The sequence below is a fragment of the Rhea pennata genome, chromosome 1 (assembly GCF_028389875.1).
Source record: "Rhea pennata isolate bPtePen1 chromosome 1, bPtePen1.pri, whole genome shotgun sequence".
NCBI classification, from domain to species: Eukaryota; Metazoa; Chordata; class Aves; order Rheiformes; family Rheidae; genus Rhea; species Rhea pennata.
In genome coordinates, this window is record NC_084663.1 from 63,441,647 (window position 1) to 64,018,362 (window position 576,716).

The window sequence follows — 576,716 nt, forward strand, 5'->3', positions numbered from 1 at the left end:
TTCCACTCTCAGCTGCATCTTCAGCAACAGGTTGCTTTGCTTCAGTTTATAAAAGGCAGATGGCCTTTAGTAAGGAAATGAGCAACACTATGTAACCCCCTGATTATGCAACAAGGTTAGTAATTCGCCACCTGACTCAGGAATAAGCAAGAGGCCCCAAACAATCATCATCAGCCCTTTTGCAAGCCTAAAAGGTTCAGGACTCAGAGAAGCCTGGAAAATCAAACACTTCAGGAGCTCTGTTGAACCACCATTATCTTCTCAGCAGTTTTGGTTTGGTTTGGGGGTTTGGGCTTTCTTCTTCTTCTTCTTCTCCTTTTTTTTTTTTTTTTTTTTTTTTTTTTTTTTTTTTTAATACTATTGCCCTGTCATTCATGTGCCCTTGGGTACTTACAATGGTAACTCAGTTAAAACTTGCAAACTTGCTAAGGAAAAGATTAATAGTCATGAGACTTCAACTGCCAGGGTCAGGCTATCACTAGAGACCCTCCACTTTTAATTAAAAATAAGGACATTTCTAGCTTATGGTGGGGAAAAAAAACTTTAAAATGGTTTGATACAGAAGGTAATAAAAAGAACTAAATAACTAAACTTAGCATTTTTAATGCTGGTTACTTCCACGAAAAATTCTCATGATTTTTGAGAGTCAACTCATAATTTTTGCAAGTGTGAAGTTGGAAATGCTGAAAAGATAAAAAGTGTTTTTAAGGTAGTCCATAAAGCCAATATATGAAAGGTTTGAACTGTACTCAGATATTAACTGTGAGCCAGCACAGACTCAAGACCACAACATAACCAAACCTTTGCCAGCCTGGAAGGATAAGTTTGGGGTGAAAGATGACCTTATATCAACCCAAAATTCGGAGGGAATTTCTAGTTAAGATGCTACTGGAATAAATTTGGGCAAGGCTCCTCCGTGAACCGTGAGTAATCATCTGGCTGTCTTCTCCCCTCTTCAGAACAGATATATCAGGGATGGTGGGCAGCAACAGCAGCGTGCCGTGCTTGAAGCCCCTGAAGTGACACGCTAACCGAGGGCTGCATTTGCCATCCTGTTGTACTCCTGCAACAAGGTGGCAGGCAGCAGAAGAGACCTCCCTTCTTTGTTTCAGTCTGTTTTCCATTGCTGAACGCTTGCTATTTTTAAAATACACCTCAGAACCAAGCAGTGTAAGAAGGCATGATAAATATGTTTCTAGGAGGACACCAAGGTGCTATATCTTATGTGCACCTAAAGACTAGAAACATCACGGGCACAAAGAAGAGGTTTAGTTTCTTCAGAAGAATAGTTTCGTCTCTGACCCTGGTTCCTGAACTGTCATGACCTGTTTTTGATTAAATGATTCCTCCTGCTTTCCATGGTGACGCTCTGGTTGTTTGGGCTACAAAGCCAAGATTCCTAGTCCTTTTGGTAGGATCAAAAATAGCACATAGCCAGAGCAAGCACAAGAATTACAGTGATAAGGACATCCTGAGAGAAATATAAACCCTCTTCCACTGCGAGCGGAAAGGCGCTTTGGGTGTGGAGAAGCTGAAGCTTTACGGAGAACGATCCCCCTGATTCCTCCCTTTTAGTCGCCTCTTTATGCAGACTACGGGTTGGATTTCTCTCCCCCCTCCCCGTTTTGGCTACGGTCCCGCGGGCTGTCACCGCCCGCGCGGCGCCTTTAAGGGGCGGGGCGGGGAGGCGGGGGGCGGCGCCGCGGCGCCCGCGCCGTGATGGCGGCGGGCGGCGCCGCGCGGCGGCTCGTGCTGCTGCTGGTGGCGCGGCCGGCGGCGGCGGCGGCGGCGGCGCGGGGAGCCTGGGCCGGGGCCGCGGGGCGCCGGGTGCTGCCGCGGGCCGCGCCCTGGGCTGCCGCGGCCCTGGCGGTGCCCGCCGCGGCCGGGCGGCCGGCGGCCGCTGCGGAGCGGTGTCCGGAGCCGCGGCGGCGGCGGCGGCAGCAGCAGCAGCAGCAGCGGCGGGGGCTGCTGAGGCGGCTGGGCCTGGCCGTGCGCCTGGGCCTGCGGGCCTGCGGGCTGCTGCTGCGGTTCGGGCCCCTGCTGCTGCTCTACCCGCTGAGCCGCCTGTCGCCCCGGCTGGGCGGGCTGTGGCTGCGGCTGCTGCGCAGGGCCGCCGAGGCCGCCGGCCCCACCTGCGTCAAGCTCGGCCAGTGGGCCAGCACCCGGAGGGACCTCTTCTCCGAGGCCTTCTGCGCCGAGTTTTCCAAGCTGCACGTCGAGGTGAGCCCGCACCCCTGGGGCCACACTGACGAGCTCCTGAGGAAAGCCTTTGGCGAGGACTGGAGGGGCATCCTCAAGTTCCCAAGCCAGGAGCCGGTCGGCTCGGGCTGCGTCGCCCAGGTGTATAAAGCCTACGTGGACCTTGCGGTCCTTGCTGGCTCCGAGGCCAAGGAGCTAGCGAGATGCTCAGTGCTCAGGTCTGCTTTTGAAGTATGGGAAGTGTCTGGTTTTAGAGGCCTCTTCAGGTGGCTTGGGAGGAGGAAGCATGAGGAGGTGCAGGAGGAAGAGAAGAGCAGGGGGGAGCTGAATCCAAAAGGCTGCTCCCCAGGAAGGTCTGCGTGGGCAGCACCGCTGATGGAGCAGATGGCCGATCCACTCCTGAGTGCAAACCCTTCATCAGCCAGACACCTGATTCCTGTAGCCATTAAAGTAAGTCATATATCTCAATGGTAGATGTGTGAAAGTGGTGTGCTGGACAAGGCTGATCAGATTTTAGTTCCTGTGAAGATGACTAGACTGGCAGGGGTCAAGTGCAGCAGAGGAAGGTGATGTTTGTCCCCTTCAGTATCTTTTGTCTGCCCTTGGTTCCAGCTGGCTCCAATCCTGACTTGCAGTGGTCCCATCTCTTGCCAGTCTGGAGACCTCTAGTATTCACGCTGCCCATACCAGCATTTGGTGTGGCACAGGCGTACCAGAAATGGTTGCAAGGGTCAAGTTATATGAAAAGAATGAATATGAAGCTAGGTTTCACCTTTCACCGTAAAATGAAGCACTTTCTGTCTCCTCAGGTGAAGAACTTGGAACAGAGAATTAGGTCCAGCAAATCTTATTCAAGCTATTCCAAATACTAATCAATACTGCTTGACAGGGAGAGGGGTGGAGAGCAAAAGCAGTGGGAACTGGTGAGATCAGAGGCTCCAGCACAGGTATTCTGTTTGAAGATTATATAAATGTTTCTTCACAACTTAATCTATGGAGAAATGTGAATGCCTCTGAGGACTAGCTAGTTAAACCCTACGAGCTTCCAGTTTTACAGGCTGAGTTTTGATGATGTGGAATGTGTCATTTTAGCTGATTGAAATGGCCTGTCTTCTTCACAGTATTTTGGCAGTTGATCTGATCACTGTTCTTTGTTGCCCAGGTTCTGCACCCTGGACTTGTCCACCAAGTCCAGATGGATCTGTTCCTCATGAAGATGGGTAGTCATATCATTGGACTTCTCCCTGGGTTCAAGTGGCTCAGTTTGACAGAGATTGTGGAGGAGTTTGAGAAGCTTATGATTCAGCAGGTATGTGCTTGATCTCCACACACTGAAACGTAACTGCTCCTTTTTCTAGGTACTGACTGGCAAAGTCTGTTATTGCTTGAAGTCCATTCATACTGCTACTTTCTAAAGTGTTAGATGAAGGCTGGCCTGTTCTTTAATTACGTTTTTTCTTCTAATCAATCGCATGACTATTACTATAGGAAACCTCATATGCTTAGAGCAAAAAAGCAAGATTTAAAAAGATTTTTCTAGGAAAAAAAAAAATGAACAGGTGGTTAGCATGGTGTCACAGTTCTTTTTGCAGGACTGTTAAATAAAGGTTACTGATAATGAGAGACAATTACTTAGACAGGTTTAGAGATTCTTTTCCTCTGAGATGTATTGTTTTTTCTTTAAACCTGCATATATACTTGAAACCTGTACTCATCAGTTATGTTTGTTAGTGTTAGGATAAATATTAACATAATTAATATACTTTTAAATCAGTTAATAACATGTTCTGTAATAACACGATCAGAATCATAGTGTTGGTAAAAGTTAAACTTTGCAAGTAGCTCTGAAAACATGTCCTATTTCACTAATGTCTTATAAAGACACAGCACTGAAATATCCTTGCTTCCAAGGATACAATGTTTACAAAAACTTTACAACACTGTTAATTGCTCTCATATTTCTATTCACAGGAAATGTGACTTCCATATTAAATTAAAATACTATCTGCTAACTTCACTTTCATGTCTAGGTTCTAGCGTCTTTAGCCTGTTATAAACTTTTTTTTTTCTTTTACTATTGCAAAAATCTACACAACAAAAAATCTGGTTCTATGTTGTTGACTCTGGATGTGCGTTAAGGTTCCTACTGCCAGTTTAGTTGGGCAGAACTTTTGCTGGAGGTTCTGAAGACTCAGGATCAGGAGAGCACTTGACAGGCCTGTTGTCATTTCTTTTCATTTCTTTTTTAAAAAGCAAGAGATATTCCTGGGATATTGCCCATTTCCAGATGAGGGGAGTGAGGTAAGGTCCTTGAGCAGCAGCAATGGACAGGAGAGGTGCCTGGAGGATAAAGCAAAAAGTAAAGGAATATTGCTTGGGCAGGAGAGAGGCCCTTGCATCAAGGCTCTGGATCACTGAGGAGAGCAGGGGCCAAGGTTTTGCACATTATTATTTTGTATGGGTCATGTTAAACTTCTTTAGGCTACAGCTGCCTACTTACAAAATGAGGCTAGGGCTGCAATTCTTCCTGTCTGTCTTGCTATTTGACAGTAAGCTTTGGCTCAGGATCCATCTCATCCTATTGAAAATAATGCAGTTGTGATTTTGTATTTTTGTTTGTTTGTTTTGAGACACCAGGCCAACAGTAACAGTAATGTGTATTTCTAGAGTGCTGGCTAGGGGGCTACTCCTTACCTGGTCTCTTACTCTTCCATCAGGAATGCTTTACCTGTGTAAGAAGTACCACTTCATACTTTGTTTTCATCTGGCTCTCTGATCAGTTTCACTGGTATGAGGTGTTCTACCATACAGTCGTGTCCTCATGCAGGATCTTCAAGATCAAATTGCATCTAATTCTCAACCCTGCTTATTCTTCTTTGCTCTTGAGATTGACTTACGCTATGAAGCCAGGAATCTGGAACGCTTCCGACAAAATTTCCTGGATGTTGATTTTGTGAAGTTCCCAACTCCTCTTCACCCCTTGGTGACAACAGATGTTCTAGTGGAAACATTTGAGGTAAGAATACCAGGGTCTGGGAATGGTGGTAGCAGTGAGAAGGCCCTTAGGAGAATAAGCTGATGCACCTCCTTTGAGAAGGAGAGATCAGAATCAGGAGGATGCTGCCTTTCCCTTATTTGCTTAATGAAAGTGATATCTTCCCTTCAGTGTCTCTTCTGTTCTCGTTGCTCATAAGCAGTACCTTCCAAAAGACAGGTAGCAGACACAGCTCCATTTAGAAGTGAACACTAGGCCTGGAGTGAAAGCTAACTGGCAGTGTGTCCAGTCACCATGAGCTTGCCTGTGCTTTCCACTCCAGCACCATGCTCTGTCTCTCCTCTGCGATGGGTCAGAGCAAGGAACTCGCAACCTGACCCTTTCTGATGCTTGCTTTGCAGTCCAAAGCTGTTCTCTCAGCCTTAGCTTTCCTGTGTGCAGTTGTGGTGAGGGTATTTCTGTCCTAGGCTATTTCACACCCTCCAAAGAACAAATCCTTTTCTTCTCCTGTGTTCTCTATCACAGTAGGTACAGCTTCGACTGAGCAGGTCTATTTTAGGGTGTTTCTGTTGCCTTCCCCCCACTCTTTGCAGAGATGGTTAGAGGTGTGGTTGAAGGGTGGGACACAGGGTGTGTTTGACCCCAGCTCTGTCTTTATTTCAGGAGAGTGAGCCTATTTCCCAGTACCTGCATGCAGAGGTTGCCACAGAGCTGAGGCAGAGACTTGCAAAGATGGGCATGGACATGCTCCTAAAGATGGTAGGCATCATCAGCAGGTAGACCTGCTTGTACACAGTAGGGACCTTGGGTGCAATTGGATCAGTGCATTGCTTAGGGAAATCCACTAATCCATTTAATGAATATTCAAATATTGTGCAAGTGCAATAAAGTGCAATTAATTAGCAAATATCATGCCCTCTGTAGAAGCTGTGGATGCAACCCACAGGGAAACCAACTAACCTAGTTCATTCACTTTCTGCCCCTCCAAAAACTACCATTTTCAAGGAGGTAAAAAACTTACAGAGACATACTTAAATAATCTCAATGGTTTTAGATATACATTTTATATATATATAATATATATATATATACACACACACACGTGTGCATGTATATATGTGTGTGTGTATGTATATATACATATATAAAATGCATATCTCTATAATGTATGTATTTATGTATAATCTTCTCAATAGTTATGGGCAATCAAAAAAAGCAAACCAAATTCTAGTGGTAGAAAAGGATTAGCAACAGAACATCAAGACAGGATGTAAAGCAAATGCTTGTTTCTTAATACTTTGTGCAGTTCTAGTACCTCCCTGCTCATGACCTTCCATCTCAAAGGCTCTAATGGAATTAGAAAAGGTGCAGAAGAAGGCAGAGAGGATGGCTTCTGGAGTGAAATGGCTTCCATACAGGACTAATGAAATAGATTGGGATTGTTAACTCTGGAAAGCAGAGAAATGAGGGCAGCTTGTGGCAGATGCACGCATTCATAAGCGTATGACAGTGAATGTGGATCACTTTTTATGGTTTCTCAAAAAAACAAGGAGGCCAAAAATGAAGCTATCAGAAGGCACTTTTCCAGACAACACCCCAAAAGCACTTGTTTTCATACTGCTCTAATTTACATGGCAATTGGACAAATTTGTAGGAGAAGGATATCCATCAAATATGAAGATAAGCCCCCATGAGGCAGGAAATCCTGCAGTCTCAGGTTGCCGGGAAGGTTATGTTGTTATTTCTGCTACTAGCCAGAAGCAGAGGCAAATGAGTGCTACATACATCTGTCTATTCTTTTAACTTATTCCCCCCCCCCTTTTTTTTTAATACAGTTGTAATGTGAATTGATGCACTGGAGTAAACAAACCCTTACTCATTCACTAAATCCCATACCAGCGAATGGCAAAGGGCCTGTTCTTACTGCATTTCTCTTTGCCAAGGCCCACTAGTGTCCATCTAATTTAGGGTTAATTGCTGAAGAGCAATTGGAATTGCTGAAACTGCTTGCTGTCTTACTGGACTTCTCGCAAATGTGCATGACTGCTTCACACAGCTCCGCTGACTGCCCCAGGATGAGTGTCACCCATGCTATTTCAGCCCAGCTTATCCTCAGCAGAACCATTTGCTGTTTTGTTGCATAGGGTGATGCATGTTAGTAATGATGGGGAACAGACCAGAAATAAACCTGTGCAATTTGCCTGGGAGTTTGGTGTAGGCAGTCTTGGTTGGAAGACTTGTCCTTTCTCCAGGTCTTTGTTGACAACTTTGTTCATGCTGACCTGCACCCTGGGAACATCCTGGTCCAAGGCACAGCCCACATCAGCACAAGTGGCAAGGAGCAGACTGCCATCGTGGACCTGTGTGACACACTTGTGGTGGAAGTGCAGCCACCCTGTGGGCGGCTCTGCCTGGTGCTTCTGGATGCAGGGATCGTGGCGGAGCTGCAGACTGTTGACAAGCAGAACTTCCGGGCGGTTTTCACAGCTGTGGTCCAGGGCCAGGTGAAAGCTGATGTCATGGGGTTGGGGAGCTGAGGCTGGGGAAGGGAGACAACTGGAGAATCTGATGGCCAAAGTGTAGTTCTCTGTGTTTCCCCTTACAGTCCTCCCTATGGAGGAGAGCGGAGACTTGCTATCAGCTAGCTTGAAAGCTATACCAAATGCGGATAAGATGCTCAGCTAAAGCAAGGTAGCCCCCAAAATGGAGTGATTTCAGTGGCCTGTGAGAGTGACAAGGTTGGATGGGGAGCAGTGGCTGCTTCCCTCTGGTTTGGAGTGTTTTTGGTGCAAGTTAGGACTGCTTGGGAGCCACTTGCATTTCAGAGACTGTGACAGTCTGCCAGATTTTGCTGGAGTAGAGAAGGGAATAGATTAAAATTTTGATCTTCAACACACATTCCCTGCTGCAGGTTTCTGTGCCTTACTGCTGAGAAGCCCATGTGCCACCTTCCCTTCTGCTGTTGTGACAGCATCTATAAAGAAAAGCCAGCAGGACAGGCAGGAGGTCTGACCTATGCCAGGCTTCTCTGTACAAGGGGCATCTCTTCCTTCTTGTTCCCTCTTACTTTAAAGTACACTCTCTGATGGACTAGAGCATCCGGTGCTGATGTCTTCTGTTCATTTGGAGAACAAGTGTCAGTGCTCTTACTGGCATATTGCTATTTCTCAGCTGTGAGTTGGAGGGCTCACCAGCCTATGGGAGGAACACATTTTATTTCTTGTCTATTTTATCTGTGAAGCATACCCAGAAGTCATGCTGACATCCATGTGTTCAGGAAGTGCTATGCTGCCAGACTTGTTTCAGCTACTGAGCAGCTATTTAATTGTAAGTCCTTCGTGGCTCAGGCTAGGTATAATTCATGTTCTACAGGTGAAAATCTTCTATGCCAAGTCTCATTGCCAAACCTGGGGCCTCTGGCTCTGTGTGTCACTGTCATACAACTTTGCCAGAGAACCATAGAGCCCCTCTCATAAATGACACTTGCATATGACCCTTTCCCCTTCTTCCTTTTCTGTCCAAGTGTATGCTGGCACAGAATCAGCTCATTCCTCCTCCACAGTTTGAAAATAGAGAATTGGACTTATCCCAGAGAAGAGGATGTGCCCTTTTTTACACCATTATCTTCTCTGATGTTAATCCTGCGATTTTATTTTTCTCCTTTCCCCTCCTTTTGGATCAGTTCTGCTCTTTCTGTACCTGCTTCTGTTAGTCCCTTGGTTTTTGTTATTCCAAAAATTACTGGAAGAGGAGCGTGGCCCTGGGAGTTCCTTCCAGGAACTTTTGCAGCAAAGGCCTTCCAGGGATGATGGTGTACAGCTTCCTGTAGCCTAGCTGGTACCAGCGATCTAGTTCTGCTGATTCTTCCTTTCAACTTGTTCTACAGGGGGAGAAGGTGGCAGAATTGATCCTTCATCATGCTCGTGCTAACCAGTGCCAGGATATTGAGCGATTCAAAGCTGAGATGGCAGAGCTAGTGACCAAGGCTCGGGGGAACACCATCGCCCTGGGAAAGGTAAGCGCACAAATAGTGTCTTACCCTCGTTTACCTGTAACTCAGTGCAGCTTTGCTTTCAGAGTAGTCCAGTGAAAAGGCCAGCTCTGATCCCATCAGCACTGCCTGGTACTTAGTTTTTAGTGTCTCAGATGGAAACAAGATTTTAAGGACTTTTTCTTCCCTCTAATTACAGGAGGGTTTTTTTATTCATTATTTTTAATCTACAGTCTACCAGTCCCCTGTTGAGATGTTGCTAAACTTGGTGTTAGAGCTTGCATCCTCTTAGCTAGGGCCAGCCTGGGCACTTCAGGTAACATAGTATGGTGGTACTGTGCCACCTGACGCACATTCTGTACAGCTGTGAGGTCAAATGCTCTGCCTTCCTGGGCTAGCGAGTAAGAAGGGTCATAGCTGAACTCTTTATCCTGGGGTGGGTCACACCTTGATGTTGGCTGCTGTCAGCCTGGTAATCTTGTCCCACCATCAGGACAAAATTCTAACACTTTAATTCTTATCCTCTCTTTCATGCACGTGGCTTAGTCTTGCTGACCATAGGTTTGTGTTTTTTTTCCTCCACCCAAGCTGCAGAGTTAACTTCTCCTTTTGTATTCCAGCTTCAAGTGGCAAATCTCCTCTCCAATGTCTTTAAGTTACTGATGACCCATAAGGTGAGGTCCAGTCACTGCCTGCCTTCAACAGCAGGAAGCTCATTTTGGGAGGGAGAACTACAGGGATGGTGAAGTGTGGACAGGGAGGGAGACTGACTTCTGAAATGAGCTGTAGGAGGGAGACTGCAAGAAGTGTTTCAGGCATGCTGTTTCTCAAGGCCTAATATACATTCTACTAAGACCAATTTCCATTTTGTTGGGTTTTGTCTTCAATACTACATTTAATTGTTGGTATTACACACTAAAGGGAAAGTGTTGTTCTCACACTTGTTCTTTTCCTATCTACTTTTTTAATCCCTTAAAAGCAGAAAGAGAAATCTTGTAATGTGTATGCAGGCTTCTTCCATGAACTTGTTTCTTCCTTCGGGTGTGGTTATGTAACAGCACTAGGTCCTTTTATTGGTTTGTTATAGACCTCAGGTGATTTCTTCACAGAGAAGAGATTCTCTCTTATATTTAATAGTATTTAGGAGACAAGCTTCCATGGTGGCAAACAGTCTTGGAAATTAATAGAGCTATGGTGGCCTGAACCAGAAGAGATGAGGGTTGTTTAAGTCAGCTGTAGGACTGGCCAGCTTGTAAAGGGTCCTCTTAAACATTCTTTAGAGCTTTTTGTTGTTAAAATTAAGCTGGCCTCCAGTAACATCAGGTGCAACTCAGGCTGTTATGAAGCAAGTCCTGCTTCTGGTTCCATAACACCTTTATGTCCTTGTATGCCTTGAAACAATTCTAGCTCATAGTTGGGAATTGGGGACTAGTTTGTTCACATGCAAGCCAGAGGACTGTTTCCTCTGTGATCTGTGGAGCTCCTCTGTGGCTTTTCAGTGAGTTCTCCCATACACAAGTGCATGAACTTGAGTACAGCAGATGATACTACTGCAGCTTATAACTGCCTTAGCAATGGAGCTAGGAGCATTGCTAGCTCTTGCTATTCTAGTATGAAAGAAAAAATCCCATTCTTTTTGGAACTGAACAACATGAGCCCTTGGGTTCCCTTAGGTCACTTTCTCTGTCTCCTGCTTTTTGGACATGCTGCTGGATTTCAGTAATGATAGAGTTGCAGTATGGTTTCATGTGTTTGATGTTTCCAACCCCCAGCCTCCTTCCTTTCCTCCCCACTTATTCAGACCTGATTTCTCTGTGGAATGGGTTCAGAAGGAAAAAAAAAAATCTTTGGTCCATGGAGTTCATTCAATCTCTTGTGGTTCTAGGTGAAGCTCGAGAGCAACTTTGCTTCCATCATTTTTGCCATCATGGTCCTGGAAGGGCTTGGTCGTTCACTGGATCCTGAACTGGACATCCTGCAGGCAGCTAAACCACTGCTCATCAAAACTGCAGCTTCTGTCCTTGAATAGACTCTTGCGGTTGCTGCCCTCTTACTGTGCAGGGTTACGTTTGCTTTCTGTGAGCAGATAGAGAAAGAAGCTGAAGGTGAGAACTGTCACATGCCTCTCAGTGCCATGCAGTGGATACTCCTAATTAATGTTGCTTCCAGTCATATCCAACCAGCAAACATGGGGTGATCACAGAATTGCATGCAGAATGGCTGAGGCTGGAAGGGACCTTTTAAAGAACATCTAGTCCAATCGCCCTGTTCAACCTAGAGCAGGTTGCCGAGGACCCTATCTGGATGGCTTTTGAATATCTGCAAGGATGGAGACTCCGCAACCTCTCAGAACAACCTGTTCCAGGTTTTGACCACCCTCTCAGCAAAAAAGTTTTTCCTTATTTTCAGTTGGAACTTCTTGTGTTTCAGTTTGTGCCTGTTGCCTCTTGTCCTGTCACTGGGCTCCACTGAAAAGAGTCTGGCCCCATCCTCTTTACATTCTTCCTTCAGATACTTAAATGCACTGATAAGATCCCCTCTCAGTCTTCTTTTCCTAGCTCTCAGCCTTTACTCATATGAGGAAGGTCTATTCCAGAAGCTAGGAAGATATTGCAGAGATGGAGAGTTCTGCCTCCCTTAGGAATTCATGATTTTATGAGATAATATGTTCTGGTAGTTTTTTAACTGATGGTATCAGATACTTTAGGTGCACAAGATTACTGCAGCCTGGTGAAGAAATCAGGTTTACTTCTGTGAAAGTCTGTAATAGGATGTTCAGCTAGCAAGTCTGTTTTTTCAAAACAATCAGGTTAAATATTTTAAGTAAGTTAATTTGCTGACTGATCTGTCACTACTGTATGAGAAGTGATATTCTGATACCACCTAAGGAAGTAATGTAGATATTACGACTATGAAATGTAAACATGTAAAATGTACCTTTTTCTGTCTTTTTAATTTCTACTTTTACTGTAGAAGTGTCTTGAGATCCCACATGAAGTGGTCAGTCCTAAGTCATTTTGGATGATAAGAACAGAGCAGGCAATTTCATTTTCAGACTTTCATATTCTAGCATAATACTCCAAGAGTTTGGATTATAAACAGTAAAAAAATATTTTTTTTAACAGAAAAGCTAATCTATAATAAAAGCAACTTTGGAGACTTATTTCTACTGGCCTTTAGTTTTTGTTGAAGCTTACAAAATAAAAAGCCTTTTCCTCATCTCTATTCCCCTTTCTCCCTTCCTTTCCCCCCCCCCTCCAACCCTGCACCAAAAAAAGAAATCTGAAGTCAACTCAAATCTTCACACTAACATGCAGATGCTTGGGTTTTGCCTCTGGTAGTTTACAAAAGAAGGAGTCTATGCATTTTCACTAATGGATGGAAAACTTACAAATGTTATAAAAATGAAATAGCCAAAAAAATGACTTGCTACATTTGTCTCTTACAGTTATTTTAATGGTGGTATTAAAATGATTTTATGACCTTACATTAATAGTAAGAAAGTCTGTGAATGATAGGAAATATTTTAATACTAAATATATTCCCAGATATATTTTTCATGAAATTGCAGTGGCATGAGGGCTCTAGTAGTATTTTTTTTCAGATGGTTAAGCGAAGAGAAACTACTTAGGTGGATATAGTGTTATATGTTTCTAAGTGTTCACAAAACTTCAGGCAACAGCATTTTAGTTTCTGTATTGCTTGGTTCTGTGAATTACTTAAAAATCAAACCTCTCAAATAAGCATTATATAAATTTTGTATTTAGCATGCTTCTTTAGGAACTAAGAATGCCCTTTGATATGGCTCCAAGTGGTCCACCAAATACATTGTGCCATGCCCATTGTCATTTCCTAACTACTCATGAAAATACCATGAAAATGAAGCAGTTAAATTTTGGCTACCCGAAGCTGCTGATAGTATTCTCTAGGACACAGCTGCTATACTTTATACTGCTGATGATATGAGGAAGAAGGATAGCACTTGCAGCTGTGACATCCATAACCTCCTCTGTGAATGTATTTGCCTATGTTAATCAGAGTACAATGCATTCAAAAGCTCTTCTCTCCATTCTTCTTTTATAAAGCTGACTCTGTCTGTCTTAATGTTTCCCTTCTATGGGAGAGAAGGTGATAGCTTGTCCATGGAAGCGGCTGATGATAACTGCATGCTTCACTATTCTGCCACTCAGAGAGACCTGGACAGGCTGGAGAGCTGGGCGGAGAAGAACCTCATGAGGTTCAACAAGGGCAAGTGCGGAGTCCTGCACCTAGGGAAAAATAACCCTAGGCACCAGTACAAGCTGGGGGCTGACCTGCTGGAGAACAGCTCTGCAGAGAAGGGCCTAGGAGTCCCGGCGGATGACAAGTTGACCGTGAGCCCTTGTGGCCAAGAAGGCCAATGGTTTCCTGCAGTGCATTAGGAAGAGTGTTGCCAGCAGGTCAAGGGGGGTGATCCTGCCCCTCTACTCAGCCCTGGGGAGGCCTCATCTCGAGTACTGCGTCCAGTTCTGGGCTCCCCAGGACAAGAGAGACATGGAGCTACTGGAGAGAGTCCAGCGGAGGGCTATGAGGATGATCAGAGGGCTGGAGCATCTGCCCTACGAGGAACAGCTGTGAGAGCTGGGCCTCTTCAGCCTGGGGAAGAGAAGACTGAGGGGGGATCTTATCAATGTGTACAAGTACCTGAAGGACCCTCCCTTGACACCCTCGTCAAGGGGACGGGGACAAACTCTTTTCAGTTGTCCCGTGTGACAGGACAAGAGGCAATGGGCAGAAACTGAATCACAGGAATTTCTGCCTGACCATGAGGGGGGATTTCTTCCCTGTGAGAGCAACGGAGCACTGGACCAGGTTGCCCAGAGAGGTAGTGGAGTCTCCTTCTCTGGAGATCTTCAAGGCCCGTCTGGATGCAACCCTGTCTAACACGCTCTAGGTGACCCTGCTTGAGCAGGGAGGTTGGACTAGATGATCTCCAGAGCTCCCTTCCAACCTTACCCATTCTGTGATTCACTAAGGAAAATGAATGATGCTCCTACACAACTGGAGAGTTAGTTGCGTCCTGGATGCCAGCTGGTAACTGTAGCCTGAATGGGGAATCGTCCTCTTCCCATCTTGGCTGCTGCTACTGGCTACCACAGTTTGTGGTACAATTTGGTCATTTACTTAACTTTCAATTTATCTAACTATTTGTCTTAGCATTGTCCTCATTTATTCATGGAACATGTCAAGTTTATTTACTCTGAACAGGCACTCTACTTGCAAAGCTATCTCAATACCTTCCTGACACTTTCCCCAGCTTAAAACTTCCTGCTTTTGTGGACAATAAGCCTGAAAGTGGGGCAATAGGTAAAACATATCAGACCTCAAAGCCTACCCTTGGATTCAGTGATTCTCCAGACACAGTTCAGAGAAATACAGATATTTTCTTCCTCACAATGCCTAGAACCAGTAGCTTTTCACCAATGGAACGTATTTTTTCATTTTGGAGTTACATAAGTCATTCTTCCTCTAGGGAAGTGGCCTGCACACTTCAAGGAGTGGGTCCTGACAGTGGGAGGCCTTCACTTAACTAATTCATCTCTGTCATTTGTAGTTTGAAATCAGTTATAGTCTGATGTCCATCTGCCAGTTCTGTCTGTTTGCCAGACAAACTGCCAGGGTCTGTCAGTTTGGTCAATGCATATAAGACAAGGAGAATAGCTCTGGACCAGGTTGCCCAGAGAGGTTGTGGAGTCTCCTTCTCTGGAGATATTCAAGGCCCACCTGGAGGCAACCCTGTCTAACATGCTCTAGGTGACTGTGCTTGAACAGGGAGGTTGAACTAGATGATCTCCAGATGTCCCCTCCAACCTTACCCATTCTGTGTTTCTGTAATAGTTTGACAAAGTTGGGGTGGTCTATACAGGTGGGTTAGACTAGTAGCTCCAGAGAGGAAGGCTTGTAAGGGACAGAGCAGTGAAAATGTACTCTGGCTGCAAGAAAAGGAAGCTGTAAATCTCTCCAGGAACTGTAGTTTTGCTTGTCACAACTGTGATGTTTCCTGAGCTCCAGTGTTCAGATTCACACCTATAAGACTCAAGGACCTGCTTACCCACACTGTAGCTTCTTCACGCTAATAGCGAAGTCCAGAGCATCAAAAGATTTTGATCCTTGAGGTATTGCTGGAGGTCACAGTGTTTTTGGCCTTTATCTTCCATCTTCTGGTGGGAACGGCTTCTGTTCTGGAACATTCTCCTTTTGACAGCCTGGTGCTGCTTTTGCTGCCTGTCCTGCTCCTGTGATTCTTGCTTCCACATTTCCTGCCGTGACTGTATTCTGCTCCTAAGCAAATCCTACATCATAAAAATAATTAGAGACATTTACTATTACGACAATCAGCTGCTGTGCTTAATTTAATCTACAAATATTACTGGCAGAACTTAGAAATAGGTGTAATAGTAAATTTGCCATAACCAGCTTGTTGTATAGAGTTGATATGTAGTTCCCCACAAGGGCTTCATCTGTGGAAATTCACGCCGTGCATACAGAAAGACAACTTTACCACAGAGATGGGGAATTTTCCTTCTCAACTTTATACATGTGTTTAAAAAACATCACCCTGGTTTTTTTTGCATCTCCAAATGATAATTATATTGGATAGAAAACAGGTGAAAAATAAGTATTCTAGATGGTACCATTGCTGGAAACAGTTGTTCAGGAAAAGCATTTGTGAAAGAGCCCTTACCACCCTATATTCCTCTTGTTCAAAGCTCCTTTCATTACATTCTGCCAAAACCACCTCTTTGTCCAAATGCTGAGTCTTTAAGAACTGCAGCCTCTGACTTGCCTTTCTCCTCTCTTCCTCTAGCAAGGAGGATTCCTTCCTGCTCCTCTCTGCCATGGCAGCTTGGAGCAGTGCTATGTGTTGGAAAGCTCTCTCTTTTTGTGCTCCTGCTGTTTCTCCAGCCCTTGGCAATGTTCTCTGAAGCAATCGCTGCCTGTTTCCAAAATAAAATTACTCAAATTTCTCAGGAAGAAAGGAGAGAGGGGAGAGTGCATAAGATGCAAATCAGACATTCTAGCAATCTGTGGTCAGCTAATTTTCCAGGATGCTTTGTTAAGTTACAAATGTTAAACCTATGTCCTGAACAAAAAAAAAAAAAAAAAAAAAAAAAAAACAAAAAACAAAAAACAAATAGGTGGGTGCCTGATGTTGCCAGGTCTCTGCAGTCATCTGTTCACATGATTACAAAGCCTGAAGTGGCCATGTGTTCTTGGCACCGAAGGAATGAGGGGAATGGATTGTGGTGGCATGACTGTCTTGACAGTGCAGCCATGGAGGCCATGGAAAAGATGGAAGGAGGTGGATCATGGGGGCAAGGGTGGGTCAGGCGTAAAAGAACTGTGGGGCTGTAGTCAGGGAACAGGGTTTGGGGTGCAAAAGGACTCTGAGACTGAGACTGAAGAGAGTTTGCCCTTGGAGCTAATGCAAAAGGCTATGGGACCACACACACCCTCTCATCCATACTTCAGGCTGATATTTTATTTTACCTATTTTTTTTTCCCTTAGTCACCAAGATCACCATGCAGAGACTAGCATAAGCACAATGATGTGTGACATTCAGAGACTAAGAGCACTAGGGAGCAGACATTATCAACCATCTGATATTTGCTACAAGGAACCAGTTAGCTCCTAGATTTTGCTAAAATCTTCCATCTGTTTCTCTGATTCTTCTTTGCCCTCCCTCCCACATCATTACCTCTGGCTGTCCCTGAGCAGCTGGCGTCGGACACCATCTGCCTTTTGCTGCTGCTCCCTCTTCAGCTGCCTCTGTTCCTCCTGCCACCTTTTGTGCTCAATCTTGACTTCATTAAAGTCCACCTCTTTCCATTTTTGTTCAGATGCACTGTTAAGGATTGATTTCTAAGATTAAAAAAAAAATAGAGAAGGAAAAACAACCAACTACTATACCCTGAATCTCATTAATATATTTTCTAATGCAAATTGTAAACCTACAAAATCAGGATAGCTTAAGTCTTATGACGTAATTCCTGAGCTCTGGAAGCCATACTGCAACAAGAATACTGTAGTGACACTTGCCATTCATGAAAAGGCTGGGTCCAATGCTAAGACAGTGCTTAAAACTGTCTATTCTTTTTGTCAGTTTCTGGATTAGATGGAAAATAGAGATTTGTATTAAAGATTCCTTATCAGATGTCATTGGCCAAATGCAAAATCATCCTGAAGTTCTGTGCAGGTGTACTAACTCTACTTCCTGTTGCCTGAGATCTCTACTCAGTTAAGAAGTGCTTGTGTTTTCTTCAGAAATAGCTGCATTTTAGTGCTGGGCAGTGTTTCTAATTTGCACTTGTATATGCACTCTGCTGTGTAAAGAGGTGAAGGAGCATTCACAAGGCTTCTTTTCAATCATAGCACAATATTTTATTTCTTCTGTACTCCTCACAAGGTCCTCTGTGAGGAAAGTGGCAAGGAAACTTCCTATACTTGATCACCAAAACTTTGACATGCATTTCAGTTTACATTGCTAGAGCTGTTTGGGGCTAAAAAAAGCTCTCCCAAATTATTTTGCTCTGAAGAGTGAATTCTCCCTTCTTCTCCCAGCCACAATTAGCATGTCTTTACTGTTAGCCGTTGTTTTGCAAAACGAACAGCTCCTTCCAGTTCTTTCCCCAGGATATCTCTAGTGTCACAAGCTGGGAAACACCTCTGGACTTTCAAATAATGCCACTGTCTTTTCTCTTGTTCTGACTGTCCCTGTCAGTCTCATGTAGCATTTAGACTGATTTTGCTTAACAAGCTGATCTGTATGGCTTTGTAGAGCTGGTAACTATCTTTGATTCTGTCTTTGACCTTCCCATCTCTGAGTTCTTAAACACAACAAACTACCCATGAGGTGCAGTTTTTGCAAAGAAATACCAATGCACTGAAGAACGAAGTAGCTGGGAGATGTATGAATGGTGTTATCTAGTAGATAGAGGACTGGCCTGAGGTCCCAGCCCAGCCGGGACATGCACTCTCCCTACGGGATTTGGCTGGCCAGCTAGCCTTTCTCTTTCTGGTTTTCAGTATCTGCAAAGAAGCCATAATTCTTTCCTATCTTGAAGAGTTGTCTGAAACAATTAGTTAGAAAGAATCTAAAATGAAAAACTCTATCAAAGTGCTAAGTAATAATATTAGAAGTGCCTTGTTCCTGTACAACACTGATTAGTAAGTGGAAACCTTATGTTTCCATTTTTGCATATCCATTATGCTATGTATGCATTATTTTAAAAATACCTTTTAGAAAGAAACGAACTGAGAGTATATTCTCACTGTATTCTAATAACACATGACATAAATCCTAACAGCTAAAAACTAGCTGGGACCCAATACTTACTGTAATGCTCTTTTCTTTTACAAGATTTAGAAGATTTGTAGATCTCTTAACCTGCATATTGGAGGTACTATGTGGTCTCTGCATATGTAGAGCTGATTTGATGGTCAGGCTGTCTGTCTTTAGTGATTGATCTACTTGGTCGAAGAAATTTTGTTGTCTGAAAGGACTCAAAGTGCTAGTTCTCACAGAAGGGCTCCTCTGGGAATGCTGGATTGCAGTTTCTGCCAGTTTGGACTCAAACAGACCTTTCAGACAAATTGAGGACATACTAGGTTATAGACAGTTTATAAAGAGAAAGCAAATAGAAGGAAAGACTGCATAAAATATATTCAAGTAAGACTTTTATAACTGAGTACCAACAATTTTCTCTGAGGAAGTGAGATTTTTTTTATCACCACAGAACAGGTCCCAGCTTTCAAAAAATAAGCTTACCATTACAAATAAGCAAGAGTTTTACCTAATAACACAGATCACTGACTGCACTTACAGCTACTAATTCTAAGAGGTTATTTACATGGTATTTTGCAGACAAATATGAGCTTCTGCCAATGCTCTGAGACAAAAGTCATGAATTTCTTGACAATGCAAAGCCTAGGTTTTAAATCCTGCTGAGAGACAGGATAAATAAGCTCAAGTGCAACACTGTGCTAACACAGCTACATAGCTTTTGGGTAACTTGGAATACAGGCAGAGCTTGCTTGTCCCTTTCTGCTAAAGATAGTGCAGACCTGAGCAGCAGTCATTGCATGTAATGACACTGGAATGCCAGCTGAGAAAATGTGCACACTTCTGTCCCACTTCCCATTCTCTATATAATACCAGCTACACAGAGCAGTACAAAAACAGTAACATCTGGATAAAGATTTAGGCTCTTAGAATCCTTATTAAAAGGCTTTTTAAATGGATTTTTAAAGGCAAGGAAATTTTAGGATTAGCAATATTTATAGTGAGCATTAAGATAAAACCCAAATGCTGCTACTGTAGTAGCTGTAAGGGCCAAAAAACCTCAACTCCCATCTGAGAATACTTCTATATTGAGAAAAAGGTGAACTCCTCAAACCATATTACTATTAATACCTACAAATAAATATTGCTATATTGTGCTGGCAATATTTGGCATGACATTACAACATTTTCTTTTGAAGCATCAAGAACTATAGCAACAGAAAAGACCTTAGATATGATGGCCCACAGCGCTGGTTTTGTGTGGCAAAACTTATAGCTATATAAAACAGCTACAATTTCAGCACCATGTTCATGTTTAAGATGAGCCTTGGTATTGTCTTCCAGCTGTCTGCTGTCTGCTTCTTCCTTGTGTGCTGACTCCATTAACCAGCTGTCTGTGTTGACAGCGGTATCGACCACAGCATGAGCCATCTCCCTCTGAGGATGCTAGAAACAATAAGAAATGCTATCAAAATCCAAATCTGATAAGAAAAAGAGCATGAACTTACAGCATAAGCTGTTATGTTGCAACTGAAGCTTGAGAAAGAATAAAAAAACGTGGAGGGGAAAGATCTTTATTAAAGGAGCAAAGAACTAAGATATAGTAATTTCTGATCACTTCTTAGGTTTGTCCATATCTTTAGATGACCTAACAACTGGCAGTCTTACTGCCTGGGCGGGTCCAAATTGGCACAGAAGAGACCAAGCCAGAGGTGCTGTGGCTGAAAGACAGTCACTTTCCCAGCATGTGCCAGGGTTGGAGATTCCAACCTTTGCAGGGCAATAGAGAAAAGTTTGGCAGTAGCTGGTGCACACTAACCTTCTAACTGTTCCTCATCCACTGCCCATTCACAAACACCAAATCAGCTACTGAGGCTCACAGAAGTATCTCTTGGTCTTTGATTTGGTGAGATGGCACCTCTGTTTGGGTGGACAAATAATAGTATTATGTCAGGGACTGCTTTGCTATGGAGGGAGCCTTACTGTGATGCTTATCTAATGTAAAGTGTTCTTCTCTGACATTTTTTCCTGCCTTTTCCTCCTTTATGCAGAGGCAGGATGTAAAGGGACCAGTCTATGCTACCTTAGATATTCTGCATCTGTCTAAGAGCTTCTAGGAGTCTACTCCAGCCAGTGACAAAGAATAGCAGCTTCTAAAACTTTTTCAGATCAAAGGATCAGGAAGACAGTGGAGAGACAAGTCTCTCCATTCTCTAGTGGGCATGGATAATGGTCAAGCCCAAAACTTCTAGTAATTTTTCAGTACCAAAAGCAGTAAACATAAGGTAATAATGCAGAAACTATACAAGTATAAGACTACATATTAGTGCAAGAGCTGGTGTAAGGCACTTGTTACCTTCTTAGATTCTATAACCTCATTGTCTTCTTCCATACAAGACTGAACATCTTTTGGAATATTTTCAGTCTTCAATCTCTTTTCTTCCTTTTTCTCTTCTTCTCTGGTAACACTTTCTGAAATGGAGATCTTCTCCTCAGACAACTGCTTTTCTATTTTCCTGTTCAGCTCTTCTTTAGTCAAGTTTGTTCCTGGTATGAGGGCATCTTCGTGTTGTACTTTGCTCCTTGTAAGCTGTGTGGGTACCCAGGCTGTCAGGCAGCAATGGGGAAGTGAGATATACCTATAGCTGCACTTAGCACATGGCTGAATCAAATACGGACCCCTTGGCCTGTAGTCCAGGTATGAGTGATCCTGTCCACAACGGCCTGAAGCTCTATAACCTGGTGCCACAATGTGTGGATAATCTGAGCTTGAAGCTATCACCATCTGCCTGGCTGCTAAAGGCATCTGCAGTTCTAGGATGATGCGTTCACTTAAGGGCAGAGGGATTCGCAGAGCTTGGTCAGAAGTTACCTCCTTAGTCTGCCCATTCCAGAAATTCACAAGCACTCCTCTTCTCTTGTGTGCTGTGTGTATTAAAATGAAACAGAATGGCAAAGAAGGCATAAGAAACATGATAACCTATGTGTTTTATCTCTTAGAAGCCAGATGATAAAACAATAGCTTGTGCTACAGACAATTTTGTAAAAACGTGAATGAGTTTTTGATTTACAGATTTAAGATTTGACTTTCTCTTGAACTTTCTACTAAAAGACAATAAGTGGACAGCAGTAGCAAAACTCTCACTAGTCACATTGAGCCAGGATTATATCCTGCATGAAGCTGGAAATGAGACTGACAGATAATCAGATCACTACTGAGGGCCAGGAACATATTTCTCTTTGTGTCAGGAGAACCCCCACCCCACCCCATACTTTTAAAAAAGTCTCCATTCACAGAACAAAGCAAGGGCTAACTTTACGAGCAGTATTAATTCTGACACTGAGAAAGAACAGGCTGCTTAGTGCCAACAAAAAAGAGAAGAGGAACTAAAATCAAGCAGTATTTGGTAAATTCTCCACAGCTGAGTCTGTTCTCTTTTCTGTACAATGGCTAGCAACTGTGGTGAGTCTAGCACTAACAGGAAAGCCAATACCTCATACCTAAATGTGCCTCCTTGTCCTCCGTAACCATTAACACAGTGCCTGGGCCAAAGCGTTCAGCTTTAGCCTCCCATGGTGCCAAGACCCTGTCTCCTGGAGCAAGTGGCTGTTGCCTGGCATCTTCATAGTGAACAATGTCGTACAGAGGCGTTTTCTGCAGGCGAAGCTGTACCTTGCCTTTCAGCTTGTGACTTTTGTCAAACTCAATTAGAAAGCATTCCCTGGAGCCCTACAAGAGTAAAACATGCAGTTTGCAAGACATCTGGGCCCAATTAACGGCCAAACATAAGTGCTAAGAGGGAAGTGGCAGAAATCCCAGGAAGCAGAACGTGATCTGTGAATGTAGTGTTCCTCCTCCACCAGCATGTTCATTGTACTGTGTCCATATTGAACTTAAAAAGTAATTAAAAAGCTGGGGCTTAAGGGGCTGAAGCCTTCCTCTCTTTTCAGACTTAAGACTTTAGTAGGCTTATCTGTCTCAGAGGAACACAACTGGTATGCTGAGGAAGATCCCTATGAATCTATCAGGAAAAGAGTAACCAAAATAAACTGCTGTGTATGATGCAGTTAGCTACATGGTGATCAAAAGGATTACAAACCAGTAAAATATCCCAAATGCCATGAATTTGACTGCTTTAATTTAAGCCTCCAGCACTGGGTGTAGGGCAGAGATTCCATGACCAAAATCTCACCCTCTCGGCATATCTATAAACTTACACAAATAATGCTGTTGGCCCCTGCTCCAGCTAAAGTCACTCATGTCTTCAGTTGTCTATATCTGTTCCACCCTCCACTGGAGTTTACAGTCACCCTTAGCTATACTAGCATCTCTATTTGTTTAACTAACCTGTGAACTGGGAAATTAACTGGATTTTTAGAGAGAGCTGCAGGGGCCATTTTCTGTCTAGCATCCTAGACTGTCTTACAAATCCAAGGAACAAAGAAGGAAGAAAATAAGGAAAACTCTCAGTCCAGCAAGGAGGAAGTAGTCCCTGGTGGCAGACATTTTGGATTACTATTAATGCTATTTAATTTTACTGCTACACTAGGTGAAAACAGACAACAGGGATATAAGGGGCCTATTTTGTTTGACTGCTTCTGAACAACAATTCATTATAACCACTTAAGTAGATTGATTTCCAAGCTGCTTCTGCCTGCAGCACTCCTCCTCCTCATCATCAGAAAATAGATTAAACAGGATGTGGGGAGAAAAATGCAGTTATGAAATATGTTGTACAGCCTACAGCAGGGTCACGGAGCTGGGGAGTGTTGGAAAAGAACAGGAAAAAAAAGACACACAGAACCTAGAGAGAGCGCCTTTTACAAGCTTAGTTCCTGGTAAACACCTACCTTCACCTCTTTTACAATGTGGCCTGAGTAGTAATAGCCATCAGTTTCTCCCCTGGCCAGCACATGGGCTCCCCTCATAAAATCAGAAGCCTTTTGGGATGAAGGGATTAAATTTCCTTCTGCTGAGGCTATCAAAGGCATTCCAGGGCTCCACATGCAAACAGGAAAGCTGTAGAAAACAGAAATACAAGTAGTAATGAGGGTCCTGGCAACAGGATTTCTGCAATGAACCCAAATTAAATGCACTCCCCCAATAACTGTCTTAATTTCCTGGCTTTTTTTCTTCTCCACATTACCAAAGTGATCCATCTACAGGTTTTGAACTTACTCTGTTGCTGGACATCCTGACAGCAAAGAGCCAGAGGCATCTTTATTAGTAGTGTGACAACATTGGACATGTGAGAAGGACATGGAACTTATCTGGAAGGGGGAAGGAGGAGAGAGAAGCAGAAGATGAACATTTCTGTTCCTAAATGCTTAAGCAGGACTATTTTTTACAGAAATTAAAATTACATTCCAGCATGTTACTTCTCTTTGTGTTTTAATTCTTACTTTAATTCTTTTGTTTTCTATGCAATTTATTTCACAAGTATTCTCTCCTATTTTAAGGCATCAAGATTTAAAAGAAGGAATGTTAAGAAATAAAATATAAAAACTATATGGTAAAAACCCTTGTGTTTCACTTTCTTTCTATTCAGGTGCCAGATAGGTAGCAGGTGAACCACTGTTTCTTCAGTCATGAGGACTGCATTAGGAACAGTGTTGCCAGCAGGTCAAGGGGGGTGATCCTGCCCCTCTACTCAGCCCTGGGGAGGCCTCATCTCGAGTACTGCGTCCAGTTCTGGGCTCCCCAGGACAAGAGAGACATGGAGCTACTGGAGAGAGTCCAGTGTAGGGCTACCAGGATGATCAGAGGGCTGGAGCACCTGCCCTATGAGGAACAGCTGCGAGAGCTGGGCCTCTTCAGTCTGGGGAAGAGGAGACTGAGGGGGGATCTTATCAATGTGTACAAGTACCTGAAGGGAGGGTGTCAAGGGGACAGGGACAAACTCTTTTCAGTTGTCCCATGTGACAGGACAAGAGGCAATGGGCAGAAACTGAACCACAGGAAGTTCTGCCTGACCGTGAGGGGGGATTTCTTCACTGTGAGAGTGACTGTGCACTGGAACAGGTTGCCCAGAGAGGTTGTGGAGTCTCCTTCTCTGGAGATCTTCAGGGTTGTCTGGATGCAACCCTGTCTAACATGCTCTAGGTGACCCTGCTTGAGCAGGGAGGTTGGACTAGATGATCTCCAGAGGTCCCTTCCAACCTTACCAATTCTATGATCAGGCATGTTCAAACATTTTTGGCCCATCTCAAATCCTCTCATTATTTTGTTCAATTTTGAAGGAGGTACTAAGCATGTGATTTTTAAATCAGGATAGTTTACTTTCTTACTGATTATTATAGCACTCAGTTAATTGATTTTAGTAGAGCTTTGACGCTCTATATTATAGAGCTTTCCATATATATATGGAAAAATACACCAATTTCTCAGGACAAGGCACAGCTGCAATAGAACGGAGGCAAGGTGGGGAGTCCTGAGGCTGCCCCTCACAGCACCAGCAGCACATGCTCAGCACTAACATAGCAGTATCAATGCCCTTGGTTTCCTCCCAGTCAATCTATCCCTGGCTCTCAAATGGTAGTTTATGGACAGCTAATATGCACATTAGCTCTTCCTGCAATCAGCTTCTCATGCAGGTATCCAAGCTCTCCAAGCAAGAGAGAGCTGTGAGGTCAAGGCAAGGATTCAGTCTAAGACAATAAAGTTGCCTTTAGAAGTCAAAGTCACCAGTGGAGCCAGTGGCCTAGGCAGGAGGATGGAGAAAGGACCTGATGGCTCAGCAGCATGTGAAACTTTTGAGAAGAATGACTCGGGGAGGAATGTGCCAGGCACTATGAGAGCAAAATGAAATGCATGGGACTGGGGAGACTGAGTTAACAATAAAACAATGAACTTTATTATAAAACATTCAACTTTATGGAAAAAAAGATAAACTTATATTGCATTAATAGGGTGTTAAGAAAAAAAAAAAAAGAAAAGCTTAAATAGCTTCCCATTATTTCCTGTAAAATGTTGCTGAAACTGCCTTAGGGCTGTTACCAGACTGTGAAGAACAGGGAACTTAAAATACCTTAACTATAAGGAGGCCCACGGGCTGGACATGCAAAACCTATGCTGTATCAGCACTGATGTTGTGAGATGTAGGAGTTCAGGTGTTAACTGATTTACATGATATTGTTACTTATTTATTTATTTAAAAGGCAGTATTTAGCCACCCCTGCCAATGGGTAAAACAACAATAAAATTCATGAATTAGGGTAAACTGGATGTAAGCAAAGCTGTGCAGTCAACTAGCAAAGAAAATGTGAAACTGTACAAGGTATTTGTTCTTTCTTTCCTTCAGGATCTTCACCTCCACCTGTCAATGTCATCTCTTTGCAAGTGTTGGTCTGTAAAGCTCAATGAAATCACTTTACAAGCCAAATTCACCTCTGCAGAAGTAAATGGAGCTAAACCAAGATAAAACTGAATTTGACACCAAATGTTGGTCTCAATGCCTGTTGTACAGGAGCTACATTAACTGCTCATTTCCTCCCCAAGCAGGATCTAAGGAATGAGCAGTACACATTTAGAAGGGTGGATATACCAGCTAGGGACTTCAGGTATAGCCTGTCACAGAGATGCCAAATCCATTTTAAAACTTCGTTCACAGACAACTTTGCTCATAAGCAGCCAGGCAAAATAAGGTTATCTTTCTAGAGAGTCATAGAAATTTTCCTCTTTACCCGTTCTACTTGATGAAATGCCATCCAATAAAGATTCAGGAAGAACTAGTTTTGGGGCAATCTTCCATTAGTGACATACCTTTTCAGAAGCAGCATGAGAGAGTCTGATCACTTGAAAGGATCCTCCAGACTGTCTGGCTACTTTTTCCATTGTTTTATGCTTGCTTCTTCCATAATCATCTGAATCCCCCAAAAGACATGCAACATGTACAGGATGCAACTTGTTCTCCGAAAGAAGTTCACAGATTTCCTCTGACTCTTGTTCCGGGAGCATGTTGGTGAACAGATACACTTCCTCGCAGGCTGGGTCTTCAAATGCCACAGCCAAGCCATTTACAGCGTTCGTGCCACTCTCAAAGTGCAGGGATCTAATCCAGGCTGCTGCTTCGGTGACACTACAGAGCGAACATCTGACCAAGCAGTTGCACCATTTTAACACCTGGGGGGGGGGGGGGGGAAGACAAGAAACAAAACCCCCATTCAAACATGCAGCTCTTTCCTAACACAGAACAGATGTGAGGTTCTGTATTTACTATTTCTCGGCTTCCCAAGGTCATCCTCTACAGTAAGGAAGGAATTCCCCACATCCTATGACAAAATCTCTGTGGTCAGATAGGGCTGGAGACGCTCACGCAACCTCTCCACAGCCTACATATGCACTGCAAACTGTACCTCTTTTCCCTCCTAAAGACAGATGTCTTATCACTTCCCCCACTGCTGACATTCCTTATCCTTTACAGGCTTTTCTCATTCTCACCTGAATCACAATCAGAGCAGCTGTTCTCAGCTGTGAATAAGCTTTGCAAATTGCTACTTTTACTGCACACCTAAAGAAGGACTTGGGTGTCCTAAAGCTTATCTATTTGTTCCAACTATAGCAGCTTGTCTAAAGAAAAACAACGGCGCCATTTGCAAACTTTGCTCTGCCTATAGTTGCTAATGCCTTTCCACTGCGACCCCTTTAAAGCTCCCACTCCCTGGCGGCGTTACCTTGCTGGAGAACGCTATGACATTGAACACGGCCTCGGTGAACCCGGCTGCCAGCTGGAAGAGAGCCCGTATGAGGTGCTCCTTCAGGTACGGGGCCGCGGGGGCCGCGGCTCCCCGCACGCCGACCACAAAGGTGAGGCTCTGGCTTCGGGGCCCGCCCCCCACCGCCGAGGCGCCGCGGCCGACGCCAGCGAGCCCCGCCATAGCCGAGAGAGGCGACGACCCCGGCAGCCGCTGGTGCTGGTGGGGGGCGGCAGAGCCCGTGGCACGGTCTTTCCCCTGCTTCCCTAGGGGCTTCCCAAGTGCCCCGAGCCCAGGCTGCCCGCGGACAGCGCCGCGCTGAGCCCAGGCGGCGCCGGCCGTTACCCCCGCGCGCGGCCGGCCGTTACCCCGCGCGCCGGCGGCACCGCCCTAGTGCGCGACCCCAGAGCGCCCGCTGTTCCCCGTTGCTCCGCGACCAGACGCCGTGGGATGAACCAACTGGTCCGCCTTGCGGGGGGGGATAAAAGTATTTTTTTTAAGCACCTTTCTTACGGAGGGATAGTGCTCGCGACGGCTGCTCCCTCCCGCCCGAAAGTGAAGCGGTTTGCCTCAGAAGCTAACTGCACTCCCTTCTGAGAGCGCTCTGTGGGCAGCGTCACGTTTTCGGACTGAACAGCAACCCCCGCCGAGGACTTGGTTCCGCCTTCGCCGCTCCCAAGGGCTGGGAGCGGTGGGGGGCGCACGGATAACGGATACACTTGCGCTAAAAGCGGGGAGCCCCGGGGAGCCCCAAGGCGCGGGCAGCGGATGCGGCGAGGAGGACCCCGCGTCACGGCCGCCGCCGTGGGGCGGAGCGCTTGCCCGGCTCCCCTTCCCCCCCTCAGCCCCTTCCCCCTCCGCGCCCGCAGTTGGTAGGCGCCAGCGTGGCGCGGCGGGCCAATCGCAGCGGCTGTTGTTGGGAGGCGGCCGGGTGACATTGGGAGGGGGGCAGGTAGGGCGGCCGGTACCGGCACTGGCGCGGCCGCCATCATGCTGGCGGCGCTGGGGCGCTCGGCGGCGGCGCGGCTCCTGCGGGCCGGCGGCGGCGCGACCGGGCTGCGGCAGTGAGTGCGGAGGCGGCGGGGCCGGAGCGGGGCCGGGGCCGGGGCCGGGGGTGACGCGGTGCGGTGTGTTGCAGCGCGGGCGGCGGGGTGCACATCGAGCCGCGGTACCGGCAGTTCCCGCAGCTGACGCGGGCGCAGATAATCCGAGGCGAGGCCCTGTCCGGTTTCATGTGGTTCTGGATCCTCTGGCACTTCTGGCACAACTCGGACCTGGTGCTGGTGAGGCCGGCGTGGCGGCGGGGGGTGGGGGGGCCCGGGCCTGGCCTGGCCCGGTCCGGCCCGGTCTGGCCCGGCCCTGGCCCCGGCCCCGCTGTGACCGAGCCTCTCGCCGCAGGGTCACTTCCCCTACCCCGACCCCGCGGCGTGGACGGACGAGGAGCTGGGCATCCCCCCCGACGACGCCGAGTAGGCGCCCCCGCAGCCCCCGGTACGCGCTGCCTTCGACCCGCTCCCTCGCTGGGCTCGGAGGAGACGCTTGTGAACACTTTTCTTTTTATTTTTTTACCCCCGCCGTGCCTTATGAACGGGAGCGCACTTCAAACGCCTGGCGCTTCAAAGCGCAGCTACACGGCGGTCCCTGCCTTGCCGCCGGGTCGCGGTTGGCTTTAAGCAGCGATAAGCCTAGCTGCGACTACAGGCGCAGTCCAGGTTGTGCAGCTGCTGGGCTGTATTTCTTTAAAGCTCCTGATTGCAACAGGGTCAGGGAGTGCGTGGCACAGAGCACGGTGCTCCACAACGCTTCTTTTCTGTTGCTACTGCTAAAAGTGCCTCTACTTTCTGCAGCTACTTCCACAATTTCTAAGGCAGATGTGCCAAAGCTGCGTTCTGCTGAATGCAGATAGCTTTTGTACTTCTGCTGTCTGCACATGCTGTTTTCCTGGGCGCGTACCTGAAAGCTTGAGTCCTGTATTTGGCAATACACAACTCTGTGCAATTTTTGGACTGCCACTTCAGAATTAGAGTCTATGCTATGCTATAGACAATGTTCTCCAACTTTGAAACATGCTTTATTACTGGGCAGAGACCCTTAAAATTCTTCCTTTATTAAGTGTTGGGCTTTTTATTCTTTAATTGCTCCATCACTTAAGCCACTGTTTCATAATATGACTGTAAAATTTTAAGAGCTTCAAACACTGCTGAAGGCAGGAGGAGCCACTATTGAAGAGGTCTTCTCCTGCCCTTAGCTGTGGAAAGTGACTGGCAAAAGATTGAGTGTTCTCTTGTGTTACTTGCAGGTTGTGGCGAGATCCCTGGAACTACAGCTTTGGCTCTTCTGTCCTTGATTCAATAAATACTAACTGTAAAAAAACTCTAATCTAAGATGTGCTTTGTTTTTTGAATGCTATGTGACTCCTAGGGAATGAACAGTTACAGCTTTAGAGGTGAGGTATTTGAATCTGAATTACCCTTTGTTTTTTCCTTGATAATGTAATGGCTTCTCTCAAGAAGGTGTTGCATCGACATTCAGATGAAAGTTTTAAAAACTGATCGGAGTAGGTAAGAACACGGTAGGAATGCTATTGTCTTATTGACTAGGTGGTAGACAATTAAAGTGGGGAAATTCAACAACTTGTTGATGTTAGAAGTATGATGAAACCAACCTCAAAGGAATTTTCACTGAAGTCTTTTAAGTATCTTGGAATACAGCTTGTGTAGAAGCAGGCATAACGGTCATGAACAGAACTCAGACTAACTTGCACCAAGCTTTTGCTAGGGTGAAGGGGAATTTTTCCTTGGTGATGTGAAATTTCACGTTGAATTTTGTGAAAAAGTCTTCTGCAAAGGGAAAAGTGGCTTTATGCTAGGCACACTGTTCAGGGAGGAACCAGATAAAGATGAGTTGAAATTGGTTGGGTTATTCTTCAAACAGCTCCCTGTTTCTTTTTTGCCAGAACTAGTTGTAAATCAACAAGGTCAAAGTAAATTCATTTTCACTCCCAGTAAAATGACCACGGTTGCCCCCCTGAAACATCAGGGAAAGGATGACTTGTGAATTATTTGGTAATCAATCTCCTGCTTCAGACTTATCCATGCAGTCAATCTTTATTATAGCAGTATTCTCATATTCACATCAAGTACATAGAACTTTTTGCCTTTTATATAATACAGAGTTCTTTAAATAACTTTACACAGAAATAGTTTTCTTCAATCTGAATTCAGCTATCAAATTTTAATATGTTTTAAGTCTCCATGCTCTCTAACCAAACTGGACAATATTTCCCATTGTACAAATTTACATGAGAAAAACTCCAAAGTACAAATGAAGGGACAACAAAAGTAAAGAGGGGGGAAACAAACAAGAAATATAAGTTGTATTGGCAATCAAAGGGGAAACTTGAGAAGGAAAGAAGGGGAGTTGCCATGACCTATGTAACAGAAAACTGAAAATAAACACCGTTATGAATTAAAAAATAAATACAACTTTCAAAACAATTACTCCATTGTAGATTTTAAAAAGCAGCTATGGAAATCTACTAACACAATTGTTTTAAGTAATTGGACCAGACCTTCTACTTTGCAGTCGTAAGCCCCTTGCAAATCTCTGGTGGTTAAAAAATATAGTAATACAGCTGAAAGGAATGTTGTGTTAGTACAGAGTTTAAATTGGTGGGACATACATTTCATTGCACTAAAAAACAAACAAAAAAACTGTATAGAAATTTCCCTTTCCTCTCCTTACTAGATACTTTGCCTTTCATAAACAAGCCTCTGTATTATGAGGTAATGCCATCGCCTTGACTATATATAAAAAAGTTTAAAGGATATAGATTTATATACTATCCATAAACTTTAAACAAGCCAGTCCTCTCTTATTCCCCACAGGGTCCAACTACCACCTGCGATACCTTCCATCAGTTTTTAATGAAACGTATGCACTGTGTCTTTTGTGGAAAGCCCCCCCGAGAGACTAGTGCACCTTTCCTAATCTAGGAAAAGTAGCACGCTCTCAAGTGAGAAAGAGAGACTGCACAACGGATTCCAAACACGTATGCCTATTCCTTCAAAACAAGGCAGAGTCACAGAAGGCAACAGTGGCCAGGCTGCATGTATGATTTGACGTAGAAAAAAAGGGATCAAATTAGGGTGCTGACCATTAATGAGCTTTGCAACTGCTAAAGGAAAAGGTCGTCTGCCCAGCCCTGGGAGGCCATCGCTAGAACTGGAACAGGGACGTGGGGAGGGAAGTTGCTACCCGAGCCCGAAGCTGGTGCAGGCAGGGGGCTCGAGGGAATGCTGTCCTTGCGCTCAGGACGATCGACAGCGCAACGCTCTAGCTCTTTTAACTAGAAGATTGGTAGACCTTGCTCCAACTGGAGCATGCCCCAGCACTTGCTCCCAAAGGAATTTCAGGGGCTGCAAGGAGCAGCAGGACTTTCCTCAGTCAGATGAGATTTTTTTTTTCCCAATGGCATAATTTAGACAGCCAAAACATGCAAGCTGACCACTGTCAAGTTTGTCAGTTGAGGACAAGTTGTGCGGAGAGGGGGGAGGAAGGGAAAGCAGGAAGGACACAAGGCTCATGAAGGAATGATGTGCATGTTTTTTATGTTTTTTTTTCTCTAAAGGTTCACAGCTTTGAATAAAAAAGCACATTTATTGCACTTACTTACATTTATTTTAAACAGAGTTAATTTAAATTATGCCCTCAAAACCCCCCACCATCCCAAAATAACCCAACACCTATGTTTGGTCCATTTTGCCCCTAGACCCAATATCTGTGCCCAGATGGTGGGCTTCATTGCTTCTCCTAATGTTCCATTAAACTCCCAAACACACAAACGGATTTTCTTTTCAACAAGGGTGAACACACAAATGCAACACAATGACATTCATCAAAAATCAACCATTTTCAAGCCCAAACAAAAAGAATACATAATCTTTTGCTTTTGTGTTTTACTCGCTCAAAAGTAAATGTCACACAAGGCTTATTCTTAGAGTACAGCTGCTGCGGATGTGATAACAAACTAGACAAAATGACTGGACAGGCCACTGTCGGCTCTTAAGGAGGCTGGATGAGTTGAACACACTGCTGCTGTGATGCTAAAACGCCCAGGCAGTTTACCTCAGCCCCCTTTCTCTTGGCAAGATAGGGAAATAGTTTCTTTATGAGCTTAATCAAAAAACACAACCATCATCTTAGGTGAGCTTTTAGTGCAGAATTTGGGGTAGGTAAATGGATTCCAGGTTCCTGGTTCCTGGAATGTTAGTAAAACACTTAAAAATTACACTATGATTTATAAAAGGAACAAAGACAAATTAAAATCAATCTGATACTTTGTATGAACTGTGCATTTAGACATAATTCTGAATTACAAAATTTATGTCCAAAGTCTTGTCCCAAAGAAGAAAAAGAAATGATCTTACAAAGCACTAACATCAAAAACCATTCTTTTGTCCTCGTGGACAAATAGGTTAAATATGACACTAGTATTTAGGTACTGCCAGAAGCCTATGTAACAGCTTGAAATTTGAACAAATCAAATGCAAACATACTGGTTGTCCCTCACCTGACAAGATAACTATTATTTCCCAAGGTTAATGTGCAATAACAGAATATGTGATCACTAAACCGGAGCCTGCATTGTTGAGAAATTGCAAGAGGCCTGAAAAAGAACTAAGGAAACCTGCTGATATTCCATAAAACAAAACTAATTGCACCTTTTGGATAAATAGTTCTACGCTCTGAATGGTGTGGATTTTGACTACATATTATCAAATTTTCCTATACTAGCTCTCATTTTTCATCTGTTGTCTCATTCCCTAATAGTACAACTTCAGGCCTCTTCAAAGCTTTACCTCACATTTCTTTAACAAGATCTTTGTGTTTGTGGAGGGCGGAAAGCTTGCTTACTTTTACGTTAAATGAACGTCATTTTACTTTCAATAGAGCAGACTTCCCATAGCAGGTTTACTGTAACTGAATTAGGTATCCTTCAATTCCTGGTTTTGAAATGATCACAGGTATTTGGGGAATACTCTTTGTCCTCCTTGATCCTTTACATTTATTTGTTTACCCTCTCCAAAACTGCCAATCTAAAATAATAGCTATATACAAAACTACTGCACCAGAAGTAAACCAAAGCCACGGCTCTAGTTATAAAGCACCTGGCTTACATTCTGTTGTACTTTTAAGTTGCGAAGGCACATGATCATTTGGCAAACTACAAAGACTGTTTTTGGGGATCCCTATGTAAACCATTTAATAGAGGGTCTTGGTATCTTTCTTTTCTAAATAAAATGTATGTGCCAGTTTTCACTTCAGCTTACTCTTGGTATCCTCCATCTTCTGCGGTTTTTAAACAGTTTTCTCATCCACAATTTTATAATTATTTACTGCTGTCATAGTGCTGACTTCACTAGTTTGTGTTAGCATCCTTGAAACTTAAAGGCAAACAAAAAGTTTTAACAATTCAGCTTTACTCTGTTCTTTTGATGAGCTTGCTTACTAAAAGATACAATGTGCGCCAAAACAAATATGAAGTGCAAACGCATATTAACAAGGCAGCAGTAAATGGAAAGTTTGCTAAACTTCTATGTAAATGAGTAACAAAACTACAGAACACCCAACACCTTCAAAGTGATGCCTCAATAGTCCAATTACGTGACAGATTTTTAACTGCACTTGACTGTACCTAGAAACTTTGCCTGTCATATTATGCTACTGGTGATTTTTTTTCGACAAATAGAAGACACGTTGTCTACAGTACTATGAATAGTTTGTGCTACACATGCTACACTCACAGTCAAGAAGGGAATGAAATCTATAGGCTGCAAGGATGTGAAATGTCTGCATGCTTCTTCCCTAAATTTAGCCCCTCCAGTTATCAAAACTTCAACTTAGACTGGATTGTAAGGTCTTTGGGGATCTGGCTTCCCAAATGTTCTGTAAAATGCATTTAGAACACCATAAAAACACAGAAGGAAACCTATTTACGTATGATCTTCAGTGTTTTTTTTTTTTTCCCCTATTGGGACATTTGTGGAAGACATGATATTTTTATCAACAGTTAGCATTTCATTCATTTTGAGTCATAAAGGCCAAGTTCTGCCTCTCTTGAGCACAGATTACTTTAAGTGATGTTGAGGGGCCATGATAAGATGGCAGTATTTGCCCTCAAACAGTTTGCATCATCATCAGCTCCTAAAGCATTCAAGTACAAGAAGAGATGCTTTAGGTATGCATAAAAAGCAGATTCATCTAATGACCAAATGAGTTCAGTGAAAAATAAATGACTAATAAGCTAATTGTATCTGAAGCCATTTAGCACTTAATTCAAGTGGAAATTACTTTGAAAATAAGCAGACCTCTATGTTCCTACTATTTGGTTTAAGCTCCACTATGATGTTCCCGTTCCAGCAAATGCACCGTAGGAAATAACCATGTACTGATGGGGAAGCGGCAACAGATAACTCTGCAGGCCTCTTCTAACTGTATGGGAAAGGAAAGGGAGGGTGAACAAGATAGAAGAGGTATGTGTGAGTATGTGTAGTTAATAAAGATCTTAAAAAGAGGTGGGATTATTTTGTGGCAGTTTTGAAAATATTTTATTAGATATTAGATACTACAGAGCTAAAAAACCCATGACTATCTAGAAGTATGTTCCAACACATACACACAACCAAATATGTACCAACAGTTCCATACTATGGCATGGACATATGGTTGGGACATCATAGAGAAGCTTAAGAGATTTGATGTGATCAACATGAATGTGGCTGTTGTTCATTTCAATTTACTTCCTTCATTCTACATGGGGCATTCAATGCTTGTCTACTTGTCTCCTCATTCACTAAACACCTATAGGGCACTGTTAAGACCGATTCTGAAGGCATGCAAGACATCCAGAGTAATTCCTGAAGGAAAAAAATTAAAAAAAAATCAATTATTTACAAACCAAATTTACTCCTAAGTTTTGCATGAGGATTAAGTGGGACTTTTAAAAGATGAACACACATTACTAGAGCTAGCTGGAGGGAAACAAACAAATGTGAAAGCCAGTAGAAATGCATCCTGAAAGGACTTCTCTAAACAGCAGCCAAACAACTTGCACATTCCTCAGGGCAAAAAACAAAACAGAGAAACAAAATAACCAAACAAACCTACCTCAGTAAAAAACCCCAAAGATCACATGTTACTTATAAAGTGCTTCGCATGGACAAGGATAGCAGTTTTCCTTGTGCTTTTCCTATGGGCTCAAGAAGCATATTGTAGACTAATGGGTATTGAATCATCACAAAAATATGTTTGTTTTAAATAAAGATAGAATGAAATTCCTAACAGTTATATTTTAGCAGAACAGTTTTCTGCTGGCATGACCTAGTGGAACAAAACTAGGGTTTTTAAACAAGCTCTGTGAAACAAATCACTCTCGAACCACATGTACATGCCTTGGCAACAGCTTCTTCAAAAGAATACTGAGTTCCAGTATGCCCTACATTTACAATTTAGGCCAAAGCCCATACATGGGGTGTAACGACGAGAGGGTTGGAAGGGGAATGAATAGTGACTTCACTCTCTTGGAGCTTATATTTGTAAATATTCTCACCTGCCTGCCAACCACATTGTCCCTAGACACTTTCCACCTCAGTTCAGTATCTGTCTTAAATTATTATTATGTTCTGCCACTCTGTCAGCAGCGAGCGCTAATTCACTGGTCTGCACACCACTGCTCACTTCATTAGCTTCTCCCCACTGGAAGGTGGCTATTGCTACTACTTAAATTCTTGCCAATCTCAAGAAGAAACAAGCATACAAACAAACAAAAAAACCTTACAGCATCTGAAGACCGACATCAGACAAGAAAAAAGTTGTGCTTTTTTTTTTTAAAAATGCATCCTGTACACAAAATCAATTCTATTCATGTACCAACATGAATCACTTCATTCTCATAGTGACTATTAAGTCATTCACTATTGCTGTCTTGCTAATGTTTGTGGAATTAATATGAATACACAGTATTTCAGTTATAATTCCCACTTCAGATTAGTCCAGTCCCTATAAATATTCACTGACAAACAAATCAGACTACCAGCAGCACTGCACTACTCCAGGGTTTTACAAGTATGTTCCACTACTGATGTGCATTTCTCCCTCAACCCGGGAGCAACCTTCTGCAGACAGAAACGGTCCAACTCTCCTAGTGAGGGAAAGACACGTCTTCATCCAATACGCACGCTTAGTAGGGACACCACATCTACGCACATTTAAATCCTTCATTTATCTGTCATGATTTTATTTACCCCTCTCTCACTCCATCCCCCCTCTCCCTCCCTAACCCCAAGCAAAAACCTCCCAGCCAGGGGCAGGTCAGTCCTTCTGCCTCATGTGGCATGGTATAGGGCAGATATGAATTCAATTCTGAAAACTTCTGTCTGAGCTTGAATTTCTTTCTAATGCGGTCTGACTTGCCTCTGTACAAATGATTTACATTTAATATCACATACCAGAGAACTCTGCAAACATCACAAGATATTCTACAAGAGGTAAACAATGTGCAGAACTTTGATTTTCTTTTTTTTCTTTCTCTTTCATTTTTTTCCTTTTTCCCTGACTGGGTAACTTGTCAGAAAGCTACCAACCATTTGGAAACCAGGACTGGAGGACAGGAATACAAAGCACTTGAATGCAGACACCGCCACCTTCATCCTAGTTTGCAAAGTGTACAAAAGGGAAAGACAAACATAAGGGAGGAAGAGATCAAAGGGAAGAAAGCAATGAGAGGAGTAGTAGTCAGCGTGGATCCAGCAAGTACCGCTTAGTTTTGTTTTAATCCAACAACTTGCCATTAGGACAAGATGCTCCACATTTATACACACACTTATCAGAGGACGTTTAGTTAACAGGATAAAAATCCTTTAAAAAAAGCTCTCAAAAGTACCAAAACATAACTTTTGGAATGTCTAATTCTAGGGGGTTTTGTATATGTATTCAATTCAACCTGAGAACTTTTTTCCCCATTTATGAAAACATTACATATTGGTAAGGTACCTGGCATTAACCTGCACCCTCTTTTAAAATAAAACTTTTAAAGTAGGTACATACACCATTCACAGTCTGCATCAGGAATTCTACAGACTTCAGATGCTACAGTAGCATCTCTGATAAATACATTGTATCGGATGATACAAAAGAAAAAAAAAAGGACAATCTCACCACATATTTTTTGTTAACTTCAGTTTGTTGCTGGACCAACAAAAGAAGGATTTACCTAATCCTTCTAAAAGATGCCATATATGCACACACCAAGAAAATACTGGAAAGGGAAAAAGATTAAGGTTGGTGGTTGTTTGTTTTTTTTCCCGAAAAAGTGATACAACAGATCTGAAAAAAGGTGCAGCAGCATCCCCTTTTCCTTTAGATTAAGCTCTTTGACTTTAGAATAACATCTCCAGCTCCACCACCCCATAATTTTAATTTTACTTAATTAACAACCAGTAATAGAGGCAGATTTTGGTGTTTGACATTGCAATACAATGAAAAGGGGATACTGCATTGTCTGTAAATCAGTGAGCACACTAGGAAAAAAAGAGCAGAACGGAGGATGATTCTTTTAATTAGCACTCATCAGATATTCAGCCTCTGATGATACGTTGTTAGAGGGAGAAAGCCGACCGGCAGACCATCCAAAGCAAGTCTCCTAAGTTGCAGCAGCAGTTCCATCCCCTCATGCCTGAGCACCAAAGTCAAACCATGCGCGCCCTCTCCTCTCTCCTGGGAATGATGCCAAGGGCACAGGCAGCCACTGTGGGTCTCCGAATGCACGTGGTGTTTTGTGTTGAAGGAGAAACACTGGCAGCAGAGTATTCTGGTTCCTAAAAAGGTACTTTTTTTCCCCATTGTGTTGGACTGGCAGTTCCATTCTGCTCCATTTCTAAGCTTATGGATATCTTTTCTAAATTACTTTAGGTGTTGAGGAGCAGAATAGAGTTTTGATGTTAAGAAACTGTAGGAACACAAGACTTAAATAACAGAGTGGGTGCTGCCATGGTGCTGTGGCTACTTGAACGCTGCAAATTCTCCTGTAGAGGGAGGACAAGAGCTTGGTTTAAAAAGGTGATTTCAATTATTAGGTGATCAGAGATTCTCTCAAAACTAGTTGAACATTAGGTTAAACATAAAGATGTTAAAAAAAATGCAAACAGTTAAAAATAAAGCATAAAAGACTATACAGTGAAAGAACACTGAATACAGAGCCAGCACATTTTACTGAAAAAAGAATTTCTTAAAAGCAAGCTGTACCCATTCTGCCCAGGACAAAGGTCTGAAAGTTCAAGCAGTGTCTAATTCATCATGGATTTAAAAATAAAATGTGTCAGTTTAATTTCACTTTAAACTCCCTATTGCACATACATCCAGCTGAAAAGTGACAGTTGCAATAAATGTGTCAGACTGCAAACTAATCTCTATCCTAGTGGAAAACCCATTTGTAACAAAGAACTATTTACACACATGCTAACCTTTAAGGACTGTATGCAGTAAAGTGCCAGAATATCAAACCAGTATTAAAGAATATTAGAACCTGGCTTACATACCAACATAGCACCCTACTGTGAGGGAGGGGATGGAGGGGGGGGACCCCCACACAAGATTGTCTATTCATTCCCAGACCAGAAGTTACGGATCACTAATAGGGAGCATGCAGAAATAGAGCAACCTATGCTTACTTCAGAATTATTGAATAAACAATAATTCTGCGCAGTGTTTTCCCATGCAATTATCAACACATTCTACATCATTTATTTAGTGTCAGCATGCTGTCAGATATACAGTCTCATTTCAAAGATGATGAAATTATGGCACAGAGCAAAATTGCTGCCTGAAGTCTTATGACACAGAGCTTTGAAGAGAAGCTGAAACTAAGATGCTTATCCTCTTAATCTTATGTGTTGACCAAAAATTTCACTTCCACACACACAGAAATTATGCCTAGTAAGATTTTTAGGAACATATGTCCAAATAAGATTGACCAAAAGGACTCAAGAATGACGGAAAAAAAAATACATACATACATAAAACTTTACACTGTTGGGTTTCACGTGGATTTTGTGTTAAATCATGTCCCTTTCTTGACAGGATTTTTCAGAGCTCTTTCATTAATGAAGGATTGATAAATACACGGAACAGACCTTTTGTTCTGTTCAACAAAAGTGTGTGAATACTGCTACATCCAAACAATTGTTTTCTATCTTGGTGTCCTGCCATCTTTTCCAAGAACAGGAGTTGGGCTGATTTTGGTTTATAAAATTTTTATTCTGCATATAGAAAACCAAATCAGAAATGTCTCTGCAAAAAGAATTTCAGACTGATGACACTAATTCAGAGGAACGGCTTGCTCTATAAAGAAAGGAACCAGGAAGAGTGCCCAGCAGTCAGTATGGGGGGTGGGGGGGGAAAAACAGCATGGACAGGGCCTGGTAGGAACAGCTGCTATGGCTGATACAAGGGAGCGGGAAGAAAATCAGCAAGAAGAGCCAAGAGGGTCCTGTGAGTCATAGGAAATGAGAAAGGAGTGCACCCAAGGTCTAAACTGAGGGTGGCTGGCACAGGGGGCTGTGACAGAGCCCAAGCAAAATGGGTCTTGAGTGCCTGTGATGGTAGCTTCAAGTTCTAACAACATAAGGAGAAAAGCCAACGCTTCATGATGACTCTAATTCCTATTTTACTAGCCCTATCAAAAGATAAGACTCTTGCTCTAAAATACTCTACCTGGTAATGTTCTTGCTTCTGTCTGGCACATCTCTTTGATTTCCTTACTCTCTTCACAATACTGTCAATAGCACCTCAGTTTTTGCACTTTTTCTTCCTCCCCCCTCCTCATCTCCCTTTTAAGGAGAGAAGGGCAAAAGGTCATCAAATACTGCCTGTATGTGAGGCTTCTTTTTTTTCTATTTTTTCAAAAGAATGACATTCATGCTTAGCTACACCTTCAAAACATGCTCTACTTAATTTATTTTTCAGCCTGCTTTCCTAAACTGCAGATTAAAGATCAATTTATAAACAAGAGATTGCTCCCTCATTACTCATCCTGTCCTTCAGCCCATTCCTGCTAATAGTTTAGCTTTTAACAGTTGTACAGGGATTTAAGAAGATAAAAGATGATGCCCATTAATTATGAAGGGGCAATGGAAAAATAGAAGTCAAGACTTCTTGACCAGAAGTATGGAAGTATTTCAGATAGCATAGTAACTATAAAAAGGTGATTTTCAGACATTTTTTCCATTTAAGCAAAATCTTATCAAAGACTCCTGAGATGCAGAATGCATGCAGTCAGGTGACCTAATCTGAACTATAAACTCACTGTTTTCTAGTACTACAGGAATATCTTGCCTGAGAGCAATGAATGGATGAAATGATGACAGCTTTGAGAATACATCTGACATACCTTGTCCTGCATGAATAGGATCATCCCAATTCTGCCCTGCTAAACCTTTGGATGCAGTTCTGCAACAGCCACTGCCAGTCTAAGCTGCAACTACTCTCCCTCTTGGCCTGAGCTGGGGAGCACTGTCTTCCTCACTGTACCACACTGGCACTCATCTATCTGGCCCTGAGGCAAGATGGCTCAAGGAGCTGATCTAGCAAATGCTATCCTTGGGATTTGGGGCAGGGAGATTTTTCTGATGATTTTTGGAGAACTTCTTTGTTGTTGGTGGTGGGAAACCCACACAACTCTGCACTGACCTGACTCCTTGTGGGATTGGAGAGCATTTGCCAGTGCGAGGGTAGAAACCAGACCATAGCTATTCCATCAGTGTACCATGCTATAAAACTACATATTTAAAAATTCGGAATGTGAAAAGGTAAGAGACTTTTTTATTAGTTGAGATGGACATCTGATGCACTTTTTACATTTTCTCTTCTACCATGAAGAACTGGCATCAAAGAAATTCATTTCCAAATGACATATGGCATTTTAAAATTTACATTTCTTATAGAGCGCACTTTTGAGTTAGTTGCTACAGTCTTTTCATGTTTGTCATACACAAAGCAAGCGGACACTACTTCAAATGCACACTCGCAAAAATCTGTACTAAAAAGATTAAGTTGTCTCATGTATCCACATGATATACTTACGATAGGGGCATGTTTTGAGTGAACTAGCTGCCTCTTGTTCCTGGAAGGATTTAAGATGTAGCGTGCCAGAGTCCACTCTTGACAAATTTATAAGTAATCCAGACCCCTACGGTCACTAAAGAATATATATGGCATCTTAACTGTATTCCTTATCCTAGAGGACATGCCATGTTTTCTCAGAAGGATCCTAATGAGAAGAATGCTTTCCTTCTAGGTCCATGCTAGCTGTGTCCACTGCAGCAGAGAGCAACTGACTTAAAGGGAGAGTATTTCTACACTAAATCTGCCACCTTGCCTGAATTACATTCACAGACACAGAAAAAAAGCAGTTTTCCATCCAATCTTGTAGCAATCTTCTAGTATGGCTACTCTCCACTAGCTAAATAAAAATTTGGAACATACCCAGATGTGGATAGTTGGTACGCTCAGGAGAATGTACAGCAGCACTTACAAGGGTCCAGTCCAGTAGAAGGTACCAAGAAATATTTCATTTCTGTACTCAGATGAGGAGATGTAAAGATAAAAGGAATCTCACATAGTATAAACCACCCTTCCCAAAAGCCTGGGTCCTCATAGACCCGTTTTCAAGACCTATAGACATCTGTTTCTAAACAATATAGCTGAGTTGCAGTCACTTTTTAAGAATCCTGACCAAATCTACAGATGTATTTAGGCATCTTTTTCCTATACATGTTCCCAAATTGTACTGAAACTGCAATCATAAACTACATAAGTTATAGGCCCAAATGCCTCTATGTCAGATAAGGGCAATGATCATCAAAAAAAAAAAAAAAATCCTCCTTTTAGGTTTCATAAAAATATTTTGTAAGAAGCAAAGCTCATATGCTAGTCAAAGATGTAAGAATGGTGCTTGACATATAAGATAACCTCAAGGGACACAAGCAAAATTCTAATGCACTGACCACAGATACAGCAGGAAATGTGACAAAATATATCTAAGGATGGCAGCATATTTTCTGTAATCGTAGTTCCTGTAACACTGAAGAATAGTCTTAACAGCAAGGATAACACTACTCTGAAGAATATCTTGCTTGAACTTATCTGGCAGACTCTAGAAAGAGTAAGACTGGGCAGGGCAGTGACGATGGTTCTGCATTCTCCTGAAATCCAAGTAAGCATTTTCTGCGTGCGATGAAGCATTTCTAGACTTTAGAAGAGACTCAGCAGCCTTCCTCATGCTTACTGAGACGGGCACTGTAACCTGCACTGAATACCATTCACCAAGGCTTAAGAAAGCATTTCTCTCAACTCTCTGAAATAGAAAATTTAATGGGTAAAAGGAAAAAAAATCCACTGAAATTCTGTTTTCATTTTAAGATAGGACTACCAAGATAAGGCAGAAGTACCAGGAAGATGGGAAATAGTTTTTTTTTAAGACAATAACTTTCATCTTCAGTAACTGTTTCCATAGAGCTAGATTTCAACAGCTGAATTTTCTTGCATAACATAATGAAAAAAGAAAAGTTAGTTCCAAAATTGTTCCAACAGTAGAAGCCAAAATTGTCATCAGAATTAGGTCAGAAAAATGTAGAAATTACCTATCTCTCTCTAAACTAGTTCCACCTCCTCCTTTAAAAGACGCAGTAGCCAGAAAGACAGCAGAAAATTTTTGAACTTATGATATAATGTAAAAGCATGTTGCTAGCAAAAGTGCAAACTTATCTATAAAAGCCATTAAGAACATTTCTGGCCCTTGAAGTCTTAGCAAAAACAGCAATAGCTTGTTTCTGGTGCAGAATAATCTGTGAAAATGAAAAGCTTGACAGTTTGAAACAAACAGAAACCACCTGATCGCAAAATACACAACACTATTGTTACTGTTTTCATATTTGACATCAAAGATCAATATAACCTGAACCACTACTCTGATTTACCAGTTCCAGAGAAGAGGTCCAGACAAAAATAGTCTTTCAAGTAAGTTGACATGATAAGGTTTCTAGCTTTCTCAGTTAGATATCTAGTCTAACTGACTCACTTCCAATCAAGCTAGCAGCTTTTATATGGAAGTGAAAAAAACAACCCCTCACTGAACAGTATATGTTCAGTAGTATTAATAACAATATTGAAGAAACTATAATGTTTCATTTTAACAAAGTTCATGGTATAATACTGATTTCTATGAAAACAACTATGTTTTCAAATGCTCTTTTCCTATTATGAGTGTCAGCAGTGTTTTTCTTTTAAAGAATTTGGTTATACTTGAGAGGTGATCATTATTAGTAATATTCTTGCTGTTCAGCAAAATGGAGATTCAGAATTCCTTCTATGTCGCATTGTAAGAAAACACTGAGCTATCTAAACTATAGCACATCAGAACATTTAGGCAAAAAACAAAAACAAAAATCCCAAACCACCACTCCTCTGCAGGAGGAGATGTTCTCTAAGCAGCACTATTTTATACCTTAACTTTCAAAATAAAAGTCACATATCACTAAGGTCTTTCTTTGCATTCTGTGTTGTATCTGCTAACTTCTGTTGCTCACAAGAAGTTTTGACTGAGCTCTGCTCTGCAGCTAAGTTTATTTCCCTCCTTGTTCCCCATATATGAGACTATTACTAACTGAAGAATCTAAGCCTATTGCTCAATTATAATGACCTCAACTGAAAAAACAAGAGGGTAGCTCAAGGAGATTAAAATTAAATACATTACTGAGTAACTAACTCCAATCAGTAAACTCGACAAAAAATGACACAGCAAGCACAAATGAAAACCAGCGGCCTTAGGATGATATTTGCTTGTTTTGAAGTGACTTTTCCCATTTCTCTTAAGTGACCTTATAATTCTTCTTGCGCCAGCTGTTCCCAAGGCATCCATTACTGGCACATACTTTGTGCTGTGGATGCCCAGCATTAGGAAGTGAATGTTCATTCCCTCAGCACACCTTAAAAAATAGCTGGGAGGAACTGAGAACATACATGTGTTGCACACACGGGAACACACCAGCACGTAGACAAACAGGCACATGCTTTCACATTTCTTTTCAGTGTACTGGAAACCCACCGTATCCCCCTGCTTGGATGGGTGTTTTTGGAGAAGCACAAGCATATAGACTAAAATCCTCCGTCTGGAAGCCAGCCCGGTTTAATGAGGGCTCAGATGCACTGCGATGAATTTTTGGCAATGACCGGGCCAGAAGCTCAATGGAGGCAAGGATCTAAAACAAACAGAAAATCAGTGATCAAATCTAGTGCTCCAAAGCTGTTAGCAGTATCATTAAACCAAAGGCAGAACATCAATTAATTACAGACAAATCAGACAAATATTTATACACAAATTTAAAACAGAAACATTTAAAAATAGATCAGTACTTTGCACTCTGATGTTTTTTTCCTCACAAGCCTGAAAAGGACATTTTGGAAAGACACATTTTCCTCTTTAAAAAGGCATACAGATTTCCCTGTGAGCTTTATGACTGAAGTTGTCTTTTCTTTACCTCCTTGATTATGCAGTAGTATCTATATCATCACTGCAAAGAAGGACAGTTTTGAAAGCAGTATCCTTAACACTACTACTATGAAGCCAATAGGGGGAGCTCAGTATTTTTGACACTGATTCTGTATACTTAATAAAAAGTTAAAAAATAACTCAGCTCTTAGAATCTAAGCCTTTCCCAGCATGGGCGATAAATCAAGTTTTGTGACAAACTATCACTTTCCCATCATAGTGTTGGGGGGCAGGAAGAGAAGTAAAAAGATTTCTGAGAATATACACAGAAAATTCTAACTCTGAAGCATTACTGCTTTACTACAATTATTAATTTCACTATTGCCCAGTAGAACTTTCTCCAACACATAAATACTTTTCCAACTACACAAGTAATGCTAATACTTGCTTTTTGGACTGAAGATGAACATTTCTAATTAAACAGCGTTAACCAGGTCCAAAACAATACTCTTGGGAAGCCCAAGAGTACTCAACAGAATACTCAACAGAAAAACAAAAAAATCTTGAACTGGCTAGTGAGTTCATAATTGACCTTTCTTTTTCCTATTTGGATTGTAAAGTCAAATGAACACCAAAGAGGAACATTTCTCACCTGTGGAAAAAGGGGTCTCTCATCTCTTTTCTTCTTTAAACATTCTGCCATTAGTCTCTTCATAGCTTTTGGGCAGTTGCTCCGTACTTTGCTGAGATCTGGAGATAGGTACCCTCGTCCCACCATAAATATTATCTTTATATTAGGGAAAAAGATGAAGGGGAAGAAGATAAGTTCATAAAACAAACAGTGTAACAAGTAAGAAAAATGATGAATCTTGCTGATTTTTTGTTAGACTGTTTTAGTTCTAGCAGCAAGTTTTCTGCTCCTAGGAAGTAGTATCTGATAGTGAAATTGCCAATTTCCCTGGTGTAATGCTTGCTGACCTACTTGGTACAGAGAAAAGGTTACACTTTTCTTCCTCCTGTTTTATTTATTTCTTTTTAAGAGAGAGAGATCTAGGTGAAACTTGAATGCTTGTAAACAGTTGCCATTTATAGCAATAACCATCTGAGGAACAGTTCTTGGGTGGCAAAAACAATTTTTTAAAAAGGCAATTCCATAGCAAGAACAGAATACCTAAAAATAAAATACTAACGTGTTTCATAATGCAGAAGACAACAGCTAGTTCATACTTAAAGGCATTTTAGGAAACATATGGACTTCAAATCTATAAAATACCCTTACCTTTTGAAAATAAACTCCTTCACATACTTTTCCAGCACAGAAGCTTGTTATTTCCATCTGATACTCCCCTCCCCACCAGAAAAAAAAAACAAAACAAAAAACCAAAAAAAAACCCTAAAAACAATAACAAGAGAGAGATTGGCTGTCCTTTGTGGAAACTATTATAAGTCAGGTTTAGTATTTCATTTACACATAGTCAGGCTCTGTTTTTTCTTTCTTTTTCTTTTCTTTTCTTTTTTTTTCCTTTTTTTTTTTTTTTAAGTAGTATCTTTAAAATTTTAAAATTGAAGGTTTGCATTATACCTAGGACTAAAACTTAAGCATAGACCTGATAGTCACTTAATAGAAAGCAAGAAAGCAAAGTGTAAGTCTGGTTTATCTTCTTTTGCATATATGAAGAATATGAACATCAAACATCATCATGTCAAGCCAAGGTCAAATGACTGCAGTTTCTGTACTGCAGTCACACTGACACTAAATAGCCCTTTCAAGCTTACTAATCAAGATCCATTCATGCTGCAGCAGGTAATCACTAGCTTTTCTGAACAGTCAGATATGCCTTATCGATTAATGACACATACCTGTTTCATATCTTGACGCATAGGTAAAACAACATATATAGCTTGCTTGATATGCTATTTATACAAAGTAACCCTGGTCTGTCTTCAACTTTTTGAAGTAGTTGCATCTGGGTTTGTATTAAGAGGCAGCATGAAACTCCCATAAGTTTTCTTCAGAAATTCCCAAGTGGCAGAGCAATGTTTCATAGTAAAGACTTGTCTATCCTGTCCCTCACTACTTCTGCAAACAGACTTACCAGTATGTAGGAGTTAAGTCTTTTCTAAAGAAATACAGTACTTAATTTGAAATTATTCAAAATTATTATTTTTGTTTCTAATACTTTTTATAAATACATAGGATTTTACTTCTAATTACATGAGGAGAATGTCACCACAAGAACAGCCCTATCATTCTACAGAAATCTGTTAAGGTGAGAGACACTGTAAGGTACAAAAGAATGGTACTTTACTCACTGAGAATCTCAGCTGTGAGATAGTAGCTAATGTATATGCACTAACACGGAGCAGGCAATGTTTATATTCTTTCTAGAAAATAGCCTGGGAATGATAAAACTCAACACATCAGGTCACGTTTTATATGTATGCTTCACTTGTGATTTAAAATCTGTTTCAGCACTCAGTTCTGGGCACCCACAGCTCCAGGGCTCATGATTCAAATCTCAAAAGGTTAAAACAAAACAATGACCAGACGCTGCTTTTAAAAGGTTGTAGCCATCTGGCCAGGAATCTGGACATTTCCCTTCTTTAAAAAGAAATAAAATATAGAGAAAAGGATTCGCTCCGGATTTGATGAATTGGGATGAAGTGTTCTGACATATATGGAAGCAGCCTTATAAAATGGCATTCTCAGATGAACGTTGCTATGGTTGCAATCCTCAAGTACTGGCATTGGGGGGTGGGGGGGGAGAAAGAGATGCAGACACACAAATGCAACATAAATATCTCACCACCTAGACATGGAATACTTTGCACCAAAGGCCTTGACGCACAGATCCTATTAGACAAGAGAAAGCAGAAAAGCCTTCCTGAACATGGCTATCATATGGAGACATACAGGTATGGGGTATCACTATTATGGATCATTCATTCACAATTAAGTAATCTTCTTACAGGATACACATACGATGAGAAGTCATACATGCTATCAAGTAGTATTACTGGAGAGATGCTGGAATTCTGAATTTCCATTAGATGGTGCACACATTTTTCAAGACTGAAATGAATATAAAGCATTCAGTGAAATGATGGCTGCTCCATTTTGTTACTTCTGTTCCTGAACTACTGTTCAATGCAATTTAGGAGGGGAAAAAAAGGAGGGGGGGGACTGTGAATCTATGGAAAATCACTTCTCTTTTGCAGAACTGTTTTAAGTCAGATTACTATTAAGTAATGTGTTCTCTCCCTAATAAGTATCCTGGCAACCTGCTCAGAATCTGAAAATCTATACCTGAAGCAAAAAGAATTAAAAATACCTCAAGAAAATTAGGGGTATTGGTGCTATGTGGCTAAGGCAGGTCTTAAAAAAAAAAAAACAAGTTGAAGTGTTATCTCAAAAACATCAGAAAGTGCACTTCACAAAGCTAAATCATTCTCTTCTTGAAGCTACAGTCGGCCTACAGTAAGTGAACAAGAAATTGAAGTCAAACTATTCCCAAGCCCGTACGTCCTTTACCTGGTCCCTGTTGTTGATGTTTGAGTATGGTAACTGCCCAGTCATCAATTCATACAGAACAATCCCAAACGCATAGACATCCGACTGAAAGCTATATGGGTTTTTATCTTGCATTCTAATAACTTCTGGTGCCTGCACCACAAAAGGAAAGAATTAGTTTTTATTTAATTGTATCCCACTGCATCTCACATGCCAGTTAGAAAATACAGACTTGTCCAGAGCGTAACAGGTGCAAGGCCTGCTCCTGGTGCTTCAGATGTTACTAGATCCTAGTACAGAGTGGACTTTGATGTGAATCTCAAAATCCATTGGTTCTCTTTAGCTTGGTGATCCATTTATTGTTCTATGATAGCACAAAATGACAACGTAAGGGCTAAGGACCTATCTCAGAACTAGAATTATAACATTGAAAAACTGCTGAAAAATAACTGAAAAAAATAATTAAGCCTTCAGGTTCTTCAGGGAGAAAAGCAGACAGCTGAGTTGCACAGCAGGTAATAAATATTCTTCTTATGAAGAGGTAATTTTCAGTGTGACCATGCTTGAATACTTAAAATGTTAACAGCACATTACTTGTGGCTGGGTGATTCCCCTGCTCCTTTTTAAGGAAGCTTTTTATGGATTTTCTCATCTTCTCCTCAGCCCTCAATTAATCATATCCTTTTTCTTTATGTACTATTTTCCTTTCAGTTTTAACCCTCAAAATAGGGAATAACATCATCTAGGGTTTTTGCTGACTACTGGAAAACATATGCCTAAAGAAGAACTGAAAAGCATTTATTCATTTCATATTACTTCTCAGCCTTTCCAGCTTAATATAGCTTAATACGTCCATGTGCTTGTAAGTTAAATTGTTTTTTTTGTTTAATAAACAAAACTATTTCCCCATTACTTACCATCCATAGAATAGATCCAGAAAGTTGCTCAAACTGATGGGATCCACTCCATCGTGATTTCACTGTAGCTAGACCGAAGTCACCTATTTTAACTGTGAGGTCTTCATGAAGAAAAATATCTAAAAGGGAAACGTTAAGGAAAAAACAAACACACTGTACTAAGCCTAAAGATCACCACAAGAACTGTAAATAGCTATGAATTTGCAACATTAGATACAAGTTTCTAATACCTACCACCACTAAAGAAAGTCATCATTCCTCATATAATACACATTCTTACAAGCCAGCATCTTGATTTACAGTCCTTTACGATTACATATATAATGACTGGACCAGTACTGAGCAGACTATGGCCCAGATGACTTTCTCAATAGACATGAAAAGTACTCCTTACTTCGCTACATGATTTTATCCCTTCTCAGTCACATTTCAACACAGTAAATTTTCATACATGAACAGCTTTTCAGATTAGTAAATTCATTTCTGGCAGAAAAAAGAAGATTGATGTCAACGTTCCATCGTCTCTTCTCTGGGAAAGGATACTATTACTCTTGAGGTCTCTGTGAATGATTGACTTGGCATGCAAATAACTGAAAAAGAACATCATAGATTGAGTGGGTTAAATGACATTTCACTAATCAACAGCTCAAAGTTCCTGTACTACTGAAACACAAACTTCACGCATTCAAACTGTTCACATTTGTCAAGATGGTAAAACCTCAGTTATCTATGACAGTTCTTCCAACAGCCAAGAATAACAAAAATAAAATAAAAATGGTATTTCCAGCTCAAACCTGATGCTACTGAACAATGAAATAACTATTATTCACCAATTTCTGTGTTTTAATTCTAATAGCATTCAGAATCAAAATCAAAGAATTTCAGTAGTTTTTGACATGCCATTCAGGGTTGAAAGCTCTGCCCCCCAGGCTTTGGCCTTTGTGGTGACTGTCAGACATCTTACAGAAAATTCATAGCTTTAGCCAAGCTGTTTTTAAACTGTGGGACACAGAAGTGCTTCTCAGCTCTTAGAGTGTAGCCCATAAATATGCTGACTGTTTTTTAGTAAAAGATTGGAAAAAAGATCCTCCTATTTGCAAATGGATAAATAGATTGCAAGGAGTACAGAGGAAAGTACTCGCCACACAGCCTAAGTTTAGCCTAAATTAGGCAACTAGCCTTCTATTGCTCTCTGTTTAGTCGATGAGATTGGCACATTGAGATTGGCCAGAGGGGCCTCAGTTCAGGTTCCTGCTTTGACTCCTGCTTAAAGAAGAGCTTCAGCATCTCCACTGCCTGAAGAGGGAGCCTGGGGAGACCAGCAGGCTAGCAGGAGCCTGAGGCTAGTTGCTGTAAACACATCCTCATCCCCTGACTAAAAATAACATAATACTTGGTAGAAAAATGGCACTATTAATTTCAATCATCTTACAATTTTTTTAGCTGGAGGGTAATTTCTCTGATCTTACATCAGTGATTTTGACACAGAATATTGAGCTGGTTCTGCAAATACTGACTCACTCTATACCCTTTATGGGAGTAATGATTACTTAACATAAGCTTCTTAGAATGAAATAGATATGTTTTCTCCAAATGCTGAAATCTATTACTTTACTTAATAGACAGCTACAATACTTTAATGAGAAGAACTAATTATAAATTGATTCTTTTCGCTAATCGGGCTCTTTACCTTCTGTATTATCTTACAGGATTGTGTCCTTCAGTTCACTAGGTGACCTTTTTTTAAAATGTATTTTCTCTCCTACTATAAGACTATCTGCCTTGTAACAAATATACCCTAAAGCCTTAAATAGAAAAATAATTACAAGAAAAGTACAGGCAATAAAGAGATCAATAAAGGTAATGCAAACTCCAGATTCACTCATGTTTTACATAATTCAATACTTTTTATTCAATAAATGTAATTTTTATTTTTATTTAAATTTAAAAAAATAAAATTTTCTCACAAAGTAGTTGGTACTTGTTTACGACTTTAAGTTAATGACTTAGTTTTTTTGAAAGGATTCTTAAACAAGATATTGATAACAACAGCCGTTTCCATTAAAGATAAAAATGATTTGTGATTACCATTTTGTTCATCCTTAAAGCAGACACTGTATTTCACAGCTTACAATAAACCTTAAGTACTTTTGCTTTATCCTTGAAATTGAATGTTTTATTTTATAATTCACCTGTTCAAACAGGTGTTGACAAAAGTATTTGTAGAATTTGGTTTTTCATCTTACATATTCTGGGTACAGATTCAAACTTGTTGTTTATTACTACTCTTAATACAAGAATTAAGGCTGTTTTGCTCATAAGATTGAAAGTTTGACCACACTGTAGTTATCTTTATTCTACTTTCTGAGACCATCTTCCTTGATGATTTGTCTTTCCCCTATGTTCTAACAAAAGAACATAAGAATACCTATTTTAATCATCAACAGTAATAAATACTCCACCAAACACCTTGCTCATCAAGGCAGGACTCTGGTCTTGGCAAAGCAAGCAGATGCTAACCTGGCTAATTTGCCAGTGTCAGTCAGTGCGAAGAGTTTAAGTAAATGTTGCCCCAACATTCATTTGCAAACAAGTAGTAAGATACTTACTCCATGCCTTGTGCAGTCTGTCGTGCAATATCAATTAGTTTGATCATTTCAAATTTGGTCTCAATGATGTGTAGATGGTGGTATAAGCTGGACCCCTCACACCATTGTGTAACAATAGCCAACTGAGGCTTTGTTGAGTAACCCATAAAAAGCAGGATATTCACATGTCGTGTTTTCCTGTTGAAAAAAAGATCGGGAGGAAATCACTCTAAAAAATAGGTGGAACTATCACAGTCTAAATGGATCTATTCCAAACAGAGGTTCTTCAGTCAAACTCAGCTTTTTCTAAAATAAAATGGCAATTGAATTATTACTGAATTATCTCATTTGCTGAATTATTACAGCCTTTGGCCTTTCTTATTGTGATGATGTAGAACAGCGAATAGCTACCGCAGGACAAGCACTGCTTCCTCTTGCATTTGCAAGTGAACCCAGCACAGTACTGATCAGAAGACACAGTGGGTCCATGTTGGACAGCAATGGTTTGAAGGTAGGGCTGCTCTTGTGTAACCCCTTTCCAACTAGAAGATGCTGCCACCCACAAAGAGGACTTCTAAAACTAAATTCTAGTCTCAGAGGCTTCCAAAAAGGACAACTATTATATTTAGAAAACAACAGTACATTTTCTTGACAGGGCTTCAGCTTTTCTTAATGCTTTGTTTGGTAAGAACATATATGGAGCGACCATAAAAGTGAGGATGGGAACAGACATGAAAACTGCATATCCTTGTATCCCAGTAGGATACGATATTCTCTATGAACTTGATTCCAAACAGCACTGGAAAAGACTGGGGTTCACCACAAAGATTTTATCAGATTAAATCAAATTTCTTGGACAGAATGGAGCAACTCCAAACAAAATAAAAAGTTCACAAAAGACAATCCAGAGAGAGTTATCTCAGTAGATACAAAGCCTGAAAGAATCTACTGATACCTTGTGAAATATAAAAGATACTTCTCACTGTTCAAGAATGGTCAATGACAGCCTTATTGTCATCAAGTGGAGATGGTAAGGAACTAGATACCTTCAAACATATCAAATAGAGATTACGAAGATAACACACCTCTGAATGCTGGACTATTTCCTAACTTTCTCAGTGGCTGAGGAAAAAGAAAGGCAGTTTTCTTTCAAAACAGGTCAGTGCTGAAAGCACTTCTGCTCACTGTTGATGAAACCTGACAAACCAGGTGGTAGCTGTGGTAGCTTCTTAAATCCATGCTGCTGCTGCTGCAGATGGCATAGCTCTTCATGTTATCTTACACTGGAAAGCCAACATGTGAGCCCAGAATGTGAACCCTTTTGTCCTCTCAGTGTTGCAGACTTGGCCAGGTTTGACTACGTGACTTGTGCCTTTTTCAGGCTTGAAGATTTGTCAAGTGGTGGTGGAGAGTAATTGCAGTGTGAATAAAAGTCAGCATTTTCTCACAAATCCTACCTCAAAGCTCAAAAAAAAAAAAAGGTAAAAGCATAAAGGAAAAGGCACTCTTACAGATAAATCTAGCTTGCCTGGGTCAAAGGATAGGACAGCTGACTACTCAAAGTGCTGAAATGATCAACAACAAAGAAAGGCTGGACTCCAGCTATGAGGCTTCCAGCAGAAATTTGAACTAGGAATGAAACGCAAGATTTCTGACATCAGATTTTGAGTTTCAGTAACTTCTCCTGAAAAGATATTTCAAACAACACACACAGGTATCCGTGCTAGCATACCCCAGTGAGCCTCTCTTTTCACAACTACAGGCTTAGAATTTTCAAGACACTTCTACAGGGAAAAGGCTGAGCATCCCCTTTTTACCATGCATTTTACTGGGGATGCTCTTCCAAAAGCAGCACGCAGCTCAACACAACAGCTTCCCAGAGGCAACAGGTTTCTTTCCAGTTTGTTTCTTAAAACAGAACTATGCTCAAGACAGTAATTGGGTGCCAACAGTCTTCTCCAATACATATTTTATCATATTTTGTTGATGGATCCTTTAAGAACTGAACTCAAGACAAATACTTTCTCTGAGAAAGTACAAGCAGGAAACATGAACAAAAGATCAAGAAGTGACTTCATGAGAAATACATTAAAAAAAAACATCGAGAAGAGTCACTTTGTGAAAAGAAATAATTAAACAGTATAGAATATGGGCAGTGGTGCCTGGAAAACAACAGTTAATAAAAATTACATTTTCTGTTCAAGGCATCATCATGGAGGAGGAATAAGATCAATGCATTCTAACAGAAATACAAAATGCAATGATTACTTAAGCATAAATCTACACAGATGACCTTACATCATTAAAAATATTCTTACCTGAGCACTCCTACTTCGTTTTTGAAAGCCTGTAACTGTTGAGGTGTAGGTGCCGTAACATTCAACATTTTCACTGCCACATCACCTTAAAATAGCAATTTTTAAAAAGTGCTGTTGACTCAGAATCTTCAATTGTGAAAATGCTAACTACAGCAAATACTGAGATACTTTTTTCTAGTTATAGTGAAATCAACCACTACAATATTAAAACAAGTAAATAAGTAAAATTCTATAAAAGCATATAAGCACTATTCTTAATTTACTATGTGAATACCTAGCCGTGTCTAAGCTTTACACACACACACACACACACACACACACAGAGAGAGAAAGAGAGAGAGAGGGAGGGAGGGAGGGAGAGAGAGGGTCTTGGGATTCTAATTCAGTGAGATGGATACTTCAGCTTCACTAGTAACTGTGTTTCATCTTTACCCTGTATATTACCTCATTCACCAATAAAGGCAATAGTTGAGTGTTCTAAGCAGCTAGAAGTTCTTTTTAACACCCTGCTTTTTTTTTAATTTAAAAAGTATTCAGATAATGTCACTTTCTTGAGACTAACTCTTTGCCATGATGGCCACATACCATGCCACTTTCCTTTGTAGACAGTTCCAAACGATCCAGACCCTATCCTTTGTCCAACTGTGATCTGTCCATCTGGTATCTCCCAATCATCGCTTGAATCTCGTCGACCAAGGGTTTTCTTTATGTATATACATATTTATATGCACAAATTAAAAAAAAGAAAGAAAACATTTTAATGCCTGCTAATACAGGCCCTTTTAAAAAGATTTTATATCAGTATTTTATGCCATGAAAGTCTTTATTCTTTTCAAACTAGGCAAATATAAGACCTCAGGATACAGACACTAAATAATTTCCCGCATGAAGTATTTTTCAGAGACTTCTGGCAGTGCCAAACCAATAAAAATTGAGAAAAGCTTTTAACAAAAAAAAAAAGTCTCGTGACTAAGAATTAAAAAATAAATGAGGTTAAATATGAATTTAAAAATGAGGTCATCTTTATGTATTGTTACATTTGAGACTCATTAGAGAACATTCACTGTTCACGAAACATGGTGGGAAACGTTAAACTGTTCTCTGATGGCTAACTCGAATTACAGCGAGAAGCATACCAAGACTTTTGGGTGCAATACAGTAAAAGTGAGCACAGAGAGTGGTTTAAGTGCTTATGCATAGTCCCACTATTTCAATGTTCCACTATTTACTGGTTTAAAGTCCTTGATCATTACAATACTTGTCCTCAGAATAATTTCTGATTGCTCTGATAAAACAGAAGGGAAAAGAACATGGGCATGTGCTATAGAAGAATGAAAATAATCAATCTTTCTCTTACCATTCTATTTCTGTCTTCTGAGGATGAGGATGACTTCCTCTCCCGTTGGGGTCCTGGTGATTTCTGTAACGCTTTCACATTGGTGAGTGACCCAGGTAAAGAGGCAGGAGGGGTTGCAGACAAACCTGCAGTTGAACCTAGATTTCAGAAACAACATAACTTTACCTATGTTTGTAAGAAGCCCATTTATAAGAATGTACTAAGTGCAAGAATTGTGTTTAAGATGCAGTATCTCCAAATATCAATGTAAATGTTAAGAAGGAACAAATACATACTTTAGGAATGTTGTACTAATCCTAAATTAGTGCTCAAATCTCACTCAGGTAACAGGAAGAGGCAAAGTCTATAGCAAACATTCCTTTATACCAGACAGTCCTCAGTCTCTTGCTTATGAATTATCAGAAAGACACTGTATCTTTAAATAAAAATGTATTTTTTAATTCCACCAGTTTGACAAGAAAAGTAGTAGTATTTCTGTTAACTGCAGCTGCCTCTCAAGACTTCTTGTAGCTAACTTTTTGGTGGCTCAATAAATAACTGAGATACTGTACTTTAGAATTAAAACAGACTAAATGCAAAATGTAGAAATGTTTTCTAGCTAAGTCTCCAAGTGCCACCTCAAAAAAATTTTTGGCTGTTTTAAAGTTCTGTTAGCAGAGAGCTCTTACAAATAAAAGATTGTAGAAAGGATTATAAAAAGAATGCATTCTTCAGTTAGCTATCTGAAGTACATTCTATCAAATACAAAAAGTATAGTACTTTTGTAGCATACATGTTATGTGAACAAAGCTATGTAGAAAAATGTCACTAATAGGGCTGTGTTTCAGAGCTCCAATGCCTCTTTACAAATCCAACACTTAAACTAGACACTGTTTTTTAAAATACATTATAATTATTAGCAACAAGGTTAGGCTGACACTCCTAATGCAAAGGACATAAAATAGGGTCAACTGTTAATTACGTTTATGCTGCTCTGCTACACAATGTATGTCACTGCATGAGACCTCCAACACTCTAGTGCGTTCTCTTACCTCAGTGCTTTGGGAAGTGGTGGAAAACAGTACTCCTTCCTCATATTCCTTCAGAAGCCCCCTTCTTACCTAAAGAGTCTCCTGATGTCAAAGTGAATTCAAATTCTTCTAACTTTTATAACCAGTTCAGTCACTCTGGGTGTACTAATTTATCAGACTATATTAATCATTGCCTCTCCTAACTGTGCTAAAATCCATCCAAGTGGAAGTGCCCAATGACAACATACCAACATAACAAAAATGGGATGCTGCACCCACATCTGTCCCACATGCTAAAGTAGCAATAACGATGCATATTGGGCATCGTAACAACATTTACACATACTTGGAAGCCAGTGAGCTAAAGAATGGCTTCCACATGTATATCAAATTAAGTGTATAAGGCTTAAAAAAAACAGGAAAAAATTTCCCAAAACTTACTACGTTACAGTTTTTCTCTGTAATATCAAAGTTCTACTAGAATTACATTGCAGGTACAGTAGAGTCTCCTACTGAATTTTTAAATACAAAAAAACACTAGCACAATATTCACCCTTCAGTGAAAAAGGTTACAGCACGTGGTAGAACACTATGGTTATCTGTTCATAGTAGTATCAGAAGGCCTATTCTCCAGGATACCACTGGACTTAAGTTATTATCTGGGACTTTGAAGCTATGTTTAATGTATTCCATGCTGTAGTTAGTTTGCTTGTTGGGAACACCTATCTTCTTAAAAAAAAAAATCTGGTACAATTTTGTAAGTTCATAAAGTGAACTGCTCTTGATGCATTCTGAAACAAAAGTCTTTGAAACAGCCAAGGTGGTAGCATTTGAAAACCACACACTACATGCACTGAATTACCCATTCCTGCATGAATACATAGAGATATTAATATACCATGCTATTACTTAGTCATTGTTTTTTCCAGTATACGAAATCCCAAGATTTCTGGGATTTTGTGTAATACAACAGATCCATTGACAGCTTTAGGCCTGAATTATCCCTAGAGCCAATAACATGTGAAAAACATAAGTCTTATTTTGTGCGGTTCAGGACACAAATATTTCACTGGAAGTTTACTGAATAAGAATTACATAAGAGCCTGATCTGGTATAAATCATCTAGTGCCCCAGTATGGTAATAATAAAACTCCCAAAATACGAAGTATTTAGCAGAAGCTGACATTACTTGAAAAGCTTGAGACCTAACAAGTTATCAATGGAAATGTTTGCAACTCACAATTTCCTAGACTACTTTTCAAAACAAAGAATATTGCATATAGAAAACTGTTAAAGCACTGAACTGACTTAAAATGAACAGTCAAGGAAATTCTAAGTTAAGGATGCCACTTTGTCTTTAAAACCATCCCAATGAAATCCAAGAACCTTTGTTTAGAATATTATGTTAAGGTCTGTATAAAAACCTCAACTACGAAATTCCTTGCTTTAGAAGATTTAAGTCAGACTTTATTTAGTCATTTTCAAGCGTGTAAGGGTGAAAGTGAGTATGTGTGAAAAGCACATTCAAAGCATTCCAGCCAGGCCAAGCGAAAAAAAAAGAAGTGTTTTGATAAAACTCACACACTTACATACACACGGTGTGAGGGTGAAGCACAAACAGCATCTGTGGATTTACTTATTTTGTTTTGGGTGAAAACAAGAAAGAAGAGCCCAACTACCTCTGAACACTGGGCCAGGCTCAAAATCAAACACTATTTCACTGGGGACAGAATGAAGGAGGGGACTGGGAGTCCGGGATTGGTATTTCCGAAGACAGCGCATCAGCTGGTTCAAAGGGGCTGTTAGAGAGAAAGAGACGGGCAGGCAGAGACAGAAAGACAGACACATAGAAGAAATGAAAGAAGTCATGGGAAATAACTAGGATGCTTTGACTCCTATTCATAGATTGCTTCCGTACTTTGAAGGAAAAAAAATGTCAATTATTGAAAACATTATTTCAAGAATGGGAACAGCCAATAGTTCTCAGATGCCAAGCAGACAGTTTATGATCAGAAGTTAAAACCAACATGATAGCAGAACATTTAAATGCTGGACAAAATGGGCAAAACTGTGGGGAGCCACATCTATCAAGACATAGGAGATAGTTAAAACTGGCACCTTTAAATTAGTATGCTTGCAGGATTAGAGAAAAATTTTTAAAAGGTGTTCTACTGCTGGCATAAGAAAAAACAGCTCCCCCAAACACAAACCAGTAGGTAGGCACTGTCCTACCAGCTAGGAGTTTCTGATGGGAGAAAAAAAAATAGTGATAGCTCGTGGTACAAAACCTTAAAGATCAAGATGGAGTGCATCAAGATAGTTCAGACTTTGCTTATGGTCAAAGCAAGTCATAATTAATAGGAGACGACTGTGTTAATAACTTGGAATTGGAGAAACTGTCACATGCCTGCCCTCTTTACTAGATACAGCCGTATCGTTTCAAAGGCATAAACACAGTGTATGAGAAGCCCTCGCAAGACTTTGACAACCAATGGGAGAACTGACTTCACAGGCCTGTGCATAATATGTGAAGAACAATAAATCCCTGTTCTGGCACTAGCTCTCTCTTTACAGTGTATTGAGGCTGCATACCACACCGTTACTGAAAGGAACATAAACAGACCTGGTTTTAACTTAAGGTCCTAACAACTTGGTTCCAAGATCAGCACAGGCATGCAGTACAGCAAAGCAGCATCTTCAGCAGGGGTAGAGGGGGAGAAGAAGTGGAGTATTTCATGCTGCTTTAGGATGCAGCAGTTCATACGGAAGGTCCATTTACTGTGTCAACGGACTTCAAACAAAAGCCCTTTTTGTTTCCATGGGTGGAAGGGTAACAATAGACATAAAAATCTTTGAGAAACTGTTGGGAATTACAGCATATCTGTGTGCAGTTGTGTGAGTGAGAGAGCGTGTTTGAGAGAGAGGAAAAAATACAAGTTTAAGACAATTTTAAAGCTACAGCTAGATACTCTTTGAGACTTTTTCTCCTTCTGTCTCCCCCACTGCCAGAATGACGGGCAAATGACTCAAATTTTTGTCAGACAGATATTAAGATCATGGACAAGCAAATGCAAATTCATTTCTTGTTCTAGTCATATTCTCCCTGGTGTCTGTGTTTTGTAGAAGTAGACAAAGGGAAGGGATAAAGCAACCGTGGAATTAAATACAGCACAGGAGCTAGTTTAAACACTACTTACCTCCCTCTCCTCGTAAACCCTGGTCCCTAATCAAGTCCTATAAATAAGGGGGAAAAAAAAGAAAACTGTATCCAATTCCCATAATATAGTTTACATTACAGAACAAAGAGGGGAATTAGGGAAATTAGGAATCCCTAACTATGTTATCTAGTGAATAAAAGTTGTTTCCTATCTTGACCTACTAAAAACAGTAACTCCAAAGAAGTAGTTATAACAACTATTACACTTTTCAAAATGATTTAATTTAAAACAGCATCTCCCAGCAGCAAATTGAAAGGCACACAACAACAGATGCTGACAAGAAAATAAGGATTTAAACATGCAGCTGGCCAAAATGCAAGAAGAAATATTAAACCAAACCTTGTAGTTGTATTATTGCCACAAAAAATATTTGAACTTGCATATTGGAAGCTGGAACATCTATTTCCTGTAAATAAGTCAAATGAATTCTGCTTTTTGGTAACCAAGTGCCTCATCTACATACCCAGATGCACTCTGTTCTTTTCAGAAATGATTAATTGCAATAGGTGCCCTTCACTTGCTGTCTACTGTTAACAGAGAGTTTTTTTACAAACTGTTCATACTGCAAATAAACTATAGTAAGAATAGCAGTTTTCTGAACAGAAAACAATTCTAACAAATTCCATCCATAGATCCATTTTCATCATTAAGGGTTTATTTTGTTTTATTTTATTTTTTAACATGAGGGTATCTAGGCTATGGTCATACAATTATTTCATTTCTTCGTACAATTGCTGTGTTGCTGAAATTGCTGGTCCTGCCTCTTATATACCATATTTGCTATATACCATATGCAAATAACTGTGCAGCAACACTCTTCAACAGTCAGCAAATTTTTCACCTTTCCCTCAAAACAAAAAGGATTTTGTGCTTTGTAATGTCCAAGTAGACTTCAAGACTGCTCACCTGACAAGTGAATAATTTCTAAAAAATGGACTCAAGGGTCAAAAACAACTCATGTATATCAGCTAAATTGCAAAGAGAATGTTGTAACCAATATTTTGAAAGGTGCTTGCTGGCATTATGCCTAATATCAATCATTATTAAGTATTACAATTCAGCATCCAGAAATTTCAAAACAGAGGAAAATACATTAACTGCAGCAGTTTCTGGACACTATGAAAGAATGTTTACAATAAAAATCCAGCTTTAGCTCCTGAAATCTGAAGCAACACTCAGTAAATCTGAATTCAGTTTACTGCAATAAACACATCAACTTCGATGCCAGGAACACTTCCCTTAAGTTCAAATATTAAAAAAAATCTCTCACATAATGAAATATATAAATACATAGAAAGGTTTTCAAGAATGGTTACTAGCTTTCAGATTCTTAATGCTATGGTACAGCTAGCAGCACAAGCCTTGGGACTAATCATAAAAAATCAGTGATGGACTGAGATAGCACGGCTGTTTGAAAATCAAAGGACAGGACTGTCAAAACACAGTTTCTGCTTTTGGAGAAGGGGTTATTTGTGTTCTCACAACTCTGACTAGCAAAAACCTTCTTATCTGGTGTCTATGAAGATTCTGAAAGAGCATCAGGAATTAGCTTAAAAATTTAGTATTTGTGTGTGCACATTACAAATTAATGCACCGATACGGGTAAGGAAAAAATATTCACCATTTCTGACCTAAATGTTCTTAATACTTACATCAATATTGACTGGCTCGATTGTATTGATGTGAACATTAGGGGCTGAAGAGGATCGGTCGCGTTGCCCAAATTGATTCCGATGGTCTTCATCTGCTGGTCGGAAGGGCTGTGGGATTGGAATGGATTTTGAAGGAGAAGGACTAGGGAGAATTGGTGGTCTGAGAAACAAAGTCAAGGAAAAAGAGGATTTAGGTCTACAAATGGCTTCAAATACTGCATAGTGGGTGTGGTAAATCCTTTTCAACTACGATAATACATACATAATAAAGCTGGTCTAAAGGCCTGCATAAAAACAATTTATAATGAATGATCTCTAATCCCCCAGGATCAATTGCAACAACCCTCCGCTGCACGAACTACCCAATTACATGGTTGTGAAAATGCCTGGAGTTTCCAAAACCAAATAATAATAATAAAAAAGCCTAACAAATCCACATCATACCTAGCTAGTAATACTAAATTCTGATGTAAAAATTAATATGGCCCAACATGCACTGCAGACACTGAGATGCTCTGCAGTTTATTAATATCATACACACTTTTTAATGGCAACCATTGAGAACTAAAAACGCTAAACATCTCACATCAAGATCACAGTTAAAAGATGTCACAAAATTGTAAGGATAGGATTGATAGGATTACTGTGCAATGAAGACAGACTGAAAACGGAATCTTGGTCAATCAACATAATATTATGGCCAATGTAATATGAATTATTGATATCAAAGTAAAAATAAGCACATTACCTTTTAACCTCAACCTTCAGAAAATAATTTTGAATAGTGCAGCATTTTAAACATTATTTACAGTGTTACAGTTAGTCAATGCAAGAGATTTGGCTTGAAAAATAGTGTTCAGACTATACAAATGAATTTTTCAAAGAAATGCAATTGCTGCAGGTCATAGATCTAGATAAAGTATTTAATTTATAGGACCATGAATCACATTTAAAAGAGAAAACATCTAAAACACTTGCCTTTTCATTTGTAAGAAGGCAGAATGTCACTTATTTGGTTATCCTGCTATTTTGGTAAAGTGCAGTAAATCAGCATTCATCTCTTACTCAAGTCAAGGTCAATCGCTGTTAAGTCTAATGATTCAATTTAATGGATATAAGGCAAAAGTTCAATGAGAAATGCTCATCACCTTTCTCAAAGAGAATTTTATGCTTAAAATATACTGGGTAGCTAACAATGAGGTTTTCAGAACCTAGAGAAAACACAGCTCCTAAGGGAGGAGTGGAGTCCTCTAGCCATTAAACTACTCCGTGGGTTACCATGCCCACGGAGGCAACGTCCACAGGGAGAAGCTGCAGATACAACCCATACAACAGCCTATAGCAGCAAGAGGGTTTTGGCACCATCTCCAGTAAGCGACCGCTCCCTGGCCTGTCCAAAGATACTTAAGGGCTATTAACGTTCTCAACGGGATCTTCAATGCTTTTCTCAGAAATGGGTCTGCTTTAAAGACTATTTTAGAGACTATTACCCTATCTTTTATAACAGATTTTACAGTTTGGCACAGATCCCCAATACAATCAGTACCCTAGAAGTACCTGTTATCTTTTCCTTCCTGGCCAACACTCTCACAATCAGAAATACAGCATTTATCGATAAGTTCAAAAAACAGTCTAGTAAGTCCTACTTAAAAAGAAGAAAAACCCTTGATTATGTTTATGGAGTGGTAAGAGAAGAGAAGAGAAGGAGTAGGTAGGGGCTTAACTCTGCTAAATTTGTTTTAGAGAGATAATGATCTATTTTCAGATGACAGAATATGAATATTTTTATATTGGGAAGCAATGAACTGAAATTGCCATTAGGTGTATCTTGGAGGAAATGCCTCCAACAGCCCAGCATTTGGGCTAAGAAAGTGCTCTGAATTTCAAAAATGTCATTAAAAAGCAGTTAGTGTGAATATGCACATACTAAAATTTTCCTCTAATACAAATGAGTGAAATCTTTTCCATTGTGAATGAGGAAGTGTTGAACTCCTGAACATTTTAATACAGAAATCACACAACTAGAACCCACCTCAGGAGATGGGACACTGCACAGACATGAATGCAGGACTTGGCTGGTGTTCTAAGACCATATTTTCTCATAAAGGCAAGTGTATCAGAAACTGCACAGAAAGATTGCTGAAGAAAAGCACAAAAATTGCCTTGGGCTGGCTAGGACTATCATTGTTGGGATAACTGGCTCCTGCTTCAACTTCCTGTGACTCCTTGGCAACAATGAAATCTAAGGAAATGTGCAACAACAGCCACCAGACCACGGTGCTGGGGCAACGACGAGTGTGCATTTAAGCTCTGCCATAAAACTAAAGCAAAAGCAACTAGACTTTCTGTAATTGCGAGTAAGCCAAAGAAGAAAAAAATCAATTGCAGAAATACTGTTTCATTTGCATTCTCTTTTATGAGTCATAAATGGTCATCTGCTAAGCGAAACCACAAACACTTCAGTATTTCTGGTTACAGGTCGTCAAGCATAGCATGCTGCTGTTAGAGGATCTTTTAAAACAATCTGAATTGCTTTTACTACTTATTAGATTTTGACTGAAGAAAGTTCAGTATTTTCAGGAGAAAACTACAGGTTGACACCAAAGCCTCCTTTTTTGGATTTCTAAAGTATTTTTGTAAGAGTTTCTGAGCTTTAGATGCCAAGTAATCCAAAGAAGGAAATCTTGTAAGCAGTTAGCCACGTGCTCCATCTATACAAGCAGGATTTCATTAATGAGTGACCTTGGGATACTAATAAAGATCTGGTTATTTTTGCAAAACATGAGCATCCCTTTAAAGAGGTAATCAGTGAACAGAAAGACAAAAGTAATTTGCTAGTTTGAGTTCACAAGTTTGGGGTAGAGTGAACTGGCAGCTGCTGGCTGTGTGCAGCAAAGGCTGCACCCTGGTCTGCATCTATGGGGCAGAAAAACCATCACAAAGAACACAGCAATCCTCTTGGCTACCAGAAGCCCACTCTTAACAGTATTTTAAATACTGAGAGAAGAGTGGAAAAAGGGACACAGGAGCAAAAAGGAGTAGCCATCACAATTTGGGAGTAGGGGACATTGTCTGTTCTAGGAAACAGCTATAAAACTAGTTCTGTAGGCTATGCTGCAAGTACAGGCTGGCTCTAAAATGACAACAGTAAGCGCCAGCAAACAAATTGCCAAAAATTCAAGAGGATCAGAACACAGCTGCTGCAAAGAACTGTTTACTGTGGCATCCATGTAGCAGGCTGGAGCTTAGAGAAGCAGAGCAGTATAAGCACCAGGATTTGAGCTGGTTGCTCCCATGGCCTTTGCGTGCAGTAAACAGCCAACCTCCTTGCTAGAAGAAAACTTCTACAAATAAGGGCAATATTCAGATTGATTGAAGAGGGTATACCACCTTACTGTGCACACTTTCTTCAAGCCTTCTAGGTGGGTATTCCTTTAACAATAATTCTTAGCTTTCCAGGCTGATAGAGTTAATTAATTAAGTTTTAAATGTGCTATAACCATACTGCTTGGCAGTATGCCAGAACATGCTTTCCTTAGACCATGTATTTGTTATAAAACACATTGCTCCCTCCTCTTTTACGAAGACAAAACAGAAAGAGGTTTTGTCAGGAAGTGGAAAAGAAAAGTAAGCCAGGAAAAGGGAACATAACCTAATTTATGCTACTAATGACAGACACATGCAGATTTTAACCCTTTGTCAATGATAAATGTCAGTGTGTCCACAGACCTACTGCGCTACAAAACTAGGTCCACAGGAAAGAGGAAGGCAACTCAGAAAAGTGCCCACAGATGCTACTAAATATGTAAGTGATTTTATGGTATCATAACTCCTTATATAGTACATGCACAATTCCTTGCAATGATACAAGCTAGGTCATCTTACAAACATGAAAAGCAAACTTTAATACAAATTTTCCTCAGTTTCCTTAAACTCACCAACAGAACTTGTCATGTATTTAAGAACTGGTCTACTCAGGAAAGATTTGTCTTAACATAGGTTTAGCTTGGAGCTCAGGAATTTTATTCAAAAAATTTTTTGCTGCTAAAGTGAAAAATGCCCATTCACATAGCTTCGATTATAGTAGTATATGCTACTTCTCTCTTAAGTGAAAGCATTTCTACTGCACTGCATTTTTTTTTCTCCTCTTTTACACAATACAAAGCCTTCTGAACAAGGGTGTCTCAGTATGATGGTTAGCCACAGGGCTCACAGTTTATCTCGTGTAGATTGCAGATACCCATCAGGAACTACTGCAAGCAAAAACTTGTGTCAAACTAGCAGAGCTTTTTTTTGGTTCATACCAAAGTTTGTCTTGCTTTGGTTTCTGATGCTGCCATTAGCCAGGAGCATGGCAGCACTTTCATTTTCAAACATTTTTTTTTAAACTATTAAACATCCTGAGTATAGTGCTACAGAGTATTTCAACTGCAGCAGCAACCAGGCAAACTGCACATTTGTGAGTCAAACATTCTATAATTACTGTGGTACCCCAACGATATTGCCAGAAAAAAACAAAGCAATTTCTTTCTTTCCATACCTCTGCAACCTGGAAAGGGTCAATAGCATCAAATCAAATGTATGTTTTTTGGACAAAAGGACAGCATTGCAAGTTTGTAAGAACAAGCTACGTAAGATCACTTCCAGAGCACCCTACACAGAAGTCATCTAAAAATGACACAGCAGAAGTCTTTAAGAGTCATTACTTAGTATGGGTTACTGCATTTTTCTAAATCATGATAACCTGCTCCTTTCATCCTTGTCAGTTTGTAGGTGATAGTATTTGTAAATCAAGTGCTAGCACTTTCACAATGTTGTGCATTAACACTGATGTTTGGGTCCATGTCAAAGCTTTGCAATATTTTCATAAAACTTCTGCCAGCTTCATATATATAGGGCTATCAAGAGAAACCACATAGCTGCCATTTGTTCTCCAAACTAGGGCTCAGTTCACTAGCATGTTTTTCCAAATATCCAAGAAATTTTGGGGAGCAAGAGGCTTTCCCCTCATATTATATAGACTAAGGATGCTTTTTCTGGCACCAGGCACTTTTCTGCTAAGCAAGACTGCATATCAGGTTAGATATCATAGGGAGTTTGCTAACATTTAGACACAGCAGTCTGGAAAAGGTCTGATGCCAGAACCTTTAGCGAAAAGCCTCATGTAATGAAACACAAAGGTTTTCTTCACCAAAGCACGGATGGATTTAAGTGATGATGTAGTACTGTATGTAATCGTGCAAGATTTCTGTTTTCTTGGCTTCTCAGAACCTGTTCTAGACAGTAAAATACCTTCATCTGAGGCAGAATGATCAGGAAACATTTGTAAGACTGAAAAGAAAGCAGAGGTGTTTAATCACAGGCTAGAGGCTACTATAAGACGGGCTGGCAAACTCCCCAAAATGGTGCACAGACTATCCCTCCTTTCTTAAGGTTAAGCATGTTGGGAAATGTTGCTTTTCACAATGTTGTCAGCCTGTTCAGTGGCAGTATCCTGCCTCACGCAAAGCAGAGGCTTTAAGCTCCTACCAAGTCCAGCCTGCCTCTGTGCTATTTAAAATCTGCCCATGCACCCCCACCACCCATTCCATGGGTTACTTACCCTGCCATACAATCTGCCTCATGAGTTTGCTGAATTTTGCCCAACATCATCTGAGAGAATAGATGGAAGTAGAAAAAGACAACTTTGGAATATTATGAAAAGCTAATCTCTCTCCTTTTCATATATCTCTAAGATCCAGGGAACTGCGTTCAGAGAAGCTCAGTGCTCATACTTGATGAGCAAAGATACACAAGAAACTTTATGATGGTGCAGTGAATAAAATGAATACAATGTGTTATATACAGTTTGCGTATTTCAATTTTATTACAAATGGCTAATATCAGGGAGACCTACACTTTAATAATTCTTTCCAGCTAAGTGCAAATTATAAAGAAAATTACTGCTTTAGCATAAAAGAATGGTGCAAATTGCAAGAACTAAAATGCGACAAAAGAACTAAAGTGGAGGCTGAACACATTTGTGCAGGGGTTTCAGAAATGTGCAGGTGGGACCATATGCACTCCCTTATCTCAGGGTAGAACATCTGGAGGGACTGTCTATTGCTTACAATTGGAGGAACGAAAGGCTACAGGGCTAGGCTGGTTTAGGATGTTACACATGAGCAAAGTGCAAAGTTCTCCAGCATGCTTGTCATCTTTTGCATCATGTCCAATGTTCTTTTTCTGCATGTCCCTTTCTTTCCAATTGCTCCATATGATCCCTTGACAATCTCTCAGCATGTCACATATGCCTTTGCTCTTGAGCTTGTCTTGCAACACGAACTCTTCCCTTCATTCTTTGGGCATTTTGCCTGCTGCTGGAATCCCTTCACAAGGCTAAAGATGAAGAAAGATGTTTGCCTTCTCTTTCCTCAGGTTTATCAACCAATTAGTAACATCCCCTCCTCTGTAGGCTGTGCCATGCAAGATGCTAGGAGAACAGAGAAATCAAAGGAGCAATTATTAATTATGATAGCCACTGTACCAACAGTGAAAGAGTTAATTCTTCATATTTTCAATCTCCTTCCCCAACTCTAAGATTTTTTCCCCTTACACTCTTCCCAGTCAAAATCACCTCAAAGACTTTTTTGCTTCCACTTGGGCCCTTTTCCCATACCTTCTGCAGTACCCTTTAACAAAACTTGGTTCAAGAAAGTAAATGTTTTTAAAGAGAAGGTGAGTAATTTTATTTACTCAAATTTCAGAGAAATCAGTATTTCCACAACTGTGTCTTGAAGAGGCCAAGAAGTATTATTAAAGAAAGGCAAAAGAGTAACTGGAAAAAGATACGGACAGTGCTTTGTTCTAATATGATAGTGTCTGTGCTGCTTTCATCACGGTAATATTACAAACACCAATATTGAAGGAAAATTGCATGATTTTGTAAACATGCATACTAATTATGAACACCAGCTGGTAATCATAAAGCATGTTCCAAAATAAAAGGAATTCTGAAAGCACGATATATGCCTTATTTTTATTTACTAAGGAAACCACAGCAAGGTAAAGAAAGCAGAAGATAAAAAGATAAAAAGCTTTTACAGCTCCTGCAACCACAAGCCTTTACAGATGCAACACTCTGAAAAAGTTCAGTAACCTCAACTGTTAACGTTATTTTTAACTTCACACATATGAAAATGTTAACATTTAAAAACCTTAACACATTATTAAACTCTGGTCTCACAATTTTTTCTCTGTGTTTTTACTTCATAAAAACAAGAGTGCCTGAAGTAGTGCATGCATCAGTTAATCTACCCTGTTGTGTTCTTGTAAACTAGTGAGAAACCACAAATGCATGAAGATAAAGGCTGTTGAAAAGTAGAAAAATTTAGCATATAACAGCATTAGGATTGATGCTATATAATGCATTCTGTTTTCCATATATGTTCATACCAAACATGTTAAACTCCTTCATAGATTAATTGTTTTTGGTTTAGTTATAGTTTCAGATAAATTTTGATAGAGTCAGAGTCTGAATAGCTTACACAATCACAGGTAGTAGAGCAATGGATCTGTTACTACAGCAGATAGTGAACATCTGCAGGATGTAAAAGCAATATCCACTACCTGGAGAAAGCACTTCCAAATTTGCCTGAAACAACACAGAAGTAAAAACAGTAATATTAACCTCTTTTTTTACTTACCAAATGAGGTTCCCTCTGCAGCACTGTCCATCTAGTTCCTGGGAAGTATCAAATTTGATCTTTCATGAAAAAAAGTCTGGGCTGTCCAGGGATTTTTTCTTCCAAATAGAGTCCACAGGTGCCTGTGTAGTTCCCAGTGGTGCTTTGGCTTTTGTTCCGGCACAATGCCCAGCATTCCAAGACAGTCTCTTTGCCAAAATTCTCCTCATAGCATGCACATGTCTTAGGAACATTTTCTGAGGGCTTTTGTCTTTGGTGTTTTTAGTAAGTCTGCATTGGGTTTCTTGACTTTGATGCACACTCTTGAATTACCCTTTCCTGGATTCTTCCTCAACTATCTAGTGCTAGGTATCAGCAAGCTATTAGCTACTAGGAGTATAACCTAAATATAATCAGTTATTTGTTCACAGAGCAAGGGTCCAAAATTTTTCTTGGAAATACAGGGGGATGGAGGCTGTGATAGATTTTAGAAGTCTACTGGATCTACAGACAGATACTCTTTATATATGCCAACATTTAAACAGGAGGAAGACAGTTGTTCAGGAAGATCCCAAAGCAATGTATATGTGAAAAAGTTACTAACGTGATATTAAGAACCTAAAATTGGCATCTGTTCACACCAAAGTGCTGCAGTTTATTTAGAAACAGAGCTATGTCACATCAAAACAAATAAATCAAAGTTTGATAGACATAAAATAAAAAGGTGTGGTATAGTTTTGGTTTGCATTTACTTTAAACACAAAATCTTTCCAGTTTAGACCAGGTCTGAGCTACCAAAGAAAAGAAGGCAGTTTTACAGGTAAGGTCCCAGTTCTACAGACACTTATGCACATGCTTAACTGTTAAGCTCATTGCTAATTACGTCATTCATGTGAATGAAAACATCCACTTCTTTGAAGTTAAGCATAGGTGGAAGTATTTGCATGACAAGCCTGATAACAAAAATGTAGAGGGTTGCAAAGCAGTATTTAGAGTGTTTCGAGGCATACATTACTGAAACATTATGTTATTAAATGGCAGGAATAAGGTCATACCCAACAGAATCTGAGGGGGGCAATGAGGAATATGATCCAGATGCTGGGGTGGTCTCTCCTAAGGAGGTCTCCTCCTGCGGTATAGGGTGATGTTCAAAGAACTTGGAGACAAATAGTAAACTGTAAGGCAAGAACAAAACAAAACAAACAAAAAAAACGAACTTGTGTAAAACCCTGGGGCTTTACAACACAACACTCAAGGTCTAAGAAAAGCCACAGATCAAATTCTAATTTTAAAATAATGCTAACACATTAACCTGCAAGTTTTGTTAAAAATATCATTTAATTCACATTAGATCAAAACATCATGTTCAAGATGTTTTGATCAAGATGTAATTCTTGAATCTTTTACTCAAAAGTGTAAACATCTGAATACACTAAATATAAAACAAGAATACACAACTTATACTATATATCTGGTCACAGGAACTTAACTGAACGCCTGCATTGATGAAATGCCAAAACCAACTGCCAGATGGATAAAGTCATTTTATCTACAACCCTGAGCACATGATCTAGAGACACTGAAGCAATTGCAGATACAAATACCAACATAAGCAGAAAATAAGTTTATTCCTGGGGGAAGAAAAGCGGCATTTAAGCGATTCCTCATATGAAAGTCTATTTAAAAGACCTAATAACCTCTGTTGAAATTGATCAGATACAACAGAGCGAGTTCACTACAGATCCTTAACCTACATTACAAAGCCTTACACAAATGAATCAATAAATTCAAGAATACATGAATGTTTCGGGCATGCTCTTTTGTATTTCTTACCTCGATATTTAAAACTCACCAGTGGATTTATTTTCAACCATTGCAAAAGCAACTGCAATTTAACCTTATTCAACTAGTGTCTCTAACAATTTTTTTCAGGTCAGAGAGAACAGCCCCACATCTGAACATTTAAACAGAGACCTACCCATCATGTAATAAAGAACCAGTTTTGATCAAGAATGACATCTGGAAACAATGAGAAGTTTGTCTGATACAGTCAAGTGTTCAGTCACCCCATTCATCCTTCAAAGAAAGCATTTCACAATCCAGCAAAAAAAAATATGAACTGCTTGTCTGAACCAGAAGAGAGACAATATGAATTATGCAGTTTCACAAGCACAGTTGAGCTCCTATATTTTTTCAAGCATCTCCCCTGACTTTCTAAATTACAGCTGTCAGTGATTTCTTATGTTAAATATATACTCTTAATAGGTCTCCATTTTAAAACAAATTATGATTACTTACTCAAGTTGGTCATAATTGACACACATCAGTGGCACTTCTGTACTACAGCGCTGGTGAAATTTATAGCCACATGTCTGGCACCGGAATCCCTGGAAAAGCAGCTTTCGACAAAAGTCGCAGAACGCTAACGTGAAGAATGTCTTTCGAACCTATGTTGTCAAAAATGATCATATTAAATAAAGTGGTTCTGTAAGACTAAGATGGGCTAGTTGCTTCTTTTCTGACACTGAAACTCCGGCTTTAAACACCCAACAGATTTACAAAAAAGGCTTGTCTTCTATTTCAAATAGTCTTTAAGCATTAAAATATTCTTTCAACAATTTATTGGAATTAGTGCTTCACTTCGTTACTAGCAAGAAAAACAGCAACAAATCTAAAGCAAAACAGCATGCTATTATCATGCTAAAGACAAATAAAAAATTCAGAATTTAATTGGATACAATCTATAAAACTGCTGAAAAATTTTATCATCTAGTATTTCCAGCAGCCAAATGACATTTTTAATCCAACATTCACAGGACTGGATATACACAAATGACTTAATATATTGTTTGCATATACAGTTACATATGTAGTTTTAATTTTGATTACTGAAACTCAAACATTACAATCATGAGAGAAGTAGACACATTCGTATCTTGGGGGGGGGAAAATCATAGTTTCATTTTCAAATTTAATAATACTTGGCATAAAAATAATTCTGGCAGTATTGCTACATGTATTAATCAAAATCTTAAAAGAAGGGTATCCAAAAATGTTTCTAAGCTTACTATACTTTCATCTAACTAGCCATAGCCAAATTAGCTTGTTCAGGTAAAATAGCTTAAGCAAGCTATTAGAAATAGATTCAATATTGCTATTGAAAATAGATTCATTTATTTTAAATAAAAGTCTTCTCAATGCGACAAACATTTTTTCCAGGATTTTGTACGGAGCTGGAATGGTTTGGATGGATTCTGCTTAGTAGCTTCCATTTATGTGGTGCCTTATCAGGTCAAAACATATTTGTGCACTAGCATCACTGATGATGTCAGCACCGCTCTGGGAATAGTTTGTTCATTAGTTAATTGCTGCTGCAGAGCCAGCAGGGAGGCACAGAATACATTTTATAGATACAGCAATACAAAAATAGTAGATTATTATTACAGCTCTGCAATGCAGTGCTGATTTAAAACCTCTACATTTTTAGATTTTCGAGGGAGTATTCCATCCAAATATGAAAGTCTTAAAGGAGCTCAAGTTCGTTTTGACACTATTTCTTTCAATTACAATTAGATATAATTCTTCTTAAGCTATCGCAATCAAAACTTCTTTTGCAACCCCTCCACATGCCCAAGGTACAAAATACTGTTCAAACTAATTAATTTGAAATTGAAAGTACAAAGCTGATTCAACTGTACTCAACATTTCATAAAGATCAATACATACAAAATTGTGTGTTGTGAGTGGCACGTTCTCCAAGACTTCCACATGCAACTCCTCTCCTGTGAGCCAGGATATGTCAGTGTCCCAGCCAATTGGCTTCTTCTCTCTAAAGTGTAAGTAAGTTTTTCATTAGTGCAAAAGCCCTTGCAGATCTCTTGCAGAAGATGTGAGAAGTTGAGGTAAGGTAGCAAGCTGCACTTTGAAGTCTGTAAGTATCTGAAGGGAGGGTGTCAAGGGGACGGGGACAAACTCTTTTCAGTTGTCCCGTGTGAAAGGACTAGAGGCAATGGGCAAAAAATGAAGCACAGGAAGTTCCGCCTGAACGCGAGGGGGAATTTCTTCACTGTGAGAGTGACAGAGCACTGGAACAGGTTGCCCAGAGAGATTGAGAGTCTCCTTCTCTGGAGACTTTCAAAGCCCGCCTGGATGCAACCCTGTCTAACAGGCTCTAGGTGACCCTGCTTGAGCAGGGCAGGGGGGATGGATGACTAGATGATCTCCAGAGGTCCCTTCCAGCCTTATCCATTCTGAGATTCTGCGATTCTGTTTTGGTACCCAGTCTTCTGCTCCTGGAAGCTTAACAACAAGACATCAAGCTTAGCACACACCAAGGGAAGCACATCTCCCTGGACAAACACCATAAAAGAAATACCCTTCTATCAAATCAGTTCTAGCGGTAGCTGATGCTTTGGCTCTGAGCTGATGGATACCTTTCTAATCAAAAAGTGCTTGCAGAACTACCTGTTCCCTAAAGGATTCTGAAGGACTCATTGCTTTTATGTCATCATGTAATCTATGGCTGGAAACTTGATTTAAATTTTTTTCACAACTCTATGTTCAACTAAGATTGTACTATAACAAGGTCAGATAAACCCAAAATGTTAAAACAAAAGAAACCTGTTTAATATTTGTTTGGTTGGCATAAGTTTAGTTAATATAAATCTGGTTAACATTCTCTAAAAACATATTACCCTATACTATGCCTGTTCTTGAAGTGAAAAAGATTAAATCTTTTTCTAGGTGTTTGCTATTCTTTCTAGGCATGTCTTTGAGGCACAAGACATTTCTGTGTATACTATCATAATATACTTAACTTTGAAAAATGACTTCCACAATGTTAGATAGAATTGGCCATGCTGGTTAACCTCAAGAAAAAGTTGGGAGAGCAAAAACATCATACAAACCATACCCATCTTGTATTCTGTAAACAGCACAACACTCAGGAATAAGACCTCTCATCATCAGAGCTTTCTTCAGGCTGTCTCGGACTGTCACTCCACACCTGGCTGGAACCTAGAGGTCAAGTGTAAAACAAAGGAGTTAGAAAAAGTTCCAATTCATCTCCCAAACAGATGCAAGTGTTTTGACCCTCGACTGCTAAAAATTACCACAACTCTCAATTTCACAATGCTTTACAGAATACTAGGCAAGTTTCTCAAAATCTTTTTTGAACTGCAGAAAACTTCATTGGTGAACAGCCTAGAAGTAACCTAGCTCGGCTGAAAACGAGAACCAGCTTGACGTTTCGAACAAAAGCTTGACTCAACTCCAGAAGTGACCTTCTACTCTTCTCAGTTTGCATAAAGTGGGGGGACTGCACACAGATAACTAAAAGCTATATATATCCATGAAAAGCATAGGTGAAGTTGTAAAGCTAAGTGGGGCAATATGCCAAGGGAAAGCAAAACAGAAGAACTAATAGCTTGGACTGCCCTCAAAAAATCATTATGATAGAAATAGAAAATAAAATGTTTACATTTTAAAACAGAAGATGGGCATGAAACAAGTCAAATAAAATAACCTGAGTCGGGCAGACCTTTACCTCTAGTTTTAACTTATATTTGCAACCCTATACACATATTTCTAATTTGAAAAAAATATATTCCTCTCTCCTGTTTTGCTTTTTGAAAAGTTTAACCACCTAGCAGGATTGGATGAATAGAGAAAATGCACACTGAAATTAGCCAAACACAAAGAACTACAAACTGCGCTAACTATGCAAACTACAGATATTTTCCTTGCTTCTAATCTACTCTAGCTGTAGGCCTATTTTATAGGAATAGGCAAATTATCTCTAGACATACCTATGATTTAATATAATATAGTGTTAATTAGCCATAAAGACAGGACAATATATAATCTGGTGATTAAATGTAATTACTCACTATTTCTAGAATTACTCATTGGAAATACATAACACTTGAGCTGGTATACACGCTGGGATACTTCTTATACTCACACATAGCATTTCACATCAGGCACAACAAGCTTGAGCCAAAAAGTCTGCACAAACACTGGAGACAATTATAATTTACTAAAGGCCTAATCCAGAGCCCTCCATAGTCAAAAGAAGTCTCTTGATCAGCTTCAACTGGCTTTAGATCATAGTCTGATTTTTGTTCCTTGCATTTAAATTTCCATGGGTATTCAGGGGATGAATGTCCTACTGAGGGACAACAATGGAAAACAGCAGTTTATTTCAAGTTGCTTTATGACTTCCACTTGAAGTTATACTATATATTGCATTTCTTCGACTCAAAACATACACTCTCTCAGAAAAGACACTTTAAAGGAATCTTTTACTTCACAATACTCCTCCCATTAATATGTAAGTGCTCTTTACAGGCTTTCATGTATTTCATCTAGTCAACATGTAAATATTAAAGAAAAGAGAATTTCTACCATTTCCCTGGGAAAAAAAAATCATCCTGCAACATACTATGTTACAGTCTTGATATTTACCCTTAGCTGTGTTTTATGCATTCTATTACCTCTGAATATATCCTTTTATTAACCTTATTAACCCCTTCCCATTTTCAAGTTCGCATTGCAGCTTTTGATCACTTGCAGAATTAGGTCATTCCTCCAGCATAAAATATCTTTACCTGTTTCTTAGCACAGTTATTAACAGGGAGTCCACTAGCACTATTATTGTGAATACTGCCAACAAATTTGCACTGTAGAATTCAGTTCTGTTGCTTAAATCACTACCAAATTGTTCACAGTCAAAGTAATTGTTCACAGCATATCTTCCCCTGCCTCCAGCATACACAGATTTACAACAACAGAATAAAGATTTTTTAGATTTGACTAAAATCTCTGAATATTTCAGTCATATACTCCAACCTCCTACACACAACAGGTCTGATCATGAACTGCTTCTACAGAACCAGCAAGTATTCTTCAGCCCAAGGCTAAGGAGTATTTTTCCTCTAAGTGCAGCTCCTGCTGGACTGAGGTACCTTTGCAGCAACCTCAATTACTTCACCACCGGTACTTTCTTCTCTCTCTGTGAAGAAGCGGCAAGGGAAAAACATAGTTATTTGGGGAGGGGATCCCCATCGCTAGTTTGCTGCAGAGCAACTGAGCAGGATGGAGGGAGGATCAACCAAACAGCTACATGAGGCAAGGGGCAGGAAACAAAGATGTAATGAACCGCCGTGTAGGGGGGAACTGGTGCTGGTGGAGCAAAGCCTAGGCCAGAGATGATGAATCAACCAGGGAAACAACAGAAGCAAATACTGAGTAAGTAACTTTCCTGTTGGGATGAAAAGAAAGGAAAGTTCATTTTGGACAAGGAGCACCAAGGAAAAAAGACTGGGATTGACTGCAGAGAAGCATTAAAACTGAGCACAGAAAGGGCAAAGAGATTCTAGCTTGGACGGAAAACTGCAAAACAGTAAGTATTCAAAGAATACCAGAGCTGGAAAACCTAGACTTGGGCAAGGGAATGGAATAGGACAAGGAAGAGAAGCCGGACAGTGGAAGGGGACTAAGTAATATTTGAGATGAGGTGAGACATAAGATAAAAAGAGAAAGAGCTTTGCGCTCACTGAAACGTATTTCCTTCTTCCAGCTTTGATCCCACGTAAAGGATGACAGCGTGCCCCACTGCCTTAAGACGCAGAGGTCTGCACCAGGAACCTAGGAGTTCCAGCTCCCGTAACGAATCCCACAGGTGTAAACAATGCCACTTCAGGGGAATTTTTTTTAACCCAGCTGAAAACAAGATCTAGGAAGTTACAGATGGCATCTTAAAGATCATTAAGGTCACAAAGACAAGTTCTCAAAACTTAAGAGGTGTCAGAATTAAGGTCGCCTATACCTAAGCAGATGCAATACAACTATGAAAAAAGTGCATTAAATTAAGTTACCTCTCTCAGTATTCACTCATGGTTCCTCAGTGCTACTTCCCCAGGTTCCTTTCATTAAAACCTTAACCATATTTACGCAATTTGCAATGAGAATCATGGATAGAATATTTGTTCTCTTCACTGTCATTTGCAACAAGATCCCACTAAAAAAATAATGCAGTTAGGGAGCTGTTTTGATTACTCTTAAAGCCATCAAGATCCTGAATCAGCATAACATTTTGAACATGCTTCTACAGATAATAAGCAAGAAACCAGAAGGCTTAATTAAAAGAACTAAGTACTAGAATAAATCCCTCCAGTATTGATTAATCATTTTCCCAGATTGGTACACTACAATCTATCACCATCTGTGCATCTAGCCCTCAGCCTCCTCCTTCAGTGTATACCAGAGCCTGCTGAGAAGTAGAAGTTTTCCCTGCAAAAAAATCCACATTTAAATCCCTCTTTTGGGTGCAAGAAGAGGATGGAGAAAAAAAAAATCAGTATACTGTTTAAGAAAAAAAAGGTCTCCTGACAAAAAGTAATTTTAAGAGTAATTCAATCTTAAGAAAAAATGCAACAGTATTTATGGTTTTTGTTTCCTTTTTCTTTTCCTCCCAGCTAACAGACAGGTTCCCCTAAGTAGCTTTTTGGCTCCAGCTAACACATCCCCCATGGAGGGAGCAGGCTTGCCCCAAGGCAGGCAGCGAGCCAGAGCTGGCCCAGTGGCTCGCGGCCCCCCTGGCCCCGGCTGCAGCAGGCTCCGGGCCGCCTGCCAGCAGCCAGACAGCTCCGGCAGCGCAGGCAGACAGCAACCAAGGCGGGTTTATCAATTTTGTCAAGACTTTTTGACAGGTTTCCCACAGAGCTTTTTAACTGAATCACATCAGCACTTTTAGATGGTCTGCCATAGGAAAATTTCTGATCTGCCTTAATCTATACACCCTTATTCTTGCAATCTAGTAAGCTGAACAAAGTTTATATTTTACTGAATCAGGAAAACTTTTTATTTTTACTTTCAATCTTTTTATCTGTATCTATCCACCTTGTCCATCTATTTTTTAATTAAGCAAACCTGAATATATTTCACAACAGTTACTCCTTATAAACTCATGTTACTTATGTAACGTGATCTGTTTCCACATTAATTACTAAGGATTTTTTGTAAGTTACTTTAGATATCTATTATTTGTAGACCAGAAAAGGTTCAGTTCTTTATGAAAGTGTGAATATTTGATTCATCAGATAATTTTCTAAAACTAACAGCACAAAAGAGCATGGGCTATACAAAATTAAGGAATAGTGCACAGGTTCCTAGCACGTGTTAAGTGCGTTGTTTAATAATATACCAGAGAAAATAATTTACTCGCGCACCTTGAGTTGAGCAAGTAGCAGTCCAGGAAGACACTAAAACACAAGCCTGACTTTGCAAATGTGAAGTTCCAAGGAAACAAATGAAAATTATTCCAGGGCCTCTAAACCGTCTCAAACCACAGCCTTACTACCTGAACAGACTGAACAGAACTATGTCACTTAATTTCCTCATTCCTTTTACTCACAAACTATTTCTATGGACACTAAGTATTCATAACAATATTGCTGATCTATATTCAGTACTGCAGCCACAGGCATCTAAGTAATGCATAATAAAACAAGTATTTCTGTAAATCAAGTCATTTCTGATTCAGTAAGAAATCAAGCTACATCCCTAAATAAATCTTACACCACTTTTCTAATATCAGAATGGAAACTCTGCCATAATCTCAACAAATTAAGAATTATACTAATGCAGTCTCCAATATTTTATAGCAATCTGTAGAGACTGCCAAAGACTTTTTAAAAAAAGAAAAACATCATAAATGTATTCTCTGAGAGCAGGGGCACTGGACAGCTCAGAATATCTAGCATTATAATTCTCAAAAAATACTGTGCTGGTTCAGTTCTTTTCCCAGTCCAGCAAAGTAGCTCAGCTCACTTTTGTCAAGTTGTATGTAGTTAAATACCTTAGAGCTTCAGTAGAATTATCAACAATTAATCAGAGCACTGGGTACAATAGCTAGAATATTGTAATATTTTACAGTTACTTATACAATTCTTCACAGTTTTGAAATATCACTTTGAAGTGCTGGTTTGCTTATGTTAACACAATTCAATACCCTGAAAGCTCATACACGTGCAGTATCTATAGGACTAAAAGTGCCTTCCATGTGCTCATAAAAATTCAACTATGCTGGGAGAGAAATAAGCCAAACTATTTCTTTTCTAAATACTAGGGTTTGCCTTCTAACACGTCAGGTTTTCTGGTAACAATCCAAACTTGAGATCCACATTTAATTTCTCACCTTGAGAGTGAAGGATAGATGTTTAACCACACCAGCGAGCCACTTCTCACAACACTAACAGATAAAAATCAACCCCCTTCTGCAGCAAAGGGGACAAAGGATGACATGAACATAATATCCTCCAAAAAAATGGAAAAACCTGGCTTTCAGTCACAGCTGTTTTCAATTTCAGGGCACAATGCTCTGACCAGCTTCCAGAAAAAGCAGCGTTTAAGCAAACAGTCATAATGGAGTGTATTAGTAAGACAAATGGAAGATAACTCCATGGCACCGAAAGCTGTATTCCAAGGAAGCTGAACAAAACTTACCCATTTTATTGTGCCATCAAACGCATCCTGTCTAATTTGCCTCCATCTTCAATGTGATTAAAAGAGTACTCATTTGTTCAACAGAATGGAGTAATTTATATTAACAGTATAAAAAATGATAGTTTTTTCAAAAGTATACCATCCTTAAGCCACATGAGAGCAAACCTGTGTTTAGTCAACAGCAGACTCCACACTATCATTCTTCAAGCTTTTGAAGAATAGCAATCAAAGTGTGGTCAGAAGAACACTTATTATTTGTAAGATTATAGTAGACAGATCACCATCTTAAAAATTCAGTTAAGGGTGAATAGTAGTACAGGAAGTTGTAATGGCTGACAGTGACCTACCACTCAAAGAAGCTTTGAAAAAAAATGGTTTTAGACTTCAGACTTGAGATAAATACTCACCTTCAAAAACATGCACAGTCACTATATAAATACAGTGAGAATAAAAACCCAAGGCTTTGACATGTTTGCTCTTCCAAATGACAAAAAAAGTTACTTGGCTTCTTTTTAAAAGAGGCTCCAAATGCATTAGAAGTCTAAGTTCCAAAATGGTTACAATAAATCTTTATACTAGGTCAGAGCTGGAGCCCACTTGGCACAGCATCCTGTCTCAGATAGTTAAGCTTGAAATGCTGTAAAGATAGGGGCAAAGCTTACCACAGAAGGTCTAGAATTCACAGCCCTCTCCATACTCTTGTAACTAATCCTAAAAACCAAATGAGTACTTTTATACCCAGGTAGCATACAGATTTGGCATGAATATCAAGGTTTTGGTCAGTTAGTCTATCTCAATGACACAAAAGCAGCAAACTTAAGTTTAAATCACAAATGGAACTGAAGCATTTATTTTGATTATTTTCACATTTTTCATCATCATGCCATCTCATCATACATCTGCTACTACATTATGAGACAAAGGGAACAGACTCCAAATAATACCTTCTCTACTATTCTTAAAAAGATCTCTCTCTTAACATAAGAAATCATACTACCAGAAACAGGCTTTTACAGAAAGCTTTTCGCTCAGCTGTCAGTGCACTCATTAAGCTCTCCTCACTTAAGGATTACTCTTGAAAAGCAGTGATCAATCTTACATGAAGCATTTCAGATAACAAGCTGCCAATTTTATAACAGCCAGTTTTCAGTATTTTTAGACTTTGCAATTTAAGATTGTGAGCCAATAAAATTAAATTATTCTCTTTTCAACACATATTATTTAGAATTTATCCAGAACTGGGGTTAGTCTGCTATAGTACTGCTCTTCAGCTTTCCTCTCTAAACATATCCTAAATTGCATTCTTCCGACTTCCTTAGATATGAACGACTTAAACATGGCAACTGTAAAGTCCATTTCATTGAACAATTCCTGTTTTAAAATAAGATATTATTTGCTTGTTAACAGCCTAAAAAGAGGTATTCCTCAGCTAAGGTTTTGCCCAAAGAAAATTGATAATTTAATCTTTCCTTTATCTTTCAGCAACATGATAAGTAGGCTAACAGTTCTCCCTGACAACCCCAAGTATCAAACAAAAAACCACACAGTAAAGTTTACTTGAAACAGCGATTCACCCCAACAGTCTGTTCTCATGATGCACAGAATCTCAAGGCATTCAAATATATCCAGAAAGTATTCCCTGGCACAGACTACAAATCAACTCCATTTTCACTGCATGTTTGATATGACATGGGAATTTTTAAATCATTTTGGATTAGGGAGAACCTAATCATGTTAAGCCAGGTGTGTAATTAAAAGCAAGAAACTAGTTTATTTGGCTGCCTTAAAAACCTCTCTTGGAATTTTCCTTATACATGGTAGGTAGAACTGGTAGGACTTGAATGCCTACAGAAATCCAGTGCTTACTCCCGAGTAAGCTTGATGCACAAATTCACAGCACAAACTGCAGAAAGAGAGATGCAGATCAAGTCAGGAAAAAAAAAAAAAAAAAAAAAAAAAAAGTACTGAGTATCAGATTTAAAAACAGAACTTTTGAAGGAACCAAGTTGTGCATGCATGATGAGTCAGTTTAGGCTAAGAATTCAGGAAAGGTAAAAATATCCGATTCCTTCGGTCTGCATGTCTACAGAGGAGAAGACCACATGATTGCTTGTCTAATTAAAAGGCAGATGTGCTAATTAACAAAGGTGTGACACGAGTGGGAAAACTGAAATAAGAGTTGTCTTCAGGCATAGCATTCACAATCCCATTTTGTTCTTCTAAGTCTTAAAAATACATTTTTTCTCTTTTTTTTAAAAAAAAAAATCTGTCTCACATTTGCATTAAGAACTTTCATACACATATATACCTGCAACACTTATATGAAGCATACCAACACAGTAATATGAGAAAAACTTCACTGTTCCAAATTTATGCTTAGTTTCTGTATCAATCTTTAATCTCTGGTAAACATTTTTACAGATTCTGTAGTTCAACGTACTAGATAGGGAAAGTTTTTGGACTAAAGTAATGCAATTTAAGAGCTGCCAATATAAGTTTCTAGACCTTACTGTTGGCAAAAATACACATTAATTCTATCCAAAATCTGTAGACAGCTGAAGTACTTGGAGGCCTCTAAGCTTTCCCAAAGCAGGAACAGAATCTGCTGCTCCTTTTTCTCCCCCTCTCACTAACTTCACTGCCACTGTTCAGACCACTAGAAACAGATACGAAGTCCAAAACCACCAAATCCCCTCCTTATTGATGCTTGCAGAAAGAGCAGGCACTGGAGTTGCCAGAAAGGACTACCTATAAACCCACTGAGCAGACCAGCAGACTCTACTGCCCTTATGACACCACCACCAAGAAAGTCAGAGAGGAAAGGAAGTGAGCATTTCTTCTGGAAGCTTGGAGTGTTCTGGGCAGAGAGCAACAGGCTCTATTCAGATTAAAAGCAAGAAATCATCATCAGTCTTTTGACTGCACATCACTTCTCACATTTAAATACCTATTTTCCTAACTTTCCATGCTGCAGCGTACCAGCACTCATTACCGCTCATTTGCTTTCAGACTGTTTCTTCCCACGTTAGAAATACTTGTCTAGAAAAGATTTCTTGCTAATCAAAGTCATTCAGGGCTGCTAACGTAAGCCTGTTACAACCTTTTTCATAGAGTACTTGAGTTAGAAACCCCTCCCCACCCCTTCCCTTCACTCCTACAAGACTTCACCACTTTGTCAGAAACCTCCTATCATTGTTCCTAACTATATTTGTCTAGTTTTAGTCATTTGTTGTATCACAGCCTTGCATTAAGTGGCTCTCGTCAGATTCATCCCCTCCAGTATGGAGCTAGTAAATTCAAAACCCAACACAGAATATGGTTCTTCACACCACATAATTACACCCGGGGAATTTCTTATCACAAAACAGAAACTTCTAATATCTGTAACATGGGTTTCACAGAGACTAGACTGAAGGCTACCAAGCAGAAAACATTTGAACTCAAATTTCAGAGCGACAAGTGGTTCAAGTTTGGAAAAACTTTCAGGGAAAATATCATATGTGCCCAGCTTGTTCTTGTACTCTTGTCCAGGCACCCCATGCCCACCTTGTTCTTGTACTCTTCTCTGAGCATCTACCTGTGAGTACTGACAATGGAAACAGGGCTTGAGACACCTTTGGTCTGACTCAACACAGCCACTTTTACAGTTCTTACATATTCCTCAGTTTTATTTCTTTTGTATTGAAATGGGTTATGTACCTGATCCTATAATAAGCTTCATACTAAAAAACATCCTCCTATAGCCAAAGGCCATAAATATACTGTGCTGGCCTGAGAGACCATCAGGAGAAGAGCAGCACACAGGCTGGAAAAGACCAGAGTTCTTCACAGCTCCATTCTTCACCACAGGACAAGATGAAGAGAAGCATGCAACTAGGTCCTAATTCACCTCTGAATTTTATGCCTCAGTAACATCTTTCAAGCATACTTTCTCTCCCAGGCAGTGATTTGACATACTTAACCTCATGCCTGCATAACTCTAATACTGACCACATGCCATCAGCTTGGCATGGGAACAGCACACAAGAGTCACAGATGCCCTTCCCAGACTCACTACTCCCCTGATTACAACAGCTCCTTTTTGACCCTTCACAGAAGGGCACTTTGGTCACTCTTCTAGGTTCCCAGCAATTGCAGACAACAGTGTGACGCAGACATAGTCCCCACATATCCACAGAACATTTATTTCATCTAACTCATAGAATGCTTTCCTGCAAGGGGACCGAACACAACTATGATGGGTCACAGGAAAGCAGAAGTCTGCAGTCTAACAGGCCTACAGTAACTGAGCAATCTATTAATCTAGCACAGTGCATGTTGCCTGCTTCAACAAAGGAAAGCAAAAACTGCAAAAGTTGTTGTAATTAGGAAGGAAGATTTTTTTTCTTTATCCCAGATCTACCAGCTTAAAATTGGCACTTCTGAAGACAGCCAAAAGATACATTATCCAGGTAGCTCCGCCCCCACACCACAAAAAACAACCCCTCATCCCCCAAAACCCCCAAGAAACAGTTAGATACAAGCCCAGAAATGCTTACAATCTTTTCATAATCAGCAGCCAATCTTCAAAGCAAACACAACATTCCTTTAATCTTTACACTCATTGAAAGCTGTTTATTATCACTGCCTGGAATTCCTCTTCATCAATTTATTTTAAACCTTTTCACTCTGTCTTCTGCCTCTTACGTTAAACTAAAATTATCCTATTGGCATCTTTAACAACTTCTTCCCACATCTCTGGATCAGTTGTTTATCCTCATCCTCCTTGATTGCTAACCATCCTTGACAACCAGCTGTGCCTCTCCTTCACTTCATTTGTATGAGTGTCTTCCTCTTGCTTCTTTTTTCTCTCTCTACTTGCACCTTCAATCATATATCGTGAAAAAAAAAAATCTAATCCACAATACAATTATCCCACAAAGCTCTGTGCTTTCCTGGCTCTTTGCATCTGCTCAAAACAATCTCATCTACAAGTGTAACCTCTGTTTTTATGCTGATACCGTACAGCCCACTTCCCAATTAGAACGATCTCTTCCCACCAGAACCAAGTCTCAGCATCTTATTCTAATGTCTTGTCTCAGACGCCTAGCAGCCAGCTCAAGGTCAGAGTTCTTAACTCCCTCTCCCACACAAAAGCTTTCCAGTAATTAGCAGCTTTGTTTATAATCCACCTCATACTCATTTAGGTCCCTAACCTAAAAAATTTTGGACTCATTCTTCCCTATTTTTTTTCCATCTACAGTTTAGATAAGTTCATTGGACTTGTTCTACAAAATGTTTCAACAATATGGCCTTTTCCAATCCATTCTCACAACTGTCTCAGCCAGACTCTTACCATCTCGCACCTCAATTATTTAAACATTTTCCGCCTGGCCTACAGCAGCAACAAAACAAACCAACCAACCATCTTATCTGGTCATATCTATGCAGAATGCTAGTCTGAAGGACATTTAACTTACTAATTGAACATTTCTGCCAAAGATTTACATTCAGTTATTTATCTCACTGTAATACTGGGCAGACACTGTTCTTTACAGAGAACAGCAAATAGAGTTTGTTGGCTCTTCCAGGAGGTTTTTCAGAGCAGGAAATTTCTCTTTGGCCCCTGCTAGGCCAGCTACACAAGAAAACTTAATCTTCTGATGCTTTTATGTTCATTGATTCCCCTCCTCTCTAACTTAGCTACTTGCTTTTGTTTTCAGAAGAGTTATGTTTTAATTTGCTTGTAGCAGGCTGTATCAAGATGCAGACTTCACCTGCTAACGCATGAGCAGTAGTAGGTTTCATCATCTTCTGGTTAGACTCCATGAAGCACCTTCATGCTTCTTCCTACATTAGGAAGGCCTTTCTGTCAAACACTGGCTCCTCCTTATCATACCACCTATGAAGAAACTCAACATCACCTATACTACTTGCGCACTGAAATTACTTATGCTGTAAAAAACAGATGACTCTATGTACTAGGGAAGGTGGTAGGAAATACCCCCAGTATTTCCTGCCTTTCTATCAACTGTAAATGAATAGCAAAAGGCTGTTCTAGTAAGAGAACTGCTTCAGAATAGGATCAAAGATTGATAGGTAGGTTGGTCAGCTTAAATGAAGGCAGTTTAAGAACTGCCACTGCATTCCTGGATAATAAACAAAGACCCTCTAGTACCAACAGGGTTTCCAACCTCTAGAAGCAGATCCCCAGTTCTACAATTATTTAGCTGGAGGCAGAGACTGAAAATATTGTGATATCAGGAAAGATTTCTTTCACAGGCAAATTTTAACTGAAAATAATGAAGGTGAGAAGAACTAAAACATGTTGCAACACTCCAACTTTAAAAGTACCTCTCCTCGACATTCACTTTGTTGTAGGACACATTTTATCCTTACTTTTACAGTCATATAGCATGCAGGGGTGGTGGCGGCTAATGACAGGTATTTCATGTTTTCATAAGGAATCTCCTTCCTACTTCAACTGACTGCACCTTAAACTATACTGTGTCCTGAAAACCTTAAACTACCATCCTGGCTACAAAAGCAATGGGTTTAGTTAATGGGCACAAGTAAAACATGACAGTTCTGTTTTTGAAGCCTGAGGTTTAATTAGGGTTTTTATGCACAAAAAAATTTCTTTATCACTCAGAGTGAAGAAAGTGTACTACAACAAGTAGTCTCTATACGGCTGCAGTCTATCATCTGACAACTTGCAATTAAAACTGCATTGTAAACCATAATTCTGTCTGAATTATATTTTCTTAGGATATTTGAGTTTTCAACAAAATAAGCATAGAAGCAATAAATATTAAAAATGGAGTAACCACTTTAAGAGTTGTAGTACAAGAAATTCCTAAATTTCTGAACAGTATAAGTGCTGTTTCAAGCGTCACAGAAACGAACTTCAGTTCCCAGGCCAATTACCCCAATCACCCGAAGTTCCTAAAAGCATCAATTCCCAGCTCTAAAAAGAGAGATCATTTTCCAAGGCTAGAAGAAAAAAAGTTCAACTTAATGATGTGACTAGATCCAAGCAGTAAAATTGTATTAAAAAAGAAAAGGAAGATAGCTCCTTCCCCGACAAAAAGCTGAATCATTAGTTTGCAGTAGCCGCTGAACAGGACCTAAACATATATTTCAAATTGCCTATTTAGAGTAACAATCTCAACCAGAAATAAGTCTCCTAGGAGAAATTGAGCTGATCTCTGCCCTTCTCTCCAGTACATGAAGTAGGAACAATCTTCTGCACTACAAACACATAGCAGGACCAGTCTGACCACCCAACAGGGAGAGACTTACCCAGATGGCTCAGAGCAGAGGAGGGCTGGTGATGTTTCTCAGGTCTAGCCTCCTTCTGTTGGCACTACCCTTTAAATATTTGCCAAATCCTTTTACCTGAGCTTTCAGAAATACACACTGCTTATGTGTATTTCATGTTTGTAAGCATCTACATGCATCTTTCTGTTATTTTAGGTACAGGTGCATACGGACACAACCTCACCCAATTTGAAATGAAAAGGACTTGCACCTTCCCTCTGCCACTAGCTGGTCTCCTACTGCTCTCTTGGTATCACTTTCTGTATTCCAAACAGCGTAAGACTACAGGTTTTCTGAAACACTATAATTTGTGTCCTGCACTTAGCAAGCCAGAAACAAGCTGCAGAGCTACACTGGGAAAGCAAGTGGTAGAGAGCAGAAGATCGGAGAGAGAGACTCTCCCTACCTGTAGGCCTAACTTCAACCACATTTTTCTCCCACAGCCATTAAGAGTATCTAGATTCAGAGCTGGAAAACTGCTATTGCCCTACCATTGGTCACTGAGAGCTACAGCTAAATTCTGGTTGCAATTTCTTGAACAAATGACAGAATGTCATCAAGCTAGAAAGCTAGTGAAAGCTAGTGCTTAGCCAAGACAAGAAACAGAGAAGCTGGTATTCTTGAACTTAATCACTTAATCACTCTTATTAAGACTGCCAGTTCCTAACGAGCATGACTGATACCACAGAATCACAACCTTCACCCAAAGATCAGAGCTTAGGGATAAAAGTGAGAAGCAATATTAGTCAGGGAGAGCAGGGTCTCAGTTATGTTTTAAACCATACCAAGCTAATCTGATACAGTTCTTTGAGAACTTAAAGAAACGTTGGTTTAAAAGAACCCATTTTACTTTGATTAGAACGTGCTATCGACATGCACAAAACTATCTCAGATGAGGCAAGATAATTTTGCACTGGTCCAAAATTGCTTCTTGTATCACCTGACTTGCACAGAAATTCAGTTGCCTTATTCCTAACCTGCAATCAGATTTACATATTCAGAAAGTGAATAAACTTGCTTTTGCAAGCAGGATACTTAAGTTTAAAATAGTTATAATTTAAGGGCTCAGTATAATAAGGGATCAGTACTGGGTCCCATCCTGTTCAACTTATTCATCAGTGACCTGGATGAGGGGACGGAGTGCCTCCTCAGCAAGTTTGCTGATGACACCAAGCTGGGAGGAGTGGGTGACACACCTGAGGGCTGTGCTGTCATTCAGAGAGACCTGGACAGGCTGGAGAGCTGGGTGGAAAGGAACCTCATGAGGTTCAACAAGGGCAAGTGCGGAGTCCTGCACCTAGGCAAGAATAACCCCACGCACCAGTACAAGCTGGGGGCTGACCTGCTGGAGAGCAGCTCTGCAGAGAAGGACCTGGGAGTGCTGGTGGATGACAAGCTGACCATGAGCCAGCAATGTGCCCTTGTGGCCATTAAAGCCAAGGGTATGCTGGGGTGCACTGGGAAGACCCTTGCCAGCAGGTGGAGGGAGGTGATCCTGCCCCTCTACTCAGCCCTGAGGAGGCCTCATCTCGAGTACTGCGTCCAGTTCTGGGCTCCCCAGGACAAGAGAGACCTGGAGCTACTGGAGAGAGTCCAGCGGAGGGCTACGAGGATGGTCAGAGGGCTGGAGCACCTGCCCTATGAGGAACAGCTGCGAGAGCTGGGCCTCTTCAGTCTGGGGAAGAGGAGACTGAGGGGGGGATCTTATCAATGTGTACAAGTACCTGAAGGGAGGGTGTCAAGGGGACGGGGACAAACTCTTTTCAGTTGTCCCGTGTGACAGGACAAGAGGCAATGGGCAGAAACTGAACCACAGGAAGTTCTGCCTGACCGTGAGGGGGGATTTCTTCACTGTGAGAGCGACGGAGCAGTGGACCAGGTTGCCCAGAGAGGTAGTAGAGTCTCCTTCTCTGGAGATCTTCAAGGCCCGCCTGGATGCAACCTTGTCTAACATGCTCTAGGTGACCCTGCTTGAGCAGGGGTGTTGGACTAGATGCTTTCCAGAGGTCCCTTCCAACCTTACTGATTCTATGATTCTATAACTAGAATCTCTCTCTCAAAAAAAAAAAAAAAAAAAAAATATACAAAAACCTTGGTGAAACACAAATCTAAACATTCAAAAAAATTCAACCTTGCCTACAAGTTTCATGTAATTTATCTCATGATTAGAAACTATTCTTCATACAAAATGATTCCTTTAAAAACAAAATAGAGCTCAGCCTTAATAAACCCTTGCTATACCTCTGAAAAAAGATGGAGGAAGTAGTAAAAAGAAGAAAAGGTGCAGAGGACGAAAAGGAGGAATATTACATATGAGGAGAAAAGAGTAAGAGTAGAGACACACTATATGGTTTAATAGGAAGTCGTAACACATAGGAGAAGCTGGAAAGGAAACAAACAAAACAATGCAGATAATGATATATCACGACCTAGCATAGAAAAGAAACACATTAAGTAAAGTCAGGAGGAAACCAATGGCACAACATTGTGCACAATGATACAATAAAGGTACAATAGTCTAGCTGAATGCAAGCCACAGTATATTTGACAGGTTCAATTGGCATTAATTGTACATTACCAGAAGCACTGCCTAATTCATTTCATTGCAGTGGACTCAGCTGATCGAGACAAGGTAGTAACAGACTTAACATACAGTTTTGGACACTTAAGTCTTACAAATGAATGTTTGTAGACTGAGGAAAGAAGTTCGTTTTCTCTTCTTTGTCAGTAACTCAGTTTCCACAGACAGCCACAGTCCAGTGACAGCCAATACCTGACATACTATTATGAAAAGCTCTGGTTTCCCATAGAGACTAGCTGGACTATTTGCTCATTTTCCCCACTTCCCCTGCAACCAAGGCTCCTCTTACAAGTGAGCACTATGGAGTGCACTGCAAAAAGCCTATACTATGGGCTGTTAGTAATTTCATGCAACATAGTTTCCAAGTCAGTGTATTATTCTAAAGCATATACCAAGGCTCTTCAGTTGGCAGCCCATAACAAAGGAGTAAGTCCTGCCTAAAAAGGACAATCAAGTAGTCTTAAACAAACAAACAAACAAACAAACAAAAACCCTCAAAAATTAACTCCTCTTCCATGACCCCAAGCATCGCAACAACATTGGCAAAACTGATTAGCACCAGTTTTAGTAGTTCACAGACAACGCTTCTTGCTCCTACTAACAGCAACTATATCCCTCCTCTGGCCAGTTTCCCCTGTGTAGGGCCTGACAGGATCAGGGACCTGGCAAGAAGTACTCACCACAGTGAATAGGAAGAAAAAAATCCCAAGTGATTTTGCACAGCTCCTCTCTTTAGCTGCAGGAAGTTGGTACTTGCTATATAGCATTCACTGCTGCTAGTTACTTTGACAATAGAGAAAACACTTGTTTTCCTCAAACTTGTCCTGGTAAGCTAACGAATAATCTTACACAATATAAAAAACAGAGTTTTGTTTCTCCTACTCCGTGCTACCCATTGTAAAAATGGTAGATTACAATTTGAGAGCTGATTTAGAAAAACTATATATCCACATATTTCCATTTCTATAAAACTCTTGAAAAATGTTTAAAGTTTTGTCTATTATACCAATAATATGAACAACATCGCTGCATTAATGCTGTAGGAAATATCCAGCAACTTAAAACAACAACAATTTGACTTCTACAGATGGATGGACAAGTATGTTTTCAACTCCTAAATTATCTTTTGCATAAAGACAGATAGAGATACAGGAACACAGAGGTTATAAGTATGTGAAAAGAAAGGGACTCACCACAGTCCTTTGCTTGTTGGGTAGGAAGACTCTAACAATAGGTTTTTGTGGAGACTTAGGGTTATTCCGTGACATATCAGCAGGGTTTTGATAAACTGAAAGGGATGAAGGTGCTACAGAGAGGCTAGAGGAGGAAGATGATGCAACTGTGTCTGTTGAAGCTGAACTGGAGACAGAGAAATCAGTTCCGTTCCCCATGGACTCCAGTAACTGCTGTTCTCTCTGTTGTAGAGCATCTAGCTTGCTGGTATACTCTTCGTAGGCCTGTGAAGGATGAAAAGCTATTTTAATGATGTAAAGGCTTCAGAAATAAAAGAAAAGTCTAAATTCAAAATGAACATGAAATAAAAGAAATCCTAAGCTATTTCAAGTTTTCCATGAACATAAACAAAACTGGATGTGGTTAACTTTTTCAACAGAAGAGAAATTAAGCAGCAGTGACTTTCAGTTCATTATGTTAAACCTTCTAAATTGACAACTAATTTTTCAGTTGATAATATGGATTAAAAATGATAAAAGAAACCATAAATCTCAGTTCGAAAGCACCTGCACTAAAGTCTAATTCAAAACTACTTTAAAGACAACAGCAATCTTTAACATATGTTTTCAGCTACATCAGCTGTAGCATAATAATTCAGCAAATTTATCATTCTCTTGGAACCATAGATAAATACATCCAATACAATAAGTAAACAGAAATTCACACTTTTCACCACCTGTATCTGATAACTTAACTCAATTGTTCATGGTCCCTCACCTCTGGCATTATGTCAGCACTCCAGATAACACACAAAAAGTTAGATGGCAACTAAGTTTGTTCTGTTACAAAGTCATCCAAAAATGCACTAAAATTATAATTTTAAAGAGTTTAATAATTGAGATTTAGTTGGTAGAAAATCTAATTAAGGTTATGCAAATCCCAATTCCATACTCTGACGGAGTTTCCTTACACAAAAAAACTTCAGTAACTTTACCTATGAAGTTTTTAAATATACATAGTCAAGAAAAGTTAAACACTAGTACCAAGCTCTGGAATACAAACAGGTAATCAGTATACATTTTGGTTTAAAATTTCTTTCAATCAATATCCATATTTGCATCAAGAACATTTCAATCTGCGTTAAAGCAACAGAATTATTCCTTCGGCATAGATACTAGTAGAGAGCATCTTCAAAACCCGAGTTAGTTAAGGAGCCTGTGTTTCATAGAATCATAGAATCAGTAAGGTTGGAAGGGACCTCTGGAAAGCATCTAGTCCAACACCCCTGCTCAAGCAGGGTCACCTAGAGCATGTTAGACAAGGTTGCATCCAGGCGGGCCTTGAAGATCTCCAGAGAAGGAGACTCTACTACCTCTCTGGGCAACCTGGTCCACTGCTCCGTCGCTCTCACAGTGAAGAAATCCCCCCTCACGGTCAGGCAGAACTTCCTGTGGTTCAGTTTCTGCCCATTGCCTCTTGTCCTGTCACACGGGACAACTGAAAAGAGTTTGTCCCCGTCCCCTTGACACCCTCCCTTCAGGTACTTGTACACATTGATAAGATCCCCCCCTCAGTCTCCTCTTCCCCAGACTGAAGAGGCCCAGCTCTCGCAGCTGTTCCTCATAGGGCAGGTGCTCCAGCCCTCTGACCATCCTTGTAGCCCTCCGCTGGACTCTCTCCAGTAGCTCCAGGTCTCTCTTGTCCTGGGGAGCCCAGAACTGGACGCAGTACTCGAGATGAGGCCTCCTCAGGGCTGAGTAGAGGGGCAGGATCACCTCCCTCCACCTGCTGGCAAGGGTCTTCCCAGTGCACCCCAGCATACCCTTGGCTTTAATGGCCACAAGGGCACATTGCTGGCTCATGGTCAGCTTGTCATCCACCAGCACTCCCAGGTCCTTCTCTGCAGAGCTGCTCTCCAGCAGGTCAGCCCCCAGCTTGTACTGGTGCGTGGGGTTATTCTTGCCTAGGTGCAGGACTCCGCACTTGCCCTTGTTGAACCTCATGAGGTTCCTTTCCACCCAGCTCTCCAGCCTGTCCAGGTCTCTCTGAATGACAGCACAGCCCTCAGGTGTGTCACCCACTCCTCCCAGCTTGGTGTCATCAGCAAACTTGCTGAGGAGGCACTCCGTCCCCTCATCCAGGTCACTGATGAATAAGTTGAACAGGATGGGACCCAGTACTGATCCCTGGGGGACACCACTAGCCACAGGCCTCCAACTAGACTCTGTGCCACTGATGACAACCCTCTGAGCTCTGCCTTTCAGCCACTTCTCAATCCACCTCACTGTCCACTCATCTAACCCATACTTCCTGAACTTATCTAGGAAGATCTTACGCAAGACAGTGTCAAAAGCCTTTCATACTACGTGAGCACTTCAATGCTAACAAAGAACATGTTAAATCTTTACTGACAGTGAGGAGCAAAGACCTTATGAACTTAACACCTCAACAATTATGGGCAGAATTTTTTTTATTTAGCTTTGCAAGAAGATTGAGATCTACAGCAAACTGCATGTCCTTTGAATGACAAAAGAGAATATATATATATATATATATTTACATGAGGGAAAAGGACATTTATTTGCTTTCCTCAAGCTCTCTGTGCATAGATTTCTTCTAACTACACTTAGAGAAGAATTGAACTGACAAAAAAGTCCACAGGGTCCACATATGGTAGAAGTATTAAAGGTTAGAAAAATATTCGTGTTTCTAATTCAGTGATTCTGTCACACACCACATTTAACCAGGGGTTTATTTCTGCATGTTTGTATGTGCAGGTTCTGCTAACTCATGCTGTCTCTGCTGAGTAAACAGTGATTGTCCCCTTCACTTTCTCAAAGGCTTAGCAATTCTCCCAGGATGGACACACGCTCTAAATTTGTGTCGAGAACAATAATTTGAACAATGATGTGAATCACTGCAGTAGCGAATCAGGAAGAAATAGCATTCTTCCTATAAGTCCCTAGTGGTAGCAAACTTCACTCAAATTCAAAGTTTTGTGTGTTTCTGTTTTAATAAAAGGATGCTTGCAGAACACTAAGAGCTCGTTAGTATTTCTTTTAAAAACTGAGAAAGCTGAACGTTTCCAATTCAGTGTCCCCCAAACATAGTGCCCTAAAACCAAAATATTTTCACTCTAGTACAATTCTACTGTCAAAAGTAAACTAAGTTATATAACAGTTATAATTAATGGCATAATTTGGCTGTACAGTAACACAAGTGCACCCTACTTCCAGGAACAACTTCCACGCTGTTTGTTCATGTAAACTCCAGTAAAAGCTCCCTGTGTCAAGAATTATTTTCAGTAAACAGATGTTAAGAATCGTAAGCTGTTACCATTTCACCAATACTCTTCTAAATACTTACTTCCTTCTCTCATGAACATTGCAAAATATTATTTGAGCACAAGCAACATTACATTGCTTCAGGATATTGTGGGCTTAGTTCCTTCACAAAATTACACACATCTTTCAAAATACTCAATCCTACAATGTTTACACTGGCAGCTCCACCTGTCACCAACACAAACTCAAAAGCAAATGACTTCTCTTAAGAGCATAACCAATAAGCATGGAAAGCTGGAAGCTGTTGCTATCTGTGGATATTATATCACTAAATTCAGCATAAAAAGCTCTCAATTTTTAATTGAGATAGGAGCTCTTAAATGCTATGCTGTTACTCAATGTGGTGACAGAGGATGCAGAAATAAAACATTATGAAACTAGAATCATGACTAGACTTTAAATATGTTTTTTTCTTAATTTTTTTAAAGAAGGAGCAATAGTTTATGCAGTAGAAACAGAATAGCTGTGATGAAGTCTCAAAGTATTTAATCTTTGTGAAAATAATATTTTAATTTCTAGCATCCACAGTCCTTCATATGTACAACAATACCTGCCAAAACAAAACTTAACTCCATGAGATAATTCTGTAAGACTACTACAACAGCAAAGCTGACCTATGGTAAAATATTTTTAGCTAAAGGAAAGATTATGCCACAGAGTTTGCCTGTCTACAAGGGAGACCTGCAGCAGGATGGCCATATTAGCAGATATCAATGGCCTCAAAATCCTTCAAGTCAGACAAGGCCCTATGGGTCAAAGTTGACTTCTCACATTCTTATATCATTTTTTCAAAATAAAATAGAAAAATATTTTATTTGATGTTATCTACAGCATGATAAACATTAAACTGAATATTCTCTCAGTGCAGTGCATGAAATTAAAAATTTTAATGGTATTTCAAAAGTAAAAGTTGATGAAATTAGGGTTGAAAACTGTTAAGTTTGTATGTTCCCAGTAAAAGCAAGTACTGTTCTACTACAAGACAATTTAAATTCTGCTGTCAGCTTGATACAGTATCACAGGATAAGAAGAAAAAATCAGTTTGAAGGTACCTCTGGAAGTCATCGAGTCCAATCTCCTACGCATACGCAACAGACAGCTAACTTCCAAGTTCAATTAGGCTGGTCAGGGTCTCATGAAAGCAAGTTCTGAAAATGTGAATGAATGGAAATTCCCCACCTCCAGGCAACCAGTTCCAGGGTTTAACCACTCTCACAATGAAACATTTTCTCCTTATGAATTTCACTTGATGCAACCTGCAACCATAGTCTCTTATGGTGTACATCTAAAAAAAAGCCTAGCTCTGCTTTTAGCTTGCAAAAGACTGCTTTTAAGATTCCCCCTTAGCTTTCTCTTCTCCAGGCTAACCACTACCCCAGATGCAGTCTCAAAAGCAGAGAGCAGATGGAATAATCACCTCCCTCTTCAGGCTGGCTACACACTTGCTAATTCAGCCCAGAGAACAGTTGGCTTCTTTCAGGGTGCAGGTGCGTTCCTGACTTGTGTTCACCAGCACTCCCAGGTACTTCCTTGCAGAGCTGCCCTGCAGCCAGGCATCCCCTGCCCGTACTGCTGGGCAGGGTCATCCCATCCCAGAAGCAGGACTCCGCATTTGCAAAGTTTCATGAAGTTTCTGTTGGTCCATTCCTCCAGCCTGTGTATTAATTACTAAAAATAAATTGCCTTTAATAACGTTATCCTCAATAAGTTTATTTGCTCACTCTACCACAACAGGGCTCCCATTTGGTGTGAATTTACTACGTTTTGCAAAGTTAAAGAGAATATATCTTGAAAGCCAAATATTAGCTTCAGTTTGCATATGTTATTCCATCTACAAATAGTCTCAGGTTATCTGAAAACAAAGGAAAACTAACTTTATTACATATCAATATAGATGCTTATCATATACTTTCACACATTTGAAAATACCCTTGAAGCTTCAACCACTTAGAAATTTACTAGGTGTTTACACATTTTAATGCCATCTGAAACATTAGCAGTTGGCTTGTTAATATGTAACATGTACATATGCTATAATACAACTGCTACTCACTTGCAAGCAGAAAAGTTGGAAAAAAGTTAATTATTAAATGTTGCAATCTATTGACAAAATAAAAATTGATCTCAAAATCAACAGCAATTGCGTTACGTTACACAGTAGTGCCAACAGATTCTGTTGACATGTTGTTGTTCACAGAGATTTTCTCAAAAATACCTGTAATGTTGTATTATAAAATATTTATATTAAATTTGAGATTTGTTTTCTTGTGCTGTAATCCAGCTATACATTCCATTAATAAACATATAAGGAAAATAGAAGCAAGTGAAGCAGGTTAAAAATCTGAAACAAAATCAAGTAGCAAAGTATCATTGCTTCTCCCTTTTCCTTGCCCCCATAACCTCTGGTGAGAAATCCAGCCTAAACTCAAGCAGACCAAATAGTTCTGGCAGCATCTCCCCTTTCCCTTTGTTCAATTAATTTTCAGATAACGCCCACACATTGCAAAGCTCTTGAAAACCTAAAGTTTCCTGGTCTTTGAAGTTAAGATTGTGTTTCCATTTAAAACATGTCTGACCTTCAGGCTGTTGATCAACAGCAAATCCTCTAAGTTAAATGGGTTAGACTGAAGATAGTCAGTACTGCAAATCAGGATTTCTTTATTTAGCAAGACTACTAAATCTGTAGACAGACTTAACTTCAGACATTCCAGTTTTGGTCCAACACATTTACTCAGCATATGTTAGGAGACTAATACGGAAAAAAATTAATCTGTATCTCTTGCTCATCCAAACAACCACCAAGTTTCCCAGTGCCTGTACCTACATTTAGTATTTCTGAGGAGTCCCAAGAACATTTGAAATAACCAGAGATTCAGCATTAAGATCCACTTCAGACTACTTGTTGATTGTTACAATACACATGCTTTAGAGCAGCAAAGAGGTAATCTCCTTCAATTAATTTGACGTACTGCACGTATTCTTCAGTTATACAGGAATAAGAAATGAAATACTCTCCTGAAGTTCAGCAGCAGAACTCCCAAATACGGCATCAGCAAGGCCTCTCAATAAAATGTTTAAGAGTTCAGGAAGAGAGAAAGCTAAAAAATTACAGTAGTTAAACCCAAACCCATCTCTACCCCACTGTTTTTATTTCAGATTACTTCCAACAGCAAGAGCAGGAAAGATAATGATTCCTCCAAGACTGTACTAAAAAACAAATTGAGTTGTGAAATTTATTTTGATATACCATTGTCATTCTGTCTATGCATTTGTATATTATCATATTTTGGTAAGAGTCTGAATAAAAGAAAAGCAGACAGCTTACTCTTTTTTTTAACTGTTAATTGGAGTAACTAACCCACAGGTATGACAAGGAATCTCACTCCATGCAAAGAACCTCTTAGAATATAAGAGACTAATACTGCTAAATTAAGTTCTCATAGAGGAAGGGCTCATAGTTAATTCTGTACATATAACTATTATACAAAAATGATACAAAACATATTTTGGAAATTTAAATATATAAGGCTTCTTACTCAAACAGTGGTAAGAGCCTAGAGGGGTACACAAATCTGATTATGTTATTCAAGTAGGACCTCTCCTTTATAAATTAGAGATGACTGGTTTGGATCTGTCTGGAGCTGCAAAACCCTTTTTCAGTTTGTAAACAGCATTTGCTCTCAACGCAAAATTCAAATGTACAAACGTATTCTCCTTTCCCTAACTCAAGTTAACCTTTTCATCAATATCTAATTGGTAGAGACAAAGGCTTAATTTTGACGGCACCTACAGAAAAATACGCAACCGCATATTGTAACAGTTTTTACTTATTAAATCCAGTCTTCCCCAGCATCATAATCCTATACTTTCTTTCAATAAAGCTTTCCAATATTTAGACTGTTTAGACAAATCTTTATGAAAAAGATTTTTCCACACTGAATCACAAACTGCATATTTTGGGAAACAGTACTTCAAGGACAACTACAACACATGCAACACATAGAGGGATTATGTGGGAAGACAAAAATCACTGATGTTCTCAGCTGCTGTGATATACAATGCTTCCAAAAAAATTGTTAAAAAAAAAAAAAAAAAAAAAAAAGGAATTCCTGCAGCCTCTCTTCTAAAAGAAGAAAAAAAACTATTAATGATATTTCTACATCTATTAAGTTAAGAAGTTATTTCAAGTATCTGACAGTGATTTCCAGGGGCCTGTTAGAACAAAGATGCATGCTCTCACACAGTGGATGGAAGTTTAGCTACAACACAGAAGCTGTACTTAAAATTTTACTACAGCAAATATACCACATTAGCTATTTCTTCTAGTCTGAATAAACAGAAAAGTGTCTACTGTAATCATATCAGAGAATCTTAGTAGATTCCCAAGGCCATTAATAATTATAATAATTAAAAATATGGTTAATAGCATTTTTTTTTCTTTCTTCTACTAATTTCCTTTCTAGCCCTGCTATCTTCTACACACAAGTTTCTCTGCAGCTTATTTCTTGGAACAGCCCTTGCTTTCCTGTTTTGAGAAGACAGAGGCAAGCTACGTTCTATCCTAAAGCTTCACACTATTTTTTCCAATCTGGGCAGCTGGAAACGAAGTAGCCAGCAAAGGCTTTGAAGACTCTATTGCAGGTGCCCTACAGTGATGTCCTTAACAGTGTCATTGAGGAGTGACAGATCAGGGCAGGCAGACACCCTTGAATCGGAGTGTCCCCTCTCCATACAATAATGAAAATATGCTGAATACAATATAGTGCAACTCAATTGTATTTGATATTTCAAACAATCCATTTCTCTTTCACAGTCAACTGCTATATCCTACAGTGCTGGCTGCAACAACAGCTGTCGGTTTTAAAGTTCTTTTGATGTAAAAACCTCTTCAGCCTACTCTTAGAGTTAAAAAAAAGAAAGAAAAAGAAAAAAGAAAAAGAAATCCAGAAAAAACAACTTTTCTTTTCACTGTCTCAGATGAGCACAGAAACAAAAGCTGATTACTTTTCATTTTCTTGAGCAACTGTAACAAAGGTGCAAACTTTTTTAAAGTGTATGCTGTATATTCAATGCACAGACAATTTCCTGAAATCCCCTGAATGGTCAATTTTCCGGATTAATTTTCTTATTCAATCCTTCAGCTTTCCTATGGGTATCTTTCTTGTTTTTTGTTTTTTTTAAATCTCTTTTACTTTTCAGTGACATGCTATCATGACCAACTTCAACCACAATTTTACTTGACATGTCCATGGAGGCACTTCCATCGTAGGCCAAGAACCAGTGTACTAGACACTATAAATCCTGTGAACAGAAGCGTCAATTGGTAAGACACATAAGAAACGAGATATATAGTAAGACAAAGAGTACAGAAAAAATGAACAAATCCTATTATACTGAAAAGCCTACATATTACGAAGATGGACAGCTGCCAAGCTTTCTGTAGGCATCAAAAAGCCATAGTTTTGCAGAAAGCACAATAGTAAAGTAGATGCTTACAACAGCAAAAGGTGAAAGAAAAACTGTTCATTTGCAGGTACTTACCTAGCAATTAGCTGTGTATAATTTCATCTCTTGCTAACAGAAGCAGACAACAGGCTTGCCCATAGCACTCAAGAGATGATCAACAGGCACAATCTAGAAAAGTCCTTAAAGTATCTCATATTTTATGAAAGATGGAAAAAGACACCAAAGCAGTGGAAAGAAACAAAGGGAAGGGTGACATGCCCAAAGTAACAGACTAGCAAAATTAATCCTGCAGCACAGGCTTGTAAAAGCAGGCCAATACTGCACTTAAAAAGCCAGAGATGAGACTTTAAAAAAACCAATCAAAATATAAAAGAAGAGGTTGGACAGAGTTTAAGTTGCACTGTCTTCCGGTTCAGACATACCAGGAAGACAGTACACAGACCATAAAGTGACAAAATCTAGATACAGTCTATGTGAGAGACCTTGGGGGCAGCACAGAAGTCAGTGATGATGCTCAAATACAGCGCTAGAGCAATAGGCACAATGGTTGACCCACGGGCTCTCTACATAGGCAGTTTGCTGCTTCTAACAGAGGGCACAGGGAAAAGGATATCGATTGAACTGCTTAAGTTACCCAAATGTACTCTGCATAATCTCATGTTCTTTTTATTCATACCAAAACAACTATTTTTCTAAAAACTACCATGCTGCTCTTCTACATCTTCTGAGATTACAGAGCTTTTTACATACTGCTTTGTCCTTTCAACCCTGCAACCAAGGTTATTCTGGCCCTTTTCTGACAAGCGGAGGAAGAAAGGTAAACCATTAGCTCTAGCACTGACAGATTAGCTTCAGATGTGTTGCTACAAGATAAATTCTGACAAAAGAAAGCTACTGCTGCTCTTGTCCAAGCCAAAAAGCACCCAAAAAAGTGGTAAGGGCACAGAAAGGACATGGCAGACAATTGCACTGGGTTTAAAAATCAAGAGTTAAAAATAAGACAATAATCTTGCTTCTTACTGTACTTGTTACTTTGTAATAGGATTCCTCCTTTTCTTTCCCTTACACTCTAGTTCTACTCCAGAAAAATCTACATACTTAAGAAATCTACACCCTTAAGAAATTACTGTTTTGCAGCACCAAATTCTATTCACTTCCATCAATCTATCTGAGTATGGTCTAATTCAGGCTGATGACCATCCAAAGGGGAAAAGTCCTGTTCCCTACCCCTCTTAGCTCACAGCTGCAAGCTCTTCCCCTTCCCTGGTCTTGGCCCCAGCTCTGGGGCTCACTGACCTTCATCATGACCAAGTTCAACCTACTAGCCAGATGGCAAACTAATTTAACAAAAATAGAGTCTTTTTCTCATGGATTAATGAATCAAGGTGGCTCAGGCACTACTGGTACTACAAGCACCACAGCAAAGGAAGTAAAGGAATCATGGAGCAAAGAGCTGGAAAAATCAAGGCTTTTCATTTCAGTGAAGACCACCGCCTTCTTACAGGACTCAAGTGTCTCATGGGATAATTAAATAGCTCACTCTTGAAAAAGCAGAATCCCAGTCACTCCTCCTTTCAGTGGCTTACTACCAACAGCACCAGTTGCCATGAAACATGCTTCATGATCCAGCTCAACTCCCTAGTGTAGCAGAGGACCACCCTATTTGGCCTTGCAGAGCCAGCTGATCACATTAACAAGCCACAGAACTGCTGTTTCATCTCGGCTACACATTGAACCATCAAACTCACAGCTCTGCTTTAAGCTTGATGTTTTGTAGTCACTGACAATTTCAGACTTAAGCTCTTTATACTATTGCAATCATTTCCTAGTACTCATTTTCCACTGTAAACACCCCCTTCCCTGTCAATGAGCTACAGAATAACCTAACGACTTCCTATGTAGAGGTCTCAGTTTTAATCTGGATACAAGCAAGTGACAATTGGCAGTAACGAACTAACCATTTCACTACCTGAAATCCAGGCTCAGAAAAAGTTAAGCTCATTATTATTGTAATATGATACAGAGTCTAATAAAAACAACATACCTTTAGTGATATTAAATATAGAGATATGGAATAAATCAGTTCACATGTAAACAAAGGTGTATCTGCATACCACTGAGTGGTTAAAATAAAACTCATTCGATACTTCCATTTCACAACATAAATAAGTAAAGCAAGTATGAAGTGCCTCATTTGTCCTTAGCAGTTAGGGATATTATGTCAACATTTGTATAATCAAACTAGTATCCTGATCTGACATATTAAGATAAAAGCTAGAAGCACCTCAAATAATAAGATCTGTATTTTTAATTGTCCAGTGCCTTTAGGCAGTAATTACAACTAAAAAGGCTACAAAAGAATGTGATTGACCTACAGTTATTTCAACACTTGAAAGAACCAAGAAAAGGCCAGAGTTTAGAGTAAGTTGATACCAATTCAGTTCCTAATAGATGTTAACTTATGCATGCGGTCCTTTAATGTGCTCATAATGGTACTGTATCAATGCAATTTCACAAATCTGGAATGAGGGAAGAATAAACGGATTTGATTTATAATTAGCTTACAAATTAAGTGCAGCTTTAAATATTGCTCCATTCTGCAATTTTACACATTTCTGTCACAAAGGTCCCTTCTATCTAAAACAATTGCTGGATTCTATGTGAGTATTTTTCAATGGGAAAAAGTGAAATCAATAGCTTTAAGAGCAAAGTTAGCCTTAGAGATGTTTTCATGTTCATATATATAATACATATACGCATATGCACACACATGTGTATTTATATTCATGTATAGAAATACAGCATGCATTTTTGTATTACACAAATTCTTTTATATGCAACCTCTGTATTACACACAATCTGTTGCTCCTGCAACACAAAGGCTGGAATACAGCAGCAAATGGAATGCTTCACATTTCCACTGCACAAACCCAATTATTAGAACGTGCCACTGATCTTCCCCAACTGATGTGTACTAGGAGTCCTACACTGTTTCCTTCTGTCTCCAGGGAAAATGTTATGTTTCTAACACAAGGAAGATGTACTCTTACTATGAGTATTGTCAGTTTTAACATAAAGTGCTTTCAGTAATACTAACATAACATACCAGCAATCCAACGACATTCATTTGAATGCAAACTTACCTCTAAGTATATTGACGGTGGGTTATGCTCCCCTCCAAACTTGTCCAGCAATGCCTCTATGTGTTCTTGTGTTAATTTAATCATCTGTTTGATATTCCACACCTAAACCAGAAAATAAATACATTTTTATAATCATAAGAAGCCTGTTCTAAACTAAAATTAATTACATTTTCTAGCTCTTTAATGACTGACATCCCTAATAAAAATATTTTGGCATCAGTAAAAAAGCATGCAAAGCTATACTGCTCTTCCATTGTCAGTAACACACAGCTTTCTTCCCAGTTAAACAGTGAAAAGTTTCCTTTAGTTTTGAAATTCAGGAGCCACTGTATAAACACTTTTTAAATAAACATTAAAAATATGCTTTGTAAAAATGCATTAAGTCATCCTCTTGAAAAATTTTGCAATTCAATTTCTACAATTACTTCAAAGTTTAATGAAGGAGTTCTATCAAATTGTAAATAACCTGTAGCAAACTGGTCAACAGCATTCACATCACCCAAATCCAATATTCTATTTATATGGTAATAGGATGTATTGATCTTAAGCACTTTCTATACCTTGGATTCTATACTCCCTTACTATACAAGTTTTCATACAGACTTAGGATATGATCTGAAAATGACATTTACTTCAACTGCATAGAGAAGATTTACAGCATTGTATTATGGAACAAGTAGCAACCTGAGTTATTCTTCAATGTCTTGAAAGAGTCAGTTTTAGTAATTTGACACTGCTGCAGGTGAACAGTACTATGAGTTCTAACTTACACCTAAAAAGACATCAATGCACAAATTTAAATCCTTTAAAATAATAATACTGCATTGATTGAAGAAGCTATGTTAGTCCAACTGAAGTCAAACTTATAGGATGGTAAAGAGTAAGAGCAGAAGGAGGCAGGAAAATCTCTTCTTAACATGTACTGCTGTTCAGAGAATTTGCGAGGAAAAACTGATTGTCAAAGATACTGAATTCAGGATGGAAAAAAATATACTGTGCTTCTTCCAAAGAGTTTCTAAGGATTTCTGTTCCCTCATTCAGTTTACCTCTTAACTATATACAGACTCATTCTTTAAGCTGTATAAAAGCTGGTAGAACTTTCCTCTTAAAGAGGTTACAAATAACTTTATACTCTAAAGTAGGTATCAGTAACATGATCCAACCCAAGGCAGAAAACAGCTTTACTTCGTAACTTGAGAGGTTCACAAAAAAACAAATTCTAAGACAGAACTCACATTTTTCACATCACCTTATTTACCCCACTAATTCCAGACATCAATTATTTGCCAGTAAACATCAAGATAAGTCACTCCCTAAAATAAACTAACAGTTGATTTATCTTTAACTCTAGCTTTATAAGAGATATTAGAATAAAGATTTCATCAAGCAGCCAAATCCGAACAAAAATAGTTTGCTTAGTAATAACCCCAAAACACCACAAGAGGAGGGTGCGAGGCAAAAAACAGAAATCTCCATAGCTGCTATCAAGACACTCTGTATAAAACCTCACCTGAGACTATTGTGCAAGCCAACTTTCTTCTCAACTCACCTCAAACTAAATTTCTCAACCAACAGTAAATGGTAGGATTTCTGTATTTTGTTAAGGTTCTTTCAAATATGGCAACAGATAACCATATGCTCGATCAAATAAGCAAGCTTGAATTAACACTATTTCAATAATCTGTTCAATACAAGAGTTTTGAATTTTTAGCTGCTGCATAGCTAGTAACATCCTACTAATCTGGGTGTGTATCCAAAAAATGGCTAGCAAACTAAGGAATTGTCTCAAGATTACTTTCAGAAAGAAGGTTTCAGTAGTATTTAATGTAATCTTTATTACTGGGTCATTCTAGCAAATTTACCTGTGGGAACACATTTTCGAAGAAGGGCTCAACATGTACCAATTTCACCGGGGGGAGGGGGGGGGGGGGGGAAGAAGAAGATTCTTCACTGAAAGTCACCTCTGTCTCCAAATACTTTTTACAAGTGATTAACTTCCTTGTTAATATCCTATTTCCTATCCATAACCACACCTTTGCTTCTCTCTTTTCTTGCAGTAAAGAAATAGACATATAACTAAACAGTAACAATATGCAGAACAGAAACATGTTATTTTAGAGATGTTAGAAAGAGCACAAAACAGCAGCGTCTAACTGAGAGGAGAAATCTTCCTGTAAAATTCTTATTATGACAAGAGAGAAAAATGACTGACTAATAAAGGAAGTAAAACAATTTTTGAACCTTACTGCCAGCTGCTGGACTATGGTACAAATGTCTCTATCTGAAGAAAGTGAAGTTAAAGTCTAGTGGAAGACAACATTGGTTCAAGCAGCTGGAAAGGGTGCACTAAATTACTTGCTACACATCCAGACAGTAAATCAAGAGCTTTTCCGTAAGTGAATCTTGCAGGGAGATTTAATATAGATTTCTATTGTCATAGAAAGGATTTTGACACAGTTAAAAACTACATGGAAGATACAGAAATTTCAAGTCAACCATACCAACAACAAATCAGTATTTGTTACTAACAGAAATAGAATAGATTTTAAAGATTGCCTCATTCTCCATAAAGTGTGTGTGTTTCTACACTAAAGAGCTTTCTCCTAGACAACATGATAAAAACAGTTCTTCAAGCTAAATGTGTGCCCACTAATATCATTCCTTCAGATCTTAGTGCTTCCTTTATCCACACTTCACTTGCACTTTCCCTAGAAAGAAAAGAAAACTGCAGAAGCCTTCTGGTCATTAAGAAAGGGATAGACCTATTTTTTCCGTTACTCTTGCAAATACTGTTGTAAGCACGCTGCTGTTAAGAGTGCAGTTGCACCTGTATGAAACCATATAACCACAACTGCCGAGTATCTTGCAGAAAGACAAAAACTGATGCCACCCTAACAGACAGTTGTTGGAAACATTAGTGTATTTTGAAATAGATCTGCAACACATCTAGTACTCTCCACACTCAAATCCAGTCACTTTCCATAGGAAGCAGCACGTTTTGAGACTATAATGTTTACGTTTTGAGACTATAATGTTTTATGCTATTTCCATAAAAAAGTAATGAATCTTTTGCATCTGGGATGAGCTTATCTGTTTTCAAAAAAGGCCTGGAATAAAGAAGTTATTCTGTCTTACCTGATGGCATTAGGTTAAGGCTATTCTCTGTGCTAAGAGATTAAATCTGATTCTCCTTTAAATGCTGCTGGACCAAGGAAGCTGACATAGGCTAATGTGGTCACAGTCAAAAGACTTGAGATATTCCAGCTATACCGGAATATATCTGGTTATATCTGCAGATTGTGGATAATCATGCATTAATTTTGCAAATAAGCACTCTCTTGCAACGTAATAAAGATGACGACCTGTTTCAAGCCAGAGGCAAGTAAAATACAGCAGGAGCCTACATCAGATCTATTTCGTGAAGTCTATGGCTCTGCAACCTGCAGAGTCACAAAGCAACTTTTACATCCTTCCATTTATCAAAAAACACACTGCCTGAGACAGGACAAAGCAAACTATCTTTTGTACTTTTTATACCCGGCGTCAGACACCACAACTTCCAGTACGTCCCAACTCTAAGCTCTATGATTCACATTTGGTGGAAGTCACTTCAGAGTTTGACTCTTAAAAAAAGAAAAAAAAAAAAAAAAGAGTCATTTTTTGCACAGGAACAGAACGGTCCTGCATTTGGATTATCATACTTGGCATAAACATTTTAAAGATGGAGAATACTTGGATAGAACCAACCGGATAAAGTCATTTAAGAACTTGATTTAGTAACTGTTTTATAAGGAGAAAAAAAAAATCAGTATCTATCCAGTCCTGTTCTAATCAGTCCTTTCACGCTTCTTTCTTAGAGAATTAATTCAGCTGTTTGGTCTGCTGAGCTAGTATCCACTTTGTCAGAAAACACTTTAGCAAGCTGACACGTATGAGATGTTTCTTGGCTGGATTAGTGTTTTACCTAACTTGAAAGTAACATATGTGTTAGAGTAAAGGGGAAGAAAGGGCACATATAAATGGGGTTAATAGCTCACCTCAGGGTTTGCAAGTCAAGATGCAGGGCTTGAATCTTCCCACTTTCATTGTCAAAAATGGCTGACACCTCTTTCTCACATTTTGATGCCTTCCCAAATACTTTCTGTCCTCAACCTGGAATGGTGCTAGTCCTCTACCTGTCTCTTACAAGCAGTGCTTCCATTTTTCTGCAGTCATACCTAATAGTCTGCATATAGAACAAGTCTGCATAATTCAGCAGTTATGAACATAACGTGCACATACAGTGGGAAGGATACTCCTATCCTTCCTGCACTTCAAGCTCTAGCTTTTCTCCATCTCTAAAGTATCCTTCAGTTCCCATATCCACTGTCTGCATCGTAGCACTTTTCTTAGTTCCTGCTGACTCTTTCTGCTTATCAGATTTTCAACGGTATAGTAAAATTTTGTACAAAGCAAACATTATGAAAAATATTAACTGCTGAAAAACTTTCCTGGATTGAAAAAACAGCTTGCAAAAAGTTTCACGTAAGAGTTTACAGAAGTGACACAAATGTCAACACTGAGACTGCCTTCTTTAGTTTCTCACCCATCTTTTTATTAATGTTGACAAATCACTTCATCATAGGTCCTTTACAATGTCTAAGATACAACAGTGTATTCTCACTGCTAGACAGTTTAGAATGAGTCGGTTAAATTTTCTACTCCTAGGAAAGTAAACAAGTTACAGACAACAGCACATATAGAAGCTCCCGCAATCAAGGAAAAGGGAGAGAAAGATCTCATTCCACAAAATGCAGCAAACATATCTATTTATATTGATGACAAAGAATGACCTTGATGAAGATATATAATAACATATTCAAGAAGGGAAGCCACCAAGAAGAGAGAAAACTTTTTTTTTATACTGTTCTGTCGGATGATTGATCATAACTAAGTCAGCTAATGCAGTAATAGGATCAGCAGGTCTCTGTCTTAAGCATGGCAAATAAAAAAAAATGAAAATTTCCTTCCATTTAACAGCTATCATTCTTAGGAGGAAAAAAGCCAGTTCTTATCCATCTGTAACTAAAAATGCAGGTTAACTGTCCCTGCTGTGACACTGTTCCCTCTAAGCAAAAAAGCACACAACAACAAAAGTCACATATACCAAAAACACCAGTGAACCCCTCCCTCAAAAAACAAGCAAAAAAACCCCTAAGAAACATCTGACCAAGTAAATGCTCAAGTATCAGAACAGGACCTTGATGGAGGTAACAGAAACCCTACTGAAAAAATAAGGGAAAGATTAACCCTGGGATTCTGGTTAGGATGTACACATTCAATACAGATTTGCTTCCTTTGGCAAAGGATTTTTCCACAACAAATTTTAGTACTTATTACAAATACTAAGTTTTGATTTAATATTCTTAGATGTCTCAGATTTATTTGCAAACCATCAGTTGCAAGTGATCGTTTTCTTCCCCTTGTTTAAATTTAAAGTCAAATCACATTGCTCATTACTGAGCTGTACTCTTAGAAAAAATAGCCTTTCAGTCTGTCAGGCCTTTGACTGTAAGTTGCCTCCTCTCTAACAAAATGATTTCATACTTACTCTAATTATTTTCAAAATAAAGTTTTGAAATACAGTGATAAACTGTAATAGATGAAGCATGATAAAGCTTAACCTTGAAGCACAACTAAGTAGTTTTCTCTATTAGAAGTAGTCACCATAACCTTAGGCTGTGGTTCCTTAACAGCTAACATCAGCCTAGAAGGTGGGAGAAGTTCTCGTACTGCCTGGGCTGCTCGTCCCTGCTCCCTCCTTTATGCTGGCTCCAGAACTCAAGCCTTTGCCTGACCTTTTCCGTCAAATGCTAAAGGAGCAGAAAATGGTTCTGTTTGTCAGGGTTAGTTTACTGACAACACAGTGTGCTGAAACCACCTGGCAAATGACCCAGTGACCACCTAAGCTAGTGCAAAAAAAGTCATCTTTCCTTTCCACTGCCCACATTAAACAGGACAGTTGTAGTCTGAATTAGTCTAGTTTCAGTTCACTTTCATTCCCCACTTTTTCATCACCTGCCATCTTTGTTGCTTGCTGGTCAGTGGAATTTGCCTTTAAGCACCATAAAAAGAAAAGTAACAGATGTTTACTACCACAGTAGGAGTGTAAAAAACAGGAGGTACCTGTATCCTTCATTTAAATCATTAACTACCAGTTGAATGGCTTTCTTTGATCTACTAAATCTATTATTCCATGTTCCTTAAGGCTTTTGTATTGCATTAGACCTATTTATTCACTTTGGTACTAACTCAGCAGTCATAAGGCTCACATGTAGATCAAGTTCTGGTACAAGTCACTACATTTACATTTCATTATTTATTTACAAATTTCTCCCTAGACTGTCATAGGTAGACTATACTTTTAAGAAATAGGAGAAAAGTTATTCAAAACTTCCTAACTTAAGGAACTCCTAATTAAAATTTTTGCTCCAGAGAGGTAACTACCATAGATTTTAATCAAGTGTTAAAGCCATACACTAGTGGACTTGAAAGACTATTGTGCATATGCCTGACTATTTCTCCCCACACCTTAAGCTGAAGACAAATCATATTTCTGATGGAGAGCAATAAGCCAAACAGCTAATTACAATAATTGCACTTAAGAAGCAAACACTAGTCAAGCAGAGCTCTCACACAGTTTAGGTCATGTTAATTAAAGTGACAAAACAAACTCAGTCCCTCTTGAACTACAGAGTCTACTTTGCTCTCCCCTTCCCAAGGCACATACAACTAAAGTATTCAGAAAACATGATCAGCACCTATTTAAAAGCTAATGCTTTCACTACATAACATTTTGCAATTTTTACAATATCCCACCACTGAATTATTACTACAGCATGCACGAGTTTTCTGCTAAGCAGCACGTAAAACAGCAAATAGTCAACTGGAGCTACTAAAGCATACTCAAATTGTCTGTGATCCAACAGAGTAATTAAAATATCCTATTTTTATCATAAATAGCTCTCAAAACCTGAAATGAAGGCAAATATGTGCATCTTACAAATAAGAAAACAGGTATCAGAAAGTAATATGCTCACAATCACAAGAAACAGTCACAAATATAAACTACCATAGAAACCACATTTTCCTAACTGGTATTCCACATTTCACTTAGCAGACCTGCCGCCTACTAACCCTAACTGTAACATGGAAAACGATATAATTTAAAAGGTAGAATCAGTTTTCTACCACTCATTTTAGAGAATGTTAGGAAGAAAATAAAACACAACTATCACATCTTCCCTCTTCATTTTAGAAAGAGATTTAGTATATCATCTACTAGTTTTTGTTTCAACACATTCCAGGCACTGAGGAGTGAAGAGAACTGTCCATTTAAGGCAAAAAAAAAAAAAAAAAAAAATGCTGAAAAAGATTTTCAGTTGACTCCATTATCAAACCGGTAAACTGTTTAGCACAGAAAAGCTATTGCAAGACTTTTAACCTATAACTACTGAATCTAGAAACTGGGAAAAGTCATATCTATTTTCAGCTACCAATGCAAAACAAACAAACAAACAAAAACCCACAAGAGTCTTTATTAGCACTAACAAATTGTATTCCAATAAACTTAGGAGAATATTGAAAGAAATCCTTTCTGAAAGCTACCTCAGATTACACCTTTAAATCTACACTACTTATAACTAATTAGAGAGAATGTTTGGTCTATTAAGATTTAATGAATAAATTTACAAAACCAGTTCAGAGGTTGAAGAGCTAACATACAACCACCTAGTTTTTCCTAACCCATAGTATCTACTCTCAACCTTTTAAAGTCAAAAATAGCAAGCTTTATTTCATGTTGATTTTATACTGCTTTTCAAGCACTATCAGTGAATAACTTTTACTAAAAGCAATAAGGATATTATGCATGCTACTCAAACTTCAGAAATGTCTACTCTCAAAACAATCCCCTTATCTGAGACAAAATTTTAAAAAGTTACCAGTTCTGTGCTCCAAATGATCAGAAAATGTTGACTAAACGAAATGTAACTGCATCTGAAGAGTACATACTACTTATCAGCATATTAAACAACGGTTTTACTAATGACTATGCTGTTTAAGGGGCCTCACTGTACCACAGCTGGAGGAATTACAGCTGGTATCCTTGCTTGCATTAAAAAAATTCTAGTAACTTAATTATTCAATATATTTTTAAACAACAAGTACATCTTGTTCATTAACAAACTTGCTTGCCTCCTAGATGCAAGGCTTTAAAGGAAATTGGTACCCTTCATGCAGAACTATAACCTCCTTTTTACAATACATTTTCAGTAAACATATTTGGAGAGAATCATAAAAATATTACACTTAATCAGAAACCTGTTAACAATATATGTCCCCTTTCATATCCCCAAACAGGCTCCCATGATATCTTAAACAAAATATTGACAATTTGGAGAACCCATTTGATACTGAACAACATCTGAATTGCACAAACTCCATTTTTAAAAGAACACTGGTTCTAATTTCTGATCTTCAACGTTAATGTTGAACTGGAATTTCAAGGTGGGATGATAAAGTGCAGCACTGTTCCTGAGGAATTATCCCTGAACTGATAGCACCTTTGGACAACAGGGGTGGTTGAAAATTACGCGCTTTTTCATGTTTTTCTGTTAGAGTCCACATCCATAAAATATTATCAGAAATACAATAAAGGCATTATTGCAACCCCCTCACAAACACACCTTTTATTAAAAAGGTGGAGTAACATATCAAACACTTGCAGCAAGGAGTTTAAAGGGGGGGAAAAAAAGAAAAAGCATGCAATTCTGTAGCATGGAGTCTTGTATAATTTGAGATCTGGTCACAGTATAGAAAATCAGTTGCATGAAGCGCATATTTCTTCATTTGGAAAAGAAGCTGTGGGCAGGAGTGAAGATTCTGAGCTTCAGAGGATTCCATTATACACCCAAAGAGCTTAAAAGCAATTGGAATTAAAAAAAACACCCACCCACACATACACACACATGTATACTGGCTCCTGTGCAATTCTTGTGCTAGCTGTGAGAAAGTAGTTGTGTTCACAGATGCACGAATGAACGAGAACTATGAAAACCACCTCACACCTCCAAAACCAAAATACTATCCTCAGAGCTCTCATGTGCTCAAAGCTTCTGGGAAAGCATACTTACAGTACAAGAAACTCAGAGGGGACTTTCACTCATCTTGGCACACTACCAAAGCTATGACATGTAATCTTATTTCTGCAAAAGGTACACTCAGAAGGTCTCCAGTGAAACGAAAGATTGTCACAACCTAGCACAGGAAGCTCAAGATCACGAAGACCTAATGGGTCAGGATTCAAATCTAACAAGACCAGCTAAAAAAACATCAGTTATACAGGATATCTCATTCACCTGTAAAAATGAAGGTCAGTGCAGTTTCCTGGACAGACATACTCTTAAAAAGAAGTAAACAAAAAACCCACACCATACTACCACTGCTCTCCCTAACCACATAGTTCAGCCACATACCTTGCAACAGCTTTGGAGCTCATCAGAGCCCTTGAGGAGATTCAGTTCACTAATCTTGCAAAAAATAACTCAGGGGGGAAAAAAAAGAAAAGAAAAAAAAATAGTTTTCTTCAGCATTAGTGAACTGGCAAAGGATCTAAGTACCAAAACTGACACAAAGCAATAGGTAGGGCAGAGCAGCCAAAAGCAGGTACTTCCCCCTTTTGGTGGCAGGGCACAATTTGATTAACTTTAATGTAACTGCAGTGATAGGGAACAGCATTAATCATTAATGACTACTGTTATGACAGAGCACTTCTATTACATTACCCTTCATAAGTGAATTGTTCAAACTGAAAATACACTACACAAAACTCAAACTTAGCAGGAAAGTACCTCCAAAGAACTCTTAAACCTTAAGTAGCTTCTGTTAAGGTTGGACTGGAATAGAATATTTAATTTTATGATGATAACTTGAAACCTGCTTTGCTTCCTCTGGGAGTCCAAATAAAACTATAAAATTACAGAATTTCCTACTAATTGAAATTCTCTCCAAAATCTTTCATGCAGTCAAGTTTTCTATACATAGCTATTAATAAAACTGACCTGTAAAGCTGTTATATATATATAAAAAAAAAAAGGTGGAATATCAGAGCTTGAAGCATATAAGTTTTCCATTTACTTAAAAAGAAAAAAACTATCATCAAAAGACATCACCTTAAAAAATCTATTTGCATCTAGAGTACTTTTAATTGCACACAGCAAAACAATTGGCTTTCCTGACTAATACAAGCATCAAGAAAGTGATTAGAACAGCTTTAAAAATAAGATGTCTTTGAGTTTACAAAGTACAAATGGAAACAGTGGCTTAAGTATCAATATCAATTCACAAAAAACTCAGTATGTAGCATCTGTATCCAACCATTTGGGGATATCTATACAGACCAAAAAAGTCTTTAAGGCATCAAAATTTTTCAAAAAATACTACAAGCCAATTGGGTAAGTTTTGTGTAATCAAACAAGCTACCACAGAACACAGCTGTTAATCCTATTGCCTTTTGAGATAAACACCACAAGAAGAAATATTTTTAATATCTTCATAGAACTCAAGTATTACAAGGTTGTGTTCTAAACACTCAATTTACCTTGCCAAGCATCATAAAAAGCCCAAAGAAAAAGAGATGAGAGGTTATCAAACTGACCATCTTTTTTTATGCCTAGATCATCTTTTCTATGCCTGCCATCACTCCCGGCATCTTTTCTATGCCTGCCACATTTGCCTGTGGAGATGACAGAATCTATTAATGTAGATTTTTTGAAAGAGTTAGGAAAATCTATGCTCATGCTTTACCACCTCTAACCATTACAAAAAAATAAAAATAAAAAAAAAAGTCGTAATAGTGACCCGAAACCATCTTTTCTGTTACAACTTAAACTCCCTACTTCTGGCAGTAATCACAAGAAGGCTGGATAACATGTTATTTGCATTCTTCACATCAGATCTGACAATTTTTTTTATTATATATATATTTTAAAGTAATCTCAATTCTGTCAGTCTTTCCTGAGAGTTCTGATCTTCAAGACTTCTGGCCATCCCCGTTACTCTTCTCTAGACTCTCCCCAACTAGTCCATGTATTTATTGAAGTAGTGGCCCAGGGTCTGATACTGCATTCAGCTAAGGCCTTTCCTATGCTGAGCAGGACAAAATACAAGGAAACGTCATCGAGATTTGACATAAAACTTATTCCCAATAATACAAAAGCAACAAAGCAAAAATGCTTAAATCTCTTCAGCTTTCTAAGCAACATGTTTAACTGTGAACTCTTTAAATAGAAAACAATTCTTCTCATAAGTTCCTATAATTTCCAGTCTGATAGGTACTCTAAACATTATAACAAAAAAAAAATCATATTTTTTCTCAGTGTACCTAGATTATTTTATGATAATCCACCAGTTACCTGATACAGATGCCTTTTCATCTTATAGATTTAAAAAGAAGAATAAAATGTGTTTTATAAGATTACATTTTCTAAAAAATATAACTAATATTCATGAAGGGTAAGTGCCAGCATCTCCACCTAGAAAATGATCAACTGTCTAACAGACTAGGGCCTTGCTTCATAACTTAAAGTCATTTTTATCTTCCAAAGAACACTTCAGGGCACACATCTCTGAGTACAGAAAATCCTATTTGAATTATTTAATGTTTGTGTAAATAATCTCTAGCAACAAGAACAGAGCCTTTCCTCTCAGCTGTCACAGACTCCTTACTGTATCAACAACCCCATAATACCCTGAAAATCTTCCATCCAAACAATTTCTTGTCCTGAGAATTCATCCTGTGGTACAAGCCAATCTAAATGCCTCTAGGGGCCAGAGGCTTTTCCTGGGCCTTCCAATACCAGAACAGTGAGTAGAAAAGAAAAAGTTTACACTCCTCACTTGCTCCTACTCTCTTCAAATCCTTATGCCTCCAAGAAGTACCTTTTTCCTAAAGGCACTTTTTTTTTTTTTTTTTTTTTTTTTGAGTGCAGCAACTAAGCATTATTGTTACTAGCCTTGAACTGATGTTACAGAAAAAAATGCTTTAGCAGTTACTACATTCTTACATAGTGCCTCTTTATTATTAGGAGAGATTTTTTGTATCAGCATTTGGGCTGATAAGGGAGCTTCTGAAGCACTAGATTCAATATCTGACTAAAAATCTGTCATGAGTTTAATGATAAAAAAGCTCCATTCTAACCTTGGTAAGGAACACCGTCTTTACCTGACAACTTCAGCTTATATGAATTTGTATAAACCTACTCCAAGGTCTATCCAAGATTATTGTTGTTCATTCCCCCTTTTAAAGTAGAAACTTAGTTTTGTAGTTTACCACAGTCTTTCAGGAAATACAGCCACTATTTCCAGAAGGAAAACTTTCAGTTCTGCACCAAAACCTTTCCAGGTATCTCCCCAAAGTGAGGTTACGTTCCTTGATGGACTTCCACAGCACAGCTATTTTTAAAGCCTGAATTTACACTGTCTTAAAGGAACAAAACAAAACACTAGAACATGCACTTACATTAGAGCCAAGAGTCAGTTACAAGTACTTCATTTTTTTTAAATAAATTTGTCACTTTGAATTATCATTACACTTTAAGTTTGCTTGTTTTTGTGTTAAGAATGGAGTTTCTTTAATGTATAAGCAATTTTTCATCATGAACATTATTAAAACTACAGATTTAGATGAGGTAATAAGTTAATTACTCATGACTTGAGGAAGAACTAAGTAACTGAAGAACAAAACCACATCAGAAAATAAAAATTCTAACCCCAGCTCTGCTTTAGACATGTGTGTTTCAGTATTTTCAACACATAAAAAGTTTGCTTTTGAATAATACAAGAATATCCCCACTCGCTTCTTAACAGTAAATATGTGCATCTATGCTTGTGAAGTACCAATCTCTGGTTGGCTGGTGTTCCAGATACCAGAATGCTTCTCTCTCTATGAGAGATGAGCTATTCAGCAAAAAGAAGAGTTATTCTATGTAATTTAGTATTTGGAACTAAGTTTAGCAAGCACATAAGAAAAAACATCTTTGAAGTTCAAGTGAGTTACAGTAGAGCTTCACAAAACAACCTCTTTAGTATCAAATCTGATTTTTTAAAAAATTGTCTCCTGTCACTCCTTTCCTCTCTACCTTCCACTGCAGTTTACTTTTCTCTGTCAGTTACATTGATCTTGCTGTTTCTAGGGCCACGGTATAAACTGGTTATTGAAAAGATCCCATAAAGATTGGCAGGAACAACAGGGCTACTCAGTTGCATGTACCATAGCAACAGCACAATCAGGGTGATAAAAAGTCAGTGAGAAGCTTATTATCCTCATACTACTGCCAAAAGAAAGTGTTGTTTAACACCACTCTAAGTATTTGGGCTTCCCAACCAGTTGAGTGTTTCTCCTTACTCAGGAAAGTTAAGGTCAGACTTGCATTACTCAAAGTATTTAATCACTTTGCTGTTTAGGTGCAAAATATCACTGAGTTTTGTCTTCCTTCAGCAAGCTGAGGGGGTAATTCTGTAAGAGTGAGGAATCAGCCTAACCTCTCACTAACATTATGGAGGAAAAGGCTCCTTCCAGATTTCTCCTTTCTGGCCATCTACATAGCATGATCTCTGGTACTTGTCAGACATCTCAACTCATAATCATAAAAATAAATAAAAGTGGTAACAGTTAGTGTTTTCTGATGAGGTAGAGTTGAGTTGGACCCCTCTGTGAGCCAATGATCAAAACCAGCTCAATGCAGGCTGGCTGTCCCTACCAGAAATAGGGAAAGAGTAAGGTCTTCTAAGAGCAGCAGAGAGCTATTACCTCAACGGCTCAGCACCTCACAAAACCACAAGACTTTGCTCGCAGATGAGAGGCACCACACTGTCTACACAGACATACTCAGGAAAGCTAAGCTGAGCTAAAATAATCTTCAGCAACTAAAGTACTGAATGAGGAGGCCATTTCTGTGATCTGTATTTAACTCTAGAACAGACTTTATACATGACATTCAGCAACTCACTCTGACTTCAAAGCCTACAGTATCTGTAGTAACCTGCAAAATACTTTACATTGTTAAGAGTGTATTCTATTCCACCTTTTACAAACGTTTCAGAACTGTTAGTAACTTAACCCTACCAAAACAGGTATCACTGCTCTTCATAGGATTGGGAAGTTCAGTGACATGCCCCAAAACACAGAAGTATCTAACAAAGATACAAACCAGAGGCCTGACATCCCCAGCGCCTGCACAGTGCCCTGTCCAATTTCCTCAGACTCCTTGTGCAGAAATCCTAAGTAGGGCCAAAATCCAGGAAACAAACCCCTTTTTTTAAACGACATTTCAAGACCATCGGGGATTACTGATTACAAAACATCCACACACCAGCTCAGCCAACTAAAGCCATCAGGTAACTTCCAAGTGTGACAAGAAGGAATTTCGGTGTTTTTTTTTTTCCTTCTTTTTTGCTTTGTTTTGTTTTAAACCAGACCCCGAGCCACCTCCCTCGCCCGGGCCCCGCCGCCCTCGCGGCTGCTCCACGCTCCCGCCGATGCCCGGTACGGGGGGATGGGGGGGACAGGGCCGAGGCCGCGGCGCCTCTCCGCCCCCCACCGCATCGCTAGCGGCAGTTAAGTGCGAGCGGCGAGAGGCGCCGAGGGAGGCAGGCCCGGGGCCTCCCCGGAGCGGGGGAGGCCCCCCGCGCCGCCGGCCGGGCCTCGCCTGCCCCCACGGCGCCGCGCCGAGCCCCGCCGCGGCCGGGCCCGCCGGCGCCCTCGGGCCGGCAGAGGGGGCGAGCGGGCGGGGGAGAGGGGCGTGAGCGGCGGCGCGGCCCGCTGAGCCGCCGCGGGGCCTCACCTCCTCCGGGATGGCCGGGTCGCCGCTGCCGCCGCCGCCGCCCGCCGCGTAGCAGGCCCCGAGCCCGGGCGGCGGCGGCGGCTCGGGCTCCATGTCCCCGTTGAAGAGCGAGGCCCCCTCCGCGCTGCCGCCGCTGCTCAGCGCCGCCATCTTGGATCGGAGCGCTGGGGCGAGGGAGGGGGAGGGGGAGGGGGGAGCCGCGTCCCCGCCGCCGGGACGCCCCCAGCCGCGACCCGTAGTGGGAGGGGGAGGGGGGCCGGCACAGATCCCGGCCAGCTCCTAGCGGCCCGCGCCACCGGCACGTCACGCCCGGCCCGTGATGTCACCCAGAATCGCCGCCGCGGTCACTGCGCATGCGCCGCCTCGACGTCACCGGGAAACACCCTGACGTCACGGCGCGGCCACCCGGTCACCCTGGGAACTCGAACGTGAGCTTAGGCCCCGCCCCTCTCGCCGGCCCCGCCCTTCGCGCCGGCGGCAGCGCCTTCCCCCCTCCCCTCCCCCGCGCCCCTTCGCGCGCAGTCGGCGTCCCGCGACGGCACCGGGGGCGCCTCCCAACGGCCGCCCAACGGCCGCCCAACGGCCGCCGCGGGAGCGGCTCGGGGCCAGGCTGCCGGCGGGCTGCGGGGCACAGTGCGCGGGAGGGAAGCCAGGGTCTTGAGCTAGTGCGGAGCAGATTCGGCACGAAAGTGGCATCTTGTCACTGACGTACTGAGGAAGGCAGGTTACGTTTGCCCTCAGAGGATTTGGGGGGGACAGAGAGGGGGAGATCTTCATTTTTGGAGTTGGTCCGGAAATGCTTGTAGAGGTGCCGAGACCCTGCAGTATCAGGTCACGGGTGCTTTAAGCTGGCTGCTCTTGCTGAGCCCTGGATTCATCGACGCCAGGGGTGCAGAGGTGCGTGTCTGTGTAAAATGAAAGGGTTGTTCCATGGCCCCCACCTTCATTTGTAGAACAGTGGGCTGATGCGAGCTAGGCAAGGGCCTCTCTGATATGCATGAAAATGAACTGGGCATATTTTCTGCTTCTGCAGTGGAAGGTGCTCAGGTGCACAAAGGGCCAAGAATGCACCTGTGCGGACCCAGCTGGAGAGCTGCGGAAAGCCTACAGTTAAATGCATGCGTTGTAATCTTATCTTCGCTCCTTTGTGCCTGTCCTTTACAGGACTGTGGTTAGTACCGTTGACATACTGCTTCTCAAATTACAGTTGAAAAAAAAAGGAATGTAGGTGCTAGCAAGATTAAAATTAGAAACAAATATGATTTTATGTGCTGTATGAGCTAGTAATGTGCTCGAACAGTAGCACAGTGGAAAGAGTTAGTAGGCAAGAAAGGAAGGATATTACCAGACACTGCATGTATTTAAACTTGTTGGAACTGGTCTGACATCATTACTATTGTGGTTTTGAGATCTATCTTTATTAATACGTACAAAGCAGTAATTATGGAGGTACTTCTAACTAGGAGAAAATCATATTTTTGTCTGAAAATATTGTACCTAGCCTATCTATAATTAAAACCATTGATTGCTATAATTATGAAAACATCTTTTTTTCCACTGACAACGTTTAGGCCTTGACCTGCCACATACTTATGCTTTATTTACATGAGTGCTTTAAGTGAGGAAAGGGTCTAGTAGTGAGCTCAGCAGAAAGCAGGACCCCTTGCTTTTTTCAGGTAACAGATATCACTTATCTGCTCAGGCATGTCAAGTCTGGAGACCTTGGAGCAAATCCCAGTTCCTAAATCCAAGTGTCCATCCTGTCTGCATCTTGCCTGCTTCACTAGGTTGCCACCTTCATGGCCAGCCTCATTTTCTGGGGAAAAAAGCAGGACTTACAGAGTGGGAGCTGCAGGGAGCTTCAGTCCTCTGGTCTGGCTGTCAGAGGAACCAGGATAGGAGGTCAAGTGCACCAGAAAATGCCCCCGTGTACAGCTCCAAAATGAGAAGCTGAAGCCAGGAGTCACCACTGCTCCCCAAAGACAGCTCCACAGTGCCCGCAGGGGCTCAGTGGGAGGGAGCAGCAGCCCTGCTGGACTCCTACAGGTGTTTGCAACAGGTCTGTCTTCCAACAAAACCACAGAGCGCTGCTGTTGAAAGTTAAAAATTGATCCATGTCGTATCCTTGGACACTGCCCCTCTTGAAGTGCTGCGTGTGCATGCAAATAAAGCGTTCACTGAATAGGGTGTTCTAAGCTGATTTCTTGTTGAAAATGTCTTTATGAAAAATAGCAAATCGGTAAGAATATTTTTAATGGTTTACAAAGAAAAGCTAACACATCGAAGCAACAGAATCTCAGAGAATGTAAAGCGTGTCCTATCACCACCAGATATATTTTATGGCAATAAATTAAAATACTAAATTGAAAGTTGCAAGTGCAAACATCCTTATCTTTGTTTTGCTTTAGTTAGTTGTGCTGGTTTAATTGTGAGTACTTTCCTAACCATATAACCTCCTAATGTAGTAATCCTTATGATAGATTTGAGGTTTATATTTTACCTTTTACACTGGGGCTACCAGAGTGTAAAAGTGCTGAGAACTGAGTTCAGTACTGGTAAGGGTATAATTGGTAAATAAATGTAGCATTCATTTACTGCAAGAACACAGGAAAAACTCCATGGAGTCTGGAATACTGCATCCTGCTATATAAAGAGAAGGAATGTTGGACATGAGTTTGGTTGTTCTTTCCTATATGGTGCTACACATTATTAAATGCCTCCTGAACACAAACAAGAAATAAGCAACATAATCTAGTTAACCAATTAAAATCCATTTAATAGTTATCTAACAGGCTACACCTTCCTGGGACACGAACCTAAAATTTCTTACGGCAGGTGGCCTGCAGTGCAGTCACCAAAAGGCTGCACAAGTGTGTAAGTACCAAACATACAAACTAAGCAGCTTGCCAAAAGTAAAGATTTCTTCCTAATAGCCATGTTACTGTAGAGGATAATTATCAGCAATGCCTGCTATGAAAGGAGAATATGTAATGGTAATGGAAAGTTCACACTGATTCTGGAAAATAGCAGATATGTTGAGGCCTAGAGCAGTGGGACAGGTTTTCTAGAACATTTAGGGAGGAAAAAGAAAAAGGCAAAAAAGAAATGGCTCTCCCAGCATAATGCTTAGGTTGTTAATGGCAAAGTCAACAGAGTAGGATGGGTTAACTACCAATGTAACTCCATTTGTTCCAATGAATTCTATGCCAAGGGTTAATTTAACTTCAATGTACAGAACATAGTCACAGCCCTTGTTTTATTCTTCAAGCAATTTATACGGGGTATAACTAGCAGTAGAATTAGTTGCCTACTGTCAATCTATAACTTTTAATACCTTTTCCAATGCTTTTAGTAATCCTGCATGCCTTTGTTCTTGAGCTTCTGATTTTATCAGAAGGTTTACATGCACATAAAATATATTTGCTATGCTTTGTTATTATATTTGATGTAGCAAGTGAAATGTTGCAATTCTAAAACCTAATATTGGCAGTTGATGACGAAAACTAGGAGCATAGTCAAGAGTTATCACCATACATTTGATAGGTGCAACTGTTTTTTAAGTAAAGGGCAGAATACTATTTAAAATAACAGTTTCATAGGAAGGAGGCAGAAACCTAGTTATGCTATATATTCTTTTTGTTTGTGGGAATCCACACCTAGTAATAAATATAATTTCATACTCCTTTACATGGTAGAATCTTTGATCTCTGCTTAATCTATCATGCTGGAAGATTATTCATTATTAAGATTATTTCTTGGTGATAAGAAATCCTATCTGCTGAGAACTGATACTATCAACTTCTTTAACAGAGATTACTTTTCATTATCAACAGAGGTCAAAGTCAAACTTAAAATGTAGATGTGAAAGACTATTCTCTGTTATCAAATCCTTAGGCCACTCAGGACACTGAGTGTATCTGATTCCTACAATGCAGTACAGCCAGTTTATCTGGTATTGTGGCAATATAAAACCTGGCACCTCCCCTCAAACCTGTAGTTATGCACTGTTTTTCAATCATCATCACAATTTTTTGAAAATAAGATCATAAAAAAGTTTAGTTAATAGATACAGACACTTCAGCTCTGTTGCCCATCAAAACATTTTATTGATCTAATCCACACTTACACCTCAAGAGAAAAATGTTTCAATGAGTTAGTAAAAAACAAGAAGGGTACCTGATGGCATCTTTCCCACTGTGAACATTTGAACATTTCTTTATCCTCCCCAAGGAGATGAATTCATCTTAATGAGATACTCCAAAAAAAACACAGAACGTCCAGAAGGGCTATTAGATTAAAACTGACGTGGGATTCACTTGTGATTTCCTTTTGATTGAAGATAGTATCTCAATATCAAAAAAAAAAAAAAAAAAAAACTACAGAAGCTTCACAATTCATTGGTGTAACACAGCCTTTAATTTTCTTAACAAAAAGTTATACAACTTGCATAGTGGTATAATGGATTAGGTTCTTTAAGGGCATTCAACCTGATTTTTTAAATGCTTTGAAAATTCTACCCTTCTTAAACTTTCAGAGTTTAAAAATGCTCTTAAAATTGTCCAAATTGTCAAATACTACTCATCCTGTTCACACATTGGAAAACAGTATCTGTTCCATACATTGCAGCATTTGTGCTTGGCCCACATACACTTGAAAATATTGGAATAAGTTAGATACTGTATGAAAATAACTACAGATCTTTTCTAACGCATGTTGAAAAATACATGTCACTTTTCAATGCCAGAGGATGAAGTGGAAGAGCACAACTTTGTGTACCTATCCAGGGCAATAGTACTGTTTATGTAGATGAGTTAATTCTCAGTCTTAACAGGAAAAATACAGATAATGGTAGAACAGAGATACTAGTGACAGCAGTTGTGTTCCCTGTAACCTTGGCCAGAAAATCTGAAGCAGAGCAAAAAGTAGGCTGATGACCAGAGTTCAGTCCTGTTTTCTGATTACTAGGTGGAGTAATATATACCTAATAAATGTTGAAAAAGCTTTTTGAGGAATGAACCCAGAAGTTCTTTCAGTTCTCTTTAGCACCTATGTAGGCATATTATCCCACTCATATTTAAACATATGCTGTTCATCTTTTGGTATTCCTAGGGATTCTCTGTTTGACTGCTCCAATGACAGGTGACAAAAAAACAAGTCTGCTTTTTGTTATTATTCCTGCACAGAGCATATATATATATATTTTTCCCTTTGGTAAAATATAATAGCAGCTTTTCATGCTCTTGGAAACTTTTAGTTCAGGAAATTTACCATTCTGTGACACTGCTGAACCTCAAACATTCATACATTCTGTGAGAAATTAAGTAATATTCAGGTGGTGATATAAATCTGGCAGCTGAACAATCTCATCCATATGTTGGTTTTTTTAAAAAAGTTCGTAGAGGTTTAGTAGTTCTTTGTCTTTGAATTCAGTACATGAGCAGAAGTTTGAGGATGGGTGGAGATTAGGAAGGAGAAAAAAGGAGATAGGGAAAAAAATCTAAATCTGCATGGTCCTTAATTAATTTTCCATTCTTCCATTTAAAGCAACATCGATCTAACTCTTTTATATATAAATAATAACATATTTTGGATATTCTTATAATGATATTGGGAATACTTACATAGCTTTCATTTCACCTCAGCCTAATTTATTTTAGAAGTTTGTTTATAAAGCTATTGCTCTTCTGTTTCTCTAAATTACAGCCCAGTCCTTCAGCAGATAAACAGCAGAACATTTTCCTGTTGAGGCAATGTGCAGGAGGAACTGGGAAGGTGACGGGACTGACACGAAGCAGTGGCTTTGCACACATGTCCCTTCTGTACCTTGTATGTTTTTCAGCATCCCAGGAACAAAACGCCAACCTTTCCTTTCCTTTCTTTAGTAGTGATTGCATGGTCCAGAAATCTGTGTGCTGAACCTCAGTGGTCTGTCTCTCTCTCTCTGCTGGCTTCCTGCCTTCACTTGCATACTAGCATCAGAAACAAAAAAGCTACAAATTTTGTAGAACAGTAGCATAAATTACTTCAAAATACTGACAGACCTAAGGGCCCCTGAACAGAAAACTTGAGTCCTGAAATCACTGTTAAGAGAACAGAAGTAGCAGCCAGTGAAAAGGGAGAGGGAGGGATTGGGGAGATGAGGAGAGAATGAGGTTGAAGGGGGAACTGGAAGAGAAGATGCAAGGAAACAAGAAGTAGGCAAAAATAGGGAAATAAAGGGATAGGATAAACTGATTTTCCTGCCTAATATGCTTTATTGAAACAGGGACCAAATCTCACATTTGAGAGAATTAGTCAAGACCCTCCTGTTGATTTAGAATCTCCAGACATTGCTTTAATGTATTCAGTTAATTCAGGTATCTGATTTCTAAGCCCCTTGTATTGGATAAGCTTGATTATTGATTGGATTGAAAAGCTGATCAGCTTTAAGGACTAAACAGTTTTAGATTCCTAGCATTATTATTCCAGTGTGAACAATCACATTTTGTAACTCACAACCATCCCATTTAGGCACAAAACAGACCTAATGTGATTGAGCAAGTTCCAAGACAGGGAAGTAAAGGATTCCATGTCAAACGAGCTATTTTGCTGCTTTAGAAAATTACTGTTCAATCATATTCCAGTCATAGGATTTTCCTTCCCAATACCGAGGCTAGCTGAGCTTCCCCTTACCCCAAAAGCTGCTGCAATTTGATTCTCCAGCACTTTACAGACAGGTTGGTAACTCTCTACATCTCTGATCTAATAACAGTTTAGTTACTAAATGTACCTGCTCACTCAGTTTATTCTTTCAGTTTCTAGCCTCTTCACAGAGCAGAAAATGTCCATTAGGGTTCTTATTGGCCTGGAGTAAGGAAACTGTAAGAGTCAGAAAAGGCTAAATCAATAAAATAAATCAAATGCAGAAACCACAGATTTGACGTGAGATAGTGAGAACGCATTGACCAATCAATGGGAATTTCTCTGAGACTCATATCAAAGATATTGGGAATGTGATTTTCTTGACAATCTCTCCTATCTCAGCTGGGAAAGGGGATGTTTTGCGGTCACTACATGGTTGTTAAAGCAACAGATTAAATACTGCCCTTACTGTTTTTATGAGAGGTGAGTGGGCATTACCCTTCCACTTCATCTTCTCTTCTGGATGGCTTGTTCCCTCTCCCCTCATCATGTTTCATCCTCAAAATCACCTGGTGTAACAAATTATTACATAAAAAGGTACCAAATCAGAGTCTTGCTTCCGTCAAAGATTAAACAAAATGTTTGTTCAGCATAAGATAAATTACGTTGCCTTGAAGTTATCTGCACAATCTCTCTCTCTCTCCCTCTCTCCCTTTTTTATGCTTTCTCACTGAACTTCTCCCTAAAATCTGTCCTTTCCTGTCCAGCTTTTGTGCTACAGATTTAAAGAGGCAGTACACACATCCTTAGAGAGTTCCAGGGAAACATTCACTTTCCTTAGGAGACCCTAAATTTCAGAGGGTGAATATTAAGCTGGGGGAAGATCCCTGTCACATGATCAGGTTCTTTCCTGTGCTGGGAAATCCAACTGTGATCTCCACAGGGGAAAAAAAAAAGCAGAAATCCAGGTGAGAAGGACGTGCTTTGTGCTTGGGTACCCCATGAGATAAAATTTCCTCAGACTGTGGCAAGCCCATTACTAGAAAGGTACAGCCAGCCAGCCTTGTGTTGCTTTACAGTTTCTACTCGCTACACTTACCTGGTTGTTTCATGATTTTCCAGGGCAATATCCCGCATTGCTGGAATTTTAACAGTTGTTCTTCAGAGATAGGTTGACTAGGATGTGTAATCTTTTTAAATGAATGCTTATAATATACATATATGTTTTATTTGTGTATTTAAATATCAATGTCTTAGGCTGGCAAAGTCAGTATCACAGTTAATAATCCATCCTTGACTTTCAACCCTCACCGTCACCAAACCAACACAAGCTTTGCAGACACAGTCTCTTTTAAGAGGCAGGCTGCCTGCCTGGCACCCTGGGGTTAGGAGACTCTCCGAACCACATTGCTATATGCTCATAACTCCTGTGAGCATGCAGTTGACCAAAGGCAAATTTCTGGTGCAATGTTCAATGACCTTTCAAAGTCTTTAGATGCTATTGATTGCTTGAAGCTTGTGGTTATGCTAAAGGCTCTTGGACATGGTTATTCCTTTTTAATATAATATGACCTCTCTCTAGAAGTCACATTTGTTTTCGTAAATGAATACAATTTCTACTACTCCCCTCTGGGAGAGTTCTGCCAGGCTTAGATCCCAGTTTTACCTTGTTTTTAAGTGGTTTGCATGCCTAGTCAATATCCTGCTATCTATCCTCAGAGGGCATTAATGTTGATTTATAAACTTGATTATACTATCAAAAATTTTGAGAATATAGAGATTGTTCACACCACTGGCTGTACTGGTTTCAGGGCAATGGAGCAGTCTTGGAAAACATCACAGTATATATGCAGAATGACTAGGTGGAAGAGCAGAAAAGTAAAGAGGCCACAGAGTGGTACTTTCTAGCTGTCAGTAATAACTGTGAAGTTTCCTAGTCCAATTATTACTTCGTATTTTAGGCTGTTTGTTTAAAAAGTATTTGTAAAATTTAGAACTTATAAACAATGCTCGCTTGCACATCAGTTGCACCAAAGCACACGTAGGACAGACAGCCAAGAAATAACATCCACTGCCTCACACTGCCTGCATACCAATAATCTCCCACCCACTCGCACAGGAAACGTTGCCTGCCTAGGTGACATTTGCACTGCCTCACTGACTGGCTGTTCTCTGATCTGAATGTGCTGATTTGAACAAGCCAGCTGAGTACTGCTTCAGGTTGGAGTCGGTATGCATAATACTCCCATGCCCACAAACTAAATGTAATGCTAAATAACAGCAGCTCATACAGAAGCCAGATCTTGTTTCCTTCATTAGAAAGCCAACATAGACTTTGACATCTCAGAATGAAATAAAATAATTTAAAAACATATCATAATCTTGTCTGTAATCTAGCTAGCTCGATTGTGAATGCATACCTTCACACTTTCTGGATGATCTCTGTCCTTGCCTACGGCTTCCTTGGAAATACTCTCAGCAGCTCTTTGGTGCTGCTTGTCACACGCAACCTTATTAGCATACAGTTATACTGGATTAGCCATGCCGCGTTATTTTGCACTTTGTCTGTAATGGTTGCCAGCAGTAAATAAGAAAGCATCCCCTAGATCATAGTACAGCATCCTTCAGCTGTACCAATCCCATTTATGAGCAGACAAAGCTCTCTCCAAGACATTTGCAGTTCTCTTGCCAGTGGACTCCAATACCTGCATAACCTAATATCATCACAGCAAGTGATACGTGTTTTTGTTAATAACCAAATATGTGTTCCTCACCCACAGTTACTACCTGATCTCTTAAGTTTGACCAAGCACACTGTCAACGGCTCTGCTGAAGAAGTTTGGCCATGGCTAAGGCCAGTGCAGAGCTGCTCTGCACGGAAGGGGCCACACACAACTGTGCTGTGCCCAAGCGCAGACAACACATACCGCAGAAGGGCCCGACAACACTGAGTATCACCAAGGCAGCAACTACTGCATGAGCAGGCGAGACAGATTGTCTGGAGAGATGTTGTCTCACCGATCCGGTCCTGAGGAGACTGCTACTCAGTGAGAGGATTCACTCTCTTTCCTCAGACCACACATTCAAAGATAAAACACCATGACCACTGATAAGCTTCCCTGAAATCTAAACACGGCTTTGCTGAGTTTCTTGATTTATATCACATTGCTTATTTAGATTTTAAAGTTGTATCAGTGTTATGTAATTGCATTTCAACCTTTAAGAAGTTTGCCTTACATGTTCATAGGTTAACCTACACGTATATATTAATTACAGAACTTATGGTACTTGTGGCAGAAAAGAAAATTAAGGCCACATCTGAGCTGCGTATTTAAAATCAGTACTGTTCAACAGGCAATATAGATAAAGCCTAAGCATACATTTAGGTGCTTTAGTGAATCAAGTCCTGATCTACATCAGCCAAAGGTATTTACTTTGCTTTTATTCAGAGTCCCACCGATATCAGTCTGAGATGCTGAATACTCTAAGGTTTCTAAAGTCAGACCATTTCTTTAGGTGCTTGAATCTGAAGTCAGATTTGAGACATCCATTTCTGCAAGTCTATTCCCAAGCAACCCTACTCATTTTTAGCCAGGCAAGGCTGTAACAGAAATGCAGAAATACAAGGCATTTAACACGATGTCTTCGCAGCGAACATCACTGCATGTGGCAGTGCAATGTTTTTAGACATTCTGGAGCTCAGGTGTTTTTTTACTGCTAACACCGTTAAAAGGCCTATTTACTAGAAAGCCTGTGAGGCAAACATCAAACCAGCAGAAACAACAACTGAAGTGGGAGAGACTCTCTGAACTCCATGAAATATTTACAGACAGCTTTAGGAGCGCTGGGATAAAGTAAAGTACTTTCAAGTGTAGACAGAAAACATAATGGATATAAAAATCCCCTTTTAGCCCTTGGAGAGATTTGTTTTCATAGACCCTTCTAAGCTAGATATGAAAAAAAACCCTATGAGGTCATCCAGTCTGCCTCCTCTTCTAGGAGAGAAGTGGTCTCTGCGCTATGTTTTATAACGCTTCACTCAGTCTAGCGCTGACTGGCTCAGACAATAGAAGCACAACCTGCTTCTCAGGAGCCTTCTCAAGTTTTCTAAATATTTCACTTTGTGGAGTTTTCCCTAGTTTTCCACCCATCACATGTTATTTATACAGATACTTCTGAGTCATGATCGTTATCTTGTTGATTTCCATTTTATCCCCTTAGACAACCCTAAATAATTCCTCATCCAGAATGGTGGTTATGGCCCTCAAACTTCTCACTACAGTCATGCTCTTCTCCATTTAGACACACTAAAGCTATGCTCTGCTCTTATTGAGCCTTCTCAAGCAAATTCTTTTGGGGATTTTCATGTCTACCCTTTTCTACACATACTCAAGATATATTACTATTACACTTGAGGGAAAGGACAAGAAAATGTGAAGGAGAGAAAAGGATTAAAATGTCTTCATGCTACCCCAGCTGGCCCCCACAGATCATTTATTTCTTAAATTCAGGATTTATGATCAGGCTATCGTTTTCATTTCTGCTTCCTCTTACATTCCTAATAAATTCCCCAACCCCCCTGTTTTTTTTCATTAGAACCCTTGAGCTTTCTGTTGTTGTTTGGACATTTAGTGGAAGTTGTTTCAAGAAATTAAACTGCCTCTTGAAGAGGTAAACAGGAACCATTTCTGCTCTCAAACATGTCTCAGTATCAAGATCACATATTGAGAGTCTCCTTGAAGGTTTTTGTTTCCAGAATCTGCTCCCAAGAGATTGTACAAGAAGTGTCACGATCAAATAGTCACATAAAGGAGCTCAGTTTAAAGAAATTAATGACATCTCTATAGCACTTGTTTTCTTTGCCTATTATTCTTGGTGCTTTGAAAGAAAGAAAAAATACAAAACACAGCCTTTCTCTCATCCAAGCAGCCTTTCCAATTCATGAAGCTTTACCAAAACATACAGTCTCTTTTGACTGTGAAAGATGCTAAAACGGCCTTCAGACTCAGTCATAGAGGCCTGCATACTTAAAATCTCAGTAATATTTATAAATATTTGCTGATCCATTTCTTTTTCAGTTTCCGCTCAAATCCAGGTGTGTTTAGCATTTGAAGTCTCTAACGTCTAAAACAGAACCGTGTATACAAGAACTTACCACAGCTTATTTCAAATGTTAACATCATCATCAACTGTTGCATGAAAGAAGCTCTCTGAAATAAAGCTCCAGAATACACAGTGGCACAAGTCCTACTACAGCCAAACTAAGCTGCTCTTTACAAACGGTTCTCCTGGGGCAAATTCCCATCCTAAAAGCACTTACCCTCATGACACTACTCGTAAGTGATCATTATTCTGATTTTACTCTTGAGGAAGCACAAGCAAGAAAGTATTAGTCTAAAATCATAGAGCAACTTGGTAAGTCAGATGCATTTCACAGACCTCTGTAAACTCAGTGCCTTGCTCTCATAAGCAAAACAGAATAAACTTTCTCCACATTAAGAGAAACTTTTTTCCTAATGCCAATACCCACCTAAACTCACGAATGCTGTTTCTGTCAAAATATAACACTGCTGGAGATGTAGGCTGGCACATAGGAACACTGTATAACGAATGCTTCTCTGCTATATTTCAACAGATTTCAAAGTGCATCTCCTTTGTCTGCTGCTGCTCCCCTTTAAAGAGAGCAGCACTGGCTTTTTGCGTTACCAGCTAAATTACATTAATAAACATGTTCAAGATTCAGAAGAAATTAGGATCTTTACTCTTCATCAGGAATTGAAGCATCTGTGTAAACATATTCCAAGAACAGTCAGCTTGTACCTTAGGGAAGGAATGAATTTTATAACAGAGCACAGCTGCAGAGTTTAAATGGTGAGAAAAATCTTGTGAGGGGAAAGCCAAAAAAAATCATCTAATTAAATTTGATTATTTGTACATAAAACAGACATAGGCTGATAGCTATAAAAAGTGTAAGTACACTCATCCTTATTCCTCCAAATATGGCTGAAACTCTCCCTCCTCTCCTAAATATACACTGAGTTAATACCTGGCACGAGGTTTCAAGACTGAACTCCAATTCATGTCAGCCCTGTGATTCAGAAAAGATAGTCTCCTTCAGGCCAGTTATCTATTACTTTCTTAAAGACAGAGCATAGGATAGCGGACTGTTACAGAGAGTGAAAGGAGCTAGGTAGAAAAGTGCCAGTTTTCTTCTCTACCCTAGATATAGAGTGGATAAAATGTGTATTTTCTAGAACAAAATAGTTACAATAACCACTTGCAGCAAACAATGGGTTATTCTAACACTAGAATAAGCTCCAAAAATGGCTGCATCTTCATTATTTGAGGGGAAAAGGGAGGGGGAATAGCCATTTTTGAACAGATGTAATTCTAGAAAGTGAGTAGTACAGAGAAAAAAATCATGAAAAGTTAGGTGGGGAAGTATTTCTTGTCCTGGTACTGCTTTAATAAGAACTATCATTTTTCTTTAAAATTACTTCACCCCACACACTTTATTTTTGTGAATACTGCGGAGAAAAGATGAAAGTAAAAAATTTGCTATCCTTGTTTGTTTTACATCTGCTTACTTCTCAGGCACTTCCAACAATTTCTCTTCTCTTCCTCTGTATTTTTGGATATACTGCTGTAAGTATCTTCCCAAAGTATGTTCCCAGGGTGATGCTTTGAATCTAGAGCAGGTTTGCTCTTTCAGGGTATAGACATCACCATAAATGAAGCCAAACAGGCCTTTCACTTTCCTGTTGATGACTAGAACTTTTCAAAACCCATAAAGCCAGGTGTCTTGGAACAAATAAGGAAGAACAGATCCCTAAGCCTGTGTATCTAACACTGCTGACTCCGTATCTGTGCCGAGCAACGCACACTTTTCAAGAAACAGAATACCTGTAGTGTTCACTGCCTTCAGTAAGCTCTGTGGATGCTTACTCCTTCTGCAGTAGGCTAAGAATAGATTCAGAAGCATAACCATGGCCAGTCATAAGTGATTTATATATGGTTATACATATATGCATGAACAGTTTGAGCCACATGCCAAATTTAAGCTACACATTTAATGAAACAGAACCATAAATCACTTTTTGATACGTGTACACTTTCTCTCTCTTGCTTGTTCATAATGTTAAGACTTGAAGTGTTTCAGAAGAACAGGAAAAATACTTTTGATTTTTCCTCTTTAAATTGCAGTGAAAACGCTTTTATTGATCTTCGGTTTAATTTTAGAAGAAAAGTTCTAGCTGAGAAAGCCATTGTAGCTACAGGCACCAGCTGTCCAGGACAACTGCCACAATGATTCTACTGTAGGGTTTCAGGATTGGTCTTACTCTCCACCAAACAAAATTATAGAACATCTTATCAACTCACAGACACAGTGCGATACAAAATGTCAGGCAGCAGCATCCTTCCTCTTTAGGCAATACCCTCTCTTACATAGGACCCTGCTCCATGCCACTCTATCCTTCCTGAACAAGAATTGAAGGCAACAGGGCTGCCTTCCATCAACTGTACCCCATGTCCCAGGAACCCCATCACACGCTTTGTACAATTTACGACACTTCATGCCTACAACATTAACAGCAAAGGCACATTACAGTGCTGCTGAACAAATGTATGAAGTTTCTAAAAGCATTTTAAATTAGAAAAAGAAATTTACCATTACAGGACAGAGCAGTTTTGTATTTTACCAACTCCTACAACAAAATTTTGTTGATTGTGGTAAGAACTCAGGCACTCTCCACAACATCAATGCTGCACATCCATCTCTCTCAGAGCTTAGAAAACCAGGTATCAATAATCACTTGGTAAAGAATACTGAGCAGGAACTACACAGCTCACCAAAAACACCATTAACACAGCACATCTTGAGTTACTAATCTTGGTGAAATAAAGTAGTTAAGTAGTTAAGCTGTTATGAATTTATTTAGATCCATTGATTTCAATGATCATACAGAATCCTTCAAATAACACATCTGAACAAGCTTGGTCTAGAAATACCAGTAGAAGTTTAGTATTGGTATGCATTTCAGGATGCCTCTGTATGTGACATCAAGCATACCCCAAACTAACTGTGCAAACACTTTCTGCCCCAGCCACTCTGCATTTTGAGTAGCTCCCCTTTACCACCACAAGGCTATTCTTCTAAATTTACAAGGTCTGGAAATAAAGAGATGCACAGTTTCAGAGCACACTTTTTACAGAAAGTAAAACAGAAAATGAAAAAGAAACACAACTTTGGCAAAAATTAAGATCAAGAAAAAACGAGATGAGGCAACAGATGTATGCAATAAAAAAACTGAGCACTTTTATTTTTTGCTTCTGTTGTTACTACTTAGGAAAGAGAGGGATCTCATGACAAATCAACATGCTGCAATATACAGAATATTTGAACTATAGAAATTCACAAAACAATAAAACTGCAGATCCAAGTGCACTAACAAGGCAGACTCCAGCATTTTACAGTGTGTTCCTCCAGCTCCCATATGCAGTTCACATGCCAAGCCCTCTCCAGCTGGGAACAGAAAACCTGAATTACAGCATCTCCAGATGAAGCATCTCCCTAGCATCTCCAGAGAAGTTCATTATATTGCTGAAGTGACATTATTTCTTCTTGACAGCTCTCTTTCCTTCCCCCTTTTTTGGTCTTTCCTTCCCACGGAGCTTTTTCAACCGTCTCATCTCCTCTTTAAAGTCTTGATGCTCATCTCTAGATAGATAAGGGGCGGGGGGAAAGGGTTATTTTTTGGCTTATCTAGATGCGAAAGGTTCTTTGAACTGTACAATAATGGAAAAAAAATCAACCTTTTTGTAACAGTAAAGCCCATATTGAACCTCACAGTAGTACAGTGTTACTGCTAAAAGTGATTGTGAACAGAATAATTTGCTCAGTACTTTCAGAACTAACAAGGTTGTTCTTTTCAGCAAGAAATGGCATGTATGTGTGTGTGTTTCTTACACTGTATGTATTGATCCACTGTGTTTAAGCAGGAGAATACAAATATCAGCAAGAGACAAGAATGAGAATTTTCCCCCTTCTCATCTTGTTCAGCAATCTAGCAAGTGCATCGCGTTTTTGTGATAGGTACTAAGTTCAGGTCATTAACTTCAGAGAAGAGAGAGGCATGCTGAGCTGTAATTACAGCACATGACACTGCTCTCAGGTGGCTTCAGGAATGAAGTATGAAGAGGGCATCATCTACTCATAGAATAAAATGGAAAAAATTACTTAGCAGTCACTTATTTTGGTTTTTTTGCCCTCAAGAGAGGTTGTGGAGTCTCCTTCTCTGGAGATCTTCAAGGCCTGCCTGGACACAACCCTGTCTAACATGCTCTAGGTGACCCTGCTGAGCAGGGAGGTTGGACTAGATAATCTCCAGAGGTCCCTTCCAACCTTACCAATTCTATGACTCTATGAATACAACAGTCACTTGTGTATTTCCATATACACTGTATTATGAATTAAACCTTTTTCAACAGTTCTTCTTCTCCTCATGGAGAAAACTGTAACAAAACGCACATCTACCCCCTTCCCCACTCCAGTCCTGCTCCCATCCCATGAACACAGTAATCACCTGTAAAGACCAAAGTAGCGGAGTTTCTTCATGAGGGCATAGTAGGTGTTGTGAGGAGGATACCAGCTGTAGACCTCCTTCCGTTTGGCCAAAGGTTGCTCACTGAAGAGCTTCACTACTTTCATAGATTTTGTGTCAGTTGGCCTGGTCATTTCTCCAAATATCCGAGCACTCAGATGGGCCATTCGTTGGGCGTAACTGGAAACACTGGACATTTCCCAAGAAAGAGTGGACACACATAGATATACACAGTTTCCTAAAAAAAGGAAAAAAAAATAGCACAACTCTTTAAGACAAATGAGTATCCCAAACAATCCCAGACTTAAGACAATCAAAACAATTCATGGCACACTGATCAAATATTGGAAGTCTTACATTCCTTGCATGAAATCAGTCTAATTATTCACACATAACCCTGCATATAAAGCATATTTTTACATTAACTTAGTTACAATTAGAAGCTTAACTAGGACAGTATAGAAAGCCGTATGAACTAGAAAAAAAGCTACCCTGAATGGCATCTTATCATTGATAGCTTATTAGTAACTCACACTTAGCTTGCCTGAAGCTAGCTTTTTGCTCCAGTCACAAATGACCGCAATGTGAACTTTGCTAAAAATGGGGCCTGCTGTGAAGCCCTCTGGCTTCTTTATATGATCTACACAGGCATGAGATAGACACCACTTATCTATTCTGAGGAAGCAACCCGGACATTTTGCTGATGAAAACATTTTATAAATGAAGCAGGCTTTGTTACAGAGCTTCATTCATCTAGAAAAAAATGTCCTACTAACTGTACAAAGAAATAAAATCACATTTCTCCATATGAATAACACAGACTTTTCCATCTCAAATCCCTTTCCTTGAGCTTTTCCATCAACTTTTCTCTCCATTCACTTTTCAGTCTCCTCTCATATCTGTCCTTTTTAAGAGAGGAAGGAAATAATTTTCCCACACCATTCGCTGATGTTGGTTTTCAGCTCCCTGTCAAAAACTGACAGAAGAAAAAAAATTCTGACAAGGATTAGAACTGCCCAGTTCTGCTGTTTTAGTTTTACTGGGGAAGCCAAAATCCTTTTCTGCAAAAGATTCCCATATGGGAGAGTCAGTAGCTTGCATCTTATGGATGCAAGGGACAAGAATAAGACCCACAAGACCCTGTAAGTATTTTAAATGTTATGTTGGCTGTACTGTGTCTGTTCAAATAAACTGTAAGTCTCCAGAAACAGTAAGTGGGATTCTTTCATGTGCACATTTATTTAAAACGTAAAAATCTTTTTAAAGGTAGTATTGCACACCTGATTCCAGAAACCCATAGCTGAGTAAAGATGAGCATGAAATATTAAAAAGCATGGAGCAGGGACAAACAATCATCAAGACAGGGCTGAATCAATTTTAGTAAGATAACAAGGAGCCTATAGTTTAGTAACATGAATCTAAAGTATTCTTAACCTCACTCATGCACTTCTACCCACTGGAGGTCCTTAGGTACAACCATCTACTCTGATTCACTCTTGTTAGCTCTGTTAGCAAAGCGTTAGAGAAGAAACAGAAAGAAAACCAAGTCTAAGAAAAACACAACTATTCTGAGTGAAAGAGAGTAACAAAGGGAATGCAAAGTATCAGAGACCTCAAGTTAGGTCAACAGCCTTGGTGTGAAAGGATAGAAACTCTCAAATGATTCCAGGGCAGCTTTTCAGCTAGAACATCTACTGTAAGGGGAAGGATTAATAAAGCTTGCTAAGTTCATTTCAGAACAGACTGTCCAAACACCTCCACTGAGAGGTGAAGAAACAAATTTTCTCCATAACTCTTCACCACATTGTCAGAGTCTACTCTAACATAAAGTTTGCCTAAACTCTTTCTGCTGTGGCTTTATAATGAAAATGCCTTTAGCTCCAAGATGATGCAAACCAGTGGTCTGGGGGACTAGCTTTCCACTTCAGATTCCCAAAAGGAATCCTGTAAATAGCCCAATCCAAGGTTGAAGAACTCAGCTAATCCTTGCCAGTCTAAGAATACTTGAGAGATTAGAAGAGTAAAGGCTGGAAACTCCCAAGTGCCACAGCTATTTATGATCACGTAAAACTCGGCAACATGCTAGTAGAAAGGTCTCATGATTGGCACTTACAGCAAGGATATTATTCTAACAGTGTACTGCTAATCACTGCATCTAAAACAAAAGCAAAAACACCACTCAGTGCTTCTTCAACTGCACTCTACTCCTCATTGCTACTCAAAGCCTTGTTTTCTAGTCTAATACTATGTTTTTTTCTTTCAGACCCCCTGGCTTCTCAGACCACTTCTTCCTCAGCACCAGCACAGAGGCTGATATAAATCCTCCTTTCCATTTGCAGAATTATTTTCGATTCTCCCACGACCACAAAGGGAAAATAAGTTTGGCCTAGCCCCACAGTCCCAAGAGAAGAGCAAAGGGGCCGAGGCACACGCCAGCACTGCCCTCCAGCAGGCCCCGGCTCCTCCAACTCCACCGCCCCGCCGCAGGCCACAACTGCAGCTCGGGGCCTTCGCGGCCACCCGCGGCAGCGCCCCCAGCGCGGCCTGGCACCCCGTTCGGCGGACACGGAGGTCGCGCGTGGGCTGAACCCCCCGCGGCGCGGGCAGAGGCCGCCCCCTCCCCCTCGGGAGGGGGGGGGGAAGCGGCGCTCAAGTGCACTACGCGCGGCCCCGGGACCGCGCCTGCCCCCCGCACCTCACCGCTCGCCGGGCAGCCCCGTCCCCGCCAGGCCGCTCACCCCCGGTACCGCCGCTCCCCCCCAACCCCGGCTCCGCTCCGAGCTGCTCCGCGGCCCAACCCTGCGACCGACGCAGGCGGGGGAGGCGCGTCCGTCAAGGCGCATGCGCTGTCGCGGCGGGTGAGCCGCGCGCGGCGGCGAGGGTGGGGGCGGGGCGGCGGTGACCGTTGGGAGCCGTTGGGAGCCGTTGCGCGGCGTCACGTCCCTTGGCGGTGCTTGGAACACGAGGCGAGCGGCCTGGCTGATCAGACAGACAGTGCCTCGGGGTACCCTCGCGGGAGCCCCCTCACCGCCGCCCCCGGGTCGTGTCGCACGTAGGATGAGCAGGTGGAGGCCTGAAGGCTCCCTAGTTGCCGACTGTGTGTATGGCCCTTGGTTTCTTTGGTGTGCATAAGTTCCTGTCTTTGGGTATTACGACGTGTTTTGTCCAGCTGATCACAAGGAATACCAATCTGCTGCTATCGTGCCATGGTCACTTAAATCAGCCTGCCTGCCTTCTGTGTCGCTGCTGGAGACTGCAGCTAGCTGCAAGCCTGGCCACGGGTCACCAGGGGATTCACCAGAACCTCAGCTGATAGCAATTTCTGTTCATAACTGGTTTTGACAGTCTGTCAGCTAGTTCTAAGCCCTCTCAATATGTGCTTTTCTGCTACTATATTATGCTAATTTTTAATCAGTGTCAGGAGGTACTAAATCAGACTCTGTACAAACATCTGAGTAAATTACAATTATGTGATTACATTTATAAACCAAACGAGTAGTGTCATCAAAGAGTGAAATTGAGTTCGTCTGACAAGATTTATTTTCCAAAGGAGCATACTGACTAGCATTATACATCCTGCTATTCTTTGGTCCTCCTTCCTTGACTTAATTTCCTGTTACCTTTCCTTTACTTGCCTGGGACTGATCAGCCTGGTGACCTAGACACCCAGGTCATTTCACTTGCCCTTTTTGAATGTTGGCATAATCTTCTGTGATTTCCTCCATATTCCAGGATTTGTTAAAAATTAACAACTTACCAAGATCTCCTTAGCCAGCTCTCCAAGGACTGTTATGTGGAAGTTCCCTAGGCATCCTAATTTAAAAATGTTTATTCTAGTAGATGTCGTTTGCCGTCTTCCTTAGTTATTAAGGGACTGGAAAGTACTTCATTGTTACTAGATAATAAAGTACCTCAACCTTGATCTTTTTAAATATGGAATAGAAAATGTTAAAATTTCTGCCTAGTAGTGGCATCTTTTCTGTTCTTAATGTACTCTCACTCCCCTGCCTTACAGTCCTTAGGGTCACACCAGTCATGCATTTTCTCTAGTCTTCATTTCTTATAACATTTTCCCTATATTTTTGCCTTGTCACATTGTTCTACACTGTATTTTTAGCTTTGAATTGTTTTCACCTTGCTGCTGAGTAAAGATTGTCAAATCTTTAGCCAAAATGGTCTTTTTTGCTAATTACGGAATCATGGCTTTTAGACTATATAGTGAGTTTATAAAAATTCTCAAACTTTATTTATATTTCTCTCTGTATTTTTGTGTCAGTTTTTCTCATCATCTCGAGAGAGATAGTCTTTCTGAAGCATCTCTGTATATGTGTTGAGACTGTCCTTTTTAGCTCGTAATTATTGTAATCAGGTTGTGATTGCTAGTTGCTAAGCAACCACCATTTTCCTGTCCCACGATTAAATTGTTTAACATGATGAGTTCCAAAATACCTTTCCTGTGTAGCCTAGAATAACTTCTGTCCCAGAAAATAAGTTTTAGAAACTGCAGTGAGGCATGGCTATTGGCTATATGGGGCTTTTCTCCTATAACTCTTTTTATACATTAGAGGAATGACTGGTCTGATACTCTGTGGCCATCTCTATCCCATTCCACCTCTCCTGAATTGGGTTAATTGGGATAAGTTACTATCTCTTCATCTCTAAAACAATGATGTGTTTTAATGTGGAATGTTACTGTCTTACATCTTCACACGGCTTTATTTTTCTTAAAAGGATAATGGCAGAATATTTTAATTTTCCAATTTGGTGAATTGCCCTGACTGTTTCAGTAATGTTAATTAGATCTCATTTCTCCTCATCAGTGAAAATACTCAGTTCTTCTTGCATGTTACGCAAACCCAGAAATTTGACACGTAAACCATTGAAAAATGTCCCTTTGAGTATTCGTTGGCCTGAAAATGAACCTGATCTTCATTCCATTTCTGTTTTCATGCAACATTATCACTTTGGTATCTGATTGTCTAAAATTACTCTGTTTCAAATAAAAGGCATTGAATGGATTAGGCTAATGTAAGAATTATGGCTGTTCATGCACAGAGGAGTAGTCAAACTGGCTTTCTTCTCATAGTTATCCATCTTAGCTCTGAATCACTAGGAAGCAGTCACTGTGCAAAGATTTTTATTCAGAGATCACACATTGTTGCCTCTGTCCTGCAAGCACAAAAATGCATAGCTATGAATGTGATGAGCTCCAACACAGCTTTTTTGCTTAGAAGTAAGCACTCGTATATGTATAGGTCTTCATTAGTTCATTTCCTATGTCTTTTTCTTTTCAAAGCAGTTGCTCCTCCAAATGTTATTCAATCTGAGGCTAGGAATGTATGTTCACAACAGCGTATTTTTCATTATTACATCATTTTTACTAGTGTGGATATCATGAGGATGGCATGCAAAAACAGGATTAGTGTGCTAGCGCAAGGAAGTGTACAAATACTCAGGGAGGTGTATCAAGGTCACAACAATCAATAAAGTCCAAACTCAACATGTCTGCAAATTTGCAGGTGTGGAATAAGGTCTGTTTTACAAACCATAAAGCCATAAACGGTGTTGGGCACCTCATCTGAGGGCTGCCTTTCCCTTCCCAGACTCTGCCAGAGAGTTTAAGTTCTATGAGGCCCTGTGGAGGACGTTGTGTGGGACACGCTCCCTGAGATGTTAGAACTGGTTAGGCAGGCCCGTCCCCATTCTGACGGGCTAGCAGCACTGTACCTTGCATTGCTGTGATTAATTACATCAGTGATATGCAGGTGGCTGCCTTCCTATTTCAGCTACTGGTGATTAACATTCAGGATGATTACCAAACTGGAGTCCAATCTCTTTATTATTGTGTGTCTAGTCACAGAAGGTGTTTCTTTGCTTAAATTTTTTAGTTATCACTGGGGGAGGAGATAGGAGAGGGGAAGACATGGATCGTATATTCCACTCATTCATCTCTGTCTGCCCTCACACTAGTGCAGAATGATGGGATAGTTACTGAGATAGGGTACACGAAAGTTAGACCTCCAGTTCCTGAAGCTGGTGGTATATAGAGTGCTATGCACAGTCACCTGTCTAATCAGACTTTTGCAATGTTATTTATGTAGAACTGTAGGTATGTATTCATGAAGTCTTTTGGACAAATAAAGTGAATGTCCTTGCTCTGAGCTTTTTACAGCCCAAATTAGACTTGACACACTAAGAAGTGAGAATAACAGGGAATGGAAGGAAGCAGCAGAGACTGACAATAGGAAAAGGATTTGTGATAAGCTGAATTTTATACACGTGTTGTTAGAACCTCTTGAGCTTTTTGTTCTAAACAGAGTGAAGTGTTTGGACTTGTCAGCAATTATTTAGAAGATCAGTGGCAGATAAGTGAGTAAGAGAAATGAAACCCTGGAAAACAGCTAAAAGAGAGTGAATTGACATGGACTCAGAAACAAAGCAGGCAATCTGCACATGGGGACTGTTTTGATGGAAGGAGATCCAGGGAGCAAAGAAATACGCAAGGAGCACATGCAGAGCAGCAAAGTAGAGGAGGAGACCTCATAATAAAGCACACGGAAACCTCTTTACAAGTAGTTAGCAATAACTTGTAATGATCTGGAGTTATCAGATTAGTTGCTGTTGTGTGTATATTTCTGTCACAACAGTGTTAAAGACATCCTGAAGATAGGATTTTGACAAAATAAAGCACTTGAGCCAGTAGGAAGTTGTCCTGAGAAGGCAAAGGTATGTCTAGAAAGAAAAATAAGATCAATTTGCTTGACACTTGCTTATTGATGCTTTCAAAGAAAGAAGAGTGATCTTTTGTTTGGTTCTTGGAAAATGAGGCGTTGGAGTAGTTTCTATATTAGACAGTAATCAACCTCAGTCCTAACTTGTAGAACTTAGAACATTAGAATAGGCACCTCTTGCTGTAAGACAATCTGTAACATTTTCTTATTACAAATATTGATACTAGAGAACAAATAGTCTTCAACTGAGTCAAATAGAAAGACCCTTTATGCATTTGGTAAAATTGCATTAGCTATTTAGAATATTATTCAGTTTTAGATGATCATGATTAATCTGTGAACTTCAATTGTGTTTTGTTACACAGCAATTCATGCTGAGCCATGCAGATGTCTAGTAGTGCAAATCCCTCTGGAGAGAATGTGTTGTATTAAGAGATTGACAGACTTTGGGTGGGCATTTGAAGGATATTCTGACTTTAAAAAAACTCATCAAACCAATGCCTCAGAGTGAAATCTGCAAAGATGCAGCTATTAAATACTGCCACTCTAGCTATCTATCACTGTAAACTCTTGGGAGGGAGATGCAGCATAAAAGAAAAATATAAATTATTTTTCAAAGCCAGTTTGCATCTTGAGCTCCTTGCCTTCCCAGACAGCAGGGCAGTTGAGGCAGCATTCTTGCCTCCTGGGGAAAGAGTGAGTGTTCTTCCCCTCTCTCTCTCTCTCTGATGCCCCTGACTGATGCTTGAAATGGTATTGACAGTTCTTTAGAGGAACTGTAGCATGCCCATTTTTCATGGAAGATGAGCTGTTCAACATAGCAGGGGGTATATGAAGCTGAACAGGCAAGTGAGGAGGGGAATGCAGTGAATCTCCACTCATCTGCATGTTTGTCATTTAGACTGACTGATCTGCTCGACAGTATGTCAGAATAAAATATCAGTGGTAGGTCTGAAAAATTAAGGCTGAAGAGGAGTATTTCTCTGTGGTTAGATCAGGGGTCTGGGAATGAGGATTGTTGAATCCTGTTCTATTCGTAGCTCTGTTACTATCTCACTGGATGACCATAAGTAAGTTAATTAACCTATCTGTCATTTTACCTCTCTGTAAACTGGGGATAATAAAGCCCTTCAGAAGTGGGCTGCAAGGAATAATTGATCAGTAGAAAATGGTTCAGCTTCCTCTAGTGAAAAACATACTACACAAAGTACTATTGCTGTTTTACCAACAGTATACATGATACGCAGTAAAATTTTTTAACAGCAATAGTAACGAAGGCACATCATATTGACTGGAGTTGCAGAGGGAAGGAAAAAAAGAAAAATATTAAAATGACAGAATCAACTGAAAAGAGAAGAAATAATGGAGACATCTGGCTCACTGCTGATAAAAGCTCTTGTAGTTTCTCTCCCATCCTCCCTTGCAGAACCCATCTGAAAGGACATCTATCAAGGTTTTCAAACTAAGGAAAAACAGCTGTCCATCTCTAACTCTGTTTAACCAAGTGTAAGAAAAAGGAGTGAATAAAAAATGTTATACGAATTAAATTCTCAGGAAGGTAACTGTCTCTTAAACAGAAAATGCAAGGAGATTAGGTAGCTTGTCTGAGTATCTGTTCATGGATTCTGAGGTGGCCTACTCTTAGCAAGGTGCTGTCTTGAATCTAGATGTTTTGCACTTGCAGGCTGCAGGCTCCCCTGTTGACTTCTCTGGTGCGTTCCAATGCACATGTTCTCTCATTGTTCTCCTGTTTTACCTGCCTGTCTTAGGGATATCCAGACCAATACTGACCATAGGATTCATCATTAGCTCTTCAGGAGCTCTCTGAATACCGGCTGCTTGACTACCATATGCAGGATGGCAGGTTTCCCATAATCTGGCTGGATTACCAGGGACCCAGTCCTCTCGGTAGTACTCCTTGTAGTCCTAAGCATCACTGACTAGCCTTTCCCCTTTCTACAGTCTTTTGGAGGCAGAGCTAGGGAAAAAGACAATTCCCTTGAGAACCTTTGCTTTGAGTTCTGAGTTCTCCACTCCAGTCCTGAAGGGTGACATGAAACTGTTGTTCACTGTGCAGGGCCATGCAGTGGATGCAAGGCACAGAATACAATCTTGCATAGCACTCTAAGCCAGCATTGCTCTTTGCTTCAGAACTTTTTCATGTGCATTTCTCATCCTCAATTTCTTTAACCTGTGGGAGCATTCTTTGGTGTGGTCATTCTTTGGATTCAAGTTTATTCTTTTAATTTTATGCCTATGAGTACTGAAATTCTTTTTCTCCTTTTTGTCTTCCTTGGGAAATTTTATTCCTTAGTCCACTTCTCTGGAATCAAGCAAAAGAATTATCTTCTCCCAGGCCAATTTCTTTAAAGTACCTATTGTACAGAGTACAGTCATTAAGACTTAGCACTCTTCATTTTTTCTTGATGGGTGGGTACATGCCAGAGGCCTTTCTAGCAAAAGAAATAAACGTAGGTCTTCCATGGGCAACAGTTTTCACGGAAGCAGCCATAATGACTATGTTGTACATGACTGAATGCTCCAAATAATTATCAAATATACATTAAGCTCTTTGTTTTCCCCTGCTCTGTAAAGTAGTTGGCATAGACTACTCTCTAGAGGCACTGACATCTTTCCTTGTCACTTGCTTGCCCTAAGTGGTTGAGTCCCACTCAGTCCCACTTTGTGAATGGCCCTGTTATATTCAATGCTGACACTATATTCAAAGCAATGCTAAGTTTGCCTCTGTCTCTTAGAGATGTCCTCCTGCCTAGCTGTTACTACACTGGGCTTCTTGGAAGCACAGGAGATCCCTTCAAATGTTCTTCTTTCTTCAGTTAACCCAGTGAGCTGAGCTTCAAAATCCAACTGCATCCTGCCTGGCTGCTGTGGCCCCAGTCTACCCCACTAATGGGGCGGTTCTGCTATGAACAGGGTTTCTGGAAATGGCAACAAGGTATCACGCACACAGATCCTGGCTTTCCACAAGCTCTTCACTATTGTAGCTGCTGCTGGTAGCATGGAAGTCAGAAGCAACTGCTTAGGTGCCCCTAGGGTCTCCAACTGTAGACTCTCTTGAATACAGGACTTTGGAGATTGTTCTGGCCCTACGCCAGATATGTGGGAGGAACTGGAGATCTGTTTGTCAGTGACCAGGCTAGTTGTCCTGGCTGGACACTTCAGACCGGCCTTTCCCTGAAATGCTTTGTACCTGCAAAGCTTGCATGCATTCACCACACTGTGAGCATCTAAACTGTTGCTGTAAAGCACTTCAAGGTGCCCTGCTTCTGAAAGGTGCTCTAGAATAGAGACATCAAGCTGTAGGTTTCTGTAAATGCTTCATTTTCTATGTCAGCTTTAGTGGTATGATATATTGGATTGTAATTTTCAGTGAAAAATAACAATGGCGTGTGAAACTAACTGCTGTTGTGATCTCAACTCAGTGCTGACAGAAGAAAAAGAATCATTAAGGAGCTTCTCTCAACTTGTAGAAAACCAGCACTAGTAGCAATTCTGCTTAAATATATAGATTTTCTTTCCTCCTCTTTCATTCAGTCTTTGTTAAGACTAACAAACCAATGACGATTCCATGGAAACTAGATCTCCTTGCTTAGGAATTCATCTTTTCCTGCCGCGTATTTCCCACCTGGAGCTTTAATCCTCTCATTGTGATCTAATCACTTCCTCAACAACCAATTGTGATATCCCAGTGTTCAAATTTTAGGTAGGAAAATAAATTACAGAAACAGGTGAATTCTGAAGAACTGAAGCCTTTATTTTCATGCAAAATGTTGGTAATAAAGAATTAGAAGAGCTAAATGCTAAACTGTTGGAGAGAGCAGCCAACATATCTAAATATCATCCTAGATGTCAGCTGCTGTGCACGAACACACATGTGCGCGCGCGCGCGCGCGCACACACACACACACACACACACACACACACATTTGTACTTTTCTATTTTTTGGGTTTAAATGAATCTACTCAGCTAGGACCTCACAGCCAAATGAAATTTGTGAAGACTGCAGTCTTCTGAGCCATGTTCCAAAATGGAGGAACATTTTTAGAGAATATGATTTTTCTAAGCAGGTACTACTTTTGGCATTGCTTACTATTTTCTTTCCAGTCCCCCCATCATGATTTTTCATGATTTTCTGTGATTTCTGATTTTTTTACTAATCCTTGTTCTTCTTTTTTGACTAATGGAAGAAACAAATTGGCAGCTGGGAACTGGCTTTGTAGATATGATACCTTCATTACCAAGAAAGCATGTTAGACTGTATCTCTGTTTTTAAGTGGATTAGTTCAGAAAACACTGTTGATGTAACACACGTCCAGGAAGTCTCTTTGAGAATGAACAAAGTGTTCTGAAATATGTCAGTAACTTAATGGAGGTTGTGCAGTGTGACCTGATACCTCAACCAAAATAACAGTACTACAGATGTGCCTTTTTATAAGACTGCATATATGAACTGAATATTGATGTACTACAGCAAAATATGAATTATTCAGGCCTTAATATATTGCCAATCTATGTAGTAGATGTATCTTTAAGAATAAAATTCACTTCTTACAAAATATAATTATTATTGGCAGCCAAGATGTCTGAGATTTGCTTCTGAGTCAGTACTCTTTGGCCCTAATATCTCATCTCTGCCATCCTGGGTTCTTTTTGCTGGTTCTATAAAAATTGCGAGATTTATGAATTTTAATGAAAAAAATAATATCTACTGTTTTCCACTGAGCCCAACGATGGTGATGTTAGAGAGCCATCTTTTTGTAGCTGGCTTTGAGCAGCTGCAAAAACTTCTTGCTATACAACTCTTTCATTCAGAGCAATGTCACCTTCATCACTGCAGTAGGCAATGTTTTTTTCCTGCAGCAGGATTTAGGAAAGGAGGCTGAGCTTGCAATGTAGCCATAAAGTAAAGTTGGGGAAGCAGAGGTGCTTTCACAGTGTGGTTTGCTGTGAACAGTAGTCCTTCTAGCGAGGCACATGGGGAAAACTGGTCTGTGGGAGGCAGTTCATGCAGAAACTTTGTTCAGCTCAGAGGAGAAAAAACTGGAATATGAGGATGTTGACTACCAAGTTGGCAAGACAGTAAGCAAGAGGCATAAAAGATTTCTGCTGTGACTGCAGAGCATTGCCAGCTCCCCCAGAATGAGGCTGAATCTCCACTTGCAAAACCAAGATGTATTCTCTTCTATGGGGAAATAGATTCAGAAGGGCCCTGAAGGCTAAAGGTAGCCTGTATGATTTGACTGAGTTGTCTTGTAGCCCTGCAGAACTCCTTTCAACAAAGACTTACCCATGTGCAATTTAGGCCTTTTCTTTTTCTTAAAGCTTTTCTTGTTGCTCGTCTGACATTGGAAGAGCTTGAATATTTACTCAGGACTCAAAAAGAATGGGACAAGTCTGGCTTTTGGGAGCCCCTTCAAGTATTTACCTGTGAGCATGTGGCACATCTAGGTCCTATCACGTGGTTGAAAAAGGTAAAACTCATAGCAACACCTTTAAAAGTGGAGTGATAGGTTCCAAATTACTATGCAGTTTACCACGGTACTCATGAATATTCAGTCTGAGTGTGGCTGGTACAGTGATAATATCTTCTGTTGAGTGAATTTGACTAGGAGACCTTGTTTTCAGCAGCTTTTGGCTTTGCTAAGCTTTAACTGTCTGGGCTGACATTTCCAAAGTATGGTTTCTGCTTTGGGATGAAGTTTTGGGGGGAGTCTAATTATGACTTACATAGAAAAAGTTCTTTCTTGATTTACCTGTGTTTAAAAATATTCTTAGAGATGTTGTGATGAGAAGCAGTGGTTATCAAACATAGTAGCTGTGTCCACAGCGTTGTGGTTTTGATAGTTGACAGATGATAAATAATAAAGAGTAAGTTTTCACAGGAAGCAGCAATTTGAGTGGAAAGCCTCTAGTGAATTTTGGGGATTTTGTTTTTGGAAAAACAACAGTATACTGTGGTGCTTTTTACTCAGGTACTTCTTTTATCTGTCTGCCAGTCTCTATGTGAAGCAATTTAGTGTTGGCCATTCTCTCAGGTTTATTGAAAAAGACTATGTTGGACTGCTCATCTGCATGTGTTCCTGCTTTCTGCCTGGCAAGTCATTTTGTTTCCTTCCAAAACAGTTCAGTTCTCTTGGTGCTACACTCCATCCAGCTCCTGACCCCCTGATTAATTCTGTCTTAGTTCATCTATGCTTTCCCTTCTTCACAACTTCAAGTCAGTAAATCAAGACACTGAGAAAACAACAAAATAAAAATTGTCCATGAATTGCCATTCATTTGCATCTTGTGTTTATGAGGTAAGAGCTACGGCCATATCCCCCTTTTATACAAACTCTGTTTCCATTCATGGTAGATGTCCTTTGAAAGATAAAATAGTGCAGTCCTCAGATGGCGGCTGTTTGTTGCAGAGTTTGGAAGCTATTTACTGAGCCTGGCAGTGAAGTACAAACATAAAATAACATAGTCATACAATTAAGGCAGTTGAACCCCTTCTCAGAAAATTGGATTTCCCCCCCCCCCCCCTTTTTTTGCCAGAGCTGCTGTTGTGAAGCTGAGGGATCAAAAAATGAAATTTTCCCCATCTGATGTCAATGTGGTCCCCATTTTCAATGTGTCCAGCTTCCCTCACCTGTGGTCTAATTTGTAGAAATATTGAAAACTGCATCTAGACCAAGGTGCCTGGAAGCTGTCCTCGGAGGAAGGAAAGCTCTCAGTGCTCAAAAAATTCTGGTTATAAGCTTCATAAATTGAGCACCCAAAATATACTGACATGTTTAAAATACTGATTATTATCTTTATTCCTCAGCTGGGAGCTGTGAAGATAAGTTCACTGATGTTTGTAAAAAAAAAAAACAAAAAAACATAGCCCCCCCACTCCAAACACCACAATGAGAACACCACCATAGAAAAGTCCATGAGGAAATTAATCACTCTGTATTCAACATAAGATCTGTATGCTCTGAGTAAGTAGTACATATGCCACACATTGGATGATAAAGATAGCAGAAGATTTAAATGGAGTTCGTTAAATGAGTGGCATCCACCCTTAGCATTGAAAAAGACAAGACATCCATGGGGGAAAAAAAGATGTAATTAAAGATTGTATCATAATGTGTATGCATTAGAAAGGGGTAAGTTAATGTTGCACGGGTGATGTTAAATCTGGTATTCACTAACTTGCTTAACTTTACAATCCAAATGGATTTTGTAGAGATAGAGCAAAACTAAACCCCTCTGGGAGTTGGTGGGGGGGACACAGAGATATCTATCTAGTGTGTGCAGCTAGATACTTATATGTGCACGGCTAGATGCTAGTGTGTGCATAGTTTTCTGGCAAATTGTGTGTGTGTGTGTGTATGTGCATGTGTATGGCTAGCTAGTGTGTATGCAGCTGTTTGATGTTTCCTTCTGAAAATGCACTTCTCTATTAGAAGCAGAAGGAGCATTAGCAAGTGGCTAGGATGCCCAGGTTTTATACGAGGAACTTTTACATAGATTTCTTTGGTCCAGATCTTTCTTTATGGATCCTCTGTTTAGTTCTGAATCACTTGAGCCCCCCAAAATCAGTTTGGCTTTCTTGGCTGAGCGCCTCTGATGCTTTGGTGGGAGATATCCTGAGATACTTCTATGGGTATGCGGCATCTTTCACTTACATGTTAGCAGAATGTCTGCCACAATGCAGATTCACCCATGCCGGTGTCCAAGGTGCTTGTGGAAGATAAAAAGTATTAGTAGTTATAATTTGTTATATCTGTGTTTGGTTTGATTACTGTCTTGTGTTTGAAATCCTGTAATTAGAGCACTGAACTGCCTCCTGGGTCACCGCTACTCCAAGTAATACAATACCAATATGAGCTCTTTTGGCTTCAGTAAGAGGTACATTACAAAGAATGAAGGCTGGAGCCCATGTAAATTAAACACCTCTTGGGAAATGAAGAGCACAAAGGGAGAAGGGAAATACCGAGGATCATCTCTCCCTGTTGAATAAACGGAATTAGCGGCACAGATCCCTAGAAATGGGAAGAGCATTGAGCTGTTCAATCCCCTCCCCCACTAGATGGCACTGAACTCTCTTTCTTTAAAAGAAAAAAAATGTGATGGAAGTCATTTTGATGTAGGAAAAAATGAAGAAAAGCAAATTGCAGTTGGTCCTCCAGTAAGTCTGCCCTTCCTCCCCTTGCAGCCCTGCACCCGCCTGTGTGTGCCTCAGCACCACTCTCAGTGCCCCATGTCTGGCGCCTTCCTGGAAGGCGTTGGGCTAGGGGAGCTCGAGGATGCTAAGGTGACTGAAATGGTCCAGTGAAGAAATGGAGACGAAGCCTGGCATTATCTGGAAGGTAACGTGTGTGGTAAGGTCTAACAGGCAATGTCACTGGCTTGTCACAACACACATCTTCGTGATGGAGGCACTGGGCTCTGCTTCGCTGTCCAGTGCCTTTGGACATGTTTGCAGTGCACCCATGTGGCTTTAGCTTTCCCTCTGAAATCATAATTTCCCTCACTGAAATCATAATGTGCAGAGAGGAGAGGCTCAGCTGGCATTTTAATCTTCTACTCAGTCTGCATGTTTGGCCCCCAATTCATTTAAGACCAACAAATTAACTCCCTTCCCCAAGACACCCTCACTTCACTGTAGGCAAACGTTTCCATGTAGCATGCTGAGGTACATGCTTTTTTTTTTTTTTTTAATGAATTTTTGCCGGAGAGCCACAGCGATTGCTTTTTCCTCCCTGTGATGAGGCGGGGGTGGGGTGGGAGGAAGAGAATTTAATAATGATCTGTTTGTGCTGAGAAGGGGCTGTCTATAATAATCCTGGGAAGAGACGGGGGCAAGGTTTGTAACGCCTGCAGCAAGCAATACCCTGCCCCTCCTGAAAGGAGCGAGATGATGATGAGGAGGAGGGAGAAAATGCTTAATTCTATGAGTTTAAGCAGAGCTCCTCTGAAATCCAACACTCGTCGGCATTTATGTATTTAAGGTGACTTGCAGGAGGATATAGATTGCTATCTGATTGAGCTACAATACAAGCAGAAAAACAGGAATGCATGGAGACTGCCACCAAGATGCCTTTTCCGAGAAAAAGAGAAAACCTGGATGTGCATGGCTTCAGCCCCTGTTTAAGAATGAGAGCAGGGAACAAGTGTTGCTTCTCCCAGTGCCGAAGACCCCCTGCCCCCGAGCTCTTACATCTTAGGAGCATGACAGAAAAACCTGGCACCTGGATCTTGCTAGGTCCAACCACATGTTGGCTCTTTTTTTTGGCTCTATTAGGCTGTCATTTTAACATGTAAATAGCAAAGAAATGTAGACACTATTGCTTTCTATGATATCCCTGTCCCCTGACATATCTTTGTCCAGCATCACCAGAAAAACAGATCTGGTAGCTGGATCCTCCATTTTGCCTTTCCACTCAATTTTCCCATTCTGTAGTCTAAATAGAGAATAAATGTGGCAGATCCTCCTGCATGTGACCTCAACTCTGCCTCACAAAGGAGCAAGACAACCATTAAACCTTTTCAGCACTTGGTTCCTGCTTTTTATTAATTGATTCTTAAATCTGAAGTCCAACAATCCCATCAGTGCCAAAAATATGATTGGTAAAGTTTGACTTGCTCCCTGTTCTCACCCTCCAACTTGGGACTTGAAGCTAAAAATTGGCAAAGACATCCTAATGCTCTCATATTTCTATGTGGGAACAACATAAGAGACCTGTTCACAGTCTTCTCTTTGTAGCAATTTTTTGACCACAAACCTTTAAATTTTGTCCCTGAACAGATAACCAATGTGGCTGTGCCAAATCCGCTATAAAATTAAATTCTTCTTATGTAGTTACTTGAAAAATCCAAATAGATCCAAGTAGATCTACTTGTGCTTAACTATTTCCTAAAAAACTTAGATCCTTAAAAATTTACCTTCCATATGAACAAAAAAGGAAAATTAGGCAAAAAAAATCTTTACATAGTTCCTTGTTTCAATAAAACCACTTAATCTGGAGCTTTTTAGATAGGGTTAGCTTTTATAACATTGACATTTTGCAAGAGGGCTGTTTGAGCAGATGCAGATGATCGCAATATCCATAGTTTTGATGATCAACTTTGGGAGTTTCTTAATCATGTTGGAGTGGTAAACAATCTAGTATGTATAAAAACAAAAATGTCTTATTGGGACAAATGCCTCTACCTAGCTGAGAATCCCGAATGACTTGGGACCTGAGTTTGCCAAGAAAGTATGAAGAGGTGCGTCACTATGTTTGATGATACAATTTGGTTTGGCTTGGGGCCAAAAACTGATAGGATCGAGCAGTGTGGTTTTTTTTCTGATGCAAACATACCATGGCATAAGAAAATCTGGATATATATTTTTGGTACACAAAGAGCTACACTCTCTCCCATTTTCTTTCCCTCCCCCCTCCCTCCAGTTTAGCAAATACAATTTATCTGGCTGGGGTTAAAAGCTGTTGAAGTCCCAGAACTGCCACCCTTTGGGCCAAGAAGCATCTCCAACCCAGGGGTTCCAGCATAGACTGTATTTATTTTCGATGTAGATGACACAATTTGGGCTTCAGGGGCCAAAAGTGAGTAGGATCCACTGTGGATGTAGATACTTGCAGATGTTCCTGGAGATGTGTTAGTTGTGCTTATGTTGTTTCCTGTTCATGCTGTGGTGTGTGAGAGCCAAATACTGGATGGGGCTAACTGGATCCCTCTGCCTGCTCCAGGATATGGTGATCCTTGTACACCGGGATCTGCCAGAATCCCAAGTTTTTTCATGCAAGGGAGATGATTATGCTTATTTCTTTTTGAAATAGCAGCATTCAGAGCCCAGGGGCCTTGATATTCTGGATCCCCCAGAATCTAGGTTTTTTTCAGATTTTTTTCAAGCTCATGCTTTGTATTATATAGCTGGTTGGGATTTTTTGATGCAGTAAGGAACTGCTACAGTTCTGGATTTCTGGGTGACACAATGTGAGAGACTGTGACAAAAAATCAGCAGGATCCAGTTAGATCCAGGTTTTACCATTTTCCCCTTTTAAGAAAGTAAGACTTCGACATTTCCTGTCTGTGAAGTGGTGCAGTTTATCTTTAAGGAGGCTAGAGAAATAAGAAATGAGTCTCACGTTGCATGGGTGACATCACTGGCTTTTGGCTCAGTGCTCTGTATTCTCTGTCTGTAGGCTTTAGCCAAGGCTGCAGGGCTCAGTGTTTGAACAAGGAAAGATTCCCAGGTGTACAGAAGATTGGATACGCTCTTATTTGGGTTAAAAACGGTGAAATGAGATTTCTAAAGCTTGTGGACCCCAGCTTGCCTTCTGTTGCTCTTGATTGCTACAAGATGGGTGAGTTATTCCCATTAGAGAGAAAGGGAGTGGAAATTTAAGGAGAAGAAAAAATGTCTGAATATATATCTGCTGATGCTGGGGATAGGATTTGCATGAAGCTGCTAAGCTAAAAATCTAAGCTCCTATGTGGAGATCAGGCCATATGGCAGAGAATGACCGAAAGCTGCTGACAACCATTAGGAGCTGCTTTCCTCTCCCCCTGTAAGGTGTGTAGCTCTTTTTTGTTAGTTTGTTTTGGTTTGATTTCCTCCGACCTCCCCTCCCCATTCCTTAGCATCCTTTCAATCAGCCATAGCTCTGCCTGCCTGCCTTCATCTTGCAGATGGTTAGCGTGCCTGTGTGTTAGGAAAACTGTGCACAACAAATTGAAGCATTGGTGAAGAAGGAAGCTTTTCAAACAACGGCGGAAGGGGGTGGAAAAACGATGCTGGGGCTGAGGACTGCTTCCAGTGCTGCCTAGTGGGAGGTGTACGGTCTGTGGCAGCGGCTCCGGCATCAGCTCCGGCTCCTTCCAGCCGCCTCTTGCGCCGGACCAGGACCACGGAGGCTGCTGTGCTGCTCTGTTAGTAATTCGGTGCTCTCGAGCTCCAGCTGGTCGAGAGAAGGGATCGCTACATTACGTTGCCTTGATGACAGCGCAGACAACAAAACAAACCGAGTGAATGGCAAGGCTGGCAGGGAGATGCTGAGGTGTTTTGCAAGCCAAGATGTCAGTGACTGTGAGCAAAGTCTGCTGAGGGGGAGACCTGCGCCTGCCTGAATTTGCTGTTACAGTGGAGGAGGTTATATTTTAGCCACAGTTTCAAAGAGCAGCAGCAGCAACAACAGATTGCTCCCCCTCTTGCTCCCTCCCCTTCGACCCTGCTTTAAACCCAAGCAAGCGACTGTCCAGATGATGCTCTCTGTGAGCTGCTGACAAAGAAAAGGCAAGTCCTTGATTCTTGCCACCGGGATAGTTGGCTGCTTAAGACTGGAAGATTTCTCACTGTTGAACTTTTCTGTCCTGTGATGCTGCGGTGAACCTGCTATCTGAAAGCTATTGCTTCTGTATTTCCAAGCTGGTCAGGTGGAAAGAGATTAATGGACTGATCAAACAGCCATAGCCTTCCAGTCTCCGGCAGGGGCTATATTCCTTCAGCACGCACAGCTGCGTGGGCGCTTGTGGCGAGGGGAGCAGGACCCCGTTGTGGAAGTACTCCCCCAGGCTGCTCCTGCGCCAAGCGGAGGGCTGCGTTTCTCCTCGTCAGGTCTCCACCACTGAGGAAGGAGGCAGATGAGACGCCAGGACTGCCTCCAGGGCAGAACTTTGTAGCGCTGCCCGAGTCCCCCCGCAGCGTGGATGTGAGCTGCAGGAGTTGCGGATGTTTGAGGCAATCTCTACTGAGTGACACCAAGCAGCTGCCCCGGAGGATTTTGCGTGGTCTCACATCTAAGGGCTTTGTCTGTGGTGAAGATGTCCATGGTGTTTCTGTGAAGCTGAGGTATGGCTGCTGGAAGGTTACTGCTGTATGCTGGCCTCTCTTTAGCTTTGTGTGCCCTGGGCATGCTGGCTGTAGCAATCTGTTCTGACCATTGGTATGAAACTGATGCCAGGAAGCACAGAGAGAGGTGCAAGAGCATCACCGGTAAGAGAAATGATCCTGGCTTCATTTATAACTCCAACAACAACCTGCCTCTCAGGGCCAGCAGGTCTAGGTTGGACCGCTGGGAAGGGAAACTCCTCTTGGCAAGAAACAGGAGGCAGATCTTTGCTATGAGTCCAGTCGATGAGTGCAACAGACAGTACAATTCAACCAACATGGGGCTCTGGAGGAAGTGCCTCCGACATGGATTCGACCAAGAGCTGGAGGAGCTGATTGCCAAAGGTAAGGGCTGCTTTTACCAAAGGAACATGCCAGGCCCCCCTGCGCTGCCGAGGCTGAGCAGAGCCATTTGGGCTCACAGATGGGAGCTGGCGTCTCCAGCCAAGTACCTCTCCTTGCGATGGGTGAACTGGCTGGGCTCTGCGTTGCTTTCCAAATCGTTGCCAAAGCAGTTTCCAGTAGGATCTCTACTGCTGCCACTTGGGGTTTGGGAGCAAGAAGGCGGTGGGGGTGAGAGCAGAAACACCCCAGAGTGTCTATCTCTCACGTGTCTGTTTCTCTAAGCTTATTATAGTCTCCCCATCACCATGGTATCAGAATGTTTTCCACATAGACATGAAGAGTATTAATAAAGCAGACATTAGAATTTGTTCTAATGAAAAAGAAAAATTCATTTTTTTTTTAAGTTTGACCCTGCTGACTCAGCCAATGTATTGTTTCATTGGAGGTTACGTTATGTCTGTATTTCATCGAATACCAAATGCCCCATCAGTCCTGAATTACACTATTTGCAATGTTCACATGCAGGCTGCTTCTATCCTCAGATGGAGAGTAAACAAAGAGAAATGCTAAAAAGCAGGAGGGAACCCAGCTTGCCTATTTTTACACTGAGCTACGTTTTGGAATATTTTCAGTGGCTACAAAATATTACATGAATTTATCAGGAGTGTTAAAAAGGAATCCTTTCTCTCAGGGTGGAGATGCATCTGTTTGTAGCATCTTTGTGGTATTCTTTTTCTTGTCTTTTGGTCCTTCTTTTCTCCCTCAAGATGACAGTTCAAGGTGATGGTCAGTTTGCCTCTAATATTTCTTTAATCCATAGTATCGCAAGGGGAGATATGCACAAAACCCTGTGTACAAAAATATTTATGTTATTGCAAGATGATGAGGGTTTCAGTTAAAGATGACAGCATCTTTGCTGCCCACATCATGGTTACCCCATACAACAAAATAACATTTTCCTCCCATGGTTCTGCTGTTGCTTTCAGATGATTCCCTAGCAATTTATTTCTATCACAGTGAAACCATTGCTTCTTACACTCTGCAATCTTTAAAAATGCTTGTTTTCTAAATGTATTCCCTGTCCCAAACTCCCTTGATAGCCTATGTTAATTTCTGCTTCAGAAATTGCATACAGAATTACTGCTAAATCTAATTATTCATGAGGGATATACTTTTACATGTGGTTGCCAATGTATAGTTTAGTTCTGTATATTTTAAAAGTGAGCAGTAGAGGTTACTGGCGCAGTATAAGCTTACACTGAAACAACACAGAGTGATGTTGCAGGGAACTCCTTACCCCTTGATCACTAGTTTGGGTCTAGCCTGTGCTTCTAGTGACTTAATGTCTAGTTGCTGTTTAGCGACCTACATGAAACAAACTGGTGGCTTCAGTCCCGTTTGTAATGAACGTGAACATGTCCAAAACCTGTCAGCATGCTGGCACCCCGCTGGTGGTTTCAGTGCCTAGGGATTCCTCTTGTCTGCCTAGGTGAGGCTGCAGGCGTGCTGGGCTCGCTGTAGAGGGCTGGATTGCTCTGCCACGTGCACTTTCTGTGCTTTGGGCATAAACAAAGAAGTTCCACCTTGACAGCAGACAAACATTTCACCAGAGCTCACCTTTGGGAAATAGAGTTTTAATTATTAGAGAGGCTTTTCCTCTCGGAATAAGTGAGACTCATTCCTCTCTCAGCTGCCTGCCTTGTCCTGGGCTCAGGTGTCTCCGTTTCTCCTGCTAGAAGCTGGTGGAATCGCCTGGCACTGGGAGATGCGTAAGTGCAACGCTTTGAGAGTTAGTGGTAGTGAAAATGTGGGATCTCAAACTCAGGCAAACTCCTCCAATTAAATGCAGGAGAAGATGGTCTATAAAAGATCCTGCTTTAATTTGAGTGTGTGTGTGTGTGTGTGTGTGTGTGTGTGTGTGTGTGTGTGTGTGTGTAATGAGCCAAGTCTAAATATACATAAGGGGACATTGAGCTAGTAGCAAGGGTTGGATTGCTGGGCTCAGGTAGTGTGGGTCCCTGCAGACATGTTTCTGGACATATGTGTATGCAAATGGCCACTTCGCCATTTATCAGGTTGGTGCCCCAGTGTCAGAAGTGCCACTCGTGCACGTAAAGGAGGTACGTGCAAATACCGGTGTGTGTAACTGCTTGCCACTGGTTTGGAAAAATACGTGTTAAATGCTTACCTGACAGTTTCTTTTCCTTCTTTAAAGGTTTTTGGTGCACATTTAACAAACTTTTAAATTTTATGTTGCAGGAAATTTTAAAGGAGAGATACTCTTAATGGTAAATACCAACATTACAGTCCATTTGGTTGTTGTTTTGGAGTGAGGATCTATCTATACTGTAACTCTCAGCCATGATGAAGAGTAACACATTAATGTTAATTCTGTAGAGGTGTGTTGTTTTGGCACCTCCAGATTAAAGCATAGAAAAGCAAATATAATGGCAATGTAATAATATAGAACTTTGGCTTGTTCAGAAATAAAATTGAAGGTAGCAATATCAGAGGACTGCCTCTTTATTTTACAGAAATAGATCAAAAAGAATGAATGGGTTTTTGCCAAAAAGAATGATTTTTTTTTGCCAAAAAGTATTGTAAAATAATCACCAATTAAAAATCCTTGTATGTTGAAGTTGCTGAATTAGAAATTTGATATATATGCATAGGAGCCAGCTTTATGTGGGTGATCAACCGGTTCCCACCTGAGGAACAGATATTATACTGTTTCTTTATGATCCACAGTTTTGGAGTGAAAGTAGAATAAGCAGATTTGCCATTACTTTTGGGTGTAGAAAACAGCTGCGAGTTCAAAATGAAGCAGGTATTGTAGGTTCATCTTCACAGAACCAAATTCCTCTTCTAGTTTTTCTCCCACTGGAGACAATCATCTAGAGTTAGAAGATGCAGGGGAAGGCATTTGGTCAAAGCATGCCCTGCGCAAATGTGAAGAGCTATGAAAGTACAGTACCTGTTGTAATCAGATACCCCAACTGGGGTAGATATTCCTGCACAGCTGAAATTTCTTCCTGCTTAAAATAAGAGCTGCAGGAAAAGTATCATTTAAAAGATCTATTTTTAGGTTGTCTTTGGTACACAGGCCTTTTATTCTCTAACTTCTGTGAACTGTTAATTTAATCTGGCACACCTCTTCTGGAACTGGATAAAATGATGCAGGTTCTGGCCCCAATATTGCGTATAATACTATATGTAATTGAAAGTAGTGCTGTTAAGCTTTTCCTTTTCCTTTTCCTTTTCCTTTTCCTTTTCCTTTTCCTTTTCCTCTTTTTTTTTTTTTTTTTTAAGCTGGAGAGGATCTAAGTGGTCCATTTATTTTGAGACAGATCTACACTTTTCCCTGGGCAAAACTTCCAGTATTGAGGACAGTAGGTTTGTCTATCAAAGGATAACAAAACATCGTCATTAAGAGCCTAAATGCCTTTGCAAATACCCTGCAGTTATTGTGGTTATGAACTGTGCTGAAATTAATGCAAGTTATAGACAATGGCCTGTTGCAGGATCAGGCCCTATGATGCCTTGCAATATTCTCATGCCAGTGGTTTTAAAAAACAGTTCTGTTTCTGAAGAATCTGGGTCATTTCCCTAATTTTATTCTATATTTCTTATTTTTACTTTCTGGCAAATACATCAAAACCTATGTTTGATTTTGCTAGAAAAAATGGAGGTCTCTTACTTCAGATTTCTTAATCATAGATATTATGCATATAAAACTGTTGCTCCTGTTTAAAATTCTTGTATCCATTTAGTTATATTCTCATAGAATCAAGGTGAAGATTTGAAAATAATACAATTAGATATAGAAAATGAATTAACATGAGCTTCCACAATTAGGCATACTCAGGGAAAGGCAGGCAGACGTAAGGGACCAAAGGCCTGAAGAATATTCTACAACTGCATCAAAATCAGGCAATTAATTTATTTGCCTTGTTATGATAAATGAAAGAAAATCTGAAAGAGGAATTACAGACAATAAAGAAATTACTAGAATCAATCATGCTACCCAGGACGCAATCTTGCTAGCTTTTACTCACCTGTATTTACTAACCTGTATTCCTGTGAGTGGGCTAACTGGATGGAAGTAAAGTACTCTTTGTAAGGAAGGACCAGTCCAAGAGAAAGAGCTTACCAAGGTGATTTGCTGGTTTTGCCTAGGTGTTTGAGCAAGTCTATTAACATGCCTGGACCAGAGTTTCACTGTCAATCCCCAAAGCCTCGTGCTGTCGGGAGATGCTGACTCTGGTCCTATTCAGCACAGGACGACGCTCCTTCCCGACTGACATGTCTGCACTGTCTCCGCAGTGAATTAAATAGCTCTGCTGCTTACTGCCCCTGGAGTGTAGCATTCTCTCCCTGCTGTTAGATCCACTGCTCATTGCTTAGCACTAAGTTTCTAGCAAAAGTAGCCTTCCCTCGCCCTACCAAAAAACCCAGCCACCACCTCTAAGCACGCAGGGACTCGAAATGCAGATCAGTACCAATTTGTGACAAGGAGAAGACAGACGTTATTTCCTGCTTCCATGATCACCAGCTCCTGACTCCTTGCATGTGACTCGTAGTGCCCCAGACAGAAAAGTGGAACCCACCAAGTCGGCATGGTATAGCCACGTTGCTCAGATGCTTTCCTGCATTAATAGGGAGGGAAGCAAGAAAAGAAAAAAAAAGTGATTACATCATTTAATTATAAAAGTACAATAAAGTATATGAAGAAGTTGCACAATAACCAGAGATCGTTCCATTTAGACAATTGCTACACAGAGGACCTTTCATCTCGCTTTTGGAAGACTGCCAATTAAACCTGTCTGGGCTGAGCTCTGCTGCCTGCTGCTGGAATCCAGTTATTTAAAAAAAATTACAAGGACCTTAATATTTCAATCCCCCGCTTACCTAGCTTCTTCCTCCAAGATCCGTGGAAGTCATAGAAAATCCTATTTTCTAAACATTGTATTGTGAGTATATTTAGTCCATGCCACTACTGAAAAATAAAGGAATCCTAATTGCATCCTAATGCAAGATTTCTGGGATGAAAGCAGTCTCTGTTTAGATTTGTCAGATGCATGGCACAACTGAGCAAGAAAGACTTAACAGAACTACTTCAGCCATCGGTGAGGATTATTTACACACAATTGGAAAAGCCTGGAGAGAGGCTACTTGCAGCTAGCTCTAGGAGTAAAAAGATTTATTTCTCTAAAAGTGCTTGCAAGACCTTACAATTATGTCAAACTGACTTTTTAAATGCAGTAGTATTGCCATGGAAATAAAGACAGCCATTCTTTTTCATGTATTTTCCATAAATTTAAAGAATCCAAGTGCTTGTTTGTGTGTTTGAAATCCCAACTGCTCTCCAATGCACTCATAAAAAGGACTTTACTGAAGTCTTGATTCTGATCCTAGTGAAGTCAATAGCAAATGTTTTATTGAACATGGTGATGCAGCAAGTTCAGGCCTTTAGTGTTTCCTTTGAGGTTAAAATAGTCCCTATAGAGAAAGGCCAACACAAGGTCTGTGCTCCACTCTGTCACAGGAAAGTTATGCTGAAAGGATTAAGTGAAATTTAAACAGTAGCTAGGCTTTGAGTCAAGCTTTCTGCTATCAAGGTATTTAGCCTTCACCATTTTCAATGACGTAATTCTCCTTAGTCTATCAATGTAGATCAGAAGTCAAATAACTACATGTTTCTAAGATACAGCAAAGACATTCTCTTATTCAGAGATTTTCTATTTCTCAAATCATTTAACTGATGAAATCACTGGTGTTTCATGGATGTGAGGTCAAGGAGGATTTGACCCATCCCTTTTTAAATAATCAATTCTAATATTTTAATTGCATCAAACTTTAATAGCAATTAATTAAAAAGTATCTTTACCACCAGTAATAAGAACATGACACGTTCCTCTGACACATCCGAGATAATTAGTTCTATAATATATATATACTAAAAATACTAAGAACATATATGTAATTTAACAGAGCTGCAATTGTTTTTAATCATGCTGTTTGAAAGGGAAAATTTCAATCAAGTTGTTGGCTTTCAAGCAAAATTGTCGTGAACACAAATGGAAATCGAATAAAAAAGATGGGATCATGCCCTTCTCAACAGAAACTGGTATTTGCAGAGCTGCATACAAGACTGCTTACTTAATTACTGTTCATTTAATGGAGCATCCAAATCCTTATGAAAATCTCAGCATTGTTTTCCTTTCTGCTTCCTTTCTTTAAAATCTTTGTTAAATTTATGGAAGAATTAATTTGAGCACAGTTGTGTTCCATTTAGTGTAAAAATAAAGATATGTAAAGAAAGATTATTTATTTAAACAGAGATGATCTGAACTATTTTGTCATCTCCAGCAATAAAAATCCAAATTAATATTGCTTTTTCTCATTGAAAAAAATCTCTCTATGCACGCAGAGTAAGTGGTGAACAGTTCCAGAATGGAATGACTTCTGGTTGCAAAGCCAGAAAATGTAGAATAGAACTCTCTGTTTTTTAGGTTCTGAAAAAATAATGATAAGCATTTATAATGTAAGTAAGTCATTTAATGGCTCGTTGCTAATTAAGTGTGGCTGGAACTCTTGAGTACATATTTCTCTCTTTAAGAGCAAAAGAAAGAAAAGATGATTTTTTTAAAGTTCTTAAGGTATAAATAAATAAATAATGTGTATTCCAGAATTCAAGTGCCTTTAACAGATCATTCAGAATAGAATCCACTTAAAAGAAAATAAAATTAACCAGCATATTTTCTTTGTACGAGAGAAATCAGACCATAAAATGGAAATTTGCCCATTTTATCTCTCATAAAGCCTAATTCCTCCAAAAATAAATATTCAGACCTGCCCAGATAAGCCTGCTGAAATCATAATCCTTTGTAGACAGTTACCAGAAAAGAAGACAAAAAGGTAGTTTTGGAGTTAGGGCAGGGCTTACAGAGCCAGGATTCAGTCCAAGTTCTACCGTAGTCTTTCTGTATGACCTTAAACAAGTGACTTAATCTCTTGTACCTCATCTCAGTATCAGTATAGTAGAGATTTTGTTCGTTATTATTAACACCAGTTATAGTTGTATCAGAGGATTTATGAACCTTAAGCACGGATCACTAATCCATGGATCACCTTGCTAGAACAAGTACAAATGCAGAAGAGAAAAATGCCGCTCTTCTTTTGACATATTGCTACACTAAATACTGTAGAGTAATTCAGCCTAATGAGAGAATACAAGAAGATGACAAGAAAATTATGTTCAGCATGACTGGTAGTGGCTTTAGGATACCAGCCGGCTGACCACATTTCGTAAGCACCATGAAATGAGGGCTTCCTGGAAGAGTTGGGAAGAAGGATAATGAATTAAAGGTGCAGATGTTTACAAGATAGTCTTCCAAAGACAGGGATGGCACAGGCAAAATCATGTATCTGTCTGCTTAAAAACTTAATAAGTAGGTGATGAGGCTTGGCTTCTTTGGTTGAGTGGAGGAAGAAGTTGACATTTCTTTAATGAAGACAAGTAGGTTATGCTAATGAGATAGAGATAGAGTAGCAGTCTAGGGTTGCAAAGAGAAATGACATGGTTAAAGTGACAGGTTAGGAAAACGATCTGTCTAACAACATCCATTCAGGATGCAAGGAGGGCAAGATCATATTTGTCAAGGTCAGAGAAAAGAATATCGTAATAAAAAAAGACATGAGATGATGAAAGTTTGGGTAGAGAAAGAATCTGCTAACTTTAAACAGTACCTGGAGCTAAGGACATATTGAGACACAAGTTGTTGACCAGAACAACAAAGGTAGTAGAGCTGCCTGTGATAATCAAGAGAGGAATTACTGATGAAGACTTACGGTAAAGAATGAGGGAAAAGAATATTAGGAACTCTGTTTTAGCTATGATAAGTTCAATTTGATATCTGCATGTCAATGAGATAATATCGAGAGACAGGTCAAGCATGGTACAGATGTAGGGAGACAAGTTAGAGAAATGAACCTGTGAGCTGCTGCATAGAGGCTGTAGTTGAATCTGTATTTCCAAAAGAACTTACCAAGGAGTAAAAGATAGAATGAGAAAAGCCCTGTGAACTTTATCGAATAATGACAAAGTGGGGAGAAGAAGAGTATCTTCTGGAGGACATGTAGAAGAAATTAGTTCAAACGTAGTGAGAAGAGAGTAATGTCATGGCAGCTGAGAAATACTACTGAAGATAGCTGGCATGTCACAGCAGATGAGACCAAAATATTCAGAGTATGTTGAAATTTGCCTAGTATGTAAATAGAGACTTTGTCAGGAGCAATTTCAATGAAGGAGAAGCTACAATGGCCTGGGGAGCTTAGACTGTAACTGATGGGGGGACTGCAGACTGCATTTGTACCTGGTGTGTTCAGAGAGGTTCATGATGAAAGGGAGGTGAGAAAAATGAATGATATTTAGAGAGGAAAATTAATGTTTTTAAATGAAAGAATGTTTTAAGATGAGGATATTTTAAGATGAGAGAGGTGCAAGATATTTGTATTATGAGAGTAAAGACACAGCTGGGACCACGAGATCAAGGAGGAGAGAGGATTCTGGGGCAAGAATGGCCATAAGGAAGGTCAGAGGTGGAATAAGACTGGCTCAGTGGCAAATAAAAGAAGTTAAGGTAGAGCACTGCATAGGAGGGCTTTTTATCTGTGACAGGGAAGAATGGGGAAGAAGTTGTAGGAGGGGAAGAGGAAACAGAAGGCAAAGCTACTGGAAGAGGAAGATGATAGTTTGTCAATTTTCTCATGAAAGAACTGGCTGAAATCCAGTGTAACAGCTGAAGTGGGGGCTGAGGAGGTGGGAGGGCCTGAGGAACAAGCCAAACGTGACAAAGAGGTGACTGTGTGAGTCTGTGATTTATCTGCAATGAGCTGGGGTAGCAAGGTTAGGAAAAGAGCAGAACTGAATGGAGAAACAGTGTATTTGCGCAGAAAGCTAGCGAGGCGGTGGGATTTTAGGTAGAGGTGCTGCACGGAGAGAGAGACATGGGATGGCTGGTGGCAGCCCTGAAGACTGCAAGCGGGAGGAAGCCCTCAGTGCTGCTGCTGGCCTGGTGTGGCAGACAGGCCAAGGGACTCAGGGTGATGGTGGTGGCTGGTAGGTGATGCTGGGAGTCTCGGTGCCAGTCTAAGGGGAGAACACAAGGATGAGGGCAGAATGCAGGACCTGGCACCCAGCCCAGGTCTCTTTTAGGTGCACCCATCTTTTAGGTGCCTGAGAGGCTCAAACAGGATTGAATGGAGGGGGCACGAAAACATAAGCTTAAGGGTTAGGTAGGTCAGTACCATGGGCTGTCATCTATCATTTGCCCTGCCTTCACACTCTTAAGTTCATGCTGCATAGCCTCATGGGGGTACCAACGTTTTTCCTTCTAGCAGAAGTGAGCTGTGTTTCCCTAGTGCTTCGAACAACTGTACTTTGATCTCACATTGAACCGCCGGTGCAAATAAACAAGAATTAACTACAAATTTAGGCTATTTTCCAAGAAGGGGGAGGACCAGAGGGACATATTTGCAGAGCTGAAGGGCTCTTATGGATAAAGGTCATTTCAGCCTGTCGCGCTCCTCTCTCAGTGTTTCTACACTTAAAGCAATGTGATCTCTCAAATAAATGTCAGGCAAATCAGGGTATCCTGGACCAGAAGTAACCTCTTAGGCCTGAGGGCTGTCTGGAGCATGAAAAGCGCTGCTGTTCTGGACTCACAGGGAGATTTGGCCTTAGCAAGCGGCCTGTTATCTTCTGCACCCATCTCTGTGTGATGCCAGTGAAGGTGTAACCCCAACAGGAACACCCTGCAGTAGTCAAATGTGCTCTGGGGGGGCTGCAGGAGCGGGAGGTTTGTGAATCACACGTGTGATTCCCAAAACCAGCAGCTGCACACCCTTAAATCGGAGCTGAGAGAGTCTCCCCAGTATCCCTAGCTGCTTTTCCTGGCATCCCTGCCTTGGCCGTCCCCAGAGAGGTCTGCACTAGGTGTGGATAGAAAAGCCAGATATCCTGAGCTCCCTCATTACGAGCAGCTTTTGGCAGGTGACAGAGCACTCTCCAGCTCTGAAATGCTGTCACCCAGCTGGCTGCCGAAGCTTCCCGTGGCGCCTGTGCTCAGCACAAGCGTCTGACCTACCTGTTCAAAAGTGTCTTGTGATTTGTTTCTGAAGATGTGTATACATGAGCTGAAAAGCTGTAAAGGAACATGGATGTCAAGATGTCCTGTGTATACTGGAAGTCAGCTCCCATTAAGGTGTCCTGCCAGACTCAGTGGAAGTTGCTGAGAATTGCTTGTCACCGCTCTCACTTAATGCTGAGACCTGTTGTTGTTTTTGAGTATGAACAGCGGACATTTCAAAAAAGCTTCCTAAACGTATTTCTAAACTTTCTAATAGGATGAAACAATTACTTTAGTTTTATGGGGTAATCAGAGCTACTTGAAAAGATCATTCTGCTTAAATATGAGTGTACAATGCTAGTCTCTGTTTCTCCACTAATCAATACATATCTTTGAATATGCAAAAAAGCCTTTTAAAATAATGAAATAAAATTAGAAATATCTTTGTATATACTCTTGCCTTCTGCCCAGTGGTCATTTAATAACATAAAAATCATAATAGAAACCAAAAAAGCAACAAAAATGTTTAAAAATGTTAAAGGGCAAGTCCTTATCTGATGTAAATTAAGGTAATTGCACTGACTTTGAAGGGGTGATGCTGATTTATGGTAACTAATGATCCAATTACATTGTTCTGTTTTGGGTACTTTGGTGGTTCTCATTGTGATAGATATTCTCGATACTTCTAGATATTTAATCACAGAGGACTTTTAGAGAGTGAAATTGTCCCTGTTGTACAGGGGGGAAATGAGATGTAAATAGCTGGTGATTGGCCCTGAGTCATCATGATTCAGAGATGAAGCAAGAGATCAGTATCCAAGAGATCAGTAGCACATCCCCAATTTCAAGTTAAGTCCCCTAAAATCTGAATTAATAGCCTTACTACTTGAGTCTCCTGCCTCCCATAAATAAAATATTTAGAGTCAATACTTATAATGGTTATTTTTTTTAGCAATGGCACAAATTTAGGAGGCAGGTTCAGGGCTGACTTTGAAAGTTATGACTTTTCTCACTTTGCCAGAATGCGACACAGAGGGCAGTTGCCCAATAACGTAAACATATCCTGCAGGCCGAAAGTTAGCATTGGAAGAAATTTCACACTGTTAGTCCCTAACTGTACGATCTGGTATTTTGTATTAAATTTCATCCCTTTTCTATTCATCAGTCCTCAATATTTCCCAGTTCTTCTTACATGATACTCCATAATGTGTAAAGAGAGGATGGGGAGGAATTTTGTACTGATCAGAGAGACAAAAGTAGACAGCTAACAGGAACAGGAGAAACAGAAAAAATTCAAATAGCTTAATGGGCTCAAATTGGGAAGCTGGATAATTTCCATCTCAGTGTACTGAAAGATGTGATATGTGACATGTCCAGTAAAAAAGATTTTCAATAGATTTGTCTAATTAGAATGGTACATTAGGAACGAAAAGTAGCAAATGTATATTTAAAGAAAGGAGAAAAGTTGTCTTGTCACAGAGGACATTTTAGTTTGTTCATAATAATACTGTACAGGACTTAAAAAAAGTTCTAAAGGAAAGAATAATTAAATGCATAGGGAGAAATGAGATAAACATGCAACATATGATTTTCTATGTGGAGTGTGCCAAACTATCCTGATATATTTTGCTAGGAAGATAATTGGTTTCCTAGAGAAGGGAAATGCAGTAGACCTAAATTATTGGAATTTTGATACAGGATTTTAAATTCTGTCTCTGAGGAAATGATTTATTAGAATGTTAAGGTAATTAGTATACAATTAACAGTGTGTTTGAACAACTGTCCAAAGCAAGACAACAAGTGTTCGAAGAGGAAGTATCAAGATGGAGGAAGGTCAACAGTAGAATTCCCGAAGTATGGGGACCAGCCTTATTTAATGGGGTTGATACTGGGAGGCAGGGTCTGTAAGGAGAGATGCTAGCTCTTATTTTGACTAGGTATGAACAGGAAGATTGAACTAATGACATTTACCGCTGCCACAAAAATACAGCATCACCAAGAGAAAGGAGGACTGGAATATTACATGAGAAGGACTGAAGACTGGAAAATAGAAAAAGGGTAAAATTTAATACAAAATCATGCAGTTAGGGCCTAATAGTGTAAAATTTCTTTTCAGTGTGAAATTTTAGTCCTGTTGAATATGCTTGGATTGTCAGGCAAATAATACCCTCTGTATTGTGTCCTGAGATTCCGACCCCCGAACACCCAGATCACAGGAAGTTTTGGGTTCAAATGGCTTCCTTCCTGCCCAGGTATGGCAGCACATTTCTTTTCAAAGTGGGAAGGGTGCATTCCTGTGTCGCATCCCAACATGCAGCTGGGACATCATCACAGAGCACGCCTCACTGGGGATGAGGGTTTCAATAGGGTGTACCTGTCCTGAAGAGTGATAAAGCCACCAGTGGTGATGTAACCATGAAAAGGGGAAGTGTGACTGAAGAACAGAGCTGGCCAGATATTTCAAGTAGGAAGAGGAAAATATTAAGGTCATGGCACAAGGTGTTAATGAAACCATCTCTGTTTATAGTCTCTGCTATTCTTGTCAGCTACATTTGAGAAAGATGAATTCAAGCTGAAGCAGGAAGAGAGCGCGGTTACTAGCATGAAGAGGAAAATGAAAAATCTGTTTTACAAATATGACTGTTACCCAGAAAAAAATGAGGGTAAACACAGTAGATGGAGAAGGTATGTTTAAGCTAAGGACAACACAAGCATGAAAAACACTCTTTGTGAGGACCATGGATATATGTAGGCTGGAAGCTGGGCTGAAGTGAAATTCTGGAAGGAGTGATCAAGGCACAGTAAATCTAACAGGTTTTAAAGATGAAGATGGGCTTATTTAGGAGAAGAGATTATGTGATATGCTTGCCAAGAAAAAGCAAGAAATTTTGCAAATTTTCTTGCAAAACAATGAACACAGACAGTCCTTTTTAGTGCTGTGTCCCTGTGAAACATGCCATAGGGCTGTCAAGTATTCATTTATTGTTACTATTATAGCTATTGTTACTATTAATTCCTCCTTGCCCCAAACAAGAGCATATTCACCTCTTTACCAGGCAGGACCTGATGGAAGGAGTGTTCATCACTGGGCTGTGGTCTAGTGGGAGGTAAGAAACCCGACACAAACCCAGCTTCTCCATCCTAGCTGTTTTGTCTCATTCATGTAGATCTGAACTACACCTTGTTTTCTTCCAGTGGCACCCCACAAGTACATGAAGGGCTGGGGGGTCAGGACTGTGTGCACTTAATGCATATTTTCCATATCTTTCTAGTAGATAATGCAGTTAACAGGATCTTCATTTCCTGTCTTCCTAATCTATGTTCATTTCTTAATGCCTCAGCTCAACAGTAGCAGCCCTGTTAAATTCACAGCCATCTGAATTCAGAAGCCATGAAAATGAACAGTCTTCCACTTCTTTATTAAATAGCTTATATAAAATAAAATAGAAGCTATGATATTTTCTTACTATATTTAAACATTCAGGATTGCTGGCAGCAACAGAATTATGCTCTTATTTGCACATATTTAAATTACCATGAGATACGTATTTCAGTTCCCAAAATGTTCAGCCATTTGGCTGGTGATGCTGGGTTGGATTCATTATAGTGCAAAGGATTTTTGTTGCAAGGTACATGGGTTTATGAGGGCTAAAGGCTCCCACTTCTGGGTGTTTGTCCAGTTGTGTATGTGGCAATGGACCAACCTTCTCACAACAGTCTTGGGGAGAGGTTTTACAGGGAACAGAAAGGCTCCACAGCAATAAAGCTAGGAGACCATCACCTGTGAAAGCCTATCAAGATCTAATCCAGAAAAAAGTGGAGGTAAGGCTCCATCTGTCAGTATGGAGGAAGACAAGCTGGGGTGCTATGTGTGTCTGGAGTATTGGGGAAGCCTTGCTTGAGATGTTAAGTAGCAAAGCTGGCTTCTGAGTTACTGAAAGAAATTATTTCCTAGCTCTGCGACTGAGCAGCTGAAGAATGAGGATTATATCTAAGGCTGATCAGAAAAGGAACTTTTGTTTTCTGCCTTTGCTGAGGAATGAACACGGCCTAATGAAGAGCATTCCCAACTCTCTACCAGGTGAACTGGAGAGGGTGGTGACAGAGTCTGAAAGAGGGAGATTGGGGGTTGTTGGTGTTGCCTCTGTGGGTGTGTTGCACATGTGGGAGCAGCGGGATGACAGGTCCTCTACAAATGACTTGAGCTATGTGAATAGAAGGCAGCTCCTTTTTAGAAGCCTTGTATTCCTGACAGAGGAGTGTACTCCTCAGCCAGCATGTACTGGGGAGTGTTTGGAAAAAAGGACAGAGAAACATGTTTCTTCTGAGCTTATATTTGCAAGGTTGAGCTGTATGTTGTTTTTGTGTGAAAAAAAATCTTTGGTATCCAAGAGGAAAGAGGAATCCTTTGCACCTGGGACTCTGAAGACCCTCCAGTTTTCAAATACTGTTCATTGTAACTCACTGATTCCAGTGGGATTTGGGGAGGTAGTCATAAGCTCCCAGGGATGGCATGGGTTCAGCAGGGATGGAGGCATTACAGCATTGCATGGCATTGACTGCTCCATAACGTCAATGTTTCCCAGTGAAGGAACTGGCTGCAGAATGGGCTTTCGCAGTGTCTTGAACTCAAGACTTAGAAACATCTGTTTGGGGAGGGCATGGGGACTTGTTTCAAATTCGGGAAAGATGCTTTTACCTCATAGGTTTTGTAGAAAAAAGTGGGGCTACTTGTTTATGTATCTTAAAGTGAAAAAGGGAGAGACTACTTGAATGTCAGGATGGAGGAGAGGTCCACGTAAGGTCTGGCTTCATGCTGAGTGCGACTACGGGGTAGGGATGGCTTCCCCCTCAACCTCTCCCTCTTATCCCTGCAGCGAGTCATTTAGTACTGTCCTTGCTGGTGTCCCCTTTGCAGTCTGTGCCCCACCAAAATCCAGAGGCACATCTTTCCTCCTCTTGTTCGTCATTTACTGTTTGCATCCTGCCTGTGACACAGCAACTAATTGCATTGTCAATGACTTGAAATGAAGAAGCAGCAACAGGAACAGGTAAACCCTTTAGTAGCAAAGTCTTGTTTTCTTGTGCATGTGTCTAGGAATAGAAGTACAAAGAGAGAAATGGGAAAGAAACATATAAATAACCTCAGATAAGCAGAATTTCTCTTAGCAGAAAGTTGCCCATGGTATTGAGGCATCGGCAAGTCTTTAGGCCCAGGCTCTGCTTCCCTAGTTGTCAGCCCTGCTTTGAACCAACAGGCTGTGACATCTCAGCCACTACTGTGGGGTTGCGTTGGATAGGGTTGCCATACCTAAACTGGAATGTAGTTTTTGGCACTCACAGCATTAAGATGATTTGGAGGATGTCATCTGTAAAGTTTCTCATCGCTTTGAATTTTGTTCATTGCATTTGGGGAGTTTCTGGATTTGCATTTTGAGTGCTCTATAAGAAGACTTGATTGCTGTGATGAGATGCTGCATTGTGTCTGTCACCTGAAAAACTTGACTGTCATCTTGGGTACCTGAATTCAGCACTTGTGTCCCTCCTTTCTGGGCTGAGACTGTTCAGGCGGCTCCTGATAGTGTTTCAGTTCTTGTCTTGAGGGTCCATGTTTTGAAATTAGATCCAACTGTCTAGCTCTCAGAGGGTATAAACTGATCGTTTTCTATCCATCCTGGTAGCAGGACTTGGTCCTAACTATTAAAGGTCAGATATGAGCACTTCTCTATTCATTTCAGCACTCTTGTTTCCAATTTCACTTTCTTGACTTTGAAATAGTGAAAAATATAGGGTTTTGGTTTATATTAAAATGTCAGTTTAATTGTCTGAGAACAGGAACACATCATCCTGCACTGCATCAGGTGAGGCAGCAGAAATCTTCTGGTCTAATTAGTGGAGTTAGAGTAGTGAACTGGTGGGAGTTTTTGGAGCCTGTGTGTACGTCCTCAACCCCATGGACAGGACAGTGTCATAAACAACGCCATCAGGGTCCACACACTGCGCTGCCTATATGATGCGATTTCACAACTGTCGCATTTATCACAGAATCTACCCCTTCAGGCAGGTCAGTGCTCCCGAGTTGAAGCTTTCATGTGAGAAAGTTTTGCTATCCATCATAGTTATGACAATGACCTTCAAGGTAGACATCACAGTTTAGACATCTGGTGTAGAGATATTTGAACCAGAGTGTAGAGGGAACCTGTAAGAAATTGGATATGAATGGAATAAATAGGTCAAGCTACCTCTATAGTCAACAGTTGTCTTTTACCATCAGGCTGTTCCTTTTCAAAGGCTAAAACCAATTATTTTTCATTTGTTTCTAAGGGTTTGGGAGCTGAGAAGTGACTCCTCTGACAATCCAGTATTTTAATATAAAGAATATGGAGATGATTTTCACATGAAACATAACAGCTAAGTGATATGCATCACAGATGCCAACTTGGTTTCAAAGGATTTAGGAAGGCATATTCTCTGCCATGCTATTTGTTTGATACACTTCCGTTGATATATTGTCTTTGTAGCTTTTTCATCTACTAATTGATATATGGCTGTTTACACTGGTCTTTCAGCTGTGCTCTAGTTTTATGATAGTTACTGTATTTTGTTTACTCATGCTTTACACAATCTTCATTAAAGGTTTAGAACATTGGTAGCTCTCATGGCTTTAGAGATAACATTATTGAAGTGAACCAAGGGAAAACAGAGATGTGGTGTCTACTTGAGCACTCAGGCTGCCTGAAAATAATGGCTTGGCAAGGTGATCAAGTCTGCTGTTCATCTCACTGGAGCATCACATTTAAAGACAGAAGGTGACAATTCAAATTCAGTGATGAGGGATGTCACTGTGGGATTGAAACTACTGGGACTGAAAGCCTGGAGCTGTGGGGAAAATAAAATGGAGAAAAAATCAGGGGGGACTCACAAAGAGAGAAGGTGAAGAAGGGAGGAGGAAGGACATCATCAGTGAGCAGGGGCTGGAATGGGAGCAGATTTTTTCTTGAGTTATGAAGGCAATATTTGGCTGTGAGCAAATAATGAAATTATAGCAGGTACCTAAAGACTATATTTCCTCTTTGGCTCTTAGCAAACTGTTGTTCTGAGAGCGAATTCATGCAATGTGAGGGGAAAACCTAAGCTGTAGCCTTGCCTGTGAACCACATTTGCCATGAAATTTTCTGCCAGTGATGTATTTGGGTGCTCAAAACATCCTCACTGTAGCATGGAGAGGGAAATGGCAGTTATTTTTGCAAATCTGTGAGCAACCTTGTGAATCTTTAAAGGGTCATTTGACCTGCTCTTATCTTCATGAAGAGTCTCCTTCAGAACATGTCTTCCAGTAGTGCATTTCTGATCAAGATTTCCTCCAGAAACTGAAGCAGGAGCCAGAGTTCTTTGGCAGTCCCTGCATATAAATATCTTGTTTAGTTAGTCTAATAAAGGTATTACTAACAGCCCTGCTTTGAGGATTTATTGGGGGATTTCACTAAGACAGTGTTAGCAGTGGAATTATAGTCATTCTCTGGTAAGACCTTGTCAATGCGAGAGAAAATAATGTTGATCCAATCAGAGATATTTTACAGGATCAATGTAATATTCTTCTACGTAATCACAACTGAAGGATTATGGCCCTGTACTGGGAGTGACAAAGGATCACTTGACAGATCACAGCCTCATCCATTCTCATTGCTTTAACTGTTAAAAGATAGGCATTTCTTTGAAGTTTGTATATATCTTAAATAAATCAGAGCTCCTTCAGGCAACAAGCATTATTTACAGTCTATTGCTTTTAAACAATATTTTGAACTACATACACTTTTCATAACTGAGCCACAGTCTCATACTGAAACATCTTGATATGACCTTGAGACAACTCGAGCTGAAATCCATGAAGAATATGTACAAGAAATGGGAGAGGAAGCCCTGAGGGGTGCAGGGAGGAGGAGAAGATAAGTCCATATACAGCATGAGCCTTATAGCCCAAACATCATAAAGGCCTGAATAAGTTTGTGTGATTGAGCTTTTGCATAATCCAGCAATTCCTCCAAGGGGATATAAGCACTGTAGATCACAGTGAATTCAGGAGGCTCAAGAAGGTACTATAGTCTTTTGGGAAAAATTTATAATAAAACAGGACTTCCTTATTGGTTACACTACTATTTTTTGCATTTGTTGAGATCCCAGTACTTTAATGTTGCTTTAATGGCAGTTTTGTCATGCATTGTGGAGCTCAGACCCTAAATCCTTCTACTTGCGGTATTTACCTAGATATTCCCTCCGATTTCAGTGAGACTCATTCCATTGAGGAAGAGAAGCAGTATGTTTGATAGCTTTACCACATCTGACTGACTGTTTCCTTTGGATTTGCACGTATATCTCAGTGAACAATAAAAAGGGAAAACTGTGGGTGAGGCACAGAGCAATGGCTCAGCTCGCTGATAGTATCAAAGGCCATTCAAACTCCAATCTTGTGGTTTCAGATGACTCCAACTCCAGGGCTGCAAAGTTATTTGGGGAAGGAAAAAACAGCTATTGCAAGTGACATTTAAAATTAGATGGCCCACAGCTCTGGTGAAAATACGGCAGGGATCAGCGTGGTTCCCTTGGGGCTGGGGAAGATAACTAGTCAGGTTCCTTCTGCCATCAGAGGCAGCATATAGCCTGTATCAAGCATGCAGCTTTGCAGATTGTGGCTCATGCTGGGCACTTCTAGGGAGAAGTGAGAAGATTCAAGAGCCCGTGGGCGTTAAACTCCTTCAGAAGAGCTCAGACCAGAGGGCGAGGTGTCCTCCAGCCTGCTCACTGTGGGTTTGTCTTGCACCAAGAAGAGGAAGAGAACGCTGGGCCAGGGATGCCTGCACTCAGCGCTACGAACAGATAATAGCCTCTGGGCAGCAATAACCCCCAGCAAATTCTCCCTCATCTGCCCTCGCTCTTGGAGGCCTCGAGTTTGGCAGCGCAGATCTCCAGCCATTGCTATGGGCCTGTTTATTTGAGCAAGAGCTGTTGGGGCTTGCAGGGCCCGGTTTGGGCTGCCTTGTGCCTCCTGCATGTGCAGCGAGCCCTGTAATGCTGTGCTGAAGCTTGACCTTGCTGCCCATGGGAGAGTTTTGCTGGGGGCAGTTTCATAGGACCAGTGAATTTTCTGGCTTGTGTGCAAACCCTGGGAAGTTGTCACAGGTCTGGCACTGTGGGTGGCACAGGCAAGGCTCAGGCTCAGGCTCAGGCTCAGGCTGCCAAAATCATTAAGTCAGAATAATCACGGTGACTTTTCTTTTCCTTCTTTTTTCGCTACCTGGAATAAACAGTGATCAGATTGCTTCTTCAAAATGCAGCACTGAGAAGTAATCTGTTAGAGTAATCATTTACTGTATCAGCTCTAGCCACTAAAGCCCTTGGATGTATTTATATCCTTGTAATTCATGGCTGCCTGTCAGTTGTCCTGTTGGTGAGCCTGTAGAAAATCCATATTAAAAGAACATTGGAGGTCTGACTTAGACCTAGAAAAGCATGGAAAATTAGAATAAATCCGTGCTGATAGTCTGATTTTTGTTGCGTAAGTTCAGGATGGACTGTTATCCGGGATTTTCACTCTTAACTCCCAGTGTCCTGGCTCTGCTGAGCATCCTCAGATAGTTGATATTTCTGGACGATGCATATTTCCATTGTACTGGATATTCATAGGCATACAATGTATATGCAGTATAATTTGCATTTTAGAGTAGTCTTAAATAAGTTCTCATGTCTGCAGCTGGGCATTCAGAGGATCATGTTCCCTGGAGTTAGCCCAGGGCAAAATGCTGAAGATCACACATAGCTTTTACTCTGTTCTTTCTCAAGCAAAAATGCTTTTAAGTCCAGGAGAGAAAAGTCAGCCTTGCTGAAGTTGGAAGTAAACATTCTTTTGATTTCAGTGGGACAAGGATTTTGCCAATCATTAATTTTGCTTTTGAAAGGACTTGGGGAAAAAAGATGTAGAAGGGCCTTCTGGACTTGGCCTCCCAGGGGCTTCCAAATTGCTCCTTCTTGCACAGGTTCATGGCCCTATGAAATATTTCCCTGAGTTGAGCAGAAGGTTTGCCTAGAGAAAATGACCTACATACATGGGAAGTGACATGTAACATTTCCAGTTAACGTTATATTTGTTGGTATAATAAAAGCATGTCAGCAATTCATTCTTGCTGAGTTCAACTTGCCCGTTTGGTGGGGACATACATTCTTTTCCTGAGGAGGGAGGAAAATGCTATTCTCTCTCTCTCTCTCTCTCTTTTTTTCATGATGCTCTTGGTAAGTGAGTTGATTTTGTACCTAGGCCAATAAATTTTCAAGACAGCTTTGTAAGGTTATTATTCTCAACCACTGCCCCCAAAAGTCCAAAGAAAAATAGTCAGAGACTTTGTATCAATTCTATAACCGCTATTACAAATGAAAATATTGAGTCTTTCTTTAGATTGTTCAATATACCTCTAATAGCTCTATCTCTGTAAAACTTATTTCTTCTGTGAAAGCTGCAAATGACCATGTTCACTTTCAGATAGACAGCGTCACAAATAAATAACACAGATCTCCCTCGATGCATGCTGTTTCGGCCAAATCATTTCCGTCATCTTATGCTTGTTACTTTTTTTCCCGGAAGGATTTGTAATCATTATGAGTCGCTTTGCATTTTAACTTGTAGCCTAAGCAACCGAAGGCAAGTGCAAGGCTTCGATAACAACACTGCTCACTGCAGCGGACGCTACCCCCGTCACCGCACAGGTAAGGTTGGACTTTCTGAATGACAAATATCTGGGGGATCCGATTCTCCACACCATTACATTGGCTGGAGAAGTGTACCATGATGTTCACGTCACGGACAGTTTTATACTATCCCATTGCAGCAGTGTATAAACGCAGACACACACCTCTCTGCAAGGAAATACAGCTCAGAGACTATCTGGAAGACACACGCCATGTATTATTAATTATCCAATTGAAGTATCAATAGTAATATTTCTACTATGCCCTCTACAGCTTCATTTCCCTCCTTCTTAAAGCCACATTTGAATATTACTATTTATTGTGAGTTGCTGACGATGCCCGGGTTTGAGAAGCTTAGCTCCTATTTCAGGCAGCTGAAGCGCGTCACATCCTTGCCGTTGCGTGGGCTTCTTCAGCGAAGTGGCAGCGCGGGAACGCGAGGCGTAAATCAGGGCGTGCTGCAAGAAGGACGCTTAATTGAAGCTTTATCGACTGCCTGCAGAGGCTGACCTCCGCGCGCAAGGATGAACCGCGGTTTGGAGGGGAGGGAGCCAGCAGCTTTCACTGATGACTAAACCCGTGTGCTCGGAAAGGATTTACTTACAAAACTTGCCTGCTTTACCCATGGGTGGCAGAGCACTGCATAGCTAGGGGTGACTGAAAGCATTCCCTTTAAGTCATTTAAATTGTTCCTTTCAGCGCAGAGTCACAGCTCTAAGTACACTTTGACAGCTCCGTAGTTGCATATGTAGGATTTAAATTAAAGGCAGGCTGCTGACTGCCTCGGTGGGCGCTGGGCTAGTAGTGCAGTGGGGATGTTGGACCGTACGGCAATGCCGTGGTGACGTTTGGTTTTCTCCATGGCCTGGCATTGAAACAACTGATCGAGACTGTTTCTGTTTTGCATGAACATCTCCCTGTCCCGTGCGTCCGTAACTGCAGAAATAGCGACAGGCAAATATAAAATATTGCTAGATATTTGCTGTTGAGAAATAGGTATCACTGAACTATGCAAGCGTACTAAAGCAAATAAAGTCCCGAAGGTTGAAGGCAAAAGGGGAAGGAACTGGGTAGCATTTCGCAAAGCTGAATATAATGAAGGACCAAATTAGCTGGGAGATAAAATGTAAAAAATCTGATGGATAGTGGGGAAATTATTGACAACCTTTTACAACATGTGTGCAAAAACGCTACAGTGCTCGATACGAGAAAGAAGACCATATTGTTAAAAACCACAAACACTTAACTATGAAGGAAAATAAGGGTAGGAGAAGATAAGCACTGTGAATGTGCATGTTCTCACGTACAGGTAGAAGAAAGGGCAATATACTGAAATACATAAAAATTAGAAACTAGGATGTAAGAATTATCTAGGAAACAAGTACAAAACAGAAAAATTGCATCTGCTAGAGTTAATATGGGAAAGTTTTTGAAAATCTGTTAAACAAAAGAAGTTTGAAGTGTGTTATTATTCTATAGCCTATAATAGCAAAGCATATTAAAGATAGAAATACTAACAATAGTATTTGTCATTTGCACAATGGAATGACAGAAAACTTAATACGGAAATCAAAGATAAGCTTAATAAATATTTTTATTCTGGTTTTGGAAAAAAGCTAGATCAATTATTCTTACCATATGATGACAACAAAGAGTAGTTTAAATGAAGTCAGTTATTTTAATTTAACAGGTCTGAATAATTTGTTATTAAGTGTTTTCAAAGAGCTGGCTAAGGAAATTTCCAGACCTAATTCATATTAATGGTGATTTTCAAAAGTTCTTATGAAGCACCAAAGAACTAAGAGAAAACTGATATTATTCAAACTCTTCAAAAGTATAAATATAACAGTCCTGGAAAAAATAATATATCCACTGATATATGATTTGATTAATAAAGAATTAAAAGCAGGTATGCTAAGTAAGGCTAATCAACATGGATTTATAACAATAGATCTTGTTGAACTAATTTTTGTTGTTGAAGGCCATAGTGTGGATCAAATATTCCTTGTCTTCTTTTAGGTACTTGACTTGATACCAGATGCCATTTTGATTAATAAGCTCCAGAAATCCACATGACATGCATTAAAAAGATTTTAAAAAGGCTAAATGTTGGAGTTTAGTATGCAATTTTCTATAGACCTAAAGGAGATTTCTTGTAGGATGTTGCAGGTAACAGCTTTTTGCATCAGCTTAGTTATCATTTCTATGGAAGAACTAGAAGCAAACATGAGAAAGATCCGTAAAGTATATATACAACAGTTTGGGGAGAGATAAATAATAATGAAAACGGGGTAACTCATCCAAAATGATCTGGATCACTTTGTAAAGTGGACAGATAAACTAATAAACATTAGGTACATTTGGCTGGACAATGGGATGCTGTATGGATATGGTTGATCTATCCTAGCCCCTCTGTTGGAAGCAACCTATGTACCTTGGTTGTGTCTCAGATAACATGCCCCTGTGTAAAGGTGGCTCTGACTCACCTCCACGTAACACTCCCCTGGGCTGCAAAGGCTTCCTCTAGCCAATAATACTTGTTTTGCAGTGATGTAACTTTTCTAGTTGATCTGTTTTTGGTGACCACACATTCAAGAAAGGTTGAGACGATAGAGAGAATTCAGGGCAGAACGGTTGGGTGAACACAGGATTGGAGGGCACGCTTTACACACACAGCTTAAGGAGACTAGTTAACTGCAAGGAGATTCTGGGTTGACTTTATCACAAGGAGATTCTGGGCTGACTTTATCGTAGTCTATAAAACCTACACATGGAACTGCAATCTGCTAAGAGGACTCTTGGTATCTAGCAGACAAATACAAGCCTTGTCATGAGTAGGAGGTTAGGGTTAAACCAGCTGACTTCAAACTATATACAGGACTAATTATTTCGGTGGGAAGGCATTAGCCTATGGAACAACTTGTTCTCAGCTGGAGTGAATTCTCCATTGAAAGCACTTTGAAAAATTAAGTTGTATTTTTCCAACATAGATGAATTCAGACAGTCTTGTGGCCTGTCTTTTACTGGATATCTGAGTGAATAACCACAGAGCTCCCTTCTGGGTTTATAGTTCGTGATTTAACATTATGCAGGAGTTGTAGCTCCGCAAGGTGAGTGCCTGACACTAGGAGCTCAGATTTTGTGCGTGTCAGCCAGGCTTCTGGGCTTGTCCAAATGTAGATCAAAACTTCCAGCATTTTATGTGCGCCAACATGCAAGGCCATGAACATCTCCACTTCAAAGCACATATTTTTACCACACTGGGTGGAACTGGGTGGATCTGGTGGCTTTGTAGGGCAATAATTTAGGTGCGCTCTTAGCAGTGGGCTGTATTCTGCTGCTACACTGGTATCAGTCCAAGAGGATTATCTAAACTTTTTAGCAGCATCATGCTGATTTTACTGTAGAGTAGCTCAGGGCTGAGTTTACCCTGGCAAGTCAGCACTGTCACTTGTCCTGCAAGAAGAGATGCCGTGGGTGATGACAGAAGCAAGGAATGAAAGAGGGAAAGAATTTATAAGAAAGACAATGAGGAAGGACAGATGTTTGAATAGGTGGAAGAAAACCAGCAAGTAGCATGACACATACAAAAAGCAATGGAAATGGGGAAGCTGCATTTTAAACTGCATTTTTGTATATATAAGAAAAAAACATTTTTTTCTGTGCAAAGGAGGAGAAATACTAGAAAAAGAGTCAGGAGGGAGATGCTAGAAGAGAAGGAGCTTGTAAATAAAGAATGGAGAGAGAAAAAGGGAGAGGAAGAAGAAACACATTTGTTAGGTTTTGTGACCTTCTGTTAAACTCACTGAATTATTTATTCTGATATTTGCTGGTATCTTTTCTGCCAGACATTTAGTGTCACGATATAAATAAGAGCAAAACACTGTTACTGCTGTTACTGGAGGGATTTTGATGTTGAGCTGCAATGATGCACCTCCCCCCAGCACCCTGCCATTAGGCGATTATGAATTATATGCCGAGTGCCTCTAATAACTAAAGGAAAAGGGCTGCTCAGCACATTTGGAATGTAAATCTCATTTTTTTCTCTTTTGTAGGTCATGAAACGCAGCCCTCTTCTAAACCCCTGTGCTCAGATCACAAGCTCCTGCTGTACACCCATTCCTCAGCCTATCCTCTGCAAGGGTGACATTTCACCCAACGCTGAACCCCTTAGCATCCTGCAGGCTGAAGATAAGATTGTTGTTATTATTTTAAACACAGACGTGCTACCTTACGTCACTTAAAATTTTTTCTGTAGATGTTACACCGTATGGGAAAGCAGACTATTGATAAGACAGGGATTAATATAGTATGTCAATTAAAAAGCAAGAACTTTGTTTATGCTTGTTGCTAGCCTGCAGTCACCGGATGCGATTTCTGGGGAATCAGCACTTACTAGCCAAAACTTCAAAAGTCTTTAGTGCCCAGCCCCTCTCAAGCAACCTGTAAAACTGTGTTTGCAGAAGAAACCCTGTTGGGCCCCCTCTTTAGCTACTGAGGTGCTGCATCTCCTCCCCTTAGTGCAGCCCAGGAGGACCTGCCAACCCTCTGGAGGCGACAGGGCCTGTGCTTTTGGGAGAGGCCAGGTACTCCTCTGGAAATAACTTCACTTTTCTACACCACTTAAATTTCTCTTAAACCCTTAAAATACAATTCTGAGACTTACATGGTGCCGAGGCCTTCATGCTGGCCAGTTTTGCCTTATCGTATTCACTCAAAATATTTGCAAGCCAGCAGAGTGTCACACTGCTGACATTCTGGCATAAGCTCCAAGGTATTTCCTTGCTTGCAAATTAAGTTTTCTCTCCAAGTCACCCTAATACTTCAGTTATCACCGCTGGAGAATGGCTGCCCTGAGGGACTCATAATGGGCTACGGAGTCTCTCACCCATGGGTTTTAATTGGACCTTGCTCACATCTCTAGTGACCAACAGTTATTACCGTAAGTGGCTTATGGGAAATGTATTGGTCTCAGTCAATTACTAGCAGACAGTTGTCTGCATCACCAAACCACCATCGCAAGTGGTGCTTTTTTGGGAAGTCTCAAGCAGAGCCAGGGTCAGTACCGCTGGCCTGGAACCTCAGCAAAAGCGCAAGGAGAGCAGGCTTTAAGTTTTGTGCTTATTCACTTTCAAGTGAAAGAAAAGAACACGAGCTGTAAAACAGCCGTAAAAGCTATTTTGGCCCTACATAAATTAGAGCAGTCTCTGGGGCTGCTCTAACTTGTGCGTGGGACGGCTGCGCTCCCCAGGCAGCCTCCAACTTCAGAAGATACAGAAGTGACATAAAACCTTTCCGGCAGCCTCTGCCTCCACCTCTGCTGGTGCGGGACGCAGACCAGGAGCCTTCGCTGCGCGCAGCACGTCAGCTTTTCCCTGGCGTGCCTGCGTGACAAAACGCTCCAAATCGGTCTGTGCAGGATATCACACTGATATCACACAGTGAGGGCTGCTGTGTGTCCGACCTTTCCGAGCCACAGAGCACCATCACTCAGGATATTGCTACCAAGGGGTACTTGGCCTCATTAGGGTACAGATGGGGAGAGACGTAGGGCCAGAGCCATGGCCCAGGAGCAGAGAGGGCAGCTGGGCTATTTTTGCTTGAAGCTACAGGCAGCAGATTTCCAGTCTGAGGAAGGCTTGCAAAAATCAACCTGGAAGTCAAAATACCTCATTTTATTTTCAGAACCTTAATGTTGAAAGTAGAAATTCAGTTCGAATCAGCTGAAAGCTCCTGTTTTGGTAACTGAGATATTTCATTTTGATTTCGCTGTATTTATTCATTTATCTTGCTAAGAACATACTGCGCACTGCCTGCTGCTAAATCCCCAGAGCTCTTCTTCCTCCAGCACTCCCCTCTCCCCAAGCCCCGACAGTCGTATAGCGCTTGAAATGTCTCTGTGCACGGTTATAGGGAAAGAGCAGTGGAAAGTGCCAAAACCTTAATCCTCTTGGAGGTGACCCTTTGCCATTACTTAATCACCTCTTTATAGCTCTCCTTACAGTGGGGGGAAACTTTGCTCTGTGCCCGCAGCCTGGCAGCTTCTGCAGTTTCATGTATTAAAGGGTATGATTTAGATCCTGTAGCTTCTACCTTCCAGAAACACAGCCCCAAGCAAAACAAGTGAACCTCAAAAGCATTAAAATTTGTGCCGTGTTTTTGTCAGTGGTCCCAGCAGAGGTCCGGGACCAGGCATCTAACACTGGAAGAAGTAACACGGTGAGGAAAGTTGCTGCCTCAGAGTGTAAGATTTGAACAGAAAAAGAATTGCTGAGGCATTCTGTTACCCTTATTTTACCAATAACCCAGGATATCTTGTCTGCAATCACATAAAAATCTTGAAGTAAGCTGGGAATGTGTCCAGATATCTTGACTCCTACACTTACGCTTTAGCTATAAAATCATCCTTACTTCCTCAATATCCCAAGTAACGATCTACTCAGACAAGAAATAGAAATATAGACTCTTGTCTCCAGAATTATAAATCTGAATAAAGTCTCAGGTCAATGTAATCAGACATATGGAAAAGCAAACTATGACATCTCTACTGACATGGCTGAATTACTGGCATTGCAGACCAGGTCAAAATATCTTTTCATAAAATGTAAGTTTAGTAGATTGGGGAGAATCAAATGCTCTTTTGAATTTTTGTCAAACATGGTAAATTGTGTTAGAGAGTAAGAAAGGGTGGAGGGAAACCAAGGATGAAAAAGTGGTTTTTTTTTCACCATGAAAAATACCATTATGAAAATAATGACAATTTTTAGTTTTCTTAAATTAAGCTTTCCTCTTTTAAAGGTTTTTTTCAAGAAAAAAATGCCCCAATCAAAAATATTAAAAATTAGAGCATTTCATTTTGATTTCACTGAAACAGTCTGTGCCAACCTCAGATGAAATATTTTGCATTAAATTTTTTTTCTGAAAAGCTTTAAAAATGTTCTTTGGTTTGATTGAATTTAATTTTTCCTGATATTTCTATTTAGCCAATTGTAATTGTTGGATCGTTCTTTACTAAAACAGTCTCTTTACCTTTGCTAGCTCGATCTTGCAAATTTTATTTTGCATTAATTTTCCTTTTGGTTAATAGTTTCTAGTTAACATTTTGGATGTGAGAAAATGTGAAAATCATTTGAAAATTGAATACATTAAATTTTCATAATACATAACTTTGCTGAGTCTGTAAATATTTCATCCCACTTTGGTTCATCTAAAACATCCTCCAGCCCATTGACTCCAGCAATGGGTCATGTAAACATCTTGACCTCTATCTACTCAACTTAAAAACCCTATAAATAAATTTTATTGGTTTCTCTCCTCCGCAGCTGTACCTTGTGCCACAGCTAACAATGTCACTGAACAAAACTGATAGTTATCTTTGCCTTTCTTTTGCTTTTGCTTTCTTTTTCTTTTCGGCTGTAGCTCATAAAGTGCAAAGACGAGAAAATTCAAAAGGGAGGTCTTCATTCAAATAAAGATAAAATGCTTCTGCAGACAGAAAAGTGACTTTGGAAAAAATGACATCACTAGGTTCCATATTTATTCTCTTCAGTGGCATCCAGATCAAATTTACTTAGTTTTCAAGGTGAAGTTTCTAACCAGCCAGACCTTAAACTCAAATTGGGATCTGAAAGTCAAGCTGTGTCCTTTCTGGCTCACACATAATCATCCTTAATAAAGTTTCTACAGACAGGATTTAGCTGACAAGTTGGTGTTTGTTATACATAAGACAAAAAAGATTAATCCAAGCCATTCATCCATAGCTAGACTGACTCTTCCTCATTAATTGGTTAAAAGCTTGCTAGTGTAGAGCAAGCCAGAGCAGCACGATCCCAAGACAGCTGCAGAGCAGTTCTCCTAAGTTGGCGTCGGTTTTAAGTCGTGTTTCCCCCCACTGCAACTGCACTTCATCTAGCCCAAATGAACCCACTGATGTGCCGTAGCTCTCGCTGGGGAGAAGCCTGAGGGAAATTCCAGCAAAAATGGGTTTGTGGGAGGAAAAGTGGCTCAAAGCAGCTCTCTGCTGGCGGTGCTTTGGTGAGGGGACTGGCCTGCGCCTGGCTTGCCTTCCTCAGTTGGCAGGGCTGCTCTGGGTGCCGACTTGGGCAGAAAATGCTTCCTGTCCCCTTCGCCCTCCCCTTGCGGAGGCTGCTCCTGCGCTGTCTGGGGCTCGGCACGGCCAGACGCCTGCAGGTCAGCTGGCAAAGGGAGGGTTCCAGTTTTTGCAGTTGAGGAGCTCTCCTGACAGAGCACGGGTACGGTGCGAGGCACGGCACGCGACGCTGAACGTCGTTCCAAGCTCCTTGGCGCGTACGTGTGTGTATCTAATGTACACGTGTGACAGACTGACACAGTCTGTGACAGCAACCGCCAGCGATCTGTGCGCCAAGCTGCCATCTTCTGCCTCTTCGGGGTGAGGTAAGGACACAGTTTGAGCTTGCTTTGAGATCTCACCTCTTTTTTAATGAGTGTTAAGTCTTGCCTTAAATGTTATTTTAATCCACTTGTCATGTACTTAGCACGCTGAGCAGTCAGGCAAGGAGGAGGGAGCAGGGCTGGTGTAGCGTAAGCGGATCGCTCTCAGCTTGGGGGTGCTCTGGTCCTTCCCCTTAGCCACACCGACCTGCTTCGCTGTTGCTGATAAAGGGCAGAGTGAGATGTCACCTGGGCAACTGTAAGAAACCAGAGGAATTGTATTGTTCAGCCTGACAGAGAAGTGATCCCCGCGAGGTAGGGCAGGGAGTGGACCATGCTTTGCTTTGCAGCTGGAGCACCAGAGCAGGGTGGTGGTGGCTGGTCTCTGCTCCCCCGTTTGCGGCTAGACAACCTTTGGAGGCAACTTCACCTCTCTGAGCATCAGTTTACCCACCTGTAATTGGAGAGAGAGCTACCACTTTTGTAGGGCACTTTGAAATCTGTTACGAAAGAGTGGGTTATTAAAGCAAAGAGCATTTATTAGCACTACGCTATTTGTGTTACTCAGCTTCTGTTGGGAGAAACATGAGACCTTGTTGGATCTGCCTTTCCTCTCCGTCTCCATACTCCTATTCTTCCTGCTCCTTTGATCTTGGTCTTCTCTGCTTACTTTCTTTCTATCCTTTTTTCCTAGTCTCATTTTTATATCACACTTGTCCTTTCAAGTTAGCCTAATATTTAACCCAGCCTTCATCCCCTGCCCATTTTGCATCGACCCTGTACCTTCCTATGTAAATAGCACAGTGCAACTCATAAAGCTCCCTATCTTTGAAGTGTCAGAGATCTTGTGGTAAGCATCACACTGGTGCTGTGATGAAAAACAATTTCATAGGAGATAAGTAAAGGATCAAACCAATGAATGGAGGGAAAAAAACACAACCACCTCCAGTGCTTTGTATTTACATGTACTGGCTTACTGCAAGGTGGGCAGCAAACATGGGGTGGTGCATGACATTTAAACCAGATGAGAAGTGGAAGGCTTGTGTCACTATATTCTGTGGGACAGGATGCAAGTATCTCTGGGGAAGCAGATCTTTTAGTCCTGGAAAAGGAGCTGAGAAAAACATCCACCAGCAGACAGCCAGCTGAGTGGAAGCAGAGGTGAGGAATGGCTGCTAGCAGCCCTGGGAAGGGTAAATCACAGCCCTTTCCAGTGGTTCCCTGCAGCCTCCTGCACCTCCACCTCAAGGAAAGAAAACCAGCAGTGTTGTGACAGTCCTGGCCTTGCACAACACTAACACGCAGGTAGCTGGTTTCTCAGGGAGCTTTGAGGTAGTGAGTGGGCAGCTATGAGCCCAAGGTGACAGGGACTTGCACCTTACTGCAAAGCAAGGTGGGGAGGCTTTTCAAGAGCCTCCTCTGCATACTCTGATTTGTCCTCTATATGACTTGCGTGACTGAGTCCCCCGTTCCAATATCATTTCCTCACTTTCCTCTGAATTTCCTGTCAGTCTGTCGGCAGGACTTTATACTCGCTGCCTGCCCATCAAGTCCCCCATGGTGACTTCATTCGCCATGGAAATGCAGCTATATGTGACTCAGGGCTATACAGGCTGTGTACAGCAACAGGTGCTGTTCCATACTGACCTCAGGACTGTGCAACTCTGGGATCTGATGATTTGTTGCTGTCCTGGGGTATTCTCTGTGCATGCAGAAACTAAACAAGTGTGTGGCCAAAATGATTTTTTTTCTTCAGGGGCAAAACAGTGCGGACAGTTTGAAAATATGCTGAAGCGTTCTTTCCTGATAGTGTATTCTGATGCAGCTTCTATTAAGATTTTCTGAGTCTGTGAGTTTTCTATCTCTCTACTTATGGAAAAAAGATATGAAAATAATCTGATACATACAACTCAGAAAGTAAAAGAGCTGGAGATGGTCTTTGAGTCTCAGGATAGGCCATTACACATTCATTTGTAAAGCAGTATGTCTGCAGAAGAGTGACAATGTGGTTTTGAGCTGCATTTATGGAAGCACCGTATCACAGCTGAAGGTGGTAATAGATTTATTTTATACAGTTCTGATGCATTCACACCTAAAACCATCACATTCAATTTTGTACACTGTGCTAGGAGTGTCTTGACAAATTGAAAGGAGTTCAAAGAGCAACAAAAAATATCAGGATGGCTTCAGGATTGATTTAGGTAGAAAGATTAGAAGTGCTAAATGTGGCTAAGAGATGATTAAGGTGGAGATGTGCTAACAGACTACAAATATTTGGAGGGTGTTAATGCTAACAGAAGAAGAATTTATGTGATTCAAAGGGGTATATCATGAAAAATGACACAAGGAAGTGACAAATTAGCTTGAACACTACAAAGGAGTTTCTGCTGTTGAAATATTTAGCACTAACTTTCTATTTGGGTTATGCTGTCAGTAAAGTGTCTACAGAGCTGGGTAACAGGCCCTTGAGACCTTCATAATACTGGGCAAAACTCCGGGAACTTACTGTATGGAGGAAACCTGCACTAGAAAAGAGATGGACTAGAGATTATCTGTTCACGTGTCAAGGATAACTTACATCTATCACACATTTTGTTTTTTCTGCACTATCAATTTCTTTTTGATATGTTCTGCCAGATGAAAATAAGCCAAAGTAAAATAGTGACTGTCAGATATAAGATTATAGGGAGCGAGTAGTCCAGTTATTTTTATAAGAATGAGTATTATGAAAAGTCACAGAAGTGAAGGTAACCTAACCTTCTTCATTGGTATCATCAAAGAAGCCCTCTTATGCCAAAAACCTTGTAGGAGCTTGTTATCCCTTTCACATTTGTGAACTCTTGACCTGATAGAACAAGATGGTCACAAACACTTAAAATACCATTGTGGGGAAAGCACCATTCATTTAACCTGTCCTCTGATAACCCAGCATATCTAATTTGCATATTAATTTAATGCTACATGGTCATAACTTCCATATTCTGTTCCCAGTGACTTTACACATTTCAGAAATCTTGTTAATACAGTCCAGTCTTGAAAATATTTTATTTAAATATCTAGTCTAAACCCATTACAATCCAACAAGCTAACACATCATCGGTCGGTATTGCCTTATTACACAACTAACAAAAAGAGATGTTTTCTTCTTCCTCAAAGGTGAAACTTTTCTATTACGCCACTTAGCAGAACCCAGCTCACAGGGGCTTGGCTCCTTCCTGCCTGCAGCATTACCTGTAGCAGAAACCTTTATACGCTCAACAGCGAGAGTCGTGTGCTCCAACCTGGGGCCATGCAGCACTCCTCCTCAGCGCCCAGACACTTCATGCAGCCACCCTCACTCATAGGTCTTGGCTCCAAGTGATTGCAAAACACCACATTGCATGCATTTGTGTTTCTAGGCAGAGAAGAGCTGAAACATCTAGTCTGGCATTGCATACTGATATCTTAATAAAGTTCCTTTTAATTTTTTTTCTCCCTTTCTCTAAATAAACTTCAGATTGCTCTTATTTTGTTCACCTGAAGCAACACAGCAGGCCATTTTCATCAGAATGGGGCAAAGGGGCCAGGTCAGACCTTTGACACTTTGTCCCAGGCTTGCAAAATATTTCCAGAGTGCCTTTCTAGTGAAAGGTTCCTGTGGGGCTGCAAAAGGAGGGGAGGACAAAACACTAAGGGGATAAGTGTAAAGTTTCTTCTGCTGAGCTGCAGGTGATTTTTTTAAAGGTTTTGATGGACTGAGGCAAGTGAGAGACAGAAGCAAGTGTACTCTGAGCTCTACGACATCTTCTGAGTTTTTGGCCACCTCTATGTTACTCTTTCCTTAAGTTAGTTTATTTTAGTTGCAATTTTCTACCAAAGGAAAAAGACATTTAAGGTCCCTAGATGTTTACTGCTTATCTCAAGTGAATCTTGTAAATAGTCCTGAGAAAATTTATGGCTGGATTTGGTTGCTTTTATTAGTTTGAAGGCTTACTTGAGGGCAGGAAAAAATAAATCCAAAACCCACCACCACCAAAACCCAGCCCACAGCACATCTCTCCAAAGCCCCAACCTCTTGAGGAGCAGCTCCTGGCCACGGCAAGGAGCCAGAGCTGAACCCCACCACAGCAGCAGTAATGTGGCAACCTCCAACCACGTGGCCAGGGCTGTGAGTACACCACCCGATGCAGCTCCTGGACATCTTTCCGGAACAGCACCATGAGCTCCTCAGCCCCCAAGCACTGCTGAGGAGACACAGGGAAGGATGGAGGAAGGGTACAGACCTCCCTATGGTTGCTCCTCAGCCCAGGCAAGGTCAAGCCCTGGGGCACTAATGAGCCTTAACAAGCCTTAATGGCCCTGAGAGGCCTCACCTGGGGCCTCCCCACACCCATAGGCCTGGCCCCATTTAAGCTCAGCCCCAAGGGCTATTAGTTCCCCCTGTGACTCTGCTGTGGGGTGCCTATTTCTAATTGTCTCTGAGCAGCTCTAAGGCCTAGCTGGTCCCCTGGCTGTGTGGGATGGTTGATGGACCCTATGCCCCTCAGTGAGGGTCTACCTTGCATGGGGGAGGTCATCCTCAGCACCTAGCTCATCCTCTCCAGGGGCACCCAGTGGCCCAGCAGGTTGGTGGCTCTCCCCAAAAGCTCTGTGTGCAGGTGTTTGGGGCCTGGGTGGTGTCTGGGACGTGCTGGGTCACAGGGCCTGTGGCTGGCTGGTATCACCACCCCAGGGGCTTGGAGCAGGAAGCTCATGGCTTCAGGGGTGTGCTAAGGTATTTCAGGAGACTGAATTTATCCTGGTAAATCAGTGCTACTGGCGTGGGGGAAAGGGCTGCAGTGGGGTTTTGGTGGTCAGGGTGGCCTTGCAAAGCCACCAGCCATGTTGCTTCTCAGTGGCGAGGCCCTGGGAGCAGGAGATGTCCTCTGGTGGCAGTGGGCTCTCAGCATGGCCCCAGGAGGCCCTCTGGATGGCAGAGGGATGGTGTTTGGGTGCTGCTGGCTCCTGACCCCATTGAGCATGTTGGGGGAGGTGGCAAGCAGCTGCACAGTGAGATTAAATGCTGCCTGAGGGCCTGCAGTGAAGCCAGTGGAGAAGGATGGGCCAGATGCTTGGCAGTGAGGGGCCTTGCATGGCTTGTGCTAACTATGTTTTTCCATGTTTTTCTGCTCTGTGGGATGATCTCCTCTGCCATGTAAATCTGGGCAGTGGGCTGCTGAGTGCAGTTGGCTTTTTAGAGCTAGTAAAAAAGTTGCTGCTGATGATGCACACTAGCTGTGGTGTGTAGAGGAGTTGGACATCCTACGGCTGGGAAACAAGCTTTTGAGAAGAGTTTCTCAAAAGAGAATAATTTAGAGAATGAATTTTTGTGGAATATGTAATCTTCTAGCTCTGAGCTGATTGACTGAATAGCAAGCTTATATGGTGGTTTACTGACTGAGCTTTGCCCTTACCAGAATATTGAAAGTGAAACCAGGAAGTTTCCAACCAAATTTAGTAGTCTGTGCTACTCTGTCATTTTTGCCTTCCTTCAGCTTCGTGGTGTTCTTCACCTGTTCTCCCATTTTATATTTATTTAGGTCTTTAACCACCAAATATCTCTGCCTACAATTTAACTTTTCCACAGTCCTTTTTACTACAGTGAGGCTGCTTACTGGAACATTAAACATTTACCTTTATGCCAGAGTAATCTAAAACTGACTGGTCACAAGAGCTTCTACCTTGCTGTAGTATAATTATTCAGCTTATTACTCGGCCAGCAGTACTGTCTGTGTCAGCATGCAATTCAAGTAATGGTCTTTGACCAATGGTCCAGGGATTTCTAAGGGGCTGTGAAAGGTAATGAGAAAAGCAAGGCTACTGTCATTAGGCTTAAATTCATTATCCAGGCAGCTGTACTTCTATTTGAGAAGCTTTATAGGTCTGTGAGTTCAAATAGGTTGAAAACCACAGTTCTGACAGCTCTTAAATAGTGCCATAATGCTCTTTTTTTTCCAGAGAGTAACAAATAGCAAGAACAGTAAGTCGCACGTAAAGCCATCTATCACCAGGTAGCTCTAACGGTAGTTGCTTGATTGAATTGACATTTTAGGTGTTAAAAATACCTAATGAACCCTATGATAATACATATCATCTTTGTGGGGGATTTTGGGATCATTACTATTTTATACCAAGTCTTCTGGGGAAGAGTATTATAAATGAAGCAAGTATTAGCAAGGCTGTATTTTTCATGCAATATGTACTAAAGGTCTGGATTTTAATGCTTCCCTGCCCTGTGCATTACCTGACAACATCCATTCTGAATGCACAAATTGTGAATCTAGCTCTAAATTTGAGATCTGAAAAACATTGCAAAACCAACAATAAAATTTTTGATTTGTTGACCCATAACAATATATTTAGGATATTTTTCAGCTTTTCCTCCACACGCATAATTGCTGGATTTCTGGAACGAGCCTTTCAAAATGCAGCCTAAATACTGTGAGAAGTAGTGGTCAAATCTTAGAGTTGGCTACTCCTTGGCAGTTGAAGTGTAATAGCTTGCTACTCTTTAAATATTATAGTTCTGTCCCAAAGATTTTTTTTTGCCTGGCATATACTGTTGGGATTGGCAGGAGCATCACTTATGCTGCAGGAGCTGCCTTCAGAAAAGAATTTAGTAAAGCCTACTCTGAAGAGCCAGGTAACAACCTGCTTTTGTATTTCATAAGTGTGAATATTGCTTATATCCAAAAGATCAGCCTAAGGCCTATGCATCTCAAAGCTTTATTTTGGAGGTTAAAATTTATTTTAAGTGATGTATAGGCCCTGGGATGGCAGGTTTTATTGGAGAGGGGGGGCCTTATTACAGATTGCAGTAGTGTGTAGAGCTGTAAAAATTTGTCTAGACAGAAAAAGGGAGAAATGAAAACAGAACACTGAAACATGGGCAGGAAGGAACAGATAATGATGCTTGGGAAAATGTAGATGACTGCTTATACATCCAAGGCAAAAACATCAGGAATGTGTTACCAGTAGTAAAGAAAAACCTTGAGGACAGAGACCTGGGGCAAGAGCTGTCTGAAAAAATGGGAAGGAAGATGTGCAACGATGGCCCTAGCCTCCCTTTTCAGGGAGTTCAAGACAAGCCTATCTTCTACTGCTTTTCCCATGAAATTTCAGTAACAGCTTCATGTACACTTTAAAGTTATTTTAATGAAAATTTCTTATTTTCTAATTTTTGAATTGGAACTTTCAAAAATATTTCCATATCAGTATCAAGAAAGTCATAGAAAGTGGCATAAACAAAAACTTTTCTTTGAAGAAAGGTGGATTTGTTGAGTGGTGGTGGTGGTGTCATCCTCCCCCCTGCCTTTCTGGAAGGGGATGATCCCAGGGTTACAATTCACCACTACCTCACATCTGTTGGTGAGAGGTGTTTTACAAGCCAATGCCAGAGTCCTTACAGCAGCCTTTTTTTGTTTGAAGACAAGGCTCTATAAAGTTCTCATTGCTAGTGGGTAGAGTTCTATCTAGGAATAGTTCTTTTTAATGAAAAAATATTGAATGGTTGTAATTTGAGTGAGAACAGATGATAAACCCATGGGATTTTGAAATGTAGTATAGGTGTAGAAAAGGGCGTAGCATCGGAGCACCGCAAAACTATTGGTAGCTGTTGTCTGATTACCCAAAATAATATTTCAGTCTTGGAGTTATGTGATCAGAATAATAGTGGAGGGAAGTCAACAGTAAAAATCAAGATGCTGGGATGACTGCCTTGGGAATTATGTATATATTTTTTTAAAGCCGTATCTGGTAGGGGCTTTTATTCATGTTTGCTAGTAGTCCCCATTAAAGCCACTTTCCTTCTCTGGCTTTATGGACAATTGGAAGGGTTACTTCCGAGAACCGGAGCAATGGTATCAAAATTTGGCTTGCATGTTGCTGCAAAGAACAGGGAAAGATGTAAGACCATGAAGTTTTTGTGGATCTAGTAAGAGGAAAGTTATTTATTACTTTCTATGCATTTCTCTAATGAACTAAATATAAAATTTTAGTTCAATATGGGACAGAATAGACTGTAGTGATAAGCTGTGAAATTTGATTTTTTTTTTTGAGATAAGTGTGAACCCCAACTGTGTGAAGCTCTTAATTTGAAAAACTACTTGAAACTATATTGCAGGAAATAGCTTTATGTACTCTTCTGAAACTCCAGAAGTGGAGTGCAGCAGCAGTCTGAAGGGAACAGGGGAGCATATGGCCCATGTTTGTGTAAGCTCCAACACTCGATGAGGAGTTTGTTACATCTACTTGGTGGTAGCAGAAAGGCAGCGGCTTCTGAGTAAATGAATATTTTCCAAATCTTGGAGTATTGTTGAGAAGACTGATGTAATAAAAGGTTTCTATTTGTGAATGTGAGAAAAAACATACTTTTTTTTTAATGCTGCAGCAGCATAAGGATATGTGGAAAACCAGTTTATAGTTTATATCTTGCCTATTCCACTGGGTATGGGGGAAGAAAAAAAGCAAATTTCAAAGTGTATCTTCAAATGAAAGACTTGGTATATGCAATTTAAATCGCATGGCATTGATTCTGTTCCCTGGTAGGGTGACTCCTGTAACCAACTGTGAGCTGCAAATGTACAAATAAAAATGTGTGCTGTATTTGTTAGCTATTTAAAATGAGCTAGTTACGTAAGGTGAAGGTTCATTACATAAGTTACGCTGTGAATTGCAAATGTCTGGCTTAGTTGCAGAAGTCATAGTTAAAAATACTTGTAGGCCAAGCGTTTGCAGAGACATTAATGATCATTTTGAGTAATGAATAAATTCAAGGGCTTGTCATTCTGTCAGTAGACAATTAATAGACAGGACAGAACTTGTTGAAGTTCTGTAAATTATTCACTCTGCCCCAGATTACTGATTTAAGCTGGGTTTTTGCTTGTGAGTAAATCTGGCAGTTTGTATTTCCTTGTTGAACTCCAGAGACATCTAACCTTATACATATTTTTCTGCATCTGTATAATTATCTTCACTATAATCTGTATAATGAAAATAAATACATGAGTAAGACTTGATGAAAATACACATGCACGTATACTTGTGCATACAAATGAGTGCTAAAACCTGTTTATTTTCTTTCCTAATTTCCTTGAGTATTTGGACAATAGTACTCTACAGACAGTTCTCCATAAAAATGTTGTTAAATATATACACTTTTTTTCCATATTGGTGCAGGGAGTGGATCATCTCAGCAAACTTAGCACTTGTGCTGAGGAATAAGTAGAAACATTGGTTGGTGTTTTTTCCTTTTTTGTTTTTTTTCTTTTTTTCTTAGTAATCTCTAGCCTTTCCAATAAAAGAGCTCATTCCAGGTCTTGATCAAAAATTAGCTATACTATATAGATGGGCACTGTTTCTGATGTGTCCTGGAGCTTCTGCTAATATGATTGTGTTCAATAAAAATTTCCCCTTCAGTATAATAATATTGTATAAGCCTAGTTTAAATATAGACCATTCTTTGAGCCCATTCTGGAGGGGGGGAATTTTGCTATTTAGTAAAATCTTCTACAATATGAGCTGTTCTCAGATATTTTGTGAAAGGTGCTTTTAGTGGAAGCAATGTGCTGCAGTGCCCAGGGTCTCTTTTTCGTTTTGCTGAAATGTGGGTGACTTGGCTAATTAAAGTGTAATTCTGTGATCCTTAGGCTGTTGTGTGAAGGTAGCTCTGGGGCTGGCTGTGTGTTTCCTTTCTCTCTGCCTGCTCATCTCCATCTCAGCCTACAAGAACTCATTAGAGGGCCTGAAGGTCGTTTGTGCCAACAGCTTGTGGTCTGGCTCAGCTGCTTGGTTAGCTTTGGGTTATCCTTCTGTGGATGCCTAGGTCTTCCTTCTTTTCTCCTGGTTGAAACTTTTGGGGTGATTGACAAATGCAGGGATGCAATGGAGCAGGGTACAGTTTCTACAAGAAAAATAGCTTTTCTGGGCCTGGGATGGCTCATGGCAAGTTGGCTCTGTGTCAACAGAGCAGCATAAAGTTGTCCTAATGTGAAATTGCCTCTAGCTCTGTGTCTCTGCTCACCTGTTGATATATTCTCAAGAAATTTAGTATCTTCCAGGTAAATTGTGATGATTAATGAATGTTTGTTATTCTGGAGATGTTCCAAGGGAAGGCATCTAATAAGTACACTGTAGTGTTACTGGAATTTGCTTTACTGAGTAGCAGGACAAGAAATGTAGTTAATTGTTTCTGTAATTGCTAGGTGTCCTAGGAATGTGAGTTGCATTATATATAATTGCTCATATTTTCATCTGAGGCAGCTGTGGAGCAGTTGCCCAACCTGGCAGAAGAATGCCCTCTCCAGAACCTGACCCCTGTGAAAAACCTCTGGTGTTGGCACATCTGTGAGTCACTTCTGCTTTAAAAGGTGGAAGTGGTCTTTGCTTTACCTGGAGTTCAGAGCCAATGAAGTAATGGAATTGCTGAAAGGTGTGTATGGGAGAAATGGGTATGGGGGAAAAAACAAGGAACAAAAGATGCTGGCCTTAATGATAGTTGAGTGAATCCTCCTCATCCCTCCAAACACTTATTGCTTGTCAGGGAACTTAAGGCAGATCAGCACAGTACTTGGACCATGATGTTACCTGGGATGAGTTGGGCATAGGGAGGACACAGTGTCAGCTCCTCAGTGCTTCTCAAATCCCATCTGCACTATCCACTCATCAAATGTAATTTTACACACAGTTGTTTCTGTTCCAAGAGCCAGTCTTTGCTGCTGTTACTTTACTAAACATGTCTTTCAAGTATTAGAGGGCAAGAAACATTAAATCAGTAAAATGTAGTGATTTTACTCCTAGGTGCTTTCTAATTGTACCAATGAATTTAGTTCCAAAATAAAATGATTTGCAGATCGCCTTTCCACTGATATGGTTCCCACCCATCTTAACTAATTTATCCTAGCCACTGTAAGAGAATTCAGTTTCCCTTAGTGTTGGCATTCCCTTCTGCCCCTCTTGTAGTATTTTGTCTAGCTTTCATCAGCACAGAAACAAATCTTTTTTAAAAAATCAATACATTAAACTCATGCAAATACATGAAACAAAATCACTGTTCCAGATCTATAGTAGAGTGAAGGGAGAAGAAATTCATTACCAGGCAAAGTAATTTCAAGAGCATGATTCACCTTTCAGGAGAAAATACTAATTAAAATACTCTTTTGTACTTTTCTCTGCAAGGCAGTCTAACTGTAATGGCTATACTGAACTAGTAGTCTTCTGTAGTGAGGAAGGGTGGAAATGCGGGAATGGAAGCTAGAGATGGATCATGTGTTTAAAAATGTTAAAGGTGGGTAAAGAGTTATTCCAGTAAGGTAGTATGGTCACTGTGAGAGAACATCAAGAAATGACACTTTTAGAAGTTGCTCATGTATTTTTCCCCTCTCTCCCTATGTCCAAGAAATCCAGGTCATTCCTACTCAGTCTTATTCTCCTGAAATTTCTGTGCAGCACTAGAGAGAGTGGCTGAATCAGAGTCTGGTCCTTTACTGCTGCAGACAACTGGTCAGTATAATCTCAGTCATAAATGTCTCAAACTACGTCTGAAAAATAGGTAGGAATTGTGCCCTTTCTCCTTATTTCTCACTGAAAAGTACCAATAGATCTGAACTTTTTTTAGATTTGGTCTTGTTCTTAGTATTCATTTTTTTTTCATAGCTGATGTTCTTGCCCCATTGATGATTCTTCTCTTTTGCAACTCTTGCCATCAGAATGAGCCTTTTCTCAGAATGAGACTTGGGCTTTGTCTCCCTTCAAAGTGCAGCAGAAAACATACTCACCCTGTTTTGTCTGTCCCTTAACTCCTTTCCCTATCAGCTATTACTTTTTTCTATGGAGTATTTTGAGATAGAACATGAAGGGCATCCTATAGCCAGGTGAAGTCATGTTTTGTTACAGCTTCTGGAGTAGATCATTCTTTTTGAAATGAGCAGGAGGAGGCAATGGATATATTTCAGGTATTAAGTGACTCAGTCCTTTCAGACATAATTCTGATGCTAAGATGCTAATATTAACAAATCCAATGAACCTGTTTCCTGTGGCTCTAGTAGATGTATTTGTTTATTTGGATGGCATTGTAGTGACTTTCACTACTTTTGAAATCCAAGTAGATCACTTGAATTCAACTACAATGGTTGGGCCTACAGGCAGTATAGAGAAACACCAGTGCAGATGAGCATTGAGATGGAGCAACTGCACCTATTCTAATCAGCATGAGTCAGAAAGACAACATACTCAGGTGTGTGAGCGCAATCATAAGCACCAGAATAGCTTCTGGACTGTGTATCCAGACATTAACTTCGGTCTAGGCTATTGATTGGAGTGTTTTGAGTCTCTTGAATTTCTGTGTGCATGTATCTAGTGCAGTTCAAGTTCTAGCGTACATAATTTCCCCCTGGATGCTCATTGTTGTCACAACTGGCTTGCTACTGAACTGTCTCCAGCTGCAGTTTACTAACATGGATCAGAAAACCAAAGAGGCTTATAAGCCAAGGAAAAATGTAAACATCACACTAAATCAAGAACTGGTGCTTGGTGAGGAAGAGGACTGGAAAAGAAGGGATGTTAAAAACTCAAAACCTAATAGCATTGCTTATAAATGTATGAAAGAAGCAGGCAATCACCTTGAAATGAGATTTGACTTTTTGCCAAAGTGCCATAGAGAAAGAAACCAGGACAAGCTGTGTCCGCTCCCCAGAATGCCACTTGGCCATGGTTAGCTGTGTGATAGCTTCGTAATATAACGCTTTAGCTGTCTGTGGTCTGTGAGTTATTCTGTTCAGAGCTTTAATTCTCACAGAATGGGATTTTTGTTTTGCCTTTATGGTTGATGGTTACCTAAGAAATACAAAAAGCTCAGCTTAGTCACACCAGAGGTGTATATTGGCAACAGAGAGCAATGCGGAGGGGCAGGCACTCTTAATGGTGGTGCTTTTTTGTGCTCTTTTTAAAACAACACCCTTTGATCTCCAGATGAAGCAGCTAGCACAATAGTTCATGTTGATTCATATCACTCAATCATCAAACAATCTACTCTCCTTCTGTAAAGAACATTAGTTCAGCAGCCCTGGCAGAGTGTCGATGGAAGTTAATGGTAATTTAGAGCTTGGCTTATTTTTTTTTTCCTTTTAAGACTTTTATACATAAATTTTTATTGCTAATTCATTTCATAATAATCTGCTGAGGGTTCATTCCAAGTAGTGCAGTCCACACTAAATTTATTTTTTCTGGAATAGGGAGAAGCTATTCCCCTATCCCTTATGCTCATGACTTTAACAACCCATGGCATCTGCTGGCCTATGTAGTTCAGAGAGATGAACTGCAGGGCTAAGGAGCTGAAGGCAAATCCAGTGAAAGGGATGGCTGTGTGTTTGTGTTCTTTTTTTAACCTTGTAAACTCACAAGCTTCATTTTTCTCTGGTCAGGTAATTCATGTCACAGGAGTTGTCTTATCTGACAAGACAGAGCATGGAGCCTCTGGCAGGAGCATACTTGCACTTCCCAGTTGCTTTCCTTCTGACTGGGGCAGCCTGGCAAAACTCTTACCCTAATGCAAGATACTCTCAAACCCAGCCATCTTACTGGGTTGGAACTTACATGGTGTGGTAGAGCAGTACGGTACTGTATGAACCTCGTAGGCCTTGCTCAGGGCTATCTGACCTGATGCAGCACAGCTGTCTTGCAGGAATCTCTCCATTCCTGCTGGTATGAGAGTGTCCCTTGTTGACAAGGTACTCAAGTGAATATCCCTGTCCCTTCTAACAGTTGGCTGGGGATCCAGTAGGCGTCAGCATTCTCCAAATAGAGAGAAGTAATGGACTACACATCTAGGATAGCAAGAGATTCTCTTTCAGAAGCTAAATCTCCTGTTAAGTTTCTGTGGTGACAGGTATTTGCTTCTCTCTCACAGAAGTGAGGATGACATCCTTCAGATGGGATGCACAAAGACCACAGGATGTTACTCAAATTCACTTTCTAGGGTGTGGAGAAATGGTTAAGAGAAAAACATGCTCAGCTTGGTGCCTGAGGCAGTGTAGCTGGGTTTCTGATTCTGCAGTGCCAGTGGTGGGGAGCCTGGGGTCATGTGCAATCATCTGCAGTAAAACCCTTTACTGATTTTGCTGGACTCTCTCATGACAAGGGGTTGGGGCTATAAATGATCAAAAACCTTGGATTCAATTTACTAATTGGACAAAATCCATTACTGGAAAAGGCATGTGATTTCAGATTCAAGATTAAATCACACAGGAACACAGTGGGGCTCAAAAAAGGCTGCAGAGGCAGTCTGAGGCTTACATGAGCATATACCACTTTCCCATGAGACTCCAAGAACCTACTTGCTCTCACTTCCTCTTGGGGTGTGAGACGCTGAGTCCTCTAAACAACCAGGATGCTTTCAAACTGTGTTTCCTGCACTAATATAACACGAATAATAAAATTACAGGTTTGTCGTCAAGGGAAAGCGCTCTCGTGGGCAGGTAAGATATAGATATAGTTTAGCATAATGAGACTGCTTCTCTTGGTTATCTCTTTTCTCAGACCTTGAATATTAGTAATAGTAATGTCTGCAGCTCTTTTCCTTCACTGCTTTCAACCCTGCCCCAGATAAAGGTTTAATTTATTAGGGTTGGTGTTGGAAGCACTTAGAGGCACTTGAAATCTTTCTGAAATGGTAAAGCAGTTGGGATTCGATGCTTTTACTTTGATTTTTACAGTGCCTGGCCTAATGGGAACCTGGTCCAGGACTGAGGCTCCTAGGCATTCCCACAGCACTGCTGAAATATTAAAAACATCAACAAGTCTGGAGAAAATCTAAATAGACAATGAAGGTATTTTCTCTCCTGCTCCTTTGTTAATAACCTGTATGTTCTTAAATGTTATAGTCCATATAACATGGGGTTTCACTGTGAATATTTTTCTTTAAAGGTAACTTATTGTCATGGAACTTCGTAGCCATCTCCTTCCTTAGCTGAAAGGCTATGAATACTATTATCTCTGTCACTCCTGTAAATAAGTGATCTGAAGCAAAGTAGTTTGCTGGACAGTGGGAAGTAATACCTAGAAATTTCTAGTTTGTAGGTGCTGAAGGATTCTATTTCTGGTCCATTTGTGCTTTCACTGATTTTGGGAAAAGCCTTATTAAACCTTTGGAGTTTTGTATTGCTAAGGTGTCTTTAGTGTAAAGTGGTTTGAAGCACTGACATGCAGTCTTACCCCTGTGCATGCTCCTGGGAAAAATTTCTTGTGTGCATGAAGTCCCATTCATGCAAGTTCAAGTCGTTTTGGTTTTGGCATCTCAAGATTTGGAACAGTTTACCAAAACTGTGATCCTGTATCTGGAGTGGTTATCTCTATATTCAGCAGCTACTGGCAGCAGATATCAGAAAAATTGTAAGATGTAAAATTCATCACACTTATGATCTAAGGTTGTAGGAGGATATCATCTATAAAATATACTGCAGAAGTGGGACTGTTTTGTCTTTTGTTCCTCTCCCCTCTTTGAGCTGTGTGCTTGTAGGCCCTTTTTCTTGTTACCCTCTGCACAGTTGCATAGCTGCAAGTGCAGTAACCCTCATTCTGTTAACCCGTGTAAACCTGGGTGCTCTTTCCTCTGAGCATTGTGCTACCCATAAGTTGCTGGAGGAGGTCATGATAGTGCTGCTGCTTTATTGAGCTGATTCCAGCAATAGTCTATTGTATGACAACAACTTTTGTCAGTGAGCTTGGCATTTGTCTACCCTCACTGAATTTCTAGTGCAGTGTGGGACCAGATTTATTTTGATTCTCCTTCTGAAGTCTTCCCATCCTGGGAGTACTACCCTGAATCCCAGCCATGCACCTGCCACCTTAATCTCTCCCCTTTAAATTTTTCTGGGCTTAAATGTTTTTACTGAAAGTGATTTGAATATAGTCTGCTCATTGTACTGCAGTCTCCTCTAGTGCTGCGCTTGGCTCTTACCCCAGTGGCTGGAATTTCTTAGTAAGATCAGCTTGCAGCTATCTCTCCTTACTAAGACTTTTTGTCACAATTGTTGTAATTAAACCTGATACTGCAAAACCCCAGGGGATAAGAGCAAAGCTAATGGCATATTTCCACAAGTTTGGATTTTTTCCAAAGAATATATTTTCCATTAAGTTGATGTGTTCTCTTTGTACCTGTCATCAGAATGGCTGATGACCCACTGCGGGTATGTTAAGAATCATCCTGGATCTTCTGCACCTGATACTGTAGTTGATGAGTTGAAATCTCATGCTGTTAAAACCTCTGAGATGCTCAATACAGCCCCTGGAAAAAAAAAGGAAAAAAAATAGTTCAGCATCTGCCCTGTCCTTTTCCTAAGCCATGCTGCGATTTTAGTATAGGAATTCCATATTGTAGTAAGCTGGTCCTTACTTTGACATGGAAAAGCAGAAACTACTCGTCCTCTGTTTTTACTGCTTTAAGTTTAATTAGGATGTTTGGAGGGGAAAATAGGTTTGCTGTCTATTAAATATCTTGCAGTTACTTTAATAATGGAATAAGGTTTCTGTTTAGACTCCAACACAATTGTGCTATCTACAAGCTAGCATGCAAAAATGGGGAATGAAGACCTGACTCTCTTGAAAGCATGTAGCTTAATACAGGGCAGCTTTGCTGTCTTCATAAGATATCAAAGCATTTAATAAAGGAAAATACTATGCAAGTGCAAGGTATTGCTACTGTAGTAATTAGAACAGTAAGTATAGAATTAATACAGTGCAATAGTTCACTGTAAAACCACTTGAATTTGGAACTGTACAGATAAGTGAGTCCAGAGGCACACAGAATGCTGAATCAAAATTAAATAACTTCTAAAATGAAACATTGCAGCTAAAGATTCATCTTGACATTTTAAACAGAATTAGCAATTAGATGGGTGTGGAGGGTACAAAACAGGAACAGAAGTCCTCCAGGCCATAGATTCTGGTCAATACATTACAAAGCACTCTACCTCAGGAGCGCCTCTGTACCCATTTGGTACTATCAGATGCTACTGAGCCATGCATTTATTATGACTCAGACTAAGAGCAAAGATTAAAAAAATAACAACAATGTCTGAATGAAAGCCCATTTGCTTTGCCCTTTTCTTGCAAATATAAAGCAATGATATAAACTGAGCAAAGTTCCAGTGTGGACTTCAAAGGCTATTCTGTACCTGGTAAACAGTGCTATGAAGTGCTTTCCTTTCTGGTCCCTTCCTTTCTGTATAGTGACCTGTTTTTTGGAATATGGTTGACCTCCCTGTCAAGATGAGGATCATAAAGCTTGTTCTCAAATCATCAAGGGCTGAACAACATTTAGATCTAAAAAGCCCCATTGGGAGCCTACTGAGCTTCTAAATGTAGGGGCTGAGGGACAAGACAGATAATGACATGTATTTTCAGAAGTAGATATGTGCCTTTTGGAGGAGGCTTGTTGCTACCATGAATACAATTCTGTCTACTAATGGCTATTTGTGCATCTTAAAGCATCTTTTTTCTAGAGGATTCCTAACTTGACAGACAGCAGAAATGCGTAGTCTAGCTTGCCCTGACCAGCCAGAAAATGTCTTGCATTGCAATGAGTGGGAGATTTTCATACTGGGAGAGGGAGAGGAAGTAAAAAGTACTAGCAAAAGCCTGGTCTGTTCCCCAGGCTGCACTGACCTATCAGTGGACACCTGCCTACTGAATGAGAGAGATTCTCTTCCCATTACAATCTCTACACTTAAATATACCCCAGCTCTCAGTCTAGGCTGTCACTTGAGGTTTTTAACATGTACTTTTGGCATTTTAAAATAAATAATAAATACTATTCCAACTGCTTTGGGTTTTCTCTACGCTTTATTTTGCTGTACTGTGATGTAACCTCAGCTGCCTTATGCTACTTCTGATTTCTGTATTAAATGGCATATCTTATATCATAAAATAATGCCATAAACCTTGATGAAGCTTTGTCTTGGCTAATGCACTTGGAAGCTAGTTGCCTCTGAAGCTTGGTTTGAGCAATCTCCATACAAGGGCAGTTATCTTCTGTTGCTTTTACCCATTCTGAAATGCTTGTATTGGTGCAGTGTGTCTGTAGTAGTGTTGAGAAACTAGCCCTGAACTGCAGACTTAAATACATCTGTGAGTGCAGCCAGAACCTTAGCAAATGCTATGATAACAACTTTTGGTGAGAAGCACTCTCAATATCTAAGCCTTCTGGACACAAGGGCGTATGATGGTATTGCAAAGCTCATTCTTGGGTAGATAAGGGCAGAGTCCAGTCATTTGGAGAAATACTTCTCTGATCACATCCATCTGTTTCAAATCCTTCAAGAATCATTTCAACCTGCAAGAAGAAACCACTTATGATTTCAGACAGTTACAGAAGGATTAACAATATTGGTGGTTCACAAGTCTTAAAATGGCCAAGCTGTGCTTTTGCTTATTTTGGATTTCACAGTGTAATTGCCTGATCTTCTACCACTGTCTTTACCTTCTGCTCCCTTCAACTCTAGTTGTACCTTTCAGTTTAAATTTGACTCTTCAAGGAAGGAACTATCACTTTTTAAATGTCTCTGCAACATTTAATTTATCAAGGCCTTTATTTTGATTCAAGCCCTCAGAGTGCCTCCTCAGCAAGTTTGCTGATGACACCAAGCTGGGAGGAGTGGCTGACACACCTGAGGGCTGTGCTGTCATTCAGAGAGACCTGGACAGGCTGGAGAGCTGGGTGGAGAGGAACCTCATGAGGTTCAACAAGGGCATGGGCGGAGTCCTGCACCTAGGGAAGAGTACAAGTACACCAGTACAAGCTGGTGACTGACCTGCTGGAGAGCAGCTCTGCAGAGAAGGACCTGGGAGTGCTGGTGGATGACAAGCTGACCATGAGCCAGCAATGTGCCCTTGTGGCCATTAAAGCCAATGGTATGCTGGGGTGCACTGGGAAGACTCTTGCCAGCAGATGGAGGGAGGTGATCCTGCCCCTCTACTCAGCCCTGAGGAGGCCTCATCTCGAGTACTGTGTCCAGTTCTGGGCTCCCCAGTACAAGAGAGACCCGGAGCTACTGGAGAGTGTCCATAACTTGGAGAATAGCTTTACAGCGAAATAGTGAGGTCAAAGCATGAAACTACTCCTTACGTTGGTGTCCTTTTACAGACCACCTTTTTAATTTCCTGGTCTCTGCTCACCAGTAAAACAATTCCAGGGTTTATTTCAAGGTAGTTTTAGTGTGTCTATCAGGCAGTATCATCTGAGCAAAGATTCAGTTTCTAGAGCTCATAGGACAAGAGATGTTACCAGCTTGATGGAGAAACTTTGTTCCCTTCTCAGGAACTATCTTGTCTTCTAGTTCACAGTGCATGTGCATTTAACTGTAGGGTAGCTCTATCGGAGAAATACTCTTCTCTATGCTAAGTGATGTCTTGAAAATACCTCTCAACAACGCTGCCCTAACACTTATTAAAATAACTGAATTGAGAGAGAACAAAGAACGGTACTGAATTTTAGGGAATCCAGCAGGTAAAGACACTTATGAAAAGTCTTTCAACAGAAGAGAATACATTCAGTCTTTGGTTTGTGGTCTGAAAGGCTTAGACTCTTTTGGGGAGTGGGACAGGAACAGTCAGTCTGGCTTGTCAGCAAAGGAGGTTACAGACTCAGTGCACAGTAGGTTGGAAGAGCAGTTTATGGGCATAGTGCCTGGTTTCCTCCACACACTATTCTTATGAATGGGGAAAACCTGCTTTGCTGAAAAGTTGATGCTGGATTCTTTCTGTACCTATTTCTTTGATATGCTAGTTGTTAGCTAATAGTTATCTTGGAAATGCCATCCTCTAATCCTCTGGTTTCCCATAGCTACCTTTTGTTTAAAACGTGCAAAGGGGGATCCATACTAACAGCACTGCACTTCTACAAATGTTTAATACAAACTAAACCACCTTTTACATGGCTATAATCATGAGTTTGAAAACTGTATCTTAACGTTGGCATGTAAGCAAAATACCTTTTTCTTGTGTGTCAGTTCTTAAGATAATGGAAAAAATCAAAGTTCTTCTAAAAATTAGTCTCCTTAGTCTGATTCCTGTGAGCATCTAACATGTAAAACCTGGAAGAACTTCATTCTCCTCTCTCTCTTTTCCCTCCTATAATTTATGCTCAGTGAAACTTGTAGAATTTTCCTCAAGAGCAGCTTGGGGACAGAATCACGTGAAAACATTGTCATATAGACCTATTACATAGTCAACATTTTTTTTTTCAGGAAAGTGATCTTCTTGAAAGACTATTTTAGGGTGCTGAATGAGGCTGAGACTAAGTGTGATCTTTTGGGAGATGAGCTGAGACATTAATGAATGCTGTAGTTCCCTAATGTGGGATGCAGTGCATTTGAATATTTCTTTGTAATTATGTGATTTTTGTTGTTTAACTGCTAGGTTGAAGTGCTGAAAGAACAATTGCCAAGCATTTTCTGTAGCTCGGCAATTTGTGGAGCAAGGCGCTAACCAACAGTGTAGAGACAGAGAAGGGCTCTTGTCCCCTTTACTTTAGCAAGTAAGGAGGAGTGCGTTGCATAGAAAGGCACATTTGCTTTGTGGAGCAGCATATAAAATAGCTTTCCAGACTGCAGAGACAGATGTTCTTACACTGTGTGGGATCACAGATCCTCATTAGAGTTAGCAATATCAGTGGATCTATTCCTGCTTTTTTGGGGAAGGGTGCGGGGTGGTCTGGGACCACACTTACCAGACATCCCTTTGAAATAGTTTTCATAGCTGACACAGTGAATATCAATTTTCGTATCAGTATCTTGCAATAGCTCTACTGGAATTAGATGTAGTTTGGTATCAAATCAATATGAACACAAGGACAAGTAGTCCTGGGATACTGGTGTGGGAAGGTCTGAACAGAGTTCAACAGTTAAAGGGATTGTGTGTAGTTACTGAGAAATTGGGACAAGTCAGCCTGTAATCATTTTTCTGACTGAAGCTGATAGTAATCACTGCTGTTGATAGAAATGACTTATGGAATGATAGTTTCATAAGCCAGTGACGGGAGCTTTCGGTTTGGTGCTTCTAGAGAAACCTGTCCATGGCGCAGGCTCTTTGGCTGGGCAGTGGTGCTGAGACTTTGCTTTGTTCTGTGGGCTCTAGGGCTGTCAGGGAGTTCTTACTGGTAATTGCTGTCTCAGTGACTTTTTTATTGATCATTTAATTTCTGTCTCCAAACAAATAGGAGCAAATATTTTTCAGCCCTTTTAACCTCCTTAACTTTCTGTTTGTGCTCTGCTTCCCTCTCCCCTGTGGCCAGCCCAATGCAAATAGGTGGACAAAAAGATTAATAGAAGCAAGGAGATGCCTTCCTCCTCTCGAGTGCCCTGTGGCTTGGAGACTGTTATTAATAGCTGAAATGAAGTGTTTCATAACCATCTTCTTGCTCCAGCTTCCCTGTCAGCCCCCTTTTCTTGGTCTCTGGAGAGAACGTGTGAGCTCATCATTTTCCAATGCAAATTCAGGTTTTGCTCTCATACTTGGATTCCCTTATTATGGATGGAATATTTATTCTGCCAGCTGAATGCTTTAAGCAAGCTGGTGTTTGCTAGGATATGCATGGAGCATGTGGGGAACAAGCCTGGCAAAAGCTGTTCAGGCACTTCTCTTCCCTCTACTCTGAAAATTTAGCTGTCTGCTCAGTGCATGTACACATGTCTGCCCCTCTATCTTTATTCACATGATGGCTGTAAAGGAAATCTAGGCATTTCGGTGTGGAAACACAGAAGTTGAAATAAAAATGTAGATATTCTAGTTTGAAAGAAAACAATGCATTTAGAAGTCCTTGTGTGGAGTCTGATCACCCAACAGCCCATGGATGCAAAAGCTGTGTGAGTGTGTGTAAATCCCTAAACTTCAGGGATTGCCTCTGTTAATCCTAATCTTCTGAATCTGATTTCTCTTCCCCTCCCCAAGTGTCTGGTGATCTAATGGATCACTACTGAAAGATCAGGCTTTCATGTCAGATGGCTTGGGAAGAATGGGAATGGCTTGTTGTTACGTAGCAGCCCATTTCTGTCTGGATAGAGTATAGATTTATCTGATTTTCCCCTGCTATTTATTTACACAGGATTTTTTGAAGACTTCTTTGCCAGCTGATCATTGTCTAGCAAATTTTCTTAAGCTGGGGTACTGAGAATCTTTATTTGGAAATGAAATGAGCTTAACAGTAAAGGAGAAGTGGGAGAAAAGAGCAGAAAGGTTCTTTTCATCACTCTGAAGAAATCCTTGCTTACTTTCCTGATGAAAATCTGAGCCATACATTTTGGTAATGTACTTGTTGGGTATGTGCCATTTCAAAGATGGAATATTTCTTATGAATATCTCATCCTTTCAGTGGCTGACAACTTACAGTGAATACAAGAGAACTTTTCTTTCAGGTAAAATGAAGGATGCTGTTATCTTCCAAGTATGTTGGAACTTGTGGTAGTCACTGTTTTCTGATGGTCAGCAAGACATCGACATATAAAAAGCAACTTTTGGTAACATATTAGAGATCTAGTTATTGAAATATCCCTTAGCCACTGACATTCTGACAGGCTTTTTGCATTTTGCCCAGCAAGGAAGTAATAAATTTATTTACAACCATACTAGGCATCTATAGTAAATATAGTTGACTGAATTGTCTTTTTTTTAAAGTAGAAAATTAGTTCCGGAGCAGATGTTCTGCTCCCTTGCAAACTTACTTGTGAAACTTGATTTAACATGGTAGACAATTTTAACTGGAAAATAGAATTCAGAAAAATGTCAATGTTTCAGAATTTTCAGAATAAGCTTTTCTGATTTTTAACTGAAGTTTTTTGAATTTTTCAAGTGTCAATCAGTTGCAGATAAGTCCTTTTTGTACAAAACTTCTCAATTGATCTGGCATAGATTTTTTTTTTCTTCCTGTTTGTATTGAAACCTGCCCTAACTTTTCAAATTGGCTTTGAAGCAAAAACATCCATTGTTTGCTTATATTTGTGAGCATGTTAGAAAGCCAGGGACCTCAGTAATTCCACTGCATTAGGAGGAAAGGATTTGCAGCTTTACAGAACTCGACTACAGTTCTGTGCCTCTTGCTATGGTACTGCTCACATCATTGTGGTTGCTCCACACGCTTTTCCAACCTTGGAGGTCAACCTGCTAGGTGGATGAAGAGTCCCTTCAGACTAATTTTTCTAGAGTTATGGTCACTTAGGGCTGAGTTTCCTTTGGCAGCCCTTTTTGGGATGATTTTAACTGTAGAGACATAGCACCCAGCATAGGTTATATATACATTTGCAAGTAGTGTGGAACAGTGGAGGCGGATTATAAAAATTTATAAACAATTGGTGCTGAGGATCTGATATAAATAAAATTCCTTCCGCACGCTTTTGGTGGGGTTACTTCATACTAGCTGTGCTCTGATCCTGTGAGTTGAATTCCCATTTGTGGTTGGAGATAATCTAATTTAGTTTCATATGTGAAGAATCTAGTCCATGGCATGGCCTTACAGCACATGTTATGAACCAAAGCATGGTAAGTAGACATGATGAGGACAACATTTTCAGAAGTGCAATTGTGCTTCAAGCTAAGTACTAGCATAAATATACTTGTCCTCCGCTGTATCTGACTCTTGGATCTGTAAATGGGGAAGGGGCTGTGTCACATTCCTCTGAGACTACGGGAGTTTATAAATAGTGAGAAAGCTGCTTCCTCCACTCACTTGTAGAAGTAGCATCTAGGGGCCAGCAGCTACCTCAAAGGGCAAAGCATACCTCAGCTGAAGAGAGGCACTAGCCAAATTTTCTTGCAGCCCTTGGCAAGCAGCAGCCAGCACCAGAAGTTGTTCCACTTAATCTAGGACAAATAGCAACAAGCCCTGCTGGCGGAGACAGCTGAACCCCAATTCAGGATGATGCCAGAGCCAGCCAGGAACAAATATGATCTCCTGTTTGAAGTCTGGACCATGCTGTGACTGAAAAATCTATCATGAGCTCCAGTAATTAGAACATTAGCTTCTATTTATGCATATAAGTTAATGAATATTCACCAGATGTGATGATTAAGGTGCTGTTATTTGCATATTATTTCTAAAATTTTGTTTTAGACCTTTACCCTTAGGTATTTTAGTATTCAGGGTTTTCATGTGGCACCAAAGAAAAATCTGATTAGATATTACGGAAAAAATGCTTATAATGAAGGTGGTCAAATGTCAGAACAGGTTGTTCAGAGATGTGCATCTCTTCTTGGAGTTATTTAAAACCTGACTGGACAAGGCCTTGAGCTATCTTTACATTTGGTTTTAACTTTCAAGTTGTCCCTGCTTTGAGCAGGGGATTGGGCCAGATGGCCTCTAGAGGGACCTTCTAACCAACATAATTCTACAATTCATGCAAAAGAATGCTCCTACTCTTTTGGCACTAAAATATTTATAGTTGGGCAAAAATGTAACATACTTCCACAGTTAGTTTTACTTCAGAGGTAATAAAATAATTCTGTTAAAGGTTGCAATACCTTCTAATGAAGTCTCTGCCTCCATTAAGAAAATATTGTTAGTCATCATGAGTTCATTAACTACTCAGTGTATTGGATTGCAATTTTGTTGTAGCAGCTGGTCAAGGTAGATTCTAATTTCTCCTACCTTCCTCCAGGGTTTAGTTTGACCACCTAATGCATACTGAAACTGTAACAGCCTTGCCTATATTAAGGATGCCTATGGATGAGTTCTGGTGATTCATACAAAATGATTTAAGAGACTGAGGGCAGGGCACAGCTGAGGACAAACATTTCTTAAATTGTGCCAGCCAGAATGGCCAGGATTGGTTTGGAGACCATATAAAATGCTAGCATAATTTAACAATAATCTTCCAGTGGAGAGAAGACTCTTAAGATTGAGCCCTAGCAGGCACATATGCCACTTATAATTGCTTTGTGTAACCTGATCCTGGCCCTAAACAGCATTACACTCCCTGAAAACCTTCCTGAAATGTTATGCTGACAAAAAGTTCAAATGTTCTCTGTTGTCCATATTCTACAAACTTTCATTGTCCTCAGAGAACTGGAGGCTAAACGGCCACACGATGTCTTCAGTCTGTTTAGTGTGGTTGTAGTCAGCCAATGAGGAAACTACAATCAAGCCATGGGATTGAGGCTGTCTTTCATACAGAAAGCAGTTTCTCCAAATGAATAGCAAATACATGTGGTTAATGCAGTTTGCAAGCCAGAGGCTAAGATTTTTTTTTTTTAAACTGGGAAACGTTTGTGTAGTAATTCTCAAAAACAGATTTGTAAAAATTAGCCAGCACAAAGGGTGAATTTTGTGGAATAAATTGTTTGTTATGAACAGTTCATGCAGAGGTATCTACAACACAGAAGAAGGAAAAGCTGCCTGCAGGTGGCAAAGTCTCAGAACATCTATGTCAGTCTTTTAGAGGAAGCTCACAATATCAAAAGCCTTGGCAGGAGATAAAATAAATGATAGCTTTGTAGCTAGTTCGTTCTTAGAAATCATCATACATTCTACAAGAAAAGAATGGATATCACCTGGTTTCAGATCTTTGGACATTACAGAAACCAAGGTTTTTCTGTTGTGCCAGTGCTAGTCTATTACGAAGTTTTGAATGATTGCCATAGTTCATCCAGAATAAATGAGCTGCTGGCTCCCTGAAATTGCCTGGCTCCTGGTAGCTCTTGCCTGAGGATTGCAGTGAAAAGTCTTAGGGCAGAACAAACTCTTGTATAGCTATGAGCCCTCCGCCTGCTGAAGGTAACTCATTGGTAGGTGCTAGGCTAATCCATGCCTGGCTCTTCGGGGTGGATCCACAATGTGCTGCCTTGAGAATTAGGACTGGAGGGGAAGTGGAGGAAGTTCTTGCAGCCTTATGGCAGAAGGTGAGTGCAAGTCATAGATACCATATAAATAGCCTTTCCTTCAGCTGGGGCTGAATCTGAAGTGGTATGGCTGACACTTACCTTACTGCTCCTGCAGACCACCACTTTCAGGAAAGACCTCCTCCAAAGCCCTGCTTTCTGTTTCCATCTCTCGGGTGTGTTGATCTGCCTCATGCTGAAGGCTAAACTAATTGATGGTGTAAATTTCTGAAACTTGACAACCACCTTTGCAAAATTCTTCTAGCTATGTTGTCCTCACAGGGCAAATTCATCTAGGCACTTTTGAAGTAAAAATTTTAGGACTGATATAACCAATATCCTGACGATGTTTTGAATTTTTGTGCCATTTTTCAAATTACTGTGGGTTAAAACTTTCTTAGAACAGTCTGAAACAGTTGAAATATTCTCTGAATTTTAAAGGGAAGGAGATACTGATAATGAAAGTTGCATCAAAAATTCTTAGAAAAAGAAAGTTTACCCATTGGACAGATACAATACAGATACCCACTATTTGGTCTTCCTTTGTGATTGATCTCAACCCTGTTTGGCCTACAGTAGGAGAACAGTTTGGTCACCTGCATTACTAGCCAGTTTGAGGTCTCACTGCTGGGGGTCATTCCCAGCTGTATTTTTGCAGTGGGAGCAAAGCTGCACTGGCAACTGAACGAAGATCGGAATACTGGGACATTTTTGAAAAGGGAGTAGGAAGGAAATGCTTGAAGTTTCCAGGTGATGTTCCTGCTATAGCACAGTTTAAAGTTTTGTTGTTCTTGTTGTTTTTTAAACTTGTAATGCAGATGAGAGTGAAATATTATACAAGGTGATAGCACAGAGCAGAACTACAGGAGAGGAACTGAGCAGGTAGGTGGATGAGGAATCCATGAGGAATGGCATGGTCGGTGCAGAGAATACTTAGCTGCTCCAGGTGATGCTGGAGCATCACCTGGAGTAGGTGGGAACCTACTCTACTCTCCTTATTTCAGTTTCACTTGGCATCTGAACTTTTCTGGAATGGGGGATGCCAGCAGCTGAGTTACAGCTGCCTAATCCTCCCAGTATGTGAGCATCTGGGGCTGATGCCAGTGCAGCACAGCAGAGTTTTGCTCTTAGCATTTCTAGTTCCATCTTCCTGCTGATCCTTTTTCTGGCACTTCATTTGAGGACATCCGCCATGTCTAGGACCTTGAGCAATTTTTTTTTCCTTCTGTGAGAGGAACATAGAATATACTGCACCTGTCAGTGGAGTAGCTCTGTGGTCACTGCATATTTCTTGTGGCCAGCCATATGACATGTTTGCTACAGCTGTGCATACAGAAAGACCTGCTCACTGATTTGCTTTACCAACACTGTTCCCAGTCAGTTGAGCCAAATGCAGAGCTCACTAAGTTGCAGTTGGATTTGATTTTTTCAAACTAGGGTTTAAGGCTGGAGGCATCTCCCTAAGTTAGAGGACTGTTTAGGAGACCTGTAGTACTGATCTGTGCTGCAGCAACTATCTGTTTTCCCTGGGGACTCCAGCACAGGGGGCTTGAAACTAGTTTTCTCAAAGCCATGCTTCTCTGCAGGGCAAATAGGGAATGTCATAAAGTGTGAAAATACACAGCAAAAGGATGAGTCTATAGTGCATGTGATTTATTTATTTATTTTTATTGGCAGACCCAGGCTAATGAAAACCTTTCCTGTAAGTTTCAAAATTCTCCCTCCTAGACAGATATACATTAATTAAATAGCATTAAGTCATCAGAGTGTTTTTTTTTTTTTTTTTTTTTTTTTTTTTTTTTTTTTTTTTACATGTGTGTGAGAGCAGATTTAGATCAGGGGCTCAAATTTAAATCCCAAGTAATCATAAGCCTTATGTCAATTTGGGCCATTGCAAGTTTGAGGTTCCCAGTAACAGCCTGTCTGCTTCTCCTATCGATGGTAGTTGTGCAGATGAAGGTGACTACATGTTCTCTTTGGCAGTTGCTGGTTTTCTAGAGACTGAAGTAATTGAAGTGCTGGAAGTGGATAGAAGACAGTTCTAAAATACCCTGAACTGCATTCTCAGGAGTGTGTTATTCCATGTTCACAGGAGAGTTTAATAGTCTAAAGCCAAAAGGGCCCATTAGATCAGGTAGACTGACCTCTGGTGTGTCATAGACTGTTACATTTAACCCATTTATCCCTTTGAGCTTAGTAGCTTGAACTAGACGACAGTGTTGAGTCCTGTAACGCTGAGAAATTCATTAGGATTGCCCATTTCAGCAGTGAATCTGCTTAATGCTGCGGGGAGGGGTGGTGGTGGTTGTGAAAAACCTGGAGCACTGTTTTCTGTCTGACCTGAGGGACTATTTCCCTGTGTTAGACAAGGATCTGAAAAAGTTCTCAGGTGAGAACAGATCCTCTATACTGCTTCAGAGCTCTGGTCAGCCCTACTCAGTGCACCCTCCTGACCCTTGCAGGCTTCTGGCTGGAGTCATGATGCTTCTTTGCTACTAGTCAACATTTTGTGCAGAGGTGGGAACCTTGTGGGCGAAAGAAAATGCTGTGGCTGGAAAGGAGATCATCATGGAGTCTGCCATTCAAATACGCTTGTACTTCAACTACTGTTGAGCTGTTGCTGCTGCATTTGTACTCTTGGTTCTGGACAGACTTTAAACATGTACTTAAGTCATATTAAAGTCATGGAATGTATGCAAAAGCCTGAAGTTATATGTATATGATGATGACCTGAATTCAGACCATAATCCCTTTTGTGCTTAAGGGTTTGGTATGAGATAATGAAGCGTCCTCTCTCTTGCTAACAGTACTTGTAGTAAGAATGGAAATTTCTGTGGACTTTGCTAGAAATTAGGCTCTTTCCATGTCAGAGGAGGTGCTTTCTGCTGATTATTTTAAGAAATCCTATCATGTGGAATAGGATATTTTTCTTCCTCTTTTCTGTACTCTGTTATTTTAAATCTTCGCTCTTTATTCCTGCCTGCTATTTTAGATAAATCTTTTCTCTGGGCAGGTATCCGATAACTTAAAGATTATTTTCTGACAAATAAGCATTTTCCATCCTCTTGTCAATGGTTCTGAATCACGAAAGCAGCTGAACAAAAGGAGGTAGGAAAACCAATATGAAGTCATTAAGTTCATTACTGTTAAAGTTGCAGTGTGCATGTGTATGGGGTTTAAAGCACTCTCCACACTGGGTTTCTTTTTTTTTTTAAATACTATTCTTGGTTTGTAACTTTAATTCTGGGCATACATTTGGTGCCCAGATGGTGCAGACTCGCACAGAAGCCCATCGCGCTGTCAGGGCAGGCAGACACATATGTAAATATTTTGCCTTTTTCCCCTATAATATTTGGCTTTGTCTAATCTAATTGCTGTCAAAGGCAGAATGTGAAGAATGCTTAAGAGAAGCAAACAATTAAGACCTCCAATGTTTGTACTGCACTGACTTTGGAAGATGTTAGCGGACTGGGATGTAACTAATAATTTTGCCTGTTTTCCTTTTTTTTTTTTTTCCCCACACTGAATTGATGGGGTATGATCTAGTTCCTACTAAGTACTATTTTACAAGCTGAAGCAGAAACTTGTATTTCCAGAGGCATCAAAACATTTAATCCCTTGGAGCTGTAGGTATAGGGCTCTTGGCGCTGCCTTTTCAGTTCAGGTTGACAGTAAGTGTTCTCTACCTGCCTCTTGGTATATCACTTTCTCATTCTTATTTATATAGTTCATTGCTTCATTTAATTTATTCTATTGAGTGCATCTCTTAATGTATTTTTAATATATAAAAGCATTCCCAACATAGTTGCTTCTCTGGCCAGTGGTAGCTAGTACCAAACAGTGTGGCCAATCACATTAAGGATGCCTGCTTATTTATTAAAGACCTGATCCAAAGTACCTTAGTATTAATGGAAAAATGACTTTCATAAGCTTTGAATGTGATCCTGACTGCTTAGTGAGCATCTAACGTGGCCAGTGTTAGTGAGGATGCTGGCAAAAGGGATGTAGGAAACCTTACTGTCTTTGCACCAATGGAAGAAAGGTAGCACTCCTCAGGTTTCTGATCAGGTGTAAAACTTTGCTAGCATGAGATTAGTGGAAAGCCTTTGTCTATGCCAAACTGATTCCTTTAAAGGACATTGACTACAGAGATGCCAGGAGATTGGAATTTTTAGGTAGAATTATTGCAGTGGAAGGAAAGTGACTATGAAAAGAGAATGTAATGAAGTGAACAGAAAAACAGAGTAGCAGCATGTGATGCCTTTTTCATAGGATATAGATGAAGTCCTGCCTACAAGGCAAAAATGTTGCCAATTCTAGGCATTCATGTTGCAGGCTGAGGTGTTTTGTTCAGGGATGCCAAAAGAGCCTGCTATGAAAGTGTCTGGGTACCTTAGAGACATGCCATAACCTGTCATGCATGCTTCTGTTTAACTTGCTTCTCTGTGGCACGGCAGGAGGTCTAGAAAATGATTCTTTATAAATATAAATTGTGTCTGCTGTCCTGTGTTTTTCATTACTGAAGGAAAGATCAAAGATGTGTGTTCTGTGCACCTCCTGGAGTGTGGGCGCTGAGATGCATCACTACAGGGCAAAATAGGATGTGAATTTACCACTTCTGTGAGGTATATGCTGGTATGCATGCTGTTAGCTCATAGTCCAGGCAAGAAATGAAAGAAGGGGTGACTTACCATATGTATATCTTGTGGTAGCAGATACTTGGGCAAATATTGTGGAGCCTTTAATGTATCATAAGTTTGTATGAATTTACTGCACATGTAGTTTATGTTTGTGGGTCATAGACAGCATTGACTGTTACAGTGGGTTGACAGAAGGGATTGTTTTGCTCTCAGCCTGTTTCTGGTTGTTAAACCTGTCTGGTTTAAAGTTGGGGAATACATTCTGCCTTGGTTTAATAGCACTTTCTCCTCTCTTGCTTTTTGCCCTTCGCAGGAGCAATTGAGCGGTGCATGTACATCAAGTACCACTACTCCTCAGCGACCATTCCCAAGAACCTCACCTACAACATCACCAAGACAATCCGCCAGGATGAGTGGCATGCCTTGCGTAAGTGTTGCTGGCTTTCTTCTCCTTTGCTCTCATGTGCAGCCTAAGGGAAGTACCCACTAATAGGTGAGAACAGAGGCTTTGGTAGGCAGGCCGCTTACAGCCCTCTTATACCGTTAGTCTTTGTAGCAGATGGACTGATTTACTCTTAGGACCTATGCTTTGGTGCATTTTCACTATTGACTAGAAAGTCTGACAAGGCATGAGAACATGGTGGTGGGGAAGAAGCATTTATATGCACAGATCAGTTTTGAGTTAAATACAAAAATGAACAACAAAATCAATGCCCTATTTCTTAATTCAATAGAATTCGCTGTATTTGAGTGTATTCTCAAGCAGTTCACACTGCTGCTGAGATTCCTGCTTTCAACAGAATTCATTGGGGGCTTTTACTGTAGTGTGTTGTCCTGCCTGCGGCTCCGGAGTAAGAGTGGCATCACTCTCCTTTGAAGATCTAGAAAGAGATGCTGCCCCCTTTAAGGCACAGGGAAGTAGCTTAGCCCTTAGTGATAACTCTAGCTGGTGGTCACCAGCTAGTAGCATTTGCTGAAACAACAAGATCTGACAGGGATGGAGCTGGCTTGATATATGGCTGGCCTTTGAGCTCTTTTTCTCCTTGTGATCTTGGAGCTGGAAAAAGGTTTTCACTAGGAAAATGGAAGAGGTGAGATTTCACAAGGAAAGATGCCACTGCAAGTTCTGTTTGTTACTACACAGTCATGGGGACTGTCAGATATTTTAAAGTCTTCTGTCTCCATATAAGCAATTAACAGCTCTTCAAAGTTGGCAGGAGTTGAGAGATGCTGATTCTGATGCAAAATCTTGAAAGGCAGTAGTGAGAAACTACTGCCCAAACTGTTCATGAGAAACAAGAAAGATCTGTTTCCAGGGCTTGTGGCACACATTCCACTCTTGCTTTGTGACTGTTGCTTTGAAGGGTCTTTTTAAGTTTGGGAGGAGAAGGTGTAATGATGTAGTTGGCATCCTGAATTGGTAAGGTGAGATCTGGATTGAGACTTGGTCATTGGTGATTGTAGGCCTGCCTAGTCAAACCTGCTAAAGTATTAAGGAAGTTCTAGAGGATCTTACTAAAGCGAGAGAACTTTTTGATTATTATTTCTGAAATGTGCTTAAGGGTGTGTGGATAAATATTTGTCAGGTCAAAATTAAAGCATGTAAAAGGAATACTAAGCTTGCAGAAAGCTTATCTCCTGTTAGGATTCATAGGGCAGGAGAAAATCTTTGGCTTATTCTGTTGGCTGTATATCTGTGCTTTGGATCTTACCTTCCCCACTGCTATGAGCAATGTCAACTTTCCTGTACCCATCCTCTGGAAATCTTACTAATTAATGTAGGAATTATTGTCTTGAATTCATCTTTATCTCAGCAATGAGTCAGCTAAAGAGTTATTCTGAGACTGGGTTTGTATTTTCTTACAACTTAATATGGCCTGGCATATTGGCAATTACATTTAGTCCCTTGGTGTGTGCATCCCTCCCTATAAGCGCCAAGTTTGTGGGAGAGTGTGGTGAAGCAGTGGCTGACGGGAGCCTTCAGTAGTGCATTCAGCAGTCTCTGAAGTGGCAGTCTAGACACACTGAGCTCATACATTTACATATCTGATTTGGTCTGAGGTGCTTTTGGGGTGAGGCTGTTTATTTGCTCCCTGGGGAAAGTACACTGGGCGTGTGGGTGTGCATGCATATTTCTGACCCAGACTTTCTTGCTATCTCATGAGTCAGAGGAGTAGGTAGATGTAGATAGAAATGAAGTGTGAATCTGACTATCTCTATAAAGACAGAGAAGGAAACGCAGTTTGCTGAAGTGCTCTCTCTTTTTTTTTTTTTTTTTTTATTGTTCTCCTAGAGCAGGTAGGTGCAGTGATAAGTGCCTGATATATATGGAGTTGGCCACTGGATGATCTGGGGGCTGCTGCATTTGAGAAAAAAATGAATCTGTATGGCTATTTCTGGTGTAGAGTTAAAGGTACTCATGGCTTGCTGTTTTCCTGTAAAACCTCTCAGCTCTGAAAGACGAGGATAATAGCAATCTTTTCAAATTAGTGTTTTGGTTGAAGATGATGTTCTCACTTTAGAAAGCCTTTGGAATAGAGTAGCCAAGGGGTGGGATATGACTCTAAGTCCCTTCAAGACAGTCTCTATAATTTTAGTCTCTGTCTTAACAGCAGGCATGTTTCTGTATTCTCAGACTAGTTTCACCCACTGCTAGTCTTGAGGCAGAACAGTGTTTCCAAGTCAACAAAGCCGTTATTTTTCTCTCAACAATTTCCTGTTTAGGATTTCCCTTTCACCAAGCATTACACAACACCATAAAGAGCCAGGCCCGGGCCTCCTGTCCTGCCATGGGGAATTTCCCAGATCTGTAGTGCGGGAAGGAAACCCCTTGTGTCTTGATGAAAATCTCAGATTTTCAGGCAAATTTCAGAAGGACAGGCAAGGTCCAACTGGAGTGTCTGGTCACACTACTGTAGAAAACACTTGAGGCTGCCCACGCTCTGAAACACTTACACTTCAGCTGAAGCCACTGCTGCCCTTTGACATCTCCTTATTGTAGTGACAGTTGCTTTGCTTCCCTGGTGCAGGGAAGCAAACCATGTGGGACAGGGAAGGCGCGTTACTGCCTCGCTGGTGATCTGGGAGGAGTAGAGGAGGGAGGACTCCAGCAGCATGCGCTTTTTCCAGACTGATAGGCAGGATGGATGCTCCAGCATTTTCTTCCCAACTGCAGGAGTGGGTGAGGGGCAATTAATTTGAGGCTGAGGGACCCCCTGGCACCAGGCAGCTCAGGAAGGAGATGATCCTCTAGCTATGCTGTCGACTGTGCTTGAACAACCTAGGGGAGCGGCTGGACCCAAAGAAATGGTTGGAGCAGACTTGATCGTTTTTGATTTTTATCTTTTTTCATTCTGTTTGACATTTTCAAGATGGACCTTTTGCTCCAAATTGATTGCCTATGGCGGTGAGAGCCAGAGAAATAAGACTTCACTTGCCTGCAATCACTTCCTCTCGACTATCTCCGGTTAAATAGAGATGGAGGGAAGGATGACTGTAGTATTGCTAGCTGCGCCCTGTCAGGAGATAAATGTTCATCTAATTAGATGAAATGAGTGGCTATATGAGCAGGGAGGGGAAGGGAAAGGAGAAGGGACAAAATGCTGTGTCCAACAACTTCTAGCACGAGTAACTGTCTCTTCATGGAAGATACCAGCATAATGATATGCCTGAGTCACTCTGAGTCTACTTACCCTGTCATGTTTCGGCCCCAGCCTTGTGCTCAGTAACCAGGTCCAGAGTTCTGACTTCTGAAAAACTTTGGCACATCACTAATGTTTTTTTAGAAACAGAAATATATATATATATATATATATATATATATATATTTAATAAAAAATTCTAAACAGCTATTTGCATGTGCTGTACCTGTAGGTTCACTGTCAGTGTGCCACAGGCTTTTGTTGGCAAAACATGAGGAAATCATCAGGGGGTTGATATGTGGAATATGGATCCAGCATTAGGAAGGGCAAGACATTTTCAGATGCTGGAGTGAGCACTCCAGTTAAATGCTTCTGCTGTAAGAAAATTTTCCCTAAAAAGGAAGTTATGTTAGATTTCTCTCTTTATACCAGACAATGGCTTCCTGCAGTTGGTGTTTTGTGGTAAAGTATGTGAAAGGCTGTGGTTGCTTCAAAAAGCCATGGTCTCACCAAAACAACACGGGAGGGTACTCTATTCAGTCTGGCCTCTTCCAGATACTAGCTGTATTGCTCTTCAGGGCCACTTTGAGGAGCTGAACATTTAAAGCCTCCATTGTATCTAGCCTACTGCTTTGCTCCTTGCAGCAAAACCCAACATCTTTTGGATTTATGATGTTTTAAGCAGAAAATTTTTAGAATTTTTAGAAATGCAGGAGGGCCATTCCATTTGTTTACAAACAGGCTATTAGACACCCTAGGCTCTGTCTGCAGCTTTTGAGAATTAGCTGTTCTGTGAAGAATACCCACAGTATGGAATGTAGATACATAGGGGGATTTATAAGTGCACTGAAGCCAGCTATGTACATTTCATTGTCTTGCTGGGAGTGTTGGGGGTAGAAGCTTATTTGGGCAAGTAAAACAGTGAAGAGAAGGGAGGAAGGTGAAAAGAGGGATTGTGGAACTTTTTTTCAAAGCAAATTTAGCTTTTTTTCTGTTAACTTCTGTTGTTGAGACCTTATGTGTCCACATTCATTTTTATCATTGAACATATTTGTATTTACTGTGGGACTTCTGTGCATCCATTCCTTGAAAAGCATTTTGACAAAAACAAATTTGCAGATACTACAGGACTCTGCTTTAGCCTGTTGCAGGTGAAGAGCTGCCCTGAGCCTCAGGTTGGGCTGATGCCTGTGGGTCCCTCAGCAATCTTCCTCCCTGATGCTTTTTTTGCAAGTAAAAGGGGAAAGAAGGCTTCTCTGGGATCTTCCCCTGTCCAAGAGAGGTGAAGAAAGTATTCTGGTGTTAAAACCCTGGAAAGGAGCAAGATGCTGATATGTACTCTTGAAGGAGGAGGTCTTTTTTGCTTGTGGAGAACAAATCGACTGCCTTTTCCCTTTCTCCTCCTGCATTGGTAGCTGAAGCAGGACTCATGCTGCATGATGTTTAGAGCCTTTGCCTGCCAGAGCTCTGTGACTTGTGCTGTATCACATGGAAGTCTCCAGATCAGAAGAGGTGAAAAATTCTTCCTCCCCAAAAACTTCTATTTTGCTGACTCACAAAGCCTATCACGCAGGTAGATATGTCTTTAAACCTTCTATTTTTTCTTTCCTCCCTGTATATTACAAACCTGAATTTATTATTAAACTTGGACACAAAAGAGAATCTCCTGTTCACATTTATTCTCCTCCACCTTGCCACTGCCATCTAGGCTTCTGTCCTCCTCGGTGATGGGTGTGGAGCTGCTTTGTGTCCAGGAACATGGAGTGTGTGTTGCATTTGGGCAAAAAGCGATTGGAATTGCTATGGAAACTGATCTCTTCCTGTGCAGCTTGGATGGAAATTCAGTAGCCTGCTTTAAAGAAAACTGTTTTGCAAATAGGTAGCTGATGCTTCTTGATAAATGTTCAGAGTTTTCTGGATTTTGGAAACACTTCTTCTCTGACACTGTGCTATATTTCTTTTCCTGTCTCCTGCCTCCTGCTTTTCCTATGGAATCACAGGTTGTTGGCTTTGAATATAGAACATTGACATGGTGAGCTATATTGTCAAGAGCGGAGGAACCATGATGCTTTGATGTGTTGATTGGAATGATAATATTGTCTTGTCTATTGAAAATTACAATAATTTTGTGTTTGTGGTGCTCTGAAAGCAATTTGCATGGAAAATGAATTGCAAAATCAAGTAATAGCCCGGCAAACTCTGACAGGAAGTGGAAGATTTGTACAAGATGTGGAAAGTGGTAATGTTTTATATAGCATCTTTTATGCTGAAATCTCTATGGATTTTATCAGCCTTAATGGTCCAAACTTTGCAGTGCTCTTCGAGATTGAAGCATTTCTTATCACTAGGCTGCTTCTTCATTTAGGCCTACAAAGCATTCAACTACCTGCTTATAATCACTAAAGCTACTGGGGGAATTGGTAGAAACTCTTTTTGGAGTTCAGCTATGGTACTGATAGAAATGTTAGCAACCATTACTTTGGAGCTGGCAGAGTAATAATGCTTTCCTTTCTATTTTTACGGGTCTCCCAAGCCATCTCAGTTCATGGAACAAGATGCTGAGATTTGCACACAGGCTCAGATTGTAGCTTGACAATGCATTAGTAACACCAGTAGACTCATGGGCTTGATGCTGTCTGCTTTTATAAGTAACAATAAATATTTCATTCTTGTATCTGTATTAATGCTGACCCAAGAGAATTTTTGCCTTTTTTCCCCTCTTCTGGGTACTACTGAAAGCAATGTTTGAAGTAGTCAGCATCCCACTTTCCTTACTCCTTCCTTCTACTGTGTCTCTCTCTTCCCTTGAGACTCCTTCCATTCCTGTTTTCCTCTATAAGAAGAGCTGCTTCATTTTTAATTGGCTACCTTGACCCCCCAGATGGAGGTACACCCTGAAGTGTGACACTCTCCTGCTGATCAGTGCCATTTGGCTGACAATATGATGTCATCCCTTAGTGCATGGGTTATTAAAGCAGACGGAGCAGCCGTCCTGGAGGTTAGTCAGGCAGCAGGTGCTCACATGCCTGGAGGTCTAGTGTTGTTAGATCTCTGTAACATTCATTGTTCCCATAGCTAGTGACCAGGTGGTAGTGACAGATCTTCTCATTCCCTCCCCCTGCATCTCTTCTGTAGGATTTTCTTCATATCCTGCTTATTTCAAGCTAAGTTGTATAAACAATTTTTGGCATCAAAATCTAAGACTTGTTTTGAAATTGGTAAAGGATTTTATTGCCTTCTGCTAGACTTCATCTTAGGATCTGTTGACATGGCAGTGACCTTAGTACCTACGCTAGTGAATAGCTTTCCCAGCTGCATGCTCTCTTTTCTTAGAGAAGTGGGGAAGAATGAAAGGAGGTCAGTAGACCTCCTAGTCTTAAGTTGAGAGGGATATTTGAGTGGGAAATACAGCCAGGATTTGGGAAGGAAGGAGACAAGAACAGGGGAGGCGATGAAACTGGATCTGATCTTGTGAGTTGGTGAGCTAGACAGACTATGATGATGAAACATTTGAGGAGTATGGACTGGGATGATGGACAGGAACAGGTTAGATGGGAAGGAGCACACATGGCCAACCTCTCTGCCACTGCCAATGAATATCTGAAGTGTGTGGGTAGAACTGGAGGCCTTATCCTGCTCCTTCAGCTGTATTCTGCCCCCATTTAATGATCTTTTCAATGTTTAGTTTTTATTGCTTTACTGTGTTGTTGCTGGCCTTTTTGCACAATATGCCACTCCCCATCCAAATAGAATTCTAACTTCCTCATGGGTTTTCTATGACATTTGTCATTGTGTTGAAACGATGCACAGATATTAAATATATTCATCTTCACAATATCCTTCTGAGGTGTGGCATAATTTCCATTTTAGGTCTGGGAATTGATATTCAGTGGGATTTTTGGTGTCCAATTTGAGATGACTATGATTTGGGTTTTACAGTACTTAGCATTAAATAGCCTTTTGCATGTTCAAAGAACAGCTCCCATTGACTTTCACAGCTGCTAAGTGCTGCATGCTCTGTAAATCATACTTCAGATGGTCACCCAACTCAAGCTGGACTGAGAAAATGAGGAAAACATGGTTATGGACTTCTGAAGAGATTTCTTAGAATTGGCCTATCATCACCAAAGACTTCCATGGTTAAATGTAGAGGAAAGTGCTTGTGTGAGAGGGAGGAGGAGCTGTGTGTCAGCTGGCTGTCAATCTCAGCTGCTACAGCTTTTAGCTAGTCTCAGCTGCTACACCTTTTGTGAGAGGTTTGCACAGGTTCTCACCTTTCACACCAACCTTCTCAAAAGAACCCATATTCTCACATCTAATTTTGGCATGCATGACTACAGCCTTCATAATCTTTTGATTTTTTTTGTTTACTTCTGTTTTTTGTTATATTTGAAGGCAGGATTGTATTCACCTTGGCTTGTCTAGCTTTTTAATTCTCTCATTGTGGGAAGAAAGAAGGCATGATTTTGTTTATAGTTGAACAGAGTCTTAGGGCATTTAGGGAGCTGTCTGAGTGCAGGAGAGTTGAGGACCAGCCCTCCTCAACTCCCCCAGGCTTTCCTTTTTTTTTTTTTTTTTTTGGTAAGCATATTAGGTGTCTTTCCTGTTGTGATGTGGAGATGTTGATGTTGACAGATAAAACATACCATCACTAATCACTTCCAGTCATTCAGCCAGTTAAAGTATAGCTTTATTAATATGCATGCGATGCTCTCTCCCTTTTCCTTCTCCCTCTCTTGAGAGGGACGGGGGAGAGATGGGCGTTTTTCCTGTGTCTCTTGACTAATCAAGAATGATGCCTTGTGCATTCTTAGGGTGAGAACACAGGGAAGAACAAACAGGATGATCTGATAGGTCTTTTCTATCTCTGACTTTCATAATTTTTGATTTATATTCCAAGTTAATGCCTAGTTTATGATTTATACCTTGTTTGTTTATATCCCTGTCTGATGCCCCTCCCCACACTGTTAGCAAGATGAAAGCCATCCAGTTAAATATTTCAAGGTGATTACATGCTACATACCACACACGGGTTACTAATGAGAAGTAAGTACTTCCTTGCTTTGGTGCAAGAAAGACCTAAGTGGAACATTTTGGAAATGAGATTATCGTGATTTGTTCAGAAAGCCATGCACCAGCCACAAGGGAACATCACAGCAGCCAGCATGAGATAGATGCCAACAAATGTTGACTCAAACAGCCTGGCTTTGACCCTAACAAAAGCTTCAGGCTGAAACATGTAGATGTGTTTTATGTTGATAGCTACTAGGCAGCAGTTGCCATTTTAATTAATGTTTGGTAGTGATGCTTGTTATACATTGAAATACACAATAAACACAAGCCTTGTGCACTGCGACATCTTCCTGCTTTGAAAAGGTCTAAAATGTGTGAATATTAATATGTGGAAAGTGTGATGCAGCTTTACATGCTTGGATTCTTCTTATAGTGTTAGCTGAGCCCTGATAATTTTCCTCATGTAACCGCTCTTATCTGGGAGCCACGTTGTCAGAGCTGAACGTAGTTCTGGCCCGGGAAGACTGGATGAAACTGTGAGGGAACTGTCTTGGGGCCCATCCCAAGACTCCTTAATTGGCTGAGTGAATCACAGTTTAGCTGTTCAAATTATTCCCTGCCCACCTCTGGAACTGATTGTGCCGTTGGCAAGGGAATAGAAAATCAGGAATATGAATCAACTGTAGGTATCTCCTGTGGGACTTCAGAGTTCAGTATCTCAAATCTCATTTGACTGCCCTGGATGTAGGTTATTCTTAATGGAGCTTGAGCCTGTGTGTCCCTCTGCATCACTAGAATTATGACAGCTAATCTGAGTCTCTCTATCAGAATTGATGGATATCTTTATCATAAATGCGTAATCTTTATCATCTCTGCTTCCATCTACTTTGTCTCTGTCTAGGTTGCCCTTTGTGTTCCTGTTTATCTTCTTAATTTCCCAAACTTGATTCTCACCCAGATATTCTGAGAGAAAGGAATCAATGGAAGAATATCACTTACTGACATAAGAGGGACTTCTCTGCTATACATAACTAAGGCTGTAAATAATTCAATAGGGTCCCCATCTTCTCTTTCCTCCCATAAGGTTGGGTTTATTAAAATTTTATGGGAGGGGACAGGGAGGTGGCTGAATTACTGTTTTTTCATCTGATACAATCTTTAGCAATGCATTAGCTCTTTATTAGCTCTTCTTCACTCATCATCATAAGAATGTACTAAATCAATCTTCCATGTGGAATCTGTTCTGTATTAAGTTACATCATGCTCAAATAGGCAATTGTACTACCATTTCTTAACTCTCTCAGCCAATTGTGTTGCCATGGCAGGGGGGAAATATCAACTGCCAATGCATTGTTTAATCTTTCCTGCAATATTGGGAGAAAGTGAGTAGTGGCATGAGTCCAAATACACAAAGATACAAATCAGAAGGGAGAAATAGGCTGGGGACTAAGAGTTTGGCTCTGCTTTATATTTATACCAGAATAATAATTCTACTGGAACAAGAATAGACATTCTGAGATAAAAATATGAAATCTGCATCTGGGTATAAAATACTCCATGGAATTTTCAGAAAAAGAACTCTTTGAGATTTTAGATATTTTGATATTTAGGTCATAAATCAGTAAAAATGAACAAATTCCAGAACTGCATGTGTTTCTGGGGTTAATGCTGCTGATAGCTGGTGGAGAGCACGTTCTGTCCCAGCATCTTGAAACACTTTGACAATGTGTTTCACTCAGTACCCTTCTGACAAAGAGGGTGCAGAGAGAGGAACGCAGCCCAAGTACACCCATTTTATATGCAGAAAAAGAGATACAGAGAAGTTAATTGACCTGCCAAATGTCATGCAGAGAATGAGTGGGAGAGCCAGAAACAGAACTCTGGTCTTTGGACTCCCACCGCTGTAAGTGCTAGACAATGCTGTCTCCTGTAGTGCCAGAGATTATGCAGCATATCTTCTAGAAAATACTATTGCAAAATCCTTTGTCAAAGATAACATTTTTTTCTAAAGATATTAAGGAAAAAATGTGCAAGCAAAGGGTTACTGGCCAAAACCCAGAATCCATTACCTACATTAGTGGTGATTTTCTCCTAGAAATAATGGCCAAAACTTCAAAGACTCATAGAGAATTAAGGTATACAAAGTGGGGGTTCTTCTACAGCCTTCTGAAAACAAGATCTTATAAGATGTCTGTGGGTGAGCATCTAAAATCAATCATTTCAAAAATTATCTCCCTTACAATGTGTATAGGTGCTGATGGATTTTCTACCACATATGAATTAGACTCTAAACCAGTGTCCTCACTGATTGTCATGACAACTGATTCTCCGAGCAAGAATAACATACTTGTACTCAGTTACCTGCAAGGAATCTGCACTGTCATTTTATTTGAAAAGTAATCAAATGAGTACATTTTGAGAAATAATACTTATCAGGCCTATTATATAGCCATAAAATTGGGAAAAGAAAAGCACATAGTGGAAAACTGAAGGAACATAATTTCAAAATGGTCATCTTGATACAGCCTAGGGAGCATGAAGGCATTAGAGAACCTGTCCTGGACAGCAAGTCCTTCCTAGCCAGCAGACTTGCCACAGCCAGCTCTGCATGTACTCCAGAGCAGCAGGGGTAAGGAACTAATTAAGTGATGGTCCTAGTCCTGCATCTTCATTACTAGCTGTGAACTGTCCACTGCTGGTATATGTTAGAGCTACCCTTGATTTACTCTAACCTGGTTTGAGCTGGTCTTTGGCTCATTTTAGGGATATCTGCATCTCCCACTGAGTTCAACATATTGGGACCTACATGCTGGCTATTTTTGATGTATTTTGTTGTCGTTTATGTCTTTGTATGAAAGCAGAATTTTTATTCCCTAAACAGCCCTTATTTCCTATGCTTAACCCTCCACTGCAGCACAAGCCCTCTGTACTGACTTCACAATTTGAAGTGGAAAAGTCTGGCATCACTTCTGAGAAGGACCAGATGATTTTTCATCGGAAAGGAGATGGATGGGTTTTTTTTTTAAGAAGGAAAAATTTTGTCTGTAACATGGAACAGGGACTGAGAAATGCAAAAGTTACTTGATGTACAATAGGGTTACTTCTCAGAATTGTCCTCCCAAGGTTTTTTGGGAGGCATCAGTGGCTCTGTAGAGAGCTAAAGTGACATCTCTGTTAGGTGAAGCTCTTTGATGGTGCAAGGATAGCACAGGTGCTCTGAATATCTGTGTGACATCTGTGCAAAAAGGTTAAATTACCTTTTCTCTCTCTCCTGCTCCTAGTTCATAGGATTCTGTGATTAATAGTTCTGGCCTTGGCTTTCCATGGGAAGGAATTCCCTATGCAAGTAGGAGAACAGAATTTCAGAGGTAATGGATCCCTGTCTCACTGTAGTCAAATGACACAAAGTGTAATAATTCAATCCTGCTTTTTATCACCTTTAGGGGAGACTAGGTATTTCACTGACCAGAAAAGAGAAAATTTACTATCAGCTTACTGGTTTTATGAGGAATTTCTTGTGATGCTTTTCTCACAGTGTAGGACAGTTGATCCATTGCTGTATCAAGACAATGCTAAGATGACATCTTTAGCTTCTAGAGCAGAGGTTTGGGAGTTAGCATGTTAAGAAAAATCACATGTGGAGCAGGAGAAATATTCAGAAGAGGGTACAGTGGATGCCCTGGTAGGGTCCAAGACCTACCATAATGGTTGGAAGGTCACAAACCTGGTGGTACAGCCCCTAGGAAAGAAATACATCAATTGAAGGAGATCCACTTGGGGGAGAGGGAGGAGGGACAAGGGGAGCTAATCTGCAGATGGTAATTGCCAGTAAGAATTGTACAAAGTTGGCAGAAGGAGCTTCAGTCAAAGACAACGTAGGTAGGATGCTGATCTGGCCCAGGTTATCAGTAGAAGGCTCTGGCACAGCAGTCTTGCTGGGGTGGGGAGGAACTGGTTTGGGGCAGAATGCCAGCTGTGTTGTGACAGCTGCATTCCTCATTTTCTGATGTTGATAGGGAAAGATGTCTTGTGGGTGGCTCTTTGGTGGTATGGCTGGCAGCTGGAGGAATATTGCTGCTTTCCAAGTCTTTCAGTCCTGTACTGTAAGCAAGAGCAGAAAAAATAACACTCCCAGCCATAGGAATAAGAATCCTGCAGCCTTGGGAAGAGAGCAGTAAGTGAAAAGAGGAACTCTGTATATGACTGTGATGTTTTGGAGGATGCAATGGGATAAGATTTTAGTGGCATCTTAAGAATATGAATAAGGAAACTAGTGATGTATGTATGTACCTGGGAAGAATCAAAGAGAGAACAGAGAATCATGGAAAAAGCTGCTGGGGGAAAATCAAAATGTGATACCTAGATGCTTTTTGATGTAGAGAGAACCCCTCTCCTCTGTTTATTGTGTATCAGTACAGATGCATTAGATTCATGTGGATATCAAACAAATTCCTGACACTGCTGGCACCGCTGAGACAATAACCAGAAGCTATTGCCTCTGTCACTTCCCTCTTGCAGTGAAGTCGAATAGAGAACGAGGCTGGCATGCGTTTGCCAGCACTCACTCATTACTTTTCTTTAATTTACTTTTCAGTCTGTGTGTGTCAAGCTCTTGGCACAACCCCGATAAGTGACAGAAAAGGTTGAGCAAACAAAGCGAGCCTTTCTATGGATCAATGAAGATCAATCTCTTCATTTTGACAGAACTGCAAGACAAAACCAGCAATTAAAAGTACGTTTGATGCCAATGGTTAGTGGACAGCTCCCAAAACCGGGGCACATGTAGGAGACTTTTTGCTGGAGATTCATTTGTACCAACCTCATCAGAGGGGTGATGTTAGCACAGGCTCTGGTGTCATGCAAAGGGTAGTTGTGCCTCGAGGCAAATGCATGAGGATCCTGGCTAGGCTATTTCACTAGGGCTGTTTGTTGTTTTGCTACAGTCTGCTGCACTGCCATACGGGTTAGGGTGTATGTCTGCCGTACATCGCAGCATCTGGGGCAATGTTTTAGGGAGGCACGAAGAGGATGCAACTAGACTTTTGTGCTAGTCAGCATTTGGCACTCTGATTTGTACCAGAGCATGAGGGGATCGCACATCTGATGCATGGATTGCTATAGAAGTCTGGAAATGGGGCAATTTGCTGTTGTATTATGCAGTCATCTGGGTGGGCCACAGCTCTATGAGTGCACCATACCCTAAAAGAACCTTACATATGAGGCACAGCTTCAAGGCAACAAGAACAAGACTGCATGCGAGGTTTGCAGGGCTGTTTCACGACTGTGTGCAAGTGCTGTGTGCTGGAAGATTTCCTTGCTTTTGCATCCAAGTATCAAAACATAAGTCTTAGTGAACTGATTTTTAGTAGTGTGCCACTGCACAGTAATGACAGGAAAGTAGTTATCCTGATGGGTTCACTGACTGCTTAGCACACCAAGTTATAAAGACCCACAGTTGTAGGCACTGGTCTATTGAGCTGCTGCATAAACCTATCTATATATGAATGCCTGGGAAAGATAGCAGGTGGCACATGAGAGTAAGCAGCCTCCTGGGAATATTACTGCTAGGAAATATCAATAACAGGTGCTTGACTCTTTTTCTTTTCATGGAGGAGTGAGAAACTGCTCTTCAGTTGCCCTGAATTCAATGTGGTATTTTGTTTCTTTAGCTACAAAGCTGGTATCATCAATAAGCGTAAATGAGACTCGACTGGATGTGACCGTTCTGGTGGGACTCTGGTGTGAATGAACAGACACTAGGAGCAGAACACTGGCTCCTGCAATAAGATGAGTTTGCTCTTTACTAAAAACAAACAAAAAAGTGTTGCTTGTGAAAGCAAGAGACTTGACAGCACTGGCTAAAACCAGGTGTACTGCAGGCAAATACTGGGCAGTTTTCCCAGTTACAGCCCCACCAGTGTGCTTAATGACTGTGTACAAACTGTTGTTCTAGCAATAGCTGGTCCCTTGTTGGTGTGGTGCAATCCCTTGTCTCTAGTCAGCTTTGCCACTAGATGTCAAGCCTTCCCCTGTGGAACTGCCCTGCTTTTTCTAAAACACAGTGCAACCCTGGCTGCTGACATGTGCCTGTGTTTCCAAGAGCTACCAGGTGCGTCAGGACTGCATTGGTTCGGTGTTACGTGCTAGTGGAGGATGTCAGACCTAGCAAACTAGTGTCCATTTGTAAGATACAAGTTCAACTTGTGGCCCCAATCTTTAGGATTGACTCTAGTCAACCACTAGTGTGAGGCAAAAAGCAGCTGTGATGCATTTGTGCTTAAAACCCTATAGTAGTTCGGCACTGGTGACCACAATGCCTCCTACAGAAGTGTAGTAACAGGGCCCTACAGGAATGGCCCCAAGAACCGGTTGCACCAGTGGACTTTGCATGCAAGAGCCATCTGGCGGGACCAGTCAGCTTTCACTCAGCTGTGAAGCACCAGGTATGGAGTAGGCATAGGGTCAGCGACTTCAGCTTCCTGTAGCCCAGACTTGCCTGAGGAGAGGCTGCTGGTGCTGTGGTGGTGCAGAGGGGCTGGCTGACTGGCCTCCAGCCTCTAGAAATGAGAGACAGAGGCCTCGGAGCCAGCAGTGTTTAAGTCCCTGCATCTCTAGTCATGCTCCTCTGCATGTTGTCTTGGGGGTTTACCATGTAGAAACCAGTGCCAGGAAGAGGTGGTTGTGCTGAATGGAGGAAGGGAAGAAAAGGGCTGTGAAAAGGGAGGTCTAGGGGCATACGGAGCAACATTACATGGAAGCCACAGGAGGTGGCAAGTTCTCACTGTTGCTCGAAGCACGCCAAAATTTTCAGCATCTCGGGGCAAATTGACAAGCCCCAAGCCGCCAGGCCCGCCTTTGCTGGCGTGGCTGTCCTGCTCTGCCACGGCCGCGCCGCATTGATTGCTTCTCCTCCCTCTTCAGGGAAATGGCGAAGGCTGGGCTGGGGGAAAGGCGCCAGCAAGCAAACAGAATAGAGAAAATTTGATGTTGAATGTATTCATCACCCTCTATTCTAGGGTCAGTTGCTGTTGTTTTATATATATTTAATGGAATGTTATTTTTAGGCTTCCAAATCCATATATGGAAATTATTTTCAAGTGTTCCAGCTTTCATCCTGTATTTAAAAAAAAAAAAACCCTCATCTTGATAGCACATTTACTGCATTATTTTTGTGATTTCTTTTGTCCTTTCTTCCTCCTTCTTCAAAAGTATTATTCTCTTTTGGCTGATGTTACTGGAGAGGCAACAAAAAAGAACTATTTAATGTTTTAACTTGTTGCTTTAGAGCTCTGTTGTGGAGTCACGGGGGAAGTGCTGGTGGCTTAAGAAGAGGCTTAGCAGGCAGCCCACCCACTTCCTTGTGATTTCCCTTCAAAGAAGGGCCCGACAAAGAGGAGTTGTTCTGCTGCGGATTCACCGTGTTCAAAGCGAGTGCCCTACAGATACAACTGTGTGATTAATCCTCAGAACTGGCACGCAAAGCTTACGCTGTGCCAGTGCTGCTAATGTTAATGGGAGTCAGGCAGCTTACTCCCAGTACGCTGCTTTAAGCAGTAATAACTTACCTGGAGAAGTTTTGAGGTAAAAGAAAGGGTAGTTGCTTACTAATTGTTTTGTAAATCCTGTTGGCTATGGTGGTGGTGCTGCTCTTGTAAATCATGACATTTTGGTGGGCTTGCTGGGCCTTGAAATGAGAGGCAGGATGGTCGTTTTTCCATGTGCGTGAACACCACTGTGCCAAGAGCAGGTGCATATACTGCAATTCCAGGCTATATTTATGAAGAAGAGACAAAAACCTGATATGCATGTTTTACACCCTCTGTTGCACAGGCAAAATTAGTGGCTGTTGAAAAATACACGACCTTTAGGCAATAATCTGAAAGCATCCTGAGGAAACTGCCGTCTTAGCTCTGACAGAAAGCAAACCTGTATCTGGAGCATGGTTTTGACCTCAGAGATTTTTACTTATAAAACCACGTGCTTTTTCAGAAGGGAAATTGAAATGACGTTTTCTAGGATGCCTGACACAAAGCATCCTTTAAGGGGCTCAGTGGTCAGCGGGAGAGGGCTCAGTATGCTCAGCAGTGTGGGTGAGGGTGTCAGCCCCTGGCTCTTGGTATCTTGGCTATGCTTCCTTGTATAGGAACGTGTCTGGCAAAAGGGTCCCTCTGGCAGATTTCACTGCATTTGTTATTTCCGTTATAGTTAGACCTGAGAATTCATAGTGAAGATCAACAGATGAGGGAACTTTGGCCAAATAGGAATCAACTCAGAAAAAGCTGTGCTCAAAATTTTGCTGCAATATTGGGTATCTTTTGTTGTGTTATAGTGCTCCAAAGCCAGGAAAATTATAATAGCAGTTACCATCGTGTTGGTTTCTAAAAGCACTTAGGTAACTTAGGACCCCAAACGACCTAAAAATCACTGAAGCTAATCTGGAAAATGGCATACTTAGTTTCCAGAGTGGAAGAACCAGCATAAAAATGAATGGATGCAAACTATCTTGGTTGATGCTGCTGCAAATTGGTTTTGGGAGAGCTGTGACAAATGGTAGCTGAAGTCTCAGGAACTTCTGAATGTTAAGTTTCTCTTTTGAGATTTCTAGTCACAATCACTGCTGTGTCTGTAGCTAATATTATAAAACATGAAATTGCTTCGGGAATGGTCCTTCTTGAAATAATGATCTCGCAGCACTATCTTGCTTGAGTAGCAATGTGGGGAGAGGGTCATTCTCCAGCTAGACTTCCTTTCCCCTCCCACCTTCCAATAAATATTATGAATTATATTGTCTTCACTTTTCCCATTGTTCTTTCTTCCCAAATACATTATATTCTTTCTCACTTGAAAATACCCAGTAATCCGTAAGCATATCCTTGTTGTTTCTGTTTATAACCAAAGGATGGCTTTCCCAGTTGATTTCTTATTTTGCCTCATGTTTTTAATAGCTGTGGGGGGCTGGTGGCAGTTATCCCTTGAGAGATTTTTTAGTTGTTTAAAGAGTGGGATCTCAGATGTGTGGATTCATTTCTCTGCCTTCTAGCTCTGGTGGTGGCTGAAGAGAAGAGATTGAGGTTTCTTTGGTCTGTGAGAGGTGACTTCTCAGCAGGACGAATGGGAGGAGAGCTCCAGGTTGATTACCAGTATTCGTGCCTTTTAACTGCAGGCTGGATCTGGGCAGACAACATTCAGCTACAGGCACATCATCCCCTCATTTGCTTGCTGCGGTATCTCAGAGGGATGCGATGTGAGCCCTGAGTGGGAGGCGGAGGGCATGGAAGCAACATCCCCTGGCAGCAGCTCCTGCTGGAGCACCATGACTGCGATCTTGACTCTGAGTGTAGAAGGGCCAGCGAACAGAGATCATGAATACTTTGAACTGGGCTGTGGGACATGCTTCTGTCCCTTTTCTCAATTTTTAGCCCTGAAACATAACCTTTTCCAGACCAGCGTGATTCCAGGCATAGGCCTGTTCGAGAATTTTGTTGTCAGCCCTCACTGATAGCTCCAAATGGAACAGAGTTTCACTGTAGGCAAAGTCTTGTTTATTCGGTCAACGTAGGCTTTACCATACTGCTGAATTTACATGTGTGTTTTCAGGCCCAGGTTGGATGTATGACAGTATTGCCATTAAGGCACTCATTATTGTATAAAAAGGTAGTTCTTAAATTCCCTTATGTGGGGGAGAACGTTAGTGAAATCTGGTATAATTCAGAATTTTAAGATGATGATGACCTTATTTTCAGAGCTCCCAATAGACTAAACAAAAAAAAAAAAAAAAAAAACACAGTAAAAAGTAAAAAACCCCACTTGTCTTTCAGGTGAAGACTGAAGATTAGAATTACACAAAATAGAGTGTATACAGAATGAGTTGATTTTGGAGTTCATATGTGTAGAAGAGAACTGTACTCATATGCTGTCCCTTTCTCTCTTCCACTGTAGCTTAAGCTAGGACTGAGAGTTTGTTTTTTTCCATTATTGGCTTCTAACCCATAGCAATTAAAGAAACAAACAGCTTCCTTCATAAAATGCAGATAACTCCGTAATAGGATTTAGAAGTTACCAAGGAAAAGTCACAACAACCAGACAGTAAAATCCTTCTTTAAACAGTCATTCTGAATCCATCCTATAAATAGTCAATGGGGCTATTAAATTCTCATACAGCTTTCCTTCAGCCGTGTTCCTGTGCTTGCTTTAGCTTCAGCCTAGTATCTCCAATGCTCGGGTATCTGTGTGTGTGTGTGTGTATATATATATATATATATAATATATTTTATTGAACATGATGTTCTGAGAGAGACTCAGTTATGAAATTGCTGCTGGAAAGGTAGTAAATAAGTCAGTTCTTGCAAACGCTATATTTTATGTGAATGAAGCATCTCTGTGCACCTGATCTTTGCTCCTTCTTTTTTCCTTATGTCATCTTTCCATATCCGTAGGGTCTGTAGGAGGATGGACTAGTGCCTTGCCAGGAAGGAAAGCCCTGCTGTCTACAGGCTGAGGCTCTTCCCAGAAGGTGCTAACAGCTCGCATGCCAGCATCAGCCCTGGGGCATCCCCACGAGGCAGCGAGTGCTTCGTGGTGGTGGCCGTGGCCTCCGCTTGCTTTCCGCTCGAGCTCCTGAGCTAACTCAATGCAGCTCGCTTTTTCACCAGTTTAATTGCAAGGCAAATTTGTGAGCAGGGTATTATGCTGCATGTTCGTTCTTACCCGGGATGGCTCAGGCCTTTCCCGTGCTCCTTCGCGGGCTTTGACAGCACGGCGCTGGCTGTAGAGCAGCTGAAAGTCCAGCACTGCAGTGTCATGACACCCTATGAAGCGGATGGTAAAGCCAGGCATGACTGGAATTTGAATATCTTACAAATTATTTCTTGGGCAGGAAAATTTGTCCAAGTTCATGAACCTCTATTGTAAAGGCGTATTAACTGTAGGGAGAGCTTTTGATGCATGCTTCCCCCAGGTCCAACAATATGGTTATCTACAAGATGAAATTAAACTTTTTAGTGTTTTGATGTCATTTCCTTAGTTTTGTACTAGTTTTACTACAAGGGTACCTTGGCTACATTCTACTCACAAAAGAAAATAATAACTAGCTATTTATTATTCTAGTTGGATCACTTACAGAATAAAATTCAGACACAGCTGTCATACAGTTCTAATATCTGAGGAATATCAGCATTATGAACTGAATGTTATTAGCATATTTATTAACAGCAGTGTGCAGACAATTCATTCTTTATGTGCTTATACCTCTGTTTTGATGTAGTTAATATTGAAAAGATCTTGTATTTTTCAGATTATGTTAAAAATATTGATGACCAAGATTGAGTTAGCATGCTGTTGCTGTGCGCGGTGTATCACCTTGCACTCCCTTAGGGCCAAATTTAAGATTTTATTTCTTTAATATCCTTTAAATATGTGGCAAGGCAGATATTCTCAGCTAGTATTGATTATTGCTGTTGATTCTTGCAAATTTCAAAGGTGCTACATTAAATGATGTAAAATGTAAATCTTAACTTGTAAATGCTGATATCAGCAAATCATTTTTCACCTTCATATTTTCAATAACACAAATATACTCCCTAGTACAAAACAAATGACATGCACTGTGCTTTATAAATCTGTGTCACGAGCAAATTGTTTTCATAATTGTTGTGGGTTTTATTCAATGCTAGAATTAAGACATAATGGCACAAGCTACGCAAATACCTGTGATTCCAGCTGTGACTTCTCACCAGCAACTGAGACTACTTCAGGCAGTAGCAGAACCAAATTAATGAGTAAATGTGCTGATTTAGCACATCTTTGGGAAGCCCTCGGTAGCAGAGAGCTGATGGATCTCTGGTCAGAAAAAGCTGTGTTTCCCGTGGATTCTCTGTGGTTGCACCCCGCTCTCTCCAAATAGTCTTGTTGTGTTTGGTTAGTGGTGCTGCCCAGGGTGCAGTGCCACTCACTTATTGATCAAGAGTATCTTAATGACGTGGTTCAATAAATGCTGCATTGGGATCTTGGCAGGGAAGCCTTTGCAGCATGAACACAGCTTTCAAGGAAGCTTCTGCTTCCTGAGTTATCGTTCTCTGTGGAGAAGCAGAGCAAGCCACATTGTGCCTGATCAAAAGGGTACAAGAGAGAAGTTTCTGTGGCTGATCTAATTTCCATGGTAATTATTTCCTATCTCTACCATCTTAAATGGCTCTTTTATACCAGAAGGGAAAAAGGAGGGGGGGATGCTCCCCACTGGGTTAGACAGAATGTAGACCCTCCAGTCATAAAGACTATGTCTGCCCCAGAGATTTCACTCATGGAAGATGGTGAGGAGGAAGGATGTGTCAGAGTTGGCAGGATTTTGAGGACCATTCTCAGTGCTCCACTGAGCTCATGTACAAGTTAAAATTTTATGCTACTAAAGTTTATTTTGGATTTAAAAAGCGTGTTAGGTCTCATTTTCTAACCACTCATTTTATTTGTGGTCATATTAGATGAGACTCAGCCTTGAAGAAAGCAGGTGCAATAGAAGCTAGTTGGCCCATTTCATACAATATCACATCTGCCCAGGGAACTAGAGTCATGCTGTGGATAGAAGGAAAGAGATGGGGCAGTATATGTATGCATTTGAGACTGTTAGCTACAGCCCTGCAGGGAACAGTCAGAAGTTTTCTTGGCTGGTTCATTATCCTGGAGGAGGAGAATTGATATTTACTAGACTTTGCACTGGGGAACTCCTTAGCTAATTGCTGTTAACTTAATTATTGGACTTTTTGTTAACTCTTTCATAACTGAAGACAATTTCTTTTTAGATTAAAAAATATCTATGAAGAATTAATGAGTGTAGGAAGCAATAGCTCTTAGGCAGGAAATGCCCAAAGGAATAACTTGTATAAAAGGGGCTCCTTCAGGACACTTGGTTTAAACAGATTTCTTGCACACTATCAAAAGTATTTTATTTTGAATTAGTGAAATGATTGGAGACAAATTTAGAAGTATAGCTCCTTATCCATAGAGAGCAGTTGAAGTCCAGTAGTGGAAGGGTTGGAAAATTCTGAAGAACAGTCTAGCTGAGGCCATTTCTAGTCAATCATGGCAGAAATTTTTAGGTCCAGTCTCAGTGGTTCTGGGCGCAGAGTGGTATTACCCCTGTCCCAGTGACAGAAGCACTAGAGTATCTGATTAAACTCTTCACTCTCCAGTGAGAAGTACCACAGATCCCTGTAGTATAATGTCCTTTAAGCCCTTAAGCCTCTGCCACCCCCAGTATAAGGGTTCTGCCAGCAGGACTCTGTAGCAAGACCCAGGCTTTACAGTTTCAGTCCTTGGTGCTGTGCTCATCACAGTAGTGTTGCTGGCATTTTGCTGCTCAAGCTACAACTCCATGCTCTAGCTTTTCCCTCCATGTGATGCGATGGCCTGAATTGAAATGTAGCTACTGTAGCACTGAAAAACTGAGATAGTCAATGCAACTGGATAGCCTGTGAATTTGATCGTATCTGTGATTTTCACGGCATTTACGCTGGCGCCTTGCACGTTTTCACTACGCCTTCGCAAGGATTAGATGTGTGCCTTAACGTTGGTTACACCAATGCTGTTAGGGGGATTGCAACACCACGGAGCCGCTCGCCCTGGCCTCTGCGGAGAGCGCCGAGCGGTCTCGTCTCTTTCTGTGAGCCCCCAACCTTTTCACGCAACTACTGACGCAGCTGGCACCTCGCGGCAGTCGCGGAAGGGAGGCCAGGAGCTGAATTAATCATGAGACCGTGCTGGTCTCAGCCCGTCAGGTAATCTCCCTCCCGGTCGCAGCGGAGGTGCCTGCCTTCTCATTTTAACTGTGCTTGGAAGCTGTCGCTTCCCGAGCTGTTTCTGCGGTGTGCGTAAACTGGGGACTTCAGTATGGCAAATTTTCAGCTGCGCTAAACTTCACAAACAGCGGTCGCTTGACAGCGTTATTCAGCATCATCCTGTTCTTTTTGCAGGTGTTTATAGCGCTGGGAAGAGCTTATCCTTGTTCTGCTGGCTCGTGGAAGGAAGTGACTCTGCTGCCTTCAAATAAAAGCAGCGAAAGGGATTAGGGGATGAGATGACTTTGCTCGGGAAAGGAAGCCCTGAAGCTGGTTCTGACTGAAGAGGGTTCTTGAGCCTCCCCCTGAAGTGCAGAGGACAGCCTTGAGCTGAGCTGCACTTAACTTGTTTTTGAGTATTTTTCTAATAGAAGCAGGTTCCAGGAGGGGAGACTGAGTTTTGATTACATAGTTGGTGTTTCAGAGCAGGACAGGAAATATAATTGGTTATTAAAAAAAAAAAAAAGTGCCATCTGAGTGCAACTTCAGTAGGCTGGAATAGGGGTATGTGAAGGCTGGTATGCGAGAGTGAGAATTTTTCAGATACTCTGCTTTTTAATCCTCTTAAAATTTGATTGATTAGTGCGAACAGGTTTGAGCATGTGTATGTCACATATATTGGAGCTGGCCTACGAGTGCTCATATGCAGGATCCTGAAACGGCTGTACTCGTTGAGGCTTTTAAAATAATGGGCAGTCAGTAGTATCGAAAGAACTACTTCAAAGCTGAAAAGAGTCATGATATGAAGGCATCAGCCATCTTTTCATTTGTCTGCAACTAGAAAGCATGTCATCTGTTTGAAAGCTTTTGGCATGTGTTCGGATTAACACCACTAAAAAGATATGCTCAAAAAATCAGCAAAAATGTTATAGGCCTGATTCAGGTCTACTTAGTGTGATCTGTTGTTTGGCCTCTTGCAATAAGGTGTGAGATCCTTCTGGCATTTTGCCAGCTGCAGAGGGCTGCTGCTCTGCAGTCCCTACATCGCTCCCTGCACATTTGCTGAGGCCAGGACTGCCCTACAGGAGGTATAAAACTCACTGCGTTTTCAGTACTCTGCAGATGAGGAGAATTGCTTTTTTGTGACTGACATGATCCCTCTAGAGAAGTACTTCCATTTTTGACTCATGCACTTTGGTGGGGGATACCAGTTTCCGGTATGCCATTACTCTCCTTTTAATTTCTTTATTACCAGTAGATTTTCTTTTTTTCCCCTCTTTCTCTCTCCTTTTTTTTGATCAAATAGGCTTTTTATAAACACAGAGCTGAATTCCTTCCCACTGTGACTTTAATACTTCCCGCAGTGATTTCACAGCCAAATCTAATTTACTGTTATTGAACACCAGTACTTACTTACAAAAGACACCCAGAGAAAGAGTGAGCGAGTGCAAAAATACTAGATTAGCAAGGTGGTATTTTCATGTTGAACTGGATGTGTTTTGAGAACCAGTGGAAGTGAATGCCTTAGTGCTTGTCTCTGTGGTCCACTGCAGACTCACAGTGAAACCGTTTGGAAGATGTTAGCTAGTGCTTGGAGGTTCTTGTGGAGGAACTTGCCTCCTGGAGACCACAGTGTTTCCGCTACTTTTTAAAGATGCACACACCAGAAAGAACAGCAAGGTGATTTCTTGTTTTGTACGTACACCTGCTCTGTAGAGAAGGAAGAAATAACTCCTTGAGCAACTCTAGGCAGGTTCGGAATTAAATATGAGGAGTGGAAGACTGGTAGGTTGCATGACTTCCAAGGGTGTTTTGAGCCTCAAGGTCATTAATGAGGCCATTCATTACTGGGGAGCTTTTATAATGTGGTGCCTCTTTAAAGACTTGATGCGTGAGCCGACTTTCTGTGGCGACATGTCCATGGTGCAGTTAAATAGAGCAAATACTCTTAGCAGTTGAGCACAGAAAACTGACATGACTGCCTCTGAATAAACTACAGTACATTCTTGGCTGGGATGCATGTGTGGGCAGGTGTTTGCTTCAATGACTATTTTTGACCTATTTTGTGAATAAATAGGATATATGCCTCTAGAGCTTTCAATCTGGCATCTTTCAGTAGCACTACATTAACAAGGAGAGGAAAATAATTATTAATAAAGATGCTTGAAGAGAAAAATTCTTCTGCCACAGCTTTTGAAATGGCATATTTAAGTTGGTTCTGTGTGAAATGCACCTCTAAGATTACCTTTATTTCTGTAAACAACACCTTTTTATTCATAAAAGTCTGATATCAGGTTTTTGTTTCCTGGGTTCCACGTAGGTAGTTTAGCAATGAGATGTTGGATCAAAGAACCTTAAAGGGACTCTGTAGACAGAAAAATGTCTGTAGAAGAGTATCAGTGCTCCCTACCTGTTCTGTTTTTCCTATTGAGTTTACTTAGGATATCATCTAATTGCAAAAATAGTTAAAACAAACCTTTGTTCTGAAATACAAGGCAAATTTTTCTGACTTATACAGAAAAAGAGGCAGAGTAGAATTACCACACAAAGGTTAGCTGATAGTTTCTTTGATGTGTAAGGCAGAATGCCGTTCAGTTTATTCATTTTTATGTATTAGCACAGTGGAACAAACCTTGTTTGCATTAATAAAGCAAGCGGGTATTATCACGTCACGTATGAGAAGAAACATGAACGGGAGCCCCTTGTTTAAATGAAACAAGTAATGCATGCTCTGAGTATGATTAATAAGAGTGATTAGAGAACTCTTCTTTCATTAGAAACTCTGACAGAATATTAATGCGCATGTTTCCAGAGGAGAATGTTGGCGTGTCCCAGCAATTCTTTTATAGCCTTCAGGTAAAAACTTTTCTGGGTCTTCATCTTTTATAACTACAAACTACCAAAATCTCGCAAATTGCAGACAAATGCTGAAAAGTCTTTAGATTCTATTTCTCCAACAAAAACTGTTTTTTCAAGGAAAGTGAGTGCTTTCCACATCGCTTTTTGTCAGAAATCTAATTATCTATTTAAAAAGATGTTTCAACAGAAATTTTTTGACAATCTCTGATGAGTAATGTTGAGTTAAAAGGCTCCCATTTTAAAACATAATCATTTTTTTTTGACAGTACTTCCCAGCAAGCCGTAGTGGCAAGTACAAACAATCGGATGCTCCGCAGAACTAACAGCGGCTGCGCGTACTTTGTTTAGGATAAAAAAAAGTTAACCTTTTTTCTGGGATTTGGTTTTCAGGTGGTCAAGTTGATACAGTGTCAGCCTGAATCTAAGGTTGCATTCCTACTGCGTGACAGGGTACGGTGCAGGACCGGCTGGGCAAGATTGACGCTGTGTGTTTGAGGTGGTACAGCGCGGCGAAAAGCCCAGCGGGCACATCAGCTTGTCTGGAGCTGGTGCAGGTGCCTCCATGTGGCAAGGTGCCTGCACTAGTGAGCCCACCGGCCCTCAGATTCATGTGTCCTGCTGCCTTTCCTGCCTCTGCATGAGGCCCCCGCAGCAGCTCTGTTTTTAGGTTTAATGTGGAGCCTTAGCTTGAGTTTCTTCGTGTATGGGATAGATTTATGCTTAAATCTTCTCCAGTTTGGCTGTATCTAGATTACAAGGTATCAGGCCTGTCGTAGCACTTTGATCCCTCTTCTAGGTCACTTTCTTCCCTTTTCCCAGGAGATATAGCAAGCCATTCCTCCCACTAAGCTTCCCTACACGCAAGCTAATAGGATGCTATTAATGTCACCTTCTTCCCTAGAGAATTAGGTGGAATTGATGGTGTGGGAACCAGGGACTCCTGCCTTCTCATCCTAGCACTGACACTGCTCTTCCAGTCACTCTTACTAGCTCAGTTACTGTCTCTGACTGTTTTTTGCCTTAGAATTGTAATGATAACACTTCCCTAAGTGACAGGCTGGAGGCGAGGAGTAGTTGCGAGGATTAGTTACCTAAGGGCTATAGTGTGCCAAACATTATTAATAATGCAAAGCAAGAAATGTTCTGAAACAGAAACAAAATTCTTCCTTTTTGCTTCAAAGGAGAGATTTTCCAGAACACTCTGAAGATCCTGCTTTCTGGTGAGGTGGATTAGCTGATGTCTTGTAGCATTAAAGTAGTACATGAAATAGTGAGAGAGTGGCAGGCCTCCAAGTTTCCCACGTCCTGGGTCACTCTGCAATGTTCAGCACATTAGTGAGTGAGAGTAGATGACTTCTGCCCGTGAGACGCACCTGCCAAAAGCTTCCCAAGTTGCTTTCTTAATTTAGTCTGTCAAGGTTTTGCTCAAATAATTACTTACATCTATCTTTTCTAATATAGTCTCTCCTGGCAGTGAAAGTGTAAGAGAGGAAAAGACCTGTCTTTCTGTGTCTGTGTAGGGTGAGCAGAGATAAGAAGAGGGAAGGACAGCAAAGGACAGAAGAAGCCAGTGAATATGGGGAGTGAGATAGGGAAGGAGAGAACAAAAAAGAGAAGAAAAGACAGAGATTCAGTGGCACAAGCTAAAAATAATCAGCAAAGGGAGTGAAGAATGGTTGTGAAGGATGGGAATGTCAAAGTGCAGGAGAAGGCAAGGGAGAGTGAAAGTCGGGGAATAAAAAGAAGCAGCAAGAAAGAAAATGAGTTTATTATCTCTCTTTTATCTGACAGTATTGAAAGTGATGTAAATTTTGCCTGATGGAGAATCAGCAATTACCCTGCTCCGTGCCATCTTCTGCTTAAAATGTGCTAAAGTGAATTTGATCTCTGATCCAAGAAGGACTGCTCTCTGCTCTATCATCATTTGTGTCCTGGAAACAGTTTCACGTGCTGCTTTGCTGGTTCTCCACTGTCCGAACTGTGCTCCTAGCATTCCTGTTGTCTTGACACCATATAATGCCTAGAGGAGAGATTTAAACTATTCAAATAGCCTCTCCTGTGCCAAAAGGAGGCAACATGGCAAGTGTTGGAAACACTCCTAGGAAGCACCTGTGAGTGGGTTTACTTGATTAATAGATTTTATTTGTTAATAAACTCCAAAGACCTACATGCTGCACATCACATCTGTGTTTACATAACATCTGGGAGGCATAAAGGTTTGGGTTCATGTCCTCAAACCACTTCCTTCAACAACAGAACCTGTGGAGGCTTGGGGGATTTCTATGGACAAAAATTCATTTTATATTGATGCTCTGCTGCAGTCCCACTCCCCATCGCACTTGTTAACGCTCTCGGCAAGTGGTAACATACACTTGCACGTCCCTGCTGTAGATGTTGCAGTCATCTGCAGTCCTTGGGTTTGCTGGAGTTTTAAATAGGCAGTATGGTGCCAGGGACTGAGTCTAGCTCTCACAGAAGTCACTTGTAAATTGGAAGGGTGCAGCACAAGCTTCAGCCAGGAGGAAGCACACTGGCAGTGACTTTGTACCCTGACAGGAACTAGGGGAGCCCCAGCGGCTTCTCTAGGGCTACTGAATCCCTTATGTCCCAGAAGCTGTTTCCACTGCTGTTCCTTTTATCCCCAGCATGTTTCTTATCCCAGAACCAGAAGGGGTTGGTTGCTTTGCCAATCTGCTGATCTTGCATGGGGGTGTCAGCCTCTAGCTCCTCTGTTTCTCCTGCGTGGCATCTTGCACGGGGGTGTCAGCCTCTAGCTCCTCCGTTTCTCCTGCGTGGCACTAGCTCACTAGTGCAGCAATCTTGAAAGAACCAAAATGAAAGTGTCCATTTAATCCCAGTGGTGAATTGCTAGCATGCTTTTTGGTCTCATTTTTTGTCTGTATTTAAATAATACACAGTGATGGTTAGAGCGGGACGTTTCTGCCTGAAGTTCTGAGTACAGCTTGACAGCAGAGTGCAGCTGGGGTGAAAAGCTCTGAAGATGGACTTTGTGGACACGGGTGAGGTCTTGGCCCCTTTAAATGTAAAGAAGGCTCTAAAGCATCTGTATAACCTTAACTGTGGAATAGCCAATATAAAGCAGAGGCAGACTTACGGCAGTAAAACTGAGATTTTGCTTTGGCTTTTATTGTTAGTATTTTACAATTTCTCATATTTGTGACCTTTCATGAGGGATGTAAATAAAATATCATCCCTAAGTGTTTTCACCCTTTGCCGTTATGCTGTGGGATCAACATGGGGCAGACACACGCTATGCGAGTGTCATTTAAAGGCTTTTCCGCAGCCCGTTGTTTCCAATAGGTGTTAAATTAACCTGGCTTTAGTGCATTATTGAAACATCTGCACAGTGTTGGATAATGCCTTCTTTACTGTGGGAAATGTTTTTTTTTGTTTTGTTTTATTTTTTTTTTTCAGTTAGCAGATGTGCCCTCTGCTAGTTTTAGAGCTGGAAAAAATGACAGAGGGTAGGTCCTACACAAACAGAGAAAATCACTCTTTCAACATTTCTTGGCAGCAGCTGTGGGTTAGATATATACGGATGTCCCCTCACAGATGCAGAGGTGATATTAAACTGAAAATTCATGTGATATCAATTAAACATGCATGTCAACTGGCTTCTGTTCAGCATTTTTTTTTGAGTGTATTCCAGCATCTCAAAAAGAAAATTTGACACAATACTATTCTATTAGGCTGATATTTTTGTATTTCCTCTCCTACCATAAACATGTTTTACTTTTCCTTCAGAATTACTCACATGGCCCCAAACTGTAAACATCTTGTCATAAAGACAAAGTGGCTTTAGATGTAACAATATTACATGGTGAAAGTCAGATAACTTGCAGCCATGCAGAGCTCAAGATAGAGCTTTGTGCCACTGGAAGGGGAAGTCACCCACTTTCCTCAGTAGGACAAACTCTTTCCTAAAGCTTTCAGAAGGTTCTGAGACAAGAGTTTGTAAGATATTTTTAGATATGGGAGAGCTATTCTAAGTCCTTTTTGCAGTTTTAATGGCTCCCTCCGAGCCCTCTGTGGTTGAGCTTGTTGTAACTAAGGCACCTGGTGTTACAAACTGAAAAAAATATGAATAACATGGTCCTCGCAGCACTTTAAAAAGCTCTTTGAATTATTTCAAAAGACTTTTCTGTAACATATGTAGCTTATAGAGAATATATGCTAGTATAAAGTTTTGGAAGTAGGCTATGAAGTCTAATTAATATAGAATAGAGATGCTGAGCAGTTCCTGGTTTTGTCACTTAGGAAGTGGTGCGATGTGCATATCCATAGCACTCTGTCTCCTATCCTCTCCTTCCTACTTTTTTACCACCTCCTTAGTGGTACAAAATTTTGGGGGTATCTATACTGTGAACTGATCCTCTAAATAACAGCCTGGGGAAGAAAAAGGATTATTTTTCAGCTGAATCAGTCTTCCAGTCTAGTTTATCACTGGTGCTGCAACCCAGGCAGTATGCAATAGGGGCAGTGGTGTAGGAGCAGGAGGAAGTGGCTTTGGAGTGTCAGGGCAGGATTGAGTACGCATCTGGACCTCTGAAACTGTACTTAACGCTGCCTTGTTTGCATGCACTTTTTCAGTGGAGTATGTGATCCTGGTGAGCAAGGGAGAAGGTATAAAGACCTTTACAGGAGTGTTACAGTTCTAAGTTAAATGAAATTTTGAACTCATATTATGGAACCACTTTCATAAACTATCAGTTTCAGTAAACTATCACATTTTCTTTCATCCCTACTGGGCCAGAAGGACACAAAAATATTCAGTTTAGCCTTCTGTGCACCCTCTGCCAGACAGACAATAAATTCATTTAATCTTCTCCTTGAGGCTATGTCTGTTGCACACTTTCCTTTGTGCCTATTAAATATGTAGGGACATATTTACTTGAGGTGTTTTCCAGTCCATATCTTTCAACCTTCACAAGGGGCAAAGCCACAAAGCCTGCTTGGGGAAAGGCACTGCAGTCAGTTTGGTATCCTGTCCTTCATATTTGCAACGAACAGAAGGCTGGTTAAGGTTGCAGAGGAGCAATGCTGCCCTGTAGGTCATGAGCATGTCCAGGTCCTCGGTGGCTAGCTTGTGCCTTGTGGACATTTTGTCTCTGTGCCTGAACCATGTCTGGGACAAACTGCTGACAAACCTGTGGATATTCCATATTGTCTGTTCTCTCTGGAGAGTTATCTGAACTGTTTTGCTCTGATGAAAGGCACTGAAATAAGCTTAACCTAACTTAATATCACGATGATGTTCTCATTGTTCATCTTTGAAATAATTCTGTGTGTGTGTGATGTATGTGTATGCATATATATTTGTTAATATAGCATATATATATGCTAATATAGATTGAGGGGCAAGATGTGTAATGAAAGATCAGATTCAGTGGCATACATCCAGTTGAAGGTTTAGTTTACCATTGCCCTCTATAGGTTTCAGGCTGTTCCTGGGAATTTAAAGAGCCCTGGGCCTGATTTAGGCACCATCTAAGGCATCTGTACTTTCTGGCAATTTTTTCTCTATCCTCACTTTCCCTTTGGTGATTTTTATAGCTTTCAATAAGAAAGAGAATAACTGTAATGAAAGTCATTACAGCTTTCCATTCTCCTGCCTCTGGCTGCAAACCAGATGAGACTCTGAGGCTGTATGGATTTCTTTGCTAACCTGCTGATGGTTGCTTGTACCCATGAGGTATGTGAGGCCTTGCATGTCTATCCCAATAGAAAATTGAGGGAAACATTGTGCTTGAAGCTTATTGTATGTGAGATCTGGTGTAAGATTTTTATTTATTTATTTATTTATTTTAGTTTGGTAGATTCAAGACCACATGGAGCCCCTCAGGTAATGCATAGGGGTGTCTATGTGCTTTTGCCTGCATCATGGCCATTTTGTCAAACACGCTTCCTCACCGATTTTCAGATTCTCGCTCTCTGTATGCCATAGCTGTAGAGGGGACAAAAACAACTCAAGAACTACTTTAAAGGATTGTCCAAAGTAAATTTAAAGTGTTCATATAGGATCTTTTTTTTTTCCCCCGACTATATGCTGGAGCAACCATTATTTCATATTTGTTACATTTTTTTCAAACATTTTTTTTGAGACAGTTACTTGCATAGATCTTGACTGATCACTGTTTTACTAGCACATGGATTTTTATGAGAGAGATTGAAACAATATGTGTATGAATGTATTAAGGAAAATAGAGTTAGGAGTGCAGAATACGTATGAGGAGGTGAAGAGACAAGCAGTGTCTCTTTTGTAGGGTAAAGTGAGCTCACTCTGCCAAGACAACTTGGAGCCATGCTTATGCTGAGCATGGACAAAAAAAAAAAAAAAAAAAAAAGCATCTGCCTAGAAAAGACTATGTGTAGATACATGCAAGAGAAGGGTGAAGCTGGAGGAAATGGGTGGTAATAATTTGTGATCTTTGTCCTTGTGTGGAGAATTAGTAGCCTGGTCCCAGATAACTAAATCAAACTGAGCTTGCTTTCCAGGCTTTGCTGTCTACCCTCACTGATCACATAACTTCAGTTAATATTACCTTCACTCCTTCAGGTGGAGGTCTGTCAATCCACCAGAGGAATGTGGATACAAGGTTTGATGCGAGCGAGGTGGGCAGATTTATTGTTCTGAAAGCAGAACTGGGCAACTTATAGCTAGTAAAAACCTGTGATTCTATCACCTTGGGTATAGCAGTAAGCTCCGTTTGCTCGTTGTGAGATCCAGAATTCAAGTTTTTGTATTGAGGTCAAATGGTGTCTCTAGGGCCATGTTAATTTTGGGTTTAGTATCATCTAGTAGCTTAAAGCAACAGAGCATGACCAATGCATATGCACAAGCCTGGTTCCTTTACACCCATTCCTCTAACCTTGCTCTTGAGGGGGCATAAATAATTCTAGCAAATCTTTGGGATCACTATTGAATCTTAAAAATACCTTTTATTGAATGAAATTTAATCAGAAGTATAAGACAGCTTCCTTATGCTTTTGCATAGCTACGTTCCTACATACTTGTGAGATATCTGTGTGAGATCTTTGTTCCTTGTTTGCTGTTGGTTTATATTAACTCTCTGCTAGATCTTTAGAAGTTGGATAAGGAAGATGCTGATCTGAAAACCTTTGTGTGTGTCTCTACAGTACGAGTGCATTTCTAGGGCTTTGAGTTTTGCACCTGTTTCTGCACTGTTAGCGATGAGCAGAGCATGACTTTGAATGCAGTGCCATACTGCAGTACAAAATTGGTTGTACTATAGATGGGCAGAGGTGAGCAGCAAGCTGAGCCTTGCTTTTCGTTTGGGATAATACAGCCTGCTTCATGCCGTCTGATTTTTCCACCTTCCTGCTGTTGCCTGAATTATTGTCATTGGTGTTGGCCTGTTTGGCATCTCTGCATGATGTGGAAGGCTGTGGAACTTGAGTGGTGTAAGGTGGCCCATGCCTGGTGAGCTGTTTTAGCAGTAGAATGGGATCTTTCTGAGACCAGCTGTCTCCCCAGCCTGACACTGCTGCTCATGGCAGAGATTAGCGTTGTCTTACTGCTTACTCACATTGGCATTTTGTTTACGGTATTTTGTTTTACTGCTTAGACCCCCATCATAAATGCAGCATAGCGAGTTCCATTTTGATCTCTGCTTATTAAATTTCAGGTTGGCTTTTTTACCTAGGATGAGTCATGTAAAAACACCACGAGATGGCACTGTGCTAGCTTGCTGCAGGCAGTGGCAACGATCCTCTTCTGAAGGGAAAAATCAGTGCATTTCAGTCCCTACACAGTAGAGGTGCTAGGCCTTCCCACCCCTCAGGCCCCACAGCACTTCTGAGTATTTCTGCATATTTCAAGTGAAAGACCATCTTTGTGTTTCCCCTGGAAGCTAGTGATAAATCTGCTCCCTAGTAGGGTTATTCTCCTGGGATGCATGTAGAGGAGAAGGGAGAGCTTGAAGAGAGGAATTAGGAGGTGGAGAAGACTGCTCTATGCCAGGCTACCACCCCATGCTGGCTGGAGAGGAGGTTCTCCATTGCCCTGGCACTGTCGGTCTTCCAGGGCTCTCGCAGTATGCAGACCATGTCCTCCGGACAGATGTTTTCTCTGCAGTCCTCTTTTAAGGGGCTTTGTGCTCTTCCTTTCCTCTGCATGCTTTTGGCCCTTAACAGCCTGACACAACCCGACTTTGGCTGTTCCCTTTTTTCTTGCCCTTTTCAGATTGGCGTCTTTAATAGCTCCCAGCCTCGTCCCCTGTCTCTCCCAGCTTCTTGGATGCTTCTTGCTGACTGATTTCACTTTACGTTCCCTTAGCAGCAGCCATTTCAAGGTGTCTCGGGGCTGCCCCAAGCTGCATTCTCTTATTAGATAGCACCGGGCTTCAGCGCCTGTCTGATTCACAGGCCAAGCTGAGTTGCCTAGTGGAGCAAACTGGGGGCACGTGCCCGTTGCTGAATGCAGCTTTGGAGCACCACCAGGATAACAGCAAAGCAGGGAGATGACCAAGCAGTGCCTGTCTGCTGTGCCACGCGTATGCCCTGCCGTGCCATCTGTTAGCATTGCCAAGGGCTAATCTGTTAGGTTTCCAGGCCATCTAATGGTATGATTGTATTAGTTCAGGGAAATATAAGTCACTTGATTTTTGATAGAGGTCAACTGATTTGTTGCAGTTCTGAAGCAAGTTTAAGGCAGAGAACTGTCTTCCGGCTTCCCAGGGAACAAAAAGTCAAGTTTAGGCTCCCTACTCCTTTGAGAGGTTAGCAGGATTTTCTTCATTTCATACACACAAAAGCTGAAGTGCAAAAGTTAGATAATTTGCTCAGAGACATCCAGGAAACCTTAGCCCTTTAAGGGATATATCACCTATTAAAAAAAAATGCCCTGCATGCACTCTGCAGCTATGTTTATTAGTAAATGCACTGATGTAGGGAGTAGGACCTACCATATTCATGCTCTCAGTTCAGCAGATAACTCCTCTTTTCAATTCAGTCTTCTTGCTCTTTTTCTTCTCTGTGATGTCTTCCATTCTCCCATCTCTTTATAGTTCTTTTATCTTTCCATACTTGCCCTATGTCATCTTTCTCTTTTCCCTCTTTGGTTTCTTTCCCCTTCTCCATTAGGCATCTACTTCTCTCCCTCCTGCAGATGGTTGTTCCTGTGCCATGAGCAATGGGAGAAACTCCCAGGCTGGCTCATTTTTCAAGCAGCTGCTTTCTCTCGTTCTCCAACACCCTTTTCCCCATTTTGGGAATAGTAGCACAGAGAGAAGTTCAGTGGAAGGTAGCTGATAGGTCTCAAGCTGCATCATTCACGTACAAGACAGAAGCCAGTGGGGAACAGGTTGCTGAAAAAGAGAAGTTACAGATGTCATCTTCCATTGCTGATTTTCGCTTCCAAAAGGAAGAGAAGGAAAGGTATTAAATTTCTTCTTCTTCATTTAGACTCTCTTTGCTCACTATATATATGTGTGTGTGTGTGTATACATACATATATATATATATATATATTTGTATGTAAACTGGTTCTCTGTACCTGAGTTTGTGTTGCACTAGTAGTTGCCCTGACCACTGACTCCCCCTAAGCCTGTGCTCTTGTTTTCCATGTTGTGATTTTTAACTGATGGCACCCTGCTTCCCTTCAGGAGCTGCTGGAGTGTTTCTCTTGGTCTTTGTTAGCTGAACCTTAAAGACCATAGGAGGCCTTTCTCCTTTTCAATAAAGTCAATTGCAGAAAGGCAGATGAGCCAAGTGAAAAAGGAGTGAGAGGGATTTTTCTGGCTTAGAAATTGGATGTGGACACTCATGAGCATGTACCTTCCAGACCTGCTGAGATCCCTCTACATCCCTGACTTTCCCCTCCCATTCTCAGATGAAGAGAAGGTAGGAGCCTCTCCTAGGTTGTATGTAGTCCTAGAATTAAACTGTGTGTGTGTTTTTTTTTCTTTTTCCAGATGTTTTCTACAAATGTGCAGGGACTGTGGAGTTTGTAAAGTAGTGCATAGTGTGACCTTGTACCCTTCTTCCTGAATTTTTCAGCCACTGTCTTTGCACCCTCAGGTTGGCCTCTGCAACCTCCAGCAAAAAAGTGTTTAGTAAATGAGCCCTTTACTAGCTCATTTTGTTAGAAAGAGAAAGCACAGCCTTCTTAGGACTGATGGCTTTAGCTAGGCAGAGAATGACCTCCCAAAGAATGAAGAAGAAAAATGTGCGATGAACATCCTACATGTTTCCCTTTGTCTTATTCCATCTTAAACATAATTTCATCTGCAGTGAGAATGTTTTCCTCTTGGGCCAATTTATATAGAGTACTAATACTTAGCACTTAGGTTGCCAAGGCAGTTTGTAAACATTAATTAAAAAGTCCCAAATGAAGAGCAGAAGCATAAACTGTATTTTGTAGCTAAGGAAACTGAGTCACCTATACTTTAGGCATCATGCACAAGATCATACAATAAATCAATTGTAGAGCCAGAAGAAGAAATTAAAAGCTAATGTGACTGCAGGACTCATGCCAACTCCTCTGTGACCAAGGAAAGATGCATTTTTGGTCCCTAGCTGCCAGCTCTGGAATGTAGCACTTGACATTCTCTCTCTCTCTCATCACACTAAAAACTAAGAGGGGCTTCTGGAAATGTTAGCGCTCTCCTCTGTCTTCTCTTGTCCTTTTGCTTCTCCCTATGAGCTCTGTCAGCCTGTATCTCTGTTTCTCAGGAAGGGATCATTACGCAGCCCTATTTAGACAAGCCCAGTCGTAGCAGCAAATAGCTGTTTTTTCTAGACTCTATGCAATCAAGTTGCAATGCGTTGAATTTATTCTGTTTTAATATCTTGCTGATTCATCTCCCTTGCTCTGTATCCCACGTTGTGGAGGTACCTCCTGTTTGGAACACTTGACTCTTTGTTAGTTCTTGAGTCTGGTGGTTGGAGTTTATGTGATGACCTGTGTTTGGCGTCGGTCCCACCCTGTGCCATGGTGGACTGGGCAGGAACAGCACTTCTTTCAAAGCCAGCAGTGTTACAAAATCTGTATTGAACGGGGTTGGTAGCCTGTGCAGAAGCAAAGTAGGCAGCTAACTGAGATGGGGCAGCACTGCCTGGTTTCCCAGAGAGGTGATGGGGAGCTCTTTGTACTGTTCCTGCCTCGGCAGCCAAGGCATTGGCCCACTGTCACCAGGCTGGTGGCCCCTCTGGGCAGTCTGCTCCAGCACGTCCTGAAGCAAAGAAGCCACTTTGCTCTGAGAAGCTGCCAACAAGCTGGATCCAGACTGTTCAGGCTGCTTGGAGAGACCTACTGGGAGGAGCAAGGGGGTGCCAGGGGAGAGCAACACCTGCCATGGGAGGTGGCATCTCCTACACTAGAAATCATTATCCCTGCTCCTGGCCCACTGCTGGCGCAGCGGGAGCAGAAGTCCCCACTCTGTGGGGTCCTGCCCTTTCCCTGCACTGTGCCAGGGAACAGCGGAGCTGATTGCTAGCCTGGCCTTTTCCTCATCTCAAGTCCTTCCTAGGTGCTGGGGAAGCACAGCAGAGAAGAGAGATTTCTATGGGGAAAAAGGTTGGAGAAGGAAACTTCACTGCAGAACAGGGTTGGAGGTGATTGCATAGGGATCTCAGGTTAGATTAAGGGCAAGTGCTGTATCCCAGAAAACTGGATAGGAGGAGAGGGCCTAGAGGAAGATCAGATTGTGTAGGAATTAAGAGATACTCATAAACCTCCTTTCACCTCTCTTGGCCTCTGTCTAGATTCCACCATCTCCTGAAAGTCTCCTGCTTCCTCCCAGTCCTCTTCACCGGTCTAGAGGCCACTACCCCCGGCTGCCCAATCCAGAACATGCTCTTTTGCTGCTCAAATCTTAAATTTTGCCTGCAAAACTGAGAAGCTTTGAGCTAGCTCTGTCCTTCTGTACTTCCAGCCATCCACTCTTCCCATCCTGTGTTGTATATGTGCAGTTCATATGCACGAAGGACTGAATAGTTCAAGAACACAGAGTGAACTACAGAGCAGTTTCAGCCTCAAGCACTTCTGTTTTGGTCTCCTGGCAGGCCAGGACCAGCAGCCAGCTGTGTGTGTTAGAGGGTCGTCCTTGTGGGATGGCTTCCTCTTCCAACCTCTAAGCCACATGTAAGGTCTTTGGGGAAAGCAAAGTCACTAGCTGACTGCTGTTTGGAAAGGATGGAGTTTGTTTAAAGCTAAACCTTGGAAGTGCCTATGGTTTTAGTGATAGGTATGCAAAATAGATTGAAAGCAAAAACCTGAGAAAGTGTCTGAGAAAGTGTTTCCGGCATTGTAGACAAAATGCAGGCATTCCGAAGTACGGTGTGAGAAGTGCAGTTAAGAATTTGAAGTTTTGAAGATCTTAGGCATATATGGTGGCCTAAATCCTATGCATTATCATTGATACTTCTTGCTGTCACCTGATCAAGTTTTGCAGCTGCAGGCCACCTCAATATCCACTGCCCTGGGCAGCCTTTTGGCTTCTCAGTGTCTGAGCTTTCTTGAGGCTGGCAAGGATAGAGTGAAGCTTCAGTAAATGTTACCAGATCATCCCTGTGCACCACTGCTTTTTGACTGCTGTATTTTTGACTCTGAGTTAAAAAAGAGGGACCACTGGCAATGAGTGTAATATTGTGAATTAGAAGAGCATTCAAGCTACCAAGCTGAACTGAGACAGTGGTAGTCCCGAGCAGTTGCAGAAATATCAGGAATGTGAGTTGTGATCTTTTCTAAGGATCTTTGCGCATGTGCAAAATTCTGCTCTTGAGAGGACTAAGCATGTCATCCAGTAGGCTGGGGAACTCCTTGGAGGGGCTCGGGGCATATCAGCTATTATACACAACTGAACGGAAAAGGATGCAGAATCGTTAAAACAGCTTGCTTTCCTTCAAACAATATATAAACTCTGATACTAAAAGGTCTATTAACAACCTCCTTCATGCACCTGAACCCCAGAAACAAATTCCCTATCTTTTAAATAGCCTGATTAAAACCTTTTCCACTAATTATTCTTTCACTCTTTTAAAACTTGTGGTAAATATAACAATTCATAGATTCTCAAGTCATTATATTATCTTCCAGAAAAGACCCAGACTTACCATATAAGATACCAACAGGAAAATCTCTTGTAAAATATAGCCACTTAGAAAAACTTCCCATAGTTTGTAAAGAGGGGGGGGAAAGTGCTCAAACCCAAGTTTGTTATCCCTTCTACAGATCACCTTCAGGGTTGCTGAGCTATGATGAAAGGTATTTCTTTGCACTTGATAAGAATAATGTGTTTATATTTATTGCATGGGCAGAATACAATTTATGAGGTCCTTAGCTATTTATTTCCTGGGGCTTGTGCTGAGCTTGGTTGTAGGAGATCTATGGCCTGGCTAACACCTTATTCTCCAGTTTCACAGCTCTTTTGAGGAAATCACTAGTCTTCCTATCTGAAGAAAATTATGAAAATGAACACTGTGTGTGACTGACCCAACAGTGTCCACTTGAGTCTGCAGACAGCCTGAAGCTATAGCTAAGGACATGGCAGTAGCTGTCTTGGTAACATGCGAGTCTGGTGACTGGTTATTATAATTTCAGGGATAACATAGTGAATTATTTCAGTGCTGCTCAAAACATAGCAGAGGGATAATTACATTGTGAACATCAGCCAGGGGAGCTCAGCAATAGCAGGACCCAGATGCTGTGGCACCAGGCCTCTGCTGCCCATGTCCCACAGGGAAGATCACCTCTCTCCGGGGACACCATGCTCTCAGCCATGGTTTGCCTCATCGGGGGCTGCAGGAGATCTGCTCAGCTTCTTGTTTCCAAACTTTTTTGCTGCTGTTATTTCTTCCCCAGGAATGAGGAGTAGAAATGTCATTTATGTTGACTGGGGGGTGTTAGTATCACCCAGCACCCCAGGGAGAAAGGCTTCTATGCAGAGGCCAGTCTTGCGTATTCCTTCATTTTGGCCCCATCCTGAAACTCTCCCAAGGGATGCTCAGCAGAATGGGCATGAAAGTGGTTTGAACAGCTGCGGAATCTGTGGCTGATGTTTCATTTTGATGTCTTAAGTAGATTAGTACTTTGCTCCAAGGAGATTAATCATGTATTTTGTGAGTGATGCTTTAGAAAATTGTTTTTTCCCAAGTTTCTATCCATATCTTATGTGGTGAATTAATACTTAATTGTCACTTAGCAAAATTAACAGTTGCTTAACTCAAAATTTCTTTGTTGTATGGATTTTCCAGTTCTGAAACAGTTTATTAAGTATTTAACTTCACTTTTGTTGATGTGTAAGTAAAGAGACAGTGATGCTTTAAAAAATAACTAAATAGTAACTCAGTTTAAGAATTGATTCTTCCAGTATAAACTAGTAATTTCTGGAAGTGACTTTACACCTGTAATGGCTTTGAAATTGTCACAAGAAAAAAATTTGTTAGTGAAAGTGTATGGTTTATAAAAGACCCATTACCCCAATATCTTTCGCTTGGTCAAAAGAAAGGATTTTCAGATAATATCTCTCAAATATATACGTTGTCTTTCTTGCATCAATTTCTGCTTTGGAGAATTATGTTAGGTTCTCAGATACTGGCAATTTGTCGAACATTTTGCTGTTCTTCATCCTTAAAAGCTGCCTGTTACACAAGTAAGCATCAAAGTCCGTGGTTTCTATTTATTGGCTTTTATAAAGCATTCGTCACTGTGATATTTGGATATTGAATGTGGACTAACAAACAGCGAGGAAGCTGTTCTGGAGGAGCTGGGGTGACTTGTTATGCTGGGCGTGATACACCGTGCACTGTGTAACGTAGGATAGGGAGTGGACACAGGTAACGCAAAAAAACGCTTTGCAGGACAATGTGAAACACAGCTAGTTAAAACGGAGCAGCTCGGGACTCTAACTACGCCACAGCCAGGGGATGCTGTAACTCATCCCCGCACCCTGGTGCTGCGCTTGCCGTCCCTGCTTCAGGGCGCCTGGGCAGACAGCGCAGCCGGAGCCTCTTCCCTGCTGGGGAGCAGGACGTTTCTCCTCCGGGAGATGGACGAAGTGGCGGCATCTGCAACAAGGAGCAGAAAGGTTTTATTGCTGGGGAGCACCCGCCTGGCTGGCCCCAGGGGTGGTATTTTCCTCCTCGGGTGCACAGCTGGGGAGACTGCCTGGGATGGCCAGAGCAGAGAGCGCAGGCAACTGCGCAGCACCCAGTGAGCATTGCTGGATGGTGTTTCAGGCTCAGCTGAGCTCGGGTTACAGATTTAGTGGTTCCTTGTTAAAGAAAAAGCTTGAGGGCTTTAATATTTCTTGTTTCTTACAAGCAGAAACATAGCTTCTCCTGTAATCGCGCCAGCAGGAAAAGATTTCCTAGGGAATGAGCAGACAGTGGTTACACTGGTAGTAATGTCCCCGCTCGGGTGGGGATATGTGTGCAATGCACACTCCCCGTGTGCACGCTCATCTGCAGGTTGCTGCACCCCCTTGCACACTCAGGCTGTCTCCAGTACTGTGACTTTAGACCCATGATGCAAAGCTGCACTTTAACCCAGGCCTAAGAAGAGCTGCTATTTTTGAATAGTGTTAAGAAGCATTTTCATAACATGTTCTCATTGTTAGATTTGTTGTGCTATAAAGAAGTTGATATTTTAGTTATTTTTATATATTTATTTTTAACAAGTGAGCTAAAGCACAGCTTTTGATAAGATCCTAGCTGCATCACCAGCTAGGGAGGAGGTTTGCAGCCCGAGCTAGGAGTGGAAGAGCTGCAGCTCCAGCTTTCGGAGCTTGAAGTAAGGTACTCCCCTCTACTGGCTGGTTGCTGCAAAGGCTTTGTGATGGGATTTCTGCTTTTCGGATTGCTGAAACCACTTCGTTTGCTTACGCCATAGCGGAAGCATCCTGTAGTCGTCTTCTGCACATTTATCTAATGGAAAGTTTGGAGACAAAAAAAGAAAAAAGAATCTGTCAAGAGATTCCCCTAGTATGTAAAATAAACATTGTGGATAGCTTCATTTTTGGATGGAAATTCCTGCAAGCATTGTTTTATAAATTGAAAATTTCCAAGAATTTTTTTTTAAATTTAATCACTAAATGAAAATTTCATTTTAAAACTTTTTTACCGTCTGTTTTTTTGGGAAGTTTTCAACTGCTGATATTACAGTTACCAATAAAAATTGTTAAGTTTTATCCAGTTCTAGCAAGAATACTGATTTCTGTGTACGTTTGCAACTTAGTAACATCAGAAGGGTCACATGTTCTACTTTTAGCGGGCTGAATTCTGTGGTATGAGAAGTTCCTTCTAGTTTAGTATTCCCAAGATGCAAATAATGATCATGCTGATACTAATGGTTAAGCTTTCAAACGTTAGGTTGTCCTTTTGAGTTCACGTCATCCTATTTTATTTTCACTGCAGAACAGCAGTGCAGCACACGGTAGAAGTACTAGCAATGGAAAAGTTAACAAAAAAAACCCCATAAAAACGTGCCAACCCCCGCATGGTTGTAGGATCCTGTGAAACAAGGTCTGTTTGACATAGTTTCTGACCTTCGGCTTCTTGGTTCTCTCCTTTCCCCTCCTCTTCCTCTGCCCAGTTCTTCATTAAGGCGTTAGGACTGGATTGAGGGGCTGAGGGCAGGAGGCCACCTAGGTCCCGTGGTGCTGGATGGGATTACCTGTGATGATGGAGCGGACTCTTGTTCTGTATTAAAGGCTGTTGCTAATCCCTTTTCCCTGTTAAGACTCTGACACCAAGGAGCAAGCTGATTTCCTTGTGTTTTGACAGAAGATGAACAATTGCATTTGCAGGAGCAATTTGGGAGAGCATAGAAGCTGTCAGAACAACCGGAGGTGTCTCTCCGTGTGCGTTTGCAGGCAGAAACATTGTCTATGGAAGATATCTGCTCTGTGCTTATGGAAGATATCTGCTCTGTGCTGACCACGTCTGTCCATGTAGTCTAGGGGAAAGGACAGGACTGAGACAGAGCCTGGAGGTCACTAGCCAGATTCCTCATTTTGGATAGCTCTGGATGCGAGATGGTGACTGACAGCAAATTTATCTTCAGGGAAAATGCTCGAGACAGACTCGGACCCCTGGCCGTCCTGTGCCGTGTGTGGTCGTTTGCATCGCTGCCAAAGGGCCTTCAAAACGCCACCATTTTGGTGGGGGTGGCGTGCTGCCGTCACCGCGTGCTCGTGGAAACGGCTCTGCAAGGTGCCAGGGGACAGCCTGTTTTTCTCTTTAAACAAGCTGCTTAGCGTTTTGTTAGACGAGAAAGGCCTCCGCAAGACTCCAAGAGAAACGAGACGTAAAAAATGGAGCCCAAGCGTAGCTCCAGTTGTAAGCAGTGCTGCAGCCCCCGGAGCCGGCGCGTGAGTAACGCAGCCGATGCCTCTCTTTTCCCTCCGGGAGTCCGCGAGAGCCACGGCAGGCCGGGGACGAGACCCGCTCAGCCCGGTCTCCTGTTCGCAGTTCAGTCCTCGCGCCGGCGCGCGGCTCGTGCCGCTTAGTTTGAGGCCTGAGGCGTTCCTTCCCCCTTCCCGACGCGGGCGACGTCGTCGCCGTCTCCTCGGCGAGGCTCGGGGCGCGAGAGGCGCGGGCTCGCGCAGCGCGTGGGGGCCCTTGGGGAGCTCAGGCGCGTCGGGGCTGCGTGCGGGGCCGAGGTGAGCTGCGCCTCTGCTGGGCGATGCGCTAGATGGGGGACGTGAAGGATGCCCTTCTTCTTAGGTCCCTGCTCGGGGAGTTTGCGACCTTAGCCCGGCAACGTAACATCCTTGTGCCTCAGCTGTGCTGTTGATAACAGGAACTGCCGTTTTTACTGCGTCTCTGAGGTACTAAGAGGTCAAATTCTTCCTATTAGTTGCATATGACTTTGAGATCCCAGGCTGAAAGCTATTATTTAAGTATAAAATATATTATGTTCTGTTGCAAAACAAAAAAGATGTTTTTAATTGTGTTCTGCTTGGGCAATCACTTTCTCTCAGGAATACAAATAAAGATAACAGTTTTTTCACATTATTTGGGAGAGGTAATTGGTGGCAGCATGAAAGAAAAATATCTTAGAAAACTCAAGCACCATCATCTAGAGAGAAAATACTTCAGTCCTTAGCCTTTTATCTTTCCTTTTCAGTTCTGCGTTTCTTTCCCACGTGCCCTGCAGACAGGATCCCTATGATATGGTAGTCTGTAGCCATGCTTGCCTGGAGAAAAGCCCCCCTTCCCAATACTCAAGCTTTTGTTTTCTCACATCGGTGGGTGTATGTTAAGGAGTGGGTGGTAGGGGGAAGGATATTATTTGACAGCTAATATTGTAAATGCTGTCTAATGTGGTTTGTATATGGGAACAGTAATAGCTACTGCTACTGTGGTTTTGTTGCTGCAGGGAAAAATGCAATAAATAGGAATTTCAGAGGAAGATCTGATGATGAAGGGTCCTGAGATTTCATTTGCTCCTATTGTTAAATCTCCCTTCTCATCTTAATGGAATAAAACACAGATCTACACGGATCCTGGCATGCTACAGTGTGCTATAGGAAGGCAATATACATACCTGTTCCCCTTAAAACTCATCCTTATGGTCCTCTGTAGAAAACAATGATGTGTTTCATGATGACTTGCATTTCAATATTTCAAAGCACATTCAAAAGACTAATTACTCATCCTTACGCTACAGTGTGGTAAGTTAGCATTACTCTTTCCTTCAATAGGTGAAGAAGGTGAGATGTGCCATAACCACATGTAAGCCAGAGGCAAAATGAAGAAGAATACACATTTTTTTCTGACCTTACTTGCTTTATCCACTAGGCTGTACTTTCTCCCTGAAACATCAGCAGTGGCTGCCTCAGCATCTGTCATGTTTGTTCCCTTGCTCAGAACTTCATGTTCCCTGTCTTTGCCCCTTTCTTTTTCAAGGCACCCACGTGTGTCCAAGACATATACTAAGCAACAGGAATAAGGAATAAGATACAACTTCTTTGCTTATGAAGATAAAACAATGCATTTAATGTGTGCCCTGGGAGTGGAAGAAAGAAAGAAGTTAGTGCTCTCACTCCTTTGCTTGTATACCCTGTGTTTCCTGGAGACTCTCAAAGGAAGCTGCTCCCTGGCTTGGTCAGATTCAGCTATAATACAGGAGAATAGGACATAAACCCACTTTTTAGTTTGTTTTATTTGTTTTATTATAATGTTTTCTCCTTATAGAATGTTTGACTAGCCAAAAATATTCTATCGGGAGGTCTGGAGCTGTGGTGGGTGCCCTTCTGAACTGGTCGGTCACCTTTTGTCGATTTGTCCATTGCCACGTGTCTGAGTGTATGTGGAAAGGACCAGTGGGGTTTTTCAGCTGGTTAAGAGCTCTGCATGTGTTGTGTGCTGTGACATTTTCCCTGGGAACATCTGGTTTCTTTAGTAGTGCCAAGACACTTAGTTTTTAGTGATGCATTTTACTCATCTTATGTGAGAGTGTCATGGGTTGGCCTGTTACTTCTGGGAGGAATTTATGATATTTGCACATTTAAGGACTGTTCACATCCAAATTGGACTCTGTAGAGTTTCTACTAGAATTTAACCTTTCTCTCCTCAGTGCCAAATGTACCTATGTACTCTGCCTAGTCTTTCCATAGTCTCTCAATGTAACTTGTGTCATCCCCTGTCTACTATCTCTCTGTATAATCCAGTAACTACAACAGCTCTCTTGCTCTCTTCTCCACTTTCTTGGATCCAGTCAGTCATTTTGCTAAATCTCATGAACATTTCCATGTGATCAAATGTCTATGTTTTAATAAGCAAATCTCTCTGCAGCTCTGATCTCTTTCCAGGAGAGGTTTTCCTAAAAACCACCTGCATTAGCTGGCTGAGGGCATCCTGCTGCCTCTGTGGTAGCTTCTCTATTCCTAGTAGGATGAGAAGTTAGTAAAATAAATTAAAAGGAGTAAATATAATCTTATTACTATTAAAGCTAACTAAGACAAATCCTGTTTCTTTGACCAGAGCAAACTAGATAACAGAGGGCATTTTCCAAGTTTCTTTGTCAGGAGTCCTCAAACTCTGTGAGACAGACTCTGTGCCCAAGGAGGCGCGTCCTCTGCTTCCAGTTGGGGTTTCCCTTGTTTTTCACATTGTGACTGAATATTTTCAAATCTCCAGTCTGCTCCTGGATCCTCATTTGCACTTTCCTGTGTTTAAACCGAAGGGTGTCTAGCAATCTGAGTGCGCCTCTGCAAGGCTCTGCAGTGGCACCTGCTCCAAATTTCTATTCGCTTCTGGTATGTGGCTTATCTCGGTGAATGTCTGTGGATGCAGAAGGGTTAACAAGGAGCAGGCTTACCCTGTGCTGTACATGAGACACTGAGGCCCAGATGGTGTGCTTAATTGCTCCGGCCAGCTCTGGCACCAGCCCTCTCCAGAGGGAATTAAATGAGAAATGGTGTGTCAGGGACTGTTCCTCCCCAGTGTCCCCAGAGCGCTTTGGCTGTATCCACTGCTCAACACATTAGACCCATCTCAAACATCTCCAAGACAAAGTGGCTTTGGCTCAGTGGCTACCCTTGAGGTTCCCAGCTGGGCTTTGACATGTCCCACCTGACATGGGGATGGCATTGGGATTGCCCCATTACAAGTGACTCCAGGGCACAGTTTCTTTGCAAAGGCAGTCAAATTCTGGTTGTGAGCATGGCTACGCTGCTTACGCAGAGCCTCAGATGCCTGATCCATATTTACTATCAAGAGGGAAAACCCAAACCACATCCATGGATATGCAGTCTGTGTTTTCACATGTACCTTCCTGTAGAGGGAGGTTGGACATCAGGGGACTGTAGATGGCCCTGTGGCATGACATGAACCGACCTCAGGTAGTGCAGAACGCAGCAGAACGGTAGCTAACATCCATACTCATTGATGTGCTTACTGCATTCCCTCTACCCATAACCAACTGGAGTTTTAAGTGATGGAAATGCTAGAGAATGAACATTTTTGGTAGGGGCTGCTGAAGTGAGAAACACGCTTGAGCTTATTGAGGTGGTTGAAATTTTAAAGCCTTGTTTACAGGCAGGCTTGGGAAGGCATTCTCTGTTTGGACTAAAATTTGTTAAATGCAGTTTCGGCCCTGAAATGAAACCTTTTTTTTTTTTTTTTTTTTTTTTTTTTTTTTTTCTCCTGTCGCATCCTATCGAATGAGAGCAGAGCTAACTTAGTTATTTTTGAGGAAAATAGAAGGGGGGGGCAAAAAAGTATTTTAGGTGGTGCTGGTGGTTATTTTCTTAAGCTGTTTTTCAGCATGAGTGGCGGATATTTGAAAGCTGTGATTGAGGGTGGAAATGCTCCTTACTGAAGAATGTGTGGCCTTTTTCCACAGAAAATTGGGTTCGATTTGGCCATGCCATTAGGACTGAAAATCACATACCAAGCCTGCACCATGGAGTGTTTTTGCTAGGTTTAAGTGTGCATCTCAGGATTGAGGTATTCCTGAGTGAATAACTCCACTCTGCAGTCAATTGAGTAGGCCTCAAAAGAGCTTTAAAACAGCATGGACTGATTTTCACATGGCTTGAAAACCTTGAGGTAAGGGAAGTGTATCCCATAGCACCTGCTGTTCCACCAGTCAAAATGCCTCTGTTACCTGGGGGAATACACTCAGCTCTAAAAGTCGAGAGGGCACGAATCCTATTTCCAGATCTGTGCTTCATAATTTTCTATACTTCACAGCTCCTATTTAGTGAGTCAGGCTTGTGCTGAACTGGCTAGAATTTGAGAGCTGCAGTTCATTATGGAAATAGTCTTCACTGAGAAGCAGTGTATGGCTCTGGTCCAAAGGCAACTGATTTTTATTTGACCAGTTTAAGAGTTTTAGAAAATTACGTATCGAATGTGCAGAGGTTTTAGCATTGTGCATTAACACAACCTCCGTGAATGGTCCTGCTCTGGAAAAGTGCCTTGGCTGCGGTCAGATGTGGACTGAAATCCCTCACGTCCTCTGAAGTGGCGCCAACCAGCCTGGACCCACTTTTCAAACAAAATTCAGTCAGAGGTGGCAGCATCCTTAGCAAAGGAGTTTGAGATTAGTGCCCTATATTTTGGGGAGATTTATACCCTAGTAGATTTAAGATTTTTCTCCTTGATATTCTTTCTTGAAAAGCGAGCAGATAAAAACACCGTAGGAAAGTAAAGGGAAAAGCAGATATTGCATTTGGACCTGAATGACTGAGTTGTCCCGTGTCGTATGCGTGCTGAAAACGCCAGCGTGAGCGCTCCCCTTGGCACAGCACAGCGGGGGTGTCGCGGTTTGTTTGGGGGAGGCGAGATGGCGATGCTTTCCGACGGGCTCGTGCTGGCTGTTCGGAGCGCCGTCGCCAGGCCTTGGGCGAGCAGCGGGCTCGCGGGTAGGCGACGCGTCGCTTCGGGCAAACGTCGCCGGCTTCTCCCTCCGTGCGTTAGGCAGCTGGATCTGCTCTTGCCCTGAGCGGGACAGACAGACCGGCTTTGAGAGGTGCCTAAAAGCAGGCAGCCTCCGTCCCCTTCAGCTGGAGGCCTGGGGGCGCTTTGCAGCTGGCCCTGGAAGGCAATCATCATGAGAGGGATAATGGCTTGTTTCGGGTTAATACATCCTGACAGCCTAATTTCCCCTGGTGAAAATAAAAGGGAATAAATCTTATAAACAGTGTAAAATCAATAGCCAGCATTGAAGGTGCCGATGACAAGACCCTGTCCACAGCACTTTTTTCTTTTTCTTTTTTTTTTTCTCCTGAATTGTGCATTTCGCATGTCAAATGGATGGGATCCCTGCAGTCCTGCTAGAACTAGATAATCCTCCAGTCTCCTTTCCGTCATGCCTGTGTCTTCACTGTTCGCATTTTGCTTGCTGGCCTTTGAGAAAAAAAAATCTGAAGCCTTGGGTTTGTGGCAGGGGAATACTGCTTTGCCCAGGGAAAAGGCGCAGTGCTCCCGATTCGTGAGGGGTTCAGGGCCTGCACTTCCCTCTTCTCGTAGGCACGCATGGCCGGTCTCATTGTGAGTGTTGATTTGTAAACAGCTAGATAACAGCATCCCGTCCCTCCTAAATAACCTGGCCGCAGCAGTCTTTGCTCGCTGCTCCGTGACTGCATTCCCCAGAGGAAGACTGCATCCTCTGTTGTGCCAGTGACCTGAAACACTGATGGAGTTAACATCGCATTTCTTTGCCTTCCCAAGGTCAGAGTTGAAGACTCTTTCACTGAGCAGCCAGAAGCTGCTCCAGATAAATCTCTGAGTCCACTGAGAACAGCTTTCAATAAATGTGTGTTGGCAGCGTTACCCAAATAGAAGATCATGAAATAAAAAGTAGTTAAACATGTAGCACGTGTGCCTGAACAAATGCCACGGAGAGCGCTGCTGTGCTGGTGCTGAGCCGGGAATTGTCGGGCCGGGCTGAAGCGAGGAATGGGATTTTGCTGCCTACGTGCCCTGCTAGGGACTTGGCTGAGCGCGGCTGCTGCATCCCTGCTGACCCGCGCTCCGTGGGCACAGCCACGCAGCCTTCGCGTGGGGGGCCGGGCACATGCAGGCTGGGGCTGGAGTGGGTGTATTGCTGCTGTTGGCTTCCCCGTGAATGAGGGTCAGCGGGAGGGATGGTGTCTATCCACCTCTTTCTATCGGCTCTTAAAACGAGAGCAGAGAAACCACCTGTTTCACGGTTTTTCAAATGCCAAAGATTATTTAGGTTTACAGCGTGGTAAAAACTACTCCCTTGCCAGAGATAAGGATAACACAACAGGATTTCAAGAGGAGTCGATGCGAGTGGTTGACTCCGTCTCTCAATTACAGGGCTTTGGTCCTTTGCTGGGAAGACATATGCCTCTGAGCTCTTGCTTGAAGTTATGCCCTCTATTAAAAAAAAAGAAAGAAAGTTCTTTTTTTGTTTCCTGGATGCAGGCATTCTTGGCAATGAACAGGCAAATGAACTTATTTCCCTAGCCTGTGCTAAGTCCCTGCTTATTCCTCTGTGCTGAGCGGCAGGCGGTGGCAGTCTGCCTTCCCTCTGTGGCCAGGTCCTCTCCTGGGACCCGGGCGCTTGCCTCTGCTACAGGTTTCCTGTGGGATCCTGAACTCGTCATCTCTTGATCTCAGTTTTTCTTCTGCTAGATGGCCTGTTTGCTTCCTTTTCCCCTTTCTGTGCTTTCATCACTTGATTTTTACGCTTTGCAGGCTGGGCTTACTCTCTTAAGCATCTGTTTGATGCTCCTTCCCTTAAAGACATTAATTCCCTTACATATTGAACAGAAGTACTTCTGGAGGAAGTCTGAAAGGGCTTCTCCCCCGTTATGTTTGCCATTTTATAGTGCTCATGACCTGATGCAACACCTTTTTCTCTCTTTTGTTACCAGCCAGAGGCTCGAGGGAGGCACTTTACATAATGAGCAACTCAAAACCTTGACCTGCATTTTTAAGAGGCAGAGATGTGGCTTTTAGCATATCATCCAAGCAATGGCTAACATTGCTTTCAGACAGGCTGGTCATCCTTTTGCATGCTGTAGGCTCTTTCTCTCCTCAGAGTGATAAAAGAGTCTCCATCGCCTCCTCTCCCCCACTGGGAATTCTGCTGATTTCAAGTGATATCAAATGCAGAACAACATTAATGAATTTATGTATGGAAGTCTAATTTAAATAGCAAAGGCAGATAGTAGTGGTTTCCTTATAACACTTTGTGTGTGTGTGTAAAAATCAAAATAAATGGACGCATTAGAGTTCCACCTCTTCATTGTGAAAGATAAACAAAAATCAACGTGCTGCAGGCAGTCCATGTTTGCAGAGGAGGCCTGACATCAGGCCAGGCAGAGAATTCCCTGCTGACTCCTATTCACAGTATGTGTTTTCCTCTGCAGGAGTAACTAATGAAATAAACATAATATTTAATAATAACGATAATAGCTGGTACACATAGAGTGTCTTTTGATCAAAGATTGCAGAGCTCCCTTCTTACTGATGTGTTCGCATTTTGAAGAAAGATAGGCTGGAGACAGCACAATACTTTTGAAAAGTCATTTGGTAAATTAGTGCCAACCCTGGGAATTGGGATCATCAGTGATGTGCTTCAGCAGTAATAAGCAGCTGTTAGCAGCTGTTACAGTGATGTTTTTGTGGAGGAGGGAGGGGGTACTAGGTCGGAAAGCGAAGCTGTGGTCCCTCGTAGTGAGGACTAGGGGTGCAAGCTAGGACTGGTGCCCTTGGGCTGTGCAGAGGGTGGGAAAGGACATTCTCGTGCTGCACAGTTTGCCTGTTGGTAGAAGGGGTAGAAGGAAAAACAGAAGCCCACAAATGGAAGCAGATCCCTCAGCTTCTCAAATCTCAGTCTGTGGCACTTGAATACTGTGTGTGCATGGCACGTGTGGTGTGTGAATCATGTCACGAGAAGTAAGCGCTACTGGACACTTCAGGCCTCGTAATGCGGAGAGAGCGCTGGGGTAGGGGGCCGCGGGCCGGTGTCTCTTGTAGCAGGGCTCCCCTACAGCACTGACCACCCCCCCCCCCCAGCTTTGCGACCCTGTATCCAGCCAGCCCAGTGGGCCAGCACATTGGGAACAGGCTGATAAGCTGTGTCTGGTATATGGGATCAAGAAGCAGAAGAGGGGCCGTGACTGTGCTGCTAATGCGTGGGATGCAAGTGCTGCGAAGGGACAGCTTTAGGGGGAGACGGAGAGCCAGTCTCGCGCTTGCCGTGTGAAACTTGGCAGATGTGTGAAGTCATTTGTCATAAGTCATTCGGCAGGTCAGCGGCAGAGCCAGAAACAGAATCCAAGGCTCCTGAGCTCCTAGGCCCCCACCGTATCTCAAAAACCATATTGCCGCTCCTAAATTATTTCAGAACTTCTGTGCAAAGTGCCATGGGATCTTGCACTTTGCCACCCTGGCGGCTCTTTGCTGTGGCCAAGCAGGCGCTCTTTGATCATTGCAGCATATTTAGAAAGCTGCGACAGGTCAATCTGAAACTCTTACGCAAAGGGATAAAAATGAGTTTTCCACATTGTGAGGGTCTTTCCCTACTGTTGGCAAAGGCAGAACTGTGATGCTAGAGAGAAAATGAGTTATGCTTTACACTGTAGATTTCAAGGTGACTTTCACATTAAAAAAAAAAAAAGCCTTAAATGTAAATCGGAGAGTCTTATATTTTCATTTGTCTATGATTCAGGAAGTGCAGTGTAAATACACAGGCACCTGCTTTACAGGCACCTGAAAGAAAACCTCCAGGAAGCTTCTGCACATGTTCCAACTCATACGTTATGCTCCATAACGATGTAGAGTCATGCAGACCTGTCTGGCATGGAAATTGGGCCTGGGAGGCTTTGTAAAGCAAGAGCCTGAGCCCAAGTCTCCTGAAGTCAATCTACTGGGGTTTCATTCAGACCTCAAATGTGTGTTTTTCCCCCTCTCCTCTCCCCCAGTTATGTTCCAACTGCAGCTGTGACTGAAATCTCAGCCTGGCTCTCCAGCTCCTTTCCTCAGGCCACCTGGTAGCCGTGTTCCCAGTCATGCCTCCTCTGGGAGGACTGCCTGGATAGGAGGGCTCTTCTCTGACATGATGCTGCTTTCTGTATAGTGTCTTTTCTCTTTAGGCGTCCCATATGTTCTCAGGGAAACCTAAGTGCAGCTAAGTGCTGGATGTGACATGCATAATTGTGGTTGTAATTTAAAGAGGCTTGGAGCTTTGCTGTATCCATAGAGTACAATAACCTAGAGCATGCATCGTGGTACCTTGAACACTGCAGGGAGAGCAATTTGGAGAGTGTTGGTTTTTCTTTAAGCAGCACATGTTGTGCTCGGCAACCTTTTCACATCAGCTGTGGGATTTTCAGTGATGGCTGGTATTGACCGCTCTACTGCAAAATGGCAGAGTTTGAGTACACCCTGTGGGCAAGCCGCTGAGCCGGAGCTCTCCTACTGTGCTAAAGTCACCCCTGATGCTGCTAGTGGTAGGACAAAGCTTGGCACTTTCAGCGCTGCCCTGCCACTTCCTGCGCTTCCTCAAACTAATAATTATTCAAAGATTTTAGTTTGGGATAACTATGAGCTATTTCTAAATCTCCTCAGGACCTGAGAGGTGAAATGTGTTTTTTATGTGTAGGACACTGCTATTATTGTTTCTAATAGGAAAATAAGCTCAAGGCTGCAAGTGAAATAAGCATAAATAAATTCTAAAGCATCAAGAGAAGCTGAAACCGTTCTCCTGGCGCAGGACATCTGCTTTGCTGCTATCACGCCAGTGCACTCCCCTGAGAGGAAGCTCATGTATCATTGTATTTTGCTGTATTGAAGCCTCTTTTTTACATTTCAAATGAGTATTTGTCTTGATTTGGTATTTATTGACTGTTTATTATTTAAACATACTTAGTACATCCTGAAATTAAACTACTGTCATGTGAACATGGGACTAGTCTCACTAAGGGCAGGCATCAGCATTATATGGACAAAAAGTCCGTAGAAGAAGCAGTATCAGTATAAAAACCATCATTCCCTATTGCAGTTGATGTGCGCAGGCTTGTCTCCGTGCTGGCAGCTGCAGAGCAAAGGCTGCACAGGAAATGTGACCCTGTACTAAGCTCTGGTGTCAGAGGGCTGGTTATGGCCCTAACGTCACCCCCTTGACCTGTAGCTGGCAAACACGGCAGTGTAGAGGACCGGGCAGTGACGACCTCCCTCTCTGTCCCCTCTCCCCATGAATTTTGGGGGCTCTCTCTGCCAGGGCAGCTGTGGTGCCTCATCATGCTGAGCTGCGGTGAAAGGTGCCAACGGCGTGGCCCCATGGTGGTTTGCATCATTTCACACTTTGCCTCCTCACTGATTTCCATTCTTGACCCAACACTGGCGGATTCTTGCTGCCTCTCAGTCCTTCCTTCAGACTGTCTCCAAGCAAGTTATTTATCCTTCCCTGTCACGAGCTGGCTCTCGACTCTGGCTCCATTTGGATGTGACTCTTTCTGAAGGCAAATTTCTTGAGTCCCAGAGTCCCTGCTGGTGCAGCCGCAGGTCTGAGTGGTGCCAGGCACTTCTTGCATGAATTTTCTAGCCTACCTGCTTACCCTTGCAGAAGACTCCCCTGCTCCTGCTCTCTGTTAGTGTTAGCCTGAGTGCTCATACTGGCAATAAATGGGAATTCAGCACAATGGCCTTCAGGTTTAGAAAAGGATGGGTTTCTGTGTTGAAGCAGTCCTGAGAAGGTTTAATGGTAACACCAAAGACGGAATCTGTGGGACTATGTCACCTTTAATAAGTCATTTTGGTAACTTGCAAATTTACTCAGTGGGGTGTGAAAGACTCTCAAATTTAATGCATGTAGCAGAGAACTCTTCTTTGTGAACCAAGATATAGCAATAGCTTTACATCATGAAGCAACTCAGTGAGTTGTACAACTGCAGTATATACTAGTGCCTGGTCATCACCTTTCTTTTTCATCTATACTTTCTAACATATGCGCTTGATTTAAATGTTTAGATCTGTATCTTAAGAATCAAGATTTACCACTACCTTTTGGGCATGGCTGCTTCGCCTAAACATTGCCTTCAGAAGGCAGGTGAAAAGGGGAATATGAAAGGAGCAGGATTTGGTCCCATATAGCTAAGCTGTGGGATCTGAGAACACTTCACCGCTGTTTCCAGGGGGCACTTTGAGGAGTCACAACTGCCTCTTGTCAGGGAGCCTGAGCAGACTCTATTTCTCTGCTCATTCCTCTTTCCTTTGGCAGCAGATCCAGGCAGATGGGGAAGGACGGTGCTGCGATGGTTTCCTTGCTTAGGGGGAGCCCAGGATTTTGAGGTGTGCTGCAGAATACTGGGAAGTATTTTAAAAGCAGTATGTGTCCTCGCTCAAATCCAGTGATGAGTATTCCCCAGCTGGTGAAGGTTTCCGCTTATAAAGTCTCTTGTTCCTCTTGGCTGTTCAGTGGAGCCCAAGAAGACCTATCCTGAGCACTGCTTGGCTGTGCCCTGGCACTGGGAATACTGACAGGTGGGCGAGCACGCAGTGTGCACGTGGAGCCGCGCGATAAGCCAGCACCCTGCAGGATGCGCATGCCGTCTTCTGTGCAGATACGTGATGGGCTGCACAGAGGAGAAGACGGGGAGAAACCCAAAGGATAATGGTGAAGTGCTTAGCAACCAGTATTCATAAAGCTCTGTGGCCCGTCTAAGAGCTGGGAGAGTGAGAGACTGCTGCCTGTTCTAGGAAAAACAGTAAATAGTGGTAATAAAAATACTATTGGTTATTAATGCTGCAGACTATTCAAAGAAACAAGGAAGCTTCTACTAGTTTTGAAATGTGGCTGAATACAAACTTTAAATCTCCAAGCACTTGGAGGCTTTGTAGAAGTTTGGATTCTGAATTTGAAGCTACGGTTTGTAACAGAGACACACATTCAAATTCCTGTGCATTTGGTAGAGGCAGAAACTTGGACTGAACCTTGTAGCTTAGAAGCTTCCCTGCGCATATGCACATTTATTCCTTTTTTTTTTTTTTTTTTTTTTTTCCTGTGATCTATCAGCAATTTCATTTCTCTCCGGATAGTTCTCCAGCAGACTTCACCACATACTTTGCACTGTATTTAGTAAAAGTCAAAATAAAACCTGCATAGGTGTGGAAAGAGCTCTGGAAAAGCACTTGACTTTTTAATGGTAAGTTAAGAGGGAGCTCATGGGGTGTTTTCCCCACCATGTAGCCACAGACTGAAGATCGTGCAGATTTTGTACTGGTTGGCTCCAGTGCTTAATGAGAACTGCTATTACTACAGCCCTGATGAAATACTGCAGCAAGACACATTCGCGATGGTGCATGCGAGCGTATCAAAGCTAAAGAAGCCCTGATAGTGACAGAGGGAACAGCACATGCACAGGTTCATCCTCATTCTCCACTGAGATCTTTTTTCAATATGCGAATTTGACCTAAGCATGTTAGAAGATTCCAAGACAAATGTCTTTAACATACAAAATTAAATTTGATCATGTGTAGAAGTCAGGACAGGATTTCCTTTTCCCCCTGTCTTTCATCATATCTTATTATATGGTTGGCTGTCTGAAGCAACCGTCAGCAGCAGAGTTCAGGACCAATCAGTGACCTGATTGGTGATGGCAAGTCATGAAGAAGAAACTGTAGGTCATTCATTTGCAAATAACTGTGAACAGAGACAGCTTGGTTTTATTTATCACAGATCTTTATTTTCCTGATTGTCCCCACTTCTGTCATGGATTTTCTTTTCAGCCATTATCTCTAGCCCGTCATTGTGTCCACAGTCTTGAACTCTGGCTGAAAGACCACTGCACCTGGGAAGGTGTTTAATACCCTATTTCAATGATGGGTCTGGCTAACTTAGTTTGTTATAACCTAAAATGACAGTAATCAAAATATGCTAGGTTAATATTCAACAGTTCTAAAATGCTCTTTCCCTAAATACATACAGCAAATGGTTACGGCACCTTTTAAAGGTACTCTTCAAAATATTATGTTCGCTTTTGAATTGGTCTGGGAATTGTAATGCTAATAATTCATTGGCAAAAGTTGAGTGGAGGTAAAAATATTCAACAGCATTTAAAAAAATTTAATTTTCTTTCCTGTTTATTCCTCTTCCATACTTTATGCAGGTTTTTGCCTGTAAATATGATTTTGGTACCTGTTGACAAAATTTATTTTGTGTTGAAAGGCAATGCAATTTCTCAATAGACCCAAGTAACAGACTTCCAGTTCTTTCCAATTACTGTCTTCAAAATGCTTCCTGTTTCTTATTAGCAATTACATTCATCTTGCTCAGGGAACTGAGGCAGCTCCATGGGAATAAAGTGATCAGTCACATAAGCACAACATTTGTGTCAGAAAGTCATTTAATAAGCACTTCAGATCAGATTTGCTGGAACTAAACCTTTGCTCATCAGTATTGATCAGCAAACATATTTTTAGAAGTTAGTCTTTCACCACTATAAAGAGAGTATCAACTCCTAAATAAATTATTTACTTTGAATAAGTCACATAACCCTACACAGGCCTAAACCAGTATCCATCAAAGGAAATACAAATGTCCAGTGTTGTCAGTTAGTGTTTTTGTTAGTGATTTTGGTAGTGTTAGTGATTTTGGTGGATTTGTTTCTTGTTTTGTTTTGTTTTTCTCCCTATCATTTGGGCTCTTTGAAAGCCCATTTCATACTCTTTGTCCTGTATTAAATAGGTGATAGACCAGCTGTGGTGGACTCTATTACATATGTAGACTTGGCAAGCCCTAATATTGTTATAGTGAACAGAATTTAATGTTTTTGGCTTATGCCACAAAAATTTTTCTTTTTCCCTAAAGATGTTGAGCTCTCCATCTGTCTAGTAGGTGATAACTGAAATATAGGGGTAGCCACATACCAGTCTCTGTAATGTCAGATGGACTGGGCCAACACGTAGCATCCCTAGACCCTATGCACCTCCCCAGCCGGCATGTGGGGCTGTGCGGCAGCTGGCAGACTACCACCTCATGAGCAGGGGTTTAGCTGTGACCTGATGGGTCTCCAGATGTCCCCTGCAGAGTTCACATCAGGGACCGGTAGCAACAGCAGCAGTAGTGGTGCCAAATGTGGTGGAATGAGAGGTCAGCAAATCTTAACAGCTACGTTAACATGAGTTAGCTGTTATTGCAGAGCTGATAAAAATCTGCTTGCAGACTCCCACCTGGCTTCTTTTTGGTTTCTAAGAGCTGAGCTGAGCTGATGTGATTTTAAGCCTTTTCTCTGTAGCTTTCTGTATGGTCTCCTTCTTTGCCTCTTCTGGCACACTTCACTTCCAAGTCTCCTGGGCCTTTCGGGCCAATTCTAGTCTCCACAAAACGTGCCCTTAAACCCACCTTTTCCCAAATCTCCAGCTGATGACTTATTGAACTGGTATACAGGAGAGCTGAAGTATTTTAGACAGACTAAGGGATTCCAAATCAGTTACTTTTCAGCTCAGGCATCACAAGAGAGAAAATCAGGAAAACACTAGAAACATTCCTCCCCTTCAGTTTGCTCATTCCTTTGACATATTCCTTGTATTTTGGGTTCTCTCATAAGACTGGCATCCTTCCTGTTTTGCTGTATGTGATCTCTCCTCTGCAGTGGAGAATCTGTGGCATCTTTTATTTTTCTCCTGAGTGGATGATGAGCAGAATTTACTTTTAAAACTTGCTATCCCACTTTACGGTAACATCTTGGCCAGCATGGTTGACTGATCAAGTTGCCTCACCAGCTTGCTTGTTGTTTAATTACCAGTTTATCAAAGTGGATGTTTTTTCCTGATTTGACTGTCATTTTGGCTTAAAGTGTTTCTTCTGGCAGAAAATTATCAAGGTTTAATGCCTCTTCGTTTTCAGCCCAGTCTTGCCAACCTTATAATTTCATTTAAAGACAGAGATCTGAGACAAAAGGCAAGCAAGCCTCTCACACACGAGCTGTTGCAGTCTGAAAGCAAGTCTCCTGTAACAAGCAGCACTCAGCGGCAAAAAAAGCAGATCTTCACTGTTGTTATTAATAAAACAAGAAAGCAATTGACTCCCCTGAGCAAGCGAGAGGCTGTGCCAGTCAGCATGAGTCCAGAGGCCGAGAGGAGGCAGGAAGAGAGACTTGCTTCCTATTCTATTTTGCAGTGGGCTACAGTTTTTTAGGGTAGCGACATACCAGGATGCCTTCCAGCCTTACTTTCCTATCTCGCTTTATCTGAATTTTAGGCAGTGACGGCTAATGTAAGCGCTGGCCCTTTTCTTCAGAGCAGCCCGACTGGGCGCGCGGCAGTTAACGTGAAGGGATGCAACGGGACAAATAAATTGCCTAATTGCTGCTGATGGCTGCCGGAGCGCTGCAAGCACCGTGAGCTGTGCGTGCAGGCGCGCATCTCTCATTTCTGCAGGAACAGTTCGCTTCATTCATCAGCCGCTTTGTATCTGATGAAAGGAGGAGGGTCTCAAAGAGACCTCAAACCAGCACTGAGATTTGTGGCAATATTTTTGCTTCCAGGCCTTCTTTGAGCCGTGAGGAATCAAAGAATAGCAGCGCGCAGGGTTAGTAGAACAGCTAAACCTTTGTGCTGTGTTTTCAGGAGCAAAAAGGAGGTCATTGCCCTTAACCTTATCTTCTATTCCTAGCCAGTGATTTTGTTAACTCTTAACATTTTCAGTGTGCGTTTGCCACAGCATCCATCTTCTTCACAGCTCATTTTTCAAACCCAGTGAAACAAAAGGCCAGGAATAGGGGGGAGAGATTTTAATTTGTAGCCAGGGGAAAGTATTATCTCTAAGATGAATTTGGAGAAAGTAAGAATATAAAATGAGCTAGCTTTGTAAGGGTGCTGACTGCTTATAAATTACCTAAATTACCTTTTTTACTTCTGGTGCTCTTTGACATGTAAAGAGCTTTACTCTAGAGGTGGGCACATGCATCTAGTAGCAAACACGTACTGAAGGAGGCAGGTGCTGATGTTACAGGGAAGCATTTTCTCCTCCTCCTTATGCTGAAACTGAGTGAGGAGGGAGCAGAGAATCTCTGTTTCTGGCACACTACTTTCCCTTCCATTTCTTCCCCTGGTTTGCTATGACTTTAGCATAGACTTTGCATTCCCACACGCTGAGCCCTGTATTTCTCTTCAGAGTGAGGACAGCACAGGCAAAAGAAATGCACGTTTCTGCCTTCCACCCAGGTACTTTACCCCTTCACTGCAAGATAGGAAGTGACAAGCTGGTTTGTTTTTCAGACCTGATTTCATTATCGGATGCTAGCAATTGTTTCAGATGGGTGCACTATTTTCTGTTTATGTATTTTACTTATTTATTTTTTGTTACGTGGAGTTCGGTCTGTTGTGAGACCAATAGCTCCTTTCTCACAGTCTACCAAAAAGTGATTAAACTGGAATAACTTTCTTTTCACATTGAGATGATTTAGATTTGCTGGTGACCTCAGAGGAAAAGCCTGTTGTCCCATTACCATTCAGTTGACCTACGCTGTCCCTCATTCTTATGCCATCTTCATCGCTAGAATTCACAGATAAAGGTTTTCTTTATGTGAGGTAATGATGTGGATTCAGAAAGGTTACGGGGAAATGATGCAAGTGAGCTCACCTTCTGCTGCATGTAACAAGGAAAAAAAGCGAGTCAAAAGAATAAAAAGATTATAAACAACAAAAACGAGACTGAACTGGAAAACCTGGGGATGGGTTTTGAAGTATTCCAGATCCCTGTAGGACTTAGAACATGGTTTTGGTATGGGCTTATCTCTAGTGCTTGTAAAAACAAGCATTAATATCATGACATTTGCAATTGCAAAGGACTTAGCAGCCACAAAGAATGTGCATTTTGAGTTCTGGGGACTGAATTTTTTCCACTTCACATTGTAGGACAATTTCATATCTATTAAGTTTAGGGCAGTATGTGTATAAAATGCTGTTAAATCAGCATTCCCTGTTCTTCCACTGCAGGCATTTTACAGCTGCTTCATACTCACAGTGTGGGGTGCAAATCACTGTCTGAGAACAAAGCAATCAAGCCCTGTACCTCTTGAGAATTGCTTCAGTAATTCACAGTTTGTTTCGGTTGCGTTCATGCAAGTGTACAGGATTTTACTTAGCACCTTAAGACACTCTAATTGGAATGTGCGACTCCCCGGATAATCTGTCCGATTTTAGCCTTTAGAAGCTGTGAGTTCCTATCCTGCTTGGGGCTGGCCTTCAGCTGAGAATACACCACAAAGTCTGCTTTCCTCTATGTGAAATGAAGGACTAAATTTCCTGCACGCCGTTATTCTTATCAGCACAAAACATGCTGCATAGGACTACAGCATTTCAATGGCTCTTTGTAGTGAGGAAGAAAAACACATGAAGTCTGATTTTTTTTTTTTTCCCCCCACAGTCGGTGCGTGCACAAGGAGATCTTTGCTGCCTGCGAAGGAAGGGGGCTGGCTTTGAGCACTCTGTCCCTTTGCTGGCGGAGCAGTCAGCCCCTGCACAGCCATTTTAAGCAGACGTTGTGCTGAACTCGGTGGGCTGAGAGTGTTTGCCTGCGCAGCGGCCCAAGAGGTGCTGAGCAGCGCCATGGATCTAGTGTGCAACTGGCCGAAAGGAAGCAGTTAATTAGCCTTTTTTTATGCCAATGTCAATATGTTTCTATTACTATCATGGGTCTGTGTTGGTACCCTCAGGTGGCTAATTTACATGAAATTTCTTATGAACGTTAAGCTTTAAACAACATCCTGGGTAGCTTAGGGAAAAAGGTTGTCGATGGCTTTTATGCGAAAGATTGGAAATTCCGCCCCTGTTGGAACTGTTTTTGAGAACAACACAAAAATGTTAGTACCTGTCTATCTCTCCCTGTGAATAAACAAATCCTTATCGCTGTTTTTCTCTCAAACAAAAAAAAAAATGATGCAAAGCATTTAAGACATACAAAGCCAAGATGCGCTATTTATAAAAACAGCCAAGGTAGATAAAGAATGATTTATGATGCTCGTAGAGCACCTTTTAGCCAGCTGGATCACATGACGTTTTGCAAACTCATTTTATACACTCTGTGTGTGTGTGAAATAAATGAAGAAAAGTGTAACTTTTTCCAGAACTAAAAGTAAGCCATATTAACAAAACAATGGTTTAAGAGACTTTCACGGCAATTTCGAGGAGGCAGGGACAAAACAACCAAACAATAGGAAAGATAAATGTACTGTAGTTCGATGGGTCTTGAAGCAGCACTAAAACCTTTAATTTAGAGAGCTGCAGTGTGTTATGTTAGTAATGATGAATGTCTGGCGCTTTGGGTGTATCTTGTGCTAAGCTTCTGCTACCCAGAAATCGGTAGAGTTGCACTGATTTACACTGACCAGAAATTCTGGCCTTTCTTCATTAACTTTATTTGGACTAAATGAATTCCTGAAAAACACAACCTCTACCTTTTTGGCAGGAGTGAGAAACTTTTTTTTTTTTTTTTTTTTTTTTTTTTTTTTAATAAAATTTCCCTCCCACAGTTACTGCTCCCTTTGTTCATTACATATCTTCTGTAGAAACAAACCATGCTGCTTTATCTCTTTGCAGTGGTGTCCTGCCTTCCTGATATTGATGTTAAGTTGTGGTCTCTTCTGAAAAAAGCAGCAATTCCTACCATAAGAAATGCTGTCATTGAATGTTTTCACTTGAAACACGGTAGACCTCTTTCACTGTGGGCCTTCTACTCTAAATTGTGGTAGTTAGAAGTCCAATGATGATGGATGTGGACTCGCCATCATTTCTGCATGTTTTGTTTTTCTTCTAGCCTTAGAGAAGCACTAGTCCTTACCCCAACTACTAACTCTTTTACTGAGGAGAAAGGATTAAGGATTTTATACCATTGCATCTGTTGTTACGGCACCTACTACCATGCCTCCCCGCAGTGTTGCAGATCCTCCTGTTTCCTGATGACTTCCACAGAGCATGGCTTGTCCTTGGAAAGGTGTCTTCAAACTGTGTCTCTGCTTCTGCGTCACTGTGTCATACACTCCAGGGTCAGGACTCTTTGTGGCCACAGAAGAGCATGGGAGCTTTGGCTTTTCTGTGCTATGCTGATTCACAGACAGCATGTGTGTGGTTCACCCTCTCTCTGAGTGTCCTTTAGGTAAGACATGAGTCTAGGAAACCTCTCATCCTCCTGAACCTGGAAGTATTACTGCCTTCAGTGTTTGAAGGTCCCTGGTTCAGCTCATGTTGCAAGCCATACTGGAGGTTTTCATGCACAGGTTGCTGGATCCTGCTGTGTTTCACGGTCACTGGTTAGCAATGCCTGCAAGGAATCCAGGGAATAGCTGTGCTTTATTGCACCCATTCTGCAGGCTGAATAACTGAGGCAGAGTAAGGCTGAATGGTGCATGCAAAGGTTATATGGAAATCAACTGCAGTAAGGCAATGAGGACCTGAGAATCCCAACTCCATTCCAGTGACTGCTGGACTGCCTCATGGTTGGAAAGATATGAGGTAGTTTTGGGGACATTGACATTTAATAGTTGCTTTCTGATCAAGTAATCCAGCTAAGGAACTCAGTATAGCACATTATAAAGACAGAGACACATGAGTTGAGCATCTTTCACAGACCTTAAATGTAGCTTCATTCAAATCCTTGGTGCTTTTAGTGAGAACGTGCCTGTATCATTATGTTAACTGTACATCCTAGAAATAGAGAATATATAGACAACAAGTAGAGGCTTATAAAGATCATGAGAAATTCAACAGTCAAAGTGTGGAGAAACAACTGATACATTTGCTTTTTTTATTACAGGCATTTGAGACATGTGTCTTTCTTTAGTCTTAAGAGAAGTAATCCTGAAAGAATTAAAGATGACAGACGATCAGTTGCACTGTTGATCTGTTTGTCAATCTGTTTGATTGACATGACCGCATAAATAAAGTATGTGAAATTCTGCTAAATAGCTATGAAATAATATTAATAATCTTTCTTTCCTAGTCCATAGTCTGTGCATGTGCTTGCATATATATCTGAAGCATGACTTGCAATTTCATATAGAGAAAGGTAGTTAGATGTGGTTTGCGTTCAGCTCTGAGTGCAGCTGGATCTTTCCTTTTAATGCATAGATGAGTTATGGCTGTAGTGCATGAAACTGTGTCCAATGACACTCCCACTGCCAGTTAATAGTTTCATTGCTTAGGTGCAACGTAGTTGTCCTGGAGGTCACATTGAGGTCTCTTGAGTAGCTGCTGCCAGTACCATTAAAACTTGAGCAGAGGACAGAAAAAATGAATTGATCTCCAACTTAATGAGGAGCCATTGAAGTGCCCAATGACCTGATGCAGCTAATAATAAGTAAGTAGGTTCATTTTACATTCACTGGAGCTTTTTTTTAGTTATATGGCTCGATACAAGGCATAACTAGTTGCCACAGTTAGATCTTAATATCATGGATGCCTGCATAGCCAGAGATGTCTGAGATGGGATGCAATCCTTACAGTGGCAAAATGATATAGGTCACATTTTTCCTGGCATCATTCTTTCAGTATTCAGTGGCCCTAAGGCATACAAAATACTTATTTTTAAAATTCGTATTGATTCCCAATCTAGTCCGCTACGTAGCTGATCAAATCTTTGTGCTGCCAGAAGGGAGAGGACCATGAAGGGAATGAATGGTTGGGGGATAAGTAGGCAAGGATGGTAGTTGTGGTAGTAGACTGTGAGATCATATCACTTTAAATGTTGGTAGATGATATGCGGTGTTAGAGAAAGCAAGCCCTTTGTGTGACTTTCTCTGTGCAAGCCTGTGTTGATGAAGCTGAGAATAATGCTGTCTGTGTTAATTACAGAAGATAACGCTCCTTGGAATTGTATTTGTGTTTCATGTTGTTCTATCAGTAATGTCAGTAGCTTGACTAGGAAGGAGTAATGGACCTAAAAGGACTGCAGAGGTGGAAAAAATAATTATCTATACTAATCATCTGTCTTTGGTATGAAAATAGGGACCCTGAGCCATTTTGGAGTGGTTCCAGTACTTATTAGTAGGGTTTCTTTAGTCACGAATATCTAAAATGTGTAAGTAAGGCAAGGTTTGTAGGAAAATGAATATCTCATTAGATCGGCTGGTGCAGCTGGAAAAACAAACAATCAGGCTTTTGAGGCTCAAAGTTCTCTCTCTGTTTATTCCAACTATATTAGTTATACTAATAGAAGATACTACCTTTTCCTATAAACCTTGCTTCAAGGATGGATCTGCTCACTCCTGGAGCCTCTCATAGTACCGTGTCCCCCAGAGGATGTAGCAGATGAGGGGCAGATGGCATACCCCTCCTCCAGGACTGTGGCAAGTCCTGTCCCTGAACTGTGCCTTGGCCTGAAGATGACAAAACGCCATCCAGCAACCTGACATAACGCAGGTGATGCTGGAGCCTGGGTTTCTGCTGGCCTCTCGTTTTTCCTCCTTTGGAGAAGGAGACTGGTAGCTTGCAAGATCGCCAGTGTGGGGTATGGGTTTCTGGGGCACCCACAGGTCAGTACAAGATCTTTTGCTCACTAAACCAGGCATCCACCATTTCTGTTACAGGAGGCCCCTAATGCAACCTCCCTTCCATCCAGTCAGGAGAATTCATGGATGGTGGCCTTGATTAAGAAAAAGTTTTTTCTCCAGAAAAGAGTGGTCTTTTCTGGACTAGCCCATGAAGCTCTTCCAGGCACTGTGACTGTCTTCATGACATATAGTAACTACCTGCAATGGCAGTTTTCCACTCTGGAGCGGGAGGATGGCAGGCCAGGTTTATAAAGTGATTTATGAATTGCAGGTTCAGGAGGGGAATGCTTTTGCTGCCATTTTGACCAGATGTCACAGATTTTTCAAAGGAGCTAATAGCAACAGTCTCTAACAAAGGAAGTTCTCAAAGGAAATTCAGACATCTATTTGGGCAGTGCCTTTGATACATCATCTGGTAGCCCCTGAAAGAAACTTTTGACCTTGGATTTCTCACAGTTTCTTGATCCCCACATAGTTTATTTTTTGAACTGTGCCCTAGATCGAATTCCACAAAAATCCTTCTCCTGTTGTGATCAGGCCATATATCCTTCAGAATTGCAGATATTTCACTATAAGGCAGGGACTACCCTCTGTAGTTCTGGGACACCATCGAAGATGCTTAATATAAAAATTTATCTATCAGGGAAGCAAGAAGCAGAAGAGTAAATAAAATATCAACACAGCTCCCTGACTGATGCTAGCAGCACTCAGGTAATACGAGAACACTTCCAGCCCTCTCCTTCCCACAGGTCATCATTAGTTTTCAAAAGACCTTCAGCAGAAAACAACAAGAATGTAAAAAAAGAAAAAAAAAAAAAAAAAAAAAGTCAAGTGTATGTGGCAGAAAGTGCAGCCTAGACTTAGAAAAGTCAAATAATCCTTAGAAATCTCTGCTACTGTCATGTTCCAAATTCTCTTATCAGATTCCTGTCAGAAGTAGGAGAAATACATAAAAATTCAGAACTAAAAGGGACCAGAGGGTGACAAAATGAAGGCAGAATTTCCCTACAAACAGGCAAAGTAAAAGAGTCCAGTCAGGGTAAAAATCATGGACCTAAGAGCTGATAGTGCACCATAGAGCTGTTCTGGCAAATAATTTGTCTCTGTATTTAAAGGTAATAATAAAATAAATGTGTTTGCTTTGTTGCTTAAAATAACATCAGAAGATTAAAACTGAAGATTAAAAAAATAGTTTTCATTTATCACTATTCATATTGTTTGACTGCTATGCATTTTCCTTGGTTAATGAGGTCCTAGTGAGTTTCATTTTTGTCTACATAGTCATTTTCCGCACAGTTTCAATTTTAGATTTTATGCTGTATCATGGAGATGCAATTTCCAGAGCAGATTGTAGTTTATATTTAAAATGTCTCCACTACTATGTTTCTCTTTTAATTAAAATATGACTTTATAGAAACATTTCTGTTGGGCTTGAGTATTGTAAAAGTTTTACGTAACTGAAATTGTCGACTAAATGTGACCATCAGTGTTCTACTACTTTTGGAAATAGCTTATTCTATAATAAGTTCCAATAATGCTAGTAAATAAAACTAAAAATTGTGCCGACAGAAGTCAAAAAGAAATCTTAATGTTTGCTTTGCACATGGAAAAATTACAAAACATCCATTTGGATTTGCTTAACAAATTGCTTTGCTTTTATTAAACAAAGAAAACGGATTCCGGGCAGTTGAGAGATCAATACAGCCAATTGCACAAGTACTCGAGAAGCCACTGCTTCTCGCAGCTAAGCATTGCTGGCAACACACTGTAATTAATTGTCCAGTTTGAGAGCTTAGAAGTGGCTAATAACATTCACCTTTAATTGACCCTGAATATTTCTAGGCACTGGGAATAAAACCCTATGGGCGAACTCTAGTTTAGACCGTGTGTATATATTGCAGTATTCATTAATGTCTTACACACATATTCAATATTGCAGTATTGAGTGCAGTGTAACGGATGTTTACTGCTAATGCCAAATCTGTCCCTATTTATACTGAGGCACAGGTTGTTGCTTATTCCTCTTACTTTGGCAAAAAGTTTTGTATTAGACTAGTGTGTGATGTAATCTGATTATTAGGACTGTACTGCCTTTCAGGAGCGATGAATGTGTGGAAAAAAATCTCCTGAGTACAGAAAGAATTCCCACAAGCTGCAAGAAAATAATTTAATAAGTAAGTACAGGATGACAGCCTAGGTCTCTTTCCTCTTCTATCGGAATAAATTAAAAATAACTGCATGGAAGTCATGGGAGTCTCACGCTTATTATGTTAATGCGAGAGGAAGATAAAATTCATTGTTTCGAGCAACATATTTTACATTCAGCAAATGCTATGCACTAAAGGGAGATTTAAGGACTATTTTTCTATTGCAGGAAGGACAGTTTTGGTTTTACCATATATAATCCTATGTGGTTTTTGAGAGTATGCATTTTGCTGAGACCCTAGATTTAACGGTGGGAGGCTAAAATGAGATATACTTGCTGTTCAGCTTTAAAATATTCATGACCTGTCTACTCTTCATTAAATATCTACTGATTAATCTGTTTTATGTGTAGGTAAAAATTTGAGGTCAATAAGTTGATAAAAGGACTGGGTACATTTGTGAAAAGATGTTAGCATTGATAATTTGGGCTTAAAGATTAACAAGTAGAAGGTGTGAACAAATATGAGGCAATGGATGTGCAAAACTACTTTGAAGCTTCCCTGGGAAAGTGCGAGAAAGATGCACTGACTTAACCTCATGTGGAAGAGGTCCAAACCATGCTCACGTGTTATCAAATTTTGGGTAGGACTGGGTAAAAAATTGTCAAGGGTTTTCTTCAGTGTAAAATACAATTTGAGCTAAACTGTTTTGTTTTTGTTTTGTTTTTCAGAAAGTATATGCTTCTCTGGAAGAATATATCTGTGTTTACAAATCATTAGCCAAAACCAAGAACATATAAACAAACGTTTTATCCAAAGCTGAAATTTTAGGTTTTGTATTTTCAGTGTTTTCACAGAAGTTTGCATTAATAGAAGTTTTTGATGAAAATGGTTCTGTTTGTTTGTAATTAAAAATATCCATAGAAAACAGCATGCTCCAGTCTGCTGCTTGAATTTGAATGCTAAAGCACTTAGTGAGGAACTTCACCTTGACCTAGGCGATATGTCTGGGAAATGCCACACTTAAAGGAGCTTTTTGAAGGATTAGTTGTACATGGGCATTGCCAGGTGAATGTGCGTACAAATCTGGGTGAGCTATGAAAAGGTCGGCAACTTCTCAGGATGCCAGTTCAAGCCCTCTGCATTGCTGACGCTGTAGCTAGGCAGAGCTCTCTGGGAAGGAGGGTAAAAATGTGCAGATTCCCATCTGGATTGCAGCATGGTAACCAAGACCTAAATGCTGGAGAGTGAAATTCCTAAGAGACTAGATGTTGCAGCCTTTGTTTCCCTTCCAGTCTTCATTCTTTCTTTCCTTCCTGGAAGGAAATCCAAGCAATGCTGTGTTAGGATGTGAGGATTTAATGTGGTCACTCCAGTCATCTCATTGTCAAGGGGCTTAGTTCCAGGTCCTCCTGCCTCAGTTCATCCACATTGCACCCAACTAATAGATGTATTTTCTAAGCTCAAGATAGAGCTTGCTGCCAGCTCAAGATAGACCATTTCTAGTGACTATGGAATATCCTGTATTTGGTGTGCATGGATGTGGCTGGATATACAGAGCTCAAATTGCCTTCCTCCTCCCACAGGTTTGCAGGCGCAAGCCACTGAAAGGACTGCTTAGGAGACAGAGCAGGGCTGCCTGGAAGAGCAGGCTTCATTTTCCGAGGTCTTGGGGTTGAATTTCAGCTAAGGGAACTTTTCGGCATCAGTTGGGTTGTTTTGACTGCTGGTTACAAATACTGTCTTGTGTTTTTAACGCAGACGGGAAACCAGATGTTTCTCTTTTGCTGAGCCATTCCTCTGTTCACTGTGCAGTGGTGACCAACAGGAAGGACAAGGTGCATGCTGTGGGGACAGTGACAAATCTCTGTGCTCTGTGGTTGTAATTTAGGTACACTTCTGCGCCTGCATGGGTGCATGAGAGTATGCTTTTGGCGCACAGGTTTATTTGACAGTCTGTCCCATGCCTCCATGAGATGCAGTGGGAAAGTTGCAGGCCTGGGAGGGGACTCAGCCTCCTGCCTGATTTGATGTGTTTCCAATCTCTGTCAGCAGTCTGTCACTAACGATGATAGTGCTGTGCTGAAACCCTGTCACACGATGGACCTGTCCACTCCCATACCCATCACTTTTCGCATCCCAGTATGCTGATGGCTCTCTGTCACACTGCCTGGGAAAAGGGAGTCCTCCTGTAACCAGTGACATGGACCATACCAAGGCTGAAAAATCTTCCTCTAGAGCTGCCTATTGATGTATGCCCATTTCTTAAATCTGGTAGGTTGGTAAGATTGCAAGCATGACTCCAACCTGCTAAAAGCGGTAAGTCATTGCTGTTGATAGGCAGATTGGAGAAGGATTGGTGGGTCTCAGTCTTACTGAGACAAGTTTTTACATGCCTAGAGACCTCTAGGTGCTTTCCCATCAGTGGTCTCACCAGAACTGTTAAGGAGCAACTGAGGCTGATGAGAGAAATGACACTTCTATTAGGAATTAACCATGCTGACTGAGGGTACAGACACAGGCCACACTGATGAAGCCTGCTCTGATGTTGCCCAAGCTATATCTTGCAAAGTGCTGAACAGGTCTTCAGAGGGGCTGAGCACTCTCTTCTATTCATGGCTCTGAGGAGGCTGAAGTGCTTTCAGGAGGCACTCAGCAGCTTGCAGAATTAGGTACAGAAGAGGACTGTATGTCAATCTGGTGCTGTCCCCAAGCAACAAAATTGTTCAAAAAGAATAGTGTGTGTCAGATTATTCCTGTTTCCATTAGAAGACATAAATATATATATATATATACTTAAATGTTTAAATGGTTTTCCGAGTCTGATTGTGAGTGGCAGCTGAGAAACACTCAAATGCCTGTTTTTTTAATGCAGTTCCTTCATCAGGAGAGTGGAAGTAGTAGTAATGAAGCCTATTAAAAGGGAACATCTCTGCTGCTTGTTTTGCTTCATAAATATTCTCTCCTTTCTTTGCCCTTTGACTGGTTCTATTAACTGGCAGCCATTAGCTGTGGATGAGGCTTGAACCTCATAAAACATTTTGTGGTCATCAGATGCATTATTGGAAGAATTTGCAGACACAGATACTCTTGATGTTTGCATCTGTTTCATCTAATTATTCCCAAATTGAAATCGCAAGCCCCTGTCTGTGACAACAAACTGTGTTCCTGTAGAGCTGATGGCACTATCACAAGCAGGGGCTTATGACTTCAACTAGGGAATGACTATCAGACACTGATGAAATTTTGTTTTTTCTTTCTTTGCAGTCTCCCTGCTGATGCTAAATAAGTTTGAGAGAGGATATGTGATGTATAGGTGAGCGTATATAATGTATACTTTTTTTTTGATGAGAGTATTTTATTGAGGTCAGAAGGCAGTGGCAGAGGCTTTATTCATCCTTTTGAAAAACAGATGAATACTCTTTATTCATCCAGAGGGGAAGTAGAAAGTATTCCTCTGCCAGCAGTGTGTAAACCAAGGGAAGATCTAGGCTTTGGAGTAGCTTCATGCCTGGAGACTCCCAAGGTGGCATGATAGCCAAGACATCACCTCTATTGGTGAGGCCCAGGAGCTCTGTCAGAGGAGGAAACTTTGCCACCAGCATTCTGGTCTCCACTTTTCCAGGGACCAAGTAGTGGCTAGGAGAAGGTAGTGATGCAGCAGTAGCTATTGGTTTGGATCTCCAATGGGAAGAATAATTAGTTTTGAATATTTTGAATAATTTGAATAATTAGTTTTCTTTTTCCTCTTTGCTCCTTTGCCCCAACAGGACCCCTTTATTTTTTTTATTTTTATTTTTATTTTTTTATTTTATTTTTTTAATTTTGGTGTGTCTTCAGGACCTGATAAGTAATACCTGCTGCAATGGCTGCTTTAGTGAGGTAAATGCCTGTCCAACAGGAATCAGCTTAAATCAACAGTAAATATCCAGTAAATACTAATGTTTTGATCATCTCTCAAGTAGGGAAGAAATGATAAACTAGAGGTGAATGTTTCTAAAGGGCCATGTTATTCTATTGTATTCTTACTTTTTCTGCATCTGTTCTTTGTTTCCCCTCATGGAGTGGGACCCTTCACCAAAATCAGACCTGTCATCCATCCCATAATGTTGAGGATAGGTGGAAACTGATGTTGTTCTTTGTTACAGCAGATTGGTTTTAGAGATTTAAGGATGAAGCGGCAAAATGACCAGCAGCTTGCCTGAAAGGAAGATTCAGTCCATGCCTCATTAAAAAAAAAACTTTGCTTTTCTGTTGCAATTATTTAGACTGCTGATTCACTGTCACATTTTAATTTTTATTCCCTCCTCCCCATACACCGTTGCGGATATGTTATAGAAAAGCTGCAAATTACAGGATGTCTAATTAGAAAGCTTGGAGGAAAAGATGACAAAGACTCATTCACCATGGAGACAGAAGTTGCTTGCTGGTTTACAGCCAGCTAAACAATGCCAGAGACTCTGATAAGCTGTTCCTGGGGAGAGTAGGAGTAAGCCTGCGCGAAAGCAGAGAGCTGGTACGCAGCATGTCACGGAGAAGCAGAGCCCTCTGCTCTAAGAGGGGCTGGAGACATGGACGCTTGAATACACTGACTCCATCTCAGCTCTGTTTCATAATCTGATATAGTGCCTGATTCAGACAAAGCCTGTAAAGATGGTAGAAAACCAGTCTTTGCTTTCAGTGACTGTGGTTAGGTCACAAGTGAAAACGAGTCTCTGGTGTCCTTGTAGACCTGGTCATCAGAGATGATGTTGAGAAAATAAATCTAATTGGATTACAAAATGTTTACAGTGCTCAGACTGGAGGACTTTTTTAATGTCAGCTCCAAAATCCAAGTATTTGTTCTCAATCCGTATTCCTTCAGCCTTGTGGAACTGGACAGAGAGAGGGTATTTGGTTCAGGACTATTTTTACATGCAAGATGTTTGTCACTAGCAGAAAATTTGGCATAATAGGCAGCCTCTGCATAAGGCAGTCTGAGACAAGAATAGCAGAAAGCAGTGTAGATGAAGACTGAGATACATTGACAGTGATCTATTATTACATGCAGAAAAATCGCATGGTGCATGACTAAAGCACGTAACATATGCTTTTATTTCTATTTTGGAGATGTGCCATTCTGAAGGTTTCAGACCTTCTCTTTTGGCAGAAAGTGTCCCAAATTCTACCACATTTCTTGAGTTTTGAGAGCCATGTAGTGACTCCTGTTCACAGCTTTATCAGCTGTGGTGCGTCTGTTAACATTGCCAGGGAATGTGATACATGACAACATCACACCCAAGGCAGCTGCACAGCGGGGCTGCACACGAGTTGTCAGATCAGCCAAAATATTGTGCAAGAGGCTTTCTTGGAGCCAGAGAATGTAGCGAGACTTTTACTAACATTTTGGTTAAGACTATGTTCAAGCTAGGGACAAATCTGATCAACTGAAACCTTTTCGCTTTGCTGCAGAAAAACCCTAAAGCAACCAAACCAAAAAAAAAAAAAAAAAAAAAAAAAAAAGGAAGGAAAATCAAACATTTGTGAGAACTTACCTGAATTACTGAGAGGAGGAGTAAATTTGTCAGGTCTGAAGCCTCTTCTGTGAAAACACTTTGGTTTGACTGAATCTAAATTTATACTTTTCTGCTCAAAGTAGCTATCCACTCTTTAGAAGGAGGTTTTGATTTGCATTTGGGAGTAATCATCAAGCTTTAACTGAGTGAGAGCAGAGCTCAGTGAGAATTAAGTAAAAGGGTTCTTATGGGAACCAGATGAAACTTGGGTTATGTTTCAATTAAGGGACATATATCAGCTTAGCTGAAGGAATAAGTCAGCTGTATTTTCAAAACAACAAAAAACCCAGGATACTTTGCCATTCTGAATTGCTGAACAAGTGTCATTAACATACAAAAGAACAGCTTTGATAATATCTACACTCAACTTTTCACTTCAAATGCTTGTACCCATGCATTGTTTGTTCCAGGCAACTATAGAGAAAATTTTACTCAATGTAACAATAAGCCTTGGAGAAATATTTTTTCATTAAAAAAATGAAAAATATTTTAGTTGATGAGAAGGAAAACTAGGGCAACGATGTTCCTTGATCACTAGGACATCACAGAAATGTGAGACAAGTCTGGTAGAACCAGGGTGTGCATATTTCTTAACAAAAACTTTTCTGAGTGCCTCCTGCTTGGAGGGAGCAAAGGACAAGTTTTTTTGAGCATACCTGGACTAAGTTTTGATGGACTCTGAGCTGTCAGTGCAGAGCCATTTCCTCTGGTCATTAAAAGGCAACAGGTGGCAGAAGTGGCTCGAAATTTCAGTAGCGTTGGCAAAACTGAGTATTTCCGTTCTCAGAAACCTGGATGAGTTAACTTATGATTTCTCTGGGCATTGGTGAGCTTTCCTGAATTCTGGAATTTATGGAAATTCCAAAAGCAAAGCAATCCTCTGAGGCTGGAGAATGGCTCAGGAACAGTTTGCACAAGGGGAAGTGAACGGGTAAGTTGCAGTGTACTGTCTGCAACTCGTGCTAGTGTCCTCACATGAACGTGCCACCTTCACTTCACATAATGTGCGTCCAACTGCATGTAACTGGTTGCTAGAACACCCTTAAGCGTGATTATACAGCCTAGAGCAGACGGCAGGGAAAAGGTGATCATACAACTTCACCTTGCCAGTGAAAGCTCCCTGTCCTTGAAGAAAGGCTGAATGAAAGCCCCAGACTTTGCAGTGATCATCTGTAGCATGGTGCCCTAAGCACAGGGCGATACATTACATTTGGCAAAGGTGCCATGTTTTGCAAGTGGTGGTAAGTACATGGTGAGATGGCAAGGTAAAAGCTCAGGATAAATCAGAGTTTGGATGCCAAAATTTGTTTTCAAGCATAGCTACAGTCTAAAAGGTGGTAGAAGGATTGCTTTTGTATAATCTGCCCAACAGACAGGAGTCCTGGAAGTGCACATCTACAAAACAGTAGTAGGTGATACAACTCTCCCAGTGGTTTTCAGTCAGAAAGTCCCTCCGGGGTGAATGGTCCTGCTATCAAACCAATGGCAACTGCTGCCTGCTGAGCTGGTGAAGATACGGGCTTTCTTTTCAGCATCTTTACCTTTCCCACAAGTGCTTGGTTCAGGTCTCACTAAGGCAGAGACTGAGTCTTTACAAGCTCTGTGGGAAAGAGTCTGCTGCCTCCTGGGGTCACACGCAGACTCGTCCTGCAAGTGGGAGGACACCGTCAGGAGAAAGTTTCCAGACCAAAAGTTCTCTCACCCTCATCCCCTCGCAGGTTAAAAATCTGCAGCACGTTTGTCCACGCTGGTGGCGTACCGTGTTCTGTAGAAGGAGAGCACTTGAGCCAGGTAATTAAACATGTCAGCTCTTTATCCAGGAGAGTATTATATTAAATTATGTACAGTAAATATTTTTGGAAGGTGGAATTCTAAAGAGAACTTATTGATTTATGGCAAAGGGCCAGGCTGCTGATGGGGCTGGCAGACGTGTTCGGCATCCAGGGTGAGGCTGGGTTACGGCGCGCGCGCGCGCTCGGGAGCCGTAGCGAGCCGGGTGTATTGGAGCAGAGGGAGGCTGTTCTGCGCTCCGCCACCCTCCTTCCTTTTTGCAAGAGTGCAGAAAAATTGTGAGCGCCCCTTGGCTTTTTGCACGCCTGTTGAATCGATAGAGGCGTCGCAGAAACGCTCGATCAGCACTCCTGTCTCAGCTGGTCTTGTAAATGGCAACATTAGCAGGACTACCCAGCCATAGCGAGCGAGGGGAGGGCGGAGAAAAATGTCAGCAATACGGATGGCGTCGCCAGCGCTGTCAAGGGCCGGAGGCGATAAATGGGCAGCGAGAGGCGGCAGCGTAGCTCCCCGGGAGGCTGGGGTCAGACGTTCACCGTATCTCTCTATTCGGGGTGGGGAGATGCTGTACGTAGGAGGTATACATTCGTAGGCTACCTTCTGCGAGGGCCGCTGGGTGCGCTGGGCTTCGTGGCGCCTGGGGGCTCCCAGCGCTGCTCGGAGGTGCAGCTCACCTCGGTCATCTCTAACAGCGCTAGGAAGCAGCCTAGTGGAAAGGATGTTGTGCTGGCTGAGAATGGCTTAGGCAACCTGACGGGGTTTCCCACTCGTAATACCTTTATTTCATCGTCTGGGGGTTGTTTGCACGCACGCGTTCCCGTAGCAGCACAGAAACCCCGGCACGACGCTGTAGGGACGGGACGCTACGAGCGTCTGCACGTGGCCGCGGTGCACGCAGCATCACGACGCCAACTCAGTGCATAGCTGTGTCCTCGCGAGACAGTGAATTGCAGTTGTATATACAGGGGTCAGGTGGAGGAGTGCAAATACATTATTATATAAGCCTATGAAATGCTTATTGGAATATTTCTTGGTTGTTAGAATAAGGTATATGTTTCAGAAGAGAGGCTGTTAGTCATGCATTTGTAGATATACCTGACTCCGCATGAAAGTTTCACTTATAGGGAAAAATTTAACATTTAAGATATACATATTTACACTGTGGTGTATACAAGTGCGCGTCTGCATGTGCTCTTGTATTTTTCTAAGTGCTTTTGTTAGGCATCCTACCATGTGTTGTGGAGTTCTAAAAAATATATTATGTGTACATGTGCATAATATATGAATTATGAATGTATGCATATGAATATATATCTCTAAGGTCTTTTTCATTTTCTTTTCTGCTGGGAAGTTAATAATTTTTGTGATAGCTTCCCAAAGGAAAGGAAAAATCTGGCATAGTAGTGTATGGCATTATGTTCTCTGTAGGGAGCCATCAGTTTTTATTTAAAGGTGGCTCTTCATTTTTCAGTGTAGGGTCATTTCATGTCTAAATGATGAAACTCCCTTTCACCCTTAAAGATTTTAAAGTGCTCAGTGCCTCTCCTCAGCTGGGAAGGCACTCTCACTGGCTCTTTCTGTGACTATCACAAGGAAAAAAAAGGAGTCGGGACAAGCAGATAGACTTCCATGATACCCTTTTCACAGATGTCGTGTGTATCCAAGCCAGATCCTCTCCACTTTGAAATGTTGAGAGATCTGGTGCAAAGAAATGCCCACCTCTTTTTGGAAGCATTTCTGAATTTTTCAAAAATTAAGCTGAAATCTTACAAGCACATTTTTCAAGAGATTTTTCAGTTATTACCTGCTTATGTTTGAAAAAATAAGCAATACCAGAGTAGGCTTGAAAAGTAATGAATACAAATCTTGAGCATGTGCTCACTTGCATAAACGAACGATGGCTGGGTATGCAACGAATCCCAAGTTTGCATGCACAAATACCAGCTTCGCAGTGAAGAAACATGCATGAAAACACTGCGGTTTAGAGCATAATGTGAAATTTCATCTCCCAAAGTCTGAAGTGTTGCCTTGAAAAATCCCCATCTCGTAGCATGAGCGTAGCCCGGCACAGGAGGCGAATAAGTCTTGAGGTCATGTTTAATCTGTTGACTTCACTGGAGTCATGCCAGGCGAGGCCAGCTGTGAGAATTTGGCCCCAGGTCACTAATGAGAGCTCTGTCACTGGAGTGCCAACCTTGCAGCAGGCTTATTGACACTGCTGGCACTTTTCTAATGCAAAAAAGCAAAACAAAAATGTTGGTTATGATGCAGTTAAACCCTCTTTAATTTGAAAGTGATTATAATCAGTGGAGAAAATCCTGTTAATTAGGCAATTATATACTCCACTTCTCTTCCAGCCTCCCTGTTTCTTCATTCCCCACCTTGTTTTCTACTTCAGAAATCAGAAGAACAGACATACTAATCTTGGCTTGTAACTCTAAATTCATCTCCTGGGTCAGCCTCATTCCGGTTAGCTCACCTCTCCCTTCGACAGCAGGATGATTTAAAACCCTGCACTTCCATATGATTGTGATTATTTAAAAGTGAAGGGTGACACTGTGTGTTTTCATGTGTGTCTCTGCCTTTCACTACACCCTCTCAAGACACCTCAAGTGTCTCTTTTAATAAAACCTTGCAAGATAAATTGACGTCTTACTGTTTCCATTGCAGCTTGAGGATGTCTATGAAGGAAAGCTTTGCTCACCAAACATCCAAAGCTTCCTATTCTTAAAGGTATTAACTGGTATCCTAGATGTCAGTCAAAATCTTGTTATGTGGATAGGTATCCCTCAGTGCAGCATGCACAAACATAACTGTATAAAGAGGGAATGAGGTCCAGACCGCTCTTCACCATCTTTCTTGCTTTTAATATCCCCTTTCAGCCCACACTGTTTTTGTTTGATATGGGTTATCTTGGAGAAACAAAGCTATGTTTTACTCTGTCTGGAGGCATCACTGCCCTTACCTGAAACACGCAGACCCATGCTAGCTCCCTGGTTGTCCTCTCTTTAACGCTGTCCAGCTACCCCTGACGCTTCCTGCAGTGACCTCTGAGCTGAGGGATATTGGTTCTTTTAAAGCTTTTCCAAAATGTTGTTGCAGTCTCTGCTGTGCCAGCTGCTTGTGAAACAGAAACCTGCCTGGTAATCAGAATCAGTAGTTATGCATGCCAGTTAGAGAAACAGGCCATCAAGACAGTACTTAAGGGGAGATTAAAGTACATCATCAATATAGATAGATATGTGCTAGGCTGGAAAGAGAAAAGAGAGGGGAGCGGAGAGAATCTGCAGTAACTCAGAGCTGAGGTTGTCAACCCTTCCCCATGCCAGAAGTGGGATGATGCAGGGAAGTGGAACAGGAGTGAGTGGGCTGAGAGAGTGGAAATGGAGAGGAAGCAAGGGGAAGGCAGGTGGAAGCTGAGGAAGACTATGTGGGACCTGTGGAAGTGGAGTAGGAGTGGTTTTGACATGTGCAAACAAGTTCTGGAGAGGGTGGAACAAGTGGAAGTGGAGCAAGAGTGGGCAAGGCTCACAGTTGCCTAGAGAAAACATTTGTATTTCCGTCAGTTTTCCTCCCTTTTGGTGTGTAGGAAGTAGTAAATCCAGAGGTGATGGGAGGAGGCAGCTGAGGGCATCTCATGGCTCAGAAAGGAGTGAGAGGAAGAGACATTTCAGAACCGTTTAAGTACCTGGTTCCCAGCACTGGGATGTCACCAGGTACCATGTCTCTTGGCAGCAGTGCGTTACATTGTCACGCATGTTGACAGCTCTAGAAACGTTTGTTTTGCAGTTTTTAGTCTCCTGCTGCCCTGGGGGTGGTTTCCCAGTCATGTGGATAGATGAGAGCGAGTTGGCCTAAGGCTCTCCCTTCTCCCAGCGGCTGCAGCTCTGCCATCCGCCTCCCACCCATGCAAGAAAAGCGAGGATGGAGGGTGGGATGTAAACCAGGATCCAGGGCAGGCCCTTATGTATCTTCTGACTCCAGCCTTCTCCATAGCACTAGTTGAAAACTGGCAAGAAGCTCCAAAACCTCTGGTAGGGGTTAAGAGGACTGGTAAGCTTATAACAGGCAAAATGGAAATGAGAGGCCAGGGAAGGGCGATAAGGAGCAACAGCATAATTTAGCTACCCTTGTTGCTCCCATAACTCCTTCAGACAAAGCAAGATATTGAACCACACGCAAAGATTTGTTTTGGAGGTAGGACTAAAGCTGTTTCCTTATATTTATATTCATGAGTACCCTGTGGTGACAGAGGTGTTTGGAAAACACTGAACCATTTAGCCATTTATCTTTATGTCTTTAGAGTCTTCAGTGAAGCTTAATGTCAAACTAAAAGAAATCAGAAAAAAGAATTGGCAGAATTTTTAGCTCCAGATAAAATATTCAGTGAATTGAGTTCATTCCTGTTTGCATACTGATTCTGATTGTGGATCATGCATTCTTTGCAAGTATTTGCCAAGTATTTTGGGACTGTTTGCTCACTTAAGGTGCTGCTGTCTGCTGCATGAGTGACTTGTCATTGGAATAGGTTATCCAGGAGCGTTTTTGTCTTTGAGCAGATATCTGACGCATTTTTGACAGAAGTAATGCAAAGTGAGAGAATAGAATAACAAATTCCTGATATCAGCTTGAACAACACGAAGTATCCAGGATTTTTAAACAAGGTATTTTAAATAAGATAACCAGCACTCATGCAGTCCTTGTCGATGGCTCCGAGGTGCACCCCCTACTTTTGTTCATGAACCGGGTGCATGTGCCGTTCGGGCCGCGCTCTCGAAGTGTGTCGCACGGCATGCGTGTGCCGGCAGTGAGGCCGGAGGCCGGTTGCCTTCCCCCTGCAGCAGCGCCTCAGCCACAAACATCCCCGCTCATGCACAGTATGACCGGTTGGGTTGTCTGGATAGAAGCTCGAAAAGGAAACCAAACCGCCTTGTGCTTGGAGAAAAACAAGTGGGACGGGTTAGCCACCCAATGCATCAAAAAAAAAAAAAAAAAAGAAAAGAAAAGAAAACACAAAAAATCAGAAAAGAGGACAACAGCGGAAAGGAAGGGGAAGGAAGACGGCCCATGTTTTTCTTGCTTTCCTGAAACCGGTGGCTGCTTTTGACCCCTCATCGAATTGCCTGTGTTTGAGCCGGGAGAGGAAGGATGCTCCTGCTGGGCTGCGGTTGCCATGGAGACCGGCGGAGAGACAGGGGAGGCAAAAGCCTGCAAAAGCCGGAGAGACGGACGACTTCTGCATTAAAATCAGGGTATTCCTGCGCTTCACCCTCCTGCAGCCCGGCTCCTCGCGGGCTGCGGGTGTAGCGGCCGTGACGGGAAGCGGGGGGAGGCAGCTCCTTACTTACGCCCTAGCACGCTTATTTCCCACCTCTCACAGCCCAGCAAAACAAAGATGGCTTCTTATTTATTTATTTATCTATCTATCCACTTATTTATTTATTTATTTTTATGTCTCATGCTTAATCCAAAAAAAAAAAAAAAGAAAGAAAAAAAAACAAACGAAAAGGGAGACCACGATGTGAAATCTCTCTTCCTGCCCCCAAAACTCTCCACCCCTCTGGAGACTAGATGGAAATATCATCGTTTTAATTTGAACTATCACTTTCAGCTCTGGTGGGTGGGTGGTGATGGTGGGTGAGAGCTGAATTTCTAATTTCTCTCTCATTTGCCATCAAAAACGAGTCTGTTGATCTGGGGACTGACTGAAAAATCTGTTACCTGCCTCTTCCTGTCGTGTGTGTTTGGGGGAAGAGGAGGGAGGAAGGGGGAAGAGGGTGCTTTTATCCTTTCTCTCTTCTTTGGCTTTATCCTGGATTTCCATCTCTTTGAGACACATTCTTGATGTTTATTTAAAAGCGCATGTATTTTTATATGTATGCGTCTCTCATCTTTTGCTGTCAGGGTCAGGAGGAAACAGGATTTGCAAAAACAACAGACAAAAGGGCAGAGTGGCCTTGCAGTGCTCTGTAGAAATGTTGCTTTCTTATTCCACGGAGGCTTCCATACTGTCAAATTTTTGCAGTTGCTCTACACTTTTAATGCAGGCTAACACTGGCTCTTCTGGATTGGTCATTGATGCTTGAATACCAAGGTTGAGGGGAGAGAATCGTTACTGGTCTGTTATTAGCCCCCTACCCCAAATACCATGCTTAGATGGCAATAAGGTCCAAGATGGTGTCGAAGAGGATTTGCAGGCTCAACCTACCGCCTTCCAGAAGCTGCACTCTGCCGAAAGCCAGGCCCAGACTGGGCGACTTCCCACCCATGACTTCGCTAAAATATACTCCCTCTAAATCCTACTTTTCTTGTTCTGATCCTCACATCTACTCCTTTCCATGAGGGTATCTCAGGGAGCTGATTGATAGCATATAGTGTGCTGTGTAAATACATGTCTCTCTAAACACCGTATGGGCCCTGACTCTAACGGACCATTTAGGAGACATGAAAAAGGAGGTACAGGAAAGTGAAATGTAGAAAGTCAGAAGCAGAAGTCTTCTAATTTTTCCATTTTCTTCTAGCCCCGTATATGGCTCTAATTTTTCTCTTTCGCCATTTTTTTGATGGGACTACCTATGCAGTCCTAACGAAATGCCATATTTGGGTTGGGGAAGGACTTCCTTAGTCTCCTTGAGATCTTTGTTTCACATTCCCTAGTTTGCCTCTTGCTCTCTGCTCCCAGGGATCCTCATCCCAATCTTTTGTCTGTAATCTCTCTGCAGCAGTCAGCTGTGGGAAGATAACCAAGTTGTGACATTTGGTGTCTAATCCTCCCCAGGTTCTTTCTATGAGCTTAATGGACCAGCGGTGGTTGAGAACATTTGTTTTCTCCCAGGGTTGGGATCAAAGCAGGGAATAAATATTTTTGAGACAGATGCATTTGTTATTACATCTGTTTTTCTCTTAATGAGGAGAGTTAGGGAGAAGTAGAATAGGTTTCAGATGAATTAGTTTACGTTTTCTCCAGCAGGAGATCCCATTACAGGTCCTTTCTGAGATACTGCTGAGTCTGTATGAATGGGGAGGGAAGATCATTTACACATGTGTAAAAATCCAAAGAGCAGATAAGCATCATTTCTCTCACCACCCTGCTCTCCTGCTGCCCCTTCTGTTTGAGCTGGTCAGTAATTCCTCCCTAGTGAAATAAACTGTTTTCTCCTCAGGTGAATGGCAGCCAAAATTACCCCACCTTGGCTCACCTTAGCTTTCAAATGCAGGTCTTCCTCTGGCTTCTTCCCAGAGATACTTCAATAACTGCTTCTATATAATAAAGAATGATGAAAGAGTGAGGTTGATGTCCAACGTGATAACTCAGTCATTGGCCTTTCATCTGTTAAATTGGCCTATGATATCTTCTGGTTTACCTCTTGCTAGAAAGAGCCTTTGCAGCAATGGAATTGTTTGCTGCCTCTGTTAGTTTGTAAATAACCTGTACACATGGAGGTCAGCCTGCCGTGACGTTCTCTGGCTTAGCAGGCGGCCTGCACCATTGAGCCCATTTTGATTTCTGAAGGCTTTGAATCAGGAAGAATAATTGCTGGAAGACCTCCCCCCCCCCCCCAAAAAAAAAAAAAAAAAAAAAAAAAACAAACAAAAAAAAACACATACAAAATCAAAAGCACCCCTCCCTGCTTTTCTCTCCTTCCCTTGAAATGGGAAGAGAGGGAGTGAAACAGTGAGTTCTTGTGTCCTGTCCTTGTGCCTTCGCTCATCTCCCTTGCTCTACGGCTCCAGTTCCTTTCCTTCCCCTCACATCTCTGTTCTGTCCTTCTGCTAGGATGGGGCACACGTTTTGTAAAATAAACAACAACAAAACCCTGTCATCTGAAGATAGGCCACTAGCTTGTACTCATGACTATGAGATAAATGCCTTTGGGTAGCATCTCTGAAACAGATACCTTTGCAGCACTGATGAGCTTGACAGCAAAGAACTCGCTGTTCTGGTTTTTCACTTTGAGAGATAATTCTACCTGTACCTCTGCACCATTTCTATGTCTTTCTACTACTTTTGAGAGAAGTTTGGGCTCAGCATGGCATGTTGTCAGGTAGTGTTTGGGGTCTGGCAGCCTGGACAGAGCGGTGTGGGAAGGGTCCTGTTTCTCCTTACAAATTGCAGAGCTGGGAGAGCCCAGCCTCATTTCTGTTGTTGCAAGATGAAGCATCAAAATGCAGGAATATGCTTCTGCAGCGGCTTGCAGAGCGGTGCTGCATATACAGGTATGCCTGCCTTGTAGGAGCGGAGAAGATAAGGGCCAGAGGGCTCTGGGATGCTGGGTGCTGCTTCTCAGTTTGGCTTCTTGGCAGCTCCTGGACCTTTGAGCCATTAGGGCCTCAGCAGGACCCCAATGCAAATGAGGCAGGGGATTGGCTAGCTTTCACTGTCACAAAAATAAGTTGTCGTTAGTCAAGCTCTTACTTATCTGAGGACAGATTACCTAGATCGCTGGTTAGCCATGGTTTGGATGTAGAGGCAGCTTGAAGCCAGCCAGGTTACTAACTGAGCCACAGCATCGTGTGTATGAAGCTGCACTACTGCCAAGGTCAAATCAGCTCCTGCAGCAGTGCTGTTGCTTGATTTTCTGCAGCATGTTTTGCATCTTAGGGCCCTGGGGAAGAAAGCGCTGGCAGCAGGGAAACACCACACTCAGCTCTGGTGCGTCCAACTCGTTTTAAGAGCTCCAGCTGCTTCAGACCCAGCCAGGCTCCGCATGCAGCCAGTGCTGGAGGCTTCGGGAGACTCTGTCCTATGCCTGGGACAACACGGGTTCCTGGAACCAGGAACACTATGAAACATGAAGGAAGGACACCCAAGTGGCTTTGCAGCAAGTAATCTGGTCCAGGCGGGATGATGTTCATCTGGAGGTAATAAGGCTATTTGGACTTAAGCTGGCTCCATACAGAGACACTGGGATGTTTCAGTATCATGCTCCTCACTGATGTAGCAAGGATGGTTTTCTGTTATCTGGGGTAACCTAATCTCTCTCCCATATTACAGAACATTGACTGTACGTAGTTCAATTTCCATGAGGCATTATAGACATTGAATGGCCTTGTCACCACTCAGGCATAAAAGGTATCTCCTTTTCGGGAAGTACATCATGATGGTAGTTAATACTCATTGAATTAGCTAGGGAGCAGAGTGGATATCACTGATACGCTGCAGTGTGGTAGCCAGATGAAAGACCCTTTGTAAACGTAATAAATCTGCTAGGGAATTTCACTTACAGTAACTACTTCTGTGTTCCACTCTTGGATCTTGAGGAGTTGTCGTCATTCATATTGGGTAAGGGTGTGTGTTTATGAGACAGATTAATGTTCTTTTGGGCTGAGAATGAAATTCTCAGACTCACTGTGCTCAGTTGAAGTGTGAATTCAGATTCCCAGGGGCTAGTGTCCTGACTCACAGGGCCATCTATACTTCTCTACTTGTATTGAAGCATTTAACTTGTCAAGTAAATAAGTTGTATTGAACTTGAAGTTGAATTGGAAAATAATTTGATGTTGTGTTTTAGCGGTTGTGCTGTGCCATGAGAAATAATTTCCGTTCTAGTTGTGATGTCTCCTGCAATACTTCTAAAAATGTGGAAACGCCCATGAGCTTCATCCTTAAAATCTGAAAACTGCTTTAAGGGGAAAACGGCAAACTTGTAGAGTTGTCTGTGTGTTTTGAAAAACCCTTTCCCTATACTATATTGGGTTTATTTAGTCTTTCTGAACAAAAAACTCCTAAAATGAATTGACTTAAAACTAAGTATCATGGATTTGCTTCAGTGTAAATAGGACAGGATTTGCTTTGCTATTTCTATCGCCCTCCTTCTTTAGCTGTATTGCTGAATAGAGCTAATTGCAAAGGACTGACTCACCACTCTATTGCTACTCAGGTTTATGCTGCTGTAACTACCATTTAAATGAATCAGGCTCAGTGAATGTATTATTCCTGCTCTTGTTCTTCTCCCTCCTACCTAGCTCTTTTTTCTTCATTTTTATATGCCATAAGTACTCTCGTTCTTCCCACCTTACCAACCTTCTCACATTCAGTCCTCTGTCCGTGGCCTTTCCTGCACTGCTTTCTTTTGCAAAGCCCTTTTCCCTCCCCAGTGCTGCCTGCTGCGTGTCACAGGAGTATAACATTTCAATTCTTCATTTGGGTTGCAGCTGTTTTTCATCTGTGATTGTTTTTACAAGACTACCACGAAAATCATTTGTCACACTGTAGGAGAAAGCTGTGCAGGCATTAGGACAGAAATTACCTGGCTTGGGTCAGTCCCTTACCAAACCCCCTTGCAGGGCAAGAGAGGGTTGTGAGGGTTCACAATGGGAAGGTGAAAACCTTCCTTATTCCACGCACAATCCTTCAGCGTATTTTCAAAAAGCTTTGCCTTGCAGAGCATCCTTTCATGCTTCTTTTTGATACTCTCACTCTCCACCTCATATTTTTATTCTACCTTCGCACCAAGGGTGCGTGTGGTGCCAGCTTGTTCCGAGCTGCCACCACAGACCAGTTCTTGTTGTTTTGATCATGGATTCCAAGCCAGGAAGGTACGTTAGCAGCGCTGGGTGGTAGGTCTGTTGCAAGCCTGTGCTGCGTGGTTTCTTAAGGAAGTTTCTCTGGTGCGCTCTGCCCTGCCTGTCTTCAGAGCAGCTGAAGAAAAGGGCAGGATGTACTGTCTCTTTACCTCCTTGCCTCTATTTGGGGCTGGTTGTCAGAGCTGCAAGATGCACGTGCAAACTGGAGTTGCCTTACTTGTTTTGGCCCAGTTGGAATAGGAAAATAGTATATTCCAGCTACACTCCCTCATGTACATACATATATATATATATGTATGTACATATATATATATACACACAAACATGCATACACACACACATAAATAAATAAATGAGGAAGAGACCAGAGCAAGCAGCATAAAACTGACTTTTTATTACGTAGCTAGCAGCTTAAAGAGAACACAATAAGATATTCCTGTTCACATGCTCAAATTATGGTGGAAATGTCTTTTAGCCTCATGTGATACGTGTTTTGTTGTGGTCTACTTGAACTGACTTCAGCAGTACTTACTATTTATCTTGGACTAGGTGTAATTCATAACATTTTTCAGCTATTGCACTACAGATGTTCTCAGTCTCCTTCACACTGTAAACCATATGTTAACGTAGAGAGTGGCTTGTGGACTCCACCTTCCAATTTGCCATCCTACACAGGCTACCCCCATTCGTTCAAGTGTGTGCTATTTCCTTATGACAACAGCAGCAATTACCTACTGAGGAAAAAGATAATTTTAAGAGAGCATGAAATATATTTTTAGGTGGGCAGAGTATGCACTATGTGAACAGGTAGCTCTTTGCCAACAAAGAGCTGACTCCCCTGGTCTGTGGCTTGTCTCTGGGGAGCCTGTGTGCTGGAGTTTGCCACATAGTACTGCAGTGTCACAGCAGCACTTCAGTGTTTTGGGGAGACTCACTTGAAAGCCAAGAATAAAAGCAATATCCACACTAGCACTGAGAAGAGAACTGGAACACTGCAGTGGAAAAGAAGTCCCCAGGCCAGAGGTACAAGTGCTATGATTGCAATTCTTAACTACTTAAGCTCAGCAATATCCAGGGGCTTGGCTTTGAGAGAAAGCCCTACATATGTCCTGATTCTCTTTTGAATTAGCCTGTCCGGAAAAAAACAAAACAAAAAAAACCAAAAAACTGTTTTGAAGTGGATGCAGTTAAAATAGTCAGAGGAACAGTACTGAAAGCTTACTCTACTGGTTGCACCAATGTGTCAGTGCTAATGGTATACTGAAAACCCGTTTAACAAATGTTACAGGTATGGAAAACCACATATAGATTCCATGCACAAAAATGGAACAAACTCCAGACCCAGCTTCAGTGTCTTTGATCAAGCTTCTCAGTCTGTCCTGTTTCGTACAGGTGAGCAGGTGATTAGACATGCACAGATGTGGGGAAATAAGAAGCCTAGTAGTGGATATCCCACCCATAGGGCAGGGCTCCCCAGAGCAGTCAGAAGGAGCACAGCAAATTTTGGGTAGGCATTTGGACTGGCCTTGTCCTGCAGGGCAAAACTTCTGTGCCTGAAGGTTTCTTGGCTGCTCCACTAGCAGAGAGAGATTTTGCATGGAAAGGAAGACTCTACATAACTGGTGGGGTAGAGAAAACCTTGTTTTGAGCTGTGTAACAGATGGCTCACAACTTGGGTGCTGTGCAAGGCAACAGAGCCAGCCTTGCTCTGGAAGCAGGACAGTGCATTTGTGTGATGCTGTACCCCTGGCAGTAAGCTGGTTGGATCTATACAGTGCTCATGTCTCTCTGCACAGTTGTCCAATATGTTCACAAATCCAGTGGTCTACTCACAGTTAGTAAAAGTGGACCATGCCTTTCCAATGCGCTTGTCAGCTGGTGAGCACAGAATTACCCTACTGCTGGCACTGGAGCTCATTCCGCCAGGCGTTTAATATGGTGTCGCTGGTGAATTTCCTTAGGGTCCCTCTTGTCTCAATCTCATTGTGTAGCAGGGGTCCTCACACTCATGCACTCGGAGGAATGAATTCCCATTCTTAGAAAACAACACGTTAGTGATAGTGTGTGTGTGTGCATTATCTAGAGCTGTTTATTAGCTGAAAAAAATAGGATTCTGATTTGGAACTTACTCTTCTACAGTTGTGTACAGGAATAATTCCAGTTTACCTAGTACATGGTTTACAAAGTGCTGGACCAACCAATGTGGCCTTATATACTGGCTTTTTTGCCCACTGTAAGTCGCTATAACTAACCAAATTATCAGCTTGTGATAGATTGTATTTACAGAACTGGAAAATCAAAGTCATCATAAATGACTTGATGAGAGCTAGAACATGCTGGAATTTTTCAGTATTATTTAAGGAAAATCACAGATTTGGTCTTTGGAGTCTGGTTCCATCCTAATAGGACACAGCAGGATAACTTCAATGAGATTTTTGAGACCGGTTTCACAGTCAGAGACTTTCATCTCTGAAGACCTAAACTATAAAGATAAAAGCAGTCGTTTTAATGCCCCCACAGGGTGTGATGCTATTATGCTAATTTGCACCACAACACCAAAAATGCTGTTTCTTTAATAGCGATGTCTTAGACTAGTGGCTTAGTAATCACCTTTTGAGGTGTACTGAGTGAAGCAGGAATTGGGAGAAAGCAAAAGAAATTAATTTTGTCAGCTCATCCGTGAGTGGAGACTGTCACTTCTCTTTGCACACACTTACTCCCACAGAGGTGGAGAAGCTTGGAAGAGGAGAAATAGTCAAAATGGAAAATTGAGTGCTGCTTACATGTGCTTTACAGACTCCTCTTGTCATGTTTATCAGTGGCAGAAGAGTGATTTATTCTTTCCTCTATTTTACTCCAGGCAATATAGTCATCATCACTATGGCCATGCTGTGTCAATGCTGTCTCCTTGATTCTTCATCAGCTGCTGCACGGTGATCACAGTCACTAACGCCAACATTTTTATGTTTTCCTCCTGCTTCTCCCAGCACAATGTATGGGAGCCAGAGGAATTTGGAGGAATTCTCTAACTCCTGCTTGTACCAGGGATTGCTGACCGTTTCAACCAGCCTGCTTGCAGAGGCATTGAGCTAGTGAAAATGAAGGCAGTGTTGACTTTGGTGAGGTTGATGGTAACATTTCTGCAACCAGATGGGAGCTTTAACAGATTGCTATCTTCTGCTCATCAGTTTCTTCCATTATATGCTCTTCAAAGCATGGGTAGTAGAACCCAGTTTTTCTGTTGCTGGGTGTTGTTCTACTAACTACAAGCGCTTATACGACTGAAATCTCCCCAGATACTCCTGTAGAGAGAAGTGGCCAACAAGATTGGTCTTTGTGACCAAGCAACTGGGATAAAGTTGAGTTGCTGGCTTGTAGGTATGTACTTACACCTCGTATTTTAGGCACAAGGGACACAGCTAAAAGGGAAAGATTACAGGCCATAGCCACCAAGTTTAGGTCGGGGCTACTTGGAGGTGCCAGGAGCTATGATAAGGCCATATACGGACAAGTCTTGACAAGTCTTTCTCAGCTATGCACTGCATTTTTATTGGGGCCCAGTAAAAGGGGGCACTCTAACACGCCCTGGTTGCATCATCACCGATTTTTTCAATATCAATTCTTTTCCCATCTGATTTCATTCAGGATTTTCTTAATGGTCAGTTGCCATATTGTCCACTACTTATCTCAGGTCTTTTGCAGCAAGACAGATGCCAACAACATGGAAGTACGGACTGTAGGTGCTGCCTTGCGTTTCTGCTACAAGTGTAAGCAGTATTACCAAGGACTGAATGGTGTGGACAAGGAGTTAGCTCATAAGCTTCAGTGCTGGCTTCTTTAGGGTGCAGAGCAGTGTAAAAATGGCGACAGCGTTTGCAGCTGAGAGTCACTGGGAACAGCCCTGGAGTAGCCTTCCCCAAACCAGGCATGCCATTGCCCTGCCTGGAGGCAGAAGCAGCCACGCTTACGCCAGTTCTGCCCAACGTCTGCTATGGATGTTCTGCCATGGAAACACTGCCCAGACAATCTGCATCCATGCTGATTGGAGCCACTGGAGGCTTTCATAAGATCTAGCTTACATCTCCCCAGCCACAATACAAACCGGTTTCTTGCCATGTTCCCTGTGAACAAGCAGAACAGCCTATTTCCTGCCTTTCTGCAGCTACTTTTCACATGTTAGAAGACTGCTGTATTTCCTTTTGGCTTTCATGAGGCTAAACACTCTGGATTCCCTCCCACTCTGACCTCCTTGGTCATGTTTTCTAGATGTTTGTTCATTCTGTTGTTTTCCTCTGTTCCCTGTCAACTGTAAATGGAAGACTTCTATCTCTAAGGCTGTCAGTGTAGCACTTTTTGCTAGCATTATCTCATTTGAAATAAAATACACATGAAAAGCAATGCTGCGACCCACATTGGGTCACAGTCGTTTTGGTTTATTGGTTTATAGTGGAATATTGGTTTTAACCCAGACAGTATCAGCCCCTCCTTGCTGTGCATTGCTCACTGTGTTAATCATCAAAACTGGAGATAAACAAGGTCTCCAGTGAATAAGCTTCTTGGCTCTGTTCTTATGGACTCCTGGGAGATGATGATTTATCTTCCATGTGATATTGAGGACTGGCATCTGTGAAAGCTGAAATGACGTGAACAACAAAAGGACAAATTTATCATTGCATAGTTACCTCTTGCCATGTAAGTTACATTTGGGAATTGCGAGCCAGGAGGTTGGAATTAAAGAAGTAAAATTAATTTAGTAGCAGGGCTACTAGGTGTATAGAGCTAGTTACTAACGAAGAGGCATAGAGGCTTCTAAACCATAACCCAGAATAAAATGGTGGACATCTAGACTCACTGCTCTCAGCTAGACTATTGCCTTTTGCTTCTTTGGCAGATGTTTCTTGTTAGTTGAGGTTGTAGGCCTACAACTAGTGCAAATAGCAATGCTAATAAAAGGTTCTCAAATGTTTCTTTACACGGACCAAGCCTTTATTGGAATTTGTCAGAGTATGAGCTAGGGCTCGCTGTCCCTTGTCAACCATGTGGTACAATTATGAAGTGTTGTTAGTTTGGAACTACCTAGAGAAAAGCTGCATAAAAGCTATGTGTTTTAGGATAAGGGAGCAGTGTTGGGGTAAAAGATGGAGCAGAATTTAGAATCTGGCTGCTTTAACAAAATGTTGCTTTATGTAAAAGCTTGCTGCGTGTGTGTGGAAGCAGAGAGCAAGAACCTGACTCATGAAGAGAAAGCAGCAGAGGAGAAAGTGATGGAATTAGCACCCAGTGCCAGATGTACTCCTGCTACAACCTTCTGTTTTAAAATCAGTGGATTTTATGCTAAGCAGGAATGTGGTACACACAGAAAGGAAGGGGGGGGAGGCAAAAAAAAAAAAAAAAAAAAGCCACCAATTAGGGGGGAAAAAAAGAGAAGCTAACAGGAAGAGAGAGAGAAGAGATTATCATTTCTCATTGTGGAAAGGAGGAAGAAAAAATATTCCTAAGAAAGGGTTCAGTTCATGGAACTGCTCACTTGCAGGACAGATTTAATTCCTTACATGCTTGGATGGTTTCTGTCTTCTCAGTAACTTGATCCACATGTTCCAGATGGCCAGAGTCAGTGCTCTGTATTTTGGGTCCTTCACTGTATTTAGAGTGGCACTAGGTGGTATAGACTGACATTTTCTCTAGAACAAAATGCCTTTTTCCTACATCTGACCTTGTTCTCTCAAAAGATCCTGAAACGTAAGTTTTGCAGAGCACTCTCATGCCAGTGGAGAGTTCAGTAGTACCAAGGTTTGCAGAGAAGGAAACCACAACAGAGAAGGCACTGTAACAGAGAAGATGTCAGGTTAAAATGCTTGGATGGTTTTGGTCTTTCCTCAGTCATTCAGTGTCAGAGCCACTGTCACTGCTAACGCTGTGCTGTATGTAGCTATCCTTGTCTCTTCGTGGAGGTGCTGGAAAAGGTTCTCCCTCTAAGGTCCCTCTTTTCTAGCCTGGGCTCTGGGAGCAGCTCTGAGGTTGTGTGCCTATTGGGATGGCCCAGAGGAGAGGAGCCCTGGAGCGAAAAGGCATGTGCTGGAGCTCTGTGGGGCCCTTGCTGCTGCCACGTCCCCCTGGGCACCCCAGCCTGACTGGGGAGGAGGAGAAGTCCTCTCCCTCCTGTCCTCGGCAGCCTCCAACTCCTTGACAGCAATTCCCTCCTGTGCTTCTGGTGTCAGGGAGGTCATGCAGCCAAGGTAATGGTAGTGGTGTGCTTATCTCAGACTCTCACCGTTTTGCAGTCAGTGATGCATTTGTAACGAAGTGCCAGTACGTGCCGCTAGCTCCTGTATCGAGGCAAAATTGCTTATCTGTGTTCCGTAGGTCTCGTTCAGCTGAGGTGTCTCTGGCTCCGTTAGCGAGGAACCCGTGCTTCTGGGATCAGAAGGGTCTGGGCTCTCCTCCCAGTGACTTTGCGTGGTTTTGCGTGCCCGGTGTGCATAACATGAGGGATAACGGCAATGCCCTGGTGTGGATGTGCACACACACACACACACACGCACACAGAGTTTCTCACGGTCCGTGAAGGACCTCCTTATTCAGTGCAAACGCGGTGCTGGCTCTCGCTGCTTCTGTCCGGGTTGGTGTGGAGGTGGGACCGGCGAGCATCCCTCTTCAAAAGGCGCTATTGCAGTCAGCGCAAAAATCACGTGCAGCCGGACTGGCCACGGTGTACACGGCGCCAGCGGTCGCTGCTCTGACGGGTCCGCTTGCCTTGTCTGACGACCTGAGAGGAAACAGAAATGACTTAAAGAGAATTGAATCCCCTGAGCGAGCTGCCTAGTCGCAATCTTTTTTTTTTATTATTATTTATTTATTTTTTTAATGTGTGAAAAACCCAACAGATCAATGCCGGGTGCATTAGGTCAAGCTCCTCAATCACGGGAGAAGTCAGGCTCTCTGGTTTTCTGGACATGTACATCCATGCGTCGGAGCTGTCTCCCCTGACCCTCACCTCCCACTACAAACTTTTACTGTTTACTGACAGACATGAGGAAGGAAAAAATATTCTTCTCTCTAATTTTATTTCTATTTTCTTTTATCTTTTTCACTCATTCTCTTCCTCAAGGTTTTTTAAAAAAGAGGGAGAAGACGTCTGAGAGATTGCCAGTAACTGATTTGTTTTGCGGTATTTTGTTTTTAAAATCTCTCCCTGCTTCCTGCCTTGATTTCATATTACCCAAGCGAATGTTTTCTGTTACTTAACGGCTACTCATTGAAGAGGGCACAAAGAAGATTTACCCATTTGTTTAACTAAAAAATAAATGGAGGCAAACAAACAGAATGATATTTTAAAATAAAATGGCTGGCTCTTTCTCTCTTGTACTTTCTCTCTATTCTGAAGTTTGTACATTCCTAATACAATCTCTTCTTTCCTCACTTTTTGTAGATCTATATGAGAGTCACAACAACCCAGTGTTTCATTTTCATTTGAAGGCCTCTATAAAATTGTATCTTACGATATATGGTGTTGCTCTTGTGTGACTGTTTATAATCTGTTTTATGGACCTGAAAGCCATTCAGTCCTCTTATTCCCTTAAGATAGGTGTTGAAATTAAATTGAATGAATTGCATGCAAAGATTTATTTTTTTGGAACTTGTTTATGGAAAGCTTGTTTATCCTTTGCATTTGATTAATTTTTGTTTTGATTGTTTTTCTTTTTGCCCAGATAACATAAGGCAATTCCCTTCTGTTCCTCCAGATTTCTCTGTTCCTCTAGGTTTCAGTCCCACGCAGGAGGAGGTGAGACTGTGCTGGTCAGCAGGACAAGGCAGGGGCAATTACATGATGCCCTTGTTCATGTTTCCTCTGTACTGAAAGTTATCCTCCATTAAAAAAAAAAAATGTAGCCATACAGTCACTGGGAACAATGTGCAACCTTTTCAGTGCATGAAACAGCTCATATCATCCTGTTCACTGGGCATTAAACAACACAGCGCAGGCTCCATCCCTTGTTGTATGCTGCAAGCTAAACAAAAGGCCTCGGGGTCCCGGCTCCGGCAGAGATGTAGCTGTAATGACTTTTTAAGGATGTGCAATGAATGGAAATGGAATCCGTTTAACTCCTTAGCTCCTGGGCAGCTGGCCGCTTATGCTGTTGTCTGCGTCCGTCTTTTGAACTGCCTCTCAGCTTAAATGGCTTTAGCTGTCACTGTTGTTTTTGCTGCTGCTGAGATGAGGAACCTGTTCCAGGTTTATTGCAATCTGCATATTGCAATCGATAAATTTGCAAGGTATTCTGCAAGCGTACGCCTTTTCAGCTCACTAATTATTTATTAGAAGCACCAGCCTTTTTTTACCAGATTTTTCTTTCCTCAGCTAGCTCTGCAGGTGGGTTTGCAGTTTTGTTGTTTAAAATAGGATGGCTTTTGTTTAATTCCGTATATAGACAAGAACATGTTTGTTAGTTGAGACATGGGAATGAGAGTATGGGGGTTGGATTTTACTTTGGACTTTGCTCATGCTTTGTGCTTAAATAAATTGTTTCCCCTTTTTATAGGCAGTGTGCAATCCTTCAGTATGCAAGAGGAATTCCGCTGTGTCGAAAACTTACTTGTCTTGTGGCCATGTTTAGTTTTGCTATGCAATTTTCTGATCTCCCAGCTGAGGATAAGAATACTTGCCCATTAGTGGAGTAATGTTCCAATTTACCAGCCCAAGAATTAGAAATCTGCAGCCAGCTATGCAAGAAGAGGATTGGCTTAAAAAGCATGATTTTTTTTTTCTTAAACAGAAACTTTTTCAATTACTGTCAGGTTTTTGAATCGTAAGACTTAACTTTCACCGACCTCCACCCAATTAAAGCTGAGAATCTCACAAAAGAGATGACTCCCAAGATTTAGGGCTTTTGAGAAAGCAGAATAGAACAAATGATAAAATTGAGAGAGATGATAACACTGATGTTGGAAAGATAGGCTTTATTTGTTAGTATTTGTAAACTGTTTTGAGATCCTTGTATGGCATGAGCTACAAAAAGAAATATTTCTGTACCATGTGCATCATCAAACAGTGAACCACATGTCTTTTCAAAGTGCGTATGGAGTGAGAATGTGGGGCAATGATGTATTTCCATCCCTATTTGCTAATGATCCCTGAGCAGGTGCTCATCTCCTAGCCGCCTGCACACAACTTGCTTTCCTGCCAGACTAACTCTGTTCTGCCACTGTATTTTTAATTAAGTAATGCACAGGATTTAAGGGTCTCGAGAAAGAAGAAATATGACTAAGATAAACAGTCATTGTTCGTGTTTCAAATCCAAGATGTGTAACGGGGATTGTCAGTACTGAAGCTCTCTAAAGCCTTCTACCTATAAGGCATATACTGTATCTTGGGATAGGTCTTCCAAGCTTCCGCTGCCATCAGTGGGATTTACAGATAAAACTCACTGCCCACGAATCAGTAAGCACTGGGTTGCCTTTGCGTATATAATGATACTAATTCCTCTGACTCGTACTGTGGAAAATCTTCTAGATGTGTTTTGTTCACTCCATAACTGAAGGATTTATTGAACCTGTAGTCCTGTATTTGAATTCTGGGGGAAGCTTGCCTATTTTCTTCTGAGCAGACGCATATGCAGAAGGGTGAAGAGCAATGGACTTCCGGAGACTTTGGGGCAGGCATTCTCCCTGGGCTGCAGTCACTGCAGTTCATACAGATGTGGCCACGCTAGCTTAAAACAGCCAGCGAGGGGCTTCCTAGCACAGCATCCGCTTGGACATCAATGTGAGCTGCAAAGCCAACTAGAAGCCGAGTAACTGTTTTCTGGTTAACCCATATTGGGCTTCTTTAGGTAGGTGTTAGTACTACTCAAGATAAGTCAGATATGTCCTCACGAGTGTAGACATACCAAGCTTTTAAGGAAGGAAAATGGTTAGTGCTAATATACACAGGTGGCTTCTGAAAATTACTTATATGATTGCAGATTGAAATATGGTATTAGAGAGAAAGAAAATCTCTTTCCCTCCATTCTTTTACATCCAGATATTCAGGCACTTCCCCTCCCCTTCCCTCTAGTGTTCTCCTCTGTTCATTTTCATGCCAGGTCACTTCTTGCCAAAAATCCCATCTGCTCATCAGTGGCATTCCAGAGCAGGAGGTACTCTGGGGACTTGCTGATTAATAGCCTCAAAATCATTCTCTAGTTATGCAAAAAAGGAGGAGGAGGAGGAGGAGAGTGAGATGGTGCCAATCAGGGCTTAACTAGCAAGGTCTAGGAGGTTCCTCTCTAGGGCCCAGTGATCACCACAGTGGCAGCAGTTGCCCTCTGTGAGGTCTCCTACCACAGAGTTTTTAACATGCAGCTTTCATACAGTTTTGTTTAAAGAACAAGCAATCAAGTTGTTCTCTCTTGGTGGATTCACACCTGGTGAGTGCAATTTGAGAGCAACTGGAGGTCAAAGCTGAGGTGGATTAGCTATGTTGATAGAAAAAATGCAAATATGGTATGGATTGAATTGCAGAAGGAGCACCACAGGATGTGACTGTTGCATGAGTTGGGGGCAAATTGGAGTGCCTGTATATAGGTGAGGGCGGCTAAGAATTCTAGGTAAATCCCATCAGCTTGTCCTATGGAAACCAACAGAAGTGCCCTTTCCTGTTTTCTTTTCGTTCTGTTGGAGATCTTTTGCATTTACTCTTTGTTTTTGTCTAAGATTTACAGAAAAGTCATGAATTTGGTTTGATATCCCTCGCAGCCTGGACTCTGGGTATGATTCAAGTTGTCTGATTCATTGCACCAATTAGTCTTTGTTAATTTTGAGTTTTGAGTTTGTTTTTATTCAGTCCCAGCTGGAGTTGACAGGGCTGTTGATAGGAAACATATCAAGTTTGGGAATTTTTATTTATGAATTTTAAAACAATCAGGTTTTCAAACTTCTGCCCATACTGATTGGTATGGCTTTGCTTCTGTATAGCCACTTTGCTTCGGTGCTGATTCCTTCTGTCCCACTCACTCCTGTTTTTGTTCCCTTTTCCATTTTTCATGGTTTGCTAACTTCTGTCTGTTTCCCTTTGCCTTAAATGCCCGCTGTTGCTCTGTTTTTGTGTGACACACAGAATCATAATTATGAGAGATGAAATACATGTTTGGTATGAGGTATGTCTCTGGCTTTTACATGGTTCAGAATTGTTTCTTCAAATATGGTCTTCAGGATTTTGTCTGCTGTATATATCCATATTGAAGTAAGCAAACTTTCACCTGGGTTGGAGGCAGACTTCAGTGTCAGAACATCTTCCGTGGAGATCACCCTGTTTGCTCCTTTGCTCAGGTTTCGTCCCATTGCTCCAAAATATTTTCTTAAGTGCACCAACTTGAAAACATATGAATATGAAAACATATTTGTGCAGACGTGCACCAAGTTGTGTCCAGCTGAGGAATTTCTCCTATCCTCCATCACCCCTTGCTTGCCAGTTGCAGTTGCTACATGCTCATCAGGAGGTCAGCTTGTGGATGGAGTATTTTGAGGTCTGCATCCCATGGTCTTGGGCGGTGGGCTCCAGGTACTTGACTAGCACACTCTGCGTTTCCCTTGTACAAAGGATACTTTATGCCTTTTTATTCCTTACTTAGCCAGTCTATTAAGCTTCTCCAGTTTTCCCTATTAAGTAGATTATGCTAGGTAATAGATTCTTCTCTTTTCTTAATCATTCTATTGAACGGCCCTAAATTACATACATTCCTGAGAGTAAGGTGCCCAGACCTGAACATAATACTCATTTCCCTGTAATCTGGTTTTCTTTCTTCGTCTTTTTCCCATCTCTGTTCCATTTTTGTCACCTCTTCTCATTCTTTCTCTTTGGGTTCCTCCATGATCTGAAAGAGGGGTGGGGAGAGATCTTGTGCAGCTATGTCAGTTTGTCCAAGCCAGGAGATTCAACAGCCTGGCCTCAAGTAGTAGTTTCAAATGTAAAAGAAAAAGACACAGAGGGAAGTAGAGACAAAGGTTTTAATCTCCTGAGCCTCTCCAGGTAAATCTATGCCTGACTTTTACTCCTGTGTTTTCCCTGAATGCTAAGTGTTGCTTTTTCTGTTTTCTCTCTATTGATACTCCTTTTCCAATCAGTTTTGTCTCCTTTAGCACTAATTTTGATGTGCCTTTTCGTTCTTTTCATCCTAACTCTATTCTTGCTTCCATCCCCTCAGGGTCGCCTTGCTCAACTTCTTTCTCTCCTATCGTCTACTACTTCCCCCACCACCACCTTTTTGCTTCCTATGAAGCTTCAAAATATACTTGCTCTTTTATGTTCTTGGTCCTATAGCAATTTCATTGTCCATTTGCTCCAGGAAAAATATAATCAAGTATAATAAAGGAAGATTTGAAGGGATGGAATCTTACTCCATTACACATATTTATAGTAGTATGTGTATACAACATGGATGAGGAAGACAGCTTGTTAATAAAAATTGTTAGTAGTCACTTCTGCTGCTGAAACACCTTTCTGAAGCCATATATCTGGAAAAAGACCACATCACTTTGAATGATAGATCTCGATTGCCTGTTTACTGAGGAGTGACTGGAATGAGTTGGAGGACAGGACTTGGCAAGTTCTGAGTTGAGTCACGTTGTTCTTAAAGGTTGTGGCGGAGGTGTATTTTAATCAGCAGATCAGTACAGATTATGCATTATTAATTCATTAATGTGACCTTGGTGTGGTAGAAGTAAGCTGGGCCCATCTACTGGAAGGGGCTGGTGAGTGAGAGGGTGGTGGCAAAGGCAGGTAGCTGGCTGCATGGCTGCTGGTCTTTCTGGCTGCTGACAACACCTATTGCTGTCATCATACTACTCCAGTATTCATCCCTCCTCACCTTAAAATGGAGAGAAAAAAGGTACAATGGTGGAAAAATTGCTATAAAGCACTAAATTATCTATACGTATAGATTACTTAGCTCTCACTATAGATTAGTTAGCTCTCACTCAGCAAGGCGTTCAGTGCAAACACATTCTTTTTTTTCCTTTTCCCTTTCACACTCACTCATCCTTGGTGCCAAATTTTTCAGAAAGACACATTTATAGAGAAATCACTGCTATTCTTTGTATTCACCACTTCTTCTGAAATAAAAATTAAATTGAAAATGAATGTGTGTATGGGGGAGGGGGGATTTTGAGCATGCTCACCGCTTGTAAGGCAAATGTTCATTGTTTCGCCCTTGTTTTTTTCCCTTTGAGATATTTCCTTCAAACTCTAAGAACATGAAGTTCTCCACTGAGACTAACCTTTCCTAAGCAAATTTATTAGCAACCAATTAAGAAAAAGAAATAAGGGATTAATATTTCATAATCAGTACATGGTAACTAAATAGGCAAGATTACTCTGTGACCACAGAATAGTTAGAGGTGTCCATGGACTCTCAGACAATTTCATTTTATTGTTTTGTTTTCTAAAACATCTTTAATGCAATCTCTGTTATGGCAGAAAAAAAAAATAAGAACATAATAATGTCATGAGCAGGAATTAATATATAATTACAGAGAAATCTCTTGTTTTTAATTAATGAAACTATGGTAGGAAGAGCACACTATTATATGCACCAGCCAATGTTAGCAAATGGAAATGACCTTCTTGTTCTGCTAAAATCAAATTCCCAGAATTTCTCATGAATCATGTAAATGAATACTGATCAAATTCAAGTTGACCTGGACCAAGTAGGCAGATGAACTCTGTTGCTGACGGGCCACTGCTGGGATACCCTCTCCCAGAATCCCAAACTGTATCCTAAAGAAATCAGCTTGGAAGTCCTAATGTTCTCAATTGTCAGAGAACATTGAAAAGACAGGTTGGTTTAGAGACTATTACATAGCACTAAAACCAAAAGCAGTCTTGGGCAAAAAACTGTACTGATTCACTAGTCCATAGGCTATTTTGAAACTGCTTTATACAAGCGAAGTAAACAAACAAACAAACAAACAAACAAAAAAAAAAACCCTTACATTATACAAATTCTCTTCTCTCTCTTACATCCCTTTTCTTCTTGCAAACCATCAGACTGGGAAATTGCTTATCTTTTATTTCTTTAGACATATTTTATACTTTACAAAAGATTTGATTCTTCTCACCTGAGGCAGCAAGTTCCCTTCAGATCAAAAGAACTGAAGAGGGAATCTCCACTGAGCTCACCTCCCAGCAATCCTCCAAGCACGACTAGCCAAAATCCTGCACTTCAGAGGTCCTAAGCCCCAAACTCCTCATGCATATCCAAAATGGCATGATGTAGTCATTGGTCTTCCTGTGTAGAAAGTCAATGTTTCTAAGTCAGAGTCCACATTTTTAATGCCATGCTACTCTCTGGCCATTGACTAGACCCTCAGTTCTGAAAAAACACACGAAAATCATTCTAGAACGGTAGGTATGGTTCTGAGTAAATTATAAACCCCACCAATTTTGTAATGATTTGGTGTGTATTGCACATAGCCCTGATTATTCATGAGACTGTTCGTAGTGTATGCTGTAGGTTTGTTTGCCACCTTCTTCCTTAATTTCATTGAAATTTCCATTTCCTGCCTGTCACTCTGTCTCCTACGTGTGTCTCTTCTACCCTGACTGGTACAGAAGTCTTGAATATGAACCTGAACAGACTGAAGCAGCATTCCTCTCAGCTTTGCTCCGTGTTTGATGATTTAAATCCTATGTCTTCATATACAGTGGATAAATACATGGAGATGCCAAATCCAGATGGCTGCAGAAGGCAGCACTGATCCCCACAGAAAAGAACGTTGCACTTTCCAGTTTTGGCAAGAGACAATTTGCTGTACATCTCTATGTAGCTAAATCCCTGACACTTCAATAGACTGATGCAAAAGCACGTGCATGCGCACATGCGCACCCTTCCAGGATTTGACAGTCCGTGTTGTCAGGAGATTAAATTATACTAGTGGAAAATAGTGTGAGGGAAATAGCCTGAGACAGATTTCTCAGATATTGACCGTTTTTCTGAAAGACATGTTAGTGTTAATTTTGAGTTCTTTCAATCCACTTTTTTTCCTCAGTAGCAGTTAGGTATAAAATGTAATGAAGTCAGCATTTTGGGGGTGAGATGCCCGGAGCATTAGCAGTGAAAGGTAAGCCACTTAGATTAGTCCTCAGCTGAGGAGAGGTGCTAGGGTTCTGGCTTTTAGCAACGCTGGGCAATTCAAACTGTAGGAGAAATCAATGGGTGCTGTGGGTATTCAGCTTCTCTGCAAATCTGGCTCTAAGTGTACTGCTGATGTAGCAAAGATTTTGGGCGGGGTCAGGTGGAGGGTCTGTCTACTGGTAGACAAGGTAGTTTTTCCATCTTTTTTTTTGAATTTCCTCCAGTCTCTTCCCTTTTTCTGTCCTCATGTAGACTTCCCCTTCTATCTTCTCCTCTGTCTCTTGGCCACAGTTGGGGTGTTTCATGTCAGCTAGCTTTTATTGTCTGAAAGTTAGGCATCTGATCTAGGCTGTTTGTTGAGACTATCTTGACAGCCACTCTAGCTGAGACAACTATTTGGTATGGAATAATTCATCCTTTGAAAGTACCCCTCTCTCTTCCCATTGATTATAGTAGGACCGTGACAATACAGTTAGGTGAGAAGCCTACCCTGAAGTCACCTTGAAGTTAGGGGTGATGAATCCTGCACATTCTCTTCCAGCTGTTTCAAAGGCTGGAGCACTATGTAGCCCCAGCCAGGCTCACGCACTGGGTCCCTGGGGATGCTGTACCCCCAGTGCTGGAGGGTGATGGCTCTTATTACAGTTCTCTTATAGCTGTAGGAGGCAAAATTACTGACCTGCAGAACATGCCATGCTGGAGGCTCTGTGGGGCTGTCTGGTCACTCTTGGAGCTCTCTGGCTATTGAAACATGCTCAGTGCCAGTTGAGTGGGGTGGGAGAGGTAGCAGGCAAAGATGGCAAAATAGAGGAATAAGATAAAAATAGAGAAAGAAAAGTATAGAATAGGGAAAGGAGTAGGGGGGAGGATAGGAGGGAAGAAAAAGAAAAGTGACAGAAATGAGGAAAAAGAATGAAGGTGAGGGAACAAAAGATGAAAGTGGGATTCAGAGATTAGAGAGCAGAATGAGGAAGGCAGAGGGAGGGAATATATGAGGGAAAAGGAAGAAGAAAGAGGATAGGATCCTGATAGAGTAGAGAAGAGGAGAAATGCTTATTAAGAGTTAATTTTCTTCCCACTGGAATAGCGCTGTTAGGAAAAAACAGCCATTTAATAGACAGCATGTCAGCTTGAAATAACACGCAAAAATTAATATTGCACTGCGTATGATTTGCTGAATTCTGTCCCCTGGGGGACATCTTCTGGTGGAAACAAACTTTGGGTTTGTCAGAATGAGGCTATCTCTTTGAAGGTAAATTTGTTCTTTCTTTGTGTCACGTACCTGGCAGTGATTCATAAACTGACAAAAGCTCACGCTTGGGAGAGGTAGAGGTGAGAGGTCTTTCCTCTTATCATGCCTATGTGCAGGGGTGGGAGGGAAGCAGAGGGGCAGGGGCATAAGAAGGGAATCTGTGCAGATTAATTTTTCTGAAGAGAAATATCTACAAGGGACTGTTAAGAATAGAAGGAAGGGAATGAGAAAATGAAAGAGAGTAAAAGAGATGAGCTGTAACAGAGAAGTTACACAACAGAGCAGGGAGGGAAGGATGCCCTCTACTCTTCCTATCTTTTCATCAGCGAGTTCCCCTCTGATGTTTGTTCTTTTCCTTCTTCTGCTTCCTTGTTATTTCTTTATGTTCAGCTCTCTCGTGTGCTTCCCTCTTTGCCTCTCTCCCCTCGCCTTCTGCTTTAGCCCAAGATCTTTTCCTTACCAGTTGTCTTTCCCCTCACATCCTTCCTGCCCTGTGTGCACACAAGCAGTCTCTCTCTTTCTCTTTTTCTTATCCATGTGTCCCCTTTCCCTGGGCTAGTCTTCATTGTCCAGCTGTTACAGGCTCTTGCTCTGGTGCTTTTCAGAATCAGGGTCTCATTATTACACAGACACATATATAGTATAATATGCACAACCATGTATATCATGGTATATTACATTATATATACCTAATATATACTATTATAGTACTTTTATATATAAACATTATATTTGTTTTATATTATTCTAAACCAGAGCTAATTAATCTGCTGTTAGGCATAAGATGAAGCCTGAGTGCTGTTATTACTGTGTGAACTGCTTGCTTTGATGTGAAGATTCAGACTCAGTCACGTGAGTAATAGTGGTTTTTTCCAGTGCCTTCCCCCAACACTTCCTTCACGCTCAGGGGGAAAAAAAAAGAAAAAGAAAAAAAAGAAAAAAAAAGGCCAGTCATGCCTGACTTAGCCAAAGTTTTGGCTAAAGGACAAAATCATGGCGATGACCTGGTTTATTTCCATACTAACACCATGACAGATGACTCCCCAAATCTCACTACCCGATGCTGATGAGTACAATAGCAGCATAAAGGCTGTCAGGAGGGTCTAGCTGAGTAGGATGTGGCAAAACAACTTCTTAAGCTGGGCCATACCAGCTTCAGACACTCAGCATAGCCCCACTCCCACCTCTTGCCCAACAGTCTTCATATTAACCCTGCTGCTGGCCAGGGTCCGTTAGTTCCTCTGACAGTGGGACTCCTTGCTGGCATCCTGCTGAGCTCCCCAGTGCGGGGCCAATGGATGCCTTGCTGCTCCTGTTTCTCACTCATCTGCCTTGGGTGACCCTCACGAAGGTACTGCCCATGCTTCTTGGTGTTTTCCCAAAGGGGAAGGTCATCTGCCCACTGTGCTGTGTGGCTACAGACTCAGTCCTGTGAATAATGATGCTTCTTCTGTATCTTCCCACAATCCTTCTCTCATACTCAGAAAAACAACAACAAAACCAAAACCAAGTTCTGTTACGGTATGGCAGGAAGGCTTGGCTTACCTCACCTCTAAGACCTGAGGCTTGACAGGCTACACAGGGCTGGAGTTTACACAAATCCAGAAATCGGCCTGGGCACCCACCAAGAGAAGAGGACTCTGGGGAGCCCTGACCTTGCAGGGCAGAGTCTGTTGCTGAGACCAAGAACCCAGTAGCTTATTGCAGTCAACCAACAGCATGTGGAAAAAGCGAGTTCCACAAGCTAGCTGTATTTTGAGCTTGAAAATATCTCCTGTTCACATTTTTTGAATTTTATACCCTTCCAAAGTATTGAAAAGCTTCCTTTTATAAATTCAAAGAGGTCAAGGCCAACAGAACCGAGAGATCATAAACGGTGACCTTCTGCAGAGCACAGCTATTTCATTTCATTAGTTTCCACTTGTACTGAGGCTGGATAACTTGTGTTTGGCTAAAGCATATCTTCTAAAAAGGCATTAGTTCTTGATGTGAGGAGACTGAGCGATGGAGAAGTTAGTGCTTCTCTTGGCATTTCTTCTAGCGTTTAATCCCTTCCAGTACAATTTGTGCCCCATTTCTAGTTTGAAGTTGTCTTGCTGCAGTTCCTAGGCTTGCACTCTTCCTTTTTGCCACACTTGTGCTTATCTGCAGTGAACGTTAATCCTCCTCAAGGTCTTTACTTCCTTGATTGCAGTCCCTCACTCTGTGGATGTGGCTTGTATTCTTGGTCCTTGACATACTGTTTTGTATTTAACTGAGTTAAAACATACTCAGTTTGAACAGGCACCATTCAGAAGTGATCCCATTTATTTTATATGACTGCTTCTCTCTACCAACCTTTGCAAAGTTCACCTCAGATATTTTACATTTGTTTCTGCATCAACAACGAGATGTAGAACTGAATTCTGTTTACTCATGATCCATGCAGCAACTCACTCTAATTACTCCTCCTACTGGAGGATGATTCCCCATTCATTGCTCCTTTTTGAGTTTCTTCAGTCAGTACTCAATCTGTTTAATAGACATTTTATTGCTAATGTATAATGCAATTTTAAGTCAGAATGATATAAGGCATCACATTGCAAGCTCTACAAAAGCCAAAATTTGTTATAGGTATTCATTTACCTTTAACAAGCAAGTTTGTAATTTAATTAAAGAACAAAATCATATTGCTTTAGAAAGACTTTTTCACTGTAATGCTATGTTGTCTAGCATTAACTATATTGATATCCATTAATTCTTTAACAAATTAATCTTAAATCAGCGTTTCTGTGGTCTTTCCTGGGATTTTGGTCAGGCTAAGAAACCTTCTTTATTTTCCTGCTCTTTTTGAATATTGACTCAACATTAGCAGTCTCCCAGTCGTATTGAATTTCTTCAATGTTCTAAAATATATTAAAAATTAACATTGAGAGGTCAGGGATCTCTTTATTCAGCTTCTTTAGAACAGTGAGTATAGGCTATCTGGCCTGCAAACCTTGTCCCTGATGGAATTTATTATTTTCAACTCAGAATAAGTATATTAAGTAATAACAATAATGGTTAATGAACTTTTTTTTCTGCCTCATTATTAACAATTTTATCATTTTTAACTAGTATTACATTTTTAATTTTCTTCAGATTTCTTTTTGTTCCTAAAATATTTTAAGGGACATGCATATTGACAGTCTTAACTCTGACAGCAAAGCATTTTTCCTCTGATGTCTTTAACTTCTCTTATCAACCCATAACATTCATGTATGTTGATTGCTACCTGTAACTGTCTCCTTACATTTTGCCATATGCTGCTTTTTTCCTAATTGCTGCTTTATTTGCCATCAAACTGAGCCTTGTTCTCTTATCCAAAGTTGTACGCTTTCTTGACTGTGAGACTCTAGCATTTTGACTAGTTAATTACCTCTTCTTAAAGTACTTCCAGCTTTCGTTCATGTTATCTGTCTAATCTTTGATCTCTATTAGTTTCATTAAAATTTTCCTCAAATGCTGCCTCTTGAAGCCTTAAGAGTGTGCATGCATTTGTAAATTAGGTGTACAAATGTGGGTACGTACATGTATGTGTTGCTAGTGGGCGCAGGCCTTTTGTTGCCCTTATTGAATGTAATCAGGTCATGAGAAAGGGTTTCCAGGCAGCTGGTGTTTTTCAATCCGGCGATTAATTTATCTTCTCATAGAAAGAGCAGGGAGAAATATGATATCTTGGTTTACCTTTTCTTCACCATTTCTTGTTTGCATACCATTCTCTCCTCATGTAGCAGGTTTGTTCTTCTCTACCTAGACTTTCTCTGTCTTTTCAATCTTCCCCCTCTAAGTGTCTCCAGTCTTCTAACTTCTTTTTGCCCTTTAAAAAAAGTTTTACTAGATTCTCCACGTGCAGGAATGTCATAGATTTCTCTGATAAGATAATATTCTCAATGTTTTTCTTTGTTCTTTTCTTTGTACATCTTGATATTTAATTTGCTTTGAAAATTGCCTTTGTTGTACACTGAACTGTCCACAAAATTCATGGATAATTTAGAACCCAGTAATGTGTGCAGCTGGTACAGATGAGTCCTTCTGATACGTTGCATTTGTCAGCACCGCGTTTCATTTGTCATCTTCGTGCTCATTCACTTAGCTTTGCCAGGTTTGGCTGAAAGTCTTTATCATCTTCTCTCTTGATTAAACTAAATAAATGGCATCATCTGAAGGTTTAGTCATGTCCCTCTTCCCTCCTGTTCCTAGATCTTTACTAAACATGTTAATGTTAGTACTAAACAAACATCACAAAGCTCAGATCTTTTGCTGTGCAATGTTTCTGCTACTTCAAAAAGTAGCAGATAAAAGATAAAAAAGAATGAGATTCTGAAATATTTTTGGAAATGAGTTCAGATGGCATTGACATTGTTTGCATTTTTGAAAGTCCTGAAATTTAAATTGTATTTTAAAATTCTTTATTAGGAATCATTCTGCTGACCTATTGTTCTCTGGCTGAGATAGCATACAAATTCCCTCTTTTGCAGTTGCTAAAAGCCTCACTCGTCTTCCCTTCATTTTCTCTTTGGAGATATGTCCTCCCCTCTCCTAATAGTTAATTTCAGAGGAGATTTGATAACAATGAGATAAACAGTGTCAGATCAACCAAGAGCACTTTCCTGTTAATAAACTGAATAGATGTTCTCACAGCAGGTCATCAAATATCGATTTGTCATTATGGAGAATATGGACCAAATTCAGCTCGGGTTATCTCACTTGAGCAAAGCTGCATTAAGAGAGCTGGGAGCAGAATTTACGTAAAGTTGCAGTTTTTATTTTTGCACATGGCTGCCCTGAAGTAAGCGAGAAGGAAGGAGCCTCCGTGCAAGAGGCCTGATTATCCGTGGTGCCGAGGGTGCTTCCCTTCCCACTGTGGCTGGCTCTCAGCAAACTGGCGCTGCGGTGATTTGCTAAGTGGTGCTAGAGTGATGGATGTCATCCTTTGCTGCGAGTGTGAATTGTCATTCAGACAGAAAAGCACTTGCTTTTAGTCTTCATTCTTTCTCTCCTTGGATTTATGTGGGCAATTGTCAGCAGGACACTTTTTGGATCTGAAATAGGGTCTGCAGAGGGCTTTCTCTGGTGAAAGCTATGACGTATAGTCAAACACTGTTATAAACAGTGGACATCTATACAAGTTAGGCCTTAAAGCTCAGCATATGACAGTAAAAGGAACTTAAAATGTTTAATTTGAGGGGAGTGGGTTGTTTATGGGAATGAAGTCTGCATGTAAATAAATAGTCTGCAGAATATCCCAGTTGATTGCTCTGCACAAAGAATGGAGAAAGATAAGGAAAGAAAAGTGAGAAAAGTACCCCCTGGCATATCTCTCTGCCTGCTTTCAAAGCAGTCAGCCAGTAAGTCCACACTTGCATCAGTTCTGATGAGCTGATAAACAAATCTATCAAATTTGCCAAGTCTGTTGGAATCCCAGGCTGGCTAATGGTAGATGGAGGTAGGGGTTGCAGCAGGATGGAATTTGCTATAGCTGGGAGCTGAAATACAATAATAATATAGTAATAAATACATTGCTGCTCCAACAGAGAGAGTAGAACTACTGGGGCGGCAGGAAATTTGGGTATAAAAGGGGCAGCCGTGGGAGACCTGGAGGATATTTAGCATAAGGCAGCAGGAGATACCCAGGAGCTTAGGAGACATGGCGAGTGGAGGAGGTTGCAGTCTGCAAAGCACAGTAGTCCAAAGCTCAGCTCATACATTATATTTAAAATGAAAATGATATACGTTTTGGATAACGCTATAATTTTATCATGGTGTTTAGTAACTAGATGAAATACTTGGCCTCTCTATAGAGTAACAGCCTCTTTAATTTACCATCTGCTGAATATACAAGCGCGTACATGTGTTGTATCACCCATTCTCTTTTTGCTTTTATGAGGAATTAATTTTGAGTCAGAGAGGTTTTAGGTAATGTAGTGTCACCTTAAAATTTTGTAAGGTGTACTTCAGTTAGGAAATGTCTCTGTACCCAGTCTGAGTTGTGTGACAAAACCTCAACCAACATACGTATGTGTGTAGGTACGCTTGTAAGTGGATTAAAAGGACCAAAATTACACGGTTCAGAAACCACTCTGAGGGTCTGAAATTCAAGAATGTTTGGCACCAGAGACTATTTGAATTTCTCTCCATATGTTTATAAACACCCAAAGAGGGATACGATGAGAGCGTTCAACGCTTGTAATTCTGACAGGGAGAATCAACCGCAATTCCTGGGTGCGCGCAGCTGTGGAGACGGTTTCACCGATATGAACAAACTCATGTTGGTGACTCGAGTGAGAAGACAGAGGAAGAGAGAAGCGGACAAAGTGACATTTCGATTGCATCAGTGTTAAAAAAAAAAAAAAAAAAATAAGGTAGTAGGTGGAAAGGGATAGAGAAAACAAAACAAAAAGTCCCCAGGAGCACCGTGGCGTTAATCTAACCTTCAGCCTGACTGAAAACTCCACGGGCAGGTGAGCAGAGTTATTGATGGTTGAAGTAATTACTTCAGCAGGCGCTGCTATCAAAATTCATAGTGATTGATTTCCCACTAGTCAGCTTATCTCGCGGAGAACAAGTACACTGGAAAGCAGCTTATAACCCCTTCCTAATAAGCCGTGGCACATCACTGGCGAAAATGGCGTCAGGCTCTTTTTGTTTTGCATTCGCTGCTGCTAAAGGTTGAATCATTCAAAACTTTAAGATGCCAGGCTCCGTTTTGTTCTCAAGACGGTCTAAGAATAGCGAGATCTACTCTCCCCACGCAACCCACCCTTGTCCTCCCAGGGTTAACTGAAGGAGCCTTTCAAGCTGAGTGTCTTTCAGTAGAAAAACAGGGAAAAGTCGGATCTGAACACACACTTACACAGCACAGTATTTTATTTTAAAAGTGGGTCTCAAATATGAAATATTTGCTCCAGGCTGATAGCTGATTAAGTCAGTTCACTGAGGTGCTTATCCTTAGGTCTCACTGATGATGTTGTGTACACACTGTGAGTCAATCCCTGTTCCTACAAGCTGTGGGACCAGGACAGAATGGGGATTTTTTTTTAAACCCCCCCCCCCCATCAGATTGGATGAAGAATCAGGCTCTGCTCAGGTTGTTTTAACCAGAAGGTCTAGAAGACACAACCTATGCCAGCACAATGAGGTGCAGCAGTGCAGGACAGCGGGGCTGTGATGAGAATAACCTCTCATGGCCCAGGTATCCCAAGGGATGTTACAGAGCAAAGAATTTTACTGTCTGTGACATTGCAGCAAATGTTCAGGCAAACATAACTTCCCTCTAGCTTTTGGGCAATAGTACTGAGAAGACCTGTCAAAGCTGAGTGGGAGAGCTATCTCCTTTCCTCTTACCATTTTTTTTTTTTTACCAATTTTTTTAAAAAAAAAACAGCTGTGGGCTGGAGAACAGCAGCAACGGAGTGGAGGTCTAGGGCCAAGTGCAGTGTTAAGGACCTGGATTTTTGCCATTGTCTCTCCTCCAGCCTCACTAAAGGGCAGTCCTTTACTCCTGTAGATCAAAGCACAGGAGAAAATTAGAGGAGGGACAAGTAAGAAAAAGCTGAACTGTCAGTCTCCTGGATTTTCATCAGTCTGTTTCAGGAGGCACATCATCTGAAAGTGTTTTTCCTTTTCCTTTTGGCTTATTTCCTGTGTAGAGAGAGCCAGAACACTTCCTTATACAGATAGTTGTTTCACCCTGCCATCTGGCAGAGTGCATTCTCATGGGAGGCAAGTGGTACTATTTATCAGGAAGCAAAAGGATTATTTGCCAGAACAGTTTTATGGAGAAAAAGGAAGAGAAGAAGAGGATGCAAGCAAACCATTTTGTGCAAATGGTAGGAACAGGAGCTGGGTATGATCATTTCTTAGGAGGGAAGTGAGCTTCTCTTTCCATATTCCAGTGGTCATCTGCCCATGAGCAGTATTTTGGGGGGGAAGTGATGAAGGCAGGAAGAGAAATTAGGAGCTGAACCTTCACAGAGGATTTAAATTACAACATTTTTACAGTTTTGGGAAGTTTGTACTAGAGGAGATTGATGGAGTGATATCACAGCAGTATCACGCTTCCAGAGGTACATGATATACTACAATACAGCCTCTGTGAAACAGTGATACAACCATGCTACTGCCATATGTTCAATACTAATCTCATGCCCTGCTCTTGTGTCGCCCTTTGAGGCATGGCTTGGTCTTATTTGGTGCAAACTGACCTAGACAGGCCCTGTCCTGCCCTCTCCATGAAGCAGCTGCTCTATGTCAGCCATTAGAGAGTGCTGGTGGTGGACCTTTCTTCTACATCAGATTAGAACTGCCATGTGCCTGAGGTCCTCGTATTCAAGAAGGCAAAGGAGGAGGGAAGGATTTTGCGGGGAAAAGGAGGCAATGACAAACAGTGAGGTCTCCCTGGAAGAGGCTCTGGCCTCTTGGTAGCATCAGACTGGCTGTGAAGAATAAGTAAGGGAAGGGGAGAGGTCTCCGCATAGGATTTTTTAAAATCTTGCTGTCCACTTGTCTGAAAAATGCAACAGTGTCATAATATGTAAACATGTCACAGTTCTTCTCTGACACCAGCACTGCGAGAAGTTCAAGATTTCTCCTATTGCCCACCTGCACTGTTAGAGTTGTGAGCAGGGGATGGAAAGCTTCATATGCTGCTGTGCTAGAAAAGCCCTCAGCATGCGGCAGTCCTAGGAGGGGAGCTCTGGGCTGTGCCAACATTGTGTCCTGTCAATCCAGAATGGTCTACAGCAGAGACATTTCAAGACAAACCTTTCTTCTCTTGACTATACGTGGCAGATTCTGAAGACAGCAGAGACTCCACCAATTCCTGCAAGTGCCTTTATTTTCATGGGTTTCTTCACTTACATCCTTTTGAGCTGTAAACATCTCAGACGTAGCTGATGTGTTACTACACAAGCCTCTACTGTTTTGTAGGCCTTATACCATGATCTGTAAAACAATATGCCAATCCCGTTTTTTGCTTACTTTCCTAATAGGCTTTTTTTTTTTTTTTAAATCCTTTCGGGTTTCCAGTATGGTGGGTTCCAGCAGAGACTGAATTCCCTCATTGCCCTTTGGCTTGTAAAGTTGTGCTTCTATTTCAGTGCCTGGCTCCCTAGTCGATGTGTGGTGATCATCACTGTCCATGGGAGCTTGGCAAAGGTTGGAGAGCAGATGGTCACAATAATGCAATGAGGTTGTATGAGAACTAGATTTGATGGGGACATATTTGTCTTGGATACACAGAGATTACTGGATCTAGACACAGCTAAAGAGGAATCTAGATGAGGATTCAATTGGTTTACTTTGAAGCAACCTCCTCTGAGCCCCCTAAACCTTCAACGTCTTGCTTGCATGTTTGTATCTCTTTTCACTTGTCTATCTGGATGCGTGCCTGCATGGCTCAGCTTGCTGATTCCTGCAGAGCTGGAAGGTGAAGTGCAGAATGTAAACCGGATGGTTTCCCCATGGGGCTGGAAAGCCTCTCTCTCTCTGTAATTGTTTCTGACGTTTCACCTGTCACATCCTGAGCTTCTTCTGGGGGTGATAAAATGTTTGGATCTATGAATGTGTAGCCGGTACACTGTGTTCCCCGTTGACAAGAGATCAAAGATGTCAGGACTCTGGAAAAGACAAAAATGAGAGATTGAAAAGCAAAGGGGGAAAAAAATAGAGTGAGAGAAAGAAAGACAGGGCAAAGGAGAAGAAAGTCAAGTAGAAATAGAAACAATTGCCTAGAGACAGGTGGACAGATGTCTAGCAAACCGGATAGACAGACTGCTATGGCAGAAAGACAGCATGCTCCTTGCTGTTCTTAGGCTGTAATTATCAGCTATTTAGGCAGTAAGCCCAGGCAAACCAGTTATTATCAGTATTCAGCAGCTCTGAGGTGAAGCCCAAAGCAATTAATGCCCTTTGAGAACTCGGGACTAACTACAAAGAGCACTGATCTTAAGAAGTGTGTGTGTGGATGGATGGATTAGGACTTTTTCATTATATAAGGAAGGGGAGGGGGACTCAGTTGTTGAGGAAGTCCCTGTGGATGAGCAAAACAGGTACCAACTCCAGCAGAGCAAAAATCCACAAGCAAGGAGCAACTGCTGATGACATTTTCTCTACAAGCAGCCTTCTTTTCCTTGGAGGAGAAATTGCTATCTAAACTGAGAGAGTTCTTCTGAGAAAGCAAAGGAACTCAGAAAAATATATATCTAGGTGAGCTACAAAAAACATATTCCAAGGAGGGCAGGAGCACCTCATTACTGTTTAGTTTGTCTGCTATAATTGTAGCATCTGAGGAGGAAGCAAGCCTTGTAATATGGGAGGGAGGAAAGGAAGGATGGAGGGAGCAAGGGAGGCACTCTTTCCTGGATGGACAACTGAAATGCAGGAGCAAGACTCACCTGTCATGAGTATTTGTTCCTGGACTTCATCAAGAAACCATTCTCCTGCTGATCTGGTCGTAGAGTGTTAGAGGCACTTGGAGCTGCATTGCAAGGCTGTGGCCATGTAGGTTTTTCATGGAAGTAAAACGTATCCCAAAAGAAACCTTTGAAAGAAACTTTTGGAAGATTGCAGTCAGCAGTCTCAAATTTCAGCATTAACAGTTATATGTGTGCATATGCAGGCACACAGATCTATGTATGGGCCATGAGTCTAATGCTGAATTGCCATAAAGTACTCTAGCTCCACTGAATTCTTGGAGCTGTGCTGAGCTACCCTTATTCGAGGTCTAACCACTTATTTCTGAAGCAGAGTCATGGTGTTCATAACCAGCACCATGCAGCATCCTGGCTTGTGTGATGATTCAACATCTGGTGCTAGGCACTCCTGAATCAGAAACCTTGACCAAACATGCAGTCTCAAGAACTGGGAATGCTGTTGAGGCAGATTTAAACTCAGATTTCCTGAGGGAGCCACCCACTGCTCTTTGGCTTGGAAAACAAAGTGTGAGTGGCTGAGATGAGAACTTGATGGAGGGTACCTGCTTACTAAGTTGGGATACTTTCCTCCAGATCTCATGTGTGCTTGGGGGTGAACAGTGGAGCCAGCAGTATGTGAGTCAAGATACACAAATTAATAGTGTATTTTGGTGTTTCTAATTAAACCCTCAGGCACAGCATAGAGTCTGCCTGGAAAACTCAAGCGTGTGAATTGCTGCTGTGCTATGAAGCTTGTTCTGACAGCGAGAAGGAAGGTGTTTCAGAGAAGCTGCACATGTGAAATGGCTGTTAATCCCCCTTAAAACCTCCACGTTTTTTGTTGCAGTCTCTTGGAAAACACCTACCTTTATACTTTGGTCTATGTTTTTTTATATAAGCTTGCTCTCTGAGATTTTAGAGCACAGAAATAGTCAGCACACAGTTACAATGGCAGGGGAGAAAGAAAAGGAGGAAGAAAGAAAATCCGTTTCCCTGAGATTTGAAAACTGATCGAGAAGTAAATTGAGAAGCTGAATGAATGGGAGCTGGTGGTGGCAGCTGCAGTGAAGAGGCTCTTTCATCCCCCAGCGTTGAGGTTGTTTAGAGAAAGGTCTGGCAAGAGCAGATGTTGTGGGGTAAAAAACCAGGGAGGAAACTATTTCTTTTCGCTGGTGTTTAGCTTCACAGTTTTCACATGTGCAAGCAAAGCATCTGGACTGAGGAGGCGCGCTTCTGATCTGGGGCAGCCTTTACGAGACGCAAGAACGGTACCGTGCGTGGCCACTGCCCAGCTAATTCGAGCCTTATTAAACTGGCGGAGTGAGACTTAGTGAGGAGGCCAAGAAGAGGGACATTCGCGTGTTGAAACAGGGTAATTAAGGTAAATGTTTGAGCTCTGTGACCCACTTACTTATTTTTTTTCAACTGCAGCTTCTCTCCAGACCTACGCAGTCACAAAGGAGAGCTTTAAAGCTGACTAAGTGAGTGGTGCTGAGATCTGTTTTTCTTTCAGATCTAGACACATTAACAGGAACCAAGCAAACTGGGGAGTGTTAAACATAGTTCTTTATGCCACTCTCTAGGACCAGAGCTGCACTCTCTGCGCTGCGCAGCGACTTGTCAAAATCCCTTAGGCTTTTTGCTACATAAACTGTTAGAGATGCTTGAAAATGGAGTGTTTTCCCTTACTGCTTTTTTTTAACCACATCCATTGTTTTCCTCCAGATATTTTGAACACTGCTAGAAATTCATAGGACTTGATTGCTTATTTTCACTTTTGCTTTAGTTCCTGGCATGGTGTCAGTACACCAGTTGTGATTTATTAGGTCAATGCTGTTGCCCAACCAGTAGAGCAGCCCAGCGTATTTGCTTGGGACTACTGCTACATTAAATGGAGCCTTGCCCTGTGCAGAAGGTGCATATGAGTGTTTTATTTCTTCTTTTGAAGCAACTTGCTTTAGCCACTTTGAGGAAGAGCGTATAACAAGGTGGCAATTTGCTTTTTCTGATATCATAGTTTCTGTAATTGCTGCACTGAAAAGCCCAATGTAACAATGAGGGAGCTTTCTTGAAAATGCACACTTAAATGTCAGAGGACAGAAGAACCATTTAAGGTGTTTGGAAGCGTGATGTCTTCTGGATGCCTCACTCGACCTTCAGAAGCAAAGCTGAGGCTGTCCGGGGTTAATCCCGTACAGATTTGTGCTGAGTCTGCTACATGAGGAGATGGGATTTGGGAAGTTTATTGAATGCTGTGGGAATGCTTATACGGTATAGACATGGTAAATGAAGTTAACAGGTTGCGTCTCTTCTGTCAACATTATGTCTTGATTTACAGATCTTTCAGTGTTCTAGGACCTCATAGCAACATAATTCCAGATCATGCAGAATTTGCCTAATTTGGGATTTAATTCACAACTCTTCCAAGGTACACTAAAAAGCTTGCTGTCTTTTGGAGCAGATAGTTTGAAGTATTTCCTGAAGACTGACTCCTTTGCACTGAAACAGAGGGAAATCTGTTGTTCTGCATGTTCCTGTCCAAAAAAAAAAAAAAAAAAAAAAAAAAAAAAAAAAGAAAGAAAGAGGGAGAGAAAAAAGAGGGAGACATATTTTGAGAAAGCTTTGTTCTTTGGATCTTTAGGGCTGTTAGAAAACCAGGCTCAGAGCAGAAATAGCAGGTGCCTTAGTCTCATCTGTGGAGAATGAGGACGGGTAAGGGGGTGGGAAAAAAAGACTACTGAGAAATAAAGGTAACCATTTCCCCCCAGCTTCTGCTAAGCGCTTTTAAAAATAATTGTTTAAAGAACAACTTGGGACTATGTCGCTGTTCAGCAAGGCGGGTAATCATTTTAAACGCTGACTCTGCTAGCTGTTTGGCATCCTTGTGCATTTTTTCTCCAGCCTGCCCCAGTATAGCTGTATTTGAAGGAAGAGAATGGAAAGTCTCGGTAGCATCACTTGGAGCTACGCTCTCCGTCCGTCCTTCCCTCCCTCCACCTCCTCCCCTCTCGCTCTGCCTCTTTGTGCTGCATGTTCCCTTTCCAAAAAGTAATTTCATGGCTCATGCACTTAAGATTCCATCAGAAAGTTGAGTCTTTGATCAGGCAGACAGACGCCCTGCTGGGATTTCATTGGCAAATCACAATTCCCTTAATTAAGACTACGTGTCTTTATATCACTAAACTGATTCCAGCTGGGTCCCTGCTCGTTTTACATCCAGATTTACCTAGGCTATGGATCCTTACCCCCTGCGACTCCAGGGAAACAAAAAACGTTTAATGACATTCATTCTCCACTTCTCCCCACTGGGCCAGCAGTTGGTGTGGGCTGGGAACTAAATCTCTCCCTCGGTCTTGGTAGCACTCTCATCCAAATCAGGAGATGCTGCAATGAGAGGGATTTGCTCTGTTTCTCTACAGTACTTAGAAGCTGGGATTAGGTAGTACAAAGGGAATTGAACTTGCTTGTGTTTTTCAGAAGCCATGTTCTAGTCAAGAAGATGCCAAAATTCAGCACAGATTTTTTTTTCTTTTCCCCCTTTCAGTTTTTTTTTTTTTTTTTTTTTTTTTTTTGCCTATCAATTAAAGATGAAACAGGTTAAGAGTGCACACTTATGGTAATCACAGGTCTTGTGTGGGAGGGACTTGGTGACATTTCTGCTGTGCTCAGTTTGCTTGTTGAATTAGTCATGCCAAGACAAAAACATTTCTCCAGAGACAAAATGTGGTATTAGTGACTCCTGACTTTAAAGTATGTTGTCTGCTCCGGTCAAAGAGATAACGTATTTGGGGAGGGGAGGGGAGGAAGGAAAGAGGAGGGGGGAGCTGATGCGAGAAGCTGTTTTTCCTTCAGCCATCTGCATTTTCCCTTCCTCCTCCTTGATTTGCTGCTCTCCTCTGAATAGTGCCCCAGCACCATGTCTAGGGAGAGAAAACTGCCACAACAACAAGCCAGCAGCACCATTTCAGAGACGCTTGCAAGTGTGGCTGCAGCTAGGCAACATCGAGCCTCTGACCCACTGCGGAGAGCAGAGCCTGTCCCCCCTGCAACAGCGCTGTCCCTGGGGAGCAAGAACAAGCTTCAGGGATGAGGCTTTCTGAAGCTCCAACCCCAGCGGTACAGGTTTATTTGCCAGACACCAAAGAACAAAATTTTGAGACACCCTTTGTATCTCTTGGGCAATTCCAAAGCCACCTATGGGGAGATGGTTGGGACTAGCAAAATATGTCAGCTGTTTGACAAATGTGCCCATAAATGTAATTGCATATGGATGCAGTCAAGCTGTGTCCCAAATCTGGCAAGGACTATCTTGGTGTAGGGCCCGTGGCACAGGGTGAGTTCCTCCTGGAAGATGCCACCCGCGGCTCTGAGTACTCCCCAGAGCAACAGCTCCGCTGCAAGCAGAGCTTTAAAGAAACCCAGCTGCTGAACAGCAGCAACTAGTGCTACAGCACATGGGCAGCTGCGGGCTACTCGTACAGTTGTGCTTAAACCTAAGAAATAACCAGTGAAGAGGCGGCCTTAATGGCTAGCAAACCCCTTCAGGCATTTCCTGAAGCTGAGCTGTCCACCTCATAAGTGACTCCAAAGTCTCGAGTCATGAAACATCCTCTTCCACAGACGGATTCACCTTTAAATTTATCACACGGAATCCTTTGCTTGAAAATACCTATTTAGTTATGTACCAGCAGAGCTCTTGTCTCAGGAATGTGGTGGCTCTGTAATGGGCCATAACAGAGCTTTCCTTTAATGGGGCTTTGCTTTAAGGAGATGGCGTATTTCCAGCCATTTGTTCCAGCAAGAAGAGGTGTGGTTCAGTCAAATAGACTTTAGGCTGAGCTAAGAACTTCATTAGCTATTCATATACTAATAAAATTGTTCATTAAGAAACCCTAATAGGACTTTCACTTAGATTGGCCTTTGATTTGAAGATGTCAAAGCTCTTTATTGTAAAATTGCTGGTTATGACTCCACAGTAAGACTAGAGTAGATCAAAAGGGATTTAGGAACTTTATTTTGTTTGAAAGACAGAACAGATCTATCCCAAATGTACAGAATGTACATTCTGTGACTAGAAAATGAATTTTCTGAGCCTTTACAAATAACCTAATAATTAGATTTTTAGTAAAAATTAATTAAAATCCTTAAAGTTAACATCTATATTTGTCTTGTCTCCAATCTTCTTCATGGAATGATAGAGACACATCAAACATATATAGCTAAAATTAATTGAAATCTTGCTCATAGGCTCTCTGTGAAGAAATTAGGTTGTAATTAAGCTAAGCTGCTAACAATTGCTGTGTCTAGGTACTGTGGTTATAGAGGTCCTTGCCAAACTGTGAGGTAAGGCACACGAGAGGGCCCACGCAGTTCCTGCCTTTCCTCCATGGCGTATTGCACCCAGTGGATTGGTGGCACTGGCAACATACCTGTCCTTCAGGAAGAGTTCTTGGTTGTCTGTGGTGTGCCAGGAGCCAACAACCCACTGTAGTTGGAGACTGGCTCAGATGAAGGCCGCTACCAGGGCTTTGCTGCTGCAAGAAAGGGGCTGGAAGCACCAAGACACTAAGACTTAGCTGAAGAGGTCCTCTGCTAACCTTCTTGCCATAGAAAGCTCATTTCTAGCGCCCTCTAGACCAAAATACTGGTTGAAGCTGAAAGGCTAAAGTCACTAGTATCCTTTAGGATGTTTTACACTGTGATGAGACAGTGAACATGTCCAGAAAAGGTTGAATTAGAAAGCATGATGTAAAGCTGATGCTTCAGGTCATCGAAACATGAGAAGTATAAGATGATGGGATTCTCTCTGCCTTTCCTACATAAATTGTCATGCGTGATTTAAAAAACTAACAAAAACAGAAACACGGTAAGAAAATTGCTAAGCAAATATTATATTAAAGTTGAGTTACAGTTAAGAGTGTCAGCATCTTCAGGGTGGAAAAAAAAGGAAAGGGCAACACCAAACATTAGAAGTCCAGGATATTCATAGCTGGGGTTACGCGTAAGAGAAAGCAACTACATTAAGATAAGAAATGCAGAGATAAGGTACCCAAGGTATCCTGTCTCAGCCCTGTAGAGACGCCATGAAGGGAATAAATGGAAAATCAATAATGTTGCATTTTACAAATAATTTAAATCTCATCTGGGGCCATAAAGACCGGTGTCACTCTTGTCCATAGTCAATAGTAATTATTGCATCTAACCACCGGCTTTCTTAATGTTCTCTCTTGAGCTGGTGAGGGATCTGATACACGACTACAGCTTTTCAGATGTCTTAAAAGTCACTACAAGGGTGTCAAGATGTGTCAGTAAGAGATAAAGGAGATAGGAGGAAATTATAGGGGACAGGAAGAAAGGGAAAGGAGGAAAGCATTAAGAAAGTAGAAGTGAAAGATGATAAAAAATAGAGTGGGGTGAGGCAGAGAGGAACAGGTAGGGAAAAGGAGGGATTTGCACGGGAGATGAGGGATACAGAGAGGCAGAGAGGAGGAAGGGCGGGGAGGTAGCTGGAGTAGGACAGGTTGGCAGCTGGAAGGAAGAGGGCGGTATATCTTCTTACAATACAAACATTTTCATGCATTGGCCATGTGCGTAGCTTTCTAGCTGGATAGGCCTCACTCATTTTGACAAAAGGAGAACAGACTCCTGGACCCTGATAAAACTGATCTCATCTTCTGGTGACCAAGCATCATTTTGTAGGATAGACTATTTTAAAGGGCATATCGTCATCTGAGCCGCAACCATTTGCCTTCTGCTCCACTGCAAACACCTAATGAAACAGGGAAGACAAATCGTGACTGTAGCCCAGCAGAGTGCAGCAGAAGTGAATTCGAGCGCCGGTGTGCATTCACTTCCTGATACAGTTAGAGCTTTCTGGAATTCTTTTTCTTATTTCACATATATGAGGACTATATGACTGGGAAGAAAGCTGTTCTTTCCCACTCAAAGGATGTTTTCTCCATCTACCATGAGCATGTTTACTGCCTCTGTCTCCTGCTCTGCACTATGCTGACACATGTGTTTTGATACGCAGTCGCGTCATTGCCTTTCCATATTTCATGACAAGATCGAAGAGGTTAACTGAATAAGGAATCTCCAAACCACAGCTTTCTGAAAATGTGCGACTGTTAGCAATGCACGGTGGGCACTTCCCTGCACTTGTTCCCCCTCCTTTGCTCATGTACCCATCACCGCTTCAAGCACTGCATCAGATCTGGGGAGAGCCATTAGGAAGTTAGTAAGTCAGCCTGTACAGAACAACTGAAAAGCTTCTGAAAAGTGAAAAAATATGTTACCAGCATTTTATATCCCAGATCAATTGAATCACTCCTGTGTAGGCATAAAATGAAACCATATGTCATTTTGGAAACAAAATATTTGAAAATTAATTCCTTTTTTACTTGCTTGTCAAAGCTTGGCTTCCAAGTTTAGCCTCCTCATCCTTGTCATTGCTAATACTAGCCCTAATACTAGCCCTGTGCCACTACTCAGGTGCTGCATTGATGGACAGAGCTGTTGAAATAAATGCCTTTTTGGATGAAAAGACAAACTGAATAAAACAGCATGGTGGAAGGGCTGCAGGTGGCTTTTAGAAGTTTTTCAGCAAAATGAACAACAACTTATTTGCAGCAGCCAAGAGAATTTTAACTGAAGTGAAATGAAATGAAATGTTTTGATTGTCCTATTTAACTCTTTCAAATCCTTTCTCCTTTCCATTTTTACTGGCAATTTTTAAAGTGCTGGTTTGAAAGGAGAAGTTGTATTGTAAGAAAACGCCCATGTAAAACATTTCAGGGTTTTCATACAAAGTATTTCAAGGTTTTTACAGGGATATTTAAATTTCCCTCTGTTTTTTTTAATACCTACAATGCCATGAAAAAAAATTGAATTAAGCAGATAGTGACACAAACATTTTGTTGTTTTGCTTTTGTGCTGTTACGCTGTCAGGGAGCAGCAGGGACCTTCTGCTCTGCTTGGGGATGACAGCGGCCAGACAAGCTGGGGGGCCAGCTGGGGAACTGGCCTGCGGACAGGGTCTGGATTGAGATTTAGGGGAGTCCCTGGCCTGGCACAGCAGGGGCTGTAGTGCTGGCGAGGGCCGTGCACGAGCACCTCGGCCGAAAGCAGCTCCTGAGCACAGGGGTTGGCCCTGGTGGGAGCCTCCCCCCCGCTGTGCTGTATCTGAGCTGATCACCTAAATTTAATGTAGGAGCTTGTCTTCTTCTGTTTTTTAAAGTAGCTTTTGTAAAAATGGCCAGTGTATCTGGCCGAGTGAAGCATAGGGAGGATGTCTCTAGCCTCCACCCACCCTAGTGTGCACGCTACCATCTGGCAGCCGCGGCTGACCCGACGGCTCAGCGTAAGCGAGAGGAGCCTCCAGGCTGCTGTGGCACCATGCAAGGGGACCAGCCCATGCACAGCCCCACAGCACTTGGGCGGGGTAAGGAAAGTGTCGGGGTGGTTTGGCAGCCAGCTTGCAACTGGTGTGGAAAGCATCTCTGATCTACCTTTGCAGCATGGGCTTGCTCTTTAACGCGCATAAGTAAAGAAAGAAATGTAGGCTAGTGAACTTTCTGATTTCCAAGTTCAATGACAGGAGCACCACCCAGTGAAAGAAGCAGGATCGCTGCCTCTTCCACAAAGAAGCACCACTGGAGAGCAAGTGTCATAAGGTCATGCATGTATTTCTAGACTTGAAAGCTTACTGATGCTTTTCTTCAGTGCAGCGATCAAACATATGATTTAGGGGGCTGGTTTTGGCCATTTAACTCTCTGGGCATTCCAACATGCTTGTGTTTAATTAAACTTTATGTGGAACATCATTGGAATTGTTCTATGTTTACACTAAGTAAAGAATTTGACTCCAATTACAAGAATATTTCTTTTTTTTCTCAGTATAGCTAGAGAGTACTTCACAGCAAGTTCTTCTTCAGTGGCTTTTTGAAACCGTGTTGTTGAACACGGTGTTTATTAGAGTTGTGCACAAGTACCTAATGTTGTGAACATTATACATACATTAAAGTCACATTCAGGTTGCAAAACATTTATAACTGTCTCCTGTTTCTCCATCTCTTTCCTTGTGCCTCTGAACATCCTGGCTGACTGATGAGCAGTTTGTGTAAGGTTAGTTAGCACCTTTTCTCCTAACGCTGCTGTGCACTCTTCAGCCTGTAGAGACTCTGTGCATTGGGACTTTGATTTCTGGATTGGCAGCGACAATAATCCACAGTTTGGGCTGGCATTTGGAAAATACATGGTGTAAAGGGACGTAAAGGACCTCTGGGGAGTGGGAACTAGGTCCTGGACCAGAGGACCCTCTGCAAAACTCTGGGAATGAGCAGACCTGAGGAGAAAGCTTTGGATTAACATTTATGCCCTATTTGTGTTACCAGCATTGCTAAAACAAGGCAGAGTCTCTCCCTGACCTATGCAGCATGTAGAAACCCTACCTGCTTGCAGAGCAGTGGCCAAGGAATGAGCAAGTCCCACTCTTTTTTATCTAACGAGACCAGATAGGCTCACATGCCAAGTTGGATCCTACTAGTCATTTTTGATGAAGCACTAGGTTGCCAGAAGCGGTCGGAGCTAAATACAGTATCTTGGCTGTGGAAGCAACTTCCTGCTTTCTCCTGAAGTCTGACAGGTGAATGACTTCAGATCAAGCACCCCATGGTGAAAACCAGCATGCCCCCTGTCACAACTGCTGGTCTTTTGACCTCCATCATCTTCCCAATCCCATCAAGCACAACCCCTTACAAATGTCATACTGGTAGCAGCCAACTATACCCTAGAATCGCATGAAACACCCACGCATGGTCCAGCCTTGGCCCCAGACCCCTTCCTATCAAGTGACGTTACTTCAGAAAGGTCTTAGACTTCACACTCCCTGTGAGCACAGTTAATACAGTGATATGACAGCTATCCTGCTATTATTTCTTCAGCACACAAATCCTTCAGGGAAAATGCCTCAAAAATAGTACATCAGGCGTTTACATCAGACTTACCGTTCCCAGACTGTGCAAAGACTCAGCTTTCTGAGATCCTATTTTTCGGTGCTAGTCTATCTCCCTCCACTGCGGCTCCTACTTCCCTCTCCCTGGGGAGCGTTCTGGAGTTCCTCAGAGCTCTTTCAGGCTCCACATTTGGCTCCATGTTTCTGGAGCTGGGAGGAGCATGTTTGTCTTGCACTTGTATGCTGGGATATTCTTACCTAGACCCATGATGCTGCCTTCCAGCCTGGCCTGGCCCTGTCAGGTTGGAGCCACTGTATGTAGAGTCATATAGAAAATTCTTATAGACCATCGTGTTTAAATAGTAACTTTGCATCACTGATTAGGCCACGTACAACAGTTACACCTAAATTATTATATTTGACTGCTTACATAAGTATATACAGCAATGCCATCTCCATCCCTTTCTCCACCAAGATAGCAGTAAACTATGGTGGAAGCTGCACTTTTCTGTTTTCAGCAATGAATTATTTTAGTGTGGCTGAAATGAGGATGAGAAAGAAAAGGAGTGGGGAGTGATGGCAGAGCACCACTTGCCTCACCATGTAACGGTAACCATTGACTGGAAGCAGAAACCAGACAAATCCAAATGAGAGAGTAGGCTCACCTTTGTAACACCGGGGGCAATTTAACCACCAGAGCAAACCACTGAAGAAAAGGCTGTATTTTTCTTATTTTCATCTTGTCATGTGAAGATTGGATGCCTTTCTGGAAGCTACCTTTTAGCTGAATATTACTAGATTCAATATGGGTGTAATTTGGTGAAGATGTATGGTGTGTGATACACAATCAGACCAGCTGATCCAACCTGGGAAGTGCCAGCAATGTTCTGTTCAGAGAGACCTTGCAAAGCAGATTCAAAGATACACCACAAAATAGCTATAGAAAACCGTTTCCCTGCGGTTGGTCACACTGGCAGAAATATTGGAAGAATCCTTCTTAGAGCAGCTGCCAAGTCCTGCAGCATCTGATGCTAACCAGATATTTTTTTTTTTATTTCACAAATTGAATGCTGCATCCTATTTCCCTTCTGCTGGGGAAGCCTTTCCCTAAATTTGTCATGTGAGGAGAATCCGCTGGGAGGCATCTAAGACTAGACTGGACTTAATGGGAGCCTAAGGCTTTCTTTCCAAGTGCATATTTGCTGGGATACATCCAGCTGTGGATGTGCTTTTCATTTTTGCTGTGCCTGACATCTGTGCAGTGGGGTTCTTCTGGTTGGTTGCTTGTCGATTTTCTGCTCCTTCCCCCAAGCTGCTTTGGCTGCTCACCCAGCTTTTTACCAAACTGCAAATTTATATTCCTTCTGCTTTCAGTAGGCCCATATGTGGAACTGTCAAAATGTCACTGGCATCAATTGTGAGAGGTTTATGCCACGTTGCAGTCAGCAAGCTTATTAACAGGGAAATGATTGGGTTTTGGAGAGGGGGAAGGGAGGACAAAGAGGAATCCATTTTCCAGGCACCTACTTCTCCTGCTAAATATTTTGTCCTGTCTCCTACATTTTCAGAAAGCAATTGCTATTTGTCCAGGACAAAAATTTCCTAGAGGCCCCAGGAAAAACAAATGTTTCTCCTTGTGAGGTTCCAGGATGTGGGGCAGCAGGAGGTGGAGAGGCAGTGACAGCAAGCTGGCCACATCCATTCCCGTGTTTGGTGCTGAGAGATAGGATCATACAGCAAAACTTAGGTTGTGGAGGGGGTCCAGCATCAAACTGGGAGACTGAGGGTGTTGGTTCCGTGATTTGAGTTTGGCCCAAGAAACTGGCAGAGAGTTTTGCAATGTAATTTGATTGCTCCTCAAGTTTACAGGTGATTGTATACAGATGAGAGCTACCCTTTTACTTATTTTTGTACTTGTGCTTTTTCAGATTTAATCAGTTTGTATATAAAGTCACTAGTGAAAATTTCCTAAATCCTACTGCAACTCAGAACAAGCTTTTATCTGTCCAAAATACTTTTATGGCTTCTGGTACCACTATTTCAGAGCACCTAGTTTACAGCCTTTTATTGTATTTATCCTCACAACAACCCTGTGAGAAGAGATTATCCCAGTTTATGAGCACCGAGGCACAAAAAGCCTGATTTTTATTGCAGAATGAGTCTGTGAGACAGCAGAGAGTAGAAGCTGGATTGTATAGACTATGAGGCAGTGTCTTAATCACTGAACCTTCTTTCTCATACCTCATTTTTGTCCTTTGGTTTTTTTACCCCGTTCTTTTACAGTCACTTAATGTCCAGCTGGGAACTCTGGAAATGTCTGTTGGAGGTGAAAGAGGAGGAGGAATGCCCAGATCCTACCAAAAATATAAATCTTTGTTGCCCTGTAGAGAGAGCGAGAGCATGACGTAGGCACTTGTCTGTTGGGTTGGTATGGAAAGCTGATATTTGACAGGAACCACTGCTGGGCCTTTGGACAGTAATTCACAGTCAGCGGCAGTCTGACCTAGATTCAGACCAATGACCTAAAGGTGAAAACCACCAGCATCCATCGCTGAGCCTCGGGGGCGCCAGTCCTCGGTCATTCCTGATTATTCCCTCTCTGATGCGACAGAAAAGGCGCTTTAGGTAGATGGTAATGTACTGCCGGAGGCCAGCGCACATCTCTGACCTTTCTCGGCAGGAATGAGTTTGAAAATGAGGTGGAAAAAAAGGGAATGAATATTAATAATCGGATTGTCCCGGGGATCCGTCACTGGAGCTGGAGCCCATTGTGCAGGGGAATTAGAGCGAACGCCGCGCGCAGGTGGCTCTTTGTTGCTCCCCCAGTGCTGCCGGTAGGTGAAATTTAATTTCATCACTTGCGACAAAAACTGAGGGAAGAGGCTTCCGGGGCCCCGGGCTGACAGAGCCGGTGAGAGGCTCCTCTCTCCTTAGGCAGGAGCTCCCGCGTTGCCCTTCCCTCTGTGCGCTGCTGACAGCCAGAGCATGGGACCCTTGGCTGTAGGTCGCTGATGACAGAGCGGCACGTGGCAAGGCAGAGAGGAGCCAGGGATTACCAGGCAGGGGCTGGAGGGAGTGAGGACATGGGCATATTGCTTTTCTTCATCCCAAGCTTTCCATGGCACCATGCATGTGTGGCGTGGGCTCGGTCTTGTTCTTTCCCCTCGTAGACGCTTCGACTACCTGCGAGAAGGCAGTGTGTTGCAAAGCCACAGGTCTGCATCTCCCCTTGGTTTCTGGGTTTATAAGAGGCTGTGCAGCCCCCTGAGGGCCAACGCATGAGATGAGAGCGTGCCATGAAGCATGGATCGAAGCGTGGGCATCCTTGCTTGCCCAGGCGTGGCCTCCCCAGCCTCGCTGGCTGTCTGCTGTGAGCTCTCCTCGGGGACCCCTCATTTAACAGCCCACGCAGCAGCTCAGGCTGTCGTCGTGACAGTGGATGGCCTCATTTTGTAGAGGACATCCTAAAGGTAGAGATGTTCAACCCAGCCATGGAGGCTCCAGCTCCCTGGCCATGACAGAGGGCCCTCACCAGCAGTGCTGTGGTGGGGCTGAGCCCCTGGGCCAGCAGCCACCGAGCCAGAACAGGCAGGAGGGCAGTGGGCATCCAGCTTTGGCCCTGGCCGGCAGGCCAGACTGCCTTCTGCAGCACTGCAGAGTAGCATGGATCAAAGCCTGGGTTTGGGGTGATTAAGCAGCCATCCTCCCACTCCTTCTCATGCTAAGCAGAATTTTAATGCGCTTCCAATTTCTCTTTTTAGCACGCATAAAGAAAAAAGAAAAAAATTAATCATCATTTATAAGAGAAGTTCTTTTCAGACAAATGGAGAAGCATTCAAAGCTGATATATATTTTCTCCCCCTTTTAAATGGTATCTATTTAAATGCAGATTTTCTGGTTTCCTATGTAAGCTTGAAAGAAACGCCTTTCAATTTAAATGTTAATAGAAGAGTAAACTTCAAAATCAAAATTTCTCTATAAGAGAGAGTGTTTTCTCACAGCACTAAATGTCTTTCTATACTTCCTCCCTCCTTCTCCGCCATCCTCTTTCTCTCCTGCCAACCCCCAGCCCAGCCTCTCTTGTGTTAAATGGCATTTTTAAAAAATAAGAATACACCTTTCAGAGTTCCTAAATTAAAATGTTTAATGCTGGGGTCTGCAGAATGAGTGTGTTTGAGCAGAGCGCCAGGGTGCTGATAAAGCAGAGATATCCTCCCTCCACCTCCAGCTTTTCTCATCCCAGCCATTTATCAAACATGCTGCTCTGAATGCTTTATGATGGGATTATTCTCAGGCTTGTGCTGCACTGCTGGTTGGGGCAGGGGCTACAAGGGAAGAAAAACCTTTAGGATAATATTGTAGTCGATCCTGAAAGTGAGCAAGGCTTTGGTGATGGGGTGGGATGGGCAGAGGAGGGAATTCAGATGCAGGGAAAGTAAGAGTGGAGTTAAAACAGATGTATTACTAAGCATATCTCTTGCTGTCTTAACCTTCCTGTCCTTCCTGCACTCTATTGTTGCATACCTCCAATTTCATTTTATCTTCAGGAGAAGCTTAGGGTAAATCTGCATTTTGCAAAAGGCTCTTTATACTGCCTGATCTGGGATTTTTACATACAGTTACAGTTCTTGCCTTTTGTCACAGTGCATTTGTCATCTTTAATACAAACTTTCTTTTAATTTTCTTCATCACTCCCTTCCATTCTCCATCTGTTTCTGTCCTCTCCTCTCTCCTTAATGAAATAAAAGATAAAGGGGGAGGGAGGAACAGTGCTTCCATTTTCTCTTCTGCTTCCTTCCAGCCCAGATGAGCCCGGGCCACCTTTGCAGGAAGTGATTCAATCGATTCTAATTGGAGGGAGAGCAGAAGATTAAACTTGAAGAAACTTCCATGTGTTTAGTGAAGGTCATCCTTCCAAACCCTAAATCCCATCCCACTGATAGGCAGCACCGTGATGTGGTAGCACATCTTTTCCTCTTGCCCTCCCCATTTTCAGTACTGCTGCATCAGCCAAGGGAGTTACTGCTGACACACAGATGCTGCAGTAGCGACTGGCGTATAAAAAACCAGAGCGTGACAGGGCAGAGCTTGCTCTCTGTGGAAATGGACATTTGTAAACTGGACAATATGTCCAGTTTATGTCCTCTGTACACCATTATTATCCAAATACCTCAGAGAAAAAATGACCAATTTGCTTCCATTGTACCCATGGAATGGGAAAGAGTCTAATTTTTGGGGGAAAGCTTTGGAGCATCCAACCCTCCCACAGATTTCAGGGCAAGTGGAGCCTGCTCCAGTCTTCATGCTGGATGCCCAGCGCTTTGGAAGGAGGGAGGGTGCTGGCGAGACCACTGCCCCCAAAGCGTCCCCAGGTGCCTGTGACCCTCCAACAGGGCTGTGGTGAAGCTTGCCCTGATACCCTGCACTGCATTTCCTCCTCTGCCTCATGAGCAGTTAAAAGGAGAAGTCTGGTCTTTAATGCTGTCAGTATGGCACTTCCCATCAGCACGGAAATCACTTTACAGAAAAAGGATGTTATCTTTGCTCTGAAACCCAGAGCCTGTTCCAGCTTTCTTTCAGACCATCAGGGAATGCAGCAAAATTTCCATTTAAAAAGCCAGGCTTTCCATCTGGCCCCTCATGCTGCGGCCAGGACTGGAAGAGCTGGGAGCGGGAGTTGGTGCCTCGCATCCTTCAGAAATGATGCCTCTGGCCAGTTTAATGTGGATCTGCAGGACTGTATTGTGATTCCTCCCCAGCAAGATCCTACTTATGATATGATATTTCAAAGGGGAGGTAGTTTAAAATAAGAGGTAACCAGTATAAAGATGGTCAATCTCCAGAGCTCTTCAAGGGAGCAGGAAGGGAGAAAAACAAAGAAAGCATAGCTCTTATCCGGTAAGGTCCTGTGTTTCAGCTTGAAATGGAGTAGAAGCCATTTTATTACATGTGCCTCAAATTCTTCAACACCTATATAATCCTTGAAAGCCATATAGTGAAAAACTGCTTGGCATGTCTAGGATTGAGACACATTTGCTTCATGTAACCTCATCTAGAAGAGCAGGAAGGATTGAAGCTATGAATGTGAAGAAGGATGGCCAAAAATCTAGGTGTCTCAGACCTTCTTCCCTATTTCTAGGGAATGATGAAGGGAGAGGAGGGACAGAAGGGTTGACTGGGCAAAATAAAAAATGTACTCCTCTAGGAAAGTAGCTTGGAAATATTCCTAGATGGTCATATTTTGCAGTGATAAAAAGCCCAGATAGTAAATCTGGAGAAAGAAAGAAAAAAAGATCATCTCTTAACATCACTAGTTAAGTAACGATCAACTTCACATGTTTTCATGTTCACGTGTTCTCATGCTTTCTGAGGAAAAAGAAAGAAAGAAAGAAAAATCTCCTCTCCAAAATCAGAGGATGGAATTGGACGGGATGGGATGCAGTAGAGTGGAACAGAACAGAACAGAACAACGTGTTGATATTCAGCTATGCTGACCCACTACATCAGGGGTTTAAGGGCAAAACTTTTGTTTCCTTCCCTATCTGTTGTCACTCAGAGCTGAGTAAGAACACAGTAGAAAATAACAAATCATTTCTCCTCCTTGGCAAAATTTTCTTTTTTAGCAGAAGGCGAAGTAGGACTGGAGCAAAAGGTGGAACTGTTCTACTTAATGATATTTAAAGCCCTCTTTCCCCCAAGACCTAACATAAAACTTCTGGCTTCTACAGTAAAACTCGACATCAGATCACAACTGCATGTAACATGTTAAACTTCTGCGGCACAAATGCCTCCTTTGTGCATCAACCTGTCTAATATGCGTATCATAAAGTCTATAGAACACAAATCCATATTTTCAGCCTCAGATGAGATCCTGTTTTCCTTATCTTTTTTCCCCTTCACTTACAGGAGTTTTGTTTCCTTCTTTCTCTACTGCCTCCTCAAATACCATGCTTATTATTTAGGCGTTCTCTTTTATCTCCTCCCTGCTCTGCAAAACAAAAGAGTAAAATCAGGACTTGATATTCAGCATCCAGATGTTGCTTTCAGCCACTACAGAATTTCTTATGCCCCTGTAATTTTCCCAAACAGGGAAAAATTTGCTGAATTGTTTTCAGACACCAACACATCAGTATGTAACTTGGTCTGGGATACCCCCTCCCTTTCTGGTGCTTTATGAGAAGGTTCTGTGGAGACAAGAAGTTGCACAATTATGTGGAGTTTGCTGTCCTTCAGCATAAATCCCTGAATGTATCAGCCCTTGTAGAGGAGAAGGCTGTCCATTCACCCTCTCTGATGGACAGCTCACCTATCTCTCTGAATTTGCTGGGATTTCTGATGAAAGAAGACAGGCTGAAATGCCAGTAGTGTACAGCTGGCACCAACTTTTTTTGATAGTTTCTGCTTTAAATTACTGTAGGAACGCTTAAAAACTCTGATGGAGGAAATCCAGACAGATCATCCCTCCTGACAAGAATAAATCATGGCAGAATGTCCATCCTACACCCCATCTCATGCAACACATTGACTAGCATGGAGTTCAGCCAGGAAAAAGTATTTGTGATGTCTCATATCAGCATTGCCATATAGAGGAGTTCATACATGCTGGTAACCAGGTATTTAGCACTTCTGCATGGAACCAACCACTCTAGTCAAGAGAAGATGATTAGATTTTCCGGTCTAGGTAAAGGTACACATGTACCTTACCAACTTCATTGCAGTTTTTATGAAATGAACGTTCACTCAAACACTCCAGGGCACTACTTTTAGGTATTTGTGAGGGTCTTCTGATGCTACTCTTTCTCTCATTTTGAAAGGATTGTGTTTTAGTGTCATTGTTTGTGACATATGTATTTCTGATTCACCCTCTGATGCAGAGTACTTCTGCATTAATATAATCTACTGTTAGTTTTGCTGAAGAGGGTTTTATTTGTTGCATTTGCATTAGGTAGTCTTTAAACTGGAAGCTGAGTTTCTGCAAGAGTCAGTGAAAGGCACTTAAGAGATTTTAACTAAGTTTCAGGTAGACTAATACGTTTCATTTCTTCTCTCTTTTTTCCTAGATTGGGAAAAAAATTAAAACTTGGCACTCTGCTTTGCCAAACTTGTCCAAAATACGGTCTTAAGCTGTGTAGAGAGAATCATAAGATCTAGAAGGTGTCACTCAAAATCATCTGCATTAATAGTCACTTTTCAGTGTAATTGGGAGCTGGTAAGCTTGGTATTCAGTAGGAGATCGATATGAAAGTTCTTTTTTCAAACATCCAGTTTTACACCTTGACCTCCCTGTGCTCTGAGATGAGGTAAGAGAAGGGATGATATCAGTGAGATACCTCTGTGCTGATTCTTCTAAGACAAATCATTTAAATAAAGCTCAGTGGAAGCTGTTTAACTGTATTCTTGGTTTGTGAGCAGCTCTTAGAGCATGCTAGAAGCAAGCAAGATGTAAGAAAACATTTATAGTCGATAATTTCCAGTATATATATTTGATTGGAAAGAAGATGAGGAAGGAGTGATTTAGACTCTTTTCAAGCACAAATCTATTTAAAATGACACTGTTAGAGAGAGATGAGACTGAATTTAATACAGGATGATACAGATCAAAGTGACCAGCTATGAAGGATTATGCTATCTGGGTCTTTTTGTGCTTATTTCAATACAATTTTTTGGTCATCGAATTGCACAGAAATCTAGTTATGATTTCTTCTCCTGTTTCCCCTTTTGTTGGGACATCCCAATAAAGAGTGGAGCTCTACCCAAAATCTCATCTAAGGGGTTCTAGATATGCATTTTATAACCTTTAGTCTCTATGGACCTTTTTGTATTGGGAAATAAGGGAGGGAGATGTAAGGTGGACTATCTGGAACGCCATAACACAGCATTATTGCACTTTTTGTTAATCTGGTAATGAACACTCTAGTTTGATTTGGTAACAAACATTTGAAAACAAGCAGTTCCTAAAGCAAGAGGGGTGCCTTGTGGATAAGCTGGCCAGGAATTCAGGTAATATAAATTCAACTACAGAATCTTCCATAAATATTTTGTGTAGCCATGAGCAGGTTCTTTATTCTCATCTTGTCTTGGTTTCCTCATCTTTACAGGAGGCTCATACTTTCTTTCCTGTATGTGTTGTGAAATAAATCTTCAATATTTTTAAAATATTAAACTCCTCTATGGAAGGATAAATAGAGAGATATCAATAGGAGGATCAAGCCTTGCTTTTGAAAGATGACTTCCAATTTCAAAGAAGAGGACAGAACATCAGAAGTCAAAAAGGCATATTGAAATTTTCAGAAAGCAGTGCTGATTCAAAACATGTTATGTTTGCAGCTGCTGGGGTGTGAAACATCTTCCACAATGTGCCAAACAGTATGAAACACTTTATTTCTTATAGCAAATACAAATGGGCAGATACCAGGGTGAAATGAAGGGCAGGGGCATTTGCAGACTGACAGTGAGAACTTTCTATTACATGCTGCTTGGGAAGGAATATGTCTTAATCAGCTCTTCTGCCTTTTATTATCTTCAGAAAAACCTTTAGATTTAATATTCTCCAGCTGAAGGCTAAAATACTGTTAGAAAATGCATGTTGTTTTGTGAGAATATTTATTTTAAAGACTTTGTCTAAAACGGCAATATCTGTCTTACCTTCAGCGATTCATGAAGCTTGTTGGTTTCAAACACACAATTTCAATTTTGGCGGTGGAAACTGCATTATTTCATTCCCTGTCCTTCTCTTACATTATTAATCAAGAGATTTGTCGTTCATAGTTCGTATAAGCATGATGCCTGAATCCTTGGCCTGATGATCCACATTATCTTTGAGCCCAAGCTGAATTCCCTGCCAGTTTCATGCAGCAGCAGCAGCTGTTGTGGTGCTAGGCATGGGAAGTCCTCCCAAAGTGAAGAAGGCATGTCATTCACAGGTAACATTTAGCCTATTTATGCGATAAAGAAAATGGGATGAAGAAATTGTTTCTAAACCATGATTCCTCTAGATTGCACGAGTAAAAAGGTAACACTGTATTCACCCCCATGGAGTCAGATTCCTCCCTCAAGCAGCGGGAGGTGACTGCTAGCCAAACAGACAAGGCATTGAAAATCAAATTCCATCTTAGAGTTCTTGCAGAACAAGCAAAGTGATACCTTCCTTAATTGCACTATGGCCACATTCCTAAAGGTTTGGTTTACTAGGTGTTGGAGAAGGGACATTCGTAGTATCGCTGCTCTTGGTGGATTTCACTACAGTATGAAGAACTGGGAAAATTGCCCAGAAGAGGATCAGCTGTAGAACTGGATAAGTTCAGTGCTCATGAGTGAGCTAAGATACAGTGTATTTGTTTGTTGTTGCAACTCGCTTTTAGTTGTGTAAGATTCAAAAAATGCATTTTTCTGGTATAGTCACTCCTTCATTTGGTTGGGATTGTCACATCACGATCCAGAGGATTCTATAATTATTCAGAGAGATTTCGTAGAAAGAAAAATGGTGAAGAACCTTGCATTTTGTAACCTAGAAAATAAACAAAAGCATTCAGAAAAAAATAGAAACAAAAGCCAGGGCTTGTTCACATGTCATAAAGTGGAGTTACCTGACAAAAACATGACCCTTTTTTTTTCCTTTGCAGGATGTACTCAGGAAAAGTCTATCAGTGCTGGTCAAACAAAAACTCATCAGTTTGAACAAATGAGCTATTGTTTATTTATATGGCATCCCTCACTCCTAAATAAGCAGAAAGCATAACTTACGTGTAGCCTTAAATGTGCAATGCAAATCTTTGCTTTTCAACTGTCCTTTTCTTCTTAAGTACCATGTCAACAGAACAGAAATCATAAAAAGAAATAGTAAGGTGGGTTTGTGTCCAGAGGAAGTAGGCTCCTGCTCTGTGGCCTCTTCACTAAACAGCCTGAAGGTGCTAATTTAGTGCAGCAATTCACTACATACATTAAGTGTTTTCCCACAAAAGAATCACTTTGAACACACTTGTTCCCAGCACTGACATCAGCCTCCTCTGGGCTCTCAGGAGTGAGAAGCACAGCTGGACAAGCACAGGCTGTTCATGAAACAGTTTTACAACCCCCTTTCCCACCACTGCCATTTGCAAGGGCTGATCTCAATGTGTTTTTTGCAAGAGATAACGTAAGGCCAGAGTTAAGATGCTGATGGATTTTACTACAGTGTTAGAAAGGGAATTTCAGGTCCTATCAGGAAGAAAGGTCGAGTGCAACAAACCTCAAATATTGGATCTAGAAATCTTGGTCCTGCTATTATAACTATTCAGTTCAATGGCAAAACTCACGCTGATTTTAGAGGGGCAGAAACTGTTCCCTAGTTTGATAGTTAAGATGTGGCAGTGCTTGCGATCCTTTCTGGGTCCTGTGACTGGGACGGGCTCCATCAGCTAGTTATTGGGATAGGTCTGAGGATCAATTCCTACGACAGATCCTGAGGGAGTTACTGCCATCCTGTAGATGAATAAAGATATTTAAATTCAGCTCACTAAAAGCAGGTTATTAGGCTATGTTTCCATTAGGAAGAGCAAAGTGCTGTTACTCAGAGTCAGTAGTCGCAAGTTAAAATAGAAGTTTTGTGGAGCTGACACAGACAGCAGTTCTGAGGGATATGTTTTGCTAGCATTGACAACGATACACAAAACACTAAGCGTTTTATACCTTTATCTATCTTTTAAATTAAGCCTAGGTCTTCATGGACTAAAAAGTAGCAAGATACTCTACCATCGAAGATGCCTTCTCACATTTACTGCTTGCTTTAGAAAGCACTCTGAGAAATTCCCTAGGAACAGGCATTAGGCTGTTTGTGGGAAGTATGAGTTTCTGCAGGTAATGTGTATTTTTTCTGTACCAGACTTCCCTGAATGTATTCAGATGCTTTGTGGGAAGCTTTTGTTTGTTTTTTAGTGGGACAGCCACAAAACGGAAGATAAAAAGCTGAATTCTGAGATGTGCATCTTCTTAAAAGGACACTGGTCACTGGTGGGCTGAGGGCCTGACCGTCTCTGTGTTGTAGGTGAGAGGGTCTTTGTCCTAGAAATCATTGTAATTTCAGGGCAAGAGTTATGTTCTGCTACTTCATTTAGCACAAAAAGTGCTATAATGAATACAACCGTGAGTAAACCGTACTTTCAGCAAATCAAATTATCCTGTGCTAATGCACACTGTAGACCTTGCAGAGTCTTAGAATTTTGGATGAAGAGTTTTATGAACCTCTGATGATGATAATTATCACTGTGACAAATTTGACTAAATCTGCACTGCTGGTATTGGCGGCTCTTCTGATCCACTCTAGGAAAAGCGCAAAAAAACTCAGAAACTTGAGTCAGCCTGAGAAATAGCCAAAGGCCAGCCAAGGAGAAGTGCTGCCATACAGACTGGTAGCTGATTCACTGTTTTCAAATCTTCTTCCCCCTGTCATAAGCATTCTGTTTCTTGAAAGAAAATGAAATCATTGCTATGGAAATAGAATTTGTTTCAAGCAAGAAACAAATGTTTGAAGAGCTGACTTGGCAGGAATTATCTCTGCACATATACTCTTGATATATCGATGCTTAAACTTTGTACACATGCATAAGGGCGGACAGGGAATAGTCAAATGTTAGTGAAGATGCCACCATCTGTTCCATTATTTGGGAGTGTCAGGACACTCTTTAGCTCCAGAAGTCCCTGCTATTTTTTTTGCCAGGTGGTCTCCCTTGCTCAGATTTCACATCAGAAACAGCTTGGGGGGGGGTTGTTTGTTTGTTTGTTTTTTCACCAGCACAGGCAGGAAGAGGAATCCCAGTAGCCCCATCCTTTTTTTGGCAAGGCCAAAGCTGGACATAGCAAGGCTTAGCCTAGAGGGTTTCTTCTGTTAGATCTTGGGGATCTTTTTTCCTTTGTTTATGAAACAAATACAGGTTGGTCCCATGTGACCATATCACATGTACATACTACTCAGTTCCCTCTTGCAGGGTACTAAATGTTTCAGTGCAGCCTCCTGCCCTCCTCCTACTCTCAGTGTTCCCTGGAGCACTCAAATACTTTCTCACCAAAAATCGTCTGACAAGGTCACCATCTGGATGCAAAAGAGGGGAAGAAAGTGTCCTGGGCCCCAGTGCATATCTGCAGCACATTTATTGTCTCTGACACAGGAGTATCTGTGAGTCTCACCAGCCTCAAGGTACTTAGTTTCACAGACAGCACTGTTGGACAGCAAGGACCTATACCCTGACTTAAACATGGGCAATTGAGGCCCAGAGGGGATAAGTGACTTGTCCAAGATCATGCAGAGAGTCTGCTGGAGAATGGGCAGATGAATCCTGAGTCACACCTGCACTGGAGCAAAGTGCAAAGACCATTTTGCACATCAGCTTGAGCAGGTGTATCCATTAGATGCAGTGGAGTAATGCGTGCAGTCATGAAGGTAGGACATAAGTGCAGGTTGTGCTGGTACCAAGAGACTAAAGCAATTAGATGCAGCATTGCACTGACACCACTGTACAACTTCTCGTTCCTGAAAAAGATGTCACAAGTCACTCAGGTGCATCTGCACAGAGTGCCATTGCATGGTGAAGCTGTCAATGGCTCTCTCCCTCCAGCTCAGGCTCATGTCTTAGGGAGGATAATCCTTCCTTTGAATCCCCTTCATGCAAGTCACCTTGTGCCAACACAAACTGAAGACCTTGCAGAGTGGTAGTGTTTTGGATGAAGAATTCTCTGAACCTCTGATGATGACAATTTATCACTGTTCACAAGCACCCTGTTGTTCTGTCTTCCCCACTGCAGATCTGCGCAGGATGACAGCTGGCTTCATGGGCATGGCTGTGGCCATCATCCTCTTCGGCTGGATTATCGGGGTGCTGGGGTGCTGTTGGGATCGAGGCCTTATGCAGTATGTGGCAGGGCTTCTCTTCCTCATGGGAGGTAAGGACTTTGGCTTGTGAATAAATGTGTTCTCTTTGCCTTGTTGTTTTCATATTCTCTCTTTCTGTGTGTACCTCCTTTTCCATGTCACTGAAAATCTATTTTCAGAGTTGTTTGAGATGATCTGGCCTTGGTTTCATTCCGAGCTCCTTCTGGTGTACATCAAGGATAATGTAACCGCTTGTTACCTCCATGATAAAACAGTGCCCATAAGTCACAGGACTGGAAAAGACCTTCTTTTTAGTCCAGTCCCCTGTTGCCACAAATAACACTGTCACAGAATCCCCTTGCCCTTAAGCTTAACAAGTTCCATCTTAAGATGAGAGGCAGATGTTTCATTCCCACCAATAACCTGTTTCATGTTGGGAGACTTGACTTTGATGGCCAGAACCGTAATCAAAGTTTTAACCTGTATTTACTCCTGGTCAGCTGTTCTTGTTCAAGCGTATCTTTTCTTTCTCTAATGTATCTATAGAGAGCAATTGTATCCTCTTGCCTTTCGTTTACCTACTCTAAATATACTATGTTCTTGTAGTTTCTTCTTGGTAAGACCAGTTATTTTTGTTTGGTCCAGCAGCCCTTCCTGCCACTTGTTCTTGTTCATATTTGTGTTTCTCGAATATGGATGAGAAGGAAGGTTCCCAGATAAGGTCTGATTAGTACCTTGTATTATGACATGAAGTTTCCCTAGTTGTGCTGGAAAGCCCTTTTCTGAAATATTTTGTAGCTGTATTTGCCTTTCTCATGCAGCATCACACTGGGGACCCACAGTCATCTTTCAGTTGGAAAATACATCCAAGCCTTTTTCCTCCTTTGTTATTTCCTACTGATGAGCTCCCAACTTATAGCAGAGATGCTGTGTATTAGTCCCTAGATGCCTGACTTTATGCTTTTGAGTTTTTCCCATTTCTACAACACCAGCCTTCAAGGTCATCCAGTATTTCCTGTGCAATACTCCAGCCATCCTTGCTGCAGATGCCACCCAACTTTCAAAAAGTTGGGAGAATGCCTCCAAGTGAATAGTGCTACTTCTGTCTTGTTCTTTGCTCTGCTAGTGTTTTTTTGTTTGATTGTTTTTTCTCCCACAAGCAGATCAACATTTCAGTGCATTTCATTCATTGTTCACCTATATTGTGCCTTGATATAGATAAAAGCATGAAATGCAGGAAAGCACGTGTAGTTTCAGAAGAGTAGTTAAGGGCTTGAGTAACGAATATTTACGTTCCAGTACTTTTGGTGCTAGTGGGATAGACATTAGTCCTTTTGGTGCCTACAGACACATCTGAAGTGTGTTGGTACCTTGTGCAAGCACACATTGGTCTATGTATGGATGTCTGTAAAAGATGCGTTGTGGCTGTTCAGTGCTTCATGGGCAATGGGTCTGCCAAACTAGTTTGGTACTTCTTTTGTAATTAAAAGCTTGGTTTGTATGGGGGCTGTGTCAGTGTAATGTGCTCAGATATCAGTATGGTATTTAACTTACTACAGCACGACATTCAGATTAAAACATTAGGTCTATACTAAATAAATACAGCAAATGATTGAATTTATTAGAAATTAGCTAAGTCTTGGTTATTAATTGGAAATTATCAGTGTTAATTGGGGAGTTTCTAGTGCAGCTGCAGAGATCAGTTCTTGCTTAGTGTTATTTAATAGTTTACCAAAGATTTGAAAGATGTCTGATAAAAGTTTCAAGTGAAGCAAGATTCAGTGTAACCACGCAAGATGGGATGGGTCACTCCTAACTTACAAAGGGCCATCTAAACCTTTTGGTGTATTCAAACAATACATGCTTCAGTAGAGGCAGATTTAAGGTCATGCAACTGGGGACAGAGAAAGTCAGTCATACTTGCAGAAGGGGAGGCCATCTCTTGGAAAGCAGAAACAGCAGAAAGGTCTCTGGGATCACAGCTGATAATCCAGCTGCACAGGAGCAATCTGTGTTATGCGGCAGGTAAAAGTGCCCATTTATCCCTTAGATGCTTTGATGAGGATATGCAATAAGAGTATGAGGTGGCATTATCTCTGGGCAAAGCAAAACTAATTTCTGGACATCTTGATCATAACTAAGAAGGATGTTGAAAAATTGGGAGAGGTTTGGAGAAGAGCTGCAAGAATAACTCAAGATCTGGAAAGCAAGAAAAACACAGCTTGCCACAAAAAGCCAATAATTGAAACTGTTTAACAGAAGGTTTATAACTGACTTGACCACAGTGAGGAAGTACCTGTGCAAAGAGCAGCCATCATGCTCTTTGACTGAGCAGACAAAATAGTAATGAGATCCAGCAGTTAGAAGCTGAAACTAATTGAGATGAGAGGCACCAGATTATTTTATCTGCCAAATTCTGCCAAGATGTGTGATATTTTTAATAAAAATGTGTTGGAATGAAATCAAACATATTTTCTGCACCAGCATAGACATGTGGATCAGGGTTACAAAAGGTTATTGTCTTCATTGTTTGGCACAAGTCAGTAGCAACTGCTACACCTTTCCCCATATTTTTTTAACAGTAAATGTACATAAAATGACATCCACAAATTTAATCAATTAATTAATAAAATACGTATTTAGAGCCACCTAATCTAAATGCCAGTAAGTACTAATGTTACTAATGTTTGCTTCCCCTGTTATATATTAAGCAATTATTCCTTCTAGAGAGGCTTTCTACTGGCAATAACGCCTTTAATTTGAGCCATTTTTTACTGGACATAGATTGAATGCAAAGCTATTGCTTCTGTAAACACATAATTGCTGTCAAGATATCATCCTCAAAACGCAGAGATCCAAAATGCCTCTTTGTTTCATTTAGTTACCTTGTGGTCCAATAGTGAGAATAATACTTAGGGAGACTTAAAATATCTGACCTCCTTGCAGCTGACAGGATACTTTGTGAGATTAGTATCTATGGCCAGTCTGAAATCTAACTTTCCTTTCCATTTGCAGTGTGCTTGTTCTGGACATGTTTGTGGCATGTCTTCTGTTTTAATTTCTGGTCAAACAGGTCTTCTGTAACTGCCTCAGGATGAAACATTTCTGGCTCGTGGTATCTATGAGTTTTATTGCTTACAGCCATAATTCTTTGAAGAGGAAATCTCAGGGGAGCACTGAGATGTGTGCTGTGATAATCTAGCAATGCCAGCCCTGGTTTCCGTGGTCCTCTGCTTCTTTATTGTATTTACTGAGTAGTCTCCTTGCCAGTGCATGTGGCAGTGCCTAATAAGGACTTGCTGTAGTGTGCTTGATCTAATTTCTCAAGCAAATTGTTGAAATAAGTCATTTGTGAAATGCAGGCCATTATCTGATATTAGCTCATCTGGAATCCAAGACAAGGAAACTGTGATTTAGAGTGCTAGAGTTATTGCACTGTTACTCAATGTGTCTTGTAAAATGTATAAAAAAATTGTTAATAATTAATCTTTCCTGTTTAGTCCAAATGTATCTGTATCAACAGCAGCCACAAATCTCTTCTGTGTTTCTGATTCTGAAGTTCTTTTGCATAATTTTGTGTATTTATTCCAGAATTCATACCTGGATTCCTTATCTTGAATGACAGCATTTGCCTGACCACTGTATGACTCTTCTTAGTCCCTCCTCTTGCACAGTACCAGATGGATACTGCAAGTTATGTTTAGCATTTCTGACCTCATTTTGCATGTTGGTACACAGTCTCCTGTATGCAGAGTTGCACTATCTGTGGTAATTTCATTTCAGTATTGCCTGTATGCTTTTATCCTGCAAGGTAGGTAGTAGGTAGTTTCTCTCTCAGAGAATTTCTCTATTTAGAATTTTACTCTTAAGCTTTCCTAAGACTCATTTGTTTTACTGCATTTTATTTGAGACTTTAATTCCATTACAGAAGTGGGTCGTACTCAAATTATACACACTCCAAGCAAAACCTTTTGTATCTTCTTGTTTCTTCTCTCCATAAAAATTATTGAAAATCTGTGCACTGGCAGAAGTTCCATACTGGGCATGTCATTCAATAATTTTGCAATTTTATAGTCACTTCCGGAACCTTAGAGGCATCTGTAACACTGTTTCCAAACGTCAGAAACCTGTGGCAAAACTGAGGCTCTCAAGCACATTGAGTATTTAAGGAATTCGTTTAAACATATACCAGAAGAAATGTACATAGGGCATTTTATACATTGTTTTTTGACCAAAACATGTTTACTTTGTTTTTTTAAAGTCCAGACATGACCTTGTCATCAGTTCCCAGGAAGCACTACTCACATTTTCTGGTATTGATGTGTTCCTTTGAATATATCCAAATACTTGATTTGTTTGGTTTTATTATCATGGCAAGCCTGGTAATTCATGTGGCCAGTGTCTGTATTTCCTCAGTAGTGTCTAATATTATTGCCTGGTCAAGGTCAAATTTCCCCTTTACAGCACTGAGGAGTCGGGGTGCTATGAAATGGCACTTTGGCAACCCTACCAAAGCAAATTCCTGCATCTTCATTGCAACCTGCTTTCAGGAGCTTATCAAGCCATGTAAGCATAACTTCTGTATTGTGATAAGTGGACAAACAATATATCCATGTAGTTAACAGCTTTTCCAACAGCTCTCCAGCATGTGCAAGCACAGGATTTTCTTGCTTCGGTATTTCAGCTTCTGGTAGTTGACAGTCCTTCCACTGACATGCAAACACAACTTCACCACACCTCTTTTTATGGTACTTACTTTATAAAAACAGCTTTTAAATAGAATCTCTTATAGCCTGCACTTTCTCAATTCTGCTCTGATTTCATTTCATTCGGCTAGTTTGAGATATTGTTTGGGCTTCTTTATTACTAGTTTTGAGGGCAGGGCTGATTTTGTACCAAATGCCCTGGAGCCCTTTCCCTCCTCCTCAACGCCTGCTGTGGGGCAAGCGTGGCAGCAGGGGCAGCCCCATGGCAGCAAGCCCCAGGGTTTCAGCAGCAGTTTGTCCTCCTCTGCCCAACTCAGTGCATCTTACCCAACCAAACTACTGTCCCTTGTCCCCGCTGGAAGTATATAGTGGCTCTTCTAGCATCTTGTTCCAGTATTTGCTTCAGCACAAAATTATCCCCGGCCAAACTGCATCCCTGGCAAAAGCTGCATCACTTTCTTTTGTAAACATATGAAACGATTCACAAAGAGTGCTGTTTTATCATCCTTATCGGAGCTCTGTCCTTCAGCTGTACAATTGTGTATTTTCCTTTTGTAAGTCTGTGTAATTTGTAAAGAGAGCACATTTCAGTGAAGCAGGTTTTTTACTGCATGCCTAACAAGGCAGCCCTTCAGGGAGAGACTTCTGCATTGTTTTATTTTGTTTCATATTTACCACAAATAAAGGCAGTAGATCATTTCTGTGTTTGTTTTTACCGTTTTACCTGTTCTCTTTACTCTTTTTTTCTGGTCTCTGCCCGTCCTGTCTTGTGACATACACTTCAGGATCACTCGGGGGGTTTTCCCCATTTGCTGACACTTTGCTTAGAGAAGCGTGTCATTTTACTAGCCTTGCAACTATTCATTATTCTTTGCAAAGTCAAGCCTGTTTGTTGCCATAACCTTGCTTTGAGCCAATTATAACTTTACCATTAATAATTCAGTCTCTAGTTAGTCTATTTGGAAATCATTCCAGCTGTTAAATGCCCTTATTCATATGACTTAGCTGATCTGTAATAAAATGAGCTGTAGTCTTGTGTAGCATCTCATTTTCTGTCTTTTCCTAGTGACTCTTTTGCATGAAATATTGCATTTGGGGCATTGTTTGGGAGCATGAAATCTTGTCTTGTACACTCAAGGGCCTTAAAACCCTGCTGTCCTCCCTTACACAGCAATGCAATGGACATATTCCTCTCTGATGTTTCTGTTCCAGTACTTGCTTCCAGCATTTGGAAGTTCTTCATCCTTTCCTCCTCCCTTTCCCCTCCAGTAATGATCTGCCAATCTGGGGGATTCAAGCAGCGTTTGGCAGCTCCATCTCTGCTGCTAATTTAGTTTTCTTCTGACCCACCTAAAACTTCTATTAAGAGTTTGCTCTTTGCAGCCTGTCCACATTCACACGACTTTGGTTGGAGTTACAAAAGCTTTGAGCATTTTCCCACAGCAGAGGTCAACACCTGTTTTTTTCCAGTGCTGGCAGCTATGGCAGTGATAAGCAGGCAGGATAGATGTACAAACGGGAAGGAAAAGGAAAGTTATGCAGGTTGCTGGCACAATTTAATGCTTTATTTCAGATATGCAAGACAGGATGTTTATTAAAGAAATAAAAACCAACCTGCTTATGAATGTATGAGTGTGTTCTCCTTAGTTTGCTTTTGTACTTTAATCCAGAGAGAAAAAGCCTTTCATAAACCATTCTCATTTCACTGTCTCGTCAGGAATATTTTTTCCAATTGCTCTTCCTTCCATCCGACCAGGGATAAATCTTGTCAACAAATTACTTTCTTATCCCTCTGGTCAGAATCTGGCCTGAGCTTTTACCTTTGATCACTTTGCCTTGCCCAAACCATGTGCACACTTTCCTGGGCCTGTTGCAAGGCACCAAAGGGGCCAAGGGTGCACGTGGACGATAAACCTGGGCTCTCTGTGTTGATGTGTGCTAAAGCCATGCAGTTTCCAAAACGCTACACAGTCACCAGTGCAGGTTCATTGCACGCCAAATTGTCACGTGTTGGGCAGTTCTTCTGGGTACATGTCTGCATCCTCTTTCTCTCACCACCTCCATGGAGAGACTCGTCTTTAAGATCCCCAAACGTGTGAGCTGTGCTTCTTTTGCCTGCGCTGCACATACACTTGCAGATGACAACTGAAGCATCTGTGTATTTGCAACCGTGGATCATTACCAGCTGTTGAGTCATTTGCGACCCAAATTTAACTCACTGTACTTTGAAAATAGCACATAAGGGTAGAAAATAAGAGTGTTTATTCTACACAACTGTGGTCCTGCCTTCTCAAAATAATCATTCCACTGTTGAATAATTTAAAACACACAAATGTAGCAATTTAGAACAGCAAGTGTAGGCAAAGCTCTGTGATTGACGTCTCCTAGGTGGCTACGAAATATCTTCGTTGCAGCTGCCAAGAGAAGGCAAAGAGAAAAATAAACAGAGAGAGAAAGAAGAGGACAATTTCGGGTGTTCATCTTGAGCTACCCTGGGTCTAACGGGGCACCTTGGATTTGTATTTCTCACTGATGAGCAATGCTTCTACTCTTTCCTCAGGATGCTTACTCGGGTTGAGGTGATCAGTCACAGCAGTTCAGATGGAAGCAACGTTCTGTGATCATAGTGATTTTTTCCTTTTGTACAGCATTACTCTTTGAAAAATCAATTTCTAATGTTTCTTCCCCAAAGCGAATGGCTTTAGAAAGTTTACATAAAGCCTGTTTTTTCGTGTGCATTCATATATGCACACAAAGCCTAAGCTACTTCAAGTGATCTTTACTAAAACAGAAGTATACAATGAGTAGCTGTAATCTGAGCAGTGAACCTTGGCATAAATATAGTCATCACTAAAGGATATCTTTTTCCAGTTTGAAAATTATTTATAATTCAAAAAGGTTGGATCACTGGAAAAGTGATATGCCAGTCATCCTTTAATCCTGTTGGAGACACTAAATTAATGATGGCTGCACAGTGTGTGCAAGTACAGGAACTTAAGAAGTCAGCAGAACTCCTTTAAGACCAGCATAATAACTTACATATGTTTATTGACCTCCAGATAGAGACAAAGGCTGATTTGTATCAAGAGGTATCATAAATTGATTATGGAAGTCTTTGAAACAAGCTTTGGTGACAAAAGATCAGCCCCTTCTCTACCATGCCTCCCACACCACACGTACACAATTTATTTCTGTTTCTACTTTTGGTTAAGTGTTGTGTTATGCTTTAAAATGATTTAAGGCCTGGAACTGGAATAAAAAACTTGAATTAGTGTATAGCATTAATAGATTTCAAATGCTGAAAGCTCTCTAAGGCCCTGGATTGTTTAAAACTGTCAAACACATTAGAATGGCATTGGAGAAGGCAGAAAAGGAGTCGGTGAGGGTTTTTATGGACCTGCGACAAGATCCAGAGCCTGCAGCGGCCAAGCAGTTTTTGTGCCTCAGCGCTCCTCGGGTAGTACCAAGGCAGAGTGAATGCACACTAAGATAATATTTGCTCTTCATTGCAGTGGGGGGTTAGCCTGTTTTCAGAAATAACGTATCTTTCTGAATTTCAGGATTTCGCAGTCCCTCTTCTCAAGCCACTGTCTTCTACTCAGCTTGTGGTGTCCCTTGCAGACAGTGTTGCAAGTTGTGGTCTCAGGTCCTGCTGTAAACTCTATTCCTTGAGCGTAAGGAGTGGTGCTTCTTTCTTTATACATGCCTAAGCCTGGACACTTGTCCACAGTGTCCAAGAACACACACACGACTAGGACTGGAGATGCTTCTTTATCCAGACTGACTAATTATCATCAAGCTCCTTTTCGCTGTTAGTACCATTTTGCTTTTGAATATTGTTATCTAATTTCTTCTTTTACTCCAAAAATAAACTTTTAGGAAATCATCTACATAGACATACACTTCCCTCACCATCTTTCTGTGGTTTTAAAATTATGTCAAAGCGATCTGTTCAGCTTTTCCAAGCTAGAAAACAGCTGCTTGGCTAACTGTGTGACAAGGTGATACAAAGTTCGCAATACATAACGCTTAAAATGCAGAGCCAGGGTAGCATGTTAAGTCTGTACTTCTAATACTTCTTTATGCTTACTGATGCACTGAGAACACATTTTGCATTTATTTATTAATGCTAGCATCCATTCTGAAAATGAAATAGGAGATTCTCTGAAAACATGAAAGATTGCCTACTTCCACTGTACTGGGTTCTGTATGTCATTGTGTACCTTCCACTGAAATCAAAGGTACTTTTATAATTTCATGTTGTAATACACCTCAAGGGGAATCATAACACGTATCTCTGCATCTCCTACAGTGTAAGTTCATAAACAGAGATATAGTCTCGTCACAGAAGCATACTGTTTTCACTAGATACTTTTTCTTTTTCTTTTTTTTCCTTTTTTTTTTTTTTTTTCCCAATTCCTTAATTGAACTGATTCTGTAGGTTAATACCAACAGGCTCATCCTAAACAGCATAAACAGCAGAACCTAAGAGTTTACATAGGAGAATAGACAGTAGGAGAAGATAAAAACTGGGTTTTCATGATAATAGCAGAGCTGTATTGCAGGGACTAGTTATTTAGAGGTTTTTTTTTTTTTTTTTTTTTTTTTTTTTTTTTTTTTTCCCTGGAAGGTCTAGCACAACTAGGAATTCATTGTCAACTCCATAGCATTTGATCTCTGTGGAAACATTATCAGCTGACTTCAAAGTCAAACTTCAAATGTTTTGGGTTTTTTCCTTCCCTCTGGCTCATTTCTGATGATCCTAGATGTGCCCTCACACCCTGCAGGGAAAATACCTCCAAAAACAATTCTGGGAACCTTGTACCAGATCACAGAACAACACTGGCATTTAGGAGAAAGAAAGGAAAGACTTCTTATGTGGTGCAGAGATCTGACAGCCTGGAGCAGAAGACAGGACAAGTAGTGTACGTACAAAACAACTTTTTTTTCAGTTTTAACTCGAACTGATCTGCTTCTCTGAACTTGGCCTGTAGTACACTAAGCAGTCAGCTCACTCTGACTTATCAGCAAAAGAAACTAGTCACATTCCCTTGCTTGTTCATTTTAAAAGGCAGCTATACTGACTTGTAATTTCTCACTCTCCAGAACAGAAGGTACAGGTAGAGGTTTAGATGCTTTCCAGAGTTATGAGAAGAGAAAATCTAGTCTAGTCTATGAAGAGCACACAAACTAGTTTGGTTATCATGGATGTCAATAGGTCTCATGGGGGTCTGACAGGAGTGAATTAAAATAGAGAAAAGTAGAGGAGATTAATCTGACAGAAATACAAAAGACCTTCCCACCCATAGTCCTGAAAAACAAGCTCTGTGGTATTTTAAAATTCTGTAAATGGTCCTTATCCCTTGATAATGTCATCAAGACTTTGATCTGTTGCTGGCTTCTGAATTGCAATGGCAAGTCACTTCAAGGACAGAAGATCACTGTAGAAACAAAACTGGCATTCATTATTGAGGTGATATTTAAAAATATATACATATTTACTGAGTTCTGCATACCTGGCATCCACAAGCAAAGAAGACTGTATGGGCAGCAGAAGGAAGAGTAATACTGGCATGATGTGCTAGACAGGAAGAATTCTGTATGGAGAGAGAAGTGAGCAAATGTGCATATGTAGCAGATCTTGTTAAATACAGGGATTGAAGCAGAGCTTAGATTCACCTTCTCGCCTCTTTGGATTGTCAGCTTAGACAAACAATGTTCCCCTTGCACAAATCGATGTTCTGCTTGCTTGGACTAATTTGCCAAGATACAGCAGTTCCATGGGCTGCTGGAAACTTCACAGAATAAGCAGGTAGAACCAGGCAGAAACTAGATGTGTTGGGCACTTCTTGTTTCCACCCAACTTGGACCATATCTGGACCTTCCAGGGGTCACAGAAACTAGTCATGCCTAGGTACTTGTGTGAGCAGGAGATGCTGCAGATGTCGTATTCCCTCTGCAACAAGAAAGAAGATTTCAGCATACTCCATGCCACGTGATCCTTAATAGTTGTATTGCTTAGGATATACAAAAAGGATTTTTCTGTTCCTGGAAGGGTAGCTCAGGGAAATGGTGATGAACCTCAGAGCCTTTTATTGCAAGGATCCTCAGTTTGCATTCAGCCAAACTAACTGAAAATCATTACAGCCAAAGAGTCCTTTGGTCACTTGAGAGAATGAATTGGTGTGCTTCTCTCTGGCTCCTAATGGGAAAATGTCCAAATCAGGTAGTCACCACCACCATCCAGAGCTCCGGTTGTCTTCTTAACTAGTGCCTTCAGCAAAGGAAAGAAAGATTAAAAAAGATGTGTGGGCTACTTTCAGGTTACGTCCCTGAAAGTAGCCCCTCTAAGAGTATTTTTAGTGGCACACACCTCGTCAATATGGAAGAAGGTTGCACTGAAGTTGTCTATGCTATCTCTCTCCTTCAGTCTCACTTCAGTCTTGAAGAACTTGTGTCTGAAGGCTTTTCAGCAATTTGAAACCCCCTACAAAAGGAAGCCTCCAGAAACCAAACTTTCTGAGAAAAGATCCTGTTTAGAGAGAGGCAGAACTGTTGTGGTTACTAAAAGACCAAGTGCAAAGTGGTGCTGGAATTTGGTGGGCTGTGGGAGATGTCTCTGTGGCAAAGCAAACCCAACCCTGGTTACACTATTTTCTCTCGAGCTCCGGTGGATGCCTGGAGTGGAGGGCCTCATTCTGAGATACAGTTTGTTACCAACTTACCTGTCTTTTCATCTGGCAAATCTGAGATATGATGGTGGTGCTGGCTCAGACTTCCAGTGTCCCTTTTCAATTGCTCTGTTAGTCTCAGAGCCTCAAGGTGCAGTGATAGGGAAGTCCTGAGAGGTCCATACTATGCATTGTGAAATAAACTCTGCCTGTCACCAAACTGCACTGTAAACTGAAGATGATCCTATAACTGCTGTAATATTGTTGCATGTATCATGGTGATTTACATGAGCCCAAAGATCTTGCTCATTAAGTACTTGTGGCTGTGAGAGGGGCTACTTAGTCCTATGATGCCCTAACATGTTACAGCTTGTGCAGCTGCAGTTCAATAGATAGGCATCCTTGCTGAAGTAATACAGAGCAAGGTGTCCATCTTGGGGGTGGTATGGATGCCACGGGTATATTTTGGGACAGGTGGCCAAATGCAAACAGCATTCTGGCCGTGGCTATAATGCAATAGCATAGCACGGCTACAGACCCTGCAGTTCACCCTGGTTCTTAGTATTAAAAAGAAACGTACTGAATTCCAGCCTAGGTGGGCTGATAGTTTAGTCAGGACACAGCACAGGATCTCCATCACCCAGTCAGACTTCTCTTTCCATCTCCGCTTTTTCAGAAGGGCAAATTTCCTTCACTATTCTGCTACCTATCGGTGATGCTGCAAGCTGCTGCTGCTGTAATGGTATGTAATTAAACAATAATTTATATTCTGTGCATGTATGCACAGAGCAATAATGTGTTCTCAAGAGCCATGTGCTGCTGAGGTGTTTAATCCATGCACAGAAGTAGTTTACTGCAAAGCTGCTCCATCCGAAAGGCTTTTGTCATCACCGAGCTGGTGAAGAACTTGGTTTATTCTTTAATAATTTCACACGATTGTGGTATAATTTAAATAGCTAATGGTACCCTCTCCACTTTAGGATCAGACCTCATTTTATTTGTTTGTTTGATGTACCTTGAAAATAATAAAAGCTGGTAGGGCAGAGGAGCTGAAAATAATGTTGCTTCACTCATGATATGTTTTTTTCTACAATAGTATAATAGAAAAAAAGATGGTAATTAAATAAATAGTATTCCTTCCGAAGAAATTAGTAGCCACAAATTACCATCGATGGCAACCACTACAAATACTTTAAAAAGAGGAGATTTACATGTACTTGAGAACTGCTTGGTTTCAGAGGGCAACTTAAAATCCATACCTTTGTCTTTTTCTTCTTATCTGTTAGTGTTTAGAAGTAATACTTGACATTTGTGTCTCTGAAAAAAAAAAGAAAGGAAAAGGAATCTGGGGAGGTTTTTTGGTTTGTTTGCTTTGTACATCTGACAGCACAGTTAGTTCATGAGTCATTTCTGCCTGCCGTTGGGGGAAGGGAGAGAATACGTGTCTTTCGGTCAGACGTGGAAAAAATGTTTCCTAAATAACAAGAGAAGTGACTTGTACGGCCACAGAGCTGGGGTCTCAGAGGCAGGCTTTGCACTGGGAACATTTTAATTGCTGGGTTTCTTTTGGATTTCCCTTGACTGCAAGGTGATGGTATCTCTATTAGATGAGGAGTGCTGGAGGGGCGAGCAGCCCAGCGCGTGGCCCGTGCCCCGTGCCCCAGCTGAAAGTGCGGCAGGAGCTGCTCTGCCCACCCCAGCTGCGGGTGCCTGCCAGAGAGCCAGAGCTTCTGCGCTCCCTGGCCCCAGAAATGGGGGAGGACACATCCCACATGGGCTCAGAAAGTGTGAGCTCAGCACACTGGAGGCTCTTCTCCATCGCTGCTATTAACCAGAGCATCCTCTGTGTAGTCTTCTGCTAGGCAACAAGGTGACATAGCTCATATTTATCATCCGTAGCACTGAGAAAGCTAAAGGACTGAGATTAAAGGATGCCAATGTTATGGGAAAAAAAAAAAAAAAAAAAAAAAAAAAAAAAAAAAAAAAGATTGTCCCTGCCCTAACAAACTTCCAGTCTAAATGGAAAATATGTTCACTCTAATGTTTAATTTTCTTCTTCCAAAACATGTAACAAGGGAAAGCATAAGATAACCGTGAGATATTTAATAGCTCAGGTGCTCCAAGCTGTTGCTGTTGATCACCTGTCCTTTGGCAAGACGCGTTTTCAAGATGGAGAGGAAGGGCCAGTCTCCAACTGGAGGGTCAAGACAGAAGTTTGACTGTACGTCCAACTGCGGTTTTTGTGATGCGGGCACAGCCTTACATGGAAATTTATCTCTTACCTGACTGAAGCATTTTGCAACAACACATGAATTTCTTTAGTCAAAAACACCACCGTCACTTTGTCTCATTCGCTCATTAGTGTTTCACTTAGGATGGTAACACGCAAATCCCCTCACAAGGAACTTAGTGTAGTCTGCTCTCCCCAAGCACTGGAGGGGATGGTCTTGATCTCCCCCATCCAGCTCGCATATCCCCGCGAGCTCTTGTTGCTGCCTGTCATTCGTATTGTGTATGCCGGTCCCAGGGAGCAAGCGTCAAGCCTCAGCTCAGCAGCAATCAGGTCCAGTTTGCTGGTTAGGTCAGGGTCAGGGAACGCGTTTTGGCAAATGGATAGAGTTTGTATTACTGTTGCGGCCCAGGGATCTGGCTCACCAGTGCACATGTAATGGGGGTGCATCACTGACTGCAAGAACCTACCTGGAAATTTTTTGATGATTTAGTTCTTTTTCTAGAGAAAAAGAATCTCAGGATTGGAGATATTCAGAATATGCTACAATCCAGCAGCCCCAGAGGTACCGTGTCCATAGTGCAGGCTGTGTCAGGGGTAGGAACACCACCAACCTTCCTCATGCCATCCAAGCTTAGTGTCTTACCCAGACTGGGAGAGGCTGTATTTCCGAGGGCTACTTCACTCTTCAGGGCCTTTCCACTCATGGCACTTTCGCTATGATGGCCAACAATTGTACCTTTTGGCAGAACGATCTTTTGCGTTACAATTCCTAATTCACTAGGAAAAGCTACCAAATAGCTATAAAGTGGTAACAGCAGGTTTTGTCAGTAACTCTCATGGTAAGATCTTAGATTAACTACAAGTGGGCACTTCCTTGTTTGGTTAAATACAAACAGCACGTGAGATTCATATAATGGCCATAAAGATTCCTGTAGGTGGCATAAAATGGCATTTTTTTGTGTCTCTCACATATAGTACTAGGTAGGGTGATGCACCTGTGCCCACAATGCAATATGAGATGGCCTGCAGAAGCCAAGAGGGGTGAAGCGGCTGGGATCCATGCTAAGCATCCTCTAACATTGTGTGTGACTATCAGTATTTATCATCCTGGGATTAGCACGTTCTCCAGCTAAGCAACAGGACAGTTTCTACTGTTATTTTTCAGTCTTCATTAATGTTCACGTGTTATAGGACAGAATACCACCCCCCACCCCCAGCAAGGTGGAGAGCCAGTGTACTGGCACAGGGAGTGTTTGAAATCTGAAGTTATTTCCTTCCCTTTTGTACTCTAGCAAATGCAGCTTCTCTCTGGCCACACAGATTTTCCCACCCACCTCTCTTAACAATTTTGTGTTTCTCTGAGAGCTGAAATTATCACATTCACACTAGCAAAGAACGGCCTTTCATGTCATTTTCTAACTGCAGCCCTTTGAAGCAAGCCACGAAGCTTGGTTTGGAGCACATTGACTCTGATGGATCCTTTCCTCCCAGTCTCACGATGTACTAGACTTGCTGACATGTTATAGAGCAGCAATTATGTTCTTGCTAGACAGCTTCATGTCACTGGATAACCTACGTGACAGAGTAAAACACAGAAGGGGGATCGTGACTTCTAATGAAATAGCTTCTGAGTACGGGACTGTGGGAGGGAGGCCCTCCATTCCTCCTGCTCTGTGCTTTGAAATGGTGTAGGACTTTTCTGAAAAGAGATCCAGAGCCCAGGATCTCACAAGGCAGTTTCAGAAGTCTAGAGCATTGATTATAGAATAATTGGGTGCTGCTCTGGGCAGTCTTTATTTATATAGCTATAGCCCACTGCAGCAGCTCTGTGGTCCTAACTGGTATTCTGGGGTATTATGCTAATACAAGTATTTATGAATAGCTTAGGCCATGTGGAACTATATATAGAATTAGTGAAGGCATTCAGAGTTCCCAAATCCTCTGTCACTTACAACAGAAAAATGTCTGCAGGTGGCACTCGACAAACACATAGGAAGAGAAATAACAGTCTAAACAGACAAGGAGGACAGTGATCAGAGAAGAAACTGAGAGAATAACTAAACTGTGTTCTCATAGCAGGTTTGCAACAGATTTGCGTGGAGATCCCAATTTTTTATGATGTACCTGCTAAACAAAGGAAGTGGGTATAGTGGGAAGTCCACACATTTGTGGACCACACATTTATGTTCCTCCAAACAGCTTCAGATTCTGAGCCTAACTCCAGAAAAATTCACCACACAATCTTATCTGTCTTCAGAGCAAATTGCTTGAAATCCATTTCTTCAATCAACCACAACAAAAGAGAGAAAAGCAGCAGAGAAACAAAAGAAAAAAAAAGGTGCAGGCAAGAAGCAGGAGCAAGGATAGGAAGGGGCAAAAGGAGGCAAAGATGTCAGAAGAAAAGAGCTTGATACTAAAAACAAGATGGCTAAGACTGCTATGGGAGATTATGCTATCTGAAGGACAGGGCCAGGAAGCCTAGGAGATACCTTGCCACCAGCTGCTAGTGAACAGAGGTCTAAGACAGGACATGCTGCACAGGTAACACGCTGTTGATCTGTGCATGAACAGCAGGCCAGCAATGCCATGCGTGTACCCAGGTCTCTGCGCGCTGCAGGTCGCACTCTGTGCCCAGGGCATTTCGGACTATTCAGGGAAGCTCAGGTAGAGAGAGGGATTAGAGAGGAAAATAGGCCATCAACTTCAGGTTGATTTTGGTTTTTATCTCTTGAAAGAAGCGTGTAGAGTCTGTAACTGTCTATTATTTGGTGCAGCCATGAAACTTCAGGAGCTCTGAGTTTAACTTGATGGTGAACCTGGGCACCAGGAATCAAAATTAAATTCATCCAGGCTGGCTAAGGTTCAGCCTCATCTGATGCTTATGACTTCCCATAATGCCAACAGGCAGAGCTATGAAGCCTGTCTTCACAGTGTCCACAGGAAGAAATGAAGTGTTTCTGCAGAGATGAAAAACAGAAACAGGATATTTTGGAAATTTTCACAGTACTGAAGAGGGCATCTGGATTGGGAATACAGTTATGCAGAAGGTAGCGTCTGAGGGTTGTGAGGGATTTAAGATTTTGACATTGGCATTTAAAAGGCGGGGATATATTGAAAAATTTTTGATTTTGATGTAGGAAAAGTCTGAGAAAAAAATCTCTCCAAGTCATTTGAAATGTTTGTTTCAACAAAACTAGAATACGTCGAGTATTTTGCAGTATTTTCTTCTATACAGTGCATCATAGAAAAACTGAAATTAAACAAAAATTCAAGTGTTTTGACAAAAAATGTTGAAACATGACATTTGTTTCCATGTTCATCTAAAGCAAAGTTCCAGTTTGCTGGAACTGCAAAACCAATAGGAAGTGCTCGTAATGGCAAAAACGTTCCTGTTAAAGCCTCTCCACACAGCTCTATTCAGGATCAGATCACTGGTGGCACTCAGTTCTTTCCCTGGGGTGCTGCTAGACAAAGCTACTTTCTATATGAACATATTCCTGTAGGTATTTCCTTACTGATTGTACCAACTCTTTTCACACGACCTGGAGACCTGTATTTCTATCTTTCTAACTTTTCTTTCTTTTTCTCCTTTCTCCTTCCCCCTTTCCCATTCTTCTCCAGGAACCTTCTGCATCATTTCACTGTGCACGTGTGTGGCTGGAATCAACTTCGAGCTCTCCCGCTACCCTCGCTACCTGTACGGACTTCCCGACGACATCAGCCATGGCTATGGCTGGTCGATGTTTTGTGCGTGGGGGGGCCTGGGCCTCACTCTTATCTCTGGCTTCTTCTGCACTCTGGCCCCTTCTGTCCAACCTGTCCCCAGGACCAACTGCCCCAAATCTAGACCTGAGAATGGGACAGTGTGCTAAAACGAATAGCAAACAAACAAATGCATATATATATATATATATGTCTATGTATGCCTATACATGCATATATATGTATATATAATTATATATATATATATATATATAATCTCAAATTAATGCCAGTGCCAAGGTAGAGCTGAGTCCACGTTGCACTCACATCTCCACCAGACTCTGTGTTGCTTCGTTCTTTCTCACAGAGATGGGAAAGCTTTTCTCTCACATGGCTCTTTCATCCAACTCATAACTTCAGCATCATAATTTAAAGGTCAAACGAACATAACGTTGCACCTACCTACTGCCACTTGGGAAGGGAAAAGGGGGATCTGGAACCAGAATCTGTACAGGACGTGGGTGGGGGGGATGGGAGGGAAACCGGTCCATTGCCGCCAGAAAGGAAAACGCAAACAGCAAACAAAGAAATAAATCAAGCATTTGAGCCACCTCTAGAATGTACCTCCTCAAGGCCATTATCAGAAATTCACCCACTTTCCTTTTCTTTCTTGAAACAAAACGAGAAAAGCCTGACCTGTTGTTGGTTTTAATTTTTTTTTTTCCTGCTTAAATGGACAGAACATGTGAGGAAAAAGAAAAAAGCATTTTCTCTTTACCTGCCAAACTTTAGAAGAAGCAAACAAATGAAAATAAGGAAAGAATCTAATGGAATAAAAAAGAAAACAACAACAAAAATAAACCCATGAGGACATTTCAGCGGGCTCTCCAACAATGCGGTTTTAATCTTCCAGCTGCCTTACATCCAGGCTTACAACTGAGGCTGAACTGCTAATGTAAATGCAGTAGAAGGCCTTTTGAAAATGCTGTGATACGTGTGTGTATAACTCTTTCTTCCCTCTTCTTCTTTTCTTTTCTTTTTTTTTTAAGAAAAAAGAAAAATTTAAAATCTTACAATGTGATTGTCCACTAAACCATCTATGCTGTGTTTGTGGTCCAAGACTGAAGCACCAGAACTGCAGAATTGTGAGGAAAACTGTCAGTTCTGAAACAGCATGTCTCCTTTGGTGGATTTCTGGAGTAATATTTGTATTCATGGAGCATCTGAGAGATCAGGATGGTGGATCCAAGGGAAGACCCACCAGGGAGGTGGGGGGAGCCCTGGCAGTTGTTCTTCCTGGGTATTTATTGGAGTGGGATTTGATTGAGTTTCCATTTTGGATATTTAAAAAAACTGGGCAAAAGCCATTGCTGAGGACAAAAGGGGAACTAGTCAACATAAGGAAGAAATAAGAGACGCCCCGTGTTGTGTTCATGTATGCCAAATAAGACCTTCCCACATCTTGTCTTTGGAAACTGTCCCAGTTCACTGGACATCTCCACTCTCCATCTGGGAGAGCTGTCTGTATACTCGGAAAAGAAAGGGTCAGGTACAGAGAATGGAGATGCATTTCCCATGAGCTCAAGTGTTGTGTGATATAATTGCTACCCCGCCAATGAGACTCTCTTTTTTTGTCTTTCTCCTTCCTTCCTGCTACTTCTCTTCCCGTTGTCTCCTTTTCTTTTAACTCTGCTCTTCCCATCGTTCAGGTTCACAGGTACCAGAACAGCTACCGCTCGATAGGAGGTGAAAGGCATTAAGGGAAGCAAAGCATTTCACCTGCCAGGGCAGCAGGTCCTTACAGAGGATCTGTGGCTCAGGGGAAGGTGGGGAGAAAGTGCCAAGGGTACAATCAAAGTGGATCTGAAGAGGTGACTACTGAACAGCCATGTGCAGGAGCAGCGGTACCACTGACAGCTGTACAGGCAAAGGGAGACAGGGCAAAAAAAGAAAAAAAAAAAAGGAAAAAAAGTTCCCCCCAGACCCAACCCAACATGCTGTTAATTCAGGGATAGTCTCAGCAACCATTTCTCACACATGATAGCTCCCATGCTACTAGTCTTTGATAGTCAATAAAAATCTTCCCCTGCATCTACACAAAACTGACTGGGAGAGGAGGCAAACCACTGAAGTAGTGTCTGCTGCACAAAAGCGAAAGCATTACTATCCAGATCATGCCATTTACACAGCTGGGGAGCAACAATATTTTGCTCTGGTTAAAAAACAAAACAAAACAAAAACAAACAACCCCCCTCCCCAGCAATTAGTTGTTATGCAATTCAATTGCACAGGCAGCCACTCCACCTTCCAGCTCTGCTTCCCCTTCCTGTTACACCTTGTGATGACATGATGATGTTGCTTTATCAAATTATGCCCCAAGAAATAAAGTTTCTAGAGGGCATTTTGGAGTAGGGTGATTTGGTTTTCCTTTAATTCTTGCTCAACTGTATGGCTTTTCCTTTGCTGGTTTACAGATTACCAAAACATGCCAATGCCAGCTGCCAAGTCAGTATGTAGCCACTGGAATGCCAACACCGGCAACTGAAGTTTTGTAATTTCATTCTGCATTAAATCTTACTAGAGAAAGAATTTATATATTTATGTTGAAAATTGAGGCCTTTAAAAGATCCTTCCTTTTTAAGTAGATTGGTTTCTCTCGCTCTCTATTTTTTTTTTTTTTGTTGGGGCACACTGTTTCCAGATGCAGTCATTTTGAAAAGCTTTGAAACTGTATGAATATGCAAGTGCCTACCAGGAAAGGAGGCTGATGAGTTGCCATTGGTCAGAAGGAAATTAAAATGGAAAGCTAAATGAAAACTGAAAGCAGTAAACTAATAACTAAAAAATGGAAAAAAAATCAAAAAAATCACCATAATTTTTCAAAGTTTGAAAATTTTTGAGAAAAACCACATTTTCATGAAGATATTAACTCTTTAGAAAAATGACAGTTGTTTCATTGAAACATCTTTGAATGCAGACTTTCTTCTTCCTCTGCAGTTTTGAGCGTGATAGGAAAGATGTTTCACATGAACACTTATATCTGAAGAGGCCTGGGTAAACTAAAGGAAACAGAAGTATCTAACTGGAGTCTACCATCATCTTGTGACATGGAAAGCAATATGACAGCTCCTATGACAGTGTACAGTCATATGTGATCTATGGCAGCTCATGGGGTGTATTCTTTTACGGATACAGTTTTGGAATAAGTATAGCAGTAAGATTCAAATGGAAATCATTTCACTGTTTCATGGACTCTCAAGTCTTTTCTTTCTGCAGCTGGCATGAAAATAGTTCTGCCTCAATGAAGTATTCTCCGATGATGTTGGTTTACAAGTTGTATATGAGCTTGTGTGTTTGTCTGTGTGTGGTGATGGTGGAAGGGGATTACTTTCATTTTTCTTTCAATAGAAGTGTTAACTCTGGATCTTTAGCCCAGCTCTGTGATTTTCTATTCGCTACAGTATATGTTCTCCAAGGCCTGTTCTAGGTGTGGGAACATGAGTGGGTCTGAAGCTGGGGGGAGTAAGTGTTTGAAGTAGCAGATGATTGTATATTCTTGATGTCAGACTGGCTCCCCAAAGGAACCATTTGTCCAAACAGCAGTTCTCTCAGCTTCCCCCGAAATACATGCGACCCCCCAGGAATATTCCAAATTCCCCGTCCCGCTCGCAGCCTGAGAGTACTGCGTTATTTGCAAACTGGTCTCAGACCCCTGCCATACTTTCTGTTGCCTCAGACAGATCTTTACAACAAGGTGGATTGAAAATGCATCCAGATCCAAATTTGCAGTTCCTAGTGTCTTGGTCCATCCTGCCAAAAGCCAAATCCCATCTAGTCTTGCAATTCTGCATTTCTGGAAGACTTTGAAATATGTTTCTGAATACAGATTCAAGCTTTTTGACTAGTGTCTGGTTTCTAGTTTGAGCAGTAGTTAGAAATTTGTTAGCTGTGATCCCAGCATTAAGAGGTTTGACCCTGTCCCTCGGATCTGATTTGGTAAAGTGTTTAAGCGTGTGCTTTACTTCGAGCATGTGACTAATCCTGTGAACCTCAGTAGACTATTCATATGCTTAAAGTTAAGAATGTGCTTTGCTGGATAACGTTCAGCTTCCTGCAGAGTCAGCACCCAGTTCTCCTTCTCCTACCCTGTCTGCGTAGATAACGCGACGCTCTTGTCCCAGCCTGATGTGTTCGTGGGCATCCGGACTCCGGCTCCGGAGGGCTGATAACGCTGGGGTCCGTATTTGCCCGGCTCCCTCGCACACGTGTCCTTTCGTGTCGCGTCCTTGAGACAGTACGTTTCTGTGTTCCAGCGACCCACAGAGGAACCAGCCTGCGGTGAGCGCAGATCTCGTGAAATGCCAATCCCAGTGAAGCAGGCCGAATTGGCTCACTGCACTGCAAGGTGCAGGCTGAAGTTTTATTTATAGTGAATCTCCGGTTACTGTATAGTGAAGTTGTCCTGTGACTACAGTGAGTTAGCTGCAAGGGGGTTCTGCCGTCCATCCCTGCCGGGGGCGTTGTATGTGTGAGGGGGCTACATGGCAGGAATCCATGTGCTCTGTATCTGATGTACTGTATATGCCACTTTCTTCAAGATAAAGCTGTTTGTGTGTTAAAATTCCTGACTCATTCTGGCCACCTGTATATACCATCGCTCCCTTCTTCCTCTCTGCAAACACACAACTGACCTATCCTGGTCTAAATAGTATAGTCCCTCGAGCTGTGTTTCTAGGGGTGGGTTTTCTTCATTCTGCACCAGGGACATTCACAAGTGAATCACAAACCACCAGTGACCAGAGCAATTTCTTTGAAGTATTGTTTTTTTTTAATGTTATTCCAACAGCAGTAACAAATGAAAGGAAGAAAAACCTCACAGTCTTCTAAACAGAGGACTCTCATCCTCCCAGGAGAGAACCATGAGAGCGCAGGTATTCTGCTTTTCTGTAGGCGCGAGTTGTTTGGGACCACTTTTAGCTTTGGTGTGTTAGCTGTGTAGTTCATTGGATGACGAATAAAAAACGTTGGTGAGGGAGAGGATTGACATGCAGAGGATGTCTTACATGTTCCGGGCATTACTGGAAGACAGCGTCTCCCTGGCCGTCCATTTACCCACCATGCAGCACCTCTGAATCTGGCTCATCCCTGGAGCCCCACTGATAAGCAGAGCTTAGAAGAAAATAACTGTAATCTGTCCTTAATTCTTGAGTGCCAAGCTAACTGCCAGGAGTGAAATGGAGAGGAAATAACATGTTACCAAGTATAGCTTAAATAAAGACATACATTATTTGAGCTCTTTCTTCTGTGTGTCTCTACATAGGTCTACAAGGGCTATAGGAGTGCTCAGGCACATTCACACAAACCAGCCCTATCTACCAACACTAGATCTCCTTGTCCCTAGATTTTGCACTCTTTCTATTTGCATGCAGAAGGGTGCTCATCCAGTCAGCAAGAGAAGACTCAAGGTGAAAACCCAAGACAGCTCTGAACAATTGCCAGGCACCACTGAGAGACAGAGAGTAAAAACAGTGCATGAAGCACAAATGGCACGTAAAGATTAGCAATGGATAAATCTCCAAGGTCAGGAGCTGAGTTTCAAACAAGCCTAGAGTTTGACTGTAGACTCCAGACTATCTGTAAGCTCTTGAATCTGCCAATCTGAGCTGGAAATCTCATAAAAACGGGACTTAGCTCAAAACTTCCAGCCCCATAGTTTCCAGTAACAGCCAGAAAGATAATGTGCTTGATCCAAATTCTGCTGAAGTCCACAGACAGCTTAAACTTGGCTCCAGCGAGTTTTGGATCAGGTGCCTCAGAAAACATCCTCTCTTGAAATATTTTAGTCCTGTCCTGGTCGGAACTGAAAATGAAATGTGTGTTCATATACTCAGGACATCTAATGTTTAGCTCTAGAAAGAGATAGTCATCAGATGTCATTTTAAATTTTCTTTTTTCTGATCTGTGATTTCTATGCTGTCTGCCCCACTGCCCCCAATAATCACTAATATGCAATCCACTAGCCTTCTTCAGAGCCATAGCTATAGATTGCAACACTTTATTAAAAAAGCAATCTACTCTTGGTGCCAATGGGCTTTGACAAGCTGCCTGTTGACATCTGTGGGAGAACTGGATCCTGATATGATGCTGTCAATTTAATTGCAATATGCCTTGTACGTCTTTAGGATTTAACTTGGAGAAAGAGCCTAAACAACTGCCTTGATGTAAGCCACAAGAGGGAAATGAAATGCTGATCAGAGTAAAGTTCTCCAGAAGTGCAGATCAGCTGTCCTTCCTTGCTCAGGAAAGACTTGAAATGAAAACAACTGAGACATAGATAGGTTATCTCCGGGGAAGGTGAGGGAGTGAAAAAAAAAATAAAAACAGCAGTGATTGCTATAGGTCAGCATTGATGAGCCTTGGTAGAGTTGTGTGAGGACGATCCAGTGTCGCCTACAGCATCAGCATCTTGTATTGTCAGTCTCTTCTAGGACTGTATTTTTATATTTTTCTTTTCCTTGGGAATGCTCTTGCACAGTGGTAGAAAACAACTTCAAAAGTTTTCAGGTGTAGGGTTTATATATATCAACACCCTGACTCCCCCCCCCCTTCCTTAAACACACACACACAACTCTCCCATGTAGTGTGGGTGCTAATATCCTGTAAATATGTGTACTATAAAGAGAGAAACTATATGGCAGGATGCAGCGTAAGAGTTTGTTTTCTATTCTTTTGTACCTAACTCAGGAATTGCAATGCAATTCAGACGCCATCTGTGTCCGTGCTAGGCTGGCGTGCATGCTGTGCCGATCACACGCAAACTGTCTGCTGAAGGGAAGCGAAGAAGCATGGAGGAATTGGGATGAGCTGGCTATTCTCTGCTAAAACATATTTGGACATTTACGAAAGAGTTGCCAGTATTGGACTTATTTCTCATAACCTCATCCCAGAGATGCAGGGAGAGGAAGTAGGTGAGACACAGACAGTGTTTCTCTCTGCCTGTTCTGCCTTTGGGCAGATGCAGCCAGCAAAACGAGAGGGGGTGAACAGCTCAGGGCAGTAACATCTCAAGCCACCGCAGCAAGACTCTCCAGAGCTGACTCTCAGTGCTCTTAAATTCAGGGTTTCTGCATAACTACTCCTGCATCCAGTCGGGCCTGAGCTATCAATTCTACCTCTAAAAGTGCAGTTGTGCCCACAAGTTCTTACTACCTGCTAGTGCAACAGACCCTGGTACTAACTGCTCGTGTGATACAAATGGGAGTCGCTTTCGGAATGCATAAGACTGATGGAAAGCCTGGAAGAAGGACGATCTTGATAGTCACAAATGCTTGCAGAGCTTCTTGCAACCAGCTGTTACAAGGTGTTTCTCCAGGACTGAAAGGCTGACACAGCTGGCCAGCTTTTTACATTAGTCACAGCAGGCAAAATTGCCCATATTACCTCCAACATGGAAAAGTTTATGATCCCCTGCAGTAAAAATCCCGCTGTCTGGAGAGGCAGCACCATGCCGGCACATGGCCCAGGCTTACTTCTGTCCTCCGCAGGGGCCTGATGTGGGCCAACGGCAGCACCAAGACCTGCACTTCACCAAGACCTGCACTTCACGTTGCTCAGTGCAGGAGGGACCTTCCCGTCTTCCCATCCGGGTGGCACTGCGCCACTGTCCCGGCGGTGAGAGAGGTCAGAAATCCCCCTGTAAAGGTCCTGCCTTTAAAGTGGCCTTGTTACATTGCCAGCTGGGCAGAAACATCCAAACAGCAATAGCCATTCTGCAGGAGATCAGCTAAGGAGAAGTCTTCAAAAGCTGTTTGACCTGGGGGTCTTGCCACAGTTTCAAAGTAATTTAGATGCTAAAAAGCATGAATTAGGTTAGACGTAATCTCCTGGGATCAGGTGCACAAAAAAGCCTAGGCATCTAATTCCTGTTTAGACACAGAATGGGAGTAAAACGCTAAATGCCTTTGGTGCCTACAGAATTTTTTTAAAAAAACATGTATGTTCCTAATTTGCTTAAGGTTTTGTGACATTTTATCTCAAAAATATTTTCATCTGACTGTAGAGCATAAGGCTGCATTTTTTATGAAGAGCTTTTCATTAACAATATAGATCATAACAAAAAAGTTCAAGTAATCAGAACAAAAGTGCAGCCTTAGACTATTCAGTAAGATTATATTGAATTATTTATAACTCCTGGGCACCAACAATAATCACAGACATCTAATTTAAACTCTTACTATTTTTACTCAGCAATCTCCATCACTTAAGTGCTTATATTCATGTATTAGTTGTTTGATCTTTTGCAAAAAAAAAAAAAAAATCCCCATACTTTTATAAAATAGCAGATTTGGAGACTTTTGAAGGTATTTTCTTGCAGTAATTTAAGTTATTTTAGAACATTTTGAGGCCTAGGATGACAGACTCTACAACTTTCAAAGCTGTGATCTGTACCTAAAAAATGGGCTTGAACTTTCAGTTCTTTCTCAAGTGTAAGTCCCGATGATTGCAACTTAATGAAATAAATGGGAAATTTGCCTCATTAACAGCTGTGAAATTTGGCCCTATTTATTTATATATGTGATGAGGGCAGTTAGGGAAGGGGGCTGTACTCATATGTCAGCCCACTTAAGGATCTTTTCCACAGACAGTGGTATGGAGTCACTGCAAAGTCACTCCAGCTTCAGGCCAATCTGTCTGTAAAAAACAACTATTATCTTGCATGTAGCTGCAATAATGCAGTAATAAATCTAGCCCATAGGAGGATACACATATACATGTATATATGTATATATATATACGTATATATATATGTAAATTTATGAAAAATGTCCATAGATTCATGATTGTCTGAAATAACCTGAAATTGATGCATAGAATTTCAGGCAAAGGACTGCTCCTTTTTTCACAATCCTCATATATCTCAAATTTAAATCAAAATGAAATAAAAACTATTATTTCCAGGAAACATCACAATTCTGCCATTGCACCAGCCTAGAAGGGATACCCCACAAAAGTCAGTGGCACGCACGTATATCCAGTCACAGGACTGGGTCTTAAGGGCTTTTCTAAGGAAGAGAAACAGATTGAAAAAGCCGTGACAGAATTTCCATCCCATATTAGCTCTCTAAATAGACTCATTTATCCTTTATTAAGAAGTTCTTTGTGTGGATGCTCTTCTTCCGCACTAGGCATATGTTTGTGACGTGTTTGTGTGGATGAAGTCAAACTACGCAAAGGCCTTGATTTTCTGACCTGAATTCATCCCCATTAACCTGCATACTTAACTGAGCTGTCTGTGCTAATGGGATCATCTCCCTTGGTTTCTTGTAGAGCTAATGAAGACAGACAGTTGCTTCTAGATGGCAAATCAGTTAATCTGAGATCTAAGTCAGCTTCAGGAGTTTCCTCTCCCTCCCAGGAGGGACCACTCACCTGTCCTGGGCAACTTGGTGAAGATCTGAAAGCCTGGCAAGATGAATCAGGGACAAAGTGCAGAAAAGCATCAATGCAGACATCAGCTGCAGCACTGTGCTTCAGACTCACTGCCCGGCCTGGCATGCCACAGGCAAGTGTTAACCGTGGAAGAGCTTTGGAGCGAAAGTAAACGCTGATGGCAGCCCTTCCCTCCTACACTGCAATGTGACTGTGCAGGGTAGAGCTTGCCCCCATCACTAGAAATAGCTTTTGAGATCACCATTACTCATGGTGGTCTCCACCCACAGACTATGCGGTCAGAGCTGTCTTGATCTGGGTCTGGTCCACCTGAACTCTTCACACATCACTGCCAGTCCTGGGGCACTGCTGAAGCAGTCCAGAGTGAATTCATGTCCTAATAGCTTGAATAGCTAATCTATTTGAAGGTTACTTGCTTGTTCCAGCCACAAACTGACCTGAAAAAAGTCATCTAGCTGGCAGTAAGAATTGAAAAATTCCCCTCTGAGAAGTGGTTTGAGTAGCTTCATATTTTTTTTTTTTTTTCCATTCTTAATAACTGCTTTACAATTTACACGTAGATTAAAGAGATGGCAATTTCATCCCTTATTGTTGGGATTATAGTTGTCCTCAGAAAAACTGAACCCTGCACTCAAAAAGAGAATGGGCTATGATTGTATTATTTAGAAAACTATTCTGACAATGTTGATGATAGGGCTCCTTCTCATGCTAGTACTCACTCAGAGCCAGAATCTGGAATTGCATATTGATACCACATTGGTCTAGAAGGACCAGCAATTTAATCAAGCATGAGAACTTTGAAGCTCTTGTATATTCCCACATTATACATGAATAAAGCAAACACAGTCAGAGGAGTGAACGAATTAAATTGATTTCTGAAAACTCCAGGGCTAAGTGAACTTCAGCTATTATGGCACTATATAGTCACTACTATTTATTTCCACAGCAAAAGTTAAGTCAGTGACTTGACAGTCCTCACCCATCTCTCAGAACAACTTTATTTTTTAAAAAACTGTTAAGGTTATGGCAAGAGGGACTTCAGATGAACTGCAGGACCTATAAAGTAAAGAATCAATATTGTGTTCCAATACTTGGAGAAAGACTTCTACTAGAAAATGGCAGATAAAATAGTTCCAGAAATGAAATATTTTTAGTGCAGTATTTCCCTGTCCAGACAATACTGTTTCATCCTGATATTCCTCTCCTGTTCTCTTTCTCCTTTTCTTGAGTAGTCATGTATGGATCTCTCTCCTTTTTCCTCTTCTGTGTGAGAATACAGAGATGCTTCCTATAAATACCTTTTTCCTGAGTCCCATTTCGATACTGACACTTGCATATGTGACTACTTCGATACTCAGGTTGTCTGTGAAAATGAAATAAAGGCTTTATGAGTGAACTCTAGTGAGGAGGGGCTTGAGAATAAATCAAGTCTAAGGATGCAGGAGCATTTTCTGTAAGACTTTTGAGAATTTTCCTAAAAACGTCATTATTGCCCTCCTTTTTTCCTTCCCTAAGAGGAATGGGGAAGGTCCTGGGGTGTGAGACTCTCAAGGGTTGTCCTTTCAGCTGTAGAGTTCACTGTTCCCATGAGGGTTTTGCCTGCTTTTCAGAGCTTTACTGTCAAAGGAAACCTCCTATGATGAAGTCAGTGTGCGACATTACTTGGGAGGGAGGCTCTAGAGGGTGAGTCTCTCCCAATCCATCTTACTTGTCACTCTTTACGACAGCCCCATGTGCCCAATCACATGCTGTCCTTTCGCTGACTTTGGCGAGGGCCCTTTCCCCAAGGCAGGGTCTGCATGTCTCATTGGCCCTGCAGTTACCGCAGGACAGGAGCCAGCTAAGTAACAGTTTCTAAATCTTTTTCTGCTTGCATGATTTTCCACTTTGCCTTCCAATGAGTGTCTTGCCTTCTCATGAAAGCTGTAATCACTGCTCCAACCCTGCTGAAGGAAGGCCACGCACAGCCCCTCACAGCACTACAGGGACACTTTGGCACCAAGTGCAATCCCAGGCCACGGGCAGGAGTTGGGGCACGGCATGCAGGGCCATCCCACAACTGAAAATTAAAGCTTTGCCTAGCCTTGCAGACTCCCACCATGCTGCTCATGAACCAGGAGGCCAATCTGGACCTTCTCTGCATCTGACTCCTGTCTCATGCTTGTGAGAGTCATATTCTACACATATGAATTACATCAAACCTGTCTGCAACAGGCAGGTATTATAGCCATTTTAAAGATGAAAAACTGAAAATTTGGGAAAAGACTTGATGTTTAGTAATTTCATGCCTAAAATCTCATCATTGCCCCCTCAAAACTTCTACTAGCTGCAAGTGGAGTCTTCTGCTTTGAAAATCCAGACTGTAGCTGATTTTTCCAAACCTGCAGTGCTTGTAAATGTGAAAGCCAGGATTAGGAGAGCCACAAGACCCTGGCTTTATCAGTGCACTGCTACCAAGCTTTGATCCTCCAAAACACACAAGAGTTTTTGCCTAATTTCAAGCATGAATGTCCCATTAATGATGCTATTGCCATACTTAAAGCTAGGTAAATGCCTAAATGCTTTTCTAGACTGGGAATTACATTAAAATATCTTAAAATTTAGCATATTTTAAAAATCAAAAGATAGGTCCATTTCTGGTTTTGTTTCTGGCATTGTCAAAGACATTTGAATTATATATGCAGTCAAGTTTGTATGGATTAGCTCAGCTAAGTGGAGCACTTTTTAGCCAAACAGCAAAGTTTCATTAGTTTTGTACAGTAACATCCAGTGGTCAGAAGTAATCAAGGGTGGCAGGTGCTGTGAGGTTCTTACTCCTGTGCTGTTGCAAGAAGCAAAGTGGCTTTTGTGGCCATTGGTGCTAACAATAAAATAACATAAATGACTATTGTATTTGGTTGTTCTAGTGAGATGTGAACGTGTTGGCTGATCTCACAAGTGACTCTACATCTTATCAAATGTATTGTACTTTCCATTTCTTCTTATAAGTTATTGCAGAAGAGATGAACAGAAGTTGTTTAAACATAGAACAAACCCCCACTTACAGTTCTGTTTAATCCAAGGTGCTAATATGCAGACATGCACGTGTTTATGTACACGCACTGGTCTTTGCAGGACCATGGCCCTGAATGATAATTTTAGTGGCAGGGTTGAGATCAGGAAACTAATATAGGAAGTTGACAAACCCCTCTAAGTTTAAAGTAACAAAAGTCACAGAAAGCATCACAGGACTTCGCCAAAAAACTGGCTACATCTTTCCATTTTCCTTTTATTTTTTATTTGTTTTTTCTGTTTGTTTTTATCCAAATTGGCACAGAATGCTGTATTTCCATCGATTAAAATCTTGTCTGGTAACTAACTAAACAACTTGTTCATGAAAAATTAAAAAATAAATAAGTAAATTGTCAATTGTGGAATGTAAACTGATTAAACAAATAAAAAACCCATCATGTTGTGTGTTTTAAGCGGATGTGTCTGCTTATGTCAGGAGCGGGGCTGGACACCTCTCACTGCCCCCAGCCCTGATGAAAGGATAAAGGCCAAAGAGCACCACTGGAAGGTGGGTGGCTTCAGAGGCATCGGAAATGCTCTTTTTAAAATATTAATAATAATGGCTAGTTGTCTTCCTACTGGAAATACTGTATAAAATAATTTTACAAGCACAAATGGTATCTCAATCTGACTATTTATGAGGAGGTTTTCTGTCCTTCGCAGAGTGATTCCTTCTGGAGCTTTGGAAGCTTCGTGTATTCTAACACCACTAATCCCTTTTGGGATCACTTAATATGTAAAAGTCTGTGATGGGATTGAAATTTATAGAGACATTTAAATAATTCCTCCCCCCCCCCGCAGTAAATAAACCAACAAACACTAATGTGAAATACATTCCTCCTGTTTTTCAGTGCTCCTTTGTCCCTAAGGATGTAAATGCTGTGTGCTGGGGTAGCTACTGACGGCCAAGAAGTCTAAATTAACGGGCCTGAAACACTCAGGAGACAGGACAGATTGGAGGGAAGTCAGGTCACCGACTGTCTTTTGCATCAGTGCTCCCCAAGTGCCAGTGAAAGCTCACATGAGAAAAACACTCACATGGCAGGCTCACTCCCACAGCTGTCCAGTCTGAGTCCCTTCAGGCTTCGGGAAACCTGACATGCTCAACCCTTACTTGATACTATTGCGTCCTCCCTTCACTTGCTTCCTCTTGCTGATGGTGACAAGTCAGACATATGTTCTTCTCCACCATTTTGAATGCCCAACTAGAGTCAGGCTGCAGGTGTCCCAGGTGGAGCACCCAAGGGTCAGGGGATTTGCCACAAATGCAAAGGCTTAAAAGCTACCCCAAACGTATAACAAGAAATGAAGAGATGTATGGACAAAACTGGCTTCAACTCTTTTAGTAGAGGGAAAACAGAAGAGTAAATCAAGAAGAAAAGTAAAGCATTTAAATTTTGCTAATCGATGAGTTTTAAACTAATTAAACTTGCACTTAAAATTCAGACAAGATGTTTTTTAAAAGTGATTATTTTGTTGGGTATGGTATTAAACATGAAAATTATCTTTATGATGGCTCTTTCTACCTGATTTAGTAATTATACTTTTCAAGACAAGACAGCCAAATACAAGGATGTACTTAAAACATCCTGGCACGTGGCACATTTTTCTAGCCGATAGTTCTTCCTCAGCTGAATGTTTGCTAACAACAGACTTTGGATTGCAGCAACAGAAAACGATACCCTGCAGGTCTTTGTAGATGAGGTCCTACCTGCTACCAAAGAGGCACTAGCTCAAACATCAACTGCAATTAGGAACAAAATGAAGGCTACAAATGGAAAGGCGAATTTTCAGTCAAAAAGCTCATCTCTACTAGCACAAATTCATTGATCTTTTCCCTTTGCTAGCACCTGGGGAAGTGAGAAATCAGTTCAATAGCTCTGGGGCTGTAGGAAGCTCAGAGGATGTGCACAGTCGTGTGAAATTTAGAGTGACATCTCTTGGAGAACCAGTGCTTGTAACCTCCCTGTTGCTGGCCTAAACAGAGAGCAGGAAGGAGAAAAGGCTGCTCAGTTGTTACTGCAGGTAACCGCAGTTTTATCAGGAGGGAGGAAGAAGGATGTGAAAAGGGAGCAAGAAAAGACCAGCTGCTTCTTGAAAGTAATGGCACGTGGACAATAGCAGGGAGGCTGCCACACCACAAGGGAGGTTTACAGTAAATGCAGTGTAGAAAGGTTTGCACTACGGAAAGCAAGGGGCAGACTTCAGGAAAGGTTCGTGTGTACAAATCCATATTTGAGGTAGCCACGCGACAGCTGAATTTTAACCACAAGATGCGCCATCATTCCCTGCAGCACCTGGGCTGTTGCAAGCTCGCTGTTGCTTTCCAAGTTTTCCATTTCTCAGGGCCATGCTGTCCACACCGAGGGCAGACACCACATGAGTGCCGTGCCGCTGCACAGGAACTTGCTGTCCAGCCAGGCAAAGTGGATACAGGGCAAGAGAAGGAGGACTCATTAACTGTAGTTCCCTGCTGAGGAAGTGGGGCATGGAGGCATTTAAATAATTCTTCTGACATTGCAAAAACTGCTGATGGCAGTGTAGGGGCTTGCTGCGTCCTCATTAAGGTGTCTCAGCAGCAAACGTGGGGGCTGAGCCCACCTTACACTGACCCTCCCTCTCAGCTGGTGGTGAAGAGCTGGGCTGGGCGCCCACCTCTGACCGCTCAAGCAGTTGGGGAATTAAATAGGAGCTCTGGTCTCTGGCAGTCCCATTCCCATTTCAAATTAGCACCGGTACCTTCAAAGATACCATCATCTATTCAAGACTCTACCTTGTTGGAAAGGGAAGTAACTACTGTTTTAGGAAGGAAAGTAAGGAATATTTTGCAGATTAGGTCCAGGAGAGAAAAATCTGCCCAGCAGCTTTTTCTGCAATACAATGGGACGTCAGTGGGCTGAATGGAGGGACAAGGGGCAACAATTCAGGTTCTTCAGAGCAGCAAAATCCCTTACACAGGCCCCCAGCAGCAGCTCAACTGCTAATGCTTTGTGCCCACCCAGGAGCAAGGACCCACTTGTGCTGAAATGCAGCTGCTCCGTTTCAGAGGCAGCGTAATCTCATGGTGACCTTTCTTGTCAGAAGCACGCGATAACTGAAATAGACTGGGGCTGCATGGGGTGAGGACTCTGGTAATGAAATGCTTTCATAGCCAGACATTCATTATTCCATTACATTATCGGGCTCCTCCCCAGGGGGCCATCTAAAGAGTCAAGGCTGAGCTCCTTTCCTGCCGAGACCAACCAGACCACCTAACAAGCTGCATTTTCTGAAATTCTCTTTTCCTCTCTGCTCTGGGGGAGCACAGCTTTGCTAATTTGCATTGAATAAAAGTGGAAGAACTACGCCAGCTTGGCTATGATTTTATCAGCCTGCTGCTGACGCCAAACAAGCCAGAGAACCTGTCTCCATGCACTGTAAATCCTGCGTCACTCCGTTGACATCAGGAAACTGCGCTGGAGTAAATTTGCACAGATTATAATGCAGTCTGTCCCGAGGGCTTTAGTCAAGCTTTTCCTTTCAGAAGGGCAATAACTAAAGTTGGTGAATTTTCATTGGAAAGATATGAGGTGGAACAACAGGGCCCTACCCGGCAAGCTGGATGTGCTCTTTGCGCTTGGTGCCAGCGCAGCATCTGCTAGTGCCCGCACGGGTGGTGATCTATTGCTAAACCATACAACAAAGAAACAGAGTCTCATGGGACAGAAAGAGAGTGAGAGACTGGTGATTTGCAAGGAGTAGCTACAAAAAGCCTGCTTAAATGCAGGAGGAGCATCCTTGCTCTTCTCTGCAGTGCACTTGGGGGGGGTCTCCAGCTGCGATGCTGCTGTGCACCAGCACACCCAGCCACGAGTGGCAGAGGCTGCAGACCCAGCACAGCAAAGCTCCAGGCCCCTGGGTCCTCAGCATACCTGGACCATGCTCTCTCTGCTGTACTGCACCTGCTGCTAACATGCAAAGGCTGCCTGCTTCCCTGTAGGAAACCACACTTTCCCTTTGCTTAATTCTCTACATTTTTTTCCAGTCCTCAGTTTACCCCTTGGTCTCCTCAATTCTAAAAGTCAAAGTGGCCATCCCTGGTAGCAAAGACCTTCAGCTGGCTGGTCAGGATCAAACCTGTGTTAGCAGTGCTAGCGAAGTCCTCTGGAAGGCCTCAGTCGTGCCTCGGGAGGTGAGTCATCGGTCACTGGGCAGCACCAGGCAGGGTGGCCAGCAGACACAGTCCGGGGAGAGATCACAGATTGAGTCTAGGCCATCATCTTTTCCCACCCATCCGCCCTGAACATAACCCATCCAGTCAAAGATTGGCGGGGGGGGGGGAGGCACAAGGAAGGCATTCAGGAAGAGAACTGGAGACACTAGGGCTCTTGCTTTCCCTCTTGCTGACTGTTCATAGCAACGCTCAAAATGCGTGCCAGCAACTTTTCTGCCATACGGGGAGAAATAAGCCCTGCCATAAGGAGCATGCAATGTGAAAAAGCAGAGACAGCCAAAGGGTGAGAGAAGGGAATAAAACATGCAAGCAGAGCCTTCATAGAGACAGTAGGCACATGGAATTGGCCATATATGTTTGATATCACTACGCGCAGAAAACCACTAAGTACCTCAATGTCTTCCGATGACTAAATAAATTTTAAATGAATGCAGACACATATGCACACATGCAGACACGCACATACACCCTCCGCTGGTAGATAAAATATAAAACAAAATTTAATTTCCATCTTCACAGAACGGCAAATTTCCTTCTTTTCTGTTGTGGTTCCTCACCAGCCTCCTACAAACTTGTCACAGAGAAAAGGAGGTTGAAAATGACACCAGTTGTTCTGTGAATTGAACAAAGTCTAGATTTTCAGTTTCACATTCAATGTGTCTCTGACAGTCCACAGTTTCTGCTTCATTTAACCTAGCTCATTCCCTTTGGGAGTTTTCTATCCATCGTGTTTGTGACAAATATACCATGTGCTGAGGCTTATAAGGAATTTTCAGACAGAACAAGTAACTGCTGAGTCCTCCTTTTCTTTCCTTCAGTCAGATAGATTTTATGCATTACCTTGCTTTTCTGCACTCTTCCCAGCTACCAATTTTCACAATTAGAAATCAAAATATTTTTGAGACTTCTAATGCTCCATCAAATTATTTTGCAAATACCCAGTGGATTCAAAGGTTGATAGGGACACATGAGCAGATACAAAGTGACAGAATTCTCATTTCCTTAAGAAACTAGGCTTAAAATATGTGTTCAGAGTTCATTTTTTTCTATGAAGATGATACACACTTTTCTGGGAGGCCCAGTGAATTCAGTGGACGCAGGTGGCAGCAGCTCTATGTCCTGAGACACCTTTGCTATCACAGGGCTCACTGTCACTCTTGTTAAAGGTGCATCATGTTGGTTCTTTCTTTCAGCTGGGAGGCTTTGCAGTTGCTGAGGTCTGCGCTCTGGGTCACGAGCTCTGAATAGCAGCTGACCAGGGAGAGTAGTACAGAAACATTCATAGCCAGAATGGAGATCCATATTGTTTGAGGTAAGATCTGAATGCTCTCAAGGTAAATGTGGGAACTTGAAACATTTGCAGACATGGGAAGATGCCCTGAGGGAAGATGCATCTCAAGATGGGGAGTCAGCCAACCTTGCCTCCCAACTCTAGCTGTGACAGCCTGAACTGCCTTCCAGGAAACCTTGCAACTCTCCAGCTTTACCTACAAGTAAGCAGTGACAGCAGGCTACCACCGGCAAAAGCTTATTATGAAGGCTATGAAGGTATTCCTGATACAGATGCTCCTAGGTGTTGTTGCCAATGATGGTGTTACTAGTTCAGGTGGTCATAGTTCCAGTCAGTATAAAGTAATCTCAGACTCACCTTTTTGCCAAATTGCCAATAACAACAGATTAATTCGCCAGCCTCACAACTTCTCTACAGACCTGGATTTGAGTCACACATTTGTTAGCAATGCATTCACCTATTTTTTGAACATAGTGTTTATGTGGCCCAGAGGCTCACAGGACTCAATAAGGGTGGGTATGGAAAGTCATGCATTAGATTCACTAACTGACATGTGTGAGGAGACATCAGGCCGGATGGGGGAAATGCCCTTCCCTGGTCAGCTCTGGCAAAGTTTGGCCTCCAGGAGATTTTCTCAACCTGCGCTGTGGCTGGCTCTTCATTGTCCTGTCAGACCTTTGTTGGCAAGCTCTTAAATTGAGAAAGTTCATTCCATAAAATTTAAGGAAGAAGAGAGAGGATAGAAAAATGAAAAGCAATATATTTGTCTTTTAGCACCTCTTTCTTTCTCATTTTCTCCTGAAGTGTCAGCACCTTAAATAAAAAGCCTTTTATTGCCTTACCACTGTCTGTGTTCAGTCACAAATAGCACATGCTGTTGCAAACAAGCAAAGGTCTTAGCTAGCAAGCTTTACCCTGAAGGGTGTCACCTCTGTGTGGAGTCCTTTATTCTCTTTCATATCTCATTTCTCCTTTGCTGTCACATTCACTCCTGCTAGTTCTGAAACTACTCTCCTTTTGTTTGTAGAGGTCAGAGGAGGTTGAGGGCAAACCCTGTTCCTGAAGGTTTACTATTTAGCTTCCATCCCACAGAAAGAGTGGCCAGGAGGAAGCACATTACTAAGTTCCAGGTTCTCACAGTTCATTTCTGAGTTTGCAAACCATATGGAAAGCTCTCAAGATATCTTTGGGCCTGCATCCTGAAGAAAGATTGTTTAGAAAGGGATTTCATGCAAACTCTCCTTTCTGAAGAGCAGAAGTAAGAGTGTTGGAGACCAGAAACTAAGCTCACAAAAAGAAACATCTCTTTTCCTTGCTGCCCTACTCTGCCTGGAGCAAAGCAAGGGTGTCCTGTTGTCAGGCAGGAGGAAGAGCAATTGGGATCCTGCATGGGACCTGCAACCAGTCAGGCCCTTGAGCTGAAGGACACTTCTAACAGCATAGCAAATAGTAAATCAAAAATGCAAATTGTCATATTGGGGCAAGATGTTATCCTGCAACTTCACATTTTGTTCTTTCTTTACGGATTCAGAAGTTTTGTCTTTTTAAAGACAAAACTCTTTGTTTTCCTTTTGCCTACTTTACTGAGAAATGCAACTGGATACCTTGCTATTCCTACTATATTAGCAGTAATAACACAGAATTATCAATGGGGTAAATGCCAACTTGCATATTATAAGGAAAAGGGGTTTAAATTATTTGGGTGAATATAAAGTAGAAAGGAGCTGGTCTAGCTCAAAAAAGTAATGACTAGTAACCGCTCCCAAACTGGAATTAAATCCAAACACTTTTGTCTGTTCTCACTGTCCCTCACAGAGTAATTTACACATACATGCATGCACATAATATATTAACCCCTCATTCATTTAATTCATTAATGGCATCTACTTTATTTCAAGGGGTGAATTTTCCTCTTAGCCATTTGGCAAAGTGTGCCAAAGTGTTCACAAATTCATGTGTGAAATGCAGAATTTATTTCCAGGCCAAAATGAACATTTGGTATAGAAACAGAGCTGATAAAAATAGTGATGTTGGATGAGGATATTTTTGATATGCCCAGAGAGGAAATGCTCATAAATATTTTCATCAGGTATGCAATCTGACCATAAAATGTTCCAAATATATTTTTATGCATTTTGCAGCTGAAAAAAACTCTCACATTTGTCAGCATTTATTTTACCAGTAGGACAAAAGATGATCTGTTGTTGGACTAAACAGTTTGGATTAAAGCTGGAATAGGAATTGTTTTGATACACACTCAGGTGTGTCTGTGCAGGTATAACAGAGCTGAATATAACCTGGCACGTGCCAGCATTTGTATGTTTAATAGCTGATACGCAGCAACAGCTTGAAAATCTAGCTGTCAGCTCTTCATGAATGTATTTCTATTTACTCCCATGAGCTGAAGATCAGGCCCGTGTTTTTTAAATATGGATGGCTTTGAATGCCTCTGTGTTTCTATTTTGCTCCGTGCAACATCAAGAGCGGCTACCTGTCAAGAGGAAAGTGACAGTTTCCTAACCCTACTCAAAGCCATCCCTGATGTCATCAAAGCGTTTGACGTGCTCAAGAGACGTTGGATCACTGTCAGAGAGTTCAGCTTCATCACGTCGCTGGCAGCCTCAAGGGCTGGCCTACACGGGAACTGGTATTTGTCATGGGAAGCCATTGACATTACCTCCTCCAAGAAGTCTCCACACTCACAAGGGGAACATCCTGCTGACTATTTCTGGGCCTGACTGTGCCATTTTGTGGTAACCGAGTCACATAAAATGGCCAGATTCTAGGAAAAAAAGCCTGCAACTGAAATAGGATTTTCTTGAGCTATTCAAAGCTTTCTCAGAAAATAATGGGCAGAAATCTTTGAGAACAACCTGCTCCAGATTTATCCATCCCTCATCATGAGATTCAAATTTAATCTGAGTGTTCTTATTGTATATATTTTTATTGTTCTCTGTTTGCTTAATGAGTGTTGCAGTTGTAGTAATAAGATTATTGGCAATACGAAACAGATTTGCAGAATGATGAGAAGATAATTAGATGCTATCTTGAGGGTGATTTGTGTTTAAGACACAGTAATTATGTCATGGAGTAAATAAACTCTGTAAGAGAAGATATCAATGGCTATTAACCTAAGATGCAATTATTACCAAAGTAACAGGATACGCACTTCATTACAGGGAAATATATGGTGACTGAAGCTTAGTTCAGTCTGTCTAGCCTGCGTGAAAGTCTGTAGGAGAAAGTCTTGCTCAGTGAGCATGCTGGCCAGGAGCTGCAGCACCAACAGCTGGGGATACAGCAGTGGAGGCAGGAACCAAGTAGTGGCGTGTCTCTGCCTGGGAGGGTGTAATGCACTCCCTTGACTTGCTCTGCTAGTTTCATGTGTGGTTCAAACTGCAAGGTTTTGAAAGGTCTGAGCAATAAAAATGTATATTCAGAGAGTGTCCTGGCTTTCAAGGGCTCCACTTCATATCTTGGCCAGTTCCAGTCACCCATACGTACTGATAACAAAAGCCTGGTGGCACAATGACAACAGGGGTGCTTCACTATCAAACGTAGAGTTTTAAGATCATATCGTCCTTTCTAAACCAATACTTACTCTTCAGAATCAACATAAGTACAAGGAATGTGCTGCTGACCCTTGGATCTGTGGAGCTCACTTGAACAAGGCATTCAGGTACCACGACCCTACAGCTCCAGTAGCTGCCCAGTTCTCCCGAATGAGACACTTGACTCGTTGCCCTTTTTCTCTCTCCTTTCTCGGATGCGGAGATGATTATAAACCTAATCACGCTGTGGAGGTGACAATCTCAAGTGAATACATGGCTGTCTGTGTCCTACCATTTTGATAAAGTGTTGGCAGCTAGTGTAAATACACACAAACATACACACAGATGTCCAGCTTTTCCTCTGTCAGCCGAATTAACCATCCAAACGGCCTGTATTTTCAGTACGTCTGTCAAGTTTTACCAGCTTCCTTGATGACTTTAATGGTCTGTGTAACATGTTTCAGGCTTTTTGCTTAGACTTTTCAGTCCCTGAAGGATCGTCACATATCCATTTTACTCCTAACTAATAATGAAAGATCTTCCATAATTTTTAATAAGAATTGGTAATATGACTACGCTCTGCTAACAGTGTCACTTATTTTCTTCATGCTCTCAACCTCAACTGTATCTCTGGTAATCACAGGCCATATTTCGTCCAAAGAAGGCAGGAATATTTCATTGGTTGCTTTTCTAAATTGGACTGTCACATAGAAAATCTAGTTCTAAGATGCACTTACTGCATTTACACACAGGTAGGTAGCTGGAAGAGGGCCCAGGGCTCCAAACTGTCTGCCAAGGATGCATTTACCTGAAAACAGTATTTGCCCTCTAAGGAAGAACTGACTTGACTGTGTTAGTGAGTGTTACATGGCCAATTTCAGCAAACACTTTTCTGTGAATTAAAGCCAAAACCTCTTCATTTTCTAGAACACACTGACGTTAAGTTTTCATTGGCATTGTGACACAGAAGTCATCATTTTCCAGCTTGGAGCACAGCTTTGCAACACCACTAACAGTGTCCGTGGAGGCATAAGTGCAGAACTTGATTCTTGTACTTTGAATCATTGGAACAGAGTTCCCCAATCAACTCCCTCAGTTTCTCAGACTCTATATTAATAAGAACATTGCACATCCAGTAAACACTGTGGTAAAGCAGTGCTCCAGGTAGTTGCTGCAAGCAGTTAGGTTACATGCAAACGTCTCTATACTGTTGACCTTTCCAAGGAATCATTACACCTTTTCCTTGTTTATGTGGACAGGCCCTCATCTATGATCTATTCATTTGACTTTCTACGTTAATCTTATTTAGTCATATATTATATTTATTACCTAGAATTTACATTTCTGCTTGTTTAGCTTTGTCCTGACAGCCCTGGCACTAGAAGATATTATTTTTCCTTACAAAGATGAGTATGTTCATACATGATCTATGATTCTCCAGCCAGTGACTCTGTTAAGATCCCCATTAGTCTCTGATTTAAGGACATCTTTCCAATGGATAAGACATGCAAGAAGGAGGTGGTAGTATGAGGATAAGGGGAGGGGACTCTTCTAGGTCTGTTCTGTATTAATTGGAGATCTTTCCTGGGTACAAATTATGTCTTTTCCAATGTATTTCCAATTTATTTCCCAGTTTTGTTCACATACTTCCTTGTGTTTATAAGCTTATCATTGTCCTGTCTGTTTTCCCTCATACTTTCCAGTATGTATGATTCTGTTCTGAGAATCTTCTAGAAGTATTTCTGGCAACATGCTTGCTTCTGTTTTAACAGTTAAAAGTATAATTATCCTATTTACTTCCAATTTGACCATCCAGTCATCTTTGACTGCTGTGTTGTACATTTTTGCTATATAATTTTCATCTGAGCAAGTAATGCTGTCCTTGTTTTCTTTATCCATCCTGTATATGCCTTCTGTTGGTAATCACACATTTTTGTAAAGCAGTGGACATTATCGCAATTTATCTTAATTGCTACAGCATGCATAATTCCACAAGCTGTTTTCACAAGATCTGACTTTTCAAGTCTCCTTTCTTCTGGAATTTTGGATTCTCCTCATCTGTAAAGTAAGAGCCCTGTTTATTCTTTATAAGCTTCTCTGTGGACCAGGTGATTTCTGTTGCTTGGCAAATTCTATATTCTCTGTTAATTCTTAATCGTAAATCTTCTGTTAATGGTTTAACTGCTTCATTCTTGCAATCATTATATTTTGTTAATTTACTTTACTCCAGGTACCCTATGATATTTAGTATTACAATTACTTTTCCCATCTGTTCTTAGATAGGGAAAACAAGAAATTCAATTAAGCAAACATACCATATAAATGGAGACAATAACGTCTATGCATTTGGAGGGACAGCTAACAACTAGTAGGTAATAACTGTGCCTCAAATTACTTTTATTTAATGTAAAATACAACACTCTTCTAATCTAGCCTAGCCAAGGCTCACATTCGTTCACTACCCTCAGCATCAGCTCATTGTTGATCCTTAAAGCAGCATATTAAGTAAAAAGAATGTCTAAACAACACTAAAAGCAAAGTCACAGCCTTTGAACTGACACCAGATCACAATGTGATATGACTTCAAAGAAAATACACTGCCTGTAGTGAAAGAAACTACATGGAATTCAAAACTAATGACTGTGTTATAATTAGCATATAAATTAATAACACAAGATCAACCACAGCATTTTTTAAAGCCATACAACTTAGTAACTTTCTGGAAGATAAATGCAGCATAAACCTAAAAAAAAAAAGAAAAAAATAAAAAAAACTAGCTACAGAAATTGTTGAAAATACATTTGTTGAAAATGCTACGGAGTTTATATAAAGAACATGTTTGTAAAAACTCTCAGATGTCTTCCAGAACCTAAGGAAATATTATATACAATACAACAAACAGATCTGTACCTCCAGCAGCTGAGAGTGGAAGGTCCCACTTTTTCTAGTGGAAAGAGTAAAAAAAAATGACCTTTGAAATAATGGAACGATAAGAGATAATGAAAAAACAGACTTTTTCTAATTTATCTAATTAAAAAAAAAAAATCAAAGCATATTTATGCGCTCACCAATGCCTGAAAACATTAAAAACTCTATTTCATACACAGCTGACATGGCCAGTAAGAATTTACATGTGAAATCATTGTCAATATTAGATGCATATTATCTTTTGGCAGGGGCTGAACTAGATAGTCTGTAGTAACTCAGTGGTATGATACCTCTCCTAAGCGGCTGTATTTTGTGCTCCAAAATCCAAGTCAAATTAATCTTCTGTCTTCTATGGTGGCAAAGATACTTTGCTGGTGAAGAAGAATGGGAGTGGTTCATCATTACAGTGATGGATTTACTCATCTCACTTTCAGCTGCAACTGATTGTATTGTCCCCCAATTCCACCTAAGGACAAGAATAAAAGAATTTGTCTTCACAGAACATTGGCACTGACTTTGGAAGAAGTGAAACTTTGAGCAAACACAGTAATGTGCTGGGTATGCAATCTAAGATGTCAGCCAGATGTGTTCATTGGGCCGTGGTGATGCACACAATTGAGTCAAAACAAAATGAAAATAGAAGCATTTAATAGGAAACCAACTGAGAATCTCTCTTTCTTTCAGACTGTGGCTGTTGCTCTTTGATTCCGATTGCTCAAGGCTCCATTCCATCTGGTCCATAGATTAGTATGTCACTGCCTCAATGAAAAATGAATCATTGCTGCTGATGTATTAGTTAGTTTTCATGGGCTGTTACTAATATCATATCAGCTGACTAGAAGACATAAGCAGGATGGTATATAGCAGCAGCTGGATTTCCAGGTAGGAGTGATATTTTAATGTAAGCTGAGGAACATCACATTTCTGGGCACATTGAAATCAGGAAACTGTGTAGATGTCTGGAATTCGTATACTCCTTCATCCAGCTGTAGAGCAGGGATAAACGGAGCGAACACATTAATTTCTTTTTTTTATTAAACAGTAAGCATAATTTTAATTTATCCACCCTGAGGTTCTCCATGTGGAAGTGAAAATGTCTGCTTGCAAATTTAAGCCCAGGAGAAGTTATCCGTTACCACAGTGTTGGATGACAGTTACCTCACTTCCAAATGTATATTGCTTAGAGAGCTATTCAGATCCCAGGAGCACTTCTGCATCGTGCAGTTGGTCTCTCTCTTTCTCTCTCTCTGCCTGTATTAAACTGCTTTCTATGAAGAATCCCTTAATATGTAGCAGCACCATAGTAACAACACCAGTTCAGAGATGAACCAATGTCCTCTTTGTAGCATTCACTGAGACCTTTGATGAAAAGTGTGGTATAGGGCGGTTAATATTACCAAAGAAATTGCTAGGGATTTTTCTGTGCAAGGTTTTGTGTTCGCTGGGTAGATGGATCAATCCCAGCCCCAGGGGCCTGTCCTTGTTCCTTTCATTCAGAGCAGAACTGAGGAAGAGCAAACTGATGCTGGGGCTGAGTTAATATTTCTGGCCAGCTCTGAGACCAGAAGCTTACAGAAATTTTTACCTCTCTCCTTGCTACATTTAAAGCTTAGTGTCCAGGACTGCTCACTCTAATGCTTCCGTAACAACTGTGTTTAATGACTCCAAACAGGTCGAGAGTAAAAGTGTAGAGCCTTCTGAAATGTGTCCCCACTAAAGGAGCAAGTTCCCTACAAGACTGACACAGAGCAGTTTGATGGGTTTCTGCTGTTGTTCAAAAGCTGTGAATAGCTACTCATTCCCTCAGAAAAAAAGGCTAGTAAACTCAGAGAATCGATGACTATTGCTGTGTAATAGTCCAACCATAGGAAAAAGGAGCAGTGGGTAAAGGCGGTGATTCTTTTGCTCTAGAAATATACTAGGCACATTCCTGAATTTTGTTTTAGGGAGGATGAAGCTTATATCAAAGTCTGCTCACAGGACAGCAAAGGAAGAGTGTAGAGGGGAAGCGGAAAGATTATTCCTGTGCAGAGTTTCTCTGAGTTATCCAACCAAAAACTCTGCCAGCATAATTCAGATCTTTCTCCAAGCCAGTGGAGCAAGCACTGACTGCAGACCTGACTACCCTGGGGACTTGCACCTTCAGGCACAGTTGGAAATGAGGGCAAGAGAGTCTATCATGAACTTTTTCTGCTCTTATAGATAGGCACTTCCTCTTATGAGATTCAGTGGCTGCCGATTTCCTTTTTCCCACCCAGAACAGTGACCTGGGGTGGAATGGAGAGGGACCAAGGACAAGGTGGTGTGTGTGTGGGGAATTACAGCCTCAGACCCTGGACATACAAACTGAGAAAGATCAGTTGGGAGGCCCAACAGAGACTTCAGCTAGCAGGAGAATCCCTTAGACAGGGAAAGAAGCAGTTCTGTCTGCAGCCCAGCTACGTTTGTGGCCTGGCACTTGTTCAAGTGGTTGCAGAGTTAAAAGAGCAAATTATAATACTCTTTGCTGGGTCAGAGGCCTAGAGAGATTTAGAGTCTGGGTGTTTTTCATCAACACTGTAAAAGCTTGAGGGTTGTGTGTCAAAAAAAGACATTCTGCCCTTGTCTGTCTGGCCAGAGCAATATTAATAATGTGTAAAAGCAGAGTTGTGGAGGTCAAATTCCTGTCTTGTTGTAGTAGTAAAATGGACATGTATTTGTGCTGCAAATGTGCAGCTCCTACAGAGTGACAAATTTGGCCTCTTAGCAATACAAGCAGCCATTTGCATTTTACATTCAGGAAGCCTCTGAAGATGTATGCTCGCCACTAGGGCAGGAGATACAGATTATAGCCCTGCTATTTGACACTCGCAGCCCATCCTTAGCTGAGACATGAACGCCAGAATATCCAGCAGACTGGTTGTCTGATATAAGGGTTTCAATTCGCTGTTGCTGTAAAGGTGATTAAAACAGCTACATGGGAACTCAGGATGTCCTTTTCTGTTATGCACACACAGGTACATACCTTTCATGCTACCACTATGTAAAGAAAATCCCCTCTGTCTTTGCATAGTGCTGGTATACGATCTACTGGTGATGCAGAATGGTGTAATCTAGTCAACTGTTTGAGGATTACCTACAGAGCAGATGGCTTGAATTAGCTCTCAGATCCTAAATTTGAATAAAGCCCCAGCTGGCACTAAGCGGTGACTGTGAAGGGGATTTCTGTTCCTGATTCGCTTGGAAGATCCCACTCAAAACTCCATACCAAGGGAAGAAACTGGTGATTTCAACAAAACAATTACATAGGTTCAGTCCCATGCCCGGAGAATTGCCTATGATAGAAAATTGTTAACCCCGTTGAATTAGCTGAGCTGGGGATTTTAGAACAGATCATGCTGGACAGAAAAAGAAACAATGTCATTAGCTGTCCTCACGAAAACTTATCTATGTATAACTGTAGGGCATTGCCATGCAGTAAATAAGTAAACTTTCTATCATTTCTCTCATATTTTTTGGCTAAAAGAACTCAATAAATAGGCAGCTGGTAAAGCAAGTGACTTTATTTAAGTTCTAAACAAGTAAGTCCCTGAGGCATAGTCACGTATCTGGGGCTTCTTCTGCTAACAGACTTGGCATTGGTGGTGCTGACAGAATGACAAAAAATTGCCCTTCAAAAATGGGTCAGATATGCATAAGTGAGAGGCACTGACCTGTATTCACAGACAACTTGTGATAATTTCAGGTGACACATCCCAACTCAAGTGTTAGATTTCTGGGCCAGCTTTTTGAATGCTGGTTTCTTCTACACAAACGATCTAGTAAGCAAGAGAACAAAACATTTATTTCAGTCTCCTCTGAACAGTTTTCTGAAAAAGGTAATAATTGTTTTGCTTGGCTTTAAAAAAATGACTACAGTATATAATCCAGAGGATGTACAAGATCAGCCCTTTACCCTCTCACTCTCCATTGCACCTACTCTAATGCCCACTTCAATTGACTTGACATGCAAAAAAATGGGAGGGCTAAAAAGGAAGTACCTGATACATGCAGGAGCACAGCAGGTGTGATCTACCTTGAGGGTGATCAGATGGCCACAGCCAAAAACTAGGACATAAATGTTTGCCAGGAGGGATTTCAGAATGGACACTACATTGTAAATAAAGCCAGATAATCAGACAAGTGCACAATCTGTTGTGGTATGCAGTGTTTCTTTTAAGGGCAGTTCACTTCAAAAAGTGTCATCTCAAAATTCTCAGGCCAAATCTTCAGATAAAATCACAGAATCAGAGAGTTATTGAGGTTAGAAGGCACCTTTGGAGATCTTCTAGTGCAACCTCCATGCTCAGTGCAGGGTCAACCAAAGCAGGTTGCTCAAGGCTATGTCCAATCAGCTTTTGAATATCTCCAAGGATGGATACTCCACAAACTCTCTGGAAAACCTGTTCCAATGTTTGACCACCCTCCAATCAAAAAAAAAAAAAAAAAAACTTTTTCTTATGTTTAAAATGAATTTTGTTTCTGTCAATTTGTGCCCATTGCCTCTCATCCTGTCACTGGATACCACAGTGAAGAGTTTGGCTCCATCTTCCTTAATCCTTCCAGATCAGCTTCTTATACACATTGGTAAGATCCCCCTAAGCCTTCTCATACTAAAAACATCCCAGCTCTCCCCTCATACATCAAATGCTTTGAAACTGTAATCATCTTAATGGCCCTTTACTGGACTCACTCCACTGCATCCATGTCTTTATTGTACTGAAAAGCATCACTCAACATCACTAAGGTAAACAGATTTATACTACCTTAGACCTTAGCCTTCCATGTGCGGTCACTCTAAAGAGAGAAAGATCTCTAACTGATGCATTATCTTGAGTATATACAAAAAATATTCTGATATGATTCCAAACTCTGCTAGGAATGCTGAAAGACAATGAGTATTTGGGCTAAAATTTCTCATTAATACTAATTCAAATGTGTTTTCATGCACATGAATTAAGGTAAATTTCTATTCAGCTATCTCAGAGATATTCAGGCCCTTAACACTTTTAAGCATTTTTCTGACTGCTTTGAACATATATTCAGATACTAAAAAGACTTTAGTTTAAAAATTCAAGCTAGCTTTGGAAGGAGTCTTAATAAACACAGCTATACTCTGTAGATTTGTTTGGGAAGGAAGAAGTTACAGATGTTTGCAAATTATTTGTGACACCTCAAGAGAATTACTGAATTTGAAAAGTATGTATCAGCATGCATACTTTTCATAAGCTAAGGAAAGTAGGATGAGAGTCCTAGTATTTGTTGCTGCTGCTGTTAGCGATTGGCCACACCACCTGAATTCTTACAAGCAGTAGGACAATACAAAAGAAAAAGTGGGACATTTAATCATTCTGCACCACCGGAACCTGGATTCAGTAGCACATCAAGTGTATGTACTTAGCACATTGAGATGCACTGTATAGATGAACTCAAATATTTAACTGGATAAGGGTATGCCTAAAATATTCATCACAGACGATCTTATAATGTTTTGTCTTAGAAAAATAATCTCCCAAATCTTTTACTTGACAAAACAAAACAAAACTCCACCACACTAGGGAAACCAATCCATAGGCTTTAATCTGTTTTCCTTATCATTAATAACGTTAACTTGATTTCTTGCAGAACCTACTTTTGCACACGCAGACTCCCAAGTTTGGCCTCAGTTATCTCCCTTATGTTACTACTCACATCCAATTCTGACATCATTAAGCAGAAGGGTTTGAGGAAGTTTTTACCTAAAATTAATCTTATTGATTTTGACATTTTTGTAAATGCTCAGATTTTGATGAAAGTGGCATTTTGCAAGAGGGAGAAAACATTCTCAGAAAAAAATTCTGCCTGGCTGTAAGTGTATTACACTGACCAGCTGGTCCCTTCCGGACTGCTTCCTTGTCATCCCAAGCATGTAAGCCCTTGTCCCCGTCAAAAGTGGGCCAGTGTCCTAGAGAAACAGAATGCTTCCTTACGCCATTATTTAGCCAATGGTTCGTCTTGAACAATTTACCATCTGTCTGTCTGTCTCACAGGAAGGATCTCTCTGAGTATTAGTCACACGGGCCTCCCATTCACCACTTTTCTGAAATCTCTGAGGTTGTTTGTGATCTGTGAAACATCACATGAAGCCATGGCATTAATGCTAGTACAGACTGTCACCACTGGATTGTCCAAATCTTTTCCTGTCATGAAGTCAGGTCTGGTCACTTTGTCACATCCGTGCCTTTCCCTTGCAGGATATTCATTCTGTTTTTTTCACTGTATGAAATCCTTGCACGGATGGTCAGTATTCCTTGAATGGTTGGAGCCTTTTCTCCCCCGGAATGTGGTCATCTAGTTGGTGGGGCTCAAACAGCAAATCCCAAGTCCTTCCTACACAACTTTCCATTTGATTCAATTAGCTGAATCTTCAGAAATATTTTCTGCAATTTTCCTGTAACTTGGGTATTTGTAATGGTGTGAAAAAACTGCAGTAGAGGACTTTCATCCTCTACCATGCAGAAAGTCACCTGCTCCTTCTGTTTCTGGTGGCTGTGTTCTTCCAAGTTTCTGCCTTCTGTATCATTTTTGCTGAGCCACGCTCTACATTTTTTCCTTGATGCACCAGTAATACTTCTTGAATTGCACTGTCCAAGCACCCAGAAGTCTCTGTTTTATCCTCGGTGTTACCACTTATTCTTCCGCATCCTGACCGTCCAGGCACAGCACAGCTTTGCCGTGCCTTTGGCAGGGTGGTTTGCCCAGGAAAGCGGTCAACGCCGAAGGCTTTGGGTCGTGTGGTGGGTCAGAGGACAAGTCAACAGCAAGGCTGCGAGGACAGAAGCATGGGTCGGAAAATACTTTTCCTTGTTTTAACTGAATTAGGCAGCTTGGCAGCTATTTGGGGCAAACACCACCACCACCACCATGGGCGCGTGGGGTGGCCAGGCTGGCAAAACGCCCCTCTGCGGCGAGCGGTCACCCGCTAAGGGACACTTCAGGGTCACCTCGACCCCCTGCCAACCGGCCCGGGCCTAACGCCTCGCCGGGGCAGGCCGGGAGGAGGAGGAGGAGGAGAAAGGGAGTTCGGTGTTTTAACTACGGCGGGCGGCGCCGGGGTGGGGTGGGACCGTTGCTGCGCGGAACGCGAGCGCCGGGGGAACCGTTTCTAGCCGGAGCGGGCGCGCGGCCCCGTGGCGGTTGGCGCCGCGCAACGGTTCGCCGCGAGCCGCGCGTGGCGGCCGAGGCGGGGAGGGGCGGGCAGGGCGCCATGGCCAGGGTGGCGAGCGCCCTCAAGACCCTGCGGAACCACTGGAAGAAAACGGCGGTTGGGGGCTGCCTGCTCTCCTGGGGGGGCAGCTGGCTCTATGGCAAGCACCGGTAACTACCGCCGGGCCGCGGCGGGGGGCCGGGGGAAGGGCGGGTAGAGCGCCTCCGCCCCCCGCCCCCGCCGAGGCCCCGGGGGGATGCGGCGGCCGCGGGAGGTGCAAGGGGAGCTGCAGCCCTTCGGGGTGATTGCTGCGGCCGCTCCGTCAAGTCGCGGTGCTGTAAAGGCGTAAATTCCTCTAGTCGCTTCTGATGTTGGCTCTGCAGTGGCAGAGCAGCTTTAAACAAACTTTGTGTCAAAGTAGCTTGAGTCTTTCTTTGGGTCAGCTGGGGAGGAGAAAGATTTTCCTCTTCTAACTTAAAAATGAAGTCAACCACACGTATGTCACTGGGTTGCTTGCTTTTAAGCAAAATTATGATGATGAATGAAAATGTAGGCCCTGTACGTGCAGATGACTCCACTGATACGAATCACTAGTAGCTGAATGGAAACCAGCCTCATGTAGAGAAGGAGGTTATTATGGGATTGTGGTCACCTGCCCAGGGGCTTTCCTGTCTGCAATTGTTTTTATGGTGTCAGGTCTCCTGAAGATGGGCAGATTTTTGTCGTGTGAGAGTTTGCATCTTCTGAGATGCAGCAGCAGTTGCGCAGACTTCTGTAGTGTCTGTGCTCTGCTATTGTCACCAAGGTAACTGGAAGAAACTCAATTACTGCAGTAACTATATTGTAACATAAATCATTAGATAGCCGGGTATCATTTCTGCATTTGTTATCTGTGGACCAAATGCTCCTTACAGTAGTTAAAATCCTAGTTTACTGTTTCTAAATAGCTAGGCCTATATTTTAATCTCCGTTCTTTAAGATTAGAGTTAATATACTTGACCAAAATGCAAGTGTAGTCAATTTTTTAAAAATGTTCGTTGCTATTGTATCTTCTGTCATTACCTTGGGTCTTTTTAATTGTTAAGCCAGGATTTTTTAACAGTGTGCTTTTCTGCTTACATTAAAATACTACCAAAGCCTCAGTGGAAAACTTAGGAAAATAAATCTGCTTATGGTGTGTGTTATACTTTCCTTCTTTGTTTATCTCTTTTTGCCTGGGGACTTTAGCATTAAATCAGCTTTGTTTTGAATGATACATCTGCTCTACTTGCTTACTTCCTACCTGAAGCATTAAGGCTTAGCTGACTGCAGGCAAACAGCGAAAAATTATCCTGACATTTTTTTTTTTTTTGAGTAATTGCTGGCAGTTTATGATAAGATGGAAAATTACTTCAAGCAAGCAAAAACGGTAGTAACAGATCATGATTTCATGCATATGCCTGTAAGGGCCAACACAGAAAGAAGTGCGGTGCATACTGCTGTGTTGTAAGTAGAAGTATCTGTTCTAAATAAGTTGATTTTTTTCGATGCCTTCCTGTAGTTTCAGTGAATCTCTGAGCTTACGTCCAATTTGGTTCTAAAGACTTGAACTTTGATAAAGTAGCAACATGTATCTGAGTAATTATTTGAAGTTCTGTCATTCTAGATATCTCTTAGCCAGACTAAGCTTAACAGCCAAAAATTTATATACAAAACAAGGAGGAAGAAATTCTTCAGGAGCACTCACAGAAGAGGTTAACTAGCAGGTCAGAGCATCCTCTGATTTTCCCATGTACCCTGCTTATGTAAGTTGCCTCTTTATTGGTCTTCTCTTGCCACAGATACTAATGGCAGCGAACAAAGTGCATTTCAGACCTGGGTACTGTAGAGCTACTGAAATAGCACATTAAGGAAAAGACTAAATCTATTCATTGTGCATATGCAGAATGGTCACTCGAGGAGACATAGGAGCAGTGTCAGACATAGCTAGTCTCTGCTTTTTGTCTGTTCTTTCTATAAATTTATGCGCCTATATACTGTTGGTTTCAGTTGTGTTCATTTTCTGTGTAGTTCCCTTTGTGCAGGACCTATGAAAACAAGTCAAGGATCAAGGAGAAAGTGAAACTTACCACAGGTTTTATGCTGTCAGCTAAAAATGAATGAAGAGGAAAATATGAAAGCCAAAAAAAAAGAAGGAACTTTTGATATCTAAATTTAAGTTCTCAAAGGTTATTGATGTCAAATGTAGGCACAGTGCTTTAACCCAGAAAATGAAGTAAAAAAAATAAAATGTTTACATACCCCATTCTTAAGTTTCACCTTTTATCCAGTTAGGATAACACAGCATTTTTGTACGATGCCGAAGAGATGCAAAGTAAGAAATCCCGTGATGACAGACTGCTCTGTGTAATTTCATATAGCCTCAAGCACTGCTATAAAGTACTATTTTCAGAGGTTTAAATACTGTTTGTATAAAATGACAACTGTTTAGCTGTTTCTTGATCTCTGTGGAAGATTGTTTCTGCCAGGGCATAGAAAAATAAGGAGTTACAGAAGAGTCTAATGGTAAGAGTGCAAAAATACAAAGGGTTTCGCACCAGCCCCTAGAGATGATTTTATCTTGTGACTGCTGGATAATAGGGATCTCTGTTGGCAGCTTCTGTTTTTCCTCGAAATGTGGATCCCCCCCCCCCGCCTATGTTCCCTCTATCCCCAATTTTTTTTTTTTTTTTTTTTTTTTTTTTTTTAATACTAGTTATGCTGGACAGCATGAGAGGTGCCTTTAGCCCCATGCACTAACTGCTCCAGGCAACATTTTAAGTGGTTAATAAGAGAACCACATATAGGCCATGTTAGCTGTAAGGCTTGCTGTTATCAACATTTGAGGCTGAATTACTATGCATGAGGCATACTTGGTTAGACTTATATTTGTCCTTTTAGAACAGATTAAAGGTTTAGTGAAGCCTGGTGCTTCAGTTTCTGGAATTACTGAAGTTCCTGATGATAGGGCTTGCTTTAGCATGGCATCAATTCAGATTAGCCTCTGAGTTGCAGGAATTAGCTGTTTGAGGTGTTGCTCATTCCTTTGTAGCTGAAGAAAGATTTCTCTCTGCCCTTGGCTTTTCCATCCTTGTGGATTTTCTAATGTATTACTCTTTCAAAGAGATCATTTAGCTTTTTTGGCTTCTCAGGGTTCATGCTTGTTTCGGATGTAGAAGCTATGATGCATCCATATGATGATTCCAGTCGACCTACTGGAAATAACAACCTCTCCTGCAAATAAAAGGCAGCTCTTCTGAAGTCAGTCTCTACAAGTCCAAAGGGACGGAATAGTTCTTGAGTACTTGCTTATGACTTTGGAGGATGCTACACAGGCAGATCTGGACAAAGAGAATGTTACATTCTCCAGACTTGTTCCCTGTGCCTCTTTTCCTGTTGCAAAATGGACCTACGTGTCTCCTTCCAGTCATATCACAGGCAGTACTGGGTTACACTGTGATCAGTGTGTTAATCTTTCATCTTTGGAGACATTTGTTCAAATACTGACTGATTTGAAAATAAGTTTTTCTGAGGTGAGGAGAAGAATAAAGAGGAAACCTTGTGTTGATTCTCCCTTCTCTCCATTTGAAATTCAGGCATTCTGAATATGTAGTGTAGTGGGACATGCCTCTTCAAAAGAGACAGTTCTGGAAGTGGCAGAAGTTTTTCTTATATAAGCTGATGTGTGCAGTAAAGGCACTAAAACCCCATTGCTGTTCTTACAAAACCTTGGTGAACTTTAAATCTCTTCTAATGAAATAATATGCTTAAAATATCTGAGTTCCTGCATTCAGGGTAGAGAATAGCCTTGTAGTAGTGGAAAAGTAAAAGAAGAACTCAGTGTTGTCACATATGAGGTTGTCTCCTTTTAATTTCCGTGGATTATGTGAATTCATGTATTAGCATGAATTTAGTCTAGCACATCGTATTACAAGTATGAGGGAGTTGAATTCAATATACTATGCTATATGCTTATACACAGTATAATTTTATATGTAATTATATAGCATAAATCTGTTTAAAGTCGTGTGTATCTTTACGGGAGAGTGATTACAGATAAAGTAATAAGCTTGTTTTGGGAGTTTTTTTTTTTTTTTTTTTTTTCCTAATAGGATGAAAAAAGGGCATTCAGCTTAATACTGGCTGTGTTCCTGTTGAGTGGCTGGTAGTGTTCATTGACTTACTTGATATAAGTAGTCATAGCATAAAATTCAAATTCAGCCTTTTCTTGAAATGTTATTTAATTGACAAAGAAAATAGCAAGAAGGTACCGTAAGATTATTTGAAAATTTTCACCAAACTTGAGCTCTTTTGAAGCTCCTTTCACTTTCTTAGCTCATGTCCCGGATCATCTCTCCTGAAAAGAGCTGTTGCTACTGTTTATATGTCCAGACGGTGCAGTGAGTCACCAGCTATGTCAAATCAGCAGAAATTTAGTCTTCTCCAGTGTGCTGAGCATCTGCTAAACTGATTGTGGACTTGGCCAGACTGTTACCGTTGATTAGGTGATCATCACCATGTCAAGATGGAGACTTTTATGTTGTATGGAGGCAGTGGACCCCTCAGATGCTTAGCTTAACGCTATGTATATTAAAGTGTTGACTTTATACATAGAAAATACTGTAAAGGCTTATGGGTCTTTGACTCTGTGCCAATTATCTGAATGTCATTGTTATCTGTAATTTGATTGCTAGTTTTTGTCTATTTGCCAACTGATAATTCACTTCACCTCTCTGCATACCTCTTCCTGAGTGACCAACTTTTTGTTACTAGTTTCATCAAAAATGTTAAGCATAGATTCTAAGTTTTGGAGAGGGCTGATGCAAACTAAGATTTGACTCATGTCTTTCTGAAATCAAGCTGGGAGTAAATTCTTATACCAAGCAGAGAGTGGTCTTGCTATATCGGAAGCGGTCAAAATACTCTTTGATAACATAAGCTCTCTTTTAAGAGTTCTGTTATAGCTCTTGAGCACTGGTACTATGTGCACAACTTTAGTCAAGCGCCCCTCTGGGATATTCACAAGGCAGTGTGTTTTGATCCATACATCGAACTTGAGTACTTTCAGGCTTCTTGTTGCCTGGATGTACTTGGTAGTCTTAGCTTTAATGCTGATAACCCTTTTGGAAATGGGATCTCATGTCTGAACTTCTCTCTACGTTTGTAATATGGCTGCTTCTAGGAGAGTTGCTTTGGTTAGATTTAAGATATAGGCTGACTCTTGCTGCTGCCATGGGCCTCAAACAGCTTATTCAGTCTGAGTTTGCTGTCTTCTGCTTGTTGTGTTTATTGCTGCCATGATTAAGCTTTCTTCATGGGAATCATCCTTTCAGCCCCAACTTCTGCTGGCACTTGTGAAGAGGATGCATTCTCAACTGGAGAAGCATACATACTAAATTGTGCAGATCTCTATGTGCAAGTGTTAATTCCCGATTTTGGCTGAAAACACTTATGACAGAAGCAATGGTTACCAGTCCTGTGGTGGGGATGTTGAAGACATAAATCAGAACAGCCACAATTCAAGCAGTCCTTACAGATACAGGACTGTGACAGCCCCGTATGTTCTTGTATAGCTGCTGTGTGATGAATTCTGGACAGTTGTTCGCTCTTTCCTTCTATGTTCTTTTGTTACTTTGGCATAGCCCTGTGTTTGGTGTTGAGTTGTTCTATGGGTTCTGAGCCTTCAGGCAGCTTTCATGCATGAAATGTTTATGGACTCCTTTATGTTTCTTCAACTTGAGTAAAGACGATGGGAAGAGCTTAGTATCAGAACAATTTCATTTCAGTAGAGAGAAGAAATGAACTGCAACACATGTACTGAGGTGTCTAAATGATTTTCCAGGGTTTGTTAGTATAAAATACCTGCCTACTCTGTTCTCTGAGGGCTCTGTGCTGTGGTGGCTGCAGACCTTGCAAGACTGCCTAAAATCTTTGCTGATTTGTCTTAAGCTGAACCTAGTGACAGAACTTGGACTGTTGTTGTTTTCTTATACCCTATTTCTCTTTCCTCTGCCTCCCAATTTTTTCTGTTAGCCCAGTTGTAAGCCATGTAATGGTTGATTCTGACAACAGGAAAGCAGCCTGGATTGATCAGTAGATGCTGTATTGCACATCTGGTTTGCTTTAAGGCATAAGTTGTATCTATAGGCCTAAGGGAAAAGTAAAGTAAGAACTGATTTTTAGTTTGCTCTGGGTATGATGCTAGTCATAAGAAATCTTCGTGTGTTCTTTCAGGCAGTACAGTAACTTGATCTGTAATTTTCCTCTGCCTTCTCGTGTTGAAGTGTTACTGATACTGCTTTGTTTCTCTGTATTGCTAGTCAATAAAATATATATATAAAAAAGCAAAATTTTATCTTTCTCATTAAAGTCTCTTTTATTCTTGGAGCAGATAAGCAGACAAATAATCTAATATATATTGAGGCAGAAGACTAAAAATGTTACTTTTTGTTATTTTTAATATTTTTGTAGCTGTATTTAATAGTTAGTTTGACCTAGACCTGCAAAGGCCTTGCAAGCTCACAAACTCACTTGTGGGATTCCAGGTCACCACATAGGGTAAACAAAGGCAAGAATTGTAATACAGAAGGAGTGGTGTTCTCACCTGTATGTCTATTTCTGCCTTTTTTTTTTTTTTTTTTTTTAAGATAGTTGGCCATTTAAATAACATGTTAAGGAAAGAAGATTTTCTGCTAATCTGAAATTCTTCAACTAAACTTAAAACAGTATATTTCCTATGGAATCAATGGGAAGCCTGTGAATGTGGCTAGGATGGCCTGCGATTCCGTGCGTGGTGTTTTACTGGAGAGAAAAGTAAGTCATCTGTAAATTACTGGACAGTGTGTGGTTCTTATAGTTTGAGAACCTAAACCTTTCCTTTTGACACCAGAATGAAGTGCCTCAGACTGGACGTTCTTCTTTCTCTAAGTGCTTTAGTGCAGAAGAAAATAAGCTGAAAGTGACCTCTGAACTACCAAGCCTGGTTTTTGTGGTTCAGCTCACTCCACTGAGCTGAAACAAGCTTGCGTCCTTGACTGTTGCATTGAGGATCTTTGCAGGTTGGGGCAGACAGCACAATCTCTTTTGCTTACATTTGAAAAATTGCCCTGGACTCAATTTTAAAAGTGATTAACACTAGAGCATAAGGTTGCAGGTTCCATGAAAACATTGCTGGCTGACAATGTGACCCAGTTTGATCTCGGAACAAAACAGCGTCAATGTAAAATAAACGGATAACATGGATTTGGCTAAAAGTTGGTAATAAGGTTAGGACAGCAATTCTCATATGCAACAGCTGTGGTCCTGTGCAGCCATCAAGTGATAGTGAGGTTTCTTCAATACCCCATAATAGTTCAGCAGTACATATCAAAATTGCAATTGCTGAGCATTTGCTCTGTCCACATGTAGTCACAAGGAGAAAAAATAAAGTCACTATATAAGAACTTCTAATTAGTACAATGTGGGCTTGTTAGCCTATAATGCGGCCTTAACTGAGCTGGAATTAGCTGTGGAAATTGTACCTAGCTTGATATGCAAACCTTTTCATAAGGAGAGTTATTTTAACCAGTACTCTTTCCTAAAATTACAGCAATTAAAAACACCTGTCTCTCCTGTAAGTAGTATTTCTGGTTCTTAATACAAATGACTTATTGCAGAGGTTTTAAAGAGCAAGTATTAAGTTTATGCTGCTTTCCTAGACAATTGATTTGCATTGTTTTATTAATTTTGGAGTATATTATGCTGACTATACCTTTTTTAATTGTATCGGAGACTTTTGTGACGGTAATGTACTGTCTTACCAGGAATTGCCAAGGGTAAGTTGATGTATTTTTTTCAATTTTAGCAAGGAGTGGGAAGTAGCTTTGGTAGTTAGAGGACAGGTAGAATTTTTGGCGTTGCAGAGTGACGTTCCTTTTCTTGTCTGTGAGACCCAATAGGACTTCTTTTGGTCTGAGAAAGAACTGGATTTTGATTCTTGCTCAGTAGTTCTGTCTCCAGTTGATTTGTCAGCTGTGCCCTTCCTGCTGCCTTGCTAATGCTATACATCAGCAATGATAAGAACAATAAGAACAAATAGTAATCTGGAAAGCTTTTCTTCTTCTTCTTCTTCTTTTTTTTTTTTTTTTAATGATATTCTGCAGCATCTCCAATACTGGTATTTTCTTATTTACTTTTAATCTTAACTGAGGGGGGTTGAGTGATTCTCACCTCTCTTGAGTTACTGCTTTACACCATCTTCAGATCTAGGTGGGTGGTAGGTGCTGTGTTAATTTGACTTCAGCTCACAAACCAATGGAGAAGGGAGCTTACATTTGTAACACACAGAGATTTAAGTCCATGTAAGTTACACTTGAGGCTACTGTAAATCCTTTCTATACTGCCAGAACATTAAGTAGCTTCAGTGTAAATAACAGGCAGTTTTAACATTTTTAAAAAAGCTTAGATCTTGAGTACAGTTATGTGGCAATTTTAAAAAGGTCACAGTTATATAGTGTCTTATAGCTTATGTAATCTTAGCACACTTGAAACACTGTGTTTTCTACTTTACAATATAAAGGGTATTTGTACGCACATGCTGAAAAATTTTATGCATATGTGCTTCAGTGGGTGTGTTTTATCTTTGAAAATATGTTAAATAGGTCTTAACCTTGTTTTTTTAATCTCAGGGCTGTCGAAGCGTATATAAGAAAGGAATGCACCTACTTTTGAAAAATGAGCAATTTGTTTTAAACTTACTCTGCCTAATATCCACTCTCTATTTTGTCTTGCCTAATAGTGATAACCTGCTACGAAGAGCTGCATGCCAAGAAGCCCAGGTAATAGCATTTAAAGTGATAAAATTAGATTAACCTCCCCCCCTTATCTTGGTTGTGCAGGGCTCCTGAGATGTTCCCAGCAGGCCCTCTCTACGTGACAAGCTTTGTAATGATGCCATCTGTGTTCCTTTGCTAAAGTGCCAGCCGGTGGACAACACCGCCAGCCACCAGCTGGGGTACTGTACCTGTAAAGTTCTGGCTCTGCTGCTGCCATGGACCGTGCAGTGGTATCATTAGGGTGATCTTAGTTACTGCTCCAGCTACCTCATCCTTCAGTTCTGCAGGTTAATTACTCTGTGCCTGTAAAGTTCTGGTTGAAAGGTGATTTGTTGACGTGACTGAAGATTGAAACATCAGATCCACCATAATGGATGCAGTATGTGCAAAGGTAGTGCAAGCTGCTTCACATTAATGCTGAGCTGGAGAGACCTTACCCTTTTGCCGTCAATCTAGAGTGCCTTTGTCAAAGAAACTAAGCATGAGGACTGACCTAGCATTTTTGAGACCTATGCACTGGGAACTAAATGGAGATCATTCAGTCTCTGATTACTGGCAAGAAAACTAATGTTCTGAGAGAGGGAGGCCTAGTTGTTCTCTGAGGATACTGGCTGTTGTTTTTCTAGTTTGTGGTCTTCATGGGCAACAAGCAGTGGGCAAATTTCCCCACTGTAATATTCCCATAAATAAATCTTTCCCTTAATAAGCATTCTTTATTGGTGCAGGGGCTGCAGTTCATAATTACATCTTAGCACAGATACCATTAACTCTGCTGATTACTTCATTGATACAGTATAGGATTTTAAGTCTTTCTGCCTCCTGCAAATGTGTCTTTCTAAACCTGCTTCTCCCTGCCAAAACTTAGAGGTTTTGCAGGTGTGATACACTGCTATGTACTAGGATCTAAAACAAAAAGTTAAAATTTTTTTTTCATTAAAGAATCTTGCTTGAGATTTCCCTGCTTTATAACTGTAATGCACCTGAAAAATCCCAATTTTAGCCTGCCAAATGTTGAGGGAAAGATGTTCACAGCAAATTGCTCTGGGCTGTGGAGCTTCTTCTCAGAATTGATACAACAAAGCTCAAATCTCATGGAAGAAAAAGAAAGACCTTTTTCATAAATCATACCTTCAGAGTCAGATGGAATTCCAATTGATAATGTCAGTTGTTCTTGACTTTTGTTTTCTGTATTGATTTTCACTGCTTAGATATCAAGGTGATAGAAGTTCTTTGTATCACCAATAAATAGCAGTTAGTACCTTGGTATCTATTTGGTCAAGGAGGTTTTATCAATGTGTATAAATGGGGGGGATGATGTAAAGAAGACAGAGCTAGACTCTTTTCAGTGGTGCCCAGGACAAGATGAGAAGTAATGGGCACAAAATGAAATACAGAAGTTCCATCTGAACATTTAAAAAAAAAAAAGTTATTAAAACAATTTCTAGAATTGTGCATTTTTTAAATTTCCTGTCTTAAAAATTAGAATTTGCTTTAGAAATAATACCCCTATATATAACATAAATACCGAAGTATATACCATAAAGACATGATGATGTCATTACTCATAAATTGTTTATGAGTATGAGCCTTGGTAGGTTGGTTGTTTAGAGTAAGCAAATACATCACATTGTACCCACCCAAGTGAGTATTTCATTGTTTCTACCAGCTGTAACATGCCAGAGGAGTATTAATGAAGTCTCTATGTTTCTTGATTCTCCCTCTTCAACAGTTGCAATAAAATAAATCAGTGGGGTTTTTTCAGCTGTTTTTTGACTAAAGCTAAAGAGCTATTGATTTCTTCCTCTTTCTTTGACCATTCTTTTGCCTTCAGCAACTTTTCTCATCCTTTTTCTTTTCTTGAAGAAGAATTTTGAATGTTTTAAGGTACATATCCAGCTGCATACTTATTTTAATAGAAATTTCCTCAGCAAAGTGTCAAGTGGAATTCATCTCAGCTTTGAACAGCCAGTGATCACTACAGTCTAATGTGCTTTGTGTACAGCATCCGCCTTCTTCAGTATGAAAATTCCTGCCAGAGGATTGACTTTCAAGATAAAGCGAAAAGAAGATGTGGACAGTTGTCTCTTTGTCTTGGGTTTAGTGCAGTAGTCTCTTGATCCTGCTTTATTTTGGGGGCTTCTGGATGGTACTTCTGAAGACGTTGTCGTCCTTGTGCTCATAAAAACAGGTTGATTTGGTGTGGTAGTGGGGATGCCTTTAGGTGAGGTAAGAGAGTTTTACAGAGGGGGAAGTACCATGTGGAAGCCTTGCCTTTTCTTGCCTCTTTCTGTGTGGAAAAGCTATGGAAATGTGTAAAACTTGCTAGAATGTCCAAAAGTGCATGAAGTTACTCCCAAATAACTTAAAAGGCACCTACTCAAAATTGGATTAGATATTGAAGAGGAATTCCTTAATTGTTTTAGGAAAACAGTAGGAAGGAAAGGTTTCTGAAAAACAGTGAGCTTGCTCGTTGGTCAGGCTTGCTCATTCTCTGATGATGGTTCTTTCTTATCTTCAAACATAAGCATAGAAAATACAAAAGTGGGCAAAAGAGAGATAAGAAATGAATGGCAGATGTGGAAAAAGATGTCCAAAAAAGGTGAGAAACAGATGTATCAGAATTACGTAAGGAAGGAAAATCAAGTAACTTTAGAATCAAGAATAGTTTCCTGTATCTCTGTTCATGGCAGAAGATTAGGGGTTGACGTAAAAGAAATGGTAGTGAATCATAAAGATGAGGTCAAGGTTCCGTTTAGCGATGATATTAGCTGTTGCTCAGTGTAATGATCCCTGAACAGGAGACGTGTACAATGATGGGAGATGGAAGTCATTTATCATTTGATTGTCATGAGGATTGAAGCCCACTGACATTTGTGGGAATTCATTATTTTGAAGTGTTTTACCAACATGCTTAGAAGAGAAGACTGAACTCCATTCTTCTTTTTCTCTTAGGCTTTTGGCAACCAGCTGATTCCTTCGAGTATGCCAGTGAAGAAAGCAACAGTGTTCCTGAACCCAGCAGCTTGCAAAGGGTAAGATTCCCCATCCCCTACACTCCTATGTGAGACACTCTTTCCTGTATTTCGAATTTGCCATTCACTATAAAAAAACAGACAAACTTTTTAGCTCCTTTTTTGCCTTCCTGTGATGCCAAGCTGGTACTATAGAACTATTACAAAATTTTAATTGACCAAAAAATAGTGGGTTGAGAAATAGAAGTGGATGCTTGAGTTGAAAAGAGTTCCAAATCATTTTTTTAAAGGTTTTCCTTTATCTTGTGTTAGAACCTTCATCACTGCTTTTCTATGTGACACCTGTTTTCCTCCCAAAGACTATAGAATTAGAGCATGGCCTTGATTTCCTCAAGGGCTGAAGTTAGCCAACAGTGATCTTATTTCAGGTGTAAACCTGCCCTTGCAGGGGATGTGCTTGCAACCCAAGAGGCTAAATATCAGCACAGAACAAAACTCCTAGGCAGGGTTGGCTGCCTTTTTTTGCATATGCATTAGCAGAAAAACAGTCATCTTGGATATGATACCTGTCTGTTTCTGCTGATCAACTAAGCCCCTTATCAGTTTTATCTCTGTAGGGTTTCAGTAGCAGTATCAGGAGAATGATTTATCTGACATGGAAATGCGTGGACTTGCATGTTTTTGTTCTGAACACCTATGGCTGAAAAATGCATAGAGCTATTAAATTAAAATCCCCGACTTCTAGTCTCGTGTTTCTGCTTGTTGTAAGTAATTTATAATTAATGGCATAGTTATTTTAGTACGCAGTTACTGGCATAAAATGCATAAGTCCTTTAAAAGAAGGTCAGGTAAAATTTTGCTTCTGAACTTAATAGTATGTAAAAGTATTTTCTTAAAAATTCTTTCTGAAAAGCTAGATTGGTGTCCTTGTGGTTTTAAAGCCTAGTGCTCTGTAACAAATTAATTTTCTAATAAATTTCTTTCTGCAGATCTCGTTTTGATTTTGTTTAAAATTATTTTTGGAGAAGGTTAGATAACCTCTTCTGCATTTATTAAAACTGGAACAAAAAGCTGACATATCTGAAGTATAAGTCTAGAAAATTAATACGTTTCAACCAAACCAATTCTCATCTTTCCTGACTGACAGGCTTACTTATTATGTAAATTGTATGTTCTTTTCTTAACTAGATTTCTTATTCATATGTTTCCTTCATTTTTAATTTTTTAGTCGCTAGACTGATTAAATAGATCTTCCTCTATTTCTTCTAGCAAAGCCAGGACCCTTTTTGAAAAGAATGCTGCTCCAATTTTACACTTATCGGGCTTGGATATAACTGTGGTTAAGGTAAGAACTGAGGTTATGTCACACAAACATATGTATTGTATAGTCTGCTATGCTTTCTCTTCTGTACAATTAAATTTTGGATGCATTTGAAAATCTCAGTTGTCTGTAGGCGTCTGGTTGGAGGAAATAAATATGGAAATTTTAAACTGGTACTTAATCTTTTTCTTTTAATTGAGAGTTAATTTGGAGACTGTATACAGAGTTTAAATTTCAACTAAAATGGTGTGTGTATATGTGTATATGTTTTTATGGCAGCTCTTCTGTAACTATCAGATAGGGATATCTCTAAATATATGGGTACTGGCTGGTTGTGCATGGACTTTGCTCTTGAAATTGTCAGTTCTTCTTGAGCTTGCTGAATTCAGAAGTGAAGAACTTGGACATGCTGTGGAACTCTTCAGATTAATTTATAAATCTTTTGTTTTCACATTAAAAATATTTCAGCATATCACCGAGTAATTTAACATTCCCATCAGGAAAGCAGAACTTGAGGTATAAATGGTATGAATTTGCAGAGACGTTTTTCTTGGAAAGAGAACAAAAAGTAAACATGAAGGAATTCCGATCTCTTTGAAGGTGTTTGAGGCTATGATATGTTGATTGTTTAGCAGTCATTATGTCCTGGCGATAACTAATAAATATCTGTCTATCTTGGAGTCGTCTTGGTGAGGCTTTGTTTAGTGTTAAACTCCTGTTTTTATTAATGCAATTCTCTGTTCATTAAAAATATTTAGTCCTAAGAAATCCTCACCCTAAGAGAAAAATTTATTCTTGAAAACTTTGAACTGATACTTTGTAGCTTCCGACCTGGCAAGTTATTAAAACAGGACTGGGCCGGTAACTGGCACATCCGTGAAAAAAAGATTGGTTTTGCAGAAAATAGTTTTGATGGTTTGGTAAGTCAGTAAAGTCTTTTCTGCAACTGTGGGCTCTGCTAACCTGCCACTGAGCAGCAACCTTTTTCTGCATTTGATTCTGTCTTTCAGAAGAGACAATGCCATGATCAGGACCTCTTTGGCTGTTAATGATGATAGGATTTTTCCTGCAAGAGCGTGCCAATATTTGCTTGTGTTTTATTTAAATATAAAAGTATATGAAAGTTTGATTATTGCTGGGACATTCTAAATCTATTGAATGAGGTTTACTGTGATGTTTCACTTACGCTTTGTGTGTATGTGCTTCCTTGCTTATATTCTTTTAAGCAGTAGACTTGCTTCATAAGCTGAAGAGATTTCAGTGAGTATAATGCAAGACATGCAGAGTACTCGGTACTATGTGAGAAGTAGTATTAAGTAAATGGTTAGATGACTCTTTTCTTTCTATAGAAGAGAAATCTTAGAAATGGTCACCTGAATTCTCATATATGGGTTTCTGTTTCTTCAGACTGATTATGAAGGACAAGCAAAAAAGCTGCTGGAACTCATGGAAAATACAGATCTGATCATTATTGCAGGAGGGGATGGCACGGTACAAGAGGTACTGTAGGCGCTCTCTCCTGGTTTCTTGAGAGTAGTAGTCAGGCTAAGGGTGAGAAGACTGAGTCTGTGTAATGTGACAACCTCACAGCAGTTCTCACTGGTGACTTACCCATTTCGGCATCTGTGTTTTCAGTCAATGCTATAATTTTCTGGGGTAGGAAAACTCTGGCAGGTGTCATTAGGCTAAAAGTGACCATGGGAGGACAGGAAGAGAGCAGGAGTGTTTGACATAACTGCCTTTTAGAATTTTATTCTGCAGCAACAAAGTTATCTGGGGAGACATGTTTCCAACTTTCTCTTTTTATGTAGTGTAGCTGTAATGGTTTAATTTTCAAAGTTAATTCCTAGCCTATCTGTACCCCCAGGAGGAATGCGTATTTTGCTAAATGGGAGTCAAATAATTTAAAAATTATGTGAGAATGATAACAAAGAATGGTGTATGTTCAATAAATGCCTATTATGAGGACAGTTAATCACAGGAGCAAACTACCAGTAGTACTAGGGGGGATAATCTCTCTTTCAACACAAGCTGTATTTTATTAAAACATGTCTAGAAATGCTAACTACTGGCTTTATAAGGGAATGGCTAAATGAAATGCAGTGGCTTTAAGAGAAAGTGGTCAAAGTATATCTGCTAGTTTCTCTTGGCCTTAGAATTGATTACTGTTAGTTCCACACTGAGCAATGCTATTGTTGCATTATGCAAAGCCATCTGGGTCTATTCAATGTTAGACTGTTTATGCTGGCATTGGTTGTGGTGCCTGTACACTCAGAACCCTGCTTTTTCCATCATTTTAGCACACTGAACGTGCATCCTTTCTTATGTGAGCAGCAAGAGATAGCATATTCCATGAAAGTAGATATTTCATAAGTCTTTTCTGAAGAGCAGATAAGTGTATGATTTTCATAGTTTTCTACTGTAACTGTAAAACAAAATTCGCAAAGCTGAGCATTTCAGCTGTTTTTGTGTTTTGGGATTTTTATTTTATTTATTTTATTTATTTATTAGGTCATAACTGGACTTCTCCGCAGAGCAGATGAGGTAAGGAAGTCTGTGATTTTTAAATTTTTGTTTGCTTATTTTTTAGGGGTGTATCTCAGGCACTCGTTGTGCTCTCTTGGCCCAGCTGTCTCCTACAGATACTGTTGCTTAGTAATCCCATGCCAGCTTTCTGCATAAAGAGTCAGCCACGCTAGTGTCCTGCAGTTTTTCACATTGGTGTTCATTCCCTTTCTCAGGGGGTGCAATGGCTCCCAAGCCAAGGCTTTGGGAAGTTTCCAGCTGCAGAGCAGGGATTGTTGAGAAGCCAGATGCACAACTTTCAAAGACCCGTGGACCAGCTGTGTATGCTGTTTTGTTTGGCAGAAGCATTGGGCAAAATACTTGTTTTCCTGTGTTTGTGTAAGCCTGAAACTGGATTCAGTTACGACTGTCCTCCTATTGCTTTATGATTGTTTGCCATTTTTTTCAAGCTGTGAATATCTATCTATGTAGATGATTGCAGAAAGCGAATCTTACCTTCTCAAGGTGGAATACTTATACTGGAAATGAGAGATTTTTCTTTTTAAAGAGGGAGGACAGTGTTCCCAAAACCTTGTGGCAGAAACTCAGTTAAATGATCTAGACACGAATATGATGATATCCTTGGCAGCTAGAATTGTATCTGTTTAGGCAGTTGCTTTGTTTGAATGTGACAAGAGAAACTCTGTAATCAAGCCAGTATTTTTAAAAGGGCACTAGCTGTATCAGTTCAGAGAAATACATTTTTTAAAATTTAATATTATTATAGTTGGCACATAAAACCTTTATAATCTAAAGAGCCTGGAAGAAAAGTATTGTAGGTTTTATTGTCCGGATGTAGTTTGCCATGAGCTGCAGTAGCGTTTGCAGTTGAAGTTCTATATACAGCACTGTTTTGGATGGGATACCGCACTGTAGTATTGCTGCTGTCTCACATACTGTCTTTGGCCAGAGAATTCTTGTCTTTTATATCGCTCTGTCCTGGAAATAAGGAACTGCAGTTTGGCCCCCTCACTTTGTGCTCTGCTCGCACCTTTTATTTGGGTGGGTCTTACCACTTTGTCTGAATAAGAAGAGCCTGTGCGAAGTGTTCTGGAGATGCTGTTCCTAGTAGCCAAGGGAGCAGAGCATGACTACATGAGCTGCAAATGGCCTGTCTTTTGCAAGCTATAAAACAATTCTGAAGAGAATGAAAGAAGGATGTTTGAGATGAATTGACATATAGGTGGTAGCAAGGAAGAATATAGAGAGGTAGCAAGGAGGAGTAGGTAGGCGTGAGGTGAGAGGAATATTGTTTAGCCAGCATGGATTTGCAGTATCATGGTGCTGCCAGTAGTAGCACCCAGAAGGGAGATGGTACATTGTGATTACAGTAGTTTACATTGATAATATCATGGTGTTGCTAGTAGTAGCACCCAGAAGGGAGATGGTACATTGTGATATACAGTAGTTTACATTGATTTGCTGACATGCTTCAAAAAGCACAGTTTATTAGGAGGTATGGTATAATAACTTTCTCCTTCAACAAGCTCCTTTGCTGAACTGTGATAGAAAAAATAGCATGGTCAGTGACTTCCAAAAATTAGACCTTCTGCTGCTTCATTATTCAGATGCTAGAAGAATCAATTAATTTCCTTTGCTTAACTGAGAAAATCTCTTTGCCATGCAAGGTTACTCTATCAAAGAGGGATTTCTGAAATGGTAAGTGAGATTCAGAACTTCAGATGCCACCATCAGAATTAAGAAAGATGGCAGATTGCTGACAGAATCCATACATTAGTACGTATCTGCCAACCTGCATATAACAATGCACTTAATGATTACAGAGAGCCCCTTTGTAACCAGCTGGCAATGGTGGGTTCAGAGATTCAGATGCCATGTTCTGAATCATTACATATTACTGCCTCATTTAAGGAAGTGCCTGGCTGCTTAATGCCAGAGGAGTGATATCAGACACAGCTGTGGTCTTCACACAGGAAGCTTCGTTTAGCTGATACAAATGTTAATTTACTCTCCTCATGCATCCAGGCTACCTTCAGTAAGATTCCTATAGGATTCATACCGCTTGGAAAGACCAGCACTCTGAGCCACACACTCTACCCTGAGAGCATGAACCAAGTTCAGTAAGTATGATATGTTTTTGAAAAGAGGCTTTTGTTTGATTTCAAGGAGCAGTGCTTTTAGGTAGTTTGATGCTTTCTTTTTCTACTTGATTACATTGGACTTGGTAGTCTCTGGGCAGAACCCGATGATTCTCTGGACTTGCCTGAATTAATGACTTCTAAAACTGAATAAAAATTAAAAGAACAAACTATCTGTATTATTAAAACACAAAATCATTTGCTGTAGCTAATGTCTCTGTGATCATGTGATGTTAAGAGTTTGGCATGATTCAAAAAAGATAAAAAGGATCAAGCTTCTTAGGAACAGTCAGAGATACAGTATCGAGTATATGACAAACCATAAACCCCAGTCCTCTTCCCATCCCTCTTCCAGTTTAAGAATTCTAGACGTCAGTTTGCATATAACCTGATATACACCAGTATGGTAAGGGATACAAGAATCTCTTTAGGAGATTGGATCCCCTTACTGACTTCTGCAAGGTTTCTCCCTGTACTCTGTGAAGGGGCTGATGCTGGCAACTATCCAACATTCTGAATCTGTCTTGTCATCCTGGATCTGATCCAATCTGGCAATATTTGTTGCCTGCAGTTTAGTTTGTTGTAAGATTGTTTTGTACATTCCTGAAATAAAAAGGTCAGTCAATTAATCTTTTCCCCACATTTTGTTCCTTTTGAATGTTTTCTTTCTGTCTTCTCATAACAATGAATATATTTCCTTGCTGCTGAAATCTCTTCACCCTGGCTCTCCCAGTATCTCATTAGCATTCTTCTTTACGGAACCCTTCCTGCCGTCCATCATACATAAAACCCACAAGCCAGCTAGGATAACATCCTTCATTAAAACCACCAGAGTGCTTTGAAACTCAGCAAGATGGACAAGGCAGTAATCCACAGCTAAGATTGAAATAGTAATACGAGTTTGGGTTGTAAAGAAGCTATTTGAAATGAATGATCTTCTTGTCCCCAGGTAATGAACTGTGCAGGTGAGGGCTGCAGGATATTGGTGAAGTTGAAAGAAATTTGGTCAATAGGCTACTTAACAACCCCCGCCAGTAATATTGCTTGACTTACGAAGTACAGTAGTGATATTTTTAAAATATATTTATTTGGGCTTTGGTTTTTCTGAACGATTGGATCTTACTTTGGAGTTAGGAATTGGTGAAGTCTTAGAGAAAGGTAAGACTTAGGAGAAACGAAGGGCTGAGGGAGGAACAGCTTCTTTCTCTATCTCATTATTCTAACCCAGTGAAACCAAAGGCAGTATTTCCTGCTGATACAACTGGGAATTGGACTCGATCAGAAAGTTGCATTTGGTTTTGTTTGGATTTTTGGTTTTTCTTTTATTACTTTTTTCCTGTCCGTCTGTGACACTGGAAATGTGCACAGTGTAGAATTTAAATTTTACCCAACTTAAAAATAAGAAAGTGATGTTAAGGCTTCAAGGCTAGAACACAGAGACCTGCTTATGAACTTGAACACTTTAGTTACAAAATCTTCAGAGCTACATTCCATGGCATGAAATCAGGAGGAGCTGTAGCTACTGTCAGCAGCTTCACTGATGCCAAAACAAGATGGGCAGTGATAATAGATAGATATATATTGGTAAAAAAAACTTCCAAAAAAATTAACATATTGAGACAGTTCATGTTCCTCGCATATGAATTGAGACTGTCTCATGCCTGCCTCTTTCCCTCCCAGCTTGTTATATCTGCCATCAATGAAACAAATCCATGATAGGGGTCTTTAATAGTTAAGAATTAAAAATGGCAAGTAACGGAGTTGGTGCATGATCTGCCAGGGCAGTTGAAGAAGGAGAAATATATAAGAAAACAAGCATCTGTGTCTGGTTGTAAACATCATTTGGTTCTTCAGATGATTTCCTGCTTTGTAGGACACAGGCGTTGTCATGCATCATAGCTGCCCAGTTTGCTTTCCAGTTTTAAGGAAGTGCAGCACTTCAGAAGAGTTCCTTCTCTGGCCTGGCAAGATGTGGTTTTTTTTTTTTTTTTTTTTTTAAATCCGACTGAACAGTAAGGGCTGGTTAAAAATAAAAAACCCTGCAGTTTTAAAGCTTACTCTTTTTTCTATTTATATTCTAGACATATTATTAATGCTACATTGGCCATTTTGAAGGGAGAGACAGTTCCACTTGATGTCTTGCAGATCAAGGTAACAGCATCTGCTTATTTGGCACCCAGCATTCAAACTAAACCCAGCATTGCTAAAACTTTCATTTTCTCATATTGCTCTGGTTTCTTCATTGTTTTGAGGGATCCAGGAAAGCAAGTGGTTACATAGAATGTTTTTGTTCCATTTAATGCTGTCATGGATCTTGGCTGATGGCATCATCAGTTCTAGTGGCAGTCATCTCATCAGCTGAATGCTGTGACATCAGAAGGTCTAAACTGGAGAAAATACTTGAATGCCTGAATACTTTGTTATGAGTCTGAAAAGATCTTTTCGATGAATGCAATGATACTGATATTTTTTTCTGGAAATGGTGAGAGATAACAATAGCTGTCTGAGCTGATTTAATACATCTCATATATTGTGAAGTAATAGCTTTCTTTTTCAAACTGAAAAATGTAAGATGGGAAAACCTTTGACTATGCCCAATATGCTTTTTGAATATCTATTTTTCCTGTTATGTTGCAGAACATACGTTTCTACAGCAAGGACTTAGTGCTGCTGTGCAGAACTCCTTGCTTTGGGCTGACAGTATCCATAAAATGAAACGTCTCCTGCAGGGTGTGCAGTCAAACTAAATCAACCTCTAAAGACTTCACCTATTATATTCCTCTCTTGGGGTAGATGGGATGTATACAACTTAAATTCTGCTTAACATATATTGCTGTATGTTATCTTTACTGTGAAATTTCACTCTTGGTGTTAATCAGAGATCAATTTTCATACAGAAATTATATTTTCAAATTGGAAAAAAGAAAATAAGAGACTGCAATTTTGCACTGTTTTATTTATTTAACTATTTATTTTACAGGGAGAAAAGGAACAGCCTGTGTTTGCAATGACTGGGTTAAGATGGGGATCTTACAGAGATGCACAAGTTAAAGTTAGCAAGTATGGAGATACTGTTTTTTTAAAGCAATACCTTTTTTTTAAAATATCTGTTGTTTAAAAACAAATATTTGCTTTAGCAATGATTTTTTTTATTATTTATTTATTGTTAGCATTTGACAGGCAGAGATACCCGTTCTTGTTAGGCCTAGCATTACACACATAAGACTATAAAGCATTTCAGCATTTTTGTTATTCAAAATCACTGTTTATTTGGTGCTAACCTGTTCTACCCTTCTCTTTCCTCAAAATATTCACTTTTTGTTTGCCTTGTGGTGCCTACTTCTGGAGCTTTTTTTCAGATCGAATTGTGGGGAACAGCTCTCCCTTGAGTAAAGTCAAATAAAATAATTGGCTGTTGTTTTTCCTCAGTTACCAATTAAAAGATGCATACCAGCTCTCTAGCTCGATTCCAACAAGGAACATAAGATGGGATGGAAATCTCCTTCAGTTCCTGCCAGATATGTCATGGACTGTACTGTCTGATAACTGTTTTCTGAATGCTAAACTAATAATTTTTGAGGGTTTTTTTTCCAAATGAACATTTAATATGCCACTGTCTGTATATCAAAGTACCTAACATTTTCTGATGAAGGAACAGCTCGGCTAAAGCAGTTCACTTCTCGGACTGTTAAGGGGGAATCGCAGCATGTGCTGCTGCTGCTGCTTTTTCTATACTTAAACAACAGCTAGCAGGAAATACAGTGTGTGTGGTGGTTTTTTGTTTTGTTTTGTTTTTGTTTGTTTGTGTTTTTTTTGAATGAATTATCTCCTTCAGGAAGCAAGAGATAGCTGATCTCTCAGATCTCTCAGGTCTGACCGGCAGACATTTGAAAAGGTTTGATAAGAGGTGATGTGGAATGGGAGATGCATAATATATGGCCAGGGTAGTTGTCCCCGGGAAGCATGGGGCATATTCAGTAGCTGACTGCAGACTTAGCTGTGCTGCAGGCTCTCCTGTGAATTACAGCCCGAAGATCAGGGGAGTGCCTCCTCTGTCCTCCCTGTGCTCTCACTAGACTTCCTGCCCATGCCATATTTTTGCTGACTGTCAGCCTTCCCATCTTTTGGACCCAGTGCTGGAGGCATGGCAGTATTTTGTTGACTTGGAGTGGTATAGACATGTTCAAACCTCGTTCTGTTCCCTTCAATGTTATCGAATACATAGAAAATGAAGCGCTTTCCAAGCTGGCTGCAACCAGAGATGGATGGGGGATGAGAGTGCACTTGGGAGAAGGATCACATGTGCTTGCCCTGTTCTTGTACTTCTCCTGAAACATCCACTTTTGGTCCCTGTCAGAAACTCTGTCTTGGGCTAAATGGATGCTTGGTGTATTCCAGTATAGCTGATCTTTTATTGAAAAGAAGGTGCCTACTGCGATGGAAGCTGAGCTGCAAGCTGTGGTTCCAGAAATATATCTGGCTATCCTTGTGCTAAGCTCTAGCCTAGTGGAGGCATGATGCTGCGTTCCATGTTTTCGAGGGTTTGATGTTTTATAGACAATGGCTTTGTGGAGCAGTGTGACAATTGCATGCCTTTGTAGGTAAAGGCTAATATACTTGTATCTCTGGCATCATTGAACTGGTGACATTTCATGTGCTGTGTTGACTTTCTTCAGTGGAAGACTGACCAAAGTAAATGCCAAGACCACCTAAATATAGTCACATGCTTAAATTCTGTGCAGTGCTTTATGACTGAGGAAATTAAACAAAACAAAAACATTATTTTTTGTTTTTTGTTTCTTTTTAATCTGAGACTCCTTTGGGGCAAATGAATGTTTACTGGCTCTGTTCTTTTGTCTCTGATGCTGTTGACTTTTATTTGTTTTATCCAACTTCATTCTTTAGCACATACTGCAAAGTTGTGCTGTTAGACCACAGATCCTTAAATCATTCCTAGTTGTGTCACATAACTAAGTAAAATTCTGCTGTTGAGATGTCAGGTTGCCTGTAGTGAAGATTGTATAATGTGTTTCTGTGATCTGTATAACTTGGGAAAGGAACATCACTGCTAAGCCTCTGGTGATGTGTAGAAACTTATCTTGTAATACCACAGAGTTTAAGAATGTAAGAGAAAACAAACTTCAGTGGTAAATAAGTCTATGTGCTCTGACTTCATGTATGATTTCTCCCTATACCAGTATGAACCTCCAGATATCTAAGGAGTTTTGTGTGTGTCCTTTTTTTCAGGTACTGGTACCTAGGGCCTCTGAAAACCAAAGCAGCTCACTTTTTAAGTACGTTAAAGGTAAAAAAAAAAATAATTGGAAAAAGTGTGGTTTTTAATACCTGTGTACCTAGGAAGTCAGAAGGCTGACTATGCTTTGTGTGTTATGTGCAAATTTTTGTGAATAGTTCTAGTAAAATAAAATGGGAAGTGATGATTCTGTGCTGGTATTCTAAGTAGAAACCTGTTCTTTACCTTTCTCTGGCCCCTTTCCTCACTTTGCTTTTATTGAGTGCTTAGTCTCAGGGCATGCCAGTGGGTTTCAGTGGTGGGTTATTCGTTGTATATTGAAAAGATCTGTTTAACCTTCTTAAGGTTAGAGAGAAGTGTCCACTTTTTCTACTTTAAGATAGAAAAGTTTCTGCCTGGTCTATCCTAATTATGCTATTCATTGCCTTATGTTTTCCTCTTATGTTATCATTTTGTTAATTCCATTTAATAATGGCTTGAGCCTATTAAGTATAATCTCTACCTACCTTGTCTTTGCTGCTGTACACTGAATCTTTGCTGCTTTTGAAATGAGGTGATCCATAATTGAGTACAGTGTTAAGGGGGAAGGGTTTACCCCAACATTTATATGAGCACTGTTACGAGTACTATTCTGTCTTCTAAAATATAAAGTATTGCAACATTGCTGCTTTTCCCTTTAGTCATTAAGACTATTTGTTCGTGCGCTGAACTACTGATAATAATTTTTCTTTGTCCTGCTTATAGTATGATAGCGGAGTCTTTTTTGCTCTCAGAAGTGTAGGAGGAGTTAGCTAAATAACCTGTGCTATGTGATCTGAAACAACTTGTAACTTTATGGCTTTAAGACTTCTATTTTAAGTCTATTTTATTTTCTGCGTAAATAACTGTATTGAGCATGTGTGGGCTCTTGGCTTGATTATTTTAGTGTATGAATTTAAAAAAAACACTCATATTATTCCATCTATAAGTCCTGTGTTCTGAATGCTTCAGAAATTAGTTTAAAAACAGAGAGGAAGTAAACTTGGTCCACAATGTAATCATCTGGAAGTATTTGAGGAGTTAATGTTCTGCTGCAGTCCATCGATTTCTGGCACTGGAATCTGAAATATCACTGAGAATAACATATTATATTTTTCTTTGTTTGTTTCTCAGATGCCTTATAAAGCTCACCTGACTTGTCTTAAGAGCCTTTGGGTGTTTTTTTGTATTGCTGTGTATAAGCACCTGACTATAAGGTCAGGTCTTGATTGTTTAAGTTGTTGAAAAACAGAGGTTTGCCTTGGCTCCAGTGTTGTGCTGTGGTCTTTGCCTGTTTGCACTAGATGCTGCTGTGCAGTTGCACTTTAAGGTTCCCTTTTTGCCATACAGAAACCAAATATGCTTTGAAAGGTTAGTGTTAACCTTGCCAGTTTTGGTCCTTCCCTCTAGTCAAAAGTGAATGTGTTACCCTCCCACACATCATCAGCAGAGAAAGCATCCCTTTCCTCTCTGCTTAGAGAGGGAAAAGTACCTCACTTCTGTGTGGGAAAGGAGTAGATTAGTAGACTTGGGAACTGTCGATAATCTTTTTCCAGCTGTGAAAATGTCATCTTGCACGTGTGAATCTGGAGAAATGGATGCTGTAAAGCAGGCTGAGGTGGGAGTGCTTGAGGACAATAAATCTTAGTCTATCAGTCTGAATAAATAGAATGAACTGGTCGGTGCTCAACAAAAGACCTTTCTTTTCTGTGTAAATCCCAGGAATGGCCTCAGAAACATCAAGCTGCTCTCATGTATCTGGGTCCAACTGAGAGACCTCCAGAACAGCCAGAGGAAAAACAATCCAGACCTCCTTTTCATGTGAGACTTTACAGAAGACTTGCGTTGTACTGGTCATCTCCTCCAAAAGGTAGGGAGTGTGTATTTTGGCATAAACCTGGAGATGAGCGTTACCCTATATGTTTGCTGGGGTTGCGGTTGCTTGACATTGACGTAAAAGTCTCTGTAGGTAGTACTGGGCACTTATGAGCTGGTTCCTTTAAATCTTCTACATGACGGATGTTGTCTTAGCATGCTAGAAAGGAACATCCCTTGTTATCCAGTGTTTGGGGTTTTGCTGAAACAGAGCAACAACAGAACTTGGGCCATGCAGAAGTCTTAAATTTCTCTTAGTACCTTCTTGGAAACCCTAGGACTGAATTTCCTTCTACATGCCCTGTGAGCCACTCTTGAGTTGGGTTGTTAGCAAGGCAGTGCATGCATGCAGCAGAGTGAAGAAGGAAGAGTGTGTATTTTCTGTGATCTGTAATGATGCCAACAAAACTAGTCTTTTCCACTTCTTAGTTAGCAGGGATGAATTAGACAGGAGCATAGACTAAGCAACCTGTATATGAGAACTGAACCCTGGGTCTTTCTCCTGTAGAAAATACATGTTTTTGCAGCACCCTAAATATCAGATTTCCTAACTTTTTTTTTTTTTGGATAGCAGCACTTCTTGTGTTTCTCAAATGTTTCTGTAGTACTACCCAGAAGACTTATTAATTCATGGGCACAAGGAGTCACAGGACTGCCATGTAATATACTTGATCATCTTTCCTGCTACTGTATGAATGCTGAGGGTTTTTTTGTTTTGTTTTTGCTTGTTCCAATGCTCCCAACCTCCTTTTCCCTTTTTATTTATTTATTTATTATATTAAGTTTGAAATAACCAAAGCTAGTGCTAACAATGGGTTAAAGTGATTTTTGGTGTCTGGTATTGATGTTTCATGTTTCATGGCAGTGAAATGTTGGTCTGTGTAACTAAATTCTCCTTACCGGTATTCACAGAAATCCACCAGGAGGTAACCCAGGACAACTGGGAAGAATTAAAGATATCTACCATTGAGCTTTCCATCGCAACTCAGAACAGACAACTCGATTTGACAGTAAGAGCAAAGTACAAATGGATTTCAAGTGCTCCCTGGCCACACAGTTTTCCTTTCTTACTAAAATCCTGTTCTTGTGTCTATATAGAAAACATTTATTACCTGATGCATGTCAGGGCCCATGACTGAATCCAGGAATAGGCAAATTTTGGAGGCAGTGTGAAAGCCCTGGAGAACCATGTGAAACTGGGTTGGGCCCATAACTGAATCCAGGAATAGGCAAATTTTGGAGGCAATGTGAAAGCCCTGGAGAACCATGTGAAACTGGGTTGCAGTGACAGCAGGAAGAATATGTATAACAAGAAGTTTTCACTAATCAAACAGGAACTTTAGGATTGCCCAGGAGGAAAAAAGGTATCAAAATAGGCATTCCTTCCCTTCTTGACTCATGGGAGAGTGTAAATCAGATACATATGTAATTCTGTTTTATCAGCTTGTGCTGAAATGAGCCTGAATATCTGCCTGTAATCATGGCTTTTTCTCTCTCTGTCCTGGCTTGCAGGGTAAGAGTTAAAAAGAACTGGTGCTAGAGAAGGAATAGTGAGGTAGGGGATGGGCAATGCAGGTGGCTGTGGAAGAGCAGAACAAGGGAGCAAGAAAACTGTTTATGTGATAACCTTGACAGACTCATGCTGTTCATTCAGTGCTTCGCAACTTGTCTCTAGCTTATGTCTGCACTTCGGTGCAGTTTCACTTCTCTAAAAGTTTTTTGGATGGATCTTCATCTTTAGTTCTAGAAGAAAGTGCTAGTACAGTGGTACCTGATGAACTGCTGTAGATGTCTTTTTTTCATTGCTGCAGAAAACCACTGCCACTGCAGCCAGATTGACAGGAGGTGTTGAACTGGCTTTAACAAGTTTCTTGTTCAGAATTTCTCTTAAAGAATCTATAAATTTGTGTTATATTGTGTCTGCAGGATAAGACAAAAAAAAACCCAGGCAAATCTAGTTTAAAATTACCACCTGTGTCCTGCTTGCAATATACCACATTAATTTTTAGTTTCTGCTTGGTTTATGATTTGAACTGCTACTGTGCAAGTAATGATGGAAGGTAGACTGAGACTACCAGAGTCTTAAAAAAAAATAGTTTCTGAGTTTTTGAGGGGCCTTTAAATAGAAACAATGTTAGTCACTGAACTATATTAGAGTCAGTGATGTAAAGTAAAAATAGACAAGTAGACCCACCATAAATTGAAAAACTGGTATTTAATACTGGTATTTAAGAAGAAAGCGATGTAAGGTTCTCTCTCAGGTCCCTTCTGTAGCCTGAAGAAAGGAACCAGTTTATGTTAGGACAGCTGCATTTCTCTGTTTCCTGAACTGCAAGTATCTTGATACTACATCTTTTATCTACTGATACGGATTCTCTTATATCTGCCCCTTACTCCTATTCTTGAAACCATTGTCCCTGCAGCCATCAAAGCTGAGCAATGGCTCTCTGGAACCCATACCGGGTCGTGACTGCTGAGTGTTGTCAGCCACTCCTGTCTTTCTGTCACTTCATATTCAGATGCCTGTGCTACTGAAGAGGACATGATAAAGCTATAGAGCTGCATCTTGCGTGGTGCCAAACCTGCTATTGTAGATATGGCAAATAAATAAGATGTTATACTAATAGATACTTTTCTTTCTTTCTTCCTTTTTTTCTTTCTTTCTTTTTTTTAACTTTTGTTATTTTGATTGCACCTGTGCTAGGACAGATTTTTTTTTTTTTTTTTTTTAAAAAAAAACAGCAACACTTGCTTTCCTGGCAAAAGCTTTACTGTTTGGTTGGTTTAAGGGCATGTAAGAAGTAGAAACATAGCTAAATAAGGAATTTAAAAAGATAATATTGAGAACACTTTGACTTCCAATTTATATTATTTAAAATTCTCTTAGTGTAGTGTTTGGTTGCCAAATGGGGCATCATTGTACTGTTGCTTGGGGTCATGGAAGACCCATTGATCTTTGTGAATGGATAAAGCCAAGTGATCTGCTTTTGTTGACTTTAATAATTGTGTGAAATGTAACAAGAAGCCAGCTGTGTGAATCATTATTTCAAGAAGTAAATAGTCTTCAGTAAGAAATCACTAGCTATAATTTATAACTTGAATCTTTCAAGTCAAGATTAAAAAAAAGCTCACCAGAAATACATCTACCTCCTTTTGTGGGATGAAGAACTGGGCATTTTATGAACATATCGCAGTATCTAGGGTGTAGCTTTTTGAAATGTTAACTGCTTAATTTCCAAATTTTTTCCATAGCGTACTGAAGACTTCATGAATATTTGCATTGAAGCAGATACTTTCAGCAAAGGACAGTTTGTAAATAGAGGGTGAGTATGGGAAGACTGCCAAAAGATGTCAGATTCTCTGAAGACTTGGATTTTGTTATGCTTTTCTCTGATTTCTGTGCTGTACAAGTCAGAAGCAGAGGGCTGCAAAGGATATAAATCAGCAATGATTCATGGGGATTACAAATTACATTTTTTAAAATTCTTGTTAACTTTCTCTTTCTGGAAAGAAGGCAGAGCAATCTGCCTGGAGATGTTCATAACTTCTGAGTTTCCTATACTTTTCATCTTTTTCCCTACTGCTATTGATAAGTGCTACTTGGATGACAGTATTGTAACCCAGTGTTTTAAAGATAATCATAAAGACAGTAGCCATGCCACCAGGCACTTTTAGCTGCTCAGTGGATTGAGAGAAGGGTTGCTGAACTGATACGTTTGTACTAGTGGTACCTAGAATTTTAGAACTCTGTATGAAGCAGGTTTTGATTTTAAGTGAAGAGCTCCCCTAGGTCAGTAACTGTTCTCAGAAATGGGACCCAAGCTTGAAGTACTTTTTGAAGATGCATGTTTAAAGAGGGACTTTCAGCAAATACATTAGTGCTGCCTGTATGTGAAGCAAGGAGGTTACAGGTATTAATAACCACCACACAAAGTAAAAATGTATTGCCTTCTTCATGCTTGAAATATTATCTTGTAATGTGCTTGTTTCTCCTGCACTTTAAGTAGGTCACTAGACACAAATCAGAGCTGCTTTTCCTCTGTACTGTCGTAGTAGCAAATATGTCACATCTTCAGTGCAGTTTATTATCAATAGGCTTTCTTACTAAGTCCAAGTCTGCTCTTCTATCATCTTACCTTTTTATTTGCTGATTTTATTTTCTAATCTTAGGGCCCCCTCTAGTGAAAGCAAATGGAAAGATCTGGATGCTTTTTCTGCCTGATTATAGTTGCCCTAATAATTCCTACATGTGTGTCTTGTCTACAGTATTAGTAGCAGCAGAAGGCTCCTTATTTGCACATCCCACAAGCCTTAGTTGGAGTAGAATCTTCTGACTTACGCATATCCAGTGGATGAGGTGTTACTGCGTTTAAGTTGCACCAACCGTTTGGACTGTAAGTTGCTTTGGAACTGAAATCTTTGTTTTAAAGACCGTAGAAGAAAAGAAGGAGATCTGGTGTGACCTAAGGGAGAGATATTTGAGTATGCATATACTCTAGATAGAGTGCCTCCCATGTGGACTGGACCTGCTTTACCCAGTAGTATGTCATGTTTTCTGACTGCAAGAACAGTGTCATGCAGAAAAAGCCCTTGATCAGTGTTAATGTGCACTGTTGGCTAGAGCTAATTAGAAGCAGTACCAAAATCTTTGAGCTGCTGTTTGAGCAATGAATGAGGGAGGTGTGGGAGTGGGGGCAACTGATAGTCTAGATAGAAAAAAGAATAGAAAAAATGCACCCTCTTTTGCAAAGCAAAATCGGGATATTCAGAGGGCTCTTCACCCTCAGTACCATTTGGCAGTTAGGCTTGAATCAAGCCCGTTCCACGCTGCCCAACATCAGTAATGTTTGTCTTTGCAAAAGTGTATTGAGAAGCCTTTTTGTTTAATGCATAGTTTTATACTTCACCAGAATTTAGTAGTTTACCAAGGTTTCTGGGGAAAATACCATACTGATACAGGTATTAGGATTTTCATACTAAGGAGGGCACTGACATGAGCTGATCAGAACTGATATATCACATGGAGGAACCACACATCCTGTGGGAAACGAGCATGGGGCAGCATGTGGGTTCAGGCAGCACTGAGAGGGGGGAATGCATCAGAATGCTGGAGGGCAAATGCTGTTGAGTTTCAAAGAAAGGAGTAGGTCATCCCAGCTTGGTAACAGTGCCCCTTAACTGTGGATCAGATTTGTGTGAGCCAGAGCAACTGCAGTTAGGGTAGAGCTGATGTTTTAGATGAGGTGGGGGAAGAACTGATGGTTTCACTGCAGCACCTATTACAAAGTGCTGGTGGGAAGGAAAGGTGGGGAGGTGAAGTGTAGCATCAGTAATCCACATCCTGCTAGTTAGCTCGAGGTTCTGTATATGATAGCATGGAGAGCTGTCTCTCCAGGGCATGAATGTGGTTATCGGCTGAAGTGTAGAAGACTGTTTCTTTTGGTTACAGACTTCCTCTGAATCATTTTGCATTGGCCACTTCTGGCAATGAGAACTAGGTGAAAACTGTGTGTGTCTATCTGCAGTAGGTGTTGAGGTTCTCTCTTTGCCCGTGTTTTTGTAGTTCACCAAGTGGAATGGGATCAAGTAATCCACTGAAACTGTTACTGTTAGCTTTGTTCTTGCTTCTGTTACAATTTGCTATGGTGTTTTAAGTAAAGAGTTCAGTCAAATTAAAATGACTTCTGATCCTTTTGTACAGAGTCACTAGCAAGGCAGTAACTTTAAGTGGAGTTGTATCTATATACTATTTCCAGCATTCTCCTTTGACTAATCTTTGGTTTTATGTCTTGTCTGTGAGCTCACCTTGATCCCATAGATGTACCTATGTGGAGGCTCATTTATCTTCATGGGCCAAAAAATCTACTTGCTCATCAGTGTGCAATATCTAGGACCTTGTATGGTAAACCTGAATCAAGTTAAACTGTAAGCAGGGACTCTTGCTAGTTGTTTGTACAAAACTGTATAAACTGACAGTATAACATGCTGTCAATGATTTATAATTCATTCATTCACATCAATCTTTTAGTATATGCATATTTAATTTAAAACAAACTTCTGCAGTTAATATTGCTTCCATCTTCCCATGCCCTTTTCTTTGATGGACTCAAACTCTAAACTCAAAATCCAGTTTCCACCTTCTCATCTTCTGTCTCAGGGATTTTCTGCAGTCTAAAGAGAAGCTTGTATTCCTGATGACATGGATGTTTAATATATAGGGTTCTTCTGACCTATCTTTTCCCGAGCAATGCGAGACTATTTAAATACACTCTCCTTTCACATCAGTCTGCTAGAGATCCCTGTCTGTGGATTATCTTCTGCCATGTTTGTGAGCTGTGCTGTATTAACACTGTAAGTCCTGTCCTGTCCTGTTTGCTTATGGAGTGTTGCTGTCCATGTGGAGAAGGGAGCAAACTGAAAGATTACTGCTTGGGGTGCAAGGCACCTTGTGTCAAAGGTCAGCCAAAAGGCTATGTGCATTTTTGATCAGGAGGAACACAAAAATAGGTCAGTGTACACAAGAGAAGTTGTGCTGACTACGAGGCAGCGTGCCTTGAGTATGAAAGGAATCACAATCTACTATTCTTTAACAGCGGAGACAGTGACTGGACAGCAACCTAAGCCTTGAAAAAGATCAGATTGCACCTGAACCCTCAGTTTTCTAAGACAGGCAACTGCCTTCTATGTCCTCCCATTCCACATCAACATGAGTAGGAAAGTACCACTTCTCTAAATACAGTGTGTAAATAAGAATCTCACAGGTACCAGAAGAGTAAGAATAACTAACAAAAGTGAGTGTATTATTTAGAGTCAATAAAATAATAATATTCAGGAAGTTTCTTCTTAAGAACAATTTAAAAGCAACTATTAAGAAATTTTATGTTGACTGGCATTGATGTGAGAAGATATATATATTTTTTTTATTTAGATGATTGTTCAGGGGTTCAATATAACCAATTTTATCAGAGGTTCTTCTTGTTTTTTTTTTTTTTTTAGGTTGCTGGTAAATCACGTGTGTTTGTGGCACATGAGATGGTAGCAGTCTATTGCAGGAATTGTACAACTCAGCATCTGAGTGAGGAGCACAAAACTGTGCTGTAGAACTATGTCAGGGATTTTCAGGGAGACATGGAGTACGAATTGGCTGGAGGCTGTCAATACGGATGTGTACTGGCTGCTGCATAAGAAAGAATGTCTGTTTTACTCTGACACTTAAAATGACAAATATTTTCTTATATACATAACTTCTAGATTTACTAAACTATAATGATGCATCAATGCTAAAGATGGCTATTTCTGACAGAATCTGCTGCTTATCTTGCCTTTCTTTTGGTTTGAACAGAAGTCAAAAGATGAGTGATCCACAAATGTGCCCTGAAGGGAGTCAGTGCATCCAAGCCAGCAAGTGTATCTTGCAGCTTCCAGAGGTGAGAAGTTGAGAGAGTTGGAAATCTGTCATTTTACTTCCTGATACCAGCTGATGCTGTACATTATCTCTACTCCAGTTTTGGTAGGTGATTACACTGTTGGTGAGATGCATAATTTCTAAGCATAGCACTACAGTCCTAGGCCAGGAGACGCATGCTGGAATTAACTAAGCAGTCGATAAACCACAGGGGAATCTTCATTCTGCCAGTGAGCAGTGACAGCGTGTTTATGTAGACGGTGGTGGTCATTGCAAGGAGTGGTCCCTTACTCAGGTGCATTGCATATGCACACCTAAATTCTTCCTTTAAGCCGTTACTCTAGAAGGGATTAAGCTGTAGAGAAGAAGGTATCAAATATGAGAAGCCTTATGGAGAGAAGGGAGAGTGACACAAGGCAGTGGAACTCAGATCACCATAGGGAAGTGTCTCTAGACTTTGAATAGATGAGGTTGAGAAAGAAGCCAAAACTCTGACCTGCCTGTGTAGATTTGATTAGTCTTTTGTTGCCTCTCTGGAAAAAAAAGGCTGTTATTGGAGCACTGGAGGAGAACTGTTACTTTTACAAGATTAAATCAGACATGTAGATTGTTCCTATCTCAAATGATATACGGCTCTCTTATCGTTTCATGAAAAAATTCTGTTTTATGGGGGAGGGAGTAGAACATGCCAGAAGGTGAAAAAGGTCTGTGTCTACAAAGAGAAAATCATGAACTATCATAATTAGCCAGGATCCTAATACTTGCATCAAGTCAGTATCACAGCAGTTTTGTGATTCTGAAAGAATAAGCAAACTCTGGAGTGCTGGGCGAGGTGCAGCTAAGTAAGGGTTGCAGTATGAAAGTCTTCATACTGCAGCTGCTGCTGAGACCTACAGGGCATCTGTGCGTGGCACGATGTAGTGCTGTGCTTAGGTATCTTGACCTAGCTCCAATATAGGAAGGGCAGCTCAGATGAGTCTTACTAGTTTTGCAGAGAAGCAGGATATATTGGTACATGTGGACTGCCACAGCTCTGTGGCATTTGGGACTTATGCTACTTTTTCCAGTCTATACTGTTCTGACATTCCAGCTCATTTGGAGATAATTTGAATAGCCATATGACACAATCCTGCCTTGAGGCAAGTGCGTGCAAAGCAGGCACTAGATTTGCTTAGATAAAGTCAACCTGCCATTTTGATGAATAGTTTTAATTATTAGTGACTTCATCAGCATAAAAAAAAGCCTAAGAAAATTCTACTGCTGAATAATTCCTGACCTGTGAATTATTTTGCATCTCATGTTTCAGATCAATATAGTAAAACAATACCAAAAGGTGTTTGTGACATGGATTTAATAGCAGTTATTTAACAGGCACTTAGGCAGAGTAGCTTGTGTCACCACTGGCAGACCAAGAAGATCTAAGTGGATATAATTATAGTTCCAATAGCAAAGAATCTTTCAGGATAAACAATGTGGGTCATTAAAACTCTCTAGCATTTAATTATCACCAATTAGCAACTAAGTGAGGTAACATCTTATGCAGCAGACTGTTAATATATTATGTGCGGTGAAGGATAGTGCACTCTATGTTGTTTAGACCAATGGGCTTGAAGGCATAGTGAGGGGGTCATTTTGGTTAACACTCAGCAAAATATCCAACTGTAGTGTATTAGTAAAATCAAGTATCAGTACTACAGCAGTGCTGTAGTAATCTGTTTGATGTTTAACCCTGATCAGCAGTGTTATCTGTACACAGGGCACTGAAGGATCCTTTGGCATTGACAATGAGGAATATGAAGCTATGCCTGTGGAGGTGAAGCTATTACCCCGGAAACTCCGTTTCTTCTGTGATCCCAGAAGGAGAGAGCAGATGCTCCATGCAACAGTTCAGTGAGAATTCAGGTCAAAGGGACTACTGTTCACCAGCCTTATCAGGTTCTCTTCAAGGCACATGAGACCTCACTAACTTGATTAACCCCACCAGACTAATGAATCATTTGGTTATTTTATGCACAAAGTACTTCTGTTGGAAGTGGCTGATTTGGCAAGTATCAAAGGGGCTAGAAGTGCAGATTAGACTCTAAGAAATGAATGTTAACTGGATACCATCTTTTTCTTCCCCCTCAAGAAGTCTCAGTGTTCATTTACAGCACTGCAGGCAGAGTGCTGTATGCAAGATGCTATTACTTTACTACAACTGTATATTAAAGTAAAATGAAAGCACACTTGTCCTTGTGTTGGGAGAGTTAAGGTCTACATTGCCTATATATAAAACTCAGGAAATCTGGGATCATGAAAAAAAAATGCTTTGGGGGAGTAATGCTAAGAAAAAATCTATGAAATGCTGGAATTGCCACATTAAAACAGGTGATTGGTTATCTGCTCTGTCACAGAACAAGTTGGAGATATGAGGATATTTAAAAACACAGTATGTATATACTTCCTCTTGTATGCTGGACTATAGCTTGCATATTTACAAGTCTGAAAATGGAATTTTATCGATGTGATTTTTTTTTTCCTAATTCACGTAGTTTGAGCTCACAGTTGTCCTCACGCAGAAAATCTGCACGTGGAACCTTCTGTATCAGCTGATGATTTGCAAACTTCTGTAAGGTTCTGCTCTTCTGAAATGACTTACCAATTCCTTCAGTGGCTCATTAAGATAGGTTTGTTACTTACTTTTTTTTCCCATCTTGCTAGATTCAACAGCACAGAGTTCCAGTTAATAATATTGTAGAAATATTATCCTTTGATCAAGTTTAGGTATGTTACACAGAAGCAAATTGGAAAATGTCATCTTTGACCTGAAGCTATATGAAGTAGCTTGTGGAAACATTCTTTAACAAGCCAAATGAACCTTTTTTGTAAGTATTCTTTTTATTCCTGTAGTAATCCAACAAAGGACATCCAAATGACTTGTTAGTCTTTGTGTGTTGTTGCTCTTCTCCTTTACCAAAAAGCCCTCATTACTCTTTACACAACCTATGGCATCCCTTTGAGCCCCGGTTCTGTAATTAGCTTCGTTGCTTTTCTGAGCTTTTGTTTATAGCTTCTCTTTAATTGCTGTAAGGAAATGCTGTTAACTTTTGCAGGGTTATGTGTTGCTCTTAATATAATCTACAGGTTTACTTGATTTCCCCTTGCTTACTGGAGAACAAAATCAATCCTTACTTTTTCTGATGTGATGTGTTTGTATACAGCACTCCTGTTATGTTCTGATCTAGCCTAAGTTGATCTGTTGCTGCAGTAAAAATAAGTACATTAGTGAATTGACTTCTAGCAGCATGTAAGGGCTATATGCTGCTGCAACAGCATCCTCTACTGGAGAGCTGCTAGAGAAAATGTTTTGGAAGGGGAAAAGTGTTGGTGTTTTTGAGTGATGCTGTAACCAAACTGAATGTTGCCTTCTCTGGGCAATAGTAAGATGAAACTAATTACCTAAGGCAACTGAAACAGGAAATAAGCTATTAGGGCAAGCACTTGTCCCTTTCTTGGCTGAGGTAAGGGGGAGTAGAAACCTGCTAGTCCTTTTTAATAGTTTTGCTGGTGACAGAGCCTGTCTTGTACTGTCTTTCATTTGATCTCCAGCAATTCAGAGTGCCCAGTAGACCTCTGGGTTGCTCTCTGAGGAAGGTATTGCCTGAATTCTCCTCTTCTTGCTTGACAGAGACACCTGGAACATTGTTTTGCAGCCACTGGCTTAATCCAAGTCAGTGGCAGTTCTCGCCAACTGAATTTTTTCTCAAGCTGATGCTTCTATAATAAAATTAGCAATATTTTTTTGCTCAGGTGGCAGGAAAGACAAGGCAGCAGCCATTTCAGAAAGGTAAGCTTTAATTGTATTTATAAAATAACTGCGTTTCAATAAGCAGTTCCTCTACACAGGCCTGTGCCTATGGGAGCAACCCCTTATCTGCAAGAGGCAAATAACATCAGAGCTGTCTGAATTTCAGCCAGCCTGCTCCAAGGGGAAAGATGACAGGAACCAGCTTCTGGTTCATCTGCACTGTTTTAAGGAGAAAACTAACTCCGTTCCGTAGACTCAGAAGCATAGCTCCAGCTGTAGTGTGATTCCTTGCTTGAGGGTAACCAAGAGCTCAAATATGTATCAATGCTGTTTTGCTGTTAAAGTACTAATGATAGTCTGAGGTACAGGCTGATATTTAAGCAGACATACCTGCAGAAGTTGGTTAGCTGGTATAACTACTGTTAAAGAGATTTTCCCCTTCCTCTTCTTTTTAATCCTAGTATTGAGTATTTCTAGACCTCTGAATTGCAACATTTTACTTCAGAGTGGGTATGTGAGGAAAATGTTACAGAAGATAAGTAGAAGTTGAGCACACAATTTATGGAGCTGAGGAAAGGACTCTGTTCATATGTTTCTCCCTGACATCAAGACAAGCAACTTTCTTTGTATGACCTCGAAGATAGGAAGGAGGAGTAGAGTTCTAGACCTCCCCCCCGCAGGAAAACACTTATCCTGGCTTCAACTTAGAATGCCATTCTAGAAGGACTTAGAATACTGTAATATAAATAAAAATGAAGGATAACAACTTAATGATGGACCAGCCCAAGGCATCTGTTTATTTTAACCATATTTAAACGTTCCCATTTGAATGGCATGTTGCATTAACTAGGACCTGAAATCCTGGTTCATAGACATATAGTACCCCTCTGTTTTAGACAGATATTCTGTTAAGTGAATACATGTCAGGCTCTCGCAAAGACGTTTTTGTTGTCTTCTCTCAGCATCACGAGACCATTAGCTTTGAAAGAAAAAGGAGACAGCAACTAACTTAGAAGCAATAGCTATGATGAGAGAATTTGGGTTAGGATGCATGCTTTGTATCTAGACTTCTGCAGTGTGAAGGAGTACTTTTGTCATGCTATTCCAGAAACCACTCCCTGCCATAAAGAGGGCCACGGCTACACTTAGCTTTTTGCCCATCAACTTTGGCAGTTCTTAAAATGGAAGAAGTAGCACACGGCCTTGTTAAGGAAGACTCCTTATCTCTCTTCAGTGGATAGGAAGCAAGCTTTACAGAATAAGCAATACAGTAAGTTACTTGCTTTCTCTTAAAAAGGTGGCAAAAATTTATTCTGTCCTTATTACAGACATGATCATAACCTCTAACATACGTTGGAATAACTATTCCGTTTATGCTAGAAAATAAGGTATTAGCATATCTTTAAGACAAAGATGAACTTAATGAAATGCCTTCCTACCTAGTATCCATTCCAGTTCTTGGTTGTACTCAACTCTAACTAGCAAAGCTGACTACCTCTAATTTGGCCTGACCTTGTAGTGGAAAGGCTTCCCGATGGTTCAAGTGTGGCCCTTGTTCAGGTTAACAGACTATAGCTTTCATTATTCTCCTAAGCTTTTAATCCAGATAGTACAAGTAGTAATAATTCAGTACTTGATTACACATTTCTAGTCAAATTTCAGATAAAATGCTACTGTGAAGATGTTGTTTAAACCCAAGCAAGTAAAAACTGATAACCTGTAATGGCTGTCCTATTACTTTAATATTGGACTGTGTCTCCCAGGCCACAAGATATACGTGGTTATTGTAACCACTTTTCAGCCTGGACTTTAATCACCAGGAACTGCCCAGGGACAACATATCAAAGAAATTAAAGGCACCACTGTAAAGGCAAAGTACTGCAAGTGGAGAATAAAATTTTGCAGTAATCGGCAATATCCTACCTTATGCCACACTTTCCTTCCTCTTTTAAATCGAAGTATACCAAATAACTCACTCCCTTCCAACTGGTAGTATTCAAAAAAGAAACTAGTAAGTGCTGAGGAAGAGATTCTAAACATTCACACTTAACATGACTGATCTAAGTGAACTCTGAAAAAATCATCTGCGGGGGGGGAGAATACTCAGTATTGTTGGTTCTAAGGCTAGGATTTTCCACATGCAGCAGCAATAAAAGCAATGTCTATTCTAAGATGACTATGCAGGTGGAGAGTTCATGTTGTAGAGGACAAAACAGAGAAGGGCTAGGATAGGGGAGGCCTCTATTCTCTTTTCTGTCTGGATACCTATTGACTTTTGTAGCAGTCATCTTCTAAGAGAGGCTGTAAAGAAACAAAATTACAAAAAAAAGCAAAATAGGCTTCAACAACATAGGCTGGGATGTATACTAGATACTACTTTTACAGCAATCTCCTTGCCTCCATGCTTCTGCACCTGTGCTGTTGCTAGCAACTGAAAACCTACTGGCCCACTGACAGTTTCTGAAAAGTAGAGGTTAAACAAACTTTCCTAATTTCAGGAGATTCTACATGATGGGTTCTAGTAGTGCTGTCCTATAGAACTGATATTCTGACAGCCTTTGAACACAATGCTCTAAAGCAGTTTGTTAGAAAGTCTCAGGTTGCAGTGGGCTGTAAAACAAAGACAAATTAATGGCTTGTTCTTACTCTGTTCAACAGAAGAACTACTGACATGAAGGGGAAGAATAAAAGCCATTCACAGCTAACCACAACTAAACTAAGTAGTAAACAGATTAAACAATGAGAAGATTAATTTCTAGAGACTAGTTTTAGTTCCTTTTTAATCTAAAAGGACATCTAAAGGACATTAAATCAAAGCAATACCTTGCCTGCCATACTTCCTCATGAGGCTTCACTGCAGACAACATGTTAACTAAAGTAGGAAAAAAGCCAGAGATTATAGGTCACTTTTATTCCAGAGGTACCAATTTAAAAGTAAAGCCTTCCCTCAAGGAAAAAAGACCAATCTTTCCATTTCACAGTATTCAGCTCCGCTTTTTCTTTTTTTCAACATTCTGAATATGCTGCAAGGACCTGGCGATACGAGCATCAGCATGTTTTCTCCTGTAGAAAACTATCCAAAGCCCTGAAGAAGCAGCCATGGGAAAGACTGCTAGGCAAGACAGACAGATCACAACACTGTAATATATGCTAATGCTCATACTGGTGAACTGTGTAGTGAGCCTTGTGAGGCCTCTGATCCCCCACCTCTCTAAAACCTCTGAACCCACAGTAAGCAAAACTACACATTAGCTGCAGACAGATAGTCTTCAAGGAAAAACAGCCTACCAACCTCTTTCCTTCCAGAGGAAGACAGTTCACAGAGGCTCTGGTTCAAAAATACTTGCTTAACTTGTGTTAAAACAATTAGTGGGTGAGACTTAGGTGGTTCAGGCTCTACCTTGTCCTATAAAATTTTAGGATAAATGGCTAGACCAGCTATAGTCTGCACTGCTACAAACTGCAGAAAGGCTCCAAGGTGCTAACAGTAGTTGTGGCATAAGCAGTAACTAAGTAGCTATAGGTCAGAACAAACTTAGTTTAGAGCTGATGCTACTGTTAGCTTAAGTATTTTGAACAAAGCAAGTCACGCCCAAACTATAATGCTATCCTTTAAGCATGGCTAAGAGTGCACCCTTTGCAGGAATAGCCGTTCTAGAGGGAGCCTTTTGGCCCTGCAGACATGAACTGAATCCCATTCTGTCCACTGTAGAAGAATGAGAAATGCCTTTTTCTTGGTTTTACAGCTTCTCTGCCCAGGAAAAAAAAAAAAAAAAAAAAAGCCTTACTGTTAGCCATTGGTTTTACCAGCTGAGTCAAACTCCTAGGGAACTCTTGCAAACAATAAAGCCATTCCAGTCCTGCAGCTGAAAGGTCACACACACTGCTTTCTACTTTGCACTGAAAGATGAAGATAGCAGCAGGCGCTGATGACAGCTGCTTGACAAAGGGGGAGCAGCAGACAGCGTTAAAGCAAAGAAGTGACAATTACTGGCTGCTACAGAAGGAAGCACTAATGATATTAGAGCATACATATTCAACTCATATTTATTCAACCCAGCCCTGCCCAGCATCTTCTGAACAGAAGCTGGAGAGCACAGCAACTGCAAGGTGGCTCAGTGACGCTGGTCCCAGTTCAATGGGAGTCTATCTTGCTGGTTTGAAGACGAAGCAAAACAAAGCAGCAGGTTTAATGCAACTGAAAACTGTGGAAGAAGGGATTAAGTAGAGATGGTGCTCTTCTCCAGCTATGAGATTAGTATAGTCTTTGCCAGTTTATACCACCTCAAATGCTGAAAGTGAAACTATGCCACTCTGGTAAGCAAAGTTGTAAGATCTCTTGGCATCCCCTTACCCCAAACTTGTTTTTGCCACTGAAGAGAAAAAGGGTGGCTTATTCCAACTCAGCTGCTAAACGTTGGGTGAAGGTTGTTGGAGGAGTCCAGTTTTGTCACCATTGGTTTAACTGTCCCCACCAGTAAACATGGTAGGACAGGCAATGCTTTATGAGACTGGGTCACTTAGAAGTTGTGCTGAAGCTCTCTTCGATCTCCAAGTGTAAGGGTGAAGAATAAGAGTGGGAGGGTGGAATTTCTGGTCAAGTCTTAGGAGCTCTGCTACAGCGTTTCACATTGGACCCTATCAAAGTGCTTTCCTGAAGTCTTCAGCCCTCAGGCATCCGAAATCTAGCTATCACTGGCAACAGTGAGAATTGGTGCAAAGGTGCCACTAGTCCTATGTAAACCAAACAAAAAACACAAGTGAAGAAGAAAGGGAGATGAAAATTAAACAGGAGCAGTTACTCCTTAGGGAAGTTGAGGGGGAGAAAATAAAAATCACATTTTGTTTTAAAATTATAAATACTTCCGTATAAAGTTATTAAATAAACTGAGATTCGTCCAGTGGTTGTGGTGAGTTCCAGTGACATTCCTAAGCAATGTCTGTAGTCTTTAAAATACCATTTCCGCTCCCCATCTCTCATGCCCTTGGTCTAAGTGCAGCAGGGGTTGTCAATGACTAGCATAACATCAATGCCATATACTTCCAGCAGGTCCATAAGGAAACTTCGGTCCCCTTGGGGATCCAGGCCCATGCCTCGTGCGTGGTCAGCTGTCAGTGTCTTGTCCTGGCTGGCTGACACCTCCATTAACGTCTGAAATATCCGGTTGTTCTGCTCCATGAAAAACCTATAGGATAAAGTTAATTGAGATGATGGCATAGGACCAAAAAACCCAGCATATTTACCACACAGGCAGCAGAGCCCCCCCCAAACTGCATTATCCCACTTTAATCATAGCTCCCATCTTATTAAGGTGGTACTATAGTAGTTTTCCATCACCCTTTGGATGACCTGGAATGAACAGAGATAAAGCAGTAACTTTTAATTTACAGTGGTGCTCCGGTCTGGCTGATTTATCCTAGGCATTTTCCTCTTCAGAAGAGAGCCACGTTATCAGCTAATGTGTACTCTGTGGTAATTAAGTGGCGACATCAGACCTGTAGCTTCCATAAAGTAGAGGAGGAAACAGTTGGTAAGTCACTGGGTAAACATACTCCATTACTGGCACAGAACACAGTAGTGAAAGAGCTAATGTTCACCTAGAAAAATACAGGGCTGTTCTAAGAAGAGCTTTGACTACATCTAAGCAGCTCAACAATGGAAGATCTGCCCCAGCAGCCCTTTACACAATTTAATTCCATTACTTCTCACCTGCTATAGATTGTGAACAATAGCAACAGGCAGTGAAGGGCTTCAGAGCTGGTATAGGTGTGATTTTTATCTAATTCTGTACCTTATACTCTACACCCCATTCTGGTTCCTCTATTTCCCCCCCTTACCCCCCAAAAAAGCTATGTAAATTGCTAGTCCTTCATATTCAGCTCTTATCTTCATATTGTACCTCCCACAGCATGGTACAGTACCTGCTTCCTACAGCCACTGTGCTCTCCTGAGCCAAATGTTCTTGCATTAAAAGGTCTATCATGCTTCTGTTTTCAAAAATGGGAGGGGATTTTTTCCATTTCTAATTGTGTTTTAAAAATTCTCTTCCTCCTCCTAGCACTTACAAGACCTCAGTGGAGACTAATATGGCTGTATTTGGCTTCTCAAGTTGAAAAGAAGATGATGTAAAGAGAAAGAACCAGTTTGGTTATAGGATCCTTGGAGGAACTCAGAGCTGACGATGGAAGTATGTTAACTCTGATATTTCATGGTATGTCAAGCCAGGGCAACATGAAATCAGTGAAAAAGGTTCTCTAAGTAAGTACAACAGTGATCAACTAATGATGTATCCACTCACAAGATGAAAAGGTCCTCTTCACAGGAGCTACAGTCCTCGCCAACTTCTTGGGAATACATTAACATCTGCCTGGGGGAAGGGAAACAGATTAAATGCACCTACCTCCAGTGAACCTCTAAGCAATGTCAGAAGGCAAGAGTTATAACAGAATATTTTGCATCCATTTCTTGCAGACAAGTCAGGATTAGCACCATTGCCCCAGTATCTGAGGCAACCAGGTAGCCTTCATAAGGCACCGGACTAGAAATCAAGTTACAGGGCTATGTTTTCAGTTCTGCTACTGATCAATCACAAGTCATTAAAAAGTCACAACCTCTGTGCTTCTCCCTCCTGCGTTCTGTCTGCCCCACCAGTTCACTAGCAGAGAGATCATGTGTTTGCAGAGGGCCCAGGGATTCTTGTATCAGTCAGCTACAGTAGAACCAGAATCTCAGAGGTAAGCTGAAGTAGTGGGAAATTTGGGAAAATATCCAGGAGAAAAATACAAAGGAGCAGTGTCCTTTCCGTTCCATATCACACTGTTCTCCCAACAAGGAACAGGGCCACTCAGATCTCTATTATTACCTCTGGTCATTGAGCCGTCGATACTTCTCCTTGTCAGCATTGTTAATTTTCAGGAGTGGTTGCAGATGCTCATGATAGGTCTTTACATTCTGGTTGTCCACATAGACATCATAGAGATCCCGTTTCTCTTCAAAGATCTTTTCCGTTGTACCTGACAAAATCAGGGAGAGATGACTTCCAGATAAGCATGTTGCTTTCCCTGCATACCAGCTGTTCTCGCCTGCTTCTGTAGTTAGTCATTCCGTGAAGTTAGTCATTTCTGATTGTGGCACCCTCAATTTTATTCTACAGTCTGGTGTCTCAAGACCTTTTTGCAACCTGAGGTTAGAAAAGTCCCATTTGATCGATCATACTTACAGGCTACATATGACACTTCGGCCTCCAGCATTTCTATGTCTGCCACATTCACATAGAAGAATGGTTTGGACTCTGGTACAGTTCCTCCAAGACCAGGCAGAGAAACATTAGCAAGGCAACAGCAGCAGTACACTGCAGGCAAGAGAAGTACATACTGAGATGCTTTCAATATTCCCTGCAAAGGCATTCTGAACCCTGCTTTTCCAGTTCTCCTGCAAATTGCTATGAAAGCAATGGTTACAGCAGTGCAATGCCTTTGAACACTAGAATTTCTCATGTGGGAATCTATATTTTGGATAGGAAATAACTAATTCTCCCCCAGGAGTCCCATGTTCTAGATTCCACAAATTCATTCACTGCTCTTATTTCTTGTGTTTGACAGTACCAGCAGTAGGTTCTTCCCAGAAAGGCCTGAAGAAAAGCATTTTGTAGGAAACAGAGAAATGCAGGCCCAGCAGTATCTCTGCAAGGAGTGATTGTGATGTATTTTGAAAGCCTGCATCACTACCATCCCCTCACTACCCACAGGCACCCCTGCAGTTCTTCAGCATAGTAACTCAGAAATCTGGTATCTCTGAAAACATACCTCTATAGCAGACAACTCCAACTGGGGGTGGTGAAAATATCAATATGCGCTTGCGCAGCAGGGCAAACTTCCAGAGGACAAGGATCTGCTCACCAAAGAATTTGATGAATTGAGACATACAACCAGCAGGATGTGTGATCTGCAGGTGGAGAGAAAGGGAAGAAAACATCTCAGAGGTGAAACAGGGACACAGGCACAAATGCTGTATCTAAATGTGGGAGCAAGACCAGCACACAGCAATGCCAGAGAACTGCAGCTTGTAACACCCGGCCCCGGTAACAAAATCTTACCTAAAGCAGCCTACAAGTGCTGGAGTGATTGCCTATAAAGAAGTAACAAGCAGCAGCACACTACACATCCCTGCAAGCCTCGGAGCACCTGCCTCACCTTCATCTCTGGGTACATGTATCTGTGGATGGATGGTAGCCAGTGGACAGGCTGCTGGGAGGTGGAGGTGTCCTTGCCAGCAGGAAGGACTCCTTTCTTGTCGTCATAGAATGCCTCTAAATGGGAGTAGTGCCCTGGCATCTCCAGCTGGTGTCTGGAAAAGAAAGGAAGATAGAAGAGATCTGTAGGGTCTGCAGACTACCTATTTAGTGTTCTTATCCCCAGCTGAAATCTGCTTTCCTAGCTAGCATAAGAACCTCTGGGTACCTCAGATGCATAGACTTACATAAGAGGGCATGAGGAATAATGTAGCTTTCAGTGCAGCCAAAGAACATGGGCAGGACTGAAGCAGACAGTAAACTGATCCATGCATAGGACTGATCCTGTTTTAAAACATTTTCAGGTAAGAATAGCTTTCCCTTCTACCATCACCAGTTCCCCCTGTCAAGCCCACTTAACAAAGCAGAGGCATACACCTAGGTAGGATCACCATCATAGCTTTAGAAGCCTTTTGTGAGCCCTTAGTAAACCAGTTTTCAGAAGGAGAAGAGGGGAATTCCTTGTTCTCTCAACTGTCCCTTTGGCAATCATGTCTCTACAGTGCTTCAAAGTAAGTAGCTTGCATAGCATTTGACTAGGTTGTTCAACACAATGAACAGACTATTGCGCGTGGATTTTTTTTTTCTCTTCCTCAGATACGAGTTTGTACTCTCTCTGTGGAGAAGTAGTCATTCAAGGAAGTCATAACTTGGCATTCTACCCAGGTTGTCACTCACATCCAAAACCACTGTCCAGCCAGGCAATGTTACCTTTGTCAGGAACAGACAGCATGTTCACAAACAACCAGAACAATCTACAATGTAGCCATGCAGCATCCTAGTACCCATACACTTTCAAACAGCTCCATGCAGGTACGTAGGTGTATGCAGGACTGGCCATTGTCAGTCCTATACCACAGGGCAACTTACCTGACCTGGTTCTCCAGGAAGTGCATGTATCTATACAGCAGGGTATAAGAAGGTGAGAGAATCCCCACAGACTTCATGCGGGCGCCACGCTCTAACTCACTCTCCACAGGCATGTTGGCAAAGCAGGCCAAGCCAAAACAGAGCCCTTTCCGGAAATAACTGGGGACAAATATTTAACAGAAGAGTTTATGTTAAAAGAGGGAAGAGGAAGAGATAAAGGTAACCAACCACCAAAATCACTAATTTGAGAACACAAGGGAAAAAGTTCACTCTTCAATCAAACCACTGCAATCCTGCCCTGTTATTCAAAGGACAGACAACAGGCCACAGGTGGTCCAGCCTTCTTGGAAAGAGACCTACTGTAATACAGCATGTTCAAAGCAGGAGTTCCCAGTGCCTCTACCACTAGAGCCCCCACCATATGTCTCAGTGAGGCAGCAAGTAAGGAAAGTGCTCAGAAGGAAAGTTTAGCAGAGGATGTGGGATCTTGTCAACATACTACTGTTCCTCTAAGGAAAAAGAGGCTCCTTGGCAAGCCTCTTGGTAAGTAAGTTGCAAATATAGTCTAGCTACCTAATCGTATTTTGGGTGCCAGCACCTGGAAACATAATTTAGTTAAGTGCAAGAGAAAGTCTACATGCCTTTGAGAAAGTAAGTGTTATTCCTGACCAAAAGAAAAGTGCATTGCAACAGTGGGTTATTGAAAACATGAGAATGGAGACAAATCCTAGTTAATATCTTTCCACTGTAAAAAAGGACTAGCAAAAGAGAAAGTAAACGAAGAACAGGATGGTTATCACAATATTAAAAGGATTCAAAGGTGTTGAAAGAACTGAGAACATTTTTCTAAGTCCTTTCTCTACAAAATTCTTCCTTTTTCAGTTTTGTCATTCTTTCTCCTCCACCCTAGGGCTTTCCTAACTGTCCCCAAAGTTTGCTATGCCATATACATTAATATTTGTATACCAGTGAGAAGCTGGCCTCCTCCATTTGCTGGGTGGCCTCTACAGCTACAGTTGTCATACAGGAGATCCCATATAGCTATCTGATAATTGATGTGATGTTGAGAGTATTGGAAGAGTCTCTTTGGCTCAGATGGATACAGTTTAGTAGCAGTTTAATGCAGGAACTTAACTGGTGGTATTTTTCTTGCATATTTTGAACTAAGGGATGGTGGTACAGACAGACAGCTAAGAGGAACAAGAAGGAGTAGTATAGCTCAGATGTACTCACATGAAGTCTGACTGGATTTTGTGGGACCCACTTGCCATGGATTTGAACTCCACACCTTCCAAGTCAATATCTTGGGGTAAACACCACTCTACCATGTTGCCTGCAGAGAAGCGAATTAAAGCTTTAATTGAGTCAACAGGATCACAACACTCATTACTAAAAGATAAACAGTTGCTGCTTTTACATCACTGGGATGCCAGTAACACTGCACTAACGCAACTCTTGGTGCAGAGCTAAACGTTGTGGGAAGAAGCCATGTTATTGTACTCCACGTATCTCTTGCAAACATTACTTGTTGCAGCATGATATTCAGGTATTGCAGAACTTCTGCAGTTGTTTCACAATCTAGTGCCGTTTGGGGGGCTTATTCTTTATATGTTTGGTCACTGAGCAACTACAAATTTACCTTGCCAGGTACTCTGATAGCAGAGGAGCTATGGTACTAATACTGTTCTATTCTTGCTGTTTGCATGCAAATGGGCTATAAAAAACCCCAAAGTTTAGCCTGCTGCTCCTTAGGATGAGTTTATGGAATAGATCATACCACCACAGGTATTTTCCTTTGTTTATGTTTGGCAGGACCAGTCAAACAGGAACCCCTAAGCCACCATTCTGATCACCACTACTTCTGCCTAGAACTTCTCATACTTTATTTAGGATAAGAGGAGTAAGCTAAAGTTTTAGCTGGGCACTGGGAAGATCCAAGTTCTGCAACACTTTTGTGCATACTAGAATAATAAAACAAAAAAAGTATGCGATAACAAGCTAGATCAAGATTAACAAGCATCTGTCACCTGGCAACCCAGCCAGAAAGCATGCAGTTGTTCCCTGTTAAAGGCCACCTGAGGAGCTTAATCCTGGAACAGATGGTATTGGAGAAGTCTCAAATCAGTCCAACTTTAGCCTCCTCTGCTACTACAGCTAGCCAAACAAATGGGTCTCCCTCAGCCCAGCTAAACTGTTATTACTGCAATCTGTAAAAACATTTAACAGTCTTTAAAGCTGATAAAGTCCTGTTCTTCCACTAGCAAGTTTGCTGTGGACAAACGAGGCATTTTTCAGACTTTCTGTGCCAGCACTTCAGAGTTAACCTGCCCTTCCAGACATTCCTACTGCAGCAAGATGAGCTCTAGGTTTACACAATAAGTTTCTGTTCTCTGTCAGTCTGTCTACAGCATCAGTATTTGAAGTGATGCAACTTATTTTTAAGAACAAAGCAAACAAATATTCCTTAGTACAAATGCAATGGTAGATGCAGGATGAAAGTGCTTTCTAATGGCACAACTCCCCTTACCCCCTACTTATGGATAAGGATCCCACATGTGCTTGCATCCATATTGGGCATTTGGAAGGGCTTTATACTTGGCCAAGACTTTTAGAAATAGATATTTAAATATGAAGCCCCATTCCTGAGGGCAGAAAATCTTTTATTTTATTACTCATACTGCACAAGTATGTACATGCACACTTGCATCAGAATTAGGTTTAGCTACTGAAATTTAAATAGGCTATTTTTATTCTCAAACAGATACTGTATTCAGCAGGCCTCTTCCAATCCTGTCTGGCAAGGGATTTAACAACATTAAGTGTGGTAACAAGAGAGATTTTGCATCCAGCTAACTACTAGTCCATGAGTACACCTCTCCCACAGAACTGTGCTTGCTAGAGAACAGCTGCAGCCTCGTGACCCAGAGTACAGCTCTGAAGTGTTTGTGCAATCACATATGAAACCACAGAGCTCTGCTGTGAAATGTCTTTGCCTTTAAGAAGAGTGAAAGGCTGGCAGAGAAAACCAGTGACATCATGTCAGCCTACATGGTCTTCCTGTAGGTTTTGCACATTATATATAGATGTTGGCTTTGCCTCTCATTGTTTGAGTTATTTTTAAAAGGCACAAGACCCTTCCTTGAAAGAGTAAGAAAGTAAACTCTGAGACTGTTGTGGTTAAAACTGTGGCTAAGCTCAGATCCTCTTTTAAGCTTTTACATCACAGTGAATTGGTCATTAGCTATAGATTAGTACATCAACATGCAAGAGCAACATCCAGCAAAGGAAACTGTTTCACTTTGTTTGGTCAAAAATACTATTGTGAAGTATTATTTCCATTTTAGAGGTGTGGAAGGGGGAGAGTACTTGGCTCAAGTGACATGCATAGTGCAACAATAAGCAGGGAAAAGGCATCCTGAAACAGATCCTTATCTTATGGCTTAACAACAAAACACACTTGCTTATCATATAACTATTTCTTAGCTATGCACTTTTTTCTTCCTGGGATTGGTCACTGAGAGCTGACACAACCCACACCTGCGCTCCTGGCAGGGCAAGGTGGTGTGAGGCACTATGAGTGTTCTGGCGACGTGGCAGTTGGAGAGCAAGTGAGGAGATTAAAAAAAAAATGTTAAGAAAGTTGGTCTGGTGAAACACTAGAGCAAACAAAGGACAGACTTCACCCAGACATGATCGCAACTGCCAGTCTGCATAAGAAACAGGAAGAGGGAGGAGGAAGTAACATTAAAAAAAAAAAAAAAAAAAAAAAAAAAAAAAAACACATCACAAGAAGCATTTCCCTTCCACATGCATAAAGCACTCTACTGCATGCGGGGAAACTTTCCAAGTGTAACCCAACCAGTTCTAGAGAGCTGATGAGAGGTTTGGGAGCTACCTCCCAGCACCAGGCCAGAACAGAAACAGCACTCTCAATTTCTGGTGTGCAAAGTTAAGGACATTCCCCTCTCACTTTTCCTCTCTGTTAGTGGAGATTCTTGTCTCTACCTTGGATTTTCAGATACTCTCTGAAATTCTGACACTAGTATCTGATGGCTACAATGAAGTCATCTCACCCTCCTGACCCAGTTAGGTGTTTCTCAAGGTCTTCAGAGTCCCCAGTTGTGCACTGCTTCTATGTTGTGTCAGGACATGACAAGCACAGAGTGAGACCTGACAGTATTCTGGCTCAGTTTCTGGAATAGAAGAAACACAGGACAGCAAACCAGAACACCTGAATGCTTACATGATTAATAGAAGAAAAGAGATTTCTTCCCTCTCCCCTCTCTTTGGCTCTCCCTGTAACTCACATTGTCCTTTAAGCCAATAAACTATGTGGATCCTTCACAAGGCTGACCATCACCATCTACATCAAAAAAGAGGAAAAAAGGTTCACCTTTTTTCTAATATTCTGACAGAGCGGATGTGTATCTTACTCTTAAAAATCTGAAGAGCCATGGCTGACACTGATTTTGCTTCACCTTTCTTTTTCTCCTCCCAAAGTAAAAATTCTTACCCTGTTGTCTTTTGCTTGCCTTGTGCACACGTGTCCTAGCCTAATGTGAAGAAGATCACACCTACTGGCTGTATCCTCATTGCTGCCCAAGATAATCTTGGGTCTTTGGTACCTACACAAGACAACACCCACACTAAGAAATTTAGAAGCCTCATTAAAGCACCTTGTGACTGTGCTGTTTAAGGGGCAGTTCTTGCACAGACCTGGTGCTCACACTTTTAAAGGTGTCTGAGCATTCTCAACTCATTGCTCCTTTAAAGAGAGGCTTGCCAAAGGAGGATTGCTACAGGAAGCAAAGGCAGCAAGGTAGCACAGTTGATTCCAGGGCTACCACCACTCTGCACTTACTTATAGTTCGTTCACTACATTAATGCAAGAGCGGTTTTTTTGATAGCAGTGAAAAAAATTCCTTCTGGAGTTGCACAGGTTTACCACGCTGGAAGCAGCGAAGCACCACTGATAATAGCAGCTGCTTCTGACTCCAGTGTCCAGTTGCTCATACAAGCACGAAAGAGTTTCAGGGACACAGGAGCCATAACAATGGCCTGGTAACCCCATAACCTCCCTTTCTGAACCCAGCCCACACAACTGCTCAATACATCGAGAAAGAAAGCACATTGGGTTTGTCTAGTTCAAGCACTTCTAAGATTAGGAGGGAAGCTGTTAAGTGTAGTCATCACCTCCTCCTCTTAGGGAAAAACACCTTTCACTCTACTGCTTGCCACAACATGCCTGCATGTGAGAACACATTAGCTGGCAAGACAACCCCCCCAGCCTCGGCCAGAAACTTGGCCTTTCATGTGCCTAAATAAGCTAGCAAAGGAGGTCTGCTATGCTTTCTTGGGAAAGATCAACCACATTTGCAGTGCAGATACAGTGGATGATCTTGTTTTAGACACACACGAGGGCCAGATACTTTTATTGACATTAACGAATCCCTTCATATCATCTGATCTGGTTGACCCAGAAATTCCAATATCCTCTTTGTGAACCTGGAAAATTCACACCACTGGTTTTGAGATCTTTACCCGCAATCCTTAGCCTCCATAGAGTACATGGCCCTCTGCCTGTGAAGTTTTCATCTGTTGATCTGTTCCTCACCATCTTACATGCAGCATCAGCACTGAGTAACAGTGGGACACTGAGGTTTCTTGGACTTGACACACTAAAAAGGCTGATGACACCTAGAATTAACTCCACATCAGATGTGAGAAGAACAGTTTCCCAACTCTCCCTGGACTTCATTCAAAGCAACAGCTGGTTCAAACAAACTCCTGTGAAAGTTAAGCTACTGCCAACAACAACAACAAAAAAAGCTCACCATTTCATAGAAGGCATATGCAGTCAGATTGAGACAACCTGCTGTTGATGCAGTCACTTGGAATCTTCCATGTTTTGGATACTTACAAAAAACCTCTCATCTCCTGCTGGAGAGAGGGCGGAGGCCTCTCCATTTGGATTTTATCAAGCACCTATGACCTCCTGACCCAAGACACTGCTGTATTCCAGAGAGGCAGGTAACTTTTCAAAAGCCTTTCAGTGTTTCAGAATGTAGTAACCAATCTGTTTGGCAGTGTATGTTTCTGGTGGGACATCATAGGCTCTGTCCTCTTTGCTAGAAGAAGCCTCTATGAGCATGACCTTAGTTACATCTCTCTTCCCAGCTCCTTCATCCAGAAAATACCACTCTATACTTTACAGAGATCTTTCTCTACTTTTTTTGTATTATGGATTTGCTAAGAAAGTGTCCTTCCATGGAGGAAAGAGGAGCTCACTCCCAGCTCTGATGCAAATGGGCTCCTGCATTTCCCAAACTATTTCCTAAACTTACTACTCTAAGCAAGACTTTCAGCCATGCTCCACTCTTGCCTTTGCACCCCAAGTTGCAGTCAGATAGAGGAAAGGCACTGTCTAGGCACACCTCAGGCTCTTACAAGACTACTGAATAGCATTAGGATGTTTTCTAAAATGTGGATTTATAGTCTTGTGATTAATAACCTAAGCCAGTAAAACAAGTGAGATAATACCAAGGTCTGTGAGTAGCCAAGAGATCAGGGTATGTAGTATAAAAGACGACTGGGAAGTAAATTCCTCTGCCCTTTCAGACTGCAGCACTCCAAAGCATCAGAGGTCCTACAGATCCCTTCAGAGACCTGTCCCTGAACACACAGGTCACTAATAAATACACAGCCCTGATACAGCTGCTGGGAATCATGCCCTGGGTGACGACTGAATCTGTGCCTTCCAAAACAGCAGCTCATTGCCAGTAGACACAGGCTACATCTTGCAAAGTAGGCAGAAGGATGCTTTTGAGACAGTGCTAACAAGTTGGTGCACCCAGGCACAGCAGGGCAGTGCTGGGCAGAGGCACTGCATGGCATCCTCAAGTGGCATGGGGTGCAGGGACCACCACCAGAGCTGCTTCTTGGTGCTCTTCCCAGCACCTTTCTTGTTTCAGCTTATTTATTTTCCTCAGAGTTGTACAAAGAGGGGACTTTTTCCCTGCATCAGAAGTTTTTACCAGCATGGTGAGAACCGAAGCTGGCTCTCTTCATGCTTCCTTTGCAGGTATTCCCCGCGAATCGTGCTCCGAGAGACGCTCGGGTACCGGGCTGCTTGCTCCGGAGACAAAACCAGCACCAAGGACAGGAAGCTCTGCCACTATCCAGCGCTTCCTCGTGCCAACAGAAAGCACCGCGGGTCCCAGCAGGCCACTTTCCACCTGCGTCGTGCCGCGCTACCTTAAAGCGGAGGGCGAGAGGCGCACCGCGGGCAAACGAAAGGCTCAGGGCAGCCGGGCCGGGCAGGCTCCATCTTAGCCGCGCTCCCGCTCGCGCGGCCCCCCCGGCCCGGCCCCGCCGCCGGCCCCGCCGCGGCCGCGCTCGCTCTCACCCGTGCGGGGGTCGAAGGTGACCACGAAGACGGCCACGATCTGGTCCTCCTCCGCCTCCGCCCGCCGCGGCCCCGCGCCGCCCCAGGCAGCCGCGCTCCAGCCGCCGCCGAGGCGCCGCCCGCCGCCGCCGCTCGCCTCGGCCGAGGCGGGCGGCGGCGCCGACACGCCGGGGCCCTCGGCCCAGAAGAGCAGCGGCGCCTCGTCTGCGCGCTCCCCCATGGCCGCGGCGGCAGCGCTCGCCCGGCCCGGCTCGGCTCGGCTCGGCCCGGCACGGCACGGCCCCGCTCGCCGCCGCACCGGCCGCCGGCGCGGGGGCGGCTCCGGGGCGGGGCCGCCGCCGCCATGGGGGCGGGGCCGCCGCGGGTGACGCCCCCTCCGCCCCGGCAGGGGGCGGGGCGTGCCGCCGGGGGGCGGGGCGTGCCGCCGGGCGAGCCATTAGCCTGCTGCCGGCCGCTGGTGCAGGGCCGAGGTGCGGAGTGAGTCTGTTGTTGTTACACTGACGGGTAACTTCTCCGAGAAAATAAATAAAAAATAAATAGCAAAATAAATAACAAAGTAATAGCGACAATAGCGTTGTTTAATAAAATAAATACATAACAAAATAATAATAGTAATAAGATAATAGTAACAAAATAATAGTTACAGAATAATAGTTACAGAATAATAGTAACAGAGTAATAATAATAAAGTAATAGTATCAAAATAATTATTACCATTATTAATTAACAAAATAATTTGAGCGCCCAAGTAATCAGGCTAGCTGTACCTCAAACGGTAAGGGATCCGCAGCCAGTCAGTTCTTAGTTTTTCTGATGCCATTTCCTCTAAGTAACATGGGAAAATGCAGAGTTCCCGAGTTGCTTAATGTCTCTGTGCTTTCATGCATCCGGCCCTATAATCCTTTACGAGAAGAACCCCAAAGCCCTGCTAGATGCCTGTCATCTAAATCAGCCCGAGTTACCATTTTTTAAAAAAAAAAAAAGTCATTTTTTGAGAAGATGCACTAATCTATAGGGAGCTCTGCTGAGCATGTCCTACTCGATCAGCCCAGGAAGCTGAGCAGAGCAATGTTTTCAGTGGAACAGGGTCAGTACCAGGATCGGAGCCATGACCCTCAGCCCCTTTTGCTGTGGTGGAAGCTGCAAGCCAAAATTCTGGGGAGTCTGCGATGCTGATGTGGTCTGCACTGCTATACGCTCGTGCTGCAGACAGATGTGAAACGCTTTTTCAGAGGAACAGTGAGCATCAGCCTGAGATCAAAAGACGAAGACATTAAGTACCACCAAGGCATCCACAGGATGCCAAGTTTAGTGTAATTACCATCCTCATTAGGTTACCACCAATGTCACAAAGTATCATTAGGTTTAAATAAGTTCCCTAGGACTTTCTGATTAATTGGATTATTCAATTAAGCCGGCCACAATTAAAGAGAAGGTATTGTCATAAAAGTCTGAATTGTCTGACTTTTTTCCTGTTGAGCAGATCTGAGTGTTCCATACGCCATTAGCAATCTCATGATCCACTGTGGTTAACAGTAGGCTTTTTTCTTTCTTTTTTTTTTCATATACTTAGTGTCTATTTCCTGTGAACTTCATTTCATTTCAGATAGCTCCAATACTTGAGTAGGCATTTTGTTTCACTTTACTTAGCAAAGCTATAAATTGCAATATGTAGTGTTTAGCAGATGGAGTTTTTCAGGGAAGGTGCCTGGTAAAGAAAAAAAAAAAGCTTTGCAATGTTTTGTTACTGTATAAAGAGCTATGAACAAAAGCTAGATTCTGCAAATACTTAGCCACATGCTTTACTTCAACCATATAGACGGTGTCAAGCTGTATTTTGATTAACATTTTGTTTCATGCCAGTGATGGTAAAGTGACAGGTCATTTCTCCCCTTGCCACCAGCCCCGCAGTGGTGCTGGCACAAATGTCAGTCTGTCCCCACAGCGATCCAGGCGGGGGAAACAAATCCTAATTATAAAATCTTCCCCTACCCGCGAGGCTGTTTCTGGCACAGAGCAGTTCCTCATCCGCTTTGCTGTGCAAGTCCACCAACAGTTGTCCCAGCGTGAGGCAGGGGCAGAGGCTGCCTACGCCGCTGAGGGACCCCCGTGTCAAACGTCAGCAGGACTACTCCCATGCACAGACTGGAGCCTGGGCTTAACAGCTGGTGAGAGAAGGGAATGTCTCAAAATACTTATTTCTTTTTCAGGTTGGAGATATATGAAATGTCAGTACCCTGTGCCTTCTCTGCTTTTGGTGAAAACTCATAGGACAAGAGACCTGGTGGCACTAGAACTATTTAAACCACTAAGGCCAGAAAGCTGGCCCTTCTATAATCACCCAGTTTTCTAGATACATGTGAAGTTTAAAACTAAATGCCATGTTCTCTGCTTTCTTCTTTTACTGAAGTCACAAAGACCTAGGCCAGGAGAGAATTTGGTCCTTTTAAGAGAAAAATGTCTCCTTCAAAAGAAAATAAACACATTTTTTTTCTCTGAGGACTAAAAAAATTGTGTTCAGATATTTGAATAAGTCCTCTAGTAAAAATTAGAAGTGCAAATGTGATGGGTTTTAGTTAGAAGAGGGAAGGTGAACAAATTAGGACTTTACTTAAGAAGTCCACCTTTTCTCCTTTATGTAGCACATTCCTACATATGAAAATGGCTGCCTAGCGCCCTTGAGAACAAAAAAGGTCCAACAAGGATTTGAGAGGGGACCAAAAACTGAGGTATGAAGGAGTTTCATCTTTGAGTTATTAACTGACATGCAGTTACAGGGACTAAAAATAGTATTTGTTCAAATTTAAAATAAAATATTACTATCCATAATTCCAACTATCCAGCATATGACTAATGCATTCAAATCACAGCAGTATTTAAGCGGTCATTTCATAGGATCTCAGCTGGCCAGACCCTACAGGGAGAACTCTTCATCCTGACAGTCCTGTGCAAGCACACCTTCAGTCTTCACACACGCAAATCTTTTGTGGTGAGTTCAGGAAGCAGCAAGTTTTAGATGGCTTCAGATGAGGCCAGAAGGCAAGTCCCCAAATCCTCCCCAGGGACTCACTAGCAGCTTTGGCTTTTCCTAACAAAAAGCAGCCAGCTCACAGGCTCTTAGGTCTCACTCCCGGTAAGGTGCATGACGGAGTCATGTCACATGATGACAGAGATGGAGGTGACAGGCTCTGTGCCTACACAAAAGGTTCACAACTTCCAGACCAGACACAAGCAGTAGAAACCTGACCAAGTGCTGGTGTTACCTCTTTGGTGGCCTATATGAAGTCAGTTGCTAGTCACAGTCTTAACAGACAACTGAAAGGACCGAAATGGCCACACTTTTAGTTAAAAGTTAGTCCAGGTTATGAGGGCTGAGTGAGTGCAAACTGACCTGGCCTTTCTTTTCTGTGAGAGTTATTCTTAACTCACGCACTGGAAAGCACATACTCATTCTGAAAAATCCTTGTCCGCTCCAGACTGAGGGCACTAAAGTCTCTATATGTCCTCTAGCAACTCTCCTCAGTGATAAGAGAAAGAGGCTACTGTAAGCTAGTTTCTAGTTCATTAAAAGTCATTAAAAGATCCTTGGTTTTTGCAGAGAGGCGCAAAGAGAAGAGCCATTGTCCTGCTCCTGGTGAGCTGTGGGTGATCCTGCCTGTGGGGACAGACCAGACACGTTGCAGCCTTGGACCCAACGGGCTTCTCCCACCTCAATCAGCACAGGCACTTGGACCCTGGAGACCAGAGCCTTCTTCTCCCCTACCCATATGAAGACCTGTATATGTTCCCTAACTCCTCTCCTGAAGTCTAATACATTATAAACGAGGCAACTGAACTTTCCTGTGCAGGCTGCAACACTTAGGAGATCTAACACATCTGAACACAGGAAGTCAAATTCAGACCTTGAACAAGGCAGCATAAGCTCCTTTAACCAGAAGACTATAGGTTTACCTATAGGAAAGATACATAGTTCAATATATATAGAGCCTAAACTGTGTCTCTGATGGGATTAATGTGAAGCAGACTAGCATTTAGCAAACATCACTCCCCATGGGTGCTGGGAAGCTGGAGGAGGGAAGGGAGTGCAGAAGCAAGGGATGACTCACAGGGAACCTTGACAGTCCTGCAGAGCTGTTTACAAGCAGAGCAAATCCAAATACATAGCAAAAAAACCCCTCAGCAGCTGACTTTCCTAGGCACAGGCAATTGTGCCCAGGTGCTGCTGAGCACCTCCCAGCAATGCTCCAGGTGTATGAGGTAGTTATAAATGTGCTGGGGGGATAGGAAAAGGATTGTCTGTAAGGTATCTGGTAACCATTTGGAGTCCCTCTGCTTTTACAGGTGTATGTAGCATGTTCTTTTTCTCTGGTTAAGAAATTTAAGATAGAAAAGGTTGATGGGAGGATTGACACGTTCTGTAAAATTTGCTAATTTGGTTCCTATGTGAGGAGTGAATGGTGCGTTTGTGGGTGGAGGAGAGATTCTCTTGCAGGCTTATCGTGAAAGATAGAGACTTCTGAGTTGTACCTGCTTTACACTATTCAAGTGAAATGCAGAATCTGTTACTGTTATGTAAACAGTAGTTGAATGGATTTGTATTGTGTAGCTCTAGGATACTTTTGCTTAATTTGTTCAATCAAATGATGGCTATGAGTGATCTAGGCTTCTGTGTGTGTGGAGGAACGGATATGCTGAACAGATTTAATAACCTCGATAGGGTTGATAGCAAAAGGGTAGTTAATCTGTCTTTGTAAATAATGCTGTCATCTTTTTCCTCTAACAAAACAGGCCAGTATCAGCTATATCTCTTTGCTTTCCTATGGTATAATGGATGACTGGGACAACAGTGATGAATTTATTCAGAGACTGGATTTCTCCAGCTGTGGAGAAGAAAGTGAAGACAGAAGCATCCAAGAAGAGGACACCCTGAACTCAAGCCCTCTGAAGAGCTGCGAGTTCCAGAAGTGGCAAGGGAGCAGTCCTCTCCCTGTAACCCCTCAGAGGAAGCTCAGTGAGATTTTTCTCAGTAGGACTAAAGCTTGGGTGAGTCCTGCCTTGAAGTCTTCTCCATCTGTGACCAAGAGCCATGGTAATGCTGAGACACCGCTGCACATCACCTGGAAAAAGCTGCAGCTCTGTGACACCCCCCACACTCCCAAGGTAAGGGGATACACCTCCTCTGTGGCTGAGCAGGTGAAGTCTGCAGCATTGCTGGCAGTGGGTCACTGCCTGGGTGATAAGCGCTCTCTGTTGCTAGCTCTGTGGAGCTTACCTTTGTTAGTCTGCTCCTTTTCCCTCATTCTCTTAAAAATCTGGACTGCAGGTGCCTTTGCAGTGGAGCTATATTTCATAAATAGAAACCTGTGATTGGAGCAAACGTCCCAACTCTTTCCAAACTGTTAACAACAATTCATTGGCAATAGATAAGTTGCGCTTAAGAACCTGGGCCTTATCTGCATCCTGTGTGTTGCTCATACCCCTCTTAAGGGGCTGGACTTCTGCACCATCTCTGCAAGAAGTCTTTATTGTGGTCACAGAGGGACAAATGCATCCCCCTTTGAGGAGCTCTTTGCCCTGGGGACTACAGGCAACTGCACCCACTGCCTGATCTGTTCAGCCTCGTTTGGGATATAAGTGGGCTTTTTCTTTGAAAGAGGCAGTTGGAAATGTTGCCAGGGCATGCTTTTGTTCTCTGCCAAACCTGGAATGCTTGTTTATCGATGCTGACTCTGTCTTTGAATGGAACTTAGATGTGGGTAAGGTAGAAATTTGTTCTCAGGGTAACAAATCAGTGTGTGCATTTGGAGGAAGACTAGTCTGTCTTCCTCCACCTCACTATCACAAAATTTATTTATTACTTACTGAGCTAACTTCTTGGGAGAATCATCTAGGCCCCCTATTTTCTGTGAAACCTTTTGTATAGAGATATTGGTATAAATACAACTGATACCTTCCATAAGCATAAGTGAAGACTTGGAGCCAACTTCTTACTTCCTAGATTACTTCTATGTTGTATACACTGGCTTGTAGTATTCAAGAACTGGAATGAAATGTAGCTTTATTTTATTTTTTTCCTTTCCCAATATTCCTGCTCTACTAATAGACTGGTCAAATGGCACAGTAGATCAGTCCCTTTAGTACTTCTTGTCAGCCACAATTTGGCTTTTCTCCTGGGTCAGAGCAACTAGTCTGACTTGTTGCCCTCCAAGGGTTTATTTCTCTTCCCCTTCATAAACTTGATCATGTGGGGAGAAGGGTGACCATAGCTACTGAGGAATGGCATGCCCATTTCTAGAGGAAAGCAGATCTCAAACATCTCTGCAGGAATTTCCCGTAGCCACCCTTCATAAGAAATCATCCTGAATCTCAAGTAGGCAAGACATCTAGAACCTCCTTCTGGACCAGACAGGCTTATGGTAGCACAGGGTGCTTTTAGTATGTGCTCACATGAAGATAATACACTTTTGGATGCTTCTGGACATGCTGTTTGGGTTGGGTAATGTTGTGGCTGTCTTGTAGCCTGTGGGCAGCAATTGGATTAAATAAGTGAACTCTCTCTCTTTTTTTCTTTAATCTTTTGGGAGAAAGATCTTTGTTTCCCAAGCATTCAGAAAAAGGCAGGCACTAAAGGGTCTAAATCTGTTTATAATAGCTGGTGATCCTGGAACATTTGAGGATGAGAGAGTAAGAGCAGAGCCATGTCTAACTGGACTGATGAGCACTGGAGCCCTAGCTAGGACATACGGCAGAGCGGGCAGATGAATATATTTTGTAGACTTGGCCAGTCCTAGAAAAAATTGCTAGAGCTAGCTGTGGTAGCTGCCTTGCTTATGCTGTACAGCAGCAGCTATTCTCAGCTGATGCTGTTTAGATCAGAGACAAATCTGTCCTGTTACGAAGCAGAGCTCTAGCAGACAGGAATTGAATACATGTAATGGGAAACTGCAGCTGTATTTTATATCGCCTCCTTGACTTGTGGCTAGCCTGGCATACAGCCACAATCCTACAGAGCTCTGGACTGCTCGATAAACTGGCCTTGGTCATAGAAACCCAGTGGACAAACTCCCCAATGTGGTATTGAAACAGGTGCCCCAGAAGTAAATTTATGCCTACATGCAGCATCAGCTGGATAGATACAGCAGCTCTGGTCTGTACCTTTTCAGAAACATGAAGGTGGGGAAGGGAATCCCAAATATGATCTGTAAGCCAAGTAAATGCTCCACTGTGAGCAGACTGCTGTCAGGTCAAAAAGATATAGAGGTATCTTTGATCAGTGTGAAAGGACCTTCATGGGAAAGCCCTGAGTTCTAGAAGGACTTTTAACTAGAAGAAAGAAGTATATTAAAAGCCCTGTTAAACTCTAGCTCACCACTCTGAAACACCACTTTGAAACAGAAATGCAAACTGAAAAAGTGGACTTGACATTCATGAAACTAACAAAAGGCTTTAAATCATCATGGGAAGTAAGCAGATTTTCCTTACTGAAATCAAGACTTATTCCTTCTCTGAAGTTGTGGTTTACTCAGGCCAAGGTTTGGAGCTGGTAGGTGAAATCGAATGGCTTGTCCTCTATGGGAAGTTGGACTAGAAGATCTAGAGGTTCCTTCTGATCTTAATTTCTGAAAGTGAAGTTTCTCCCTTCTCAAGGGGAACTGTTTTCTAATCACTTTGCCAAAACCATGCAAAGATGCTTCTGCCAACTTCCCCTGTACTAATACTGCTTATTGCCAAGAAACCAACAGGGAACTCTAAGTGATGTCTCCTCTCATCTTCATGACAAAATTGTCCTGGCCAAGCTGATGTGACAACTTGAGCTTGATGGAGTTGGGTCTTCCATGTTAATGCAACTGATAGCGCAATGTCTGTGGCTCTGTTAGTGGAGAAAAAGGAGCAGCTGACACCTCTTGACTGTGTTTGCAGGAATAGCTCTGCAAACCTCACCCAAGTGAGTGGAGAATGGAGAGAGCCTGAAAGCGCTTAGTGAATGACTTAACACTTTGTGGAAGGAGTAGCAAACTGTCAGGACTAAATGGGGATGTAGGATTTTAATGGATGTTTCAGCTGTCCTGAGGAAAGACATTGAATTCTCCTTGACAATGTATTTCTTTTATGTGCCATAGAGCAGAGAGTCTATTCTGGTATAGCAGCAATAAAAATGTTTTGCTGGTTCATCTGCCACTTCTTTTATTTCCTTAATACAGAGTCTTTTATCGAAGACAGCTTTTCCTTCATCTGGAACAAAGGTCCCACCCAAAGGGTTTCGACATCTGAGATTTACTCCTGGTGCTGACTCAGATGACTCTACGCAAGCTTCTCTGGTCAACATTAACCCCTTTACTCCAGAGTCATATCGACAAATGCTCTTTCTTCCTAATGGCAAGCGGAAGGCCAGAGGAGAGCTGTAAGTGAACTCACAAATAATGGATGGGAAGGAGTCTGTCTGAAGGAGATGAGTAATGAGGAAGATATTTAGTTCCCAGACTTATTTGCAATGGATGAATTGTCTCACTTCAGTGATGTTTGTTGGTGCAGAGCAAACATTTGCAGGGCATGTGAAGGTAATAGAGCAGGAACATGAATAGAATTCCTTGTTTCCTTTGCCCAGAAAACTTAAGAGGAGACTCAACAGCTCATCTCCATGCTATGGCTGTGGGGAAAAAAATGGACCTTTTTTTCCCCAGCCAGTATGGGTAAATTGGACGTGTGCATGTTCAGTCATGTACACATCCATAACTCAAGACTTGCATGTTTGCCTGTAACACAATTCACAAGATAGGTGCAAGTTATTGGTGAACTGCAAGGCTCTGGTCTGGTGTAACTGAGACACAAAATTAGTCAGGTACCTGAATGCTGTAATCAAGTTCAGCCTCTTGCATAGCCCCAAACTGTAACAGGACAGACTTTCACCTAGGTATCTCCCTCTAAAGCATGGTGGGGGAGCTCTCCTTGTCACTAGAAGCTGGATACACGAGGCCATCTGCCATGCAGCCTCACCAGAAATGAGATGGTGAGCAGAATGGTGCTGCTAAACAACACTCTTGTAGAGCCTATTAAAGTTAGTATATGGAGGCTTTCTAAACAGGAACAAAGACTTCCTATCCTGGGACTATGTTATTTAAAGCCTTAATTAGAAATTCATTGTGTACTAATCCTCTATAAAATACATGTCTTGTTAAACTGTAAAGTGAGTTCTGATGATTCTTTTGAAAAATGTTTTCATATCGAATCTCAGTTGGATTGATATACTTGAGTGGTACATCTAGACTTCCTTAAACTTCTGTTTTAGGAGGGATCCTGATCCAAGAAGCCAGGTAAAACAGGAGTTACCTACCAAGGTGAGTTTCCCTGAATAACCCTCCAGACAGTAATTTCCTTGTAAAGATTTGGCACTTGATTAAACTAATTTTGCTGTTGGAGTTTAAATCATAGCATCCTGACATAGGATTAATGCCTACACTAGGCAGGAAGAAATCAAAGAAGTGAGATGGAATAAGTCCAGGCTTGAATGCTTTATGTTCTCATTTGTTTGAGTCAACAGACTTGGAAATGATTCCTAGCTCTAAAGGAAACTTGCACTAAATCTGAGACTTTGACAATTAATCCTAAAACTCATTTATTTTGGTCAGGAGGTCTTTCTGTGAAAAATAACACAATTCAGGTTTTCAGGGGAAACTAACAGAATTATATAAATAGTGACAGTGTCATGATTGGAAAAAGCAGGTATGTTGCTGTTCCAATTAATCAGTGTACTGAGCATCTTTGGCTGTGGAGGGAACATGATTTCTGTATTGCAAATAGACACATTGGAGGAAAAAAAGAAGGTTGAACTGAATGGCTCTTGTGGATAAATTGAGGTCTGACTTTCAGTTGCAGTAGTCATGATGGTAAACTTCTGAAATGAGGTAGCAAATTCTTTATCTTTGCTATAGGAAAATTTTGTTTTTCTGTAGATTTTGGTGGGTGAGTGAAGATGCTTCTGATTTCTTTAGAAAACTGAGTAATACTGCACACTAATTGACAGTCTTGTCTCTTCCACAACAGTTGTGTGCATGAACTGAGATACAGAGTGCTGAGGCAGAGAGTCTCACTGCTGTGAGACTGGCAGAAGTGAGGAGAGCTTGGCTCTCACTTGCAGCTGAGAGCAGGGAGTGTGTAAGTAAATACAGAGCTGCCCTTACCCAAGAGTAGTGCTGACTTTGCTACAGCAGTTTTCAAGAATGCTGGTTTTCACCAGCTGAAAAATGAGCTCCTGACCAGTGAATGATCTATGGTCTGGGACCAGCTGTGATTGACTTCTCCTCTGGCTCTACAGGGAAGTCTTGCTGGTGAAGCTGGAAGAGCTTGGTGCACCCTGGCCGTGGCCACCAGCCACAGGTGGCCCTTTGCTGTTCTAGACAGGTGGAGGTGTGTGTGTTGAGGGAGGCTGTCCTTTCCTCTGCTCCTGCCTGGGCTTGCCCACACCACTGGGGTGTGCATGTGTCTCAGGGTTCATGGAAGACCCTATCATAGCTGACGTAGCTGCAGGTCAGCAAACACTAATGTCTTGGAGCACAAAACTTAATTCTCTTGCTGCTGCCAATGAGTCTGCACTTTGCTGGCAAAACTCAGTGCCAAGGCACGTTGGTGAGGCTGCGTGGTCCCTCCTGGCCCATGTAGGTAGCTTCATGTACCCTCCACTGCCCCAGCAGTGGCAGAGCTGGGCTGCTGGCACAGGTGCTAGCAGCCTACTGCCTCCTGTCTGCCTACTGGTTTTATCTGGGGGTACAACCAACCCCACCAGCTTCCGGAAAGCAAGTGAAGATGAATTAAGTATTTCTAATGTTTCTACCTCATCTGAATTCTTCATTGCATGCCCTTGAGGTAAATATTTTCCTGTCTCAGAGCAGGCAGGTAGAATTGTTTTTACATTGTAATTGTAAAATATTTAGGTTATTGGAAGAATAATAGTACCCTCTAGCTGTGAAGACCAATATTGCAGTGGAACTGGTGTTTTGAGGAAAGGAATTACAGCTGCATAATAAACTTGCTACCATATAACATCCAGGACTAGCACAATTATTCTTTTCTTTAGAAGAAAGCCTCAAACAACTTGTGACTTCATGTTTTTTTTTTCTGGTTTGTCACTGATAATAAGATAGTGCTCTTGCTGGGTGAGTAATTGTTTAACGTGTGTATTACTGCTCACAGATATAAAATTGTGTGCTAGGGGTTGCTGTCTTTGTTCCTTAAGATCTCTTAACATGCTGTAAGATACAGCTGCTTTGTGAAATGCCACATGATGTAATGGGCTCCTCTTCTGTGTGGGCTCTCACTGGCTCTGAGGACCAGCTCTTTCTTCACTACCTTTAAGTTCATACGCAGTTCTACCAGCAACCATAGCAATAGCTTGTGTGGAAACCACCGTAATGTGAGTCTCCATCACTGTAAGTGATGGGGGAGAATGAAGGAAAATAGCTTACTGTATTCTTGTGCTGTTCACTTCATGCTCCGCTGTTTGTCTGTGATTTTATTTCCCCTGCCAGTAGGCATCCCTCCACCTCCTATTTACCCTGTGACCATTACTGTAGCAATATTCTTCCAGCTGTTCTGCAGGCTGTTAGCCATTTACTTGAAAAGAGGCACCCACAGAGTGGGGAAATAGCTGGGAATACAAACAGATACACTGAGACCTGCTGATCTGCCATTAGCCAACAGCCAGTGCTTCAGATCAGAGCTTAAACAAGTGCAGGCTGTACTTGTCATCTGCAACTTTAGCTGCCAGAATAAGACAACTGTTACGTAGCTGGGGCCACCTTAAGCTAAGGTACTAGGCTTTTCTCATGAACTCAGAATAGGCAATAGTTGTTATTTAAACCCAAGCTCAGTACCTCAGTCTGACTAATGCTTGAAAAGCTTCAAGAGCTCTTAAGATGCTATAAAATGCTGTCTTATGAAATACAACCTGTTGTGATGTGGTGGTGTTTCCCTCCCCCTGTTTTCCACTGTGTGAGCATGCAGCTCCTTGAATTTTTTGCCAGCCATCTGATCTGTTGAGAGCAGCCCTTCAGCGTCCTTCTGCCTGTAAACCCCGCTGTAGAGAGCAAGAGCTGGACAGTTCAGGGGTGCAGGACTTTTGCCCATCAAGCCCGATGACAGGCATTTTTCTGTCTGCGATAAGTAGATAGAAGACAAGTATTTTGTTGCTCTCTGCTGTTCTGCCCTGACTGACTCCCTCAGCCATGGGTCTGAGAATTGGATAGGGCAGCAAAGAGATGTGATGGTGGTAGCCCAAGGAGGCTTACATGCATACAACCAGCTAGAATACAATTCCCTACTCCTTAGCTGCTGCAGTTTGTAACTCCACAGCTAGTGAGTCATAGTTTTAAAAATAAATCCATCTTGATTTTTTTCTTTTCTCCCTGGCCTTTAATAGGTGACTAGAAAGAGCACAGCATCCTTAAGTGGAAGGTAGTGTTTCAAGAAAGACAGGCAGCATATCTGCATGTTTGTGTGGATGAATATATCCAGAACAGCAGAGGGACCAAAATGAGTGTCCTGTGTGGGCAAATGCTGCACGCTCTAGAAAAATGACAGATTACATTATCTGAATCTTTAAACTCACTTCTGTTTCTGCTTCTGATGCGACTTTCTAGAGATATCCTCTGAAAGAAAGCAATATGGTTTCCCGCTACAAGAAGGAGTTCCTGGAATTGGAAAAAATTGGTGTAGGGGAATTTGGCTCTGTCTACAAGTGCATCAAACGCCTTGATGGATGTGTTTATGCCATCAAACGCTCCAAAAGGCCTCTGGCAGGATCCTCGGATGAGTGAGTGTGCTAGCTGGAAACTGCTAGTGGAAATGATGGGCATGTTCTTGGGAGGTATGATGGAGAAGGATGGAGCGTGGGTCTAAAGGTATCTGAATAAAATTGGTTGCTGTTGCTCCCCAGATAACACTGGGGAGGGTGGAAAAAGTTACCACTTCAGGACTATTGAATGCAAATGTCTGAGAAAAGGAAGGAGTTGCATGCATTTCAAAGCGATGTGTTTACCTGGACTCCTCAGACCCATGCAGCTAGCGTGTAGTAACTAAAACATGTGATCTGTGGTATGTTCCTGCCCTGCTGTACAAGCAGCCTACTCACATCTTTATTGCCTTACTGTTGTGTCCCAAGAGCTGACAGGCTGATGCAGACTTTGAAGCTGCCTTTGTCTCCTGAACAACAGATTGTCTCAGTGATTTCTGACAGCTGCTCAGCAAGTCTGGTGTGGGATTCACAAACACCTCTGCTTCCTTTTTCCCAAGCCAGGCTATAAGCCAGGCTATGTTCACAGTCTCAAGCAGGACCATGAATGCCACCCTCTTTCCCTCACTCTGCTCACTAAGGTGACCCTCTTCCTGTCCTTGTTTCTCCAGGCAGCTGGCACTGCGTGAGGTTTATGCTCATGCTGTCCTTGGACACCACCCCCATGTCGTGCGCTACTACTCTGCGTGGGCAGAGGATGATCATATGATTATCCAAAATGAACACTGTAATGGTAAGAGCCGTGACCATGTTTGAGTGAGATGTTGGGATAAGTGTAGCTACTTTTGTACTTAAATAAGGGAGGCTTTGATTTCTCACGAAGCAAACTGCACTTGGGTTCAAGTTTTATGGAGAATCTAGTAATGGATTCACAGCATTTAGATGAAGCTCTGAATGGTGCCAATGTTCTACAGGTAGTGAATGCCCTCTTATGTGTGGGGTTTTAGAACAGTTCTTATGTGCTGGTTCACCTGGAAAAGCAGTCCCTGTGCTGATGCTGCACTGCCCCTGAGACTGCCTAGGTAAAGCGTAATGTATGAGGGCAAGTGATTCAAGAGAAGCTAATCTAAGGGTGATATACTTTGGAAACGCATGCTTTTTTTAATTTTTATTTTATTATCACGGGGAGTAATGATTTGAAGAGAGACTTTTTGACTGAGAGGAAGACTCCTTGCATCTTGTGTATTACTATTGATATTGAGCCTTCGCTTCCAAGCTGCAGAGAAGCAGAGCTAAATAATAGGATAAAATGTCCATTGGTGCTCCAGGCAGAGTGGTATATTCCAACCTGGTTTTGCCCTGGCCATACTACTAGTTGGAATATACTGGAAAAGCCACATCTGGCTACTATAGGAGCTCATGGTAGACATACTGTTCTGCTTGCTCAATTGCTCCTTAAGTCAGTGGAGCGCAGTGATGAGTGGTGATAGCAGGTTTGGAGTAATGACTTAGGTCTGGCGGAGGTAACTATGAAGCATGGTGATCATTGCTGCAGTGTGACACATCTTGTGATCTAGGGGATGAACATCTGAGAATAAAGGAGAGGTGGTGCAGAGAAAGCTGGGGAGAGACAGAAAGGCCCTGGTATTTGCTATTTCTGAAATAGAGTAGAACTGCTGTGCTTCTGTGTAAAATATTACATTATTCAACCACAAATCTATCAGTGGAAGCTTACTTTCCTTCCTCACCATTCATAAACCTGCCTTCTGCCTGTAAGCATGGCAAGAGTAATGAACTTTTCTGCTTTTAATTGCAGCAACATCCCTACTATGTCTTTGGTAGGCAGGAGGTAGAGTGCTCCTAGACAACGGAAAGACTGAAGCAAAAATAGTGATATCAAAGAGCCATCACTACAGCGTATGGTTAGTCTGGTCAGTCTGTCAGTAATAAGCCCACTTGTGCTCTGGACTATGAGTTCTGCTAAACTCTTCCAAATGTGTTGGTCTATAAAAATTTGTCAAGTCTCAGACTAACTGCTTCCTTTTAGGTGGGAGTCTCCAAGATGCACTACTGGAAAATGCAAAGCTTGGACGGTATTTCCCAGAAGCAGAGCTGAAAGAAATCTTGTTACAAGTCTCCATGGGACTAAAATATATCCACAACTCTGGCCTTGTGCACCTGGATATTAAACCTAGTAAGTACAGCTCTCTCCTTTGCCCTCTGACTGTTGCCCTTTCAATGTCCAGTGACCTCTCTACCTGCTGGAACTGCTAGTGCTTTAAAGGAGGTAGGATCTTGTCCTAGAAGGTGAATGAATCCTGTGTGTTTTAATCTTGCCAGCACTGTTGCTCTAAAACTGAACCTTTTCCTATAATTGGTGGAGTTCTACTTTTGCCTAATGACCTTTGTAATCTTGGTTTGGGAACAGTCACTTTCACACTAGTGGAGCAATAGGACTGCTAATGAAGACCGACTTCCTTGTTCCTTACTGCCTTGTTGCACAAGGTTTGAGTTTTGTATGTGACAGCTGAAGTGAAAAGGGAATACTTACTTCCTCTCTACCTATTCTGAAGGATTAAGTTTCTGCAGAGAATAGTAACAAGCTTCCTTCTCTGTGCCTGAGGATGGGTGCACGGACTGCAGTGTTCCCCCCACAGTTGCATCCAGCCTCTCTCCTGCTGAAATTTTGCTTCTAGCTTGGAGAGCAGAGGGAGGGGCAGAGATGTTGGTTATACTGGGATATTTTATGCATAAGACACAATTATCTTTTATTGGATGTATTGCTGAAAAATCTAACTTGTGTAGAAAGAGTAATGGGCAGGAAGCACATGCACAGTTTCTGTGGCTATGAAGCTTAAACTAGCTTGGCTGATGGAGGGTGGGATTTTTAGCAAGTTGCCAGGCTGCTCCCTATCAGGGTACTCAGATCACACTATTGCTAAACTGTCTTGCAGGTAATATCTTCATCTGTCACAAGCTGGCAGTTGAGGGCCCTGCAGGGCAGGAAGAGAGTGACAGTGAAGATGAATTCTCTTCTGGTGTGGTATACAAGATTGGTAGGTTTTACCTGGCTTTACAACTGGCTTAAATCTAGAGCTTCTCACTGCTGTTTCACATAACTCTGTCCTGGTGGCTACAGAGAATGTATCTGCATATAAGACTGATAGCATAGTCCTGAATACCTTGGTGCTAATCAAAATTAATTGCTCTAAAGAAGTCCTAGAAAACTCATATCCTTGTCTTCCAAGCCCAGATACCTGAGTAGAGGCAGGCTTACCTCCACGCTTTTGCCTTTAAAGAGCAGGCTGTTATCAATGGAGATCTATGTCAGTCTTGTTATTCTATTGAATATTACATATATTCAACAGATTCAATATTATATTCAACTCAATTCTATATAATACTGAATATTCAGTTGCTGTTTCTCCTCTTAGGTGATCTTGGCCATGTGACATCAATAACAAATCCCCAAGTTGAGGAAGGAGACAGCCGGTTTCTGGCCAATGAGATTTTACAAGAGGTAACTGGTGGGGTGGGGTGCAAGTAGGAGAGACCAGCTGTAGTAAAGTCGTTAGTCTGGCATGTTCCTTTCCTTACTGTTTTTTCGTGTCTGGTCTAGCTGTAAAATCAGTGAGGTCAGCACTTTAGGAATAGTACAGACTTGGGTGTTGTCCTATCAATATTTAGCATACTTCCTAACAAAACTCATTATTATTGTAACTATTTCACCTGTAGGGGATGAATGGAACAAAAGCATTTATCCTTTTGGTGGGTCTCTTTCATTTTACTTACCCAGTGGAGATGGAACTGCTGGATGTGACCACAGAGGAAAATACATATCCATACAAACACTGTTTAAGTAGTGTAGAAAGGTGGGAGGCACAGCTGCAAATTACTCAAGTCCCCCTAAGCTCTCTTTTTAAACTGACTGTAGCTTTGGCCAGTGAAGAAAGAGGGCACCAGTGTGTAACAGCAATTTGGGGATGTGCTTACCAGTTCAGGTATTGAACCATCATAGAAAATAAATGTTAGGTCAATATATGTGTATACAGTCTTAGTTTGAGCTGAATGTGCCTAGTTTGAGTTGTGGTGAGGGTTAGAGATCTATATTTGTTAGGCTGTCCCCTGGATTTGCTACTGTGTTCCTAATGTGGGCTGCCAGCTCCTCATGACTGGGAAAATGATAATATATGGTATTAGTGCAAGGAGGTGCTAACAATGCTACGTACTGTCAATCTTTTTCCTCTAAAGAGAAGAAGATAACTGGGATGAAGGCAGTACCATAGACATACTTGTCTGGCTTCTTTTTGAGCTGGTATCCTGACCCATCTGTGTTCAGTGTAGCAAGAGGTTCCCTCTGTATAACCGTTTATTTTCTCTTTGCAGCAATACTGCTATTTGCCAAAGGCAGACATCTTTGCCCTGGCACTCACAATAGCCCTAGCAGCAGGCACAGGACCACTGCCTCACAATGGTGCCATGTGGCACCACATCCGCAAGGGTAATATCCCACCAATCCCTCAGAAGCTCCCCCACAGCTTTCTTGAACTCCTGAAGGTGAGGAACAAGCCTTGACAGGATAAGAATTTTTTTTTTTTTTTGAGTGAGCATATGATAATGAGAAAGTTAAACCCTGAACTACTTTGCCTTCCAGCTCATGATACATCCTGACCCAGTGGCAAGACCTTCTGCCACAGCTCTTACTAAACACCCAGTCCTCCGTCCCTCACTTAGAAAAGCTATACAGCTCCAGAAGCAGCTAAATGTGGAGAAATGTAAAACTGCCATGCTGGAAAGGTATGGTTTGCTTGGACATAATGGGGAGGAGGCAGAGGCACAACAAGTGTCAGCCACGAGGCTTGAATGCAGGGTGGTGGTGCTGGGAATTCTGGCTGGGGAATTCACCACCAGTTCCTGTGCCTGGACCTGAAAGCATGACAGTGCCATAGCGAGGGACTCCTCAGAGCCAGAATTGAACCACAGCTCCCTTGGCATGAGGAGTTGGCTAAAACACAGCAGGGAACTTAGACACTTAATGTGACCACTGCTAGTAGAAAATACTGACACAACCTGCAGCTGTTGGGTAGATGAGGAATTGATACCGAACTGAGCTAATTATCTTGCACTGTAGGAAGAGAAACATGAGACAGTGGCAGACATCCCCTTTCTGCCTCTCGCTGCTGTTGGCAGTAATGTTCTGAAATGCTGGGATCAAGCAAGAACTAGTGGCTCTACCACCACTCCTAGTGCAGCAGTCAGTTGGGAAGAACTGTCACTGGCAGGAAGGAAAGTATGTATGCTCTGAGAGCAAGAGCATCAGTAGCTAAACAGAAACATGAAGATCTAATAGTTTTGAGTTGCATGAAATGGCTCTGGTCTGTTTCTACTTTTTTCAGATATTTGTGTTGATGGTAAAATTAAGCTAGGGACTGTTCATACTGGTGCCAACCTTGGTGTTTGCTGACCTGATACATAAGTTTCTTAGGTAAACCTTCAAAGCTGATCTCTTTTGGAGTAGAAACTATAAATAAACCTATAGTAACTTTCATGCTACCCTATGTCACTGTTCTCCAGCAACGCCGGGGTACTGCACTAACTCTCATGAGACATGCATTGCTTTTGTAGTGTTTATAGCTGTGTTCTGTAGCTGATGGGGACCCATGTGTGAAGAGACTTCCCTCTTTTCCTCTTCCTTCTGTCCCCTTCCTGCAGGGAACTTAAAGAAGCCCGTCTTGCCCAGACCCTCATGAAGGACCAGCCCTTAGGATGTGCCAAGCTGGAGGAGTGTGAAACATCTTCCAAACAAAACAGCAAGCGCCTGGTGGGAGGGAAGAGCTGTCGTTCATTTAGCTTTACATTAGGTTACTGAAACTCTGTTGTCCAAAAAGTTCAGGCTGCTGAATGGCCCTGAAAGCAGAGGAATCTGCACAAATTGATACCCCATACTAGCTTCCCCTGTTGTAGGTTTTCTTTTTTTTTTGACTCTGTGTTATCTGCAATGAAATGCTGCCTGGGGAGAAGGGAAGAATGACTAGCTCACAAGAGTTGAACTATGAGATTTAAGAATATTGCCTTTGGTCTTATTTTTTTTTTTTTTTTTTGTGTGTGTGTAGCCAGTCTTGATCTAAACTAATAATCACTCTGCCATACAAGTGAAAGGATGGCATTTGCTCCACTCGCTTGCCTTTGTCTAGGTGGACCTGTCACTGACAATGTTTTTGTGGTCTTTAAAGATACTGAGGTGGCCAAAGCATTAGAGAGAAGACAGCACCTGTATAAACAGATGGAGTCTACAGCTCTGTCTTCCTGGAACTGAGGAGGGTTTGGGTATGCTAAACAACTTTATGAGGAGACAGACTTTACATTACTGTCCTAGTAGACTTAGAATGCATTTAAAGTGGCATTTTGAGAGAGACAAAGTAAAAGAAAATACTTCTATTTATGGAGCCTTTTCTTGTGGAAGCTGAAGGAAACTTCCCTTAACTTCTGGCAACATATGCAAAAATGTAACTGATGTGGTTAGGGTTTTGCAGGGTAACTCCTGAAGCCTGAGTTGGTGTATTCTAGTTTAAAAGGCTGCCTTGCTTCAACTGGGGGAAGTAACTTTAGTATGCTGGTAGGTGGGTCTGTGTGTCTCTTTCCCTTGCAGTGTTTCACACATGGAGCAACTACCTGTCTGCACAATACAGCTTTTCAGCAAAGATGAGGAAAATGGGAAAGGACTTTCTAGATTTTTGTCAGTTTTTACAGTTGCCCATGTAAACCGTCTATTTAATAAATCTTACCCCCTTGTTAAATGTAACTTTTTGAAATTGTCGGTTTTATGCCTAGCTGAACTGAGTTACAGCTCTGAATCGCTATGAGAGTTTAATGATGAATAACTCAGCTATTTTGGGGTTTTATTGGAGCTAGATTTGTTTTCAAGCGCTGGACCGTACTGAGTTTTAAACTGCTAGATCCTCTTCCCTTAAGCATACCAATGCAAATAAAGATTTTAATCATTACTTTCACTGAAGGCAAAGTGTTTTTTTTTTTTTTTTTCCTGACTCCCTCCCTGTGCTGTTCGAGGCGTGGACGGGGCCCATATTTCCGCCCCGCGTCTTTCCCCCCCGCCTCCCACGGCGGGGTGGGACAAGCTCCGCAGCCCCCGCTCCGCACACGCGTCCGCCCCTCCACGAGCCGAGCAGCCGCCATGTTACCCCCCCCCCCGCGCGGAGCGTCCCCTTCACCCACCCGCGCGGTGCTCCCCTCCTTTCCGCTCCCCTCGGGCCGCTCCTTCCTCTCGGGCTCCTGGTGCCGCCACGGCAGGCGCCGGAGGGTTGGGGGTAGCGGTTTCTAGCCGGACCCGCGCTAGGGAGGCCCCTTTCCGCTTCCGGCCGTGCGCGGGAGCTGCGCGGCGGCAGAGGTGGGCGGCGGCGGGCCGAAGTCGGGCTCGGGCTCCCGGCGGGGCCACTTCAGCGCTGTTTTTTTTTTTTTTTTTTTTTTTTTTTTTTTTTTTTTTTTTTTTTTTTCCCTCCACCCTACAGGCGCGGCGGCGGCATGTTGCGGCGACCGGCGTGGCAGGTAGGGGCGGGCGGCGCCGTTGGCGGCGGTTCAACGGTCGCTTGGCGGCGCGTGGCCGCCCCCCCCCCCCCCCAGTCTCCTGTGCAGGGCCGAGGCCGAGCGGGTGTTTGTGGCTCCTGCAGCTCCGATCTTCACTTCCCCAGAGGCCTCCTCTAACTCTGCGGTAGTTTATGCCCAAGTCCCGTCTTTTCAAGGGCTGGGCTGCAAAAGTTTTCCTGTCGCAGAAACTAGTCTTCACTTCGGTTCCTCGTGGCCGTGCTTTATGTTCTGACATGTGTGAATAATTCAGAGTCTTGCAACCGTACACCCTGGTGGGCAACCTGCACAGCTTTGCAGTGTGGGTCAAGATCAGAGGAAGTTGCTGTGCTTAAAACCTCACCTTAAACTTAGCTGTACTATTTTTGAGCAATTCTTTTTACTCAAACCGTCCTTATCTGCTGATGCATATGCTACAGGACTGAATCCCTCATCAGCAGGTGTTACTTCTTTCATTTCTCAAATATATGGGACTTCCTGTAAGGAAAAAAAAGGAAGTTCTGTTTGTACACTTTTATTCTTTAAGGGTACAAATGCTGGACCTTGTTTACTCAGCTACTATAAACTGAAGGAGATACTAAAAGATTTGACATGTGCATGGAATTAGTCTTGTTTGATTTGTATATAAATCAAGCAGGCAAACAATCACCAAAGAGCTTTTGTTTTGCAAGTTGTTATCCTCTACTTTAATTTCTCTGTTCAGCTGAGGGCTGTCAGTCTCACCTGCCTTGCGTCTTGCAACCACTTGTAGAAGAATAGGGTTTTTTTGTTTTTTCTTTTTTTTTTCCCCAGTTCCTCCTTATGGGCCTCTTGCAGATGTTTCTAAGCGTTTTTTCTGTGACATAATATTTGCATCAAGTCAGTTTCTTTCCTTTTTCTCCCATGTATTTAGCCACGACACTCTTCAGAATTTTACAGCCTTGATTTGCTATTTGCTTGGGAATGAGCGGTTATCAGCGCATCATATTGAATATAGCAGTGGAGTAGGTACATATTAGGTATATCTTGTTAATCTCTATAGTGAAGCAGAAAGATAATGAAGCTATAAAAAACTTGGACAATTTTGAAAACTATCTGTTTCCAAAAACTGAAGCCCGACCAACAAAACAACCCCTCCTCTTCAAGCCCCTCCTATTATATATTATAGAAAAACAATAGTTGCTGCAGTATAGCTCATGTCTTAAATACAGTTGCTGAGGATGTACCTTCAGGTCATCATTTTTCTTAGCCAGATGTTAGCTGGCTGTTCTTAACCAACTCCACCTTAATCGTTACTTGACTAACCCTGTTGGCTTCATTTGACTGAATCGAGTCCTCCCTTCTTCCTCCGCACTGTATCACCAGAAAAGGATGTAATTACAAAAATCTCTGTAAGTTCTTAGACAAAGAGGTGAATGTGAATAACGTTCATATTTTACGTCCTGGTAACTAATATATCTGTCTGTTCCTGCAGGTGTTTCGTCAGTTTGTAAGACATGAATCTGATACAGTTGGCTCATTGGTACTTGAAAGATGTAAGTAGCTCCTGTGTGTTAGAGATGAAACCTAGCTGATTTACCTAGTCTTTGTAGTCTTATTTTCAGAACTGTGCCTACTCACAGTGGAGGAACACATATGGATGTTTGAAGCTGAACACTATAATCATAAATGTTTTATTTAAAACAAAGAAAACAAAACTTAAGTAGCTTTCTGTGTGGTCTGTGCCAAGTTAAGCAGTCCCTCTTCAGGGAGAAAACAAAAGCCCTGAAAAGGCAATACAGCCTAAACCAGGAAGGTAGTTTTGCTTTATCAGTGGCAAATTACCTCTATTTGTGAATCAGGTACAGTATTCTCATGTTTCTGTAATGACTGCCTTTGGGTGTCTCATCTGCTTGTTGCTTGTGCTTCCATATGTTCAGGGTATTTGTTTGGGAGCTGCTGCTGCCACAGTATGATTTGCTCCAGGTGCATGCTTCGGATGTTACCGTTCTGTTCATGTGCTCGTTGTCTAAGAGTGGTGCTCCCCCGCTTCCTCTAGTTGTTCTTCAAGGAACAAATTGTTACCATCCAGTCCTCCTACCTATGCCAAAATTACTAAGCCTTTAATTCAGATGTGGTGTGGTAATGCAACATTGCTGTTTTAAAGGTACTATTTTAATGGTAAAGAAGACGATTAAGTATTATTTTGTCATAGCTGAAAAAATAAAGGTCAAGATTTTTTTAAAAAGATATGCAGGATAATCTGATGTCACATATGGATGTGCCTATGAAAAAGATGGCAAAGAAATAGAAGAAAATAAACTTTAGCTTTCTAAATGAGACTATTCAACAGTAATAATAACGATAGTACAGGCGCTGTCAACCCACTACAGGGACTGAAAAAGGCAGAAGTCAGAAGAACTTGAAAAATGGAACTTAGAGCAGGCCCTGACAAAAGTTGCCTACTTATGACTTGCCAGAATAAGAAAAATCTTGTATTGAAGAGAAACTAATGATTATTAACTCTATAGGGATTTCTTTGTCCCTCATTTCTCAATGCATCTTATCTGTATTTACTCTTTCACGTTTCAGCCATGAATCGTGTTCAATTACTTGGTCGAGTTGGACAGGACCCTGTCATGAGGCAAGTGGATGGAAAAAATCCTGTTACCATTTTTTCTCTTGCAACCAATGAGATGTGGCGAACAGGGGAAAGTGAGGTAACCCAGGGAGGTGAGTCTGTAACATAGAGCATGCCTTGTTTCGAGGTCATGTTTTCCTATCCAGTAGCACCAGAATTTGTCTTCAAGCTGTTGTGTAAATCCTGTAGCTGCAGGGTAGTTCCTTTGAGGTCAGTGGAGTCATCATGGATGCGCTGGTGTGTTTGTATGTCTTACTAATCCCCAGGAGCAACATGCACTGAATAGTGATTTGCCTGTAAACCTTCTCTGGAGGAGAGAAAGGAAGGAGCATTTGGTTAGCAGTTCTTCTCTGTTGGAGTTGCCAGAGGTGTAGCAGGTTCTGTACTCTTTATTGTATTCCAACAGGAGAAAAAAGAATGAATACATTTTCTCTTAGGGAAAAAGAAACATCTGCAATAATCTAACTTTTGTTCAGTGTGAATCAGTTGGGAAAATATTTTCTTCTAGTATTTTCTTCTAGTAAAACCTGATGTTTTGATTTGAACTATACTACTGATATATGATACTTCTGTTTGGATGCAGATGAGCAGAAGATTGATTACTAGTATACTTCCATTTCTCAAATCACTTTTCATCATTTGAGAACATCAGCTTGTTGAAGCTAATTTCTGAGGCTTGTGTAAAAGGAAAATGTGGTATCCAACTTGCTGTTTTTATGTAACTTAGGTGATATCAGTCAGAAAACTACATGGCACAGGATCTCTGTCTTTAGACCGGGCCTCAGAGATGTTACATATCAGTATGTGAAGAAGGGGTAAGTGAGTAACAAATGTGCTTGGGGATTTAATGCTTTAATAGTAATTGATATAATAATTGTGGTGACCAGGAGCTGTATTAAGATAGAAGTGCCTTGCAGACAAATACTACAAACAAGTGAGGCAAAATCCTATGTAATCTCAGAATCAAATATAGAGAAAAGTGATGCTGTTCTCTGACCAGAACCAAATTCTTGATTTTTAGTTCTCGGCTCTACGTTGAAGGGAAGATAGACTATGGTGAATATACAGATAGAAACAATGTGAGGCGGCAGGCCACAACAATAATAGCAGGTAAGGAACTTAACACACCAAGGCCTACCTTGGCTTTTTAAAATGGAGAAGGAGATGAGGACCTTTGAAACACAGCTTGGCATGTCTTTGTCCTCAGAATCCACAACAGGAGATTTTGAGAGAATGAATAGGCTCTCCAGTTCCCAGCCTGTACCGGTAGATGTCCTCTGGTACTGCTTGTGAAAAGCCAGAAAACAAGAGCAAATACTTGTGTATTGTTGCAAAGTATGTTTGCACAAACCAGTTAGTGCAGTGGGTAGATATCATGGGCTTTCAGGCACATGACACTGCAGGCCAGGCAAATACATATTCTAAGCAAAGTGGAGCTTATTTAATAGCTTTCATTTAGGTTTGTCAATGATTTTTTTCCCCTGTTTAAGTCTGGAGGCTCCACCAACTTTAAGGATCTCTATTTGTGAAAGTTGTTTCATGTGGAGATAACCTGATGGAGAATTTAGAAAATCTCAGTCTGGCCAGTAGTGGGAAGATAAGCACTGGATAGGGAATAGGCTTGTTCCTTGGGTAGACACAGTGAAGAAGAAAACTGAGAAACTGAACTTTTCCTTTAAATCTTTAAATAGCGTGAGAGTAGCCAAAGACAATTTGGTCCTACTTCTTTACTGAGAGTAGAGCCACTATCTTGTGGCATTTGGAGGAGCGCTAAAATAACTGGCTTGTAAAGGAAACATTTCTGTTACACAACTATATCTAGAAATACTGGGTCAGAGGAGAAGAAAATACAATTTTTCTACTTCTGGGTATTTTTCCAGTGCAACTTGTTTATAACGGTAATAATCAAACTTCCATATGAGTCAGCAGTGCTGTAAGTTACTACTTACAAATATCTGGAAGGGAGAAACAAGATTCTGTTTTGTTTATTTGTTTGCTTGCTTAGTATTTGTCCTATTGAATTTTTCGTGCTGTTCAGTATCTGCAGTTTCACGATGTTCCAGAAACCCTTGAGCCTTGATAAAGTATGGGCTTCCTCTAGTCCCAAAGGCTGATGACATGGTATTGCCTACTGGAAATGAAAATTTAAAGGAAATTAGCTATAATTGAGAGAGGTCATAATCAAAGACTTAAACTCCTATTTCAAAATGTTTCTGATACCTTTGACTGTTCAACAGCTTTTAATAAGGTTTAGTACACTTGTTTGGGAGTATTTATGGTCACGTTGAATTGTTTGGCTTCTGAGGCGATAGAGCAAGAACCTATCAGACGCTTTTATTTCATGATATGCTCTGAAATGAATGTCTGTGCAGCTTATTTTAACAAAAGTAGGTTGTCTGCATGGGTGTGCAGGCTTTCAGCAGGGCAAAACAGTCCTGAAGATTAAATTCTCTTTTATTTCTTTTCAGATAACGTAATTTTTCTGACTGATAGTATCAAAGAAAAGGCGTGAGGTTGCTAGCGCTTGGACCCAGCCCGTTTCATTCCTTTCATTTTTCAGTGTTTCATAATTCTGTAATCATGTATATTGCTGTAGTTTCTTTAAAAAAATAAATAAAATATACAATACCCATAGAGAATGTGTGTGTGTGTGTGTGTGTGTGTGTGTTTTTGTTGTGCATGTTTTGTTGTTGTATCGTTTTCCTTGATGCTTTTTCTCTGTTCATCATTGGTTGGGCTTCTTTCTTTTTTTGTTATTTCTTCAGAGGAAATGGTAATCCTTCTGACTGTATTAATTCCTGAGCTGAATATATAAATGGAATTATCTGCCTGAATATTCAGCCATTTTGAAACCATATTTTCTTGGTTGTTGTAACTATTCCTCTTCTGTCCCATAGGGCCTAACAACCTAATCACCTCTCACTGCTAATGTCCCTCTTCTGTTCCTTAGGTGTCCCTTTTTTTTTTTAATTACATCAGTTAGACACTGTGTTAAACCAGAGCCATTGGCTTCAACTAGTACTTGAAGTTTGTTTCAGATCTGGAGAAGACCTCCTGTGCCTGTGAGCCTGCCTCTCCCCTGATTATAGGATTTAATCAAATAAGACATTATCTCTCAGCAAACCCTGCTTTAGTTATGTGCTTAGATCCTTGTTATTATGACATTTTGACATACTCTGACTTTTCTATGACATTAAAATCCTCATTTCAGCACTGTGTTAGGGTGCTATGCCTGTCACTTGCCATCAGGAGGAGCTGGAAGAATGACTGCTGTGTCTAGCTTTTGAGAGGCGTACAATACTGTGTAAAAATAACATTCCTGGTCCAGGATTCTCAGTTAATGTGGGAGTGAGTAGTGGCATTTCTTATCTTTAACTTTGGTTTAATTGTTAGAAAGACTGAGAGTTTTTAGTGTTGTTAGTAAAAAAAAAATTGCACAGCTAAAGAGGTGCTTCTTTCTGCTACATACTTAGAGAAGTAGTGAAATTCCCACTGATAGGAAGTGATGTGAACAGGGAAGGAGAAAGGTTAAAGGTGACAATTTCCTGCCTTCAAAGGTGGTGGGATTCTGCATCTTACCTCTTTCTGAGCACAGTACAGTGCACACTAGCTTATATTTTTTGCAGCTCTTCACCTGATAGAGTAGGCTTTGTGTTTACGTTCTTCTCTGTGAGTGATGGTGGTACTACCAAAGAACTAAAGGGCATTTATTTCTGGATAAAGTTAATGCTTTCACTGATACCCTAATATTTAATGCTGGAATACTGAAGTATTAGTAGATGCACTGGAAATGCTGAGTGGGTTAAATAGGTTGTTATCCACATGAGGTTATGCTGTCTTTTTAAATGGGAAGTTGAGACTTTAATTCCAGTAACTACTCCTTGTTAGATCTGAGTCTGCTGCACTGCTGCCACCTCACCTTCTGCAGTTATCTACGTGAAGAATATGTCATGCTTTTCTGAGGCTGAGAAGAGACCAAGCATTTGTGGTTAAAGCCTCAGTCTGCACTAAACCACAACAGTCCCAAGGTAGTATTGCCTGGCAGTTCCTACTCTTTGCTGGGTATTCCTTTTCTATAAAGCATTTATTTAACATGACATGCTCGCATTACTTCTGTGTGATCCCATATTGCTCTCCCATCTTCAAATCATGCCAGCAGAAGTACTGTTGCGCAGGCATGTGACATTGATTTCATGCTCAGCTGATTGATGCAGAAAAGCACCCCAGGTGGCAGGGTAGGTGTGGGGGACATCTTGCCGGCTGAGAAACGTACACAAGCTCCACATTTAAGCATTGCTTCTGAAACCAGATGAGTCCTCTATACTTGTGTTCTTCCTAGCTACAGGAAGTGCCAGACAATACGTCTGAGTCCTCCTGGCTTAAGGTAAACTCCTTGCAAAGACCTAGTACTGTAATCCTTTGGGTAGTTCAGCTGGTGGTCAGAAATAAGCTCCCCCACCGATGCTTGTGTTGCTTGATGTAAGTTCATATAGGCTACAGTACTTTCTGAAAAGGGTGACTGATAGCAGTGTTGATTATGGATGCTGAAATAGGGAAGAGTGTTGTTTTCCTTATCTCTAAGCAAGAAGGATAGAACTGCATTATAATGGTGCACCTCTGAAGTAGTTTGTGTAGGCCCACACAATTCTTCTGGGCAACTGAAAGCTAGGATTTGTCTTAAGCTTTCTTTGTATCTGGGAAGCCCTGAGTGAACATGCTATGCCTCTGTTTGTTTAGTGATTGCCTTCTTTTCTGCACCCGGCTGTGATGGTGGAGGTCCACATGGCTTATACAACTGTCAGTGTCTGCTCTGGAGCTTAGGAGCTGGCTTTCTACTCCAGACTCAGAGTAGAGGTGGTAGCAAGGATCACCTTCACTGCTGCAGGTGTGAATCTTAGCCAGAACTCTTCTCTGGAAGGGTGAGGGCTGAATGGTTTGTGCTAATTTCTGCGTGTGGCTCAGGATGAGGACAGAGTTGAGCTAACACAAGATACGGGTTTAGGTGCCAACAGAGAAAATATTTGCTCAAGAACTTTGACTTTTCTTGCTTTTCTGGTTCCTCCATTTAAAGTCACTAATAAACTTTCAGAGATTGCTGTCTTGTCCTTGCTGAATGTGTACCTAGCTTAAGAACATTCTTCTTCAGAAGTCATACAGTATCTTGGATGTTCATCGCAGTTTTGTAATAGGGTAGATCTTTGTAGATGACACTGTCTTAGCAATAGACATAGTTAACGCAAAAATAACCAGTGGCAAAGGTATGTTGTGCGTGCACCTCCCACGTCTACTTTGCAGCTATTGGACAAAGTTAATCTATAACAAAGTAATTTTGGTTAAAGGGAAAGAAAGTGTAAAATGAACCTGTATATACCCTCTCTCTCCTCTCTCTCCTCTCTCTCTCTTTCACACACAGCATTCTTCTTTAGTTAATAGCTAGTTGCTTGCTCTGTAAGGGAGTGTAGAAGAATGGAGGTGGTATCTATTAAGTTAAATAGAGTGATACCTTATTTGTAGCTAGTCGATGAGCATTAGTGCATGCTGTCCCATGGTAAATGACATTCAGCTTTTGCTTGTCCCAGTTAACCTCTTGTGTCAACTGGACTAAGCAAACCCTGATTGCTGGCCTCAGCTAGGGCTTTTCAAAAGGATTTGTTCTTCTCAAGGAACTTATTTTGTCTATTTATAGGGATAGATTGGAAAAGATGAAAAAAATAAAGGTGATTTTTTTTTAAAGAATAACAGGGCATTTTAACCACGTATTCGGAGTGTTTCATAACAGCCCTGAGACAGAGGTCTTCTGGACTGTGAGGCACCTCAGTGCCACTCAGTTATTTCTCTTAGTTTGATATGAAGTGTAGGAAACTCTTCTCCTGTGCTTTTTTCTCTCTATAGTGCTTTGGTTTGAGGAAGACACCATAGTCATTGTGCCTGTTAAGAGCTTTCAAAATGCTATACAGCAAAGAACATTTTCGGCTTTTACTGAAGTGTGTTGGCTTTTACTGAAGTGTGACCTGTGTTTGAAACCATAGATACAATTCACTCAGCTCCATGTATGGGGTAACGAGGGATACTTCAGTGCAGTGGGGCTAATTTCTTTGGCAGAATGATCTATTCCTGCTTCTGTTCCGTGACTCATAATTTCTAAGGACAGACTAACAAGATGGATTAAGTGTGACTGAGAATTGGATTGGTACAGAATTACTAAAACCTTTTTTATCACCAAGTATCTGGTTTTGACTTCACACCTGCCCAAAGACCGCATCCTGGTGACTGCTTGGTGTCCTTCATGAAGAGGGGAGGTGTTTTAGGCCTGTCCCAGCTCTCTGTTGTGAGGACTAGCATTGTCTTGGGGAGCCTGATAAAAGCCCAGGCAAAGAGGCCATGAATTGCAAAGGCAGGAAAGCTGAATTAGAGCTTTGAGAAATCCCTGGGTACAAGAGGGAGGAATATTCTGGTAAAGGGAACTTATGTTTCTGTCAGTGTACCAATTATGTGGTTTTAATAGTAGGCTGTCTCCAGTACTGGCCATCCCATATCTGTCACAAGCATTCATGTCAGAGAAGGAATATAATGCCAGGATTGTAGGAAGAGAACTTAACTATTCTGAGGCACACCTTCTGTTTTTAACTCCAAAATTTCTGCCCTGGAAGCCTTTTTGCAAAGCAGTTGAGCATGTCTATAGATACAAACAGCTGCTGTTTTGGCCACATCCTGTCCTGCTTTCCCTTCGTGGTGCTGGGTGAGGGGAGCTTCTTCACACAGCAGTGTGATTCAGATCTCATTTACACAAGAAATGCACTTTGTTACTGCAGAATCAGTTACCGGGCAGTATAAGTAATGTGTTTGCAGAGGACATTCATGAGAAGGAATCAACTTTCATGGGGTTTCTACAGAGAGATCCTCTTGTGGGAAATGCATGTTAGTTTGTATAAGGTTTCTTTCTTCTGCTTGTTGCTTTATGTCTCAGATAGGATATCAGCTAGCTCATCGTCCTACTTCGCAATTTCAGAACACTCCAGTAACTACAGTGATCAGAAACTGATAATCAGGCCATTTTTTGCATTGTTCTTAGCGCTGAGGTTTGTGCATTGTGTCTTCTGAGAGTTGCTAATTTTGTTGAAGAAACTCAGCTGCTCTAAAAACTGCTATATTTAATGGGTTTTAAGCTGTAAACTGTTTCATTTGCACCTGTTCAAAATAAGTAACAATTGCTGTCCTGTAGGCTCTGTTCCTATTTGTCTTTTTCTTGCTGGGTGACTTTTAAGACTTCTTTGAACAAAATGGCTTTAGTAAATGGGTAGTTATCTTGATCCCAGTTGTCACAAGTCAGAAAAATGTTACCTGTAAATATTTAATGAGCCTTTGTGCAACTGACCTGATCTAGAACTGAATAATGATGTGGTCACAAGAGTCATGGCTTCTGCAACCCGGATCTGCAATGAAAAGAGAGCAGCTTTCCTTTGCCAGGCTTTCTGTGACTTACCTTACAAACTTGTATTATTGCTAGTTGTTTTCTTTGATATTTAAAGTTAATGGTGTTTGCTTGGAGTTCTACCTTAACAGCCTTCTCTTTCTCAGCTAGTTTGGTTTTCCCTGTGGTTTTCTGTGTGGTCAGTACTTCTTGCTGAAAGGCAACAGAGTGCTGGGTAAAAGAAAGTTGTACTTTACCCTCCTCTCTTCAGCGTGCTTCTTTGCAGACAATACAAACTTATCTTCTTACCTTCTTGTAGATTGATGGTCAATTTTTGCATTGTATCCCTGTACAGGATAATGAGTTCAAAGATAGTTCAGAAGTCTGTGGTGAAGAAATTGCCTTATACAAAAGGAGAGACTAAAATGCTCACAGAATTAGATGACTTGGAACTTAAAAATGCTACTGAAGCAGCTCTAAGAGGAAAGACACTCTGAAAAACAGGCTTGATTTTTCAACATGCTAGTTGCTTTCTTAATTTTCAAAAACAATATAAAATCCTCCTAACAATGTGGGGAAAAGTTATGAGGATGATTGTGTCTGAATAACACTCTTGCCCTTTTTGTGGTGGTGTGTATTTTTCCACAGTGTCTATTTTCTGGTGTAATGCTAGTGAGTAACAATACACAATGCATTAGACTGCTATCCTATGTGTTGTGCCAGAATGCTGAATAATTAATATTCTCTGGAAAGGATTAATTTCCTTCAGTTTTTTTATTCCTTCTTGGTGCCCTATACCTGCAGCCAATTTTTAGCAGTAGCTTTCTAATACAGATATCTTCCTCAAGAAAAACTGATTCTACACCATGAAAACTTCACTGTGGCCTATGTGGTGCTAGTTGCACCCATGCAGGGCCATGCTGTGCAGTGCGTTTAGCTGTATTTCCTTACAAAGTCTCAGGGAATTGGTTTAGAACTGTAAATGCTCCAAAGTGAGATATAACATTGATAATATGGCAGGCACAGGATGTGTAGGATAGGCCAGTTACCAATACAATGTTTTATATTAGTGAATAGCCATAGAAATGGATAGTCTCTGTGTACTAAAATACTTCTGTGGACAAAGAAATCCACCAAGATGCTTACGAGTACACGGTAGCACTTTGTACCACAACAACAGCTGTGCCTCAGTACCCATGGGAAAGTGCAGAGGAAAGAGGAACACAATTTTACATGTAGAAAGGGTAGAAATCATTAGGAAAGGCAGCATGATGTTTACATTGTGTGCCTAAGCTGTCAGTGAAAGTGTCCCCTGTCACTCAAGGGACAGAAGTGCTTACTGTACTACTTGTTTTTTGAGTATTTCTTCCTGGGAAATGTGCTAGGAGGAGAAAGTTCAACCCACTGACCAGTCCTTGTGAGACTCTTGATCCTTGGCATGTTCCATAAATGAAGAATGAAGTTGCACTCACCCAGCCAGCACCTTCTTTCTTATTTTAATGTGACTTTTTTTTTTTTTTTTTTTTTTTTTTTTTTTTTTTTGCAGGTTTACAAGGCAAACATGGCTGTCCCATTAGACTTCTCCTGCAGGCAGAACTTTTAGTGCCCTGTCTAAAAAACTTTTCTAGTCACAGTCAGCAATTTTAGAGTGATTTAGTGTCAGCCACCAAATAGGGTGGTGGAGAGCCTGTTGTTAAAAAACAGGTTATCACAAAGCTACAGAAGCTTTAAAAGCAAGAAAACATCCAAAGAAAACATGGAGGTTTCTGGATAAGGAACTGACCTTTACAAGTTTTACAATCTGCGTCTCTTGGGGCTGGCACAATGTAATTGTTTGGACACCAGTGCGTGATAAGGGCCAGGACACAAATGAATTTGTGCCTGGGGTCAGAGTTCCCAAAGTGTTAGGTAGCAATTTGCATGCTATAATTTGGCTTCAGATGTTTTCTGTGCTGCTGAGGGCATATACTGGCCTGATCTTTTTCACAATAATTTAAAATAACTCATCTTTGCAGGGAATCTTTGGTTTGGGCAGTTAGGGAATTTTCCCTTCATGTTTTTCACCAAATAATATAGCTTTTTTTGAACTTTTGTTCTAATTTCTTTTTTGAAGTTTATCGAACTCCAGAAGTTTATCGAACCCCAGCAAAGTTGCCTCTATTCTTCCTCTCTGCGTTGCTGTTAGGCCTCATGGGTAATGGGAAATCATTACGACTTTGTTCTCCTCAGAGGGCTGGTCTAGGCTCTCCGGAGCTAGGACTGTATCACTTAGGATACACTGGTGTTTGCTCTGTGACTGAATGAAAACGGTGTGTCACCGAAAGCAGGGGGAGAAGGAGCAGAGAAAGCACTTAATCAGGAAATCCAGTTACAATTCGTGTTAAGGCACAATGTCACATGGAAATGGTGATTAATTTTGAACTAGCCCACAACAAAATGCTTTGATTTCGTTCCAAGAGCTGAAATGAAGCCTCAAAGAAGGCCCAATATCTTGAATCATAAGAATTGGGCATCTTTCATTCTTAAAGAATGATGAAATGTCACTGTTGTCCCAGCTTGGGATGGGACTGAGTCCTGCATATCAGAATTTCCCATTGACTGAGATAACTTTTATTGCTGGTTGATTAGCATTATGGAAACAATATCAGACAGTCGACAGAATAGTCTTTGCTGTAATGTGATGGTTGCACAGAGCATTGAAGTAAAGATTATCCTGAAACAGCTGGTTTTTTACAGTGTGCATTCTGAAATGTCCTTAAACAAACATGCAAACTGTGCTCAGCAGTATCAAATCATGAGAACTTCCCAGAGGATTTTACTGCTTCATTTTCATTAAATTGGAAGCCCAAGTGGCTAGCGCATTGCAAATCACAAACCTCTTCAAAGTCTCTCTGAATTCAGCTCCGGGACATACGGAGCCAGAGGCGATGGCTGGCTGCGAGGACCGGCCCGCGGCTCTGCCGTTCTGCCTCAGCGCCCTGGCAGCGCTCGCGGACGGGCGCCGTGGCGGCCCCGAATCCTTTGATCTGCCTGGAGTGGGTGCCCTCGCTGCGGCGCTGGGTGAGGAGGAGACCAGGCCCTGTGCCGGGGAGGACACGGAGGGGCCTGGAGGCTCTGGGTGAGCGCTGCCCCGGGCAAAGCGTGGCTCCTGAGCTGAGGGAGATCTCCCTGCGGGCCGGACCCCGCGTGTGGTGGCCGAAAATTAGGAGGCTGGTCACTGCGGCGTGCTTATATGGGGCACGAGGGCTTTGCCTGTGAGCCGCTCTCACGTGGGTGCGTTGGTTTGTGTTCCTGAGCCTCGGGGCCTTGCAACTAAGTAAGTACCTGGCTATTTATTTTTTTTTTGTTGCAGACGCCCTCGGGACCGTGCGAGCGCTGCCTCAGCGCTCCTTCGAAAGGCGGAAAGCTCCCGCCTCGCGCGCCACGCTTTCTCTGGGATGCAAACCGTGAGGTCGGGCAACCCGCGCTGACAGCCGGGGTGCCAGGCCCCAGGAGCTGCCGCTGGGGCGGTACCAGCCCTCGGCCGGCGGGGCCTCCTGCCTGCCCCACGGCGAGGCCCTGCCCTGCCCGCCGCGGGCAGGGCGGCCTGCGGAGAGGGGCCGGCGCCCGGCTGCCTCTGCGCTCCGTTACCGGCGGGGCGGCGCTTCAAACTGCACGGTTTAAACGTTCGTCCGTTTATTGCTTGAACGTTAAACGTTTGTTCGTTTATTCATTTCTCTCTCTCTCTCTCTCAGGAAACGTGATTTCTGCGGCTTCGGCCGGTCCCGCGGCACCCAACACGCCGCTGCGCTGTAACGGCTCCGTGGCGCAGTCCCACGCCGAAGCGCGGCCGCCGCCACGGGCCCGGCCCCCTTCGCCCCTCCTCGGCGGGGGCGGGGCGTCGCGCGGCAGCGGCAGTCTTGTCGCTGCCTCGTTGGCTGGCGGGCCCGTCACTCCGGCGGCCCGCGACGCTCCATTGGCCGGGCGGAGCACGGCCTGTGTGTGTGTTTTTTAGGGGGGGGGGTATCACCCACCTCCGCCCACGCCGTGACGCGAAGCCCCCGCCCGCATTCCACAGCTGGAGCCGTGCGGCCGCCGAACGCTGATTGGTCCCCGGCTCGCGGCCCGGCCGCGCTCCTCGCCCCCCATTGGCGGTCGGGGCGTTGGGGGGCGGTCCGGAGGCGGGGGGGCGTGGCGCGGCGGGCCGGGCCGGGCGGGGGTAGCCGCCGGGCCGCCCGCCCCGGCACCCAAACAGCGGCGGGTCCGGCGGCGGTGGCTGCGGCTGCGGGCGGGCCCATGGGCGCGGCGTGAGCGGTCGGCGCGGGGGCACAGGGGGCGGCGGCAGCAGCAGCAGCGGCGGCGGCGGGGCCGTCCCGTGCCGTGTCCCGTCCCGTCCCGTCCCGGTGAGCGCGGGCCGCCATGGAGGTGTGCGAGAGCGGGGAGCGGCCGCCGCCGCTGCTGCTCTGGGACCGCAAGCTGAGCGAGCTGTGCGAGCCCGCCGACCCCGACGCGCTGCTGGGCCACACGGTGAGGATACGGCGGGCCGGGGAGAGGGGGGCGCCCCCCCGCGCCCACGCAGCCGCCCCAGACACGAGTGGGCGGCCGCGGTGCGGGGCCCCTGCGGCCGCCTCGGCAGGGCCCGCGGCAGGTCCCCGGCCGCAGGAGGCCCCTGCGGAGCCATCTGGCCTCGCTGGCACGCGCCAAGCCGTAGCTTGGCCGCCCCGTCTCCAAATTTCACAGCTCCTTCCTGCCGTGGTTGCTGGTGACGCGTGGCAGTCCGGGGTGCCAGCGCCTTCGGGCTTGCTTGGGGTCCGGGGTTGATGGTGCCGCCTCTGCGGCGGGTGCCCGAGCTGGGGCCTCGCCGCTCCCCGAAGCGCTGCCGCGGTCGCCGTCCCGCTCCTGCGGCGCTCCTCCCAAGGGGTCCCCTCGAGGGCGGCCGGGCGGCCGTGACCGGGCCCTTCTGGCACCCACCCCGTGCCTGGGCTCCCCCCGCAGCGCGGGAAGGAAGTGATGAAACGTCCCGCTCCGTCTTGGCGCCCGGACAGGGACATCGCCAGCCCAAGGGCTCTCTTTTCCTCCCCCTGGTTGTTCATTGGCCATTGCGTTGGTTTCGGCAAAAATATCCCAGAGAGATGCCATGAGTAAAGCGTTCCTCATGGCTCTGAGCGGCTTTGAAGGCCAGCACCTAAAGCTCTGATTTCTTTGGCTGGAATTCCACTTTTTTTTTTTTGCTTGTGTGAAAGGTACAGTCAGGACAACCCCAAAGAAATGTGCCTTTGTGTCTCTGGTGCATAGCTTCTCTGTTAATCCAGAGGTTTACTGTAAGCACAGTAGTTTCCAGCTGTGTAGGCAGGGGCCCCAAGTGCAAATGAGCTGGACCACCTTGGGATGGAGTGCAGGGGAGACTGCCAAGTCTGCAGCTTGTGCAAAGCACAGAGTGCCGGAGCTGGATGCAGTTCTCGCTTACACGCTCATGTGGACCCAGAGTAATGTGTGGAGAAGACTAGTATATGGCAGCACCTGAGGAAAGTGGCCTGGCAAATGCCAGCTCTCTGCTTTCTTCTGTAGTATTTCAGAGCGTGGCGCGAACACCTCGCAGAGAGGAAATAGCCTCTCCTTGTGGGCGCCGGGGTGATCCCTGCATGGTTCTGCAGCGAGGCAGGCTTCTGGCACCACGCGAGGTTTTGGTGCGAGTCTTAAAGGAGAAAGGAGGAGGATCTTGTTCACCCTGTGGCGTGCGTGGTGGCCGTACTGGTCTGGGAATGTGTTGGTCACGAGCTCAAAAGCTGGTATCAGCAGAAAGCAAGTCTGTTGCCTGCTGTGACCGTCTGTCTTTAAACATTGTTTAGCTACTTTGAAAGTTCTTGCGTTTTCTCGTGCAGCGTATATCTAATGGTAAATCTGAGGGGAAGCAATCGTTTTTTCTTTTTAATAAAACAGCAGAAATGCTTTGAAAGCTCTTTCAAACAGCTGTTTTGCTGTGTGTGACTTTGTTTTTTTGGGGGGGATTTTTTAGTTTTTCTTTAACAAGACTAAAAGGAAGGTTGTGAATGAAATGAGAGGCCCTTCTGAGAGTGCTCCCTCTTGGATTTTACAGTTGTGCAGGAATACTTTCTCCTGCTTTGTTTGAATTCTTACAGTGATGAGAATTAAGGTGCTGTTTTTGATTTTTATTTCCTGTATAATATTCTTGTAATCTTCTAATCAGTGCCCTGAAGGAGATCTTGCTCTTGGGCTAAGACTTGTGGCTGCCCTAATAGGCATATGTGTGTTTTTTTTTGTCTCATTTCAAGGAGTCTATCTCTTGGTTTTATATGTAGCTTGAGAAACAAAATATTTTGGCTGTCCTGTGAATGGAAATATGGTGCTTCTCCCTTTGTTTTGTTCAAGTTTATTGGGATTTCTTATGCTTCAGAAGCTGTAGCAATGTGTGCTTTGCAAAAGGAAGTACATAGCTGGGCCTGCAAAACCTTGGCACGTATTCTATTTTTGCTGAGAGTGATGACTTCTACCTGGACATTGATCTTTAGGAGCTCATAAAGAGATGACCTCTTTAGGGACCATCTTAAATTGATTTCATATTTTTTATTTTATTTTATCTTTGTTCTTTGTATCTTTGTATTTTATCTTTGTATCTTTGTTCACTGTGGAAAGAATTCCAAGTGAAGTCATCAATTAAAAAAAAAATAAAAGCAACTGAGTTCTGTAAATAAAGTAGGTGTGGTGGGGTATTAGGATCTTTAAAGGAATAAAAAAGTTTTCTGTGATAATCTCTCATGAGGGAAAAATATGTTTCTGCTTGTCATACTTTATTTCTTTGGCAAAGTGCATCCTGCTCTGGAGGAAAATATTGTGAAATGCAAACTCTACTCCAGAGCCTCTTAGGATCACTTAAAGAGAGGGAGAGAGAAAACTCTGGATGAAACATCATGAAACATCTGTTATTTTCCTGCTTTACGCTTTGTATTGTAGAGGACTAGTTTGATCCAGCTGCTTCTGCTGTGCATGGAAGTTTATTGCATAGTGTTTCTGAGAAGATCTGAATAATGATTTGACCTCCTATGCTCTCTTTGCATGAGTGCCCGTAGCCTGTGCTATCTCGTTCACAGCTGAGGGATACCTGCCTTATGGCATCTTCTGATCTTTGCGCACTCTTGAGGCATCCCATAGCTGTAACTGAAATGGTGGAACAGCTTACTTCACTCAGATGAGGGGTAGTTTAGAGGACTAGCACCATGGTGCAGGACACCTGCAAAGCCAAGTGAAACTGGTGGCCCAGTATAATAATTGGCACTGTGTTCTCCACACAGCTGTATGTGCAAGTTTGCACTCAAAAAAAAAAAAAAAAAAAAAAAAAACAAAACAAACAAACAAACAAAAAAAAACTTGGAAATAGGCTTAAGAAAGGAATCTGGAGTAGGCATGCCTTCCTGGGAGTGTGCCCCAGACAGAAATGGGGGAGGAGGGAAGGAAAGAAAATTGATAGAATAACTCTGAAGCAGGAAGAAGGATGTTTCCTCCTGGTCAAACCTGCGTGTGCAGACAGACAAGAGTGAGAATTGTCTGCCAAATGCCTTCTGTGTATTTTAAGTTAAATTTTAACCCTTTCATTCCTACAAAAGCTGTTCATGGGTCTGCTTGATGATCTGAAGCTAGTAGACAAGTTTAAAAGTATGCACAACAACAATCTCTGTTTTAGACTATTCCAGTCTTAATTACCAGGGCCCTAATCCAGCCTCACAGCAATTTACATTTCTCTTTAACTGCTGGTGATTTCACCAGTGCCTGAAGCAGAGTGAAGAGCGTGGCTGTGCTGGGAGAAACACAGGACCTTGAGGAGCTCAGCTGGGCTTTGTCAGGCAGCCTTTCTTCAGGTGGCTTATTAAAGTCTGCATGTTTTGTAGTAGTCACCTGGATGCCAGATAGCTCTGTAACAGTTGCTTTTCTTCAGAGCAGTTTAGTTTACCAGCTGAGAAGAGGTTGGAAGATTTCCCAAAGGTGTTTTACAAAATACATGTGATGTATCTGGTAATACTGTGCTCTGGCATTTTGCAAGGTATTATTATTACTGTTACATGCATTTATTGTTTTTTTTTTCTGGCAGTCTAACAGAAAGCTGCTCTCTTTGGTTGGCAGAAGTATGGCTGGGTTGCAAGTTCTCGCCTTCTTGTTAGTGCTGTTACTCCCCATGAAATGCAGGCAAACTTGAAGCAGGAGAGCTCTGCTTGCATTCATAGGTCTCTGCTGGAGCTGGTCTACAGTTGTGCGTGTCCCAGCTGGGAAGGCATCTTCAGTGGCAAATGCCAGATTTGATGCAGATGGCTAAGTTTGTTGACAAGCACGCTGTGAAATGCCAACTGCCTGTCCCATTGCTAGATGGCAGTTGAAAGGTAAATCGTTTTGATAAGCCTTTGACATTTAAAAGCTCTCTGAGACTGAGGAGGTTGTCATCTTTCTGCCCCGCAACTCCATTTTTGTTTTGTTTAACCCATTAACTATTTGCTGCTTCTTCCAGATGGTAGCAAAATACAGACAAATGTAAGCGTGACTATGGTCTTGGCGTTGCAGATACGGAGCTTTGCTTGCCCTGCAAGTTTGTGAGAGCAGTACTTGATTTAAAGAGTTAGACTGAAATTCTCAGGTGTTGCATCCTGATTATGTTTTTTAGTAGTTAAGTGGAAGGCATTTTAATTGCAAAGTATCCCAAATTGCTCATGCTTTTAGGGCCTGACTGCTAGACTTGCAGCTCATATCAAAATATTGAAATGCTTCAAATCTCTCCTCACTGGTATCTTTTTCTGAAGGGTATTTGAGCTAGGTAACCTGTCGTCATGTCACTGATGATACTATAAGCGTATCAACCATAGAAAATATGTACAGTGTGAGTCAGCATACAGCAGCATGGAAAGGTTCAGGTCTCAGCCTTTGGACTGTGATCTCCCTGCAAGAGCAAAACCAAAACAGCTAGCCCGTAAAGTTTAGAGCGCCGTGATGCTGGAGTTCAGAGTTGTGATTGTCATCTAAGACGAGCTGGGGAAACTTTGAGCCAGGCTTATTTGTTCAGATAAAAATTGTCCATTACGGGCTTCTGAATCTCACCAGGAGTTTGCAGTGACTCATTTCCTCTGTCACAAAAACACTGATCACTGTTACTTAGTCTTCTGATGACTTCTGCAGAAAGGGTACGTCCGAATGAGTTCCTCGAATTGCTTTTATTTTTCAGAGTATGGTAATACTTGACTGAAAACAAACACAGTACTTGATTTTACAGTCTGTGTGTATTGAATTAAAAGCTGCAGTTACCGTGACATGTATGGATGTGGAGCTAGTTGTTTCTTATTCCGTGGTGGTTGCGTGTACATAAGGTAGCCCTCTGCAAAATCCAGTGTTAATATAATCTACTTTAACTTTTCTGACTTGTGGAGTGTGTGTGTGTGTCGGGGGGGAAGATGAGACGGAGTACTCCATTTTTTGAAAGTGTGGTTTAGCCTATTGCCTGCTAACAAGAAAGCTGAAGTCCATCGTTCTTTCTTCTCTGCACACCTTCATATGGAGGACCGGGCAGCTAACTTTAAGTGAAGAAATTGTAAAATTATTAACTGGAGCTTAAAAGATTTTGCCTAAATCCTTCAATAATGAAGGGAAGAGTGTGGAAGTGAAATTTTAAATAGCTGTGTGTAGACTTCTTACAAAGCAAGTGTTAAATTTTGAATATGACTTCCCGTATTAAAAGTGTCAGGGTCGTAACTGATGAACAGCAGAACTAGTTATATCCAGTGCTCTGCAATGAAAGCCTACCCCCCACCTAATTTAAATAAGAAAATAGTTTCTGTTTGGCAAGGGACGTGCTACGTACCTGTGATGGTTCTGAACTATTTACGGTTTCTCTAAAAGCCGAGATAGATGCACGTCTGATACTCTGAAACTTTACCCTTACCCTCATGCTTTCTGTCAGCTATGTTTAGAAAAATAAGGGTATTGGGTTGCTCTGTGGGTTTCATTTGGACTGGTTGTAACTGTGTAGTGAAGTGCTTAATCTGCAGTAAGGATGAGAGCTGGAAAAAAGTATTAATCTGTCCTGGGACTGACTCTGGAGCATGGCAGATAAAAATGAGGCAGCATTTAACGTACACAAAATGCTCCTCCCCCCTCTTTGAATCACTGGTCGGCACTGTCCTACGTGAGACCTTTAAAGAAAGAAAATATTGGTGGTTGTTAAGTGTGGAACAGACAGTGCATGATAGCTGAGGCAGAGGAATTTAATTCACATTGTTACCAGACAGGGTTTTCCTGTGTCTGGAGTTGAACTTAACTGCGAGAATAGTGGGAACATTTGCACTCTTTGCAGGTCTTTTTTTCATGTTGTAAAGTGTTCCTTCTTGTGGTCCCTTTCACAGGTGGTGGTTAAATAAGTTTCCACTATCCTTTGAAAGAAAGAGAACTCAATTTCTTTTTATTCAAACAGTCTTTTCTCACTTCTTCATAGAAGCATCTGTTTCTGTGGAGGAGGCCAACTATTTTGGTGACTAGCTACAAATCCCAGCTGGGGATAGTGCAGTTTGGCTTGATTTGTGTGTCTCTCTTGCCTTCTTGGGCACTGATCTCACTCACAGCAATTCATACAGTCTGCATTTCTCTTCTACCATGAGTCCGCCTTCACACTCTTGCTTGTACCCCGTGAAATCAGATCACCCCTAGGCCAGCAACCACCATATGGTATTTCAGTATATTTAAAAATAAAGCAAATAGGCCTTTCACTGACATACCACCAGCTCTGTCCATCTCTCCATGTGTCTGTGCTTCCTGCCATGTGGCTCTTGGCCATGCCATCTTGTGGCAAAGGCACTTTGGGTCCAAACTGCTGATGGATGTGAGAAGGGAGTGACTATTCCAGAATAAAAGGGTTTCTGCTGCGGGGGAGCCACTGCACGCAGTGATATGGTGCCGTGGTTACAGAAGGAGCATGGTTTGAGGTTGGCAGTCTGGGTGCTTCCCTTGGTAGGCAAGGCTGTGCACTTGTTTAGAGCCACACCAAATTGCACACGCTCAGCGTGGTTACAGCAGGAACAGGAAGATGTCTGCCTCAAAATTCATGTGCTGTAGCTCAAATGAGCTCACACTTTGTCAGCAAAGTGGCTGCAGCAGCCCTGCTTCTTCAGGGGCTGAAAACTTATCCAAGACTGTGAGGCAGCTAACTGGTTCTGAGCTTGTTGGCTGTTCATCCTCCTCGGCAGTTTTGCAGCCTGTATTGCTGTGGGCTCTTCTTGATGGCTCCTCAGCTAGTCATGGTACCTCATAGATACTCAGGTGTTGTTTTGGAAGTGAAGAGCTTATATCCCTTGAAAGCAGCCCTTGGTCTCTGATCATTCAGGTTGGCTTGGTGGCCTTGCACTTACCAGTAGATAACGCCTTTTCTGCGCTGTATCCAAATGCACTTATTTAAGACTTAACAGGCTCTGATGTCCTTTGTTTGCATCTAGGACTACCTCCTCTCCACATTCCCAAAAGCTGCTTTCCAGTTGCATTGTAATGCTGGATTTGGCATCTGTCATCTAGGCCATGTCTGGGGTTTGTTCTCTCCCTTTTGGAGGAGCATCATTTTGTAGATGAAAGTTTTAGCAATTACCAATAACTATCTTTCTAAGGGTGAAAGCTCAGTGCTATTTTTCATATGCCATATTGGCTGCCTCCATTGGGCTCATCTGGCTCTTCTTTAACTCCTCTGACTCCCTCATGCACTATTTCTTTGGCCAAGATGTGGATTTTGGGTCAGTCTGTGAGATGTTCTCCCACAGAACAGCTCTGCATCTGATTTTCCAGGGAATGCACACTAATTTCTGCTGTTACTCCCCATTCGTCTCAGGTACCTGGGAAATCAGTGTTATCTAGATGCCTTTTGGCTGTTTTTTCTTTTTCTGGGCGATAAATCCTGGCAGTGTTGTTCTGCACCTGGAGGTAACCGTAGGCTGTGGTGGCAGCTGCGAGGGGCTCATCCTATTGAAAACTGACTTTCATGCAAGAAATTAGTTTTCAGTGGGATCAGTCCCCTGATCAAGTTTACTTTGTGGCAGCCTAGGTACTAGTGCTGATGTGAGAATTATAGAATGGTAGAGTTGGAAGGGACTTCTGGAGGTCATGTAGTCCAACCCTCAGCATAGCCCCATACGGGATTGAACCCACAACCTTGGCATTAGCAGCACCACGCTCTAAACAACTGAGATAAACCTGCCCCCAAGGGTAGTGGGAATATTTGGCTGAGGAAAAGGTGGTGGGAATGCATTTTGGGCTAAAGGAATGGGCAATGGGAATAGTATGGCTAGCTTTGGAGACAAACCTCATACATGTAATTGTGTATTTATATGTGATACCACTGGGCTATATTTGGATGTGTCATTGGAAAGAAAAGGGATTACCTGGAGGAGGCAGTTACTCAAGGATGAACAGAGAGAAGGGTTGTTTGAGATGCATATGGATACCCAGCAGAGAAATAGAGAGAACTAGGGTTTGATGAAGCACTGAGCAGATGATCTTATACAGATCTGGTTGATGGTACTGCCATCCCTCCATGATGGTGAGTTTTGGTACAAAGTAGAGGCTGTATTGGATGCTAACTTGTCTGTCTTGTCTCTCACTTTTATAGAAGGTGTGCGGGGGAAAAAACAAAACAAAATGTGGCTTTGTATCCCATCGTTACTGGCAAGTGTGTTACTCTTTCATCTCATTGAAGCAAGTGATAGCCAGTAATAAAGATGGGATGAAGTTGTGAGGTTTAGTAAGGCATAGCAAATGCGTGAATGCATGTAAAACACTTTCTTCTGCTTGTGCTCTCTTTCTCCAGTCTGAGGCATTGAGCTCCTTGTAGCGGGGACTGTAACTCTCTCTCTCTCTCTGTATACTGTCCAATGTACTTTTCAACCATAAAACAGAGAGTCTCTGAGCTCAGTTATAATATCAGTATTAAATGTGTGCAGGAAGGAAGTAAATGCTCTGTCAAATAAGGAATGTTTTCCCTCATGAGGGCAAGTCGGGAAGCAGAGAAGGCCTTGTAAGGAAGTAAGAAAAGGTTGTTGGTTAAATGGGGTAGACCTGAATTACAAGACTTAGCTCCATAGCTCCCATCTGTCCAAACGCATTGCTTAACAGTGCCAGTGACCTTTCTGTGCCTTCTCTGTGCCTTGGGAACTAGTCACTTTTTTTTTTTCCCTCCCTCTGCCATTAACCAGCTTTCAGTCTTCTATATGTGATCCTGCTTAGCTGTGGTGACAAGCAAAAATCTAATGGAAAAATCTGACACCCACTTCATCTCTTCCCTCGCTGTGCCAAGAAAAAGCATTCCTCTGCAGTCATGCTGGGGCTGGTTTTGTCCTTTCACACAATCTGTTTGTCATATGGGATGAGAAATAGGGACCAGCCTGTTCTGATAACCTCTTTGGGAGCTTCAGGCAGGCCTCTGGCCCTGGGAGCTGCTGGCCTCCTTCCTGCAGTTGAGTGTGTCCCAAGCCGAGATGCAGGAGGGCAATGAAGTTCTTTGCTGTATTGCAAAGAGCGATATTGCTGGTGTGCTGCTTTTGTGGCTCTCCTGGAGCGGCGGATGCTGGGTGAGCCCTGCTCCTGCAGCCAGGAGGGAAGAGCCTCTGCTGTGCTGTGACAGGCTGGGGCGTTTGCCTCCCAGCTCTTGCTGGAAAGGAGGTTGGTTGCCTGCTGGAGCGAGACGCGTGCTCCCTCGTGTGAGATGGGCAATAGGGAGGGGAAGGATGTGTGCCTGTTTTGCGCAAAAGCTGCTGAGAGTGCTGCTGCAGATTTTTGAAGTAAATGGGATATTAAGCCATGATAAAATGCTTTTAAGCAGGTGATGGCTTGTGAAACAAGGAAAGCATTTATAAATATTTGAGACCTGGAGCATCTTGTTTAATTCTTCTACTCCAAAGTTACGAGGTTGTGATGTAACGGACTGTAGAAAAGGTTGGAAAAAAAGGCAAGCTCTTTACACCAGTGCAGGACAAGGGGATGAGGGAATATGGTTGAAAATTGAAACGAGGAGTTCAGATTGCCTATAAGTAAAAATTCTTTCACTGTGAGCAAGCACTGGAACAGGTTGCCCAGGGAGGATGTGCCATCTCCATCCAGTTTTCAAGCTGACTGAGTAAAGCCCTTAGTATCACAGGCTAGTAACCTAGTCTGAGCTCAGAGCTCACCCTGCTTTGGGCAGGAGGTTGGACTGGAGACCTCCTGAAATCCCTTCCTACCTGAACTGCTCTGTGACTGCAAAACACTCATGAATTCAAGGACCGGCTTATTTAGACTTAGATACTGCATTGCAGTTTGCACAGTAGTTTGATCCCCAAGTTCTTCATGTCTCCATAAACTATTAAGCAAATGAGACTCTACTTTTTTAAAGGAAGCTATTGTTGCCAATAAAGAAAAGTTTCACAGAAGCAAACTTTTTGCCTATTCTGCAGTTTGGAGTTGGATTTACTGAAAGGAAAGAATTAAAACTGGACTAAGTTCCAGCCATCCTGAAGAAATGGTTGTTAAGCGTGTCTCTTTTGCTTGTATGAAGTAAGCATGATGTGCAGGGTTGTGTTTTGGACTTGTGGTTTGTTGAGGCATCCATAATTTTGGTCAGGATTTCCATGATAAAAATTCAGATGTCTTGCCTACTTGCTTCTCTGTCGCATGATGTGACCATGCAAGTGCTTTTGCTTCATGCAACCCCTTTTGCTTCAAGGCTGTGTTTCTTATATGCCACCCAGTGCGTTTTAGGACATGCTACTGCCTCTTATTTTCTTTTTAACTCACCCTGATGACAGGTGTGGAAAGAGACGACCTGCTCTTTGTGCGTGCAGCTGGCTCACAGGGATTTTTGTAGATAGAAAAGCTAAAAGAAATCAACCAACCATACAACCCTCTGCCCCAAGCACTGAGCAGATCTGTTTTGTGATCCCCACAGTCCAGCAGGTGGGTAATTTTCACATGTGAGGAGAAGTTTATGCCAAATCTTCATAGGTTCTTTTTCCAAGTCTCCCATAGGTTCTTCTGTCAGTGTCAATAATTTACTTGCCTTTAGCCTTGATTTTTTTTGTGTGGGTAATCTGAAAAAGTATGTTCTCATTTCTGGAGCTTCTAGTACCCAAAGAAGAGATTTGCCTGTACTCCAAGTATGCACAGAGCCAGAACTTAGGAGCAAAAGCAGGAAGGAGTAAAGAGTTGATCTACCCCTGCTGCTTTTTTTACAGCAGAAGCAGTGATGTGACTGTTCCTTGCGGAAGGCTTGTGATAGTGAGGGCAGGATTGGGTCTTCAGGAGCAATCGAGACTAGGAAAGATATTTCTAACGGCCAAATACCTGGCTTTCATCAAGCTGTCCTTGCTAGCGAAGGATAAAGATGGAGGAAAATATGACATTTAAATTATCTGTTTTCATACTTTGTAGTATGAGGCAGTTATTGGCTGTCTGGAAAACATCTGTCCTTCTCATCGCGGGTGTAACTGGTCTAGTCATCAGCGCTGATTGTATGTCTCGCTCTGGTTCCTCTATGCCACAGCTCCTTTCCCTGGCCCTCTCCTCTCCCCTTCCTCTTCCTCCTCCTTCTCTTTAGAGCCTCCCCTTGCCCGGCTTTGCAAGTGATTCTGGGCTGGGAGCTGCACGCTCTGCGAGGGGTGTTCATTTGGGCTGCTTTTGCTCTGTTTGTCTGTCCTTGGAGAGACGTGACTCATGGAAAAACATTTCCCCTCTCAGCTCTGGAGATGGATGGCGGCGTTGCTGCCTGCCCCATCTCTCTGGGCACTCCTCTTCCCATCCTTCCTCCCCCCCCTCCCCAGCAGGAGGTGAAGCCAAGGCCCTTGGAGACTCCGGAGACCGGCACGAAGGGCTCCTGGGTGCAGTTAGCAGCTGAGGAGGGTTCTTAGCCAGGCGGGAGAGGGAGCGAGCGGCGGCTGCCGCTGGCCTCCAGATGCGCGGTTTCAGTGTGCGCGGCCCTGCTGGCGAGCGGCCCCGCTGGCAGCTGGGGAGTGCCGCTCGCGCCTGCCTCCCTAAACACACAAGGACGGCAAAAATCAAGTTTGGCACTGTTTGTTATGTGTAAGCTTCCTGAACGTGAAATGTATCTTCTCCTCGTGTCTTGGTGCTTTGCAGCTCCCTTCCTATTGCGTTTCACTCCTTATAGCCTTCAGTAGATGCTTTAATTCACGTGCAAGGGGGGCTAAAAGGGAAAGAAAAGTCTTGCCTTTGCCCTCAATAGGGTGACTTGCAGCTACTGTCAAGGACAGGACAGCTGTCCTAACTTTGTGCAAAATTTCAGCTGAATTTCTATCTAGTATTTCTTTCTCAGCTGAGAAAGTTCTGCAGAGTATCTGCTCTGGAGACTGACTTTACCTGATTACTGGGTTGTTAATACTTTGCAAAGTCGCAGGAGAAAGATGGGCTTAATTTATGTTGCCTTTTTTTCTCCTCTCTTCTTTTATCTTTTAAACTTTTTACTACAGTTAAAGGTATTTCATATCCAGAAAATCTTTTAGCTCTAACCAGAAATATCTGTAAGAGAGATATGGACAAAAACCTCAGTATGCTGCTTGGAACAGCTTCTGGCAAGATTAATTGGGGGCAAAAAGCCCTACCTCGTTTTAAGATGGAGTTCCAGGGTTTAAGAAAGACATATGTGATACAGCAGCTGGGACTGGCCTACAAGGGATCTCTGGACTTGCTTTTGTATTTCAAACTTACAGGGAAGGAAAAACTTGCAGGGAGGTGAAAAAAGGAGGTTAGAAGTACAGGCAAGAAATGGGAATCTGAAGAAACTTGCAGTGATGAAGGCCAAGGGAAGCAATAACCGAAACAGTCGCTCAGTACAGAAAGCTGTAAGGTTTTGAAGGAGCTGGGGTTATGCTTGTGGATGGCCAGTTAACTGTGATGTTGCCATAGTGGTGATAAGGTGATAGAAAGCAGTTTGGGGAGATGCATGGGAAGCTGGGGCTTGCAGGTGTTGGTACACCATAGTTTGGCTGTGGGCTTTCTAATTCTTAACACCTGAGTATCTGAAAGAAAGGCCGATTTGGGGGAATTCGAAGAATAGCAAAAACATGCGGTTGGAGAAGCTGGATTATGAGGGAAGATTTAATTTTAATGCTTTAAATATACAGTGCTTTGGCAGGTGTTTGGAAGAGGATGTGGAAGTGCTGTGATCAGAACAGTTTAAGCTCATACTAATATATTTGAGGCTTCTTTCTCAGTTTCATATGAGGGCGAGGTGTATAATGTGTGTTTTTTTTTTTTCAGTATCAATACCAGAATAGGGCGCCTGCAAAAATGTTGGTTTCAGTTGAAATTTCTGTGACACCAGGAAGATAATGAATGTCATTGTACACACTGTGCAAGATGCCTTTGGAGCTGTGGGCCAGGAATAACTCTGTCATTGTTCACGAAGAGGCTTATGAATTTTGATCTCCTTTGCTTTTCCTTCTTTCAGTTGTTAATGTCCTTGGAAAATACTCCTCCTTCAATAATACCATAGGGTAAAAAATAAATAAGTAAAGAGCAATCAGTGTAGAGATAGCAAAGTAGATAGAGGCTGATAATGACCAGTTCTAGAAAATCTAAGGGTGCAGTGTACTGTTAGCAAGGGGTCAAGACAGTAAAAGGGCTTTTTTTTTTCTTTAATATTGTAGTATGATAATTAACCGTTATCAGTAATCAGACTGTAAAACTTTCCGAAACTGATGAATCTAGATAACTGGGAATACAAATAGGCTAAAAGATCCTGGAGGAGAAGTTTGGCTTGTTGATACTAATTTTCAGTAGGTCACGGCATGGTGAGAAAAAATCTAGACATTAAGTTGATGGAGAAAAGGGTAAAGAGGAAATAAAACTAGAGGCTGGGAAATGTGTACCAATTGCATGGAAAAATTAGAGAAGCAGTTGTGGGGTTCCAAGGTTAGAGTGAAAGGATAGGCATATGATTTAACCCTGGTCAATAGGATTTTATGAACAGCAAATATAGGCAAATAAACCTGATTTCATTTTTTTGATATGACAAATTTGAAAGTAATTGGAGAGTCTTTGCAACTCATTGGATACTTCATTGTATCAATCAAAACTATGAAATGTAAACTGTACGCAGCATAGTTATAGCTGTATAGTTATGTAATGACTATATAATAGTTATTGTATGTAATTATTTAATATTTATGTGAATAAACGTGGTATGAAGAAACATGATAAGAATCAGTGACTGGAATTCAAAGCTTGACACATTGAAATGAGAAATAAGCCTTGCTTGGCAGAGACGGTGATTAATTGCTGAAACAGTATGCACTCAGTCTCTTTATTTCACACCTGTGTGCTTTTGTGGAAGGCGTATTTCAGCCACGAACAATTTATCAGGGTGTATAATGGGGTATCTCAGTGAAATGTAGTGATTTGGGATGTGTGGGAGGGTCGAACTAAGAAGGTTTCATAGTCATTCTTGGCTTTAAGCTCTGTAAAACCCAACTGCTGTGCCTGTTAACTCTCTGGAGATGGCAAAGCAGAACATACAGCAAAACACGTACTGACTCCTTTAATCTGCCCCAAAGCTTCACAACGTTTGGTCATTCTCCTGAACTGCATTGATTTCAGTGAAATTTAAGCAAGTGCTTTAATGACTTTGAGCTGTTTTTAACTACTTCTGTTAATCATGATACCTCTCAGCCCATATAAAGAAGGGACAGAATACAAAGTGTTTGGGAAAAGATAAGATTTCTGGTGGAGAAGGGCATTTGCCCCAAAATATAAAGCTACTTTACGTATGGAGTGGAGGACCCAAGATGGCCTGGCATTCGTCATATCTCTGTCTCAAAGAGCTGCTAAAGTCTGTCTGATCTTTGTCAATTTATCAGGGATCCTCATCCCTGATAGAGGAAAGAAATCAATTTTCTTAAAGGAAGAGGAAAGGAAGAAGGTGAAGCAAATGAAGATAGGTATGAGGAATAGCAACCAGTAGACTAAACATTTTAGGAGGTGGGGATGAATACACAGACAAAAAAGAAGAGTTTCTAGCTTTCATTTTAAAGATAGAGTTAGTGGAAGGTGACTAGCCAATGTGATCGCAGTTGTACCAACTGTAGCAATTCTTACCCCAGTTTGTAACAGTGGAAAATTGTCATTGCCCTTCAGCCTGTTTGCCTGGATGCTAAAACCATATGCTTTGCTACACCATCACACATGGCATCATATCCAGTGCCTATGGATATGAAGCTTTACCTTATTCATGTCTCTCCAGAAGGTTTGCTTCCTTTTAATGAACCTCTTTGGTTTAATCAGTCTCTGCATATTTTATGGGGGGATTTGACTCTTAACTTTAATAAGCCCATCAGCCAGGGAGAGACACTGCTGGATTGAGCAGGAGAGGTTGAAATTATTGCTGCTTGAGGTAACCACTTCTACCTGTCAGAGGATGGTATAGATGAGTAACCCTAATCCTTCAGCATTACTTTGTGAAGCAGAAAAGTACCCTTTATGATCCTCTTTCCCATTCTCTAGCTGAAAGACAACCTGTAGCAGTAGGACAGTAATATGTGACGGAGATGCAATGCCTGAAACTGTTTTAGATGTTTGTCGCCTTAATATTTGCTTAGCTCTCTTGTGGTTGACACACGATAGATGTCTCTTTAGAAAGCTGCTTTACCTTATTTCTACTTGGCCTACATAGTGGATCTGACTACCTTGCGACAGTAGGAGTTGCTGTGTTTGCTTGGCAGATCAAAAACAGATCTGTCTTGGGATCAGATGTGCCCATACAGAAAGCGTGCAGAGGGGCAGTTCTGCTTTGGCCTAAGATGCTTCCCTCACCATGGAAGCACCCTCTTAGGAGTCGGATGCTTTTGCTGTGGCTAGCAAAACAGAATGGGAAATACGGATATAAAAGCAGAAGTGAGATATAAAGTGCTTTTTCTTCTTCCTTTTTTCCTTCTTCCTAAGAACAGGCAATGATTTTGAAAAGACTCTGACTTCTCAGAGTGCTGCTAGAATGCTTTTTTCAATTACATACCCTCTCTTAATTGAGCTCTTTTAAGGCACTTTCAAGCAGGTATCCCAAAAATCATGATTTGTACTTGTAATTCCTAAGCCTGTTGGTCTGTTCCATATAGATCTCTGACAACAGGTCTAGTGTTTGAGCTAGGCAGACTGTGCAGTTTAGTCTAACACAGGGAAGGAATGTGAGTCAAAGGCCCAGAGAGATAATCAGAAGCAAGTGAAATAGAGGTCAGAGAAAATGTGGGACCAAGTAGAGGTGCAAAGAAACCTATAGAGGCAAATGAGGTAAGTGTGGTGAGCTGTGCGCAAACTAAGCTGTAAAACTTCTGATCTGCAAAACACACTGAAGAGAAATAGCTGTGCAAAACTGGTGTTGAGAAACAGCTCTTTAAATTGTCACTAGCAGATCTTGTACTGGCTGTGAGCTGTAAGGCAGTGGTAGATTATCCAGAATATGTTGATGTCCTCTTTTCCTTTAGAACTCTTGTATTAAGCAGAGCTATTTGCAGTGTATCTCAAAGTAGGTTTTCCCATTATAAATTGTGTGCAGACAGCCATCGTTCTTTCTCCTGGGGTGTAAGGGGACGCCTGGTGTAGAGATAGCCCTGAGGTTGCATATGGCTTGATGCAGTGTCTCGTAGCAACAGAAAGTGGCTGTCATGGTTTATTTTTTTGTTTCTAGGCAGATTGTGAGGGATCCCCATAAAGTACAAGGGCATGATTAACATAATCGTTACTTTCAGACTCCCAGCCACGACTCTAAGCAATTATATTTGTGATCCATAGAAACACCTAAGCCCCAGCCTTCAGTAAACATCAGTTTTCCCAGAGCGTGCTGCAAGTCAGGTCAGCCACGGACTCTGTAAAGACTCAGTTCCTCTAGGATCCCCTGTTTCTCCTCCACATATTTTGAGGGAAGGGTGCCTCGTGTTGCGTCACTCTTCTGAGTGTGTTCTTGGAAGCTCCATGCGGAGCTGCCTGTTTCCAGTTAGTGATGCAATACTTCGGAAAGCTGAGCCAAGCCAAACAGCAATGTTCCCCCACCTATGGAGTGAACCAGGGGACCTCTATACCATGACCACATGAGCAGCATAGAGACAGACAATGCATCTAAGTGCTCAAGATCTATACTAAATTTTTATTTTTCTTTTTAGCAAATAGTCTTTCTATTCAGTTGGTGATGCTAATTTTAAAAAGAAAGAGGTAGGATAGAATTTTCAGTTTTCTTTTGTTTTGTTTTTTGTTTTTTTGTTTTTTGTTTTTTCCTGGTGATGAGGGCAGCTCTGCCTCTTTTAGATCTTTTATGCGTGCTTGCCTAATGCACTGTTCCTGAAACTTGTGATCAGGTTTCTACAAAAGCGTGCAAGTGTAACAACTCCAAGGAGTAAAAAGGGCTCCCAGTATCTTTCTGGGAGAGCATTTTGCTGTAGGATCTAATGAGGGAGACTAGGGAAAGGCAGAGGGAAATGGGAGAGAGACTGAGAAAGGTGTGCTGTTCTAGCCAACTCCTACCCTAGAAACAACATAGTGCAGGAGCATATTCAGTATTGTACTACAAGGGAGTGCCGGTTCTGCTCCCTGCCTTGCTAACGCAATTGTCCTGTGAAGTTTACATTGTGAAATTTCCTGTATGGTTGGACCAAGGCTTACCAGCTGCTGCTGGATGAGTTTAAATAGGGAAACTTCTTCCACGTGCAAATAAAAGTTCGAAGGGCTCTTCAGAAGATTCAGGCTGAGGGATGGGGTAAGGACAAGAACAGGACAGCAGTCAGTTTGGCTGAAAATGGGGGGGGGAGGAGCTCTGAGAACTCATAGCCTAAAAATTTAATGAAGACTAGTTGAACTGACCAGAAGGGGTGAGAAAGTAGGAACTGATTAGATTCTCACTTAGGGCAGGATCTACCAGTAGCCAAGGCTGGATGCTTTCTTTTTCATAGCTCTATGACTCTGTGGCAGAATCGTTATCTACAGAGTATGTTTTCTTTTATCTTTCTTTTGCAAACGTCATGCAGTTGTCTATGTAGTTGCCAGTTTGGAAAGCTGGGCCTGCCAGCTGGAGCTCTGGGAGGCATCTCTAGGCAGTGGAGTCTTCATTGCTTTCTTTGGTCAAAGGCTGATTTATAGTGTTTAGTGTAAGCTGGCTCAGCCACTTAGTCTGCTTGAGATTTTGGCTGGGTGTATAAGAGTAAGGAGGATTAAAAGAATGAGGCTGAGGGAGGGGGAAGAAAAAAGAATGTGGTGCCCTTTTTACCTTTGCCAGAAGGTAATACAAACCTCAGAAAATCCAAATTATTTGATTTCCCCTTCATCATAGGGCTCAAGGAAGGAATGCACCCAGGCTTGGCAAGAAAGCTTGATCTGTTCATTGATGTATGTTAGGTTTTTGTGTTTGTTTTGTTTAGAGGTTCATGTGTGTTGTTTCTGAAAATTCTGCTGTATGTAGAAATAGGGTGGAAGCCAACAGTCTAATGCAGAATACGTCAGAATGTAGTATTAGCATGTTAGACAGCAAAAAGCTGTTTAAATGTGTATTTTAGATAGCTTTAAGAAATTTTGGAAGCCATAAGTGGAAGGCAAACCTTTTGCTTAGTATGATTATGCGTAGCAATAGGTGATAGTGGAGGTGTTGCTTATTGATATTGTAGGGCTCTGCTAAATGCCTACAGACCTGGAAAAAAAACCAACAACAACAACAAAAAGAAACCCAGATACATAAAATCTTTTGCAATCTACCCCTGCATATGCAATGCTTAAAATGTTACCTAATAACTCTACCAAAATAAAATCATTCCTGGTCTGAGTTCTTGGTTACTGGAATAATACAGAGGTTGCAGCTCTGATCCTATAGTGAGCTTGAACAACATGAGAAGTATGCTGTTGAATACAAGGTGTTATTTGAGCTGCTCACCTGTATTTCTTAGGCATTGCATGGATATTCTCTTGTTCAGAAGTCAAAGGTTTGGTGGGAGGGCTGGAGTAGTAACATTGCTGCAGTGGTGCCATGCCAGCTTGCTGTGCCGTGTGAAGAGCGAGGGAGGGATCTGTTTCTTCTGAGAACGTTTGTGGGTTGGGTGGGTGATTTCAGACAGGGCTGGCTGTGGAAGGGCGGCCGACAGAATATTTCACTGCAGTTGTCACAACTATATATGGAAGACCAGAAAAAACAGTGCAGTGGTCAGACTGCTTGCTGAAAGAACCTCAGCTTAATTTTGCTTTTCATTTGCTTCAGCATGTCTAGATTGTTTCTGTAGTAAGAAAAATGAATCAGGTACTTTTTGACTGATAGATAGCAAATTTTCTGGAGACCTTGTAGAGGCTGTCTATGGTGATCTTAAAAGTACTTCGCCAACTAGTGCAGTCTTTTTCTACTAGCATTTGGGAACATCATAGGCTAGAAGTAGGCATTCCCTTCAGCAGGAAGGCTTGAATGGCTTTTCAACAGTCCTCCCCGCCTTTTGAAGGAAGCAGCATTGCTAGTGTTCTTCCAAGGCTTGTGGTGATTTTGTGAATACAGACTGCAGGATTGGTTCTGCTGATTTATAGTAATTCTAGCAGCCCTAGTAATTCAACCCATGAGGGATTTCAGGGTTGTGGAAAGCAGCCTATAAAATCACACTGAACAGTTACATTTTGTTGTGGTCACATTATAAAACATAGTCTGATTGGGATGCACCATAGTGTGAGATGTTTCTGGCTGATCTAATAGCTCAAAAGGTTAGGGGACCACACTATTGTCTATTTTTTTTTTAAAAAAATACCTAGACATACATTGTGATTGCACAATTTGGATAAGATGTCCAAATCAATCTTAATCTGCGTTTTATTTTAACTCCTGTGTCATATGATGAAATATTTCCCTGTTACGGGATGACAGTTGTGTGAAATTAGTCTATAAGGTGCAATTTTTTTTTGCACAATGAAATTTTGTGACACCTTTAACAGAGCTCAAACCACTCATCCCATGAATGTCACAAGAATTTATCTATGGTAGAGCACCTTTTAAAATGCTGCTCTCTGTACTAGTTTTGGTGCTTCCTAGGGCTGAAGAAAGTACATCTGTATGTTTGAGACTGAAGTGTGGATTTACATACACGAATAAAAGAATACTCAAGTTTTAATTTCACTTCCAATACTACAAATATTACTCTAATTTCAGGATGTCACTTACTTGTGTTATCCTATCTGGAAAACAGAGAATACTTATATGCCTCAATGATACGTGTTTTGTGGAATAATTACTGAAAATGAGCAGTTGCTAATATAATTGCAAAAGATCTGCTGCAGGAAGATTGATCTTAACTTTGTTTTTCTCGACTTTGAAAAGTTAAGTTCTGTGTGCCCGATCTCAGCCAGAATATGCTAGTGCTGCTTGTCTGGCAGGAATGTGGGTGCAGAGGTGGTGGTCACACAACTGGTGGCTGGGAAGGCAGGTGTGGTTGAGCATCTGCTTTCAAGGAGAACAGAGTATGCCATCCACAGTGTGACTGGATTTTACCCTGTTGTCACCTGATCAATACACAAGTTTGCACTAACTTCCATAAAGCAGAACCAGCATGTCTTTGGCATCTTCGGGATCTGGTGACTTTGTAATCAACCTCTTGCTGGAGGGGCCAATGTTTTGGGGAGACCTACAGTTAAAAGGCACACCCTGGGGATAGCATGGTTGGAGAACAAGTTCTCTGGGAGGCAGGCTCTACTTTTTTAAGCAATGCAGTTTTGAGGAGCAATGGGCAGAAATCCCATATTTCCTGGCAGAGCTAGAGTTGTGCAACAGTTGGGCTGCAGATGAGCAGCTGTGAGAAAGTCATAGAATCACAGAATCAGTAAGGTTGGAAGGGACCTCTGGAGATCATCTAGTTGAACCCCCCTGCTCAAGCAGGGTCACCTAGAGCATGTTAGACAGGGTTGCAGCAACAAGGACCCCCCTTGCTGAAGCCCGGGCTTGAACCTGGGACCTTTAGATCTTCAGTCTAACGCTCTTCTAGCTGAGCTATTTCATCCCCCCCCCCAAGTCATGGACCCATATGGGCTACCTAATGGGCTTTTTAGATGAGATTTACCTTGATCAGCTTCATACGTCAGGGATAAGAAAGTAAAACATGAAGAAGTGAATTTGGCTCTGATCAAATGTGCTCTTCTGGGAATGCTTGGCCTCTAGTTGGCCATTTTAGGTTTGTTGGCATAAGTGAACCTGGAGTTGCGCGCTCATGCTTTTCTGCCAAAGTAGTCTGTGTTAGCTTGAACACTTCAGTAGTGGACCTCATAACCCATTTTGACAGAACTGGGTCAGAGCAGCAGATGTCAGGTTAAGCTGTCCAGTCTGAGGATACAGTAACCACTTGGGAAGGATGGTGACATCCACTGAATGTGGACAGTAACCCCAGGTTGCTGGCAAAATATCACATGTCTGTGCCAGTGATGCCTGTTAAATGATTTTATCTCAAATCTCCCGGAGATGCAGCGACACTGAGAATTTCTTGGTTATACTCTATAGTGAGGAGCACAAGTGCTTTGAGGTGCTGGAAGGAGCTTGGCACAGCTGAGATGCAACTGTCTGTGAAACACATATAAAGGTCAGGAGTGAAGAAATTGTGAGTTTTTTCACTTAGTTTTGCATTTGAAATATAGTGTGATACCTTTAAACTGACTGTTGTAGTTTGAACGTATCTCTTCCTGGTGGTATTCAGTCTGAATTTTGGTTTATTACAGAGCTAAATTATCTACTTAAAGTAGTTTGCATGTGACTGCTCAGGTACTGCTTGGTCTTCAAGATGTGCTCTCATCCATTGCATATGGGCAGTATTTGACCTGTTGAGCTATGGAAGACAGATTGCCAAACAAAGCATGTTTTGTAGCTTGATGTTGTTAAACACTCCTCCCCGCACATGGGACTTTTGAGCACAAAGGGGTTTTCTGAATTGTGCTTCTGCAGTTTTGCTTACGCTGATTTGCGTTGTCTGAAAGCCCAGCTTTCTCCTCAGCTCTCAACAGGGCAAACTGCCTTCTCGCGGAGTTTTAAAAAAAATTATACAAAAATGAGGGTTAGATAAGACTGCGGTCGTCTAGCCTGGATGGCCTGGACTTCAAAGCCTGCGGGACGGGGCCTAAGAATAGCCTTGTGTCTCGGTTGCTGGAGCGAGTGCCATTGCCCTAGCATGTCTTTATAAAGCAGAGAGGGGAAAGAAAATAAAAATACCCGCCTGAGACAGTGGAAGCGATGGTGTGCAATTATATATATATATATATATATATATAAAAAAAAAAAAAGCTGTGTGCGCTTCGGCCCAGACATTCCTGTAGCTGCAGGAGCGGCACTCGGCAGGCTGGCGCCCGGCCAGCCCCCGGGCCGGGAATGCGCTCTGTCTGCGCCTCGCCGCAGCTGGGGAGCCGCCGCGAAGGGGGGCTGCCGGGCGCTTCAGGGCTGTGGCTCCAAGGGTTTCCCGTTCTCTGTAAGGCAATGAAATTTAGTTTCCCGGTTCCTGTGCCTGGTCTTCCCCGACTTTTGGGACTGAGCTAAATTCTTTGCCGTGTGCAGGCCTGGTGTTAGTGAACTCCTGTCCCGTAAGGGTTACCAGGAAGTTTTCTGGCTCGTTCTCCTCTCTGTCCCTGCACAGATATTTCTCACTTTCTGTATGTGGAATTTATGTACCTTGGACAGGCTGCATTAATGAAAGAAAGAGCTTCAGAAATCTTTGAGAAGGAAATCAACCGCACCTCCCCTTAAATGGGCAGTTGCTGGGCCCGCGACTGTGCCTGCCTCTGCTTTATCCTGTGTTTACACAGTCCCTTCTCCATGCGTTTGTGGTGGAATATTTTTACAACAAATCCAGTGTTTCATTTGGGGTTGGTGGGAAAGGAGCAGAGGTCAGTGCCAACAATTGGGCTTTTGAGACTCTTGGACCCTTGAACCTAGCGCACGTGTGGGTCATTGAACCAAAACCCATCAAATTTGTACGATTTTATTCTGCCAAAGGGAGACTTTAAATCCAGAGGGTTTCCACACAACCAGTACCGGCAGTTGAGGGTAAAATGTGAGAGCAATGCAGTGGGGCACTTCTGAGGAAGGACTGGGGATTTAGTGCGGTGAATATTGGGGGGGCGTTGACTTTTTCGGAGGACAATAGCTCTTTTCATATCTGTGCTTTGGACTGTAGTAGCTCTAAAGCCGATATAGGTATATATTTGCTTGGTCTCTCTTTGCTGATTTTCAAAATGTAGCTCTTTCTGAGGGTGTTTTTAGGTATGAGAGAAGCTGTATTTGTTTAATTCTTTAAAATAAACAGTTTAACAACATGGCTCTTTATAGCTGTAATGGCTGAGGATAGGTGAGCAGCTGTATTTGAGCACTGAGAATTTTGAATTTAAAATATGCACGTTAAAGCCTGTTGGCTGATAGCTCTGGCAGCTGAGCTGCACAGCATGACTTACCATGCCAACTTCTCCAGCTATCTGTCTTGCACCTCTGCTGGAGACTCTTCCACTGGGAAGAGATACCTGAGCTTTACACTCGTTGTTTTAGCTTAAACCACTGAAAAAGGTGAGTTTGGCACCTTGTCTCAGCCTGTGAACCAAACTGACTGGGGTGAAGATGTGCTCCTTCTGCCCCCGATAGGAGAGGGTGATAGTCCTGCAGCAAATGGATAGGACAGGGAGGCGGAGGGCAATGTCGTCTTACACCAGCGCTGTTTTTCTAGATGTTCTCTAAAACTTTTTTTTGTTAGAGTTCATGGGAAGTGATTGAAGGGTGCCAGTATCTCATGGCCACATGGGCAGCTTGCGCAAAAGGCAGCTGGCCTCTGAGTGTCTCTTAGCAAACTGTTGTCTGTGTCTCCAGGTCTTTTCCCATCACAGATGGAGAGCTTTTCTGGTGTTATGAGCAAAGGCTGGATGAGATGAATACTGAACGATCTCTTGGCTGCTACAGGTTATCTGGCCAAGTACAAAGTTTGGGGACATCAGCAGAGGAGGCTTGTTTGCAACTGTTTGTGCTGTGATTACGCAAGTGTTGTCTCATGCTCTGGATAAGAAAACAGTCATTGTCATGGGAATTTTAAATGCTGAAAAGCAAGATGAGGAGCTGTGTGTGTTCTTCTGCTCCCTTAGTCTTTCCTTTGCTCTTCTCTTCTGCCTGTCTTATACCGAAGGTCACAGCAGGTTGATGCGATGGTCCTCAGAAGTGTGGATGGGGAGCCTTTCTGTGCTCCTCTAAACTGCTTAATTCTTCTTAAAGCAAAACACCAGCTCCAGTGTGTATCAGGATAGCATCTGAACATGCACAATATTTGTTCGAATGGACATTCTTGGTGATCAGAGATTTCACATGGTTTGCCTGGCTCTCCAGCCATTTTGCTGCTTGTTCCTTTGGTCACTCCTCTTGGAAGTGTCTGGTAGCCGTACTGCCTAATAATGCGAAGCTTTATTTATTGTGGAAAGTTCTATCAAGCTTTCATTCCTGCAGTTACAGCTGTATGTGTACAACCACTATCTTACCAACAGAAAAAGCCATTAATACACGTTTTCTGCATGTGAAAAAAGCTGCTTCTCAATCTGTATCTCTGTCCTCTTTTTTTTTTTTTTTATAAATGGGTTGCATCGCAATCAGACAAATAGTCTGGTTAAAATAAAAAAGGCTAGAGTGCTAGAACCTTTAAAAGCAAAGCAGGTTGTCGGTGTTTTCATTTAATATTTGGATTTTAGCTAGGCAATTTGAATTACTGTTAGTGTGAGCATCTGGTTTAAATCTGTTTTCACATTTTAACCTGACTTTTTCGTGACTGGCTTAACAAGTACTTGCAAAGGGGAGTATGTTTTTTTACTGCCACTGTATGAGCCAGAGATTGGAGCAATGTAGAAAGGGGGGAGGATCGAAGGGGCACCAATGATCTTTTTCACTCCCTCCTTCCCACTAGCCTGGCAACTTTAAAATACCGTATAAGGTGGTTGTGCTGGAAACTTGGATGGTCCATTTAAATTTCTGTTATCTCCATCTGCTTGCAAGCTTTCCTAAACCTGACTGACATTCCCCATAAGGTTTTAACTTTTAGCTTGTATAACTGGATTCTTTTGTGGGGTAGAGCTCCTAGATCCTTCTGTAAAATAGCCTTGTGGCTTCATTTATGAAATGCTACTCTACTGGACCTTTTGGAGTGTTACTAGAGGGTTTTTTTTTTTTTTTTTTTTTTTTTGGCAGTATTGGAAAAATAAAGTGACTTGTGGCGGGGAGAAATGGGTGGGTTTCCTTTTCAAAATAGGAGTCAGTGTTCCTCCTTATTTTCCACTCCTTGAGTTTGCAGTCTCTGTATGCTAGCAAGCTGCTAGTGTTACAGGACAGTCACATTTCAAGTTACGGAAATCCCAGAAATGCTGAGTTCTCATTTGGCATTACTCCCAAGTGTACTCATTCTTGACTCTTGCTAACGACCAGATCTTTCCAAGCTGTCTAGAACTGCAATTTGTCAGTAGGATCAGAGCAATGGCTTTCAATCCTCTCATTATTATTATTATTTGCATGCCTGATAATTTTTTGACAAAGTCTGTGGGCTCTGCAGGCGTGACCTTACCTGATGTTGTCTTGTTTCTTTTGTTGTCCCTTGTAGATCTTGGAGCTAAAAAGTTGGAGGAGAGAGAGTACTCGGCAGGTCTGAGGATTTTATTTTTAGCATGTCTAAGAGTCTTTGTGTCAGTTATGCATAGATAAAGCCTGGTTGCTGAGTCTTAATTTATAAAATCTTGCTAGTTTGCTGAATTTAGCTGTAGCCTTTGGAGAAGAGTAGTGGTATTATCTCTATGTGTGCGTATATGTTATGAGTATGAAACCCTCTTAGTCAGAAGGATGTCAAAATGTTTTATAAGTGAACCATTTCTTCTTTGGTAAATTTAAACTCATATGGTAGTGTGAGTTTTTTGTTTTGTTTTTTAAATGCAAACCTAAGATACTCCACTGTAATCCACTGAACTTCAGGTACTGTTTTTGATTCATTGGGGCAATCACAATTTAGCACTAGATCTTCTGTCATGCTCCTCCTGCATGTCCTGAGAACTTTTGTTCTGTTTGTTTCCTTTGTTTCAATGCTGATGAATTTCAGCGGTGTGAGAGCAGTGCCACTGTCTACAGCTGACTCCAACCCTAGCAGAAAGAAACAGTTTCAGGATCACTTCTCCTCTTCTTCCCCCCCCTCCCCCATTTAACTAAAAAACTTCCTTGTTATTACACATCTGTTCATACACTTTACGCAACAATTTTCAACGTAAAATCCACTGCAAATTTCAAGTTCCTCAGGAGTCCTAGAATGATTCAGTCTCACTCTCTTCCAGTCCAGATGGTCTGTAGCAGATGCTCATTAGAATTGTTCTGCAGCCAATGGTACCATGTTAAAAAAAAACCCCTAAACTATATTTAATATACACACATATGTACATACACATATTGCCGTGTGTGTGTATGAATATATATGGCATATATGAGTATATATATAAAATAGCCTTAAGTGGCTGTGAAGTTACGCATTGCAGATAAGTCATGCAAGGTTCCCCCAGTATTCTTCTGACTCTATACCTGTCTTTTCCCAGAGCCAAGCATACTCACTTGGTTTCAGGAATGTATTTTCCCTCTGTCAAGTATCTCTGCTTTAACTAACAGAAGGCATAATGCTGGGGGCTGTGCTGGCTTGGTGATAAGCGCTCATGGTTTCACATGGCTGTGCATCGCAGTTGGCTTACAAAATACTTGTAAGGATTAAAGTGGTGATGAAAAAATCATGACATCTTAAATTTGAATTCAACTGTGTTTTGGTTGTTACTGCTTCAGTCAAGAGAGTGGAGAGGAAACTGTTGTTTCATGAAACACCATCCTATCCCCTCATAGGCAACTGTATATCTCTGCTGAGATGCAAGTAGGGGCCCCTGCCACTTCTCAAATCCCACCTTGCTGCCGTCCCCTCCAGCAAAGTACTAAGCATAGAAAGGGAGTCCAGGCCTGTTGAGTTCCCCTGGACAGATCAGGCAGGCAGGGAACCTTTAGGTGTCTAGGGAACCCACGCACCCACCGACATTGCATCCTCACTTTGTCATCACGTGGGTGCTTTGAACATAATTGAAGACTAGAGCTGCAAACATCGAGTGTGTGGCTGAGGTTGAGGGGACTTAAGCCCATTCCTGAGCTAGCTCTTCCCCTCTTGGTAGCCCTTAAAAGCTGGAGTGACTGCGCAAGACCTTCCTCCACATCTCTGCTTTTGCACGGCTTTCAGCAGCCATGCTGTGGACCAGGAGGCTCCCTCCACCTCCATGCTCTCCTCAGTGTTTTTACAGTTCCTATTATCTCCAAATTGAATATGATGCAATCTTTCATGCAGTTATCCTTGAAATCCCTTGTGATAAGAACAATAGCAAAGCAGTACTTTCCGAGGAATAGGGAATCAAGAGGCAAAGGGCATCTTTACAGCAGACGGCAGGGAACAGCGTGGCGCCCCTGCCAGCCGGCACCGAATGAACTGTACTGCGCAAGTGCCAAGGCCAGCAGCGCCTGTGCGACGAGGTGGTGCCTGGTCTGAGGAGCCTTGCCGAGGGCTGGGGCTGACAAGCCTGTGTGTAGCGCTGTGCTTCTTGACCCATGCTGGCTTGTTGGAGCCAAGCGTGGATATCACTGTGCTGGCACGCTGTTGCTAGCCTGGAAATCTCAGCATCACGCTCAGATGGCACAGAGGCACCCAGGTTCATTCAGATCTTTCCTTACAGTAATTTTGACAGCACTTAAAAGAAACAATTTGTTTTTTCCTTCTTTTTTTTTTGAAACTTAAGATAATGATTACACAGGCTGAGGGCTGGCCTGTGATGAAGACTTGGGGTTAGCACTTGCTAGATGCTGTGATGGGGCATCTGTGAGAAGGCTGTGTCCCTCTTTCTTCCCCTTTCACCCACGCACTTTTCCTTTCTGTCCTTCTCGCGCCTCTGTGTCCAGCACTGGGTTGCCTCTGAATAGCTTGAGTAGATTTTGGCTTTGACTCTCGGGAGTCTGAGTTTGCATTGGCCAGAATAATGCGAATGAGTGACTGCATGTGCCTGTGCTTATGCAATGTCTGAAACTTCCCTCCACCCGTCTCTTATCCCCAGGACTCTGGCAAGTTGTTCTGGCAGTCTCAAGTGAGTAGTCTTCTGCACGACGTAGTGCACGTGCTCAATTTACCCAATTAATTAAATTACAGTGAAAGTGGCTTTGTTTGTGCATTAGTGTTTGAGGGATGTGGAAAGGGAAGATGCTGTGAGGAGGTTCGTGTGTGTGTATTGGCTGGAGGGAGGCATTGGCTCAAGTGCAGTTCTGCTTTTAATGCCAGAAACTTGCATTGCCTGGTGGAATTAATCTTGCAATTAATCTTTAGAACGGGATAAAACTCCTTCTCTCTTTTACTTGATTCTTCTCCTTCCTACCTGTTAGATAAGGATTTTTTGTTTGTTTGTTTGTTTTTTTCTTTTTTTGATAAAAATATTAAGCTTTATTTTAAGGTAGAATGAGAACCCAAGCTATCTTGTTCTCTGTGTGTTTGAATGGGGGTGCAAATACTTTCTTGAGTTTGGGCTCTTTCACAATTTAAAGCGAGAATATGGTAGCTTGCCTCTTAGCCCTGCAATGGGCAGCCTTCTGGTTGGCCATGAAGGAGATGCCCAGGCATGTGCGGCTTTGCTGACTAGGAGACTTCATAGGAGAGACTTGGGAACGAACAACTATTAATGAGTTCTTTTGAAATCATTCTCTCTACATGGAAAAATTTTCCTTTTAAATCCTCTTCCTCCTTCCCTGTCATCCCCTTCCTCTGGGCTCATAGGGAATCTACCACTGCTGCTCAAACCAGTGTGCTGTCTGTTCCATGTGGTTCGTTTAGAAACTAAATGTGGAATCTGAAGACAGTCATAAAGCTCTTTGTGTGTGTATTCTTGCAGTGTATTTGTACCTGCAGTTGTTTATATGTGTGTGCACTTTATATCTATTATCTATCTGTATAAAAAACCCCACATAGTAAGTGCAGTTGCTCCTCCACTCCTAAGGAAAAAAATAAACTAGTAACAAAAAGATGGGAAATAGTTTGTATGTGTGGTTGGTGTTGTGAGTTGTTGTTTTTTATCCCTTCAAGCAAGACATCCTCAAGTCTAGATGCCAGCCTACCCAGTTTCTCCTCAGTGGCGCTTTCCCCACTCTTCGCTGCTTTGGGGCTGGCGGGGCGATGGCGAGCCGTCCCCCAGGCGCTCCCTGTCCCTGGCCACGCAAGCTTCCTTGCCTGCGGCGCTCACGATCCTCGCAGGAGCCGCTTGATTGGGAGTGGGGCTGGAAGCTGCGTCACCGGTGCAATAGGGCTCGAAAACCCATCCTTAAAAGTAAATACAGGGGAAAAGGCTTTGGAAGGGGTTAGTGCCGCGGGCCCGCAGCCCGCTTGTCTTTGTGGGTCGCAGTGCCAGGTTGATCGAGGGCCGTGTTTGGAGCTTGCTCGTGTGTGGGTGGGTTGTGTGCGGTTGTGCACAACCTTTGCTCTTGAACCTCGGTTCTTGAACTGTGTTCCCTGCCCGCCTGCCCGATAAGGGTATCGGGAATAGGGGAATACAGAGCTGCATCAGCACGTTTCCCAGCTCTTGGTTTGCATAGGGTTCTCCAGTATGGAGAACAGGAAAACAGCCTCGTTTTGCCACCAAAAGGCCAAAGGAAACTATTTTGATTCGTTAGTTCAGCCATATGTAAGTCATGGACTGTAAAACTTGCCTGGATTATTTCCTGTTTGAATTCCTGCATGCCTTCCTAGGGAAACCGGAGACTTAGCTTAAGAATGGCTTGGGTCAAAGAATTCACCCACGTTCCTGTATGATGATTGACCACACTCCCCTTATTAATAATGTGGCCCTTTATAGCCCTTATAGCTGGACCTGGCTTCAGGGTATAAGCTTATCTGCGAGCTTGTAGAGCCATTTCCTAAGTCTTATTCCCTGTTTCGGTTCTTAAACAAAGTGTGTGTTCTGCGTTCGTTTCCTCTTTAGCAAACTGGATATATTGGTTTCCTCTTTCTTTCTTTAGTTATGAGGAGGGTTTTCCAACGCTTCAGTGATTCTTGTGGCTTTCTGAACTCTCTCCAGATTATCTTTCTTGGGAGTTCGGCAATACAGGATTTGAGCCTGTGTATGGCCAGTAGCAGTTGCCTCCGTGATGAACACAGAGAAAATAAACTCATATTTCAAAGCCCTCAATTTTCTGAAGTCATTAAATGAACTTCAAACAACCCCGTGACTGTGGGAAAAATCTGTCCTCTGGGCTGTGTGCTGGACACACTCTTGTGCAGTGGGTTGTGCGCTTGGTGCAGGACTGCAGTGCAAAACTGGGGAATGAGTCTTACAGAGAGACTTCTTTTAAGGATGAAGCCCTGATGAAAGGCAAGATTTCTGCATGTCATGCAGTGCTGTTACTCAGGTCTCCTGCTCTGAGACCACGTGAGCTCGGGACTGGCACCCTAGGGCCAAGGTCTCCAGCCTCAGGCTGCTCCTGAGGCCATGTGAGCTGCTGAAGGTCTCGCAAAGCCACTTGGGCTGGGGTGAGCTCAGGGTCCCTAGCACTCAAAGCGTGAGCAGGTGCCTGCTGTAATTCCTGTTCTGCCCCTTCTTCTTGCTCCCAAATCCTGCGACACCTCAGTCTCGCAGGAGATCGCTTGGCTGTGTCCCTCCCAGGGTCACGAGTCCTTCTGAGAGCTCCACTTCTTATTGTCACGTCTCCTGTCACGTGAGCATGACTTGTGCTCCCCCTTTTGTTTTTATTTATTTTTAGCAAGAAGATTTCACCTTCATCTGTATTTAAAAACATGTCCTTTTTACGGCACTTAACCAAACGGCGTGTTTTTTCTTTTTTTTTTCTTTTTTTTCTTTCTCTCTCTCTCTTTTTTTTTTTTTTTTTTACAGTGACCTGACCATTTTATTACTCAGTGCTCCTGCTGATGCTGTGTTATCTACGAGCCTCACTGGTGATGACCTTTTCTCTCAGGTCACTGATAAAATGTTTGCGTCTGGGGCCAAGAACTGATCCCTGTGGGAAGCCACTGAAAACATGTGGTTCAGTCTGCTGGTTTGTATTTTGCATTTGGAGATGTCTTAATTCTTCAACCCATTGGAATTTGTGTCATGTTAGCTTTGTATCATTCTGGCTTTTTTTTGTATAGTACCAAGTCTGTTGTACAAGAGACAATGTGTGTTAAGTTTATAATATTATTTCAAAATTTAAGAAGCTAGATTATCGATTATTGCGGAATTATTAGCATAACCTAGAGTACGTAAGTTAACTTGCTGCTACTTGGATTGTCTTGCCTAAAAAAATTTCCGTATTTTCCTTTTTTCCAGTCCACTGATACTGCTTCTTACTGAAAAATAAATAGTTTGAAGAGCTCTTTAGAAGCTCCGTTTAGACCTTTTAGATGTAGGCTTTCTAGATCTGATAATTAAAATGGCCCACTTTGAGTAGCTGGTTTTTTTTGTATTCTCTTTCATTATTGTTGGGATGAAAATCGTTTCATTACCATCCTGTGGGATGGCTGTGTCATCTGTTATTTGTTTCATAAAAAGCAGTAATTCAGAACCGCCTCCTCCCAGAGATATTCAGTTAAACATTTTGATCCTTTCTTTTAAATAACTTCAGCCAAGTAGTGGCCCGATATCTTAATTACCAAATGAACATTAATTCCTAATGAGCTCAAAAGCAATCTTTTGTTTCACTCTGAACTGTTCTCTGTGAACTCTTTCTTGCTTGCTTTTATTGCCTTTAGTGTTTTCCCAGGTTTTTCTGGGTTCTAATTCATGCTAATTCTCCTTAATTTTTCCTTTCTTCCACTAGCCTAAATATATAATAATTGAGTAGATGCTGTAATTACAATGGAAAGGAGGGTTGTTCGCTGGGTATGGCTTTCTCTTTTTCTAATGAGATGGTGGGGTGGTTTTGTTTTTGGTTTTTTTAAGACATCTGCTGAAACATTCATGAATGGCTTGCGATCATCATTCATGTGTTCTTATTTAAAGATTTTCAGATTCTCCTGATCCTCTGCTTTATGGGGAGGACTTGAAGAACCTGACCATCTTGTCAGGACTTCAGAGCATAAGCCAGAGCAAATAGATTTCATGTGATTTGTTGCAGAAGGAGGTTAGGGGCATCATTTCTTTTGGTCTCACTGCCTGCCTTTTTCCTGCCCTTATTCCTCTTACCCAATTCCAGAAGTGGCTGCTGTAGTGGCTCTGTGACTTCTGGGGACTCCCACTACGTGCATGTGTAGAGGGAGGCTGTCTGGGTAGCTGCCTTGCAAAAGTCCTTCATTAGCCTAAGTGGAACTGAGGGCTCTAAATTTAGCTTTTGGATGCATAACCTTCACCCTGTCCTGTGGACCTTTCCCACTGAGGTAGGCCCTCGCTGCCCCATGCAGGAAGGCCAGCTGCTGCAGGTGCACCGCTGAGCTCACCTAGCAGAAGGTAAGAGGGAGCTGGGCTGCGTGGCAGCAAATTAGCACTGCTGCGCCAGCGACCTGCCGCCTCCTCGACAGCTTGGATACTGTCTACGGTGCCTCTACCATGTCTCATCTCCTTCCTGAACCCACATTTCGTATGGGGAGGAATCAGCTCCTGCTGCCGTAGCTGTTCCCCAGAAATTGCAGTTCCCGCAAAGAGTGGAGATGTAGATCTGCTGTCTTACGGCCTCTGGCCTGGCGTTTCTGTGAAGGGAGATGTGAGTGAAGAAAGGGATGTTTTTGATGGGGGAAAGCTGTCCAACGAAGCTGAAATGCCTGTTCACAGCAAAAGAAGGCAATGCAGATCTGAAATTCTCCTTTTTATTGTGAGGATTCGAGAAGAGCCAGCGCATGTATTACTAAAACTGTTCCGCTAGTTCCTGTCTCTCTGGAAAGATGCACAGAGAGCTAAACTCACAGCTTTGTGCTTAAGACCTTGTCTTAGGATACTGATTTTTTTCCATCTACTGCTATTTTGGGGCCTGAACCTTTTTTGTATTGTTTATTTTAATAAAGTTGACTGAAGAAACATTTTTCTGGCATTGTGGCAAAGAAATTGTCTTAGGGAAACTGGAATACATACTGTAAAGTGTGGGGTGCGTTATCTAGGCAAATGCTATGCATGCTTTTTGGTAGATGTTTATTTGAGCTTGTTCACGTCCTGTCCCCGGTTTCCTGTCTCTCTTCAGCTTTTAGCAGAGTTTCAAAACAAGTTACTCTCCTTTTGACAAAAGTACTGCTTTTGCATTGGTGACCCATGGTAGCTGAAGAGGAAATGCATCTTTTCTCAGAGAGAAAGTGCCGGAGTACCAGTTTGGATGATGTATTTGGGGTGCCAAGAACTGCTTCTGCAAGCTTCTTTTGTCGATTTCTGCAGAATTACGGCTGTACCAGTGCAAGCTGATGGTCTTAAAATATGTCTTGTGATGTAGAGGAGCACTGCAGGCAGTTTTCAAACACTGGGCATTTTGACATGAAGCACACTGCAGAGTCACAAGCTGAAAATGTTTTGACAGTGTTGAGGGGAGGTTTTGATTATACCTGTTGCTGGATGTGTACAGAGCTGGTGTCTTGCCAAAATGTTTGGGCTCAGTGAAAGTTGATGGAAAGGACAAGAGATGTGTCAGATCAAAACACTCAGAGCATTTTTGTTGAAAGCGAGGAGTCTGGCTAGGTACATGTGTTATTTACTGTAAGGGATTCTCTAATGTAGTTGTTTGTCCTGCTATCTAGTTAGATCACATGCTAGGAGTGATTTGATATCAAACTGACTTTTTAGTGCATGGTATTTAATGTGTAATACTCAGCAACATGAGCATTGAACACAAAGTCCTATCCGTGTTGTTTCTTTTTCTACCTAGATAGTAGATATCTGTCTGATAGAGGGGCAGCAGTTTCTGCTGGGCAGGGTCTAAAATCCGTGGCAGTTGAAATCCTTATAGCCAAAGACTGGTGATCCTTGAGCTGAGAATCGTGCAGGAGAGCTGATCTCCTGTGGAAGGTGATGTGACCTATGAATTTCTTCACGTTTGTTCTGCAAGGCCACTGGTCTCTGTTGTTCTCCTTCCCCTGCAATCAAGAATGTGTCGAGTTCAAGGAAAGGGTTATGCATGTGGTGATATCCCATCCTTCTCCTTCCAGTTTTACACACACTTATGATTTTAAATATTATGTCTGTTAGTATTAGGTGATGTGTTATGAAATTCAGTTCATATTTTCCTTAATCATACTGGGTAGTTAGCATCTGGGTGCTTGAAGAGATAGTCTGGCTCTTGAAAAGTTTAGAGCACCTAAATGAACATTTAGGCACTTAATGTTCATCTAGGTGCTCTAAACTTTTCAAGAGCTTTGTGGCCTTTCTCTCAAGCCTCAGCTTAAAGGAGAAGATAAGCATTTTTTTTTAATGTTTAATGTGTCAGTCATCAGTGGGAAGCAGGAATGTGCAGCCAGCAAGCTCTACTAGTAGATGGAGAAGTTGTTTCCTACCTACACTATTCAGACCAATTTAAGATCCTACTTTGAAAGATACTGGCTTGGTCTTTAGGGAGGAGGCTCTTCTGAATATTTTAAATGTGAGAAAACTGAGCTGGAAAGCATCTGTGTCCTGTAGGAGAGCCCCTGCTCTAGCAGGAGTCCTAAATAAGGACTAACGGTGTTGCCGTGCTGTCCTAACAGAGTCCTGGTACAGTATGCCCACTTGTATGGTCATTCGTCTGGCAGGATGTGCCTCTTGACCCAAGGCTGGTAATTTTGAGTGTTGCCTAAGGTGTAGGGATGGTGATAAGACCATGTGGGTGAGTAGATGAACAAACTGCTGGTGGCATGTATGTCAGCTTACAGGTTTGCTGTGTATTCCTCCCCCCCAACAGTTGCTTTGAACTACATTGTTGGGAACAGGATTTTGTCCCCACGTAGACCAGATGGGTGATTGACTTCTGAGTTGTATCCCTGATTATCCTCCTCTTCTTCCTGTGATAACCCACAAGACTAGTGATAAGGGGATGCATTGGTTATGCCCTTTGCAAAGTGCTTATCTGTGTCTTCCACTCAGTAATGCTGTTACACAAGCATTGAGACAAACAAGGGTGTTTTGTTTTTGTTTTTACTTCCCCCCCCCTCCCATTTCTCTGTGTATTGGGGATGGAGGAGAATAAATGAAACCATGTACAGTGTGCCTAAATGCTGTGAAACACTTCTATACTATAAAAATCTATCTGCGTGCATCCAAGAAGAAACCAGAGTAACTGGTTTGTTTCAAAAGTGGCAGTGAATCAAACCAGCTGTGCAGAGACAAAATGCATTATTCCTGCTGCAGCTCTTGGGCAGCAAACAAGGCTATTAGTACCCACTGGCAAATTGTAAAATTTGTATGTAAAAGTTGCAACTTGTCTGAAGACTTTCTTTAACTGCTTGTTTTTGGCAAAACACTGGTTAATTACCTTAGACACTAGTTAGATACGAAGTTCCTCTTAACCAAATGATATTCATTATCTCACAACATCTGTTTTTGACTGTCACTTTATGCAGGGAGCATAGCTGATGGGAAAAAAATATACTGTGTCCATTCCTTTCTTCATTAGATAGCTCAAAAAACAGAGCTGATCTGTATAAGCATCTTGCTTGGGTGCCAATCAAGACCCCAATGACTAAGTTTTGGAAGCTGAACTGTCCTCTCTGTCTAGGGTGAGTCACATTAGCGGGAGGTGGGAAGGCTTGCTGCTGCTCTTGGCTGTGTGGAGGCTAATGAAAGGCAGACCTGTCAGTTAAGCATGTCTTGCAGCCTCTAAAATTGCTCTTGGTAAAGATTGTGACCCTGCTGCTCATCAGGTGGAGAGAAAGGCAAGCAGAAAAGCCACAGGGAGTTTCAGAGTTTTCTGTAGTTCTGGTGCAAGAGGTGATTTATGAGAGAAATGAAGCGCATTCCAGTGAGCCTGGTGTAAGAGTATAAGAGTGTTTTTTTTTTTTTTTTTTTTTTTTTTTTTTTTTTTAATGTAGCTCGGACAAGAGAATGAACATATTTAACCTGAGAGCACAATCCAGATGCTTGCTTGCAGCATCGAATTGGTGATGTATTTTAAGGTGGCAGCTGGGAACCCAAATGGGGAGGCTTTTTGAAGGGCTTCCAGCTCTCTGACTCACAGCTCTGATGTTCTGACCCCAGTGACTCATCCCTCTCTGGTTTTAGCTCTTACAGGACAAGGGTGGGAAACAGAAAAACATGCACCCCAGCCTGCTGAAAATTAGACTAGATCCAAGAATCATGTATTGAGGGCGGCAGGGTAATGTGAGATGGATTTTCCTGTTTTAGAGGACTCTCCGGAGACTTGTACTAGGAATGAGCAATAGCATCCTTTCCTCTGTCTGAGGGCAGTGGGCTTAAGATACTCTAAACTTCAGAGGATTTTTCACCCTTGCCTCAACTGTACAAGGGCTCTTTTTTCCTTCTGCGCTCTGGAGTTGTGTGAGGAAGTTCCTGTGCTTGCTTTCTCCTGTGCTTGCTTTCTTGATGCAAGGTCTTACTAAGCTGAACTTTCTCACTGTACTCAAGTCTTTTGCTGTCCTTGTCTTCACAATTGCTGTCACCAATTGGTGAATGAGTGCTAATCTTTTATAGAAGTAGACAGAAATGACTGAGATCTCTTAAACTAAGCAGAAGTGCGAGGGATAGTGTGCTTTACAAGAACTGTCGGTGCAGCTGTGCATTTTCTTTCAACCTCTGTTTACTCCTACTGATCACAGAATTTTAAATTGTTTTAAAGAAGGAAAATACCTTTTTTGGGAGTGGGGATAAGGAGAGTTAAAAAGCTTTTGAAATGAAGAAAGGCAAAGGCATAAATACGATTCTTGGAAGATGCCACAATTTGTTTAAAATAAGTAAATTTCTTCCTTGCTAGGGGTGGGTTGGAAATACTTGAGTATTTGCAATGGAAGTGTGTGCGTATATGTGTGCATAGTAGGAGAGATAAGGAGATTTACTCAGCATGAACTTCAGTGTTTCCAGCTGTGTAACCTGAGCAAGTTGGGAAGATGTGTAGATTTAATTACCATGTAAATCCATTAGCTCTAAATTTCCTGGCATCTGCTGACTGATGACACAACCTGAATGTTATTAATTTAGTGGATTTTTTTTTAATCTATCCAGTTTTGTGCTCAAAATGAGTAATTGCTAGTGTGAGACTCCAAATGGTCATATCTGTTGTTATAGTGGATCTCTTTGCTGTTCTCAAATACTAATTTCATGTTACTCTTTATATCCTCCTGTAAATGAGGCAATTTCAGTGTGGTTAAAAGGCTAGGCAGTAAAGAATTTTATAGCAGACTAAAATAATTGAGCATCTTGGCTCTGGTTTTCTGGTCTTTTGTAGAAGATTTAAAAACTAGAAATCTAAGGTTCCCTCTACTTGTCCTTGGCAACAATGTAAGCTAGGCTGCCGTAAATCTGTACTGTTTATCAGCTTGTTTTAGGCATGACTTTGGGAGACTATCTACAGCCTGCATTCTCTTTGTTCTCTGCTGTGGCTGCATGTAAGAGACTTTTCCTGCCATCAGAAAGCTCTTCCAGCCATTTTGGCCCACCACTGGGCTGAGAGCGAATATCTGTGTCCCATTTAACAGTGAGTAGTTATTTGTGCCTACGGTCACAAGCTTAGTAATGCTGTGGTCTGTCCAAGAGGTCTCTTGATGACAAATTTTGTCTCATCCTGATGCGGTTGCATGACTTCCTTTCAAATACACACTGCTAAATGTAGTTCTCCCCCATCCCCAGTTAATACATACCAAAGATAAACCCCTGGTATCTCAAACTGTATAGAGTACAGCCTTCCACTCTTCCACCTTTTTACCCTATGGGGATGTTGGTGAATGACTCTCTGAGGCTGGGCTTCTGCTTTCTGTTTCAGCCTCCATCTTTGGAATAAATCTTCTGAAAAACACTGTATTGCTTCCAGACTGTTCTTCATTTCTCATCCTTGTAAGAGCAACACAGCAAGAGCTTGGATCTCTGCCTCTTAACAGTTATGTATCAACACATCCTGTACCAGTAAATGAGCTTTTCTTTTCATTGCGGGCCATGTATGAGTGAATTGTGGAGGTGAGGTTACAAGGGTCTCCTTGGATTCCTTTGCTACCTCTTCTCATGATATGAGACATGACTGAATTTGGAAAAAGGCAAGCAGTGGCCAACTTCCCTGCTGCAAACATAAAGACTTCCAGAAGAGGAAGCAGTCATATTCCTAAAAATCTGCACTGAGTTTGTGTCTGAATCTGTGTGAAAATTAACTGATGCCCATATGCCAGTGACCACTGAGAATGGAGTTGTCTCGGTTGCTCAGAAGTTGACAGACTAACTACTCCTGTCCGTCATAGATGAGCTTGGACCAGGAAGGTCAACAGCACCAACAGCTGATCCTGTTAACAGGATCTAGGAAGAAAACACCTGCGATGAGGAAGCCTTTTTAATCCATGCTGCCTTTGGGGGATGGACATGCAAAAAGTTGTGGACTTTCCTGTTACATTGTCATCACTGATAGGATTGTATGTTCTTTCCTCCAAGAGCAATGCCTCTAGGCACTGTTCTTGGTTAACTGGGAAGGGCATGTTTCTACTCCCAGCCCTCATGGGTAGATGCTGTACTTGCATACTCAGGTGGAGGTGATAGCAAGGTGTGTAATGCCTTCTACAGCTCCTACTCCGCCAGCAAGTCTAGAGCTGAGCCCACCAAGACTGAATAGTGTGTATGTGCCATCATTAATGATTGGCACCTTGCCTGGATGCTCCAGAGCTTGAAGCCTTTCATTGACAACTGTGACTCTTAGTCAGTTCTTCAGTTACAATATGAGCAGCTGCCAGATGTCTGTGAAATGCATGCTTGATTCCTTGAAAAGAGGATGGTATCTCCATGTAGCCACACTTTTTGATTTATGTGATGCTATTAGCTAGAATTTATGCTAGCTTTTGTGAAGCCAGCGGTCTCCTACGCACCTTTGCTAGTGTAAGCCACAAGAGCTGCTGAAGAAATAAGCGATTCCCTCTTCTCTTCTTATTATCTTAACATGAGAGGAAATCAGGAACCAGTGCAGATTCCCTTTCCCACAGATGGAGAAATGTTTGTAGTCTCCCCATTCTCTGCTGTTCCCTCGCCATTGCCTCCTTCGTGAGCACTGTCTTGAACCTTATGTGCCCTCTGGTTCCTTCACTCCAAGAGTAAAATGCAGTCCCTTCCTAGAGATACTCGCATGAACAGTTACTTCTGTTGAGGGGGGCATTTACCCCTCTGGGAAGGGCAGACATGCTGCCCTGGCTTAAGGAAAGCCAGGAGGAAACAGTTACATTCCAGGAGGGAAATATTTTGAAGGAGCGGATGGTTCTTGCCCCAGCATGTTGCATATCGATTGACTTGCCCTGGGCTCCTTGAAGAGTGGGGCTTGTTTGCAGCACTCAGCTGGCAGGTGGAGCAGTAGCAGCAGTGGCATGCCAGGGTGCTGCTGTTGCAAATCTGTTTTAGGAGTGCTCTGCTGGAAAACTTTCACAGGAAACACATGCATAGGTCTCTTAGTTCTTGCAGTGCATTTTTCCAGGCTCAGCAAAGTGTGTCACTCATTAAATAATTTAAACATAGTTATGAGGTGTCATCTGGGGCTCCTGACTTCTCTTCATTGCTACTTTAGCAAGTTCTTTGAAAATTAATTTTCTGGACACAACTGTCTTGTTTTTAGTCTTGGTAATGTGGCATCTTCAGATAACCAATATTAGTGCTGCTCTGGTCTGGCGTCACATTATCTTGTGGAGAAATCAGAGCTTGCACGTAGCTAGCCAAACCTGAGCTCTGTTTTAGTTCAGAGATGTTCATTTGATCAGACAAGAAAAAATTCTATCCCTGAGGCAGAGCTGGAGAAACGGGGCTTTGTCTGACAGGAGCAGTCAGATGCAGGGGAGAGCCACAGCCTGTGGCTCAGCTGGTCTGCAGCCAAATGCAACTTTGTGAGAGCTATCCAAAATCCCCTGCACGCCCGGATACGAGAGAGCTCCTCTGTTTGTTCACCGCAGGGTGATGTCTGTAGGTGTTTTGTGTTCCCCAAAAGCACCTGGGTTATAGGCAGGAGCAAAGCGGCCGGAATGTCCCAACAGACTGGCAGTGAAACTCCGTGGAGTCCCAGCTTGCTTTCCCTTTGCAAATATGAACACTGTTGTTTTGTTTCTCTTGAACGTTCTGTGGGAAGGGGAAGCGGAAGATAAGCTTACCTCTGTCCTAAATCCATGACTTCTTACAGAGGTTAAAATCCCTGTTAAACAGATCCCTTTGCCATGTAGGGAAAACAGTTTAATAATTCAAACGGACTGCTTGTACCAGCAAATGTTCGTAGTTAGTCTTGTCATGGTGTGTGAGGATAGCAGGAAGTTGGCAACAGAGCAGATATATGGATGTATTGAAGAGAAAAAATACGTGTTTTGGTGCTAGTGCTTTTTTTTTTTTCCTCTGCTGAGGCAAACTCTATTGGTGAAAGAGGTCAAGCTGGTAGAAATTCTTTGTCTGAGGCTTTCTGCCAAATACATATTCAGTGTAAAATTCTCAGTTTCCATCCTAAAGTATCTTCTGTTCCTGAATGCACAAGTGGTTGCTGCAAAATCCGAATTGATGATTATGGGGACTTTCAGCTTTGGAGTTGGCTGGTGACTACTAAGACATGCGTGGAGTCGGTGGGAGGAGAGAAGAGAAAGGTTGGCAGTGGGAGGACGTACTTTGCAAAGAGGTAGGGGAGCAGCTGAGGTGGAAACTCAGGACACCTGGCTGCTCTCTGAAAGTTCCTGCTGCTCAAATGCCTTCTGTTTTTTAGTTCTCTAGGAAGACAGAGCAGCTTTCAATAAGCCTTTCAATGTTTTCTTAGGGGAAAAAAAAGCAAGCTTGCTTTAAATGCTAACGGAGGCAGAGAAGTATGTAATGTGTATAAGATTCCTGTAACTCAAATGGTATTGTTTTTGTAATCGTTGAATGAGGAGAAGTCCAGACCCCTAAAATCATCTGTATTCCTTGAGTCTAGCAGTTGTGCAGTTTAGCCTGTGGCAACTGTTTGAGACTTCTCCATTGGCCAGTGTTCTGGGTTTTATTGCAGACCATTAAGAGCAAGATTTATAAAATGGTAATAAATATAGAGAACCATTTAAAAAATTAAAAATCATTTATTTACTGTCAGGCACTTCCACTGTGAATGCGAATTCTTTTCTTCCTCATAGTTAGCTACTTGTCAGCTTTGCAGCTGTATGTTAAAAAAGGAAAAAGCCCAAATGGTGATGAATGTGCTAAACTCCCTTCTCCATGCCAACGTTCTGTTTCTCTCTGTTTGGGGGAAGTTGAATTCTTGCTTCCCTCTTAGTTTTTCCTGAATTTGTTTTCAAAAAATTCCTCAATCGAAAGAAGAAAAAAAATTACCTAACTTAATATCTAATTTGAACCAAGTAGAAGTAGTAAAATAGCAATCGATACAAATTTCGTGATATCAAAGTAGCAGTATGCAGAAGGCTAGTAAAGTTTTGTGATACTGCCAAAAGTAGCCAAATGACATGTGGTTATTTTGTCTTTCAGGTGAGCCTGTTAATTTAGAATATCTAGATAATGTCAGACCAAGCTGACTTTTAGCTATGATACTTTCAAGGATGACATCCTCAAAGTAGATTGTGCTGGGTATATTGTAGCTGTGTCTTGAAACCAATGTGCAAATATTGTAGCAGCTGTATTTCAACATCTTGCTAGTGATCAATCAGAATAAATGTGGGCAAGAATTAGGAAAATTTTCTAGCCAGATTTAGGGAAAAAGGTGCAAAGAAGGATAATTGACTCTAGCTATAGGCTTGAATGAAAAAAAAAGTGTGGAGACTGTATGGAAAACTTTCCCTCGAAGAGAGGCACTGCTTTACGTAGGTTCATTCTTGCTTTTTATCATGCTGTTGGTTGGGAAACATTTCTGTCCTTGGTTACACTTTGATAGCTGCTGACCCTGTCTTAGTCAGAGTGTCTTTATTGGTGCGCCAGAGTATTCAGCTAATTTTGAACTTCCTTTCTGTTTCCTTTTTGGGCAGTAGGGAATTGTAGCTTACACATTTATCCTTGCACATGTTCGGAAGCAGCCCTGGATGTGAAGCACTAGCAAGACCTTGGATATTGAAATCAAAGCAAACAAGGGTTTCTAAGGTGGTCATGACCCTCATTCTCAGTCATCTGAGAGTTTATTTAGTAGTGTTATCGTTCATGGCAAGTAAATACGAGAGGCGTCCGTTTGGCCATTTGTAAAGGCTTTACTTCAGGTAGCTTTCTATTCCAGGATAGTAACTGGAGTCTTTTTTTTTATTGCCTTATGTTTAGTAAATACTTTCTTCTCCTGAGTGTCTGTCATAATTGCCTGAGGCCTTGGTAGTTTTACGTGAAGGCCCAGTTAGCACTGAGCATCTCGGAAGCATGTCTGCAAACTTCTTGGGTACTCTGGGAAATCTGGCTGTGCTCGGTGTTTTCCAGCATCAGGCTTCGAGGTCACAGGTGATGCTGCTGGAGCTATGAAACGTGTATGCATGGCAGTGTGACTACACTACTTCCCTCGTTGATTTATATAATATTGACTAGTTTAATTCTCAAATTGAGTAACAGGAAGCCAAATCTTGAATTCCAGTGTTTGTTTCTGCAAGAGAGAACAAAGTGAAGAGCCAAAAATCAATGCTGCCCGCAAAAATGGAGCAAATAAAACAGACTTGGACTTTCATAGTAATCATGCCCCAATTGACAAAGACTTCTATATTAGATGGTAGATAATGCCTGATTGTTTGGAAAAGCTAGTTACACTTCATCGTACAAATATTTTTTGTGCAAAAGTAGAATTCTTTGTGTGAATGCAACAAGGAGAAATTACTGTGTTTTTCTAGGCATGGCTTCTAGCAATGCAGTTCCTTGGTCTGTTGAAGATGTAGAGTCTTCTGATACCTGAAATGAATAGAACAAGAGCTGCAAAGTTTTTGCTGTTGCTGGGAATGGAATTGGTGTCTCAAGGAAGTAGGTCAGGAGATTGGTTTGGGCTCATTTTGAATAAGAGAAGAATGCAAGTTTCCTGGTGAATGCAGCCATGTCATGCACTGTCAGTGTAATGCATTCAGTGTAATAGGTAAGGTAATATTTAGTGTTGGCCATCAGGAGCTCCAGCTGTGCAGTTTTGAAGCTGTATGTGGGCACTAGTCTGGATTACTACTTCAAAAATCAATACATATATCAGCCAGGAAATCAAATTTATACCAAAGACATTAATTGCTTTGTTGAGGGCATATATGGACCCTTTTGCTAGAGCACATTGTATGTTTTATGCAGCTACAGTTGCCGTACTTATTGGCAGAGAGTTGGTATCTGAGTATTTGTTTCCTTTTTCTTCTCTCAGTGAGCATTTAACCCAATATATCCGATCCCACACACAGAGTGCTCTGACAATAAACCCTGCAGGATTTTTCATACTGTCTAGCTGAAATGTGCTTTCCCATTAATGATGACTTACTGTAGTGAGTATCTTTGAAAAAAAAGGGTGCTGTTTCAGGACATGGCTACCGTGCTTTTATGTTCTGTTTTCATTGTGAGTTAATCATAGGCTCTTCTGTTTTAATGTATGCCTCTGAGAGGACTTTTATTCCAGCTGCAGCTCTTCAGCTTGAAGCAGTGATTGGAGCAGGAGGCCATTAGGCAGGGCTGGTGGATCCTGCTGCTGACTGGCACGAGGATCTGATACACATACTGGAATTGTTTTGATCAATGCTCTCCTGTTGTTGGCATGACAGACAGGCAAGGAGATAAGTTTTTCCCTTTTATCTCCACAGCACTTCACAGAGTTCCTGGATGAGTTTTCGCCAGATGTCCTAGGCCAGCTCTTGAATGATCCTTTCTTATCTGAGAAGAATGAAATAATGGAAGTGGAATTGTCTCCCGCTTCTCCAGCACCTCTCATCCAGGCAGAGCACAGCTACTCTTTGTGTGGGGACTCTCGTCCCCAATCTCCACTGACCCACATCTCGACCGATGACAACTTCAATGAAGGTAGTAGCGATGTGTGCAAAAATGATGCTGACTTACTGAGTCCTTTTTTTGTTTTGTCATGAAGAAGCAGTAATGAAGTGTTACTGGTGTGGTGATGATACACTAACGATACATGTGAATATCAGTCCTAGTTGAAATACCTGCAGTGAAATTGCAGAAAGGATTTGTTTATTCACAGTATCTGCAGACTTGAAATTTGTCAAGTGACAGGAGAATTGTACTCAGCAAAAGTTACTAATTTTGCACTATTAACATTTTGAATTAAAAGTAAAAAGTTTGCCAAAAAATATGATAAGGGCAAGAAATGTAATTGTTTCAATGCACTTGAAATCTGTGATTGTTAAGGTAAGTGGAGACTCAAATCCAGTTTCATCAAATGAGAACCACCATGAAGCTTGTGTTCTGGAGTGCATGACATACAAGGAAAGGGTATGAACCTGGGGTTTGTTCAGAAGAAAAAGCAGATTGGAAATCTTGTCTACAACTATCTGATGAGAGGGGCCAGAAGAGACGGAGCTGGACTCCTCTGTGAGGTACACAGTGGTAGCACAAGAAGCAATGAATAGGGTAAATTGCAACAAGGGAAATTCCAGTTAGGTGTTAGGAAAAACTTGTTCGCCAGGAGAGCGGTCGAACATTTGAACAAATGTCCAGAGAGGCAGTGAAGTCTTCATCCTCGGAAGTACTCAGAACTTAGTGGAAAAGACCCTGAGCAACCTGATCTAAGTTGATTTTGCTGTGAGCAAAGGGTTGGGCAGGATGATCTCCAGAGGTCACTTCTAACTTGCTTCATTTTTGGTTTTGCATCATTTTAGGATTATGTACAAAAAAAAAATTGTTTTTCAGTAGTTTCAGTCAGACCTTTTGAATGTCCTCAGATGAAAGCCAGGTAGTTGTATTTAGATTTGTAAATACATGTATAAGAATATAATTTCAGGTGGCCTTGGTCTTAAAACTTGTCTTGCTGAAGTTTTGGGGTTTTTTAGCTCTTAAAATTTAAAAAGAAAGCAAAAAAAAAAAAAAAAAAAAAAAAAAAAAAAAAAAAAAAAGTCCATCAAGAAACCACTGTGATTTTGTGAAGATAACATAGCTGCAACTTCATAAATTCTATGATTGTGGGAAATGGTGATAAAGTAAAAATCAGTAGCATAGTAAGCTGCATTGTAATAGGGGGGAGAGAGAGAGAGATTAGTGTTTATGTCTAAGCATGAACAAACTAAGCTGTTCATGAAGATTTGCCAGCACATGAATTTCCAACAGCTGAAAGTTTTGTAGTCCAAAATGCTCTCTTAAAACAAGATAGGGCCTGTTAAAAATTTCAGAAGTTTATCTGTGTTTCACTGAGGACAACTAATAAAACTTGTGAGGAGGCTTTTCAGGGTGAGATAGGGTTCTTGGAGATGGTCTAGAAATATCATCTCTGTAAAGCCTTCCCCTTTTTCATTTATGTTTCCAAGCTACTTTATGTGAATATCTTTAATATATACAGGAGATAGAAACGGTACTCTGGCAGGAGGACAAGCAGAAGAAACTTTGGATAGAAAGCTTCCTTGCCTCCTCACCTCATGGAGATTAATAAGGATAACTTTCAAACTAGCCTAAAAGTGCAGGAGCCTCCTTCAGGGAAAAATCCTGAAGAAATTCGTATCACTGAGATGGCTGGATAATTAATAGAGCTCTAATCAAATGATGATTTAAAAGCCAGGAAACAGTTGTAAGTGGATTTAAAAATAGGAAACAAATGGAAAGCATTTAATCTTCAGTTCATTCTGCAGAATGTTTCATAATAGATGATGAGGAGTTGTTCTTGTTTTTTGGCATTCTTGTTTATTTAATGTTAACACTGGAATCACTCTCATGGCCTTCAAATACCTATTGGCTTCAAAACAGCAAAGCTCAGAGAAGGGAAAAACTTGGAGGTCATAGTATTACAGTTAAGTTGGGTGCCTGATATATATCCAAAGGCATCATCCTGGTGATTTTTCAATTCTTGGGCACATCAGAGAGGGGAGTTTTGAGGGTGTCAGTACTGCAGGGTTTGGCATTGAAGATTAAAAGGGACTCTGTTGTCAAGTGGTGTAGGTAGATGGTGCTCTTGACAGTGCCAATGAACTCTAGTCCATGTTGGAGTTTGAGGACAGCTTCTGAGAGAACCAGCGTCCTGGGGCTGGAGGTGTAGGGTCCAGAGAATGAGGTCCATGTGCTCCTGTGCTACCTGGAGAGCTGGGGATACATCTGTGGAGTGAAAGGTTGGGAAGAACTGAGAGATGAGGTTGGCTGAGGGGCTGATATAAAGAATGTGCGCAAAAAAAAAAAAAAAAAAAAAAAAAATCACGGGATTTCCTGTTTTCAGGTTTTTCCATAATGAGGTGTTCTGTTCCCATTGCGATGGGGTACAAAGCTGCAGCAGGGGGGACTGAAGCAGGCTAATGAGAAGGCTCACGTGTGGGGCTTTTGTGCACGCATGGGTGCTTGCTGTGAACCCACACACACCTCAGGTCAGCAGCAGGGAGAAACAGAAAATGGCACAGAGCAGTTGAACCAGGTTTGGTTGCTGTTGTAGAGCTTAGCTTTGAGAAGGCGCCTATTACGGTGCCTCGTACCTTAAGAGAACTCTCATGCAAGCAGCAGTTCTAGTAACGTGGCCTGGAGCTACTAGCTCTTTCTGGCAAAGGTAACTTCTAAAGTTAAGTGCAATGCTCTCATGCATATTTAGATGTGAACTAGCTTTCTGCGTCGTTTTTATCCGGTTGCTTTTAACTCGGCATGTTTTAATTAGGTAACACTAATCTGCTGCTCCGCATTGGGTTACCCTTTCTGCACGGAGCGTGGGTAGGTGCCTGCCGAGTGCCGTGCCGGAGGCCCCCAGCCTCCCTGTGAGTCATGGCGTGAGTGAATCATTAAGCATAAGGTTGCTGTTGGAAAGGAGGACACCCGCGTAAAAGGCTCTCTGGGGGCCGGTGCACTGGAGAGGATAAGCAGCGGTAGGAGAAGGGGGTTGTTCCACATAGTTTTAATATCCTAAACAGTAACTTGGCCTGTCATCTTTAAGAATAGTCTTTAAAACTGCAGTTTATTTCCATAGCAACAGGTTGCAATTCGGATCGTGCGGCCGTAGGCGGAGGGTGGGCAGAGAGGATGAGCGCCCTGTGCGAGTCCCACAAAAAAGTCACATAGGAGGCTGGACAGCGCGTGCTGAGCAGCTGCGGGAGCAGCCCCGTGGGGCGCGTGGGTTATCCAAGCGGCAGGCGTGCCGGCCCGGAGCTTCCCACCTTCCCTGGTCAGAGCAGGGTCCCTGCCAGGTGTGGCATCCCAGCAAAAAGGGAAGTGGCAGAATCACTCCGGCCTTCGGCCTCGCGCCCGCAGCACTTAGAGTCAGCGTGCCTGAATCACACAGACCTCGCATCACACTGCTCGGTTGCCTCTCTTCTCCCTTCGTTTTTAAATCGATGCACGCCTGATCTAGGAAGAAATTAGTCACATCTCCGAAATGTGTCAGTTAGTTAAATAGTACCTGACTTTTCTAATGGCTTCCATTGTGATATTTCCGAATTAATGTCAGAATTGGGATCCCAGAGGCCCAGGTTACAACGAGGTTGAGCAAAAGATCCTTCTCATCTGGTGAATGATTTTCAAGACAAATTTAAGCCACTGAATATCAACCTTTTCTTTTTCTTTTTCTTTTTTTTTTTTCCTGTCAGCCAGGACTCTGAGAAACTTACTGAAAATATCTTTTTCTGTTTCCTTTCAGTTGCTATGGTTGAATGAATAATTCCTCTGACTCTGCAAGTGCTTTCTTACTGACTCTTACAGGGGACCAGTTAACTTCTGGTATGCACTATTCTCAGTTGGCCCAGTAACGTAGCTGTTACAGGGTGTGTGGTGTTTTTTTTTTTTTTTTTTTTTTTTTTTCCTGCAGTCATTAAGCTGACCTATTGATATAATTAAAAATCTTATATAAAGAGGTAAAAAAAAGTGCTAGGAGTGCAAGTCTGGCCAACACATAATCCTGTGTTTAACTCTTTCAAGTATCCCTGTTGATCTCAAGGTGAGAGCACGTTTAAGTGTTTGTAAGATCAAGGTCCTAACACTAGTTTTTCCTGGTTATTTGTTCTTCTGAATCCACTCTAAGAGGATTTTCCTAGCTTTATGGAGATGACCTTTTCTGTATGTTCACAGGTTAATGCTAAGGTATGTGTTTGTTGAAGGTGCCAGTCCCTAAATCTCCTCTAGCTTATGAAAGCAGTGACTAGTACAGCTATTTTAAAGCAGATGTGTGGAAGACATCTGGTATCTTTTTTTTTTTTTTTTTTTTTAGAATCTATTCTTATATTCTGTTTTGCATAAAATTGTTAGACTAAGGCTACTTTAGGGAGTTATTTATGCCTCTGACCTGCATGCCTATGGTTTGCTGACCATGCGCTTTTGCTAGCCTGAATTGGCAAACAAGAGATGGAGCCGGGGAGGGATACAGGCTGCTGCGTGAAAAAGGAACCTGTGTCCTAGGTACTGATGAGCTGCACTAGTTGTGCGATGGCTTCTCGCACAGCAGGTTTCTAGTTGTGAGCCTTGTATTTAAGAGACAACTGCAGAGTAGCTATGAATAAGTGTGGGTAATTGTGGAGTGGAAGATGCTTCTGAGATGGAGATGAAAAACCTGGGAGGAGAGGCAGAGAATAGCGATGTTGCATAAGGGAGAAGTCCTGCTGCAGATCAGTCTTTTGGGGCACAGATTCCCTTCTGAGAAATAGTGTTAAGGAGGAATCCCTTATTTTCTATTACAGTTGATCTTCCCCCCCCCCCCTTCAGTCTTCCTGTCTCTGCTGCTTTTCAGAAAGGGAGGGCTGTGGATCAGACAGCCAGGAGTGAGGTGAGATGTGGGTACAACTTGTGGCTCTCTGATTAGCCTCCTGCATGACTTAGGATGCAAATGCAGAGTCCTCCCTGCCCTCTTACCCTTTGCCTTGTCTATGGTGGGCACAAGCTCTTTAGGACAGTGACTGCCCCTTGTTTGAGATGATGTGTGAGATTTGTGGGTAAAAACTGAGCACAAGAAACATGGAGAGGCTGGCGTGCAGCAGTGACCTGGAGGCAGGTGCTGCAGCGTTTGCATGGAGCTTTTCATCCTCTTGGAGCAGCTAAATTGACATGTTTTATTTTGTGAGCCTCACAGGGGTGAGACAGCGAGTGGCTGACTAGTCATTTCTGTGTTTTTTTTTTTTGTTGTTTTGGTTTTTTTTTTGCTCCTCAAATAGTGGCCAGGTGGCTGGGTGCACTCATTTCCCAGTCCCCTGAGGGCTGTGTGTTGGAGACTAGTCTTGGTCCCCACCTGCCTGCCTTCTTTGTGCTTTGGTGCTTGGGAATGCTTTGAAGTTGCTCTTGGATTTGAAGCAGCTTGCCTTGGCTAGAGGCTTGACAGTGATTGCTGCAGAAATGGTATGTTTCTATTTTATACTTAGCTATGCCAAAGCTGGGCCAGCCCCAGAATATAACTTGTATTGTTGATTTTTTGTTTGTTTTTTGTTTCTCCCCAATTCTTGAGGTTGTGTTATCCTGTAACATGCTTTTAAAACCTAAGTTTCTTTTTAAGTTTCAGCTCTGCCTATCTACCTGGTTTGAAGAGAGTAAAATCACTGTATATGGCTCCCGCTTCTCCAGTGCAAATAGCCCTTGAACAACAAATCCAACGCTCCTGCCAGACCGTGCTCTGTGCAGGGAAATGCTTGCTTATATATGGGGTCCGCATGCAGCAGTGTGTCATGTAGTTCCTTCCAGTGTAGAGACACCTATAGGGTCAAGGTGGTCTGCATACATTCATTTGCGCTCTCTCTTGCTGTGTGTGTGTATGTGTGCACGCATGTGTGTAAATATACATATATACTCATGCACATGGATTGTCTTTCTTCTGTTAAATTTTTTGAGATGTAAATAATGAAAATGGAACACCTTCTGCACTGATTTTCTCCAGTCCTATTAGTCAGAGCAAAATCTGGTGGGTTTTTCTGTTTTATTTTTTTTTAAAGAAATTTCGCTATGTCCTGAAAAGACACTGTCAGAATCATACTGATTATTTTTTCAAGTGCATGCCAGTGTAACTTTTTTCCTGTGTGGGTTTTTGTTTGTTTGTTTATTTAAGAATCAGGGAGGAAGTAGTTTGGTGGTGATAGCCTGTCTTGGAGAGCTTTTATGTGGAAGGCAAGCAATCAGCCCTTGTTAGCTGCAGAATCTGCAGCTGTGTTAGTTCACAGACTGTAAAGGATGAAAAGACTTTTGACCTTTTGTATGTCAGAAGTCACAAATCTCAATAGATCACCCCGAATCAAAACTATAATTTCTACTTGGACAACAGTGTCTCTGAAAAAGCATCTGTTTTGATTTAGAGGTTGGCATGCTGGTGATTATTTATCCTTATGGTTAATAATTGACACCTTTATTTGCAGTCAGCCCTTTCTTCAGCTTTCAGTTCCAGGTAGATCTCTCTAATGGCTTTTTTTCCTGCTGCAGTAAAGAGCCATCTACTCTCAGAAGTCTCTCTCCCCGGGTATTTTGTAGCCTCTGATTAAGTTCCCTCTTGATTTCTGCTTGTATACAGTTTAAATGAAGTGAGCTTCTTTGGTGTTTCCCTGCCTGGCATCCCTCCTAGACACCAAGCTCCTTGCAGTTCCTTTTTAAACCTTTTCAAAACTTTGGGCAAAGTGAACACAGGAGCTGATTTCCCTGCAATACTTCTGCTAATGATGACTATTTGGGGAATACTCCTCCCACTTCCCATTCTGCTGTTTCTGGGGCCAGTGATCTCATTCGCTTTTAGCGGTAGTGTTGCACTGGGAGTTCACGTTCGCTTAGTTATCTGCCGTGAGCATCGAGTCCTTTTAATGTGCGTCAAAGCCTGATTGCAGCTGTAATGTGAATAGTTCCTCAGAGCACCTGCGTGGGGCAAAAAATTCAGAAGGATGAGAGAGAACCTTTTTAACTGAACATAATGTTTCTGTGGATAATTTTCACATACCTTTTTAAAAAAAATCGTAAGCTTTTGTAGGGCTTTTTATAGTTGCAAGCGTTAAGGCTCTAAATCCAAGATAACACCTCTGTGCCTCTTGCCACTGTATCAAATGCTCTTTTTCTTTCTTTATAAACTGACCTCTGTATCAGTACGAACTGTGCTTTACTTGGAAGTGAGAGGGAGGAAGCCTACCTATGCGCTGCAGTGATTGGAAGACCTGAATATCTCCTCTTTTATGGAGGATTCTGAGCAGTTTCTTGTCAGGCCTCACCTGATCTGTAGAGGCACTGAAAGCTCCTTTCTGAGACATCGGTTCTGTGGCCAAAGCGTGCGTGCTCGCCTCTGTTCCGGCATGTGTAAAAGGCGATGCTATAAAAATCATTTCTTTTTTTTTTTTTTTTTTTTTTTTTTTTTTCTCTGCCACCCTCCCCGCCCCGAGCAAAATAATTGGAAACGTGTAGGAGTTTTATCCTAGCTGGCAGCTATACTCGGGTAAAGTCTCCAGCTGAAGAAGGGCTAAACAGTAGCCTGTGACCCGGTGATGCTGCCGAGCTGGTTTTACGTGAGAAGATCGTTCTGAAAAACACTGTCCAGTTCCCCACAGGAAGAGGGGATCGACTCTGCTTCGCTTAGGCCTGGGAGGAACGGTGTTGCCTTGTTTCTATCTTGCTGCCGGTGGTGGTGGTGGTGATGGTGTAGATGGATTCTCTGCCGTGAAAAGGGGCAATGTGGTGACCCTTCGTTAGCAGAAAGGCCGCTCTTGCGGCGTGTTGCGATGGTCGCGTATTGCTGTCGCTCATCTCTTTCCCCTTTATTTCGTTTTCCCTGCCTGGCAGCTTGAAAAGGACCCCGGCGCTTGGCAGCGGCTCAGTGCCCTCTTTGTCAAGCCGGCGGCGGCTCGGGTTTCGTTGTTTGCGGTGGTGGTGGCGGCGGGAGCGCGTGCGCGTGTGGGGAGCGGGGAAGGCCACCTGGAAACCCGTAAAAAGCAGCCATTTGCCGATGAATGCTGGTGCTCCCACTTCGAGGAGGAGAGGTGGGGCGGTGGTGGCTGCCGAGTTTAACGTTTCAGGCATGATGAAGGGGGCTTCTGTCTGCCCGCGGGTGTTAGGGGAGGCCAGCGAGCGCGGAGCTGGGCACCAGGGACTGCGCAAGACCAGGAGGGAGACAAGGAAACGGTTATTTCTCCAGAAATGGCCGGCTTGCCCTTCAGAGGCCGGAGAAGGCGCAGGCTGCTGAGCTGTGAACGTCGTAGTTTCCTGCGAGTGGCACATTCAGCACCATGCCTGTAATCTTCGAGAGAGCAGAGGCTCTTTTCGGCTCGTGGTGGGGTATTTCTTCCAACAGGGTGAGCAAGAAGCCAGTTCCCCCACGACAAAGTTGGAAGCCTCTTACTGGAGACATTTCCCTCTTGCTGTTCTGCTTCCCTTTGCTCCCGGTCCGCAGTATTTCTCTACACTGTAGACCCTAGCGGGCGCCCTTAGATCATGTCGCTAGCTACGTGAGGGTCAGGGACCTCAAAGGGTCTAGCCAAGGGCCGAGCGCTTGTCCAAAGTACAGCTTTGCAGATGTGGGCCTTCGAGTTGAAGTGCCCCCTCTGATTTGGAGGGTCTCACTGAGACGTGAGGAGCAGAGCCTCAGCCTGCCTCCCATCGTGCGCAGCACCGCTGCGCAGAAAGCGGCCACGCAGCCGTAAGGGCCTGGGGTCGGGCGTGGAGCCAAAGCTGGCTGTACCGGTGGTTTTAACTGCTGATGGAAAGGCAATCTCTGGCAGACAAGCCGTGTGGGTTTTGTGTCCCAGCCCCCGCAGTTCATGGTCGCAGCACAGGGTCTGTCATGGAGCAAAAGCAGCCCTATTCCTAAAATCCAGGATGTGGCAGAGTATTTAGATACGCTTGGCTGAAGGAGAGTTTGAATCATTAGAGAAGTTCTTGAAGTACCTTGTCCAGAGATGACTCTTCTGATATCTCTGTATGTCGCTAGGACTCGTGCTCTCTTGTTGTCTCCTTAGGTTCCCTGACTTGTCTCTATCTCTCTGTTTTATCTGCTGCTTGGACAGTGAACTTTGCAGGGACAAGGACTGTCACTTCATTCTGTACAGGCCCAGTGCAGGACACTCTGGGTCTAGGGTGGCGAGATGAAGATATCTGTGAATGCTTTTATAATTTATACTTTCAGGCTTATTTTCAGTGACATGCACTGCATACATCTGTCTTTTGCATGATTATAATCTTGCATGGTGGTGATGGTGGTGTGGGTTTTTTTGTTGTTGTTTTGTGGGTGGTTTTTTGGTTTGTTTCGTTTCAAGGACACATTCAGTAGCACGTCCTTCACATTAGTTGGTTTGTCTAGTGGTGCCCTATAAAGGTGAAAATTGCCTTGTCTCTGAATGGTTACATTCTCGCTACTTGAGAGAGCAGGTGGAAAAGATAGAGAGGACATCTCTAATTTCACTTGCTTAAATATATGTAGCAAGTTGTTGACGTGAATTGCCTATCTGTGCAAAAGATGCATCTGTTCAATTCTTTAATGAACAGTGCTGAGTTGAGCTGCGTAAGGGGAGTAAGGGAGATATTTTAGGTATTTTGTAAGCTCTACTTCTCAGTGTGCCTGTAAGAGAGAGTAAACCTAGGAGAAATTTTTCCTTTTTTCCTTCGGGAAGGGAGATATTTTGGGCAGAATTGAAGAATTAGTCTCGATAAAGCAAAGTATAATGTTTAGTAGAAGTAAATAATTAAAAAGGCACAAAGCAACGCTACTTGGGAACTTGGACACTATGAAGAAAACTGTCAGATTAAATAAGCATTTCAGCTTTATTGTCCCCTTTTCCTCCTCTGCTTTCCCACAATGTTTTGTGAAACAAAGAAAAAAGAAAAATGTTGCATTTCTTCAGAAAAGTGTGAGTATCCCAGAAAGCTGCATGTTATACACTGTTTAAAATACATGATTTTAGTGTTTTTTAGTGAATGCAGAAATAGATAGCAATTTTACGATAATTTGATAGGCTCTTACAGCCTTTGAAGCAAATCTGAGTGTTAAAAATAGTTCTGATCCTTTCTCTGAGTTACCATTATTCAATTTAAACAACAGCCTAAAATTTTTTGGTTCTGAGAAGAAAGAAACCTGAATACTTACTTCAATACTTGGAAGTTGCATGAGAGCTCCGCAGGAGCTGATCTTTCACAGAAATGGGGCCTGATAGGTACTTTTTTTTTTTTTTTTTTGGCATGAAAATACCAGTGAGATTGGCTGTTGTTTGCTTTCCCTTCCCCTCCAGTTCCAGGTGGAAGTAGCTGAAAGATGCATGCTAAACAGGAGTAGAGGAAAAGTGAGGCAAGCTTAATGACAAAAGCAGCACATAAAAGCCATTCAAATAAATGTAATTCTGGTCTTGACCACAGAAAATCTTAGATAAACATGTCCCAAACCCTCTGTTGTGATGAATTATATTTTTGGATGCTTGTTTTGAAATTCTCGTATTTGATTTGCAGAAGTGCTGAACACTCACAGCTGTACCTGAACTCAATGCAAACTGTGTTTTGACAATGTAAAGTATAGCAGCAGTGCTAGATCATCTGAAGAAGTCCAATTCTAAATGTTTCCAACTGGCCATTTTAAGTTACTGCATATTTTTTGGCCTTAATCTCTCCTTGGCTCACTTGAATCCCCAGAAACATTGTGGAAAGAAGTTCATTCAAGTTGGTGAAGCATTTTAATTCTCTGCTAGCGCAGAATCAAACAGCTTCATGGGAGCAGAATTTGGATTGTCCGTAACAAAGGAGAAATAAGGCACTGAGAATAACGGAACATGGTCTAGCTATTTGGTGGAGGGAACCCCATGCATGCTGCATGTTGGGTAAGGCACAGATTTTGCAAACAAATTGTATGAACCCATTATTATGACAGGCTCATTTTTTTTTAGATTGATTTAATGTGCAAAAGCGCACTGAATTGAACAATTGAACCTTTGCAGATATTTCTTAATACCTGGGTGCTTTATTACATTATGTTAATGTTCAGTTAATGTAACTTGTATATGCCCTTTAACAGTGCTAGTGTGTTGTATGTAAACGCTTTAGCCAAAATTATGCTAAGCAGTGTGTGGACCACTTCAGTGACATATTCCATAGTCCCCAAATGCCCAGTATTTGTGAACTTGTGAGGGGGAGTATTTCTTACTTGAAGTGTTTTTGCACAATGGAGCTTTGGAGTTCACAAGAAATTTCAGCTGGTTAAGGGGACTAGCAGTCATTTGTATAACTGTGAACTTCGGAGTCAGGGTTTCAAAGCCTTAGAAGAGATTTTATCTGTTTATTTTGTAACAGCCAAGGTGACCATCTCTAGGATGTGGATTTTCCTAGCTACTTGTATAAATAAATCTCTTGTTCAGGCTTTCTTTTCATATGTCTGAATCATTTGCAGTATATTTTGTCTGACTTTGGCATTATACTATTGTCCTATTCATATCCATCTAGAATATAGTCACCAAAGTCACTTTCTTACCCTGTTGTTTTGGACTCTGTCTCAATCCTTCCACTGTTTATCCTGAATCATGTCAACTATAAACTACTTGCCTTTGATTTCTAGACCCCGCTCTTTCCATATCATATCTCATTTGCTTTGGAGAAGTCACTTCTCTTCAGCGGGCCTTTTGGGCCAGCTTCCACTGCCTTTTGTTTTAGTATTTTGTGTGCACCTTCTTGCTTGTTCTCATCCTTCCATGAAACCTGTCCCTTTGTTCTTCTTTAGACCACTCCATCAGAAATACTGTTGTCCTAAAGGATGTGCTGTGCCTGTCAATATGACCAATATTCTGTAATCTGAAGGTGCCTGGTTTTGTGCAGCCTTCTCAAGGGGTTTGATGCAAGGATTGCCATTTTATTCTATTAGTACAGTGCCTGGCACAGTGGACTAAGACTCTTACAGGCTATTTTAAGAATAAATTGAAAATAACTTTAAAATACTGTTAATGAACTGTGCTCAGGAAGAGGAGGAAGAAGAGTGGGAAATGCCACTGTAGATCTCTTGGATCCCTAGTGACTGCAGAAACTTGAATGCATCAGAGGAAAGAAAATTGTTGTGTGGCTCTGACAGTGATAGCACATGTGTAGCACTGGCTTGGGGAAGACGGGGAGAAGAGAGTATCATGATGAGATTCAATCAATGTGTTGCGCCATCCCTTCTTTTCATAGGATTTTTCATCTGGAATGACAGCCGTCATATATGAGGCAATGTCAACAAAGAGCTAGATGCAGTTTTTCAAAGTAGTCTCAGTGTTAAATACAGCATGTTGATATCTCTAAAACCATCTATAACCCCTTGAGCTGGTTAGACTGCCTTTAATGCCTAGAATAACTCCATGCAGTGTGCACAGACCTAAGTGGTGATGGCAGGGACGTCAGGGTAAACAGCAAAGTCAGCTTCAGGTGGAGTAAAATGATCAGTTGGGGGCCAGTGTATCTTGATCTGTTATAGCAGCTGAACCCTTGTGAGTCTGGGGATTAGAGATAATAAACATCCTGAAACACAGCCTTAGTGGACATGCCCTGTTCTGCTGGGAACGTGTGACTAGCTTTCTGCTCTACTTGTATAACGATCCAAATTTTGGAAAGCTTAGGGCTGATTGCTTGGTTTGCTGATAACTCTCATTTGTGTGGAGCTTTCCCTCCCAAAGGGAGTCTAAAGTAGATTACACAAGGTAGCACTGCCACAATATAGCTCAGCCTGGAGGTGAGGGAGGCAACAAGTGAAGGCACAGCACAACATAGTGCGGGGGAGTCTTTGGCAGAAGTTATCCAAACAAACTTTAAAAGCTGCATTGTCAAGGGATTCAGTTTGCAGGCAAAGATACCACTTTAAAGGTCTTATCTGAATGATCGACGCACAGCATGCTAGAGAGAGTCCACCGATCTGCTGAATATTTCATTGCCGTGAGTAGGGAGGGAACTATGCTCTTGTGTTTGAGAGGGACAGGGAGGGTTGAAAGAGAGCAGTGTCCTCTCTCCTGAGCTAATATTTAGACAATACTACCTCTTTTTTTGATAAATACTTCTATTTTTGTATTTCTGTATTTCCCAGGAAGGCTTCGGGAAGAAGCCTTCCTGAAACTTAAATATGGTGCTTAGCCCTTTCTGTACCGTTACTTGTCTTGGCAGAACTAGGCTTGCTGTTCTGAAGCTTCTGATTACAGGATATATATTTTCATTTTTAATTCCTTGGTGTGTCTTTGCTCAAATTACCTCTTTCCTTGCCAGCAGTGAATGTTAGGTCCTACCGCAAAGTAATTACTAGCATTGGAGATGTACATACCTCCTCTTCCCGTCATTCAGCCCCTCGCCAGTGTGCTGTATGTGCATGTGGTCTTAACAACAGCAGATAACAGAAGCATGGAGGCTGTGTCAGCTTGTCCTTTCTTTGATTACCCATTTGCAGCTGAACTCTAACATCTCACCATCTTGATATTGTCAGATGTGCAAGGGTCTTTTACCACCGTTCTAGACCATTTGCAGCACCTTGTGGCTACATTTCAGTGCTGAATGAGGTGATTCTGCGCGCTGCCCCCATGGTGTTGATGCAGCTTGCAGTTAATTCAAAGCTGTGTTGCCATGCCCTAGCCATACTTACATTTGTGAATGTGCTCGCTCTCTGCTTTCATTGCATATATGAAGTAAATACTGCATGTGAATGTAGGAAAGAGAGCACTGAAAGAGACCAGCGCTCTTCTGTTACTTATATTTATGTTTGGGTTGCAATTGCTCGATTTTTGGAACGTGCATCTGAGCTATTACCATGGCATGGGTGAGGATTGTGGTGTTTGCCACTGGAATGCAGCACAGCTGGTGTAAGGTACTCTTGGGCAAGAGAAAAGAAGGTCTTACACTACTAAACTCCAGCAATAGGCTTGGGAGGCTTTTCAAGTTAGAATTACAACAGCCAAAACTTGTCTGTGCATTTGCATGGTAAAAAATGGGCCTGTTAGTAACCTTATGGAACTATTTTAAATGTTGAATCCTTCCAAGTTCTTGTTCCTCTCTCCTGTTTTAGACTCAGGGGAGTCTCTCTCTTTTGGGCAAGCCCAAACGTCTGTCCTCAGTGGCTGTTTGAATACAGATTGGGAGCAAACAGCTTGCTTACTGTACCATGTTCTTCCAGTTCTTGATGGTACAAGACAAAGACTTTGGCTTTGTCCAGTGAAAAGCTGCGTGGCTTTCTGCTGATTAGCAATTACAGTGCACGGGGCCTCAGGATGGTTCTGCCAACATGTGATGCAGGTTTCATTGCTACCAGTCAAAATATGCATTCTGTGCTATGATTCCCAGATGATCTGGGGAGGAAATTAGTATGATCACCATGACACTGGTGCGCCTATGAAATCATCAAAGCCATTACCTTCTTTAATACTTACTAAATGAATCTTTGGGAGAAAATCCTGAATTTGAGAGAGTGAAAAAATCCTTTGTTCTTAAGAAGTATAATTAACCTCTCCAGCTATTTGATGATTGCAAGCAATCGAAGGAGCAGAAGTCTGGTTAAACGTTGCCTCTGCAAGGAAGAATAAAACTGAGTCAGCAGATATTAATGTGTATAGAACATAGCTCCCAGGCTGCTTTACCGGATGGCTTGTTTAGTCTTGTTCTGCTACGTGTTAGCGGCTTTTGGCAATATATGGGGATTAATGCTCTGTGTCTTTCCTCACTACTCCTCTCTGTGTCCTGAGGCTAGGATTAGGTTACAGCCCTGAAACGACACGGTTGTCTGCATTGACTGAGAGCTGGATAGTAAGGGCAGAGTTTTGCTGATAGACTGAAATACCTTCTGTGTTTGTTTCCTTTCTCTGGAGGAGGGATGACATTATTTTCATTGGTATTCTGTCTATCTCTGACATAAACATGTGGTATCTAATTTCTTTCCTTGGCAGGTGATCTGGAAAATGAGGAATGGTGTTTGGGTTCCGAACTGACTCCAACTACAATAAAGACTGAGGCAGTGTTGTGCGAGACAGCAGGCCTTACTCCCTCTGTCAGTCTCACTGTCACCGCCACATTGCTGGAGGGGGAACAACCTGAGCTACAGACTGATGCCATGGTACTTGCAGACTTCCTGTTCTCCTCCCTGTACAATTAAACACATTTTCCTAAGACTCGGCAAACCAGTGTAGCCTTCTTGGTACCAGTGCTCCTTGATTCGGAGTGCCCACTGCAGTCGTCTTTAGCATTTCTTAATGTTTGCTGGTGTCTCACTACTACTTAAGAGTTTGTGTTTCAAAAGAGACATCTGTATAATCAAGTATTAATTGCTAGATGCACAGCTTTCTCTTTTGTGCTGGATGGATGATGCCAAAGCCTGAGGCACTGTGTTTCTGAAAACATTTAAATAGTCTCTTCTGAACTGTGTTTCTGAAAACATTTAAATAGTCTCTTCTGAACCATTCCCACTCAGACCAACTAACCCATTTGTCCTGCTGAGTCTGTGACAAACTAAATGTCCTTCCTAATGACTTGCTTTAGTGCTACTGTGCCTGCTTTAATTAGAATGATATTCCTCATTTGAAATAACTGGAGAGTTTCCCTGTTTGCCTACTAAGTCACTTTTGCCAGATCTGTCAAGTTCTGATGTTTTGAACTACTGCTGCTTCCAAACCAGCCTACCTAATAAGGAACATTTGTGAGGCCTTTCTGACCACAGCTGGAGCAGCCAGTGGGCTTTCACAAGAGCTTGGTTTGAATCTGTTTGGGCTAAAGTGAATAAACTGCAGCAGCTGACAGCTCCCTAGAGTTCCTCATCAGTGGACGAAAAAGTGTGACTGTTCTCCGTCCCCAGGGTATGATATCAGGCCAGAGTTACTGCGTTGACAATAAACATTCCCACTTGTCTGTGGATCAGAAATATTCGCAACAGAAATAATTCCATGAGAAACTTGAACTGAAACATGGCTTTCCCATAATCCTCTGGTAGTCTGAATATGCTGTCTCCAGTGCATGATCTTGCAATAGGTTGGGATGTCATGATTGTGGCCAAGAAGGCCAGTGGTATTTTGGAGTGCATTAGGAAGAGTGTTGCCAGCAGGTCGCGGGAGGTGATCCTGCCCCTCTGTTCAGCCCTGGTGAGGCCTCATCTCGAGCCCTGTGTCCAATTTTGGGCTCCCCAGTACAAGAGAGACATGGAGCTACTGGAGCAAATCCAGCGTAGGGCTATGAGGATGATCAGAGGGCTGAAGCATCTGCCTACGAGGAATGGCTGAGAGAGCTGGGTCTGTTTAGCCTGGAAAAGAAAAAACTGAGGGGGTGATCTTATCAATGAATACAAATACTTTAAGGAGGGGGGTGTCAAGAGGATGGGGCCAGACTCTTTTCAGTTGTCCCAGGTGACAGGACAAGAGGCAATGGGCACAAACTGAAACACAGGAAGTTCCGCCTGAATATGAGGAAGAGCTTCTTTACTGTGAGAGTGACAGAGCGCTGGAACAGGTTGTCCAGGGAGGTCGTGGAGTCTCCTTCTCTGGTGATGTTCAAAACCTGCCTGGATGGGATCCTGTGCAGTGTGCTCTAGGTGACCCTGCTTGAGCAAGGGGATTGGACTAGATCTCCAGAGGTCCCTTCCAACCTCAGTGATTCTGTGATATTGTAAAGAGGATATCTTGAGACTAACATTACATGGATTATTTACACAGGCTATTAAGAGAGATTTTGGCTGCACCTACCATGCTGATGCTAGCCTGGCTTTCCTCAGGCCTGGGATTGCAGCATCTGGAAGCAAGGCAAACTCTGGCCTAAGGGCTTGGCAACCTGGCACCACAGGCCTGTCAATAAGGCAAGCCAGTTGTCCTCTGAACTGTGGTCGGCTGTGGCTGTCTCCATTCCTTCTCTCCCACACTGTGAATTAAACTTGGGTGTGATAATCCAGTGGTTAGTGACGGGCACCTTGATCTCACTCCCAGGTGACAACTCTCTCCATATTCAGGGATGCAGCCCTCCTCTCCTGCCTCTGGTGGTCTCTGATTCTCACTCACTGCGTGGAGCATTCAGTCTCTGCTCAAACCGACCAGGCGGTCCGGCAAATGCTAGCAGAAGCTCTGTTGCTAAGAGAAGTAATTCGAGTGGGTTGCATGCTAGCTTTCAGTCTGAAATGTCATCTCTGAGGCATAATCTTTTATCTAGCTAAATATAGTAGTATGAAAAGCCACAGCAAGAGTAGTCAGGACAGTATTCTCTCTAGCCTTGCTTAGCAAATTGTGTGGAGAAGCAATTAAAGCTTTGCTTATAGCAGAGCAGGAGGAGAAAGAAATCTCTCCATTTATGGAGAAGTTGTCTTTGTATCATTCTACTAAGATTTTAAGATGTACACTTTGGGTTCTCAGGCTGTTAATTTTTCTTTTCTAGATGAAACCACTGAGCCAGAAAGTTCTTCCAGAGATTAAATTGGAGCCACATGAAGTGGATCAGTTCCTGAACCTGTCTTCTAAGGAAGGTCTGTTAATTACCAACCCAGGTGCACCAGAGATGACCAGAACACAGAATGAACATACTTTACTCTGATTGAATATTTGGCTTCATTGTTCTCTGTGTTAATCTTTAGGCTCAAGCTCTTGCCTTCTAGGGATTTGACTCAGGCTGCTAAAGAAACCAGCCTCTGTCTAACCTATTTATACATTCTTCTATGCTTATCACAGAGAAAATGATTCCCCCCCCCCCTTTTTTTTTATCTGTAACTTATTAACAATTGTACTGTTGCTGGGGGGAGTTTGAATGCTTAAAGCACGAGATTATCTAGGCTAGAAAAGAGATGAATTTGTGGGAACTTCAATGAGGGATAGAAGTTATGAAGAGCATAAATGGAAACTCTCCTGTTTTAACCACTTTGTCTTGTGATAGGAAAGCAAGGATGTGAATTTATTTGAAATGAAGTTAATATGCTAAAAACAGATGTTTTGCTGGATTTTTAAGAACAATCTGGGTCCCTTTAGACGAGGTAATGTACAAATGAGGGAGGAAGAGAGATGATCCCTGTCCTGGAAATATAACACAATTTAGTGGCACATAATCTGTTAACCCAGGAAAAGCTTGAAAGCTTGAAGTTTGAGAAGATAATTGCATCTCAGTTAGGAATACTTGATGTTTTGTTACTGAATTTAGTTATGTAGATAAGTATAACTGCTCTAGGGAACTAAGCAAATGGCTTAGCATTTCAGAAAAGGGAGGATTTATCTGGACACAGGGCATAGACAGGATTGCTGAGTTTGTGGTATTAAGAGCCTTTCTGTCTTACTAGTATGTATCATCTCCTGGCAACCACTAGAGTTAAGATGCTAAACCAAAAGGAGCTCATGTAGAAAAGCTTTTCTGTTACTATTTTTCTTCTTTTCTCCCCCACTACCCATCTGATCTTTTCAACTCAAATTCCCAATGCATAAAAGGAGTGGAAGGTGGCAAATCCAGCCCTGCACCTTCTTCCTCCCACTTGTGACCACTATAAATTTATATCAGAGAAGTAATGACTTAGTTTTGGATGTCTGCTAAATTGCCCAGGTAATGTGAGTAGGTGAGACACTGCACTGTTTCTCTTGGTCTAGGCAAACACTCAGATTGCCAGTTCTAGCATAGGTTCTTCTGGCTGTGAGTGCAGCAGAAGTTTGCTAATGGTACTGGCTAGCACAATATGAGAGTGGTTCCTGTGGTGGTGACCTGTGCTGCACCTGCTCCATCAGCACATTTAAAGCCTTCTCTGTCACTAGGTTTTTACTACTTCCCAGACATGTGAATCTGTTAGGATTTCAGGAGGCAGAGTTTCTTTCCTCCCTGTTCATACAACATCTAGCACATGATGCCTGCTCTCGAAAAATACTTGTTTAATTCATAGCAAAGTTAGAAAAGACTACTGGTTTTGAAGATAAAGCATACTGGTTCAGAGCCCTCTCTGCTAATACTGCTTTTAGAGGTACAGAACTGGTAGTGGAGAGTTGCGTTTCCACCTCAAAGCATTTGAGAAGAAGCTCAAGTGTAGAGAGAAATGACTGGAGCACATACACAGAGCTCTGCTCTGCCTGTTGAACCTGAGGATTGTTGCTGCTTTTTATTTTTCCTTCAGAGACCTGTGTGGTCTGAGAACCTTTCTGGTTACTACCTGATCTGTCTTTTAGCAGACTTATTTCTGGGAGCTGGGTGATGGTGGCCCTGGTGGAAGTTTGAAGTAGCACCTCAAAATCTTGTATTGTGTTTCTCTCTTGTCATTCAGCAGTGGATCCTCTGCATTTACCTCCAACCCCTCCCAGCAGCCATGGCAGTGACTCTGAGGGTGGGCAGAGCCCAGCTAGGTCTCTCCCTCCTTCAAGCCCAATCCAGCTACAAGCCACGGCTAAAGTGACATCACGTACAACTTCAGCACTCTCCAATTCTCCTCTCCTGACTGCGCCACATGTGAGTTGGGCTGGATTTTTCCAGACTTTTTTTTCCCCCTCAAATCTCTGCAAAACTCCAGATCCAGTATTTCCTGCTCACTTATCTGCTTTCTTCCTACAGTGAATGGCCTGTGCTTTCCTCTAAGTTGACAGGGATGCACAGTTTTGTGTGGCTTCTCTTATCATGGGTTGTGTTTGGCATTAGGGTGCAGCCCTCCTAGGGTTTGCTGTCCCTGGCATCTGTCCTACTGTCCCTCCCTGTGTCTTGGAGAGCGAATGGTGATCTTTAGGGAGGGATTTTCAGTAGTGCTTCTTACTTATCTCTTTCCTCATTTGAACCAAGAGGAGTTTTGTTGGTTTCAGTGTGTGCAGAGCTGGATCAAAAGCAACTGTTTTGAGGGAATCCTGTCTCAAACATTCAGTCTCTGAATGCAAGCTATCTAAAAGGTCTTACCCTTCCATACATCCCTAACTTCAAGGAGCTACTGTAGTAGTAGAATGTCTTCTGAAGCTGGAGAGCTGTTGTGTCTCTTCCTTCACACCTTTTGCTCTATGGCTCTGTACACTTACTGTTTAACTGTTTCATTTCTATGACACTTGCAGAAATTACAGGGGACTGGCCCACTCATCCTGACAGAGGAGGAGAAGAGGACACTAATAGCAGAGGGATACCCAATCCCTACTAAACTGCCCCTGACGAAAGCAGAGGAAAAAGTACTGAAGAAAATCCGCAGGAAAATAAAGAACAAGGTAAATGTTAGTCTAGCAGCTTTGATGGGTAATGTCTACTCATCCTTCATTAAAAAAGTGCTGCAGTAATTATGCTGTAATGGACTGTAGTACTGTTGAATACTGTAAAGGTTTATAATAAAAGTGTTTGCCTTTGTTTCTAAACACATCCATCAAATTGTCTATCACTGTGATTGTTCCTTTCTGTCTAGGTATTTACCTGAACACATGAACAATAGAGTATTTAGCAAGTAGAGTCTTCAGTCACTGTTACGTGGCTCAATTTTAAAAGCAGTATATTTTCCCTTAGAGTAGGCAGAGACCTTTTTGTTCTTCCCATGGTGATGAAGGTGTTCTTGTCTATTATTTGAGGTTTTAAAATCTGATGTACTTCCGTGCCCTTGTCTTTTGATTACTAAATTTCATGACCTTCAAATGAATGGTAGGTGCCAGGCTCTGAAATGCCCTAAGAGTCTTCTCTCTCTCTTCCAACATGAGGAAGAGCTAATGATAGGGAGGAGCAGGGACAGTTCCAGTAGTGATAGGATAGGGACAGTTTTTCAGGCCTGGCCAACTGCTTTGTTCTGATGGACATTTACATGTCTTTGAAGTTAACACATTCAGTTGTTGATTTTGCAGATAAAGGTGTAAATTTGCTTGCACTGAATTAGAATTTGCTTTTGCAGTGTAATTTCCCAAAATGTTTGAAAGTGGCCTTATGCATTTTACGTACCACTTTCACAGAATCAGTCCCCTAGATTGGAGGGAATTTCTGGAGGTCTTCGGGTTCAACCCCTTGCTCAGAGCGGGATCAACTTAGATCAATTTGCTTAGGGATTTGTCCAGTAAAGCTCATAAAAGTGCAGAGTCTTCAGCCTGTCTGGCCAACCTGTTTCCATATTAGACTGATTAAAAAAAGATGTTCTCAGTTGGAATTTCTGTTGTTGCAACTTGTATTTGATGCCCCTTGTTCAATTGCTGTGCCCCTCTGAGAAGACTCTGTCTTCATCTTTACTTGTACTAGGTACTTGAAGATGGTAAGAGAATCTCCCCTTAGCCTTCTTTTAATTCTGAACGAATTCAGCTTACTCAACCTCTCACGTCATGTGTTTCAGCACGCTTCTTACAGTGGTTACCCTCCTTTGGACTTGCTCCAGTATGTCCAAAATACTTATTTCAGAGCCTAGAACTGCTCCAGCTGTGGTCTTGCAACTGCTGAACAGACAGAAAAGATCGCTTCCCTCAATCTGCTGGCTATAGTCTTGCTAATATAGTCCAGGATGCTATTGGCTTTTACTTTACCATTGGAGCCACATTCCTAGCTCATGTTTGGCACACTGTCCATCAGGACCCCCAGGTCGTTTTCTGTACAGCTGCTTTCTAGTCCATGCATCGTTTTTTCCTGTCTCAGATGCTGGCTTTGTTCTGGGATCATCTTCTCTCCAGATGAATCTGATTTACTGATGAAGGTAAGGTCTGTTGGAGCAGGGAATGATTCTTCTCTTACTACTGAGGAGCAATCTTGCTTCAGGATGTGGAAACAGACCAAGTCAATGCTTTGTTTGCCAGGAATAGAAATAAGAATGGAACAGAGGCTTGAATCTAATAATGTCAGGGCTTTTTACTAGTTTATTAACTCATCTCTGCTGCCTTTTTTCTATGCAAGTATTTGGTATCTTTCATCCTCCTTCTTTATTGTCTTAGATCTCTGCTCAAGAAAGTAGAAGAAAAAAGAAAGAATACATGGACAGCCTGGAAAAAAAGTAAGCCAATCTCCTTCCTGTTTCAAATGGGCCAATAACACTAGTTGCTGGAATGGGAAGGGATCCAGCTGTTGATGCTGGGACTGTTTCATGTACAAAGTGCCAGCTGCCACCTCGTGGTTGTGACAGAGAAAAGTCCTTCTTTGGCTTCTGCTTGTACACATGCTGAGGTGGCGCACATGTAACTGTCTACCTCAAAGACGTTGCTAAAGTGCTGGGAAAGACCTTAAAACTTAAGACAAGGCAAGACCAATCTGCTATTAGCCTCTACCTCCTGTGACTCCGGCCTTGTGGGCAAGCATTGTCTGCAGAAAGGTAGTTTCAAAATGAATACCTTCTGTCTTTCAATGCAGATGGAGATAGAAATAAGAAGTTGATGAATCAAGAGTCCTGGGGGAGTAAACAGGACTAAGGAAAACAGCTTTGTGACCCATCAGCTTCCTTAAGCAAGAAGGACCCAAACCCTCAGTGTGTAATCTATAGCCCAAATTAATCTTTCTTCCAATAAACAAATTTTTGTTTTTGTTTTTCCTTATCCCTTCACCAGATGGATCTTTTAAATCCTGTGTACCATCTTTGGTGATAACCTTGGTAATTTCCTTTTATTCTTAATACCCTTATGAAAGAGCCTTGCTTTCCCAGACTTCCATGGAACTGCAGTGTGCACATACAGATAACAAAGCTGTTTCTCTGTTACCTTTCTCTTTCTTGAAGATATTCAGGCTGGTCGTATTTTGAATCCCATAGTTTAACTTTGAACACTTTTTGTTGCATGTCATGTGGTAATCTCCTTTAGGCTTCTTGAGGCATTGTGGAAAAGAAAAATGGTCTCTTGGAAATGAGTCTTTTGGTTTATTAACTCCTAGAAACTTGAAATTCAAGGATACAATTTCAGATGCATGGCATTTAATAAATTGCATGGTGCCTCAACTTAGCAATGAAATGCACATATGGCATACCCTTACACAACATACCTACTAACAACGTACATATGGCATACTCTGTGACTTCTAAAGTCCCTGTCCTATGGCATGATGCAGAGGGAAAAATCCAAGCAGGGTCTTTGCCTTTTCTGTTCCATGGGGCAAAGAGTAGTTACAACCTATTCTGAAAGAGTTAGACCTACATGGTTTGGAGCAGTGTAAGGAGATGCTATACAACCAGTAGTTTCTTTTGCAATGTATTTTACACCATGAAGTATGGTTAAAGCATCTGATAAAGCTGGTTGGTGTAGCTTTTCATTAAATGTAGGCAAGACCATAGATCTCTCTGTGAAAGTGTGTTCAATTTGTTTTAAAACTTATCTTTAAAGTGTATTCAGTGTTTGATTTTCTTTTCTTTTTTTTTTTTTAATCATCATTTTTTCCCTTATGCTTTCTCCAGAGTTGAGACCTGTTCCAATGAAAATAGTGAGCTGCGTAAGAAGGTTGAAGTCCTGGAAAATACTAATAGGTAAAGTATGAGGGTGCTAAAGCAAAACTGTAGCGTTACAATGAAAGGTGAAAATGTGAAAGTTAAGTGTTAAATTAACATGCATTATGCTCAAGAAACCTCAAATTAACATGCATTATGCTCAGGAAACCTCTTATCATCTTTCTTTGGATTCTTCCACTTCCCAAGAAAAAAAATGATCAGTGATAGATAACAAAAAAAAAAAAAAAAAAAAAAAAAAAAAAAAAATCCAACTCTCCAATTGTCCTTTGTCACAGAAAGACTGTCTTGACAGGAAGCCTGAGGAGGAAAGGCCTTGAGATGGACTGTGACCCTGAGCTCTGGAGTGCAGGAGCTGTGAAGCACAAGTCATTTATGAATTTGTTCTTCTGGACTACTACGTACCATACTGCGAATATTGTGCATCTTTTTAATCATCTGACACCCCAGAGCTGCTTTCGTTTCAGGAAGTGCAACTTCCTTTGGATAGAGAATCAACTTCTTGTTTCTTTATTTCTGATCAGTGGGCTTACAGAAACAGGTGACTCAATGGTGACTTTCTCAAAGGACCTGTAGCAGAATGTTCAGCAGTTGAGCTTTTAATTGGACATTAGCTGGGGGAGGGTCAGTCATGGTTTACGCTCAGTGTGCTCTCTAATGATAGCAAATTCCAATGAGTAACTACTAGATGAGGCTACTGTAAATACCTTCATGGTTAGAGGCATTTGTAATGATGATTGAATATTACCACTGAACATGATGCTAGTGCTGAAGTGTAGGAGGAGGCTGGGTTTTGAAGATAAGACCCACAATCATGAAAAATGGCCCTAGAGTTTGTCTGGCAGCCAGTGTATTAATTGAGTGGCATGTGTTGTTTCCAATCTCCGAATCCAATCTCCGGATCCCATCTTCGATTTCACGGAGCCAGATCCTGTAGCACTGTAATTTGCTGGAGAGTGTCTCCCACACACTGCTCATGCATAAAGACATCTGCTGCTTGTTTGAAGAGAGCCAAACCATTTCTGTATCTCCTTTGAGCATCATTCTGCAGTGTTTTACATATAAGAATGAGGAATTGCTGTGTAGGTGTGGAGTAGGGTTGTAAGGCCCAATGTCTGTCCTGGCAGGTGCTGAAACCAGTTGCTCTAGGAAAGGGTGCAAAAGTCATAAAGTGAACAGCTGTGGATGAACCACTCAGTGACAACATATTGCCAAGCCTTGAGAATTTTTCTCCCCATTACAGTTTAGCTAAATTTGGCCGACTTTTTCCATCTCTGAGTTGTTACAGATTTAGTCATGAAAACAGCTCTATTGGTATTATCCTTCCCTTTAGACAGGACCTTTAGCGTGTTCTCTATTATTTGGTGATCTTAATTCTGTCATGCCAAATACTCTAAAAATATTCAGCTACCTAAATGCTATTATCTCTGAATCCTTCATACTCTGGGCATATAGAATCAGTTGCATTGTTTTCTACCCTTTTCAATAGCACTGATACTTATTTGTAATCTCCTGCAGAGAAGCAGATGTTCCTGCCCCACTGCACAGTAATTCTTGTATTTTGTGGCAATGCTAGTTTAGCTGTTTAGATAGAAACTGTATCTAAAAACTTTAAGGTTGCAAATTAAAGTACTCAGAAATTTGTAAGAATTTCATCAAGTCTTGAATTATATAACACTACATTATGGTTTAAAAAAAAAGGTTTTTTTTAGTGCCTCACTCATTTATAGTCTATTTATGCAGTCTTTTTGTCTCATTGAGAGAATGGTTTCAGGCTCTTGTCTAATGTATATCATATACTTCCTAAAAACAAATTCAAAATGATTGATTTCCTCACTGGTATTTGTACAGAGCCTTTATATGGCATCCAGAAACCATCAGATAATTCAGAACTTGTATTCACAGCATCCTACAGCTGGTAATTCTATTTCCTATTCACAGCCAAGGATCAAAGCTTAAAGAAGAAAAAGTCAAAATTATGTAGTTTTTTTTCCCTTGGATGCCTAAATTGAAACACTGAGGGCCTGACCTTGTCCAAGTTCCTAGCACAGTTATATACACAAACATATCTTATTTAATATGCCTAAAGCAGAGCCCCAATTGACTTCAGTTGCAGTTTTGAGTTTTTAATGCATTAAAAATGAAGATATGATTGAAAATATCATGTAAAAATAGATATAAAGGCGCTACAGCTGTTCTTTCATTGTGAAAAAACAAAACATAAACATGCACAAAAAGCAACCAAAAAATAATCTGACAGGGGAAGAAAGATGACAGGAAAGATAACTGTGGTTATATGTAAAAATGTTCATGCATTTAGTGTGGACAAAGGACAAACTTTTTTTCCCCTCCCTTGTTGGAAAATTGAACTGTAGCAGCTCACCTAAAGATTCTTACCTCTTTATGTGCAGTCTGTTGGGATGGTGTTATTGTAGTCTGGCTGGAGTTGTGAGGAACTAAAGGGGAATTTCCAAAACATACCACTCTTGAACAATAAAATTTCCTTTCAGTATGTACAATTACGTTTTCTGAGCATATCATTCTTATATTTATAGAATGTATTTTATACGGATACATACCTAAGACTGCAGGGAAAATCCTACTTAAAATTCAAAATCTGGCTCTGAAGCCTGAATAGCTCTAGAATTTCTCCTGGCAAAACGTTTATACATTATTCTGAGTAACATGAAAGATTTTAGCGGAATCCCTTAAGACTATGCCTTAGCTTGAAATTTTGGATCAGAAAATTTTTCCTGTAAAATGTACAAGTTTGGCCAAATACACGGAAGCATCTGCCTTGACATCCATGCTTCTTAAAAGGCAAGGCGGGAGGCTGGGGATCAGGATGCAGGGGATTTTTTAATTCTTATTATTGTGAGTGGGTGATTGCAGCATTTTTGGCATCTTCTGTATTAGAACACTAGCATATGTTTCCCCTCCTAATTTATGTGACTCAGTCCCTTAAGGAAAACCCATCCAAGTTCCTTTCTAGACAATTTTTTCAAAATTAAGTATGCTATTGCTTGCCTAACGCTTATGTCCTGTAGCTGCAAATGAGCCAGGATCTCTCTGGTTTGGGTAGCATCTGAACCTGTGGGATGGTGCTGTCCTAGAAAGCCTAAACAGAAGGACAAAGGCTAGAAGAAGCAGCTGGTACCAAGAGCTCAGCTGACTTGTCCCTATCACAAAGAAGGCTCAACCCACTTATGTGGTGGAAAGCAGAAACTGCCCCTGGCCTGGGGGTTTGAATGTGCTCTCTGATACCAACCGGTTGTCTAGCTGGTAGCCATGGCTCTTTGGGCTTAAAGGCAGTATTGAGACACTAGGTACTATGTGCCTGACATATAAGTAGTAGTGTTGTTTTCTGTTAAGTTTTTATTTATAAATATATTTACTGATGATCACTTTCCTAGAGAAGTGATAGAAATAGCATTGAATCTAGTGTACAGTTGAAAGGAGTGTAAATATTGTTGTTAGAGAGGGACAGTGTATGCAAGTAGCTGCTAGGATTGCATTTCTTTTGGTAATGAAAAGCAGGTTGTGTAGCTCTCCCCTCTGGCAAGGGCTTGCTGGGGGGCACTGCTAGAGTAATGGCTTTATAAAAACCGCTGTGGTGCTCTTCCATTTTTCAAGCTCCTGCCCAAACCATCAGTATAATTCTCAGTCATCTAAAGATCACGTTGCAAATCGGTGTGACCCACCAGTGGTTTATCAGTACCAGTGCGGTCAGGCCCCACTGATTTATGTGGCAGTTCCTTCATCTGATGCTGGTAAAGCAGATTTGACATAATCTTTCCCAAGGAGTTAAGGATTTGAATTTAAGTTATGATGAGACATCTTGTTCTTTACTTCAGACCACCCTCATAATGGTTAACAGAGCTTGGAAGCCCTGGAGCAACTGCTTGTTTTTAATGGAGCAGGCTAGTGGTTTTTATGCTGAGAAATCTTTGAAAAATTCCTGATTCTCCCCCCCTACTTCTTTTTTTAATTCAAATGAGAAAACTGTGGGGGTTTTTTTGCTTTGGAATATTCTAGGTTTTCACAGAAAAACTCACTTTGATATTTGCTCCCCTTTCTACAAATGAAAAAGGTAGAGAAGGAAAGAGTATGTTGAGTTGGAAGAAAGAATTGTTTTTCTTCCTTTCTATCACAAAGTAGATATATTCTCTGAAAAACCTTGATCAAAGTAAACAGTTTCCCCCTCCCTCCCAGAAGCTTGCTTTTTTTTTGTTTAAATCAATGTTGACTTTTAAATATAAACACTGAATTGAGGAAGCCTCCCAGGTGGTTAAGTCCTGCAGTGACAAATCTTCCTCTCCTCAGCGAAAGTGTCACTGGAAGCAGAGGGGAAGCCTCGACTGGTTCCTTCCTTTGGTAGTAAAAGGAGCTCTTCTGAAAATTAATTTGTGGATGTGCACATGAAATCAAGACATCACAGATAGTGGATTTGCTGGCAGAGTGTGGAAGGGAGAGCGGGAGCCTTCAGTCACTTGACAGTTTTCCTATGAGGTGCTTTCATTGGCAGGGAAAAGCGTGAAAGCACATTCACACTTCCTACAGAGGTGACCCTCTAATTGAATATCACTGGGAAATGTGTCAGATAGTGAAAATAATCCCTGTGGGTGCAAGCCCCCTTATGCATGCTGTCTTGGGATTGCATTTTCTGCTCTTAGAATTTAGCTACAGGCAGTATGTTCCAGTTAAAAGTATTTGTGGCCTTCCTGCTGATAGTGAGAGGGAGCAGCATCTTGATATAACTTACCCCTGTTCTTAAAAGCACGGAACTGCTCTTTTTCCTCTTGTCTTAGCACATCTTGTCCCTGCAGCCTTACAGAAACAATGAAGGCAGCTTTTCTGGGGGAAGGGAGCAGTTTTGACCTTGGAATCCACGGTCTTCCAGCAGTTCAGATCAAAATATAGATTAAAAGCACAAGAGCGCCCTATTTTGCTGGTGGTGGGATAAACTAAGGGCTGCTGTGTCATCTCTGAACAAATGAACTCGTGTTTTCTGTTGCCTCAGTTCTTGCTCTTAGTTTGTCAATGGACCTGTAGTATGTCATGTAGTATGTCAACTCCCAACATTGAGTCCTTATCTGCTAAGAAGTCTGAGCAGAGCTACTGACAGATAAATGACATGAGGGAGAAAGACCTCTTATGTGAATGTAGTTGGTAAAGAAGATGGGGCTGAATCTTTGTGTATGTGGTACAGCAGACCTCAAAACACCTGCATAAGCACAAAGTGGAGGAATTACACTTTCCAAACCAAAGCATTTTGGAATACAGCACTCTGGACCCACTCTTCCCAGCAGGATTTTTAAATTGGGTGCAAAAAAAGAGATGAGCAAAGTGAGGAGAAATGCTTCTCTGTTGATTTCCACACTAGCCATTAGCTGTTTTCTCACTGACGCCTCCACAAAAAGTGGCAAGTGATCTGCGTTTCAAGTCTGCTGTTGCTGCCAGCCCCCAAACTAGGGAGGAGGAGTGCTCCTTCCTCCTCATTCTGCAGAGCTATTTTATGTTGAGCCTAGTGACTCAGGTCTGGAACAGGGGAGATTTAGTCTTCCATAATAGCACAGAAATGGCACTGTTAAGTCTTTGCTATATAACTGTTTTATGTAGCTTATTTTGTGCCAGAAAATCATATATATTGTGTATGCAGGCCTGATTCTGCAAACCCTGAGCCATGTAATTGGTGGAAAGAGGGATTGGGGGAAGAGAGAGAAGAGAGAAGGGAATTAGAATGGTGTCATTTACATGATGGAAAGTGTCTTCATCTCTTAATTTGTCTATGGTCTCTCTACCTGTGAATAAAGGACTGAATTAGGCAAATCACTTTCTTTTTTTGATAGTGCAGAGTACACCATGCTCTCAAGAGCATGCAAGACATCTTTCCTTAATAAGTTGAGAAGAACCTGCTGGCCCAGATAAATCTGTGCCATGAGCATGTCTTGTGCTCATTTTAGAATGCATTCCTGAAGTCCTTGAATTCATTAAACCCTAATTAGCAGTGAACATCGATGATTTTAAAAAAGTATATAATAATAGGCAGTCAAGTGTATCTTGAGCTGTAAAGGCACCTCTGGGTCTGTCCTACAATTAGCTTTTAGTAAGTCTGGTCTTAAAATAATCCTTCCATTTTTCTATGACATGCTAACCTTGTCTCTTGCGCTAGCATTTGACATCACAGTCTTCAAAGCAGTGGCATGGAATTTGGTGAGGGTTACCCTCTGCATAGGCAGGGCGACTTACGGGAGAAGCAAAAAGTAAAATTGGAAACAAACAGCAAAGTTAACGTCTTGATGAAAACTTGTACTATATTTAACTGTGTTGAGGGCAGGCATTTGGGTTACTCCTTTTCTGTTAAAAGGCTTTTTATCAAAGGAAAATGGGAACTGTTGGGAAAACCCTGTATCAGTCATTCTTTTGAGAACACTTCCCATTTCAGTGGCTAGCATTCTGACTGTAGTAATTAATGATGATACAACAGAAAAAAAAAAACACCTAGAAAGATAGAATAATACTCCCTGGGTCCAGGACTGTTGACTGACTACAGCAGAGTTCCCATTATGGTTGGTACCTCAGAAAAGTGCAGCCAGAGTGGCCACTTCAAGGATCTGTTATTTTATAAGCTGTTGGAGTATTTAACAAGTAGTAATGAAGTACTTCATTTAATAAATAAATTTACAGAAAATGAAGGCTGCATTTATGTCTGATTTTAAGCTCCTTTCCTTTGAAAAGAGTTGTCTGATTTCCTGTACAGCATGTTTTCAGAGAGAAGAGGTATATGTGTGCATGTACCATCAGTTAAGAGTAGCTATAAACCTGCTTCTACTTCTTTTGAAATAATGGCAAAACTCATGCTGAATTCATGGCATAGAACCAGGTTATATAGGCAGCTAGTCTGTTGCACATAATAGCAGTTTCAGTTGTTTGTACATTTACCAGAATCTACTTCTGGAAAAAACATGTAAATACAGTTTTTATTTATGAATAAGAAGCTTCTAAAACAACAAATGAAACAATTTTTTTAAGAAACATCAGTTGTGGGAAATGATCTTTTTGAAAGGTCTAGTGCTAACACATGTAAAAAAATTCTGTAAAATAAATAAATAAAAAAAATCCTTCTAATTTCAATGGGAGGATTTTAATTAGTTGTACCTTATCATAAAGGCTGTCTTACTGTCAGGTGTGTAAATCGATGCAAAAAGCTGTTTAACCAGCAAAGAGATTTATTTCTGTATTTGATGTTCATGTTTGTGTTGTCTTTGCTTTTTAGAACGCTTCTGCAGCAGTTACAGAGACTCCAAGCCATAGTTGCTGGGAAAGTGTCCCGTTCGTGTAAGGCAGCTAGCACACAGACAGGGACCTGTCTTATGGTGAGTGTCTCTAAAGCTGGGATTTGTAGGGCAATGAGATTGTCTTTCCACCACTCACAGGCCTATCTCCTGTTCCGCGAAGCCTCTTGCTTTCAGAGTCTCAGATTGGGAAACTTTTCTTGATAGTTTGACAATTAATTTTGAGTTAGATGAGAAACCTGTCTGCTGAAGACTAATGGTTGTGGGAAAGCATTAAATTCTGGAGGAGGTTTGGCCTATGCCTTTGACTAGATGCTGCAGTGATAAGAAGTGCTGCTCCTCTGAGCGACCTGTTGCATTATTTCTTACAGTATTGTATGTGAGAAATGTTGCCTAGAGTTGTAAAATGAAAATGAGGGTGGCCTTTGATGCTCGGTTCTTTGGATACCAGTAAAAATAAACTTGATCATCCAAATAAAATTATGACTAAGGCTATAAATCTACCTCTGGCCTATTTCAGTAGCAGCAGTCAGAATAAAAAAAGGATTAGAATGCAAGTCTGCCCTCTTCAAACTTAGCCAGCAAGTTCCTTTTATGCTAGAGCTATAAATTGAAGGAAATGATTTTCAAGCCCTATGCTGTTCTTCTAGGCTGCCAATCTCTCTGTTTATGCCACTTTGAAGCAAGTCGGGGGCCAACAGCAGAAATAACCTTGGAAATGCCCGACAATATCTGTAAAACACACATGGGGGTGGTGTCTGCTTTTCAACTTCGGGAGTAAATAAGGCAGCAGGCCAAAATGTTGGCAGATATGGAAAATAAACTCTAGCGTCGAAACCTGCCTTTTAGAACACTAAATTATTATTATATACATGCCTTTGCTAAGAAATACTGTATGTAGTGATGAAAATAGTCTCAAATGATTGGTTTTAAAACAGTATCAGCTCTGTTGCATGTTGATTCTTAGTTTTGATGTGTGTGTGGGCCACAAGTGAGTTCACTCACCTCTTCTGCTTCCTTCCTTTGCCAGATGGTAGTGCTGTGCTTTGCGGTAGTTTTTGGCAGCGTCTCTCAGAGCTATGGGCCCTATCCATCTGCCACAAAGATGGTGTTGCCCAGGCAGCATTCCTCGCCGGAGTCGTACACAGACTCTGTTGGTAAGTGACAACCACCCTAGTCTTGCTCTTTCCTTGATTCACCCTTTGGCTTTTGTTTTCCACACTGCCACTCCTGCATCCCACTGAAACACATCTTGCTTTTCTTCTCCTTCACTGGCAGTATGCTTGGTCCTTGTTGCCTTCTGGCTAAGGTAGAGGTGGGATTTCTCATGGGGAACTTCTGGGCTCCAGTTTGCTCCATGGTCTGAATAATTGCTGTTGCCAGTTGGGAAATATCCTTCTCGTGCCTCAGGTTGAAAGGTGAGCAGCAGAGCCTGCTGTGGCTCAGTCTGCCCTTTCACTTGAGGCCCACGTAGGGCAGTGACAGAGTTTGGCCTTGAGTGTTTGAAGTGGTGGCCTGTCTTTTCTGTCTCCTATATATGCCTCTGATTTTCCAAAGCGGAATAGCTTGGTAAGCTGTGCTGATGGCAGTAAACGTCATAAAGATGGGCAAAGCCTTGCCCCACTAGCCTGCTTGCTACTTTGTTTCTATTGTGGAACTAAAACTAGTAGGAGAGTTTGATTTCTGCTCAGTACCAAATATTCATATTGTCAGAAAGCACAGCTAATGTCAGCTGGTGTTTCCTTTACAAGTGTCAACAGAAAGTCCAAGGACTGAGTGGGAAACTGATGTAACATACTGGTTAAGAGCCAGTTGCTTGAAATGTATGTTATCAAAGTGATTGTTTCTTCTGTTCTTGTTCTGTGAATAGCTTTGTGTTCTCTGTCAGGACCATTGCTGTGGTATCTTCCCTTAGCTAACAAATTATCAGCTAAGCAGTATAAAAAGACCTTTGGTGGCTCTAGTTCTGCTCTGGTGGTTTCCAGTTCCTGACATGACTAGAGTTGTTCTCTCTGAGCTGCCTGTTTCTTATTTGTCTCTTGCCTCCTGTCTTTATATGTAGTGAGGTCAAGGAGTCTGCTAATTTATGAAGAGCCTCACCAACTGGAGGAGTCATCAAGCCCGATCTCCTTTGCAGATCGCAACGACAGACACGCAGACACCTCCAAATATACCGCCCTGTCTCTGGAAGCCGTGCCGAGGGGACAGCAGGATGATATCATGCAGTTCACAATAGCCAATGAGACGAGGCTAGAGAAGTCAGTGCTGCTGGGCCTGCAGCAACACAGGTGAATGCAGGGTGGGCTGCTTGTCATACGGGTGTTCGAGGTCACTGTCACTTATGCCTGGAGGACAACAGTAATACTGAGGGCTCTGTTATGCTGGGCACTATGCAACATGAAGGTTGGTCTTTATCTGGAGAGCTTATAGACAAAGCTGTTGTTACTTGGAGAAGTGATTGCAAGGATATTTTATTAGTAAAATGGCTACAACTCGGTGCATTTGTCAGAAACCTAACCCCTGTAAGCCTGTTAGTTATGCCTTTCCCAATTCTTTAAGTACACCTTGTATGCCTCCTAAAGGAATAAGTTGAGTGGAAGTGTGAGGCTGTGACTCACTGGCCTTTCGGTGAGGTTAGAGTGTGAAGAGCTAGAGCTTCTTACAGCAGTGATTTTACCAGAGCATAGTGCTTGAGAGTTTGCAGCACTTGGGCTTAAGAGACAGACCTGTAAAGTTATCTGGGCCACTTAACATACAGTTTTTTCATTATTTATTTATTTATATATTTATTTTAGCATGAATGTATGTTTGGGACCTCTGCAAAGTGCAGCTTTTCCTCCATTGTACCTTTGTCCTGTCACTGTTCTGTTGGCCCAGGTCTTGGTTTCTGCTAATAAATAGTAGCAAACACAACAAACAGTGGAGAGAGGGGTTTTGTTTGGAACCATGCCCTTCTAAGATCTAGCATGAGCCCTAACACACCAACTATGTCTTCTGAGGGTGCCAAAGTTGAATCCGAGGCCAAGGAGATGACTAATTCAATATGCTACTGTACTCCAATGGACAAGTACCTGGCATATAACAAGCACCTTATTAGCGTTAGCCAATTCAGGATATGCACTTTTAAAAATGACTATTAGTTTTAACCTTCGCTTTTTTTTTTTTCCCCCCTTACAGGGTCAGCTCAGAACTAGAAGGAAATGAAACACTGAAGATAATTGAACTAGACAGAAGAGTCAATGCCACCTCTTAAAAACAAACAAAAAAAAGCCTTTTTTTTCACTTTCCCCTTTTCCTCCATATTTTCAACCAAAGGTGCCCCCTTCCCTACCCCCTGCCTCCCCCCCACCAACTCTGACTTGTCATCCTCAGTGAACCAAAGCACAAAAGAGAGGGAGTTCAACTTCTGCATTGACTGGTGTGGCTGTGACTGCAGATGGGATCTCATGTCCTTGTAACTCCCTTCCTCACTTAACATACAATCCCTGTCTTTGCTTTTATTCCTTTCCTGTCTGATGCTGCAAGGACAGGATTGAATTATGATGGCAGGTGATGCCAGCAGTATGCTGATGATTGATCTGTGTGTGCGCATGCACACGTTCTAATCTGAGCACAAAGACATTCTGTAGAAGAGTGGGATATGCAAAATCGATGGGAGCATGTGGGTTAGGTTACCTGGGAGAAGGAAATGAAGAGAAATAAGAGTTGTGACATGATGCTGCTCAGAATCAAGCCACAGCTCTGTGCTTGCTGGCCTGTAACACTTGAACCTTTTTGAGGGGAGTGAGAGTTGTGTTCACAGTCTGCTTCTGAAGGCACAAGAATGGACACACACTGGGCCAACAGCACAGGCAGGAGAGGGATGCACAATGAGTGCTGAATTGTCCTCTTCTATCTCTTTCTCTCTTCTCCCTTCAGCCCTTCATCATTTAGTGGGTTAGGTTTCTCTTTGGGTTGGAAGTATTCCCGGTAGGTTTCCCTACTGCTTTTCCAAGCTTGTAGAATTCAAGCAAAGATCGGTCACTGTCTTGTCACACTTTGCCTATGTGGGAGAATTACACAGGTTTAACTAAATCTGTTTAGAAAGCAGGTTTTGTTAAATTTGTGCAGCGTTTTGGATGGATGTCCTTTAGTCTGCTTAAGGCTAATTTATTTAGCTTAAGTCAATTCCTTGCCAACATAAACGAAATCAATGGAAGGCTTAAACAGAAGTGCCTTATGAGAAGACTATGTGGATTTAATTTATTGGCTTCTAGATGCATTGATGGAATTTCTCATGTAGACATGGTTTCAGATTGTTCTGTGTTTTTTCCTTTCCTCACCGCCCTCCTGTTACTGTTGTAAATAGTATTTATTAGCTTTGCAAGATTTTGCTCAAGCAGCTGCAATGAAGAGACTAAAACTTTCCTAACCCTGCAAGTGGTTTGGTCTGAACCAGATACACAAAAATCACTGACCACCACTCCCTCCCTTAAGTTTTAATCCCCCAAAGTAAATGTTAGAAAGTCATGAGTTTCTTCTTCCTCCTGTCTCCTTTTCCAGAGACACAGGATCTTAGATGAGCCACTTAGCCAAAAAGATAGAGGTATCTGTAGTCCCTGCTAGGCACAGTTCAGACTTGTACAGCATGGTGAAGATGCTGATGCTGAACAATTGTATGGCAAGACAGTCCCTGAGCTAAAAGGTTGAGTACGTAGACAGCAGACAAGACAGAAGAGGGATGGGATAGGCACATAAAGGAGATTGAGTGACTTGCCCAGGATTAGTGGAAAAAACAAGAGTGGTATTCAAGTCTGATCCTGGTCCTGTGCTGCTCTTACTCTGTTATGTTTCCTTGGAAGCACCATGTTGTCCCTTTTAGCTGCTGCCTTTGGGGTTTCTCCCTCTCTCAGTACCCTGGTCATGCCTTTGCCTGGGCTGTGCTTCTGCTCACAATTTGTCCTTGGAGTGGCGCAGTCAAACCTGCCTAGGATTTCCAGCAGGTTTTATCTAATTACTACAAGAGGGCACTCAGACTCCTCAAAGGATGGGTTTAATGTGGAAACCCTAATTCAACAGGCTGATGTGGCAGAAAAATGCAATTAAAATTTTTTTTGACTTTTTTTTTTCCTCTCATGATAAGGGAAGAACTAATCTAGCCTTACAAGTCTTTTTTTTTTACATGTACAATAGATATTTCCTGCAGGTATTCTATTTTGTACTGGATTTGTATTTTATTATAGCTACTGCCACACTAGCTCCCTTCTTATTCTTCATGCTCCTTTCATAGACTTCTTCCTTTGCTATCCTGTTTGCTTGCCTCTGTGTCTAATTCAAAACTGAGTGAAATGAATGGAGAGAATCCAGTGGATTAGTTGGCTTTGAAGCAGTCCCCACAGTGCCAAAGGTCTTTCACATCAGTGAGTGGAAGATGCACCTGATTCCATGAACTAATAATGAGTTTTGGTGTGCAGACATGCTTTTGAGATTATGCCCTCTTTGCCTATACAAGTGCCTTTTTATTATTTTACCTTTGGTGGCAGTGACAAGAAAATTGCCACTGTAGTCCATCTTGCAAGAGTTCCCTTCCCAGAATGGGTCAGTATCCTTCCTAAAGCTTCATCTTTACAGTGATTCTGTTCGATCCTCTGCATGTATTTTTTTTTTTTTTTATGCAACGATTTAAGGCTCCATGTTAATAATGAACCACTGGTAGGTGTGACTGAGGGTGAGACACAAGGGATGGCAGCATTGTTTAACCACACGAGGTCAGCAAAGTGAAATGAGAAAGCTGGGTCTGACCCTTTGACTACCATATGGCTAGCCAGCATAAGGGGGCAATGTCATAGGTGAGAAAATTAAACAACCTTGTGTGTTTGTTTTTTTCAGAGCACCCACAGTTTGCCACCTCTGAGTAAAATTGTGAATGCTTCAGACTTTTGCAAAATAGGCCCAGGTTGTCAGGCACAGCGCTACTCTTTGCTAATCTTGCTACTTGTACTGTGCATAAATGGAAGGCCAGTCTACCTGAGCTCATACTCATTACCCAGTTTAATGTGTAACTGGATCATGTCCCATTGCAGAGGTACAGCTAACTCCAGTGTAAATAATAATAATAATAAATTATTTCCTAGTATTCCTAGGAATGGAAAACATAACAAAAAACAAACCACGTCCCTCCCTGAAACCTACTGCATTAGTCACCATTGAAGCTTTGCCTTTCTTGTTTGCTTAATTTGGACATGTTCAACGCTGATTGGGAAAGCCACATTTTCGTCTGAAGCATTTTACACCGGTCATAGTCTGGATCAGGCAACTGAATTAAATCATTTGAACCTATATGGCAATATTGATATTTTTGTTAGTGTTTGATAATCTAGTTCTATAATCTTAATTTCTCTCATCCTTTAAATTATTTCTAGGTACTCTTTTGGGATTGCTTTATCTGTCATGCACATTGTTTTGGGGTCTGTTTTTATTAAATATAATTTCTTCATAATAAGGGATTGCCTTTAAAAACCTATGCTTTGTTACGTTTTTGATGATCTTTCTTCAGGGCTTTTAACAGAACTGGTTTCTCTTAGACAGTAGAGGACAAAATATCTTTTGAGATTGCCTATCCATGTGCTTTTATGCAACAAGGACCTCATAATCTCCAGAGTTAGTTCTGCCTGTGTTAAGTACCTAGCATGAGGGACAGAAGAGGCAGGCCACATCCAGTTGCACTGCAGAACCTCAGCAATCCAGCTGTGGGCCGAGGGTTGATGCGCTGCATCCTACGCAGGATGGGTGCTCTAGGTGCTCTGTATTAAGGGTATAGAGGAGCAGTGAGAGGTATCCAGGGAGAATACCAGCATAAGTGCTTTTAATTAGCTCAGCTATATTATTTGAGGTCTTAGCCTTCTGCCAGTATATTTTTTCCAGTGGTCGGTAAGCAGGGTAATGTTTATGTATGCACAGTGTAGGAAAAGGCCTTCCATGCTACTTAATTGCCACCTCTATTAGAAGACTTATGTGATCTTTAGTATCTTTAGCTGAACCCTTAGGCTGGTCCTCAGCACGATTTTTTTACCTGCTAGTAAACTTAGCTTTTGGCCCATAGCATTAAAATATGTCTAGATCTGTCAGCTCTTTGCTTCTAGGGAGATAAGCTATGAAGGAACGTAGGGCATTATTTTTTTTTAATATATATTATATATATATATATTTAAAAATATCAAGTACAGGGCTCTAATCTTGTTACCAGTGCGTAGATAATGTATTTTTGCTAGGCTATTTATAGTTCTTTACTGCACTTCTCTTGTTTTATCTGTACCATTCAATATTTTTCAGAAGCACGGACTAATAGTGGATTAAGCTGAAGTTCTTAGACCAGATCCCAGCTGATACAATGCAGCGTGCTTCTCACTTACAGTTTTTAGAGGCTGTAGACTTGATACTGGCAGGCGACCTCTTCCATATCTCTCTGTATAACAATGTATCACAATACAAGCTTATTCTTGATTTCTCTGATGTGAAGCTGAAAATGAATTAAAAACTTTTATTTTCTTTTTTCCCCTTTCCTCCTGCTAATAAACCAACAGCCCTCTACCCCACCCCACCCCACACTGTCAGCAATGAATTCTGTCTAGGTGCTTTTAGAAGGTAGGTCAAGCAATGACTGATGTTAATTGCAACATTGGGAGGGATTTCCGCAGAGCATTTGGGCTCTAGATTTTAGCTAATGCCAAGAGGCCATTGTACAAAACGCACGCAGCTAAGAAGTATATGGAGTATTTTTATACTCTTAGTAACAAAAATATTTCTTTCTCAAGTCACTAATTAGAAAGGGAACATTATGTATTTTGAAGGTGATATGGTAGGTCAGTACTTCATAACTGCAGAAGTTATATTAGCCTATATAAGTAGTGTAGAGCTGTGATACTGTTGCTTTGCACTATAGTGTTAAGAACAAATGCCTTTGAGGGTTGTAAAGACGAACTGGCTTATGCATTGATGTATTTACAAATAAGATAGAAGGATTCAATCAGAATACTGTAGCTTTCTCATGGCCAATAAAATGACAGTGGACATACTAGGATTGCACCCTCAGCATCTCCTTGCGAGTATTGCATTGCTTAATCAGCAGCAGTTGGAGATTCTAGCACCGAGAGTGGAACTTCCACTTGTGCTTCTGATTTTCATGTTAGCCCTGCTTTGCTTTAGTAGGTATAGACCTGAACTGACTTCCTGCTTTGAAAAGAGTGCATCTTTCAGGGAACTCTCACTTACGATGTTGAAATGGAGTTTGAATATTGTTTAAGTTATTACCAGTAATCTAGTAATAACCAGTAAAGCCCATGTCCATACTTTTCTTCCCAGAGTTGGGATTGAATAGGTGAGAACAAAACATGGGAAAGCTATAGTTACAGACCTGCCTTAAAGAAATGATGAAAGATATAGATGAAGGTATTCTTGACATGACAGACTTCTCAGTTCTTAATTTCTTAAATCGGGAATAATGGTCTTTTTTCATTAATTCCTCTTGCCTTTTTTACCTTCTTTTCCCCTTGCTCTTTGACACTATGAAGTCCTTTTTATATAAAACAAATGTCTAACTAATCTTTATAATATATTTCATTTTCCTTTCCAATACAGATTTAAAAAAAGAAAATCTTTAGCAACCCATAAATAGGGCAGCAGAGGGGAGAGAGGGGAAAACAGAGGCAGGTAGTCAAATTTTCTTTTGTTAACAGAACTCTGTTCTTACCTGACTTCTGTCATATCTGATTCTAATTCAGTGGTCTTGTAGTAACGGCATCTTGCTTTCTTCATTTGTATAGTTAGCAGGAATGAGTGTGAGTGTGTGTGTGTGTGTGTACATGTGCATGAAGAGCAATTAAAAAAAACCGTAGAAGATGTGTGTTTTTTTTTTTTATGTAGTAAGTGTTACTAAATAAAGGCATCTGCCTGAACACACAGCACACATTCCCCTTGGTGCGACAGAAAGTCCAGATGTTTCCTTCTGAAACCTGGTCACATTCCACGCCGCCAAACATTCATAAAGCAGTCATGTGAATTGCTGTTGAGGTCTATCCTATTAGCTACTGTTGACTGAGAGTTGTTGCACTGTGTCATTTTGTGTGTATGCATGGACTGTCTGGCTTTTCTGTAAGACAGCTGTGTCCCAGTACAAGAAAATTTAGTAGGCTTTATTGTGTTCAGCCTTCAAGTGTCATTTTTGTTTAGTGGAATTCCAACTTTGAATGCTTTTTTTTTTTTTTTTTTTTTTTAATGCTATAAGTTAGATAGTCAAAAGGAGCGACAATTCAAGGAACACAATTTGTTGAAGTGGTCTTCTGCTAGAGGACCAAAGGAATCCTGCTTGCGTGGGAGTGCGACCACTCTAACCACCCTGCAGGCACAGTATGGTGCAAGTGAATGGGGTCAGTTTGCCCTCAGAGGGCCACACAGTGCTGTAAAAACATCGCGGTTTCTCTGAGATTTGCAGAACCTTCCAAAGGGCAAATTACCTGACTGTGTGCTTGAAGAAAAATAAGTTTCTGGGGCCAAAAAATGTTGCCTTGGGCCATCAAAAACAAGACCCTGTGACTCCGAGTCACTCTGTGTGTGACACCCCTAAAGCATTTCAGCTGATCTTTCCTTCCTCCCTCCCTCCCCCATTTATGTTGATAGAGTATGGTTTTGTGCAAACACTTGGACAAAACTCTCTAAGTTAAAAAGGACAGTGATATTGAATTGTGCAAAAGCATAGCCACCTAAATTCCTTGGTAAACTGCATTGGAGCCTCTTCTGGCTGCCGGTATTTCTGTTCCTTTGCAAAAAGTCTGTTAAGCTCCAGGTATGTGTGTTCAATGGCCTCTCTATTTTTGTACAAGCACTGCTCATCTGGATATGTTCCCACCTGATTGTTCACACTGCAAACATGTCCATTGGGTGTAAAGAAATTGCTATTTTTCCTTTTAAATCGTTTGCTTAATTCTACAAGAGAACAGACTACCTGCTTTTGTAGCCTAAATACATATGTAGCTAAGTAAAGTATGTTATGCTTTTCATTTCTTGCAAATAAATATTTTCTGTAGAAAAAACAAGTACAATTTGTTTGCCTTCCTGTTGGTTGGAAAAGATCTAGTCATATGGCTTTTGCAAGTGCAGCACTATGTGCAATATATTTGTCTTAATGCAGCAGAACCCTGGTAATTTAGCATGTTAAAGAAGGTTAAAGCAGTACTGTGGGCTTTTACAGAAAGGGCTGCCCTTTCTTTTTGAGAATTTTATCTGTCAGTAATGGGTGGAAATTAGACAAAAGCTGATGGCATTTAATAACCATAATGGCACTCCAGTATGACTACGCAATACAGCCGCATTAATACTAAATTCTTTCTCTATCTAAAAGTGAGATCCAAGCAGACTGGTGTTCAAGGGGCGCTAGCTTCAGCCTAGTGAGACCAGTCTGCAGAGTAAGAGCTTAATTTCAGTGGGCCCAATAGCCCTCTACAAGGTCAGGCCTTTCACTTCATTGGCTTGTAACTAAGCAACTGGACAACTTGAAGTGAGCCTTTCTGGAGAGCTCTTTCTGCTCTGGCTTTAGGGGATGGGTCGTCTTCTGGCCTCTGCTCCTTCCTTCACCCTGACTCGCCCCCCCACTCCCCTTAGTAGCTTTCTCCAGCAATTCCCAAAGGTTGCTGCTTGGCCTATGTGAATGGTTGACATTATGCCCCACAGTCCAGAAGCAGCATGCAGCCAGGGGACAGCACTGATCTTTACACAAACGTTTGAGTAGGTGCACAAATAGAAAATACCTCATTTCTTCCAGTTTAGGGACTCTGTGCCTTTGCTGACCCTCCAGGGAAAACGATAGCACAATACAGATATGAAAAATAGCATTTGAAGAGCTAGTTTTAGAAGGGCATGGTCATTTTTTTGTATTATGCACATTTTAAAAAAGCACACAAGGAAGGAACCTCTTGTATGAGATCCCTGCATCCATATTTTGACAATGAAGAGCTTATACTCTGCAGGAAATACCCATTTTCCCCATTTTACTGAACTGAAAACAGGAGCATGACAAATGTCTTCCTTTTTGAGGTATCTTAAAGAAGGCTGCTTTAGAGGTTGTGGAAGGCAGAGTACTATGAAGACTGGAACACACAGCCTGTGCTAGATGAGTGATGGGGATTTTCAGAAGTGTCTTGATTTGGAACCAAGAGGTTAAAGTAGCACAAGAAATTTGCAGTGAAGCCAAAAGGAAAAGCTCTCCTCCCCTGAGCTCTAGCCTTGTGCTTTTAACCCAGGTATTGTCTTTTGTTACCTGCTATTACAAGAAAAGGAAATTAGTATGAGAGGGTGTTTTTTTTTTTCCTGTCTTGTCTAACATGCAGTCTGCATGCAGTGCTGTAGCAGAGCAACTCCTAAGCGGAGCCCTGTTACAGCACAAGAGCCTGTTACCAAACTCCTTTTGCCAGAGCAGATGATTAAGCAGCTCCTTCACACAAACTGTCTTTTTACCTCAAAGGAGGGTATCTGTGATGCTTTCTCTTGAGGGTGGGGGGAGAAGGGCTTTACTTTGTCCTTGAAGTTCTGCGTCTGGTTTATTTTCTCTGCTCTCATCTCTTTGGAGGTTGCTGCAAACTCAGTCTTTCTGTCACTGGGTTCCCCTTGCTGTCTGAACAGACAATTTTGCTTGCCAGAGCTATTGAACCGGGACACTTCTTCGTAGCACCAAGCCATACATAACATTTTAGAGGAAAATTGTTACACCGTGACTGACTGGGGAAGTTACCCCTAGCTTAGTTTTAGCTGAGCTCAGTGCCTCTGAGAACACAAAATACCAACCAGTGATTAATGATTGGTTAAGAACTACATCAGGTCCTAGCATTGCCCTTAAAGCATCATACAGCAGGCAATACTGCAGGGAGCCTGTGATTAAAAAAGAAACCTACGTACGACAGAAATGGTGGGTGATGAGCTGTCAAGTTCACTGCCTATCACCCCCCAGTACATGCTGTTCTTTGAAAAGCATGTTACTGCTTGAATTTAAGGTGGAATTCTAATGCTCTTTCTCAGGCTGCCTTTGCCTCCTGCCTTTGCAGGGCAGGAGAAAGGGTGTTCAAACAGCTTGCAGTGCTTCTCCCAGCATGGTTTGGGTAGTAAGTCTTCACCTTTTGCTGTGACACAAGCATTGTACCTATTTTATGATATCATAGACTCCACCAACCATTCCAGATGTTTCAAGCAGATTCACTAGCACAATTAATTTTTTTTTTTATTTGTTTGGTTTTATTTGTTTAGAAATATGGACCTAATTACGAAGTTTAGGAGCAAGTAGCAAAAGCTTAGACCTTGGCCATAAATAAGATTATTCTGCAATAGCCATATCCAGCACGGAGAGAGCACGGGACAGTGACGGAGGAAATTAGCTTCTGAGTCTAGTCTCGCTCATGACACGCTGCTCAATTTGGTTAACTCCTGTCCATGCTTCAGTTTCCTGGTCTATGAAATGAGGCCAAAGACAACTTCCCTCATCTATATAAGGCCCACTGAGATTAACTAAGGAAGAGTAATCTATAAGGTGCTAGTTATCAAAAATAAAAACATGTTTCACTTCATGTTAAATGAATAATACTTGTATGTTTTGCTTCCCCTCAGTTTGTGCTTCAAAATGTTAAATTTACTCTGGGATCAGTTTCATTTTTCAGTTTCTTCGTGCTGTCTTGTGTGGTTTCAGAGAGTCCACACATGAACCTTTTTTTTAAAGAATGAGTTTTTTACCTTTTATAATTGTATTCATCTTACACTGTATTTACACGAGTTCTACATGCTGCTATAAAACTATGTTTTGGTGTACATCTGGATCCTATTTTTGCTGTGATATAACTGAGCAAAAAATAATTGTTATAGAGTACGATCACATTTGTTGGGCTATTTCACTTCCATTTGCTAAAGTAATGGTTAGCAGTTGGTGAGTCCTTTTCTTAAACCTATTTTGTAGACATTCGGGTTTGGCTCATGGAATTTGTGAAGAGGCAGCACCCAGGAACGTGAAGCCAGAATCAGGGCCGTGTTCTCGGCACCATGGGGCCTTGTAGCAACAGGAATCAGGGAATATTTCTTGAAGTGGCAGTCTACATGCAGAAGACGCGTGAAAGAGTGGCAGTGCTGGAAAGTAGCAGAAAAATTATAACAGAATCCAGTAGAAGGTGGAACTCAGTAACTGACCAGATACCTAACCAGAGCTAGTGTTGGCAGAACTGTAGCATAAAGCTGCTCTGCCCAACAAGGTCATTTGCTGAGATGAAAGCATATTACTACATGTTAAGCCTCAGCCACTACTGGTTACTCGATAGATGAGCAGTGCTCCATTTGAACCGCAAATGCTGGCCAAAAGTTAATGTTTTGGGGGGCATATCTATCTGCTTTGGGTTGGGAAGGGAATCTGGCTGCAGTTTCAGCCTTGTTTGAAAAAAAAAATAAGAGTGTGGATACACACACACGCTTGTGTATAAATATATGTATATAAGTGTTTTTCCTGGAGCCTACTGTGTTGTCTTGAGGATGAATTTTGTATGACCCTCATGTAATTTGGACCATTTGAAATGGAGTCACTTTTCACTGCCTAAATTGGCACACCAAACAAATAAGGTTACCTCACCTTCTCCCCATTCTGTTTTTTAATACATTGACCTCTTTATCATTAAGAACAGGATTTTCAGTACCTCCCACTCTAGGTAAAGCTTACTGCAGCATAACTGCCTATGCGCACTGAAGTGTTCAGCAGGGGATTTAAGAGATATGTGAGAGGTAGGATAAGCCTTCTCTTGGCTTTCCTCCACAAGGCTGAATTCCCTCCTTTCTGAGCATTTCCTGTTTCAGCCCCACCATCCACCCTGCTTTTGAAGGCAGGTGGTATGGCTATAAGTTTCCACCCAGAAAAAGCGCTTGCCACCTGCTAAAGCTTGTCAGCACTCCCAAATGAGCAGAGGAGTCAGTGCAGAGGGATGCGAGGTGCTCTTGTTATCCCAACAACTGAGCACTTGCTAGAGTCGCCAGCTGGAGAAATGAGACACTGGCCAGGGGAATTCAGGCTTTTGCCAGCACAACTCTCCCAGATACTAGCAAAACCCGCTAAGAATCTATTTTTGTGCTGATCTTTTCCCTCCTGATCCAGCCACAAGGCTGCAGAAACATCTGTGAGTAAACCTGATGCTCTGAGGAAGTTTCTGCTGTTGTTGCCGCCCTTCTGAAACTACAGGAATTGACAGCTATGCCATGGATGTAACCGTGTAAGCAGAGTTTTCCTTCACTAGCCTCAGATTCTCTCATAATTGCTTCTCTTCGGTAAGAGGTATAGGAAGTTGATTTAGCACTTTATATTGCAAATGAGTCATGCAAATTGCAGCAGGCAGAGGGAAAGCAGGTAATCCCCCAGCACAGTATAAATGCGGTAATGTGGGCACAATTATCAGTGACAGGCAGGAGCTGCAATATGGTTTATGCTGGAGGATGAGTGCATGGCCCAGTGGCATGGATGTTAGCTGAGAGGGGAGCTAGGAGATACTGGTTTGTTGACAGGCTTTGCACCAGGTGCTCTGGGGACACTGGAGCAATCTGCTGGGGCATAGAGCTGTTCAGCTATAGACAGAAGGCTAAAAGAGCAAGACAGCACCATCTTGTATGCTTTTCTGCTCGCTAATTGCAAAATTAGTATTTTGGCACATGCTATCAGCATCTCTTTGTAGTGATAGAACATAGGTTTTTCACCAGTGACAAAACCCAAGAGATACCTATGATGACTAGTTGATGACTAGGGCTTATGCCACCACTCCTCATCCTTGAAGCTGGATGTTGTGATAGCACAGAACTTGATGATATTTCCATCTCAAAACAATTTAGTGTCTTTCTACCAAAAGAATTGTCACATGCCCTTAAATGGGATACTCTGACTAGCAGTATCAGCTGCTAATTCTCTCGGAAGTTCACCTGAGGACTTTCCAGTTGAGGTCTCTGCTTGGCATGGACAAGGTGTTGACTGTTTCAGTGGAGCCCCATGCTGGTTTGAGGTCTCTTTTGTGTGATACTCAGAGCAGGACCAGGACTTTCTATTAACAGTTTTGCAGTAAGAGCTTTAGTTTTGCTGCTAATAAGCCATGCATTACCTTGTTTAATTATGTTTTCTTCATTGTGCTTCATTAGAAACTAAAACTATTCTGAAGTTTGGAGAAGACAATTTATACACATATTGTGGGATGCATATGTGCGTGTAGATAATATATGCACCATATACACATATGGAGAGAATATCATTTTGAAAGCTGGTTAAATTTCTTAAATGCTTTAACTGTAGATAGACTTTTCATCACCCTTCCCTACTGCCAGCAAGGGACAGGAAAAACATTATTTGGCTGGCTTTGAGAGCCTGTCATTACTGAAGTCAAGGCAAAACATATGTACATGATGTATGCTAAGCATGGATAGGCTGAATATTTAAATATAGTATGAACAAGAGCAAAAGTCAGATGTAAGGAACCTATTGGCTGTCTTCAGTCTGATTCATGCCCAAGATTCTGCAACATTCGCACTCTGGTGCATACAGGCAGCGTGTGCATGCTTTTGCCTGGTTTACTTTTAATTATGTCGCTGGCTATGCCATTGCCAAGGGATCGTGGGAGGGGGAATGGCCAAGCACGATGGTCATCGGTGGGTACTATGGCAGTTCTGATATCTGTTCCTGTAGGGCTTGTTTTCTCCGCAGAGCAGTACTCTTCATGTTTTTCCCTTTTTATTTCTGGCTTTCTGTTTTGGATCACGTTGCCTTGGACTAGCTCTTGACACAGGAAATATAGCAATGGATGAGGAGAACTCCTGCCGAAATTTCTGAGTAGTCCCAAACCTTGGCCTTCTCCACACACAATTTATTGTCCCTGCTAGCTCGTGCATTTAAATAGCCCCGCACTGATGGCTCCTTGGAAAGTCTTAAGCTTCCCCCCATGAGCAAAAGGGGGAACAAGGCTGGAGAACAATTTATTTTTCTAAGAGCTGTTGCAGACTTAATGCCAAAAGGTAACTCTTTGTGGTTGGGTATTTTGATTCTGAGTGTATTAGATGGCGCTTGTCTGGGATAAAATTTAGATGAGATTAATAGGTAACTAAATATGCCATGTAAGAAGATTACAGCATTGTTTGCTGCTTTTGGGCACCCGACCTCTCTCTCCCACAGGCTTTTTTTTTAATATGGCACTAGGAGAAAACCTGGCAAAGTTAAATCAAGAGTCACAAGCCTAGCTCCAGCTAACTTTGCATGCCTACATGAGAAGGCTTTACGAGGGGCACGAGTGCGATTTCGTTGAGGGAAACCATTTTTTACAAGATGCCGTTCAGACGCTATCTGTCGCAAGCAGGAGAGCAGCCGTGGGGCGCCTTCGCCGGGGAGCGAGGCCTAGCTTCGGGCCCGCGGTGGAGGCGCCGCGCCGGCGCCCTGAGGCGAGGAGGCAGCGGCGGCGGGGCGCGAGGACCCGGGGGCTCGGCGGCGCCCCCGCGCGGCCGGGCAGCCTAACGGTCCCCCGGGGGCCGTTAGAGGGGGCGTGGCGCGGGGGGAGGGGCGTGGCGGCGGTTTCCCCGCGCGCTGATTGGGCGGCGGGGCGGGGCGGGGGGGGGGGCGGTGGCGGCCGGGAGTTTCCCACAATGCCCCGCTGCGGTGCGGCCGCCGATGGATGCTGCGCGGCGGCGCTGCCATTTGCAGCCGCCGCGGCTCGCAGCGCGCCCCGGGGCCCCGGGAGCAGCGGCCCCGCGGCCCCCGCCGCCCCCCAGCGCCTGCAGCCGCCGGCAGCCCCCCGCCTGCCGCCCCCTCCCCCTCCTCGCCGGGGGAGCCGCCACCTGTGCCCCGCCGCAATGAACCCCCCCGCCGCGGCCGGCGGGGAGGAGACGGGGGCGGCGGGCGGCGGCTGCCGGGGGGCCGAGGGCGGCGGGGAGGCGGCGGGAGCCGCCGGGGCGCCCGAGGAGCCGGTGCTGGCCGCCGCCGAGGAGTCGCTGGAGGAGAAGCTGCGGAGCCTCACCTTCAGGAAGCAGGTGTCCTACAGGTGGGTGCCGCGGGGCGGCGGGGGGGGGGGGGGGTCGCCGAGCGTGCCCACCCGCCCGCCGAGCCTGCCCCGGGGCAGGCAGGGGCTCTGTGCAGCCCCCCGGCGGGGATGCGAGGGGGCGGCGTGTCTGCGCAGGCTTTGGAGTTAGCCCAAGGAGTCCGAAACGTGCCGGGAGAATAGGCTGGTCCTGCTCCCCTGTGGGCCTGGGGAGCAGCCTGGCTGCGCTGGGTAACAAGGCAGCGGCTCACGTTCCTGGGGCCTCCAAAAGCTCTCAGGAAGCGACTGGTAAAGCATTTCTGGTGGCGGTGCCGCTTCTGAGGGGAGCTTCTCTGTGGGAAGTCTCGCAAAGTGCAAGTTGTCTTTTCATCTCCGCTCCCCGCATCCTTGCTGGGAGGTATTATGTAAGCACGAGTGCTTGCCCGTGCGGGTGGGCGGGTGGTTGTACCCATGCATAACCCCCCGATCTGTCAGGCAGCGGACCAGAGACCAAGAGCGTGCAGCCACCTTGGTGGTAGGCTGCCCGCTATAACCAAGGCAGAGTCATACTTTCATAACCAGGTGCTCGCGTTTGTAGTGCTCTGCCTTTATGCCAAATGCTTCACACCAAATAAACGAGTTTCTTCCTCTTATAAAAACACCTGTGTGAATGGCGATCTATTAGGGTGAATGGGTAACTAATAGGGTTTGTCTCCTTTTTTGTTACCAGTTAGAATCTGTCAGTGGTCAGTAGCACTGAAATCAGTTGCTGTTTGAGAAGCTTCATGCAAA

The 576,716-nt window shown here is 41.8% G+C and overlaps 10 protein-coding genes across 15 annotated transcripts; 6 read left to right on the top strand and 4 right to left on the bottom strand.

The window, feature by feature from the left end:
- The first annotated feature begins 1,719 nt into the window (after window positions 1-1,719).
- Window positions 1,720-23,881, top strand: ADCK2 (aarF domain containing kinase 2). 3 transcript variants are annotated; one of them, XR_009960139.1, is made up of 9 exons: window positions 1,720-2,649; window positions 3,362-3,508; window positions 5,087-5,215; window positions 5,858-5,953; window positions 7,447-7,698; window positions 9,081-9,209; window positions 9,806-9,859; window positions 11,071-11,290; window positions 23,661-23,881. XR_009960139.1 is itself a non-coding variant. In XM_062589835.1 (8 exons), the coding sequence occupies exons 1-8, from the start codon at window positions 1,720-1,722 to the stop codon at window positions 11,212-11,214; spliced, it is 1,881 nt and encodes a 626-aa protein (XP_062445819.1). In that variant the 3' UTR covers window positions 11,215-12,641. The 3 variants fall into 3 exon arrangements, 1 of the variants encoding a protein (XP_062445819.1); XR_009960140.1 differs by having other exon boundaries at window positions 23,675-23,881; XM_062589835.1 differs by lacking the exon at window positions 23,661-23,881 and having other exon boundaries at window positions 11,071-12,641.
- On the bottom strand, window positions 18,745-22,047 carry LOC134154137 (uncharacterized). Its single transcript, XM_062601155.1, has 4 exons — window positions 22,010-22,047; window positions 20,865-21,433; window positions 19,802-19,954; window positions 18,745-18,807 (listed from the first exon to the last, which is right to left on the bottom strand). Exons 1-4 carry the CDS (start codon window positions 22,038-22,040, stop codon window positions 18,745-18,747), a joined length of 816 nt encoding a protein of 271 aa, XP_062457139.1. The 5' UTR covers window positions 22,041-22,047.
- A 4,271-nt stretch (window positions 23,882-28,152) lies between the features above and the next one.
- On the top strand, window positions 28,153-29,581 carry NDUFB2 (NADH:ubiquinone oxidoreductase subunit B2). Its single transcript, XM_062569904.1, has 4 exons — window positions 28,153-28,266; window positions 28,341-28,485; window positions 28,601-28,693; window positions 29,502-29,581. The coding sequence occupies exons 1-3, from the start codon at window positions 28,193-28,195 to the stop codon at window positions 28,673-28,675; spliced, it is 294 nt and encodes a 97-aa protein (XP_062425888.1). The 5' UTR covers window positions 28,153-28,192; the 3' UTR covers window positions 28,676-28,693; window positions 29,502-29,581.
- Window positions 29,582-36,560: 6,979 nt separating this feature from the next.
- BRAF (B-Raf proto-oncogene, serine/threonine kinase) lies at window positions 36,561-117,700 on the bottom strand. The gene is made up of 19 exons (XM_062589855.1): window positions 117,377-117,700; window positions 102,495-102,596; window positions 90,562-90,825; window positions 73,895-73,998; window positions 72,709-72,811; window positions 71,281-71,429; window positions 70,038-70,157; window positions 61,319-61,478; window positions 59,646-59,682; window positions 55,439-55,575; window positions 54,667-54,784; window positions 54,082-54,166; window positions 51,785-51,961; window positions 49,719-49,765; window positions 49,176-49,294; window positions 48,280-48,411; window positions 45,400-45,534; window positions 44,364-44,517; window positions 36,561-38,286 (listed from the first exon to the last, which is right to left on the bottom strand). The coding sequence occupies exons 1-19, from the start codon at window positions 117,524-117,526 to the stop codon at window positions 38,264-38,266; spliced, it is 2,316 nt and encodes a 771-aa protein (XP_062445839.1). The 5' UTR covers window positions 117,527-117,700; the 3' UTR covers window positions 36,561-38,263.
- Window positions 117,701-132,290: 14,590 nt separating this feature from the next.
- Window positions 132,291-136,424, bottom strand: MRPS33 (mitochondrial ribosomal protein S33). Of its 2 annotated transcripts, none has more exons than XM_062569914.1 (3): window positions 136,338-136,424; window positions 133,582-133,837; window positions 132,291-132,716 (listed from the first exon to the last, which is right to left on the bottom strand). In XM_062569914.1, the coding sequence occupies exons 2-3, from the start codon at window positions 133,794-133,796 to the stop codon at window positions 132,611-132,613; spliced, it is 321 nt and encodes a 106-aa protein (XP_062425898.1). In that variant the 5' UTR covers window positions 133,797-133,837; window positions 136,338-136,424; the 3' UTR covers window positions 132,291-132,610. The 2 variants fall into 2 exon arrangements, with proteins under 2 accessions (XP_062425898.1, XP_062425907.1); XM_062569923.1 differs by having other exon boundaries at window positions 136,295-136,368.
- A 16,594-nt stretch (window positions 136,425-153,018) lies between these two features.
- TMEM178B (transmembrane protein 178B) lies at window positions 153,019-365,681 on the top strand. The gene is made up of 4 exons (XM_062569937.1): window positions 153,019-153,559; window positions 213,667-213,780; window positions 348,133-348,270; window positions 365,431-365,681. Exons 1-4 carry the CDS (start codon window positions 153,178-153,180, stop codon window positions 365,679-365,681), a joined length of 885 nt encoding a protein of 294 aa, XP_062425921.1. The 5' UTR covers window positions 153,019-153,177.
- Window positions 365,682-397,245: 31,564 nt separating this feature from the next.
- On the top strand, window positions 397,246-431,764 carry AGK (acylglycerol kinase). The gene is made up of 15 exons (XM_062589883.1): window positions 397,246-397,369; window positions 405,994-406,033; window positions 408,983-409,062; window positions 410,272-410,347; window positions 411,731-411,823; window positions 412,835-412,867; window positions 414,875-414,969; window positions 417,069-417,138; window positions 417,968-418,047; window positions 420,235-420,292; window positions 421,982-422,129; window positions 423,047-423,144; window positions 425,387-425,457; window positions 429,477-429,561; window positions 431,296-431,764. Exons 1-15 carry the CDS (start codon window positions 397,260-397,262, stop codon window positions 431,431-431,433), a joined length of 1,275 nt encoding a protein of 424 aa, XP_062445867.1. The 5' UTR covers window positions 397,246-397,259; the 3' UTR covers window positions 431,434-431,764.
- Window positions 431,765-437,154: 5,390 nt separating this feature from the next.
- Window positions 437,155-450,112, bottom strand: DENND11 (DENN domain containing 11). Its single transcript, XM_062589868.1, has 9 exons — window positions 449,893-450,112; window positions 443,721-443,820; window positions 442,488-442,646; window positions 441,520-441,673; window positions 441,133-441,271; window positions 440,547-440,678; window positions 440,190-440,340; window positions 439,626-439,694; window positions 437,155-438,512 (listed from the first exon to the last, which is right to left on the bottom strand). The coding sequence occupies exons 1-9, from the start codon at window positions 450,110-450,112 to the stop codon at window positions 438,317-438,319; spliced, it is 1,320 nt and encodes a 439-aa protein (XP_062445852.1). The 3' UTR covers window positions 437,155-438,316.
- Window positions 450,113-454,719: 4,607 nt separating this feature from the next.
- LOC134137227 (single-stranded DNA-binding protein, mitochondrial) lies at window positions 454,720-475,453 on the top strand. 2 transcript variants are annotated; one of them, XM_062569951.1, is made up of 16 exons: window positions 454,720-455,052; window positions 458,094-458,293; window positions 459,179-459,227; window positions 462,525-462,697; window positions 463,288-463,409; window positions 464,664-464,810; window positions 465,571-465,672; window positions 466,051-466,136; window positions 467,003-467,173; window positions 467,271-467,413; window positions 470,143-470,179; window positions 471,669-471,729; window positions 472,766-472,906; window positions 473,542-473,629; window positions 473,836-473,924; window positions 475,283-475,453. In XM_062569951.1, exons 1-16 carry the CDS (start codon window positions 454,720-454,722, stop codon window positions 475,324-475,326), a joined length of 1,986 nt encoding a protein of 661 aa, XP_062425935.1. In that variant the 3' UTR covers window positions 475,327-475,453. The 2 variants fall into 2 exon arrangements, with proteins under 2 accessions (XP_062425935.1, XP_062425946.1); XM_062569962.1 differs by lacking the exons at window positions 454,720-455,052; window positions 458,094-458,293; window positions 459,179-459,227; ... (5 more) ...; window positions 467,003-467,173; window positions 467,271-467,413 and adding an exon at window positions 469,980-470,021.
- Window positions 475,454-484,470: 9,017 nt separating this feature from the next.
- On the top strand, window positions 484,471-568,964 carry CREB3L2 (cAMP responsive element binding protein 3 like 2). 2 transcript variants are annotated; one of them, XM_062589913.1, is made up of 12 exons: window positions 484,471-484,731; window positions 528,066-528,282; window positions 543,201-543,367; window positions 545,662-545,749; window positions 547,514-547,695; window positions 548,280-548,426; window positions 550,110-550,168; window positions 551,552-551,620; window positions 558,876-558,975; window positions 559,925-560,051; window positions 560,957-561,182; window positions 562,072-568,964. In XM_062589913.1, the coding sequence occupies exons 1-12, from the start codon at window positions 484,624-484,626 to the stop codon at window positions 562,145-562,147; spliced, it is 1,566 nt and encodes a 521-aa protein (XP_062445897.1). In that variant the 5' UTR covers window positions 484,471-484,623; the 3' UTR covers window positions 562,148-568,964. The 2 variants fall into 2 exon arrangements, with proteins under 2 accessions (XP_062445897.1, XP_062445906.1); XM_062589922.1 differs by having other exon boundaries at window positions 547,517-547,695.
- The last annotated feature ends 7,752 nt before the right edge of the window (window positions 568,965-576,716 follow it).

Excerpts from the sequence above, each read along its gene's own strand:
- AGK (XM_062589883.1), top strand. The coding sequence starts at position 397,260 with ATGGCCAGGGTGGCGAGCGCCCTCAAGACCCTGCGGAACCACTGGAAG. Across the intron at positions 417,139-417,967 it reads TTGATGTCTTGCAGATCAAG|GGAGAAAAGGAACAGCCTGT; the intron begins GTAACAGCATCT and ends TTTATTTTACAG. Across the intron at positions 422,130-423,046 it reads CTGGTCATCTCCTCCAAAAG|AAATCCACCAGGAGGTAACC; the intron begins GTAGGGAGTGTG and ends CGGTATTCACAG.
- BRAF (XM_062589855.1), bottom strand. The coding sequence starts at position 117,526 with ATGGCGGCGCTGAGCAGCGGCGGCAGCGCGGAGGGGGCCTCGCTCTTC. Across the intron at positions 72,812-73,894 it reads GTTTACAGAATACAAGATGG|AGAGAAGAAGCCAATTGGCT; the intron begins GTATGGTTTGTA and ends CTTACACTTTAG. Across the intron at positions 51,962-54,081 it reads AACGAAGTAGGAGTGCTCAG|GAAAACACGACATGTGAATA; the intron begins GTAAGAATATTT and ends TTTTTTCAACAG.
- MRPS33 (XM_062569914.1), bottom strand. The coding sequence starts at position 133,796 with ATGTCCAGTGTTTCCAGTTACGCCCAACGAATGGCCCATCTGAGTGCT. Across the intron at positions 132,717-133,581 it reads CGCTACTTTGGTCTTTACAG|AGATGAGCATCAAGACTTTA; the intron begins GTGATTACTGTG and ends TTATCTATCTAG.
- LOC134137227 (XM_062569951.1), top strand. The coding sequence starts at position 454,720 with ATGGATGACTGGGACAACAGTGATGAATTTATTCAGAGACTGGATTTC. Across the intron at positions 464,811-465,570 it reads GCACCTGGATATTAAACCTA|GTAATATCTTCATCTGTCAC; the intron begins GTAAGTACAGCT and ends ACTGTCTTGCAG. Across the intron at positions 471,730-472,765 it reads CTCATTGGTACTTGAAAGAT|CCATGAATCGTGTTCAATTA; the intron begins GTAAGTAGCTCC and ends TTCACGTTTCAG.
- ADCK2 (XM_062589835.1), top strand. The coding sequence starts at position 1,720 with ATGGCGGCGGGCGGCGCCGCGCGGCGGCTCGTGCTGCTGCTGGTGGCG. Across the intron at positions 2,650-3,361 it reads TGATTCCTGTAGCCATTAAA|GTTCTGCACCCTGGACTTGT; the intron begins GTAAGTCATATA and ends TTTGTTGCCCAG. Across the intron at positions 5,954-7,446 it reads TGGACATGCTCCTAAAGATG|GTCTTTGTTGACAACTTTGT; the intron begins GTAGGCATCATC and ends TCCTTTCTCCAG.
- DENND11 (XM_062589868.1), bottom strand. The coding sequence starts at position 450,112 with ATGGGGGAGCGCGCAGACGAGGCGCCGCTGCTCTTCTGGGCCGAGGGC. Across the intron at positions 441,272-441,519 it reads ACATGTACCCAGAGATGAAG|ATCACACATCCTGCTGGTTG; the intron begins GTGAGGCAGGTG and ends CTCCACCTGCAG. Across the intron at positions 438,513-439,625 it reads GAAGAGGACCTTTTCATCTT|GTTTTTCATGGAGCAGAACA; the intron begins GTGAGTGGATAC and ends TTTATCCTATAG.
- CREB3L2 (XM_062589913.1), top strand. The coding sequence starts at position 484,624 with ATGGAGGTGTGCGAGAGCGGGGAGCGGCCGCCGCCGCTGCTGCTCTGG. Across the intron at positions 547,696-548,279 it reads CTCTCCTGACTGCGCCACAT|AAATTACAGGGGACTGGCCC; the intron begins GTGAGTTGGGCT and ends TGACACTTGCAG. Across the intron at positions 558,976-559,924 it reads AGACAGGGACCTGTCTTATG|ATGGTAGTGCTGTGCTTTGC; the intron begins GTGAGTGTCTCT and ends TTCCTTTGCCAG.
- LOC134154137 (XM_062601155.1), bottom strand. The coding sequence starts at position 22,040 with ATGGTTACGGAGGACAAGGAGGCACATTTAG. Across the intron at positions 21,434-22,009 it reads GGACAAGGAGGCACATTTAG|CACACAAGAGAAGAGGAGTG; the intron begins GTATGAGGTATT and ends TAATACACACAG. Across the intron at positions 19,955-20,864 it reads AGGTTATAGAATCTAAGAAG|CATCCTCAGAGGGAGATGGC; the intron begins GTAACAAGTGCC and ends TATTGTTTCTAG.
- TMEM178B (XM_062569937.1), top strand. The coding sequence starts at position 153,178 with ATGGCTGCTGGAAGGTTACTGCTGTATGCTGGCCTCTCTTTAGCTTTG. Across the intron at positions 153,560-213,666 it reads GGAGGAGCTGATTGCCAAAG|GAGCAATTGAGCGGTGCATG; the intron begins GTAAGGGCTGCT and ends TGCCCTTCGCAG. Across the intron at positions 348,271-365,430 it reads GCTTCTCTTCCTCATGGGAG|GAACCTTCTGCATCATTTCA; the intron begins GTAAGGACTTTG and ends ATTCTTCTCCAG.
- NDUFB2 (XM_062569904.1), top strand. The coding sequence starts at position 28,193 with ATGCTGGCGGCGCTGGGGCGCTCGGCGGCGGCGCGGCTCCTGCGGGCC. Across the intron at positions 28,267-28,340 it reads GGCGCGACCGGGCTGCGGCA|CGCGGGCGGCGGGGTGCACA; the intron begins GTGAGTGCGGAG and ends GGTGTGTTGCAG. Across the intron at positions 28,486-28,600 it reads ACAACTCGGACCTGGTGCTG|GGTCACTTCCCCTACCCCGA; the intron begins GTGAGGCCGGCG and ends CTCTCGCCGCAG.